The 475,512-nt window shown below is 38.3% G+C and overlaps 8 protein-coding genes and 1 long non-coding RNA gene across 11 annotated transcripts; 5 read left to right on the top strand and 4 right to left on the bottom strand.

The window, feature by feature from the left end:
* Positions 1-40,641: 40,641 nt before the first annotated feature.
* Positions 40,642-43,004, bottom strand: LOC306898537 (zona pellucida sperm-binding protein 4-like). The gene is made up of 8 exons (XM_079464083.1): positions 42,541-43,004; positions 42,280-42,467; positions 42,112-42,209; positions 41,888-42,045; positions 41,621-41,813; positions 41,405-41,549; positions 41,257-41,332; positions 40,642-41,180 (listed from the first exon to the last, which is right to left on the bottom strand). Exons 1-8 carry the CDS (start codon positions 42,836-42,838, stop codon positions 41,101-41,103), a joined length of 1,236 nt encoding a protein of 411 aa, XP_079320209.1. The 5' UTR covers positions 42,839-43,004; the 3' UTR covers positions 40,642-41,100.
* Positions 43,005-48,862: 5,858 nt separating this feature from the next.
* Positions 48,863-51,282, bottom strand: LOC306898957 (zona pellucida sperm-binding protein 4-like). Its single transcript, XM_079464877.1, has 8 exons — positions 50,929-51,282; positions 50,668-50,855; positions 50,500-50,597; positions 50,276-50,433; positions 50,009-50,201; positions 49,790-49,934; positions 49,641-49,719; positions 48,863-49,567 (listed from the first exon to the last, which is right to left on the bottom strand). The coding sequence occupies exons 1-8, from the start codon at positions 51,212-51,214 to the stop codon at positions 49,485-49,487; spliced, it is 1,230 nt and encodes a 409-aa protein (XP_079321003.1). The 5' UTR covers positions 51,215-51,282; the 3' UTR covers positions 48,863-49,484.
* Positions 51,283-106,004: 54,722 nt separating this feature from the next.
* Positions 106,005-107,274, bottom strand: LOC306898453. Its single transcript, XR_013787119.1, has 3 exons — positions 107,196-107,274; positions 106,711-106,796; positions 106,005-106,125 (listed from the first exon to the last, which is right to left on the bottom strand). It is a non-coding gene; the product is annotated as an uncharacterized lncRNA (long non-coding RNA).
* A 14,172-nt stretch (positions 107,275-121,446) lies between these two features.
* sona (SON DNA and RNA binding protein a) lies at positions 121,447-130,400 on the top strand. The gene is made up of 8 exons (XM_079464033.1): positions 121,447-121,598; positions 124,493-124,624; positions 125,174-125,366; positions 125,466-125,530; positions 125,704-128,115; positions 128,224-128,660; positions 128,761-128,847; positions 128,952-130,400. Exons 2-8 carry the CDS (start codon positions 124,597-124,599, stop codon positions 128,952-128,954), a joined length of 3,225 nt encoding a protein of 1,074 aa, XP_079320159.1. The 5' UTR covers positions 121,447-121,598; positions 124,493-124,596; the 3' UTR covers positions 128,955-130,400.
* Positions 130,401-130,662: 262 nt separating this feature from the next.
* Positions 130,663-142,455, top strand: rcan1a (regulator of calcineurin 1a). Of its 3 annotated transcripts, XM_079464929.1 has the most exons (5): positions 130,724-130,905; positions 131,014-131,127; positions 140,145-140,318; positions 141,015-141,174; positions 141,288-142,454. In XM_079464929.1, exons 2-5 carry the CDS (start codon positions 131,101-131,103, stop codon positions 141,461-141,463), a joined length of 537 nt encoding a protein of 178 aa, XP_079321055.1. In that variant the 5' UTR covers positions 130,724-130,905; positions 131,014-131,100; the 3' UTR covers positions 141,464-142,454. The 3 variants fall into 3 exon arrangements, with proteins under 3 accessions (XP_079321053.1, XP_079321055.1, XP_079321054.1); XM_079464927.1 differs by having other exon boundaries at positions 130,663-131,127; positions 141,288-142,455; XM_079464928.1 differs by lacking the exons at positions 130,724-130,905; positions 131,014-131,127 and adding an exon at positions 138,596-139,103.
* A 2,584-nt stretch (positions 142,456-145,039) lies between these two features.
* On the bottom strand, positions 145,040-147,078 carry dnajc28 (DnaJ (Hsp40) homolog, subfamily C, member 28). Its single transcript, XM_079464111.1, has 2 exons — positions 146,972-147,078; positions 145,040-146,587 (listed from the first exon to the last, which is right to left on the bottom strand). Exon 2 carries the CDS (start codon positions 146,578-146,580, stop codon positions 145,426-145,428), a length of 1,155 nt encoding a protein of 384 aa, XP_079320237.1. The 5' UTR covers positions 146,581-146,587; positions 146,972-147,078; the 3' UTR covers positions 145,040-145,425.
* mab21l3 (mab-21-like 3) lies at positions 146,704-151,536 on the top strand. The gene is made up of 7 exons (XM_079464112.1): positions 146,704-148,072; positions 148,280-148,420; positions 148,522-148,593; positions 148,907-149,198; positions 149,410-149,591; positions 149,794-149,988; positions 150,093-151,536. Exons 1-7 carry the CDS (start codon positions 148,025-148,027, stop codon positions 150,324-150,326), a joined length of 1,164 nt encoding a protein of 387 aa, XP_079320238.1. The 5' UTR covers positions 146,704-148,024; the 3' UTR covers positions 150,327-151,536.
* A 4,558-nt stretch (positions 151,537-156,094) lies between these two features.
* atp1a1b (ATPase Na+/K+ transporting subunit alpha 1b) lies at positions 156,095-166,175 on the top strand. The gene is made up of 22 exons (XM_079464497.1): positions 156,095-156,278; positions 158,502-158,609; positions 158,795-158,854; positions 158,967-159,170; positions 159,256-159,369; positions 159,459-159,593; positions 159,742-159,859; positions 160,123-160,391; positions 160,466-160,774; positions 160,865-160,999; positions 161,102-161,297; positions 161,921-162,096; positions 162,188-162,324; positions 162,395-162,545; positions 163,539-163,707; positions 163,788-163,942; positions 164,054-164,177; positions 164,312-164,457; positions 164,537-164,667; positions 164,772-164,873; positions 164,970-165,061; positions 165,357-166,175. The coding sequence occupies exons 1-22, from the start codon at positions 156,267-156,269 to the stop codon at positions 165,383-165,385; spliced, it is 3,072 nt and encodes a 1,023-aa protein (XP_079320623.1). The 5' UTR covers positions 156,095-156,266; the 3' UTR covers positions 165,386-166,175.
* A 58,102-nt stretch (positions 166,176-224,277) lies between these two features.
* Positions 224,278-451,274, top strand: lrp1bb (low density lipoprotein receptor-related protein 1Bb; the record flags this gene model as incomplete). The annotated part of the gene is made up of 91 exons (XM_079463519.1): positions 224,278-224,371; positions 307,169-307,306; positions 320,529-320,648; positions 321,506-321,634; positions 325,007-325,264; positions 327,818-327,980; positions 333,084-333,306; positions 335,725-335,911; positions 336,252-336,395; positions 338,520-338,756; positions 338,918-339,098; positions 343,937-344,156; positions 344,423-344,612; positions 346,250-346,372; positions 346,520-346,660; positions 348,604-348,729; positions 349,418-349,534; positions 354,102-354,182; positions 354,617-354,787; positions 356,701-356,880; positions 357,823-358,023; positions 360,330-360,575; positions 362,073-362,270; positions 363,779-363,983; positions 365,284-365,448; positions 366,233-366,477; positions 369,858-369,989; positions 371,769-371,996; positions 372,612-372,786; positions 372,990-373,084; positions 374,160-374,309; positions 379,574-379,714; positions 380,682-380,807; positions 380,967-381,098; positions 383,527-383,661; positions 384,065-384,194; positions 386,061-386,187; positions 386,409-386,560; positions 386,857-386,981; positions 387,543-387,914; positions 392,545-392,734; positions 393,721-393,925; positions 396,561-396,753; positions 398,357-398,482; positions 399,715-399,843; positions 400,114-400,233; positions 400,540-400,653; positions 400,893-401,042; positions 401,615-401,737; positions 403,420-403,539; positions 404,645-404,773; positions 405,070-405,192; positions 406,392-406,532; positions 406,922-407,109; positions 409,296-409,479; positions 410,057-410,142; positions 412,491-412,613; positions 415,308-415,489; positions 415,702-415,901; positions 416,074-416,262; positions 416,344-416,492; positions 416,599-416,692; positions 417,783-417,899; positions 418,426-418,545; positions 419,486-419,605; positions 423,225-423,341; positions 424,046-424,152; positions 427,870-428,002; positions 428,765-428,871; positions 430,115-430,247; positions 431,272-431,394; positions 431,586-431,708; positions 431,985-432,125; positions 433,150-433,284; positions 433,512-433,631; positions 434,086-434,327; positions 434,757-434,980; positions 435,770-435,876; positions 436,946-437,062; positions 437,334-437,507; positions 438,456-438,581; positions 439,098-439,262; positions 442,073-442,234; positions 442,924-443,098; positions 443,489-443,593; positions 446,398-446,511; positions 447,882-447,958; positions 448,244-448,334; positions 448,783-448,933; positions 449,432-449,506; positions 450,018-451,274. 91 exons carry the CDS (start codon positions 224,278-224,280, stop codon positions 450,156-450,158), a joined length of 13,803 nt encoding a protein of 4,600 aa, XP_079319645.1. The 3' UTR covers positions 450,159-451,274.
* Positions 451,275-475,512: the final 24,238 nt, after the last annotated feature.

Here is a 475,512-nt window from a genome sequence, read left to right as displayed (position 1 = left end):
AAGATGATGACAGAACATTTATAAATATTTAATTAAAGCTAATTAAAAAATTTGCTTGCTGGAACCTTATGGGATCGTGGTGGGATAACTGGGATCATCAGGTTTTACTGAAACTTGGATTCTGTCAAGAGGAAAGGGATGCATAATTTTGAATTCCAATTATTTACTTAAATGGTTTCCTGATGATGGTATAATAAGAGAAAACTTTGACTGAATTGTTCTTATAATGCATGTCCGCGACCAACTGTTTAAGCACCTTCATTTTGGAGAGTACGGTCCCATTTCAGCAATAACAGACAGAGATCAATGAAATCAAATAACAGCAACATTGGTGTTATGCCTACTTGATTTGCAAGTATTACAGGCCATAGGCATCGGTTAATGATATTGTGTGACAAACACGTGACAAGAATATATACAGTTGGCCCAGAAACCTAAATCTAACAATTACAATTTTCTACCATGCGGTATACGCTTTCACAGGGCTGGAGTGATCCTTGCCACCATTTGCATACTGTTTTGGCCTGTTTGCCTGGCCAGGGGGGCTGCTTTAGATTTAGAATTTTAAAGTTTTACTTTATAGGAATTTATAGTCTGTTTAATATTTCACCTGTGTTTCTCTCTCCTTTATCTTAAATGTGTGCCTCTCAGTGATGCACTGTGCGTGTCTGTGTGCGCATTTGTGTGTCTATGTGTGTTTGAATCGATCTGTGTGTCTGTCTTCTGTGTTTTCACCATGTATAACTTTATATGTTTTGCTTATAGTCAATATGTTTCATGTACAGCTGCTTTGAAACATTGAAAATTGTAAAAAGCGCTATATAAATAAAGATGACTTGACTTGATTGTAAAACTCATTTATTACTTTCTCTTCCTCTCATGGTGTTTTGGTCAATTTCCCATGCCCTTTGGGTTGTTTATTTTCAATTCATTGTAGCAGAGGCTCTGATACCAGACTGGAATGTAAGGTAACTTAAAACCCTCCAAAGACTTCCATCCAGTTGGGTCATTACTTTAACCCACATTCATAAATCTGATCCCTTGAGGTCCACTTTGTGTGAGGGGAAAATATATATTTTTTCTTTTATGAGAAATTAGGGTAGAAAAAATACAAACACATTAGTTTCATTCTTTAACACAAAATCAACTGCTGAAGGGGGATGATGATTTATACCGCCAAGCTTCAAGATTGATAAAGCGCCATAAAAATACTGTATCATAAAAGAGTAGCCTATACAATATTATATGCCCTACGAAAATGTTACAATTAACTCAGACTGAAGTGGCAGACCCAGTCAAATGTGTCATAGCAGGATGGCATCAGGCAATGTTGTGTACAGAGCACTGCAAACAGATTACTTTTATTTTAATAATAAAAAATTATGAAAATATAACCCTATAGACCACTGATATTTAAAATCATACATTGACAAACTACTGGTGCACTAATAATTTATCTCACATGACAGTAAGAACCAATTAGATATATCTCATAAATGTACACAAAAAAACAGGTATCAAGAAAATTGGGTTTGACCTTATTTTTATTTCACTTGCATAGTCTGCAGAGAAAATAAAATTCTGGAACAGAAGCGTATGCTTAGGTAAAGCATGGCTATGGCTCTGTTTACCAGGAGCTTAGTGCTGTTTGTTTACCTAAGGAGATGTTGCAGGCACTGACATGGAAAGAGGCTGTTGTATTAGCATTGTGGAGAACAGAGCCATGGCATTACATACAAAATAGATAGAGTGAGCAGCACCAATCTGAGGGTATACATTTGGTCAAATGTCAATTTCGTCACCAGTGAATAAAAATGTATTTTTAAACTAATCTAAAGCATAATGTACTAAAAGGGACGACCTACAAAATTGCTAAGATGTCAACCCAAGCTCTCATGTGTAACAAGTCTCAATAAGTAGAACACACAAGTATTTTTGTTCATTTATGCAAGAAATACAGATTTGTATTCAATACAGATTTTAAAAGGCTGGAGAGTCCATTTACACTGTAATTTAATAAGTTCATTCTTATTGACCGGTGTTATTTTTTTGGTAGCATTTCACAATAAGGATCAACAAAGTATAAATTAACAATTTTTACAGCATCAAGAATAAAAGAAAGTTATGATAAATGCAAATAACAAAATACTTTTTCTTATTCCCATGATGTAAGTTTAACATCTGAGTCTGAACTGAGAAGACTTTGTCTGTATAAGAATGTTTAAAGTGTCCTCAAGGCTGCTGACGTCCCACTCCAGTCAGCTGAATACCCACAGACTCTTTAGAACTAAATCCTAAAGAACTTAAAGTTGAATGCATCTGAAACCAATCTGTGTCCGACTTATTGTCATTTTTTTTCATAGACATTCTCTGATCTACATTATTTTCCGGTAAGTCTTTGGGATTTTCCAATGGCATGACTTTTTTTTTAAAACATGCCATTGACTTCTCACTGTATTTGTTGATGATATGTTTCTTAGGACATATGCAATTTGATATTTCATCTTTAATCATTATACTCTCGAATAACAAAATACAAAACAATGAACACTATTAACTTTTAAACATATTTGGCAATACTAGTAATATAATTACATTTATTTGAAATGGACTGAGACAACCTCAGGTTAGGACGTAATAAATTTAACAGTTGTTGTCTCAATAAGGTTATTATGCTTACAAAGCTCTGTGATGAACAGCAAAGCCTCTCAATTTCAAGCTGTTCTGCCCCTGACAGACAAAACACTTTGTAACTCTCTAGATAACAACATTAATGATTATAAGTGAAATGAATACTTTGTCACAGTCAAATGCTCTGCATACAAGTCACATAAAAACAGGACGCTGAGGCTCACAGACAGGGTAGAAATTTCGGACTCTCTCTCTCCCCCCCTCTCTCTCTCTCTCTCTCGGATGATTAAGGCAACCTACGTATCACAGTCTACCTAAGAACTTCTCTACCTGTGCATGCCTGGAGCACAAAACCATGAAACAGAATACAAGCTAGAGCACTTCCTACAAGCTGGGCCCAATAGGGCCCAAAACTCAAAAGAACAAAGTCAAAATTATTGATTTAGATGGAAATTCCTTAAAATATCAAGATGGTGTGGTGTGTTTTTACCTTTAATACTTAAGAACATTAAAAATCTACTATGAATTTTTGAATAAAAGTAAGAAAATACTATGACTTTTTTTATATAAAAACTGACATGTGTAGTATTTTTCATGTCTAGTTGATATAGGCTATATAAAATAGTATCGATATTCTCCGCCAACGATTCGATGTTTGCCGATACCTCTGAAATATTTGCGATTCTATTAATCGAATCGATATTTTATAGAACAGTGGGGCTGGAAGGCATCATAGCCAATTTACATATTCATGATGTCATCGCGTAGTTTTGTGTGTTGCAACTTCAGACCGTTTCTAAACATATTTGGACAATAAAACCTTGCTCGTCTGATTCATATGTATATATCAAACATGCTTCTCCAGAGATACACTTGTTAAAGAGTGATGGAAAACTATATCTTGACCCCTTTCCGGGGTTCCGTTGAAGCCAGGGACATTATGCTTCTCGTAGGCTTAACATCTAGTAGCACTTACTTCTCCCTTCGCGGAGTAGTAAGTTAGATGCTGAGAGGTGATCCCGATATTTTACGTGTGACATCGATGCATCGTATTATTAGAAAATAAATAGAATCATCGATCCATATCAATGTATTGTTACACCCCTACATTTGAGTTGTTTTTACAACCACCAATATTCAAAATGTTTTAAATGTGACTGAAGTTTTCAAGTAGCCTACACATTTGGAACTTTATAGCAACAGTGACTTCAAAGAACTGCCTTCAGAAGCACTTCTGCTTTTGTCTATTTCAAAGTGATAACAATATCCTTTCATGATATTTCCGTCCCCCAATACGATACTTGCGCCTTGACAAGTCTGACCGCTTTGTGACTTCTGCAGTACTCTTGCCTACTATTAATGTGTTGCATAATTTCACACCGCATTGCTTCTGTAAGATGTTGAACTCATTCTCGGCACGTCAGACGTCAACGGCCGCAGCTCAGACGCACAGCCAGAGAGCTGAGCCTGAAAAGGAGACACATTCATCAATAAGCCATTAGCAAGCCTGCACAGAGCATCTGCAGCCCAAAGCACCGTCTTATAGCCTCATTCACTGTCTATCCATTGATCCTAGCACGTGTTCAGAACAGAAACGTACTCGTAACAACAGTGACAGCTGGTGAGTGGCCAAAAGAATGAACTCATGTTCGAAAGATATGTGTGAGAACATTATATATTTGGATTAATATTATTGAAAAAAACACTCAATTTGTAGTGACCTATTCTGTGACATGAAACTCAAATGGGTGCTTTTAAGACAGTATTTTCCATGACCAAGGACCACTTTGTGCAAGTGAAGATGAGTATAGACATATGCATCTCACAAGTGTTCACGCACCACACCCAGCTTGAATGCATATAATCCTTTTAAGAATTCCCTTTGACACTTGTGATGTTTTATTCTGTGCAGAGCTGACGTTTCAGTCTTAAAAGTATAATTTGAAAGTTACATTTTACCACATATAATTAGACCTAATTAACTATGAAGGGGAATGAAAAAGATGTTGGCAGTGCAACACACCAATTATGGTGACATTTCTCCCTCACAAAGATTGCTTTTAATTATCATGCTCTTCTCTGTACCTTTCATAAATGGAACCAATGCTGCATGAGGTCATTTTTATCAGCCACATTTTTAACATTTTCTATTGAATGTTTCTGAAATCTCTTATCATTCTTGTCACTCACTACTTCTTCCCTCATAGAACGCTTGGGAGTCTCTGCAGCCACAAGATCTGTCCACCTCTGTGGCGCAATAATTTTCACACCTCGGTACAGTTTACAATATCAGATGAACTAATTAACATCCCTAAAATACTAATAAATCTGTCTATTAATTGGTCTACAAAGGTTGTTTTCTACACACAGTCAGACATTATAGGCTTTGTAGACTGTAGTGTTGTTTTTTGGAGATGCTGTTCTTAAAGTGCCATACTGAAACAAAATGAAATGGCATACTTTAGGGCTGTGCAATTAATCGAAAATGAATCATAATCGTCAATTTTGGCCTTCATCAATTACAAAACTAAAATAATCTAGGCAAGTGATTATTGTGCTGCATTCCATTTGGCAAAGATCCTCTCTTTTCTTGTAGTATAAATCAACAGCGAACGTTTTCCTTTACAGTGGTTCAGCAGTGCTATTTCTTTATATTTATTTTTTAGTTTAAATTCAGAGTTTAAAAGCCAAGTTTTTTATTTTCTATGTGGTTTTAAAGGTTAATGAGTAATCGTGTTAAATAATCAGGATCTCAAAATTGGGCAAAATAATCGCGTCATAATCGAACAGCCCTTGCACACTTGTAAAATTGAGCTGTATCTCAGAAACTTTTATATTCAAGATGTTATACTTTATATGGATATTTATTACTTTAATTGCAATTTGGATAGCACACATTATGAATGAGATTTGAACGCTGCACTGAAGGACATTTATTTAAAATGAATCTGTTCTTCACAAAGTCTTCACAGAACACTTCAATTATAGTTTGCAAACCTACTTTTCTGGTCAGTAATTTACTTGCATAAAACACCTGTATGAACAAAACATTTGAAACTTTCCTTGTCCGACTCTAGATCCACAAAAGCTACGGATAATAACTCGAATGTCAGAGTGACACATTTTCAAAGACCTTGTAGTTTATATTTTTGTTAACCTATAAAAGCACTAAATATAATTTGCAAACAGTCTTATACGTGTTTGTGGAAGGCAAATAAATTGGTTATTTCTAGACCGCGCTGCTCTGTATTTTATGCTAAACTCTAGAAAGACTTCTTCTCTTTGGCTTTATGACGGTTGGCACTAATATCTCTCTAGAAAGACAAGCGCACGCTTGCAATAAATGATGTAGGGCCCTATGATTTGCGCGTTGCGGTAAATCCCAAATGGAAGCCAGGCAGCAAACCAAAGTTAAATCTTGGAGAAGCCGTGGTTAGCACCGTGAGTAATAGTAGTTGTTTTAGCTAATAGAGCTAATAATGGCACATAAGAGGTGTGTTTTTGGAAGGGAGGGAAAAAGACTTGTTACAGAGGCTGTGCGTACTCGTCTTTAGCTCCGCCCATTGGAACTCCCCCGGGAGGTCGCTTTCTTCGGAAATAAACGTGCAGCTGTATCTGTCTTTTGTAAATGTGAGAAAACTAAACACTTTTCAGAGGTATGAAGAACGTAATACTACTCTATAGGTACTCAAGATTAACATAAAACTGGCAGAATCGGCTTATTTAACCCCTCCTTTAAAAATTGGCTTAAACACACCTCTTCAATCAACATCTGACCCATTAGTAAAATTTTCTACTTCTTTTCTACTTTGCTATCCCCCCCTCCCCCAGTCGCTTTTAATAAAAGTGTCTGCTAAATGACTAAATGTCCACGTAATCTTTAATGAATTGATCGAAATACAAACTAACGTCTTATTTTTGCACAAATATACAGATTGCGTCAAAGGTTGATTTTCGGATCCATGCGATGTCCAACTCTTTATTTGTTGTTATTTTTTAAGGCAGAGTTGCAAGGAATGATCTTTGTTTTTATGTTGAGCTGCAGAGTGACATTTATAAAAAGAAGTGATGAATGAGAAGAGATATATATAGGTGTTAGAGGATCTGATGCTGGTTGGTAAACACCAATAGCCTTTTTAGGCTTTGGTTAACAGACTTTGAGCAAAGTCAGCACGATGAGATATTATGTTCTCTCCGAGGCTTAGTAAAATGGATGAATGACCAGCCATTTTACGCTCACTGAATAAGACTTAAGATTCAGGCCCATCTTTTTCAATGAACCATTTATAATAGCGAAGGTATTGTCAGATCAAGTTAGATTTGCTGAGATAGTGTTTTCTTCCAGTGTACAAAGCACATCTTCACGTTTTTGCAGAAAGGTAATTCTGTAATGATCCAACATTTTCTTATACCCTAAAATGGAATATGGAATATGGAAAATAATAGTGATCTTAATTAGAGATTATACTCCTCTATTAAAAGGAAAAAAATTTGCAAAGTTCTTTAACATAATCTGAACGAAAAGGCTTTATTTTCTGCAGTGAAGTACAAAGCAGTGCTTGTCTCTGAAATGCCATGGAAATTACATGCATGTGTTCAAATGCCAGATGAATGCTGCATTGTATTTAAAATGATACAGAAATTCAATGTTCACCCAGACATACAACTGCATGAATGGTTTATCTCTCCTAAGGTCACATTTAAAACATGTACAACAAGAATAGTCCATTTTGTGGTCCTTTTCAGATGATAAAGGTACCTGTCGTTTTTTTAAGATGTGCTCGAAGTTGTATTTACATAATCTTTAAAAAAGCATATATTAACACACAGCAATGTAGTTTATTAAAAAAAGGAAGCTTTCCTGTAGTTTAATGGTAAGAGCATTGCGTTACCCACTAGGTTGTGGGTTCAATATCAGGGGATTACACATACCTACGTATATATAAATGTATAGGAGTAAAAGCGTTAGGTAAAAGCGTTTGCCAAATGCACAAATGTAATGTATGTGTAGTTCTAAGTACATTTGTCTAAATGCATGATTTGCAGTTTTACAGATATCTTATTCAGGTCTTCAGTTATTGAACGGGTTTATATAGAGAGAAGGAGAGCGGACGTCATAGACCTGTATAGTAAATTATATAAATCTCAATGATGGAAAACTTATACACAGCAGCAGGTTCATTGTAAAATAAAGCAGTATATGCTTCAAAATTCAAGCTGTACATCACACTGTAACAAAGAGACTCTTACAGGTGGAAATTTTCACAATTAGACAAAGCCAAAACCAGACAGAACTTTTTCTAATCTACAATAGCTTTTACTTAATATTGTCTAAATCCTGTGTTTTTTCATTTTTCCATAAAGTTTAAACCTTCAACATGTGCCGTGTTTAAGATAACACAAGAAGAACTATTAAAACAAGCATGTTAGCCATAATTCAGAAATGATTTTCTTCTTTTGTAATGTCTACATAATAGAGATTTTTCATAATAGGCCACACAAGTGGTTATGCAGTGCCGTACTTTCTAGCATTCCTGGTTAACCGGATCCAGCCCCGTTCAACCGGCACGGGCGTCAGCCGTTGCCTCATTTGATCCCTATGATTTGTAATTAACAGAGAACCAGATGTTGCCATCTTAAATGCGTGGCATTAATGTGCTTAAAATGGATTTAGTAAATTACGAGCGTCAGCAATTTCCAGAGACCCAGACTAATTTCTTTGCGTGGAGTGATGAAGCTAAAAATGTCTCCTTCTGTCCATCTGTTGTCGAGGGTCATGGCCCTGCGCTCTTTGCCATTGCTAATGCTCTTAATTTTCACCAAGTGATGCCTATAAACTGCATTCACAGAAAGTTTAAAGGGCCGGAGGTCCTACGAGCTCGCAGCAGGAGGCAAAGCCTGAAACCTCATCAATTAGAGATGCATCCAAATGGAAAACCAGCCGAGGGAGATGTACGGAGAGGGCAGGCAGCATCACTGTAATCTTTTCTTGCTAAGAATGTCAGTCATGTTGAAGGAAATTCAAACATTGTGCCAATGATATAACCTTTGGTCAAATGTGTTTTAGAGGATTTTGACAGCAGAAATACATCATCTTTTGCATACTATTTATGGATGAAAAACTTGCTGTCAAGAAACTTTATGCGAGATTAAAAAAATCTGCATGGGTGCAGAAATTTAAAGGAATAGTACACTCAAGAAGGAAAGTTTTGTTATGTTTTACTAACCTCAGGGTTGCAAAGTCTGTGGTTTTCTCAAATAATTTTTTTATTCCGGGAGTGGAAAGGTGAAAAGATTTTGTTCATTGTTAGCCATTTTCATAGCTGGGCTGTACAGTGATTTTTAAGAAGAAACTGTGCGTTCAGCATGAAAGGGACTGTAAAAATATGAATTTTTAGGTGAAGGAGAAGCATATTTTGAGGTTTGGTATTTGGTCTGTCTGTCGTTGGGCTAGATTTGGACTAGTTTTGATTGGACTGGTTTTGTCACGAAAACCTGGCAACCCTGACTCACCCTCATGCTGTTGCAAACCATTTTCTTCCTTGCATGCATGCAAGATGAGCCCTGAACAACCTCTGGACTAGTCCCTATATGATTTGTGCAGTAGAGCTGCTATAAGCAGAAAGTCATACAGGTATTGATGGTGAAATTACGAAAGATTTGACCGTGATGTTAGTCAACCACTTTCAGTACCACAGCACAAAACCGCATTATTTTATTTTAAGTACTTTTTGATTCAGTGACTTTGAAAGTTGTATAAAAGGAGCAGAGGGTGATCAGTTATAGAGGTCAGCCTGTCTGGTTTGTGGCCAGTTCGTAGTAAAGATTCCAGTAACATGCCAGGGGCAGCGCTGCAGGCCCGGCACCTTTTCTGTTTTCCTCTGAAGCCATGCTGACTTTAACCTTTCACAGGTCACTGACTGCTGCAGTTAATTGTTTATTATCCTTGATCTCGTGAAATACTAGAACAACACTGATTGATGGTTGTCTCCTCTTTTGTCTTATCTTAAAGAGACAGTTCACCCTAAAATGAAGATTCTGTCATCATTTATTCACACCTGTGTAATTTCAAACATTTATGACTTTCTTTACTCTACTACAAAATATTATTGGAAATTAAAATATCGTTTTATTTCCTAAATTCCACAATTACTTCACTATTCTCCCATTTTCTCGATCTTAAAGTGATCGTTTACCCCAAATTGAAAATTCTGTCATCATTTAATCACCCTCTTGTCATTTTAAACCTGTACGACTCTTTCTTCTGCAAAACACAAAAGAAGATATTTTGAAGGATGTTGGTAAACAGAAACTATTGGTCCCCATTGGTTTTGTGTCCATACAATAGAAGTGAATAGGCACCAATGGTTTTTGTTTACCAACATTTTTTTAAATATCTTCTTTTGTGTTTTGCAGAAGAATGAGTCGTACGGGTTTAAAATGACAAGAGGGTGAGTAAATGATGACAGAATTTTCAATTTGGGGTAAACGATCACTTTAAGATCGAGAAAATGGGAGAATAGTGAATTAATTGTGGAATTTAGGAAATAAAACAATATTTTAATTTCTTAACTGCATTAGAGTTAGAATTGTTCTTGATGTGCGTGTAGCTTTATTGGTTGTTCAAGAAACTAGCAATGTAACAATATTTGGGTTTGATGGACTGGGTTTGATGTAAAAGGTCTGTAAATGTCAGAATTTTAAAGCAAAGGCCAACTGGGACCAATTTTGAATGTTAAACTATTCTATAAACACAGCAGCACTGAAAGCCAAAAGAATATTTTTTAAATATTTAGTGCCAGTAGGAGTCCCCACTTAAAAGTCTTAAAGCGTTAAATACATTTATGTGTTTAATTCATTTCTGGGCCTTTTGAAAGGGATTCAACTCTTTGTTCTGCTTTGTTAATAAGCGGGCGCTGATTGAATACAGCAAATTAAAAGTTGAGATGTCACCCTCTGAAAGGAATCGCCGTTTTAATCTCGGTGACCTTCATTTCTGTTGCTTCTGTTCTTGTGCTGTGGCAAGGTTGACCTTTCATTCCCTTGCTGTATTCACACACGGTAGATATCTTATCTTCTGCATACAGACCAATAGTGTGGGACTCTACTAGCAACCTTAGTTAAGAATTTATGCATTTTTGCATATCTTGAAATGAAAAGCAAATAGAGATAGTAAATGTGGCAGAGAAATAATGGAAATACGTTGGCATGACTGTGCCACTTGTTGACATAAATATTTTTCTTTGACAGATTTGGAAAGGATGCATGTGTGGAGCAATTGTAATGAAAACTGACATGAAGCTGTCAATAGACTGCATGTTGAAACGGCTTTTAGAAGAATGTAAAGTCTGGGCTACAGGCTTCAGATTAAAGATTCTCAACATAGATTCAATACATCTTTAGATCGGTAATTCTTAAGGATGCAGTATAATGTGTGTGTGTGTGTGTGTGAGCATATGGTATTTATTACCCCTACAATTGTGCACGTACACTTCCAGACATTGATTTATGACACTCATCAATCTCCCCCCGACACACTTTCATGTTTTGACATGACAGAAATAAGGTGGTATTATTAATGCTATATGCTGGCTACAGAGGGCAAAACTGAGTTAGTGTGGAGAATCACGATTTCCCCATTGCCTCCCAGTCCTCTTGCCCAGGCACAGACACCATAGTTACCCCAGGGTAAGATACCAATCTTCCTCTTCCTGCACTCAGTAGTCCTAATTCAACCCAATAGAGGCCAACCTTAACTTTTTCTCAGTCCAACGGGAAATACCCTAGGCTGTGACAGCAGTCCCTGGTCTCAGCATGTTGGATAATATCTTTCCCAAGTATGGAATTGTTTTTATTCTTTCATTTGTATTTTAGCAGGACACAGTAGCGTGGTCTACCATACAGGGTTTAAGACTATCGTAGACTAAAATGAATGTTAGAGCTGTCTAAACTGAATTTGTAAAAGCTGCTTAAAGGGATATTTCACCCAAAAATGAAATTCTGTCATCATTTACTTACGTCTTGTCAATTCAAATCTGAATCACTTTCTTCCTTCAGCAGAACACAAAACAAGGTATGAAGGTTGAAGAAATTGTAGTTAACTGGCCCCCATTCACTTGCATTGGTTTTGTGCTACACAACAGAAGTGAATGGGGGCAAGTGCTGTTCGGTTAAATATTATTTCATGTTCTGTGGAAGAAAGTCATAAAGGTTTGAAATGAATGAGTATGAGTAAATGATGACAGTATTTTCACTTTTGAGGGAACTATCACTTATTTTTTCGGAAACCTTGCGACATTTGTCATTCTATTGTATTGTATTGTATTGTATTCTGTTCTGTTCTGTTCTGTTCTGTTCTGTTCTATTCTATTCTTTTTAATGTGACTCCCCATAGACCATCCAAAAACTATGCCATTTCATTCACTTCAATTATACAATAAGATTGTATTTATTTACAAGGCTGCATTACTTTCCTTGCTTGCCTCTCTTTGGGATATGTGCTTAGGTATAGTTCCTCTGATTGCTTTACAGCACCTTGTGAGATATATACTCATTAATGTCCCGGCTCTACTAAAAACAACAGTGTTCTTGTCAGAAGAGCTCATCCAAGCTAACAGAGCACAGCTCTCTGATTTATGCCAACCAGAAACACTCTTTATGCAAATGGACTATTGAGGAAGTGGTAAGACAGATCAATAAAACACTCCGCATGGTCATGGCTTAACAAAGTGCTGTTGCTTCTTGGCCACTTTCGAAAAGAGGATGATTTACTGTGGCTTAGGGTCAAACTTCATTTACTTTTCTGCAGAGTAAAATGTTAGGACCGTAAAATGGCTGAACCGCTCGTCATTTCACCACACTTTCATTTATTACAGTGCTCGCAAGGCAGTAATGCATTGAAATTCCAAAAACACTCGGTTTTAAGTAGTGCTTGCTAAAATGAGCTTCCCAGCTGTAATTTTGGCAACACTTACCAAAATTAAACTTTTTCACGAAGCCCAGCCAGCACCATTTGTGCCACAAACCTTAACCGATATCAAATTGTGTGACATTGGTTAAGGATGCTTGACAGGTGAGATATTGGTGGCAAAAAATCGGATAGACCTAGAATGAAAGAGAACCATATTAAGGAAAATAGTCTATACCAGAGATTTAGGGGTGGGTTTTACTTGCCTTTCATTGTTTTTAAGAAATTGAAAAGTTTAACACATTTACTGTAATGAAGTGACTTTAATATTGGATTTTTGCAATGCAGCTAACCAAAATAAAAATAAAATAAAAAATTATTGTAATTTTATAGGAAAGTGAAGCACAGAGAAGTGATGATGTACTAAAAATGTTCGAGGTTTTTTGACAAGCAGTGACTAACCAGGATGCGTTTTTCTCACACCCTTTTTTAAACTAGCAGATGTGCAGAGGGAAACATCACTCCTTCTCTTTCAATTAAGCGCAACATTTCGCAATTACAGCCCTTCATTGACTCCACGCAATTATGCCCTTGTCTGTGAATCCACCATCATGGTGATGGCTCTTCACGACATCTTACCTTCGCCTAATGACTACACACTTATCAGCGAGTGAAGTGCTTAAGTCGAGAAAAAGCAAATGTCTGTTCATGTTTCCCAAAAGTACCTCATAAAATTATATCTCTGAATAAGTGAAAAATATGATTTTCTAAGAACGGCTTGAAGAAACTGGCTGTAAGTAGGTTACTATTAGCAAAATGCAATATTATAAAAATTCATTCAAATCTATTTACAGTACTGGCAGTGGAAAAGACAGTGAAAATGAAGGAAATACCTCTTTAGTAGATGGTTGTGTCTGTAAGTTTAACCCAAACTATACCTGTAAACATTGCAATATGTTTTAAAGCCGATAGACATTACCCACTTATGTCACTGAAGAGTCTCATTATTTTTAAGCCATATACCATCAAGGGACCTGTAATGTATTCAATGATCTCTCTATCGATGGACAGGCCAGATGCATTGTGGGTGCTCTGTGTTTGTAGGCCACAGATGCTCAAAGAGATCGATCATCCCTTTCAGCAGCCGCCGCCACTATGCTGGCGTCGTTCTCTTAGCATGCAGCTCTCGCCACGTCTGAAACAATGCTAATGGCACTAACAGCACGCTTCCATTGTACCGCTCTGAATGCGGCGGACATTTTTTACTCTCTCTCCTCAGATCTGCGCTTCTGTCTAACTGTCACACGTCTAACTCATTAAGACGAGGGATTGGGGATTCGCAGAGAGGAAGCGGCAGGAGATGAGCGTCCAATTAATGGAAACAAATTGTGTTCTAAACAATGCTGCCTCTAGTCTTATTGTTTTCAAGGTCTCTGTTGAGCATTAGTGGAGATATTGTGAGCTTGCGTGGATCAGTGTCTAGTCTGAAGTGGCCGCTCACTCTTTAAACGGTGCAGCAAATTAAGAGCATGGATGAGGTTAAAATCCAAATTTTTATTTGAGCCTTTGGCCATATTTAATTGAGGGCACTAAATGATGGGGGGTAGGGTAATGTAATTCAGTAATGTATTCTTCGATTTGGGTATTTTTATAAAAGCGACATAAATATCTTAATTCAACTAAGGCATAGTCCTGGTTTAAGCTAAGCCGTGTCTGTGAAACCGGGCCTTTGTCTTTTTTAACTGTAAAAATATATATTCATATTTTATTAAAAAATTTATAGAAAAAACATCTGTCAGTTGTGTTAAATGTTAAATAAATTGTCTCCATTTGTTTCGATTTCATGAGAGAATACACACAGTACGGATGTATAAAACTAGAGCAGTTAAACACCCAAAGCCATTATCAGTCATACGATTTAACTTTCCTGTTCAGGCTGTTATACAATCACAAAAGCTTTTCAACTGCTAATGGACAGATCAACCTGATTTCAACCATATTACATGTAAGACTCATCTCACGACTATCTCTATTGCTCTTGGCACTGTGGTATTCTGTTTTTCACACACAATAAGAGACTGGTGACATCATACAGAATGGATTGCTTATGTCTGTGTGAAACAGCTCGGTGCAATAGCATTGTTGCATTGCCTTTTTATAATCCTTATTTCAGTCATCTCTTTCTGATGGATGACTACTGTATCGAGCGATAGAAAGATGGGCAGAAACAATGGGCTTCAGAGAGCTGGGAACTGGAATTGATCTCCCTTTGCTGGAAAAAATACGTAAACAAGGGGAAGAAAAGGAATGGTTGCAGTTATGACTGGGTTTTTGAAGCCCATTTCAGGATTAATATACCACATTCATGGCCACTGTACGACAAAAGAAAAGGATGTTATAGTCTACTGAACAGCCCAGGGTTGTTCAAAAATATCTCAAGCTGCCACCATTTTCACCCGATTACAATGAACATCATCTGTATTGACAACCAAAGTGAATTCTAAACTAAATCACTTGTAAACCAATCAACTTTATAGCATGATAAGTAGGAAGTGTGGAATTAGAAAAGGATACTTAAGAAAAGTTCCTACAGGTGTATTTTTGTTAAGCTGCAGTATACACTTTTGCAGCTTTGCTGTGCTGTGATTTACAGTTGTGGTGACACAACCCATGACTGCCCATCACATTCACAGAAGTGACTTAGAATTGGCTGGCTGACATTCAACTGGCTCCCTACGCATTAAAAATGTATGACATATCTCTTGCCTGAGAGACTAGCTGCTCAACTGTAATTTAGCTTAGGAGCATGAAACCTTGGCTTTCGTCCATTTCTGCTATTTTCACTTTTTAATAATATATAATAAACAATTAAAACATTCCAATGTTATCTTACTTAACCTTCCTGCATGTTTGCATACAAACAGAAGAGGCATGCAGAATTTCAAATCATCGACAGCTTAAAGGCCACGAAGATTTCTTTAATGACACTTTATAAGATTGGTGTTGTAGAACATATTTGGAAAAGGCAAAGGCATGTGATGATCTTGTCTGTACTGTATGTGTACACTAGACGTTCTTGTAATACAACGTGTTATCGTGATTTCTCACGTTGCACAGCTCTGAACCGAAAGCCCGCAGAGACTGAGATAACATTAGAAAGCAAGACAAAAAAAAGATAAAACAGACACTCTTTGTCAGGGTTTCATTTGGTGAGTTTTATTGTGTTTTTGTTGTTAGTTTTTAATATGATGTGCTGTGCAAGCTTTGGTGTGTTTACAGTATACTGTATGTTATTTGTGATAAGCAATATTTGCTTTCTTTGTGCATATCTTTTGTGTCCTCTCTCTACCTCTTAAGCAGGAACGGTGTAATGGCGGGGAAGGTCCGAACAAGTAAATGGGGAATCAGATTGATATCTAGCTTTTTTCCGGTGTTTTTAATGTAGCCGTACTGAAGTCTTTGCAACATTTTGTTACTGTGGTATAGACGGTTTCAATGAAACCAATTCATATAAATAGGTTAAAATATTACAATATTATTGTTAAATTATTAGCCCCTATCCAGACCGATCAACAAACACAGACTGGAAGTGAACTTCACGCCAGGCGTGTACGTCCGATGAAACCGTCTATAACTATTTTAGATAAACCAGTAGTTAAACAATGCACAAAAAAGCATCTTAGACTTAGTCATCTTAGTAAAGTGAAGTCAATAGTATGGCACTGCTAGACTTAACTACCCAAGAAGTAAGAAAAGTCATCTATACTCAGTGTTGTGATGCTTTCAGATACAATTTTGCCAGCACAGTGTGTATTGTCCTCCTAAAAAAAGTGTAGCCGCCTATTTTCCAGTGGGTGGTTACAGCAGTAAGATCAAAGCCCAGAGATTATTTAAGATTTGATCAAATTCAAATCTTTCTCTAAACATCACGGTTTTCTCTTACATGTGAAATTAATGTTTGTGTTTTCAGGCATTAGCTAGTCCGCTTTAGCTCAATGAAAGGAGACTGTTGTGATTTAAACCCACTTTTCCAGCTTGATAATCATGTGTTTTTGGTCTCTTGATTTCACTGTTGATTCCAGCCATTAGCTTTAAGCAGGCAGACACACAGCAGTGTGTGTCAATTGCTGTGCTAATCCAAACGGAAATAAGGCCTTGGCTAATTATGAAACAAGATGGAACACTCTTTTATTCGTATAAGCCCCCTTGAAAGATGCATCAGAACATCATTTTCCAAAGTGCCTGTTAACTTTTTAATTTCTCCCAGAGGGTAACCAATCTGCACAAACCTGGATAAATAATTAAAGACTGGCTGATAGGATTGTCAAGCTTGGTTTGCTTTATCGCTCCCCAGTTTGTTCTTGTCCACTGGATTATGGGGATTGCGCTATGGGGAGTATCTGTTAGAGGTAACAGTGGATGTAGATGAAATGTTAGTAATCTTTGACTTTTTCTCTCACTGTCATGATATTTAAGATTAGATTCAAGGAGAGCAAGACTAATTTTCACTTTTGCTTTATGCTTTATTCACAAACAGTAATCTTAAACCGTATACAGTGCCAGTATGTCATTATTTCAATGTAAAGCTTAATTATGTTGGATATATTTAGACATACTGTACACAAAGGCAGATATTTATAACCGTACTGTCAATAATTTGACTGTAATTGAAAAATAATTATGAATTTTGTGTACATGCTCTTTTAAGTGACAACACAGCACATTCTAGATCGCTCTGAATATTTGAAGGGGGATAAAGATATAATAGATATTAAAATTTCTGTTTTTAAAAATGTAAGGGATTTAAGAACTTAAATACAGCGTAGTAATATTGTACTGAAACTATTGTTTCGATTAAGTTTTAATTTATTGTAAATGAAATGGCCACACCATTGCCTTATTTGCAATGAATGCCAACACTGACAAATTTTATTATTTATATATTTAGAATGTTTGTAATCATACTGTCTTGTTCACACTGGGTCAAAAAATATACATACTGTGAGAGGTAATGAACACACGTCACATACCGTATATCATGTTGAACCCCTAAAGACTGAGTTCCTGCATCATTTTAATTTTACAATAATATCTTATTGTTAGTGTGTAAAGATGTTTTGCACAATACCTGTTCGTGTGCGTGCGTCTCACATGTACATGAACGCGCTCACACACACGTGAGTGTGTATGTGTGAACATAAGTAAGTGAGTGAATAAAAGCTGAGCATTGATTTAAACTCCAGCCATCTCCTGTGGGACATATCCAGACGAGAGGATAGAGTGACTCTTAATAATCTCTCCTGCTGTCTCGGTCTGCATTTTTCTCTCTCTCTTTCTCCCTTTCTCTCTCTCCATTTCACGAGTTACAAAATGATGTTCTGACAACTAAATAATGGCTGTTTGTTCTACTCGGCTTAATTATATGCATTTTAGAGAAGACCCCCTATCAAGAAGCAGAAAGGTAGCGATTTATCTCATCTCTAGGCGCTTCTTTCAATGCCTGTCAACACTGACCTGACTGTGATAGAAATATCGACTCCTATGAGCGTCACAAAGGCACATTTTCAGAAACACGTTAGATTTGTTTTCAATAATATAGCATCCATCAAATAGCAGTTTAAAATGAAAACAGTTACACATGTGGTTATTGTTTTTGGTTCTTAATGCATAGAGTTTATGTGAAAAACAAAAACTAATTCTTAAACTGCCCGTATTAAAAGCTTTGAAAATAAAATTGAGATAATTGTTTAACTTGTAGACAATTAAACAATGCCAGTCAAGAGGATCTTCCTAAAATACAATGAACAGAATATATACTGTATAACCAATAAAATAAATTTGAACCAATATCATTAAGATACAGTATGTAATATGTAACAATATCTGTTTTAAGAGATTTAAGAAAACTAATAACAAATAAATTAAAACTTCAACCGGAAGTGCTTCTGGATCATTTTTTAGATCTTGCAAAATAATCTATACAGTACATTAACAAATTGAAGTACATTTAAAGGGATAGTCTATCCGAAAAATGAAAATTCATCCTCATATCATTTTGACTTCCTTCTGCAAAAAGGAAAAATATATTTTGAAGAACATTGGACTCCATTGGCTTCCATTGTACAAAACCACCAAGACATTTCTTAAAAATGTGTTCCACAGGACACAACCACAAACGGCTCTCGTCCGCCTTCCTCACCACAGTACACTCACAGCCCCAATGTGAAAACTTGTTGAGATTTGCAAAACTCGTGGACAAAACTGAATTTGAAGTTGCAGAAAAATTGTCACAAATGTGTAAACTGGCATTTACAAAATACATTGGCAGATACAAATGCATTGCTGATATTTAGATGTTTTCCTAGATTCAGATTTGAATTGCAACCACAAATTGGCATCTACAACCTCTCAAATCTGTCACTGCTGTTTCAAATCTTCCCGCCTTGACTTTTGCTTCTACTTTCACGATAAACCTGTTGCAAAACTAACTTGTGCACTTGAAAGCTCAGAGGTGAGAGAAGGAGCGGCATTTGATGACGTCATGCAGCTGAGCCACACTGCCCCCTGAAGGCAGGCAAATCACAATCTTTGCTACTGATTTACCTTCGAGTGGATTTAAATAACATCACATTCTATTGCTTCTTGCGTGTCTGGTAATCATGTCTGATCTATATAAGTTGCATACAGTACGTTTTCAATATTCTCTTTTTGTGTTTTCACAGGCATAATAGCATATGCGATAGCTACAACATTGTGGTGAGTAAATAATGACAGACTTTTCATATTAAGGTGAACTGTTCTTTTAATGAATGACCTTCAACATTACTTTACCTCATAATTGTACTTTATAGCTCCACACTATTAGTTCATTACCCGTTTTTTTATATTTAACAAGAATATATCAACTTACCCTTTTCTTCTGTACTCTGATATGGCACTTATAGGAAATACCAAGAACTGGTACACAACAGTTACGGAAGAAAACTTGTGAGTGTTATTTGTGCTTGGAACTTCACCCACTTTTCTGCCTCTCAGAGTTTTCATAAAACCCAGCAGGCAGTGCTGTTATGGGCTGACCTTGCTGTAGTTCCAATGACCTGAGTATATTAGTTGAATAAATCACATTTTAATGTCCAGTCTTCTCCACTCCAGCAGAGGAGCCTGGTGTGGAGATAAGGACCTTCTCGGAAGTGAGTACAGATCTGCAGTGAGCTACAGGATGTGGGGGACTGAAGAAAGTATCTGATTTCTGACCTGCTCTTTCATTTGACAGCTTTTAATAAAGCCTAACTGATTCTGGTCTGTAAATACGTCCATGACATACTGCCTTTCAGAATAACGCTGTGGAGGAAAAACAATGGTTGAGTGCAAGTTATGATGACTGTAAATTTGCTTTGCGAGCGTGAGCACCTTCTTCTTTGAAAATGTTTCTTATTCACAAATGCGAATAAAATGTATTTTACTTCTTTCCTAGATTATTTAGGGTTGCTTGTTATAAAAGTTTGTTTACTATAGATCTTTTTAAAAATATATACTTTAAAATAATGATGAGTGTGCCTCGTTGGTATTTGATAGTAAGAAAACGTCTTGGTTACGGATGTAACCTCAGTTCCCTGATTGAGGGAACAAGACGTCAAACCGACAGGTGGTCTTTGATCTTGCTCCCGAGGGGAGCAAGAGCAACCTCTGTGATCTTGGTGAAGACACGGGGAGTGAGGGCCAGACCGAAGGGCAGGACTTTGCACTGACATGCTCGGGTCTCGAGTGTTGGAGGATCGAGACATGAAAGTACGTGTCCTCCAGGTCGATAGCCACGAACCAATCCTGATGTCAGACGGACCTCAGGACGCGCCTCTGTGTCAACATTCTGAACGGAAGCCTGAAGAGCTTAGTTCAGAGAGCGCAGACTCAAGATAGGCGCAGCCCCCACCTTTCTTGGGGACGATGAAGTAGGCTGTAGAACCCTGAGGACATCTCGGTCAGACTCCACCTCTTTCGCCAGAGATGTGGCACCTTGACCCGAAGCACGGGAGCATTCATACCTTGAACGAGGTATTGGAATGCGCCGAAACCTTGGTGGGTGTCTGTCGAACTGGATCGCATAGCCGAGATGGATCGTCCTCGCTAGCCCCAGGAACTGTGACAGAGGAGCCAGGGGAGTGATCTATAACATCGTCTCCATTGGGGGAGGTTGTGTGGCTGGCAGAATGTCTGCCTCGCAAGGGGTAATTGTCAGAAGCGACTGCCCGTCTACACTGTACATCGACATATCCCCAGCTGCCAATGTCAAGAAAAGTGCACTGCAAGCCGACGGTCGCGGCAGCCCAGGCAAGTATGACTGACACTTGCACATCAGACTCGTCCTGGGCTCGACCGGCCAAAGTCAGGAGCTCCAGGGAGTCTTCCACGTCTGATGCCAGGAAGTAACCATCCGATGCCGCAAGACTCCTAGTCGTCAGCCTCTTGTCCGCTATGGGTCGGTCAGTGCCGCCCTTCGGAAACGCGTATAGGGGTATGAAAGGTGCGGATTAATGTTCATAAAACCCCACATTACCACCGCTGCTGCAGACAGCTCGGATGCCGCCGCAGCAGACAGCCCGGGATCCATTGCTACAGATGGCTCAATAGCCGCCGCTGCAGACGGCATGGAAGCTGCTGCAGAGCGGGAACCAGGCAATGTTGTGGATCCAAAGCCGCAAAACCTCATATCCACGAACACTACTTCAACATGCTGGAACCCCAGACATGTGATGCAGAATTCATGCCCAACAGGCTCAAGGACGAGTCGATCACATCCAAGGTTATGGCGGCGAGACATGTCAGGGATAGCCCACGCTGTAGGAAATTTTCAGCTCTTTTAGAAAATTCGCTCTTTTTGACACCTATGTCGACCGAAAAGCACAAGGGGAGTAGTGTACAGGAGGCTATTCCCCTGATATGCGTTGTATGGTCCAGTAGGTAAGTAAATTGCTAAGCATAAAGATGATGCTTCGCAGGTTCTGAAGAACAAAAGATGAATGAATGGCCATCTTCCTTTTATATCCGTATGTACAGGGCAGAGACTGGCGTGTCGCGCCATTCGCCAATTTCATTGGCCTTTTAAAAAGTACAATCAGAGTTGATAGGTTCTCAAGATCAAACCCCATCTGTTGGTTTGACACAATGTCAAGAGACCGACAGAAAGGGAACAAAAATGAAAAAAGTCTTATATCAAAGAATATGAACATTATTTAAAAAAAAGCAAAATTTAGGGTACAATATTTTTCACAATACCATTTGAGTTCTTTTGTAGTTTTAAAGGAATAGTAGCTTCCAAATTTAAATTCTACCATCATTTACTCACCCTGTTGTCATTTTAAACCAGGGTGAATGGTGATAACCAAACATTGACTTTGACACACAAACCAATGAGGACCAACTGTTTTCTGTTACCAACATCAAAATATCTTTTTTTGTGTTCTGCAGAAGAAAGAAGTCATAAAAGTTTGAAATAACAAGTAACAAGTGAGGGCATGTAAATGATGACAGAATTCTAATTTTGAAGTTGAACTATTCCTTTAAAGCTTTTACTATAGTCATATATACAGTATATTATAAGGTCTTATATTTATTCACCACACTTCACAAGCCACCACTAGTGGCTTTCGGGTATAAAATAGAAAATCCAGTCCCTTACGGTTCAATGTATTTCTTATGTTGTCAATTGTAAATGAAATGTAAACGTTCATGGACAAGCTCTACTTACGTTCTGATGATGTGAAAGAGAAAAGCCAGTTTTTTTATGTTCTGGCTATTCTAAAATAGCCTTTCTCTATTGAACATGTACTGTAAAGTGAATTTTAATCGGGAGCATATGTCTATGTTTTGTAGTAATGAGATGAGCAGGGGGACAAGGTGAATTCTGGCGTTATTCTGACGCACTATAGTTTCCCATCATGAGATGTCAGACCTTTCAAGAATTGTCAGGCACCATTAAACTTCTCGGGGATATGACAGTTTAATCAAATCCCACACACAGATGGAGGGCAAAAATTAACTGCACCTCCTTAGGTCTTAGCATGTTAAAATGTATGTATTTCAAGTAAAACACAGAATGGGGTTTGAACCATTTGACTGTTTAAACTTTTCCATTTGTGATAGATTCAGATGTTGGCATGTTGATGTACAGTGCATGAATGCATAAAATCTAGAATATTGAAATATTTGGCTGGTCTAGAGGGGATTTCATACACAGTGGTGTAGTGGTGCCTGGAGAAGTATATATACTGTTAATTTAGGCCCAGCAAAGGATGAACCCAGTGTTATAATGTCACGTTTCCACCCTGGTTTTATGCTAAAAAAATCCTGGCCTACAGGCTGTATGAAGAGACAACCAGGGTAGTACGCAGGATTTTCATAAACCAATGTCCAAACATTTTTTTACTTCCTTGATCTATATATGTGCATTTTAAGACTTTTAGAGTGCAAATTACATAACTATAGGTGACGTACAACCATGTCTGTCTTTTCGTGATTATCAGCATCAGTAAAAATGTAAACTCATGGTCAATATTTTTATACAAATATTATACAATCTATGTTTCATGAAAGAGCATTTGGGTTTGAAATGAAAAATGACAAAATGCAGTTTTGAGTGAACTATCCCTTTAACTTTTTGAATAATAACATAGTTACAGGTACTTGTTTTTTATTTAAAACAGGTAACATTTAAATATTATAGAAACATAATTAAGAAATGGAATTAATTTTGAAGTTATGCATTTGAAATATTTGCAATCATTATAGCTGTTTTAACCACAACCTAAACACACCTTAGTAAGCCATGTGCTTAAGCATTAACTATTGAAGGTCTGGACATGTTTTTGGATTGTCACACTGACATTACCTGAAACTTGTAATTGATAAAACATTTAGCTACTTACAGTGCACTATTTCACAGTTAAACTGACCTTGAGCTGGGCTTCTGTCAGTTCTTTAATTTGATTGGACAGTAATGCTCGGCTTCCTACATTTTGTTGGCCATCTCAATGAGATTGATGAGCGCTTGTAGAACGCTGAGGTAGATCAGATCTGAGACTAGTCATTGGCATTTTCTACAATATTGGCAGCAGTTCTTTCAGTTTGTCCTGTTATTCACAGGTTTTATGACACACCATGGAAAAATTACAGAGGGTTTACACCGTATACCCGTGAATTCCCTGCAAAACACAAGTGGGTATACACAATGCCGACTGATAAAGAAGGGAATATACACTGTATAGTCTACCTGTATATACCCTCTACTACACCACTGTTCAAACATCTATAGGCCTCTTCAGATAAAGTACACAATGCTTGTTCAATGCGGAAGTGCTTCTGGACCAGTGTTTACATCTTTCAAAAATATTTCCTAGAATAGAATACCTTTTCGGACCCCTTTATGTGTCTGCAATTGAATTTGGTCCTCTATTTTATTCTTAATACATTTACATGTAATACATCACATCACAGTAGAAATATTTATTGGACTTATTCTCCTGGTAATGTTAAGCTGTTAAGCATCTTAAAAAATGAAGCCCACACAATATTTTAATGCCTGTTTTTATTCCTGCTTGAAGACTTCACAAGCAACAGTCTTGAATGCTAGATAAAGTTCATTATTGCATCATATAGAGCGAGCATAGAATACAGAGTGAAATGAGATGTTTTCGTTACTGCTACATTATGGAACCCCATAATAAAAGAAATGAAATATAGAGTCTAGGCTCCTCTTTGCTAATACATTATGTATGGTAATATTTCCCACAAGTACCGTGCTACATCTTTATTAATTACTCAATTACAGCCATACAAGTGAAGCAGAGGAAGGGAGAACGTGTCTAGTGTGATTATTGATTGCGTCCATAATGACTTGATTGATTCTATCAAACTTTGTAGATGATTGAAAACCAAGTCGAAATTCAGCAGAATGAATGAGCGTTCGTTTAAGACTGCTGTATGTAGAAATAAATTATGTTTGCGACTGAAAAAAAACTCAGGTGCATGTTAAATACAGGTCTATAATACCTAAAAAAAGCATTTGCGTGCATGGTGAAGCCCCCTGTCCCCTAAAATAATTTCACAAATTGAAATTTTAACGGGCCAACTGGGCAAAGTTAACCAGCCAAACCTGACCCTTTCATACATACTATTTCATTTTCTAACAATGTGACTGAAATAATGGGCCAGTTTTTCTCTCAGTATTAAAGGATAATTCAGGATTTGGGGATATTTTTCAGAGGTTGGTCAAAAATAACATCTCTAATTAACCTACATGCTGTAAATGACAGGAGTAGGAGGGAGAGTCGATTGAAGTTACTGCTTTGCTGTACCCACGCTTACACATACAGATGCATGCCCTCACAGTGAGCCCAAAAGCCTAATGAAAGTTTTTAGCACGTGTAACTCTCCTTTGCACTGCTGTCGAAAACGAAATAACTTCCAATTCCTGTGACTAAACATAGTTATGTATTTGTCAGAAGAAAAGCCCTTCTGATCAAAGTTCTCCCCTGAAGACAAACTAGAGGAACATGTGAAGTAATAAGGAGTTTATCGTGGCTGCTTTCTTGCTGTCGTGACTTCAAAGAGAGATGAATTCATCTGCCTTTAATTCCAACCTTCAGAACATTTTGATTTCTTCATATTCCAAAGAATAGGCGTAATGATTAAAACCGATTGCGAAGAATGTCACCATGACAACATCTGGGTGAAGCATAAACTGACAGTAGAAGGTCATAATATATTTATTTGAAGCCAGTGCAGTCATGCATTTTCCCAGGTCGGGTAATTCTGCTCTGTTTATTTGATATACATAAACATGAGATCATGCCTTAAATGGATGGAATAGTAATTTTCTTGTACACGGGCAATACAAGGACTGTAGACTTGTTCTGATGATGTAAACAACGCTGGATCAACAATTGTCCAGAAGAACTTCCTGTTTCAGTTACAAAAACGTTTGAACAAAATACATTAGAACACAGTGTACTGTATAACCGAATCAAAATGTCATGTATGTAAGATAAAAAAACATGTTGACATATTGCAAAGTGGTCTATATGTGGTGTTGAAATTAGAACAAGGTTAGACAACATATTTGATTTTCTGGAATCTATTTCCGGATGGTTTTAAAGACTCTGCACCTTGTTTGTATTTGGGTTTGAAGCTTTCGGTAGAAGCAAAGTAACAGTGAGGATTATTTTGGTTGGTCATGTGATCTCAACATGGTCTTTATCTCAACTGAGTGCACATAAAACATTTAAAAGTATTTTTATGCGTAAACCTTTATAAAAAACATTAAAAAATATACCCTATGGTCTGATAAACAGGTTGAACCCAAACTATGGCTTTTAAACTCTTTCCATTAATTTATGCAGATCAAAAGAATAATTTACTTCCTAAATACCATTCACTTCTGTTAACTACAGTGGAAAGATAATAAAGGAGCAGCTTTTAAATGCCAAATGAGAGTGTGGTTTTAATATTATATTCATTGCATGATGTCAGTGTGCTGTATAAAGTAAATCTCAAGAGACAAGAGCCGGGTAACATATAGTGCTCAACTTGATCCAGAGCTAAACTTAAGTGTAATAAGATGTGCAAAGCCCCAGGCAAAAGGGACAGATCCAGGCTTCCTGATATGCAGGATACCCAGAGTTCACCGGCAATAAACTGTGACATAGTTGTCAAGACTGGACAATGTGTGGACATTGTTAATTGTATGTTGTTTTTATAATCTGATAAGAGTTATAGTTTAGCAAATACAAGCTTTCAAACTATTAATTTCAGTGTTAATTGTTTCAGAAGCAATTCATTTTAAAACGTACAAATAAGATCATACACATGAATATGAATTAGCAAAATCGTAAAATACCTAAAGGTCCAGTGAATTAATTTATGCAGCATCTAGTGGTGAGGTTAGGAAATGCAACCAACGGCTCAGTCCACTCCTCACCACTCCCTTTCGAAGCACAACGGCGGCTGACACAGGACAAAGATGACACGTTTTTCTTCTTTGCTGAAGGAGATCACGTATTTATGAAACGCACTCTGTAGAGCAGTTTGTCTGTTTAGGGATACTCTAGAAAGAACGTGGCGAATTTCATGTATGGGGACCCACGGTGTATGTAGATAGAATTAGCTCATTCCAAAGTAATAAAATCATAACGCTTCTTTATGTTGGGTCTTTATACACCTCTGAAGACACAGTTATGTAAATTAAATTGCATTTCTGCCAATTCTCTAAAAGATTACACACAGCACCTTTAAAAATTCCTGTGAGATTGTGTTGGCAATTTCTAACAAACAGTTTTCCAGTAATGATGATGAGACATATTACTGTCCAGCAATTTTTAGTAAACCGAATGCGTGATTTGTTTATGCTCTTTTAACTCTTTATTTGAAACACCTTCTTGCCTGTAATGTGTGGGTTGCTGCCAGACCACAGGGAAGCAATTACAGTGAGGAGAAAGACTGATGGCAACATTTGTGAATGAATCAGTATATGTTCCTCTGTTGTGATTTTTAAGCAAGACAAGCCTTCAGTGTCCAAAAGAGTTGTCCGATTGTGTTTTTCATGCAATTTACAAATTTGTTTGATGACAATAAATAGATGAGCTCTGTGTGTACAGGGTTAAGGATTCAGAAGAGAAATGACAATGGTATTTATCTGCAGCTTGAGTAAATGCATGATTCGGTTTGAAATTTTCTGCTGAATAAAGAAATTGACTTTAACACACATTAATATGGAAGATGCAGGTTCATATTTGGTCTTAGGTTGTGTATTGATCCCATCCCTCTGCCTGGGGGGGGGATTTTTCACCTTTCTCTACACAAAACCAAGAGGGAAGATATACAAACTAATAGCTTCAATAGCTTCCTGATTACAATAATATAACGGTAGCACTCACACAAAATAACAGTAGAAACTATAGTTAAGCAAAGCATAGAATCTAAAATAACGACTAACAACTGCAATAAATCAACAACTGCAATAATACCAGGAATTCAATGTCTTGCAGTTTCTTTCATTATTCATTCTCCTGTGGAACGCGATCACAGAAGGGGATTTTGAATTCTAATCAATTATATTGATAATTGTATAGCACATTTCATAATTGATATTCTCCCAAAGTTGCTTTACAAATTTTTTAGATACCTCAAGCCACAGGTGCATCCTCACATTGAAAAACAGCTGCTTTATCTTTTATTCCTTTTTAAAGGGTTTGCTGATTTTGAACATGAAAATGCAGGACAACTTGAAGTTTTAAAATCACAGACCTCATGTACAGATGATCGTATTTTTCACAAACCATGTAAACAATCGCAGTTCGTGCTGATAAAAGCACATGACCATATGGATTTTTTGACAGTCTAACCATTCTGTGCTAGCACTTACCTTCACATTTCATGTAATTGCAGATCAGACCTAAAGAACATTCAAGACGATTTTGTCCCATTCCCTTTAAAGAACTCTCTTAGTTTAGTGATTTTCTTGTGATAGCTGGTGTGAATTGCTCAACTGAGGTCATGTGAAAGCATCTCAGTCAGGCTGAGGTCGAAACTCAGACTGTTCCACTCCAGTGTTTTCCGCTTTTCCTCCATTCTGTTATTGACTTTGTCCAGTGCCTTTGGTTGTTGCACTGTTGCATCACCCAATGTCCGTTGAGCTTCAGTATGTATTTTTCTCTTTTCTTTCTCTTTTCCGTTTTCTTTAAATAAACAACTGAACTTTTAAAGTGTAGTTTGGTAAATACTACTGTTTTGCTTCAACAAGATGTTAAAAAATGTCAAGGAGTAAGTCTACAGTACTTTTATAATTTACTCACCCTCGTGTCATTCCAATTTTCTATTATTTACTTTCTTCTGCAGAACAAGCTTTTTTGAAGAACGTTGGAAAACAAACAACATTGGACCCCATTGGACATAAAAAAATCTTTTGTGTTCCACAGAAGAAAGAGTCATATTTAGGCTGGGAACAACAAGAGGCTAAATGAAGGATGACATTCTATTTGTTACTTGGTCAAGTATCGCTTTAATCTGACATTACATCTGTTTTGTTTTTGACGTGTTTCGCATTAGACAATGCATCCTATAAATATCAAAAAAGTGTTTTAATGAATTTATCAAACAATTAGCTAAACAAGATTGACCTAATTCAACCTGATATTACAAATGGTTTAATTACCACTTTCTCTTAATAGGAGCTACACAAATAAGAGCTTGATAGTTTTTAAAAAGCCATTTTGAAAGCTATTTAAAGTGCTATCTTTTCCCCATGAGTGCTTTGCTACATCTGATATAATTATCAGCATTTTGTTTAAGACAAACAGCATCATGTCACTCATGCAACACAAACAGGTCAGGTTGTGACACATCTGCCTATGTGCTTTTTTTGTTGCTTTCGGAATAACAGAGACGCTGTTAGGGTCAACAGTCCAAAACAAATGGTTTTGCTTTTTTGGTGAGAAAGTACCTGCCGATGTGCTGGAGTGATGAGCAGGAGAAAAGCAGACTACAATGAATAATAAGGCATTTAATTTACAGAATTAGGAAGAAGACTGGGCATTTTCTTGGAAACTGATCTGACTATACATTTATATCTTGCACAACTACATAACTTATTTTAAGAGCCAGAGCTCAGATTAATTACTTCAGGGGGAATTTGTCATTTCAGTGGGGGCACACATTTGTCACTTTTACGCCATTAATTTGTGTGCATATGCATAACCCCTATAACGTACAAATATTTAACATAGATATTTCTCTCTCATTTGCTATAACATAAAATGTGTAATCGATGATTACCTAAAAATGAAATATCAAAGAGAGACATTCTTCAGATAACATTAAACTATAAGTAAAGAAAATTGACCTTTACTGTAACGTTGTTTTGTCTGACTAAGGTGTTTTAATGGTGAGACAGCATAGGCTCAGTGAAGCAGTGCTGCTCTGAGTAAGTTACCCGCTGGATCACAATTAATTTTCAATGAAGAGCCAAGCAGAATGAAAGGGGTGTAAGTGGGCGTAATTCCATTAAATTGGCCTGAATATGGAGCGTGGCTCTGAGAGCCGGGCCCGACCGTGCTTACTAAAAGCATTTAATACACTTCAGTCTGCTATTTTACTGTGGTTACCATGTATCATGCTGTACGGACACCAAAAAATGTTTACTAGAAGAGAATCCCAGCATGGATGTTGTGGTTTTCCACAAGACCCATCTTGGATTTTTCAGCAAAGATGAGATGTTTAAATCCCTGTATGTTAACTACAAATAGTAACAATGACAAGTGGCCATCATGGTCCACATTTCCTTTGTTACAAAGCTGCCGCGATGTCCCATGTACTTTGATGTGCTCCAAAGGTCTTTTGGGAGCGTGAACGTATCCTATCATGCCTTCAATGGGCTACCCAGCACTTGCGCAGATATGCTATTTGTTTAAAATGAGTTCTGTTTCTCTGTGAATTTCCATTTTCATGCCTGTGCTATAGCCTAGTCTTATAACTCAAAGTCTTTGATCTTGGGCTCCATTATACTTCATGCTTGATTTAGAAAAAAAACTCTCATCCAACCCAGAAACGTAGAGAAACTGTGCGTGAGAGAAAATTTCAGGAAAAAACAGATTGAAAGGCTTGTGATATTTTCCACCAATATTTACTTAAAATAATTTTCTGGATTGCTTTCAGTTAATTGCTAGTAATTTCCTCAGCGTACAATATTACACTGCCTGCGCACCAGAGAATTATTCGCAACACAATTAGCACTGGCAAGCGAGCTAATCATTTTTTATTGGTTCCAGTTTCAACGCCGCGTTATAACAGACGGGACTTGAACTGGCAGTCTCAGCTCCCCTGATGCTCTAAATGGCCTGTTTTTCTCTAATAACACGGTTAGGTGCGCCATTAAAAGTTTCTTATACCTGGCCTTTCTGAGCGAGGCGGTTATTGAATCACATTTACACTTTTGAGCAGATGTGTGATCCTAAATGACAGAGAACATTGTGAACTTTGATATATAAATCCAGCAAATGGCTCATAAAAATGCAAATGAACATTTGCAAACAAATAATGTGTAAATATTTTAACATTCTGTGACAGGATGTCTGAACGGAGCAGAGGCGATGATATTTGCTAGCTGTTGAATGGCTATTGAAACAAAGTTGGGAAAACAAATGTGTTTGCAAACAAACATGCTGTACATTGTCGTTTACAAGTGCACACAAAAAGTAGTTTTAAAAACGGTACACACAAGATGAACAGTCATATATATAATCCAGGGGCATTTCCTTCGATGAGGCAACGGAGGCAGTGCCTCCCCTCCCCCTCGAAAATAATCGAATGAGAATATTATTAACAGTTCAGAAATAGAATAGGACAGTGGATATATCGTATTTAGCTAAATATGAGATAAATCAGCGTGTACAACAGTGTGAAACAGCGACCCCGCTCGAAAGAATTCCAAAGGGAGGCAGCGTTTCTCTTGCCTCCTCTAAGCTCATTGACTTTAAATATACCCGCTAAAGCGTGCTGTGAGTTTGAGTGGGGGTAATTGAAAAAAATGGAGAAAAGTCACGTGAGAGGAGGCAATGCCTCCAACGGGCTATGATTGGATTAACTCATCAGCGAGATCCCGCCTTCCTGCTCGTCTTCGTCATACACTTTAAACTGGGGGCGCTAAATTAGATTGAACGTAAAAAAAAAATTTATTAGTTGTATTAATCGGAGTTTAGGATTCGTGTCGGAGATAGCGGAGGCAGAGGAGTTATCGATTGTTGACAGAATATTACGTGGTTCAGATTTGTTCAAAAACTTTTGCTTGTGATCAGGCTTGCTCAGGATAGCAGCAAGGCTAAAGGAGGTCACATCTATTTGATTTGATCTCTTAAATGCTTTGAGTATTTCTGGAACTGCTAATAATTAAATTGATGGTATTGGTAATGATGTTATTCTTATATAGGAAATCCCAAATGTTCCAGAAGAAGATGAAAGTGGTGTTGATGTACCTTTTCCCAAAGCAGGGAAAATAAAAAAATAAAAAAATCAGAAGTACATACTGTAATGAACTTTTAGTAATTAAAAGGAATATTTCACACAAACACTGAAATGACACTGGTTTTCTGACAAACGCACTAGAATAGTGCAGAGATGAACGTCTCGGGTTACTTGCTGTAACCCTGTTCCCTGAAAAAGCGGGAACGAGATGCTGCGTTTCAAACGCTATGGGAGAACGTCTTTGTTCGACCGGTTGTGAAGCACGTGTGTCAAACACGCCAAAAATTATTTTGGCTTTAAATAACCTCGGCAGGTAATTTGGTTAATTACACCAACACCTGCAGGTTATAAATACGCGTGGCGCGAACGCGTCTTCAGGTTCCAATTTTGTCTGAAAGGACGTCCGGCACGCCTACAGTGCGGCATTGAGGCGCAGCATCTCGTTCCCGCTTTTTCAGGGAACAGGGTTACAGCAAGTAACCCGAGACGTTCCCTATCAAAAGCTACACTTGATGCTGCGTTTCAAACGCTATGGGAACGAGAATACCAACGCCGCCGCACTGGAAGTGTCTGGACCCCCCAAGCTGTGGTATGTGTGCACAAGCCAAGAGAAGGCATCAGACGTGACTCTGGGATGTAGACTCCAGGACTTGTGAGCCTGGAGTAGCGTGGACATCCAGACTATAAAATCTGACAAATGTGTGCGGAGAGGACCAGCCCGCCGCATCACACACTTGCTGCAAGGGGACACCTCTTGCTAAGGCCATAGAAGATGAAACCCCCCTTGTTGAATGGGCTCTGATACCCAGAGGTGAAGTTTGGCCTCGCGCCTCATAGGCCAGAGCAATAGCATCCCTTACCCAATGTGACATTGTTTGCCTGGTGGCAGCCGCCCCTTTGTTGCGGCTCCCATAACATATGAAAAGCTGCTCCGATTTACGCCACTGGCTAGTGCGGTGGATATAATTCTGAAGAGCACGTACTGGACACAGTAAGTGTAATCGTTCCTGCTCCGACGTCGTGAACGGCGGAGGACAGAAGGCCTCAAGAACAACCGGATGCACGGTGGAGAACGGAACTTTAGGCAGATAACTCGGGTGAGGATGCAGAATAGCTTTGACCATCCCAGGGGCAAATATTAAGCAGGACGGTGAGGTCGAGAGCGCCTGCAAATCTCCAATTCTCTTAAGAGAGGTGATTGCCATTAGAAAAACCATCTTAAAGGTCAGAAGCCTAATAGGTGCTGACTCCATAGGTTCAAAAGGGGCGCTAACCAGACCCTCGAGCACTATTGCTAAGTCCCATGATGGAACAGTCCGTAAAGAAGGAGGCATTAGTCGCCTCGCTCCACGAATAAAGCGGGCGACTAAAGGGTGTTTTCCCACAGAAACCCCCTCAATCGGGGCATGGCAAGCCGAAATAGCGGCCACATAAACCCTGAGAGTACCGGGGCTTGTCCCTGAGGACAGTTTCTCTTGCAGAAACTCCAGCACTGAAACAATCTGGCAGTGAATTGGGTCTGTATGGTGTACCATGCACCATCTTTCAAAAACGCTCCATCTAAGGGCGTAGCTCCTTCTAGTGGAGGGAGCCCTAGCACTTAAAATAGTCTCTATTACATCAGGCGGAAGCCCTGAACCTCTCAGCTGGTGCCCTTCAGGGGCCAGACATGGAGGTTCCACAGCTCGGAATGGGGATGAAACACCGTCCCTTGTGCCTGAGACAAAAGATCTCTCCTGACTGGGATCGCCCATGGCGTGTCGTCGAGGAGGGATATTAGGTCCGAAAACCAAATTCTGGTTGGCCAACGGGGAGCTATCAATAAGAGGCGACACCCCTGTTGACGGACCTTCGCTAGGACTCCCGGGAGCAGAGCTATCGGAGGATATGCGTAAAGACGCAGTCTGGGCCACGTGTGGGCCATCGCGTCCAGACCCAGGGGAGCTGGATGACTCAGAGAGAAGAAGAGGGGACATTGTGCTGTCTCCTGTGTAGCAAAGAGGTCCACCTCTGCTTCGTAAAATCTTTCCCAGATTTGTCTCGGGGTGGAGTTTCCATTCCCCGTTCGTCACAGCTTGTCTGGACAGAAAGTCTGCTCCCACATTCATATGCCCCGGGATGTGAATCGCTCTGAGGGACAGGAATTTGCCCTCTGCCCAGGGCAGGATCTGCTGGGCCAATTTGTTCAGGTGGCGCGACCGCAGCCCACCCTGGTGATTTATGTACGAGACTACTGAAGTGTTGTCCACCCGCACTAGGACATGGTAGCCTCGTAACTGCCGGAGGAAGTATTTCAGGGCCAGAAATACCGCCATCATTTCTAGGCAATTTATGTGCCAATCGAGAAGATGACCTCTCCAGATCCCTTGGGCTGGGCGGCCATCTAAAACCGCACCCCAACCCGTGAGGGAAGCGTCTGTCGTTAACATCCTGCGACGACAACACGGACCGAGAGTGGGACCTAGAGTCAGAAACCGAGGTCTGAACCACATAGAAAGGGTGCGAAGCCCCTGGCGCGTCACCCTTATTTGCCTCTGGGGGTTGGCCCTTGGATGAAACCCCCTGGCTCTGAGCCACAACTGAAACGGTCTCATATGCAGGAGGCCCAGAGGTATTACTGTGGAAGCCGCCGCCATGAGACCTAGAACTCTTTGAAAGTGATTATTTGTCACTCTCTGGCCTAACCTGATGCTCCTCAGGGTGTTCTGAATGGATTCGACACGTGCAGGTGACAGTTGTGCCTGCATTGCAATCGAGTCCCATATAACCCCCAGATACGTTGTATTCTGTGTAGGGGAAAGAACGCTCTTCTTGACGTTGAGTCTTAACCCGAGAGTCTCGAGATGAACTAGGACGACATCCCGATGTCGAAGCGCTAGCTCCCGAGACTGAGCTAAAATCAGCCAGTCGTCTATGTAATTCAAAATGCGGATGCCCTGGAGTCGCAGAGGAGCCAGAGCTGCATCCATGCACTTTGTGTATGTGCGGGGTGACAAGGCTAGGCCGAATGGAAGAACCCGATACTGGTAAGCTTCGCCCCCGAAAGCGAACCTCAGGAATTTCCTGTGTTGTGGCAAGATCTCTATGTGAAAGTATGCGTCTTTGAGATCGATCGTCACAAACCAGTCGTGACACTGAATTTGAGACAAAATCATCTAGATTGTCAACATCTTGAACTTGTGTGTCTTTAGGTAGCGGTTCATTCCGCGAAGATCTAGAATTGGACGCAACCCCCCATCCTTCTTGGGAACTAGAAAATACCGGCTGTAATAGCCTGACATTCTGTCTGATAGGGGAACACGTTCTATGGCCCCTTTGTCCAGCAGAGCTTGTAACTCTTGTGTCAACAGATGTGCTCGCTCCGGTTGGACGGAAGTGGAGACCACTCCGTTGAAACGCGGAGGACGATATGCAAATTGAATTCTGTAGCCTTTGGCAATAGTTCTTTCCACCCATGGAGAGATACCTGGCAGTAGTTTCCACGCTGCCAGCTTCTCTGAAAGGGGTATAAGTGTTGACACTTCCTCTAATTGGGGGGATGCCAGACGCTCGGCGTCCTGAATCATGGCAGGAGACGACCGAACATCTAGCATTTTTGAGACCGCCAATCCCCGAAACGCCGGTGGCGGCGGAGATTGCACAGCGGCCCTGTGAGGGTGCCGAAGAGGAGCCTCTAATTTCTCTTGGAATTGTAAGCACCCCTCCCTGGGGGGGCACACCCCCACAGTCCCGAGCACACTCATCTCAGGGTCTCTTCTTCGAGGAGATGGACTGCCTCAAGTCCGGCCTCCCCGAGGTGGCCTGAGGGGCACGGTGGGCCGCTCCCCTGCCTCTTTGAGGGGGGGCGCGATTCGCCACACTCTGCCTGACGACCTCACGTCTCAGGTAGACCGGACCCACCCGAGACTGTGTGCCTGGCCGGGACTGGGGAACTGGTCCAGAGTGGGTGGCCGACACTCCAGACGCTTGAGCACGACGGGGGAGATACCTCACGAAAGCCTCCTCGTGTTTTCTCGCCTCCCTGAACCTGGTGACTACGGTATTAACCGCATCACCAAACAGTCCAGAAGGCGAGATCGGGGCATCAAGGAGGAACGCACGGTCCCGGTCCCTGATGCCCGTGAGGTTCAACCACAGGTGTCTCTCCGTGGTTACCAACGCAGCCATAGACCGGCCGATGGCACGGGCCGTCTGCTTGGTCGCACGGAGAGACAAATCTGTGGCCCGGCGTAGTTCTGAGAACGCCGTTTCATCGATCACCCCGTCCGTGCTCACGTCATGCAGCAGGTCAGCCTGATATGCCTGCAGAACCGCCATGGTGTGCAGGGCAGCACCAGCCTGACCGGCTGCCTGAAAAGCCTTCCCCACCAGCGCAGATGTAACCCTGCAAGGCTTGGTAGGGAGAGAAGGCTTTTTCAAGGATGATGATGTCCCAGGGGAGAGATAACTTGCCAGTGTCTCTTCCACACGGGGCACCATCGTGTACCCTCGTGGTCTCGCGCCGACAATAGTCGAATAAATCGACGTTGACGGCACGAAAACACGGGAGGAATGAGGTCTCTGCCATGACCGAGAAATCTCGGCGTGGAGATCCTCAAAAAATGGGAGAGCCCGACTTTTGGGCTCCTCCCCTTGGCCACCCGACAGATATCTGTCGTCTAATTTTGAGTGTCTGGGGATATCTTGTTCCTGCGGCCAGTCGAGCTTTAGACGGTCGACTGCATTTGTCACCGCCCCGAGCAGCTCATCTAACGCTTTTGCGTCACGAGAGGAGCGCCCCGAGGCGGCGCTCTCCAAGCCCGCAGAAACAAGAGATGCCTCGTCCTCAGCCCGATCCGAAGAAGTGCCGAGGCACGCTTCGGAAGCGGACGCGAGGACGTCGCGACTCGGCGAGTGCACGGGAGAAACGGCTTCCGTCTCCCGTGCCTCTGCTAGATTGAACCGCGAACCCCAGCTCGGGGGAGAGACGGCTCGATCGCTCTTAAAGAATGAGCGCCGAGCACGGAGAACCTTAATGTCGAACACATCACAGAGTTCGCACAGTCCCTCCAGTCCCATGGTGGCATGATCAACCCCCAAACACTCAAAACAGAATTCATGTCTATCCAGTTCGTCAAGCTGTCTCTGACACGGAGGCACACATCTCCGTTCTGGAGTAGACATGATTCTTTATTTTTATTCTTAACTTAAGAAAACTTTGCTTTCGCTTTGCTTTCACTTCAGTTTCTCTTAGCGTTAACTTTAGTTTCGCTTAGCATTCACTTAGTTTCGCTTTGCTTTCACACACACACATGCATACAATGCGGTCCTTGAAGACAAAAGAACCTGAAGACGCGTTCGCGCCACGCGTATTTATAACCTGCAGGTGTTGGTGTAATTAACCAAATTACCTGCTGAGGTTATTTAAAGCCAAAATAATTTTTGGCGTGTTTGACACACGTGCTTCACAACCGGTCGAACAAAGACGTTCTCCCATAGCGTTTGAAACGCAGCATCAAGTGTAGCTTTTGATAGGGAACAAAAATTACATGGGTAGAAATCGGCCTCATTTCTTAAGTCCACCGCACACCACTGATATATTCTAATAATAGCTTATTATTTTACATTTAGTAATTTAATGGGAGCTGACATTTTGAGATCACATTACCAGCTAAATTGCGTTATGTCAGTAATTCTACTGTTATTGGACACTGTCAGGAGAAATTATGGCTGCAAATATTACATGCAAATAGCTTCCTGCAGCTTTAACCTTCATCTATAACATACATGGTCTCTCTGGAGCCTGTTTATCAGGATTGCAGTAATCTGTGAAATCTTTTGATGGTTGTTTGAACTCCCAACTGGTTTATGTGATAAAGACAGGATCATTTTACTTTCTATACATGCAATTATATTTGATGAACAGTTGTCCTTCAATGATTACAGTGCACACAGTTCAAATCACTAATGCTCACCTACAGGACTATCACTGGATCTGCACCAGCACGCTTTCACAACCTGCTACACTCCTCCACACCATCAAGAAGCCTGCGTTCAGCAAATGACCTTGTATTGCCTTCTCATAAGGGCAGTGAATCTCACAACCGTCAAAAAGAAAAAACTTCAGTGACTACTTGAGACAAATAAGAACTTTCAAGAGGTACTGTCCTAGCTTTTATTGAAACTTTGTCTTCCCACCTATTGTATTATTGCTCCCTGAAGTTGCTTTGGATAAAAGCATCTGCTAAATGTATGAAGACAACTGCAATATAGCGTAGACTTAATGATCTGTATTTGACAGCGCTTGTTCAAAAGATTGTTTACATTATAAGTCAGTTATTTCCTGCACATAAACTATCAGCCCATCACTCTCACAAGCAGGAAAGACCAGGAATCTCTGGACACGAAAATGGCCCAAAAAGGAAAAACTGAAACTTAACACCAGATGCTGGAAATTTAAAAGGTAGTTAAATAGCCTTTAAGGGATCGTTCAAAAAAAATTATCATTAGTAATTTGCACAGATTCCTGGAGCACAAAGATATTTGGGAGACTGCGCATTACCTGAGAGTTTGTGGACTGCAATGATGAAAATAGAAGCAATTTACACGCAAACAGCATTTAGAGTCAACAACTTACCATGAGCATGTCACCTAGATTTCAGACGATACACAAGGTAAAGTTGAATGCATAAAAGAAAACCAAAAATCTGATATATTTGAAACAGCTTATTAGGGAAGCAACTAGGTAAATAAGCCTCTGAGAATTTATCCACTGGAGGCAATTGATCGAGCAGAATCCTTTTCCATCCCAGCAGCTCTCCCTGATGAAAGAAACAGAAATCATAATACAGCTCAGGTCTCATTTGAGGATCTACTGTAAAAGCGATGACTCCCTACTCTTCCGGTTGCAACTCTGAACACAGGAATCTGCTGCTGCTGGGGTGCAAACTGATGTACTGCAGTGAATGAAGATCTAGAAGCAGAACACAGGTTTCAGACCAGATACAAGCATAACACACAGACAGAGCAGAAAGAACTTCATTACCCTCTCCTTTAGTGGTGCCAGAGAAGGATCTTGACAATGAACCGTTTGTAATGGGTTGGAAACTGAAGCCCTGAAGACTCATACACATTAACCAAGTTGGTCAGGTAACGGTCATCCTGGTAAGGACAGCTGCACAAAGAAATACGTTCAAATACATTGTCTTTCACAATAACTGCTGGGTACAAAGGGAGTTTAGTCACCCATTCACAAGAAGATCCCACTGTGGCAGGCTCATAGGTTCAGAGCTAGAGGTTCCCCAGCAGCATCCCAGATTTAGGACAATGTAGGGGTCAGTCCTTTCCATAATGCAGACTTCAACATACACTGGTTCTCTCAGGACTTTAGTCACAGGGTATTCCTCCTCAATGTAGTATGAGGAATAAGCCTGATCCTCTGCAGAAGGTAAACTAGACATTCCTGTCCAGCCTAGTATAAAGATACTGGATTTTGAGATGTTGGAAGGCTTTACCTTCAACACATCCCTTAACAAAACATTGTCCATTAGCCAGTCTAAGCTCCACTCTCAGGGGACCAGGTGCAGCCACAGGAGGTGGAGGAACAGTGTTGACGTCAATAACCAATGCTTCAACACTGGTGCCAGAATAGCGACACTGGAAGAGAAGCCTAAGGGTTAGTACCAGGTTCACCACACTGCACCTTCTCGTACTCTTCCACTTCACACTTCCGAAAAAGCTCTGCCTGAGGTGCTGGCTGCTTCCCCTCAAAATTCATTTGAGATTGTTGCAGAGGCCATTGAAAAGCTTGTTGACTGTGCGCAAAAGAGTGCGCAAAAGAGTGCGCAAAAGAGTGCGCAAAAGAGTGCGCAGCGCAGCATCTAGCAGTTGTACAAAACACTACCAACCCCAAGAACCTCCTAAGTGCTGCCATGGTTCCAGAACTGAACACAACTACTGAAAAGCCTCAAGCTGCTATTTTTAAAGGCTGATAATTGGCCATCTTTGCAGCTTTTCTCCGCCTAGGTATTTGCCTCTAATTTGCACCCAACCCTGATCCATCAAGACTATGCAGCTGTTTAGCTGGTCTTATCAGACCTGACATCACGCACGTACTTTCACTTACCTTGAATGAAATAGGCTCTCAAATTGTGTGCTAGTTTAGTCATTTAGTGCATCTTGATGTGTTGGTTGAAAAGTGTGGTATGTTGATTAATAGTGTGTGACGAGATTAAACTCAACAATGGCATTAATGGGAAAGCATGAGAATGGGTTGTGTGATGAGTGCGTGGTGTTAGAAACCGTAGAGCATGTTTTTGTAAAGTGTAGTAAATATAAGCAACGTGATTTACTTAATAGCAGTATAAGGAGTGGGTCGGTAAACATTGTTGACATATTGGGAAAGGGTTTGAGGGAAAATCAGCAGTGAAGGGATGTGCTAACATTTGTAGAGACTACAGGGCTGCACCATAGGACTTAGCAAAAGGAGGATGAGCAGGATGCTTATGCCCAACTTGAAGAGAGAGGAGCTCAGTGCAAAAGTTGGAGGAGCTGAACACGCAGCGCCAGCTGAAACCTGGGCTCTGATCCTTTGAGGTGGGTGGGGCATTACACCAAATATTTTATTTCATTTATTGCAGATTAATCACCCATGTGGCTAAATATACAGTAGGTGGCAGTAACTTTGCATTAGCACCTATCGTACTATCGCTCTTTTATGACATCACTTGACATCTCGAAATTCACAAGTAGATGATATTGTGATCCTACAAGATGAGAATGCTCAAATAAATTGTAACTTGCCAGAGTAGTGGAAGTATACCCTAGACTGGATGGCTTTTGTGAGAAAGTTAAAGCTGCTGGTCAGTGTTAATAGACGGTCTTTAATGGAAAATAAGTTTTAGATAGTTACTACCTTCGATGCTAACGGAATCAAATTCAAGTCTCCACAAAAATGTATACTTTGTTCTGAATAAATTTGTAAGGGAAAAATCCCACATTCCAAGTGGAGTGATTTTGGTGGGAGTGTAAGTGCTGTTGTGTGCAAGTAATTGATTTCATTACAAGTATTTAAGATACAATGTTGATGTTTGCAAATCTCATGTATTGGTCTATTTAAATGTGTGATGCAACATGTCACATTCAGCAGAAATAATATTGAGTTGGCACAATGGACTTAAGCGGAAGAGATGCCTCGTGAGGCTCTGCTTATGTTAACATTAAGTTATTTTAAATGCGTAACAGACTAAAGAGCTTTCATAAAGCAGTCAACTAGAACCTGAGTGACTAACATTAATTTGTCTAAAAAAGTTAATTGAATTAAGGCTACCAAATCAATCCCAGGTTCCTTCAAATATTTAACACTTGCACTGTTTGATGGGCAAAGTTGAATACCTTTGAATGCAGTTAGATACATGACCAAACTCAAACACTTCAATAAATAGAAGCAATTTATGCTGTAACAGCATTTAGAGTCCCCAACTTACCATTTCATTTAGATTTCAGACGATACATATGGTAAAGTTGATTGCATAAAACCAAACAAATATATTTGCAACAGTTTATTAGGGAAACAACTACGCAAATAATCTGAGAAATATTTCTCCACTGGAGGCAATTGCACGGGCAGAAACCTTTTCCATCCCAGCATCTCTCCCTGATGAAAGAAACAGCGGTCAGAATACAGCTCAGGTCATATTTGAGGATCTACTGTAAAAGCGATGACTCCCTACTCTTTCTGTTGCAACTCTGAACACAGGAATCTGCTGCTGTTGGGGTGCAAACTGATGTACTGCAGTGAATGAAGATCTAGAATCAGAACACAGGTTTTAGACCAGATACAAGCGCAACAAACAGATAAAGCAGAAAGAACATCATTACCCTTTCCTTTAGTGGTGCCAGAGAAGGATCCACAAACGTGAACATCTTGACAATGAACCGTTTGTAATGGGTTGGAAACTGAAGCCCTGAAGACTCATATACATTCACAAAGTTGGTCAGGTAACGGTCATCCTGGTAAGGACAGCTGCACAAAGAAATACGTTCAAATACATTGTCTTTCACAATAACTGCTGGGTACAAAGGGAGTTTAGTCACCCATTCACAAGAAGATCCCACTGTGGCAGGCTCATAGGTTCAGGGCTAGAGGTTGCCCAGCAGCGTCCCAGATTAAGAACAAGGTTGGGGTCGGTCCTCTCCATAATGCGCACTTCAACATACACTGGTTCTCTCAGGACTTTAGTCACAGGGTATTCCTCCTCACTGTAGTATGAGGAATAAGCCTGATCCTCTGCAAAAGGTAAACTAGACATTCAGGTCCAGCCTAGTATAAAGATACTGGCTTGAGATGTTGGAATGCTTTACCTTCAACACATCCCTTAACAGAACATTGTCCGTTAGCCAGTCTAAGCTCCACTCTCAGGGGACCAGGTGCAGCCACAGGAGGTGGTGGAGGAACAGTGTTGACTTCAATAACTAATGCTTCAACACTGGTGCCAGAATAGCGACACTGGAAGAGAAGCCTAAGAGGATATACAAAGTTACAGCCTTGAACCAGAAGCTATATTGTCAGAAACCTGCATACTCACGCATAGCTGCTGTCTCGTGTGATAGAACCAAGTGGTCCAACACCAACTTCAAAGGAAGAACTCATCTTGTTTTCATAGACAAGATAGTCACCATCCATCTGTAGCAATGGATAGCGTTAGGGTGGAACAGAATAAAGAAAACTACTTAGAATATCATGTCAAACTAACCATCATTGTAGTGCCACAGGCAGTGACGGGAAACTGGTAAATGGCAAAAGAGACAGTAGTACCAACAGGCCCACAAGGTGGTTCACGTCCTCCCAAGAGACTGATGGAATCTATGCTCAGTCTTGGGAGAGTAGCATCTCTTGCTGCCACAATTACAAATTGCCCATCTCTTGTGCATTGAACGGTCACTAGCAAGTAAAACAAGAAACCATTAACCCTTTGCATACTTCTCAGGGGAAAATAAACTACAAAGACACTTACCCATCTTGCCATAGTAGCACTGTTGTCCATCAAAACAGCAGTTAATAGCCTCACAACTTGCAGAATTAATACCAGGCTCACCACACTGCACCTTCTCATACTCTTCTACTTCACACTTCTGAAAAGGCTCTGCCTGAGGTGCTGGCGGCTTCCCCTCAAAATTCATTTGAGATTGTTGATCAGTCCATTGATCAGGCCATTGAAAGCCTTGTTGACTTTGTGCCAATGAGTATGCAACACACACTCTAACAGTGACAGAAAGCACCAAAAACCCCCAAAAGCTCCTAAGTGCTGCCATTGTTCCAGCGCTGAACACAACTACAGATCAGCCTCAAGCTGCTATTTAAAAAGGCTGATAATTAGTCATCTTTGCAGTTTCTCTTCGCCTTCATAGTTGCCACTAATTTGAATCCAACCCTGATCCATCAAGACTACGAAGCTGTTCAGCTGGTCTTATCAGACCTGACATCACTCAGGAGCTTTCACTTACCTTTAATGAAACTCCTCCTCCTTGGTCTTCACACTCCATCCCAGTAGGTGGCGGATATGCAGCAAAAGCTGGTTTTCCAACCACCATTAAACAAAACAAAACAAACCTTGAATGAAATGCGCTCTCAAATAAAAGTGCTAGTTTAGTCATTTAGTTGATCTTGATGTGTAGTTAGGTATTTTGTATGTGTTGGTTGAAAAGTGTGGCATGTTGATAAATTGTGTGTGACGTGTAGTGTTTAATTTTCATTAGCTTTTAATATGCTATATATTGCCTACTTTTTTTAATAGTGTGTGTGGAGTCTGATACAATGTCTAATAGTAGCAAAAAAATGGGATGCTACTTTGCTGTGTGGTTTGATTTATGTGCTGTAGCGTTTTTAGCTAATAGTGTTTAACTTGGCTCAAAAACTATGATTCTGCTGTTATTTAAAACATATATTTTAGTCATGCAATCAGTTTAGCTCAAAGGAAAATACATATTATAATCGTCATTAAATATACACATTTTACAGTTTCTGAGTGATAACAATATCGACTTCGTCCAGCAAGTGCATCAATGATATTATACACTTAAACGATATCTCATGGCCATAAGTAATGCGACTTTACCAAACAGGATTTAGAGCATATGTAGCATAAAACGAGAAAACAATTTAAGGGACCGAGTATGTAAGCGTTGAGCACAGAAGACCCATCATAAGCGAATATATGGTTGTTTATTAAAACTACACTACCCGAGGGCTGTTTCATAAAAGTTGCTTAGAAAAGTGTGAATTAAGGAATTAAGGCTGAAATGGGTTTCATAAAGCTTAGCTTTAGTTCACGCGATTCTACTAATTCAAATGAGACTCAGTAAGTCAAGATAATAGAACATGTAAGCCCTACAAGTGAAGCCTTTATCAAATCGATCCGCTAAGAAAAAGAGAGCAGTGATTGGTGCTCTTCTTCTTATGTGTTTAACGGCGGTTGACATCCAGCGTATTGTTACATTCCATCTGCAAAACATGTGAACAATTTTAAAGTCAAAAGTACGAAATGATTAAAGGCTACACCGCTGCAAATAACCAGACCAGAGGGAAAGATTGGCAAGAAATTCCTAAATGACTGTGTTCAAATGTATCCATATAGCCTATTTTAATACAAAGAAATTAATACTAAATAATAATATTTGCTACAATTTATTCAAACAGTAAGTAAGGGTTATTTAAATATATTTTAAAATAAAAAGTTAACCCCACAATTTATTTTTTATAAGATATAAATGTCTTAAGGTTACCATTAGTGTATAAGATTTCAGCAATGGTATAATGTGCAATTATTCCTATATCTTAGACTCGAAAAACAAATGATAGTTTAAAGCACTGATTTACTGTCAATAAACAGAGTTTGAATTCAGAATAATGTCTCTGTCTATGCTCACACAGGTCTACGCTACAGTATGCACTGTTTGCACATTTAGACTTGTGTGGTGAGGTGCTCACATTGTGTATTTTGCAAATATTATTGTCAGCAAGACACTGACTAGCCCCTCTTAAAGGGGTGATTCACCGGAAAAAGAAAATTTTCTTTGTCTTTGGTGTGTTATAAGTTGCCCATGCGTGTATTAGTAAATTGCAAAAATGTAAGTGTCGGAACAAAATATATATTTTATCTAGAAGCAAATGCTCACCCAGACCTGCCTGAAACGTCTCGTGTAACCACACCCCGGTGAATCTATGTCAGTTCGTAATATGATTTTACCAAGACCGCCCAAATCTAAACGCAAATGTAAATCTCATTGTGCTGGCGCAGCTTTGTCACGGAGACGATGTGTGTTTCGTTGTGAAAATAAATCCTCATTGTTTGCCCTGCCAAAAGACGATACAACAAAAAATTAATGGTAACATTTTATTTTCAACACTGTCCAGAGAAGTAAGATCCAAATGTTCAGATTTGTGCAGAGCGTTTCACCAACGATTGCTTAATGAATCTGGGAGAGATCAAGACCGGCTATGCACGGAAGCATTTGTTAAAAAGTGGGGCAATTCCAATAGTTAAAACTCTTGACACGCGAGTTACACGCGCAACGTGGAAAAAAAGACAGCATAAGTCCTAATAATCAGTAATTATGTTCCAACTAGAGGCAACAAATGTGGTGTTTATAATGGGGTTTATTGTCTTTGTTGAGTCGCGACAAGACATGGCGTAACACTGGTTGATCAAGAAGGGCCGAAGCACTTGCGGTATTTATTATGTTACCATTCTCTGCTGTAATGTGAGCTTGTTGATATCTTGTATCGGCTTGATCTTCATTTAGTAAAATTAAAATGGATCAGATTCAGCTCGAATTGATAAGGAAGGATCGATGCCATTTTATCACCTGTCAGTAGTTTTGGAACCTGATGTTCCCAATATGGTAAGAGGCGTTACATTTCCATGCAGTATTCAACAAATCACTTCGCACTAGTGAACTGGCCAATCATAGCACACCTCGCTTTTCAGAGCGTTTTAAACCTTAAATCGTCTAGACACATTGTATTATACCCGTCCCTTGTCTACCTTGTATTTGTTGCAAATCAGTGATTAATATCCACTGCTCCGCAATCTCCCCAGTTTCCGGTTGTAGAAACTACGGCAACTCTGCGCGGGCTTCGAACCGACGTCGGTCCGGATGCGAGACGGGCATTCTAACGAGGAGGCTAAAGACCGCAGTCTCTAGCGTCTGTCACTAGAGCGTCTCTGTTGGTTGGGGAGTGAGGCTTACACACTGCACAGCTCTTCACTAGCTGGCCTCCATTACACATGCAAATGCAGAAGTGGTTCTTCAGCATCTGGGACGCAGCATCTGTTATTCTGTTGTAATGGATCAGGATTACTTTTGGTAGGTAAAGGAAACCCTAGGATGGTGAAAATGACATGTCCCATAATTCCCCTTGCCAACATAACGTAATTTAGCTTCGCCTTTTGTTGTTGTCTAGCAGTCCAAATTGACATATTGTGGCTTTAAGTTGTGAATCATCCCAATGTATGAATAAAACAAAGCCTAAATCAAAACTTGCATCATTATTGGTCACAGGTAACTAAAGATGGCAAGAATGCCAACACACAACAAGGATAATTATATATATTTATAGAAAACAACCGTTTAGTATAGTTTTGTCACAGATGTTCCTCTGGCTAGCATCACATGGGAGAAGAGGTGATATGGTCTTTTACCATGTACTGCTAACAAAAGGGCCTCTGGAACCCCTGGAGAGATGTTGGTCATAAAACTTTGGAGAAGCACTAGGTATCAGGATATTTGGAGCTGACTTCTCTGTGACCCCCAAGCGAGGTCTGCAAAAGGTCTGGTGAGGTGGACCTTTTATTGACATGACATGTTCCAACATTTGGCAATACCAGACTCTGCAGATTTTGTCACATCTGCTGCAAACGAGAGCTGTTCATGAGTCTCACATGGGTGCTGATCTGGCAAAGCTACTGTCTCATGTTGTGGTGGAATGGCATCTATCAAATGAACATGTAGTGCTTGTGACCGACAATGCATCGAATATGACAATTGCAGCTCAAGTCGGAAAATATACTTCGCCCATACGCCAAATCTCGAATGCCAGCGGGCGCTAAAAGGGTCCACACTCTCCGGGCTTCTGGGCAAGGTAAGACGAATATAATCATTCTTCTAATGTACCACTGTTTGTGACTAAACAATCATAAGCTTATTACTGATGTGGCAACAAGGTGGAACAGTGCATTTGACATGCTCGATAGATTCTTGGAACAACAACCAGCAATTTGAGCCATCTTGCTGTCTCCAGAATTCAGAAAAGGAGGGTCATATCTGTGCTCTCTGGCAGACAGAGATTTGACAAATGCAGAGGACGCTGTGAATGCATTAAAGCCAATGAAGGATGCAACCACGCAGTGATGTCAGAAGAGAGTATTCCGACAGTGTCTCTCATTGCTCCTCTAAATGCACAACTCCTCCAGAATATGTCAGACACCGTTGGAGACTCACCCATGAGCCGTGAGATCAAGAATGCAATCAAAGCAGATCTTCTGAAGAGGTAAAACTGCGAAGCAGCGAAGGTCCTTCATACAGGCTCTGCTCTGGATCCCCGGTTTAAGGGAATGCCTTTTCTCACAGAGTAGGAAAGACTGAATAGAGGCCGAGGAGTGATTGTGGAGGCTACATTTCTGGAGGAAATAAATTCCATCATGTTTCTTCATAAACAAATCTATATTATATCAGTAATTGCAATGAGAAAAAAATATTATAAATTAAGACTGAAAAGTGTTGCATTGACGGAGTACACTGTCTGCTAGTTTAATGCTATTTTTATTTTGTTCAAAAACAGAATGAGTGTACACCTAGGAGGACAAAAATGGGTGATGTGCCTGGGAGAACAGGAACCACGGAAGAAGAAAAACCCATATGGGGACAGCCCCTCTGCTCCCAAATGAAAGGCATCATTGCTGCTTGTGAGTTTGGACAGTTTTTCACTGACACTGAAGGTACAGTTGAACCCAAGGCCCCCTTTGCAAGGGCTGAGGAGGAAATGGAGACATACTGTAAAGCTCCATCTCTGTCTCTCACTGAGGATCCTTTGAACTGGTGTCATGTCCATCAGGTTATATTCCCCTCCCCTCTCAGCTGTCAAAGTGATGCTTGTGTATCCCAGGCACAAGCGTATCTGCAGAGCAAGTTCTCAACTGTAGAGAACTGGTCACTGCTAAAAGCACACTTAAACCAGAGCATGTGGATCAATAGTGTTCTTACAGAAAAACCTACAAATTCCTAAATGCTAATGTAGTTTATTTCGGAGAACTATGAATTTAACCCCAGTAATATATGTATAATTAACGGTGCTTAAACCATACCGATCTTTTACACTTTACCTGATGCAGCAGAATCAATAATAGCAATCACCTTCCTGGCCTTGGAAAACAATACTCTTACTGTAGTACAGTACCACCTCAGACTTCATAACGAAATCAAGAAGTTTAAGTTGACGTTAAAATGTGATCAATAAGCACAGAAACAATTCAAATACAAATGCGGGTTTATTGGCTACGTAGATGGAGGGGAAACAAATCAACATACTAACAAATAATCACGAAGCAGCACACATGAAACAAAGGCAGTAAAGAATGAAAGAAAGAGACAAATTAAATAATGGCAGTATTACATCAGCTATTCACATCTGCATAAACCATCAAGGACAATCTCCTTATTTAAAAGGGGCAAAGCTTAAACGCAGCTATTAAAAAATAGATCAGATACTTGTATTGGCTTTTTGGTGTGCTGAACAAGTTCTGGTGTGCAATGGTTTCCTGATGAGTTTACATGTAGTCATTTAGCAGACGCTTTTATCCAAAGCGACTTACAGATGAGGAAACATTGGAAGCAATTATAACAACATAGGCAACAAAATAGATAAGTGCATCAAAACTAGTCCATTAAAGCCTAGCACAGTATACAAAGCTAAGAATAGTGACGTTAGTAATTTTCTTTTTTAAAGCAAGTGGATGAGTCTGTTTCTACCGGAGAACTGGATTGGCTGACGAACTTATCCGAGGCAAACTGCTGGAAAAGGCTCTCTCCAGGGGAGAGAAAGGTCTCGAGAGATGAAGGAACAAAAACGAGCGACTTTCTTCCCGTGCCCAGATGTTTTAACCCTGAGGGTGTCACACCCCTCTAGGGTGGGCGATCCAATGTAGTGAGCTGCTTTTGGGTGCGAAACCATGTTTCTTTGTCTGACTCTTGCATTTATGGTCTTCTGGAAGTTTTGGTGCTGTATTAGTCTTCAACAAAGTACATCCGAGTATGGTATAAAACACCTGTCTGTGCTTTACACAATCATTTAAGGAAGGGACAAGCATTTAGATAGCAAACATGACAGGGTTATAAGTACAATGACCTGTAGTTTGTACAAAAACATGGTTATGACAAAACACATGCCTTTGAGGTTGAATAACAAGGGAACAAGCATACAATGTTGAGATACAGTTTCTTATATTTAGGACTTCTAAATGCTCCTGTTTGCTAACATGTATACTTAATTTGCCAAGGAAGTATACTTTCTAGTAGCAGAAAGTAAAGGGAGTTCATACACTGCATGACATCTTGGAGTCATTGATAAATGTAGCAAGGTGCAGTAATTTTAAAAACCAAGGAAGCAACACATTGTGATAGCAAAAATGTTATCAAATCGCAGAACCAGTGAGATTCTTTGAACAAAGTTAGTTTCTTCTTGGTAGACTGAAACATGACTTATTTTCTCAAAGTAAAGCACTTTAGAGCCACGTCAAGGTTGAACAAAGGGTTGGAAAAATGCAATTTATACTCTAACAGCATTTAGAGCATAGTTCCAATGAGCATTATAGTTAGATTTCAGACCATAAAAGATAAGGTAAAGTTGAATGCATGAAAGAACTACTGATCGGATATTTGCAACAGTTTATTAGGCATGTAACTAGTTAAATCGGCCACGGAGAATAATTTCGCCACTGGAGGCAATAGCACGAGCAGAATTCTTTTCCATCACAGCAGCTCTCCCTGATAAAAGAAACAGAAGTCAGAATACAGCTCAGGTCTCATTTGAGGATCTACTGTAAAAGTGATGACCCACTACTCTTTCTGTTGCAAATCTGAACACAGGAATCTGCTGCTGTTTGGGTGCAAACTGATGTACTGCAGTGAATGAAGATCTAGAAGCAGAACACAGGTTTTAGACCAGATACAAGCACAACACAAACAGAGCAGAAGGAACATCATTACCCTTTCCTTAAGTGGTGCCAGAGAAGGATCCACAAACGTGAACATCTTGACAATGAACCGTTTGTAATGGGTTGGAAACTGAAGCCCTGAAGACTCATACACATTCACAAAGTTGGTCAGGTAATGGTCATCCTGGTAAGGACAGCTGCACAAAGAAATACGTTCAAATACATTGTACCCAGCAGTTAGTGTGTGAAAAGACAAACTGAGTTTAGTTACCCATTCACAAGAAGATCCCACTGTGGCAGGCTCATAGGTTCAGGGCTAGAGGTTGCCCAGCAGCGTCCCAGATTAAGAACAAGGTTGGGGTCGGTCCTCTCCATAATGCGCACTTCAACATACACTGGCTCTCTCAGGACTTTAGTCACAGGGTATTCCTCCTCACTGTAGTATGAGGAATAAGCCTGATCCTCTGCAAAAGGTGAACGAGACATTCAGGTCCAGCCTAGTATAAAGATACTGGCTTGAGATGTTGGAATGCTTTACCTTCAACACATCCCTTAACAGAACATTGTCCATTAGCCAGTCTAAGCTCCACTCTCAGGGGACCAGGTGCAGCCACAGGAGGTGGTGGAGGAACAGTGTTGACTTCAATAACTAATGCTTCAACACTGGTGCCAGAATAGCGACACTGGAAGAGAAGCCTAAGAGGATATACAAAGTTACAGCCTTGAACCAGAAGCTATATTGTCAGAAACCTGCATACTCACGCATAGCTGCTGTCTCGTGTGATAGAACCAAGTGGTCCAACACCAACTTCAAAGGAAGAACTCATCTTGTTTTCATAGACAAGATAGTCACCATCCATCTGTAGCAATGGATAGCGTTAGGGTGGAACAGAATAAAGGAAGCTACTTAGAATAGCATGTCAAACTAACCATCATTGTAGTGCCACAGGCAGTGACGGGAAACTGGTAAATGGCAAAAGAGACCGTAGTACCAACAGGCCCACAAGGTGGTTCACGTCCTCCCAAGAGACTGATGGAATCTATGCTCAGTCTTGGGAGAGTAGCATCTCTTGCTGCCACAATTACAAATTGCCCATCTCTTGTGCACTGAACGGTCACTAGCAAGTAAAACAAGAAACCATTAACCCTTTCAATACTTCTCAGGGGAAAATAAACTACAAAGACACTTACCCATCTTGCCATAGTAGCACTGTTGTCCATCAAAACAGCAGTTAATAGCCTCACAATTTGCAGAATTAATACCAGGCTCACCACACTGCACCTTCTCATACTCTTCTACTTCACACTTCTGAAAAGGCTCTGCCTGAGGTGCTGGGGGCTTCCCCTCAAAATTCATTTGAGATTGATGCTCAGGCCATTGAAAGGCTTGTTGACTTTGTGCCAAAGAGTACGCAACACACACTCTACAAGTGACAGAAAACAGCAAAAATCCCAACAAGCTCCTAAGTGCTGCCATTGTTCCAGTGCTGAACACAACTACTGATCATGTCTCAAGCTGCTATTTTTAAAGGCTGATAATTAGTCATCTTTGCAGGTTCTCTCCGCCTCCATATTTACCACTAATTTGAATCCAACCCTGATCCATCAAGACTATGCAGCGTTCAGCTGCAGACCTGACATTACTTTCACTTAACTTTAATGAAATGCATTCTCAAACTGTTTGCTAATTGAGTCATTTAGTGGATCTTGATATGTAGCTAGCCTAGGAAATGCCATGGGGTAGTTTTTTGAACGTTGCTTACTACCTGTTGTGTACGATTATGCACTGTTTGGAAAGGTAGCATATTGATAGACGAACAACCAGCAACGCTGCTATTGGCTGGTTGTTAATTCAAAAAGACGTGGTAATGTTTTACCGCTGCCTGAAGATTATGGCAGATTTTAAAACCTTATTAAAATATCAGGAATACTTCAAATGATACACAGATGACTTTCAGATAATTTATTACATTAAAGCAGTTGTGAACAAGTTGTATATTTTGATAAATACCATTTTAGTTATTTTTTTAAAATGATATTTTTTAGTGGTTATTTGCAGTGAGATGCTTATCTTTCCCCACAAAACAAAAATTGTTTATATGTAGCTGTAAAAAAGTGGCGTGCCATGTGCGTGAGTCTTTTCTGCCTCAGGAAGAGTCACTGTACGTCCAGCGAGATGTGTGGATGTTCACGAGGTGCTATTGGTACTGATCGCATTGTGATCTGTTGGCATGTTATTTTTCGGGGTTCATGGGTTAATCTTTTTTTTTGTTAAAAGGGTGGATTGGGGAGTTTTGTGGGGTGCTGTCAGCAATTCGCACAGGCAATATTTTAACAGGCAATAGTTTCTGTGCCACGTGAGTCTCATTACAGGTATGTGTTTTGCTTTCAAGCTTAGAACCGTATGTTTGAATGATTGCCGGCGGTTTGGCTACTTAAATGTATGTTTTGTGTGTTGTATTTCACATTCAAGGTGGGCCAACATGCCAGCGATGCTGCAGTGGGCTTTGTGTACTCATTTTAACTTCTGTTGTGTTTTCTGTCTGTTTTGTGCAGAGCCCGTCTGGTCACCCGTCGGAGAAAAAGACAAGCAAATCCGTGGCCACAGATTTGTAATTCGTTCCCTCATGTTAAAAAAAACGTACTTGCAGATTTTAAAACTAGGTCCACAGTTTACAAAACCATGCTCTTGGATTAATAAACTGTACCCACAAATTTCCAATCCAAGCTCCTGCAGTTAGATTAACCAATATTGTGTACCGTTTTATTTTTGATTATATTATAAATGTCTTAATGAATTGACGTTACACGCACACGCACGGCGCATATAAAGTATGCGTTCATTGCTGCGTTTCACTGGCATAAAGTTGGTTTGACATTAAATGTGATAGTCATGAATTTAGGGACCGTCTCTAAAATTACGTACACTTATTTTAATCTCAATAGAATTTACAGGGAATTACTTGTAACCACAAGACTAATTGTACAGTGTTCATGTGTGTATGTCACCTATAATAAACACATTTTATTGATATGTATTAAAATAAACTGTCAAATTAAAATGTTTTTAACTACTGTATGGGCTCATACATAAATATACCATTATTTACATTTAGTCATTTAGCAGACGCTTTTATCCAAAACGACTTACAAAGATTTCGGGGAGCAAAAAGCGAAATGTCATAAAAGAGCAATAGTACAATAGGTGCTAATACAAAGTTACTAGTTTCAACAAAAGCTAGACCACTACCTGTTGAGAGAAGTGTAAAAAATAATTCTCATTTGTTTGTCAAGTATTCACTGAAGAGGTGGGTTTTAAGTAGTTTTTTGAGGTTGTGAGAGATGTGGTTGACCGGACCGCGTTAGGAAGAAAGTTCAACCAGGAGGGAGTTGTGAAGGAGAATGAGCGGGAAAGTGATTTAATGCCCTTGTGAGAAGGCTTTACAAGGCACCGCTCGTCTGCTGAACACAGGGTTCTTGCTGGGGTGTAGGAGGATGTGAAAGTATGCGGGTGCAGATCCAGTGATAGTCCTGTAGGCAAACATCAGTGACTTGAACCTGATCCAGGCTTCAACCGGTAGCCAGTGGAGAGAGATGAACAATCCAAGGATGAGCAACAAATCCAGGATGAGCGTCTAAGAACCGAAGAATCCCAGACCATGCGAAATAGTCATCAATCAAATCCAGCTAACTGAGTTATCGAGGTCCGAAGAACCACATATTTGCTAAAATGTGGCATGTTGATAAATAGTTTGTAACGTGTAGTGTGTAGCTAGCTTTTGTATGCTTTGTATAGGTAATATATTTCCTACTGTTTGTAATAGTGTGTATAGATTCTAATACAGCACAAACATTAGGACGCAGCATTGCTGGGTGCTTTTGTATATTGTGCAGGTGGCAAATATCATCATCAAGCATGTAAACATGTGACTAATGTGCACATTATTTATGCAGTATACAGCATGCACGTGACACTGTCTGTGAAAACGAAGTTTGATTTTAACCATTAATTTCAATCTTTTTTTACGACAGCCATACTCGTAAATATTAAATAAATAAATGTTATATTTACAGAATGTTCTTCACGTTTTGCATTGTGGTAAGAGTACAAAGATACTGGTTTGATGTAAAATGTACAAAGTAACACAATGTATAAGTAGCACAGTAGTATGTAGTTTTGTCGTTTTTTCTTTCAGAAGGTGATGCTTTGTTTTGATTTGTGTAAGTTTGAAAAGGTCTTGTTCACTTTAATATGTTCCTGGAGTTTTACAGAAACTGACACTTCGTTCATCATGAAATGTAGTGTGATCAAGCTTATTAATGGAAGACTGCACAACAGATGTGAAGATATGTGTGGTGCAGACATCCCAACCTGCAAAAAGTCATTTCAGGGAGGTATACCAATAAAAATGAGGACAAGGATATGACAATTCACCACAGAACAGCACTTTACTTGTGTACCGAAATACAGTTGAATATAACAACAATGAATGTATAAAATAACTATTTACACACACTGCACATGTAGTAGGCCTAGGCCTATTTCCTACATCATATGCCTTTTACTTTTCTTGCAAGCTTTCATTCTATATGTAGATTAATTTGACTATTTATATAAGCTTGTTATTCTGTTTATACTTTTATCCCAAGAGCCATCATAGAACTGAACAATCATACACCCCTACCACCCAGTCAGCACAGTTGCACTTTATAGATAGGGACTTTATGCAATGGGACTTCAGAGTAATGTTGGATGCCCTGTTATTGTTTTATATTTTTTATACTTATTTATTGTGTGAGTGTGTTTATGAAAGTGAATATTGTTTTAGAGGATGCACAAGCAAATTTCGTTGTATGGTACTACTGCACAATGACAGTCTCTGTCTCGCATGCGCATTCTTGACAGTGGCGGCTGGTGAAAAATATTCTCGGTGGGGCTGTGCCATACTTTTTTGTTTCCGTAACCATCGCAATAAAATTTAACACAAACTGCAGGACAGCAGTGCTCAGTGAAATAGTCAGTAATTATTTAATGCCAATATTAAAAAGTTGAGGCATTCGTACACAAAAACATAAACATCATGATGCACAAACACAAGCCTTTTATTTGCATTTAAACTGAACTTGTAAACAATTGACTATTTCTACATATAAGTAACATCTTTTGGAAAGGCTGTTGGTGCCATTGGTAGTAAATAGGCAACACAATATGCATGCTGTCAGAACAGAGTGGAAAGTGGACGATAACATTAAATTATTATAAAGTTTATAGGAATTCTTACACTGTATAAAGGATGTATAATATAGAAATGGATATCAAGTGGCTGAACTCAAACCTTTGACTGGAAGAATAGCATAAAGTATTTTATGATCAAACTAAATGTAACTAATTGTTAATGTGCTCCAGAACTGCAACAATTAATTGATACAAAACATATATACAGTAATATTAGCAAACACACTATTAACATTTTTTAGAGTACCATATATAACTGAATGATTTTTATGCTAAGGTCAACTATATACAAAGAAACGTGTGTGTGTGTGTGTGTGTGTGTGAAGCTACGGGAGAAGCCGCGCATATACTGCTTCCCTTTTTCGCTAGCCTGCTGTTTGATTGAGAGGTCAGGTTGATCTGGGCCCAGCTCTTTCACCCGAACTTTCTCCGACAAAGTTCTCCTCTCAAACGGATCTTGGAGGAGAGATTTCACCGAGTTAGGGTTGGGTCTTGGAGGAGTAACGTCCGCGCTCGCCATTGTCGTTTAGTAAAAATGGCGCCCCTAGAGCCCAGTCCTTATTTTATCAGGGCTTGGGGCGATAAAATGATCGCCCTTCTTGGATTCTATTTAAGAACGCTGATTGGCTAAATTTTATGTCATACATTCATATCTTAAATTAGCAATTGGCTTAACTGCTACATAGACCCGCCTCCTTGGGGCGCTTTCTCTATCGCCCCAGAGCTGATGAAGCGGTCAGACAGGCAGAGGAAAGGTTGCAAATATGATTTTGTATCATATTTTACATGTATTACTGGGTGCATTCCATATTTAAAACACACAAATATTGACATACTGATGTTTTTCTCATTATTATTACTATTTTTGTTTTAATTGTTTTAATTTTTTTTTTTTTGTGGCTTAAGGGGGGCGGCGCCCTAGCGCCCTCTATTGGCCGGCCGCCACTGGTTCTTGATCACTCGCTCTAGATTCCGGGATATTTTAACTCATTTGCGGGCATCAGGGAGCCACTATCAATATGCGGGAGACTCCCGGAACTTCCGGGAGACTTGGGATGTCTGGTGGTGTGAGTGTGAAAATTAAGAATCAAGACTTATGTGACCTAGAAGATTTTCAGGTTGCTGTTAATGCTACTGGATGTATTTAAAAGCCAACATGTTTTATAGTGCACAGGGCTATCAAAGAGACTGTGTAATTTCTCACAACACTTGTTTGTGATATCTGTAAAGCAGTCGGCATACAGGACACCCCCACACTCCCCTAAATCTGCCTGTTTAGAGAGATTTTACTCTTTACTTTACAAAATACAGTTACACTGACATTTTAGTGCAGGGCAGTGATGTTTTTACAAAAGGATGTGTGTGACATTACCAAAGGCACAATTGCCTTTAAAACTATACAAAATGACTAAATCAAGTTGCATTAAATAATTCTCACAGCGGCATTGATAGTCTTACTCATTGTTCGTTAAGATGTCAAAAAGTATTAGTTTAATACAGTTTAATACAGTATATAAGTTAAAACAGCTGGCAGTTGCTTCAATTGTTGTTACATTTATTCATTTAGCAGATACTTTTATCCAAAGCGACTTAAACCATTTAAAACATTTTGTCAGAGAGATAATTGTAGAAGACAAAGATGTAAAAATGTTGGATTAAAGCTGATGCAAGGGATAAATGAACAACATGAAAGAAACAAAGTTTTTTTTAAACGTTTTTTTAACAAAGTTTTTTTAACAAAGTTTTTTAATGCATATAGAACAAGGGCATGTTTTCAATTGTTTTTTAAGATTGTGATAGATTCTTCAGTTCGAGTTGAGGCTGGCAGCTCATTGCACCAGAAAAATAATAGGTAGGAGTGTTACCTTAACAAAGTATAATCTTCAAGAGTTGTTGGAACGTTTAGACTCATTCCTCAATTGTTAAATTATTACTTTTCTTCTTTTTGAAAAATTATTTGAAATGTCTTAATATTTCCAGAACAGAAGGTAAAGGGGTTGTGCAATTAAAATGCCATTCAGTTTTAGCTTCATTGCACAGCAGGTAGATGCAATTCATTAAAAAGCAATAATAGAACAAAAAAAGGTCTACGCTGAATGTACAGTCCCCTTCACTAATATTGGCACCCTTGGTAAATATGAGCAAAGAAGGCTGCTCTTTGTGATCTTTTATCTAAAAAAATTTTTTTTAGGTGAGGGAAATATAACATTCTGAAAATAATTATCTAATACACGTGGTCACAATTATTGGCACCCTTAGAAATTATGAGTAAAATATCTCCCAAGAATTTTCCCATTGATATTTAGATTTTCTTAGCCCACCAAAGTGACTAGAAACATGATGTTGTCCAGTCATGACTTCTTGTTGCACAGGAGAATAAATATTAGTAACACAAAGTCCAAACCCCCTTAATCATATTTCCGTTGAACTACACAAAATACAATATGGCTTTGAGGAAATAGCATAATTTCCTTGCTTTTATCAGAGATGTATCTAATTTTTCCAAAGCAACTTACATTGCATTATCCTATACACTTATACATAGGTATGCAATCCCTGGGATCGAACCCAAAACCTTGCATTATTAACGCAATGCTCTTAACTCTGAGCTCATGAGTTTTGTGTCCCACTTTCATCACATCCGTTAATCCTTGGTGAAGGATGCCTTTTGGTTAGGTGCTGCTCATAATACCCTTTGTATGGTTCCCAACGATGCAACGCATCGTCAGTTGTGCACCAACCTATTGGCTTATAGCCCCACTGGTGCCGTAAATGCATGCTCAGTTCCCCCTGGTCCGGTATTGCATAACATTACAACGCATTACCAAACTCAATGCATACCATACGCGGTAACCCGTTGGCTAAGGCTGTTATAGCCCCACTGGCACCATTAATGCATGCTCAGTGCCCCCAGTCCTGTATGGCATAACATTTCAACACACAACACCTTTTTATGTAGTGGTAATTTTTGCAGCCCATATTGTCCTGCTTCTCTCAGCAACAGAGGAAGATTATTTTCCGTTGGGCCTGTCCTTTTATCCCCACTTCCTTAAGCAGCCTTGTTGTGGAATTGGTATCAAAGCCCCTGCCAAGTTGGCATACCGGAGATTCTTTCTTTCAAATGCTTCATTAATGGCCTCTTACAAAGGTACAGTCAACTCAACTGTGAGGACTGTCCTACTGGAGCTCGACTACAGAACCATTTCCGTTGGTCGCTGCGATTTCCAAGGTGAAAGTCAGTCTGTGGTTCTGCACATTGTTGGCAGGCTGGATCCTGTCCATACCAAACATACAGATTTGTTGGTGAGGGCAACACATCATACTGTATGTAGCTCTTATGATAATGACTTAGCCTGTATGTTTCCATGCTCCACAGTTCACTCCAAGTGATTTAGCACTATTCAATGTCTTACCACCTCATCCAATGTCCTTGCTGGACTGGAGAGACTGCTCTGGCGCATCTACTTGCTTCATCTTGACGCCGAATCTCCTGCATTACCAGGTGAGTTTTTTTTTGGCAGCAATAACACAAGAAAAGTTAGTGAACACATGGATAAGAAATGGCCCATGTCCACAGTTAATACTCTATGTCGCCAGATCTTTATTGTTGTGAACCTACTTTCATTCTAGAGATCCTGGGACCCGTTTCAATAAGGAGGTTCAAGGAACACTGAGTTAAAATATGAACTCTGAGTTGATTTACTCAGATAATCGCTACTCTGAGTTTTCTGTTTCAGAACAGCAGGTTTCAATCAGTTCAATCAACTCTGAGTAAATTCTTCTGTAGGTTACGCGTGTTCACTATGGCTTTAAAAAGCCATCATCAATTGAGCGAAGAAAACACGATTCACCATGGCAACGCCACGTGACAAAAATCGCTAGGTTTATTTCTCGCCAGTCAAATTGGAGGCGCTATATATATACACATATATATATATATATACACATATATATATATATATATATATATATACATATACATATATATATATACATATACATATATATACATATATACATATATATATATACATATATATATATATATATATATATATATATATACATATATACCTACGATGTTTGTCATATAGGTGCAATCATTCTGCAATAAAAAGAACATGGCAGCAGCTGAAAATTAAATATGAAAACATCATTCAGTCCGGTGAGTTTAAATGCTTTTGCTAGTAGGATGCCTGACTGGGAAATGTTCGATATATTTAATAAACTGGCCTTGAAAGTTTTGAGGTTTATTTTGTGGTTTAGATTATATTAAACGGGGACACGGAATTGCTGGGTGGGAGCAGCAGGGAAGGCACTAGCCAGTATTCCTCTTCATTCACCCAGTCAGATATGGCAGAGTCCAGTAAGAGCTCACCCTCTGCAGCTGGATTGGGACAGGGCCTGCCTCAAGGCTCCACAGGACTCCCACAGCGATGCATGCTGTTGCCGGCTCATGCACCTGGTCAGATGTGACAAGGCTCAGAAAACAACGCTGCTTAATCCTTAAATAAGCCTTTATCGGTCCGGTTTTCTTTTACAGAATGTGCTATGTCCACAAGACGCACAACAATTTAGTACAATCCAAGGGTTTTTTAATAAATCCATAGGCACGGACCACAAACACACTTGACACAAGTTAAACTGGACAATGAACTAAGGGACAAACAGGCTTAAATAAACATGGAAACATAGTCAGGATAAACAGGATCAGGTGAGGGACTAATGAACTAACAAGGAAATCAGGCACAGAAGTCAAAAACAGAACAGAATATAACTGTGCCAGTACTAGCCAAAAAGGAGTAGGTGAACGTATACTATGTCCGAATAGTCAGTATTCATAAAAGATTAGACGAGAAATACCCGGGTGGTGGACTATTTCTTGCAAGATTTGGACGCGAGTATACTTATGTTGCTTCGGAATACACCTACTTACCTACGTCGTAGGATCACGTCAATATGGTGGACAATGGCCGATCGCATTCATACCACACCCATTCAGACACAACAGAACATACCAATTTAGCCCTCGTTAAGTATGTACTAACTGAAATTAAGTACCTAATCGTTGAGTATGTTATTTCGGATGCAGCCACAGATTACATTTTAGTGGAAAATCTTATTTGGTGTGCAAAGCTCATCATCATTTTAACAACAGTGAAATCACGACATATTTGGAACAACTGGGGGGGGGGTTAATGATGACAGAATTTTCCCTTTAACTGTAGTAAATTACTGAATTACATGATTACAAGTGAGTGTGTTTTAGGGTTTTTCTGACCATAAATCTACAAATCCAGTCCATTAGGGTGCTAAAGCAAAAATAATTTAACCGATGTGGCTCATCTGTGCTCTCTCCTTAGAGTCCGCGGTGCTTGTAAATATTTGATAACCTGCATGTGTACATGTAAACATGTCTTGTGTGCATCTCCTAGGGTGGTTTTAGTGATTGCATCTTCCTCAAATGTGTTTTGGAGGACAATTATGTTTGGTCTGTTCATTACCTGATAGCTACGAGTTCTGGAAAAATGAATAAACAGCCTCCTAGACTATCCAATAAATAGAGCAGGGAGTCCTTCAACACACTAGTATAATAAATAGAGATCAATGTGACATATTATGTGCATAGAATGATGAGTTGTAGATATAAGTTTGTGAAGGGCATTGTTTCCAGTCTCAAATAAGACAACCCCAGAACCGCTGTCTCTCCAACAGAAGCGATGTGTGCCTGATGAGCAAATGGCTGTGTGATGATTTACGTGTTTGGTAATGACATTATTGGGCCTCTACATAGCCCTGCTTCTCTCTGTGCTTGTGTGGTTTTGTAATTTCACAGAGGATGACTTTGAAAAACATACACAATATGTTAACCTAACTAAAATGTCATATTTCCTTAAAAGTGCTCACACAGCTTTTCATTTAAATGGAAATGGAGTGAACTTTGAATCGCACAACCTACGCGTTCTCTTCTAATTTGAAATGATGTCACCCTGACGTGAACTGATGAAGTTAGTAAAACGAAGCGCTTTAAATGGCATAAATAACAGGAATTTGACTGGGCACGGGGAACGCTAGTAAACAAAACAGTCAATTTCTGTAAGAGCTCCTGTGCATAGCCTCTAGCAGAATGATGTTTGTAATGCAGCGTTCCTGCACGCGCTGGTTATTAAGGGCAAGCTTGTACCTTAACGGCCCACTGGCCATACCAATTGTGGAGGAGGTCTTAAGCTCTGATGAAAATAAGGAATTAAACCATTGAAGGAATATGATGCATTTTAAAAGAATGGTTGACCCCAAAATTAAATTCTCTCATGAATTACCCTCAAGTTGTTCCAAATGTCAGAACCAAGAAATGTACACATATTTGGAACAACTTGTGGTTTACATTTACACATTTGGGAGACACTTTCATCCAAAGCAACCAACATTGCATTATCCTATACATTTTCTAAGTATGTGCAATCCAATGGGATCGAACCCACAACCTTGCCGTTGTTAGCACCATACTCTTACCACTGAGCTACAGGTAAGTAATTCATGAGCCAATTTAACATTTTGGGTGAACTATCCCTTTAATATTTTGTAGTTATTTTGGGCAAGTAATTGATTTATTTAGATGGACATGACACTTAATGACTTCAAGTTTTGTGAGTCTTAATTCAGTGAGAATGGGTTTTGGAATACTTAAAGGATTATTTCATCCAAAATGAGAGTTTGTTTTAACAATTTCCTCCCGCTCGTGTCATTTCATGATATTTTGAAGAATGTTGGTAACCACATTGGCCCTTATTGACATCCATTGTATGGACACAAAACCACTGAAACATTTCTCAAAATATCTTAATTTACACGTTAAGATTGACACTAGGGCAAATAAATGATAAAAGATTAGTATATCTTTAGGTGTGTTTTTAAATAATAGAAATGAACTCGCTCTTTCAGTACAGAGCAGGCTACACTTGCACTAGTTGTGGTATTTTCTTCTTAAAATAGTGTTTTAAATAGTATTTGCTCTATAAAAAACATTCTTGGTTCCCTTCCCTGTAAGTACAAACATGCCTAACCTCTTTCATGTCCCCCGAATGGTTTTCACACGATAGCTAAAAAATGTACAACATGTCCCTGTGCATTCGTTTGTGCTTAAAAGCAAAGCGTAAAACTACCCAGGGCTAATCTGCCTGAAGGGTTTGTTTAGATAGCATTGTAACGGCCATGTTTAAACATGAGTCTTGCCTCTCCTTACAAATGAGCCAGGAGTGAGACCCGGTATATATCCTAAAAAGTGAGAGAGCGATGGCTTCATATATCACCCATAGCTCTAGTAGGAATACTGTATATCACCACACTCAATTGCACAGTCATGCAGATTTTAAATTATTCAGAGACGGTGAGATATTTGCTTCCTTAAAATCCTTCTCTCAATGTTTGAGAAAGCTTGGCCGGGCTTTATAATTTTTCTTCAGCCTAAATGCCGATCTGGGAAACAGAGATGTCTGAAGTGTTTTTTTAGAATCATCAGTTATCTGTCTGCCACTATCAGTCACATCTCTTGGCTCTTTGCTCTGATCCATACGCACTCGCACCAGCAGACACAGTGGCTCGCTGATGCTGATGTCCCATTCCAAAAATGGGAGGCCAGCAGCATCTCCTGAATTTATCACACACACTTAGATGGGAATGGGACAGCTCATATATGCTATTTTACCATGATAGATGCTGGGTGGGAAAGGAGACCTCCCACTGCGTAACTAATAGCCCTATGGTTTGTGTGTTTGTGCCTCTGCAAACCTGTGTTTCATGAAAAGGTCCCTTGACTTGGCTAATGGTTTCACTTTCCAAACATGTTTGCCGACAACAGGAGCCGAGGATCTTAAAAGACCTGGTAGAACCTTGTTTAGCATCCACAGGTGAATGTTTGACTTTTTTGGCTCTTATCGATTGATGGTTTATCGTTGATAATTCTTGTAAGAATGGGAGTAGTTTTAACTTTGACATCTCTTAGATTATTATTATTTTAATATTCAATTACTATTCAATCATATTTTCTAATTTAATTAGCGCTGCTGTCCTTCTGAAACCTTGTACCTCCATATTTGGTGATTGTTTAGTTTTTTTTGTTGACAAACATAAATGCTGACTTATAAAAATGATTTATATCACTGGGTTTTGCAAATACCTGACCAAAAAAAGTATTAAAAAGTTCCTGTCAACTTTGACAACAGAGTAATCGTTTAAAAAGGTGTTTTTTCACACTTTCTGAAAAACATGAAATTTGGACATCGAAGGTTTCAGAAGAACAGCAATGTTGTGACAGTTTTCAAATATTTACTGGAAGAAAGACCTGAGAATGAATTTAATTCAATAAGTCTGTGTGGTTTCAATTGAAAAGGCATCAAAACATTAAACAGCAGAAGAAATAGTAGGCACATACCAAATACCAAATTAATTTATTTGAAATGTTCATGTGCTGAATAAATGCTATTTCTCCAACGTGTTGATTCGATTCTGTCTCAACTACCACTGCATTCTATCTGTTTGGTGAATGATCCAGCATGGGTCTTATTTGAAAAAGAAACACTTCACGGCTTACAGTTTATAAATTCATGCCCTTATGATTTTGTCTTTTCTGCTGCCACTCAGGATGCAGTGAATGTCTGTAATACAAAGGCGAACACCTCCCAGCTCCTCGGCTTTATGCGCTGCCTCCAGCACATCTAAATGTTTGCTCCATAATGGATTTGAAACACTCATTTAAAATGGTCTCTTTGATTTCCACCCACCCACTCAAAAGCAGCCGGTGGGAGTGGGAGGGGATGGGCCACTGTCTCCAGTCCACCTCTGCAAGACTTCTCATTCAGTCTATTAAACTGAGCTATTTGCTGTCTCCTGCCAGGGTAAGATATAACATATAAGGCAATAAGTACGTTTCTAAGATGTAATTTGGCACCAGGCAGAATGCTTTTTCGTCAACAGGTATGCAAATACATACTGTAAAGAAACTCAGTGAGGGGTTGAATGAATTAATTGAGCAGGCTATGTGTTTTTAGCAAACAAACCAATCTTTAAAAAAAACAATTAGGTTTGAGGAGAATGCTGAAGGCAAACTGTAACTTCTGAAAAGCTTTAAATAGAGAGCAGAAGAACATTGCAATGTTTGTTAATCTTAATAAGATGCCTAAAGTTATAATGTACCCGGCTTTGACTTTTCAAGATGTAGGGGATGATGAAAAAAAATAAATTAATTATTCTCTAGAGAAATGGACTTTGAAGTGTAAAAATCCTTAAATACTGAAAATGTCAAACAAATTAAAAGTAAACAATTTAGGGCTGCAACAACATATAATTGTTAATTATCGATAACGAAATAATTTGTCAATGTATTCCATCATCGATTAGTTGGTCTGTGACGTTACTTGCGAAGAAAAGCGTAGTTATAAATCCAAATTTCTGTTTTAGATGTGTCTCGCATGAGCTGCCCAGTTTTAAAGTCAGACGCGTCTATTTCTGAAGTATTCTTTTTTCTGGATACTTTTTTCTGCACTTCACGACATTTGAATGACAAAAATCTAATTTTTCATGGCACAAAAAAGGTGCCTACCGTTGCCTCGCTCCCACGTTTGGGAGAGACTATTGTTTGCTTCTAATATACCTGAATCAACTCACCAGGGCTGCGTTCAGCTCTGACAAAACGTTGCAAGAGTTGAACTATGGCAGCTGAGATGGCCATTCATTGTGTTCTTTTTTAAGAATTTTTAAGAGCCTGATGAAATCGTTCTAATTACTTGTTGAATACTGCAAAATACATCTCTTCTAATATCTTCAACTGTTGCATATACCGAGCTTTATGCAACACATTTGTAAACGACTTTACTTGGACCCATTGTGCGTTTTTTAATACCGCGTGGTTTATATACAGGTTGCTGATAATCGGGCTGACATTCTTAACACAAACCAAACAAGAAAAAATTGATCTGAAACCCTGTTGCACACCATTTCTAGCAAAACGTTGCGCACCGGTTTGAGCTTGATTGTGCCCCAGCTGTGTTTATTAGGAAGACATCCACAACATTTTGATAGAAGGAGTTCAGTTGTGTTTACTTTTCCCATATCTGATTTAGTTATTATAAGCAAAAGATCTAATTACATTATTTATCCGATTAATCGAAAAAAATCAACCAATTTATCGATCATCAAAATAATCGTTTATTTGCCGTCTACAAGTCTTACTAGGAATAGTTCACTCAAAAATAAAAATTCTGTTATTTACTCACCCTCTTGTCATTCTTTCTTCTGCTAAACACAGAAGAATATATTTTTAAGAAAGTTGGTAACTGAACAGCCACCGTACGCATTCACTTCTTTTGTATGGATGCAAACACAACGATGACAGACGAAAAGCAAAAAGAGGCAGTGAAATGACCAAATGAAAAAGACTATAAAAAACTGAGCGAAATTCAAGAAGCCAAGCAGGATTTGTATTATGACTAATGAGGACATGCAATAGCCTATACAGAAAAGACGTTAAAACAGCAGCACTCACTCAAATCTCTTTTTCTTTTAGACTTCTGATGAACTGTACTACTCAATGTCATAGACAATATGCAATGCTTCAAACAAAACAAACTCGGTGACTGTGTTTAACATTGTCGGCATAGAAATATATCTTGTTATCACGTGGGAATTCTGAGAACTATCATTACGCTCATGTTAATGAGAGTCTGTGTGGATTAGCTGGCAGTAATTACTTTACCCTCTGGTTATTTCTTGCCGAGAAATTCTGAATGACAAATCTGCGTTATAAAGTTCACTATAATTGTGTTTTTCCCCGACATGCTATTTTAAACAGATGCAGAGATGGCGCATTTGTTCAAATGAGGAAATCCAAATCAGTGTCTGAGTTATGACTGATCTGACTGCTCAAAAATATTTTTGCCCTATATAAATTTCAGACTTTAAATAATTCAATTCAGATCAGACAGTGACTGTCAGTCATGTTGCTCCATGACTCATAAACATAACAATGTCATATTTAAAGGCATATTTTCATTCATCTCACAATGAAGCTTAGACGGCGTGTATGGGGATTAAAACAAAAAAATGTGCCCATATCTCGCTTTACTGCCCAGACATTGCAGTCGATAAGAGCATAAATAAAGACACGGTCACACTGAAATTTTTATCAGTTGCAAGGTCGTGGGAAAGATTGAATGGAATGATATTCTGTGTGGAGTTATGTATGCTCAAACGCGATGATGCCTGCTATCTCATCACCCCACACAGGGAAAGCTTTCAGGGTATAACCAAACTGCTCCTTAGCACTATAAAGTAAGTGTATTGTGGATAAATTTAATGATTTTTCTGAATGCCAAGTGTCACCAAACAAAAGGTGAGAGGCTTGTTACAAACAGAACAGAATAAATCTTCATCGTGCTCTGTCGCTCATCTCCTTCCTGTTTCAGTAATCAGATTCTACCAAAGATTATAGAAATTAACAAGAAAATGCTGTTGTTATACTGTGAACAGTGTAAAGTGCAATGTTCTTGTAGGAAGTCCGTTAGGAAGAGCCGATCGGTACAGACTAATGATTCATATGGGAGGGGCTTTAGAGTGTTGTAAAGTACTGCTTGCCATCTTTTGCCAGTAATTTAAAATCACAAAACAAATATACAGTATGTAATATATGCAATTATGTTGTTTTATATTGATCTTAGCCTGCAACTTCCCTGTCCCAAGTAGGTTGGACTGGTCTCGTATGACTGAAATAGCTGCCTAAGGTTTAACGTTATGTAAATGGTTGTTTATGTTAACCAGAATAATTGTCTTACTGGTAAAGCATCCAGTGATGGTTGCTGGTCCACAGCATATGCCGGTGATCAGCCACACTAGTATCTTCGACAGGGCATGGCCTTTCGAAAGCAGGACATTATTATTTCAAGCCTTGTGATTTCCTGAAATCTCAGTATTTTTGCTCATATTGAACTTGTATGATTTATTTAACCGGCCGCTTGTCTTAAACTCTGCTCAAAGGGGGGGTTTGAAACTGACCCTCGGATAATGGAAATGTTTAATTTTCTGATCGTTCTCGCTGTGCTTTTCAGGTAGTGGCAGTAGACTTTGACAGAATCCTTAGGCCCTGCTGGTGGGAGTCTGGTCGGGAGCCCGTGGCATTGCTCCTGGCACAGTAGAAGGTGTAAGCGAGTGGGCGAAAGCTGATTCACAATTCTGTGTGTAGAATCACGAGTGTGTTTGGTGGATGCGAAGTCAGATCTCTCAGTGGAGTATGTTTCTCCTTCATGAAGTGTAGAATGAATACAGAATGGATGCAGAATATCGCTGAAGGCCGCTGACCTCACATGGACTTTGACATAGGATCTTAGGGATTCTTTACACTATCAGAACAGTATGCAATGTACAGTTGTGGTAAAAGTTAAATTACACCTAGCAGAATCTGGAAAATGTAAGAATAATAAGAGGAGTTTGGAAAATTACGGTTGAATTTTTATTGAATTCTGCTCTTAACAATTTAAAGTCGGGTGTGTGTAAATAGTGTCAATTATTACTGTTTTGTTTTTTGGGTAACATTTACAAAATCTACAAATTATTTTACTAAATAAAAAAATATTGACAAAATAAATGAACAAATTAACTAAATAATATCAATTTAAGCCTGAGTCACCCAGTCCAAATATACATACATCCAGACTTTTAAATGTACTGTGCAGTTTTCTTGAGCTTCGGGGAATGTTTGTATCTTTTGTAATAGTTGTACAGTATGTGACTATCCTAGTTGTCCTAGTGTGATGATGGATCTCAACATCATACTGTCACTGGTGAACAAGTGTCAAATATTTAGAAGATGCTGAAAAAGCATATGAATGATATGAAAGTTTAATGTCTCAGATCATTCATCATCAGAGCATGTGTTTTTTTACTAATTTAGTTATCATTCTGAGTTTAAAACATAATGTAAACTGTAAGGCAGAATAACTGAATAAATTAAAAAACAAATTAATAGGGTGCTGTCGTGAGGTGCTTGCCAGCCTGTGCGCAGGCGCAGTAGATGAGGCGACCTCGAAAAGTGTTTTTTACCCGCAATTTAAGCTCAACAAACCAAAATTATGATACAGTTAATGTCATGTTTAATTATAGGTCAGAAATATGCTTTTAATTTGATAGATATCTGCCTTCCGCTATTCAATTCGATGGACTTTGGACTTGATATGACGTAAATAGCTGCCCAGAGGCATTGCAAACATGGCCGCCAAGTGGCATGACTTCCATAAATGGACTTTGTCATCACTACCACTGCAACTCTGCTAAATTCAATTCAGTGAAATACTCCAGTTGAGGTAACAAACATCAGCAAAGTGTGCAGGGTCGTGTAAAGCAAAAACCCAGAAAAATTTGCATGATTCAGCTGCTATCCGTAATATAGTGAGTGTTAGGATATAACTCAAGGTTACTGTAGATCTGTTTAGTCTGAATGTTGCCGTATGCTGATGCTGAAGTACAAGCCATTTGTTTCATCAGTCTGTATTAATCAACATTATGTACACTGTCAAAATTAGCCTGCCCTTCTTGTGAATCACAGCCTTAGCCATTAAGTGATTGGATTCGCTTTGAGTTTGAACTCTGAACCCACTGGACACAAATAGGCTTTAAAGTCCTGCCAGGGAGGTGTAAAACTTCCACAGCGGCATATATTCTGCAACCGTATAGATTGAGACATTCTGAACCGAAACTGTGCATTTTTCTATCTTAATGAAACCTTAATGAAAGTTCCCCTGTCTAAAAGATGTATTTATTTACATAATCATTTTCATTTAACAAGGTTCAGGGGGAAAATCCATTAGACTGTTATTGCACCGCGAGAGATAAAGTTATTATTCAGGCTGAAGACTACCTGCTGTAATTATATCACCAGCGTTGTTGTGAATGTTTGCGAACAGATGTAAGACACGAATGCACTTATTTTCAGACATGGACCGATAAAATCAGCAATATAAAAATACATTTACATATAAATAATAACCGACCCAATTAAATGCGAGGTTGTTGTGTGTGCGTTGCATTCTAATTGATGGCAACCGGTAGATAATGACGTTGCAAAATTGGTCAGGAAAATCTGAATTGTGATCACAATTAATGAACCTATTGTTCATGATTTCATAATTTGGAGGATGAGAATCAAATGAAGGCTATTCAAATGAGTTAATAGAGCGGTGATCGATTGCGGTGCTAATCGACTCGGAGAAGCATTCGAGCACAGCAACTTTTTCATTTCTTTGGGGTTTACAACACTTTTTGTGTGCATCGGGTGACTGCATCTTATGATGAAGCATCATGTGGTCACATGTTATGAATTAAACAGCCATATGTCTGTTGGCCACTCTGTGTGTTTTTGTCTATAATAATAATGTAATGGCCTGTAAAATCTTCTGTATTATGATCCACTTAGTTAATTTTCAGCTGATGAAAGTTAAAATCGTAATAGAACAGAGTTGAATAAAGATAAAAGCTTAAGGTAACAAGAGACAGCATTTTTGTAATGTAGAAATTGTATCACTTATCACTATTGTTAAATCATTTACTCAAATCCTCTCTTAAAAAGCTACGTTTAAATTGTAGTTTAGATGCTCAAAGAACAGTAAACTATACAGTCAGAACCGAAAAATCAAGGTATTCTGCCATCAACCAAATATTTTGTATTAATGTGCATCTTTAATGTGTACTTTACCGTCTGTAAAGCAGTAATATTTGTAATACACATACACAAGCCAGTTAAGTCCTGAAATAAATTTGAAGCCGCTGGTGGAGCACAATAGTATCAGCTGACTAACATAATGAGCATGAGACATGACACAGTGTTAGTTATTGTCTGCTCTGCCTCCTCCACGAAGCAGTTAGGGAAATAGGTTTGCTTTATAAAAAGAAGTCCCTGGAGCGCTGCTTCTTCTCGGCTGTGTTGTTTTTGTCTATGTGACTGTGAAAGGTCAAGGGTGGGCTTTGAAATTCCCTGTACGGTCCCGCCTATTAAAATGAGACGAGCTGTCAAAGGAGTTTCTGCTACCACCCACTGAACAGCAGAAGAACTGCAGCGTCAGGACACGCTGATGCAGGCACTGTAGAAGCTGGGTCCCCATCACCCATCACACATACCATTGCAGGTTACTTAATATATTCTATAGTATAAGGCCAAAGCCATCCTGTGACTCGGTGGTTAGAGGATGGTGCTTGCAACACCAAGGTCATTGGTCTCAGGGGATTGCAAATAGTCAGCAACAACAACACATTTACAAGCCAAAAGTGATTTTTGGTGGACGTACAGTATATGTGTGTGTTAAAAGTGGCGAATGTAAATAGTGTGTCCCCAATTGGTCTGATTGGTGCAGCAAATCCACATTTGGCTGGGGAAACGTTAATACATAGTCGAACAGTGAGAGCTCACAGTACGAGAAGCCTCCATATCGTTTTGGCTATACTGACAGTGTAATGCAACTGAGGGTGTAATACACCTGCACGTGACGTCATAGTTTAAAGAAAGTCCCGTTTTGCAGTTTACATGGAAATAAAACGGTGCCTTTTTTAGTCCCCTAAAACAATGTTTCCCTGTAAACGGACAGCCAAAATGCATAATTGTTTTTGCGTTTAAATACACTTAAAATCTAGTAGTTTAGTGGTTAACAAATATTCCTCATTTTACTCTAAAGACAAAACTACAAAAGCCTTTAATGTAATTTTGCCTACATTTGACCTCTATTAGAATATATGTGATCCTTATCCTTTGATTTCTAATCCTTTCAGAAGTTAAATCAACAAACTTTGGGAAGGAATATTTTATCCTGCAGCACCACAACTTACCTGTTGTACTGTATTCAAATGGAATTTCAATGTCACCATGGTTCCTTTTCAACTTTTTAAGGGGTCTCGGTTACTTTTATGGTTATACCTAATAATTCTGTCACTATTTTCGCACTTTGTAATTGTAAACCAAATTAATTCTTAGAATACAAAAATGCCTTCTGAAGCTATACGATAGCTTTGTGTGTTGATGTATTCTCTTCCAACATAGTTTAAAGAGTCACAATCAAAAGTGGTCTATAATATGGTGATATGATATATTGTATTGTAAATATATTTACCATAATAAAAACGCATTGTAATATATATATATATATATATATAAATATATATACATCTTTGTACAAAGCTATTCAAAATTACTGTTGGCTTGTACAACACATTTGAGTAATTTTTGCTCTGATGTTTTAATGTCAAACTAGATTTTGGAGAGGATAACCTTTTCAAACATTTTACTGTGATTTACTGTCTTCTTTTCAGAAAGCAGTTCTGGTGTGACCATCCAACCTCTTTTAGAAATCCTTTAAAAATGCCTGTATTTTTTAGTTTGATCAGTTTGGTCTGTATTAAAGGTTTTCAGCAATACATTTCACTATCTATCATAAAACAAGCTTATTTCTAAAATGACACTGGGGCAGGCCGGCAGTAAAATGTAATTGCCTTTTTATGACACTTAGAATGTATAACAGAGATGAGGTTAAAGGTTAAGTCACATCAAGTGATTGTATCAAGTGAGAGATTTACATAAATTAGCATGATGATTACTGTTACCATCTGTATGCTAAATATAACAGTAGCATTCATGTACAATAGCTGCATTTATGGTTTTCTCAAGAGAAAAATACTCTACACTAAACTAAGACTTTTCCATTAAATTCTCCCAAAATCTGATTATCTGTGCTGTTCCCCCACTTTAATTTTAAAGCTCCATATTCTTACCGTATGTCAAAAATCATATCATTGTTACTTTTTTTATTTCTCCCAGGGAATTTTAAAGTAAAATGACACCTTATCTTTGAATTCAGTTAAAAATCAAAAGGTTCTTCACAGGGTTGCAATAGAAGAACCATTTTTGGCTCCACAAGAACCATTCAATCAAAGGTTCTTCAAAGAACCAGCTCTTTACATTTATACATTTTGCAGACGCTTTTATCCAAAGCTTTTTACATTGCATTGTATTATACACTTTGTTTCTGACTATGTGCAATCCCTTGGGATTGAACCCATGACCTTGGCATTGTTAGCACCTGTCACGGAACAGGTAGTGAAGAAGAACCCAAGCGCAGGCAGCAATACGGGGTAAAACAGGATTTAATAAATAAAAACCGCAAATTACAAATAATACACCCACAATGGGGGGAAGACTGAACTGAGGCACAATACAAAAACAGAACGTAAAGACTTCAAAAAAATACAAGGGAACACGAGCCAAGGTACAGGTAAGGAAACATGTACAGAGCGGGAAACATATACAACCAACGAGCAACAAGACAATAAACAAATGGGTATATATATAGGGAAACTAACAAAGGAGATAACGATGGGCAGGTATGGGTAATAAGACACAGGAGGAAAGCTATACTAGAAACGAGAGGGGCGGGGCCAAATGACGAGACAGGAGAGAACGCTTATTATGTTCTGATTGACAATAATATGTTTCTCTCCACATAAAACACGTGGGTCTGTCATGACTCTGCCCCTAGACCAGAAAATCAAGACAAGAGAAGGCAGAATCATGACAGCACCATGCCAAGCTTTAAGGAACCATTTCAACAAAAAGGTTCTTATATGGCATCATGAAGCACCTTTATTTTAGAGTGTGAGCTATGAGAGAACCGTTGCTAAAATAAAAGACTTCCCGGAGCAGTGTCTGGTAGGTATAGATCTGAAGCTCCCTAATATAACAACCTATAATTGTTTGGGTGCCACCATGTCACTTTATCTTCTAGGCCACCCTGTCAAATGTTAAATGTTTACACATTTTTGTTGGTTTATTATGGCATCATGCTCATTTTCTGGTTAAATCTGTACCTCTTTTCTCAAACAGATGTTCTAAATTCCCTGTAAATGCATTACAATAGAACAAAAACACTTCAAGTTCACCCAAAAATGAAAATTCAGCCATCATTCACCCTCTCATCATTTCAAACCTGTATGACTTTCTTTCTTCCGCAGAACACAAAAGAAGATATTTTGAAGAATGATGTTTCACTTACATTGGTTGTGTGTTCAAACAATAGAGATGAATGGGTGCCAGCACTGTTTAGTTACTAACTTTCTTTAAAATTCTGTCATAATTTACTCATCCCCTTTTAATTTCAAACCTTTATGACTTCTGTAGAACACAAAATGAGATATTTTGAAGAAAGTTAGTAACTGAACAGCGCTGGCACCCATTCATCTCTATTGTTTGAACACACAACCAATGCAAGTGAAACATCATTCTTCAAAATATTTTCTTTTGTGTTCTGCAGAAGAAAGAAAGTCATAAAGGTTTGAAATTAAAAGGGGATGAGTAAATTATGACAGAATTAAAATTTTCATCAAATTTGCACATAACAGGAGGGTTAATATCACATGCAATAAGCGGCTCTATATTCCTTATCATGTTTACTTCCATTGAATTAGCCATCCGGCTTTTAATCTAAGTTTTAATTAAGGTTCATGGCTCAAGGTCAGTCCTATGTTATTAAAAGTTTGAATCAGATTTTTTTTAGGTGAACTATGCCTTTAAAAAGAATAAATATCACATAAGAAAATATATCCTAATAAGAAATATTTCCCTTTCCTACTGTACAAAGCTTAACCATTTCTTCTACTTTAGGCACTGCTTTGTATCTAAAACGTTTGAGAGAAAATCTCTTTATCTAGGCATCTCTTTCCAGGTTAGGAGCCAGATCTTGACCCGTCTATGCACTTTGGCTCTTTTGGGTCCTCTTGGAGAGAAGAGATCTAGAGCCTTTGGAGTGCTGGGCAAACCCTCTGGGGGAAAGCAGTCCACACCGCAAAGCTTTCATCGGCACTTTGAAGTCAGGCCTTCTGGCCAAAACTTCAACCCTGCCTATTTTCTTACTGTTGCTCTGTCAGTATTCAAGCATAGCATCTTTCATTGGTCTCAGATAGAAATCAAGGAAATTCTCAGTGTCTGTCGGACAGGCTCTTTTATATGGCTTATGCAGCAGTGTTATCTCTCAACATCAAAGGTGTTTTCTGCATGTGTAGTAAAGCGATGTAGAGAACAGCAGTATCTGCAAAGCAAACAAAAGTTTTGGCCAGCTTTTTCAACCCAGGCCATAATCAAATTACTCCAAACCACAACTGAATAACATTGTAATAAAATTAATTACATCTAGGCCACCCCGTGCTTCCCCTTTTGCCCCCTGGTTATCCGATGTTCTCCATGAGCATCGCACCATGCTCAGGTCTGCTGAGAGAAAGTGCAGCAAATCTAAAGATCCTACTGACCTCTGTCTCTATCAGTCTCTCCTCTCTTCTTTCTTTGTTGATGTCTCTGCAGCGAAAACTGAGTACTACCAAGCTAAAATCAACAATCCGCCTGATTCTTGTACTCTCTTTTAAACCTTCTCTGCTCTTCTTTGCTACCTGCTCCCTCACCTCCATTGGACTTAACAGCTGATGAATTTGTGTCTTTCTTCGTAAAGAAAACGACCACCATCAGCAGTCAATTCTCTCTGCCGCCTTTTTTACACGCCCAAACCGCTGACACATGCTTGCTCCCCTCTTGTCGACCCTCAAGGCAATGGGTGTCTCTGGAAGGGTGCAACAATGGTTCAAGTCTTTATGTCTCATGTAGGTAATTTAGGGTATCCTGGAGAGGTGAGATCTCTGAGTCCTAACATTTAAATACAAGGGTGCCTCAGGGCTCAGTGCTTGGACCGTTGCTCTTTTACATATACATGACATCCCTAGGTTCTGTCATTCTGAAACATGGCATTTCCTATCACTGCTATGTGGACATAGCACATTTGTGGATCAGCAGATTCTGTAGCCATCTTAAAGAATCGGCTGAAATCACATTTCTGCTGTCAGCCCCTGACCGATTAGTTCTGACTTTTATCTCTTTTCTACTCTTTCTATCCAAAAAAACCTAGCTTTGTATACTGTGTAAGGCTATATGAGACCAGTTTTACTGCGCTTATGCTTTTTGTTGTCCTTCTGTTGTTCCAATTGCTTTCATTGTTAACCAAATTTTTAAGTTGCTTCAGATAAAATGTTATACACAATACAGTTAACTGAGGAATTTAAACAGCGGTCAATTTTTTGTTGCTTTGCAAATAACAAACACACATTCATTTACATACAGGGTCCATCTAATCTATTGAATATATATATATATATATATATGTATGCATTATTTATTTCATTTTCATACACCATAGTCATACACCATTAACACATGCTTTGATTTTGGTGAGCTGCATTAGATACCTACATTAAAATGCCATTAAGAACATGCCCAAACTCAAATGTACACACATGCATGCTTACTCTTTGCCGTACACACAAATACATACAACAATGCATTAAAAACCAACACAAACCGTAATGATTTCTAAATAATTTAAATGCAAAAACACACATACACTTAAATGGAAACAGCTGTTCCAACAGTGAGATTAAACTTGCTTTTTCATTTTATTCATAGATGTACTTTCAGTCACCTCTACTATACACACTTCAGTTCAAAGCATGACAAATTAAAAAAAGATGTGTGCTGTGAAAACAAGCTGAATGCACTCTCACCTTTGATATTCTACAATACTTTACACTCAGGCTGGGCCGTGTCCAGTTAAGTAGAACATTGGCACAGTATTTTACAGCCGCGAAAACATTTAGTAAAATTAACAGTTTTTTTCACTAAAAACTAGCAATATTTCTCCCATATTTCAGATATAAATATTGTTTCTATTTGCAGAAAATGAAAACTGGAAAAACGGGTCAAAATAATAGAAGGGATGCTCTGTATTTTTTCATACCTCAAACTCTGCAAAGAAAACAAGTTCATATTCACTTTTAAGCATTATAACAGTAATGTTTGTACATGTGTCGTGTCGTGCTGTCATTCTTTCGCGTTGCTGTCGGATGACTTTGTCACTCCTGTGGTTTGATTTTGTTGAAATTCTACAGACAATGGACTGCATGGCCAGAATACATCTACAAAAGCTGATTAAATAAACATTTTGAATGGTTTCTTAGTTTTTACCACAGCTGTACAGTATAGGACACAAAAACTGCCCTTATTCATATTTGAATTTGAACACTTGTAGGCCTAAATCACCTTTCTGCTAGATTATTTCAAATTAAATCAAAACATTGCTAAATGATTTCTGACGCCATTACACAGCAAGAAGTTAATCAGCATTTTAACTCCCCATAGATACCGGTGAGCCACCTTTGTGTTATCAATGAAAATAAGACGGATTTCTAATTGTTACATTCCTGTAAACAGCAAAATATCATCAGCTAGGCGTCAGTGAATCAACACTTTGTTTATTTAATCTTAGATGTTATATTGATGATGAAGAACAGATGGGATGGAGGAGAAATGATTAATGCTGGATGCGGCACGAAAAGTTCTTTATCTTGCAGATTGGTTGAGCCAGGAACAACCTGTTTGCGAAAATAAGTTGAATTTCAGTTGCTAAGGAATAACGGTCAGTTGCATGCAGAGTTATTCACACTGTTAAGTAATATCTCTGTATGTGCCTTTTGTGGTTTTTAAATGTGCGGTTCCTATAGAATAAAAAGCTAAAAGCTAATTGAATTATGGAGCATGTAAGACCCACCGCTGCATTCCAATAACTTTGGCTTCTATCAGAGAAAAAGCTGAGTATTTCTGTACTTCTGTACTGCACTACCACGGTTGTAAATGTAACAATGAAAAAATACAGTACTTAAGTATTTTTTAGAAGTATCTGTACTTTACTTAGGTCTTTACATTTCTGCAGACTTTTACTCTGATACATTTCCCCAAAGCATGTTCTTTAATACAAAATAAAAGCATAGACACAGAACTGAAATAGACAAGTCAGCAATCCAGTCACCATTACAATGCTAACCCAATCATTGGTTAAAGCTCAATGTGGAAGTGCAAAAAGGTGCTCTCTGTATTTTAAAGGTTTTAAGGTGCTACTTTTTTTAATGATAAAGAGCTGAATTTTCAATTTCAATGCATTTTCAAAGGACTGGGTTGTTACTGTAAGGGTAATGCAAGGAAAAAAGTAGGGGCCAGACAGATTTGTTCTGATTTTGTTCCAAGTTGTTCTCTTAGAGCAGGGCACACCGAGGGAAAATCAATGGCACGCCAAGCACATTTAGATAAATGATTTATTTAATGCAAAACTAGTGTTTGTGAAGTTAAGAAAAATATTACTACTAATAATAATAATTACTACTGGTCGTATTCGCATGACAAATTGCCTGTTGTTCTGTAATCGTACTCAACATCTTTTACATAAAGCTGTCTGCTTTAGATGTCACGTGTCATCGATTGCTTAGTTTGCGCTCACCGTGGTGCTGAATTTGAGACGATGTTAAAAAATGGCTACTACGCAAAAGAAGGCAAAAACTGATGTTTGGTTTTGTTTTTCAAAAAGATCGTGCCGTATGCACTTTATGTTTAGAAAATGTTGTGTGCCGTACATCCAGCGTTAAGCGCCATTTTGAAACAAAACACGAAAAATCCTTCAAAGATGAGGCTAATAAGGCAGAGTCCATCAGACGCGCTGTCTCCAGTTATGAGAAACAAACCGGCAGTCTTCGTGTTTTTACTAGTTTGAAAAATAATGCTTCTGAAGCAAGTTACCGACTTGCTCATTGCATTCTGTTTTGTGTTTTATAGCCATATAGTATAAGTATACAAATAGTGTCAATCTAAAAAATATATAATGTACAATTACATGTAATTCTAAACGTTGACGTTAAAATGGCACAGTGGTTGCCATGAAAAAAATAAATGGCACAGCACTTCAAAAAGGTTGCCGACCCCTGTCTTAGAGGATTCATATTGGGGGTGGTAGGGAACTATCCTTTTATAAAGTTATAAGTTGTAAAGTTAATAAGATGTGGTTGCTGAACTTGTATTTTCATAGTTTAGCAATTTGGCATGTTGTTCCAGATAAAACGACTGAGCTTAAGACAGAGCTTTTTCAAAGTTTAAAATTTCTTGTAAATGATGTTTAAATAACAAAGTTCGGGAGGAGCCGTAGCATATAATCAGCCGGCTGGTCCATAATCAGCAATCACCGCACATACACAATCAGCCATAGCGAGCTCACTCATAAATAGAGAAACCATCTTACCTGCTCGATCTCCTAAGATTAAGCATCCCTCCTCCACCCCGGCTCCTCTACCAAACTCATTTTCTTGCAAGAGCCCCGGGGGGGGGGGGTGCTCTGGGCTCAAACCGGTTCCGAGCTCGGCGCACTCACCCTGACCAAGGTGTAGTGTTTCGGGTTCGGATAGATCTGGCGAGCTCGGAGCCCGCTTCCCGGACAGCAAGCCAAATACGCATAACCTTCATAACCAAGCTCTAGCTTTATTATCCCTTTCAACATCACTGTTATCTGCGCAGGTGAACTCGTGAAATGGACAACGTTTGCTTCAACTTTACTTTAAATACTTAAATATTAAAAGTACTTTTTATATTAAATCTACTTAAGTACAAGACTTTTACTCAAGTCATATTCCAAAAGGTTACTTTTACTTCTACCAAAGTAATTTCCTGGCGAGATATTTGTACTTTTTATCAAGCATTGCTTTTAGGTACTTTATACATCACTGTGCAGATTAAAAATGAAGAACGAAGGAGAGATTTTTTTTGAATACTTGTTAACAAGCCTATTTTAAAATCTTAACAGATTTACTGGAATAAAAATACTTTTTGATGCTCTGAGTCTGTTGTTGTAAGAACATTTATGTAAATGTATATGTACGTGCTATGTGGCTGATGAAATGCACTTCGTGCCATGTAAAATGCTACATACATTTGGTTACCCAGTTATACACATAAATACATTTGAAAGCAAATGCAAAACTGTCCCTTTGTTATCTTACAAAGTCCTCATCTGAAATCTCTTATTCAGAAGTCAGGCTTATGTAGTTTGGTGGTTTTAGAAACCATGTCAGCTAGTCGAGCATGGAAACAACTAAACTTGCTGAAAATGTATCCAATATAGGAGATCTCGTTTCTGCTGCACTTTTCAGAAGGGTTCATATCCCAGGTGTAGGACAGAAAAAGTCAGTGCCCATGGCCACCTCCAGCCTCCATTCATGTGTGCCCTCTCATTAACACAGGTCAGATCTGATGTGTCTGTTTTGCTGGTCCTGTCTCGGCTGGTCCTCTTTAATCGCTCGTCTCCAGCTCCCAGTGCTCCGGATCCCCTGCCACTGACATTTGTGGTTTTCAAAGCATCTGTTGCTAATAACTGGGGTCGCACACCTCTCTGAGAAATCCCAGATCTTGACATTTCCTCCACTGAATGTAATATCCAATCATACTGTCTCCAATAACACGCAGGTCACCACCTACATTATTAAACAGGCCCTTAGCTTTGTTACAAGCTCTCTGCTCAGGGAAAAATGATTTGTTTGCTGGGAGAAGTGGCGGAGAAGGAAATGTGAGATATGAAACTGATGACTGAGATAGTAGAAGATGAGGGAAAGTTGAATGTTTTTTTTTGGCTATATATTGAAAGGGGAAATTTACTCTTGCCTGTGGCATCGCGGTTGTGTTCTTATAGAACTTTGTGAATTGAATTGACTGAAGTTTAGTTAAAGGTATGCGTGTGTCATTTTTGGTCGATCTGTGGACAGAAATGCAATATAATATACAGTAACTATTTCCTCAGAGGTGTGTAAAGACCTTGCATAAAGGAGGGTTATGTATTAATTTCCTTAGAATTAGCTATTCGCCATGTTGTTTCTACAGTAGCCCTAAACAGTCAAACTGCTCTACAGAACGTGTTTCATAAATACGATATCTCCTTTGGCAAAGAAGCAAAAACATGATGACATCTTAGTCCTGTGTCAGCCACCATATAGTGTTTTGAAAGGAAGGGGAGATAGGTATAATGAACTGTTTGTTGCAATTCACAACCTCACTAGATGCTGCCAAATGTCATACACTGGACCTTTAAAGGGATATTTCACCCCAAAATGAAGATTCTGTCATCATTTACTCACTTTCTAGTTGTCGTTTTTGGGTGAAGTCTGTATAATTGTTATATCTGTATTTCTTTTAAAGCTGTCATTGATCTTAATTATTGTGAAGATATATCTATTATATCAATAAAGAAAGCAAATTAAGAAGCAATCGCATGATGAAGTTGATAGTATTACTGTATTTATGATATAGGCTACTGTTTTGGGCTCCGGCATGCCCAAATACCGTTTGTCAGCAACAAAGAATCCAAAGCAATGGTTGAACTCATAATCTATAATCTCCAGTTTATATGTCAAACGATCATGCACACACAGAAGCAACAAAAATTATGTTGCTTTCAGAAAGGTTAACTAGTTATCTGCCCCCATCAATATTCAGAAGCTGGTCCGGCCCCTTAGATTAAACTCATCTTTCATTCGGTGACCTGAAAAGAACAAGCACGAATGCTGCTTAAGAATTTGTCGGTTTAAAGAAAATTATTCGTTTGTATGGCTCACAATTATTGCTGCTGTGATTATGAACCAATTTTCAATAAACATTCCTTTAAACAAACACAAATGTAACATTACAGTTTCATAGTTTTCTATGGCTAATAGTGGCAATTTAATTTGTAATTGTAATAAATCTGTTTTGTTTCTGTTATGACCCTTATTTATGTATTAAAGAGGCATGTTTGCACTAAAACAAATTACAACAATCTATGTAAGCACATTTAGTGGTAGACAAGTGATCTAAACGTATCTACAATGTGTTTTTACACAATGTTTCAAATTTCAAGAAATTTACGTTAAAATGGAGCTGGATGTTTTGTGATGACATTTGATGGCAATGCTCACTTAATTTCACATACATTGTGTGATTTAATTCACATAAACCACTTTAGGTAAAACCTAGCTATGCCAAACTTTATTTTTTCCCTTTAAATGGATACGCCACCCAAAAATTATGTCAATCATTTACTCACCTTCGAGTTGTTCCAAATCTGTATAAATTTCTTTGTTCTGATGAACAAAGAGAAATTTATTTGGAAGAACGCTTATAATCAGACAAATTGTGCCCCCCATTGACCACCATAGTAGGAAAAAAATTAAATGGTGCCCCAGAACAGTTTGCTGTCCTACATTCTTCAAAATGTATTATTTTCAAGAGAACAGACATTTTTATTTCAATTAATTTAACTTTTGGGTGAAGGGTCCCTTTAAAAGGAAAAAAATAAAACATATTCCAGAGCATGGCATAGCTTGGGTTTACATACAGTGGTTCATGTGAAATAAATCACACAATGTTTGTGAAATTAAGTGAGCATTGCCATCAAATATCACCACAAAACATCCATCTCCATTTTAATGTTTCGTATTCGACAAACTTTTCATAGACACTACAGATAAAAGTCCAAATGACCTTAAATGGCAATTGATATATTTAGAAGCAAAACAATTCTTTTTTTTCAGTAAGTGATGAAATCAGACTGGCATTGGCCTCATCTCTTTTGAAAGGTCTTAAACAACGGTATGACTGCCACTTTGGTGGTGGGAGCGTAACCATCCTGACCTTTCAATCTGTTACATTGACATGCCAACTGAAGCTGTCAGAATCTTTCGCACCCTCTCTGACACTAAACATAGTGATTTTCACACAGGGAAACAAATCAGTTTTCTTGGAAGAGAAGAGAAGTGATGGGTGGTGACATCTTTCCATGGCAGTCAGTATTCAAACTCTAAAGCTCCAAAATCATTTTATGGCCTCATAGATGTTCTCCGGATGCAAAGGCATGGTTATGCTGTCTTTTAAAACATACCCTGTTTCTAAGGCACAATAGAGTGTGTAATCCCATGATGCATTGCTGTGAATGAAAAAAGTTAAAAAGTTAAATAAATATTAATCATTGCTAAACTTAACTGTGTCTTTCTGAGCAGTCACATGGAGTAACTCCCTATTGAAAGTGATAGAATCAGTCACTTCCCTTAAGGATGTAGATGGTAAATGCCTATAGGTAATATATAGCAATGAGATTCATCTCTGCATATTAACCTGGGTTGACAACAGGGTTTTTTCCATCGTTATGTTCAATCACAGATGTTTCAAAAGAGAGTAGATCAAGGTGTAATGAAAAGGTTTAAAATGGTCCAAGAGGTTGGAGCCGATGGACTTGCGGTAACGTGCTCCGACATATAGCGCTGTTGCGCTCCGGGTGACCCGAGTTCGAGTCCCGTCTCGAGGTCCTTTCCTGATCCCACCCCCTCTCTCTCGCCCACCTTACTTCCTGTCCTCTCTACACAACAGCTGTCCAAATAAAGGCAAAAACGCCCCAAAAATACAATCTTTAAAATGGTCCAAGAGTCACAACGATTAAATGCAAACAAATCTAAAAAATTCAAAACAAAAGTACAGTACTTTTATTGTAAATGAACAGATTTAGGTTTTGATTTTGGTAGTGGAAAGCTGTCTAGATGTCTGATGATGTGTCTTTCTTCCTGGTTTGTTTCAAGAATATCTGTGTGTGTGTCAATAGGATCAAGCAACCTGTTTTTCCTAGTGACTTTCCTCCATATATACATGATCCATGTGATGGTTGCTCTATTAACTGAAAAAAGAAACAGAAGAATGAAAGTATATATTCTGTGTGTGTGTGTGCGTGTGTGTGTGTTCATTTAACTATCCATACACTTTAGGATGAGAAACAACATCTCAATGGATCCTTTCTACATCCAAGTTTTCACTTTGAATTGCCATTTGTTGTGTTTTGTTTCATATACCATCCTCAACACACTTCCGCTCAAGCATGCGATAGAAGCTAAATTGACCTTGATGATGCACTAGCATTGAACCTTGACGGATTAATGAATAGTGATGATTGCACCCATCAAACCTCTAGTTTCAAGTAGCATCCTGATCTATTTATGAGCAGGGTTTCTTTCTCTCCGCAACATCTTTCGCACCTTCATTTCTCACGCTTTCTGACCTGTGTGAGTCTTAAGTAACTCATTAGAACGTTAATTCTGGGCTCTCACTGTTCCTGTAATTGAGAACATTATTATTGATTCCTCTGTGGCGTCTGAATCTATTGCTGAAGGAAGAAGTCAAACCTTTCCGATGTACTTTGTTTCACATACTGTGTGAAGTGAGAATGAATCATGCTTGATCATTGCTGTTCTATCTTTGGTCTCAACCACATTTAAAAAGCATCTGTATGTCTTAACTGCTGGATATATGTTTGCATTGGTTGGTGAATTAATTAGGACATTTGAATTTTACATTAAACGATACAACTTTTTAAACCTTTTAAAACATGTTTTAATGTCTATGGCTCGAACAGCTTTAGATTTGGTCATTTGGGAGAGTGTTTACCAGTTTTGTATGCAAAATGCATCAAATGGCCAATAAATAGATGTGCCATCTGAGACTACACTAACTCTGACTGAATTGTGTTTTTGTATCATCGACGTGACTGATGTCGAGACGCCGGCTGACTCCGAGACAGCCCATTGGCTGCACTGTCCGGTTCCCATAAATCACACAGCCACACCAGAGGTGACGTCACGTTGTGCGTTTCAGGGTGACAGGAACTGATGAAAGTCACAATCTTCACTGACATGGCCAGATTTATAGGCTCAGAGTTTAAAGCTCCACTTTTGAGCGCAGGCGAATGCCATAACCTTCCCCTTATGGCACTGTTAAGGGCAGCTATAGCCCGTTTTGTCATTTTGTTTATGGGTCTAAACATTTCCTTAATGGTGCGCTTGGCAAATGTGAAGGCCATCAGTCTTCTCATAGCCGTCCTCATTTTGACAGAGTGCTTTTTGTAAGTGGAACAGCCTGCTTGAGTGTGTATTAACAGCATCACATGATATCACTTGTAAACAGCCAGGGGAAAGATGGGCATGTGTTTATTGAAACAATCAGACGTTGAGTCTCAATGACGTTGAAAGGCTTTTGTTTTGAAAGCGATCTTTATTGTTCAAGCAAGGCAATGCAAAGAAACTAAATGTAGAACAGCTTGACTTTGCTGTGAGGTGTGACTTGCCAACTATGCAGTGGTGCACTAAGCAATCATTTCATTTAGTTTATGTCTTAAGGAAAGACTAATTGCGTATGTGGGCTTGAAGAAGGATTGCTGTATTCATCGGTAAGTGGCTATAAATTGATGGTGAAGACCATTTCAATCCAACTACCTTAGCAGATCAGCGAAAAGAGCTCCTTTTATTCAAATATATTTCATGGTCTGTGGAATGAAGAAGCTTATTTGGTCCTCATTTGTAAAGGTATGATTACTGTAAAAGGGGTTTCAGAGTTACTGTGATGCCTAAGGACATGCATACACTGCCAGTCAAAAGTTTAGGGTTGTTTTGTTTTGTTTAGTGAATTCTTTTTTTCTAACCTGCTTTGAGTCAATGCAACAATGTAAAGAAGCTTTATATCGCTGCTGTCCTTCTGAAACCACATATCTCCATGTTTTGTGGATTACATTTTTTGTCATATTATTAGTCACCCTTTATGTTTCTCACTGGGTTTTGCAAATATCTAACCAACAAAAGGTATTCAAACATGCTTTTCAACATTGACAACACAGTATTTAATCATTTAAAAAGTTGTTTATTCCGTTCCCTGAGAAATGGAATAAACAACTTTTTGAAGCTCCATCAATCAAAGAACTGCATGACACAACTCTGTGGTCTTAACAAAGGTCTTCTGAAGCAAATCTATGAATCCATATTGACAGCTCAATTAACGTTAACGTCTAGCTTCTGTTATCCCTTGGCTGCGCGTGAACATGAGGCTTGTAGAAAGAAAGTCATACAGGTTTGAAATGACAAGAGGGCGAGTAAATGACAGAATTTAAATTTGGGTGAACTATCACTTTAAGAACTAAAAACAATTTTTTTGAATATATAGTATATATGAATATATGAAAATAGGGCACTTTAAGTACATTTAAGTGTATTATAGTGAACTTTCTTTCACATGGGCAGCCTGTTCCTAACTCATAATGCTTTTCAGAGTTTGTAAAAATAATTTCTTCTTTTAGTCTCTACAAATCATAAAAAAGATTTAACCTAAAAGGATTACAAATTACCACACTACACTGCCAGCTGCAAATCCCTGATTGTATGAGTGCTGTTGGAACCTGTTCTCAAAGATCATCCTTCCTAGTATAAAGCCCTGAACTCTGGTCACCCTTATAATGGTTTAACTTCCAACATTTGTCTTTCCCTAAATGATTTATATGTGTAGGTCATTTAAAACCGTACAGGTGCACACACATTCAAAGAAACTGAACAAGGGCTGCCGGGATATCTTTCTCATCACTGCAGAACAATAACAAGGGAATTCAATCAATGTTTGACCTTTGGGCATTTGATTCAAAGCATCATTAATTTATTCTTAAAAGAAGATTAAATTGTTTTCCTCCAAAGAGTTCTCGTTGTGATTGTCTATCAGGGTGCACACCTTAAGGGAGAAAAAGTAGGAACTATTTATTAGCTGGACCTAATCTGACCTCTTTGTTGGTAATTCCTTTTTCTCTCTGTCATGTTTGGTCCCTGCCCTTGCACTTTATTATGTTACATGACCAATTGGGATAGATTTTGGAGTAAAATCTTGTAGCATACTGTGTTTTGACCAGTAGGATACCTAGAATCAGCATCACCTGTAAAAAACATATGACTAATCACTCTGGATCTTCAGGACAACGCTTATTGAGTTAGTTTTATTATGTAGCGATTTTCCCTTTTGCCTATAAAAGGTCCAATGTGTAATTTTTGGAGGGCTAATTGACAGAAATAAAAAAATGTCTTCAGAGCTGTATAAGGACCTTGCATAAGGAAGTGTTATGTTTTTATTATATTTTAATTTGCTATCTCTATTTACATACGGTGCGGGTCCCCTTACAAGGAATTCGCCATACAGTTTATACAGTAGCCCTAAACAGACAAATTGCTCTACAGATGGAGTTTCATAAATACATTATGTTGTTTTGAAAAAAGCCAAAAATGTGATGAAATCTCAGTCCTCTGTCAGTCATACGATTTCGAAAGGGATGGGTGAGCAGTGGTGTGAAAAATTGTGTTCAGTAACTATTTTATATTTGTTTATATATTTAACAACAAAAACAGAAGCCAAAAGATGTAGCCTACTGTAAATAACACAAAACAACGCAATGGTGTCATGAATATGCTAGGTAGCGTATAAGCAACGTATTAAAAAGGTTTTAGATGTGATGTCAAGGGGACAGTAAAAAATTTCCATTTTATGCTTTTAGGAGCTTTACAAAAAAATAAATAATCAATAAGCCTCCAGATTATGAAATATTTAAAGTTTATGTGTGCTTCCCTTAGAATGTGTAGATGCTTTTATTCAGGTACATCATTAATAACAGGGGCGTCCAGCTGGACCAGCAAAAACCATTTTGAAAGAGTGCCCACATTGAAAAGACTCTGAGCGAAGCACACATTGCACTGAACCCCAAACCTCTTGGCTTTTTTTAATGTGCCTCGCCCCAATTTCCCTTTGTTCCGTTATAAAGTAAATCATTTGGAGAGAGATACTGCATTCGAAGCGAACCCTTTTCTCAAGCAGCTACGAAGCCGATATGAGAACACGGAATGTGTGGCTTTTGCTGTTGCAACCCCTGCAGTAACAGAGAGAGCTAAAAAGAGAGAAAGATGTAACGTCTTGAGCGGTGACTCGCTGACCCATCCCATCATGCACTTACACTAAGTCACTCTGTGCAGATTCCCCAGCCTCGCTCTGCCTCCCAGAGGGGCCTCTGCCCTTGAATATAAATTGATGACGGTTATATTTAAAGCGGTTATATTATTAACGCCTCACTTTTTGCACCCCTGTCTTTTTCTCACATCTTTGACTCGAGAAGGTAAAATGTGAGTTGCAGAAGTGAGACGTCCTCCGTGCCACTGCATTTCAAAGGCACCTTTTCTTACGAAACCAGCTGATCTGCCGCCAAAGCTCCTCACTTCAAAGGCACTGAGCGGTTCTGGCCCTCGGATTGGACTGAATCCTGTGCTCCTGTGCTGCAGTAAGAAGGCAGGAGCTCAAAGGTGAGATGCAGCAGGAAGGCTCCACAACAAGGGCTCTGCAGGACAATCGGATGAGGTGCCGAGAAACAAAGAATTCAGCACACGACTGATCCCCATGACAGAAGATGAAACATCTGTACATTAAACGATATGTTCCACTTTCACCTGGGTCCTGCTGACACTGGATAATCCTTGTGCAAACACATGGTGTATGTTGTCACACACGCAAACAGACACACTTTTGGAAAATCTGTTTAGTTCAGATAATGTATTTATTTTAAGGTCAATATTTTAAGGGTCATTTTTATAAAGCTACTTTTGTAAAGTCATATAAAAACACACAGTGTGCAAACATTTTTGTCAAACCTGCATTTAATATTTGCTATTTCAAAAACCAAACCAAATCAAATATCATAGCACACTATATAATAGAAAGGAATGGAATACATTTTTTTGCTGTGGAGAAAATAAATATCTGGGGCATCTCTTGTACGGTTTTGGTTACATTTTTACACTGTGTCCTCATTCATTTCTGCCCCATTTCTACATACACATACATACAGTACGTATGATACAAAATATAACACGAATATTCTATCCACTTATCCTCTTACACCAAAAAAAGTACCTTGAAGCGATACGATTTAATGCATGAAGTATCATTTGTTTGTTCTCCGACAAATAAGATGTAATCGATGTGGTGATTAAGATCTCATTTGGTGCAAGAATAACAGGTCGAGGCTGAGGAGAAGGATAGATTAGTCTAAATCTGTTTCATCAAAGTCTTTTCCTCCTCAGATCGTGTCTCATTCCTCAGTACGCTGTTTGATCAGTCTCGCGCGACACCTCTGCACTCCTCCGAGCAGAAAAAGAAAATGAATACAAATATACACCTTTTCTCATTTACGCTTTCAACATACACGGTGGAGAGCAGCTTAACCTGTATACTGTTTTTTATATACTGTCTTTTATACCTTTCCCTTGTAGTTACTTTCAAATACTTTATGCTCAGGAGACTTATCTTTTTTTGAGTTGTCTCAAAGACGTTAATTTAAGATATCATTAAATTTCTCTCTTTGGAGAGGTGAGCGTTGCTCTGTTCATGTCGCATTTAAGCGTGTTCGAAATGTTGCTTCTCTTATAGGGATATTTCGTTCAAAATGAAAATGATTTAAACATTTATTCACCCTCATGTCATCCCAAACCTGTATGAAGAATGTTGGTAGCCCAACAACATCGGGCCCCATTCACTTCCCATGTATGGACACAAAGACATTTCTCAAATATCTTCTTTTTTGTTCCACATAAGAAAGTGTCATATATAGATTTAGAATGAGAGTGAATAAATAACGACGGACTTGTCATTTTTGAGTGAACAATCTCATGGTCTTTGCTTTTAAGAAAGATCTGCTGTCTAATAGCATCTAAATACTCGTGGCGACACGTTCAGACATCATGCGGGAGTCACACACCATCATACTCTCACTTCCTATGATCTGTGAAAGGTTAATTGCCACTGTTAATTCCACCTAATGACTGTCTGAACGTGGTGAAGGTCACCAGACCCTGCGAGAAACATTTGGGCAGAGCTAGTGAAGGAAATTCCCATCTGTCAGCTAGCGATGCCACTGAAACGCTTAACTCAGCACTGCTAAGATGCAGAGAGGAGTATCATATCCAATATTGATATGGACATTTATTCAATATTAAAACATAAACCATAACCTGCGGGAACACAAGTCAGCTCTCCTGGTACAGAATGAGGCCATCAATATTTGATGATTGGCTTCTTCCTTTATTAATATGTTAGTGGATATGACTAAAATGAATGGCTCTTTTTACTCCACTTTTCCACTCTCCTATCTCTGAGGACAGAGTGTTTGTTATTGTGTGTCACTGGTCACAAAGCTACAGTCTTTACGCTTGTTTATTTGCATGCGATGTGCCGGCGGGACCTGAACATCTGATCCCTGGTTAGTAGATGGTGATCCTCCAGTGCTGACTCTTCATCCATGAATTATAGAGCATCTCGAGCAGAGCTAGACAGCAGAGATAAGCAGGCAGACACTTGCGAATCTCAGTTTGACATTAAGACAGGGAGATGCACAGCCGGAGCGAAACCTCTCTCGGCTAAAGGAAGCCAACAGAATATTTCCCACACGTGCATAAAATATTCATACTTCTTTGTCATCGCTATCTCTGAAGTTTGTGCATGCACACATATACCTGTATTTTCAAACGTGTTCCCGTATACTTGCTGTCTTCTCTTGAAATCTTAGAAAATGTCCATACAGGTCATTAGGATTAATAGATAAGTGCATATTCACAGACTTTTTTTATGTTTTAAGTTATTATAAATCCCGGAGTTTGCTTTTGAGTATGTTCAGATGCTGTTTTGCACTCATCTCAACGGCCAATCTTTTTTTTTTAATGCATACATGTACATTCATCCAGACAATCAATACATTTGAATATTTATTTCTACCTCCAGGAGGTTTCATTGGACGCATGCGCCTGGTTTGAAGTTAACTTCTGTTCTGTGTTTGTTGATTGGTCTGGCAGGGGCTAATGATATGATATTTATATTTGAATTGATTTATATTAATATTAATATTAATTCATATTATAATTTGATTGCAATTGCATTAAATAAACAGTTTGTTTACTCTTTTATATTAATTTTATAAAATAAGCAATTTGTTGAATGTAACTTTGTCAGGTAAGTTTAGCCAAGTAATGTTTCTTCTACTAGGAATCCAAAATAATACTGGCTAAATGTTTTTTCCTTGCTAACTAATTTAATTTACTTGTCATTTCTTTTGCTTGTTTTCAAAAATAATCTACAGGGACTCTGTTCTTTGCGGATGTGTACCGTAAGTTACGTTTGGGTTACACAAGCGTGCAAGCAACTTAGTTGCTTTGAAAGAAACTGTCTATGTATGGTAAATGCTGTTTTACACATATATTTACACGTGTACTTTTATGCACTTTTATGTATAGATTGTGAACGCTATTTTGCATTTGTATAGTTTTAGGCACATGTCTATAAATGGTGAATGCTGTTACCTACATGCATTTGTATTCAAATTCATATGGAAAGTCAATACTGAGGTCACAACTAAGCAAACATGACAGAGTATGTCATGTTGTCAGTAGGTCAAATATTTCACCATAATTACAAATGATGTGTTTGCAAAAGCGCTGCGTTATGACCTGGCGCCTTCGTGTTTACCGATCTATTCAAAGCAAACAGCTGCCTAACTGTCACTATTACACTTACCTTCAAAGGTCAAACCAATAGAGGCCAAAACGAAAGGTTAATTGTCCAGAACAATCGCTTTTATTTCTGAGCTTGTGAATGCAATCCGAGAAAGTGTCTCGTACGAGTCTCGTACTAAGGTTACAACCCATTTCAAATGTCTAAAATAGCTCAAGCTTTAGCATCCATAGGTAACAAAACACTTCTTTTTAGATGCATTAATGTCACTTGTTTTGGTTGCAGTTCATATTCTGTTTTAGGTGACATTTATGAATCTTTCATGGCTAAAGTATAAACCTCTCGATATGTCGTCTTCTCATACATCATTGATGTGATGCGCTAGGCCATGTGACAGATGCCATAGAGTATACAGGATGTGTTATTTCTTGTCTCTGAGGAAAAATCATTGTGGGCTATGGTTTGCCACAGAGGAAGTAGATGGATTCTGGCTCCTAGCCTGTGTGCATTGATTTCTGTTGCCAGACTGTGTTTTTGCTGTTTGTTCATATTTATTTACGTGTTGTTGACAATCCGTCCACAAGTACCCAGGAAAACCACACAAACCTTGGCTAAGTGATTGCTCCATAAAATATTCATATTCTTCCCTCTTAGAACCTCTAAAATAGTTAAAGACCGTCTGACGCTTTCCCTTTGCTTTGTTACCTGATGCCATTGAGATGTCTTGTATAAGTGAAACAATATCTCAATTGTGTTTTTTCTAAACAGTCGGTTCAGGGTCTGTCTGTGATGCTCAAATGGATCTTTGTTGGGTGGCCTGCTTAGATGCCTCTTACACATTACATCTGCTTTGTTTGTTTGTGTATTCACTAAGATAACAGAGCCATGAAAGAACCTTAGAAACGTGGCCGATTGTGCAGCATTGGCTTATTTTTGTGGTGCTATAAATCCCATTACATTGAGAGGATGTTAAGCATTTGGTAGTCAAGGACCTCCTCCATATAAATGGATTCAATGCTTCTCGAAAGAGAATGTGTTGAGATTCAGTGAAGCAGATGCTCAGATTCAACCCTGAGAGATGCTTATTTCATTATCCTCAATGCCGGCCATTACACCTCATGTGCCACTGACATTTGAAAAGGGCAAAAAAATGTGTCGCCTTTTTTGTTTGAGGTATAAGGAAATTATTTGACAAAGATAGAAATAACCATGAGAGTCACTAATGTGCTTCACCAAATAATTATCAGAAGTATTTGATTGAACATGTTCCAGGAAACACCCCAAAATATAAAAATTATGTCATTTACTCACCCTCTTGTCATTCAAACCAGATTTTTTTAATACTAACAATGACATCAGCCAGCACTTCCCCTTATTTTATATGAAAACCCTGTAATTGAGAGAAGAGCTGAGACCTGTTTGTCTCTGTAGCACTATAAAAAAGCAACTCAGCTACTGAGACACAATTGCTGGTGTCAGAAATCATGCAGTTTGGTGCCTTTTTTGTGTTTGTGGGATTATTGAGTGGAGAGTGTTTATTGTTAAATCAAATGTTTTAGGGAAAGATTACAAAAAATTGTAATTGCTCCTACAAACTAGCATTGGTCATTAGCATATGATGTACAGAACTTCTGCTGCTTCTGATTACTTCTTCAGACTCAAACCCTGGAATAAAGATGTTGTCAAGGCTACACATTTCACACCATTGTATTTAATAAAGCAAACATATTTTACATTCCTTTAAAAACGATAACCCAACAATGGGTTCATTTACAACTTAATAGTTGAGTTGGTCGTTTTTGACCCAACACTGGGTTGAAAATAACCCTGTATTTTCACTGCCTTATAATATTAAATATATAATATATATTAATATACTAAATGTGTATTTTGTATTAAATATATAAACAATATAATTTCGTTCTAGATTATGTTTAGCTGTACTTATACTAAATAAAAATTATAACATATAAGTTAAATAAACAAATAAAGCATCCTTATCATTAAATAGAAGATTTAATACAAGACAGAAATAGAACAAAAAATGTATAGTCAATTACATGTAAAGGAGTAATGAGCAATTGTGTAGGTAAATGGCATTCCACATGGATGATATAATGCTTTGCGTATTTCTATTGTATTAAGTCATGGGGTCTTTACAGGGTCACCAAAAGTTTCTTGTCCTCTACGTGAGCGTAAGAATCCAGGTCATCCATATTTAAATCTTTTCAGGTTAGTCATGAATGAAGGACTGGAGCATTCCAAAGGGATGAATTTTGACTTCATGACTGCAGGCAGGAGTCTTCTGAGGGAGACAGAGTCATTAGCTGGGGTGCTGATGGTAGGGATGATCCACTTAAGCTGTACCTCGGGTCATCTGGTTTTAATTGATGCTGAATAAAGCACACTGAACTAGCATTTTGTGTTGTAGATGCAGGTATCTTCATCAGACAGTTTTGAAATAACAAAATGTTCTTGTTCAACCAACTTCAAAATGTATCATAGAGCACCCTGATCCACATAACTTTTACAAAAACAAACGATTGAAATTGAAAATATTCATGTGTGTTTAAAAAAATCACCTTCAACCCTAAACACTTTAGTTTAAAAGCTACCTAAATTTTCAAGTAAAATCAATTTGGTTTTACAAATCATATCAATTTTATTAAACATACCTAAAATTCTAGTTGCATTTCGTATAACTTAAAAAAACTAGTTAAGCCAGTTTCAACTTTATTTTCTAGATCAGTTTAATATAATTAAAATACATATGATTTGTCAAACCAAATTGATTTATCTCGGAAATGTAGGTAGCTTCTACACTAAAGCTTGGGCACTTTTAATGATTATTCATAAAATAATAATTATTCATGTAATAATTATTATAATTGGTAATATTTTACTTGCAAAAATCATACTTTTAGCATTTTTTAACTAAAGGGTACATTTGAATTTTTAAAAAGTTGCTTTTATTCTTTTGTTAATGTAATGTTTTTATATTGTTTTTATAATGTTTAATATTTTCACAATTTGTCAATTATTTTGTTTTCCTGTTTCTTTTGTTTTAGATCAAAAATTACCCTTCTAAACTTGTTTCTCAGTTCACCCTGACATAATCTGTGTTTTTCAATGCTCAACCTTGACCTTTGGCCCTGATGAAAACCGCACTCCTCTGAGAAGTATCCGGATAATCCCCTTGCTTGTGTCAGGGCACTGGATCCTGTGTAAATAAGAAGCAAAGTCTACGAACCCACAAAGACGATTATAGACTTATGAACTCCAATTTTACCTCCATCCCTGACTCAGCCCCCCAAAAGAGTCGGATAGGCCTATGTTTTCATTGAGCCAGTGAGGCGGTGAATGTGATGGAGTTTTTAAGGCAAATTATCTCCTCATCTAGTTTGGCTGGACAATTTAGAGAAAATAAGACAAATACCATGAAGTCTAAAAAAACTCAGCAGGGATTTGTGGTCTTCTGAGAGACTGTTGCTAGATTTAGGTCAAGGTGACCCTGTGCTCTAGCTACACCACAAGTCTCCAAATCTCCCAGGGCTCCAAATGGTCTCAACATTGCGTTCAGACTGCAGATAAGAGGAACTGATTGTAATCTTATAACATGACCAATATTTTTTGTCTGACTTGCTTTCAAGTGCAGAATGTGGTTGTTTTCTTGGCGTCATACCTTTGATGATGTTAGCACATGCTAGCTGTAGGCTGTTGCATGGAAAGGACATTTCAAGAGTAAACAATCAACCGCATGAATGAAGCTGTGCATGGGCTGGATACTTGCACATATTCACCTAGCATGTGCAAGAATCCACCGATCAGGAAGATTTCATTCAATATCGTTCTTACAAATCTGATTCTATAGACCCCTTTATGGCTGATGTCACACTTACATCACAGCATTAGCTGGAGGCAAAACAAAGGGAAAACTGGAGGCGGCCAATACAAATCAGCACAGATTCGGCTAAATAAGGAATTAAAAATATCTTGTTGTGTTGTTTAGTGCCACAATCGACAGAATACAGTCTCCAACCACCTGTCGTGGATTATGATTTGGGTATGTGTCTAAACATATCTCATGTAGGCCAATGCCCAAATCAGAAATTGGGGAACAAGGTGATTTTTCATGTAGCGTTAAATTTTGAACGCATACGGTATGTTAGCTAACTTTGTTAGTTATACAACTAGCAGTTAACTATAAGCCAGAAACTAAACATAAAGGAAACTGTTTGTCATCTCTTCTTTAGTTGTCACAAGTGCATTAGTATAAAGGGATAGGAAACAGTGAGAATTCGAGGCTCATGTTATGTGTCAGGTTTGTGTTCAAGTAAATGCATTTGCTAACGGTTGCCACTGTTGATACACGCAGGCATCTCTAGATGTATAACCTATCAGTTTATCTTTACTATACATGTTCGGTTTCTCTGTCTGGTAGGTGTAGATGTAAGGCCACTTTACTGGGGGTAATCTAGTCAGTTCGTCCCTGGATCCATTGAGTGAAAACAATCGCCGTCCTAAAAAAATAATTCTAGACATTGTCAAAAAGCAAGCAGACAAAACGTGCTGGCAGGGGGTCTTTCTGCCTCCACCTAGCTCCGCCCAGAAAAAAATGCATCACAATGTTTACTAAAAGTAAAGGCGTCTATAGACCCAAAGAAGTAGATGCTTTAAATTATGCTTTTATATGGTACTTCAAATTGAATTAACTCCCCAAATGGATTTACAGCTTCCAGCATAATAAGGCTTAAAAGCAGACTCTCATGTACAGCAAAACACCTGATTTAATCTCTATCTCCTTTGTTTTCCTCCTCAGTGTTCATTCACTATTTCTTATTCTTTATACAACATCGTAACATGGTGACCTTTTGTGTGGTTTGCACTTTGACCAGATTTCACTGGCAGTCACCATTGTGGTTTTTTAATACACTTTTATAATTGATTTAAATGTGTTTTATTGAAAGTGCTCATGGAGCAGCGGTATGTTTGATGGGCCCTGTTCAGAATGAGAATGCTCAGCTTCTCTGTAGATAGGAATCTCAGTGGTTTAAACTAACCTCTACAGCCTATTGCTTTTGTAAGAAAACTCAATAAAGGATTCAGAATAATGATGTGGACTTATCAGTTGGTCGTCTCTTGGAAGGAGGCGATGTGAGGATGTCAATTTGCATGTTTTGTCCCTCCAGCAAAATATATGGGACATTCTGAAAGCACTTTGCATCCTTAGCATTTTTTTGTGTCATAATTTTTACACAAGATTTGTGCCATTAATATTTTTTTTAAGAATAAAAAAAAAATTTTAATGACTAATATTACACATTTTAGATTTAGCTTTGTCCCAGTTAGAAAGATTATTATAATAAGAGCCTATAAAATCTACAATATAATATAATATCTGCCTTGATTTAGATTTAGTTTAACAGTCATTTTCTGGAGGGTTAAGCATCTCTTTCACCATGTTGAACAAGACAAAGAAAATGTTTCAGACCCTATTTAGCAGTTAATGGAAAGGACCACCTACTGCAAAAAGGTTTCAGCAATTATATACAATCTTATATACAGTCATTCTAATTAACCTAGGATAAAATGCAAAAGCACAAAATCATAAACGACAACCTGTTTCATTGAATAGGAATAAGAGTGACACTCTCCTCCACCACTTTAGGGCATACCGAAGGTTTGACCATGGAGGTGATGTGACAACACTCTAATAATAAACTTAGAGTCAGTGCACTGCATATGGACCTCATCCTTGAGCTCATAATAGCATTCACTCATGACCATTTAGTACACACAGCAGCAAAGTGCTATTTGCCCATACTGTGAATAGCATGAGGCGACCATTTTCATTTAGTGTAAATCACATGATTTTGCAGAATACATTTAGCATAAATGGTTTCTGGCTGTTAGTTTGGATCTGAGGCTCCCCCTGAGTGAAATAAAGTTACATTAGGCCTCTGTGAGAAGCCATATAAATTCTAACAAAATATGCATCACTTTATTTAAAAGAAATTACAAACTTTTCAGAAGGAAATTATAGAATGGCAACATTCAATTTTGCATGTACGTGCAAGTGTTAAAGGAAATAGTTTGATGATAACAAGGAGCCGATGTTCTTACTTTAACCTTCACTGTAACCCAAAATAAAGAGATTTATGGTTGTCTCACAACTTTTATGTTCCTGTTAAAAGCAGACTCATCGCAAAGTGAATGGGCACAGAGAGTATTCCAATAAAAACTTGCGATCTTTAACCCCTCTGTAGCATTTCATGATAACTTTAGACTTCAAAACAGACCTTTTATCATTTAAGCCATATCATAGAACCTCCTGCCACACCTTTATTTCCAAGATATTAATTCCCAGAATGCAATGCTGCTTGTATAAAATAGTGTACTCTCAGCTGTTTTTTGTCAAAATGATTGTAATATTAAATTGTTGCGCTTATTTTAATAAGGTCACACTTTTTCAAATCATTGCACCAACTATTCGGAAAGAAGAACTGATTGTAATTTGGTGGCAGTTCAGCCATGGCATGTCTTGGGATTTGAACAGTGCTGATTTCCATCGACTCTCGTTCAGTCAGCATTTCTTCTCAGCTTTCTGTTCCATAGAGTGTCAGTTGCAGAGCATAAAACAAAAAGCCTGTATGTCATCAATTTTCTGCCTTCTCTCCTTAACGCCTCTTAACAGTTGGATGTTAGATGCGACATTTCTCAAAACGGTCAAATAAAGGTTACATCAAAGATGTGTTTGTTGTTTGCACGTGTAGCAAATGCAAAGTCCGATTTTGGTTTAAATTTTAGCGACTGTGAAATTGGACATCATTTTTGTATAAAGCAGAGCTTATATGTAGACATTTTAGTTTTAAAGACAAGCCTTTCCATGAAATCTCACTGAAATTGAAATACAGACTAATCACATGTTCACATATTTAATGTTAGCGCTAAATCTACTTAGTAAAATTGAAGACTGAGAGCGGTAGTCGGTTACAGTTGCAATATACAAATCTGTCACTTAAGGCCCCTACTGCAGTTCTCAGAAGATGATTTTTCTTAAAGACTGCAGGGGGAATTCACTCAAAATGAATTGGCTTCTGATGAGTTCCAATTCACTGTATTGTATATTTCTGAAGCATACTTGTGCACAGAAAGCCTTTAACTTGACTGATACCATAAGCCTATATGTTAAAATTTCTTAATGCCTTTTAATACAAAACTTTTCATATTTATACTTAGCTAGATACTTTTATCCAAAGCAGTTCATGATGCATTCAAGCTATACATTTTAAATGTGTACTTCTGTGGATTCAAACCTTTCTGTTGTTAGCAGAATAATTGTGAATAAGGATTTTGCATTATCTCACGCAAAAAAAACTGAAACCATTCCATATATTGAAGACTGACTGGATGAAATGCTGGCAGTACAAAAGAGTTATGAATGAAGCAGAAGACCACATATACAGGCAGTACTTTTCTCTCTCTCTTTCTCTCTCTCTCTCTCTCTCTCTCTTGCTCTGACGACCAGCCTATTTTTCCCTTGGATGGCAGCACGTAGAGAACACACTCTGAGCTCTGAGCAAAGTGAGACTGACAGCGGCTGGGCCCACCTTAAACACACTTTAATTGAATTACCATCCAAGCACAAAGCCACACACGATGGATGCACTTACTGAAAATGTGGGGGACGTTTTTTAATTTCATATTCCAAGCAGTGCAGAAAGGTTTGCCCGATGAATTTCATAAGCAGGAATCCTTTTCTATGAATACATTGCATACTCATATATATTAAAAACAAATACTGCATGCTGTTTGAAAATAGATCACTTTCCAGTGAATGAATGACTTTTGGTGTGCTGTGAGGGACTTTATTAAATAAAAAGTAGGCTGCAGTGGGGTTTAAGGTTCCGAGACATTATTTAAATATGGAAAAATATAACATATACATTGAGAAATAACAAGAAAATGCTATGTTTTATAACAAATTGCGGTTTTAATTCATGTGCTATTTCTAGATGGCTGATCAAACAAAAAATTTGGTAAATTTGCTTGTTTTAATCAATGGACACCAGATCATTTTCTTAACATTGTTAAATCATGATTGCATAAAATGGATCATGCAACAATTTGAAATATCACTTGACCAATACATAAAAAAAAAATCAGCTTCAGACCTTTAATATATTTACTATAGGTAAGGTCACCTGAACTATGATGTTGATCTGACCTTACTGTAAGTGACCTTTCCTCGGCTCTGAAAGGATGTTTGCATATTACAGAAGATTTGTATACGTATCTGTATTTGTTTTCCACACAAATGTTTCATCCATTACATTGATGAACGGGTGTACACTAATTAGATGTTGTGAAATGCTAATTCAAAATGATCTGAATTTGTGTTTATAGTTGTAGCCTGTCAGAAATAGACATGTTGTTGATTAACTAAAATTATTAGCATAATTGAACACTACCTAGCTTTGATAATTTTCTGTTGCAGACATCAAATTACTAAAAATGATGGTTTATAAAGCACTTAAAGGTTGGTTTACACTGCATTCATAATACCGTGAAAAAAGCAACATGTCAATATGTCTAAAACATGGTCTATAAGTGCTTGTGACATTTTCTCGTGACAGATTCTGAAGCACAAAGGCTCTTTCAAGTGATGGGTATGAGTAAAGGCATTTTTGAACCTCAAGGCACTTGATTCATCAGAATTGTAATGTAGCATACAAAACAGTCCCATAATACACTGTGACCAGCTCAATAAAAACAACAAATTGACAAAAAAATATATTCCATTCCTTAAATATGTGTTTTGCTGAACAATATCCATTAAAATAGTTCATCTGAAGCTGTGAAAGCTTTGCCTCTGTATCGTCAGCTCTATCGCAAGGCAAAACTGCAAGTTACTTGCATAACTTTCTCATGAAATTAGACAAACTCAAATGTGAAATAATTTTTTATAAGTTTTCTGTTGTGAATCTGTTAACACACAATCCCGCTAACAAAATTGCCTGAAAGAGACAGGGATGCGAGGCCCTGTTAAAGGTGCGATTTCTCCCTGCATTGAGTGGACACCTTTCTCACCTTTCAATGTGGCATCATCCATCTCCCAAATAACAGCAGACCATTTCTAAACCTGGCTAGAGAAGGTCCCATCAACAGCAATTCTGTCCTCCTCTGTCTATATGTGTATGAGTGTCAAACACAAGGCCAAATGACCACTTCAGCCATCTTTGACAAGCCATGCGTCATCTGAAAAGATTTCTGCCTTTAAGAAGACAGATCTTGAAAGAGACGCTGCCTGTCAACACGAGTTTATACTCTGCTGGGTCTAAAAATCTGAGCAAGATGGTTTTTTCATGCCGTCTCTTTTTGGAAGTGCATCAGGGCAATTTCTGAGACCCATAAGTCAGCCTCTGCCTGTAAACAGAGATTACAAATGCTTTTTGAAAGGGCTTCTTATACAGGCATCAAAGGAGTGACTGAAGACCAAACCAAATGCCAGAAAAATAAAAAAGTAAAACTCATTTACTAATGTTTGACAATGTATGATTACTTTCTCATTGAAATTATAGATTGTCACATACAGTACTTTGGAAAGAGGCTGCATCTTTTCCACGTTTTACTTTTATCATTAGTTCTAGCCAACTTTATTATTCACATTTTATGTGAATTTATTATTTTCTAAAACAACTAACAGTACATTCAGGAAATATATTTTATTAGTATGTGTTCTGTGTGCGTACCTCAACGTGACTAGGCAGAAGTGGAAGCTGAAAACCAAATCGATGTTGTTGTGGGTGTTCAGGTTTTGGATTCTCAATGAATTTTTTTGCAGCTTGGGGACGAAGCGTGCATGTTAAAGTATGTTAAAGTATGTTTGTATGGTAAATCTCAAAATATAAAGAAACATTTTATGACCCTCATGCAGAAAAATCCATTGTACTTTTCATGCATATCCGAATCTTTAAAAAATTATCATATGACTATAAATGCCATTAAAAGGATTGATGTGGACTTGCCCCAAACAAAAATATATTCAGTTCGGCATTTTATGTTCTTTATTTGCCCATTTCACATACAATGACTTTATTTCATTAAAAATACATTTTCATTTCATTAAATGTGCAGTGTTTGGCACAGGCTGTGTAAGATGAGCAAAATATTGTCCCCCCTCAGACACAAGGCTGAAGGATCACTCTTAAATTTGTCATTTTATCTGCAACATTTTGATTTCTGAGCCGGTCTGACGGTTTCTTTTGCGATTCTCTGAGCATCTGAAGCACCTCAAGAGTCTGCCAGCATAACTCAACAGAATTTGGAACTTTAAGATGCTATCTCTCTAGACGTTGCTGTAGGCTGCTTTTTTATAAAAATGTGATGATACCATCCTAACTTTGATATTCTGGCCTCTGATTCTCTGAATTTTATTTTACCTCCAAATGTTTTCTGACTAGTTTTGGACAAAAATTATGTACAATATTTCACTTTAAAGGTCCAGATTATGAAAGTTTGCAGCATCTAGAGATGAGGTTTCACATTGCGACCAACAGCTCACTCTAGCATTTTCGAAGCATTTCAAAACAGGCAAATATATTAAAGAAAATTGGTTTTATTTAAATGTACAAAAATTCAACGAAAACAAAAATGCTCAGAGGAGCATTTTTATTTTGACCATACAGTCATTATCTTGTTCACGTTCATTCTTACTCTGTAAGCTTAACACATTGCCCGTGTTATATTTTTCTGAACCGCTTTCAGAGGTTTTTGCATTCTTCTCAAATCTAATGTCCCATTCACACTCTAAGCACAACTACCCAACACAAACCCATCTTTAATAATATATTTGAATGAAAGTCAAAGATGTCAGTTGTCCAAACTGTAACATCACTTTTGGCAACTACTTTATTTTTATGAAGTCTTATCACAAAACCAAACACGGTGATTGGTCCACATTTTGTTTAAATTAAGGTGGGAAGAAAGCGCAGAAAATCGATGCTAGTTTCAAAGATGACCTTGCCATTAAAAAGACAAGAACCACTCAATAGTTACACTGGAAGGGTGACCTCCTACCTCAATCACCTGGGCCTATTCCCTTCAGGGAATGTGTCCTGTACATCTGAACGATTGAGGCATGCGCTCTCTAAAGGAACAAAATGACTTCAGCTGCTGAAATAACCTCCTGAAACAATCCGTCACAGCTGGAGTTGAGCACGCTTCAATCTACGTCTCAGTTTAAAGGTTTATCTCTGCTCCTGGCCATACTTCTCGCTGACTATATAACAGGCATTGAGCGTTCAACACACATATCAATCAAAAATGTGCATAGAGACCGATGTGTAAGCTAGATAAAGTAATATGCGAGTTTAAATAAGGTTTAGACGGTTACACAAACTATTAAATGGAAATTAAAAGTCACTATAGGTTACCACACTGGTTTACACTTTGCATTATTTTAGGATTTTCAAATTGTAATATTGAATGAAATGAAAGTGACCTATTTGTCAGATATGGTGACCCATACACGAAATGAGACCTCTGTATTGTACCCATCCAGAGAGTAGTGAACACACGCACAGAAAGTTGTGAACACACATACACCCAGAGCATTGGGCAGCTATCACTGCAGCCCCCGGGAGCAAGTAGGGGTAAGGTGCCTTGCTCAAGGGCACCTCAGTCATTACCTGCCGGCCCTGAGGATCGAACCGGCACGAGTCCGACTCTCTAACTATTATCCCACGACTGCACCAATTATTTAGTGAATTAAAGTTCATGTTTAAGTGAGTGCAAAGTTTAACAATTCATAATATGGATAACCTGGATGGGAGACCTCCTGGGATTACTAGGTTGCTGCTGGAAGAGGTGTTAGAGAGTCCAGCAGGGTGTGCACCGTCCTTCGGACTGGCATCCTGGCATCCTGGCCAAATTTGTCCATTTGTCTATATACACCGTGGCCTCCGATTCATCCCCATGTGTACCAATAAATGTAATTATTACTATTAGCCACTTTGGCCAAAAAAAATTACGCTGCTGTCCTTCTGAAACTTTATATCTACCTATTTCTTTTTTTTTTCTTTCCATGAATCACTTTTATTAGTCACGCATTGTTTTATCACTTAGTTTAGCAAATATCTATAGAAAGTATAAAAAAAATGACAGTCAACTTTGACAACACAGCATTTAATCATTCAAAAAGTACAGTGTTTTTACCATTTCCTGAAAAACAGCAAATTTGGACATACAAGGTTTCAGAAGTTCAGTAATGATTTATTGTTTCGAGTTACTAGCAGTACAGAATAGGACAGATTGTTGTCATGTACTTAATATATTGATTCATTCATTTATTAATCTTCCCACTCATTTATTGTTTCTTCTAAGATGCATTGGTCGATTGTGAAACATTTTGTGACACAGCGCTTTCTCTCAATTTCACCAGCAAATGTCTTAGCTCTGATTTGAACATAATAAAATCACATAATAAAAGTGCAGGGACAAGCAAACATGTTATACCAGCCAAGGTTTTGGAACCGTGTGATAATTTTTATGAAAGCTTGCTTTTTCCTTGCACTAGGCAAGGCAAGGCAAGGCAAGTTTATTTGTATAGCACATTTCATACACAATGGCAATTCAAAGTGCTTTACATAGAAGAAATTAAAAATATCCATTTGATAAAACAGTTAAGAAATAAGAAAAATAAAAGTAACCAGTTAAGAATAAAAAATAAACTAACATAGTTTAGAAGAAATAAGAAAAATTAAAATTAACCAGTTTAGAATAAAAATAAAATAAAATATAGTTTAGAATACATAATAAATAAAATAAAGTACAAACAGTCGGAGGCACAGTGGCACATTAATCAAATGCAAAGTTAAACAGATGTGTTTTGAGTCTGGATTTGAATGTGGCTACTGTGGGAGCACATCTGATCTCTTCTGGAAGCTGGTTCCAGCTGCGACTGGCATAATAGCTAAATGCAGACTCTCCTTGCTTGGATGGAACCCTTGGTATTTCTAGCTGATGTGATCCTAATGACCTGAGTGTTCTTTTGGGTCTGTATTCAATGAGCATATCTGCAATGTATTGAGGTCCTAGGCCATTGAACGATTTATATACCAGTAATTAAACTTTAAAATCTATCCTATATGTAACTACATAAAGTGGAAGTCTGCACAGAAAGCAGCACCAAAAGCACACAACATTGTTATAATGGGGAATACCGCAGAACATTTTGTGCCTCACGTTCAAATTCACACAATGAATTTAACATAACACTGATCATCCTGACACACAGGTAAACCTTGACTGCTGGTTCTTTGAGTTGATAAAGCTCATCTAGTGCTGGAATGCTTGCGATATACCAAACGTGAAGATCTATCACAGCACTTAAAGACACCACACACTTTCCCTGCTTGTCAACATATGCGTCTTCACACTCCAATAGCTTCTCTTATACCCTGTATTTTCTGGTTTGCAAGAGAGAGATTGAATTCCAGCCTGAGCCTTTTTTATGAGTTTGCGCACAAATAAGACGAAATTATACCCGCATAATTTTAGATTGCATTACAGCAAATGCATTGTGTGTTTCCCTCAAGGGGCTATTTCTCAGAATATGAATGGTCATGCAAGGGACAGTAGAAAAAAAATTTGGGAAGACACAATAAAATAATTTATAGATTTTCTGTGAAATTAAAGAAAAAGTATGCTATTTGCACGCAAATTGTGCTCAAATGGAAAAAAACGCCTGCCTCCTGCTTGAATTTCCATATCATAGGCTATATTGTTAACAGAAGTCGACCATTACGAGACTGTTTCATTTTGTCTGTTGCTGGGTAACACTTAGAAATCTGCATCTGTTATTTCTATTACCTGTGAATGAATGTGTTCAATTGGCTTGCTGGGTCCATTTACACTGCAGGGTTATATAGAGATGCTTTGAAGTGCTCCCAGAACGGCCATGAGAATGCTATCTGCTGGTGGATCACAGTGAACGTTCATTGATTGAACCCGTGATGCTTTGTTTTCTACTACGATATTGGTCAACATCACAACAGCAGCCCTAAAGCAATGAGTGGGCTCAGAATCCAGCGCTTTTGCTGTTAATCGTATAAACAATTCATTTCCCACCCACACTTTTCTCCTCGGTTTTGTGGGTTTCGATATTGCATCTGTTTGCATATGACAACTGCTTCTGTGAAGTTGAACATGCATAGTTTATATCTGCTTAGTACTTCTGTGCTTCTCTCTCTCTCTCTCTCTCTCTCTTTCTTTTGGATAAATAGAATCTGTTTTTTAAACTTACAGTGAATTTATAGAAGTTTATAATTCACTAACCACCTACAATCCGGCTAACCCAGCCTTATATGTATTTAAGCTGTATAAATATAAAATGAACTTCAATGTTTAAAGAATGCTCTCTATCTGAATTTGCAGACATCACTAGAAAGCATTTTGCAGTTTTAATGCTAAAGTAAGTCATAACCGGAATAAACAAATTCCTAAAATCTTCTTTTGTATTCTGAATAAGACGAAAAAGTTTACTTTGGGAGCCATGCAAGCTGAGAAATTAAAACAATTACATTTTTGGGATGAACTCTTTCTTTAATAATCCCCTTTGCAGTGCTATAAAAATGTGTTGTCCTCTGTAATCTTAGTACTGGAGGCATAATGATTTCAGGGTCACAGCACAGTGTTCCTGGACATCCGTTTTCTTTAGAACGGCTTGACCGCCGTGTTCAGATAGTCTTGATTTCTTGAACTGTACAGCAGGGAGTCCTCGCGGTTTATTCCTAAACCAGGCAGCCTAGAAGCTGAGATCCTTTTTCAGGAGCCCATGGGAGAAAAGAGATCAATAGAGGAAGACAGAAAGAATGAGAAAGAATAGCTCTGTGCTCAATATGAGGACTTAGACTGAGTAATCTAATGGATGCTCTTCGGCTATTTGAACACCGGATGAAAGACAGAACAGTTCGTTCTTCTCTGTCCGTCCTTCATGATCTGATGGATTTCATGCGAAAGGGAAACCGGTTCTTCTGTTTGTCCATGTAGGAGGAGCTGAAGTAATTTACACTGTTAAACTTTTCCCTGTAAATTTACAGTAAAATACTGGCAGCTGGGTTGCCAGCCACATTCTGTATTTTTACAGAACCACAACTGTAAAAAGTATTTACAGTGTTGTACTGTAGTTGCCAGATACAGTATCATGCTGTAATTGTATCTTTTTTACAGTGTGTGCTGTAAATATTTACACTTTTAATTTACATTCTTTCAGCTGGGTTGCCAGCAAATTACTGTATTTTTACAGAACTATGACTGTATAAAGTATTATACTGTTATGCCATTTAATTTGACATATTACAACGTGTTATATATTGCAATCAATTGTTTTCTACACAGAATATCTTTTTCCTTAAATCAAGAATTTACTTCCATATCAGTAGTCTCAAATGAAAATAGAAAACAATAGTCTTAGAATATAAAATGTTTATTTCTGATGCAAAGGCCAGAGAAATCCCATTTAAACACATTTTGGCTGAAATGTCAGCTGTACGAAATAAATTGACAGAACCGTTTACAATTAGCAGAACATTATCAATCAAGTGCATGCTACTATTTTTGTATTGCAATTAACAGTACATCATTAACAATGCCTTACTTCCTTTAAGTCCATTTACAGTGGATAGTGGAAGTGTCTAAACAAAGTTCCATTTAAAGTCTGTAAATTCTCAGAAGAGAGGAAACCTGTGGGTTCACAGTAGTGTCCTTTTTTTGCACAACTTGGCCAGTCTTCTTTTAAGTCACTTTCCCCTTTTTGGCTTTTGATCCACGCTCCGGGTTGATGTCAAGAAAGCGTCTACAAGACAGAACAGAAACAAATTATTATGATGATTATGCCTATTTCTAGATATCTCTGTCTCTCTCTTTCTCAATCAGATGTCTTTCAAGAAATTGTCTGGATAATGTTATCACACCAAAATTAACTAGCTGCATGTGGTGAATTCCTGACCTGCAGTGAGGCAACATGTTTCCAAGTGTCATGTAAACAGCAAGAATTATAGAATCGACATAACTGCCATCCCATACATCGCAGAGGACACCGTTTGCTTTAATTTCAGATCGTGAATTTTTATGTTGTTCTATAACTGATTTACAGAATAACAAAGCTTCTAAACTTTGCATAGTGGGAATGTACTTAGCAAAGCTTTCCTTGCCAGATAAATTTTTACCAAGGCAGATGGGGACAGGTTCAACATACTTGAAATTGGCTTTTAAGAAAGACTTTCTCCTCTTATCAGTGTGTAGTGCATGGGTATTACACATCTGAAAAAGATCATCAGTTTTAGAACAACATAAGAATTCTCGATGTTGTAGACATAATGTCTACATCATTCTTGATATCATTTTCAGAAATTCCAAGTGTAGTTAATTTTTCACTTACCCTAGCAAATGAGACTGGGTAATATAGATGTCCTGCAGCCCCTCAATTACCGACTGAATTACAGATGATGGGAGAATGTGCTATGCCTGCAATTTGAGATAAATATTCTATAAAAACAGCATTTCATTTGCATTATCTGGCAATAGTGCAATACGTAACTGATCTTCACCATCATCCCAATCAATAAACGAATCAGACATTGCATTTGAGTCTTCAGTCACATTGCATACTCACCATGTTGCCTCTGTACTGAAAAGTTTAAATGTAGTAAATTATAAAGAAGCCTATCTGCAGAGGAGTTGCAGTGATACCTGGATATATGTGAGGTCAGTGTTGACACAAAAGAATAGCTTTTATTACACTTAAATGGGCAAGACACTCTGGTGCCTTCTTTGATAGAGACCTCAGGTGTAAAATGAAGTTTTTCAAATCACTACATCTTTCCTGACAGACACCAATGTCACAGACTAAAGTTAAAGCATTACCTCTTTATTGCTCAGCAGATGTATCTGTGTCCCTCTTTTTGTGATCCCTGATCGAGCCTTAAAAGCAGCAAACTTTTTGAATCTGCTGGGGAAACCAGGAATACCACATTTATAATTAGCATTAGGAACATGACTATGTATATTCATGAGCTGGCAGTATGATAAGATCGATTCAAATGGACTATCACAGAACTGACACCACATCATTGTTGTGAACAAGTGAATTATAACTTTAAGGCTAAGAACTTACGTTAGCACTCAGTGGATCGTCATCAGATGACTCAGCCTGAAATTAAAAATGAATCGAAAATCAAACGCAGGTCGTGCGAATGGCATGATACATGTTTACCTTTCAAAATATATCACAAAGTTCATTGGTGAATAGATGAGAATAGACTGAACTATTCACTCGTGTTTTAACCTACGTGTAACGTTACACGGCTAAGCTAAGTTGAATCACATCGCGCCGAAAGACAGCAATTTATCTTTGGCATTATAATTTCGATATCTTATGTTCAATCGTCATAAACGACAGGATTAACACACCGATCCAAAATATTCTTGATTAACGTAACACTATTGTTCCCAAAATCAGTCCACTGGTGCTAACAGTTCAGAAATCAAATCGAATAAAACAACTGTGTCTTACCGTGTCAATGCTCAGTCAAAGAATCCATCTGCTACCAACTTCATTTCTCTTCGACACGGACAAAATGTATTTCCCCAATCTTCTTGCGGCATTATCATCTAATTTTCACAGGTAGTCTCTCAAAGTTGTAATGTCACAGGCAGCTGTAGATTAAAAGGCGAACTCGCTGCTCAAATAAAAAAAAAAGAATCACGACGAAACGACTAGCATGTGTTCATAAAGTAGCCTATGTAGCGTTAAGCTTATGTTGTTCATATGAATAACAAATTAAGTGCTTCAGCGGCAACAGATGTGTGCTCACATTTAAAAAAATTGAGCGCGAAGGAAATCAATCCCACAATGCAAAGCATTCACAGCCCGATACTGTATTACAAATTTTGCGTGCTGAAAACAGAATAATACTGTACATTTACAGCCATTCTGTTAAATATACAGTCTCAAACTGTTTTATATAAATACAGTACAATACTGTTAGAAATTGCCTGTAAATTTACAGAAAAGTTTTACAGTGTAGGGCTCGAACAAGACGAGATGGGATGTCAGGTCAGACCGCTGGTGTAGCGATGTCACAAGACTTGTCCTGCTGGGATCGCCTGTGATGGGGCCAGTGGACTGCACAAAAGCAAGAGACTGTCCTCAGACTCATCAAAAAGGTTTTCACACACACACAAAAATAAATATCCTCGTTTTGGTGAACATCAGCAATAGGTCTTTAATAAAAAAATCTTTAATAAGGAAACAGAAGTTAGCGCAGATGCGGGTGTACAAAAAACACATGACCTCAACCCGCCTGAAGCTACATTCGATGTGATGACTCATATTTTTAAAATAGCAGGGGCTGCAGAATCAATACTTACTTATTGGTAGTGTGGAATAAAATGAACAGAGAAAGGCCAGAGGGTACAGCTGTAATTTTAATAGAGAATTCAAGTTGGTAATCTGCGATGTGGGAGGACTATGGGAGATTAAATGCATATTGGAAAAACTGCATATGATTTTAAACATATCAGTTTAAGGCTGATATTAGGGGAGCCCACTTAAAGATTGCAAATGTACAGAAATACTGTATATCAAATAGAAAAACATGATGAAGTAAATTAAAAATTATCACTACATTTATGAACTACAGTATATCTCTAAATTTATATCTTTGCAGTTTATCCATATGTGCATTTAACTGAGATTTGAATTTATGACCTTAGCATTTGACTTTTTATTTCTTAAAATTGTTGTTATAACCGTTGTTAAGAAGAAACAGGTTTGTTTTTTATTTTCTCAATTGGCTCACCGCTGTAATGATGTTGTGGAGAGTAGATGAATCCGAAAGCAGAAATTCTTAGTTTAACAGATACCAAACTTGAGTGGGCAATTCCCAAAGTGCACCCACTCCCAAAAAAGATTTGATATATGTACTGTAGGAAATTTAGAAAATATCTTCATGGAACATGATCTTTACTTAATATCCTAATGATTTTTGGCATTAAAGAAAAATCTATAATTTTGACTCATACAACAATGTATTGTTGGCTATCGTTGTCTATGCTACCTATGACGATGTTTTGTGGTCCAGGATCACACAGTCCAGGGGTTCTCAAACTTTTCAGCCCGCGACCCTCAAATAACAGTGCCAGTGACTCGAGACCCCCACTGTACTCGGAGGCGTGCACTTACGGGAATGTTTAGCGTTGTGCTGTAAATTGACTAGCTGCACCTAACCTAATGCGGTAACTAAGGTTGTCAATGTGATATAATCACCTAGGGGTCACGATTGGGGGGGAGGAAATTCCAAAGGCAGATGTTTTTTTATTTTCATGGTTTTATTTGTAGCGTAACAAATATTTTGTAACACTTATGTGAATGAATAATTCTTATTTCCAATAATAAAATAAAGATTTCTGGAAATCATCTTGCGACCCCACGGCCTTGCGACTCCTCATGGGGAACCCCTGACATAGGCATCGCTCTTGGTCTTGGCAAATACAGTGACAGAGCACAGCCACTGGAGCTGACACATATAGAGAGACACAATCATTAGAAAACTTTAATCAATGTAGCAAAATAAATGAATCCTTTGAATTATTAGACTTGCCAGAATGCCAGACATTCATGCACACACAGGGCTGTATTTTATCATACTCTGCATTATTTTAATTAAAAACTAAAACAACGTTGAGCGATTAGCTTATTGTGCTTGGTATCTGTGGCATGCCAAATTCCAGCGTTATACAGTGAATTAGCTTAATTATTTATGATTACAGACTCACTTCGTCTCCGGCTGGTGTGTGCGTGTGCATGTGTGACCCTGCACATTTGTAACAGTCATTCAATCGTTATACAATTAGACCCTCATTAACTAATGATTCCCTGCACCAAATATGTCATTACCATTCACCTCATACTTCATGCGCAAGTTTTGTCAAAGCTTTCCATTTTCATTTGGCTTAACTTGTTGCCAAAGTGTCTGAAAAGTGCACTTCAGTCGCTCGATATTCAAAGTTCAGCTCACTTCAAAATAAAAGGCTTTCGGAGATTGAACGTGTGGTGGTTTGTTCTCATTTGTGGCCGGCTGTCAACAACTCCAACGAAAATGCCATAAACAGATTTATCTGTAATGGTTTGATTCAATTTTATTGTAGTTGAATATATCACGAGCTTTGAACGTTTTCATAACGAAAGACTAGTACACCTTAGAAAACTATATTTGTTTATTCTTCCTTGTATTGTTTAAAACCTGTATATGGCTGTGGAACACAAAACAATATATTTTGAGAAATGTCTCAATGGCGAAATGTCAAGGGGGATCAGTGTTGTTTGTTAACAACCGACCTTCGAAATATCTTCTTTTGTGTTCTGCAGTAGAATGTGATGACGTGAGGGTGAATAAATGATTAAAGAATTCATCAAGTCTACAAAAAATCTTGGTCAAGCCAATATATTCTATGTTTATGTATTCTATCTTTCTTTACCAATGAATGCTTTTTTTGGTATCGACCTTATGTCTCTGAATTAGATTTCTGAATGTACAAATTAGTAGGCTTTATATAGTTCAGCACTTTTTTGCGCTTTTTTGCGTCCTGTGGACTTCAAAAAGGATTAAGCTCTTATAACATTAGTTGATTCTGTTCTGATAGAATCAGAGGAAGGAGTTTAAAGTCTTTAAGTAAAAAGACAGAGAGCAAAATGAATAAAGTTGACATAAATAATGTTCTTTTATGTCCCAAACCCCAAGTTAAAATACTCTTTATTTATTGTTCCCTAACAGGGAAAGAGTTAAATTTAAATATAGTATAATATATATCTAGTTACACTAACAAGAAACTGTGCTGCAGTTCCAATCACAGTTTTGTCATGCAATTTGCATCCCGAAATGTGATGAAAATGATGTTTTTCGTTTTTCTTCTTGTATTTTCCACAGAAGAAAGCTAATCATATGTGTTTTGAATGACATGAGGGTACATAAATATGGTAGAAATAAATGTTCTTATAGGACGAATTTCATGAGATCACACACGGATTGGATGTTCATTGATATGATCTTCTTCATTTGTTTCCTCACTCACAGATCAATAAAGTGTGGATCACAGTCTGAGAGGGATGAATGCAGCTTTTCACGGGGGCTTGAGATTGACACAAGCTAAATTTGTCCTGTAGTTTAGTGCAGCATTAAGTCTGGGCATCAGAGAAAGCAGACAGCCCAGCAACTATGGGAATAATTTTATATTATTTTATTTTATATTATTTTATTTTATTGTGATTCTCTTATGAAGAGTATACAGTAGCTTCAAAAGTATAGCCGGATCTGTACACACACACACATACACACATACACATTAATAAATATACAGTACATACAGTACACCACAAAATGAAAGTAACATCAGATATAAGCCCACAGCAGTATTTTGCCGTCTCTGAGGATTTATGGTTGGCACTGATAAACAAAATGAACTGGCCTCCCTGTCACCGTGAGTTAATTGCCTCTGGGTTTCTGAAACTGGACCACAATGTTTATTCGTATTATGTATTCACGTAGTTAGATATCAGTGTTTATAATTCTCACTTTCCCAGCCCCGAAATGGATCTTAATGTTTCATAAACCCTCAAGGGTCAGGGGTGATATCTTTGCTATTTTCTTTCAGCATGAATAAATAATTGACCCATTTACACAACTTTTAGCTGCACCAGAAAAACATCACTTTTCAAATTATGCTAAAATAACGAAATGTTTGTGAGAGTAATATCCATTCTGGTTGGACTACATAAACCTAATTGAAGCTCCTTGAAGGCGAAGAAGAAAGCAGCTTAACAAAACTGACATGATTAAAAAAACAGGTACTGTACATACCACAAAAACGCTTTTATCGGCTCAGAATCTTTTCACTTTTATTACGTTTGTGACTTTATCTCAATTTCTATTTCTGCCTGAACGTCTGCAGTGCTATATGAGGAACATGAGAGCATGAGGCAGACACCTATGACAGCACCAGGAGAGACAGTCAGGCCCTGATTAAGAATTCAGAGGCCCCTGGGCACAAGTGTCTTAAGGACCCCCCATACACACGTGTGCACATTAAAGTTTTAGATTCACTTTTAGGGTACTACGTGTAGGAAACACCTCTATCTTACACATGATTACATTGGCAAGTTACAACCTGAATGACAATATCAACACCTGTACACATCCTCCATCATACAGGATCCACATGATTGCAAAAATGCTTTCCTGGACCGGCAGCCAGTAGCGGTTTTAGGCACGGGCCGTCACCCGGGGCGGCATTTTTTCATGTCACAATATGGGGCGGCACCGGCACGAGCAGAAAAAGAAAACTCTGGGCCGCCGCGAAGCGGTTTTATATTATCTATCATTCATTCATTGTATCGGCAAATTGGCGCCCCTGCATGCTGAGAAGGTGCCGTGTGTGTGAAGGGGAGGGGCGCGCAGGGGATATTTCACCTCTAGGTGTTCAAACCGAACGCGGATGAAGCGTTAGGCGCGAGTGATTTACATGTTAAGTCAATGCAAAGACGCGATGACCTACTTGCGGTGTGATTCGTGCGAGTTGAAAAATCTGAACTTTGGCGAAAATTTGCACTGCCCATCAGGAGCTTTCTCTAGTAGGGCCGTGATTATTTACATTTAGTCATTTAGCAGACGCGCTTTTATCCAAAGCGATTTACAAAGAGTTCGGGGAGCAATAAGCGATAGCCTATGTCATACAAAGAGCAATAGTACAATAGGTGCTTATACAAAGTTAGTTTCAACAAAAGCCAGACCAAAACCTGTTGAGAGAAGAGTGTTAGTGTATGTTTTTTTTTTTTTTGTCAGGTATTCGCCGAAGATGTGCGTTATTTGGAAGAAATTATTATGACTTAGCGAGCGGCAGAAGCCCCTCCCATGATGCAAATTCAATTAGTGGGCTAAAGTCAGTCACACACCAACTAGACTTTCTTCCATATAATGCACATTTTATCCATAATGCAATGAATACAGGCCTACAGTTCCTGCACATTTTAGTTTTTCTGAATTGTGTGAAATGGCTAATAAAAAATAAGTAATACAAAACGATTACGGCCGTGACTCGTTTCCTGAGTGACAGTGTTGGGGGTGGGTGGGAAATCTGTTGATTGTCGAGTGTCAAATAAACAGAGATGGACAGGAAAAGGTCAAAGCCATCAGGTGCACAAAAAAAACTGGTTTGTGCAATTTAGAAATATAATTTTCTCTTTCACTTATGTTGTTATAAAAAATATGACGGTTTGTCATCATTTTGTGTGTGTGTTTTATTTTTATTCATAAATTTTTCGGAGGGAGGGGCACTCATAGGTGGTCTCGCCCGGGGTGCAATTCAATGTAGAACCGCCACTGCCGGCAGCAATAATATTAAGATAATTCCCTGCATAATGTGACTCTCTGGCAAGTAGCACACACTACCACACCTCTACCCATTTAGTTCCATCAGATTCTTCCATAATTCACACACAAACATGCTGGGTTCACAAAATTTATAGAGAACTTAAGAGAAAATATAAGAACTTTCTTAAGATAAATTATAGAAAGTTCTTAAGAATATTATTTTCAATTTTTATTAGGAATTATAAGTATACTTCTTTAGCCTATATATTACGACAATACAATATTGGTGTGAATGTAAACATTTTGCAATGTATGTAAAAGCACTGTGGGTTATCTAATAATGAAGGCTGAATGGTGGTAAAGTAATGCGGTTACTGATCAACATTATATCAATCTAAAATTCACAATTGGCAAGGTAACACAACCAAATAAATGTTAAATAAAACCTTACCTTTTGAGATTTAACACAACCGTGAGTCTATTTCTACTCATTATATTTACAACATAAACCCATTCTCATTAACATATATTTTCAGTTTCTGTTGTCAGCTCATGACGCGTCATCATCTAAAAACTCACCAAAAAAAGCTGTGATTTCGGCTATATGTTCTTTCAAACAGCCTTACAGTAACCATGTGCATATTTCCCGACAAAAAGTATATCCAAGCAGTCGATAACAGTGACAGGTAGTTGGAAGCGCTGTTTTGTATTCATTTTGTACTCATGAGTCACCTGTGATACTGTGTTGCTTCTTCCTGCCGCTCACTGTATGAAGTGATGCAGAGAGAAGGGATCCCTGCGCCGGGAAAGAGAGACATCGCACTCGCGGGGCAGCACTGGCGACACACTGAATGAAAGCTAATGTTTATCCTAGAAGTCGCTAGATTTGTCTCTATGCACTTCTTCTGAACAAAAGCTGCTAGAGGGCTCCTAAAAGTAATTACATCAAAAGACAGACTTCCTAAGTTTGAAAACACTGTTTTGGGTGCGCACCTCCATGTGCGTGGGCCAGAGAAGCGCACGGCATAATGAATATAGCGGAAACGCTGTTATGTGACACTTTCTTCCCCTTCATTGCAAAAACAGAGTTGCTTGTAATCCCGGCCGACACAAAGATTCATCACAACTTCTCAATTCAACTGGGCTCATCAACCATCACATCTTCCAGAAAGTCTAGTAACCTGGGAATGGTGATCGATGATCAGAATAACTTCACAGATCATGTTGCCAGCACCACCCGGTCCTGTAGATTCAACCTCTACAATATTAGGAAAATTAGCCCTCTCCTATCCGAGCGTGCTACGCAAGTCCTAGTCCAGGCTCTTGTTCTGTCCAGACTAGACTACTGCAATGCGCTACTGGCTGGATTTCCAGCTTGCACCACCAAACCTATACAGATGATCAAGAACACAGCAGCAAGTGTGGTCTTCAATTAACTGGAGAGAGCACGAGTCACTCCTCTCTTCATTATGTTACATTGGCTCCCTATAGTGGCTCGCATCAAATTCAAGGCTCCGCTCTTGGCCTACACGACCACCACTGATTTGGCACCCTCTTATCTTCACTTGCTAATGCAGACTTATGTACCCGCCAGATCCGCACGTTCTGCAAACGAATGACGTCTAGGGGTACGATCCCAAAAAATGTAAAAAATCTCTCTCGCGTACCTTCTCGGGTTCGGTTCCACATTTGTGGAATGATCTGGCCGCTGCTTCAAGATCAGCAGATTCTGTAGCCATTTTTAAGAATAGACTGAAAAAACCTGTCAGTTCTGACTTGTATCTCTTTTCTACTCTTTAAAAAAAGTCTTAGCTCTGTATACTGTGTTAGGCTAAATGAGAGCAGTTTTTGAATGCACTTATGCTTACCCCATCTGTAAGTCGCTTTGGATAAAAGTGTCTGCTTAATGACTAAATGTTAATACACACCCTACCACACAGCATGTAAAAGTGTGAGAGAGGTGCAGCCTGCAGGTGGAGGGAGAAACTTGACGACTGGAGCTTGCCGTGTCCCCTTAGGGAAGCTGGTTAAACTTTCAGAGTTATAAAACATACAGATGAGATGTCTCGTTTGTTTTTTGCAAGAACAGCAGCAATCCATGCTCAATATGAATACCTGTAAATAGTATTGGGTTTCTGTTGTGAACATTGAATTCTTTATGACAAAAGATCATCTCTAGTACTTAAAATGGCAGTATTTAATATACTAAGGGTTCCTATTGTACCCTTTCAAGGCTTATTGTGCTTTCAATTTCAAATGACAGTGCATGTCAAAATGCTTTGTTATCACACTAAATGAAAATGGCAAACTTTGGTCTAATGTTATAGAGAAAAAGTGTGAGTAATGAAGAGACTATGACCGTGTAGAGCAACTCCTTCTGTTTCACAGGAAAAATAAATGTGCTCCCTCTAAAAAAAATTACTTATTAATAAGCTGTGAAATAAATTAAATATAGTGTTTAAATTGAGTAAATGTAAGTAAAAAAATAAAGTTCATTTGAATAACTCAAATATTTCTATTAGAAATCACCATAAATATTAAGTGTATATTAAACATATTATTAAATATGATTTTAATAAAGTTAAAATAATATATGTACATTTTAAAGAAATCTACTGTTGGATGGTTTTTTAATTGAGAAATTACTTAAATGGTTTTAAAATACTTTATTAAGTTTCTGTGATATTTTTTGTGATACACTAAATTATTGACTAAGCCATTTCATTATTTTTTAGTGTATTAAAAATAAACTTATAATCTAAAAATATATGATAAATATTGAACTTTAAACAAAAATTCCCCAGCTGGATTGATCGAAGGAAATGGAAAACCTGGAGTACAGTAGATCTGGAATAGCAAAATATGTCTGAAAAACCATGCTGTGTAAAGAACTGATTTTAAAAAGCAATATCACATGGGCAAATGTGCTCACAATATGAGACATTGAATGCAGTGAATGCACACATGTTAGTACCCAAAATGCTTTGCATCTAATACCGCACACCAACTGCTTTATATTAAAAAAGCAGGCTGTGGTAATGGCCGCTATTATGATATAATTGTTGATTTGTCAAATCTAATCGGAGCTGGGATCGCTTGAAATGGTGTCACTATTGCAGTGATTAGAAATGATACACCACTAACCCCATTGACCTTCCTCCTCAGACCACACATACTCTCTCTTTTTACATGGCTTAATTGCATTTTGCCCACTGAGGATGTGAGTAATTCAATATAACATCATGTTCTCACACTGGACTCATCTGGATTAAATGTCCATCAAACTGCCACAGTTCATCACAATTTATGTTTTGTGGCCACGGACTACTCTAGTGTTACAGATTTGTTCTATGTAAGTCATTTTTAGCCATACGTTTAGCGATGTAAAACATACAAATACTGTAGTGTCATAAAATACACACGAGTATATTAGTATACTAAGAAATTATACACGAACAGATATTACATTGTACAGGGTGAAGTTAAAATGAATTATTGCCATGTGTTAGTCAGCTCTCTGTATAACAGTCTAATAAAATAACAAATCGTACAGTTTTACAGAGAAAACAATGAATTGGGTGTCAAAATGATAAAAATATGGCCATCATTATTTGTCTCCATGTGTGGGTGGCGATGTCTCATAAAAGGTTACATAAACCGCTCTCAGAGATTTTACAGTCTGCTTTTAATGTCCATTGCAGAAGCAACTACAGTCAAACTGTCTTCATCTCGTTCTCATAAACTCTTACAGTTCTTGTCAAAAGTCGTGACACATGTGAGTGAAAATATTTCATTTACATAAAACATCTTAAACCTTAACATTTAATAACCCTTAAGCTATTCGCAAATATGAAATGTGTTCACGGACAAATGTTTGTGTTTTTGTTCTTGTTAGACCAAATAATAAAGGTAAAACAGTGGTCAACATACATGGCAACTTTGAAAACGGTTTAAAAACATCCCTCAGAGATAACTTGGAAAGTCAAAGTTTCTTTTGTTACGTCCAAAGCGCCAGCATTGTTAGAGCTGGGGCAGTCTTGATGCAGGAAGATGATGCAGGAATTGACCATCCCGTATCTTTTTTCTCAAAAACATTCAGCAAGTGTCAGCGAGATGACAGTGGTATTGAGAAAGAAGCCCTGGCCTTCTTATTTGCCATTCAAGATTTTGAAGTCTATCTGGGTGGAAGTGATACAACCCATTTTGGTGTATACAGATCACAATTCCCTGTTATTTTTAACTCGTATAATATTTAGTGGTGGGAGTGTTATATCCAAAGTCATAAGCTTTTGTTGTTGTGTTTTTTTCTATCTCTCTCTCCCCACAGATCAACCTGATCCCAATAATGAGTGTCCAGCTTTGATTGAATGATGGGAGGGGAGAGAAAGTTTTTAAACTGCAGCTATCTTCAGAGCAGTTGGTGGTGGTGGCGGCTTGATGGTGTGCGATAGCTGAGGTCTTATTGGCATGCCAAGGCATGTTGATGTGAAGACAGTTGTTTGGTGACTGGTTTTGTCCTTATTGTGTCCAGTTTTATGGTGGCGAGATGAAGCCTCTTGAAGCTTTTTAGGCAAGTGGTTGACAAAAGGTTTTATTTCTTGAGGCTTCATTTGCTCACAATATTACCTGGTTGCCAGAGGGTTTAAAACAAGCAGATACATACAGATACCTTGAAAATGCTAAAAAGAAAATATTCTTTTATTTGTTTAAAAATTTACATAATTTCTACACTTTCATTGTGTTATTTGATAGTTTTAGTCACTATTATAACAAAAGATACATGATAATGATTAAACAAAACAAAACCCATAACATTAATATAGATTCCCATGACAAATGAAAACTTGAAATTTTTTACAGTCCCGCTGTGCAGCCTCTGAAAATAGATGCAAGACGTTATCAGGCTGTGATGACTGATAATGAAAGTTAGGACGACTCTTTGAGCGCAGACCTCTGTGGTATGATGTGAGCGTGTCATTCATACTTTAATTGCCTACCCTGTGTACCTGTTCCCTCAGGCAACAAGGTGTACTGTCTTCAGAACAGGGCACCCAGAGCTATTATCTCGCCTCCCTGTTCAGAAGATGAGAGCGGGGTTCCGATGTGCATTATCAGTGTTGGCAGGTTAATGCGAGCTGGTTTAAAGCACCCCTTTAAAGTATTAATAAGTGGCGCTGCTACAGTAATATGTTTTTTTTGCAAATAAATAATGAAACTTTGTGTGTCAGGTATTTACTCAAGAGTCTAACTGACAAACTATATGCAAATAAAAAAAGCAGTGGCTAATCAAACAGAAAACCTGTCTCGAAATGCAAATGAAATTAAGTGGATGATTTTTTTATAGTTCTATAGGTTGCATTCAAATTTTTGACAGGTTATTCAAGAGGTTACAATGCAAGAATTGCCGTCGACATGGAAAGAGTGACAATCCCCTGCGGTGCATCTGGATTAAGCCCCTGTGTGGAGAATATATGATTCGGAGTACAAACAGTGTGTGTATTTTGTCTAAATGACTCCGTGTTGTGTCGAAGCCCCTTAAAGCAAGTCATTAATGTGTTATTTGAGCAGAAAACAACAGGAAAATTCTAAATGGAATCTGATTTAGCTCTTGGGGGCTTTTATAATGTGCATGCTGTAAAAGCAACTTAGTGGAAAAAAGATGTCCTCTCCTGAAATTACATCAGTTAATGTTTCCCGGAATTAGTCATTTGTTCAAAACTCTTTCACATGCCTATATAAGACTTTAAAGTAGATGGTTTGAGTAGACATAACAGTGTATTTCTTAGGTTTTCAAGGACATCTGATACAGATTTATGATGGTATGAATTTTGAAATCGCATAGTTGATGTAGTATAGACGCAAAGAATAAGATCTTGTTTGCCTAAGCTTTTAGATGCTGAGTGCGGCGGTTCATGGAGGCTGTGCTGCTTTTAGATCTCTGACAATTTATCACCAATGGTCTCTGCTGGTCACTTTTAATAACATCATGACATGGTGTGTCAATTTCAGTCAGATAACAGTTACGTATGAGACCAGATACATCATGCTGCTCTTACTGTATTGAAACTTGAATCAAGGTCAGATGCTCATGTTCATCTTTCCTCTTCTAAAACAAGGGTCTAACTGCTAAAAGCAAAAAGAACTGGTCTTACTTTTCTACAATTACGTTGGTTGTAATTATAGTGCGGAAATGAGTCAAGCTGAATGCACTGTCTATGCAGAAAATACAGGGCAGAGGAACAAAAAAGTGAAATGTGAAAGTGATGTCTGGCCAAGTATGGTGTTCCATACTTGGAATTTGTGCTCTGCATTTAACCATTTAATCCAAGTGCACACACACACACAGAAGTGAGTGACACACACTCCTTGAACAAACACAGAGCAGAGTCTGTGACACTAGATGTCTGCATGCGCTCTTCCAAGAAAATGGGCTCAAGAAAAGATTCTTCTGCAGTCCTGCTCTCTTTTGCTTTAGATATTTAGGCACCGCAACAGGTTTCAAAAGGACATCCCACTTTTTCACCTCTGAGACTTTTATAACATTTGCAGGTGCTTACCAGGGAAACACAATGGGTTACCAAGGCAACTGATGCCATATTAAGAGATAAGTTAACAACCTCATTCACCTTAACTAATTCAGGGAAAACTATTTCAACATCACAACACGTTACCATTTAAACAGCCCATTGCTTCTTTTTGCAGTCACACTCTCTAAAGTGAAATGTTTAATGTTAGTTTTAATTGTCACTGAGTTCATAAATTGTGATACAACCGCTCCCTAAATGCAACAACATGTCCTCACGTAAATAAAGTAGGCTGTGTTTTCTTACAACATTTTAAAGATTTTCAAGACATTATCTGTTCTTTTTAGTTAGATTATCAGTCAAGTTGTACAAATATAATTCACTTTCCATACCACTAACAGTAGAAAAATCTGATTCGCTTTAACCGTTCAGAAGGTCATTTCTGTTGTGTTGACTCAAGATACCCGCAACCGAATAAGTAGAGAATGGATGGACATGTGTTGTAACGATAAAGCAAAGCGTTGAACTATGCAAACGCAGACTCTGGTTTGTTTCATCATGACACAATTTTCATTTTGTACTCCCTGCTATGTCTTGCAATTTTACACTAAGTATTGTCCAAGCATTGTATTTGACTCACGGTCCTATACTGCCCTCTGCAGGAAACGCCTGTATTTACAACATCCACCATCCCTTGTGTGTTTACGTGAATGCATTTATTTGACAGACGCTTTCTCCAAAGCGACTGGCAGTGCATTCAGTCTATACATGTTACAAGTATGTGTGTTGCCTGGAATCAACCCTCCACCAAACTGCGAGCATGAGTACATTTTAAAGATATAAGTTCTCATCAATGAATGCAAATTCCCTTTTTAAAGTGCTAAGAAGTATTTGATGTGAACACTTCTGCTGCTGCTTTCCCTATTTATAAATGTACTCAAATGGACTCGAATGGAATTTACTTTATAACTTTTATATGTGTCTCTTGCTGTCTTCAATATCATTGTTTTGAATATTCTTAAAAAATATATGAAATTATGAAATAATTATTCTGTGGCAAAACAAAGTTTCAAATAAAGGAATGAATTATGCCAATAAAGCACATTTCTTATTAAATGATAACAGCACAGTGTCTGTAGCTTTGTAGCAACCGTGCCAGTCAAATCTGTTAAGAAAAACGAACGTGTTCTAATTAATATTAACACTAGATGCCGCTGTTGAGTCTTGTAGTTACTGTAAAAAAAAGCGAAGAAATCAAAGGGTCCCGTGTGTTGCTGGGATACTGGCGGACTGTGGTCGGAATGTCATGGCTAACAACAGCCATCAACTTTCCCGAGCTTTCATAACTGATAAAGATCAAGTAATAGGGGGCACAGGTGAGTTGGTGTCGATTAAATATATGTTCAGAATTGTTACGCATTTATACGTTTGTACGACAAAAACGACCGAGCTTAGCATGTTGAACCGTAGCAGACCCGCGGCTTGATTGCCGTAAAGCCTATCGCAAGTGCAATGCTAAGCTAACGTGAGCTAAGCATTCTTTGTCCGCGTGACTCGCGAAATAGTCGACCAGCCTTGATTTTTGATAGATTGCTATGTTGTTCTCCCACCTTCACTGTTTTTCAGGGACCTACAATAATACACTTGTTACAAATGGAGAAATAAGGGATTAGTTTCGGAGCACGCTTGTAGTTAGCCATTGTAGGATGCGCGTGTCTAAATGGTTAGCCGCGCACAAGGCGAGTCTGCGGTCCGAATGTAAGCGATACATCATAATTGCGTAAGATAACGGAACGTACTTGTGTTGGTTTGTCAATAAAACGTGCCAAAAACTGCGCGAACATTTTTAATCTTAATACGTCGTTTTTGTTACCACATCGGTCACGTGAGTATTGTCTCTCGCGCGCTATTTACAGATGCTAGTCGTTCTTGCTAAAACGGCTCACAATAGTACGATAATGAATGTGTGGGACTGATGCTTGTTCTGGATCTGCAGCATTTGTCATTGTAATTTAATCCGAAGACTTTTATAGGGATATCAATCATTAGGAAAATAGAACATATGTAACTTATTTCTAGTGTTTTGCGGTTTTGAAAAGAACATATTTGCTACAATACTAGAGAACATTGGCATTTGGAATGAAATGTGGTCAATATTGTAATTTTGTGTCGGTATTTGTCTGTCTGTTATTGTAGCCGGTTGGTTATTGTTTTGTTTGTATTGTTAATTTTGCTGTAATTTTTCTGTTACGTCACCGTTTTTGTGGACATGATGTAACCATCTTTGTCTTTTATTATTATTATTTTTATAAACATTTATATTGAAAATCGTACAAGTGATGCAATTCCATAGTTTGTTTAACAAAACACTTGTAAACATAATACACAGAAAGGTAAAAGTAAGATCATAATAAAAATTATAAAGAGTACTATAAGGGGGGTAGAAAGGAATCAATTAAAACATTATATTTCTGTTCACTGGTGATCCAACAATTACATCCAATATTTTGTTTTTTAACACTTTTTTTGTTTTTCTTCAATTTATAAGTTGCAATTTTAAAACGCAAAACGTTTTAAATATGAGCAAAAACAATAATATTAGGATTAGAACCTATAACTTTACATTTCTGGATATAACCTTTTCCAAGCAAGCACATGATTCTTCTGATAACATTGTCCAGTGTTGGAAAATAAACACAGGACAGTTTCTTCCTTAATATCAATAAAATTATTAAACGGATAAAACCTCAATAATGGAACCTGGCGCAGTCTTTAACTTCAACCTCCGCCTAAGGCAAATTTTAAAGTGAAAATAATGTTAATTTCGAAACGCACATGACTCGCCTGAAATGCGAGCGATCACAATAAAGCTGTTGCACGCGTCTAAAATCAGTAAAGCACTTGCTGTGTGCAGTGGAGCTCGTTCTTAACACAGTAACACATTCGACAAGTCAGACAAAGTACTGAAAGTGCAAAAACCTTATAGCATCTGTCAGTCTGAACACGCAGTCTGATTTTTAAATAATGCACATTTAATGTACATGGACTTAATCTGTTGATATAATCAACAGATTTTCTGCCCATATTTAATACAACTATGGTGAGCATGTAGTTGTAGCTGGAAGGTAAACCGTAAACACTATACTATATCTTTCAATGTTAGTGTCCATGCTCATTTCAGAACTTTAATTGTGAATTTGTTGTGCATTTTCTAGTATTTTTATAAATGTTTTTTAATTGAACATCTTGTTCTTTAATGTCATCCACCTGTGTTCTGTGGCTCTTTTTTAAAAGTGTTAATTCAGGCACGATTCAGGTATCGATTTGGCACGGGTATCGGAAACAAAAAAAAAAAGAGTCCGAACTCAAAAAATAGCCTTGGTACTGTACATCTAAAAAGCAAGTGAACCACTGATTCATCTTCATCACCACAAGAAGACAAATCTGGTTGAATAATTTACAGTGGTAAAAGTTATGGTGAATTTTTATGTGAATCTCTTTAGCTTTGTTTGTAATTACAAAATTATTATGAACAGCCCGTATGTTATAAGAAAGTATTGAAGGGTACATTTGTTTCCATAAAACGGTTGCTTTCTGGGCATTTGTACAAATTAATGTTTTTCTGATATGCATCTTTGTAGTGTTCTTCAGTCACAATGTTAAGTTTGCCGCTCTTCCTTTCATCATGTTTATACCGCACACGAAATGAGATGTTATGATGGCTCAATGTAATTTTTATTGTGCAAGTTTCAAATTTACAGTCATTTCTGAACTGTCATGGTTCCATGCGTGATACAGTTTAGTGGATTTTCCATCTTATAAATATAAATGATGTCAAAACTGGATCACTGTTTGCGTCCTGTGGGAATCAAAAGTGATTTAACAGGATTTTATTATACAACAGTTCTGCTGTTTGAGTGCCAGGAGGGTTTGTGTGTTCATCCAATTGGGTCAAAAATGATGTAACATGCTGGACAAACTCACATTTAAGCCTATAACTTTCAAATTGATTCCACTTTTTTTCTTGAATTAAGTACTATTTGTTTATAATATGTAACTTTGGAAGGTTTTAGTAGTATGTACACTTTACCGATCTCTCTTTTTCCTCAAAAGTAAAGTGATGGTTTATGACCGTGCTACAAGGAATCAGAAGAACTATTTTCATGGTTTTTGTTTATTTCATGTTTACTTTACTTTACATATTTGAAGTAATTTATTCATAGCTTAAAGTTGTATTGGTAAGCTAAAAAGGTTTTTTGTTTCTTTACAGAGTGAAAAACTAAAGGTTAAGTCATTTTTGTGTGTCTTAATTTGCTGAACAAGGACAACAATTATAATCGTATAAGATTGGGATTCATTACGTCAGGTTCTGAAATGGAGTGTGCCATAAACACCGGTCCTGGTAAGCTACTCTAATTTTTTTTCATCATATAGACATTTGTTTAGAAGTTCTGTGAAAACAATGCTGAAGATTTTTTTTTATTCCAGTATAAAATTGTTTCTCCCATATGCTATATATATTTAAGTTACTGTCATATTCTCATACACAGTTCTAATCCACTGTCACGGTTTGTTTTTATCATTGTCTAGTGTTAAATGTGTACTCCGTTATTTTTTCATCATTACAAGACATTTCTTCAATAATATATTTAATCCTTGAAAACATTTTATCTTCTTTGTAAACGTACAGTGTTGAGCTTGTTAAGCTCAAATAACCAGTCAACATTCAGTAACACGTTTATTGTCATACATGTTCATTCTGAGAATAAATCACTTATTTCTACAATGGCATTGGTAACTGAAACTGACTGTTGCATGGTGCTTTATCGACACCTCTAGATGTCAGTGAAAGTCTCAAGATCAAGAACATATTTCTTATGATATTAGTCCATGCTTTGTTTCACACCGGCAGTGTTCACTTCTACATGTGTATTTAAACTTTGTCCCACAGATGATGAACCATCTGATACTGCTGTTCCATATGAAGGCATTTCTGTTAAGGATGGAAGCGAGACACCAAAGAAGAAAAACAAGAAACATAAGAAACACAAAAGTAAAAAGAAACGTAAGAAGCGTAAGGAGGAAAAAGAGAGCAGCTCTGAATCTGGAGTAGAGTCAGAGGGAGATTCTCGTACAAGAACCAGGTAAGCGTCTGTCTGGTTTATTCACAATACTATGTAATAAAGTTGATTGTTTTACGTTTCCCTGATGCTGCATTGAGGTATTTCATGTTTTTCCTACAGCTTAAAGAAAGATGGCTCTTCTAACACTGATGATCATACAAATGCCACAAAAAACTGTACAGAAGGTATGCATGCATTTATTTATAACGCCAAAGCTTCTCAGACTTATACATTTGAAAGTTATTATTATACGTGCACTCAGGGTTTCAAAAGATGTGAATTGAATGCAGGTGTAACAACATGCATAATTAAATGACTGCATACACTTGACAACCACAATTTGATATTTTTCTGACAGACCACAGTGATGGGGAAGGTGATACAAAGGTTAAGAAACAGAAACATCGTTCAAGTAAGAAGAAGAAGAAGAAAAGACGGAAAGAGGAGGCGCAGCAAGAGAAAAAATCCTCATCTCGCTCAAGATCAGAGAGTACTTCAGCGTCAGGGTCAGAATCAGAACCTGAATCCAAACAATCACTTAAAGCTCAAGTGGACAGAAAATCACCCATCACTGCAGCTAAAGTTTTACAAGACAAATTGAAAGAAAGCCCATCTCGACTGGATGATATAAAGAGAGCCATCACGTCTGATGACGATGAAGTGGAAAGTCTGAAGCCAGAAAGGAGAAGAAGTGCGTCTCCTGAGGCTGCACAAATGCTAATTGCAGATAATGTGACACACAATGAGAGGGACAAAAAAGTGGAAGATCTTGACAAGCATGAAACCTTTAGTAAAGTCCAAGAACTTCCTGATATCATCCCCAAGCAAGATAATGTGGTCAAAGAGCAAGCTGAGCTGAAGGACATTGTAAAGGAAGAAAATGGCAATCTGAGAGAGAAAAAGAAACTGTCCATTTCCAGGTCAAGGTCTCGTTCACTTTCAGGCTCTAAAGGGACTAAAACCAAACATAGTCGCTCCAGAACTCCAAAGCAGTCCTCTGGTAAATCAGGATGTCATAAAGACAGGTCATCTTCTAGGGAGAGGTCTTTGTCTGCTTCTGGTTACAAGAATCGTCCAAAAAGAAGAGATTCAAGATCCCCCTCAGGAAGATCACCATCCAAAGTGACGAAAAAGCCTGGGCGCAGGTCAAGGTCTCTCTCCGGAAGAAAAGACCTGCACTCTAGCTCAAGATCTCACACAAGGGCTAAAAGATCTAGGACAAGGTCCCCACGACGTGGTCATCGTTCAAGGTCTAGGTCAGCTGGAAAAGCAAGACGATCACGCTCAAGATCTCGAAGGAAGAATCGTCATTCAAGATCACGATCCAGGTCCATACGGAGAGGAAGACATTCAAGGTCCCGTTCTCAAAAGAGGACACCTGTATCTCGGACAAGGCGGTCCAGGTCTAGATCTGTAAGAAGGCGGCGGACACGTTCAAGGTCCGTTGTGATATTTAGGCGCTCTCAATCTAGAAGGAAAAATAGATTGTCTAAAACTGTGCATAGAAGGAGATCAAATTCGAGAACGCCGAGTCGACGAAGCAAGTCTCGGTCACCTCAATGCTCCAGACGCTCACGGTCAAATTCGCCTGCAGTCCGTCAAAAGAGGTCAAAGTCTAGAAGCCCTCACAGCACAAAGTCTGAATCGGTATCACCAGAGTGCTGTAAAAAATCTAGGTCACGGTCATCTTCACACAATTCAAAGTCTGAATCCCCTAAGTCAAGAAAGACTCAAAAGAAAAAAGACATGCGGTCAAGATCTGTTTCACTGAGAGACACGTCAAGATCCAGATCCAAGTCCTCAGACAGAAGTCCCTCTCCTGCCAAGGAAGCACACTCTGAATCTCCCGCTAATGATGAAATGTCCTTAATGGATGATGGTTCTAAAGACACGTCAGACACAAAAATTGATACTGAGGAGGAAATCATACAAGTAAAACAGACAGCAGAGACGAGTGGTTGGATACCAGTGTCTACTGAATGTACCTCCATGCAAAAGACTCCAGATGAGGACTTACCATCATCAAAATGTGAAACACAAAGTAAAGAAATCAAGGTGGAGTCTGAGGATGTCTCTGAGATTGAACGGACACCAAATCGATCCAGATCCTCCTCACCGGAGTCTCTGCCTGCAGGGTCAGGACAAGATGATCGTTCAGGAAGTTCACGATCACCTTCTCCAAGTAAAGTTAAAAAAGAATCCAAGTCCTCCAACAAATTTCCAGTTCGGAGAAATCGATCCAGATCAGCTTCTTCTACTCAGAGGCGGAGATCCAAATCTGTGAGCAGAAAGAGGAGGTCAAGGTCTCCTGCGAGAAAACGCAAATCCAGGTCTCCCTCGCACAGTCGAAAGAGACAGACTAAATCCCGGTCGCCTGTTCGGAAAAGGAGGTCGCGATCTAGATCAGCTGGTCGGAGGGGAAAGTCAAGGTCTAAATCTCACACCAGGACCAAGCGCTCAAAATCAAAGTCCCCTAAGCGAAAACGGTCAAAGTCTAGATCGCCAGCACGGAAAAGGAGATCCAAATCGCGTTCCCCCGCTAGAAAAAGGAGATCTAGGTCACGTTCAAGACCTCGTCAGGCAAGGGCCAGAAGATCCCGCTCCGTGTCCCGTCGGAGGAGACCAGTGTTTCGAGGGAAGTCCTTTGATAGGAGAGACCGATGGAAACGGGAACCAAGTCACTCGCCGATTCTAATTCTCCGGAAAAGGAGGTCCAACTCGCGATCCAGACGAAGTACTAGCAAGACGCCACCACGCCTTACCGACTTGGGTAAATATGCCTGTTGTTCCCTCTCAAGGATACAATTTGTAGCATGAGGTAAATTGAATAATGCTCAAGTTCAAAATTAATTTTTCTTGAATTACTTTTCTCTCCCAGATAAAGATCAACTGCTAGAGATCGCAAAGGCGAATGCTGCTGCTATGTGTGCTAAAGCTGGAATGCCCATACCCGAAAGCCTCAAGCCAAAGGCAATCCTCCAGTTACCCTTACCAACCCCGTCTCCAACCCCCTTGTCATTGCCCCTGCCACTGCCCATGCCCAATTTACCCATGAATCTGAACATGGGTTTACCAGGCATGTCCGCAATGCCCAACATGACAATGAACGCTGCCGTTGCGAGCATGACTGCTGCAACCATGACAGCGGCTCTTTCTAACATGGGTGCTTTGGCATCTATGCCCCCGATGGCTCCCCTACCCACCATTACCAACAAACCCCCTCCAGCACCCACACCCAATCTGGCCAGTATTGAGGAGGTGAAGAGGAAGGTGGCTCAACAGGCTAACAGCATGAGCATCAAGGAGTTCACCGAGGTGAGATTGCATGTTTACAGTTTCTCAGTAAAGCAGATGTTAAAACAAAGAAACTTTTATATTATCAGGACTTACTTTTTGGTGTTCATGTCTGTTTTAGAAGTGTAAACAGATCGCAGAGAGTAAAGAGGAGATGAGTATTGCACGGCCACACGTTTCAGATGATGACGACGACGATGAGAAACGAGTAAGTGTCCTTAATTAAATTTTAAGTAGCGTATAGCTATTAACTATTTGGGCATACGTGTGTTGCTTGCTTTCAGTGACCTCTTATGTTTTTTACTGTTACAGTAACCGTCTGTCCTCCTGGATCTCATCTGCAGTCCTGACAATGGACCCCTGTGGCTTGAGACTTAAGGATGAACATCTCCAGAGGCATTTTATCATTATAAATGAAGTTTGATTTGCTCATAGGAGTCGGACGTTTAAGCATCTGGACATTTGAAGCCAAGTTGATTTAAGTGGTTTCTTTAAATTGTCCTGAAATAATATGATTTCAGGTTTTCACCTTCACTATAAATGGTGCCTCTTAATGCCATTAAGAAGGATTTATGGTGGATTTAACTCAGATTTATAAAAAACAGTTTTGGGGTGTATCACAACTTTGATCACAGGTCAGATCTGTTGGTCCAACAAATTTTCAGATCTTTGTTGCAGAGATGTGACCGTTTTAGTAGTATTTTTTCCCTCTGTCTTTTAAGAGTCATTAAATGTTAATCACATGTTTAAGTAAATTGATGGTAAATATAATTCGGTTATTTGTTCCTTAACACCTTTTGTGACATTTTTAAGTGATTAAATGTTCAGGTTCAGAATTGTGGCTGTTCTTGAGTGCTGTACTTAATGAATAATCTTTCCATTGATGTGCATTGAAAGGGTTTTGACCACAAATTTTCTTTTAAATACATTGAACTTTCCTTCGCTGCTTGCTGGTGATTGACGTTGTGGCCAGGCTTTATCTAAAAATCAAAGAAATTACATAATTTTTTGTCTGAGAAATCATAAATGCACCCTTTGACTCAACCAACTTTGATGGAATAAATTGCTGATTTATCTTTTAATATGTAATGACTGCGATATACTGTATTTACAGTAGCTAGAAATGTCATCATTCTAGCGAGAGGGGTGGTGTTAAATGCAGAACGTTTGCATTAAGGCTGTTGTTTAGGCACGTACTGTAAATTGCGCTGTATACTGTATAGGTTTTGCCAGTCCTTTTTTACCTCACCCTTCTTCAGTCTTTTCTGGTTTTGTGGATATCTTTTTTCCGATTCAAGATCATTTACATTTAGTCATTTCAGATAATGAAAGCGAAAACAGCTGCTATTCTTAGAAAAACTGCGGTTGACATGTACAGGTTGATTTGGCACTGTCAACAGGGATGCACATCTTGTTTCACTGCGTTGACAGAAGTTTTGTAAAATCCAGAGCTTAATTTCAGACAGATCATCTTATCGGTCAAGATAGACAGTTGAAGGTACTGGGAATGTGAAGCAGGTGTGTTTCTTTTTAACATTGTGAATTACGTCTCATTTTGCTGTTACTTGATTAAAACGAAACAAAAAAATTAAATAAGTACAGTATGGTGGCAATGTGTAAGGCTCTTTTGCATCTAAAATACAAACGCCACATTCCTAGAGTAACTTGTATTTTTTATCCTTTTCATTGCATTGAGAAACATGACACACACTGTGTACATAATGCAACATCAAATATTAAAGGAAACCATTTACATGACTGAAGTTGTTTTCGTTATTTCAAATCAGATGAGTTATTAAACGCATACAGTGAATGAATAAACGGGCAGTTTGGGAACATTTACTTATTTTGGTATGATGAGTGTAAACAGCTTGTGCACATTTACGTCTTCTCTTTGTATTATATATATATAAAATAGTTATTGGTTAGCAACATTTTGCCACCGTCTTCGCACGCCGTTCGCTACAGACACATACTGTTTGTGACATTATCATGATATGTCTTAGCGCCCCCTGCTGGAATCGCGCAAAACACCTCTAAAGGAAACGGGAAGTACTAAGCTATGGTGCAGCTGGTGTTGTTTTCCGCAAGGGCAGGGCTAAATCGAGCGTTTACAACAACCGGTCGAAAAACATACAAACAAGCAACTAGTTTGGCTCACATTTACCAACTATATAAATATGTTCCCAAAATGAGCGCGATTCGTTTAATGACGTTGCAATTCTCATACAGGATAGTTGACTCAGTTTATCATTCGTGATCTAACGTAAGAGATTATTTACAATTTCTTTCAATAGGAATTCACTTATCGCACGCCGCTTTTGCTAGGTTACTAGATCATCGTTTTCATATTTAACGTTACATCATGCAACAGTCAAAAAACGAGGACAGTGAGGCCACAGTGGATGTACACTTTACCGACCTGACTGATTCATTGCTGGCATGGAAAGTTCCTGTGGAAATGTTTGTTATTGACAGCCCTTCAAGAGTGAGTAACATTACATATAAGCACGATATGTTCTTCTGATTTAACATGCCAGATGCATTGGATGTGTATATAAACCCTATATGTAAATACACCAGCGTTTATAAACGATGCGTTCATTCATATTACTTTCGTTTGCTGTGCTCTTAAATAGTCTTAATTAATCTATTTAACTCATGAACATATCCAACATGTATTCATCTTTTCCCTTTTACTTCAGGCGTAAACACATTGAGATATTGTGCATTCATTTCCCTATAGGTCCTATAATGTTTGTGTGCGTTTAATCAAATATATGCTAATTCGAGAAACTCACTTTTTGCAAAAGGTCAGATTTGATGAAAAACTTAGCATCATTTATTCCCCCTTATGTGCTTCAAAACCTGACAAAATGACTTTAATCTGTGGAACACAAAAGAAGATATTTTGAGAAATGTCTTTGTGGTTTTTTGTCCATACAATGGATGTCATTGGGGCCGGTGTTATTTGGTTAAGGGTTAGTCCTAGAAGTTTTAAATTACATGAGGGTAAAATATGAGTTTTCTTTCTTTTTTTGTGTGCAAAAAGTATATTTGCGTGTCTGTATTTGTGTGCTTATAAGCTCCATCTTCATCTCAGCCCTATGGCTCTTAAGGTAACATCACATGTAATCTTCAGAGTAATCTTAAGTGAGCCATAAAATTGAGATCCAGATATATTCCGTTAATAATATGATGTAACCCGTTGTTTTGATGATTATGTTACAGGGCTCTAGACTAACTTTTTGCACTGGTTGCACTGGTGCGCCTAATTTTTTTTCTTCGGTGCACCAGCATAAAATTTGGATCCCATTTAGGAGATATTGACTTGTTAATGATTAACTAACAATCTGGTAAAAATGTAGTTTTTTACCAAAGAAAGGTAACTTACTGAAAAAGTATGATTCACTGAACTGAAATACATTTCAGTTGGTTTAGATACATTTACAACATCTGCGTCTCCGTCGATTAGGAATGCCATGTACCAGTACACGATCCGTTCTGAGCATGCGCGTAATTACGTATTAGAAAACGTCATTGTTTTCCTACACTATTGGTACCCTGACGCAGGCGATGAAACATTTGACGGCCAGATGGCACAACTGGCAGCATATTTTTTGTTTTGTAGGCTAACGTTACATAGTTTAACCGTTCACGGCGAGTCTGTTCTTATGTTTTTAAATGTTGCTTACGTTACCATTACGATGTGTTTATGTGGTTGCCAATCCAAAATAATACAGTTGTTACAAGAACATGGATGATTTTGGTTACATGTGGAATAAAGTGTTAAATCGACTGCAAATCGACCGTGTTTCGAACTGAGATCAGTAGTATTGTCAAAGACGGTTTGTGTCGTTTTTTAATTAAAATCTGATAATACTAGATAACTTTAAATGTAGTAATTTATTAGTATGGGACTATATAGGCTAATATATCTATCCATGATATCTAAATTAGTAAAATAATCCCTTCAATGGCGTTCACAGAAGCCAATAAGGAACATAACACGTATGTCTAACTAGACTATATTAATTTACACGAAGAAAGAACTACAAAGTCAGGGGAAACATTACAGTATTTCAAACTGACTTGACAGAACGCATAGTGAAATGATACGAGGTGGACAGCAGCGAAGTAAATTGAGTATTGTATTTAATTTAACAGTAAAAAAATATAAACAAAGTAAAACAAAGCTGCGCAAGCGTGGAACAGATCGTGCAGTGTCGTAAATCATCCCACAACAAAATCATCATTTGCGCATGAGCGGTTTCTACAACGTTGTGTGCGCATGCGCGAACGGATCGTGTACTGACATACGGACTGTTCGCAACATGCACAGACGTATTTTTTTTCAACGTATCTGCGATGACTCCTATAATTTGGGCGCACGACATCATTGTATTAGAACCCGTCACAAATGCACTTTTGCCGGCCATGGTCTTCCCACACTCTTTACAGTAAATGCAGTGCATTATTTCATCAGCTTTGTATCTTAGCCAGGGAGACTTGTCGAGTCACTCTCTTCGAAATCTATACACTTTCGCCCTTTTAATTTCAGTCGGCTCGGACTCGATCGTATCTGGCTCATTATCGAATGCCGTCTTCGGACCAATGCTTGACATAACCTGGGAGGTTGATGGCTCCGTGTCAGAGCATTGTTTAAGATTATTGCACGGATTCTTATCGAAAAAGTTTTCAATCGTTCTTTTCATCTTTTCTACTCTGTCTGATTGCACCACACGCGATTTCATATGTAAACGCACGTACAGGAATATCTGGACCACGGCCAATCAGAGGCCTATCTCTAATTGGTTTAGACCACGTAATGGGACTTATGTGTGACAGGGAGACTTGAGTCGCGGAGACTTTTTTTCTCCGTCGAACGGCTGGTCGCACCGGTGCGACCTCAGATTTTTTTAAGTCGCAACATTGAGAATTTAGGTTAGTCGAAATTAGTCGCACTCTTTGGTAATTCACTCCTGTGTTACCAAAATATGGTTGGTGGTAGGACACTGAAGTATCAGTGTGGCACAGAAATAATTCATGAACTTCATTCTGATTTGGGTAAGATGTTTAACTACTGGGGTTTTAGCTGCTTTTTTTGTTTTTGTGTGAATACTTTTGGACAAAGGAAGGAACTTATTTAGACATCAGTGAAATGACTTGACTTTTCCTGTCAACTTCTTTATTTATTGTGAAAAGAGGAACTCGGGGAAAGAACATCCTCATTGTAGAAGTGTTAGCTCAATCCTGGGCTTTTGGAATGTTTAAACCGTTTATCTCTAACATGCTTTCTGATCTGAAAGTGGAACGTTTCATCCTTAAATAGAGTAAATAGAGATTTATTGTATTTATCTGCTGCATCCTTTAAGATGGTTCTGGAAGTCTTCACAAGTTAAATGGCAAAGCAATATATAACCCAGCTTATTGGGCTCATTTGTTTACGATTTCCCTACCGGTTGATTATGACATTGCAGAATGGTGAATAGGTGTGTTTGTTGTGGCTGAGGAAACTTTCCACTTGACGTCACTTTTGTTGAGCTGTAACGCAAATCCCCTTCATCAGACAGGCTTAAGTCAGGTCGTAGACATTGTTATTACAGCATAGAGACATCTCCTGGTGTTTCTAAAGCTCTTTTCATATATTGAAACCTAGAAATTGGTATACCACAAAGACACACAATGCTGGTTTTTGTTGAAATGTCTGGATGCTAAAACTACTTTGATCTTTTGATAAATGAGCAATTGTTTATTATGTTATGGCATAATATACAGTAAAGGGTCCATTGACCAAAAGTCGCTCAAAGTCCAAGTCGTTTATAGTTGAGTTCAAACAGCATGTGTTCAATATTCCAAATAGGACCAGAACCTTGAGTTAAAATGGGACGAGAGTTCGGAAAATGGTCTGGTGTTGAGAATGGAGAAAATATAAGTATGTTCCATTATGTGGAAATGGAAAGCAATGACAAGGATGTATTAATTGTTAAATGTTCATTCTGATTTGAGGTATGAGACAAAAGCAGATTCTTACATTTTTCTGGAATATTTGTTCACATCGATGTGGAGAAACTGAAAACATAGTTTGCTCCATACTGATAGGTCAGCTGTCAATATTTGTTGGTTTTAATACCCATGTGATGTCTCTTTTAAAGTTTTGAAAGTTTGTATTTTTTATGATAGTTTTCCATAGTCCGGTAAGTGAATTGTCACATCCGTAGCAGTCCATATTCCTCTTAAATGGACAAATGAAATAAAATAACTATTTTATGAAGAGCCATTCCTTCTCCATTTGTTGGGTATTAATTGCTTCTGGTTTGTATGTTAAAACACAGAACAGATCTTACAATGAGTCCTTTTTCACACCCATAACGTATTAATTTTCCTCTTTTTTTTTAAATAGAAAACTCCTTGGACTGATATTTTTCTGATATCATCAGTGGTTTAGTCAAATATAAACGTACTCTGAGAATTTATTTTAGTTTTACCCATCAAGTTTTGACTGAAAATGTCACATCCCTAAACCATAATTCTGGAATTGCCCAAATGTTTTTAATTATGTCACGAACATGTTCACAGTTCTCATGCTGGAATTATGTCACTGTAAAGCGTTCTTTTGTGGCTCAGTGCTTTAATAAGTCGCGTGTTTGGGTATCTCCATGCCTCTAGAATACACATTTTCGGTTTTTATTTTCAGCGTTTTGTGCTTGAGCTCATTGGTTTGTTTACCTCCGTGATACCAAATTCATCACTTATCGTTGTAATGCCATCTTCCACCCTCACATCTGTGAACTGGATTATTTACAATGGCACATCTATAAAAAAACTAAGTGCAGTACTCGCAGAATTGTGATCTGCTTGTAGCGTGATGCTTTCCATGTGCCATGTGAAAATGAAGATTTCATATTGAGGGAGTGCTTAAAGTCTTAAAGAGATAGTTCACCTAAAAATGCAAATTCTGTGATCAGCGGAAATAACCTAAACAACTTGGGACAAAATGGACTTAATATTCATTTTACTTGTCGTTAATATCTAAATGGGTTATTCAGCATTATATATATAATTTTATATAAGTATTCCATTTCAGGAATTTGCTGTGTAATCCTAGAGTGTCCAGGTCAAATCTTTTTCCAAATGTGGGGCAGTAAATGTGTCAAGGTGCTTGGTTTTTTTTCCATAGTCAGCTGATTGTCTCATGATGAAAGCATCCACTTTGGTTACTGCATTCAGCGGAAAGTCCAAAATAACTTTTGACACTTGCACAGCCACTTAAGATGTCATAAATTGAATATCTAGTCTGTGGAAAATATAAGCTGTTATTTTGTGACTTAGATGAACTCACATTCCTTGTACAAACCGGTTTCTGACCTCATATAACCACAGGCAGGGCTTATAAACAAAACACTTAGACTCATGTCGAAACTTTCTTGGAAGCCCACTTCCTGCCTCGGTGCTTTAAAACATGATGATAGCCGTCCCATTTGCACTCACTGGTCAAGTGGGTGATGTGTCTAATTTCTTCTTAAAGTGGGTAAAGACCGGTACATTTTTGTCCTGCTCTTCACTTGTGTCACTGCAGATGCTGAATTTTGGCTGAAATTAGTAGTGAGTTGGTTGAAATTGTGTGAAACATTACATTGCAGGTAAATAATCGTCTTATTTTCCATTGCCCGTTAAGAGTTAATCATATATTTATGTGAGTCTTGGACTGTATTATTAACTTCATTTGCAATGACATTGACAGCCCACGATCTCATTTGTTGACTCCGACAACTATATTTGTCATTTCAGTGATGGTATGCAATCATATGTTGTTACTTTAACAGGCTTTGACAAAATCTCATCCCATTCAAAGCTGATCTTTGTACTATACCGTACTGAACCGAATGTTTATGTTGTACACATAATAAGACCCGTTAGACACTTTCCGCCCGTATAAAACTACAACACAACAATGCCCCGCTCGCTTTTTTCCACCCTGGATTCCATCTTGTTATTTTAAATTGGTTTCATGTTTCTTGCTTTTCCATTCCCTCATGACAGGAATGATTCCACTGGAACAATGTTCCTAGCTTTTGGACTCTGTACACATCTGCACACATGAATGACAGGTGCTTAAAGCTCGAGTACACATCTCTAGGCTTATCTCACTCATGAAAGCTTTTACCAGATAGAGAGGGGAACTTTGAGGGTGAGGTATGTGAGGAATAAGCTTGTATGTTCACCTCAAGGTTATATTTTTATGGGAAATATTATTTGGGAATGAATTGGTCTGTTGATAAAACCTCTTTGTTTATGTGCAGTCACTGGATAACACCAGTTAGTCAGATTTTTCAAGCTGTGGAAGTCGTGACCGACCGCTGACACATCAAACAGTGGTGCTCATGTAGGCTGTTGAAAATATTATTATTTTAAACATATTTATCTAAGAATCAAAACAAAGATTATATTATAAAATAAAAAAATCGATAATGACCAATCTCATTGGTTTTGTATATCACATGACTAAATATCATAGATCTGATATTTAGATAATCTAGCCGCAGACAGAAGATCATCCACATCCGTGATGGCAGAATTTTAATGTTTGCATGAGTTATATCTAGATATGGTGTAATATTTTACTTTGCCAGTGGAAACCGACACGAAATTGTTTATTGTACGAAGATAAAATCATTCGTTAAAATGAACAAATCACTTATCATATCATACAAATCATACATATGTACTTTATCAGAGTTCACCCAAAAGTGAATATTCTTTCATCGTTTACTCAGCTTCATGTCATTTCAGATTTATATGACTTTCTTTACTTTACAGAACACAAATAATGTTTTGAACAATGTTGGTCAATGGTCACCAAATAAAATTGGACCCGATTGACTTCCATTGTATGGACAAAAAAAACACTGAGACATTTCTCAAAATATCTTCTTTTGTGTTCCACAGAAGAAAGACTCATATACATGTTTTGAATGATGTGAGGGTGAATAAATGTTGACAAAATGTTTGCTCCGGGTCGCGGAGCTACTGCATTATAAGGCATATCATACGTTTTATCTACACCACATTTCCTAAATACTTTATCTACCTTAAATACGCAAGTAGATTAAAACTCGATTTTTAACCATTTTGTGTCAATTAAAAAAACGTAAAAGATAATTAATTCTGTCGTGAATTACTCACACTCACATTTCTTTTTTCAGTTGAACACAAAGAAAGATAATATTGTATAATATGACATATCGCTTATTGCTGCCCGAACTCTTTGTAAGTCGCTTTGGATAAAAGCGTCTGCTAAATAACTAAATGTAAATGTCAATGTAAAGAAATTATTTAGGAAACAATGTGGAGTAAAAAAGTATATAAGTAAATACATTTCAAGTAAAAACACAGATATTTATAAAGTACCGATATTTGAAAATGTACTTGACACCAGCATACCAATGCTAAAATGAACTGCATTATGAAAAAGTGTTAACATAACATAGGCTGAATAGGAAACAACAACAAAGACTACACACTCATATCCAGAAAAGCTGCTTTTTAATAACACAGGGACAAATCTACTGACCCTGGAGTCTGAAAAGAGAGAACTAGTGGAATAAACACCCATGGAAAGTATGCTGCAGGGTGCGCTTGATAACACAGCTGCCCTTCTGCCCGGCTCTGCTGATTTAGATTTTCCATCAAGATGGGAGGGGCACCATGTAAGAGACCTGAGATGAGTGATACAGATCATTGTTTTACCACATGTCCTGAAATGGTGTGTCAGAATAACACAAAGATTGGCCGAGCTCGATCCGGGCTCTATGGAAAGCAGTGGCACATATTTTCCTAGACTTGCACTCTCAGGGTGTGTGTGTATGTGTGTGTGTGACGTTTCAGTGCAGAATGGGAAAGCGGGGTGGAGTCTGTAGCAGAGCTCCCCCTCCCCTGGAGTGGGCGGAGCTTGGGGTTGTGCTGCTGAGAGAGGCTTTCATATAAAAAGGCATTGGATAAGCTGCAGTCTTACAAAGCTTTTTTACGGTGGGTCAAGGAACACGGTCACCTTCAGACGATTTAAATCGTGCAAAAGAGCATCACGTGGATCTTTATCAAGAGGGGTTACGTTTACACACCGTCGGGTTTGGCTTTGATCTATTTCCTGTCTGTGAACGCTCGAGGCTCTCTGCTGGATCTGTCCTGCTTCGACTGCAGTCTCAGACTGTCTGGAAAGCAAGAAAATCGGCTGTGAAGCAGCGTTTGTTTCCTGTAGCAGGGATCCTTCGCACTCTCACACTGGGGAAGGCAAAACGCACGCGTCTTAGCCCCTCCTGCCCTTTACATTCTCTGACCTCGCAAGTCCTCAGGAGGCTCCGTCAACGGGTGTCAGTCATGCATCTAAAAACAATGAAGTGCAACCCTTTCTGCCTTATCGCCTCCCTGGAGGATCCAGGTATTTTTAACAGACCCGAGGAGAGGGTAAGGCATTGACATTACTGGTTTACAGGATTCAGTTTTATGATTTAAGAAAATAAGATGAGATGTTGTAGAATGTGTGTGTCTAGAAAGGTCTCCGAATGATGATGAGCTGATGTGTGGCAAAGACATGTTTGTATGACCTGTGTGATTTGTGGCTGCATGACCTACTTGGATGTGCTCATCTAATAAACTAGTCGGTTGGTTGTGGTCGTAGACTGTGGAAACATTGAATATTCATTTAAAGGACAGAAAGGATTTTGTATTTTCAATAAATATCATGTTATTCCAAATCTTTATGATTGCAGAACGCAAAAGAAGACCATTTTAACAACATTGGTAACCAAACAACATTGGACCCCATTGACTTCCATTGTATGGACACAAAAGACATTTCTCAAAATATCTTCGTTTGTGTTCCACACATGAACGATACGAGGGTCAATAAATGATAACTGGGTTCACTATCCCTTTAGGGTGGACGAAATTTGTTATTTAGCTGAACAGTTATAGATTTCCAAATGTGATATAACCTCTTACGTTCATATACAACAGGAATAAGATTCATGATTCATACTCTACTAAACTAGCTTGATCCATCAAGACTCTCTTTGTCATGTCCGTCTGCGTGCTCACAGCATGCGGCAAGTCTCTGTTACCTTGGAAACCAATATCTTACAGAGCACCGACAGACGTGGTCATTTTTAGGATGTGTATTAGATTAGTACTTGTGCGTCAGCTCGGTTTATTATAGAAACGTTTACTGAATATCAATCTGCCAGTATTCCAGAAAACGAGCTGAATGAATTCAGCGCACTCACATTTTACGGCCACGATTTTAAAGCAGGTGCCAGTAGCCTGGCGGTTCAGGCTTAAGTGGTTAGAAAGGTTTCCAGTCTAAATAGGGCACCTTTCAACAGCATGCCATTTAGCAAGGCACCTAACCTCCATGGGGGATTGTTGGTGCACTTGAGTCACCTGCTAAATGTATCTTTCTTTCCATGAAGATGCCAGATGTACTCAATGATTTTATCTCGCTTGCAGGCCAGTTTCGAGGAGCTGTTTCGTGCCTTCGACAGAAACGTCACCTTCCAGTTCTTCAAGAGTTTCCGTCGGGTGAGGATTAACTTCAGCAATGCTCTGGCAGCCGCGGAGGCCAGAGCAAAACTCCACAAAAGTGACTTCAATGGGAGGGAGGTGCGGCTCTGTTTTGCCCAGGTATGTCATCTAATAGCAAACACTTATATGCAATATTAGTGAGTAACAGTGAGTAAATGAAGATGGAATTTAAACTTTTGAGTGAATTGTTCCTTTAAAGGTCTCGTGTGTATTTTTTGGTATGATCTATTGGTAGAAATGCAATATAATATACATTGCCATGTCTTCAGAGGTGTATAAAGAGCTTACAGAATGAACCGTTATGTTTTTTTTTACCATAGAATGTGCTATTTCTATCTACATACACCGCGGGTCCCCTTGCATGTTATTCGCTGGTTCTGTTTTCGAAAGGGAGTTGTGGAATGAGCGGTTGGTTGTAATTGGATTGCAAATTACTGACTGGACCTTTAACAAATAAATAAAATGAATCATTAATAATAATGACGGACAAATTATACATTGTCCTTTATAAAAATGTAATTTAATGGTCTAACCAGGCGTGACCAAGTATGACAGTACATGTTTAAAGCAAGAGTTTGAAACTTACATAATATGCATCTATGTGGACTATGGCACAGTTTGATTTCTCTGTAGCAGATGAAACAGAAAAATGAAGTTTACAGCAAACGAAACAGAACAAAGATATTTTTTATGTTAGGCAAAATAATCCTACTATTGTCAGATTTGTAATGCTCAAATTTTAATAACTAATTTTCTTTAATGTATCTTTCTTTTACCACCTTGTCATCATTCTAGTCTGTGCACATTGGCAGTCCGCGGTTAGAACCTCCCAAACCAGATAAGCAGTTTCTTCTTTCACCTCCTCCATCACCTCCTGTGGGTTGGGAGCAGGACAAGGACGCCACACCTGTCATTAACTATGACCTTCTGTGTGCCATCGCCAGACTTGGGCCAGGTACATCACACCTAACATGTCACACTTTAATTACCTGTTACTCAGTTGCTATCATCACAAAAGATCTGAGCCTTTTCACCATTCTAAAAATAATTCTTTCATGTTTACTGCAGGTGAAAAGTATGAACTCCAACCAGGAACCCCCACCACACCCAGTGTGGTCGTTCACGTTTGCGAGAGTGACCAGGACAGCACAGGAAACGATGAGGACATGGAGGGAGGCAGAAGCGCCCGGCCTAAAATCGTCCAGACCCGTCGTCCTGAATACACGTCCTCCGTCATGCAGTGAGCCTCGGGAACCTGTCATTGTGCCATAACTTTCACTTTACTATTACATTGCCCTCCGGGTGGGGGGGGGGGGTTGTGGCATGCGGTTGGACACCACTAGAGGACGCATTAAGACTCGATCTTGTGCAGAGGGACGTAATGTCCAGCATCTGACAGGAAAGAGGGGTCTATTGCATGCATTCATTGGTAGAAAGCAATAGAACATATGGGGGAATCTAAAGAGTGCTTTCATTGGTTACACTGGCCGAGGATAACACAAGTCTCCTAACAGGTTTTTTTTAATCTTGGGAAGCATGTTGTATCCTAGCAAGTGGGTGTGTTGTTTATATGATTCATTTGTATTGCCTTTAGTTTTGCTTGAAATTTCATGCTCTTATTGAAATAACCCTTTCAGATACTCGTGGGCACTGCACGATTACAGCTCAGTATTTGACTGAAATATTGGACCTTGGATCAGGCTTAATGCTGAGTGTAAAAGCTGAGTTTTATATTTTTTTTATTCATCTTTCATTGTAATTCTTGTTCCACCATGTGCCTCAACATTCTCCAAAATGACAGAATCATAACTAAATGCTGTAGTATGACAAAGTCATGTAATCAGCTTTATCTTTTATTTATGCCATTTTATGGCTTTTAACAAACCTGACTTTATTCTTGAAGACATTTTAACACACATATTCATTTAAATTAGGTTAGGACTTCATTTCATTGGGTCAAGTAGGTCACAATAACACTGTTATGAAGTTCCCGGTCTTAATGGAGGACTGTTACACAACCACGACGAGCACAATTTTTGACAAATTAGCTAAATATATTTCTGATGCCTTTAACTTGTTATGTTTGTATATATGGAATATACTCTTATTTGATTGTTTTTGTAACTTTGTTTTGAAACCGCTACCGATTTGGCGATAGCTTGGGTGTTTGTTCTGTCATAACAAAAATCCTAAAAAACAGCCATTACATGACATTAAAACTGAATTTTTCCGCACAAATTTGTGTCTAATGTCCTTTTTGTTGTTTTCTTTTTTTGCACCCCATCGAAACTTTTACAGTCTGTGATATTGTAATTGTTCTGCTTTTCAGCCCACATCCCTCTTGAGTTTTATGCATTTAGCTGTTTTCAGAGGTGAATCAGCATTCATCCAGTGTGCTGGTATTGCAATAATGACGCAAGTTGAGGACTTTCCAAGGTGATTTCAGTTTTTTCTCTTGAAATAGAATCCATGAGACTCAAATGTCTGCCTCAATGTACACCTTTGTTCTCTCTTGTGAAGTTATTCAAAGTCAAGGTCAAGCTCACATGCAATAACAATGTCTGCTGTCCTTTGGGTGATGCTAAATGACTCATGCCTATTATAAACATAATAATTTTTACTTGGTAAAGTAAAAAACTATTAAGTTGAAAACACCATTATGTCCGATATGATTTAATTAAAAGAGACCATTTATGACCAGCATAATGCAACTCGCGTCTTTTTAGCCAATGATTTTGTCAGGCACATTTTGAGGGAGAGTCAGTTTGACCAATCATATAACAGATAGGCCTTCTTCAGACATTTCACCATGAAATAACAGATGACCTTGACTAAATTCATTAAAGTTGTTGACATCTTGAATGGGTGGGATCCATGTAAGTCTGTCTCTATAGTCATTATGGGGTGGAACCATGATCTCAAAGACACTTCGGTCCTCCTCAGTGTGTTTTTTGGGTTATCTACAAGAGGAAAGCAGGGTCAAACCACAACAAATTTCTTGGCATCTTTTGCAATAACCCATAGTAAAGTACTGTACGCCTGGAAGGTACGTCTATTAAAATTATGTCATATTTCGTACCTCATTTGAACTGTTGTAAAAATATCAATTTGTATAACAGCTGAAATAAGCAACTACGTGAATGCAGAAATACTGGTCTTTGATTTTTATTTTCAGATAGTTTTTTCTTCTCAGACTTGTTGTAAAGCTCATTTTGTTTCTAATTCTGATTTAACATAAATAGAGAAGTGTGTTTAGACTTTTAACTGGTGGTGTATATTGGCATAAAGTAAGTATGCATTTGAAAGATCCCATATATCACTGCTGTCCTTCTGAAACCTTGTATCTCCATATTACGTGATTTTTGCTAAAAATCATTATTATTAGTCACCCTGTATGTTTGTCACTGGGTCTGGCAAAAAGCTGACCAGGAACAGGTATTAAAAAGTGCTTATTAACTTAAACAACACAGTATGCAATCATTGAAAACGTTTTTTCGATTTCATGAAAACCTGCGCATTTGGACAGACGAGGATTCAGAAGGACAGCAACGATATGTTTTTTTATATATAAATATCTTTCTCAACAGTGGGCAGAATGTTAGAACAGAACTACACGGATATACATGCTCTGCTGGTGTCCTGGCTGAATCAGTATCTTAACAGGACATTGACAGCAGGAGCGTATGTATCCCCACACCAGACACCAGTTCATGTGAGTGGGTCTCCAGTTCGAGATGAGGGTTATGGCATGATCTACATCTGTCTAATGGTGGGCCTGTTTAGTTTCTTCACCTTTGGAATCATGTTCAGCTACATTCGCTCGAAGAAGGTAGAGAACTCTCAGGATCCATATCATCAGTACATAGCTAAAGACTGGGCCAGTGTATTATCTCCTGTGGTCATCAGTAACCCATCTGTTCTTGGACACCTTCCAGGATACAGTGGAAGAGATCAAGAATGGGACTAAATTACTGTCTGTGACACCTGAATCACATAATAGTCTTTTTGAACTATGTTATTTTTGTGTGACCTGTTTGTTTAATGAAAGAATTAAATATATTTGAAATAAATTATAAACAATTCAATTTTACAGTATACATGTCAGTTTAACTAATAAGTTAGTTCACATTAATTTCATACCAACACTTAAGTTTGTTGGGCTTTGTTTGATCAATGTGTTGATCATTTTTTATTGTTTTTTACTGACTAATTATGGTTATTTGTGTGGCCATGGATTGTTGGCTATTAGCAGACTCTGAATAAAAGCTTATTTAAAATCTGCCTTGATCATGGACTGTTGCCATGACAACTAGCTTCCTGATTACTGGAACAAAAGTTAGAAGATGAAACTGCCTTTGTGGAGGATAGTATGATGTTACAAAATGTAAAGTAATGTCATTTATGCCCTAGAAACAGGTGATTCTTTTTATATTTCTTCATTTGAATTCAATTTCCTCTTTATTCACAGAGCTTTAAGGCACTTGAATTACACAGCCGAACCTATATATATACTATAGATACTATATTACAACAAACTATCACATTAAAGCTTAGTAGAGCATTTTTACAGTATATCCTGTGGGTAGTTGACATACAGTAAATGGCCTGTAAATGTGTCCTATGGTGTGGCTGCCAAATTTTTACAACAAACTGTTAATAATACAGTATATTATTTGATAATATTGAAATGTATATTTATAATACGAAATAGCATTTAATAGAACATTTTGAAAAAAACAATACAGATAACTCTCACTTATGTTGTAACACTATTTGTCAACTACCCATATCCAGGTCATGAAAATATATAACATATTATAATTAATAATATAATATTTAATCATATTTAAGTACATATAAAATAAAACTATTCATCCCATTTTTACCATTGCTGTTTCACGACAGCAGAGCACAACTCGCACATAAACAGACTTACAATTTTCAGCACTGTAGTTTGAAAAAATACATTTAAACTGTAATGCATTCATCTTTATCGTTGTACAGTTGTACTGACCTAAATGTATGCTTATTTTTATTTTTTTTTAAGAATTGTGTCATTCTGCATTACAGTAATAAGATTTATCGATGGGAATATTGTGAATTAAAACATCCAAAGTGAAACAATGGAACACATTTCAGTTTTGCGGCACATTAATATTTAAATGCTAAAAATAGGCCCTCCTGATGGTTTGAGGTGAAATATGACTCAAGTTTTTTGTTTTTCTCTTTTGAAAAGATTCTGGATCCATGTGATCAGTCCTTGTCTGGTGTGCTGAGACGTTCTCGCTGTCTTCATCTCTTCCTTTCGCCTTCTTTCTCTCTCTCTCTCGTTCTCCTGTCTGAGCATCTGATCTGTTTTCTGTATTTTCTCCACCTCTCTTTTCAGACTAAAATGCACCATCTGTCTGCTCATTAGAGGCACAATCAGGTTAAAATGATCAACTTTTTTGTTCAGTTTCACCAGCTCATCAGCAAACGCAGCGCAGTGCTCCTTCCACTGGAGGGCTTCTGAATGTCTCATGGATTCACCCAGCCTGGCCCTGACCTCCTGCAACCCCGTCCTCATTTTTTCGATGGTCTCCCTTATTTCCTTCTGTGCGACGATCCACTCGGGCTGGTAACCATTGTCAATGAGGATTCTGTTGAGGTTGTGCGTCATGGGATCCATGTAAGGGTTATAGTCAAACTTGTTGAGCGGTTTGCCGGTTCCGCCAAGGTTCTGAAAGTCTCCACGGGCCATTGACTCCAGGATGAGGTCCTCCACCAACCTCTCCACCGCCTGGGTGATTTTGATCTGCTTGCTTCGCAAACGTGCATCCCGGGTGATCATGGCACCCTCGTCCGCTGCCGCCTTCTCCATCTCCTTGCGTCGATATTCCAGGACCTGGTCGGTTGCACGGTCTACGCGAAACTGCGTGTACTGCCTTTCCCGTTGACTCGGGGTGCCTGAACCCACCCCTTCAAAGCTAAGGTAGTGTCTGTGCTGAGGAGCGTGACCTTTAACCTTATCTTCCTCCTCCTCCTCCTGCATGTGTTTAGTGTTCTGCGAGGCCGACTTCTGCCGAGCCAGGTGGGCTAGGACGGCCCTATACGCTTCCTCTATCCGTGAAAATAAAGCAGCATCTGCCGTGGGAGCCCCGGAATCTGGATGGAAGAGCTTGGCCATGTGCAGATACGCCTCCTTCACCTCCGCAGGGCCACTGGCTCCATCATCCGGCAGCTGCAGCAGTCGGTAGCTTTCTCTCAAACTGCGGCTGATGGATACAGAGCCGAGCGCTCGCCATGAGAGGAAACAGGACAGAGGAAAGAGAGCTTTGTGGGGTTCTACAATGTGTAACCGCAATAACACCAAGCAGCTCATTGTGCTTCTGTGCAAACGGGACATGAAAATAAATTAAGTATTTATTTGGAGATTAAAAGTATTTCTAAAGTATTTTTGTTTTGGAGGAGGAGTCTGATCCTGTCAATCATCAAGCAATCCCATAGACAGCGACAACCGCTCATTCTTAATAACTTGGTTGTATTCGTAATGAACAGAAAACCAATTCGTATATTTAATATTCGTGTTATTAGTCTATAGTCTATATATCGTAAGTGTACACTTCATGTTATGCAAAATTGACCGTTTCTTTTTATTAGATCCTTACGAAGCGTGTTAGCACGGGTGCTAATGCTCAGGACTACATAAACTAACTTTAAGGATCATTCGCCTAAATGCAATATATAACAATGACGTAGTTACAGTAACCTACCTTACTAATTTAGCTCAAATGTTTCCATTCCAGTGTGTTTTATTAACGACACGTTTAGCCCACTTCGGTTCGTAGTGGTATCGTACAGCATGCTGGTAAATGTAGTCAAGGGCAACGTGCATTTGTGTTTTCGTCCCGTAGATGTCACCAAAAATCTCAAAAGTCGATTTAGAAAGCTTTACGTTGCCCTTTTTCTTTTAGAATATCGTCGTTTATGTTTGTTATCACTTAGGCCTCAATGATATCAGATTTGGTTCATTTACAGCTAATTGCATGAATATGGGTTATTCATGCTGATGAATTGATGTGTCACTTCCTCAACAATAGGTCAGATCCAGATGATATTCACTTTCTCATCACCATTGACAGCAGAAGGTCAATTTGTGTTAATATGGAGTCTGCAGAAGCAATTGCATATTTTATTGAAGTTACTTGTTGGATAAATTAAAATAAATAGAGAAATAAACATGTTTTTCATAAGCTCCACCATTTTGCTTTGATGGCAGCAAGCAATTTGTGTGAACAATTATGATAAATTAATTTCTTTGAATTTATGTTGGCATTTATTTAGTCAATCCTTAAACATCTGTTTTTTTCAATTTAATTGTAAATACGGATTTCCATTATGTGAAAATGTTATATTACTTATACTAAATAATAAAAATGTACAAAGATTAGAAATATTTGCAATATATGTAAAGGATCATTGATCTAATGCTATTGCTTGTTTAGAAAACACTTGTATTATTTTAATGTAAGAAATATTTACATTCAAATAATTTATATGTGGGATCTCCCATGTGAGTAAGCAATTGGTCAACTTGACTGCCCTGAGGACATCGGGAGCTTTTTAACATCCCAGAAATCAATAATGTGAGATCAATGATTTTCTGTTGAAGTGCTTTTCTCCCAGCACTCTGTGTCACAAATACAAAAGGCCACAAAAGAATGACAAGAAGGATCCCACAGACCGTAACACATTAAGCTCTCTTGGTCAAAAGAAAACTCAAAATAGCATTTGAAGAGACACATATTCTTTAGAGGGACTGAAAAATGAGCAGCATTACTGATGAAGATCTGGACCACTATTTACAAAATCAGGTGACCTACTTCTGCTGTTGTGAATGCTAATACGTGCAAGCTGAGATATAAAACAAAGCATTACTTTTATGGATTCATGTTTTTGCTTGTTGTCACATTGGTTCTGTTCGGCTAGTTTAAATATGCTCTAAAATTTGTTATTTAGTTTAATGTCTGATGCAAATGTGTTTCCGCTGTTGCTGCGTTGGCTGGATGTGTCATTGTCAGGTGGATCTCAGGCATCGGCAAGTTGCAAAGTCGGTAGAAGATGTACAGAAAATATTAAAAGATCTCACAGCTGAGGTCAGCTCAAAGGATGCCCGTTTCCAGTCCATTGCAAACTCTGGTGTCCACAATACCAACCTTAAAGTAATAGTTCATACAGACTTATTGTCAATTAAACAAAGAATTTATGAACTATGAATGCTTTAGTAACGTGACGATTCCTGTGGTGCCACATTTGTGTTTAGGATCAGCCAGCTTTAGTGTCCAAATGGGCTACATTGCTTCGGGGAAGATGTGCATACAACCCTGCCCTCCAAGTAAGAAACGTGAATAAATAACAAAAACAAAAAAGTTGTTGTTTATATGTAACTTCTTTTAGTGCTGTAACATTGCCCCGATAAATATCTTTGGTGTTTGAGTTTTGTTAGATCACTTTAAATTACCTATAAAGTAGGCATACTCAGTGGTGACAGGCTGGCAAAATGTAAAATATGAAATTAGATAAATAGAATAAAGCACATTTTGTTAAATTTTACAATATTACCCAGCTTAGAAATAAGTAAGTAAAATGTGTATTAGCTAGGCATTGTATTGTGGATTAATTCACTTTAAAATCACTCATATCTCCAGGTGCTCACACCAACCCTGTACCTGATCTCAGTGCCTTTGCGGGGCTTGATGGGCTATAAGCAGAGGCGAACACGACAGTGGCGTTACTACACGTTGAGCGGGTCTCGTCTCCTCTCACCTGTCCGTGAACCAGAAAAGGTTTATCAGTGGTTGGAACTGGAGAGTTTTGTCAACCCTAGTCAGGAGTGGCATGACGCCCACATTACAATTGAAGGTGATATTGTGCCAGCCAAGGTGGTGAATGTCTTCAAAGAGCAACTAGAAACATCCATAAAGAATTGTGGACTAACAAGTGCGTAAAACTAATGTCATTTTAGATTTTTGTATAGCTAGTTATTTATTAGATATACCAATTAGTTTACCAATCACTGTTATATATTCAGTGATATATATATTTGCTGGCATCTCCTTTTTTATAAAGTGTATCATACAGTTAGGTTCAAAAGTCTAGATGTACAGCTGAATAGCTTCATTCTTGCTTTATGTTTATCCATCTGTGACAGATAAAGTGAGCATGCTGGAGTCAGTTGGGTCAGTGGTGCGTGTTGCCGTGGAAACATCAGAGGCACAAATTGAGGTGGAACTGGTTCCTACGGTGGAGCTAATGAACTACTGGCCAAAGAGGGCTCGATGGCCCCGCCTCTTTCGGAGATGGCCCTCTGCAGAACGTGCTCGCTGCATCAAGGTCAGTGGATGGAGGGAACTGGCTGGATCAGGTTATTATCAATCAGTCGTTTTAGCACCGAGAGCAGCAACAAACAATATGCTTCCTTATTTACAAATTTAGATTCTGCACTATTTTCACAAGTCACTAATCAAATTTGTGTGTGTGTGTGAAATAAAAACATGAAATAAAATTCTTCTTTATCTGAATAAATCCTCTACAGTCTTTTGGATTCAATCTAATGGCCACATCAAACTACCACTGGCTGCTGTCATTCTCTCGGGCAGAGCAGGTGCTGATGAGTAATATAGATGAGGACGGCGGCTGCCGCAGGAAATGCTATCGGGTGGTCAGACAGCTTAAGGAAGACGTCTGGTGTCCCGGAAGCAAACCTGTCATCACTGCCTACCATCTACAAGTACAAGACTCCTCATCTCATGCACACAAAAGCATTTGTCTTCAAATATTATACAATTATAAATGTAACTTAGATTATTTCCCTCCGTGTCAAATCATCTCTAGACACTGCTGTTCTGGACATGTGAGAAGTACCCCTGCACCAGGGACTGGAGGGATTTCAGGGGATGTGCATTGCGGCTGGTGCACAAGCTCTATAAATGTGTAAGCCAGCATTATCTCCGACATTACTTCGTGAGATCCCACAACCTTCTGAAATACAGCAACAGGAATGAGCTTGATGATGTGGCAAAGAAGATCAATAGTTTTCTGGACAACCCAGGCGCATACGTTCACTAGAAGCTTCCTCTGTGGGTTAAATGATATAGATCTGTGTTAGCCGTGCTCTGTTTTTGACTGCATCATATTGATGAGATGATCATAGGGTGTGGAAGACTAAAGTAATAGTGTTTACTCTATATACTTGACATGTTGATCACCAAAATGATGATGTCAGCTTTCTTTACATTAGCCATAACTCATGAATGACGAAAATTAAATATTGAACTTAATAAGAAAAAAGTCTCTCTGAAATGTCTCACTTCACACTTTAAAACTTTTTTTGATACAAATGTAACAATTTCCTTTTATCACACGACTCTCTGGAATACTTTTTTCTAATTGGTCAATTGCGGCGTTGTGAATAAAAATCATCTAGGAAATTTCTAACCTTTACCTCCTGAGCCTCATCACATGACGGTACTTTCGACACCTGACATCTCGAGCTGTTCATTTTGTTGTCAAGATGGACTTGTAGAACCTAGGCATTGACTTTAAAGCGAAAGATACATTTCTGATAGATAGTGCCCGTGCACAAAACAAGAAAACGTTTAAACCATCACTCGGAAGAGCATTTATTGCTATATGTTAATGCCTGCATACGTGCATAGTAAAAATTTTATTATTTTTGTTAGATTAAATTTCTCCATAAATAAATACAATCCCGCAAAATAATGGATTGTGAAGTTGTCAAGCTCACTGAATACATTCCTGGCTAAATAGTTGGTGGAAGGGATTCCTATCTGGTTATCTTTGTGGAGGAGGGGATCCCCTCTAAGCTAAACATTCTTTGTTTTTCAATGCTGTGCCTTATTGGTCATTCTGTGAATCCCTGGACATATATGAAACCTTCCAGATGTCTTTTTGGTACCATATATAAATACTTGTAGCTCCTAAAATACATGAGTTCAAACGCTGCCTCTCCGTGTCTTGTTTTTGTACTCCCAGATCTGCATAAGAATTCTCTTACAACATCCAACCTATTTATGATTTGATATTTTAATGGTGATCCAAAACACAGAAAGTGTTAATGAAATTTAGTGTTTCGAAAGGAACCTGAAATTTTACAATTTTCTTTATTTTGGGATACGTATTTACTTAAACGTACAGCCTGTTTTCCTCTTTTTGCTCTTTGCTAACAAGTTCAAACTTCATTTGTGAAAACGTAACAATGTATTACATTGCGCTGTAACTATTAATAAATCAAACCTTATTATAAAACGCTTACCACAAACAGCTGCATTGACCTTCTCCAATTTTTAATGGCTCGCCTTTAATACTGCACATATTCTAATGTTCCTGAATAATCATGGTCTTCTGTTTACTTTAATATACTAGATAAATATTCTCTCCCCTACAGTAGCAGACACCATAAAACATGCAATACACAATTATCTAATGTACGAGTAAAACGTCCGATAGTATTTGACATGTTTAAAATATTTTTGATAATGTCAGAAGCACTTGCGAGAACAGACAACAGAAGACATTAGTAATTTTCTGAAATAGAAAGGGCGAATCTTAATTTAACACCACAACACGCTGCATTCACTGTATTAGCGATAGTCTCCACCAGAGGGCGTTGTGATTACATTAACACGTGTAGAGGGAGTTGCAGTCGTCATTTGTTATCACAGCAAGATCATTAAAAAGGATAACAAACCAGTATTTAAATCTGACAACGAGGTGCATTTTGATCAAATATTGGAACATGCTAAGATGACTGTTTGATAACTGAAACAATGATGTACAGTAACAGGGTGTCAAAGTGAATCAGAGACAGGCAGGAAAGTTAAACTCGCCCTGCTGTAACCTCTGTGTTTTTTCTTCCACAGATATTAAATACAAGACAGAATGTATGTTGTGTTTTATGTGTACGTAATATAGTCTTTATTGTTGAAATGTTAACCTTGATTTTAGGCTTATAGCAAAAAAATTATTGATAACTTTACATTCTTTCAAATACATTTACATTTAGTCATTAAGCAGACGCTTTATCCAAAGCGATTTACAGATGAGGAAACATTGGAAGCAATTATAACAACATATAGGCAACAAAGTGCGTAAGTGCATCAAAACTAGTCCATTAAAGCCTAGCACAGTATAGATTAAAGCCTATTACAGTATACATTAAAGCCTAGCACAGTATACAAAGCTAAGAAGAGTGAGGTTAGTACAATTTTTTTTTAAGAAGACAGAATTAGAGGTAAAAATACTGAACTTCCTGTGTGTTCTCTTTCAGCTATGTTGGAAAGTTTTGCCCTCTGGGCCTCTTTTGTGCTTCTAGCCTAGTTGTGTTTTAATGTAGTCTTTCTCATTCTCATTCTCACTGCATTTCACCATACAAGTGGTTCTTTGTTTGGGGTGCTAGGCGTCAGCTCATGCATCGCTAAAATCCTGGAAGACCCTCCAACCCCCCATTTTCTTTTGTTTGCATGCTTTCTTTCACTCTGATTATGTGTTTAACATCCTGCTGGAACGGGGGCATAATAGTTTCAGTGTGGGACAGCTTTCCTTTGGCACTCTGTCAGCTGGAAGGTATGAGGCATTATATGAACCCTTGATAGAAATCCTCATTCACCCGTAAACCTGAATAAACCTTCCGCTCTTGCTGTTCAACAAGTTTTTCTTGAAACAACACAATTGAAACAAACAAACTAATAACTTTTAAGGCATTTTATAGACCTTTGTTACAGAGATAGGTTATATTGACCACAGGTTGTTACTTAAGGAGCTTGTCCCAAAAGAAGTGGGTCATGTCTGATATATTCCATGCTTTCTGAATTTGTGTGATTGATGTGTGAACAATGAAATTCAAGTTGTTACTCCCTGAATAACGTGTTATTCTCCGTTAAAGCATTTAGTTTTTTGAGAAAACATTATGTTGTGTCCATACAATGGAAGTCAATAGGGTCCAATGTTCTTTGGTGACCAACATGCTTCCAAAAGCTTTCCTGTGGCGCAGTGGTTAGATCATTGCAAAGCCAATGTCATGGGTTTGATCCAAGTGATCGCACATACAAGCAAATGTATAGTATAATGCAATGTAAGACACATTGGAAATAAGCTTCTGCCAAATGCATAAATATAAATGTATTTTTGTGTTCTGCAGAAGAAAGTTATAAATGTTTGATATGTTTGGAATGACACGAGTGATGATAAAATAATTTTCATTTTTGGGTGAACCATCACTTTTTAGGTTATTTATATCCTTTTGCTTGGGTTGAACATAGATGCTTTTCAAAAGAACCAAATTAGATTTTATAGGAGTTGAAGATAATGTACTTTTCTGCAATTGTTTTGCAGCTTCTCAGTATAATTGTTTGAGAGGGTGAACCATCACTTTTTAGGTTATTTAGATCCTTTTGCTTGGGTTGAACATAGATGCTTTTCAAAAGAACCAAATTAGATTTTATAGGAGTTGAAGATAATGTACTTTTCTGCAATTGTTTTGCAGCTTCTCAGTATAATTGTTTGAGAGGGTGAACCATCACTTTTTAGGTTATTTAGATCCTTTTGCTTGGGTTGAACATAGATGCTTTTCAAAAGAACCAAATTAGATTTTATAGGAGTTGAAGATAATGTACTTTTCTGCAATTGTTTTGCAGCTTCTCAGTATAATTGTTTGAGAGTGAATAAATAATGACGGAAATGTACGTTTTGCATGAATTATCATTTTAGTGTGACAAAAGTGTACCATCTGTTTAATGTTCAGTGCGGAGATACCTTCACATCCGTTGCATCTTAGCAGAGCTGTGTACAGAACTAACATCAGAGGGCTTTGGTTGAAAATCTTTAGCAATCTTCAGACAAGATTGAGTGGCACATTCTGAAAGAGAAAGACTGTGCTGACATTACTGATAGAGAGAAACATGAGCTCAGTTGTGGGCTGATAACCGATGAGAGGAGGGCTGATGTGACAACAGGAGTGACTTGAAGATGATTGTCAGATGTTGAGAGACTGATATGGACTAGTCACAAATATGCAAAGACAGACAGACAGGGTTATTAGAGAAAACATGATGTATAAAGTAAGCAAATGTAGGTAAGACTCCGTAAGAGAAATTGAATTGCGATGATGTTTCTGTTTGGGTTCATATGTTTGGACTCATATGCTTATACACACCACAACTTTACTTTTCATCAGTTTGGTGAGTCTTTGAAGCCTCAGAAATCAAGGAGGAGACAATTAATATCATCACATGAAACGTTAAAGCAGACTTTTAGACGAACAGGAAAGACTAGCGAAGGCTTTTTGTTTTTGCTCTTGTAAGAAGAAAAGAACAAATGGCTTGTCCACCAACAGACAGGACTGTTACAGTGGGCCTTTGTTTCTCAGTCTGGATATAAATGGCCTTATCTGAAGCTCTGTCTGCAGCATGCCAAGCTTCTGTTTGTTTACAACACTGGACCACAGTTTCCATGACCTGTTTCAAACGTGTCTGCAGCTTATATTTGGTGCTTCTGAAAGACATCTGAAATGGAGAGAGAGAGTGAGATCAAGAGAGAGGTGTAGTCAGTGAGCATAAAGGCCTTTTATACGTCCCAATGAGAGAAATGTCTTTAATGGTTTTGTGATCAGATCAAAGGAATTGGAAGGGGGGAGAATTATAAGGTAGCATCTGTGTGAAAACAGATAAAACAGAAAACAGAGACTTGAGAGATAACACATTTGTATTCACAGGCTATAACGCAAAAAACTGCAATGCTTTAAATAAAACGGGTAACACGGCCATGGTTCGAACTCTCCACGTCTCAGGCATGTAAGAATGTCGAGCATTTGAAAAACGGGGCATAGCAAAGAACACAGATTACCACTAAAGCTCTTGCATAATTGGCTTAAGACCTCATGTTAAGCATACAGATTTACAGAGCAAAGGCTTTAATATGCAATAATATTCAGACATAAGCTAACAATTTTGATGTTGCATAATGCCTAAAATATTATAATACGACCCCAAAATTTCACTTCACTCAATAGATCTCCTGGGTTGTATTATTTTCTAGTCACTTAAAAGTTACACGGCACTGATCTTAGTTTCTCTTAGTCATGGTTTGCCTCCCAAGATTTGTTCTGTATGAATATCTTTTGTTAATATAACTTTATCAAAATAATTAATTCAACAACTACATTGAAATGTACTTATGTATATATTGCTATAATATGTACTTACGGCACTTGATGGTGTCATGTGGCTACAATTAGACTTTATGAAATGACTTTATAAATATTATCCTACTCATGTAGTTGCATCATATGATTTTTGTTTTAATGCTATGTCGTATCCTACACATAATATAACGGCATTGTATTTTCTTATGTTTGCCTTAACAAACATTCAAGTGCAATATTTTTCATAGTAGCTTTTTTAAATTGACTCAACATTATTGAAAGGCATATAAATGATGACAAAAGTTTTTCATAGTATTTGCATATTATATTGTATTTTATATTGTAATTATATTATGTATGACTAATAGAATATGATATCATATATCAATAGGCTACTATATTGAAAAACTGTAGATGTTTCTATGTACAAGCCAACACCATGAAATATGTTTTGTTTGTCATCATTTTAATAGGGTGAATTCGGTTACACAGTCATCAAGTGATCCATGACACTATTCCAAAACAGATTGTTGTACTTTGTTACCCATTGAGTAATGTTGTAAATATGTATATGTAAAGAAAACAAGATGTACAGATTCAAGTCAAGATCTGCGTAGTTGCGCACGCACTACACAGCGTTTGATCTCCTCCTATTGGCTATTCTGCGTGAACCGGAGACTCCTCAAACTTGTGACCAACACTAGACGGAGGAAGGCTCTCGTTGTTGTGCAGGACCCTCTTAAACAAAGCAGCTGGACACGCAGGAGTGAGGAGCGCACATGGTTTAAAAGTTGCTGAAAAAGTCGGAATATTACAGAGACCCGTCGCTGTTTAGGATACGCGCGACAATGGGAGTCGGGGTAAGTCACGTAAACTTTGTTTGATTTCGGTGCGTCATATTTGCTGCTAAATGTAGAGATTCAGATATAGGCGACACATTTTTTCATTGTTTTATATTATAGCGGTCTGAATTAAAATAAAGTATCCTTACGTGTGGGCTGTGCTATATTCTGGTCATTAGATAAAAACACTTTAAGTCTGAATCTGTTTAACGGTTGTTTATTGCCGCATTTGTTTAATTATAAACAGTGTAGACAATAGGCCTATTATTAGAATATATTTCAGTTTGTTTAGACTGAGGGTTGTGAGTGTTGGTAGTATTATATTATATTATTGCTTTCACGTGTTTACTACTAAGTTTCTACTATGAGCAATTCAGAGTTTTCTGTTCATGGAGATGTACAGTCACAGTTTGTTGTAGTTTCATTCGTTTTTACTTGTGTAAGTGTCAAGGAATAAAAACAGGCAAAGGATAACCGCACAGAGACATAAACACCTTGGTTCACAAAAGTCAACCGGGTCTTTCTGTAGCTTTCTGGTAGAGCATTGGTGACCAGTAGGCTACAGTTTGATCACCGAGATACACATATGCTGCTTTTCTTAAATGCGCTGCAAGTCACTTCCGATAGAAGCATCTGGTAAATGCATTCATGGAAATGTGACCGACACCGTTTAGGCAGCAACATCTGTTGTGATGCTATGTTTCAATTTGTCCGGAAATCAAATCAGAAAGTGTTTTGAGAAACATTCTCTCATCCATTTTTAACACCCACGACAGTCACTTGTGTGTGTCAGTCACAATAGGTGGCACTGCATGTTTGCCTGAAGCAACAATTGCTGTGAACTCTGGTTGACTGGACGGATGACTAAAATATGAGCACATTGTGCCATTGTTTATCTGCAGAGTAACGCTCACAGATACTCTAAAATAAAGTCATGATGCTACAACTTTCGCCTTCTGGGCAATCTGAAAAGTAACTAATAAATGAAGAAGCTTATATTGCATTTAAAGGGACACTTCACTGCTCTTCTAATTTTGTTTTTCTTGGAGAGAGGCCAAGACACCGTGGTCGCTTCCCATGTCCCAGTTTATTTGGACGTGTGCCATAGGGCATTATTGGGCTTGTTTTTCCATGTAGTAGATCACATCAAAAGGAGAACGATCCCCGAGGATATGTAGTCTCCTGAGAACTTGTGTGGTTGCCAGTGATGTATGTCATTTGTATATATTATGGATAAATAAGTGGTTTGGCTTTGTGATTCTTGCGGAACATCTGCTCTTAAATGTCCTTAGTGCTGCTGACCATACTGTAAACATGGAAAAAACAAGCATTTGATGCTCCCCTTTTATTCTCACAAGCCCTTTTCACACAGAGATCCTGGAAAATACACGGAAAATGTGTCCAGGAGTTTGTCCCGGGATCGTTCGATTTTGTTCATTCACAAAAAACATAATCTGTGTGTGCGTTCACACACATCTGTGAATATATCTGCCTTCCTTTATTTAGTGCCAAATAGGCCTAAATAATCTCTCTTTTTTCGCTTATTATTCTGTAGCAAAGACGTCAATTTTAAAAGGCAGTTTTTTTGCAACATAGCCTAACTGCAATATAAAAGGGACGGTATAATAATTATCAGTAATATGATGTACAAAAATCTGAGTTCAAAAAGTTTAATTTTAATAATAAATCTTTTCAAAACAAAGTTTAAAAAAATGTTGCATTTAGATTTTGTAATCATTACAGAATGAGCTAAAGCAGATCGAATGAAAAACCCGTTAATAAAGCATATTGCACACAATGTTATAAAAACCATGTTTATATTGTTTACAATGTTTTTGTTGAGAAAAACAATCTCAAATCGAGCCGGTGTCTGCACAGAAACACGCAGGCTTCTCCGCAGCGCAGCACGAGCACAGCAGGTGCACACAGCTGTGTTTTTGAAGGTTGGGGGATATAGGCTGATATGGTAACTTAATATACCAGAGGCTGCTTTTATTTAACTTAAGAAACTTTTTGAGATTTCAGTTGTTTCATATGAGTGTGTATAAGTATACGGTAAATGATAAATATAGACAGCTCAAATTTATTTATATTGATATTTATTTCCTTTGGGGGGGATTTGATGACAAAATAAGATTTACAATGATTGTGATATTTGTTTAACTTTTGCCCCAAAATGAATGTTGCTCTATTGTCTGCATTTTTTTATTTCTCTCAAAATAATTTTAACATCTGTTTCAGGATGATCGAGACCAGTATGAGTTGGCGGCGACGTCAGAGGGTGGGAAGAAGGAGAAAAAAAGGAAGAAGGAGAAAGATATGGATGAGTTGAAGAAGGAAGTTAATTTGGTGAGACATGACTCCTGAATATATACTCCAGTTTGTTGGGTTGGCCATGGGTTTGATTCCCAGGGAATGCACTGATAATTTACCTTTGAATACACTGCAAGTTGGCAGACACTTTAATCCAAAGCAAATGCTTAAATATTCAAAACATTTAATTTAAGCAAATCTTTTATTTGTATTTTGTTTAGGATGATCATAAATTGACTTTGGAAGAGCTCCACCGTAAATATGGTACCGACTTGAGCAAGGTAAGTGTAGTTATTCCAGCCTGATCTCTAACTCGTATCGTGGTTTTGTAGATGCGATGAAATCGTTTTGGTTGTTCCTGGATTAATGTAAAATTCTCTGTGACTCCACCAGGGTCTCACAAATGCCCGTGCAGCAGAGATCCTCATCCGTGATGGACCAAACGCTCTCACACCACCTCCTACCACCCCAGAGTGGGTTAAGTTCTGTAAGCAGATGTTTGGAGGTTTCTCCATGCTGTTGTGGACAGGTGCTCTTCTGTGCTTTCTTGCTTATGGCATTCAGGCAGCAATGGAAGATGAGCCTGCCAATGACAACGTGGGTGGAGATTTGTGTTGAGAGATCGTTCTTTTTCACTCCTTAGACGTTTCCTCATGTGATCTTATTATTGTTTGTAATGCAGCTTTATTTGGGAGTTGTGCTCTCTGCTGTGGTCATCATCACAGGATGTTTCTCATACTATCAAGAGGCCAAGAGTTCTAAAATCATGGACTCCTTTAAGAATTTGGTTCCGCAGGTACGTCCTTACACCGGAGTTACTTGTGTTGTTTAGTTCAGATCATACTTGATAATTCGGACCTGACTATTCTATCGTTTCTTTTCTAGCAAGCGTTGGTTGTCCGTGACGGTGGGAAGAAGAACATTAACGCTGAAGAGGTGGTGGTCGGTGATCTGGTAGAAGTGAAAGGTGGTGACAGAATTCCTGCTGACATAAGAATCATAGCCTCACATGGCTGTAAGGTGATTATGTGCTTTCTTTGCCCCCGGGTTTCTTGCCTTGATTGATAAGTGTGGTGAGATATTCACACTGCATCTCTGATGTTATGTAAAAATAGCTTTTGAATTAGATGTGGAAGCTCAATTAAAGCGAAATATATATTTTTTTAAGGTGGACAACTCTTCTCTTACTGGAGAATCAGAGCCTCAGACACGTTCCCCGGATTTCTCAAATGATAACCCTCTGGAGACAAGGAATATTGCCTTCTTTTCTACAAACTGTGTAGAAGGTATTTTATCTTTTCATTTGTTGCCAAGTGCAGTAATATACAATAAAACATACAGTATTGTATTATTAAAAATGAATAAAATAAAATGTATAGTCATAATTTCAAAGGATTTCGAAGAGAGTATCAGCTAATATCAACAACAGATACAATTGTAGTAAAGGAATGTTTTACTATATATTTTATTTTTTATTCATTTTTTATTCAGCATTTTTTTAACGGTCTCTTAATTTTTTCTGCTACTGTATGTATTACTTTTGTTTTAGGGACTGCACGTGGCATTGTTATCAGCACTGGGGATCGTACTGTAATGGGCCGGATCGCCACCCTTGCGTCTGGTCTGGAGGTTGGCCGTACTCCCATCTCCATTGAGATTGAGCATTTCATCCACATCATCACCGGCGTGGCTGTCTTGCTGGGCGTCTCTTTCTTTGTTTTGTCTCTCGCTCTCGGGTATTCCTGGTTGGAGGCAGTTATCTTTCTTATTGGAATCATTGTTGCCAACGTACCTGAAGGTCTTCTTGCGACAGTCACGGTAAGTTTAATTTGACCTTGTTTGAAAGTTCCTTTAATTGGCTTCAGTATTGACACGAAACATCTCTCTTTCAGGTTTGTCTCACGCTTACAGCCAAACGTATGGCTAAGAAGAACTGTTTGGTTAAGAATCTAGAGGCCGTTGAAACTCTGGGCTCAACCTCAACCATCTGCTCTGATAAGACTGGCACCTTAACACAGAATCGTATGACCGTAGCTCACATGTGGTTTGATCATCAGATCCATGAAGCTGACACGACGGAAAACCAGAGCGGGACTTCATTTGACCGTAGCTCGCCCACCTGGAACTCTTTGGCACGCATTGCCGGGCTCTGCAACAGGGCGGTGTTCCTGGCGGAGCAAACTGATGTGCCAATTCTGAAGGTTTGTTTTTTTATGTGGAGCACATGCATCCAACTCATAGGTTATATGTGAATTGGTATCTTGTATCTCACTGTTGTATTTAACTATTAGAGAGATGTAGCTGGAGATGCATCTGAGTCGGCTCTGCTTAAATGCATCGAGCTTTGCTGTGGATCCGTGAAAGAAATGAGAGAAAAATACGTTAAAGTGGCAGAAATACCTTTCAACTCTACCAACAAATACCAGGTACTGGATTTAGACTCTTGCTTATACTTATGTAGTACTAAAAATGTTCATGTCTCACCGAGGGAAATCAATGCATTAATGATTTAATGCTTGCATTTCTAGCTGTCAGTGCACAAGTACCCCAACGGTGGCTCAGAGACGAAGCACATGCTGGTAATGAAAGGAGCTCCAGAGAGAATCCTGGACCGCTGTGCTACCATACTGATCCAGGGGAAGGAGCAACCATTGGATGATGAAATGAAAGAAGCCTTCCAGAATGCGTATCTGGAACTTGGAGGTCTTGGCGAAAGAGTGTTGGGTAAGAGAGAAAACAGGTCTCTCAAATCACAGTTCACCAGTGTTTAAGGAATCATTCACCTTCAAAATAAAAAATCTGTCATCATTAACTCACTCTGTTGTCATTTTAAACCAGTGTGATTTTCGATCTTCTGCAAAATAAAATAAAAAGATGTTTGGAAAATGTTGGAAACCAAAAACCGTTGGTCCAAAAAGTCCAAAAATATTATATGGACACAAAACCAATGCAAGTCAATGGAGACCAATGGTTTTTGGTTACCAACATTTAAAAAAATATATATTTTGTGTTCTGCAGAAGAGAGAATGACAAGAGGGCATGTGAATAATAACAGAATTTTCATTGTGAAGGTGAACTATCCCTTTAAGACTATTATCAAATGCTAAAACTAAGAAAATAATGGATTTATGGATTTTAAAAAATGAAACTAAATCGTTGGACCAAAATAAAACTAAACTACAAGTACCATGTCTAAAAAAAAACATCCTTCACCTTTTTAACCATTCATGAAGCGTAACCAAATCAAAACTAAAATGTAAATTTCAAAAAAAGGTATTAAAGTGAATGAGAAAATGCAAAACCTTTGCTGAGCACATCGAGGACTTATCATTTCTTTTCTCTTACAGGATTCTGTCAATACAACCTTCCCGATGATCAGTTTCCAGAAGGCTTTCAGTTTGATACGGAAAATGTGAATTTCTCCACCGAGAATCTGTGCTTTGTGGGTCTCATCTCAATGATTGATCCTCCCCGTGCTGCTGTACCTGACGCTGTAGGCAAATGTAGAAGTGCCGGAATCAAGGTAGAGCCTCTGCTTTTGGACGAAACCATTGACCCTTGCTGAAATCATTATTATAACATGTATATTAACCTTTATATTTCTAAACTATTAGGTTATCATGGTAACCGGTGACCATCCGATCACGGCCAAAGCTATAGCTAAGGGTGTCGGCATTATCTCAGAGGGTAATGAGACCGTGGAAGACATTGCTGCTCGCTTGAATATCCCTGTCAATGAGGTCAACCCCAGGTAGGCTCTACCTTAAATGTCACTGTTACTTGTTTTCAAAGTAAATAAGTCAACGACTTCTTCTTTTCAGAGATGCAAAAGCTTGCGTGGTTCACGGTGGAGACTTGAAGGATCTTGATTGTGAACAGCTAGATGATATTCTTAAACATCACACAGAGATTGTGTTTGCCAGAACCTCACCACAGCAGAAACTGATTATTGTTGAGGGCTGTCAGCGACAGGTAACATTTTAAAGGACTCCAGTTAAAGTTTACCTTCAAATTACATTTCTGTTATTATTTACTCACCCTCATATTGTTTCCTTTTATGCTTTTACTTTCTCCAATAACACAAAGTTAGTTTTTTTGGACACAATGCAAATTGGGCCGAGGCCGTGCGGGGCAGAGCCCCATCACATAGACTGACCATCTTGCTCTCCTCCCAGCATGTGTGCGGCTCAAAAATCATTCACTGTGTTCCATACTGAAGTGATCATCCCTATGCCCTACTCTCTTCGTAAAGCTCTCTTTATTTGGAGCGATGTTTTGCTTGATGTCCCCTTCCCAAAGGGCCCTTGGGAGAGGGATATATTCAATTTGCTACGCACCGCACAAGATAATGGGTCATCTCAATCATTATTAATGTTGCATGAAGTTTCGAGAGAAAAATACTGGAAATACAAAGGTCATACATACAATTCATACATGCGTTAATAAATGAAAATATTAGATATTAACACAAGGAAAGGGCACAGGCCTACAGAAAGATGTTATTCTTATCACGTGTAGCTTTGTAAACACAGCAAAGGGCAATTTATATTTTACAGTTTGTTCATTAATAGGATTATAAGGTCGTATACGTAACCCTCAAATCCCCACAGAGCCCCGGCACATAACAAATCCCAATTTACCCCTGACTATGAAAGAAGTCCATTGGACTATCACAAAACTGTTTGTAGTTCCTAAATCAAATATAGTGCCTATGGAAAATATTTTATTAAAATATGATAAATATAATAATGTATAATTTAAAAAGTATTATATTACTTGAAAAAAAAAAATATATATAGATATAAAATGTAATATGATTATTTAAATACATATAACATTTTTTTTTATATCAGTACACAGGTTTGGAACATCCTGAGGGTCAATCAATAATAATTTAATTAGTTTTTTATATACAAAGTTTGTTTTTTAATAACAATTTTGATCAAAATGATGTTTGTGCTCTAGGGCGCCATTGTTGCTGTAACAGGTGATGGCGTGAATGATTCTCCAGCACTAAAGAAGGCTGATATCGGTGTTGCCATGGGCATCGCTGGCTCCGATGTATCCAAACAAGCTGCAGACATGATCCTGCTAGACGACAACTTTGCATCAATCGTCACGGGTGTTGAGGAAGGTACAGCGGGTTGCTTTTTTGTATTTTCTGTGATTTCTCAGTGGGCTGCAAACAGTAGGTAATGTTTTTCTGCACTGTAGGTCGTCTGATCTTTGACAACTTGAAAAAGTCCATCGCCTACACTCTGACCAGTAACATCCCTGAGATCACACCCTTCCTGTTCTTCATTATCGCCAACATCCCCCTGCCGCTAGGAACCGTTACCATACTGTGTATTGACCTGGGAACAGACATGGTCCGTGCACACTTCATATTTCCTTTCACACTTCACTGATTCTTAATAAACGGACACAGAGCAAATTAAACATATAAAAGGTGGCATATATAATATTCTCTCATTTTTAAGGTACCTGCTATTTCTCTGGCATACGAGGCTGCTGAGAGTGATATTATGAAGAGGCAGCCCAGAAACCCTAAAACAGACAAACTGGTGAATGAAAGACTTATTAGCATTGCGTATGGACAAATAGGTATGTGTCAGTTTTGGTTTTGTGGCTATATATAATTTGGACTTTTCTACTTGAAAACCTAGTTGGAACACTTATCTGCTACTTGAATCAATATGTCGAAAAATAATTTGACATATTTTGCTTGTCATCGGCAGGTATGATTCAGGCTCTGGCTGGTTTTTTCACATATTTTGTCATCCTTGCCGAAAATGGATTTTTACCATCAAAACTACTAGGTATTCGTGTTTATTGGGATGACAAACATGTTAATGACCTAGAAGACAGCTATGGGCAGCAGTGGGTCAGTATTATTTCTACAATTTACTTTTGCAATTCCTGGGAGTAAAACTGCAGTTTTACCCATTTAATCTTTTTTCCAGACGTATGAACAAAGAAAGATTGTGGAGTTTACGTGCCACACCGCATTTTTCACCAGCATTGTAGTCGTGCAATGGGCCGATCTGATAATCTGCAAGACCCGACGAAATTCTGTCTTCCAGCAGGGAATGAGGTCAGTCTGGGGGAACAAATGAGCTCAGATCTTTCATGGCTTATTGTGTTCTTGCAGAGATTTCATTTCATTTATTTTTTATCTATTAATCTTTTGGCCCACAGGAACAAAATCCTGATATTTGGATTATTTGAAGAAACCGCTTTGGCAGCTTTCTTGTCTTACTGCCCTGGAATGGGTGTGGCTCTCAGAATGTACCCACTCAAGTAGGCTAAAATAATTAAATTGTTCAAAACATTTTGTGTTAAATATGCTGGAGATTTGAGATATTGTTGGGTTTACGCTTTGTGCTTTATCTACAGGCCGAATTGGTGGTTTTGTGCCTTCCCATACTCTCTTCTCATTTTCATTTATGATGAAATCAGAAAGCTCATCCTTAGACGGAACCCTGGAGGTATAAAAAAACAACATTCTTTTCATATACAATTGCGCTTTAGAAAGAATGAAATGAAATGATACAGCTTTCCTGTAGATCAGTGGTTATAGCATGGCACTAGCAATGCCAAGGTTGTGGGTTAGATCCCAGGGGATTGCACATACTTCGCAACTAATGTATAGTGGATAAAAGCGTCTGCCAAATGCATTAAAATGTAAATGTAGAAAATTATTATTGATTACCATATACATACAAGTCTATTAGTTCCTCTTTTTCAACGATAAAAACTATTTTTTGTATTCTGTATTCGCAGGTTGGATGGAGAGAGAGACATATTACTAGATCATCGTATCAACATGATGTTAATGTGCTGTCGTTGTGCAGTTATAGTTGTTTCGCTGTTTTAAATTTAACATCTGTACATTTAAAAAATGTTTTTATATAGAACAATTGTAGAACTGAGGTCCTGTTGGCACTACACACCACACTAAAGATAGACATCAAAACACACAGTTGTGAATTAACTAATATGAATAAAATGTGTTCAGTTCACAAAAGATATAGTCTCACTAAGTAAATGTACTTAACTTTTGAAATGCATGGAATACATCTGCCTACAGCAATATAAAGAGCAAAAAGCAGAACGAGCATTATTTTCCAGCATATAGCCGCAAGGTATTAAGGGTTCTCTGTTGTTTAAATCTATGTAGTGGTAGGAGATATTGCATGCTAGAAAGTTTCTGCATTATACTTGCAGTCTGAATAGTTCTTTTCGAGACTAACAGCCTAGAATCTGAAGAAAGAAATTATGTTGGCATGGAGACAAACCAGTAGCTCTAAAGTATTTCATTCAATCTGAGAAACAGAATGTGCCTGTGTTTCTTTTTCTATTCTTCAATTCATTTGAAGTCTTCTGGAATGTTAAGCCATCCATTGCCTTTCATTATCTTGCAAGTCACGAATCTGGCGTCTTTCAAGTTGACTTTCAGTTATATGGTTTTGTTTTTAATCCACCCTGGACCATTTATCATTTTTCATTTTTTGAAGTTCGATATAAAGAATTTCTTTGGAGTGTTTGAGGTGATGAAGTACATAAAGACTTAAAATAAAACATTCAAACAGCCAAACAGTGGCACTGGTGTTAGAGCTCATTATTCTTACACATGTTGAATTCACAGTTCAATTCAAAATCTGAATGACATACAATGGTTTTATTGGTATAGTTATACCAATACTGTGACTCATGACTATATTCCTTCACCCTAGTTGAAGATTTTGTCCAATGTAACAACCCCCAGATAATAGTCTTAGACTTCTATTTGAATAACAAATGTTTTTATTTATTTTTGCAACACAGCGGGGCAGCTGATCTGTCTTTCCTTGCTTTCATCACATTTCATTATTCAGCCACCTGGCCAATCTGGATGCATTTGTAGACTACAAACCTACTTTGATCCGTCTTTTGATCACATGCCATGCATTTATTTAGAGTCTTGAGTGTATTTTGAAATCCATTTGGAATTGAGTTCTGGATGTCTATCTTTTCGGTCTGGTAGTATTTTTCTATTTTTAAGTTTTATTAGGAATTATAAAAATGTATTTAAACTTAAATATTGAAAATTTAATTGTCAAAATATTTAACCAAATAGATAAACAGATTTACCCATTTGAGGATGTTTTACAATAAAGGAGGCTATTTAGTTTTGCAATTAATACAGTTTAGTTTTTGTTTAATAAATAATTTTTCAGCCATTTTCCTTTAGACAGTTTAAATACCACGATAAGTCAACGGACAAAAAATGATTTCTATATATTCATATAGAGAGACAGAGTGCAACGCATCATCTCAAAATCACCCCCCGCCCTCCAGTTAGCTATATTAGATAATATTATTGCATATAAAAATGAGATGTTGGATATTTGACTTACCAGTGACAGACTGTTTACTGCACACGTATTGTTAGGCCGCCATCTTGGGAAGATCATACTCCACAGCTATTATTGTTTTAATATGTAACGTTACTTATTTTGTTCGATATATGGAGAAATTGAAAGTGAACGAACCATGGGATTTTCCTGAACGACTATGGGAAATGCTTGAAGATTTTAACACCGCAAGACTGACCATAGTTATATTCCCTTAACAAACAAGAAAAACAAAACACTGCATTGAATGCACAAGCAGCGATCCTACCAAGATGGCGCAACATTCAAGACAGCATGACAAAGCTTCACATTTTCTATAGAAAATTAATGGAGATTTTTCAGATAGGTAAAGTGGAAGTAATCACGTGACAAAAACAAGCTTTGTTGTTGTGGAAACTTTCTAATTACAAATGTCCAAAAAAAATTCAAATCTTTTTTAATGGGAGCCAAACCAAAATCGCCTTAAGTATTTAATGCCAGGATGTTTCTGTAAGTAGTTTCTGTTATGACGAATGTTACCTAAAGTACGCCTTGGCAAAAGTTCTTGACTGCGTGAGGGTTCTTCTTCTTTGTGAGTAAATAATGACAGGATTTTAAAAAATAATTTCTATAATAGTGCAGTTGCTTGTTTTAGCTTCAAGGGCTGTTTCCTCCATTGTTTATGAACCAAAGCAGTGGGTCGTAGCCTATTTCACTTGGTGGGATCAGCTTCACTGGGCTTTTGTTGGGCTGAAAATGGGGCTTGATTCAGGGGCTCAGTCGCTTCGTGACGGGAATGAAACTGAGTTAAGAACAAAAGGCTCAAGGGTTAAAAAAAACATTAGTTTTCTTAGCTCTGAGACAACCACATAATCAATGGACAGCAAATCCCACAGATTACTCACGGAGCTGACGTATTCAACAGTTGGCATAATGGTTATCTTGTTAACTGGAAAATGAATTATATTCTGTGCGTTTAGCAGTTCAGTGTTGGCACTATGTTGTTGCATGGCTCTCTGGAATACTGATACTGATAAGTCATGGTGAGTGGTCAAATATTTTTGCATGATTATAATAACATAGCACACTGTGAGGCCATGGAAATAGAGCTTTAGTCATGAAGAACTTTGCCTGTTGATGTGTTTTGGGTGGTTAGCATAGTTTGAGCATATTGGTGGACACTGTAAAGCAGCAGAATATCTGGTAAAATACCTGGTTTAGATTGAAGTGTAGAGTAATAGTGATACAATATACTTTTTAAATTAATCGAATCATATGAGCCATGAAAACACAGAGTGAGCAATACAATTTTGAGTGTGTCCTGAAATGACAGAACATGTCTTTTGCTCCTTGTGATCATTTTATTTCTTGTTGAAAGCAGGTCAAACAGTACAGTTATAGCACTTCTTGTTCTGTCTTTTAAATATGAGTTGAAAGGGCGCATTAAGCTTTCACCGAGTTACATAAATGATGCGAACTGCATGGCTACACACCACATACTGTTACTTTCTTGTGGCCTGCTGCTTTCTGGACTAAGTCCTGCTGTTAACCTTGTCAGCTTGATTATATGTCATTCTTGTTTGTGGTGTGCTAGAAGCAAAACACTTTCTTTGATGTAGCACTAGCCTACATGTTAAAATATTTGATCCCTGAAATAACATTTACAGATTTGGCATTGAGAAATTCTTTGTGAGGGCAAAAAGGTGGCACTTGAAAAACTGAATAGGAAAAGTTGTCTGTTTTATATTATGTTTCTATATTACATTATTCACTTTCATATCTTGTAAACAGACCTAAAACTGCTTTTGAAAAAATATATATATTTATACTCCATCGCCCTCTGCTGGCAATGGTATGTAATTCTTGTTTTAAAACATGAGGGAGCCAGGAACCGAGGAACCAATTTTTATTTAGACCTAAGATTTTTTTTCTTTTGTTGATCACCCTTCAATTTAATGTTTGCTTGGTTTTTTTCGAGCTCTCAATTTTGAAATGCGGATCATAAACAGACCTCTCACAGTGTCTGTAAACGCAATCCATCTTTGCTACCCCCTTAAATAAACTCTCATGGACAGAAAAAGGTACGAGAATCATTCAGATTCTGAAGTCATTTGAATTTCACGCTCCTGTCTTAAGCTGAAGTGCCTGGCACATCTGCAATGCAGTTATCTTCTGAAATGATGCTGCTAGATGACTCATTTTCTATTTGTTAGAGAACAGAAGCTAAGAAATTGCTGGTGGATAACTGACAGTAAACAAACACTTATCACCTTAACACACAGTCATTAACCTGTCAGGCATTAGCATGAGCTTGTTAGCGGAGCGAGTTATCATGAATTTAGAGAACAGCTGAAACACTGAGATATGACATTATACATTACAGCTTAAAGACATTAATTAAATTGTGGCTCGTGATGAATACAACCAATACAGTTGAATCTAAATGCTTATTAAAAGCAAGACTTTTAAGTGCTACACAAACTTATTTTACTCTGTATTCTTCCTTCTCTATATTATTATTCTGTGTCTCTTTGTAACATTTGCAGTTTAGCATTTCTTTACAGACACTTTAAGGCTATGTCAATTCAGTATGAATTGATTTGAAGATCCATGCATTTTTATAGACCCCTTTGCATGTAAACACTGATCCAGAAGTACTTTCGGTTTCAGTTTGCATTTATATCATTTTTATCATCTTTACGAGCAAATGTTGTGTAGTGTTTAAAAACTGAAACAGGAAGTTCTTTTGGCGCAGGGTTGGACCCTTGTTTAAGTCTTCCGAAGTGGTCTATGATGAACAGAAAAAAAACATTCCTTTTACCTTGGACCAGTGATGAGTAAAGATGCAGAGAATGAAATATTACTATAGTTAAGGGTTGCACTCTACTTTTGAAAAGGTAGTACCGTAGTTAATGTAGCATATGTGCATTAATATTCATTTGAACACTTACATCTGCCTTTTTGCTGTGTGTATATCCTAAATGAATGTGTGTTTTGAATGACTTGGACGAGATAATGATTCAAATTAGCATTTTGAACGAGTTGGGTAAATGATTCACAAACTCAGTGGAAACGTTTACGACACCTGCTGACCGTCTTAGTTCTGCATTTACAGTAAGCCTAAAATTTCCCTTTTTAAAGACTGCTGTATCAATGAAATGTGTCCCACATTTGAATTAGTTCCCACGTGAAAAATTATCTAGTGTACTTTAGTATTTACTACAGTAAACTACTAAAAATCATATGCAGTAGTGTTTCAGAGTCTTACCATAGTAAATATTTAGTGCCCTCAGTGCCTTTCTCATAAGGGGACTAAATTCCATTCTCGCTCATTCTCCTTCACAACTCCTTCCTGGTGGAACTTTCTTCCTAATGCGGTCCGGTCAACCACATCTCTCACAACCTTCAAAAAACTTAAAACACACCTCTTCGGCGAATACTTGACAGACAAATGATGAAAAAAATAAAAATAAAATAAAACACACTAACCCTCTTCTCTCAACAGGTAGTGGTCTAGCTTTTGCTGAAACTAGTAACTTTGTATTAGCACCTATTGTACTATTGCTCTTTTATGACATATCACTTATTGCTCCCCGAACTCTTTGTAAGTCGCTTTGGATAAAAGCATCTGCTAAATGACTAAATGTAAATATTTAAGTATACTACAGTATTTGCTACAATTTATCCAATTATTACAGGTAATACAGCAACATATTCTCGTGCAAATTATAATACAGTTTACTATAGTAAATACAAAATGTTTAATCTAAATCTGTGTTTTTTTTGTATAGATTTGAATTATGAACTTGGCACAGCATCGTGATACTACTTGGTATCGAGATAATTCAGCTGGTATAGTATCGTAATACATGTTTATACAACCCTACTACAGTAAAATGTATGATTGCCTACCAAGAGCTTGATAAATGATCTGTAAGTCTCTTAATTCCTGTTATGTCCATTGTATATGAAAATCTAAGCTATAAAACCACCTGAGGGTAATAACCTTTTACACAGCTTTATTGTAAGTTACATTTGGCAATATTGTGTGAGGCAAGCAGGATGTGAATTCTATAAAATTGATACATTACAAAAATGTAGAAAAAAGCGGAAATCGGCTAAGTTATGGCACTCTCTGCTGGTCAAAGTTTGTGAGAGCGGTCACTATTTGATTGTTTTAGCAAAATTAGACATCACATCATACCATCTACTGTATTTTATATGGTCACAAACAGAATATACTGTCCGATTTGGTTCTCATCTACCCTGTAAAATACATAAAAAATGGAAATGCAAAGTGATATATGTACAGTATGTTGATATCTATAAACCATCCATACAATCCATATCAGTCGTTCATATAGTATGTGTGGCAAGATTATCCAAGACATATAATATAATACTAAGAGATTCGGTAGTAAAATGTAGAGGACACATTATGTGTGAATAGGATGCATTTGGGTGAGCAAAATGAGCCAAAGGTAGCACCTTCACAACAAGCTTTGATAGATCTCATCTGTGCTACCAGGAGACAGGGTGACTGATCCATGGATAATGCATGCCATAAAACATGGGTACCATGAAACCACCAATCTCTTCTATTTGGAGAGAAAACATTTCGAGACGAAAGCCAGCGTGCTGTTCTCCGTTTACTTTTCGTTAGCATTTAAGTCCTAAGCTCCTGTCAAGAAACCACAGGTCTATATTTGTAAAAATAGGATACAAAGAGAAATCTGGCAGCTGGACAAGGATTTTCACCTCTTTCTGAGGGCTTCAATAGGGCCACAGGTAAATTTCTTCAAACTTTGTTTCAAAAAGTGCTCAATGGAACCCTTCGGTTACACGGAGCCAGCTTTTAGAATGAAGTGTCATGAATCAGGCGTTCCTGTGAATCAGAGGTCTTTCACAGGTTGGCGTAATGCCTTTGATTATGTTGAAGTGGTGGAAAGGGAATAGGGCTCATTTGAAAAGCATTCGTATGGAATGTATGCGACTTAAAAGAAGTGAGCGGCACACGTCAGCGAAAAGAGCACATTAATGCCTCTCCGGATTTCAGTAATTGCTGTGAGAAAATGAGGAGGTCAGTTCTTTAGAAACCTGACTGATTTTTCAAAGCATGAAATCCATGAATTAATATGTGAATCGCATGACATGTATTGATAATGAGAACACAGGCCCACAATGGACTTTTTACATTTTGTAGTTAAAGCATCAGACATTGATCAGTTGTACAGAGGTCACAGAGCTCTAATGGCTGCACATTTCATGAAGAAATTTTAATGGATTTTAAAGTACTGCTTTATTAGTTTTGGTGCATGATCTGAATGTGTAAATACTTGTTTAGAAAACTCATATACAGGGTTAGGGTTAGTTTAAAGGAATTGTTCACTTTCAACATACATTTTCACGATAATTTACCGTTGTCATCCAAGATGTTTATGTTTTTTTTTCTGTAGTCGAAAACAAATTAAGGTCTTTGATGAAAACATTCCAGGATTATTCTCCATATAGTGGACTTCAATGGACTCCAAACGGTTGAAGGTCAAAATTACAGTTTCAGTGCAGCTTCAAAGGGCTTTAAACGATACCAGACGATGTATAAGGGTCTTATCTAGCGAAACGATCGGTCATTTAAAAAAAAATTATATGCTTCATAAACACAAATGCAAAGTTCTGCAAAGCGCGCTCACAACTTCACGTAATACGTAATTACGTTGAAAAGGTCACGCTTGACGTAGGGGGAAGTACAGAGTCAGTGTTTACAAGTTGAACGTGCAAATACTAAGTCATACGCCATTTTCTAAAAAAAGGGAGTTAAAAGGTAAAAAAACGATCTCGGACGATTTTGAACTTAGAGGAGAAGATGAGATGGATTTGTTCACACTGCCCTACTAACGTCAAGCGTGACCTTTTCCAAATAATTGTGGAAAATGTATGTCGGTTATGCAATGTGAGACTTTCTTATTGCTTAAAAGTAGTGGCTTTTGTGTATTTTATATTTGACACAACTAACAAATCAGCTAGTGGAAAATGAAGAATTATTTGTAATTTGTATGTATCTCCTTTTTAAAGCTGAATATAATTTATTCTTTTTACTCTTAAACAAGCAAACACTGCTGCATTATCAAAACATTTTTCATTGTTTTTGCATCCAGTCGAGCATTGCCTCAACCAACGGCGAGAGTAGAGGAACGTAGTAAACCATTGTTCACGCAATTCCAATGAATATCACTAGAGGAACAGAAATGACACACTTCGACTTTCAAACTTCTTTCATAAGTAGTGTTTGGTGTTTGTTTTCTTTGTCTTATGTGTTTCTGTTCTGACACATTGCAATCGTTCGTCAATGACTACAAACATTCATGTATCCGTGTCAAATGAAACTTCAGACATGAAGACACCAACTCATCATCAGCGGTCTCGCTTGGTCTACAAACTCAAATGGGTTAGACTTCTGAATGTTATTTTAACGTTGGACATGCTGACAGGTTAGCGGCCAATCAGTCAATTTAATAGTTACAACATTTAATTGGGCACAGTCTATTAATCCCCCAATATCCATAACTCTTCTGTTGTCTCATTCCATCCTGTTTGCACATCTTGGGTGCATGTAGGATGCCCTGATGGATGCTCACTTTATGTTATATGTTTGTATGGACGGTAGCACCGCTGACACAGTTATGATTATTAAGCCCGGCTAATGAATTGAAGATGACAGAGATACACTTCAAAGCAATGTCACTGGTTCTAATTGCTAGGTGATTTTAATTAAAGTACCGGCACTTTAAATGACTGATCAGACTGCTTTATAGGTCCGTTTTTACGGCGAAGAAGGCTTGTGTGTTTTGCTCATGCAAGCGTTTCTTTATGACAGGAACACTTAAATGGGCACAGCTTAATTAGAATGAGAGCAGTGGTGAGCAGGAGAGGAGCGTGTTGACATCTGCTCACGCTGGTGGACTGCTCGGTCAGCATTTCACCATCTCTCCGACCATCAAGGAAGTTAGATGCAAAAGAACTCTAATAGGGGAAAATAGATATTTTAACCTCCCAAAGATGTTTGAACACTCTTCAGTGAGGCATTTCTGCTTAATAGCCCTGAAGGTGTAAAAACATTGAGACGTATCTTGCGATAATAGTCAAATCTTCGGAAATACAGAATAAGTACATTATTGTGTAAAAAAATGTTTTTGATCCTGTAGGCCATATATGAAACAATGCAAAAACCAAGTCGTTTAGCTTGATATTCTACGTATATGCAGTGCAATGATGTCAACACAGACTGAGCAAATGTTCTTGATTTAAGAAAGTTTAGACTAACCATTTTGAATAGGTTATTATGGAAAAAGCCGCTGTTGCCCACAGTAATGCAGTTACAACATCTGCCAGTAGGGATGCATGCTAACCTGACCAACTTCTTCTAGTTTAGACAGAAAAAGCAAATGAAAAAATGAACAGAAAATGATGACTCTTGAAAACATTTTTGTACAGTGTTTGGTTTTAATGCGTCAAATCAGATTAAATCAATATACCAGTTATGGTCGATTTTTAAGTATGTTTACTTTATTCAACTTAAAAATATTAGTTAACTCAATTAATTTGATGCAAACTCGTTGTGTTGACACATAATGTTTAGTTGAATAAACTCAAAATGTTAAGTCAACCAGGTAACCTATTTTTTTAAGTTGAACCAAAAGTTTTTTTATAAAGCATTTATCCCACTTTTTACTCCACTACATTTCATAAATACATATTTTACATTATGTTTTCCATTTTTAGTAAAACATATTACAAATCTAGGATTTTCTTTCTAAGTAAAGTTTTAAGTAAATATAAGCCTTCTCAGTACACTGTATTAAAACATCTTAAAAAGTTAAACAGCTCCATTAAATAAGAATCAGAATCAGAAAGAGCTTTATTGCCAAGTATGCTTGCGCATACAAGGAATTTGTTTTTGTGACATTAGCTTCCAGTACACAGAGACAACAATACAAAGACAAAAAATAGGCAAATAAATAAGTGTATAAACAATTGTGCTAGAAATAATAATGGGATAGGATTGAGTAGATGCAGGGATGTACTAGGATGGAGAGGTAACAAATAAATATTGCACATTTTTATTACATAAGTGGAGAACATTTAACTGTTCATGAGGTAGATTGCCAGGGGAAGAAACTGTTCTTGTGCCTGACTGTCCTGGTATTTGCGGCTCTGAAGCACCGGCCAGATGGCAAAAGATTGGTTGTGCATGCTATTTCATGCATTCTGACTTCTTTACACTGTTAAAGATGCTGGCTTCTCATACTTAACATGGTCAACTTGTTTAAAAAAGAGTTGGACGTATGGTGTAGTATCTCCGTGCTTCACTCCCCCAAGTTAAAAAAAATCTGGATCCCTGTTTCGTAAAGAAATTGCCCGCCCACGTGCCAACCAACGAGCGATTTGAAGGCTGCACTGTGGGCCTTCTCACTATTGCGAGAGTGAGAGAAGTTGAGGTGTGTTTGTGTGCTCACTGCATGTCAATGATGGGTGTTATATAAATGGTGGATATATCGCTGGATTTGGAGATTGTTAGAAGCTGATAGATGGCGCGGTCCCAGTGCTAAAAAATGCCGGACATGAACTGCACGCGGTAAGTCAAACTAAGTCATATGTCTGTGTTTTGTTGACAATCAGCGTGTAGATGCATAATGCAAAAACACAAAGGGATTAATGCAATTGTGTAGTTCTGTCCCACTGCCTACCTCCAGCAGCTCGTCTTATTCCGGAAACAATCATACAGCTGTATCTCTCTTCTATAAATTTGATCTAAACACTCTTCGAATATACGACGTATGCAATACCACCTGTATTGGTACTCGAGAATAATATGAGATTGACAGAACTAAATTTCTTAAGTCAAATCAAAGTTATGTGCCAATAAACTTAAATTATTAAACTGACTGTTTAATGCACCTAAATATTAAAGAAAAAGTAAAAAATGTACACAAATACAGTATTTAGTTGAGCAAAATGTATGACAACAGTGAAGTAAAATGTTTCCGAAGTAAAAACACTCTTCAAATGCATTGAAAAATCTTTAAATAAAAGAAATCTTTAAAGAAAAGTTATAATAAATAAATCATACATCATATACAATTAATCACGCATTTATATTTTGTTGATCCTCTCGTTTTTTTATCTAAAAACCTGTTACCTTGGACCTTAATACCTTCTCAATAAACAAGTGATGTTTTTTAGTTTTTTTGCTGAGCCTACCCATAATTCTTCTCAAATTACTGCATGATATGCATGGAAAATAGCGTTAAATATATTTGAATAAATGCCAAAGTTGCCGACTTTTTAAAGTTGGACTTTGGACATCACTTTTGGCTGTTCACTGCATTTCAAGATACAAAGATATCCTTCCAAAAACATGTAAAATCTGTCAGTGTGTTAATATTCTGCAAAATTACATCCAATGAATACATCATTTCATCATAATTATCCAGCTTCCGCTTTAGCATCATATGGCACGAAGGGTCCTAGCAACAGTTCATTGTGCCTCTACTTTGAGACACGCGTTTGGTGCTCTGACTCCTTCCTTTGTTTTTGCCCTACATTGCTTGCGGCTGTGAGTTAATGGGAGAGCCGAGCTGCTTTCAGAGGCAGCTTGAATAGTAAATGACTTAAAAAGGTTTCATGTGCAGAGTTCTCACGGAGTGCAATCTGGCCACCCGGTGGCAGTCACAGCATACTAAAACGCATACTCATTACAGGTGGGTTTTTTTCAAGTGTCAGAAGCACTATCATCTTTATGTTAAACTGATGGTAAGTGAGAATATATATTTAGCTATTTTCATAAAGATTTTAGATTACATTATTGTGATAACGTCATATAGTCCACCATCTTTGGTGACCATTACAGTGGTAGAGCAAAACAAAATGAAATCTCAAGTAAATGTGTAAAAAAAAGTGTGCTTCACATAGATCAGTACACCGGCAACATGTCTGAGTTTTACATGTGTTTATATTTAGCCTGCTTGATTTGCTAAGAATTGCTGTTCTCGGGGACCCCAGGGGTCTCCTACTTTTGTAGAAAAAGTTTATGTCAGCACAGAAGTTGTACTGCTTTCATTTCCTTGTTCCTTTGAGCATACAACAGAGCCCTTTGATTTGAATGCCAGGTGTGTAACTCTCTAAGATTTTCCTTCACTTGCGTGTGGGATGCTGAGCAGGATGCTCTGGAGAATGAGGCACAACAGACACACGCATGTAGCACCTGTTTACTCTCTTCTCACATGTGAAAATATCTGAATGGTTTTGAATTATAGGTGTTTTTCTTCTCGCCATATCCAATTTTCACCGCCCACTGTGATGCATATTCTGGCAAGCTCTTTTTTCTTTTCGACCCTTACTTTAGAACTCAGCAGACAAGAAATAATTTACCTAGATTTCACTTTTTATGAGCTCTCCAAAATTGTTTGCTGGAAAAAATATTGAGTTTACAGTAAATTACATTTTGACATTTATATTACTTGCAAATGTTTCCTACATTTGAATGGATGTCTATAGTTAGTGATTCACAGTGGCTGGTACGTATTATTCAGATTGTCCTGTCCTGTAAAAAAGAATGGTTCTTTGGACAGAATAAGTAACGAAGTTTATGCAAAATATCGTCAAAGATCTGGCTGTGCCAAACAATTGGCAAGATCCCATCTATGCTGAGAGCAATGACACGATAAAAGACTGTAATCACCCAAAAATGAAAATTCTGTCATCATTTACTCCCCCTCAAGTTGTTCCAAATGAAGTTTCTATGTAAGTTTCTATATAAATTCTAAATAAGTTTCTTTGTTCTGCTGAACACAGAGAAAGATATTTGGAAGAATGTAGGAAACAGTTCTGGGGCACTTTTGCCTACCATTGTAATTTTTCCTTCTAATCAATGGAAGGCCAAGAGTTGTTCGGTTACAAGCATTCTTCTAAATATCTGTCTCTATGTTCATCAGAACTAAGAAATGTATACAGATTTTGAACAACTCGAGGAAAAGTAAATTATGACAGAAGTTTTATTTTTGGGTGAACTGTCCCTTTAAGAGTGCAAAATGCATGTAACGTGATGTTATGAGAGTTTAATTGAAGTTCTTTGATGTCAAAAACAACAACATTCCACAAAAGAAACGGAAATTCAGAAAAGTGTTGAAAAGATTTTAACCTTGAAAACAAAAATGCAGAAATGAATTTACTCCAGGCTTTCAATTTTCTCCTCACATTGTCACTCACCAGGTGCTGAGAATGCATGCATTATTCATGACTCTGCGGTATCCTTACACATGTTTTAGGGACAAATGTAGTGTTAAAAAATAGCCTTAAGCCCAGTAAGAGAGTTTCTGTGCTGGCGGAGAACAGCCACGTGTTCTGAACGGCTTTCCATCAAGCTTCTGACAGACAGCCTGAGTTATTGATTCTACAGGAAGTGCTCGACAGGGATTCTGGGACTGGCATGGAGAAGATCGAAAGAGGTCCTATGGCTCCACACCTACATGCAGCATCATGCTTCACTTTCCTGTCAGGTTGAGATATACTTGAGCGCGGTGGCGAATGCCAAAATGGAGCCAAAGGTTTTTCACATAATTTTAATGTGGTTCGTTTTTTCCTGTGTGTGAGCGTTTTGCAGCCAGCCAAATCTTGACTTGAAATTCAAGGACGCTGACCTGCCTACTGTCATTTGTCAGATGGACTTTAAAGAGTATAAATCATGCATTACCTTATCAACTGTATTATTGTCTTTACAATGCAAATATTGTTTGCCAAACATTTTAATGAATGAATGTGATAAATGAATGCGTGATTATTATATGTTACAAGTTGTGTCAAATTTGCCATGTGTACCATATATAATGTGTAAAGAGTTGAGTTACTAGAGGAGGAACCTTTCCTTTCTACTCACTACAGCTTATAGAATTCGTTTATTTTGCTACAATCGCCTTTTGGCTTATGTGCATTAATTAATGTTTGCTTAAAGCAGCTTTGTAACATTATGTATTAGGAAAAGCACTATACAGTAAAAAAAACCTGGACTTGATGGAATACGCGTGTTTCAATGGGCTCCATCAAATTACCTCATGATATCACTTGCATTGATATACTGCCTACTCTCCTTCTTCCTATTAGACACATTTTATGACTTAAACACACTCTGTATTCCCAGGGGGCTCATCCTCAAGATCCGCTCTTTAAAAACGAAGTGTTTAATCACTGTATTGTCCCGATTATGGCCTTAATGCAACCAATTGCACCCACTGAGAAGGGTAAAACCCCAGGAGAGCATAGCTGTAGTTTCAATTGTGTCTCAACCTGATTTATACCTAAAGCTTGATGAACTTTGTGTTAGTGCTTTTATGCTTTTAATTTATGTATTGGTCTAAAGAGAGGACTACATCCATTTATTTCATATTTTTAATTATGAAAAAATGTGGTCAGATTTTGAATACTGTACAAAGGATGAGGACCGCTAAACTATAACCTTTATCAATATTAAATATTAAACATTACATTTATTACTACTTCAATGCAGTTTTTAACCTTGCCCAATAAGCAGGGTAGTTCCAGCTTAGTCACTTGAGTACACTTCTGAAATTTTGAAAGCAATGATAGACTTTAGGAGACAGAACATTCCTGCAATATCACCCCATAAATGTTGATAGAATCAAATAGATTTTTTCTAGTGCTTCAGAGTTCATATGGATTTTTATTCCTTGCTTGGCCAAAACTGAGTGTTTTGCAGATACTTATATTTATTTATATTATTACTCAATAATTGTGCAGTTAACTTCTATGTAAAATCTTTAGCTTATTTGAATCTTAAGAGGAGTTAAAATTTAACCAAAAATATAAGAAGTATAAAAATATTTTTTTTATATTATATTTCATGACAGATTCTATTACAGTAACATGCAGTTCATTTTTATTTGTAGTTTGTGCAAAGAGGAAATTGTGTTATCATTTGCTTGTGCTCATGTATGACTAAGATAATTTAATAATCAGTTTAGATGAATCCATATCATTGCAGTACTATTATGATTATGCAATGTGTCCACGTCAGATGACAAGGGCAGTATCATTTTATTGCATATATATTTACTGTGTATGCATATTACATATTAAATGCATTAAACGTTGTATCATAATGTACTCCTATTATATTGAATCCACCCCATGGATAACTCATTTTTTGTTGCGCAGAAGGGTGTAAAGGAGGACCGAATTTCATTTTTAGGATTACCATTTTAAGCGTTCCTTCTCAACTTTAAAGTTTAGCTCTTGTACATTTGCTCTCCAACCTTCTGTAACTTACACTTCAGTTTCAGTCTCGGTTATTCAAAAGAAGTAGTCCGGCTACTGATAAGCACATCACTTAGATGCCCACACTCCACTTTTTTTACTCTTTATATTGGTGTTGTGTCTGAACTCATCAAAGTCAAGTGCAATATAGAAGTAAACCCCACTCTGGGGCATGAGACGAGAATGGAATTTCAACACTGTCTCTGTCATTAAAACCAAAAAGGAGGATTTTCTTCAACCCTAAACCTGTTTTAGTATGTGGGCAGAAATTTTAAACCGCCGTGCAGATAACAGGCTTCTTTACATGGCTTAGTAAAGGTGAAGATAGCAGAGGGATGATTAGGGGGCAAAAGGACACGGTTTGGACCACCTCCTGAAAGCCACACTAAGCCAGCTGAGGAGATTCCGCCGTTTTTATGTACACAAACACTGGTAGATAGGATTAAGATCGGTTTTAATGGAGACGGGCTACTTTAATACGAAGGTTAAATGAGAATCTGGCTTTACCCTGTAGTTTTCTACAGGCTGGAATAATGAAGGCCGCGAGGACGAGTAGCTCTTGAATGCTTTCACGGACTGTGTAGGTATTACAGGACAAATAGTTTTCTTTTTTACACTTGACCTGTTGGGTTCGTCGACATAGGGAAAATATATCAAAATGCATCTTTTTGCAAAGTAGAAAAAATGAAAATTTAGAATTTCTATGTTGTTGTGTGTTAGCGCATAGTCTTATCTCATACAACTTTGACATCATGCTTTCAAAACACTTACTCCCCTCAAGGTAAATATCTTTAATGCTACCAATTCCAACCCGTTTTATATACTGTAAGTGGTCTCACCAGCCTTAAAAATCGTATTGTTACACGATGTTTACTGCTCCGTATAAGAGCCAAGAAAGTAAAAAACTATCTCAAAAACATGCCACTTTAGAAAACGCCGGTGACATATAGACCTGCTGTTCGGGCTTTACAGCTCGCTGAAAGGTTTTTATCCCTCAAAGCAAAAGACCAAAACTTCAATACTGTGACATTTTAAACAGTGAATGCGATAGTGCTCTGAAGAAAGCCTTCCAAAACGGCCGAATCTTTGACATGGGCGGCTAATCCGAGAAAAGGACAGACACGCAGTGAAACGGGTCCATTTTATTCAGCTGTGATCACGAATGATGTGTGCTTGAGCCCTCTCTAGCTATGCATTAACCTGCTGCCCATGAATAACCAGTATTTGTTGGTGCACGCGAGTGAAGACGCATGAACCACATCATGTTTCTGAAATACGCCATAACCAAAGCCATCTAAATGGAAATAACTTTAAACACGGCATCTGAATGTGGTGAAATCATACAGTGCAACAGGCATTTTGTGGGGGTGCAGGGGCTGTCCCTTAAACTTTCTCCTCTGTGTTTTAGTTGACAAGCGGTGTCATTAATAATGGTTGGACATGTCTGAAAGCCGGTTTGGGCGACACAGGCGCTGTGGGATCTGCCAGGTTGGCGCTATTGGAGTGTGCTTGAATGTTTGATGGAGGAGACTGCAGGCTAAGACTCCATCACTGTCTGTGCACAGATGGTGGTGTGCCCTGTGATGGTAATTAAAGGTGGCTTTTCGTTCCCGCCTTATATTGAGAGGAAGAAGCAAGGTGAGGTGATGTATGGTGCAAGTAATATTATAGTAATTTACATTGCTATATTGCGTTGTTATATCATTATTTGGCAAACACCCCTTAAGATCAAATAGTCAAATAGATCAAATCGGTTTTTATAGGTGTTTATTTGTTTGTATCAATATGTTGTCGTTTATACTGTTATACACACCTTGTACACCTATACATTTTGTCATTTATAACAAAATTCTGTTATTAAAAACAGGAAATAAACCATAGGAACCAAGCTATATCTGAGATGATAGAGACTAAAGTTAAAAATTGCAGCTTTTAAGGTCCAGTGTATGAAATTTAGCGGCGTCTAGTGGTGAGGTTGCAAACTACAACCAATTGCTCACTCCACCCCTCCCTTTCGAAGCCCTATGGTGGCTGAAAAAACATAACACTTCATTATGTAAGGTCTTTATACACCTCAGAAGACATAGTTATGTTCATTATATTGCATTTCTGTCAATAGATCCTCCAAAAAATTACTAACAACACAAATCAGTTTTTAACGTATGTCTATATTGGTGTATGCTACACACGCCTCGCTATATTAGCAAAATATATCTAAAAGTGAGTCGTTCTGATAGCGGTAAAATATTTGACTTTATCCCTAAACTAAGGGACTCAAGAGTTAGTCCACATGGTGATTGAAGTAACTTTATTTTATTTTTTTCCGGGATGAGAATAGCCTTCAGATTGTTTCACAGGTTAGCCAGGTAGAGGAAAAAAATCATTTTTCACTGCTAACCGTCCCCTGACAGTAAATCCAAATTTACATGTTTAAAAATGTTAAATATGCAGGTGGTCGTTCCATTTTATATGCATATAGTGTTTTTTAAAGGATTGTAAAATAGAGACCCCACTGCAGAACATTCCAGCATCTTGATGTTGTAATCCATTTAAAAATGTCCATGATCCTGAGATACGTTTGATAGAAAATTGGACACACCATGTTCGGAATTCTGAGATGAAGTCCGGCATCTCTTCATAATGAGCGCAGCGAACATTTTCTGTAATTGGGAAGTTTCAATAAATATGAGGCTGTGGATGTTCTCTCCGGCCTGTGTATGACTTTTTGAATTTGATTTGATTTTTCTGGACAGTTTGGAAATTACAGTTGGTTTTCAATGCTGCATTTGATTAAGAACCGAGCCAATCACAGAAGCTCTGGCTGGTGTTGAGAGTCTCGGCGCTGAGGAGCTTGTGCGGCATGCAATTTGTCTGTTTCACATTTTCATAAATCCAGTCATTCTGCTGTTTACCAAGAAGTGTAAACAAATGTTGGCAGTAGCCACAGGTGTAATTAAAGGTGCAGTCTCTGGTGAGTCCTGCGGAGATGCCGTTTTATAGGGTTCAGTAAAGTTGGACTTAAATGGACAATTCACCCAAAAATACAAATTCTGTCCTCATTCACTCACCCTCGAGTTGTTTTAAATCTGTATAAACGTCTTTGTTCTGATGAACACAGAGAAAGATATTTAGAAGAAGGCTTCTAACCAAACAGACTGTAGGGCAAATGACAATGGTAGTCCAAAGCGCACCAGGGACCTCATTTACAAAGACTTGTAGATTTCTAAAACATTGCCCATACGGACAGAGCTGTAAATGTGTGCACGCACAAAAAAACTCACGGCAGACATGAAGCTGGCATGGAGGAACGCACATTCTCATGTTAATATCACTGTTAGTACATCCGACCGTGAGCGTGAAAAACGTTTATACCAAGGCCCCTGATCTGTTTGATTTCCTACGTTTTTCAAAATATCTTCTTTTGTGTTCAACAGAATAAAGGCATTTATACAAATTTAAAGCCACTTGAGGGCGAGTCAATTCTGAATTAAAATTTTTGGGTGAACTGTTCCTTCAAGCACGCAGATGGCCATGACAGGCAACATACACGCAAGCTCTCGGAGCGCTCAAAGCACCTTTTGTTGCATTGTGCTTGTAGATGGGAATACAGATGGCACTGTTAAAGTATGCAATTATTAAACAAAATAGATTTTTATTATAGATATAATATCAGACATTAAAAGAGATTGCTTCATAGATAAAATGATGTGTGTTCTCAGGCCAGGCCTCAATCCCATGTGAAATAAAACTTTTTCTAGGCCACTGACGTGCTATGAAGATGATGTTAAACAGTCTAGTCAAATAACACTGTAAATAAATATTTACCGCATTGTGTTCTTCAAAAAGTTTTGTATTTTTGCTGAATTAAGTCAATTTTAGTTCATGCGTGCGATTTATTTATTTTTATTTATGTGAATGAAATCACAATGTAGTTTTGCATTACCCTTTTGTGACCCTTAGAACTGAAAAGTGGTTTTTGCTGCACTGCCTTTAAAACTGCAGTCTTGCTCTACATCTTTATTTGTTATCTTATTAAATTTGCATGCTGATGCTATTTGTTGTTTAAACCTTCACCACATAGAACAGAACATGGAACTGAATTATTTTTAAATAATTGTTAAACTTTTAAAACTAAAAGTAATAATAATAAGAACAGTAATAATTTTATGCTCGTTGTTTTTGAATGTGACCCTGTATGTAGGAGCCCCCCCCCCCCCCCCCATGCGTGTATGAATAAATGAAACCTAACCAGTTTTGTGCTCATCATAACCACTGAGGATAGACCATATCCTGAAGGCACAGAGGGCAAGAAAACCAAGGCAGCAGTGACAGGAAGTGGAAAGGTTTCCCCCCCTGCAGACCACTCTCACCTACACCTCATCACAATCTTATAAGGTCTGACAGAGTCTGGGAGAGAATTTTTATTTTTAGTCCCCTGGCACTCATTTCTCCCCTCTCCACCGTTCCAATAATGTTGAGGGGAACTCGTGGACTATTATGACCTGTGTCTCTGCTAAGCTGGTGAGGAGGTGAGACATAGGTTGTTCTAAATAACCGTGGGTTGTATTTCGAAAAGAGCAGTTGACCTTGGTGTCACCTGGTGTCGTGTCACAATGTTCGTCGAAACACAGTCACACTCGAGTGCATGTTTTAAAATGGTTTTTACAAAGAAGACACACAGAAGTTATTTTACGGTTACGGTAGTTTTATGTTTTCAGTCAAATGCATGAGAACTTCTGAAGCACATGCTACCAACTGTAGGCAAAAGATTGAAGAGATTTTAGTTTTTCTACCCTCCGCAGAAAGTTAAGGGTACTTTATATAGAAAGCACGACTAGAACTCGGACGACTTCCATTTTCATCCACCCTGGAATGAAAATGAGGGATGTTAAAAATGTCATGAATATGTAAATATGTCCCTCTCCCACAGCTGGGAGGTTTCAAATGTTCTAGTTTTTACAGCTCAAGAGGATCCAAAAAATACAGGACATTTCATCCGTGTGCAAAAGAAAAGCCGATGTTAGCTTATTTGACATTTAAACAGTTTGCAAAAACAACTGTTTTGCCATTGTATACTTCAAAAAGAAACAGTTGCTAAAAGAGAAAACGTACAGCTACAAATGGCCTTTTAGCAATGATATCTCCACATTTCCAATGCTTTTTATTACCGCTGTTATGTCTTGTAAACCACACCTGTTCCTTCACTCGCTAAAATGCAATCTGCAATCAGAACTACATGGTTCACCTCAGGATATCACCTCTGCCAATCTCATTTATACGCTGGTTGATTGAAATGAATATTTAAGTGGCTGCATATAAATGAATGAAGCTTTAGCTCTCTCCACCGGAATGTGACCTCTTGAATGAGATGCTTCCTGAAACCTCTCAGACAGCCTATTAAATTTGGACGATAACCTTAATGTACGTCTTCGGTTACCAAATATTTGCTCAAACAAAGAATGGTCTGAAATAGGATACTGTAACAAAGGTAATGAATTTAAATTGTTGGAAGAAAAATATTGACTGACTTTCTACAAATCAACATCTTAGAAAATAGATCAGCAACCTAGTCTTATAAGGGAACATGCTGAAGATGTTATTTGGTAAATGTAACCAAGTATTGGAAACGTTTTATTAAACTGTATCACCAGGGGTAACAATATTACTGAAGCTCTCATCCGGAGAGAAGACACAAACCTATCACATGCTATTTCCGGCCATTATTGTTTTCAGGGATTTCTTGTTAAAGGGTTAGTTTCCCCTAAAAGTTAACTTTGTCATTATTTATTCACCCTCATGTATTTTAAGAACTGTATATATTATTCTTACATCTGTGGAACAAAAAATAAGATATTTTGAGAAATGGTCTGTGTACATAGAATGGAGTCCAGTGTTGTTTGGTTACTAACATTCTTTAAAATATCTTCTTTTGTGTTCTGCAGTTAAAAGAAAGTCATACAGGTTTGGAATGACACAAGGTTGAGTCAATGAAATCATTGTTTATTTTGGGGGATCTGTCCATTTTAATTCTTCAAGTGCTGAAGAACTGAAGCTATATCTGTAATATTTTGTATGATTTCACTTTTCCAAGAAAAAACATTATTCTTTACCACCTATCATGTTGACATCTTTTCAAGATTCCTGTAAACCAATACATATTTTTCAATGATGCAGTCGTCTAAAAATACCTACGTTGACAACCATTTTTTTACAGTTTGATTTTCAGAATTGTTTTATAATCCAAAAAAGCATTTTGAATGATGCAGTACAAGAATTAGCCATTCAATCTTGAAAACAAAACTGACTCATTACTTCACAAAATCTTACTAAATCTTCAGTCTCAGGGCGATAAGAATGCTAAGATATTCAGATGGCTTGGAGAGCTTCCATCAAAGCTGTTCAATAAAGCAAACTGTCCAATACATTTTCAAGCTAATTGTTTTTCCGTTCCAGTAAATGTTCCTTTCAGTGATGTTTGTGAGCTCAAATTTATCATGCTGTGAATGATGGGCTGCTGTTTGAGACAGGACTGATCTCGCTTTGATTTCTCCACTGGTGATTTGGGCAAAATTTATCAGCGCTAGCTCCATTCTTCAAGTTTATTACTCATTTAGGCTGAATGAAAGGAATGAGGAATTTGCTTGTGAGATGCTTAGTGCGCATTAAGAGATTAACAGAACAGAGGGGAGAATTTGTGAGGACGAGGTTGTTTGACCTGCTGTGCTTATACAGTGGAATTAAGTTGGATTTTAGGGCCAGATTTGCTTCCATATTCCTCACCATTTCAGGCGCTCGCACAGTCCTCATGGGATTTGATCTGGCATTTACATCTGGCAAGTGAACAAAAGCGTTTGTCTGTCTGAAGTGTAATGACTCTGGTTTAGCATATATTTTTTAATAGTGTATGGATGGTCTCTGTAGGAATTGCATAGGCATTGTGAAATCTGGATTGAAACTATGTTTACCTTTTACATAAAAATTCTGCTTTCTCTAATGCTTGACCTGAATCGAGAGACAGTCCTCTCTGTCATGGCTTAACCGTTCTGAGGGACCCAACTTTATAGCATTATGTTCACCAATTAATGGCACACAGACTGGAAGTCTCATCATTTGCAACCAACAGTTGGACAAGTGGACAAGAAATTGAGTATAAAAGCATTCTGAAAGCCATTTCCCACTACTCAGGCTTTAAAGGGAAATGAAATGTAATTCGGACCTTGATGACTTTCTTTCTTCTGCAGAGCACAAAAGAAGATTTTGAAGAATGGTGTAACCATACAACAGTGGACCCCATAACATGCATTGTATGGACACAAAACCATACATTTGGATTGACATGACTCTTAAACTAAAGAACCTCATTTTAATAAAAGGTATGTAATTTACATGCATAAAAGCCACACATGTATTACAAATGATAAATTCTTTAAATCTGTGATTAATATATATACAATATACTGTATATGATATGTGCACTCGTTGTTTCCTGGACAAAAATAAAGCACTGCTATTGGCTTGTGTGATTGCATAACTAAATAAACAAAGGCTCATTCAGTGTAGTTTTTGCAAAAATATATCTTTATTCTTTCTGATAGAATTCTGTATGTTATATCATGCAGTAAGTTGTTGCCAGCATCATATTTGTCACCAGTAAACTGTGTGAAATGTAAGATAACCTACTTACTGTATGTCTGGGGCGGGGCGTATACGTTGAAAATTGTAATCTGGTTAATGTTCCATAATGCGTTAATTATAAATCACAGCAATGATATATATAAATAATAAATATCTACAGGGATGGGCAGTATTTACGATACATGTATTTCAAATCCATATTTTAAATACAAAATAGTATTTTGTAATTTGATTGGGTTGATGAAAATGGCTTCATATTTTGTATCAAAAATACTGCAGTGTTTGTATTTTTGTAGTTTTAAAATACTGCAAAATACTTTGTATGAAGTCTATGTGATGACGTCATAAAAATGCGGTGCCTGCTTAGTTTGTTTTATTAAAAGTTGTTTTACGTTCGCCAGTTCCCGCCTCCTTCCTTCCTTTATTGAACTTTGCTACAGAGACAGTGTCATTTTAAATTAGGATACAATTTCAAGTCATTTACAAACTGTAAAACATTAAACTGTCTGAACTTTAAAACTAATCTGGAAGACCACAGCCAGGCATATGTGAATTTGATCTGTTAACTGGTTGAATATGTCCCTTTACATATTGCATGACATGGCCAGAGAAAAGCTGTCGCTACCAATCATTGTTAACTTAATCCATAGAATCAGTGTAATGGTGAAGTATCAAATGGACCAATTGATGGAGCGTTTATGAAGAAATTTCATCATAAAAGTTTTGTTTTAAAATACAAAAACAGTAGTTTATTTTGATCAAAGGTGTGGGTGCTGTATGAACTTAAAAAATTAAGGTATTTAATATTTTATTACAAAAACATTTTGATGTATTTTTGCCCAGCCCTATATATACTGTATATATATTACAAATATATAAATCTTTTTTTGCGTTTCTGGTATTTCTTCAGGTTGTTCTTCATCTCTAGAATAAGGGTCTTTAGCAGATGAATCATTACCATCAGGAAAAGATGAAACTACTCTTCCCTTTGATTGCTGCAGCATCTGTCAATTTAAGTGCAGAACAAACAAGTCGACAAATAAAACACATCTAAGTCCTTTTTTATTTGAAACGCTGTTTCTATTCAAAGCACACTGAAAACTCTTCATGACGGCGGATAAAATAGTTTACTACTTGTTGTATTCATGTCACGAAAGGGACATCACATGGAGAATACCCCATTTCTGCTCGGTTTTACTTTGAGGTAATATGCCTAAGGGTACTATTGTCTGCTAAAGTTGTGTGTTTGCAAAAAATCTACCAGGGCAAGACTTTCCATCTCAGAGATTTTAATACCACGGCATACCACTTCAATATTTCCTACTGAATTTTCATTGAGCTTTAAAAGAACACGTCTGAGAAGTAAAACATCGCTGGGTTTTATCACCATAAAAAACATCAGTCTGGGCTTTAAAAGCCTTTTAAGGCCAATAATAAAGTAATTCCAATAGTAATTGGAATTTGCCTCTTACAAATAAAATGGTTACGAATTAGAATAATTTAAACAAGTCTTCATGACAAACAGTACCGTGCAGTTCCTATTATGTTGTATAATTTTGCTTTAATTTTCATTTGATTTAAGTATAACATTTGTAGTGACCAAATAGCCCATATACTATATACTATGAACTCCAATCATCACCATCATCACCTTTATAAAAAACTACAGATATAAACTTTTTAATAAAGCTTTCAGGAATTGTATTTGCCCGGAGGGTGAATGAGTGATTTGTTTGTTTCTTCAGTCCTCTTCTATTTCTGTTTGTCAGATGTCCTTTACTCTCTGTGATTGGCCTCATGGAGCAGCGATTATGCCGAGTGATTTGTTTCCCCATCATTAGATGTGCTCTATGCTCTTTGAGCTCAAGGTCATCGATATTGAGGCAATCACGACACGTTGTGTTCATAGATGAATGAGTTCCCAATGAAGACCATAATGCGAATTTGGGACTTGTTAGCATTAGGGAAGCAGAACATTGGTGTCACACACTATAACAACAACATGGGTCACCAAACCAGGGCACTGCAAACCTTGTTGTAGCTTAATAATTGTCGCACATTCGTTTCCTAGGAAATCTGTGTACTGTGGAGTATGTCCAGTGCAATATTTGTTTAACTTTATATAGACTTTAGTTTTTTTCTTTTGAAAATACATCACAGAAGTACGTATGTGTCACAGCAAGAAACAGCGCTTATTTTCTAACTCCACTTCGCCAACCTATTAAATGTGCCTGGTTACCCAACGTGTCGTCTTAAAGGGACAGTTCCCGAAAGAATGACAATTCTGTAATCATTTACTCACCCTATTGTCATTTCAAACCTGTATCTATATTTTCCTGCAGAACCCAACGATATTTGGAGAATATTAGTTTGGGTGTCCAAACTGTCCCTTTAACAGGAATACAAAAACATCTAGTGCAACCTTTGAGAGTGTTAACAGGAGGTGAGTCTTTAGAGATCTCTCACTGTTATGTTGAAAATGACAAGATTCATTGTTCAAATTCATTTAGCCATTTTATCACTGAGATTAGATGACATTTTCACTTCGAATTTATCTTCACAGAAGATGTTTTAATGAGTATAAAGTTCAGCAGTCAACTCGCTGTTCATAAAATCTCTAAAAGCCACATTTAACTTTTTGAACTTCTTTAAACAGAAAACTTATGTTTTTTTACAAAAATCTAAATATAAAAAAATGTGATTATTTTTCAAAATGACAGTCTTGTTATCCTCCACAGTGTCATGCTTAAGACCGTCTTACCTGCATGGATTCCAATGTCACAGCTCTTGAGCAATTGTCATTGAATTTTTGACATTGTTTCTCAATTTATTTATTTAGTTTGAAACGTGTTTTCGACAGCTTCGATCCACAGAGATTTACTTACATTTTTTTTTTCGGCTCATTAGTGAACGTTCCAAATCATTCAAAGTATGTCTGAAATTTCTCCCTCACCAAATGTGTTTTTGCTAGATTGAGGCCATCTGCGGAAGTTTGCGAATTCTCAGCGCTTGCATCAGCTCTTTAGCTCTTTCCAGAGCAACAATGGTTAAGAATCCATTTGTGCTTAAATACTTTCTCTTTAGCATTTCACTTTGCTTTGAAAATGGCCTCTCAGCAACTTAATAGTCGTGTTGAAACAGACACCTTTAATAATAAGTTCCATTAGAGATGGTGTCTAAAGCAAATGTGTCTCTGTTTAGCGCATAAAATGTCCCCCTATAATTATGCTGGATGCCTAACATATCCCTCACACACGCACACGCATACGTATGCACGCACACACACAAACACACACACACACACACTGTGGACTAATTAGGAACTCTGAATAAAAATATATGACATTGCCTATATAACATGGTGTACCAAAAAGCTGAGTTATATTTGACTTCACCATTTTGTAGATAACAGCTTTGGTGTCAATGTCACCTCTACAGGTACGGAATCTTAAAAGTGTAAATCGAAAGAAATGCAGGACGACAAGCAGTGATGCAGTAAATCACATCTTGCATACATCAATTTGGAACGCAGGCATATGTGCTAATACACCAACATGAGCGTGATGTCTGCAGCATAAACACATCAACCTCCTAAGAGTATTTGAGGTAAGTCTTATAATTGGTGAAAAATGAGGTGTTATTGGAGGCACGTGGGACCATTGTCACATTGGATTTGTTTTTGCAGAGATGATAATGGCCTTGCCCGATCCAATTAATGTGCAGAGACCATTTTAATATGTCAAAATACACATGCTCCCTTGTATTTTTTCTGCATGACTCACTTTCCTTCTCCGGACTGAAATGTCTCAAATGTCACTTTGAATTATCACAGGAAAGCTTTGAAAATTTCATGTTATTTATGCAAGTAGGGTCTTGCCTGCCCCAATCAGCCCAGCTGTTGGAATTCAGTATTCATTTGACAGGTGTACCAGTGGCTGACTTCATAGGGCCTTGTTTTACCTCTCAGATTTGCCTTCATTGACGTGATTCATTTTCTGCCTCGGTGCTGACACAGACTCTGACAAATGAGGCCATAGGGATGAGTTACTGCCCAGCCACTGTAGTGTCATGAAAAGCCTGTGCTCTGCAGGATGTCCGGCTCAATTTCAACCGCTCCCCGTAATCCCATTACCTCACAGACCAGTGCAGTGATGCTGGTGCATAGATTGCAAATTGACCAACTGACATCATTCACAGAAGTTCAAGGTTAGACTGTGATGCTGATTTGGTGATTCAAAGCAGTACACAACATTTGAGAACAGCACTGAGGAAAGAAAAATCTAAAATATATATCTCTTAATGCATCCTTCTACAGTCAGCAATAGTCAGGAATGTAGTAGACCATTCACAACCCCCTCATTATCATAATCATTTCATATGAATAAATAACTATATGTACACTCACATAAAGGATTATTAGGAACACCTGTTCAATTTCTCATTAATGCAATTATCTAATCAACCAATCACATGGCAGTTGCTTCAATGCATTTAGGGGTGTGGTCCTGGTCAAGACAATCTCCTGAACTCCAAACTGAATGTCAGAATGGGAAAGAAAGGTGATTTAAGCAATTTTGAGCGTGGCATGGTTGTTGGTGACAGACGGGCCGGTCTGAGTATTTCACAATCTGCTCAGTTACTGGGATTTTCACACACAACCATTTCTAGGGTTTACAAAGAATGGTGTGAAAAGGGAAAAACATCCAAATGCCTTGTTGATGCTAGAGGTCAGAGGAGAATAGGCCGACTGATTCAAGCTGATAGAAGAGCAACTTTGACTGAAATATCCACTAGTTACAACCAAGGTATGCAGCAAAGCATTTGTGAAGCCACAACACGCACAACCTTGAGGCGGATGGGCTACAACAGCAGAAGACCCCACCAGGTACCACTCATCTCCACTACAAATAGGAAAAAGAGGCTACAATTTGCACGAGCTCACCAAAATTGGACAGTTGAAGACTGGAAAAATGTTGCCTGGTCTGATGAGTCTCGATTTCTGTTGAGACATTCAGATGGTAGAGTCAGAATTTGCCGTAAACAGAATGAGAACATGGATCCATCATGCCTTGTTACCACTGTGCAGGCTGGTGGTGGTGGTGTAATGGTGTGGGGGATGTTTTCTTGGCACACTTTAGGCCCCTTAGTGCCAATTGGGCACTGTTTAAATGCCACGGCCAACCTGAGCATTGTTTCTGACCATGTCCATCCCTTTATGACCACCATGTACCCATCCTCTGATGGCTACTTCCAGCAGGATAATGCATCATGTCACAAAGCTCAAATAATTTCAAATTGGTTTCTTGAGCATGACAACGAGTTGACTGTACTAAAATGGCCCCCACAGTCACCAGATCTCAACCCAATAGAGCATCTTTGGGATGTGGTGGAACGGGAGCTTCGTGCCCTGGATGTGCATCCCACAAATCTCCATCAACTGCAAGATGCTATCCTATCAATATGGGCCAACATTTCTAAAGAATGCTTTCAGCACCTTGTTGAATCAATGCCACGTAGAATTAAGGCAGTTCTGAAGGCGAAAGGGGGTCAAACACAGTATTAGTATGGTGTTCCTAATAATCCTTTAGGTAAGTGTACATATACAGTATACTGTATATTTTAAATTATTAATTTGATCAATTATTACAGTTATTTATACATGTTTAAAACCAAACAAATCACATTAACGTCACGTAATGCACCCAGGCCCAGTTCCACGGGGTGCAAGAGGCTAATGCGAAGTTAAAGCACCCTCAGACAATATCAGATAAATTATTAATAGCTTACATGTAAATAAGACAAAATCTCTGCTGACACACAGAAAGAGACACTTATGATTTCTTCAACATCCATATCACAGTATTTGGTTTATTTTGTCTTACCTTAGTTGTGTGATGCGCGTTTCTCAATACATTTCTCATAAAAGGATTGCAAACTGAACAACACTGGATGCTGCCCTAAACCCTACAGAAAACTGTGTTTATGTTTCAAATGCATTAGTAGACATTAATGTAGTTATGTAATGTAGTTAATGTAGTAGTTTGCCAGTTACCGCAAGCTTTAATGCCGGCCAATGGACTATAGATATTTAGATGTCTCCTCCTTCAAAGTTTCGTTTAAAAGGCAAACAATTGCTTCTGACTTTTAAAACGTAGTAGGCTATTTTACTACTACTGTTAATTTTCAGTTTTCATTTTAAAAACGTTTTTGCATATTTTTTCAAATCATTATTGAGCCATTGTTTATACATTTAAATACATATTTTTAGCACCCTTACTAATTTCAGATGCACCTTCAGTGATTTGGTTTTGGAACCGGGCCTGAATGCACCACAAACTAACATGAATAATTGTACTGACATTAACTAAAATTAACAAAGACTATTGATATTAACATGCTGAAAACAATATTGTTCCTTGTTAGTTCATATTAGCTAATGCATTTACTAATATTACCAAATACACTATTGTAAAAAGTTTGCTGCTTTTTAAGCATACAATGATTATTTAACTGTGCTGTAATACAGTTCGACTGTAAATGATGTTAATAGCAATATAATAACATAATAGTTTGCAATTCATAACTGTGCTGTTTTCATGTACAGTTTGTAATTAACGGAAAATTCTGCATTTTCTTGGCGTCTGACTGCAACTGTAAAAGTACAAAACAAACCAACAAAAAATACTTTAAGATCTAATTTGCTATTTCCCGACAAAAAGAAAAGCTAAGATAGCTTTGTTTCCACACATCATATTTTTGATTTATGAATATGCAAATCAGATTTAAATACCATCTTGCCCGTGTCAGTCTTACAGTGAATAATGGCTATGCAAGTGTGACATTCATAAACAAAAGACTTCAACATTGTGAATGAACAAAACTAGCTTCGAACAAAGAGGTGTATGAAGAAAACTCTTCAAGACCGGTGATCGGTATTGCAAATAGAAATAAACAATGTCTCTTTGATTTCAGGCATATTTTACACTTAATTTGGGGAAGGATTCTCCTTAGAAAACTATTTAGTGAAATACATTTGTTTTCTTGATTTTAATCCATTGCTTTAAATTGTCTGCAAGTTGTAACCAAATAAACTTTTTACTCCTTTTTTTCTCTTTTTGTATGAAGGGTTTCTGCATCTAATTTAGGTAATTTGTTTTTGTATGCTGATTTAGTTAAGGTGTGGAGATGCTACACCTGCAGGGGGTGGCAGATATTGATTCAAGCTCACTTTAGGATAAATCATCAAATTCTCCATTAGACATTATAGTGGCTGCTTAAGAAATTGTTTGCTCTGGTTATAAAATGCAGGGAAAACGAGGAAAAATACCTTATCATTTGCCTCTTGTTTTATATCTGATCTATTAAATTAGAAAAAACTTATAAGAGATAAATTCCATGATATGAATTTGCACTGCATCTAAATCTTTGTTGTGGACACAAGTTTTATTTTCAAGCTTTAGTTATAGTTTGCAAGTTTAACCGTGGACAAGAACATTGAATGAATCAACCGTGCTGGTGTTGTCAAACCTTTTTGTGATACATTCCCAACAACAGAAATACAAAAATATGCTTTTGTGAGATTAAACCAACACTGTAGGCAAACTTCTCTTCAGACATTGAGTCTTTTCCAGTCTCTCGTGTTTCTACATTGCACTGAGCTCTTCTCCTCGTGGGCTCCTTCTGAATGCATGTGTTGTGTTTGTTGGGATGAGGAATGCATCTCGGGGAGCCTGGGTCAGCAATCGATTTCTCAACTTGCTTGGTGGATGCACTAATCAGACTCACTGGAGTTCACTTGAGCCGTGGAGCTCTGCGTTTCTCCTCTGAGCTCAGAGTTTAGCTGCATGAAAGACTTCATAGAAAAAGGAAAACATATCAATAAAGCTTTGTTTAATATTGTCGTGAAACTGAGTAATTAAAAAAAGTTTGGTACAAAAATAAATGGCGGTTTTGGGGAGATTGTTAAAATGATGTGCACTACATAAAATAAATGTATCAATCAAATCTTTAAAAAGCTAGATTATACTGGTTGTTTTGTTGCTGAAGCCATAGTGGCTACATTTAAATTACATAAAATAACACATGGAAATGTATTGGATTGAAAGCAATGTCAGTTTTGAGGTGTACAGTATTGCATGACATTTTACAGAAATTCAGGAAAAAATTTTAATGCAGGAATGTATTTTCTCAATTTCAAATGTTTGTGAGTATCAGTTATATTGTTGCAAACATTTATTTAATTTATGTATAAAAAAACAGACCAATTCACAAGATATACACACTGGTCAAGAGGCACTTCCGGTTTCATTTTTAATATTATTTTTAATCTCACATAGATGATTAAATCTTAAATATTGTTGCTGTCCTTCTGAATCCTTTATATGTTCAAAAAAATATGTTTTTCAGGATATGGAAAAAACACTGTACGTTCTAAATAATTTCAAACTATGTTGTCATAGTAGACAAAGACTTTTTAATAGTTTTTTTTGGTTAGATATTTGCTAAACCCAGTGATAAACATTAAGGGTGACTAATAATAATAATTTATAGCTACAATATAAAGCTACAAGGTTTGAGAAGGACAGCAGCGATGTATTCATTTTTGGTTATAAATGTTCTGCTGGTTGTATTTAGTTCAAACGTTTGAGTGGGGTTAAAAAAATGAAAGAGGAAGTTCTTCTGGAACATCATTTTAAAAGCTCAACCGAAATTTAGACTTCGCTTATGTAAGCTTCAGCGCAAGTTCTGCCGGGAAGATTCAATCTTACATCACTTACTACGTATAGACCTAACCAATCATCATCTAACACTCGGAGTATATAAGATCGCCACTTACTCTTTGTTTGCGTTCGCAGATGAAACAGCCGATATTCACCCCTATCCTCCCCACCACCTCCACCACCAGGATGGCCCATGTCCATTAACCCCAGGGGGGTTGGCTGCGTCCCGCCTTAATCTTCAGGCAGGAAGTGCAGGAATTCTTGACCCTCTGGATGCAAGCTATGGACAGGGCCTACTCCAAATAACTATTTGTTTTACCTTATTGGCACCTTGTTGCTGATCAGTTGTCTGATAAATGTTCATTGTCAAGTATTCTTGCCTCCCGAGTCTTTCTGGTAAAAATGTTACGATGTGTATCGTAGAGAGATGGCGATATTTTACGATATGATGTTATTTTAATTCTACTCGTAGTGACCTGGTTTAATTTAATTCTAAAGTAAAGTAAATTATATAAAAACTGTTAAATCTTTGTATGGAACATTTAATTACATCAATAAATCAGGCCAACTAATATGGCAAACCTGGAGTACAGATGTTCAGTTAAGCCTTAAAAAGTTGAAATCCTTTATGAAGTTGTATTTGTTACAAAAAAAGTTACTGAAGTTGTTAAGTTTATTTAAATTAATGTTATTTGAATTTCAGTTTCATACTTTTTTTGTTTAAAATATCGTGATGTGTATCGTATCGTGAGCCCAGCATCGAGATTTATACAGAATCGTAAGCGGAGTGTTTTGTTACACCCCTGCCTTTACAGTTCTATTGTTCAAGATTTCACAGTGACATGATCTGGCACATGCTTGATTCTATAAACTGTCAGCCTCCAAAGGGATCATGGTAGTCATCAGACTTGCAGCTGAATTCATTGGAGATGTGAGCAGGGCAAAATAGTCTTTCAGTGGCTATTGTTGGGGTGATCAAAATGAATGTGAATATCTGAATGACTGCCTTGCAATAATTCTGAAAGCCATTGTTGCTGTTCTTCCGAGCTGTCAGGGTGGAATTGATGGTGTGCACTGCGGTCTAGAAATGGAAGTGCTATAGATAAAGGAATAATGCCATGCCACTGAAGTGAGGAGGATTCAATCTCCAGGGAACCGGTCTCAACAGATTCAGGCACACGGGAGAAATACATTTGTGGACTTCACCCACAGTATTCAAGATCCTCTAGGACATCAGTTGATGGGCGCTAGAAATCTTTTATTTTCTGCTTTTTGGTCACGTGCCAGCATCTTTAATTATTTAAAAAATAAAAAATAAATCCAGCAGAATTGCCCTCTTCAAAGTTATTCCATCTCAAAATGCATTGCACCAGTGAGAACGTGACGTTATCGTATAAAGTTCATTTACTGTTTACTTTATTTTTCCCGTCTCTGAAATGCTAATGAATTTTCCTCCTGATTGTTTTCAATACCTGATGTTTTTCAACTCTGCGGGATGCGATGAATTCAGGTATTATGCCGGTGCTAATTAGCATGGCCTAATTTATACTGATGTGGAAAGTGAACTCTGCTTCTATTTTAAAGTCTCGTGCGGGTAAAAGATCATCATCATGACTGCATCCTGCATTTCTTTAATTCCTTCCTAATTGAATGTGGATGAGAAGAGCACGACTGCCAATGCAAGTATGTTGAATTTTGTTTTGACTGTTTTTTAAATATTGGTTCAGAATGCATAATAGGTTGTGCAACGTGCGTTGAGTTTCCTCAGGTGTCCCTTACAGGTGGGACAGTGAAACAGAAATAAAACTTTTTTGTTTTGAGAAACAAATTATGGGGAGGCATGCAGAGGCAGGTCGTGCCAACGAAACACCATGCTTGTCTCATTAGGCCTCCTCAGTTCCTCATTAGAAATGACCGGTTTCCCGGTACGGGGGAAACGGAGACCGAATGCATCCCGGCATTCTTTCATTACCCGCCTGGGCCGTCAAGACCATATAAACACTGAAGGCTCATAATGAGGTAGTGATGGAGAGAGAGCTGACCAAACAACGGAGTGATTGCCGTGACAGGCAGACTAATACAGAGGATGAGACCCGCAGATGACAGCCGCTGCTCTGACAAACACGCAGTAGAATTCTGATTGAAGGCAAGCGGTTGGAATTCTTTCTCTCCGGCCTTGTCTGTCTCTACACGGCTGTCATCCATCTCCATCCAGCTCCTGTCCTGGTTGACTGCTGCTTACGCCTCCCTCGCAGCTAATGCTTGAATCTGGTTTATTGGTAAAGGTTTGAAAACGCTTTTGTAATCTCATTCAGTATTTATGTGAACAAAAACGGGATGGATTGCAGGACCTTTAATTCGACAACCGTCTAGACGCCTCTGGCAATGCAAGGCTGTCAGATGGAAACCTAATATAAATGGTCAGAAAGTTTTAAGTGTGGGCAAAAACAGACATTTTGGTTGTTGTGTTCTACTCTGTGAATTGCTTCGAGTGATGATGGAGCAATTGTTATTTCTGGCTATAGAGAAAAGGTCCCGTCAAATTCTGTGCGGGGCTGTAAGACCACTGTACTAGACAGACAGTTCTTATTGCCTCTTTTATAAAGAACTCAAATTTAATTTAAGGCCTTACCTATGAAGGAATCATCAAGGTAACACAGACGATTTGCAGAGGGCTGTCCCTGAAATCTTAACAGGCGACTGACGCTGGCGGCTGATGATTGAATCTCTGTCCGTGGTGCTGAAGATTCGTGTGCAGTCCTCCAGATTGATTCTGCAGTGCTCCACAGGTGCAGAACCAGAGCCTGAGCCTCATTAACTGATAGCGACTGATATGGAAATATCAGCAGGGAGAAAGTGAATCAGAAAGAGAGCTTATACGGCGACTGTCACACCGGGGCTGGCAGGGTGTTGACAGGATCTCAACAGTCCACCGTTTGTCGTGAGACTACATCACGGAAACTTTCTTAAGGACTTTTTCCACAGAAACTAAATGCGTTCTAAAATGCAAGTACATTACCAGGTATGGTGTAAGTGATGTGTTCAATAACAATTAGTTTTTGTTGTTTTTTAATGAAATAAATAGTTTTTAAACTTAAATTGAGGCTGTCAGTCACTAACATTCTGTTTAACATATTATTTCACCTTGAAAGAGAAAGAAACAAAGACTAACGACTTACGACTTACGTAAACGTAAAAAGATTTGTAAACAAGCTGTTTGAGGTACAAATCAGATAAAGAGGAAGCAATTGGCACAACATAGAGATTAAAAAAGCATAAGTGCAGTAAAAGAATTGCCTCACACAGTATACAATCCCAAGATTTATATTTAATTCTTATTTTTTAAGGATAGAAAGAGAATAAAAGAGATAGAAGTCAGAACTAATCGGTCAAGTGCTGATGTGAGAGATGTGTTTTCAGCCAATTCTTAAAAATGGCTGCAGAATCTGCTGATCTTGTAGCAGCGGGCAGATCATTCCACAAATGTGGAACAGATCCAGATAAGGTGCTTGAGAATGATTTCCTCCTTTTTTGGGATGGCACTACAATATGTCATTCGTTTGCAGAGCGTATGGATCTGGCAGGTACATAAGTCTATACTGTAGTAGCGAGTGAAGATATGGGGGTGCCGAACCAGTGGTGGTCTTGTAGGCCAAGAGCAGAGCTTTGAATTTGATGCGAGTGACTATAGGGAGCCAATGCAACTTAATCAAGAGAGGAGAGCTGTCCCCAAACAGAGATTTGCGCACTGGGTGGTGGACGCCATCACTTTTCTCCCGTGCCTCCTCATGGACACTGGATCCTCGTGCCTCTCTGGCAGACATCCTTAGAAGCCAAGGAGGACCAAACCGTTCCGTGCACCCCTGCACCATTCTCCCATGAGTTCTTCCCATTTGGCGAGACCGTGTGTAATTTCCACATATCACCTCCCTGTCGGTAGGATGTAGCCTCCGTAGCACAGGCTCCTCCCTCGAGGTTCCTGCGGTCCCCAGTGTCCCTCACGGTGCCAGGCGGCCATCTCGTATCTAGAGCAGGAAGGCCCTGCCTGTGTTGGCCGTTGGTAAGAGCCCTCGCCCTTATGCAAGTGCTGTCTTTCTTTTTTCACTGGGAGAACATGATTCGCGGCAGTGTTCACCCGTGACACGCCTAGGCCGATCAGGGTCGCGCTGCTGGAGGTCGTGATATGGCGAAGCTCAGTGGTGTTTCGTATAGAAACCCAATCTGTCGGATCGACACAATGTCGAGACCGACAGAAAGGGAATGTCTTGGTTACGGATGATACCTCAGTTCCCTGATGGAGGTTCTTTATGCCACAACGCTTCAGCCCGCTGCAGCGAACCGGTTATCCTTCCCAGGTTCCTCAGTCCAAAAGGTAAATGAATGGGTGCCGCTGTAAAAAGTACAATCAGAGTTGATAGGTTTTCAAGATCAAACCCCATCTGTCGGTTCGACACAACGTCTCGTTCCCTCCTTCAGGGAACTGAGATTACATCCGTAACCAAGACGTTAATGGCTTGACTTTAATTGAAAGAAATATAACAGCCCTCGTGTGATGATCAATTACACTGAGGAAGTTAAAATTCATTTTTATACATTAAAACACTCGAGAATGAGCATTGAGGAAACAGGAAAAAACAGACACTGAGATCCACAAGTATTTTCCGATTCAATAGCGTGATTATAGAATATTATACAATTTATTTTCAGCATATCAAGTTTTTCACAGTGAAGGATCACTCAAGTATTCTGTTGACAGAGAATTTTGACACTGTTGTTGGACTTTTTTGAACCATGGGTTCAGTGTAGCAACCATGTTTTTGGCCGATTGATTACCATTTATATTACCAGAATTTTACTTTGTGGTTACTATGGTTTGACTTTATTGTCTTTTGTAAGGTTAATTCTTACATATTTTGTTAGTTGCATGTGCCTTTTTATTCTGTCTTCTATTCAGTATTGGAGTGTTAAATTAAAAATTTGATGCTTCCACTTTATTAAGTCTGCAGTGCTTGAAAGTCAACTGTTTCTTAATTTTAATCTGTGCTTTATGAAAAGGGAGAAAAGTGGAAATCAATAGTTGGTTGAATCTATTTTGTCATGATTGCCTGCCAAAACCATTTTTATTGTAAAATATTCATAATTTGATGGCATTACAGTTATTGGATTATAACAGCATCGCACACTTAGACTGTATACTGTAAAATATTCCCTTTAACTTTGGTTCATGTTGTTTGTCCAGAGAATGTGAAGCTTTCTAACCTCTGGTAGATAGTGTTTATGTCAACATCTTTATGATTAATCAGAACCGGTTGTTGTTCTACGTTAACGGTATGTAAAGCACTGCATTTGCCTCTGGAGACAAACAGTCTTTATTTCCTGACAGTAGGTGTCTGCTCCAGATCATTGTTTAATCATAGCATGCTAGGATCTGTGTTTCCCGAGGCCATCTTTTAGATAAACTTGGGCTGAGTACGCATGATTCATTGTTTAATAAATTAAATTATCGTGCACGATTCTCCCAAACCTAGAATATACATGAACTGCTTTTAGTTATGGACTCACACAGCGTCAAAGACAATTCCACTTTATGAATTGCACTTGGTGTTGGTAAGCTGTTGTGGTTCGAGATGAGCCCACTGGCGAAAAACTAAATTGCTTCCTCTTTTATTATAAATAACTGAAAAGGAAAAAAACATAGTGCCTGCTGTTATCACACCTCTTCTCCATTACATATTTATGATGATGATGGCACATGGCAGACCTTCAGCATATAACCACCAGACTGTAGTTCTGGTCTTGACAGCAGTTAAAGGGAATTATAAACAGTAGAGGCGTGTGAATCTCACAACAGAGTTTTAACTAGATTAACTTGGAACGCTCCTTGAGTTAACATGCCTACTAAGTGGACTCGACAGAGAACATTAACAGTAAGATTAGAAGTTTTGTTTCAATCAAGAAAATGTCAAGAGGCAGAATACATGAAAATAGTGAGCAGAATCGCAGATACGGTTTATCATGAATTTAAAGGTCCATGTATTAAATTTTGGGGCATCTAGTGGTGAGATTACAAATTGCAACCAAAACTTCACTCCACTCCTCCCCCTGCTTTTCGAAGTACTACGGTGGCTGACACAGAACTAATATGTTGTCAAGCTTTTGCTTCTTTGCCAAAGGAGATAACATATTTATGAAATGTGTCTGAAGAACAATTTGTCCGTTTAGGGCTACCATAAAAATAATATGGCGAATTCCATGTAACGGTGTGGAAATAGCTCATTCTAAGGTAACAAAAATAAAGCGCTTCATAATGTAAGGTCATAAACACTTCTGAAGACATAGTTATGTATATTATATTACATCTCTGTCAATAGGTCCTCGAAAAAATTACACACTGGACCTTAAAAGTTTACAATGAAAACACTGACATTTGTTGTAACGTTTTTCAGAGCAAGAACATGATTGTGACCTCATTAAACTTTTAAAGAGCTTAGTTTCCAATATCAGCTGTTACATTTCCCAAATGCTTTGTTGAATTGTTGGGGTGGAAAAGTATGAAATTCCAATTATAGAGTCGTATTGCGTTCGATAGTTCGAGAGATTTTTAACAAGAGATGATTTTAAATGACCTGACCTCAACCCACTCATTTCAGGCCACGTCTTCAAACTGTCTGTCCTCTAATTCTAGCTTCCTTTTTTACCACCGTGCAAGAAAAATGTATTTAGTCTGTGATCTACCAATTTTTCATTTCCCCTTTCTTAAATATAATTATTATTAATAATAACCAGAAAATGATTACGTGTATCCGTGTTTGAAAAGGTAATTTCGCCAGTGTCCTCTTTAATTTCTTACAAAAATTAAGATGTAATCTCGGGCACGAAAAACTGACAGTGTAGTCGAATGTCACCTGGCTATAATTACGTTATCAAAACCAGATGATTGTATTAGCATAATTGAAAATATACCAAACGGCGTAGACGTCAGCGGGGGGATGCGGATAGTTGACATGTGGACATGATTGTATTAGATTCCAATGACTTTGTTAGATTTGTTTTTAATCAAGGAAGAAGTGGCCGGAGATCAGCAAGAGGACCCTGGATTTCACCAGGACTGACAGTAATGACTCAATGTGAGCTTGAATTAATGATCAGGTATGTGCTTGCAGGGCACAGTGAATCACGGTGAGTTTTATAAAAGCGCCTCATTCATTTCTGACCTTTGAAAGCTTAAGCCCAACCTCACATTTGCATTTTAAGCAAGCTCTCAGATCATTATAAGTTGCTCCAGGATAAAAAGTCAATTTGGCCTGAGTTGAGAATTGGAAAAAATCTGTCAGGCCTGAGGCAAAACACAAAGTTGAATACAGTGAAACCACTAAGAATCCTGCTTGCTACATTTTGTCTTGCACACCATTGCTGTTTTTAGAAAGCCTTTGCTTTATGTTCCAGCCCCGTCAGAAACAGCAGTGATGTCAGAGATTGTCATCCATTTTGAAGAAGGCTCTAATGGAACAAGATTGCACATAATGATCTCTCTTCATCTGAATCCTCGGCCTGATGCGGCGGAATGGCTGGGTTTTACACGCTGTAGACAGCACTCTGTGAGAGTCGAGGGTTTGCACTGTTACATCACATGCCAGCAGATAGATATTATGGACAGATTCTCAAATCCCTCTGGAGGTCATTATGCCGGTGTTCGGTACAACCTTTAGAAGAACGTCCGCTGAGGAATGGACACAACAGTGACAAAGTGGCAGAGATAGACTAAGTAAATCAGCCCAAATCCTTTAAAAAAATCTAGTTCTGTCAGCAAGTCAGCAGGCCCTCGGTGTCAAAATCTGCAATATCACAGTTGGTGTAACTATCACCCCTGCAGTTGCGTATTAAGAAACGTTTTCCGTGACAGCAACGTGTGCGAGTTGCTTCGGATCCTGGCATTGTTTATCAGTGTTTTGTGGAAAGACAGGTGAAACTTTGTAAGTCCAAATGTCTCCCTTTGCACTCTTTGAAAAATGACTGCAGGCAAGAGACACGGTATTCAGCGCTTCTCAGTCTGAATATTTATCCTTTAAGCCCATGACTTCAGCGCAGTCTCACACATAACAATGCCTCAAAGCTTGTCTTGCCAAAAGGTACAGCATAAACAATGCCAAAGAGTTTTTACAACTTATTTCTGTTTCTCACTATTTTGGATTTCCTCAAATGACAATATACAGCCGTGGAAAAACTAGTTACTATTTCAAAATTATTTTTTGTTTTTCTGAATTAACTATTTATAAGAATGCGTATAGACAAAATGATCATTTTTTGTATGATTCTGTGAACTTTCTTGCAACATTTCTCCAAATAAAAAAAAATTGTGTCTATTTGCATTTGTTTGCAGAAAATGAAAGCTGGAGAAACAAGTCAAAAATAACAGAATATTTTTTCAGACCTCAAATACAAAGAAAAGTTCATATTCATTTTTAGCAATATAACAGTTGTATTTGTACATGTACGAAAATGTAAACAAATAATTGTGTGACAACCATTCATTGCTGTTGAGGACTTTGTCACTCCTGAGGTTTGATTTAGTTTAAATTCAACAGAAAAAATGGCCACAATACGTCTAGAAAGACTGATGGTATAAACCGGTTTAGTGAATGTGTGTTCGGTAAAGGCTGAATAACGTTTCGGAAGGTGATATTTGAGGTATCACTGAGCTATGAAGAATGCTTCAGTTCTGCAGTTCTCAGCATGCTGTCCCCACCTCAGAGAGAGATTTCCTCTGATATATGAAAGCTTTTCCTGGTCCTCATATCTCATATCCAGTGCCATGCAAAGGTCTAGTGTGAGAGTAATGATGTGATGTTGTACAGTATTGTTAGACTATAGTGTGGTTTATGCTGAGCAAACATTTACTGTAGATTATTATTGTACACTACAGCATGTTTAGCTTTTTATGGATTCAAAACTATTGTAAAATGGATTATTTCTTTCTTTCCTGTAGTGCCTCATTTTCCTGGGGTAGTGATTATGTCTATGTATATAAACAGGATTTCCAATTCATTAATTTCCATCCGTCCGTCTCTATCTATCTATCGAAGAACCCAAGCGCAGGCAGCAATACGGGGTAACAGACTTTAATAATAAATAACAAAACAAATACTTCCCACATGGGGTGGGGGGGGCAAAAATAACCAAACACAAAACACTGGGTAATTCTAACAAATACATACAGCGGACCGGAACAAGAACAAGGCACTCTACATACAGGGTATGAAACATGTACAACGAACGAGCACAAGACAATAGACAAGAGGGTATTATATAGGGAGACTAACAAAGGAGATAACGATGGGCAGGTGTGGGTAATGAGACACAGGAGGAAAGCTGTACTAGAAACGAGATGTGCGGGGCCAAATGACGAGACAGGAGAGAACGCATATTATGTCCTGATTGACAATAATATGTTTCTCTCCACATAAAACACGTGGGTCTGTCATGATTCTGCCCCTAGACCAGAAAATCAAGACAACAGAAGGCAGAATCATGACGTCTGTCTGTCTGTCTGTCTGTCTGTCTGTCTGTCTGTCTGTCTGTCTGTCTGTCTGTCTGTCTGTCTGTCTGTCTGTCTGTCTGTCTGTCTGTCTGTCTGTCTGTCTGTCTGTCTGTCTGTCTGTCTGTCTGTCTGTCTGTCTGTCTGTCTGTCTGTCTGTCTGTCTGTCTGTCTGTCTGTCTGTCTGTCTGTCTGTCTGTCTGTCTGTCTGTCTGTCTGTCTGTCTGTCTGTCTGTCTGTCTGTCTATATACCTATCTACCTACCTGTCTGTCTGTCTGTCTGTCTGTCTGTCTAGTCTGTCTGGTGGACAATGCCCATGTCATCAAATGCATCATCCATGGCCTGAAGGAGGGTGGCACGCTCAAGGGGTTGGCGATCATAGACCTTCCACCTCCATGCTGAAAAATATTCCTCAAGAGGGTTGAGGAAAGGAGAGTATGGAGGCAGGTAGAGAGTCATGAATCGAGGATGGGCCTGAAACCATGCTTGAACTACCTCTGCGTGCTGAAAGCTGACATTGTCCCACACAATTACATAGGTGACCCCTTCACCTTGACAGGCCGGCTGAATTTCATTGAGAAACTCAATAAGATGTGCAGCATTATCGGAGCCTAAGTCCTACGACACCATCTTCAGAGATAGCTGCGCACATGGAGATGTTTCCTCCACGTTGTCCAGGCACTTGGACAGTGGCCCGTTGGCCGATGATGTTCCGTCCACGGCGACTAGTTTTGGCAAGGTTAAAGCCCGCTTCATCAACAAAAATGTACTTGTGATGGTTCACATCAGCGTCAAGCACCATAACCCTCTAAAAAATATATTTTGGTTAGTTATTTTTACAGTGTTGTTCCAATATACATATGAAGTAAGTGATGCATCAAATAGTAACAGTAATACAATATATAGTGCTGTACCTAAAGATACTCAGCCCTTAGTTGTTTCACCTGGTCGTTGTTTCTCTCAAAAGGCACCAGGTAAATGTGTTTCATTGATACCTGGTGCCTCTTTAAAAGGTGGGCTACTGTTGGTAGGCTGATGGATGCCACATTGGCAAAGGTGTCATTGTTCTCCTCAATTGCCTGCTTTATTTCTGACAGCCTTATATCATTCCTGGCCCTCACCATTTCCACCACTGCCAACTCTTGCTGGTCGGTCAGCACACGGCCACGGCCACCACTATGGGGTTTTCTGTCAATTCTAAGCATAGAACAGAGCATACTGTCAATAGATCATACTGTATAAATACTGTAACATGTCTGATGAATTTACATGCATTACAATTTACTGTGAATGTAATAGTATACATTCTCCACACTTACCGGTTTTCTTGGCGAAAGGTTCGGATGATATAATTGACAGTTGATCTTTTTAGATTTGGATCAACTAATCTGGCAGCTTCTGCCATAGTAAGGCCTCGGTTCACCACATGATCAACGATGATGGCCCGGACTTCAATAGAGACAACAGTTCTGCCTCCCCCTCTCTCATGACAAACCCTTTGATGGGCCCCATGCCCACCTCTCTGACCTCGCTGTTGATTCATGTGATTACAAGTTTGAAAAAACGGACTTTTTGATGATCTGCTTTGAGTTTTGTACTAACAGTTGTGAGATTTTACCACATACTTGCGAAAATAGTACCAAAGCGAATTAAAAAAACTGTAAGGCTTGAATACACAGTTGTCAAATACGTCTAAGCACTATAATTAAAAGAAAATTATGTGAAAAGATCTGCCCATAGTTTGTGAATCATTAGTCATCATGTTTGCGTGACGCATAAGTAATTTACTAAACTGCCAAGCAATGTCGAATGTCACAGAATAGCCTTGACTTGAAATGAATAATTGTCAAAGACTTGATGAGGGATCAATGTGTGCTGTCCGTGATTTCTATCGCACTGATTCAATCTGGGGAGATATACAGTAGATGTGCTCTCTGAGCTCTGCATATATTTAGGGCATGCTGGGAATGACTGTCCGTCTGTTTATTGGAACGATAATGTCACGCTGGGACCTCAATTACATTGCACAGATTTCAACTCATTTTTTAGTTTTAGTCATCTTAGATGAACAGAATGACTCACTTTTCTTCCTTTTTATGTGTTAGATTAGAGTTGCCTCACTGAACTGGATGTTGAAAGATAATTTTGTGTTTATGATCCACAGAATTACCATATTGCGACAAATATAAAAAACTGATACTTGGGTTAAATGAGTTCTAAAGACGTAGACATGGGAATATGGTGAATGATTAAATCACTAAATGCAGTCATTGTCTTTATATCTTTAGTGTATAATGTACATAAAACACTTGGAAAAGCTAATGCAAATGTATGAAAGATGCAAGAAAGTGTGCAAGTATAAATCATTCAGGTTACTTTTTATACACCGTGCTAATCAATGGCATTTGCAATTTCCTATCTTAAGTATTATGTTAGACAGAAATAGACATGAGCATTATAAAAAGTGTGTAAAAATATTTTTACATCGTTGATTCTATACGGTATCTTCATGGTTTTATAGAAATATTTTATTGAAATTTTAAACAGATATGGTAGTTAAAATATTATGTTTGCCAAATGTGCATACCTCAGTTAAACTTCTAGAGGGCTAAATACATCTGACCATCATTTTGATGAAACCCATAGAATTGAATAGCGGTAAAAAAGTTCTTAATAAAAAAGTTTTAGAACACCATAATATAGAGACTGACATATTCCTCTGGTATTTGGACAAGCTCATGAGGAGAGGATTAAATGATCTCGGACACATTTTGATAACCTGTCAGCCAGCCCATGGCGCTTTGGAGAAAGTGTCAGCTTTAAAAAGCTTTGGGCACGTCTGCTGTCTGAATTCAGCCATGATTTTAGAAAAAAGCCCTATTGAGCAATGTCATGTTAGTGTCGAGAAAGGTTGATACTTATGTAAGGTCACTTTCCAAAACCCAGATGAAGGATGAACGAGCGCACGCGAAGAAATTGGCATGTTCATCTGCTGTCCGGGGAGATCTGAGCTTCTTATGAGTCAAAAAATGCTGCTGGAACGTAATCAATAAAGACTAATAATAGCTAAATGAATTATGCAGTAAGTCCCTCAATGCGAAAGTAAATAGTTTAGCGTTCGGAATGTGGAGTGGGAAGAGATTTCATATGACCGACAGGAATGCATGAGAAAGACTTAAAATGGATCAGTGGCTTTTATGTGTCCTAAATAGATATTCTTACTTTAGCTTTTCAAAGGCAATCCTCCTGAGTTGCAGGACTTAACAAGTCAGGCCTCACCGATAGATCGGCAAGTGTTAGCCTTTCAGACGCTCCTTCAAAATCTCTCAAGTATGTGATGGAACTAATCTACTCCTCTCTGTGGGGTTCTAATAGTAAACACCAATGGCCTGACATGAATAATAAACTGGTTGTCAATCATTTTTTGACTCCATTTCGGTTTAGATGACGTGTCTGGCAAATGAACATTGGTTACAGTAAGTGAATTTAAACCTGTTAACCTGACAAGAGCAGTCTTGCATGTGTCCGAAGGTGCATCTGTTGATATCCTAAAAAACGTTCACTGAATGAAAATATCGATTTGGGTTTAATTTAGTCTCAAATTGAATCTAAACAGAAAACCCAAGGTAAGGTGTGATAAACAATGAACACAATCTGTGCACAATTTTTTAGCAGTATAGTGTTTATTCACTCTTTCCCATGTTAGTCAAAGGGTTCTGAGAAATTGTTTATGGCCTTGCTGTTGTGAAGGGAATAATTGTACGTGTAACTCTCAAAGCTACAGCATAAAATCATGATAAATGCATCGATTCAACATCATTGTAGCAACTTGGGAAGCAAAAATTACCCCCTTTACATGCATGTGAAGTTGATGCATGTAAGGTGTTGAGAAGGCAAGACTTGATTAAATCTTGGGGGACTAAACAGGCACATTTGTGCATGATTAACATCAAAGCTCTTGCTTTCCCCTGTTCCATAGCCAACATTTCCTAGAGTTACTAATAGAGACGCTAAAGGAGCATATAGAATCATTGGATGTCAAAGACAAATTATCACTTAAATGGGGTATAAATGGGGTTTTAACCTAACCGGTTGTCCCTTTTGGAACCAACTTTTTGTAGAGTGCAGTATTCTTAAGAGATCTTTTCTTGATGGGAATATAAGGACTTTCCACTAATATTTTACATACATTTATGATCTAGTCAAATAGGTGAGTTAATATCGATTATTATTTACACTCTAAAAAGTCTACATGTGATTTACTTAATTTTCTTAATAATTTACACTCATAAAAATTTAGCAAATTTTAAAGCTGTGAAATCTACTGTAAATCTACTGTTTAAATTGAGTAAGTGTAAGTAAAAATAAAGTAAATCTGAGTTACTTGAGTTATTTGTATTAGAATTCACCAAAAATATCAAGTACAAATTAAAAGTATAATTTCTTAATTAAATACTAATATTACTTAAATGTATATGATGAAAAAATTATACTTTGTTATACTAACTGTTGGAATTAATATTTTATATTAATAATTTACTATAAATATTTTAATATTTAACATAATATTTAATATTTAAAAACAAAAAAATTAAGCGTTGTCACAGTTATAAAAATATAATAATGCAAACATATTTATTTGTTTCATTACAAATCTAAAATGTAATTTTAATTTAAAAAAATGAAATGCAAGTACTAAATAAATAAAAGCACCAACTAAGACTATCTTAGAGCATCTCAAGAACTTGACACTCCAAGAAGGCTGATAAATTGCCAAAAGAACAATTTTACAAATTCCAGGCAAAGGGTGACTACTTTGAAGTGGTTGAAATATAAAATGTAGATTTTGCATTATTTGTTTAGTCACAGCAATAACTGTACTTTAGATTTAAAATGTGGGAAAATTAAAAAGAAATAAGTGGCCCTAAACTTTTGAATGGTAGTGTACATATTAAAAAAGAAATGATTAAAAAGCATCTGCAAAAGATGTAGGCTACCTGCTTAACTTGAAGGCCACCAAAAAGGTTTTGTTTTCATGGAACAGCTATGTGTTTTAATAAACAGCAAGGAGCCACACACACCTCTGCACGATCAATGAAACGTCTCTACAGGTTTTTGATTTCATCGTGCATATTGAATATCCAGAATTACATGGGTTGGAGACCAGATTAGTGTCACTGTAGTATGATCCTGTGGTAGACATAAATTTCTACCACGCAGATACAGAATCCGAGAGTCTCAAATGACCTGACTCTGACTTGACTGTAATTTCAATGCATGATAAATGAGGTAGAGCTTTAAGTATCTTTCTTCCTTTTATTCCCGCTATAGAGAAAAAACTGGGCCGATGCTTTCTCAAAGTGTGTTCTCTAGCATTGTGCAAGTCAGGTTTAGGGCCAGTGTCTCGAGTGACCAAATGTTGATCTACTGGAATGGACGACACACACAAACAAACAAACAAAGTTCTGCTGCAAACTACGTCCACTGGTTAGTCAGTTAGAAGTCACCTCTGTTAGTAAGTCAAAGCTTGTTAAAAAATGCAAAATATGTGCTGTGTTTGAACACAAAGGTCTGTTTTTAAAGCGTTGGTTGGATGGAAACTGAATTCGGAAAGCAAACTATTGCAAGCTTCTTGGGCTTCAATTACTTAAATCAATATTTCATTTGTCCATGTGAAATTGCCTTTGGATCTCCAGGCACACTTATTTTAGAATATGAATAGTTTCCCACACTTCTGTGGGTCTCTCGCCACTGTGTATGTACAGATTGTGGCACAACAAGATAACTTCAGCTCCCTCGATCTTGTCTTGGCTTGTTGGTGTTCTGCAGCCCTTATTGGTATAATAACCTCCCTCTACTTTAAACAAACCACAGTGGACAGATGTTGTTTACAATAAGGCATTTCAGTTGAAGAAACCACCGATATGCCAGCAAAATAAAGCTTTCATGAGCAGTCAAATAACCCATATAATAGCTATTTAAAACAAAATTGTTATAGAAAAATGTATAACTTTTTCTTTAAATAGGATTCTTTTATATATGGCAGAATAATTTACTTTTTTGTCATTGAAAGGTCACATAACAATCTGTACTCTAGCCTCCAACAACTTAACAAGATGACAAGGCACACCTGGGGAAGACTTAGTAACACCAAAAACTACAATGGACTACAAAACACATGATATAGACAGGAAGTAACAGAAAAGTTCACAAACACAGGGGAAACACGGGCTGGGATCGTGACAACACAATTATCCTGTGATGAAAAGAAATTCACTGCTGGACATTTTAAGTAGATTTTTTTACTTTACGTTGTGTGCAAAACATTTTGACTTTTTTGAAGAAAATGTAATTTTGTGTTTCATTCCTTAGTCTGTAAAAGTAAAATAAATTGTATTTCGTGATTCTTTCTTCATTCTTGATTATCTCTTCAGCCATCATGCATTTCGCATGGCCAATGTGTAAAAAACAAGCGATGATTCACCACTTTAGGATGTAGAGGTCTAAACCATGTTTCATTTCAGGATTCACTGAAAGTCAAACAACAGAGGAAAAATTCCACTTCTTTCATACCTCTGTTTTGCCACGCAGAAATCCTTTGGGTGGGAGAAACAATTATTCAGGAGAATTCTGTGAAGTTGCACGAGTACAGAGGTGCTAATTACCTCTGAGAGTTCAGCACACGCTTTAGGATTTCTCCTGTGTTTTTGTAAACTTTTAATTATGAAACGATGCATAGGTTGTTTATCTGAAAACTAAAAATGTCTGGTTTAAAATCCACAGTTCCTACAATCCTACAGAGAACAATTAGGTTTTGAGAATGGATGGATGGATAAGCCACAGTAAGACCCCCTGGATTGGATGAGAGATCATCCAACAGTGCAGACACAGGACAAGAACTGCATTTGGATTCTTAACTGTTTTGTATCATTCCACCACAGTAACAGTTGAAACGCTACAATGTCTTTATTTTTTATTAACCTATAATCATCTCTTTCTTTCTCACGTGTCGTATTCTCAAAAACTCGAGAATCCTCACTGCCAGTTCTGATTTGATGTGTTGGATTTAGGCCTAGATCACACGTAGTACACAGGTATTATTTTCTTCTTCGCTTCTCCACGGAAACGCAAAAACACGCTATAATGCTGGCCAATCAGAAGACTGGAATCTGACGTCAAATAACGGAGATAGCGGCATGCCTTCCAATATCTCCGGTTTCACCGGCTACACGACCAAACTGGAACCGGAGTTTCTAAATAATCTTCACCCAGACAGGAGCTTTCAAAAACGTTGGGTTTTAGTGACCGAGTACTGTGTTTGAGTGTGGACGAATGGCCAAACCGCATAGAAAAATGTGATTTTAAAAATACCCGTGTTCGTGTGGACAGGACTTAGTAATGGTGGCCTGGAAGCATCTTTTGTCACATCAAAGACATTCCTTGTTTTTTCTTTATTCACACATTTTCATTCATAGTGCAATATGTCCGTAATGTACATCAGCACTGCAATAAAATCGCTTGTAGTTTTTATATCACACAGAGCCACTTCAGGAGGCTTTTTTGTCATTGGTAATGTCTCTGGAGACTAAGTCACCTGGGAAAGGATACAGATCTTAATCATGTGGGACCCAGTTCTCTGGCATCTCTCTTAGACACTCCAGCATTTCTCAGAATGCTTTTGCATTAAAAATTGCATTGCTCCTCAGCAATGGGTGCAAAGCTATTCTCTCTGAAATCTATTAAACTTGAAACCAGTTATATTCTTCTGTACTTCCATTTTTAAATTAAATCAAATTTCCACCCTTTTCATATGCTGTCAGTAATTTCAATAGTGTTTCCATCTGCACGGTTGATTTGAATCTTTTGTCATTGGGAGGTATGGATGACTCACTTTCTGGACTGATCAGCATGACCGCTTCCTTAAATAGTTATGTGCATATTATGTTGACTGCATAGGCATACTGTAGATATCATTGCAAGCGTAAAGAGCCTTTGAGCCATTAAACCCATTGCAATGTTTCATCGTGTAAACAGATGAGTAGGGAAACTTATTCTCACATTTTAATAACCTAACTGTTGGTTCGGTTCCTTTTTTACCCATGGGTCGAATAATAGCATTTTCTTTTATTTCTATTCAGCGTATACAGTATACTAATTTCCTGTTCCAAAATAAGACACTACACTTCTGTGGAACACAAAAAGATAGTTTGAAGAACTTTGATAACAAAGCAGGACTGGCCTCCTTTGACTTCCATTGTATGGACACTAAATCACAGAGAATTTTCTCTAAATATCTTCTTTTGTGTTCCATAAAAAGGGCCATGTACCGGTTTTGAATGACATGATGGTGAATACACGTTGACAGATTTTTTATTATTAGTTAATCTCTTTAAATCAAGGCTGTCAATAAAGCTGTTTTATATTCCCATGTGCAGTGAACAATTTTTTTAGGTAGGTCTTTTGAGAAGCATCACCATTGTCAGTCTGAATTGTAATTTCTGCACTCTGGTATTTCCAGTTCTCAGCTGAGCAGTTTGGGAGAAACTCATTTGTAATATGTCAGTCAGTGGGAAAAGAAAATCCAAGACAATAGAGAATGTGTAAAAAGCAAAGCACGGCTCCCGCAAATGGGTGTGAGTAAACCACGCCTGAGTGGCGAAATCTACTAATGCTCTTTTTCCTTTCGGCTTGACTGTAAATCTTACAGTACAGCGAGATAATGGACTTATGTGTGAGTTTAGAGGAAGAACAATTGCAGTCAACGCTTATGCCCACTGGCGTGAGAATTCACAAATAGAAACATTCATTATTTAGCATCGTGTGGCACCCGAGACTAGCTCTTCATTCTGCGCTTTGAGCTACAGTAACTAAAGGATGAATTCCAGCTGACACACGTCACTCGATCAATCATACAGGGAGATGCAAGAGGTGCCACTCTTTGACCACGAAGTGTCAAGCTTGATAAATCTTAGCCCTCTCATTTATGAACTGTAAACAGTGACTTCCTGTTGACAGCGCTGTTTAGGCACAGCCCGCTGAGGTCTAATGAAAAAGGCTGATTTGACACGCGGGTGGAAAGCGACGGCTTGAAGACCATCAAAAAATATCGACCCACCTTTCACTGACAGCCAGAGTTGTCATAGATGCACAAAAATTTGAAGCCATTCGCCTTCGCATTGATTCACATTGTTGATTCGGTGAGAAGTCTGTGATGTTTATTTGAGTTTTGACACCTGATGAATCTTCGTTTGCTCTGTTTTTCTTTTCTGCTAATAATGTGCTGAGCTTCTGACCAGATCTGATCACAACTGAGATTGCCGGTAAAAATAAGATGGCATTTTAAATTCATGAAAATATGCAGTGACAAGTTTCAACAGACATTGAAGCACAAGTGATGATCTGAAATACTGGTATTGAGTGTGGGCAGGGTAGAGAAATTCATGTTACAATGATTTAATTTAATGCTTTATTTGCTTCACACTTGCGGGTATATCATTACAAATTGATGTTGAATGTGAGTTTGATACATGCAATGATAATCTTGCAATTCACATTCATATATTAAGAGCCTGCAGATGAAATGACAATAATGCCTCAATTTCTTCAAATGGTTTAAATTTGATGTAATTGATGTCATTTCAATCATTTATCTAGAAACAGATTGCAATTATTATTTTTAACAATTGGAATTGCTAATTATACATCTCATGGAGAAATTATCCACATACTTGCTTGTAGGCGCTACGAATATATTATCCCATTTACAAACCATACTGACAGTTAGCATCTTTGTCTCGTAAATATTTGCAATAATACCATGTACTCTTTATATTTCATAATTTGCCCTTTTGTATTATATATTTTTACTATGTATTATTATTTCTATACTTATTTTAATCTAAAATGTATTTACTGTAAAGCTGATTTGGAATACTACAAATAATTGTGAAAACACTATAAGAATAAATTTGAACTGCACTGAACATATACAAATGAGGCTCCCTCTGAAAATGTAAAAAGCATTATTCCAAATTAGAATCTTATGTTAGAATATCATACGTCCCATTTGGGAATATTTTCAATAGCTGTGGCCAATTGTGTACCCTGCCGATAACCGGCATAAAACAGTTCACTATGATGATCAATACAGCCATTTCCCAAACTGTACTGTATGTGAACACCCCAATACAACGTTCAATTTGCTGTTAGTGAAAGAAAACAGTCACAAATCCTCTCTAGGGAAAACTGTAACTTCTGTTTGTTAGTACATAAAATTCAGGTGAAAAGGTATGGTTGTATTGATTTGTTTTGCTCACACTAACTATACTCTGAGGTATAACATTTCTCACCTGAGAGTTTCTGAAAAACAACATTAAAGGTATTTGAAAGTGTTCTGAGCTTTTATGATACCATTTACTTCACCCTCCTCTTTTGTTCACCCTCATTTCTTTCTTTGTCAGATTTTTTTCCACTGTGTTTTTTTTCTTTCACAGAGACTCTTGCTGGCTCTCAAAAGAAATGGGATGTCATTCAAATTACAACATTGATTCCAGCCTGGCAACAGAGCTATTATACAATTAATACCCAAGTTGCATATTAATAAAGCAGCCATCAAATCAATACACACCGAGACAAATTCATATTCTCACCCTTGGAAACAAATAGGCAAGTCTGGGAGAATTTAGTAACTTTAGTTCAAAATGTGTTTCTACATTGGACTAATTCCAATAGTTTTTTACATTCATGCATTTGGCAGATGCATTTATTCAAAACAATGCATTCAATCTATGCATTTATCAGCATGTGCTCTGACCTTTTGTGTAGCTTTAAACAAAGAATTCTCTGAAGAATAATTAAGAAATACCTTTGGAATAGGGTCCTCTGTCCTTTCCCACTTTTTCTCCAGCCGTGGTCGCTCATACTACATGCCACAATGCCGAGCTGAGGTGAAGGGAGTATTTAGCGAAGGCAAACATAATAATTCTAGCCCTGCAAATGGAATGGAATGAATTTCCCTCCCTGTCAGGCAGTATTGACAAAGCCAGCAGTAAAAGAGCCTTGAATAAAATGAGTTTCTAATCCTGACTGCTGGAACCTTTGAAATGACAGAATAGGTAGAAAAGAATGCAGAGGCTGGACAAATGTCAAGTTTCTGAAATGGCCATTGACTTAAATTGGCCATTTATATTCTTGTGCGGAGGCAAAGGTCAAGATCAAGGTATCACACGTGACTACTCAATGCTGTTGTCGATTCACATTGGCAGGGGCTGTAATAGTTTAAAACAAACATTTTGGTGCATTTCTGTTTTTCAGATTTGATCTTTGCTGCCAATGCAACTCAAACGACTTACTTTTGTAAGTTGAAAAGTTGCTGGACTAAAAATGCAATGAGTAACCAATGAACAGTTAGAGCTTATCATAACAATGTGGACTTCCACAGCTCTTTCAAACACAGATTGCTGTTTATTTCATTTTAATAATTTGTATATAATAATATGTTTCGGGGTACATTTAAAATAAATAAAATGTCAACAATGAAGGGGTTATCAGTGTTAATTATTTTGGACTACTGTATCTGCTATTTGCACATATTGTTTCATAAAAAATATTTTTAAATATATAAAATGTCATAAATATAATAAATATGTAGGCCCACAGTAGGCCTATTTACATAATAGTAATTAAGGATAGTATCCATATAATAAATATATATCTCCAATATGCGTAATATGTTGCGCAGACCGATCGGCTTGTGACACCGAGTACCGCGAGAGGGATTGAAGAGGACAGCATTTGAATAGCTCTTGCGATACCACGATCAGTCTGCTCAGCACCGACCGAAGAAAGTGAGGCAACACACTTTCCGTTTGTCATGACGCTGCCTGATGCAGATTCACTGTGGATTAACTTTTCTGGGTGAACTTACTTCACAGCCTACTAGTGCCAAATAAGCACCGGAAGTAGGCTATATATGTCATCATTAAACCCAACATCTACCCCAATACATAGAATCCCTTTAATGTGTTTATACATTTAGGAACTTTTGGCGTTTTCCCCCCAGAGTCTTTAAGCGGTGTTACTGTAAGTGATTCAATGAAAGAGAAAACAGATACTGGAAGAGAATGTAGCCTGATGAGATGAATGGATGGAAATTGGCGGTAAAGAGGTTAGATCGTTGAAAGCAAAGGGTCCTAACTCATTGCTGACCCCTGCAGACTTGGTGTCCGGTGCCTCTTAATCTCAATCAGCGCAGAACCAGAGCTCATTAGTCATTAGTGAGGTATCTAACAGTGCCTTTGTCCCCTGGCCTCTCCACACTCATCTTCTCCTTCTTGTCTCCCAGGCTTTCTCCCTCAATTGCACTTTTATCCCACTTTCTCTCTCTGTACCCGTCTGTAGTTCTTCTTGCTCACCAGGATGACCAACCGCGATTGTGCTTTGGAACCTGTCTAAGCCTCCAGCTAAACTGCTCATCCATGACCAATCGATGGAGGGGCACGGAGGAAAATTCAGAGCATGTCCGTTTGTGCACGCGCCTGGTCACCCGTGAGCGCATAAGTACAGATCAGAGAAAATACCTTTAGGTTAAATTTCTATTCCACTGAGCATCATCTGTCCATCTACTCAGCGTCCACAGGCCCCCTCGGTCGCCTCTGGAGCTCAGCCAGCCTTTATTACTGAGCAGTGAAGAAGTGTAACAGGCCTTTCAACGGGCAAAGTGATAAAGCCTCATTACCACACTGCAGAGAAGAGTGAGGGCAGTCTGCTCTGACACGACACCTTTCATAAAGAGCTTGGCCATGTAGCATATTGGAGAGCCAGTCAAAGAGATCCAGCACAGAACAAAATGACTAGCCCTGCCAAAACCTACATTGTGGTGAAATTGACATCCTCTTATTCATTACACCGTACTGTGTGCTATACAACACCACAGCCTTGCACTCTCTTGTGCTTTTTTTTACAGACACTGCCATTGGATATCTTGCAGAGTGAGTAAGCGTGCGAGAGAGAGAGAAATTATTACTAGTATTACACAAAGCAAGTGCTGCCTGTAATGTAGTAAATCTGAAAGAAGTCCTTAGTGACCTTGGGCACAGGTGTGATGATAATCCGATATTTTATGGGCACATGTAACTGTGTTATATGTATAAACAACAAGAATGTTTCATTTATGTATCAACGTTTTGTGAGATGTTTCTCCAAAGATATTTGTGAATAAAGAGGCTTACAGTATGTACGGTAAGATTTTTGAGCTGTATAACTTATGTGGATAGCATTGGTGAGACATCATGGTCTTGGATTTCAATGTTTGTGTTCAAACTTTGGTATTTTTTTATTATAAAATGTGCGTTATTGTTGACATTTCTTCTGAATCTACACACACGGTAGATTGTTGCAGGCATTTTTACAGAGGAAATAAATGGAATTGTTTTCTGTTTAATCTCATTGAAGTCAAGGATAAGAAATTGAGATCTCACAGGAGATATTTTTCTTTCCTATGGGCAAACAACTGCCAAAAGATATTAACTAGAATGCAATGCGGCATTGATATCTCGTATAGAAATATGGGTGCTTGAGTCTCATAGTGTAACCGTGGTGTGCGGATGAAATATTGTCATTTTTTCTTCGTCCATATTTGTCTTCTCATCTTTCAACGCCATGAAGTAATGCACATTACTTTCTTCATTCAGTTCCAAAGTCATAAACTTGAGGAATTGTGGGCAGATTTTATGACTAAGATCCACGGCTTTCTGTAGATGGCAGTATTAAGTCAGGCATTTTTTAGTGCATGGCTGCATACTGTGTCTGTCTGGGCAGAAAAAGAGAGAGAGAAACCTTACATAAAAATTCATGCATGAGTGTTTGTGTGGAATCCTAATTATCAAAATATGTTGCATGCAAGCAAACAGACTACCATGTCTTGCTAAACCTTTGATATGCAGGTTATTTACAACATCTATATTAATCCATGCATTTTACTGTTGATTTAGTGGCTTGAGTTTGTTTGTTATACATTTAAACCCTTAAAGAGATAATCACAAGTGACAGGATGACAAGGTAGTTCTCTAACTGTGCTTATTGCATTACACCTTTTCTACCTCATGTCTGAGAAGCCAATTTACTACAGTTTGTAATGTCTAACAGAGCCCTTCTCTGCAAAGAGATACCATTTTTATATTTTATGCTCACATATCATTTTAACATTTTAGTGTGTACACAGAAAGCATCGATGTGAGCTGCTTGTTGCTTTGCCACGCACGCTGACAACCCAAGTTGCAGTCACAGAGCATACAGGTTAAAACTATTGTTTATTACGTTTCAATCTGAAGCAATTCATTTAACAAACAGCTGTCATCTCCTCCCATGATTAACCATCCCTACAAGACCTCGGTAGGCATCATTCGAGTCATTCCGCCTAAGCGAGACTGTTCCACCGCAGTGCAATGCTTCTGAAATCCCACGAAAGCTTCACACTCGTTTTTTAATTCAACTCGCCAGCCTTGCTCCACTTTATTATACCACAAAACGGCTCTGTCTGTTAGTGTAACTTCACAGTTCAAACAAGCAAACAACTTGAACTTGTTGTGCATCCACGGAAACATCAACACATGCATTGCAGCAGTAACCAGATATACTTTTCTTAACCCTCCGGCTGTATTTTCTGTTAGAGACACAGCAATGTTATTAAGCAGTGAATTTATCATGCGTCTTGGTGTCCATTAACTTGGAAGACACTTTCTAATTACATTTCGGAAACCTATAGATCTTCTGCGGTGGTGGTTGCAGTGGGGTCTTTAAAATGTACAGCAAATGTAGTTTGAATGTTGTCTTTAATATGGTCTATGATAGCTTTAATACATGCTAAATGATTACACTATATACGTAAAGTGCACTGTGTGAATTTAATAGACTTAATCTAGCCACATGCACAATGAAAGCACACAAACTGCATTTGAAATCTTAATTCAGTAGAAATGGGATTATGAAATGACAAACATCACAATCTTGGCTTGTATTTAGCTTAACGCAACTGTATGTTTTCACTTCCCTTTTAGAAAAAATGTAAAGCCACTCTGATTTTAAAATCATACTTCGGAAGTTGTTACAACGCTGGTCCGGGGAATATCAATTAACTGCTAATTGTCAGTCATCTGTGATTTCCATATCAAAATGAAATGCCTAATTTTCAATCAATCTGCAGTTAAAAACACAACTCACATCGTCTTAAACAAGACACGTCTGTGCTTGTGGGTTTTTTTATTACACACGTTTGTGTATTTGCATGTGTACACCAAAATTCACTGAGGGTTTTGATTAAACATGGATGTGATGTCAGTAGGGCACCAAGGTGTCATGTTCACACATGTGCCAGTGGGCCTGTGGAGCTCGAGCAGGTAGGATACTTACTCTGAGCATCACAGCTATTGACAGGGGCAAAGCCCTCCACGATATCACTAGAATAATTATTAGTATAAGGGCTTTGTGTTTTTGCATTTTTGCGTTTGTCATTCTCTGTGTGTTCCTGGTTTGCTAATTAAGGCTAACGGTGAGATAGACTGAGGTAGAGCCGGAATGGTGATGCAAATCCCAACCTGACAAAATATTTATACATGCCAAGCAGTGGCGTCAAAGCAGTAGTTGGTTATAGCCATACTACATTTGAAGAGCAGCTCAGTTGGATTGATAAAGTTAAGCCACATCACATCAAGCTTGCTTCAAACCCGCATTACAAGTTCTCTGTTGTGAATGCAGCTTTGCTTATGGATATGCAGCAATATTTCACATTTGGAAAATTCTCTATTCATAGATGTTAACCTCTGAGCAGTTGCACAGCTTTAAAAACATACAAAATAAAATAATTACTCCAATGAAATTTTCAGGGGTTCTGTGACTTTAATAGATGCGTTGCGAAATAAATAAATGCGAATATCAATTTGCAAGAAATGCTATTCCAATTATTGCTTCTTAGGATTTATGTGTCAAAGTCACGGCAACCTTCATAATGAAGCCAAAGCAACTTTTCTAATGAGTTTTGCATCATTGACATGCAATTACTTATTACTGATTGCAAATTTTTGATACATTCTCCCACTGGAGAGGAAGCTGCTTGACACTGGGCCTTGTTATAGCTTACCCGCAACCTTTTAATTGCTGACCTTTAAGAAAGGGGCATTCATTTTAAAAAGAAGCTCAATTACTCCATGTCAGACCTCAGCACTTTCACAAAACAAAAGCAACACAGATCTAGCGGTTCAGCAGACATCTAGCTTTAAACTTTGAGAAGGTACAAGTAGATCACAGTGAATATGCCTTGTGGTTTCCTAATACTTGCTGTAGAGATGTTTCTGTTTTTTATCTTCACGTGGTAGAGAACGCAGGTACAGAGGTTAGCAGAGAAATCGCTGTAAGTGCATTTGAAAGGGTTTTGCCAAACAGCTGTGACTATGCTAAGGGGAAATGAGTGTTGCACATGAAAGATAGGTGGTTGTTTCATCCTGATAGCCCTCTGAACTGCTTGTTTGGAGGTGTCATTGCTGCCCAGGCGCAAGTGCTTTCCCCGGAGCAAGCCATGGGCCTTGACCATTGGTGCACACAAACAGAGTACGACATTGAACACTGATATATCATTCATGAAGCTTATTTGGTTTCGTTCTACAGTTGAGTTGGAGAATTCATATCACTGCAACTTATACCTGTATTACAAATTGCGAACATTCTCATGCTCTATTTTCCGCTATCACATACCATTAATATCTGACATTGAGCGTTAGTTATGTGCATTTTGTTAGAAGTGTTACAAAGACAGAGCTACTATATCCTTCTCCTAAAGGTACTGAAGTTTGAGTTTGTAGTTCAGTACTGTAGATATGAAAGGTTGTTCTAAATATATACAGTACATATTTTACATTAATAGTTATCAAAAGGAGAGTGGAAGGTCTGACAAGATTGTTGGCAGCAGGGAATTTATTATTTGCTGAATGCAGATAATAGAAAAAACTAACCGTATCATCAAGCATTTTTAATTAAACAGGCTTATCAACTTTTAAAAGACAGGAAAAAAAGTGATATTTTTTTGCTATTGTCCAGTCAAACCAGTGTTTGTGAATTGAATGTAGTATGACTTTGTAGTATGGATGATGCTATTTATATTACAATATTAGTTTTGGTCTAAATTGTTTGATTTGTTTTGTCCGGTAAACAATTAAGCTATTGTTTTGTGTCCTCGTTTAATGTCTATTGTTAATCGTGTTCTGCACGGTCATCGTGTGCCTGTATATAGTTCAGAAATGCAACGTTAAAGTAGCTTAAGATGTTATTGCTTGGTATGGAATGGTTGTTTAGTGTAATATATCAGTGGTGTTAAAGGCATTTGAAAAACACAGTTCGAGTGACCTAATGCATGGGTAAAATTGATCTGTAATTGTTTATCGCTTTTCCAGTCAATAGTTTGCCGTCTTGCGAAAGGAATAGAAATTCAGTTTATCGACAATTCTCAACACCAGTTGGCTGAGCTAGTCTTCCAAATTGCTCCAATCTAAATGAGATGTTTGATACCATAAAGAACATTTATGCTGAGCATTATTTTTTTCTAAAGAAAGTCAGAAGTAATACAACACAACTTACATTACCACATTAAACAATTTACTCCACAATAAAACAACAACACTGACACACTATGCATACATAAACAATGACGCATGCAAATGGAATATAATAACCATTTAAACATAAAGCACTTTTCCCTTATAAATATTAACCATGGTTGGTTTTCGTAAGGTTAACGCTAGACGTCAGGTGGCTGGATCAAATTCAAGAGAAGCACACACTGCGTTTTTGTCCCATCTCTCTCTCTCTCTCTCTCTCTCTCTCTCTCTCTCTCTCTCTCCCCCCGTCCCATCATTCTCTCTGTTTCTCCGCGCTCACACTGTCGCCTGTGAGCTCATGTGCGCGCGCTCTTAGAAGCCCATCTGAATGCGCGGAGTGAAGAAGGCTCGGTCCGCTCTGCAGACAAATTTCTCTTGTCATTTCTAAAAAAACGGCGCTCTACCGGAGGGCTGGGATCGGACTTCAGCCCGAGAAGTGCGGTGGCCTTCGCCCTCACCCAGCAACGATGTCCGAATATATCCTCACTTTACTGGTCATACTGGGATTCGGGGATATATTGGCAAGCGCGCAGACGTTGCGAGACGCTGATTCAGAGCGAGGTAAGACGCAGCGATCTCAATGAAACTTACAACGCATGCAGTTGCATTTCTCTCGCTGCGATTGGGAAATGCAAACCGAAATTTGACATTATATTTAATTAGATGGGTTTAACTAGGGATTTCACTCAATGGTGACTTACAGGCAATTGTGTAAATCAAATCCTTTTGAGGAAGCCTATTAGTGTCATAGTGATGTGCATAGATGTTCGACCAAAGGCGTCTAAATAAGAAACACTACGGGTCCTGGATTTGTGGTATGTTGTGGATTGAAGACAAACTTGGATATACGTTGTAGGCTGAGTCTAGAAATATTTTATCATCGGACGTCAATGAATGTTATGTTACGTATGACAGTTTGGGAAGTTTATCCCATTATACAAAGTTTTCTAATTAAATGGCTTTTAGTTTTTGGCTGAAGAGTAACAATTGTGAGGGACACTGTCTGTCAGCATTGTCTGAATCAATACATCACAGCTGTTCATTTAAGGGCAGATAGATGTAATGAATCTTGATGTGGTTATCAATAGGTCTTAAGGAGTTGGGTGGGTTTTATGCACTTGCAGCAAACAATGCAAATGTCGGATGGGGATAAACGAACTTGTAGCACAGACACATCCTTGAGGATTGTTTTCCATCTGTGATCTGAATTGTGCACAGGCAGATCTTGAGTTGAAACCAGTAGATTCATTTCAAGTATCTCATGCACGTTCAATATATTGTAGTTATGACGGTTTATATTTTGTACCGACAGCAGAATATCCTTGTTGTTGCTCTGTTACCTTTTTGACATTTAAAAAACAGATGTTGCAAGCCAAAAGTTAATTTGACTTGAATATTTGATTTGTCAAAAGCAAATATGCATAAATACGTTTGGAATATAAACATTAATCCTATGGTGCATGATGTCCACTTTGCATGAAGTCAACTTTTTAAGGTGTAGTAGACTGAAGTCTTTCTCTGTTGTTCTGCGTTTTTATTATTGATATCATTATCATTTAACATGGCTGATGAAAGTGCTGATGCACCAAGTACTTCTGGATTATGTACTACTCTTTTGTGTTGCAGTGCACAGATGTTTCTCTTAAAGGACATTATAAAACAACACGTTAAGATTTTGTTTCTATTGCGATTTCATTTTCATGCATCAGAGAGTTAACTCAAAGATGGTTTCCAGCACACACACGCTGGATATCCATCCAGGTGCATCCAGAAAAAGCCATTTTCAAAAGCTGCATATTCATCATATCAGATGAATGTAAATGTCACGGTGCCCTGCGCAGAGATTATCTGAGCAGTGCTCCTCTAAAGCATCTGTTTCCTGCTAAATACTGCATTCATTTGTGTTGTGGTGCGGCTGCTATGTCCTAATTCTCCAAATGCCGCCCATTCACTTATCACCATGCATAACAGTCACGACAAAGTTATTGTGTGGTTGTGACTTCAGGTCTTTTAGATGTTTGATAAAACGGCTCGCTCCACTTTCTGTTTAGTAGATCTTTGTGCATCCTTGTTTGCCATCTAATCTAGGCAAGAGTTAACAGCACGGGTGCGGGCAGATGGAAAGACATCATTGGGGCCGGGTTTGCCCAAACCACACTTCATTATATCATCCCCTGTTTTATCTCACCATTGACACTAAAGATATGTATCAGTTATTACAAACAGTTCAAGGTTGCTGGAAATGTTTTTCCCTTTAGGAGAGCATGGCGTACCCTAAAAAGCAGGTTAAGCACTATCCTTTCGTAATGAAATCGGAAGGATGCCCCAAGAGCCTAATTAACTGAGATTATATCTAGGAAAGCTGCACTGGTTTATTGTCCAACTGCGATTTCTTTACCTGGTATTGGAGGAAAGTCAATAAAGGCATAAACCTTGATTGTTTAAATGACCTCAGTCATGCAAAGGAAATGCTGATCTTCCACAAAGTAAATATATGGAAAGTGCTTATATGAAATGCCAGGGCAGATACGATGTGTGCGGCTGCGGGGCGTTTGATCTCGTCCTCACCAAAAATATAAAAGCTTACCTGCTCAGGTGGGTCTGCGGTTGTTTTTATAGCTGGTTCGCATCAGCGCCTGGAAAGTCTTATTTCAAAAAACGCTTGCTTTTTATTTCCGCCATATGGATCTTGTTCAAAGGCTGATTCTGGTTAGTCATGAAAATGCATGCTTTAACTTCAGGTGATTCTACCCTGCCAACCAGGTAATTGGTCCAATAAACTCAGTCTCCCAAGGTAATTAGAACTGCCACAGCTTGGTGGATAACCTGACAAAACTTATCCCTCTGACAAGCCATAAAAAGCAAGCAATAAGGCATTCTAATGCAAAGCCAATGCTAAAAAGGTAGAAGGATGAGAGAGATGACAGAGCAAAGCGTTCGGGTTCTGCTAAGAGAAGCAACATTTTCTTTGGAGGTGATTCATCGAACACCTGTGTGATGGCAGTCTTCCTCGCTTTCGTTGGCGTTCCATTGCATGCCCCATTTGGTCCTATTAAAGTTTAGCTGATGTTGGCCACAGGTTCAGCGGAGTCATTAAGGGTCCTGACCTTTGACGGATTGAGTGGTTATGTCTGAGTTTATTGCAGTTGCTGCTAATCCTGCAATGCACAGGTAGTCTGCCCGGGTGTGACTTTTTGTGCATCTGTATTCTTTGTTGACGTGTTGTGTTGACAGGTCTGTGTGACCTAATGGAGAATGTTTATAGGTTTTATTGTGCCATAGGGTTTTCCATCAAGTCTTAGTAATCAGGAACGGTTGAAGAAATCAATGGCCACGTCTGAAACATAAGGCAGCTGCCTCGCTACCCAGTGAGTCAATTACTAAACAAGCAAGGTTCTTTGTAGGAATGTACCTTTTGTAGCACAATGTCATGATGTAGCAACATTTTATGTAATGAATACTAAGAAATAAGAAGCAAATGTATCATGTAATGTCTATATATTATTAAGTAGAAATCAGATAAGGGGATCGTATTCTTAAATGGTCAATTGTCAAACAAAAATGATTGACTGTTTTTAATAGTCAGCAGAGTGCATATGTTGTCATAGTTTATAGGTTCATGCACCCTTTTTCATTGGATTTGGACAACTTTGGCATTTTCAGAAAACCTTTTTGTCCGTCAGCTGTTCGATCTGGCACAAGACTTGGTGTTGTAATCATAGTGTTTGGTGAATTACTTTTGGGCTGGTGGAGGAGACCCATGTTTGTACTTTCTCTCTACTGGATGAATTATTCAGAGGTTTAAGATTAAGCCTTTTCGGAAATTTGCAGCACGTAATGTGATTAATGAATCGGTGGATCTTCTCATTCTATCTCTTTCTCTCCGTTTCCATTCTTTGTCCTCAGCAGAGCAGCACTTTTCGTTGTAATGCGTTTTCAGAACACATACTAGAATTTCTATTCGAAAACGAAGAGTAAGACTCAATGAATTATGAAATGGTTGATCAGTGTTTTATAATGTTTTACGCTGAAGATGAAGCAAGTTTGATAACGATTGGCAAACGTTGTTAATGAGCAAAACAGCAAGCTTTCTGGAAGGCAGATGAAATGAAGAATATATCTTTGTTAAAACGGCTATTACATAGACCAGTGCCTTTAAATAGAAACAGTTTTTAAAACCAGATGTGTGTTATTGGCGATGTGAGAAAAGCATTCAGCACAGTATTTATGCTAAAATAAACGAGGAAGTGACAGATGTGGGTACTTTTTTCATTATTGCTTGAAATTATAAATGATTTATGTGATATTCAAATGTATCATATGACTAAGTCAATGAAATATCACCGTCGATGTCGGGGAAACCCAATATCTTTCTTTACATGTTTGTCCAAGTTCTCTTTTTCAATTATTGGTTAAATATTTCCAAAACCCAGACAAATATGAACTGTGATCAAAAGTAATGATTTATTGTCAAAAAGGAGATAGAAGGTTTTAAAAGGACAGCAGTTATATACAAGATTCTTTTATGTTGATTATGTTCTTAAAGCACACATGAACAATTGAAGTTTGTCATTATGTACTGTACATTAACACGAGGGCTAAAAACACAACTCAAAGCAGTAATAGCTTCCAAACAATTAACAATGTTAAGTCTGCTTCGATTAGACAATATGTTCCCTTATACCACCCAGCACTATAGTGACAGATACTCTAAGGCAAAGATGAACAAGAAAATAATATCATTATAGATTTTTCTGATAATCTAATGTTCTTGGCAGCAGGGTGTGAAATCGTATACTTCTTCTAGGACATTGAACAGAGCAGATACATCTGCATAATACCCTTGTGGATTTAGAAGTGCCATACGGGTTTAGTAAGGTGAAATCTAATGCTACATTCAGAGTGATATATGCAGACACTAGACCCGAGCTGCACCGACTCCACCGTCTGTGAAACAGTTTTATCCTGGGGCAAAAGTATGCCTATCAGTCTGACAGCTTGAACCCTGAACAAGTAGCCGGGCCCCCCTCAGGTGGCATTTCATAGCCTTATAGTTAGCTTGTAATGTTGGTACAGTTTTGAATCTTTAAACGGCCTCGCCATAATGATCACGTGACTGGAGTGTGAAGGTGCAACCAAAAGACTTTTATCTCGCTCGCTCTTTTATTACGCCTATGAAGTTGGCTGGGGTTTTTCAATGTCATTTGGCGAACATAAAGAAGGTCCTGTCGGCTCCTGTAGGTGCCCTGTGGATATTAGTGGTTCACTCATTTGACGTGTGGCAAACCTGGACAGAGAAAGTCAAGCCCATGGCTATGAGTGCCCTTTGAGAGAGTGTATCTTCCAAACACCCCTACATCATGCCGGCTGTTGTGGCAATGATCTGAGAACACCAAACCAGATTAAAGGGAAACTGTCCCAGCTGTCACCTGGCATGCAGATAGGGTTGAGGGACGGATGCTGGAATGTACTAAAAGCCAATACAGGAGCCTAATTCATCTTCCAATCCTCCATAGATGAGGGCCCTGGAAAGGATTGATAGAAATTCATAGTTTATTTTATCCCGGGAAACTCTGAATTATTTGATTCAGTTAATTGCCACCAACTTTGGTTTGTAACCTTGTTAGTTTGGACTTGGATCATTTATGAGTGTGGCTCCCTGCGCCACAGACAGTTTTATGCAGCCTGAGTTTTCTATTAATAGATAAAATCATGAGAATTTTGAGTTGCGCACTGATGTGTACTTGCAACTAACCTTCTGAAGATTTTTATAAAGTGTCTAACTATTAATCTTAATAATTTTGAGTAATGTCTTTTGCTAATAATTGAGTTATTATGGCATTACTAGAGAACATTTCCATCTCTATTTATTTATTTTGCAGGCGCTTTTATCCAAAGTTCAGGGAGCAATAAAGCGATATGTCATACAGGAGATAATACAATAGGTGCTAATACCAAGTTACTAGTTTCAACAAAAACTAAAACCATACCTGTTGAGAGAAAGAGAAAGGGTTAGTGTTTTTTTCTTTCATTTAATTTGTTCACCATTTAACTGTGCATCACCCACAGAATATCTTTTGTTGCACAGCAACATTCTGTTATATTGGGAATCCTTAAATAGAAGAAGGGCACTTTATGAATGGCTGTTGATGTGAATTTGAAATGTTGTAATTTAAATTGCCTAGATATTGTTTATCGAGACAAAATAAATACCAACAAGAGGATCCTTTGTATTTTGTAACCAGCTGCATGGATGTAAATTTCAAAGTCCCTTTAGGGATTTATTTTGCACTCAGTGGCCATGTTTGCACCGCGTCCGGCAGCTATTTCAGTGTCCTATCTACTTGAAAGGAAAAACTGACACCTCTTAAAGGGATAGTTCATCCAATAAATGACAATTCTGTCATCATTTCCTCACCTTCATGTCATAAAAACATGTACTGCATGACTTTATTCCAATATCACAAACTATATGATAACCAAACAACGCTGGCGCTCATTGACTTCCAAAGTATTGACACAAAACCACATTTCACTAAATATCTTATTTTGTGTTCCACAGAAGAAAGAGTCATACAGGTTTTGACATGAGGGTAAATAAATGACATTTTTTTATTAACTATCCCTTAAATCACTAGGTAAGGTATCAATAAAACACTATATTCCACGCCAACAATTAAACCTGACATCCACTGTAACATACATTTGTGGCTACTGACCACATATGTAAGCAAACGATTAGTAACAAAAAAAAATATTTCAAATGAGAAAAGAGAAAGTCAAGATGACTCGCTGTATGCAGATTTGTGCGTGTTATCAGTTTTAGCAGTTGCCATCAGGGTTCAAGCTTCAATGTTGGTATTCACCAGTTGGAAAAAAATATTTCAGAGAGCTGTCTGATAAACTTTTAAAGAAGTCATGTCGCTATGTACACTGTAAAAATAGTCATTGCTTAAGGGGTTGCAATGTGCTTTAAGCTGTGACTATACACAACATTAGCCCTATACGTCAATGTAATCTCTTAAATATTAAAGGGTTTACGTCTCAGGCACTGGAAAGAATAACAAATCCTAGTGTAGAGGCTACTGTTGATGTCACAGCTGCCCAATGCATCTTGTGGAAGTATTTACTACAGGAACTCCATGGTCAGTTTGTCTTTGGCAGCAAAAACAAGCATCCTGTCATTACACATATTCAATTAACTGTCATTACACATATACAAGTACAGTGTAACGAAATGTAGTTTAGGTCTAACCAGAAGTGCAATTAGCAAGTGCATGATATACAGTTAGAATAAATACAGAATACAATATTGATTAAATATTATACAGTTATGAAAATATTTTACAGTAGGTATGTTCTATAAAAATATATCAGTAGGTATGTACTATGAACAATATATACAGATGATTATATACTATGAACATTAACACTATGAACATTAATGTACAGGTGGATATGAGCAGATAATAATTTAGACTAAACAATAGTGCTAGTGATTTAAGTGTGTATAGATTATTGACATTAGCTGTTAAAGTTGCAATGCAATACGTGAGTTAATGCAATTGTTGAAGTAACAGTGCAGTGGATGAGTTAATGCGGTTATTAAAGTTACGGTGCAGTATAAGAGTTAATAATAGGTTGCAGTTCAGAAGATGAGTTAATGCAGTTAATTAGGTTACAGTGCAGTAGATTAGTTAATGCAGTTATTGAGGTTACAGTGCAATAGATGAGTAGATGCAGTTTATAGAGTTACCGTGAATTACTGGTGTGTACAGTTCAGTCATGCATGCAGCACTGTAGTGCAGTGTAAACAATGTTATAGCAGCTTGGAGTTCAAGGTAAGAGAGGAAGTGGAATTAGTGGGGGGCAGAGTTCAATAATGAAACAGCTCTGGGAAAAAAGCTGTTTCTTAGTCTGCTGGTTCTTGTCCGGAGGCACCGGAAGCGCCTACCGGAAGGCAGGAGAGTCAACAGTCTATGAGCGGGGTTAGAGGAGTCTTTGAGAATGCTGCAAGCTCGACGCAGACAGCGTTTCTACTGGATGTCCTCAATGGGAGAAAGTGTAGTCCCTGTGATGCGCTGGGCTGTTTCACATGTGTATTCACATGTGTGATGGTTTTATTGCATTTCTCTAAAATCATACTTGCTAGGATTTGAAATGCATCATATGTTGAATGCTTTGTAATGCATCATATGTCGAATGCTTTGTAATGCATCATATGTTGAATGCTTTGTAATGCGTATGACTGTAACTTTATCACATTGGTTTGTTTTGAAGCCCTGTCAACAGCTTTATAATTTACTATGTGTCTTCCGTGATTGTTTTGGTTCAGCACCTGCTCCGGTCTGTCACAGCTGACTTCCTTTTCTTTCACTCTTTTTTTTGTTCTAATTAGAAACACGTTTGCTTGTTTTAGTTTCTTTTCTTTGCTCGCTGGAGAAGTGCATTCACCCTCTCCACATCTCCGATGCGCCTCAGCGCTCAGTGAAAGCACTGGAGATAAGCTCTCATGCTCCAAACACTGACTGTCTTACTTTCAGTGCCCACCGCTGGAGAAATTACAGTCATCCTGAATTTGTTTATGAACTCAAGACCTTCAAAGCAGAATGGAAGTAAAACATAAGAAAAACAAAGCGTCAGTGCTTATACTGACTGGTGGTAACTGTTTGTGTTTTTTGGCATACATGTTGTACTGTAGGATTTTTGCTGTTGTGAGACCAGTTGGGTTCAGAGTAATTTCCCCCCACACACATGAAAGGTCCTGTAAGACCTTGATACAATTCAGTTGATATCATTTATATAGCGCTTTTCACAATGTTTCATTGTTTACAGGAAGAAAGACAAAAGTTAGTATTAGTATTAAAATAACAGGGTTCCATATTTGCTCTTGATTGTTGACGGAGATTGCCTGGGCTGGAGCTGGGACGATCACAGTAGTTCACAGTATCTCGCAGGAGGATGGCAAACATCAAGACCACAGGTTCTCACATGAGGATGGCACGTGACGATCAGCTGGTTCTTGTGTAATGTGTAGTTTCTTCTGGATGGGTATCCCGATGGTCAGCCAGTCCAGAGCAGGCTCTCACAGGAAGATGATACCAGGTGGTACTACTTGAGCCGGCATAATCTGTGGTCTCCTTGGGATGGGGCTGAAAAGATGTGATTTTAATCTGGATTTAAATGGGGAGAGTGTGTCTGACCCTGGAATAGCGTCAGGAAGGTTATTTCAGAGTTTAGGTGCTACATATCAGAAAGTTCTACCCCCTTGGTGGATTTCGTTATTCTAGGTACTAGGGGTGACCTGGAAAAGTCGATGATTCGATGCTTCGATAGGAGTAGCCTGAATCGACTACCAATCTCACAGTCGAATCTTCGCAGAGGTGTTATGCAGTGGCGATCATGCCATTTTGGCTTTCTTGTAGCTCAGTGGTTAGAGCGTGGCACTAGCAATTGTTGTGGGTTCGATCCCAGGCGAGATCTGGACTAGTATTGTATGGCGTAACAATTGTTACGTGATGTTTAAGGAAAATAATCCATTAATTTTACTATTGTGGCTTGTGTTCTAAAATATATGTTACCCTGCATTTCATATTACCTAAACACATTTATTTTGCACAATGCAATTTGAATCTGGCTTATTCAGTTTTTTTTAATAACAAAGGTATATTCTGTTCTAAACAAATTCTGGAAACTAGTCAAATTTTCTAGACCTCGAAAGAACTCTAGCAACTGTAATATGTTTAATGATGATGCAGGACAACCCCAAAGTAGTTCATTGTAATAATGAAGTTTTGAAGTCATAAATGCATGACAGGTCACATGATACCTTGATTTTGATCTGATAGAGAAGGAAGGATGTGGCCAATGCGTAAGGTGGTACAGTGTAATTGTGTAAGATTTAGACCACGAGGGCTTGTATGAGATTTCTTTTTACTTTTCTTTTATTTCATTTCTGAAGAGATAAGATCAGTTTTGGAATCGTACCGAAGCTTAAAGCAAATCTTTTCTGTAAAGAAAGCCCTAACAAAATTGGAAAGAAAAGGTATTTGATAGACAGTGCTGTATGATATTAAAAAAAGATAAATAGATTATTATTTTAGATTGCATTCTGCTGTCTGTCATATTATGGGTAACTACTCCGAACTAGTTACCCCTCCCAGTTCACGCATAACAATGTACAACAGTAAAAAACGATTTAATAACTAATATTATTATTATCATATCATAACTTTATTAATAATTTTGGGGACAATACAAATATTGTCAGCTATATAATGTAATATGTTACTATATAATGTAATTTATATTATAATATATAATAATCGTATATGCTATTGCTATATAATTTACAGTATCTATTATAATATATCTATATATCTTATCACATATCATATCACTGATTTACGTCGAATTTAGACTTGCATACTTATACATTTGTGTAATTCAGTATTGACACATTTTCAGAGTAACACTAGCCAACTGGACCCTATTTCCTTTGTGTTCATAATGTTGTTTGTTGGCTAAGCTATAACCGTTCCACTGATCTGTTTGTGTAAAACCAATAAAAATATCTGGATGGATAAGATTGCGGCATTTCACCCCGTTTCATTTGCATGGGCTGGCAATTCTGGCAATGAGCTGTCTGTCTGTCTGTCTGTCTGTCCATGCATCATAAGTCAGCTGTTTAAAAAACAGTTTTGTTTCGCCCTATAATTAGGGGCTGGAGAGACCCGAGCCAAAGACGGGTTAATACAACCGACATGTTGTTTCACACTGAGCCTGTGTGGCTATACCACTATGTGATAATGCCTTTTCTTTATGTAGCCTTTTCTTTCCACCAGGATCCCTGCTTTTGGCATCCACGCTTGTCACTTGCTATTTAACTCCCTTAAAGGCAATTAATGTCTTTGAAACAAAGCAACCGTGGCCCCATAGCATAACAAGCAACACAGGTGATGGAAACCAGCTAGGCAAACATGCTCCAACAGAACACAGAGACTGCTAAGTGCACTTGTTTGTGTTTTTGGTGTTTCTAAGGAAACTGAAAACTCGTCACCAGGGGATTAATTATTATCAAGTAGCCCTTAAAATCAATTCCAGTGCCTGAATATAATTTTGAGGTTGATCAGCGCATGCAGTTCATTGTTGGAAGCAACAGATTTCTTTCTAAAATAATGTCGGGGGGGTGTTCGTTGACATCCCGTGGCTTTGAAAAACCACTTTGTAGTGCAAGTCTTTCAAAACGGACTGTTTTGGATTCAGCATACAGCATTTTAGCGTTTGATCATGCAAAGTGTCGTTTTTAGAGGTTAGCAATTTATTAATACAAGCGTTTGATGAAACACTTAAATATGTTATGATTGTGACCACAAAAAACGTTGTTGTCTGCACGCCTTGCAGGAATGGAAAAATCACAAGTGTTAAGCGTGATGCGCATGTTAATGTGGCAGTTTCGGGAGTCAACGGCCATGGATGGAAGATGGTGGATAATGCTGTCATGCTCCCCGCTGATTGACAGGACAGGAGGGACCTGAACCTCATCAAATGAAGTTTGCCGCAGTGACTGGAGTCTGTGCGCAGGGATCGGAGGTGTTGAAGTCACGGGCCGACCACTGTTTTTGATTGCTCAGCTGTCATTCTGACTTGTCTGACACAGAGGAGAGAGGTCACGCTTTGACTTTTCCTCACTACGTGATCTGGATCCAAGAGTTGAGGGCCTTCTTTTATACGGTAGAGGGAATACTTTACCCCTTGAAAAAAGCAGCTTCGCTCATTATTTACACATTCATGTTTTCTTCCATACAACTTCATCTCCATACAATGAATTTGGATGGGGTCACTCGTCACTGTCAAGCTTTCAAAAGGACAAAAAGCACCAATAAAACATCAAAATGCTGTAAATTCTAAATGTACAGTATAGTTCATCCAAAAATATGTCTTTGTTTCCTCGCCCTACAACTGTTCGACTTTATTCTGCACAAAAGAAGATATTTTGAAAAACCCCCATTGACTTCCATTGTGTGGACACAAAGCCACTGAGACATTTCTCAAAATATCCTCTTTTGTGTTCCACAGTCGAAAAAGTGTCATTTTATTAAATAACATTATGAGGAATAAATGTTGGCCGAATTTTTCTCTCCAGTCATTCAGAAAAAACAATCAATCAAATTATTTAAGTTGTGTATTTAGGTTGAGATGTTTCAAACAGTAATATTGAGCTTTAGCTATTTCGATTTTGAGCTTTATAGTCTTTATACAGTATGAACTGGATGGATTATAAAACTTCTATGCAAATAACGGCAAACAACGTAATTCAGATGAAAAATACTTCAAGCTGTATCAAAGGGTTTTGCATTGATGTTTTCTATCCTGTGTATATTTTAAACACAGAAATGTTGCATAGGCTATTTTGATTTCTTGTAATTGAATTCAGCATTTAGTGTCCATCGTCTTTCTGAAGGTCTTCTTGTTTTTGTCTCCGTCTCATGCGCCTAATGCAGGTTGCATAGATGTTTTTCCTGCGTAGAAAGAACCGTGAAGTGCAGGGGAAAAACATTTTTAACGGTGAATATATGTTGTCTGTGGTAAGTGTCTGTGTCTCAGAGAAGTGTACTGAAGTGGATAATTTGCAGTAACTGTCGAAGCGCGGCCTCGTGGATTGCCTAAAACATTCCAAGCCAAGGGGCATAATACAAACCGCTCCTTTTTAAGCTACACTGTAAAAGTTAACTTTCCGAAGACGAAAACTTCTTTCCCAACCTTCGCAATCGTTCAAATGGCTCATGTGACATTCAAAGTCACTCTCTCATCTTTCCCACAGGATTGTCCTAAACAGGTCTTGTCACAATGGCTTGTCACTAGGTGCCAAAATCTGACTGACTGATTTAGCACTTTGTGTCTGTCAGGACCATTACACCTAATGGAGGCGCTGATGCTGAGATTCTGACTGACAGTGTGGCTGTAATCAAAATGCCTTTGTACGATTTGGGTACCTCTTCGCTCGTAGATACGGCAACCAGCGGGTGCCCCCCTTGGGGACCCTCTGCAGAAACATTAATTTTCAGATCTGTCGAGCACGAGCGGCGGCCCACTGCATTGTTTCCCTCTAGAGCTCAGGCGCTTCATTATAAAAAAGGTCCTCTCTCACCATCCTCCGCACCGTTTTGACCTAATGACTTTTCCGAAGATTCAGTGTGGGATTAAAGCTCATCCTCATTTCATTCCTTTTCAGTAGACTTTCACAGCCCACGACTATCGCATTTATTTTGGCTGGCGAGCAGCATCGTGCTGCCATTTGCAATGGTGCTCATTGATCAGACCTCTACACCGGCAGCCACAGGCGCTTAAGAAAATGAAAAGAACGAGTCATCCAGTTTGAGAGTGGTTTGAGAGTCTTATCCACAGTAGAATAGAAATAGATGTTAAAATTGGCTAATAAACATCAGGCTACCAAAATGATGTCGAACACGAAAGCGCATTAATATGTATTAGGTATCCTCGCAGTGAAATATTTTCTAATAAGCAAAACACTTGATAGAATGTCACGGTATCATTAGTATTATTTGAATCATTTATCAAAGTGAATAACATATCGAGGCTGCTATTTGTTCGATGCTTGTTGAGTGTGAATGCCAGAATGGAGGCCATTAATAAAAGCCTGTCATATAGTTGTTAGAAATGATTTGCAATAGCGTAAAAAAGAACAGAAAAAGGAAACGGGGGAGGGGGGACTTTTTGAGACATTTTAGAAAGGAACGAATCATTTAAATCTGGAATACGATATGAACAAGTTACCGTCACTTTATAGAACCATTACAGATGGTTCAGTGAATGTATTCACAACTGTAATACCCTGGCTAAGCCATGCATGCTAACCTGCTGACAAGCCCAAAAAAATTCGACCTCGTAGCCGTGATGGAGACGGTCTGAATTGAGATGTCTCAGCCGCTCATTAAGAACATAATGAAATCTGAGAGATTCACACTAACCGACTGGTAAAACAACAGCGTGTTGTGGATTTTGTTGCGGTGTCCACAGTCATTGATTGGCTGATGTCAATTAGATCTCTGGCATTGTGGGGTGTGAAATTACCAAGAAGGAATTCAATAGAACACTTTAGATTTTTTAATGCATGTTTTATATACTTGTTTGTTTTAAAGCTTAGTTGGTAGATGAGTGCATTAGGATGTGTTCACCAATATATATTTAAGTGTCTCCCCGATGTCATTATAAACCTGTTTAAGTTTCTTTCTTCTGCAGAACACAAAAGAAGATATTCTTAATGTTGGAAAATAAAACAACATTGTCTGCAACTTGCAATATAGGGCGTGACATCAGCTTCACATTCTCTTAACAGGTTTTGAATTATATGAGAGTGAAAAATGACAGAATTTTTGGGTGAAGTGTCCCTTTAACTAGGTAAAGACACCACTGATGAACATCCAGTGGTGAGTAAATACGTTTTTTGACTAGTTAATGGGATAGTCATCAGTTACTCACCCGCTTGTCATTTCGAACCTACGGAAGCCGTGAAGTGCCAAACAAAACAACAAATCGCAAAACGCAACACCAAATCTGAAAACACATTAACAAACCATAAAGCACAACAACAAATCCGGAAACAAAATAACAAATCAGAAAACACAACGACAAGTCAGAAAACACAACGACAAATCCGGAAACAAAATAACAAATCAGAAAACACAACAACAAGTCAGAAAATACAACGACAAATCCGGAAACAATCAGCAGTAACTACCCCGGTCACACAAAAGACCTACCTTTTCCGGTTTGACCGAATTGTCGTTGTGTTTTCTGACTTGTCGTTGTGTTTTCTGATTTGTTATTTTGTTTCCGGATTTGTTGTTGTGCTTTATGGTTTGTTAATGTGTTTTCAGATTTGGTGTTGCGTTTTGCGATTTGTTGTTTTGTTTGGCACTTTACGGCTTCCGTACGAACCAGTATGAATTTCTTCTGCAGAACACAAAAGCAGATATTTTGAAGAATGTTGGTAAGCAAACAACGGTGGTTCCCATTGTATGGACACAAAAACAATGCAAGTCAATGTGTACTGCCGATTTTCCAAATTTTCAAACATGTTTGGGTAAACTATCCCTTAAAATTTTGGCAAAAAATTACTTTTGCGCTTCAACTAGTGCGCTTTAATCAGTGCTTTAACATAACAACAGTACAAAAGGAGCGTTAATGGAATAGTTCACCTGAAAATTTGCCCCATGGACTTTCCATAGTACAAATAGAATAAAATGACTGTGTGAATGGGAGGAAAATTGTAAAGTGAACTACTCCTTTAATATTAAATAGTCACATTCTATTACTTTTTCTTTCAAGAAAATGCGAAACGCGGTTATTATCATTACAACGCTGTTTCGAATATAAGCTTATGTGTAACGTTATCGGATTCACCTGATGTCATTGGTGGGCTGGAACATGGCCAATTTAAACTGAATATAAAATGTGTTTTTTATTATGCATGGACTGTACAGTACTTAAGTAAGTGTGCTTAAGAAGAACACTGGCTGTTAAAGTCTTGGAGAGGAGTCTCTGACCACTGTCATTTCTGTTCATGATGAGAAAATCTGTAATACGAGTAATCCACGTCTGACCATCAAGACGCAGAGGAAAGCAATTTAGAAATGCATAGGTGACATTAAAATAGCCTGCCAATCACAGCACTAAAGTACATTTAATTAAAAGAGGAATGGGAGTTATAATAAGGCAGTGCCCTTCGAGAAATGCAGCGACTCGCATTTCATCTCGGAGATCATTTTATTTGCCGTTGAACCTTCAGCTACCCTCTCTTCTGCTACCTGATCACAGGCACCGATCATTACCTCGGTGAGAAAATTAAATTTTCACCTTTTTACTATTAGACCAGCCTTATCTAGGATGATTACAAAAAAGATGCTTCCTTTATACCCCAGTCCGGATTAATTTGATTTGCCGGCATTCTGTAACACGTAACTGTCGAGATCCTCCGCGGTCGACCCCTAATTGAAATTTCGCCCTGGCTCTGATCTACCGATTTATTCCATTTGCATCAAATTCGGCAATAGTCTTTTGAGCAGAGAGGCATGAACTGAAGTGCACTTTATACGACTTTAAATCAAGGGTTTTATTTCTGTGTTTGCCATTCTTGTAGTTTATACCCCACAAAGGCTATCAATAGGAATATTATGAGGTTCTTTTACGCGCTTTTCTTTCGCGGTGCATTGATTTCATAGTTTTGCGACCGTGCTATGACAGGATTAAAAGCATAATAAAACAACGCAATTCTGAACTTTATGAATGTTTCCGCCCAGCTAATGATTTAAAACCTTAATACTCTTAATAGCCACTTAAAGACGTAAGTAACATCAGCAGTGTGTACAGTTCAGTGTTATCTCGTAATATTTCAGAGTCAGGTTCTCTGTTTAGAAAGCACTGACATAATGATTTTGTTTACTTCAAAGCGGCAATTAGTCCGTACTGGAATCTGTAATTGTTTTTGAGGCCGTTCATCCATCTTCATTCACTCAGGAAAAGAACAAGATGTGATTTCACGAAAAGCACAGGGTTCGAGACAGAAGTCAAATCATGCATTAGCATGCTCCAACACAGCGAGCGAGATAATGCATAATATATGTGTACCGTGTGTTAATGTGATTTTGCGAGGCAGAGCGCATTGTGCTAAACACGTCTGTCGTAGGGGTGTGCAGAACTGCGTATTTTCTAAATTGTCTAGTCAGTGGGTTGCCTAAACAAGCCAAAATGTTCTTAAGAAATCCCTGTGTAAATAAGTTAGTTTGTTGTTGACCTGACCCCAATTAGATATGTGTTTCTTAGGAGGTCTTTATATACTGTTAGACGTGTTCTTGCATTCAAAAATATATTTTTTTCAAAACAAGTATTTGTCTTTTACTCCAGTCTGACTTCTTCTCAGAACAATCTTTGATCACTAACTAGAGTTCCCTTGAAAGAGGATCTAGACTGCTGGTTTCACTGGTTTGCGCTTTGGGAACTATTGCAGAGTAAGAGGAAAAAAGTTAATTCCCAGAAGACCAAGCTTTCTGGAGCTTAGTGGCATATTTCAATCAGAAGAAAACAGCAGGGGACGTGTCTTCCACTAGTGAAATCTTTAGTTCTGCTCAATATGGCTAAAAGCGATAGAAGAGAGCAAGACAGAAGACAACAACAACATTTGCATTCGGACTATTTTTGCGCCCGGGCGCCGGTTTAGTCATTCTATGTAACTGATGTCATTTGTATGCTGCCTGGGTTTCAGCACAACACAAATGGAAATGATGAGTCTATGATCTTTTTATGCCCGATCTGTCCTTGTTTTTAGCTCATTCAACACTGGCGCTTTTTATAGCCCATTCATACCTGTCCGACACATGTTCGTCTTTCTTTGGTTCTTTTTTACAGCACCAAGAGAAATGAAATTACACACAGGGCTTTGACTTTAAAGACTTCTTGACAAGCTCCAGACCAGAGCAGTCATTGCCTGGAGGCAGCCCTTGAATCAGACCTCTAAAACCCTGGTATAAATGTTTCCAGGGTGGGGCTTTGTACCTCTGAGAACATTTTGCCTATGCATTTAAGAGAGCCACTGGGCAACCTTTAACCTGGTATGAGGACATCACGCTGATATTTGATTTACAATTTTTTCTTTGTTTGAGCGGCTCTCTGGTTTCACTTATGGTGGCATTGACGAAATGAAACAATTTAAACCTTTTAATGCAGTTCGTCTGAACATTCAAGAATTAACAATTCCCTGTAATTGTTTATATTTTTAATAGGACCTTCATATACTGTATCTCATATAGATTTGCTTATATTTTTGTAACTCTTGTATTATAGAAACCATTATATTCATAAAAAATACTGCTAAAACCAATAAACAATTAAAATAAACAATTTAAATGACTTCATATATTGCTATTATTTTAATGAATTTGACAAAATAAAAAAAGATGTTCTTCCAAAACTAAATGTTGTTTTTTCACTAAACACAGAAAGGAGGAACTTTATACATGGTTTCATCGGACGTACACGCCAAGGGTCCAAAGTTCGCTTCTGGTCTGTGTTTGTTGATCGGTCTGGTTAGTGGCTAATAATATAACATTTACTGTATATTTAATTTAATTAACATTAATATTATATTCGCTTAGTAGGACTAGGTGTTATAATCCCACTATTACAGCACAGTTGAATTGCCCAATGGGACATTTCTCATAGAGCAAGCAGTCAAGACTATGAACAAAAAGGAGAGGAGGTCTGAGGTTTAACTGAGTTCGTCGGGTAGGCATCCTCTCTGTTATTCATATTTTAATGTATAAATATTGTATTAAATCAATTGTTTATATTGTATATTAATTTAATGAAATGAACATTTTGCTTGAAAGGGCCATATTTGACACATTTAAATTTAGCCAAGTAACGGTTCTTCTAATAACCCAAAATAATACTTCCTAGATGTACTTTTAACTTGGTAGCTAATGTGATTTGCCTGTTTCAGAAAAAATCAGCAGAGACTCTTTCTTTGCGAATGTGTACTGGAAGTCACTAAAGCGCACATGCTGCTCTGAATCCGTGAATAAAGCTGTTTACTAAATGCATGGGAAATGTGAATCGGGCTTAAGTGTTTTTGGTCAATCTTATAAGAGTGACCAAAAAACACTGGAGCCGATTCACATTTTGCGTTTTTTCCCCCCGCATGCATATTCGTTATTTCAAATGTAGATCTGTTGCAGGCACGTGCAAATAGGGGGCGGCGCGGTCGCGACTAGCATTAGGTGCTTCGGCGCCGCATTGAGATGAAAATAGTTCAACTTTTAAGAATGCCACACGCACCACATGAGAAAGCAGCGCGGCACGCGTTTTCCGGACATTTTTTAGATGCGAAATCACCATAAAAATACAGTCTTCAGTCATTATGATTCATGCTCATGACCCAAATTTCAGTCTGTTCCTCACCGAGCCATCATGTAGCTTTAGCAGACTTGGAATATAGCACACTAGTCATGGAACTACTTTCATGGTTATTTCTGTTTGGTCCTTTTTGAAGCTTGACAGCTGCTGTGTGCTGTACTGTATGTGAAGATTCATTGTGTGTGTGTTTGTGTGTATTCCACTGACAAACTGAAGTAGTGTTGGAACGACATGGAAAAGAGTAAATAATGGCAAAAATTTCAATTTGGGATGATCTATTTCTTTAATATTGTTATCGTTCCTCCGTCACTGACTGCAAAATAACATATTGCCTGCCTTTCTGTTCCTTCTTATTAATTCAATCACATCGTATTTTGGCAGCGGGGATGTGTTTTTCAGGATGCCGGCCACAGTGGCAGGCAGGTTTGGCTGCGAATATTCCTCTGTGATCAGATTTCCAGATACTTGGGTAATGTAGTCCAAACTCCCCTAATGAAAGTGAAGCTCTGGGCCCAACAGTACATGCCAGCACACTGAGCCAATTCACTGGGTGTGAAACAGGATGTTTGCAATTGTACAATGCCAGTTTACTGCTTTCGTGTGGCAGTCATCAACGGTGCTTTTTCAAGACATGAAATCATCATGGGATTGTTTGGTTGCTTTAAAGGTATGATGCTGTGCTATGATGGGTTCTGGATTATTTGCATTTAAAATATGTTTCCCCCCTACAGTATGTCTTTGCATCATTGATTCCAGCCAATGATGTAAGAGCTTTTGTAATGAATTGGTACAGTCCAAACTGAGAAGTGTTTGAGAAGTATTATTATTTAATGTTTAAACCGGTTTAACTAGAGAATACTTTACTTCAGAGAATATATTACGGTGTATATAGCAGTTTGTGATGTTTGGCCATTTTATTTAGCGCTCAGTGTCGTATTTAATATCTGAAAACATTAGGCTTGTCTTTGTATCGGATAAATCACAGGTGTTTTTTCACTCTTTATTTATTTTTGTGGGCAGTGTTGAAGCATAAGCAGTGCTCATCTCTGGGCTCATCCATCAGCCGGGTCTGGTGTCTGAGAATCGGCAGACTGCTCTAGCCCAGATGTGTAACTCCGTTTTCTCTGCCACTCAATCCTAACATAACATAACAAGCCTAACAAGCTCTCATCAATCATCCTCGGTCTACGTGTAAACAGATGCAGCAACCTTCCATTTAAGTGACTTATCTTTAGTCGCCTACAGGTACATGGGCTTTTAACATTTAATATAATAATGTATTTTTATCATATTTAATGTATTAAATACGACATATATTACATGTACATATAACGTTAAATATATTTTGTAAAAATTTTGTTTACATATAAAGTTAAAAACCTGAGGGCATTTATTGATTGTCTATGATTATTTTAATTAGTTAATTTCAGTAGATATTTAATCTAAGTCGAAGTAAATCATTGAACTGTAGTGTAAAGAAAAAAAAAGTGTTATTTCACCAAATGGATAATTATCAATAAAGGTCTTGGCATTGTACAAACACAATCCCGCCCACTAATTAAAAGGGGTCATATGACACGGCTAAAACGAATATTATCATTTGCTTTAGATGTAATGCAATGTGACACGATTTAAGGTTGAAAAACGTTGTATTTTTTCACATTCCGCTCGTGACGGAAATGTAACGCCTCTTACCATATTTGGAACATCAGGTTCCAAAGCAGTTGTACTGACATGTACGCCCACTTTACGTGCATATACATTTTGGTGGTCTAAAGGTGTGTTCACATAGAGCGCGAATGAGGCGTCAAGCGCGAGTGATTTACATGTTAAGTCAATGCAAAGACGCGATAGACGCGCTTGCACCGCGAATGACGTGAATTGCGCGAATGAGGCGGCGCGAAAGGCGCAAATTGAGTGTTCGCCGCGTGATTTGATAAATCTGAACTTTGGCGAAAATTCGCGCCACGTTAACCAATCAGGAGCCATTTCGCAATAAACGGGAGCCGCTTGCCAGAAAGCCCATCCCATGACGCGAATTTGACGCGCGAATGAAGCGAACTTCACGCGCGAATGAAGCGAATTTTCTCACGATTACTCATTAACCTTTAAAACAACATCAATTTTTTTTTAAACGTAGCTTTTAAACTCTGAATCTTGCTGCCGACTCGATATAATGTGTTTTGGGCTGAGATAATGCATTCCATAATTTTTCTCGTAATTGCTTTAGTCTTTTTACTGCTTATGAAAGAAGGAGAGGCTGCTGACGTGTGGTTGGACTAGAGCTAGCATTAGCGTTAGCCGCTTTCCCTTCTTCAAACGGGGCACATTCAGCTGTGTGATCTTATTGATGTCTTAGTACAGGTTTGTTGTGCCGAAAGTGTTTGTGCTGGTTCCACCACAGGGTTTTTTGTACTTACAGATATTACAATTTGCAAGCTTTGTGTTGTCTACACTCACAGCTGGGACGTTATTGTCGTCGTTGCCAGCAAAAAAAGTATCAGCTCAGATTTGGAAAGATGCAAGACTGACCGGCTGGTCACTGGTCAGACCAATCATGCAAAAAAAACATTCTCTAATAATGTTGTTTATTATAAGCTTTCACGCAGCAGTTTCATCCTTTGAATTCAAGTGGATTTTTTTAAACGTAATAGTTATCGCTCTTACGGGCCTTCCCTTTTGTGACCCAGAGAAGGGCACAGAATGACAGCTGTGATGTACATGCCTAAAAGATTTACATAATCATGGCCGACTTTTCTTGGCCGCCTACTCCCTAAACACACCCCTGCACACGCTTTCACACGATTATGTTAAAAGAAAATCTGTTCCTGCACTTTTGAAAGACAAATTCATTATGTGGAACAGACAAATAATTGAGGGCGGCTGTAATGAGCATGTATGAGTTTATTGTTGTAGATATTCACAGCATCCACAAATGGAAGCCAGTGTAGTGAGTCTAATAGCATATTGCTTTTTGATGGGACCACTAAGCCTGTTAATGAGGTTCAGATGCCACGCTCTACATGCAGCGTACGGTTCTGCTCAAGGTAGCATATTGTCCCCCCTCTTGTGACAAAACTCTTCATTTTGAGATTTGAACAATATCTAAACACAAGGGCTGTTTAAAATGTGTTTAATGCCATGCTTTTGTGTACACGGTGTGGGGTTGACAGCTCGTTGGTAAATGATGGCTCATTATATTTCAATAAAGAACTGTTTCCTATTTGAAGCACACAGTGAGTGGGCTGTGGTTGGGGGCCATTCGTGAAATTTTGTCCCATGTTTTCCATATGGCGCTGTTGGAGCCAGGATGTGCCGAAACAAGACTGCAGACTTTGCGGTGCCCCCCCCCCCCAAAACCAGGTCTCTCAGTGCATGACCTTATTCTCTGTGACATTTTCCACCATTAATCTTTTGACATGGATTGATGGAGTACCCTTCCAAGTTACCATGTAGCCGTGTCACGCTGTTTCATGTGCTGCTGATGGGTCACAGGACCTAGTTGTGAGTCACTTTGCTAAGCCGCGAGGTGGCTGTAATTTAATCAGCTCTACCTGAAAGATCACTGCCTCGAGAGTTGTTTTTGGTTGAATGCCGTTCGTGTTGGACATGTGACATTGTTTTTTTTTATCATATCAAGCCAAGAGTCAATTTGCATGCAAATTGCCTTTAGCTGAGTGTGGCTCATTGACGTTTCCTTTTCATTGCGGAACACCTTGATCTGTTTTACAATTTGTGCCTCTTTTCAGATATTGTAATTCAATTGTACTTTCTTACTCTTGTATCTACACTTATCTCCATCTTTCCCATTTGCTTGGAGTAGCTTGGAATTAGTACGATAAGCGAGGAACGAAACACTTCATGCTGTTAGCTGATCTACTTTACGCTTGTCTGTCTGCCATTTGGCATGGAGTTTGCTCCACGGTAAAACCCTAAAGCAGAGCCGACCGATATTACGACAGTGACCCGGGCCTTTTATCTCCCTTGCTGTACCGCAGCCTTTAAAAAGACTTTATAGAGCTTGTGATGGGCAGGTGTGTTGATTGAGTTTATGGATCCGTTGATGAACAATATCGCCCGACTCTCATCCTCTTATCACTGCAGGGCGATACCAAATTAATGCCTCTGCTCTGTTCGCTCTGCATTATAGCCTGAGGCAACAGATAGACACTGCTGTGATTCTAGCCGATACGTTTTTATGATGAATTGTGGAGCTAATGCAGGAGAACGCTGTTTGTTGCAATGTCAAAGATGTGCCTTAGCTTGGGACATTTATTTTTGGGGGACAGCTGTTGAAGCGGTCCCCCACAGCACGCCATGGTGCCAGCCACCTTGGCATCCCTTAAAAAATGATGTAGATAAAAGGGCTGAATATGAGGCCATGTTTCAAAGCACATAACATATTGTCAGCCCCGAATAAACAAAACAGGCTCAAACCAGGACACAACAAGCGAACGATTTTACTGTTGACAGTCTGTTGTAATTTAAAGTGGCGGGCTGTGGTTTGATGAAATCTACAGAAGGAATTCTTCTTTATATTTTAAATTTGATATTATATAGAGCTGGGTATCGATTCGGATGATTCGATTCCGATTCACAAACGCTCGATTCGATTCCGATTCAAAAGCCCTTGATTAGATTTGAGTCAATGATCATAGATTTAATACAAATCAAAATAAAAAAAATTAAGGAAATGAATAGCCACAAACCTGTATATTAAACTTCAAACACACTTGGGTATATTGAAACAGAACAGGTTATTTTACATTTAAAATAAAGTATAACAAACCACAATTCACAAAATTAGCTGTAAAGAGGGACTGCTATTATATTAAATACTGTCTTTTATGCAAAGGTGATGTTAAAATCGACGACACACCCACATCCGCCATGTTAATTAAGCAATGAATGTACCATATGCACCCTTTTGTAGCATTTTGTAGCGATTGCGGAAATATGAAAGAAAAAAAATAGATTCACAGCTTTTGAGAATCGATATTTAATCGACGGCATTTAAAAAAACGCTTCGCTGTAACATCAGTAAAGTGCCTTGTATTCTAAGTGTCTTTCAGCAGTGTGGTCAAATTTATTTTTACACAACACTGCTATAGCCTTGAACCAATTCTGGAAAAAAACTTAAGCCAGAAGTCTATAAATTCTTGTTTTAAGTGTTTTTTCAACTTTTTTAATAAGCCATTGGTTATTTTAATTTCCTCCATTTCCTCCATATTCTAGGATTTCAAATAGTGTCTTAATACATTTTTTTTATACATTTTTCAAGCCTCAAACGCTTGTTCTTTGAAATGAGAACAATTAGATGTGTTAGCTAAACTATTAGTTAACATTAAATTAACATTGCATGAAAAGTAGATTTACTCTGTGAATTAAGTAGGCTTTAAAGGGAACCTCCGCCCAAAAATGAAACTTCTACAATAAATGCATCACGAATGCAAGTAGTTAAACAGTTTTTCACAGAACGTGAACTTTCTGACTCCTCCATGGATGGCAACAAACCCAAATTTGAGTTTTTTGTTTCTTCACACTTGTTTGTTGTTTTGATTTTAAGTTTATCTAAAACCTTTTGAAAATGTTCAATTTAAAACTTGAACATTAAAGGTGGGGTGGGTGATTTGGTAAGGTGCTAACTTTAGCCTGCTAGCACTGGAAATATAATCCCACCCTCTATGCGATTTGCTGTCCAAAGCCAAGCATCCTCCAAACACATGCATATTTCGTAAATCCACGTAACAAATTACAAACTAAATTCAGTAAATTCTTCTCGAAGCATGTACATACCTGTCCAAAAGAAAGAGAGCAACCATGGTATCGCCTTTCAGACCCTCCGGCAGGGAGCTGACTCCATCATGTAAAAGCTGAACAGATGTTTATTTGGGTTTTTCCTCTTTCATGATCCAGACGTTTTTTTCATCACTGCTTTTTCAAAAACTGAATTTCGTTTTGTAGATTTACTTGTTTTTGGTTCTGCAGGAAAGTTTCATTAAGCTATAATATATTATTTGTAAAGAAATTTCCAACCAACATGACAAAACATTTTTCTGGACAGGATCACCCACCCTGCCTTTAACATTGTTTTTTGCATTGATATTAAAGTGACAGTTCATCCAAAATTGAAACTTCTGCCATCCTCACCCCCTTGAAAACCTGTATGACTTTCTTTCTTCTGCAGTACACAAAATAATATAATTTGAAGAATGTTGCTAACCAAACATGACTGACACCCATTCACTTCTATTGTACTGACACAAACCTAATGCAAGTGAATGGGTGTCATTTAACAACATTCTTCAAAATATCTTATTCTGTGTTCTGCAGAAGAAAGAAAGTCATATATATTTGAAATTACAAGAGCACTCTTAGAAATAGAGGTGATTGAAAGGTTCTTCGCATGTTAAAGGTTCTATATGGAACCATTGTAGACCAGGAGTCCCCAGGTTCTGTCCTGGAGGGCCGGTGTACTGCAGAGTTTAGTTCCAACCCTAATTGAACACACCAGGAATACCAACAGGTCCGAATATGAGCAATGTTACAGTATATGCCTGATGAAGGTCATGAGACCAAAAACGTTGTAATACCCATTCAATTTACTGCAAGCACTGATAGTGTGCAGGAGTTGAAGAGGTCTACAATTCTAAAATGAAAATCTATTACACAAAATTAAACCGTGCAAATGATATTTAGCTTGTCTTCATACGGTACTAATGCTGGGGCCACAACAAAATATTTTTTTAAAGCTTATGAGAGTTTTTAAACTGTGAGAGACCACAAACATGAGGAGATTTTATCATTTTGCTCCTATAATGTGTGGTGCGCCGTGACGGAGAGAGCACACCACACACCATTCAGAGTCCCGACTGTGAACACATCTCGCAAATTCTCTCGAGACTTCAGAATGTGTTATTTATTATTGCACTGTAATCTTTTGTTTATTATATATGTGTTCAATATAAACAAATGTGTACATATAACCTTTTATGTCATTTTAAAAATATGATTCATCGTTGAGAAATTGCTCAAGCAGCGTCCTCTAAAGCATTTAAGGTGGCACAGCACTAGATATAATTTCATTGCTACTCAAATATTGTGGTATTTATGTCTTCACAGTCATTAAAAAATAATATTAATACAGTTTTGTAAAGAAATATCTGCTGACATTATTATCCAAAAGAGACTACTGGCTCCGCTAGCTTCACTGGACCTATTTTTTCTGTTCCACCTTAAAGCATCCGCACACTCGGACTCCAAGCACTACCATCACTTGCACATAGCCCGGTTTTATGAAAAGAAATTGTAATTGCAATGCTTTTGATCAGCTTGCTTTCTGATTGGGTATTGCTTTCCACGTGACAATCTATCAGTTCTTGTGCGTTTGTCCTCAGGGTTTCCCCCACACATCAGGATTTCTGATCGTAAATATTCAATTCCGATAAGGTTCATTCACTCTTAACATCAAACCACAGGGAAATCTGATAATGTTATCTTTAGAGCCGTTTAAGATCATCGGGACTTTATCAAGGGGAGGAATCGGCCCGATTATCTTTTGGTGTGGCCGCAGCATTAGCTAAAAAAAGAAATGAGTTACAAAAGTATTAACTATTTCTAGAAATGTCTGGACCTTGCTGTTAGCAAATGAACCGTTGCTACTAAGCTTATTTTTCTCTGTCTGAGCTCTCAAGATTTTTGTAGGCAAAAGGCATTAGCTGTCAGTGCCCAGGAGGAGTTTGCCAGTGACCCTCATCATTTGAGCGGCTATATTGACGGGCAGGAGGCAGGTTAGAAAGCAAAGCTGCAGTATTACTCCCCTTGCTCCTCGATTTCTCATCTCGGCCTTTGAAATGATATTGTGGCACCCATGAGCCAGAGACTGAATTAATAATGAACAGCCAAGAGACACCCAACGTCCAATTCAGACAGACATCACCTTGGAGTGACTTTGCTCAGGTATTAAATCCCAATGGGGAAAAGATATTTGCAATAGGGTTACCTCCTTTAACCCTGTGAAGAGATGAATATGCTTTTCTCACCGCTGTTGGCCTTGGCAATCAGCTCCCCCGTCCGTGTCACAGGACATAAGCTTCAGTACAGGAAGTGCTCTGTGATTTTCAGGGTAATTAAACTCGTGTCCACCTGCAGCATGTTGTATAAAGGAACGTGCCGGCTGTGCCCCGCTGTGCAGTGTTTGCTTTACTCCGTAATCTCCACCGAGAGCCGCTGCAATTTTACTGGGCCGGCATCAAGAAATGAGATTGTTCTGCATTTCCTTTTTGTGCAAACTGATAAATTATGCATCACTCAAATAGCATTTAGAGCCGTTGATCAATACACGCCATTGTTTTTAGACAACGAACCCCGGGAGCGACGCCTGGTCAGTCTGTCAAACATTTTTAGCCTGACTGGCAAACAGATGGATTTTGACCCTTTGACAAACATGAATGAAAGTAGAGGTGAATAGACCTGCATCCCATTACAGTTTTCAATTGCTTTGCTCACAGGACCCTCAGATCTTAGAAGCCATTTTCATTTGCGGTCTCATTTTTTATGCATGGAATAAAGAGTATTTATATAGTATAAGTGAGGAGACTTTGTGCCGTGCTTCTGGTGATCATTATGCTTTGTAAAATACAGGAAGGAAACTTGAATTTCAAACACATATCAATATTTCTGTATCACAGCCAACCCAGTTCGAAATGCCTATTCAACTATCATTTATCCCCTATTTTTAGCAGTAATACTCTTTGAAGGTCTAGTCTAGTGAATGTGGAACTAAATACCACAGAAAAAGTCCCAAGTTGCTCGCTGGCAAAGTACCGAGGTGGTGCTAGCAACTTTTTCTTATGTTCATTAATAACGTCTCTAACAGTTCTGACTCAATAACATAGACTTTCTTACTGATGTGACCTTTTCCTACTGGAACTACAAATTGAACATGGTGCTTACAAAGTGTAAAGACACGGTGGGGAATTCGCTTAGAATGAATTGTGCTAGCTGATAGCACTGTTTTTCTAGTTCGCACTGTCTACTTTGCTTTAGCATCCAATTACTAAGTAAATTATGCGAACTGGGTAAAACTGCAACCACACCTACAACGTTAGTGCTGAATATAGTTCACAAGTCAGAATTCCCCATTTTACAGGGCGGTTTTAAACGGTAGGTTGTGGAAGAACGTAGCAGGCTATAGAGATGTAGTATACTTTACTGAGAATACTTAAACTTGACACATAAATATAGTTTAGAAACGTGAAAGTGTTTATGTTGAATAAGGGCTGTCGGGCGATTAAAAGGCGATTAATGGATAAACGATAAAAAACTTTTGTTTATATAATGTCTTTGTGGCATGTATATTTATATCTATATATACTGTACATGCACAAACAAACATGTGTGAATTTAAGAAACATGTGTTATACATATAATTAATAATATATATTCTGGAATCGATTAACTGCGATTAATCAATTTACCAAATATTCTGATTCGGTAATAAATGATATAGTTTTTTGCAGTGTTAAAAAACTAAACGAGTTTTTCTGGACCAGTTTTGTTTACTTTTTCGAAAGTGGTCTATATTTTCGAATCTATTATCTGCAATTAATAGACCAAGTCGCATGATATAAACACTGGTCCTGCAGCACATCTGGTATTATCTTTGATTCCATGTTTTCAAATGTCCAAGTTTTTACGTCTTCCAAAGTGGTCTATAGTGCTGTGATATTCATGTGCATTCAATGCTTGGTTAACCTGGATTGTGCTTTATTTGTGAGCACGAAGCACGCAAAAATGACGCAACTCTTTAGTGAACTCGCCTCACAACATGATTTGTCGCAGCATTTTTCTAGCATTCCAGTCACATAGTGTCTCCATGGTGTAATAGTCGCTCATTCCCCCACAAACATAAAACCTCTATAATGCATGAATTCTCAGAGCTGTGCTCATCAAAAATTGCTTCCCCTGAACACAGAGACTATAAGAGGTGCCACTCCAGGCTGATGGATGTTCGCGTGGCCGCTTCACGTGGCTATTCTACCTCCGCACTTCAAATACTCACAGTAAAAACGATATCTGCAACGTACAATAGCCATTTTTCGCCCCCTGTCACGAAATGGCAATCGGCTTGTGCGTGGGGGTCAAAGATAGCAAATGGTCAAAGGGTCAGTTCAATTACACAGTGGGTGATTGTCTTCTCGCTCTTGGTGAGAAGTCTTCATGGCTACTCCCACATTATTCGATTGCCCTCCATTATCTCGCTACATAAACTTCAACACACAAGGAGTCGGTCTCTGGAAACAAAAAGAATCGGCGAGCTATATAAGAATCTTTACTAGAGCAAAGAGCACAGCACTTTGGCATCACACGACACTCTCAATACTCTGCGCTAATTAGCTTGTTAAACAAATGATAGAATGTCTTCACTAAAAGCGAGCCAGGGAAGGATGTAGAGACGGATGGAGCTCTGTGGTTCTGCTTGGCTTTAAATGTATTCCCTTTTCTTTTGAACCGTGTGGGCGGTGCTGTCCCACACTGAATATCATTTGGCATGGTGCCTTGTATAAGGAAAATGGTTGAAAAAGAGCAGAAGGTTGATCATTAAAGCCTGAAGTTGTCTTTTGTGAGGATTATTTAGCCTAGAAATGGGTACTCATAATGCGGACTAAATATAGTAACAATTTAGAGTGGTTCGTGAATGTGAGTCACAGAAAGCATTAACATACAGACATACAAAGACATAGTTACATTTGAGATTCCCTTTTTACATCTGAAGAATTGCACGAATTTATCATTTCATATGCATATAGAAGATCTTGCTAAATGTGTGTTGCGTGAACAAGCAGTTAAAGAGATAGTTCACCCCAAAACTTCAATTTGCTGTTTATTTGCTCACCCCCAGGCCATCCGAGATGTAGGGGACATTTTGTCTTGAGTACAACCATAAAGATTGTTTGGTTAATCCGCAGCCGTCTTTGCCTCATATAATGGGAGTCTATGGGGTCCACCTGTCTAAGAGTTCCTAAAGCACATAAATACGCAGTAGTTTTAAAAGCGGGCTGAGTTGTCAGCAGAAAGTATAATACACCGGCCAACAGAGTATGCGATTACAACCACGACAATATCGACTCCTGGCGACATGTTGATGTCTTGAGAAGTGAATTGTTAATCGTTTTCATAAAACTGAACGTCATTTTAAATAATAGTAGCCATACTTTTCAGCCTTTTATCTTCTTGAAGTATTTGGTGGTGGATGGCATACCAGCGTCTGGTGCAGAAAGGGTGTGTTAAGCCTAATTTATGTGACAGTGGCTCAACATTCCCCTGCAGGTGGCGCTAAACGCACCAGACGCTGGTATGCTGTCACCTACATCTTCGGATGGCCCGAGGGTGAGTAAATAAACCGCAAAGTTTAGTTTTTGGGTGAAACCCTCTGAGGTTTTTGGGTTCCTCGCCACCGTTTGCATACTGTTTTGCACTGTTTGCCTGGCCAGGGGTGGCTGCTAGAATTTTATAGTTTTATTTTATTAACATTGCATATAGTGATTTATAGTCTGTCTGATATTTGACCTGTGTTCTGACTTGCATAACCTTATATGTTTTGACATATAATGAAAATTGTCAAAAGCGCTATATAATAAAGCTGACTTGACTTGACTTGACTTGAACTATCCCTTTAACTAATCAGTCTTAAGGAAGCGTCTGTCAGGGGTGTGGTGGGGAATAACCCAAGTGCAGGCAGCGTTTAACACTTTATTTTTTTTATAAATGCACAAAACAAAGACCCACTATGGTGATTATAATGATAAACACGAAGAGACACTAAACAAAACGAGACTCCAAAACACTTCCCACGAGGGGGCAAAAAAAGATTAAGACTAAATGAAAGCACGACACCACGTCAAATAAACACAGATAGGGTAGGCACTGACTTTTTAGAACATTGGTTCAACCTTAAGATATGAAACAAAAGGAGATTATGAAAGGCAAGCATTTATACTACACTATTTCAGTGTTTTCATAAGCCTGCCGCTTCCGGTGACACTGCAGCTGGTGTTACAGAAAACGAACCCAATGACGCTCTTGCTATGCTGAACCGTGGTTGCAATGTATTATACTTTCTGCTGAAAACACACCCCCGCTTTTAAAACCACTGCATATTCTTTCATAAAAACCGCATATTTGTTGGATCAATAAATGAGGGAAAAAAACGTATACTACAATGTTCATAAACGTTTAGATGATAAGAGATGAGAACTCCTGGACAGCCTTGTGAAACACTGCCAGCAATCTTGTGCAACGGGTGCTTGATGTTTAGTGCAAATGTTCACTATTAACTATAATATAGTTAACTATCAATGTCAATAAGAGGGCAACTTGCACTCATACGTGACCCAGTATGTGAAAACTATTATTTTAGTGTGAAAAAAGTAAGGAGCATCAGATTTTGATCTTACCATTTATTTCAATATGAAGTCTATGACATGAATTTATGTAATACTATTGTTTAGAGCTCCCAGCCGAGAGAGAGAGAAGACAATAGGCTACTGATGTTGACATATTGACAAGCCACAATGCTTCTGGGAGAATGTCCTTTGGACAGATGAGTCAAACTGGAGCTTTTTGGCTAGTCACATCAGTTCTATGTTCACAGATGAAAAAATCAAGCTTTCAAAGAAGTGAAAACCATACCTACAGTGGAACATGGAGGATGCTCGGTTATGATTTAGGGCTGCTTTGCTGCAACCGGCACAGGCTGCCTTGAATCTGTGCAGGGCACAATAAAATCTCAAGACTATCAAGACATTCTGGAGCAAATAATACTGCCCAGTGTCAGAAAGCTCTGTCGTAGTTTATGGGTCCTCCAACAGGATAATGACCCAAAACACACATCTAATATCACCCAAGAATGGATAAGAACAAAACAAAACCTTGGACTATTCTGCAGTGGCCTTCTATGAGTCCTGATCTGAATCCAGTCGAACATCTATGGAAAGAGCTGAAACTTGTAGGTCTGGAGAAGGCACCCATCAAACCCGAGACAGATGGAGCAGTTTGCTCAGGAAGAGTTGGTCAAACTTATACTCACTCCAAAAAACAAGACTACACCACTGTGCATGATATATACTGTACAAATTTTCGCATATCGCGATGTGTAGATCACAATTGTGTGCAATTATTGGTACTGTTATTATTGGATTTTTTTTATATTTAATTAGTTATTCCAATTAATTTGACAAACTTAAGCATTATCGTATCGCATATATCACATTTATAACATTTTCAGTCTTTTAATAAAGTTGTTCAAATTACGTTACAAACTTTAGCACTATTGTTTCGCATTGAGATTATTTCAGTTTCTTAAATATATATATTTTAGATTCAAATTAATTTGACAAAAAAGTTATTTTCTCAACATTTCATTATATATTTTTTTTAAATAGTTGTTCAAATTAACTTTATAAAAGTTAAAACCTTACTGATAAACTTGTAGGTTGTTGGATGACTTGTCAACAACCATGACTCATCCTTAGTGAAAAGGCTTTTTGTTGCCTCTGTAGTATTGAGACCTCTTTCCCCTGTGTGGCAGTACATGTGTATCGGAGGAGGAGACAGGGGTTGTTGGTTATCAGCTATAGGTGGAATGAGGCATACAGCAGCCAGGCAGAGGGGCGGACAGGCAGACCTTTCTGATGGAGAACCCTGCCGGTTAATGATGACTTCTGAAATCGCGAGACTGCGGCTGAGTGACCGCCCAATACAACCAGCTTTGTCCCTAGAGATCCGATCCCGAGGACAAATTCCAGGCACTTAATTCAGAATTCATCTTGCTAATCGCGGTCGAAGAAAAAGAGAAAGGGGCTGTCTGGAGTCAATGAGAGTGATGGAGATGAATCAGTATCTAGCTGGACTACTAATGCCAGTCTTGTGGTCACATGATTGGGAATGGGTACCTCCGTCGATTTTCAGAGCTAAGTTAATATGACAAGCATTTAAATGAGAACAGTGTAGGTATCGACGGACGGATGTTCCATTTATGTTTCCCATGTTACAAAGAGCTTAGTTCTTAGATCATAATGAAGCAGACTGTCAGGATAGGTTAGGAAACTGCAGCGCTTGATCTTGTTTAGATGTCTTCAGAGGGTTTTCTGGAAAGGTGTAGCTGTGATGTCAGGTACACACAATATGAATTAATAGAGTTAGTACATTGTGAAATTGGAGGAAAGGTTTGGCTGAAAATTCCTGGCAATTGTTCAATCGTTAATCAGTTCTGTTTTATTCAACCATGATTTTTTGTCATTTGTCTTTATCATTCGCTTTGACCCAAAGCATTTAGACACTCCAGATGCACTTACAGGGTTTAAAATGCATATACATAAATATGCTGATCATAAAGAATAATTAAGACAAACAAAATGAAAATTTTATTGACACATTAGTCCATAGTTGCGATGAATTGCCCCTGTGGTTTCTTCATACACAAAATGTGCCTTGTTGCTAATTCCAAAAAGCGGGCTAAGATGACCAAATAATATTTAATTACAGTTAAGCATTTGGCACATGCTTTATTCAGGGTGACTTGGAGCAAAGTGCTTTCACTGTTGTGCCACGCAGTTTCTTGAGAATAGAGAACATGAATTGGGCATTGCTAGCGTCCACTAGCGGCTAAGCATAAAGGGAACTTGAACTTCTTTCAGAAGCCACGACATCTCTTGCAGAATCAAGGCGTCATATCTTTCATTAATCTTGGCACTATTAATGGGCACTCAATTAAAGGAATGAATGAATGATTGGCATTGAATGAATGTATACGCAGAACAGAAATGCAGTTTTTTGTGCAGTCTGTTCTAAATCTTGTGCCGGTATGTCACGATCACAAGCATTGCTTTGTGGTCGCTGTACGTTCAGCCGTGTCTTTTAATTCAAGGAACAGTGAAGCATTTCATAAGACATGAGGAGAATAGATGTTTCACCTGCCTGTAGCAGGCCGAGAATAGAAAGCGAATGAAAGAGAATCTCTTGGTGCTTTATAATGTAATATTACCCCCAGCCACATATTTTAATAGTCAGGGGCTGGCTTTCCTAGTGAGGTTGCATTCATTTGCAAAACCATGTTATGTCTTTGTGCCGCTCCACCGCTGGGATGTAAGGATTTGCAATATTCTGCTATTAATTGCTGGATTTTTAATTGGCTTCCTCCCCAGATAAATGTCAAGTTTTAAATTGAACTTTTTTAAGAGCAATATCATCCCAGTTGACCTTACTGTGAGATGGATCTACTCTTATATTATGTCCAATAAGAAATGAAACAGAGAAATGATGTATGAACAGGAAATGGAAGAATCTGAAGAGAACGAGAGTGCCTACACCTGAACACAGATCACACCTTGCTTGATTCTACTGCTAAATTACCTTCTAAATTATGCATTACTTTTTAATTTGCAGAGCTTGCAGTGGACATAGACTTGCAAGGCATATGTTATATTGAAGGTAAAATAAAAGATTAGCATATTCATAGAGTCACATAGATAGGTTATATCCCACCAGGATGGTGCACCACTCAAGCTTAGCCATTCGTGGGCAACCTTAACCATGCGCTTTTCAAGATATGGTTATGTACAGAATAAAATAGACTTTTGTAATTATGAACTACTGGAGCGTATACACTGTATACGGCGACACGGTGTCAGCTCATGTATTTTTAATTCAGCATCGATTTACAGTATTAAAACTTGTACATTTTAGGATTTGCATTCAAGAAAGATATGTCTAGTTTGTAAAACTGAAAAAAGAAGGTCAAGCCGAGTGCAAACGGTAAACCTTCTTGTTTCCTGCATTGGAGCAAATATGCAAGTCAAGTTTATGTTTTTTAGTATGATGTCATGACAAATATCATTTCTTTACGTAAAATAGATTTTTAATTTGATCGCATTGTGTTTTCTTGCATTACCAGACTATCATTAGATCGTGGTTTGGAATGTGTGTAAATATGTCTAAACAGGGTTATTTAAGTATTATACCTGAGGCCCACCGTTCATCATTCATCATGTAAGAAATTCAAAGATCTGCCGTGTCCTCACACTCTGTTCCGAGGGTAAACGTTTTTCATAGGTTGTATCACGTTCCCTGAACTGTACTGCACACTACATCCTTAGTCTCCATTAACCTAGTGGTGACGGAAGGGATTTGGTCCTCCTGCTTGACCCACAGGATTAAAACCAGCGGTCTGGCGGTGGAGATATTTTCACCCAGGGTCTATAAAGCTCTCCATGTTCTGCTGGTGACAAAGAGCACCTTGCCAATGCCAGCCGTGTCAGACAGCACTTACCATACATATGAAAAGTGACAGTCTCTTACTAATGGGTCTTTAACATTCTTGGAGACATAAACTTGTGAAGTGAGAAAGAATTGTTGATGTTGTTTTTATAGTAATTGCATCAGGATGACAAAGAGAATGATTATTCCTCAAAATATGTCTTTAATGTTTTTTTATATTTCCTTATTTATTATTTAATGTATATTATGGATTGCGTAAATAATTTATTTTAAATGTAAATGCTTCTTTTCAAATTAGACAATATTGTATGACATATTTTAGTTGTGACCAAATAATAGATTTGTCTTGTAATATTTATGCTTTAGGCACACACCGAACGCATATTTTCCTAAAAATTGGCTTCTGACCAACAATTGAAACGTCTGTATCAATTATTAACAAGTTGAATAAATTTGCATTTGCCGACACAGCCGGCCCTTGTGATTTACAACCAGATAGTCTTCCTTATCATTTCCCTTTGAATTGACATTGTCCATGAATAATTACTGAAAACAATAAAATATGCCAATGAACGTTGTGAAAGAACACCAGAAATGCCCTCAGATATCTGTACAGTCAACGCAGACCTCCTTTACTTCTCATTGAATCAACAGTCTTCCAGGAATGTGTCCAGGTGACTCTTCGAAGCCTCTTTGACCTTTGGTTCTCCCGACTCTTCTTGTCACGCTCCTCCTCGCTAGACCAGAGCCTCAGTGTGGGTGCCAGCAAGCTTGTGTGGTAGCCGACCTACCTGTTACCATTGCCAGCCCGTCGTTGTCACCCTGGCGAGGCGCAATGAGCCACCATCTGACAGGCCTGGCACTGCCCCTTAAGCCTGGTTAAAGCCTCTAGTGTGTGGTATCAAAACACTGTCCTCATAGTGAACAACATTCTGAGCTTTTACAGCGGACTCATGGGAGAAACATCAAACTGCTGTTTGCATCTGAACCTGAATGTGTTTCTGACAGAATTCACCTGCGTTGGAAAAATCTCAATTGTTATTTTACTTAAAGGTCCAATGTGTAGTTTGGAGGATCTATTGACAGAAATGCAACATAATATATACATAACTTTGTCTTCAGAGGTGTATAAAGACCTTAAATAATGAAGTGTTATGTTTTTATTACCTTACAATGAGCTATTTCTATCAACATACACCACGGGTCCCCTTGTGTGGAATTCACCATGTTGTTTCTACAGTAGCGGACAAACAGCTTCACAGAGTGAGATTAATAAACGGGTTATCTCCTTCTGCAAAATAAAATTGAAAACGTGACAAAACATCATAGTTCTGTGTCAGCCACCGTAGTGCTTCGAAAGGGAGGGTTGCAATTCACAACCCCACCACTAGATGCCGCCAAATTCCATACACTCGACCTTTAAGCGTTTTTTTTTGGAGCACAAATGGTTACATTTAATTTTTAAGAATATCCTTTTCACTCTTTTCTAAATATTGAAAGTGAGTATGCTGAGCTCTAAAAGAGCAGAAAGCCCCAAAGAAGACTTTTTGAAGTCACATGATATTCCTTTCATCTTAAAAATGCCAAACCAAAGCAGGCCACTGGCTGTGCCACTCAGCATGAAATTGACCACATTTACTTCCCTAATATACATTTTTGAGGTTCATTTTTTACAAGGTGGACGTAATTGTATATTGGCAAAATTATTACTTGCTCCCCTTTTTTTTCCTGATATCCAATCAAATCCAGTTGGATAAAACCCAAGTCCCGACCTACAGTTTTTCTCATTAAGAATCCTGTTACATATCCTATTTCCATCAATACAACAGCGGTAAAATGGGTTGCAAACAGTGACCGTAAGCAGTACCAAGCCAGTATTCACCGAAAAATATTTTTTCTTTCAGCTGGCAAGAAATGACAGTTAATGACATCATTAAAGTTAATAGAGGAAAGTATAAATGATTGGTAAACACATTTCTGCCATGCTTTGTGTACTATAATTGAAAAGATATGGAATCATCCAGAACAACTATGATTCAGTTCTTTGCCTCTGTAAACTGATAAGATCAGTGAAACGGGGCAGATCCGTGCCGCAATCTTTTTTGCTTCTAGACATCAGTTATATGAAAAATGAAAGACAGAAATTGAGGCAACTAATGAGTTTAAATGAATGTGTTGATGCCTTTGATACAAATGTTGAGCTTCATACGGATATCATGTCTTTGTCTGATTTAATATTTATGATGAATGAAGAGTCAGTGGTGGATATTTAAAAGCTACTACTGGCATTGATCTTAGGATAAAAACCCTATCACCGGCCGGTTTAAGATCTTTAAATACATCAAAAATAATGTTTGATATAATTGCAAGTCAAAATATCCAAAATATCATTGTTGGTCATGAAACCTTTGATGGGGTAGTATAAAAAGGTAGATACTGATCAGAAGCAAAAGGCCTGGTTCAGAGGAATTATTGTTCTATCTGACATTCAGAAAAAGGTTCATAAGACCTTTTCTAATTGCTTGCTTGGGATCAAAATATGTTCACAATGATCATCTGACTCTTTTCAAATGATTTTTAAATCATAAAAGTTTTCAAAAAAGTTCATCCCAAAATCTAACTTATTTGATTTTTTACTCGCACATGAAGCATTCTCGTCGCTTACATACACATGAGTGGACAGGCCAATTTAACAATGTCTTTTGTACTTTTCTGGACACACAACCATTATGTCTATGAGGATACCTTGAAATCTCTCGGATGTCACCTAAATATCTTTATTTGTGCTTTAAGACATGTTAAACGTCATCTGGGCGAGTAAAAAAACACACAAAATGTATTTTTGGATGACCTTACCCTTTAATTGAGATGTTGAGAATGTTGAGGTTGATTCTGTATGAAATGCATTTCCAGAACAGTATTTGGTTACTGACAAAAGCAATGTCACCCATTAGCTTTTTCCCACTCAGCGGAGACATTTGTTCCCAGTAGAAAGTCACGCAAGCCGATCTAAAAATCCTTGTGTTTTATGATTACCCTGCCACTGATAGCTCATATCAGATGAAGCGTAGGTGTCTGCATCTTACTCTGATGGCGCCAAAGAAGACTCGTATCGAGAGACTCGCATCAGAGGTCTATTAAGAGTGTCAGGAAGCTTTGAATATATGCGGATGATTGTTACATGAAATTTTATACGGCCATTAGGACTCTTGTAAATGCATTAGTGCTCCACCATGGGTTCTAAGATTTGTCAAATGATAAAAAGCTATTCAGTATGCCAGCGAGATACTTGTTTTGCATGTATTGACTCTTTGGTCCGCAGTGGATTTTTTTTCATCTTTTTGTGTCTTTGCACATCCGTGCACACATTTTATTATTTACTTCACTTTGTAGAAGCGAGTGGGGAAACATGTGGGAATCATGATATTTTTGTCACATTATAATGGGCTTGTTCATTAGTAGATTGGTAAATGAGGCCTTACGTGTTGTGTTCCCCAAATCCAATGACATGACACCTTTTGATAAGTTATATTTATATGGTCCTACAGTATACAAACAGTAAAGCTTTCCTCAGTGGTTAGAGCATGGCGCTAGCCATGCCAAGGTCATTGGTTCGATCCCAGGGGATTGCAAATACTCAGATACAATGTATAGTATAATGCAATGTAAGTGGCTTTGGATAAAAGTGTCTGCCAAATGCATAAATGTAAATGTAAACTTTCTGCTATCAGTTGAAATTAAAACATCCTGCATACATTAGATTTTTTTCATAGCTTACCCCCACACTCCCTCATTCACTCTGTCATGATTCCACCATCATGTCATGTTTATTCTTGTTCTTGCAGTGGAGTCATGGCATAGCCTAGGGTTTTGTGTGAGAAGGTGAGCTGTCATGCGCTTTCTCGTGTCTCGTCTATGGCCCTGCCCTTTCGTTCCTTGTTAGCTTCCCTTCAGTGTTTTATTACCCACACCTGCCTATTGTTAATTATCCTTTGTTCGTCTCCCTATTTAATGCCCTTGTATTCTCTGTCCTGTGCTTGTTTGTTCTCGTAGGGTTTTTGTTTTCTGGTTTACTTTATTAAAATCTGTTACCCCGTATTGCTGCCTGCGCTTGGGTTCTTCTCTCACTATACGTTTCGTGACACACTCAACTATAGATTTTTTTCAGCCATGTCTCTTGAAATCCCAATTATGCTGTCATCTTGTCACCTTTTCAGATCCACGTTTTCTTTTCCTCCCCCTGCATCTCACTTTCACCATTTTTTCCATCAGTTTTATCATGGTAGCCTTTTAGACGAAGGTCTATTGGTGGACGTTGCACATGTGAAGTAACACATGGCTTGTGCTCCCGGTCGGGAGGGCTGAGAATGTGTCGAGGAGATAAGGGAAACATAAAGGAATCCCACTGTTCGCGTGTCCCGTAGCTCTACATGGAACTACTGTATCATCGGCCTCCAGCTCGGCATTGGCATTTCTTTATTGGCTTGTGACGGATTTGGTAGGGAGGTTGGGAATAGGCCTGGCAGACCCCAGTAAACACGTTGGGGTCAGATGCATGATTTAACAATGATAAGAGCATTGGGAAAGCTGAGGATTAGCGTATGAGGACGCCAATGAGACCGTGAGCGGATGTCTGTTGAGATCTCAGCTTCAACTTCACATGTATAAATCTCTAGGCTGCATTGATATATTGCCTGCAGGCCTACATTGTTTACAACATGCTGGCTGTCCAAATGAGTTGTTTATGCCAAAGAAAGGAGGCAACAGCCATAAATCTGATACGCAAGATGGGATGTTTGGGTTGGGCGGCGCAAGGTTGCAACATGGTGCGCACCTGTTCTGTTTCACAGCGTTGATAGCCCGAGGTTGAAAAACTGTGGCGTGGTCTACACGCTCTATCATTTGCAGATGCTAGCGGAGGAAATTAGCCGTTATACATCACTAAGATAACTTGAGCGCAAACGGGACACATTAGCGGGTTGTTTTCATTATCATTAGCAGGTGCTACTTTCGCACAAGCCGAGACGTTTTGCGTTGTTTGTTCTCTGTAAAGTTACCCTCAGTAGCGTTTGTCACTTCGCTACAAACCGAGACGGTTTAATTATGCCGGTGTCTCCTCCTGCGCAAATACAGTCTGAAGCGTCAAACTACAGGCGCTAACGATTGCTCACGGGTAGATAATTTCAGCTCGACAACTCATAAGAAACAAAGCCTGGCATATTTATTTACAATAGAGATGCGCAGTCTGTGGCGCCCATTAGCAATGTAAATATTTTCTGAGGACGTATTTAAATCAAATGTTCTTTCCTCAAGGAAATCGTAGCAGCGTGTTCTAATTGGTTTGACTTTGAATGAGACAAACTGTTAAAGTTCGGGAGCACGCATCCGAGTGTGCGTGCGCATTTGAAATGACATGCAAATTCGACATCACAGTAGTCGTGTGATCTCTTCGGCTTTAACGTCTCAAAAGTTCAGAACTCCTTTTGCAGTCCCCTTTAATCGGCAGTGGCTTGTTGAACTATACAATAATGTCCTCTTTCAAAGACTTTCTCTGACTTTTTTTTGGAACATCTGTAATAACATAATAGCTTCTTGAGTATCTGACAAACATCAGTGAGTTGGATTTAAGCAGAACTAACATGAAGAACAGTCAGACCATTATCTTGACTCTGCTGCCGTGCTCACTAGGGGAATCACGAAATGAGTTTCTGTAAAGCGGCTTTGAAACGCGTTTTACAGAAAAGAATTAACTCACCCGTGTGGCGTGATAGAATGTATCCTTTTCAAGAAATTGTTGGAAAGTGATTCATTTTATGAAAGAGTTAAACAAAACAATTGACTGATTCATTGAAATGTCGTTTCAGTTGTTTATTAAACAGCATCTCATTGTATTTTACATTTATGCTTTTGACAGATGCTTTGTGTAAAGCGACTTAATTTATTCAAAGATATTGACAGTTTGTAACAGTATGTGTGTTCCCGGGGCATCAAACCTGTGACCTTTGTGTTTCTAATGCAATGATTTACCAATTGAGCTGAACATGTTTAGTTAAATGCTGCTGTTATGGAAAAATACATGTTTTTTTTCATTCTATTACATTAACGGTTAGTTTTATTGGTTTACTATTTAGTCTAAATGTAAAGTATGTGAAACAATATGCTTAATATAAATAATTTTGATGCTATCATGCTGATGCATCATCTGATTATTATATAATTTGAAAGAAATTGCCTTCCCGAGTGTTATACTGCCTCTTTGTATATTAAGCATATATTTTCTTATTAGCTTATATGGTCAGGCTGACTTTTTTCCAAAATGTAGTTTGACTGTAGTTTAACTGTTTTGAATTATGGGCAGCTTGGCAAGCCACAGTTTTAAAGGGATAGTTCAACCAAAAATAAAAATTATTATGACATGACATAAACCTTAAGCTTGATTCAATGTCTATAGTGGTGTTTTTCTGTGCACGTTGTTGTTTTCCAGCTGAATATCCCCTCAGGGATCAATAAAGTATTTGTGTCTGTCTATCCAAGTCCGGCAGATGACGGTTTCATTCATCCAGATGGAGAAAGTGATGGTGGGCCCAGCGGATGGGTTAACTTAAGTTGTGGGCAACAAATAGTTCAATGTTAATAAAAGTGTGGGTGATGGAACGAGAATACCAAGAACTTGGATTTTAAAAAGTAAATTGTATAATTATATATTATGTAAGTTATACATATGCATTTGACTGTATTGCTTTGCAATGAGGTTAGCAAGACAAGGTGAAAGTAGTTTATTTTTAAGTTTTGTAAAGAGAACATTCCATCCCAATCTTAATTTCTAAAGCGTTTTTCAAATGTGTAGTGATGTCCTGCTAACCAGAATAGTAAATGTTGTACAATGGGCATTAAATCAGTTGCGATTCACCGAGCTTTCATTTGGGCCCTTGCAATTAAGAGTCGTAATTGCTAAATTAACATGTATTATTAATATTTCAGCTTAAGTTTGATGAATGGACTGCAGTTTAAAAATGTGCCCTTCCATCACTGAACTCCATAATTAGTATGAGGAGCGATGTGCAGTTTAAAGCGTATGACTGAACATCCGAAGGAGAGAAGAGTGACCGTCCAATTGCATCACGGGCAGAGATAAATTTGCACTGCAGGTTTTGGAAATTGATTAATCTGGTCTTTATCTTCAGACGCAGAATATAGTATGAGAGCCAGAGACGCGTTAAAGAAGCGTCGTGCACTGAAAAATGTCCTTATGAGATGAGATCGATAATTTGAGATACCAAAAGGTCAATATTTCCTCAAGTCAGTATCGGCAGGTCTGCCTGGTAAATGACTCTAATTTGACACAACATTTATTTCCATTGTGGCCCATCTAGATCTAATTCCCCCCGAGATAAAGATTGTTTATGTATTTATTTGCATTATTTGTTGTTTGTTCTTACCAGATCTGAGGTTTTGATGGGATGATAATGAGGGTGATTGTTTTCACGTCCGTTGAATGACTGTACGATAAAAGATTTGTCGGCTATTGATTGTGTAACTATGGTAGAACATAGACAAAATGAAGAATTCAAGTACATGTGCTTTCTCCAATGTAGCATTGATTCAAAGCCTTATGTCAGAATTTGTAGAGGCTTTCGTTGAAATATTACAGTACAGTAAAAAATAAAGACAGCTTAAACTTCATCCTTGTATTTGTTGGAAAAGGAATTTATTTATAGATCACAGGTTTTTTTGCTCCTGCCACAGTAACACATGTAATACAGATTTACAACATTTTTGATTTAAAGCTGCAGTCCATATCTTCTAGGTTTAAAAAAACAAAGTAAATCAATAGTCATTAAGCAAGTACAGTAAAGAAACTGCCATGTTAAGCTTGGATTTATGATTTATAACTTCATCTTTATGTCAGTTTGATGTCAGATATGCACTTGCAGTTTTGTAACAAACGTTTTCAAACAGAGACATAGTGGCAAAATTCTTAAATCAAATCTGTTATTCTGTGTTGACCTTTTGGCATTACAATACAAAAGTCTACAACGCTTTTAATAAACATCACATACACATATTTGCTACGGTTTCCTTATTTTTCCTAATCGGTTAAATTATGTGTATATTAAACTCATGTGTAGTACAGCAGCTACGTCTCCATATGTTGCGAGAATTCAGGTGTAAGGTCTCTTCAGCCTGACATACGCTCGGCACACAGCGGAGCTCATGAAAGAATGGCCTGACTTCATAAAGCGTCTGTTGTGATTTGGGCTTGTTTGTTGTGTGCAGTGTAATTAGCCGGGGCCATGAAGGGCACAGGCAGACTGAGGGACATCACTTGATTACATCCATTAATCATGTCAAAGCGAGACCACCAAAGGAGGATTTGGGAGCCGAAATGGACTGTGTCATTTTCTTAATGCCCCATTTCAGCCTCAATCTTCATCTTCAAACCTCCCTTTCACCCAAAAACTCCCTGCTTATGCGCCACAGAACCGTCATATCTATCACAAAGAGTGCCTCTTTACCCAATACTTGTCAAATAAATTTGCAGTGGATTCTTCCAGCTCCCAACATCCTGAAAGCTTATGCCCGTAATTTGGTGTATAATTTGGAGTTGATGGGCTATTTTTGCACGGCAAAATAATGCCCCGCTTCTATTGTGAGAAAAGGGCAGAGACCCACATTCTTCAAACCCGGCCTGAAAAAATGCCGAAAGCCATTTGGCGCTGTGAGGCGTGTTTCTTTTGTAAGTAGTTCATTTCTTTTCTCGCTCCTTCCATTAGACGGCATTCAGAAGTACTGTGAAAAGCAATACCTGACCTGCATAATAGAGCTAATGACACGTGGGCAAAAGTTTTACCAGAACGTAGACAACAAAAAATCATTTCTTGCCGCAGTCATGAGTTTAACTATTCATTTTACCTCGTATTGCCCTTCTCCGTTATTAAATATTGTTTGTAAATAATCGAGCAATACATCGACATGAATATAACTATGAACAATACTTACTTTCTATCAGTATGCACTTTGTAATCTGGACTGAGAAATGCAAGTTTATTCGTCACAAACGTCTATTGAATCACACAACATACGTCATATCAAGTCCAGCGGATGACATTTTGCAGATAAATACATTAGCATTTCTCGGTCCAGATAACATAAAGAGAATGTAAACACTGTTTATTTACGTACACTACCAATACTACCAAAAATCGGAAAAGTTACATTTGAAGTCCTTTTGTTTTTGAGTTTGTTCAGCATGGTGCGAGCAATGCCAAGGTCACGGGCTTGATTCCCAAGAAATACACAAACTAATAAGATGAATACATTCTAAACCCAACGTCAATTGCTTTGGATCTGCCAAATGTGTGAAAAGCTATAGCTGCTGTACATGTGGACACCTAGAATGAAGGCTGACGCCTTCGCTTTTTTATTTCTCGGAGGTCTTTTGAAATATAGGAGAGAGACTCAATGACTCAACGTGACCGTGAGCCTCACTAGTAAATGACTCTTTGCACATTAATCAGTAATAGGCAAATGCCTCATTTTATAGGAGCGACGAGTCCACTGTAGCGGACCTCACAACAGTTCACAGACGATATTTCGACAGCATGTCAGAAAATCTGTCCAGTTTCGGTTTAATGAGACCTTTTAATTGTCCAATGTGTCTTATCTGTATAGTCCACACTATATCATAGAGCAGGTGGGATAGGGGTCGTGCTGGACATTTCATGCATGAATCCGGCAGCAGGTCTGAGATTATTAATTGAGGGCATCAATAACGCGAGCTTTGTACTTCTTTGCCCTGAAACGCACATTCATCATATGAGGTCACTGCAGTCAGGTCTGGGAAAATGGGACAGTTTTGGCCACTAGGAGCTCAGATTCAGTCCACAGTAAATCTCGACGGCCTCACGGAACTGACAAAGTGCCATAGCAGCCAGACGCTTGGTGTGAGATTACTAAAGCATGTTCTTTCTGCCTGTGGTGGTGTCCCGAGATGATAAATCCAGCCTGGTATTTGGCTCGCTTGACTGAAGAACTGATTCAAGATAAATAGAATCACCTTTGACACAGTGACATAAAAACCAAAGGACATTCAATACTCGATATTAAAGCTCGGACGTGTCTGAATAAGTTAAAACAAAGGTTGTAGCTTCTATGGTTTATATGCAGTTGATGCGTTGAGGTTACATCATATGAATTTGATGTAGTATGTTGTTCAATTATGGTTTGTGGTCTGATGACAGGTCTATGCAGGGACACCGTGTTTGATGTTGGTTGTTTTGTCAACTGCAACATACCCATCTTGAGTACAGAAATGAGTTCTGGTAAACCATCCAAATTTGTTGCATTTGCATTCATCTACCATGCATGTGTGTGGTAACTTGAAACTGAACTGAAATTAGGTTGTGCCAAAATGTGTTTTTTAAAATGGGGTTTTGTTTATTTTCGTAATGGAAGAGTTTGTTTTAGATGCTGTATGATTTCACGTGCCATCTACTTTTAATCAACTTTTTGCCGTTATTAATTTCAGTGGTCCTGCAGTGCAGTAATTTAAATTTCTGACGTACACAACTCCATGTAGTCACTCAATTTAAATGAAGCACAATAATTATGACATATATATTTCATTAATAAAAAACATACTGTTAAAGTATACTGAATCGCCTTGGAACGCGCAGCATTATTTGATGTGTTGACGTAAATGCAGAGAACGCAAGACATATCGAGTGGCCCCTCCCCCTTTTAAAATAACCCATAGCGTTTTGTTTACAGCACAGTCAGCCTCAGCCTGGCTAAAGGAGCATGGATGGTCCTTCCGCGCACATCCTGTATGATGTCAATTTCGTCATCAGGAGGGTCCGCGGTTGTCCGCACATCCCGTCCATTTTTTGAGACCGTACGGACGTGTGAAGCGTACAACAGGGGATGCACGAGAAAAGTGCACTAGTCCACAAGGTGTCATTACAACGAGCACATAACACATCATTGCATTATCCCTGCATACCTGTGGATTCACTACAATTTCATATTGTTTACATTATGCACGTACGCGCCGATTGCCAACAAAACACAGACATCAGATTCACTTACCGCGTGGCCGTGCTTTTCTGAGAGAATTACCCATAAGGGACTAAGAAAAGTTGTTACTTGACGCAATCTCGTCATCCATTTATGGTCTTATGTCAGGGATATGTGACCGTGCAAAACTATCTGGAGTCTGGACGGGGTGTATATTTTGAAATGTACATGTATTTTTATTTATTTTGTATATGCTGTACAGCATCCGTCAAAAATAGACTAGGCACCTATCTTTAGCAAAGCGACAGGGCGCTTTTGAAACGTGCCGTGGTGCGCCTGGTGTAAAGACAAGAGTTGACTAGAATGACTGCGATCAGTTCCGGTAGCCACATCGGAGCCGTAACGTGCCGCACACGTGTGCAGTGTATATGAGGGGTTATTTGTGAAAGAACATCCAGCAAGTGCCGCTTTCGTACCGCATATGTACTGCAATATACGCACTACAAACGGAGTATGTGTGAAACAGGCATTAGGGTTATGTAACTAGACAAGAAGCTTACTATTGTCTAGGCGAGTTGGCGTCATATCTAGATGGAAACAGTTAAACTTTTTAGGCTGGTTGTTTTCCACACGGTTTTAGACACAAAATGTCAATCCTTTTTCTACCGAAATGACTCTATGTGATTATTTTGGTTGTGGTTGTCTTGACTGTGTATTGTCATCTAAGTGATAGCGCATGAGCACTGATACTTGGTACGATCGATACAAAATACTTTTTCATTGATGTATTGCTTAAATTTCCATGCAATTATGTATACCAGCGAAAAGAAGATGAAAAAAGGGGACGCTAACCCAGCTGGGCGTATTTTTATGTGCTAAGGCCTATTCACATTAAATCTGAATTTATAGCTTGTTTTTAAGTGTGTTTTAAACAATTAATTCCTTGAAATGTTTCATGTAGTCTGAATTATTGAGGCTTTCACTAGGCTTTCACTGTTTTATTGTGACGCTTTGTAATTAAAGCGTTCTTAATGAAAATGCTAATTGATGTGAGGAAATTAAAAGCTATCCATGTTCATCCTGACTTTAAACGTTATGTCAAATTACAGCTTTATTTCTTAGGTGTAAAAAGGATATGAAATGTTATGTCTATAGTGCCTGCAGATGTTCTGCCGTATCCAGTTATTCTAGTTGTAGATATGCAGGAAGTCATGAGCTAATTGAATAAACTCATTAGGAATCATAGCTAAAGTAAACCCTTCTTTTAATTATGAACGTATTGAGTGAGTGAGACGTCTAATTTTGTTCACTGTCTTAAAACACATTCAATCCCAGAGCGTTTTATAGCTCAGGGGTGGAGAAAAGTGGAAGTGAAAAATTCAAACAAAAAATGCTAAACCTGACAAATGTCCTTGCACATCTATGGGCCTAAGGTGTCAACATGGAGCAAACTCCACCGGGAGCAGGGTTCAGTGTGAAGTCTAATGTGATTTTGAATGACTAAAAAGGATTATGAACACCATTACGTCATCCAGATTTGAGAAGGGGCTGATTTATGATGCTGTACATCTGGTCCCTTATTCTTTACTTATATTTTGGATCTGGCTGTACCTTGTGCTTAATCCTTTTGAGCAGCGATTCACAAGAAGAAATAAATGTGCCGCCAGGGTATCCAAGCACTTCAGAGAGTGCTTAAAAAAGATTTTTCAGTAAATAAAACTAATCAAAATATTGGAATGATATTGTAATAATTCCAATGTTTCAGAATATACAGCATGTTCCACTGTATTGATTCTTTTATTCATAACTGACTTCAAAAAATAAAGATACTGCAAAATGATACCAATTAATAAAGGTTTTCAACAGATACTTTGAGCATTATATAAATGGCTGTATACAAAACAAAAAGCAGTAGAGAGACGGAATCGAGTAGTTTTCATCGAGAACTCAGTTACCAAGCCAACGATGTCTGTGGCTGTACACTGTATTTTATAACATGGTGTCAGTGTACACTGTCTGCCTTGAAGTGAACTTAAAAAGAAGCAACCTTGTTGCTGTGTCAGGTATAGAGACATTCTGCCAGACATTTCATTGCAAGCACAAGTAAAATGAAAATCTCAGCTCATCAGTTTTATGCTGTTCAGGTGGATATTGCGGTGTGGGATATAAAAAGACACAACAAAAGCACATTGTCCGACCACGACAAATGTCTTTAAAGGTTTGCTCACTTTGGATGTTTGGATGTTATTATGATCTTTTTAGGGGCTGGGCGTGTTGTCGCTTTTTCGAGCAAGATTGAATCTTCTCTTATAAAAATAACCATGGTTTGACTGTATAGAAGAAACCATATTTTTCTTTCCAGTAAATTAACCCCAAATGTACCATGGTTTCATTACGGTAACCATAGTTTAACCATTATAATTCTAGTTAAACTGTGGTAATACAAACACTCAATCCTTAAACATGGTTACTTCACTTTTACTATAATAAAACCATGATTCATTTTACGTAAGGACTGTGTTGCTTGCTTTTGTATATTTTAGAATTTCTTTCTTTTTAACTTAACATAGAATTGATCAAATGTGACAAAAAAGGATAGATCTACACAACATTATTAGTTCTAGCACATCTCTCCTGACAAGCAAACACCATTCTTCTTTCAAACACTTTCTTTAGGCATTTATTGTAGTTTATGACATTTGTTTCACTCTGGTACGAGTGGGCATTATTGAGCTTGCCCTCAACCCAAACCCAGACCCTTATATCACAGAACCTTTGAATGTCTGTTTCTGCTGTTCACACAGGAGGGCATTTAATTCCAGTTTTACCTGTCAGGGAGAAAAAAATGAAAGCTCTCTGAGCCTTTTAGGGTGGCAAAGTGAACAACATTATTTTTGCCTGGGATAGCTAAAGTGACAAGACATGTTTAAGGTGACATGTTTGGTCACGGATACCATCAAGAAATCCTCTCGGCCACTATGTGAGAAGCACTTTAGATGCTCTAATGTGTTTTATTGCATCTTTTTATTTGGCTTACAGTTGAATCCAACCATTTTGCCCAAAAGAACCAGCCAAACAGGCTGAGATTACCTAAAAGTCAGAGTAAAGTCACATTAAAATATGTGTTCTGAGTTTGTCACACAACAGAAAAGTGTGTTATTAATCCACAGCCAATTTGAATGGGGAAAATCATCCAAGTAAATAAATTAAGTTTTTTTCTCTGCTCTCAAACACTGGGGGCGTGTCGACTGTCGTCACCAAACCACGCCCACTCGCGGGAAATCGATCGTGACGTCGTTTCTCAACTGTCAAGTACTGCTATGGGTGACGCCATGCATGCTCGGATGCCCGTTTCGTCATCGAGTAACCGGTTTAGGTTCAGAATTGGTGAAAATCGGTTTTACTCCACAATTCAGGACTATATACTTCTATAGTCTTTCTATTGTTTTTTGACAATATATTTCTAGCATTTACGGGTTGTTTAGAAAGAATTCTCTGATTTCTCTTTACCCGTTCTTTAAAAATGATTTCAAACACCTGATGTAGTTAGTTAGCCAGCATCTCTGAGGGGATCTACTCAAAATAGTTTGTAGAAATGTACTAACCTTTCAAATTAACCCAAAAACAATTACTAGGAGATGCTGTGCCAAATGTATGTTGTGTGTGTGGAGAGCTAGACATTTAATGAAGAGCGTTGGGGGTTAGGGGTCTTATTTGCAAACTCTAATTAGCATATATATGTTAGTAAGGATCAGCAGTTTAAGTTTCTTTAAAATGCTCATGGGGGTTTGGGTCTATAAAGTGTCTGCTTTAGATAATAAGGCTATGATAAGGTGTCAAGACAACTGTCTTTTAATGATGTTCCCATGGCAACCGTACAGTATCATCCCGTTTCCGTTGTCAGAGATGCAAGATATTGTTCTAATATATTGTTAATACAACATTAGAAATTGACTTTTTTGTCAGTAAAAAATCTATTCAGTATTATAAATGAAAGTTAATGAGCGATCCCAGATGTCACATTTGTAAATAATATGTATGAACTTCGAAAGACAATTCTCAGACAAAATGAGCTTTAAAGAGCGGAGAGGGTAGAAATGGAGCAAAACTGGGACGATGGGAACAAAACGAAAAACATCGGCGAAGCATATGTAAGCTGAATGAAAGACAAGTCAGTTACTAACACTAGTTGAGAAGGACATATTTCTTGTTCAGAGTGTAGCTTTATCCACACGTCTAAGGGTTTCCCAGGAGATTTTCAAACCTTTTGCTTGGCCCTTAATGAGTACACCATCACTGCACTGCCCGGGCTGTCACCACCACGCACAGCTTGAATACTGATGTATTTAAAGACACAAGACGTATCATAGAAACAGAATGATGTAAATTTCAACACCTGTTGCACACTGATTTGCACAATGATGTACAGTCAACAACTGACACTAAAATACAAACAATTGTTGTCTTCTTCACTCTGCTATATTTTCTATTCCTTGAAAAATAGGATCGTCTTTATGTACGTGTGCGTAGCTCTGCTGCCCTTTTGTTGCACGGATTGCTTCCATTATTATGCCTCATTTGTTAGTTGCTTTGGATAAAAGCGTCTGCTAAATATAAATAACATACTTTTATAATATGCTTTATTAGCAACCTGTCTAGACATATTAGGATTGTAGACATACATTAGAAAGATATTATATTTGCATTTTTTATAAACCAAATCTAACATTTTAGTATTCGGGTGGATATGAATATATAAATTGTGTGTATGAGACCCATTCAAAATTATTGTCACTTTTTCTGAATTGACTATTTATAGGTATGTGTTTAGGTAAAGCGAACATTTTTATTTCAATCTGTGAACTAACAACAATATTTCTCCCAAATTTCATATAAGCATATTGATTCTATTTGCATTTATTATGAAAACTAGAGAAAGGATGATGTGTATTTTTTTAGTTTTTCATGTTAAGCAATACAAGAGTAATATTTGTATGTATTTAGAAAAACAATAGTTTTAAACCTCGGTTCCCATGTCTTTCACGTTGATTTGAACGTGACTTTGTTCAAAATTCAACATAAACTGGACTGGAATGACCACTATACTTATCTTGAAATGCTGTCGGAATGAAGATTCGTGATGGTCTTTTATTTTTTTCTATGGCTGTATGTGGATATTATTACTTTTCAGTTTAATACTGTAAAAAAGTAAAAACAAATCATGAAAAACAGTAATGAGCATGCTTTGATGTGACATAATTCATTTAAAATTCATAAAGCGCAGAGCTTTGTTTTGGACTGTGTTGTATCGTGCATGTGTTGTTAAAATCCCTTCGGTGTTATTGTATTAACAATTAAAAGAATTATTGGCCATGCTAAGACCATGAACTCATATTTCAAAGCCCTTTATTTCCCTCTTTATCTTTTAACAAAGCTCTGAGTCCCTGTTTCTTATCCTATCATTTAGTTGTACGTGTCTGTGTAGGATTTTATGTTGTACCCTTACATGCTCTACTGTGATTATGATGTCATAATACTATCCATTACTACGATGAACAGTCCTGCTAACAAGCCTGTTAACTGGCTGCATGTTTAAGGTCACATGTCAAGTAATGAGGCTGGCCTCTGAAATGCACCGCAATTAGGTATCATTACTGGTTATTGCAAATAACCATTTTCCAATTCATAAAAAATTATGTCTTTTTATTTTGCTTTATTATTTTTCTAAGGTGACTGACGGAGTGTTTCCACAGCCTCATTATTTGCTTGCCTCGGGTTTGTGGATGCATTCAAATCTTTTGAAATCTTGAGAAAGAGCTGTCCTGAGATATTTGGACTCAAGTTAGTTTTGTCATGCCTCGGGCTGTTGAAGATAATTTGAAATTGGCTGTTGTGCGAGTGTTCATGGTGTGTGAAAATCAAAAGCTAGCAGGATCAATACCGGGCCCCGAGGTTCAAGATTGTGTGAAATCAATTCAGCCAATTGCCATTCAGCATGACGGAGGCTTTATGACCCTTAACCCCTGCCTGCTTTTTGCATGCACCGGTTTGATATGTAATGCTTGTGCATATGACCCCCTCATCCTAATGGAGACTTTCATATGGCTTTATGTAGTTGATGCGGTCAAACTTTACTGCTCTCCAGAGGTCTGCCACTGAAGATGCTTTGACACGCACTCCTGCTGTAGTATATAGCTTTAATTGATTGGATCATTTGCTGGATCGGATGTGCTATATACTTCCTTTGTTCCCACAATTTTATGGCTTTTAAAATGTGGTGATCGACTCGCATGATAGATTTAAATGGAGCGTGCAGGCCCCATTTCCACATATCCTGCTTTTCCAGCTGTTTATTAGCGTCTAAGTGGACCCTCGTAACAGTAGTAAATATTGATTTTGGTCAGAAACGTTCATTGTCTCATTGTCAATATTAATATTGTGTGTTTATGTTTCTGTGTTGGACCAATGTATAATTCAAATCTGATACTAGGCCTTAAAAAACATTCATATATTTTTGTTGAAAAGGTTTTAACCTGTTATCAATAGTTTTAAATAATATTATATATATATATATATATATATAATATTATTTATCCTGGTGGCTATCCTGGTGAACTTCTATCGCTGCGCAATAGAGAGCATCCTGACAAACTGTGTCACAGTATGGTATGGGAGCTGCTCTGTTGCAGAGCGCAAGGCACTGCATCGGGTGGTGAAAACCGCCCAGCGCATCACAGGGATTCAACTTCCAGCCATTGAGGACATCCAGAGGAACGCTGTCTGCGATGAGCTTGCAGCATTCTTAAGGACTCCTCTCATCCCGCCCAAAGACTGTTTTCTCTCCTGCTCTCCGGCAGGCGTTCAGGTGCCTCCGGACCAGGACCAGCAGACTGAAGAAGCTTTTTTCCCAGAGCTGTCTTGTTATTTGCACTACTGGACTGTTCAGCGCTCTACTGGACTGTCTACACATAACATATATGTTCATTTGCACTACCGGACTGTTCATTTGCACTACCAGTTGTAACACTCCCGTCCGTTTCCCTGCCTGTTTTTCCCCATGGACTCATTTGCTATCCCGCACCTGTCTGTCATTTGTATCACGCCGTTTCCCGCACCTGCCAGCGATCATTGTCATCATTTAAGACTATTTATACCCTGTGTTTCCTTTGTTTCCCGGTCGGTTATTGATTGTCGTGAATGTCTCCATGTACGTGTACCAGTCTGTGTTTAATTTATTAAAAGTTACCCGTTTTCGCATACCTGGATTCTCGTCTGTCTCTCTCCGGCACGACACCGTGACAGAATAACCGACCCCCCAATGGATCACATCTACATCTCTCCAGTGGACGAGCTGGTGGGTCTTCGGCAAGAAGGACGGCCACTGGAGAGGTACGTGGAGGAGTTTTTTGAGGTGTGTTACCGGGTGGGTTGGGACGATCCCACACTTAACCGTGTGTTTTTGACCGGTCTGGACGACGACATGCTCGCCGCCGTTCTGCTCTCGTACGCGGACGACCTTCCCCTGGAGGAGATGATCAGTCAGGTTCTCCCGGGGGAGGAATCCGTGAACCGCGTTGGGGAGCTGGACGGTGGCTTGAGCGGTTCGCGTCCGGTACCGGTCATCCGCGCGGGGGTCGTTCTGACTCACTCCGGAAGCGCGCTCCACTCCTCCACGAAGTCCCGTCGGCGCCATCCACGTCGGCGGGCACTACAGCGCAAGCAGCGCGAGTGCGCTCCTGAGATTCCGCAGCAGCGGAATATGGAAGGCCGTGAGGGTCAAAATCCCCGGCCTTCCCAGGCACAGCTACCGGTCCTGATCGCACCAGAGGCACTCCGGGAGTTGGATTCCCTCTGGTGTTCCGAGCCAGCGCCCCGATGCACCCCCGTGCCAGCGCCCCGATGCACCCCCGTGCCAGCGCCCCGAAGCACTCCCGTGCCAGCGCCCCGAAGCACTCCCGTGCCAGCGCCCCGAAGCACTCCCGTGCCAGCGCCCCGAAGCACTCCCGTGCCAGCGCCCCGATGCACACCCGTGCCAGCGCCCCGATGCACACCCGTGCCAGCGCCCCGATGCACACCCGTGCCAGCGCCCCGATGCACACCCGTGCCCGAGCCTCACCAGGCCTCCGTACCCGTGCCCGAGCCTCACCAGGCCTCCGTACCCGTGCCCGAGCCTCACCAGGCCTCCGTACCCGTGCCCGAGCCTCACCAGGCCTCCGTACCCGTGCCCGAGCCTCAACAGGCCTCCGTACCCCTGCCCGAGCCTCAACAGGCCTCCGTACCCCTGCCCGAGCCTCACCAGGCCTCCGAACCCGTGCCCGAGCCTCAACAGGCCTCCGAACCCGTGCCCGAGCCTCAACAGGCCTCCGAACCCGTGCCCGAGCCTCAACAGGCCTCCGAACCCGTGCCCGAGCCTCACCAGGCCTCCGTACCCGTGCCCGAGCCTCACCAGGCCTCCGTACCCGTGCCCGAGCCTCACCAGGCCTCCGAACCCGTGCCCGAGCCCTCTCCAGAGCCCAAGGAACCCCAGGGGCCAACCCAAATGTTTTTTGGGGGGGTGCACATTGCCTATCCGGGGAGCCCGGCACCCACCAGTCGTTCCATGGCCCCGGATAGCCCCGAGTCCAAGCCGCCGGACCCTCAGCCCGAGTCCAAGCCGCCGGACCCTCAGCCCGAGCCTCCGGACCCTCAGCCCGAACCCAAGCCTCCGGACCCTCAGCCCGAACCCAAGCCTCCGGACCCTCAGCCCGAACCCAAGCCTCCGGACCCTCAGCCCGAGCCCAAGCCTCCGGACCCTCAGCCCGAGCCCAAGCCTCCGGACCCTCAGCCCGAACCCAAGCCTCCGGACCCTCAGCCCGAACCCAAGCCTCCGGACCCTCAGCCCGAGCCCAAGCCTCCGGACCCTCAGCCCGAGCCCAAACCTCCGGACCCTCAGCCCGAACCCAAGCCTCCGGACCCTCAGCCCGAGCCCAAGCCTCCGGACCCTCAGCCCGAGCCCAAGCCTCCGGACCCACAGCCCGAGCCCAAGCCTCCTGACCCCAAGCCAGGGGGAAGCCAGCTGAGTGACTCCCTGTCCCGTCCTAGTCTGTATGTCCCGCACGAGTCTCTCAGCTGCCCACCCCCCCTCCCTGGTGTTTCGTTGGCGCGAGGACGCGCCTTTGGGGAGGGGGGTGTACTGTAACACTCCCGTCCGTTTCCCTGCCTGTTTTTCCCCATGGACTCATTTGCTATCCCGCACCTGTCTGTCATTTGTATCACGCCGTTTCCCGCACCTGCCAGCGATCATTGTCATCATTTAAGACTATTTATACCCTGTGTTTCCTTTGTTTCCCGGTCGGTTATTGATTGTCGTGAATGTCTCCATGTACGTGTACCAGTCTGTGTTTAATTTATTAAAAGTTACCCGTTTTCGCATACCTGGATTCTCGTCTGTCTCTCTCCGGCACGACACCGTGACACCAGTATGCTCATTTGCATGGCTGACTGTTCATTGCAGTACCTACTGTTTACACATGCATCTTTGCACTCTGGTACGTCAACTAAATATGCAATAACTTCTGCACTGTAGCTGTTTCTTGCTTTTGTCCATGATTTATTTGCAGTACTCTTTATCCATCGCACTACTTTTATAAATGCTAAACCCTGTCATTGTATATACCCATCTATAAAATACTTCCATTATACTGTTTTTTCCTGCAATTATGCAACCGCTGTATATGCTGTTATTGAACTTCTGGTTAGATAAAACTACAATTCGTTGCCCTGTATTTCTACATGTGTAATGACAATAAAGTCAAATCTAATCTTATATTATATCTAATGGTAACATTAGTAAATGCATAAGCTGACATGAATCTACATTAAACAATACTTCTACATGAATCTTATTCATTTCAGCATTCAGCATAAAATCAAACATTGGAACTCTTAACATTCATTTTAATGCACCTTAAACTAATATGGATAATTGTATTGATTTTAACTAACATTAACAAAGCTATACTGGTAGATCGTGCTAGTTAATGCGTTTACTAATGTTAAAAACCTTATTGTCTGTTTTGTCTGTTTTAAGATAACACAGCCTAGATATTGACTTGTATTCTCATTTGTCTGCAGACGATTGTTTTCTTTAGCTCAAAGCATTTCCGTGAAACCCTTAAAAAGCTTTTTCAGTTTCTTACAAATACAACCCAAGCTGTATTGCTTTGGGCTCAAGAGGGAGAAAACTTCTCCCATTCAGCCTTGTTTAATGATTCTTTAGTTCATTCATCATTTCCTTATCTTATTGAGCTTCCAGACCCACGGCGATGATTGTTCCAGCCCTTGCTTGGGAATCAAGGGCTTTCATAATTCACAAGCGATGTGCTTTTTGTAGTTTGTAGTATGGAATTAATAGTGACTGAGTTCTATCTAGTTTTTATATTGTGTGTTATAAAAGGTGGGGAAAGTCTTAGTTTGAATACATGCCAATAGATAAAGTGGTTCTGTTAATTGTCACCACGGTTAAAGCAGACAGCTTTAAACACTCTGGAGAACGGCAGGGTCTGTTGGTAATTGAGGTACCCTGGGCTTATGCAAATCCGGTGAGCGACTTTTTCTCCATTAGGAGTGTGAATCCGAATAATGACATAAATATGTAAAGATGCAAATCGATGCCAATGGAATTGAACGGGAAGTTTTAACCTTCTGCATCGGCCCAGGGGATATATGCTACACCTGAGAGAAAGAGAGCACAAACAGCAGTTTAATGCTTTAATTCGTGACCACCAACATTTTACGGCATTGTAAAGCTGAAGCGTTTCAAATGATCTCAGAGTGACACTTTATGAGATTAGCCCATTCAGCCGTACTAACATCCCACATATGTACATTACGTACACGTTATCTTTACCGAAATATCATGTTTTTGCCACAGCTTCAGAACTGTTAGCAGCGTTTCAGTGACGGATATACTTTAAAGCTGTTAAATCAAAAGAGTTTGGGCATCTTAATCACAGTTCCCTATCCTTATTTCCACACAGCGGGAAACTCCTACTGGTAATAACGCTTGAGAGTTATTCAGTGAATTAAAAGGGTTTTTAAAGCAAGTGTTGCACTTATGTCTCTAGCAAAAAATATGATAGTTACTTTACACAAGTGTTTCTTTAATTGAAGCTGTTTTGAAAGATTCCTGTATTTCATTTACTAGCTACATTTGTCTTAAAAGTATGTGCAGTAAAACATACTTTTCAAAAAATGAAATAAAGGGATATTTCGCCCACGAATGGAAATAGTTTCATTACAAACCTGTATGACTTTCTTTTTTTGGATCAATGGAAGTCAGTGGGCGACAAGGTGGTTTGGTTAACAACATTCTTCGAAGTATCGCTGCTGTCCTACTGAAACCTGATACCTCCAAATTTTGTGATTTTTATTTCTTTATAATTTTTTTTAAATTGTATTTTACCCTTTTTGTTTGTCACTGGGTTATGCAAAAATCTAACTAATAAATATAAATAAAAAGTGCTTCTCAACTTTGACTACACAGTATGCAATCATTGAAAAAGTACAGTGTTTTTTAACAATTTCCTGAAAAACAGCAAATTTGGACGTCAGAAGGGCAGCGACAGTGATCCTTTAGTTTCTGCAAAACAACATTGAAACCCATTGACTTCCATTGTATGGACACAAAATCACATTTCGTTGAATATCTTCTTTTATGTTCCTCGGAAACAAAAAAGTTATACAGGATTTGAGCGACATGAATAAATGACAGAATTTTTTTTCCGGTGAACAATCACTTTAAATTACTTTACTGAGTAGAATGTTTGTAATCACTTCTTCCATCTTCCAGCAATAGTGAAACTGAGAAAGCAGAATTATTCATGTTAGGAAGATATGTGGTTTGGGAAGCCTTGACTGGTGGTTCACCTCAAGGAGCGGCTGAGATCCTGTCTGCTTCATTGCCCATTATCGTCTCTGATTGATAATCATGACATGGGGAAACATATAAAAGCCTAAATCATTCTCTGCATTCAACTTCCGCTATTGAATTGACCTTGAGTGAAGGCTGAAGATTATACATATTTGTTTTGTTTCATATATATTTTATTGCTGTGATTTCAGATGCATTTGAATTTATACTAACTCTATTGACATCATCCCTGCAGCATTGTGAGTATGTACAGAAAATCAGATTGTGCCTTTATCTCGCATCAAGCAACACCACGTAAGGAAAAGCATCTTTCGAGAACAGTACGTTTAAAATCATGGCCATGAATAATTCATTGTTTACAAGGTAGATTATACAGAATTGGCGGCGACTCGAGCAATGGGTGTTAAAAACCTGACTGTGTTCCCTTTTTGATAATTTGTTGACATGCTCCCGCTGTTGTTTGGAAAATAAAAATGACCCCAATGGAAAGTGAAGGTCAGGCACGGCTTAATGAAGGCCCTGTTGTCCTTCCTCATTGATTTCTTTGCTAGCTTTGCTACGCGCAGTCCGGCTCGGAGTTGCCATGGTAAAGGTCTTTTGGCAGGGGGATGTGTTTCCTGGATGGAGTGCTTGTGGAATTTGTAAATGTGTGGCACCTTCAAACATCATTATCCACCCCATCCCCCAAACTCAGCGGGCTCTCCTCACGCCAGCAGTACCGTCGTCTCTGCGTGTCCCGGTTTATGTGCATTTTGGTGGCTAGGCAGATCAATATGGTTGAAAATTGAAGGAGAACAAACAGTTCTAGCACTGACATTCACAGGCGTTTTATGGGTGAATCCTGGTGCCAAATGACATTCCGAAGACATTTTTATATTTGGTGTCAGGTGATATTAATGTTAATCACGGTTTTCTGATCAAAACTGAGGCAGCTGACATTTAGATCAAAATACCATGTTGTATATGTCAAGGTGAGAATTAAACAGTTCACTGGCCATCTTGGATTTTTTTGCTCGAAAACAGGATCACATAATGCTTGCGTGTGTGTTAGAAGCAGGGTTTAGCATTCTGTCCTTCCGAAACCTCATAGTTCCATGTTTAGTGATTTCATTTTTAGCCATAAATCCTTATTATAAGTGACCCTTTATGTTTGTCACTGGGTTTTGCAAATATCACATTATTAAAAAGTATTAAAAGGTGCCTGTCAACTTTGACAACACGGGATGTAATCATTAAAAAAGGTTTGTGTTTTTTTCCCATTTCCTGAAAACAGTGAATTTGTAGAACCGAGGTTTCGAAAGAACAACGACAAAATAATCATGTTCAGATCTTTGATGCTAACAATAAACATCGCCTTTACAGTAATACTGTATCTACAGCTAGAACTAAAATTAGATATGTCACAACAACATTTCCTTTGAAAGTCACGTTCAGCAGAATGATTTGATATGTTACTATGTTCATTGACTTAACTTTGATTCATTTTGGCTATGTTTTGACACAGAATAGATTTATGATTTCATGTTGTTTGCATGATCCTTCACCCAATCAACTTGGTTTTAATTGACAGTGATTCCCAGATTCTTGAGTTGCACATTGTTGGAAGTGAAGATCAGAAAGCATGTCTACTGGATGACGTCAAGGTTGGGTAACATTATTGCAAAATGGTGAACAGTTGGAAAGAAAATGAGCCTCGGGACTGAAATGGCTTTTACAGCTGTATAAGATCGAGTTTAGGTTTCAAATTGGATGAGAGACTGCTTAGCGATTCCTTTTCAAGAGCTACATTGGAGCATCATCAATAAAGGCTCATTAATAAGACTCTCAATAGCTGATGAGCCAATGCAAATGCTTTCTTTGCTCCTCAACCATCATTTTGGCTTCTAAAGGATGGATTTTTTTTGCATCAAAAAACACCATGAAGCAGTCAAAGATTAACCGTGCTTCCTCTGTTGTGTATGAGCCCACCGTAAGGCGACTGTTTTCCCCGAAAGATTCATCTGGCAAGATTGGCACAGTCTGAAGACTTCTGAAGGCCACCTCTATTGTTCGCCGGCTCCCTGTCACAGTTTTGCGCAACGAGAGCTGGCCGAATTACAAAGGCTGTGGAGCTTTAATGAGCCAAAGTTCTGTGCTCGTCGAGGTGGCGGCGTGTGTCAGAAATGATACTCATAATAGCGCAGCGGTCCAGGCTCCACTGAACATTTCCTACTGTTATGCTAATGGGCTACCGCTACCTGACCAAAGAGTTGGTGCCATTTTCCAGCGACGCTATTTTTATCAACCTTCCTCATGTCGCTTTGAAATTATCTCAGAACGGCTGAAACATTTAGCGGTTCATTGTAGCGTCTCCGTCTTTCATATGTAAATTCTGTTTTGCTTCAAAAACAAATGATGCAAGATTTCATTCCTTGACAGGCTTGTGCAGTTTTTCCTCTTTTGGGGGATTTAAAAAAACGCTGTGCCTGTATCTATTGAAACCGTGAGCCGTGGAAACATCAAACACTCAAGGCCTCTTGAGGTAAGAAGGAAGGTAAAGTGGCATCAGTGGTCAGTCCCATGATTCAAATTGGACTGTGTTCTAAAGGGCACCTCAACATGAAAGCAGGTACACATCAGTGGACAGAGGCAGCTTCTGGATTCTGAAGTTGTCTTTTATGGTTGAGAAATTGTCCCGAGGTAAGAGGAGCGTGCTTTAAATGGTAACCAATTCAGTTTCAGACTGGACTTTGGAGAGCTTCTTTCTGAGAGAAATGGATGTCTGGCTCAAAACCTTCTCTCAGTTGATTCATGTATTTTTTTAGACTGTCAATCAACATTCTGCTAAATATGAAGCAGTTGTAGACTAGGACTAAAGTTTGCCTGGAAATCCATTTCAATAACCACTCATCAGAAAATATAGACATGTCTTTTAGAGCTACCACAACAATCAAATTGCTGTCACTATTCATCGAGGGCAGCAGGATTGCTGTTGTTTTTTGCTAGTAAGAATGGAGGACAGAGGGCGGCCATCATCATATTCTCTGTAATTGCTTTTTGAATGATGTGCAGCTGCCATTGAATTGAATCAAGCCAGATTACCAGCAGAGCTTCAGAGCCGCCGTGTCTCTAAAGAAAGTGTATCAATTGAAGGAGAACCCGGCCCTCGAACAATTTGCCAGATCTATTCTTTCCCATGCAAGTAATCTCAAGTCATGCTGGAGAGGAATGTAGCGCCCCGTCTTATTGTAAAATGTGCACATACATTTTTGGGGTTTTAAAAATGATCTGGGAATAAAAAACTTTTGTGTCACTGCATTTCATCAGAAAATGATAGCGTGTATAAAGCCATATCTGACCTCACACAAATTAATTTCTCAGTTCGAAAACACACACTGTATGGAACCTTTTAAATGTGATTATTTATTAGTGTTACGATAATATTACATTATGTGTAAGATATTGTCCGCTATATGAATTTAATGTAACTTTTTGGCAAATGTATTCATAATAAAGTAGTATAATAATAAAGTAGTACAGTTTTTGAAAATGGATATACTGTATTGTGATGTCTTCGCATTTGTTAAAGGGATAGTTGTCATTTCAAACCCGTATGACACTCTTTCCTTTTGAAGAATGTTTTTATAACCGAACAACTTCAGTTCTAATGTTTGGACACAAAAACCAATGCAAGTCAATGGGCCCTTGATGTTAAGTTACCAACATTCCTCAAAATAGCTTTTTTGTGTTATGCAGAAGAAAGTCAAACAGCTTTGAAATGACGAAAGGGTGACTAAATGATGACAGGCTGATGGGCTGATTTTTCATTTTTGGGGAACTATTCATTTAATATAGGGCTTTTTGACAGTACTAGATTTTTAAACATTGCATCAGGTCTGTTAAACACTCCTAAAAGCGTAATGTACCTGTACCAATCCGACATTTTGGAAAAAAGACACAACCCACTATGTTTACATCATCAAGACAGGGATTTTGATGGAGAAGTATAGAGCTGTCAGTAGACAGCACTCTTGTAAAATGATTCAGTAGATACATTTTTCCACAGTATTGGTAGTACCATTATATTTTATTTATTTATTTTTTGTATCGATGTTGTGCCAAAGTGCCGTTCTTTTGACATCCCTGCTATCAAACCACAAAATGATAGATTGTCCATGCAAGTGGAGGCCTAATTTTGAGCTTTCTGGCTTGAAAGAGATCCAGTAGAAAGGTTGCTAAAGAAGGAAAAAGAGAGACAGGGAACTGTAAGAATTTGTCTGACATTTATAAATCTGTCCCTTGGTGGTGCATTTGCTCAGTGAGGGCAGTACAGTTTGTACAGTACGTGAGCTTTGTGGCACGGCGACGGCAAAGCAAGTGGTGCGGAGAATTATCACCTGCGTTTCATCTTCTGCCTGGACTACTGTGGAAGCTGTAATTGGAATGGAATTGTGGAACGGTTAACATCTTTGTGTGTGTGCTTGTGTATTTTGTGTGTGTGCTTGTGTATTTTGTGTAGCCGCTAGTTTGAGGTTTTGAGAATTCTACCACAGTTTTGAATGATACATGAATGGTTTTGGCAGCTGGCTGATGGCTGATACACACTTCTTGTAAATATCGTTTGACATTTTTACAAGGCCTCTGTACTTAGAAATAGGACAAAACTAATTTCAAGTACCATTCCGACGATGGACGGATTTTTCATGCCTAGCTGATCATTAAATCTAATAGTCCTTACTTTCATATCATAATAATCATTGCACTGACATGCATTTCATGTATTTTCTAACCAATCATTCCGTTTATTTAACCAAGCAATCATGTAGTTTGGATATTAAATGATGTTGCACATCATTCATTTCATGGTCCATCTCTGTACCCCCTTCCCTTTCTCATCAGAATCCATTTTGTGTGATGTTGGAGAGTTTCTGTGTGGTGACCAGTTGACCTGTTTGTCCGAGAGCTGGCTTTGTGATGGGGAACCAGACTGTCCAGATGGTTCCGACGAAGCGCTGGACAAATGTAAGTATCCCATTCACTTAAACACCCAACCACATAACCACTAAAAACATCATTACGTCTCTCTATTTCTCTCCACGCATCAGTCTTCTGAAACATTTGCATCACCATGCGCTTGATCGATGAATGATTGCATTCAGCGCCTTTTTTAATTCTACGTTCCACTTCATATGCAAAATGAGAGGAATGATAGCTAGGCGTTTTAGGGAAATGAGAGTCCTCCCATTTTACCACGTTATTGTATTCATAAGAAGACGGATCAGTTCATGCTAAAACTGTGTGTCCAATTGCTGTGTGTTGATGCAGGATTTTTCTAGAAGAGCACAATTTATTACGCAGGGGGTCAACTATTCTCGCAAGCGATGTTCTATTATCATTTAGATTAATCATATTCACTCCGTTTTATTTAAAATGCCTCAGAATGGACTTGGTGGATATTTATCATGGGAATTTGGAGAAGCTCATTTCCGTGGATTACGTATCGATAGGAAATGCATTTCAATCAGTTTTACACAACAAAATGTGCAGCGGAATGTAATTTGTTTGCAACACAGCGCTGACTTTAATCGTATGAGTGTGCTAACAACACTCCACTGTCATGAGTAATATTAATCATGGAGTTTGGCATACAGTGCTCCCTAAGGTGGCCGTGTTTACAGTATTGGATCACGTATAAGCGCCTGCTCGGATATTTATCATCACTTTTTTTTAAGCCGTGGCATGTAATTTCCGAGGCATGGTGTCAACAATTGGAATGTCAATTTCGATCAGGCCCCTCTATTCTGGTGTTGCTTGAGCTGGGTGGTTGGTGACTATATAGTGAAATCGTTCATTGGCTTACGCGTATTAACCTGGGGTACAACAAAGCACCCTCAAAGCTCAAATAAATGTGACCCAGTCTGTGAAACACAGCTAAAGTAATTTTTTGTGATTAACAGTTTTCTGCGTAAAATCATGTAAAGATAATAAAAAGAACATTCTGTGAAAATATAACCTTTGTATCTTTAATGATTGACTGAGTTAAGCCACATTAAACAATGACATCATAGTAAATATGCTTGAAATGAAACTGATGCTTCTTATCTCAGAATTACATTTTAAACTTTAGTATGGTTTTCACAGACTGGGTCACATATGTTTGAATGAGGCTTTCACGGCATCATGTTTTCTTACTACACGGCTATCATGGACATAATAATAATAATTTACAATTTTATTGCAAGGCTTATATTTTACTTTTCTCTTGTGTTTTGCTTTTTGGCTAAAATGTTTGGTGTTGGAAGGCAGAGAGAGAGAGTTTGTAACCATGGTGGCTTAAAAGGTATAACTTCAACCGGTACAAAACTATACACGATATTTGATTGTATATTCATATGTATAACACAGTTATTTTTCTATATCCCGTTTATTGACACCCCTACTTAAGATGCACCTTAAAGGGATATTTCACCCCAAATAAAAAATTCTGTCACAATTTGCTCACCCTCTTGTCATTTTAAACCTGCAGAACATATAAAATTGATATTTTAAAGAAAGTTGGTAACCGAACAGCCCCAGCATCCATCCACATCTGTTGTATGGACACAAAACCAATTCAAGTTCATGGGTGCCAGTTAACAACATTTAATCTTTTGTGTCTGGAGAAGACATTAGAATGACAAGAGGCTGAGTAAATGATGAAAAAAAAATCTTATTTGGTTGAACTATCACTGGTAAACAAGAGTCATTGGTTGATACTCAGAACCATTTTATTTTTAAATGAATCATAATCGTGAAACATCTTATTACTTAAAAATTGATAAACAATTGAATTGGTCGTACATCTCTAACCAATGTATCGCTCACGATGGGACTGTTTATATTATAACATGTCACTTCTAATATTTCTCCAATTAGGTTTAGTGCTACCAGTGCTTTAGTACCAAGTTGATGAAATATGCATATTTCTGGTGTTGGTTTTGCCACCACAGAGAAATGTAATCACCACATTCACAGGGCCTCCAGGGAAGGGCAGCTGCACGGTTTCGGTGCCACACGGCCAGCGGGAACCTGGATAAGCTGCCCGTCCAGCTTCCCTCTGGGACCAGCCTGTGACACTTTGGGTTATCAGGGGAGCTGGGAGACAGCCCACTTCCCTGTAATGAAGAGAAACGTGTTGCGATAGCAGTCTCGGAACTCTCCAAGCAGATACAGGTAGTGCTATTGTGGGCTTTGATAAGGAAAAAAAGGTTCATACTAGTGTTGTTGGAGAGTGTATTGTTTAACCGGTTATATGGAAGTGAATATTTTTTGTTTTACAGAATAAAAAAGGTTGTGTTCAAGGTTTTTCAAAAAGCTTCTTATGCTCTTTGTTACACATTTAACCCTAATGTACCCCTTTTTGGTTATTTTAAAGGTCCAGTGTGTGATTTGACAGAAATGCCATCTGAATTGAAATGTCTTCAGAGGTGTATAAAGACCTTAAATAATGAAGCTTTATGTTTTTAATTACCTTAGAATGAGCTATTTCTACATACACCGAGGGTCCCCATGCATGGAATTCGCAATGGTGTTTATACAGCCCTAAACGGACAAACATACACTACAGACCTCGTTTCGTAAATATGTTATCTTCTTCAGCAAAGAAACAAAACGTGAAATCATGTTTTCTTGGTTGAGTGGCCGTATAGTGCTTCGAAAGGGACGGGTGGAGTGAGCCGTTGGTTGCAATTTGCAACCTCACCACTAGATAGCGCTAAAATCTCTACATTACTCCTTTGATTATTAAAGGGATAGTTCACCCAAAAATTTTAATTATTTTATCATTTATTCATTCCAAACCTGTATGACTTTCATTCTTCTGCATAGATCTTCAAGATATTTTGTCGCTTGCTTGTAACCAAACAACATTGGGCCCCATTGACTTCCATTGTATACACACATAACCACAAGACAAGAGATATGAACAACATGAGGGTGAACAAATAATGCCAATTTTTTTGGGGTGGTGAACTTTTAAACTATGGTCATTTGGATTAAACAATTTGGAGGAATTACCTACAAAAAATGTGAAGTTACAGTAGGTAAGTAGCTTGCATCCTTGATATTCTGTTATATTGCTTGACAGAAGCCTCGTGCTTATGAATAAGGATCCAGAATCCAGAATCTTCCTCTTCACTGAAGAGAATTCACTTGGCTCATTTCGTTACAGATTTTTAATAAACGATATGGCTCGTTTCAGCACTCCTCATTCAGTTTCATACATTCCCTGCTTTTGTCTTCGGAGCACTGTGTTCTTTATCGGGAAACACAAAGACATGCTTCAGTGACAAATTGCTCTAGTCTTTTTTTTTCTCCTTGAAGTTTGAATTGGATAGAGAGTATGAGAGAGATTGATTTTTGTTTTGTTCTCATTTTTGTGCTGGGCAGAACTCACAACCTCAATAAGAAGATGCAGGCAGTGAGGCACAAGGCGAGTTCATGATGTTCTTGTTTTGGAAGATGAGATGACTGTTTTCTATAGACAGTTCGTCGCCTTGGAGTTATAAGGTTCTATCTGCGGTCTGAGTAGTTTTGAGATATTAAAGTTTTCGCATTTGACATAGCAAAAATGATATATAGAACAAATCTCTTTTATACATGAAAAAGACAGAGACCCTAAATCTACAATATCAAATTTTTCTGCAATTTGTAATTTGAGTTTTTTGGAACAGGTCAAACGCAGAATAAGAACCTTCTGATTCTCAAAAATAACTTTCGGTTTAGAATTATAAAGCTCTATCTAATAAACATCCATTGAAGCAATACATTTTAAAGCAACACCAACAATTTACTTATAACTTTTGTTAAAAAATGAAATTATTGTATAATAATGTGTATAAAAGGTACATTTACATGGATTTTATTTCATATTTTAGGATGTTTCAATTTAAGCATAAAAGGCCGTGCTGATTGTTGTATCTATGTTTTATCCACAGAAGGTGGGACGGATCAAATTACTTTTCAGCGATGAGTATGGCTGAAAAAACATAATAATGTTTATTGTTGTAATCAAGACTCCTGACGTTGTTGACTATTTGGCATTAACTGCATTATGAGAGTCTATGTACACACAGGTATTACGAAGCGGGCGCTGCTGGCAAGTGTTGTGTCTATAAATGTAAAAAAAGAATCTCCTCGACAAAACCTAAAACAAAACAAAGAATACTGTCGTTTGAGCTGCCGCAGATCCTCAGATATTCCCGTCGCTGAGGGGTCCGGTCACATGACGAAGAAAGCTGTTTGCATTCAAAGTGCTGATAGACTCTTGCAGACAGAACCTTATAGTACCAAATTATACTTTGATTTTGTAGAAGGAACCTTTCTGTTTTCATAATAAAATGTAAAAAATGCACACCTTTATAAGAAAAAAACATGGCATAAGGTAAATAAGTTGACATTTTGACCAAAATGTCAGACAGAACCGTATAATTCTAAGGCGTTTGAGTTAATAGTACGGTAGTGGCTTTGAGTTACATTTAATTAAACTTTTGTTAAAATGTTACTTTAGGAGTAATAAGCATTGAAATGAGTCAGAAATCGTACTATCCTGTGCTATTTTGTTATACAGAACCTGACTTACCCGTGTGTTGCATCTTTGTCTGTGTAGACATGGTAATTATTTTATGTTTATGTTGTGGAATATAGGATTCGATTTTAGTAATCTAATGAACCTGTTTACAACGTGATTCAGTTTCTGTCAGTACTTTTGTTGATGTGATTAACTCATTGAAGCAAAGTAATTCGATTAAATTCTTTCCAAGTCTTTATAAACCACAATAGAATTTTATGGGACTTTCTGTTGTCTTAAATGAAGTAAAGGGTTCATCCAAATATGAAAATTGTGTCGTCTCAAACCTTTGTGACTGTGAAAAAGCACAAGAGAAGATATATTTTGAAGAATGTTGGTAACCGAACAGCACTGGCCCCCATTCACTTCTATTATATGGACACAAAACCAATGCAAGTGAATGAGGGCAAGTTAACAACATTCTTCAAAACATATTAGTTTGTTTTCTGCAGAAGAAAGTAAGTCAGACAAGAGGGAAAGGAAAAATGTCCGAATCTTTATTTATACTATCATTTAAAATGCTCCTGCTGTGTGAATGTGGCTTCAGATATGGAGTGGAGTAGCCTGTTGTTAAAATTGTTGTAACTACAATATAAAGTAATAATGGAGAAAGTATTTACGGGCTAAATAGCATGTAACACAAATGTGTACTAGGGTTTTTTACTATTAGGAGGCAGCCTGATAAAAATAGCTTGTTGTTGCTTTTCATCTGGGATTCATGGAAATGCTTATGGATTTTATAAACCCTCGGCTCAGGGCAGTTTCCTCTGGCCCTTCTCATGCTAAAATAAATGGAGAGTAAATGTGTATATTCCCTAGGAGATCGGGTACCTGCAGGATGGAGGTTTGAGAGGTAATGTTGCATAGCTTCTTGTTATTGAGCTGAGGGACAGGCATTTTGCATTATGCAATTTTTACCTCAATGTTGGGCTTCAAGCACAGGGTGAAATGTTAGAAAAGAGCTGCGTTGGGCAACATTTTTGAGTCCATCAGGTGACATTTTATAATTTTATGGTCCCTCGTATATGTTTTGAGGAGGCAAGTGTGGGTTCAAACATGAGATAACACCTTTCCCATTCCACATGTTTTGGGTCATGTTCCCTTTGAGCTGTTTGTGGTGACTTCTGTTCTAGGGCTGGGTTGTTTATATGTGTGAGAGTGTGTATTCAAGCATATATATGTTAGTCATAACTTCAGACATCCAGAGGGGTTTGGCATGTGAGCAGGGAGCTTTGGAGATGATCCTTTTAATTTGGTGGGATCCTCTGAGCTGTGAGAGCCAAGCTGATTCACTTCCTGTGGATGATGCCATCTGTTTGAGGGCAGCCAAAAAAAAGTCTAAACAAAGGCAAAGCTTTTTCACCGTCTGCCTGGAGAATTGAAGAATTGAAGTGCAGCTTGGATAAGCTTGAGTATGGAGTAGTAGTCACCTTAATGTCATAGACACCTTGATTTGACCGAGTGTATGTCTGTATATTAGCAAAGAAAATAGATATTAATTGGGAACTGATATTTTTATTAATGCGAGGAAATCAACACTCCTTATGGCCGCTCTAACAAAGGAAGACCCACCCGACAGTCAAAAGAACTAATCATCATTTGATGAAGTTGCTTCTGAAGCTTAATGAAGTTATGGTACAGTTGGTGTCAGGTTTAATTGTTGGTTGAAAATATAGTATTAAATTGTGAGTTTAGCCAATCATTTTAAAGAAATCTTTGTCGGCTATGTACAGTAAGGAGACAGGACTTTAGTCTTGGATCACAGAAATAGCTGCCTGGAGGCGTTTCAAGCATGGCCGCCAAGTGCGCCAACTTCCCTTAAGGGACTTCGGTAATAGCTCTTATTACACGGCTGGTTGTATTGCTTGATTCTTATTGGCCAATCGCAACATTTACCGCTTCGTTTATTCCCAGAAAACAACGCGCAAAACTTATAACAAACGGTAACCCAGATTCAGCAAAAAAATAAATAAAATTAAATATAGATATGTCTTTTAACATTTAGTCATTTAGCAGACGCTTTTATCCAAAGCGACTTACAAAGAGTTCGGGGAGCAATAAGCAGTATGTCATAAAAGAGCAATAGAACGATAGCTGCTTATACAAAGTTACTAGTTTCAGCAAAAGCTAAACCACTACCTGTTGAGAGAAGAGGGTTAGTGTGTTTTATTTTTTATTTTTTTTCATCATTTGTCGGTCAAGTATTTGCCGAAGAGGTCTGTGTTTTAAGTAGTTTTCTGAAGGTTGTGAGAGATGTGGTTGACCGGACAACATAAGGAAGAAAGTTCCACCAGGAAGGAGTTGTGAAGGAGAATGAGCGAGAAAGGGATTTAATGCCCTTATGAGAAGGTATTACAAGGTGCCGCGCGTTTGCTGAATAACATATGTGAAATTATGTTTAAAAATGATAAAACCAAATTGCCTGTTCGTGACATTTGAATGTCGTTTCTTACCTTAAAACTGAAATAAAACGTCTTTTCCTAGCCGCAAAAAGTGTGCATTCGATAAAAATAAGCTAATTAAATATTTCAAATTCACATTTCATGTCCATTTGTTCTCATGTGGAAAGAAGCCGTGTAAAAAGCGGGATAATGTACAAGCAGCCGGCTGTTATGGCGAAATAACTTATTCACTTACCAGTCCCAGTTACCTCCCAGTCTTTTAATGAGGAATGGGTAACTTTAGCTCTGTTATTTTCATGAGGTTACAAGTGAGTTGCTTTGTTTTTTGTAAATCATATTCATTTCATTTATCAAATTATTAAAGTTCTTCATTTTATTAATACATTTATCTGATTATTTTGTTTATTTACTCACATCTACAATAACTGTTATGCATCGTTTATAAAAAAAGCTTAGCCTCCATAGTATGTATTTTTAGACGCCTCTTTTGGCAGATATTGTGCTGCCGTTATCCAGCTCCTGTAGTTTAAGATTCCAGTTTTCTTGACATATCTTTCAGTTTTCAGTCTTCTGCCAGTTCCTCAGTCTTTCACTCCTCTTCTCTTTTGTTTGGGACAGAATCACTAGCTTGTCACCAGAAGGCCTCTGAAAAGAGCATATTTCAACACCTTGACAGCCTTGCTGTCGTGATACCTCTGGAGGACATCAAACTTCTAAAGCCTACATTAGCCCCCCGCTGTTGTCGGAGAGAGCTCTGTTGGTATACGCTAAGCTTAGAGGAGGGAAGGCGTTTTTTATTTAGTGGAGAACATGTGTGTAATAGAATAATAGAATAAAAACCTTCACATTCGTAACACTGATGAAGCTCCAGCTATTTTGAAAAGAATAATCTGAGTCTGTGTATTACATTTTGACAGTTTAAAACACTTTCAAAGGGATGTCCTCACTTGAACAAACAAGATTATGTAGGAAATAGGTCTAGACGAATGAGATGTTGCAATCAATCGTCTTTTGTAATGTCTTGTTCATACCTTACACAATATTGTGTTCCTACATATATTGTATGTGCAGTTTATATTGTTTTCCAGCTATTGGAAAAGAATTAAGAGACGATTTCAATTTTTCATTTAATCAGTATTTCTAGTTGTATTGTGGTCATTTCAGTCCAGTGTTTGTTGAATTTGGAACCTTGGGAGTGGCATGATGTCTTTCAACAGCAATGTGAAAGACTGACATCATGACAAGACACATGGAAACTTTTCCTAAACACATGCCTGTTGTATCGCTTAAAAGTGAATATGAACTTGTTTTCTTTGCAGTATTTGAGGTCTGAAAAATACAGAGCATCTTTTCTGTTATATGTTTCTCCAGTTTTCGTTTTCTGCTAATAAATGCAAATAGAAACGATATTTTTATTTGAAATTTGGAGAGATATTGTTACCGGTCATTTTAGATCAACCCTTCCTATAAATAGAAAATATATAATGCATATTTACAGAAAACACGTTTTCCCAACATTCCCCAGTCGCTATTGGTCGGATGATTCTCCTTTAAACTCATGTTATTGGTTGAGCCAGTGTTGCTTTGCCAGGTGATTGGTATTGTAAATAAAGTAGAGTTGTTTTTTGAAAGTTCCACCGTGTGCTCACTTTTCAAAAGATCAACCCTCCAAAGGCTTGCTTAAAGTTCCTCAGCATATTACACAGGGAGAGGAGGACATTTTTTAACACTGAAAAAGCGACACCACCTTTACGATGGTAGAAAATGAAAGACAAGACATTTTGTATTCAGCGAATGTCACCATAAAAGTTATAATTTAGCATTCCGGTAGGGTGTCCACGATCCCTTGAAAGCTAGTGGGCAAAACAGTTAGCTGAAAAGATTCAAAGAAAAAAATATTTTATTTGGAGGGGAAAATTATTAAATTCACATCTAAACGTAATAGCTCTATGTGGATCTCTCGACCACAGTGTTTCTTAACCTGTGTTTCTTTTAAACATCTTTTGTGTTCACAATTTTGACTGCAGTCATACAAAGTAGCTATAATGTAGCTATGTACATAGTATAAACATTTTAAAACATGCAATACGTTTACTTTTATTCCTTTTATCAAACAAATGATTAAAAAGTACATTAAAAAAGGATTGTTAGTTAAAAGAGTGTGCGTGCAGAGTCTTAAGTTGATTTCTAAACAACACTATGTTTGTATTTATTGTTATGCTAGTAGAATATCTCTCCTGAAATTGAATATGTGGTCTTGCAGAGAAATGTTAATGTGATTCGAATATGCAGCTAAAGATATATTGTCAAATTAGTTTGGACCGTTTGGATTATTTTTTGTTTGCGAAAAATGCATTAAAGTGATAGTTCCCCACAAAATTCTGTCATCATTAAACCTGTATGACTTTTTTCTTCTGCAGAACGCAAAAGAAGATATATTGAAGAATGTTGATATCTGAACAACGGCGGTACTCATTCAATTCTATTGTATGGACACAAAACCAAGTCAATTGGTACCGCCATTGTTGAGTCAGCAACATTCTTCAGCATATTTTCTTTTGTGTCCTGCAAATAAAAGAAAGTCAAGAGTGAAATGACAAGAGTGTGAGTACATTTTGGTTGTGTTAAACATGATTTAAATGTTGTTTTAAACATTTATCAAATAAAACTCTTAGCCAATAAAACAACGCGTACCACGGTAAGAAAACTACTATCGTAGCAGTCCATCTCTTTACTGTGTGCGCAGCTCAGTACTGCGTCCTGCAATTTTATTGAGTTGAAACCGAGCCAGGGGTTATGCTTTGCTCAAGAGTACAGTACATTTATTCTCATAGTAATGGGCTGGCAGACTTGAAAACAATGCAGTAAAATATGTCCTCCGCAAATAATTGTTTGCAAAGAAGTTGTATTTTGGCTGTGGTTCTCCAAAGAAGCTATGCATTATTTATATGAATGACATTAATACTGAGGTGCTTCTATCTGGAAAGGAGCCCATACAGATGATCTACATAACAACAGACATCAAAAGATCAGCGTATATAAATTCAGTCTGCTTCGCCGTGGAGCCAAACACAAAGCCTTCTGAATGCATCGGCACTTTCCGAGCGACAAAATAGCTGTGTTTAAAAATGCATGGCAGTGCGAATGTGCCGATTCTCCTGCAGGGGCCGGGGTGTGATGTATGGACACTTTATTGAACAGTGAGTGGTTTTGAATGTGATGTATTAACAGGGGGCGCTTTGGAAGGCATAGCCCGATGGTGGAAGTGATGGCTCCATTTCATAGTTGTTTATTACATTGCTCTGTTATGATGAATTAGTTTAATTAAATCCGGCCAATGATTTACTGGGGATACATGCCAATACAAGCTAAGAAACAATGGGCTCGGTGTATGTTACTGCCTTGTGGACCTTTTTCATTGAAGTTTTTCTACGTAAAGGAATGAGTGGTATGTGTGATGTAATGGTTGAAGGTCCAGTGTAAAATATGAAGCGGCATCTAATGGCTCACTCCACCCCTCTTGAAGCACTACGGTGGCTGACACAGGACTAAAATGTCACGTTTTTCGCTTCTTTGCTGAAATGTGCATTTAGAAAGTAAGTGTGATCAGTTTTGATTGAATGTTAACTGCATGAAGCAAAAATTGGGCATATAAACTTAACAATGACGTATTGTTTAGTCCGCCCACCAATTTGGCATATGCATAAATAGAAAATCACACTTAAACAAATATCTTTACTGTGAGCTTATAATTGACCAAAGACAGAAAATCATCATCATTCAAACGACTTAATAAGACCATCAACTGTGCCATTAAAATCATCTGCATCCATCTAAAATTCCTGCTTTGTGTTTAAAATCCAATAAAGAGAAGTATTTTTATTAGCGATTCGCACAGCAATAAGAGCATAGGAGGGACTTAGCTAGACATTACAGATCCAGACATTGTGACCTGAAGCTAATCTTTGTGACATTTGAAGATAAACCCAGGCGGACGTCAGAATGAATGCCAGTACTTTTCAGAACCAACTCGCTGCCATTAAAAAACACGCAGACTGGCGACCCTCTACTCCTTGTAAATGGCAAATATGTTTTTTGAGAGTTAAGGAAGAAACACGGTTAGAGGGAAAATACAAGGGTTCTCTCTTAGGTTAGTGAAAACACTCAATGCCGGGACACCTACGGCACCTTGACAGATTGTTGTACTCTCGCCAAGAGCATAAACAAGAGGCCAAGAGCTAAAACAGCTAATAAAGAATGAAAAACAAGGATTTCGAGTGACATGTTTGCACATAACCACAAGGGTCAGGGCCGCTCTGCCAATAGTGTGAAAGTTTCAGAGTACTTCAATGCTTGTTTGTATGTGTGCATTTCAATTAGATTTATGAATCTAAAGAAAATTATTAATAATAATAATAGTTTTATAGTTGTAGTTTTCAAGTTTTGGTTCTGCGTAAATGAATCTCTGCATCCAAGCCACTTCGGCATTGTCGTTGTGATAAAAAGTATTAGATTTTTATTAAGTCAATTGTGATGATTGATATTGCAATACATTTTTATAAAAAAATTGACCTTTGTCAAATTACAATATTTCATGTTTATTTTTAAGTTTAAAGTTTATTAAAATTTTTGCTGAATTTTGTTGTGCGTTCATTTTATTAAATATATAGTTTGTTGATATAGTTAGGTCCTACAGTTTTAAACAATCCGTGAATGGGAAGGACTTCTGGACAAGCGTTGGACAAGCTCTGTTTACGTTTTCAGATGCAATCTATACTTGTATGTTTACTTTACGTGAACCATACTTAGTTTTTCATTTATATTATTTTGTATCAAGGGCCGGGAATCCATGTGCAGGAAGTGACTTGACCACAGAACTGCTGTTCAGAAACTGCTGCCATTGTGCGGCTTATTCTAATGGATACTGTTGCTGTGTTTGGACATAAGGGGATTAAGCACTCAGAATTAGAGTGACAACCATATTGTGTATACAGTGTAAAAGTGGCTTTATATGGTTAAATATATGTGTAAGATATACTCCAGTGACAGCTGAGATTTCCTGCTGGGTAAGCAAATGATGTTATTGTCATGTTGTGTTCCTCTTCCCAACCACAGAGAAGGTGACCTGCGAGCTTGTTTTGATTTCCTCGTTTTCTTCTAAGCTTTTATGAGATGTTCCTACTCTGGAGCATCAAATCACTTTCAAGCGTTCAGAACAAAACATTCAGCCCAATTTGCATACATATGAACATTACATCTAGAAGCTTGTGTTCCTGTGCTGCCCGATAAACTATACAACCATATCAAGGACTCAAATTCTGTGCAACCCCTTTAGAGGACCATTCGCTTTTCATTTAAATAAAAGATAGGTCGGAGCCATAGGGTTCGAGGACTAACTGCTGTAAAGGAGTCTGTTGGCTTGGGTTCTCTTTGGACCCGAGGCTTTTCTTTGGTTGTTATTGATGTTGGTGAAAGGGGAAGCATAAAGACATGGTCTGGGACCTCATGTACTCGGAATAGTTTGCTTTTCCTTCCAAGGTCAGTTTAAAACTGCCTTTGCTTTCTCGAATGCCACAGCGCTGAACATTTGAAATGTCAGTGACCTAAAGCAAAGGAGGGAAAATAAATACTGTGTCTGAGTGAGTGCTTGCAGAAGACAGGGAGAGAGGCCAAAAAAAGAGGATAGAGAGGAAAATGAAAAGCTACAGTACAGACAGTGACATTTTATCAATAAACAAAACATGAGCGTTCATTGTGGACGGTCTGTTATCAATTTTGTGCTATTATATATTAATATGGGCATACGTATTAGAAGAATTTTAGAAGAATGTAGAAAAGCAAACAGTTCTGGGGCACTTTTAACTAACATTACCATATTAAGAAAAATTACAGTCAATGGTGGCCAAGAACTGTTTGGTTACAAGCATTCTTCCAAATATCTATCGCTGTGTTCATCAGAGCAAAGAAATGAATAGAGATTTTGAACGACTCAAGGGTGAGTAAATGATGACAGTTACTGAGACCTCGAGAAATGCATCTTAGCAACAAAATCATCCTCCGGGACTTCAGTAAACTGGGTACGAGTAAATACAAAGTGCAAAACAATTCACTGGCAGAAAGCTGGTTTCTGATTGGCTAGAAATGTTTTTGTTTATTGTTTTTTGCCGTTTACAGAGCCTGGGGCTGTCACAGACAGAGGTGTGATTTCAGGACACTCATTTCAGTCATGTGCGTCAACACTGAAATGAGAGACATTTAACATATCAAGTTTCAAAAGACTCTAAGAGCGTCTTTAAATGTAGTTCATTGAGCCTGCCATGACCAATTTAAAAAAAGCATTTCCCATCAAAAATTTATCATTTTAGATTTCTTGATTAAAGATACAGAATGTAAGATTGGAGTTGAAAGGATTTCGTTACACATTACTTCGACGGATTATCTATTCCCATCTGATCTCTCCTCTATCATGTTGAGAAAAGTGGGTAAATATCACCATGGTTTCTTAATTAAAAGCAATATGCGGGAGACAGGAAAGGGACCGCAGGAAGGGTTTGTTTTGGCAGCCGACTATCTTTAAATCGGCATCACAACCATTCCAGGTTTCAAGTTAATGAAAAGGCCAAAAACGCTCTTCATTTGTTGAAGGCCTGCTTTGTATGGAGCAGTCGTACAGAGTCCATCTGTATGCTTATTGTTCTCCACAAATCATTTGATGTCCTGAGACTCTTAGTTTCTTAAGGCAACTAATTGAGGTTTGTATTTACATTTCATGCTGAAGGCCTTTTAACACAAGGGCCGGACAGCTGGCAGGCCAGAAGACATTGAGCTGTAATGAATTCGAGTGAGGTAATGTGTGCATTTGTAGGAGAACTTCAATGTCTCTGGTATGTTTGCTGTTACGTGACCTTATGTCTTTGCTTTCAAAGGATGAACAACAATTTAGCTCTTGAGAATTGCTAAGGCTTTATAATATTTTTAGTTACCACATTCCAGGGTGGACTTGCCATGTTTTATTATAAGCTACTGATTTATTTTGTTAAGATTTATAAAATTACATTACTGAACCTGTGCATGAAGTATTGCACTACTTTAAGCCTACAATATTTAAGCCTACAATATTATATTTATATTTTAACATTTTAACACTACAATTTAGAGGTCGGTTTATGCAGTGTCTAAAAAATATTTAAAATGAATTATAACTAGTTAATTATAACTAGCGATTACATGACGGCAAAATGTTGCGAAGAATCAAGTGCGTTCATGGACGTGACAAGACATCCATTCTAAGAGAATAATGGCCATTTTCTATGCGAGAAAAAAAAAACGAGTCTGGTGGCGCGTGGGCTTGGTCACGTGACTTGCGGGGCGCAGTGTGGAGACTCGAGAAATGGATGCAGAACAGACCGACACTGAACTAGTGCCCAGAAAAAATGCTTCCTCTGTTATTTGGCGATATTTTTGTTTCAGGATATCAGACACTGAGCAGAGAGAGGTACTGTGCAGAATTTGCTAAACTAAAGTTGTAAATAAAGTACTAAATAGATGTTTTAGAAAGAGGATTCAACCAGTTGATTGAGTAACAACCATTTAAAGTAACAACAAATATTACAGAGGTTTAAGTTTTACAGAGTGAACCACACATTTATATCCAGTTTCTTTTTCAAAAGAGTTCATACAAGTATATGTTACAATCTGCTTAAATGTTTGTTGGGATTATTTTCCAAAAAATGTGTACATCCGTATTTACGTTCTATTTGTTTAATTTACCTGTACTGTTGAGAATATATATATATATATATATATATATATTTAATTTAATTCAGTAATGCAAAGATGTTTCCAGTGTTTTAGAAATGATTGTGTTTATTTGTTGTATACAAAATAATTTCTAACATGTAAGCAAGCAGCACAGCTTCAGCTTAAAATATTGTTGGGAACCTCTTTTGAAACTTTTGGAAATGTAGTTATGTATTTGCAAACTTTCCCTTGTTTTGTGTCATTTAACATTTAGTCATTTAGCATTTAGTGTCTCTGTTTTCTTCTATTGTGGTGAATTATCTGATGTAGAAAACGTTTGTGTATATTGTCATTGTTTATAATATAATTGTTTTGTATATATTTATTGACTCAGGCAGTCCAGTTTTTTCGTGTCTCTTGTTGCTTATTTTTGTATTTGTTTTTGTCCATAAAACTTTAAAACTCCAAATAAAACATGTTCATGATATGTTTATTTGAAACATTTCAATCAAGAAACCCTATACTTTTGACCCATAGTGTATTTTGTGCTGTCAGGTCAGATTTGCCGCAATGTTTCAGGTTTATGTAATTTATCTATTTGTGTATACAGTACACCATCTGTATGAAAAGAAAGGTCTGGGTGCTACCCGGGAAAAAGCGATAGTTTGTTCAAGTGACATTGTGTCTGTATGCATAGTATATATTTGCTGTAATGTGTGTGTTGGTGGGTTTTTGCATTTCAAATAGCCTGCACTGTAAAAAAACTTTGACAGAATTTTTACAGAAATGAACTGTTATTTTACAGATGATTTCTCGTATACCGTAAAAAAATGTAATTTTACCAAATTTAAATTTTTTACAGGTTTTCCAAATGTTTGAAATATGGTACAAAAACAGCTGAAAGTTAATATAGTTTTTACTGGCGCCCCGGAACTAAAGCACTTTGTGGTGAGGAAGGCGGGACGAGAGCCGTGACGCGGGGCCGGTGGCGTGAGTGATCATTGCAAGCAGCTGTGCGCACACCGGTCCCGCATCTTATCACGGAGGAGATTGGGAGCTTAAAAGGATGTTCGGCAGGACTGTTGACGAGAGAGGACCGGGCCCGAAACTATGTTTAGTGTGTGTATGTTTTATGGCCGGCAGTCTACCGTGAGGTGGCTGTCGGTCAGTTACGTTATTGTTTATTTAATTAAAGTTTTATTGTTGAATGTTCGCCGGTTCCCGCCTCCTTCCTTCCCTTCTTACGAACTTTATTACACTGGTGCCGAAACCCGGGAGGAAGGAGGGACATGCTGTCAGAGAGCCCTCGCTGCCGAGGGTGATCGCGGTGCTGAGGAGTTCGGGCAGCGCGGACGGGGGAAGTCCGCGAGTGGCTGCCCGAGGCGGTGGTGCTGGATCAAGAAGTCGGATGGGACGAGGACCTCGCTGCCGTGCTCCTGGGTCGAGGTGGGGTGGCTGCCGTCCAGGAGGGAGCCAAGGCCCGTTCGCCGTGGGCCGAGCCTGCTGCCAGCCGCCATGATGGGGAGGAGCAGGGAACGGAGGACCAGCTGCCCTCAGCTGGAGGGCCATCGCCGGCCGCCAGGGGGCGGAGGAGGATCGAGCCGTCCACCGAGCGTCCAGTACCATCGCATGGCACCGCGAGGAAGAGTTTCTCGGCTGGCTGAGGACCGAGCGACAGCTTGTCAGGGAACCGGACAATTTTTTTTTCTTTTCCTCTCTCCCCTCTCTCGTCCCTGTCGCTCCGGGGGCTCCCGTCTCCGTTCTTTCGTCTCGCCGGTGCATACCCCCAGGCGCCGCGGACTCCGAGACTGGCTCCCCGGGGGGGAGTAGGTACAGTCTCGGTGGTGCCCCCCGGCCTGTAAGGGGTGATGGGGGTATGTGGTGAGGAAGGCGGGACGAGAGCCGTGACGCGGGGCCGGTGGCGTGAGTGATCATTGCAAGCAGCTGTGCGCACACCGGTCCCGCATCTTATCACGGAGGAGATTGGGAGCTTAAAAGGATGTTCGGCAGGACTGTTGACGAGAGAGGACCGGGCCCGAAACTATGTTTAGTGTGTGTATGTTTTATGGCCGGCAGTCTACCGTGAGGTGGCTGTCGGTCAGTTACGTTATTGTTTATTTAATTAAAGTTTTATTGTTGAATGTTCGCCGGTTCCCGCCTCCTTCCTTCCCTTCTTACGAACTTTATTACACACTTATACACCCATTGCCGACAAAACACAGACATATGACTCCGCGTGTGGTTCATGTCCGCCATCTATCAGTTTCATTCGATCTCAAAATCCAGCGTTATATCCACCGTTTATTTAACATCCATCACTGAAATGCCGTAAACAAACAAACACACCTCAACATCTCTCACTATCACAAAAGTAATGAGCTGCAGCTGCAAGCCCACTGCGCAGCCAATCTTGATGGTAACGGGTCTTCCTATCGCTCGTCGAATCGACGCGCGGGCAGGCAATTTATTTCGTCTTGCCGTAGGCGTGCTTTTCCGGGAGAATTGCCCTATAAGGGACTGAGAAAAGTTGTTACGAAACTGATTTTCGTATTAGAAAAAAAACTTTACGAAACCTATACGAACCTTGGGGAAGTGTATCAGGCACAGAAATACTACGTTATACGTCCAACGCATTTTTGACAAGTTGACCATTTCAAGAATGAGAAGACAGCACGTTTAACATTTTAAAGAAGTCAGAATGCATGAAACACAGTTGCACATCTCCTTTAAGGAAACAAAGTAATGATAAACCAGTATTAAGACTGCATTGGCATAAGTTGTTTTGTTTGTTTGTTTGTTTAAAAAATACTGTATTTCATATTTCATATGGTATGTTACTCATTTCCGGATTACTGGGTGTCAAAAGTTCTCCAGTGTGGAAGTGTCATTAGCATGTGTTTCCCGCCCCCACTTTCATGCATTTTCCATGATGGAGGATGTTTCAGCATGGCTGTTATCTGGCGTCTAATTCGGCTCTGGGTGAAGAGAAATAATTTCCTCTCATCCCTCAACTGCACAGACGCCATCTGGGTTATCCGGCATGGTGCGTCTCTTACTCCTGAATATTCATCTCTCCTCCTAATCTGATTAGATTAGTCCCCAATCAGTTTGTGAGTGGAGTGATTCTGTATTTGACAATGCAGTTTTATTAGGATAATCACAGTTTGACAGAACCCCTCTCTCTGTCGTGTTAACAGAGTAACGCGCGTGACATGTTTTGGTGCTGTTTTTACTTATGAATAATGGAGAAGCGCCTCGTGAATGCACAATTAGAGAGATGTTTGCCAGTATATATATATAAGATTTGAACTGAAAATTAGCATGGTTATTAATCAACATACTTGGGCCTAGAAATCCCTCAGATGCCATTAAATGCGCAGAGTGCTCATCTGTCGTGTATGGAGGCGGCTGTAGATTGAAACAAATGAGGTTTTAATTGAACAGCCTGTCTTGTATCTTCTCCTCCAGCTCTCTCAAGGAAAGCCGCGAGGTTGATTAGCTTGCCTTTGTGTTCGCGTTTGAAATATGAGCGTGCAAAGTTGAGGTCACTTACATTTGACTTTGCTTCATTTAGAATCTCCTAGAGGCCCGAAGGAAAGGTGGTCTAGAAAAATACGGTTCGAGATTCTTCAGAGCCGTGAAAAGTGAAAATGGAATGCTTTTGTAAGGAGAATTATTGTTATTATCGGGAAGCGTGCGTCGGCTGATAAATCACGTTAACGGAGGACGATCCCCCATTAAACGACCACCTTAATTGCCACATCATTTTACTCTATGAAGTCTATAATGAAAGACGCTGAATAACCCTTCTCCTCCTAAGGATGTTTTTCGGCGGTGCAGGATCAGAGCTTGACGGAAACTGGGACTCCGGAGATTTGTAAGAGGTCCTGTCACAAGAGTTATAAATCTCACGCTAAGTGGCTGTGTTGCAGTTATGGTAATTGATACCAATGTAGTTAAGGTGCAATGTGACATATTCACAGTGTGCGAGATGGAAGTCGATGTTTCACTTAGACGTGTTTTATGTGTTCATGTGGCTGCTCAAGCAGATGAGGGTCACCTATGTGCCTCATGAATCTTTAAACAGCTGCTTGGTGCAGCCGTGTCAATAGATATCTCTTGAGGCTTTGGCTCTCTCTCTCTCTCTCTCTCTCTCTCTCTCTTTCTCACACACACACACACACACACACACACACATAGTGATTGAGAATAGCTTACTGGCGTAGTAGTGAGCATCTGTTAAATGTAAAAAATACTGCCTTCAAGTCAACCCATTTGCATGTGGCTTCATTTAGAGATTGCTGATGCAATGGTTATCAGAGAAAAAGGACTATACCATTTACTGTCTAATAATATTGGTCGCTAGATATTTTCTTACTGATTATAATTCAACAACAATAAATGCCATTTTAGGGCATTCAAGGTCACTTTTATGAGTATGTGTGTTGAACTGATGACTTCCACACTCTTTTTCCCAAATGTACTTTTACAGTACAAAATGTATTGTCTTTATTCCTCTAATCAAATGAAGACTCATTAGGATCATAGAATGAGAACCCTGTACCCATTCTATTAGCCCCTCCCTACGAAACAACAGGAAGCAAATGGTGCTGAAGGAACATTTTTTACTACAAAATAAAGGCTGGCAGAGCATTTTAAGCCAAATTCAATCAACTGAATTGTTTCCCGTTTTCATTTGCATACCTCAAAGCTTGGCAAATTATTACAAGTGAACAACCGTATGAATGTTCATAAAGGATTTTGCTAGATGTTAATTAGGTAATGTAAGTGATTGACAATGTTATTTTTAATATTTGTCTGGTCTAATGGTATCGACACAGAGGAAAATTGTATTGCTCGGATGTTCTTCCTTTATTGCTCAGAAGACTTCCCAGAGTTCATCTAAATGTGATACTGACTGTGAAAACCCAGCTTAAAAAGGTTTTGTGTGATTTTCCATTTTCTACATAAAATCATTCTAGATAATGGAAAGTACATTCTGGATATCTTTAATATTGACTAAGTAAGATTGAAATCATAGTGAAATGATTGAAATCTAACTTCGATGCTTGTGTTCAAATTGGGATCTTTTTCTAAGACTTTAGAAGAGTCATTTGAGTTTTTTAGGTCAGGATAAACCTATTTACATGTACATTTAGTACATTAAGCAGACGCCTTTAACAAAAACCCACTTACAAATGAGGTAAACAATGGATACAATTGGTGTTTTAATGCTGTTTAAAAAAAACAAGAAATCTTATGTGCGATTTTTCTATTCTCTGGACCCTTTGCAGAGCGAAAACAACATTGATCCAGAAGCACTTACTGTTTACACAAAATGTTATAGACCAAAATTCAACCAACACAATGTTTACGGACCTTATTGTAAATGTGAAAAGAAGTAAACAAACAGGTAGTGCTTGTGGGCAAGTGTTGTTTACAAACAATTACTGAAATGTTAATCTAAATCATCTTTCTCTTCTTATCTTTAGGTGAGGTGGAGGTAATAGTCAGATGTCCACTCAATCACATACAGTGTATCGGGACGAGAAAGTGCATTCACTTCAACAAACTCTGTAATGGGGCGAAAGACTGTGAAGATGGCTTTGATGAAGGAGTCCACTGCAGAGGTGAGTTCATACTGGCCCGGCATGTATATTGACTGCTTAATGCCACATATCTTCACATAAATTGCGCCAGTATAAAGAGAGAACAGGTGAATAACACAACAGGGGTGATGTTGGACACAACCGACTTCTGTTTACAATCATCCAAGCCATAATAAAGCGCAGGTGGAGCCACCTGGATTCTGTGATTTGACAATATAGACTCAGCAGTTGGTGTTGGGTGGATGCCCGTTAGCGCCTCAGACCCGCCAAGAGCGTGACCTTTGGTGAACTGGAAGAGTGTGACACCCACCTGGACGGTGCCAAATACAGCTGATCCCACCTTTTGATCCAATGCCTGCCTGAAAACAGGCCAATGACCCACATGAGCCACTGCGGATTATTATGTCAGGTGGATCGCAGGTTTTTCCTGCAGGGTTAGAGGCGTAGAGTGTTTTTCTTTCCAGATTGGGTATGTCAGACTCCAGACAGATGGTGGAATAAATAAAAAATTGTATTATTGTGGCTGAGAAGTATAACTTATGTATATGCTTTGGAATGTAAATTTAAAACACTCCGAGCTAGATTTTCTTTCATAATACTGTTGTTGTGCTAAACACTTATGGTATTCTTGATGACATGACCTGCATCTTGAAATTCAGTTGCTTTAAAATCAGTTTCTTGGAGTCTGGTGCTTGTATTATTTATAGTCGTATATATAAAATAGTGATGTTTTTCTTCTGGGCTTGTAAGTGAATGTGGTATATCTTTCACTACCAATAGGAGTAGATTTAGGATTTAATTTATTGCTCTATTACGCTATATTTTATCCACGTCGGAAAACATTGCTAATGATTTGCTTGAAAATGATGACTTGTCCTCTATAGGGTTTTTAAAAAGGGTTATGCAAGTGATATATTGTGTTATATATATTTTTTGTACGCCACTGTCACCACATTAGCACATTCCCTGTCTCTTTGCCAAACTTAACTTTTCAAGTTTATCTACCCTGAAGGAACGTACAACCTCAAACACCTTTCACCAGCTGAAGTAGCAATCACCTTCCAGCACACAGAATGAGATTGGTCTAGTTCAGTGGGCAGAAAGATTAAGGTTTTAGCAAGACAGGATTGGAGATAAAGAGGGAGCCGCTTGGAGCCCGAAGTGATGTATCACAGCAAAGTTTTCCTTGGGTGTTGGGAAACATTAGGAGACATTAGGTTCATTGTTCTCCTCCTTCATTTGTTTGTTTTTAGATACAGCTAATTAAGCAATGAGTGCCTCGGGCGATAAATCCTCACCGCGTCATTTACACCGCTACAGTCATACTGTACATTTTTCTGCTTTCAAACCTTGATTCGTTTTCTGAGAACGCAATATTGTGTAAAATAGGTCTTTAAAGGTGAAGTGTGAAAATTCTATCTCAAGTGTGGTGAAGTGTGGGTGAAGTGTGGGAATTCAAATCTTTTTGTTTAAGATATTTTATGGGGCACGACATTAGCTTTGTTTCCATCCATCTGTTTTAAAACTAAGATGGAAACACATTTACAGAATAAATTCCTCCACATCAAAATAAAGAAATAAACAGCATAACTGGACTAACTAGCGGTCCAACCTCATTGCACAGTATCTGGAATGTTGTTCTCAAATGCTTTTGCCAAAGTATGCAGTGAGAGTGGTTTGGTATTACATCCCATAATTGTCTTACACAATTGCGTTCCTAAGAGCAGGCATAGCCTCCGAAAGCTCCGTTTATTGTGTTTTGTCTGTGCACTTTTAGGCTCTGAAGTAATTTGTTATATTTGTTATTAATGAAAAAGGCAACCTACAGTAACAAAAACTTTAATTTCCAGTTTATCATGAAGTCACAACTTAGTTCTCTTTGACTCCGATGGAAACAGTGCTTTTACTGCTTTATGTGTAAATGTTTTATGCAGTTTCACAAATAAGATAACTCTCTAACTTTGTATGGAAACTAGGGCTGACAAACGATTTTTTGCAACTAATCATATGTAATCATATGTTTACATACTTTTCTGTACAGACACTATAATTTTAAGAAAAATATATATTTATATATCAACTTTTATTTATATAGTACTTTTAACAACTTTCATTGTTACAAAGCAGCTGTATAAAAGTATTTAAAAGTTGAGAAACACAGGTAGTATATTATGCAGACTATCAATTCCTATATGCGGTAATAATAATTCACCTCAAAATGTTACATTTAAAAATAATATTAACAAGTAAAAAATTCTAAAGCTGAAGTCAGCAGCCAGACGGTGAGCAAAACAAGTGCAGCCAGTGTGCAAACAGTGCAGAGGAACCCGAAATAAAACCTTGAGAGAAACCAGGCCCAGCCAGGAGAACCAGTTTTCCTCTGGCCCTATTGCTGCATCTCTACAAGCACGACGGTGTTTGCATAACTAGGCTAAATAAAAAAAGAAGCAGGTTTTGGCACCATCATTTTCAATAACATTTTAGATAACTAATAAAATGCCCAGATTCCAAGCTAATGGTGAGGTTTTTATTGAGCATCTGTCAATAGTTAAGCAGTATTCTTGGTGGTTACGTATGGCTCAACAATAAAAAGTTGCTACTCATCCAGTTTTTTATATCAACTATCTATTCCGTTATTCTGGTGAACTGCTGTGTTTCGTGAGGCATTATGAAATGTAGTGTTGAGTATCATCAGCATTGCAGTGAAAACTTACTCTTGAGTGTCTTAATCATTCCTTCTAGAGGTAACGTGCACAGCGCAAAGAGCAGAGGCCCTAATACTGAGCCCTGGACTAATGATTTGTGTGACACCTCATTGTTTATTGCTACAAATATAATACATAATAAAATGTATATACACTAAAGGAAACATATCTATTACCTCGAGCATTGTCGTAGGCCTGGGGAGGAGCTAACTGTTATCAAGCCAACGACAAGTGAACAGAGTGTTTCAAAGTTGTTTAAATAGTTTTATGCATTTCTGCTGCTAGTTTAGAGTCACGGAAGAGTAAAGCGCCAAATTTCCAATATTAAAGAACATAGTTAATTCGGTGCGTGTACCAAAAGGAGAAATCCGCACACGGTTATATGCAGCAGGGCTTACACCTCCTCAAAAAATATTTATTTAATGCTTCATCAGAGGCCATGGAAACCAGTGAAAAGTGCAAAATGTTTTCGAGACATGTTTTCAACCTTTTTTGGCCTGCTGCTAGTTAAGAAAATATTAGAAAAAATAACACCTCACTTTTCAATGTTTTTGCAGCTTGTGTGCTAGGAAAATGACAGTACATTAGCTATATCAAAACAAACAAAATTATTTGCAAGACAGAGATTTACAGGCTGACTGAATTAGAAAGTCTAGACAGGTGGTTTCAAAGGGCTGGTGTGTTTTTGTTAGTGATTTAACCGCGTGCTGAAGTAAGCAACAGACTATACTTCATCAGAGAGGCTAATTGAATGAGTAAGTGTTGGCCACTGAGGAGTTCGAGGCAGGACATTCGGCATGTGTTTCCACTCATACACCTGCAGACGGGAGGAAATGAGGTCACCATAGAGAAGTTGGAGCGTAGCAGCTGGGTCTCGGCTGAAACTTTCCCTCCGCCCCTCATAATGAATAAACATAATGAATCCCAAGAGAGCCTTACGGAAAACTGTGCCCATATGGAAGACTGAGATGGCTTTCTATTTCACCTTCATAGACTTCAGCAAAGCTTTATTTTAACGATTGTCCTTCAGCGGAAAGGAGATTTTCAGAGATGGCATGAAAAAAAAACATTTTTTCCCTTTTCAACCACCTGGCTGCCTTTCTTTCATTGTGCAAAATCTCGCTTTGCTCAGCCAGCGCTGAGTCCTGACAGGTGGAAAAGAAAAGAGGCCACATTTGAATTAGGGACTGTAGAAAGACTCGTTGATGGAATTGTCTGAGGTTCTTCACGAGCTGTTAGAGACCGTGCACAAAGGGCTTGGTCAAAGTTTCGTGAATGGTCATGTGCATTAAGGTTTAATTATAAGCATTAAAACATTATTGTCTGTTTACAAAACGGCCCAATACATTAAAGTCTGCATGTCGTTTAACATTAAATCATAGTTATTGTTAATTTTATTAGCTGTAATATTCATAGTTGCCACCAAATTATAGACATAGAGAGTCATTTATAGCGGCCGTGGAAGTAATATACTTAATATATTTTATTCATTATACCTATTATACGACGTATTTTATTTTAATTGGTCAATCATGACCACACATTTTTTTATTTAATGACTGCTATGACCATTCTTGCAACCTGCAATCTGTTTGTTTCTTGCCTTTTAACTTGGTGGTCTCAAATCAATATTTCATGTCCATTTATTGATTTATATTTTAAGTAGCTGGTGTATTAAGTCAGTCTGCTGGTCGTAATTGGACAAATAAACACCTTCGGGAAAACATTAGACCCCTTGACCTGGCATCAGGGTCTTGATCACCCTGTCAGGAATTATTTTCTGATCATGACCAACTGGCAGTACAAGATCTCTTCAGTATATTAGCTGTTTTATATTTTATTGTTGTTTTGTGTAAACAGCAGGCTTGCTACTGAAGATGGATTATTAAAACTATGTCTATGGTGTTATTTTCGTTATGTTATGGCTTGTGAATGACCTAATGTAAGGTTTGAAATAACTATAATATTGGAACATCAAAATATAGTTTCATTGCTCAAATTCAATAAGAATTATTAGCACTTTGTGATTCAAAAGTAATTCCCATTACATGCAGTTACATACAAACCTGTATATCGTCGTTGCCCTTTTGAAACCTTGTATGTCCAAGTTCGCGAATAAAAGCACTTTAGCCTACTTTCTAAATGATTAAATACTGTGTTTTCAAAGTTGGAAAAAACTTTTTCATACTTTTTATTGGTTGCAAACCCCAACATAAAGGTTGACTAATAATAACGATGTGTGGCAAAAATAAAATCACTAAATACGGAGATACAAGGTTTCAGAAGGACAGCAGCGATACGACTCTTCTGTGGAACACAAAAGAAGATATTGTTAGAAATGTCACTGTTTTGTGTCCATACAGTGAATGCCAATTGGGTCCATTGTTGTTTTGTTACCAATGTTCTTCAAAATATCTTATTTTGTGTTCTGCAGCGGAAAGTCATACAGTTTTGAGTAACTTTTAAGGTAAACCACCCCTTTAAAGGTTTTGTAGACTTTCAAGCAAAGCTTTATTAACTACTAAAGGCTGGCATGTCTAGTTTATTTGCTATTATTTAGAAACATGTTCTGTGTTTATTCCGCTTATAGTCATATTTGTTGATATATGGCCTCAAAGACAACTTTACATCTGTTAATTCTGTTACCAGACCAGACCTGTTTGAAAGTGAATGAATAAATGTACGCATCTACGGCCATTAATTGCTTATAAGTGGAACAGGAATTCAAATAGATATTTGGAGAAGATGACATTGTTAATAGATAATGTTGCTTTTGCAAAGTAATGAAAACCTGTGTCGCAGATGTACCTTCCCTCCCTCGCTTTGCCTCTCAACAGCATTCAATTATTTCACTTGATTAACTTTTAATTTCCAACATGCAAACAAACAAACAAACAATATCCTGGAGGGCCAGGGCAGCAACGTTAACCATAGAACAAATATGAATCTCCGCAAATACAGTGCAAGCCATTTCCAGTGATCTCTTCTGTTTGAAGCAAAGTGGAGTTGCATTTACCTACACACGAGCTATTAGCATATTTATTGAATGTACTGTGTGTAGTCATATGCAGTACTCACTAGCTGTTGGTCATTTTCTTAAGCAAATGATTATGTTCAATGATGCCGCATCTGGCTGCTGCAACTGTTACTTGAAGATGGTTCACACAGTTAAGTCTCAGCGGGTTGGACACCTCCGGTTAGCAGAAATGTGTGAGTCAAGCAGCTCATTTAAATAGGGTAATGAAGGGGTAGGGCTCAATGTTCTTCGCTGTGCTTGCCTTTGGAAAAAGCTTCCCAGGTTGTCAAGCAGGGTCAAAGTCAAGCACTCGAGGTTTAGTTTTTGACTCATTTGAGCGCATATAGAGACACAGGATTACCACTGAATGCCTTCCTAAAGCAATTCAAAGCCTTTTAATCCAGGTTGCTTTGGTCAGTGTGTCTTTTCCTAAAGTATGATTATTTTTACTAATAGGATTAACTGGAGGAGTAGAAGTTGGCCGTTGATGGTCGTTGAATTTGCTGGCTTGCGTTGCAGTTGGTAAAGGGTGGTAAAGAGAAGCCCTTTAGAGTTTTATGTGCGCTTGCACATAATATCCCATAATGTTTTATTTATAATGCATTGTACTGTAGTTATTGTTAGTTTGTCTTTTTTCAATGGTTCCCAGCCTTTTTTCCTGAACCCCACCCTCCCACAAACATTTTGTTTTCCCCCGTGTAAATATATACATTTCAAATACAAAGTGATAGTTCAGCCAAAAATTCAAATACTCATATGGTGGTTCTTGTCAATTAAATCCTGTGTGATATTTTCTGCAGAACACAAAAGAAGATATGGTCCTCTCTCGCCCTTCCTTTTTGCCGCTCCTCTCTTATGCTTCTGGAGCTTCTTCGTGAGAGGCTCGCCTCACCGGCCTCGCGCCGTTCCCTCATGGCTCTCGTCCCGCCCCCCTCTCCACAATATTATTAGTGGAACACATTTTTTCATCTGTTTTTGACCTCAAAACGTTCCTAATTTTGTAATCATTGGCAACCACTGATCTAGAAGATCAATTTTGTGATGAATGAAGTTCATTATTTTTGAATATTGATGTTTGCAGAGTTTAACTGAAAAGCAATACAGTGTCTTCATACAAAGCAGGTAACAACCAGTTAGAAAGCAGATAGAGGACTCCGTATAATTGACATGTAAAGTGACTTTTTCTATAGCGGTCAGGCATTCTGATCTCCCCTAAAGCATTTCTGTTTTGTGCTTTAGACAGTCAATAAATGTACTGTGTGTTGTCCATGGCCTTCTGATACTGAGATTATAATCTCAGTGAGGTTTTCGCAATCTTTTGTAATTATAAGTAGCTAGTATGCATTTCATTTCACTGTTAGACCAACATTGGTATATGTTAGATGCCATGAAATATTTGGTATCCAATGTTTCTTGAACAGATGCACACAGGCTTGTTCAAATGCTCACACTGTTGAATTCACTAGCTAATGAGTTAAAATGGAGTTTGACTGGTTTATAGTTTGGTTTCCTCTAGCACTTTCCACTGACCTTTGTAAGTTTCAAAAGTGAATTTCTCATTATCAATATTTAATGTTCTTCTCTGTTTATACCATTTTGCCTGAATCTTCTGTCAAATTATTACCTATTGTAATTTATATTTATAATGGCATATTTAAATTTGGTTATATTAAATGTAACTGCAGGGTTCTTTTTCTGTGCAGGAGATATTTCAAAATGTTATAAGACTTAAATTATGTACAGTGATGCTCTATAATACTTCCTGCACTTTGGCTTGTCATTGCTCAAGTTATTGTTCACCCCCAAAAATAAATTCTCACCTCATCCAAACTTGTTTTACTATGCTCTGGTTGCCATCTGCTTTTGTTGCATAAAATATTAAGAGTTTATACCAAAGGATTTATTTTAAAGGGGACCGTTGCTTACGTTTTTGACTTGCCTTCTGGAATGATTTGCGTTTGTAAACCAAACCACACATTTCAAATGTCTCTGTGTGCCTATACTACAACATTTCCAGTATCGTAATTATAAAAATGATATGTGCACTTCTCATAAAATGATTTTGATATACGTGCCATTTACTTCAGCAACAAAAGTGCACGAACTTTGATATATATGAACTTTAATTTGTAACAATGCTCACAAATTAAATCGGCTCCTTCGAGGGGACGCAGACCTCGACTACAGTATGGCATGCTTATTAAACACGACTCGGATGACCATGGCTTGTGCTAAGATCAGCATCTTAATTCAGTCCCACATTAATTAGGGGCTCTGGAAGCAGGCGGGTGATTGGATTAAGTCAGGCCTTGGAGAAACAAGGGCCATGAAGGTCTCTAGAGCTGGCCTGTAATTAGTCCATATGGGAAAGTGAAATACAAACTTCGGCTGGTTTATCTGTTCTCATGTTTGTGTGGGTGTATATTCAGTTAAAGTGTCCAGACTCTAGACCATCTGTGTATCATCCGACTTCACTCAAACAGTATGAAGAACCATCTATCAAAGTATTAATACAATATCAACTTTTGAGCTACCATATAGAGAGACTATATTTACTGGCAGCGTTTAAATTTGCGGACTGCAGCATTGCCACAGCGGTGCTTTACATCAGCTGAGCTGCTCCATGAAATGTTTGTCTTCAAAAGATGCCACAGTATAGTCTTCAACAGGAAGGGTCCAGTGAGGAAACTGATCTGGCGGAGCAGAGCCGTTGAATCAACCATAGTGTACCTCGCCTCAAGGACACTTTGTGATGCACAGGAGGAGACGTGAAGCTGGATTTATGACAGGATACAATGAGCATCAAGTGAGCTGCGTCACGCTCTGCCTGCAGCGGTCCGTTATCAGACTCATGTGGCGTGTTTGATGTGGGCTGAGGTGACTGTGATGGGAGGAGAGGCAGACCCCATGATGCTTTGTCATCAGTGTTTAGACCTTTTAATAAAATGCCTTGGTATAATAAAATACACTCCACATTTTGAGAACCTTTTAGTTGATGCTAACTTGAAAATGACAACATTTGTCAAACCGTAATGTATAAACATTTATTCATTGAAGCACATTAAAAAATATATATTTTTGTTTTACAATATCCTTCCCAGAAGAATCGTTACTAAATTTACAGGTGATGATGAAAGATTTGACATTTGTATATCGAGGAGTCTGCCAATTGTAATTGTCAATTACAGTGGGAGTAAAATGTGATTTTGTGATCTGATTGGTTGGTTTTAATCACATGGTCAGGTATATAGAGTCTTCAGAGATGTATAAAGACCTTACATAATGAAGCGTTATGTTTTTATTACCTTAGAATGATCTATTTCTATCTACATACGCCGCGGGTTGCGTAGTTTCGACAGTTGCCACTGCTCTAAGGAGCATTTCGTAAATACGTTATCTCCTTAGGCAAGAAACAAAAGCTTGAAGACATCTTAGTCCTGTGCCAGCCACTGTAGTGCTTCGAAAAGAAGGGGAGAGTGGTGGAGTGAGCCGTTGGTTGCAGTTCACTACCTCACCACTAGATGCTGCTAAATTCCATGCACTGGACTTTTAACATGTCTGAGAAAGTAAAGTAACCTGTTACAAAGCAGTTCAGGTTAGTGTTCACCTATGTTTTTGTCTTTTCTACACATGTGACAACTCCTCCTAGCAACCCATAACATTTTCCACATTACCAGCAGACAGATTGTTGAGATTGTATTTCTCTGTCTGGCTCTGTGTCAGGTCATGAGTGAGCGCTGGTGTCTGAAAGCAGACATAAGGATTAGTCCTGTCGTCCTGCCTTCTCATTTCTTTGTTTTGGCTTGTTGTCTTCACAAAGCAGCATGCATCCAATCAAAAGGTAAAGAACGTATAGACACTCAGGTGTGAATGTATATATTTTTAGGATTAAAATAGGGTTAGGGGTAGTTTTATGGCTAATACTCTCTTCCCAAAAGATCTCCTCCAAAGACACATCGCCAACGTGTTGTAAGAACTGATTGCAAAATAGATATTGACATAAATAATCTTTTATCTCCTCTTTGTGTTTAGATCATTTGTTGTATGCTTTTCTTTTTTAAGGGAAAGTGTCAATATAAATTTTGAACATCTTTTAGAATACAACCGCGCGTTGGAGCAGTGTGACATTTATTGTAGTAAAGTGACAAATGTGTGCCCCCTATGAAGTCTCAAATGCCCCCTCAAGTATTTAATCCTGCCACATATATTGAGGATGTTGGGAAGTCAGGTGTTATTTGTCAGGACAACTGTTTCTGTGATGGCTGTCTGGTGTAATGACATTTTATGAAAATACTGTTGTTTGTTATTCAAGCATTCCAGCTTTGGCTCATAATAGAGCGGCAGTGATGACGTATTTTTGTATGTCAACACAGAAGGTAGCATCGTACAGGCTCGCCGGCTAAAAGCAAATAAGATTTGTTTCCATAGGCTTTTGGATTATGAATGCAGCCTAAATTAAAACCTTACAGGTTCGATATGAAAATATAAACTAGAACACAGTCAGTCAACATCAACAAGCTTCCCACTTTTTTAAACTTTATTTAAAACATGTTCCCAATTTTTGGGGAATGTGTCTATTTTGAATTATTTGTTGATATTTGTTGATATTGTGTGATGATGCTCATTGTCTCGGTAGTGCCATGCAACATCCCTTTTCAATACACGGAAACACTTTAAAAAGCGTTGACCTTATATTATTACTGGTGTGTTTTTTGTAGAAATGTCTTGAGCATGTGACCTCATTTAGGGCGTTAAAAAAAACTTTTGACTTTGACGAGGGAATCTGAAGTGCTAAAATGCTAATTTCCGGGATTTGACCTACAAAGCTACGCCATGGCTGCAGGTTCTAAAGCATGTGCAGTTGCGTTTGGCTTTACTTGGTAGTATTGGTAAAATGACTAGTTAGTTCTGTTCACCATTTCTTTACGGGAATTATTTTTAACCTTAAGATACGCCCTAAGCATTATCCATTGATGCTTTTCAGCCGACACAGCTGTTTTGCATTTGCAATGACAAAAGCAGGTTCATCTAACTGTGTCACTTGCATTGCAGCCAAGACAAAGAAAAATGAACTTCAGTTGATTCCCACAAATCCCTCATACCTGCTTGAGCGTGGCAACAATCACCTTTCAAAACAATAAAACATCTGTCTTTAAACTACGTTTGTATTGCAACACATGTATCTCAGTTAGGTCTGTCAATTTTAACATGTTTATATAATTAGCGTAAATAATAACAATTGTCATCTGAATAGTATTACAAAAATAACATTACATGCACAGTACATTCCTGTAACAGATTGTCTTACCATTGGTACACACAGTTAAAATAAATTGAAAGCATTGATTTATTTAAGATTTTTCAAATTGTTATTGAGTTTTTTTTTCCATAACATTATACATGCAAAGTATTTACATTTACATTTAGTCATTTAGCAGACGCTTTTATCCAAAGCGACTTACACATGAGGAAACATTGGAAGCAATATATTATAACAACATAGTATATAACAACATTAACATGAAGTATACGTCTTGATTTGTTGAATTAGTCATCAGTTAATCATTGTAATCCGACACAATATGTTACGAATCAAGCAACAGATTTGCATACATTCACTCGACTATAATTAATGTTTAGTAACTGCATGTCTTATAAATAGTTGAAGGAAAACTCTTCATCTTGAGAGCTCATCATTTCAGATTCGCATAGTGTCTTACAGAGTTTTGAAGCTGGAAATTGGCAGTCTTTGTACTAATTGTAATTGCACAGTCAAACACGCCCACAAACGTCAGAAAATAGCAGTGAACAATAGCTGGTCGTGTCTCATGCTTTTCTCAGGAACTGCCACATGATTTAATATGTGACAGGCAGACAGGGCCCTTCAGAGACGTGCTGATTCGGCCTTTGTTGTCTGTACTGCATGAAAATAATTTCAGGTTGTTGCAATAGTATTCCACTGAGACTTTACGGAGAGAATGACAGGCAGTGCGGTGAGGAAGAGAGACAAAAAAGAACTCAAAAGTGAATTTAAGGGTTGACTTAGTAGAAAATTGTCACGTTATGTTCATTTTGTCAGATATTGCACACACGAAATGCGTGTTTATGCGGTTTACATGGCAGTGTGCATTGTATCTAATATCAGAATCAATTTGATACTGATATTATAAAGCATTAAATTATGTTTTTTGAATAGTTTAAAAAGCTTTTGTGCTTGAGTAGTTTCCTGTTTTATAAAGAACAGTTTTTTTACTGTAGAGTTTGGGCTTTTTGTCTTCTCTTTTGTGATGCTTGATCCACAGAACACTGTTATAAAGACGCTGGGCTTTATTCAACTGAATCCATTATGTTTAAAGATTTTCAGTAAATAAATAGATTATTTTCGATAAGACAGTAAAAGTGCATTGACCATGCAAGTTTTTTTAAAGTTGTTTAATGCACGCAGCTTTTTTTTTAAGTTTTCTACATGATTTAGTAGTGCATACGGCTTGAAGAGAATGGCACCAGCAATGGCAAGGATGTGAGTGACACACTTCATACCAACCTTGAATGCAATGTAAATGACTTGGGATACTCTTTGGATCAAAAGCATCTGCCAGCTGCATGAATGCACAAACACAAGATGAATTCTTGCAATTAAAAATAAAACAGCCAGACGGAGTGCAAAGAAACGGAACAGAGCACAGGAGTCTCGAGATATGTTTTTAAAAGTTGTGTGGTTATGTGCTTAATGTGCTTTCGTAGCTTACGGCCCAAGATGCATTACAATTTTATTTTATTTGAAGGTAGCACACAAGTAGATTGTGACACGGATTGCAGCTCGATTGCAAAGTGTACTGCTGTGGACTAGTTACAGCCTTAATGAGAAAATTGACTCTTTGTAATGCCTAGTCAATGCTTTACACGCCTTTATCGAATTCTTTGAACATTCCTATATACAGCTGTGGAAAAAATAAGAGAACATTCCAAATTTTCATTGAATCAGCTATTTTATTGTGGCCATTCCAGTCCTGAATCTGTTGAATCTGTTGAACACCCCAAATCTGCTTCTCTCGATCATCAGGGATGCCTGACCAACAAATAATCTCGCTGACATGTATGAATATGAACAATTTGATATTCAAAGAAAGTCCACCATGAGATTCATTAATCAAAAACCTAAAAGCTACTTGCGCACAACTCTTTTGTGGCAGGTCGATTGAATTTCGAGCACAGAAGATAAGAGTTACTAAAAGCTTTCACCGGTCACTGCCCCAAACCTTTTTTCTTTTCTGGCAGAGTTTCCAACAAAATTGTTAGGTATTTCTTCTCATTTCATCGCTTTTTCCCTGCGTGGAGCACCTCTCTGATTCCACCCGCACGGAGTGCTATTGATCCCCGCCTCTGGCTCGCAGCTGTCAGCGCGCACCGGCACACCCTCGTACTGATGGCAAGGAAGAGCTTTTAGAGGGGTGAAATCAAAAAGCAATTTACATGTTTTTCCTCTACTTCTCCAACTCTTTCTGTCTCTCTCCTCCCACAGAGCTCCTGTCAGCCTGTCACGAGCTGCACTGCCGCTACGGGTGCATCATGACCAGAAACGGCACCTTCTGCTTTTGTGCAGATGGATTCGAGGTGGGGGAGGACGGCCGGAGCTGCAGAGGTAGGCGCCACAGGGTTGCACCAGTCACCAAAAGCTCAGATGAATGATTGAGTTCAGATAGTCAGGTCTTTCTAGTGCTTTATTTTAGACCGGGTATCTTATGTAACAGTTTTTCAGTGAAAAAGTTTTGATTTGCATTTGTAAGTAGATAAATCACTTTTCCGTAAGATGCTCATCAGTACTTTGAGCCATTAAGAGCATCTGTGCAAGTGCCCTACTTGAATCTTAAAGACGGTAGCTGTCAACAATGTGCCCTGTCATTTTAGCTGGGCCGATTGAAAATTTTAGATCTAGCAAGTCAATGGAAAGTTGAAGAGGACTAAAACTTTTTTTAGACTATTTATATGTTTCAGCAGCAACAGCATACACAACCGTTATGCGGCCAAACTTAGCTTCCAGTAAACCTCCGCAAAGAACATACATATTTGACTTAGTTTGACTTACAGCATGCAGTTCATGTCCAGCATCTTCTAGCGCCAAATCTCCAAATGGGATCTCCAAATCCAGGATTACAAAATTGTCTTATAGGCATAATAGCATAATATAATTTTTAAGAACGGTTGGTTTCCAATGTGGAGTATATCTCCCTTTTTACATTGAAGAGCAGTGAAGAGCCATTTCCGCAGAATTGACTTCAGACTTCTTGTAAGTCAAGCAGGACTAATCAGCAAATCACCACTGGAACATTACACCGAGCTGCGGTCTAAACAGGCAAAGCTCTGGATACTGCTCCAGGACAAGGCCAGCCTAGAGATACAAGGTGGCACGGGGAGAGACCACATTAAACGGATTTTATGTATTTAGGTCACGTTTGAGCACACCTAATTTGTCATAAAGGACTCTTCCTCTGTGTACAGATCATGATGAATGCGCCATGTACGGGACGTGCAGCCAGACCTGCATGAACACCTATGGGTCATATCGGTGCAGTTGTACAGATGGGTACAGCCTGCAGCCGAACAGACGCTCCTGCATAGCCAAACACGGTAAGAGCATGATAAATTAATGACCGGAGATCTGCATAAGCCGCCTGAAATGGAGTCACGTCTTGATATTGTTCTTTCACAGAATGCCCTGGGTTGAGACAAGGAGGATTTTATTAGTCAGTGTGATGTGAATGAAATGAACTTGCAGCTTTGCTGTAAGCAGCCTGTGGAGATGTTAATTTTCTGACCTTGGAATAAATTGCCTGTTGTAATGTATGGTCGAGAATTATGAAATGCTACTTAGCTGTAAGTTTGATGAATGAACCGGTTGTGTGTTTGATGTGAAATGAACGTACGGCACACGTGTTACATGCTATGCTAGGTTACGGCTTATGAGAATTCAGAACATATGACTGAACTCTCATTTTATGGTGTAGGCCATTTTATAAAAATATAAATCACAATGAAAAAATATTTTTTATTAAATGTGGCCATGCTTATTTTGGAAGACTCAGGTGTATTAAATGCTTTGCAATTGAAGGTAACAGCTTTTTTTATTTGGAACCTGAGGATGTAAACTTTTACCACAGGAAATTCCAGCGTGATCTCATGGTAATTCATTGCTATTTTTACGAGATTGCTATGAAACCTCATCGTCATTGGCACAAAACCACGACAGCACACATATGTCTGCATCTACATCTGCAAGACATTTTCTTTTAATGTTTCCTCATCTGGAAAACGTCTGTGAGACGTCGGCTCTCAGATGTCAGATGCTCTTTCAAAGATGTTTATCAGATGTTTTTACACAGCAGGTGTTATCCAGATCTACAGATCTTAAGCAGACATCTTCCAGATGTACATGTGTTATTTGGGAAAGGAAATGGTATTAACATGATCAATTGAGATCGAACAAATTCATCACGAATTAGCCACCTCGTGAAACACTTACAAATTCCCATGAGATTGTGTTGGAAGTTCAGAAGAGGTCATTTATTTCTGGGAAGGTCACAGATAAGTTTGTCTCACCAAACAAGATGTTTGTTTAGAAAAACAAATGATTAAATTGAGACTAAGCCCTCCATTCTCAAGAGGACCTCAAGATTGAGACGGTCAGGGTTTGCATTGGAGATTTCTCCAAAGTCCTGATATCAGCGTTGCTGTGCCATGGGACAGAAATAATGGAGCTATTGGTGGAAGATAAACCAGACATTGAGGATTAAGTAGAGGCTGAATTTTATGAAGTGCATGACCTGAAGGACAGCTATTCTCTGTCTTTATCAGACTCTGTCAATGATTGCTTGCCTAATGGCAACTGCGTCTTCCCCCCAGCCAGAAATCCAATCAAGTTTATCATTGAATCTGCAGCTTTGTAATAAGTAATAATTTGTAATAATTTTGTAGGGAAAACATTCTCTTCTATTCTAAACGGATTCTAATCCCTTTTAAAGATTAGAAGGTTTTGAATCAGGTAATTGTAGTCGGTTTAATAAAACGCTGGATTTGGTTCCAAACTGTGCAATAAGTAGTTTTTCTATGACCGTGAGTATTGTTCGAATATTACGGGGAATTAAACAGACTCTTAATAACAATATTAGTCGTGCATTTATGCATACAATGAAGCGACAAACACATATTCTTGAAAGATATCTCTGAAATCGGTGTCGTGATAAATCAAATATAATGCATTTCTCTGTGGCAGTCATTTTGCATGCTGGCTTGCAGGAAGTCTTCAGGGAGCAGAGCTTGAAAGACAGGGTGACTGAAGATAGCAAAATGAGTTAGCTGACATCACTTACAGCATCTTCAAGTGTCATGTTTGTGTATAAATATCTGATTAACATCTTCAATTCTGAGAAAGAAGCCAAATGCATCAGAGAGGGAAGATTGGGCAACATGAGCAGCAACAGATGAAAAAATGCGGTTTAAATAACATATTTTACATAAAAATGCAAATGTAAAATACACTTCCGTTTGCAGGTATGTGTGAAATTGTTGTCATGGCTACCCTTTACATCATTTTGAAGCTATTTCCCCCATCAGTAAGTTTCACTGCTTACAGGGGCCGTAATTTCATTTGTAGGCGCATTTTGCTGTTGTAACCACATTCCCGCAAGAATGAGCAATGTTAAGCGCAAATCTCATATGTAAAGTGTGTCTCTGTATAAATATGAATGCCCTCAAGGGTAACCTTGTGCAAAGCAGTTTGCGACCTAATAATATCACACGTCCTGGTAAATATATGGGTGCGTTGCACTGGAACCAGTTTGCAGGTTTTAGATTGAACGAGGATTACGCCACTACTGTACGGTGGGAAATAGCTCGCAGGCAGCTGCACTCCTTGCTGCTGGATGCTGAATCCGTCCTGCTTTTAATCAATGTGACTGCTTTCCTATGAGGAATAAACTGAATATCATTACCCATAAACTTAACTGAACTCAGTGCTCACCCACATTAATATTAATTTAGCAGAAAGAGGTTGTTGCACAAGGGTAGCTATGAGGTTTCCATTAGATGTAAAAGCTCATGCATATAAATTTAAGAGGATCGACGCTACCCAGCCATCTGATGGGGGAGTATAACATAGCCATTTGATCGTTGAATTCAACTCTTAAAATGAACTTCATGAGAATAAAAAGGAAGATGTTTTTTTGATGGCATACGTTGATCACATGCCTGGTATGTATTCATTTAATATTGCTATTATTTAATATATTGGACAAATATATTACAAATCTTTAATGTAGGTATTATTTTAAATGGAAGTTTAAGCTACTTAGATTTACCGTCATTAAGGCATCACTTATTATTCAGAATATCTGTCAAATGAGTATTTGCGATAAATCGCATCTGGAATAAAAGTTTACATAATGTTTGTCTGTGTACTGTACATATTATTTTGAATTATTTAGGAAATATCTACATGTGTTTGTGTATTCATATTAACCATTTTTAATAATTAATTCTTAAGTAAAGTATATGCATGTATGTTTTTATAAATACATAATAAATATGCGTAGAACACAGACATGTATTATGTAAACACAAACTTTTTTTACGGATGCGATTAATCGTTTGACAGCCCGACAATTTTTATGAGACACTATGTAGACGAACTGTTATATATCATTCCCTTGCTATATCGGACATAACGGTAAGTGATGGATGCTCCTTATCATCTTGATAACTTTCCAAACTTGGATATAATATCTACTATCACTTTGAAAATACAATGAAAACTGAATAAGAACAGAAATATGTAGCTGACTCCTGCTTTTTGAAAATGGGTTTCTTTCCTATGAGACATGTTTCTCAATTACCCATGCCCTCTGCGCAAGCCTATATTATCCTGTTCTAGTGAGAGCATGGAATGACCGGGAAATTTTTGGCCTCAAGCTGTCTTGTCACCATTTTCATGTCCTTCTATTCCAGAGCCCGGTGAAAACCCTGCAGGTTTACTGATCGGAGGCCCGGATAGTATTGTAATCACAGCCCTGAATGGATCCCGCTTGCAAACCCTCAAACAACTGGACTTAAATGGGACTCATGGCTTGGATTTCAACCATAAGGAGGAATCAGTGTGCTGGGTCACATCTTCAGGGTCAACAGGACAACTCCGGTGCGCCAGGATGAGGAAAACGAGTGGTTTCACTAAGGAACAGGAAGTAAAGACGGTGCAGAATCTCCACGGTATGATTTCTGCTACCCGTTTAAAAGAGGTTGTTGAGAAAAAACAATCTCTTTTATTCTGAAAGATGATTAGAAACAAAGAAAAAATGTATAAATAGAGGAATTACTCAATCTCTGAATTTAAACTGCATTTAAATTACATTTATATTTAAAATAATAGTTCACATTTAAAATGAAAATCATGTGGTTATTTATCACTCCTGTCATTTCAAACCTTTATGACTATCTCTCTTCTGCAGAATACAAAAGAAGATATTCTAAAAAATGTTTGTAACAGAAAACTTTTGGTCCCCATTGACTTGGATTTTGTCCATACAATAGAAGTGAATGTGGACCAACAGTGTTAGGGTACCAGCATTCTTCAAAATATCTTATTTTGTGTTTTGTAGAAGAATATCAAACTGGTTTAAAATGACAATATGTTGAGTGAATAATGACAGAATTTTGAAGATGAACTATTCCTTTAAGGACAAAGAATTAAACTGAAATTTATTTTTAATTTTATTATGTAACTGCTGAAGGGGATACCTATGACATACTGTATTACCTTTTTATATAATAATATAATTAGGTGTAGAAATACTGTATGTCTCTAAAACGTAATTGGCAACGTTAATATTAGAGGTATTAGCGTCTTGTTATTAGTTACTTTGAAAACAAAACCCGGAAGCGAGTTAGCATTTAAGGACTTCCGGTTCCATTGCCCAAAAGAGTATGGGTTTTTTGAATGGGTTTTTGGTTAATTGACCGAAATAAGGTCGTCAGTAAACAAAACCTCTAAATATTTTCACGCTTTATTCTATGACATAAAACACACCAAGTATGCAACATGGGCACAAATCTCTTTATAGCGTAGATTCATTCGAGGAGTAAGTACTTAGCAGGTAACACATTTTTAATAAAGTTTGAAAGAGTTGTCGGAGGCTTGGTGGTGGTGACGTTAATATCGAGCGACCTTAAGTGTTGTCTGTTTTATAGCATTGTGTTAGCTTTTTGCTTGTGCCGATTGTATTTCGGCTTCAAAAGTAACAAAATGTGGGATACATTTGTAAAGATTATTTTAATAGACAAAACGTGTAAAAATCATAAACCTTTGTTAATCACAGAGCTTAATTTTTGCGATCTTCCAAAAGTCTATGGGAAAAACGCATAGGCTTTTGGTCGAGGGAACCGGCTTGGCGCTTTTTTCGTAATCTCTGAGGTACTGGATTCAACATCCTGTGGGGCGTGGCTAATTCATTTCAAATGTGAAGTCATGGTACAGAAGCCCTTGGGCACCTTTCACACAGGCAATTTTGTGCACCGGGGTTTGTTTAATGTTAGAATCATTCTAAATCACGAAAGTGAACCTCTATTAATAATGTATAGTGTGTGTGGACACTTACCTTGCCAACAAACGCTCGAATGTCTGGAGATAAACGCATGCTTGCCTCATTGCATCCATTAAAGGAGATTCACAGCAGACAGACCCAGGTGCTGTATTATACTTTTTCATATGTAATTTAAAACAGTGATGCTAACAATGATGTTGCCCATTTTTACTATGAAAGGTCTGTACTTTGTGTAATAGGAATTTACTGTACATTGCTCCTTGCGTTTCAGCTTTTCTTAATTTATTATTATTTTACAATACCATTTGCGTTTTTAAGGATGCTCATTTATGTGAAACTTTATACTGTAGATGCTAACAAAGTTCACCATTGATGTACTTATACCGTCCATGAATAAGGTTTATACATTGCAAAATCTAAAGATCATGTTGGTGAAGTTTAACCACACGGTTGATGAGTCTCATAGTGCAGATGATTTATTTGCTATTTAGTTGTAGACTTGAATCAGTGAAGAAGTGCATGTTCTCATTTTGATATATCGATTCAAATAATGGCCTCTAAAACTGTTTTCTTTATGACTTTGGAATAAAGCAAAGCAAAGCATTTCAGTTATAACATATTTCAAACCTAGTGCTGTGCATTAAGAGCCTCTAATGGACCCGGTCTTTATTATCTACCAGTTCTTGTAAAAACTGATATATTTGCTAACATCACTTACTTTAGGAGGCACTTTTCCATCTTTTATTTATTTATAAGTTTCCACCATGTTGCACAATTACTTTTACTTTTCTGTTTCGTTCTGTACACTAAATGTGTTAAGTTCTTGAATCAGGTGTCTCCATTTTGTATTTTTTCAAAAATGATGTAGCTCCAGAATATGTTTTCACGTTCCCACCTGTTAAGTCTGTCTGACACTTGTGGATTGTTCACCGATCTGTTGAAGCCTTTGTGAAAATTAGCTCTTGTACTTGAGAATCTGATTTTCATAGACAATGTTTTTTTATCATGAATATGACTAATTAGCACCTCATTGCAAGAGCTCACAATGGCTAGTAATGAACATATGCTTGATAACTGCTTCATTTGTTACGTGATACACTGTAAATATGTCTGACATAATGATGTCTGATACTTTAAAATACACATATAAAACTGATATATTTGACCTACAGTATATGTAAAATGAGCTTGTTTTATGTAATCATGTTTGTATCTTCTCTAGATGTCGACCGGTTAGCATTTGACTGGCTCACGGGAAGCTTTTACTTCGTGGATCGAGCGAACGACAGGATATTTGTGTGCAACCAATATAGAGACACCTGTGTCACAGTGATAGACCTGGACCTGGTGAACCCTACAGCAATCGCTTTGGATCCTCTGATGGGGTGAGATTAAAATTCTGGAAATATCATAGGAAGATCTCATCTTTGACCTTTTATAATCAGATTTCCAATCTCTCTATAAAATGTTTTATTATGAATGTGTGTTAGAAATTGGCAAAGGGTTCACATAACCATCACAACTCGAACACCCTTAAAGGGACAGTTCACCAAAAAACGAAAATAATGTATTATTTACTCTCAAGGTGTTCCAAATCTGTATAAATGTATTTGTTCTGATAAGCACAGAGAAAGATATTTGGAAGAATTCTTGTAACCAAACAGTTCTTGGCCACCATGAGAATATGAATTGTTATTTTTGAGTGAACTGTCCTTTTAACCCTTAAACTTTATATCTTCTTTATATCTTTTATATCTTCTTTTCTCATATTTCCAGCATTTCCCATGATTATTTTACAACAACCGGTCTGGGTTGTCATTAGTATTCCATGATTTATCCATCAGCCAATGATCCACAACACCCTTGCAGACAGGGTTTTTCTTTGACAACACAAAGCCGCTGTTAAAACAAGGTGGCCATGGAGCCCACACGTTAATGTGGGTACTGTTGAAATGTTTTGGGAGAAACAAGTAACAGACATCTTGAAAAGAGAAGGGCAAAATGATTGTTCTAGTTATTAGCTGCTATAAAGGAGCTCAGTGCTAATATTCCCAGCGAGCTCAGAATAGGAATTCAGTGGAGGTTCAGTCCCATTTATTCATGAGCTTGCAAGGACAGGCAGAGCAAACTGTTCCAGGATTTTTAATGAGACGCCTTGTGCCCAGTGAAGCTAAATTGTAACACCAATGTTCAGTATGTCTAAAGACTGCAGGGACAACCCAGGCCATCACATTTTCCGGCTCGGGTGTCATCCTTTTGTTTGCGTGTTGTTTTTTTGGCATAAGTAGAATCATGAATTACGCAGTTTAAAAAAATTTAATACAACAGTTTTGTAGCAATGTTTTTTACGTTGAAATAATGCATTTTAGAGTGGCACAACAGTTTATTTTATTTGTGCTTAAAGATGTTTGCAGCATGTTTTACATGTGCATTATTATTATATGGCTTCAGAGACACAGTGTCGTCTTATTCACTTTACACTGCAGACCTTAAAGGGATAGTTCACCCGAAAATGATATGAATGTTCTATTTAGCCCGTGACTGACTAATCATATGCTAACGCTATCCTCCTATATATACGGTACATTTACGTCAATTCAGACTGTTGATAAATATTACTTACATCGGCAGCTTTGTCTCGTTCAGTTGGTCTCGATTAGAACAACTTTGAAGCTAATCCTACTTTGACTGTCCCAGGTTGATAAAGCACTCCGGCTTGAAGTGATTCGCGCAAACAAGCAGGTTTTTACTTATGGTGTCCACTAAAAATAATATCAATCCACTCCTGTCTCTTCCGAGGTCGGGACTCTGTGCAGCGACTAGGTTGAATTTTGTCCACGAACTTAAGCCATGGCGTCACCAAAACAACAATGGGGAATTGTTTAGATTAAGGGGCGGTAACATTATAATAAGATCCGGTTGTTCCGTCACAACCGGAGCGAAATCTAAACGGCTCGATTTCTCACATGCTTGCAGGGAAAGGCACACCAAAACAAACTTACTGGGTTCTTATTTTTCACGTTTTCTAGGTTGATAGATGCACCGGAAACCCGATTATAGAACTTAAACACAGAAATATTTGGGTTTTTATCCGACGAGATCTTTAAGCTAAAAATCCTAGTTTCTACCCTTATAAAACAAGCTTGATGCTGTTCCCTCTTTGCCATGATTTGACTTTCTGTGCCCTTTCATGAATAATTATTAGTGTGTAATTTTACCATCTCAAATTGGTTTGTTTACATGAGCATTACCCACAGGGATGCCTTTCTAACGTTTGTTGTTGGCCTTCAGTACCACTGGCCAGTTTTCCTCCAGCTGAGGGCTGGGCATGTGGGAGTGAAGTAAACTGGTCAAACCTCCAGGCCCTATACACTAAACGTTCAGTTTACTACCTTACTTATCGTTCTGCTTTCTCTTCTCCTTCTTCTGTAATTGGCCAGATGAGGTCGGACCTGCATGCGTGCTGGAGGCTGAGAGAGCAGGAGGCCTATCCATCCGCAGCAATGGACTGAAAACAAAAGAAATCGTGGCTGTTTGCGATAGTGGCTCAGCATGAGGCGCGGTAGTTATGGAAGGAGTTCAGGAAACACTCGCTGTTTCATTTCGCGGTTTTGATAGATTTTCCCTGCCACTCTTTGTGTATATTTTCTTTCTTGCTTTCGTAAAGACGCTCGGCCCTCTGCTTATGTAAAATGTAGCCTTCTAATTTAAAACAAAACCCCCGGCAGAAAATGTGACTGAACTTGCTTTAACCTCACTTTTCAAAGTGTAACTTCAATTCCCCAAATCAATTCGGGGAAAGAAAAAGGCAGGGTGAGAGATGTGCTACTATAGTCAGTGGAGGGTGGGAAACTTGGATTTGATTTAGAGCGAAATGAAAACGGAGCTGTGTGCTAATCTTTATACGTCTGCTATTTTTCCTCTCTTGTTTGGTAATCTGTCTTGGTGAAAGAAGGGGAGGCATTTTCTGCTGGGTTATTCTCCACAGTAATGAAACTCTCCAGTGGTCTGGGCTCGGGTTCGACCATTGTGTCACCTCTGCTGTGATTACTTAAAGCCCGGGTCTAAAGGTCTGAGGAAGCTGATGAGATGTATGACCGATTCAGATTCGTCTCCATTGTGTTTTGTGTTTTGGTTTGTGAATATCTTGGTGAATGGGCTTATTGAGTTTGTTATCGAACCACCAAACAAATAAAGTATTGTTGATTTATCATTCTGCCGCTGTGATGAATTATTAGATTCAGATCCCCAAAATAAATAAAGTATATTGAACAGTGATGGAGAAAAATAAATGTTTGATTAGCTCAGCCACACAGTATACAACATAGGCCTATAATAATTATGGATTTATTCAAGTTTATGAATTTAATTGATTTTGCTTATTATATTATAGCGCTTCAGTGATTTTCTCATCAACACATTATCACGGGTGTTTTTGGACTTGCCAAAAATACCAAAACACAGTACAATTACGATGAACAAGCTAAATTATTTGCATTGAGAATGATTTATTCTGAATTTATTCTATACTGTATATGAAACATTGGCTTTTGATTCTGTTGCTGTTGTAAGACGAAGAAGACAATTCCAGATAAAGAGCTTTTCTCTGTATTTACGGACACATGCTGCAACAGTTCTGACTCTTGGAAAAGAAGATAGAACAGAATTAAATGTGACAATGGACCACAAAACCAGTCATAACTGTCAATTTATTAAGACATCATCTGAAAGCTGCATAAATAAGATTTTTATTGATGTATAGTGTAGTGAGGTAGGCTGGACGAGAGCCGGGATACAGTAGGAAATGTACAAACTTTCTTCCATGGAACATGATCTTTACCAACTGACTTTTGGCATAAAAGAAAAATCTATAATTTTGCCCCATACAAAGTGTTGTTTGCTATTGCTACAGATATTTGTGTTTGTATTTTAAACAAAGACACGCTGTTAATGGGAGGCTAAACTCTGTGCTTCAACATTAGATCATTTTACATCACCAAGATATTCACAATTTTGCTGAAAGACCCAACCAACCTAGAGATTAAATATGGATGCGTGGATAATTTAGTGGATTTTTTTTTACTCAACAGCCGAAAAAAGACACCGAACTTCCAGAGACCTTTTCAGCTTTTATCCTCCTGTATGTCATTACATTTTGGCCTTTATATTTGACATCCGTATTCTGCTTCAGCAGCACCTAAATCTGATATGTGGCAGTATGATAACTAAAAGTGTCCACTCTCAGTAAGAGAGAGACGGATGCTGACCGTCATGATTTTTTAGGTTTGCCTTAGCAGAAGTAAAAAGAACACAAAATATAAATTTAAGTTTTATGTTGACCAAGTTGGGCAATGTCTGGGCTAGTAGGCAAAGTAAAGGAAAAATTCTTAAATTTGGGAAGACAAGACACGTGTCATAAACATTATTCTTTTGCTTTGTGTGCAGCACACAGAAGAAGCCGTCTTCCAGCTGTCTTTCATGCTATGTTTTCATGTTGAATCACTTTCTTTGTTGCAGTGTTTCTAAACTGATCCAAATCTAACAACAAATCTAGCTAAGGACCAGAGAAAGAAGTTTGTAGAATACGCAGCACTGTAGTGAAACTTTCTACATCCTACAAAAGCCCATTAGTTCGATTTTTTGGCAGGCCGGGACGCATCACTAAAACAATGTTCAATTATTTGTACCCTTACAAAAAATCTAAAGATTGCCCAAATGGAAGAAGTTTGGGAAGCGGAAAGAGATTTGTTTTTTTATTTTCATCTTTTATTAATATTCCAATAATCTAACATTTAATGAGTTCCACAACTTTAACACCGAAGGGAGAAATAAAATATCTTCCGAGGATAGGCTGATATTGTGCTGTAAGGAATTTAGAATAAGAGTAGAATACAAGATTGTTCTTCTGTGATTTAAAATAGCTCTTTACGGTACAGTTTTTAATTTCTCTTGTTTTATGTTTGGTACTCTAGACTAATGTAGCGCTTTGGGGATGCTGATATTACTCTTTGCTTGTTTGTTTCCTTATTCAATTAAATGTTTCCAGGATCAAACACTCTTAAGCATCCCTCTGTCATCTACAGAAAAATGAAGAATCTTTAATGATTTTTATCTCTTCCATAGACCACAGAGTGAGATGTCAGTCAGGACATGTCGCTTATTTATTTACAACATTAATGAATTGTGGCTAAAGGCACAAGCATCAAACTAGCTAAATGAAACGCAAAAATTGTGTTTTGTCAACAGCCTGGTCACCATTCACTTTCATTGTATGAAACGGAGTTAGGCACGCTTTAAATGAAATACTGTACTGGACAACAAAGTGCATACATACATGTTACAAAATAATGTACCGGAATGCATAAAAACCTTTCAGTATTAGACCAAATATGACTCCAACGATGATGAAAAACTTGGAAATTCTATGTTAAAGTGATGTTTTTTTGAAAGCATCATTGGGTTCACTCTTTGTTCTTCATCTCCTGCAGCATGCTTTTCTTCACGGACTATGGAAATGTTGCCAAACTGGAACGCTGCAACATGGATGGCACCAACAGAACTCGCCTTGTGGATTATAAGGTTGAGCGGCCGACTGCAGTAACACTGGATCTGGTGAAGAAGTTAGTGTACTGGGCAGACGCTTATCTGGATTACATAGAGATGGTGGATTACAATGGCAAAAACAGACATACTATCCTTCAGGGGTATCAAGTAAGTTCTTGCATGTATGTACTTGATATAATATGTTTGGCTTTTTGATGGTAATGAATATTTTGCTGTAGCCTTAGATGGCCACAGTCTACCCACGGTCCATTCAGTGATCCATACTGCGTGCAAAAATGGAAAGCTGGCTGAAATTGCTTTTATTGACTGCCTACATTGCATTTGAGCTAAATATGTTAAATAATCAGCACTTATGACATTCAGACGCCACTATCTCAGATGACCCTGCCCTTAAATGGAACACAGTGTTTGGTTGCTCCAGACTTTAACTAAGTGCATAAATTAACTGCAATAAGAACCAGGTTTTTACAAAACCACTATATGTAGGTGGATTAAAAGATGAGTTTACATATCCTCCTTGCTATAAGAACAACCAGAAACGTACACAGTTGTACACAGATTGATTTCAGGTATTAATTGGTTATGGCATTTATGTCCACCAGCTATCTGTGCGGCTTCAGCTGTGTTTTGATTTCTCGGGCTCTTCATTAGACTAAATTAAAACACAGGTTAGAGATGAGGTTCTGTGAAACAGATTTACCATTGGAATATTTTACCCAAAGTGCACTTATGAGAACAGCAATTAAGGATCATTATTATTCCGAAGTACACCTCAGCTAAGCTGCCCAAAGACTGTCTCCTTACAGAAAAGGGTAGAAGGCCACGTACAAAGAGGAATACATCATTCTATGTGTGTGTGTGTGTGTGTGTGTGCAGGTGCTCCATTTAATAGTGTTCATAAATGCAAGCCACGGCTATTGTTGAGAGGTGCTAACACATTTAATTTCCGTGGAAAATGAACGCGAGGTTCTGCTGTGAATGAAGACTACCCTTTTCTCTGGACTTCATTATTTTGCTAACTCGTTCCTTATTGTAGGATGATACCTTACTGTTTATGCACCCATCCAGAAAGCCTTATTTGTATTCAAAGCATGTATCCTTCATGGCTTACACACCACACTAGCCCTCTGCACAACTATATTTGATGATACGGTGTGCTGTCAACTGTAAACCATCATATTTGATGGACAGTGCACCTAAAGAGTATTTTAACACAATTCAATGTAAATTCATTTCTGAAAGTGCTTTTGTACAATTTTGCATTGTTTTAAAGTAGCATTGGTAAAAATCTATTTTAGCAGCGATGCAAGAGTCATGCAAAAACAAGTCAAATAAATAGAAAATAGAAAAGTATAAAATGCATGCTATTAAAGGAGAAGATTACTTCCATAGTCATTTTTATTCCCACTATGAGAAGTCAACAGGGGCGAATTTTCAAGTGAACCACTCCTTTAAAATACACAAGGGAAACTAAGTAGCATGGACAGAAAGCATTGAAAAGAAACGTTTAAAACATTATAGACGGTTTCATTGGGCGTATGCGACTGGGCCTAAGTTAACCCCGGTCTGTTTTTGGTTATAATAATTAAATTAATTTTTTATTTATAATAATATTATATTAGTTGTAATATATTACATTATAACTACTCAACTGTATTTCTTTGCGGTGGTCTACCGGAAGTAAGGTTTGGGCCATATCACATTTTTTGATGCAGAAACTGTCTATAAATAAATATAAGTAGTTCAAAGCAATAGAGTTAAATGTTCCAAATTAAGTATTTGAAGACATTATAATATAATAACATTATCATTTCTACGTGTGCACTGTTTATGTTAATGTTCAGGTAAAGTTTATCACATAAAATATACACGTTTACAACTTGTAAATAGGAAACTTACTTAATACATTAATAAATTGAATAAAAAGCAGAATACAATTCATATTATGTTATCTAATGCAATAATGTTTAAAACGGGGCTTTAAAAATGGGACCAAGTTTCTTTCAGACTGGGAATGTTGAGCACTGGACTATACATTTCAATGGGGATGGCATTCTGAACCACATTATTATGGCTTTTCTTTATAGTGAAAAAATGATTTTCTTTTGTGGGTTTAGATGAAATGTGGTGCATTCTAGTGTGCATGCATTTATGGATAGGGTTCAGCAGTCATGGTTTGCACCTGTCACATGGGCATCACTAGCAGACTTATAGCACGTATGCTACAGTAACAGCACAGAATCAAGGTGTCCCCCGGGGACCCTGCACTCTGGCTGACCCTGCCTGAACTCCTGAATGCATACCAACAGAAAGCAGTTGAAAGAAAGAAGCTACTCATTACCGGTTTAATGTGTGTGAATAAAAGGCAAAGCAAATGTGATGTAAGACACAACATTGTGCGGATCGTGCCAGGTTCAATTGGGTCTAATGACAGCTTGAAAACACACAGGGTGATGCCAGTGAGCGTATCAGTTTCGTTCTGCTTTTCTTGCGAGGGGATTTTTCCCTGGCTAAATTCATTCCAGCCTTCTAATCAACCTAAAATAGCCAATGCTTGTTTTTTAGGTGGCCCACCTGCATGGATTAGCTGTCTTTGAGGACCACTTGTACGCAATTCGCTCTGAACCCTCCAGTGGAGCAGTGGCGGACGTCTTACGGATAAATCGCTTTAATGTCACAGACCCGGAGACTCTAACCAGCGTAGGAAATGCAAAAACTATACGGGTTTACCACAAGCTCAGTCAGCCAAAAGGTAAAGTGTTTGTTAGGCTGATCTGAAGTGCTTGTTTGTACCTAACAACACATCAAGATCATTCTACTGTTTATGTATCGCTGTCTGTAAATATTTTAGGAAGCTTCTTAAGTTGTTAAGAATACAGATCAGCTTTTTTTCTATTTACATTCTATCATTTCTATGACAATGTTAAATCATACAAAATGTTATATATTTGTATTTATTTATACTATACTCAACCTAATCTGACGAAATATTGTTGAAATATATATTCAAACCAACAGCGATGTTGATTCAGGAACATGTCCTGTGTACAGTCATGTAAATCTTGTATGCTAAGCTAGTTTCTTCACCTCAGTCAAAGGCCACGCATGTGAGGTTGACCCCTACGGTAAGCCGGGAGGATGCTCACACATCTGCCTCCTCAGCGGGAGCTACAAATCCCGAAGCTGCCGCTGTCGAACCGGATTCATCCTTGGAAGCGACGGGCAGTCCTGCAAGAGTCAGTAAACTTTCTGTTTCTTTTTCCGCTGTGCATTGCAGTCGGGGTGACGGATGTCATACATTCTAATGTGTTGTTCACAAAGAGTCGGTTGTTTAAAATATTCATCAAAACATGTTTGTTCTCTGCCGCCGAAGTGAAATAAAAAATGCAGACAACGATATTATGACAGTTAAGGTCACGGCATCCCTACGGAAATGATGATGGAATATGTGTTTGGTTTATTCGGTTCTCGTCAGCTATCTGGAGCTGGAAATTGAAATGTATGTGTTGTTACGCTATTACGGTAAGATTGAGCGGTTTTGCATTTGCGGCGGTCTTGGCATTGATTCAGATGGACAGAGATGGAGATCAACTCTTAAAGAGATTGGCTCACGTGGTTTGCGATGTTATTTTATTGACTGCCTATGGAATGATTTATTACTGCCATTACTGCCATTTCCCTATACGTGGAGTCTCCTGATCAATAGACATTTTACTTAGTTGACAATGAAAGCCGTGGGTCAATTAATGACAGTCCTGAGTTAAGCATTAAGTGATGGCAGTAATGAACATCCTCAGGTACTTCTGATTTATACGTTTGACCAGATATTTGCTCCCTGCCCTCCTCTGGTCAGTGCATGAGGAGAAAGAGCTAAACGCTAGTAAACTGAATCACTTTACTAGTCAGTTTATTAGCTAGCCAGACCGATCAACAATCCGGCCCATGTACTGTATATACTGTATAGAGGGAGTTGCTGTTTTGAGTTTGTGTGCATCTTTCAGGTTCTGCTTAATGTTAATAAATGGAAATTATTGGAAATTTTGTTGGATAAAACAAAATTAGGATCCAGTTAACCTTGCACACAACACTATTAGGAATCAAGCTGTGTGAAATAACTACATTTAATTATGATGATTAGTATTGTTATTAGTGCGGTTATGCGGAATATTAGGCACTGTAAATGGTATATTAATACTTTACGAAACTCATTTATGTTAGAATAAAAAAATGTATCATCCCCCAAATGGGGGGAAATACCTTCATGTCATTCAAAATATGACTCTTTCTTCTGTTCAACACAAAATAAGTTATTTTCAGAAATGTCATGGTGGTTTTGTGTCTGGAAGTCAATGGGGTCCAATGTTGAACATTCTTCAAAATACCCTATTTTGTGTTCTGCATGTCATAAAGGTTTGAAGAAACATTAGGTGAATAAAAGAAATAAAATAAAAAAAATGAATAACTTAATTTTTTATAAACTATATACATAAAAATTTAATTCCTGATAAAGGACTTTTATGTGAAAAGGAAAAAAAATACCTAACTTTGACTGCTTTAAATGGCTCCATCGAGCTTTTTACCCATTATGCTCCACTTTCCATTTGATCGAAGCAATGCTAAACAACTCTGTCTGGCTTTACTCAACAGTCCCTGTGTTGTTTGATATGTAGCTCTCAAAGCTCTTAATTTTCTTCAAGCTAATGGCACTCTCCCACTCCGGATGATAAATGAAAGTGAAGCTCATGTGGCTGAGCCGAAGTCCCTTTCTTTAACCAGAATTTTTAACAGACAAACCGGGCCATCCTCTGTGTTATTCCCAATGTGACCAGAAGCGAATTTGAATGAGCAAACCCACGGATAAACTCGGCTACTGTTGTGCTTCTTTGTTAATCTCACAACTGGAGATTTATTGTTTAAACAAAGTCCCAATGAGCAAAAATATAATTGCTGGAGCTTGACAAATGAATCCTCTCAATCAAGATAATTTTAGCCCGGGGATGCTAAGTGGGATTGATTGCTTCATGCATTTCTGTAAATTAGTGAGCATGTCTGTGCCAATGTTTGGCTTTGTACATCATTACAAATAGTATTAAGGGTCAAACTTTACACAAATAAGACCAACAAGGGAGTTAAAGGGGCTAACCTGTGCCACTGTTTGCTTAAGTTTTCTTTTAGACGGCGAGAAGTAGAAGTTACAAGTCTGTTATCAACTAAAATTGCTGGAGGAAAACTGAATAAAAAGAAATACGGGAATGATTTAAAGCAAATACAAATGTCAATATAACTTAATGAAGACATTAAATTACATAAAATGGCTTATGAAACATTAACATGAACACTTTCTATCCGTACTTTTGCAGAACCCAAGAAAGATCTTTTCCTCTTCTATGGAAAAGGGCGACCTGGCATAATCCGTGGCCTGGATATGAATGTGAAGTCTACCAATGAGCACATGGTTCCGATTGAGGACCTGGTGAACCCGAGAGCCCTCGACTATCACGCTGTAACCGGAAACATATACTTCGCCGACACTACAAGCTTTCTGATTGGCCGGCAGAAAGTTGATGGAAGCAGCCGGGAAACTATTCTCAAAGATGGTGATTATTGTTTGTTATCGTTTTTTCACTGTTGTTGATATATAAAGTAAACCAGTTGCCGAAGTGAGATAAAATCCCAAATCAACTGCACGTGTCTATGAATTAGACATGATTGTAAATATGAAAATTGGTAGAATGGCATGCTTGATGTGCCGTTACAGATCTCGACAATGTGGAGGGAATATCTGTGGACTGGATTGGGAATAATCTGTACTGGACCAATGATGGCTACAGGAAAACCATCAGCGTGGCCAGGCTGGAGAGGTCATCTGAAACCAGGAAAACTCTTTTGGAAGGAGACATGTCTCACCCTAGAGCCATAGTGGTCGATCCAATGAACAGGTAAAGTAGAGAGCCCTTAAATAGTGTGGAATCAAAGAGACATACAAACTTGCTCCGCTTATGCACACTTTTACATGATATACACTATCTAGTGTGGGTATGGCTGTACTCAGTGCTCACACAACCTGAAGGAACAACCCTTAATACATTTTATTTACTAAAATTAGTTTACATAGCCCCAGACACAATTTTGGGGATTGCAATCGTACATACAAAGTTGCGTAGCGTGCAAGCGTCCGTTCAAGCACGTCTCCGTCTTTGTGTGTAGCTGTAAGCTGACATGGCAGAGGCAGTTAAAAGGTGAGTTTGATGGCCTGGAGCCAATCTCATTATCACCCTCAGTGGATGTGAGAGTAACTCATGAATCCTGAGGAGGCGCAGCCAGCCTGGGAACTGAAGGACTGGAGATACTGCAATAAGGAAGCAACCTCTCACTGCCTCTCAGATCCAATCACAGCATCCGCTCGATCTCAGCGCCCGCACTTTTTAATCAGTGGAACAGAAATGGTGATTGGTTAATAATCTTTTATGCCACAACCCGTGTGTAACGGGTGCTTTGAGTGCTTTTCGCTTTTTCTTTAAAAATCTTTGTAAATAAACGTCTTGTTTGAAAGTGCGCACTTATCATTAACTAATTAATACAAGTCGGAATAGATTTTACCGTCTTTAGGGAACCGAAGAAGTGTTGATTACTGAATCATTTGAAGAGAGGAAAGTGCAGAACGGTTTCATTATTTCCAGATACAATGGGTTCATTTGCTCAGAGCCATAATTATATTCATTGCTCAGACCTCACGCTTGTACAATTTATGCAACTTTCTCTTGCATTTAATGAAGCTAATGTATCTTAAACGGCAGCCGTAGCAATAACACATGCAAGGGACAATGACAAGAAGCTAGAAATTGTCCTTTTGTGAGTTCATCGACAGCCAATCCCAAATGGTGTATGTTTGTGAGAGTAACACGCGAAAGCGCCAACTCATCTTTCATTCGCAAACGCCTCATATTCCCGATGGGGTAGCTTCAGTGGTGTGGAAAAGATTAAAATCTGCATTAAAAACACCCTCCTCTCAACTGCAGGCTCTGAAGGCGTCACACGGGCTGCTTGACACTATATTTTTTTAATGTTGAAAGCTAAAGCTTTTTGCATCAAGCACTCTGACAGGGAATGAAAGGCTATTTACATGTCCTCTTTTGACAGCCAGTCGAAAAAGTGAACAAGACTTTAAAGAGAAATGTAAGGTGAATTGAAGAAATTTGGGAAAGATGTGAATTTTTGACCTGTTTGAGGATCGACTTTGACCAGTATATAGTCACTTTACTTTTGCACAACATACTTCAGTTTTGTCCAATATAGAGTGACTTCACTTTTACCCAATATAGAGTGACTTCACTTTTACCCAATATAGAGTGACTTCACTTTTGTCCAATATAGAGTGACTTCACTTTTACCCAATATAGAGTGACTTCACTTTTGTCCAATATAGAGTGACTTCACTTTTACCCAATATAGAGTGACTTCACTTTTACCCAATATAGAGTGACTTCACTTTTACCCAATATAGAGTGACTTCACTTTTACCCAATATAGAGTGACTTCACTTTTACCCAATATAGAGTGACTTCACTTTTGTCCAATATAGAGTGACTTCACTTTTACCCAATATAGAGTGACTTCAGTTTTGTCCAATATAGAGTGACTTCACTTTTACCCGATATAGAGTGACTTCACTTTTACCCGATATAGAGTGACTTCACTTTTGTCCAATATAGAGTGACTTAACTCTTACCCAATATAGAGTGACTTCACTTTTACCCAATATAGAGTGACTTCACTTTTACCCAATATAGAGTGACTTCACTTTTGTCCAATAAAGAGGGACTTCAGTTTTACCCAATATAGAGTGACTTCACTTTTGTCCAATATAGAGTGACTTCACTTTTACCCAATATAGAGTGACTTCACTTTTACCCAATATAGAGTGACTTCACTTTTACCCAATATAGGGTGACTTCACTTTTACCCAATATAGAGTGACTTCACTGTTACCCAATATAGAGTGACTTCACTTTTACCCAATATAGAGTGACTTCACTTTTGTCCAATAAAGAGGGAATTCACTTTTTTCTAACATACATTGACATTTCCCCCAATACACATTTCCCAATATATATTTTTCCCAATATACAGTGACTTTTTTTTGTCCATCATAGAGTAACTTCACTTTTACCCAATATAAAGCCACTTCATTTTTGCCCAACATAGAGCAAGTTTACTTTTTATTTGCATGTAAAGGTTGTACTGTTTAAATGTGACTTACATTTGCAGTTTAAATATCAGCTACTATATTAGGTTCTAAATTATAAATATCAGCTAGCTATGATTGGCGTGCAGAGTCAAAGTTATCATTGTAACCTTTATGTCGTGTTCCTGTTAGAGAACACAACCAAGTCATCTGAGTTAAGAAGTTGGGAAACTCAGCATGACACCCCGTGAGTAATTTCCATGTTTGCCTTTCTGACTAATCTAAAAATGAACGAAGAAAGTGCTTCTTTCCTCCCGTTGTTTACTTTAACAAGCAAGGCGGGATGTATAAGCAGTGTCTCCAATCTCTGTTATGTGTAAACATTAACTAGATTTCAGGAGCATAGGAAAGTTTTTTCCTTTAAATCTTTGTAAAATGTTGTCTCAACTTTATATTACCAACAAGCTATATGTCAGATTATTACATTTATTGAAGATAAATGTTGTGTAAATATTTTTAATAAGAATAAAAAACTAGTCCTCTCCTATAGCTTAATTACTGAACGTCAAGTGCTGTGTTTGGGCCAAATTATATCAAACTTCTATGAAACATTATTTTTATAATTCACTAGATCTAAAAACACGTGGATAGCCTTTATATATCTATATCTATATATATAGATATATATATCTTTACAGTTCTTCCCTAAAACAAATTTGTGTTTAGAGATGTTATTATATTGTGACCCGCCTAGATGGTCTTATTTATAGAAATGGGGTTAGTGCCTATCATTAAGGGGTTGGTTGTCTATCAGGGAAGCAGGTGGCATGTTGATCTTTATCTTGTCCTTTGGATGGGATTCCCTGCTGAAATAACTCCCTCCTGTCCGGATTTCTTTATCTTCCTTCCCCATATACAGTACATCTCCGTGTTCATGCCACATACAGTCTGTGCTAGCATGATAAGATTGAACTTGCCCCAATAACTCTTTTCTCTCATTCTGTATCTCGTGTTCTGTCATTTGAACTTTCACAATCTTTGTCTGTGTCTATTCATTTGCTTCATGTTCTTTATCTCCACTTATTTCTTCTTTGCGTTGCTGTACATCCCTACCCAGGAGCAGATGTCTAACTGTGCACACAGTGGCATTTTCAGTGGGTTTAAACCGATTTTGTGAACTCCTCCTGATACATAGTCCGTAAACTCCATAGTGTAATAAACTCCTTATTGTTCTTACTTAGGTGCTCCAGTTTAAGGAATTAATGAAGCCTTCAATCGCCTCTCTCTCTCTCTCTCTCTCGTTCAGATTTTCTTTACCAAAATCTTGCAGAGGTTTCATTTTAAAGGCATAGTTCACCCACAAACAATAATTCTATCACTTATTCACCCTTATGTTCTAACATGTGTATGACTCTTTGTTCTGTGGAACTCAAAATAAGATGTTTTTTAAAATGTCTTTTGTGTCCACACAATGGATGGGGTCCGGTGTTCTTTGGCTACCAACATTCTTCAAAATATCTTATCTTGTGTTCTGCAAACACATCGTACAGGTTTGGAATGACACGAGGGTGAGTAAATGTTGAAAGATTTTTTCATTTTTGGGTGAGCTGTCCCTTTAAGGCATCACCGGTGCCATCCTAACCTCAGTTTAATTATTATGCCTTTCAAATCATAATAATGTATTATCCAACATTTGTGTCTGCTATATATATTTTTATGCTTTCAGATGCTGCTTTAAAAGGCACCGGCCTATATACTGTACATAATGGCCAGCCAGGCAACTGACTATGTTTTGCAAGAGTACTTGTGTAATCCTCGCTCGTTTTCATTAGATCGGGAAGTGTTGTTACGTTTCGAACAGTGCAGGTTGAGACTCACTGTTGTTCAGGAGCATGCTGTTTGCCTTTTGAATAATTCATAGGGTCACGCAGCTAACACATTGGGACAGGGAGCGCTTAAAATCGCCCTCTAACCCATTCTGTTTTATGTTGTGCACATAAAGCAAAGGCTTCTATCATTAATGAGACAGAAAAGCCTGCATTCGACGCTGAGTCTTACTCGCAACAAATCCCTTAAGCGCACTTACAATAGAGCGGATCATGTCAGAATGTTGACCCAATCACTTTTCAAATATCACTAACCCATAGAGAGTTACAGTTCATGTTGACGCGCACATTTACTTCTGTGGATCCTCAACGCTGACGAGAAAATGTTTAGAAAAGTTTTCAAAAGTTTCCATCCTAGCCTTCATTTACCCAATGGGATTTCACTATAAGTGTTGTTGTGTCTGCTGACGGTGTTGTTCATTCGCATATACAGTCCGTGATGTTTTAGCACAGAAATGATTTAGCAAAAATTGTTTGCACATTACATGTGTAGTTTGTAAATATGGCCCTAGAAACAATTCCCTACATGTTTCCTCACATATTCAATGTATTTGCTTTATTTATTCTTTTTTCACAAACATTTCTGTTATAATTTTCTAAATATACACTGACTTTTCCACCCACATAGATATTAATGCCGGCTTCATATAAAAACACAAGCACCTGATTCACGCTTTAGACTGACTGTGTTCTGGTTTTGTTGCAGCTGGATGTACTGGACCGATTGGGAAGAAGATGAAGTAAACGACAGCATCGGGAGGATAGAGAAAGCGTGGATGGATGGCTCTAACCGGAAAATATTTGTCACGTCTAACATGCTCTGGCCCAATGGACTCACTCTGGATCACGGGACCAGTACCATGTACTGGTGCGATGCTTATTATGATCACATAGAGAGAATCTACCTCAATGGCACTGGCAGAATGGTACGTTTATTGTGATGACTTCGTATCTCATCCAACATGTGCGACAATTCTTTTATTCGATCAATGGCAGATGAGGTGTGTGCAGGACACCTTTGATCGTTCATTCACTCTAGGCAATTCATCCCAATGCTATCTACTGTATGAGATCTCCTTTGCGCTTTTTTTCTCCTATAGAAAGAACAAGACAGGAAAAAGCAGTGGAAATTGTTTATTTTCTTCCACAATTGTCACTACAGTGAATGGTAATTTTTTTTCATGCAATCTAGGTTGTGTACAGTGGCAGAGAACTTAATCACCCTTTTGGGATCGCTCAGTACCAGAATTCCATCTTCTGGACGGAGTATATGAACGCCTCCATCTTCCAGCTGGATCTGGTCTCTGGTGAAGTCTCTCTGCTCAGGAGTGAGCGGCCGCCTCTTTTTGGGCTCCGCGTATATGATGCACAAAGCCAGCTGGGTAAGATTGCGGAATGACACATTAGTCATATATTTATTTGATAATCACATTTGCCTTAATTCTGTTAAACAGAGCGTAATGCGTTTGGGGCGAAATTCAAGATTTCAAGAATTGGCTCACTTTTAATTCATACATTGTGTTTACAATCGACATTCAACATTGAACGCAGTGGGGGAGAGCAGATAACTTATGCCAGCTTCATTTTGTATATCCGTCAATTCTACATTCTTAAAGGGGCAGTTCACCCAAAGAGTAAATGATGACTTAATCATATTTTCGAATGAACTGTTTCTTTCATCCCCAAATGAACATTCGGTTATAATTCACTCACCCTCTTTTGTCATTTAAAACCTGTATGACTTTCTTTTGCAGAAAACAAAATACATATATTGAAAATTGTTGGTAACAGCAAACCGTTGAACCCCATGGACATTTGTGTCCATACAATAAAGTCAATGGGGACCAACCTTATTTGGTTATCAACATTCTTAAAACAATGTCTTCAAGAGATTTTCGGGTGTTCTTTCCCTTTAACGGAAATTTTACACGACCCTGCCGCAAGTGCATCCTCTCGGAAGATGATAAATTATATTTGTTACACAACAAAGCAATTAAACATTTTGATGGTTTTAACTTGCATTAAATTCCCGACTATAGAGCTGAAGCCGTGCTTTTGAGTGGGTGGGTTTAATCAGGTGAAGTCAAGGCTGACGCTCTGTTTACAATGTTTAACTCTGTATGGATGTCTGAGGCAACCGGATGATTACTGTCATTCCCGCTCATAAGTGCCAGTCACAACACGACAGAGGGAGGGACGCTGCCCAGCGGGGCTCTCGCGCAGGCAGACGAGCAGTCCTGTGCGCAGCTCCCGCGTGTTTCATCTCGTACTCACCTGAGGGAAAAGAGCTCTACTTGTCAGAGAAGACTCGTACTTTTTCTGAATTGATGATGCTGGCAAAATCATATTCTATTTTAAATGCTTTCGTCAAGCATTTCAACATCAAGATACGCTAAATTCACCACAGGGGGAGAACTCCAGTTATGTCACGCAGGGTTCCTTCAGGATGTCCCCGTCCTCAAAATATGGCCTGTATTTGACAATCTTCATTCTCAACAGACCAGAAATTTCTCCTCGGCGCTTGTCGTGAAAAAGATTAATTGTGTCTCGTCTCTTTCCGAGCACCTCGGATTGGCCATTACAAAACAGTTTTTATCTCATTGGTTCAGGCAATGCCTTTCAACCTTCCTCTAAATGAAACCTTATTATTGTCCCCATGCTTCAACTTAATAAGTGACAGTTTCCTCACAAAACTGTGTTTTTCTCCTTTCCTGCCCCGTCGTCGGTGTCATTGCACACACAATGAATTATGTCAGCGAAAGGAAAAGAGTGTCAAATGGCTCTCCACTCCAATGTTTGCCGTAATTTACTTGACGTGTGATTAAAAATAATGCCCCCGTGTAGCGGCGACATCCCCCAAGAGCAGGAAATTGGTTCTGAGTGGGCAGTGGAGAAGAACTTTATGTTCTTCGCTTCAAGGAGAGACATTGCTAAAAGCCATAAAGGGATGAACACATAAACGGCAGTGCGAGGGAAGATTTGTAGATATCTGTTGTTTAGTTCTATGTTTGTTTTTTAGGTGACAATGCCTGTCGGGTGAATTATGGTGGTTGCGGTACCCTCTGTTTGGCCGTCCCGGGAGGCCGAGTGTGCGCGTGTGCCGACAACCAGCACCTGGACAAAAATAATGTCACATGCTCTGGTAGGCCCTTTCAAACCCATTCATTTCATTTATAAAATAAGTCAATAAAAACAAAAATTGAAACAAATGTTTGTCTCTGTACGATTGGGGAATATTATCTTTATAAGTACTGGGTAAAATTGTTGAATTATATTTTTTTTACTGTAGACTCTGCGGGCCAGGAGGAGCCAAAGCGATGCGGAAACGAGGAGTTTCAATGCAAGAGCTGGCGCTGCATACAAGCCAGTTGGATTTGCGATGGAGATGATGACTGTTTAGACGGCAGTGATGAGGAGCCGCACATATGCTGTAAGTTCTCTGACACCAGCTGCATCGTTGTATACCGTGTCATTGATTTCTGTGATGTATCACTCAATATAGTCTTGTTTGTTTATATTTTATTAAGAAAGCATTATGTACGGTACAATATTTGTTACATTCAGTTTTGGAATCAATACATCTAAAGAATATTATCATGGCCAAGGACTTTGATGTGTTCCTGCTTATCACATGGCTTGTTTCCAAAACAACAAAGATGTGGACATGTAATATTGATTGAAGTTTATCATCTTTCTTCGATAACCTTCTAGATTCTGCCAAGAAAAATAGTCAGCCCAATATAACAAGTGATAGATTTTTAAATGTATTAAAGTAAAATCAATTACTCATCCTCAAGTTGTTCCAAATCTGTATAAATGTATAAAAAGGTGAAAACTAAGTTTAAAATGACTATAAATTCCAATACATATTTTTACAGTTAGTTTGTGGCGTTATATATTTTGTTACCACTGAGCTTTTGTTACCACTGAGCTTTCCTGTAGCTCAGTGTGGTGTTAACAACGCCACTGTCATGGGTTTGATCCCATACTTAGAAACAAATGTTCACTTTGGATAAAAGCGTCTGCCAAATGCAAAATGTAATATGAGACGCATGAGTATTGAACTGAGATGTTGTTTTTACCCACAGTCCAAAATACTTTTTAGCAGTCCAAAGTATTTGACTCCTCAATGTCAAAATCGACCAATCAAAAATCGAGTTTACCCATGAGCCTTGCAATAAGTACTTATCAGATGCTTTGCTTGGATAATGCATCTGCCAAGCGCATTCAGATTGCATATAATATGTTGATCATTAACAAGTTGCTAATAGATATCTGTGGGAAATACAGAGCAGGGTAACACATGGAATAAAAGATGGCATCAGTATATTATCCCACACACCACTGCACAGTCTGCTCATGATCTAATCGATAAGATAAGCACCATGTTAAACCGTCTGAGGCTTGAGTCATTTTTCACAACAAGAAATACTTTAATGTTATGTTCTGCCAGAATTATCAGAATTGCAAAATCAATTTTCAACTACTGTTTGTTGGGATGTCCTGTAGTTTAACACGCCTGAAACTTTACTGCTCGATCCCACTTGAATACGCTTTTCCATTTCATCTGTTAGTCGTTGTCTGTTGGGGATGCGCAGAGTATTCCGGCCTATGAGTAATGGCAGGTTCTATTATTAAATAGAGCAAATAGTAGAGAAAAGCACAGGCACTACTTTAAATAAACTCGAAAGCCTGAGGGCAAACACGTATTTTGAGATAAATGTGAAGCCAACTCGGGAGAATAGATGAATAGTACGCTGAAAAGTGCTGTGTCAAAACAAACGCAGGGTATTATGCATATAAACTCACTTATACTATATGTATGGCGGGCTGTCGGCAATATAACAAAACATGCACAAAAAATGCAGTTATGTATGGCAAGCTCACGAATGCTTTGTTTGATTCCTAGATACAACGTGTAGGGTATACTGGGGTCGGTTGTAACTGTGGTACAGTGCTTGCGATTGTGTCTTCTTTAAAGGGAAAGTCCACCCCATAAAAAATACCGTGATCATTTATTTATCCTCATGTCATTTAAAACCTCTATATGACTCTATAAAAAACAAAAGAAGATATTTTGATTAATTTCTCTGTTGGTTTGTGTATACATACAGTACATAGGAAATGGTGTTCTGTCGGTCACCAACATTCTTGCGTTGAATAAATTATGATATAATTTTCATTTTTGGCTAAACTATCCCTTTAAGAAAATGATTTCAGACAATTATAGTGTATGTGCATGTTCATTTATTTTCAGTTAAAAGAAATTGTAACGTGTAAAGGTGAACACTTTGTTAAAAGTTATCCTGTTTCAAGCTAAATGTTCCCTCTTTTACATGCACTGAATAGTTTTGCTTTCATCATTTCTTTCAGCTAACCACACTTGCCCGGTTGATCAGTTCAAGTGCCCTAGTAACCGTTGCATACCCAAGAGGTGGCTGTGTGATGGATCCAATGACTGTGGAGATAATGAGGACGAGTCTAATAAAACATGCTCAGGTAGAGCTTTATCCCCTCATACATATTTAACAGATTTTCTCGCTAATACATGCACCTACCATTTGCGAAAGTTCACATCCCATTGAAGTGTTTTTAATTTTGTGATATACAGAGTCTGATATGAATTCAATTTCTCTTTGATATTGCATAAAGAAACCGTGTGCGCTTTCTTTAAAGCGTATATAATGCATGTTTTCACCTTGTACTATAACCACTGTGCCCTGAACTGTATTTTCTCACTATAGAATGCAAATGGGAGTCACGTTTTCCTTTCTTACATACCAGAGTAACACCTGGCCTGTTTCCAGGAGTAACACTCTACAGCTGGTTAAAGTGCTGTTAGATCAATGGAGAGGAAGAGCAGATGTGATAAATGCAGTCAGTGGTCCGACATGTCTCTGATAAAGCTGACCCTCCAGCCGGAGAAAGCTCAAGCCTTTGTTGGCTTTGCAAAAGCTGTTAAGGCAAAGTGGAGCACAAGCCATTGTGCTGAATCTTAAAGGCGCTATAACTGACAGCACATGTTCGCGTGATTCATATATGATGTTTCTAATGAAGCAGTTGAACTGGCTATGAGTTATCCCTGGTCTATCAATAAAAGGGTGGAGCGAGCCCCAAGATGCTGAAGTTGTATATACTGGACCTTTAAAGATTGCACATTTTCTTTGCTTTATCATTTTGTTTGCAGCTCAGCCGTGCCGGGCCGGTCAGTTCACTTGTGGTAACGGTCGCTGTGTACCTGAGGCTTGGCGCTGTGATCAGGATGATGATTGTGGAGACATGTCGGATGAGTCCACTTCCTGTGGTGAGTCACCGTGGGTGTTTTGAGGTGAAGTTTACTGTGGTGTTACCAGTAAATGCATCAGTGATGGCAACATAAGCCCAGCTCTGTTTTGGCATCCTCTTCTTAAATATAAAGGGGTTCTGGATAAGAACCCGGTGGTCTGAAACAAGGGTCTAATGTTTTACCTATATAAATCTTTTAAGAATGATTGTTTTGTGAATGTTAACTTTACCCCACAATAACCAACAACAAAAGCATGCAGCCTTGTTCTGGGCACAAAAACAGATATTGCAATACGGTTCTCGATGGAGTTTCAGCACAAAAGCTCTCAAAGGATCAAAGTGTATAAATAGCAAGCAAGATAAAATGGCTGGTGCCAGATTTGCTTGTATGATGAAACATATTGTAAACAAAACTAGTAATAAAACTTAATGTGCCATGTTTGTTGTGGGCAGGTATCATAAAAACACAGTCAGTTCAGGTGCTGTTTGGCTTATAAATCAATGTAAATGCAGTCTGTTTTCAAAAAACACGTCTGTCCGAGTACTGGCTCTAAGCAGTGGAATCATTATAGTTGGAATGTCTTCGCAACTCGCTCATTTTATATTTTTCTGTCACGGACAGCTGCGATGCAATGTTCGGAACATCTTAACCGAGCACACATCTCCAGCTGCCGGGTGCGCTACTGTGCTTGTAGATGCAGAAAGTAAATGGGAATTAAACTTGGATGCGGGAGCTTTTAGGAGTGCAACCGTAATACAAATCAGAGATTCTCTGATGTTTAAAGCTCTCCATAACCACATCCCAGACTCTGAAAGCAGACTAAAGGTAATGACACAGGGCGTTGAGAGGAAATGACTCTGAAAAGTTACCACTGTGAACTCCCACAGTGAATTGACTATTCAAAACAGAATGTAAAAGGAGAGATTGAATTGTAAGGCAGTTATTCCTCTGAAGGGCCTCTCCATGCACAAGCAATTTTAGTCGAAAGCTAGCTGTTTCTCATTTTTATTCATGAAGGAACACAATGAAACAGTCAACTTTATTTGTTTGAGCATATCGACCAGCCTAATATAGTAACTAATACTGGCTTAACCAGTGCTGTGCGTTTGGGGCAGGATCATTGGTTAAAGGAATAGTCCATTTTAAAATTCTAATTATGGCCCTGTCTATTCACCCTCATGTTGTTTAAAACCTGTTAATGTTTATTTTTGTCTGTGGATCACAGAAGAAGATTTGAGGAACGTCTCTGTGGTTTTGGGTCCATCAATGGGGTCCAATGTTGTTTGGAAACCAACGATTTTTTTAAGTATTTCTTTCTGTGTTCTGCATAATAAATAAAGCTATACAGGTTGGAAATGACATGAGAGTGAGCAAATGATGAAATAACTTTCATATTTGCATGAAAAATTACTTAAGTTGAACATAGTTTGCTTTAAAGTAGCCCTTTATGCTGTATAGCATTTAGAGTGAAAAAATGTGCTGGGTTTTCTTGTTTTTTGTCGTCTCCCCTTTAAAGGAACAGTTCACCCAAAAATGAAAATTCTATCTTCATTTACTCGCCCTCAAGTTTTTCCAAACTTGTTTACATTTCTTTGTTCTGTTGAACACAAAGGGAGATCTTTGGAAGAATGTCAGTAAACAGATCTCATCTTATAATTGGGAAAAAATACTATTGGAGTCAATAGGGGATGAGATCTATTTGGTTGCTGTCATTCTTCCACTCTTGCTCAAATATCTATATATAATGTACCAACAGTCATCGTTTGAGTGCATGAAATATGGCTTCTTACCGTTCTGATTGGCTTCTATTATGTACAGTACACATTTTACCTGTGTGCATTAACAGTCAAATGCACTCCTACTGTACGTTACTGTCAAACTGCATATGGTGGCATTTCTGTATCGTGCTATGTGGTAACAAGGCTCCTCTCCGGGTGCCATTGTCTCTGTTACCTCCGCTGCGTCTCACACTGCTTCAGTACTGCACCAACACTCTACTAATAGTGTAAGCAGCAATGCACGCTTGACTACATTTAATCATAATTAGACCTGAAGCTCCTTCCACCCTTAACTGCAGTGCACATGAGACACCTGAACAAACATAAACTCATCCTCCAGTTTTTACATAGCTGTGTACATTTCTTTGTTCTGATGAACACGGATGAATATATTTGGAAGAATGCTTGTATCCACCATTGGCCACCATTGACTACCACTGTAGGAAAAATTGCTTGATAAATGTCTTTGTTCTGTTGAACACAAAAGAAGATATTTTGAAGAATGTAGGAAGGGAAACAGATCCGATTATCATTGTCATTTTTCCTACTATCGTAGTCGATGTTGGCCAAGAACTGTTCGGTATCCTCCCAAATATCTTTCTCTGTGTTTATCAGAACAAAGAACTGTATACAGATATGGAACAACTCAAGGACGAGTAAACGATGAAATAAAATGATGAAATAAAAACATTTTTATTTTGGGGTGAACTGTCTCTTTAAATTGTTTGTTTTCACCTTAAGAAAAAAATCATGAGTTTAGAGCAACGTGAGGATTACAATGTAAATGCATTACATAATTTTCAGTTGAATGCCATTTTTGTAAATTTTATATGAAGTTCACTTAAAGAATCGTAGAGGGCACTTGAAATGGGCATGACTCTTCTGGCTGTAGTAGTCTATTACCATGCTAAATTTCTCTAAGAGACAGAGTACTGCAATTATCATGCTCAATTTCTCTAAGGGTCTAAAGGAATTGAATCACATAGCGTCGTCTTCTCTAATAATACAGATTATACGTTAGAATATTAGGTAATTTAATTTGGCCACGCAAAATTGGAATATCATAAACAAATATGAAATTGTATTAGTACTACAGTAAAAAGCACTATAGGATTTTTTTTTCTTAATGACATTTTCAATAACATTAGCAGTCGGCTGTGTATTAATCTAGGATATATTAACTTGAACCGCCACTGTCTAGTGCACACACAGAATCTTTCCGATTTTTTTTACCATCAGTACGGATTTCCTAGGCCAGAGTTATTACTCCTGCATTCTTTCTGTTCATAGTTGAACCTGATCTGTTGTGAAACCTGGATCTCTGAAAGGAATAATTGCCAAAGTCAAGCCACCGAAACGCTCTGTTGCGAAAGCATGAAGTGGGATTTACTGCTGTCAACAAAAACAGCTACACCTACTGGGAATAAATGTTCACTTTTTCTTTTTGATTTGTTGACTCAACTGTAATCTTGACTTGTAACAGTTTTAGATTAGCAGCACTTCATGACGTGCGTTGCTTTAACGGTTCTTTCTCCAGGATCTCATTCGTGCCGGCAGAGGTTTATTTCTTAAATCTCATTTTCTCAGGGAAGCCTCTGGGATTTGTTATTTTAAAAATCTTACCTTCTCAGTTTATAGCTGTGTGTGTTTTGGAGATGTCACCCAGCGGAGCAGAATAATATAATATAATATCGAAACACAGTAAATAAGGCTTAGTCATTTACTTTACAGTTGTTGCCTAATTTTATACTCACTTGTAGCCATATTGCTCTTTTATGGTCATCGTAACAATATAATCTCATCCGTTAAAACAGTTAAGCAGCATTACATATATTTTTTGTGTGTAATATGCCTCTTGTAAGATCCACTATCACCTAGTGGACTTCTTTGTCCTGAAGCATTTTGCAAGAACATATCGAGGCAAATTGATGAGATATTTTTATGTCCTGAGAGCCGCACATACAGTAGATCCATTATGACGTGTGAGTGTTGCTATAGAAACACATCATTTCTGAGTATGAGGATATGAGCACACTTGACTAAAATCTCGGCTGTACATTAATCCGTAATGTAAATTCAGTATTCGCTTTTCTAACCGTAACATATAAAAAATATTTTTGTTTATTGAGTGTGATCTTGAGTCTTTGAATTAAAAAACTATTTAACTATTTCCCACGTTCCATGATGCATGATGGTCCCCACGTAGCCAAACCTGTGGCAAATCACAATCTTCAGACAATAACCTCTATCTTTAAATCAACACTCTCTAGAACTTATAAACAGTGATATCTCATCATTGTTTAGTTATTGTTTTCTGGAAAAGCTCTTATCGCCTCTGACTGTTTTTTACAACGCGCCTGTGCGGTCTAGTTTTCTCTTTGGTCACGTTTTTATTAACTTCAGCTAGAAAATAGCCATAATTCACTGTGACATTTGCATGACCTTCGGGCCATTTTGTTCTTCACAATACTAGCAATAATGCCCTACGGCACGGCTGTGCCTTTTTGCCCTACCTGTACACAACTGCAAATCAGTGCAAGAGAATGTTTACCAGTTAGGTTTTTCCTCCGAACGCTCAAACTACTAAATTTTCTGAGGACCAAAGAGCCTCCAAATTGAATCTATTAGCATGACAGAGCAATCTGTGCCAGGACAAACTTCTTTTGCAATATTTCAAAGCTAAAAGCTAAATGAAAAATGGGTTTTCTCCTCCAGTATATCAAAGAGACAGTGATGTATTGGACGGGGTTCAAGCATCAGGGTTTTTCGCAGCGAAGGTTTCTCACTATCTTTCTTTCTGCTCACAGCGTTCCCTACCTGTGAAGTTCTTCGACAGTTCAGCTGTGCTAATGGGAGATGCATTAGCATGAAGTGGCATTGTGACTCAGGTGAGTGTATTCTGAGGTAAAAAAGAGACTTTACCATTTGCTTTAACTTGCTCTTTCATTAAACGTGATGATATATTAGGCTATTTTCTCTACAGCTGATAAAATAGAGCCCGGCTCTTTAATTCAATTAAGTCCATTGATCTGCTGTCCAATCTTTTTGTCGCACGAGCTATTCATCACTTTAACAACCATTAAATATTCACAGATTATTTTATCTGAAATATCTCCATTTCAGATCAAGGATGGTGTAATGTACCCACCTCTGTAATTTATTACCAGTAATTTGTTACGAGACCTCGGTGTCTAAAAAAGTTGTTATCCCAGCATGCAACACTGCCTAAACAACAAGAAACTGCTTTTTTATTATCTTACATATACTTACATAAACTTACTATACCCGGCACTAAACTGTTTGCTTACATTTGTGATTATAGATGATGACTGTGGAGACAACAGTGATGAGATTGGATGTGTCCACTCTTGTGGTAATGGTCAGTATCATTGCACCAGCGGCAGGTGTATTCCAGACCACTGGGCTTGTGATGGCGATAATGACTGCGGGGACTATAGTGATGAAAATGTCACCTGTTCTGGCATTGCCCCCGGTAAGACATCACCTTTCTTCTCTGCCCTTCTTATGGGGCTCTTGTGTTAGTGGTTTACTGTATTTTGATCATTTTGACTGCGACAACCTAACCAGACGTGTCCCAGCCCTTCACAATGGCGACATGCGGCGCCATTTTAGGAACATTTCTGTGCTATTAGTCCTTACAGCTCCGCCCACTCAGAGATCTCATTTGATGGAAGTTCAGCCCCTCATGTATATTATACATCAACCAATTTACCTCAGATCTTGAAACTATAATGCGTAGAAAATGACAAATCTTAGTTCTGTGTTAGCCTCCGTAGTGCTTTGAAAGGGAGGGGTGGAGAAAGCCATTGGAAGCAATGCATGACCTTACCGTTAGATGCCCAGAAAAATTCAATACACTGGACTTTTTAAAAAGAACAGAAAAAATGAATAATGGTAAAATGTTTCATTTATTATTGGGTATAACACGCCCATTTTCTATATGAGAATGCATGCAGAGAAAGCTCCGCCTACACCACCTTCTGATTGGTTGTGATTTTTCAAATGCTTTTTTTGTGTTATAAATAAACTAAAGCATTTTCAGTAATAGGAGATATCAAAATATGAAGAAACATAAAATTTCCGTCATATTAATTAAAGCCATGTTTATTTAAACAACCTATAAATTGAATTCGAGACCATCTGCTTAACATGACTAATTATCAGCCGAACAAAGAAGCGAACGATAGCGATCGAGTTAGACTCGCTTCTAATTGCATTTGCGAAATCTCCCTAATTTGGGGAATACAAGTTAAAAACTTTCTCTCTCCTTCCACCCTCGGCGGGTGTAATCTTATCTGAGCCCACTAGGGAACCACCTTACAGATCTGAATCTTTTAATCTGCTGTAATTACTTCTGAAAGCTCAGGCCAACGTCTACAATCCTTTCAGCTCACCAGCTTGTCATAGAAATGAAGGAGCCATTCATCAAACCCGCTCTTGATGGAGGTTCTCAGCCCGCGTCTGTCTCTGAGGGGTTGTCTGCCTCTTGTTGCCCCAGCGCGGGTCTCAGCTCACTGTGTAACACACTTTGAGTGTGTGTAAAGTGAAAGAGACACAGCCTTAGCCTTAAGCAAAGCGGGGGGGCTATGTACGTCTTTAAGGGTTCATAGTGCTAGCAGCTGTCTCTTTCTGAAGGCCATTGCATTTTCTTTCTTACGACAAGCTGGCAGCTGTGTCAGATTTGGTGTGTAAACATGTTTCGAAGTGATTGTGTACATCCTTTTCAATGTCTGGGAATTCGGACCTGAAGCTGAAATTGAAGTAGGCTTCGGTAAAAAAAAGACATCTTTATTATGCTTGTACCTCGCTGACCCTGTTCTTTGTGCTGAACGCACACAGTGCTTTGAGGTTTTCGCAGTGTCCATGAGAATATTTGAATGAAATAAAATGTGACACGAACATCTTGAAGTACACTTGATAAAACTGAGCCTGTTTAAAGTGGACATGAGAGGGTCAGTTATTTGAAAGTGTTTGAAATCATTGTTTTATGTTTCTATTTGTAATGTAATGAGCAAGTAACAACGATGAATAACATCTTTTAAAATCTAGAATGTCTTGAATTGTTTATTTGCAAGCTCCATCTGTGTTGTTGTAATACCTGATTCATGGAAGGAATTATGCAAATCAGGAAACACAAAGCAATTTCTATGCCACATCTGAGTTTGTGGATTTGGATACAACAGGTTTTTGTGATCTGTTATACATCATAATGTGTGCATTTGGTCAGTATAATGTATACTGCTATAGCTATAAATGAAAAAAATACACAAATGACGGTAATACTATGCGGTGTATATTCACACAAAAGAAAATAAGATGCAAAAAAACCATTAAGAATAGGTATGTTTGTACAAAATATGACAGTCTTTTTTTGGTAATTTCCAGCATTGCCTCCTGTGGAGTGCAGCGGTGATGAGTTTCACTGCCGTGCGGATGGGACATGCATCCCTGAGCGCTGGCGCTGCGATGGAGACAAAGACTGCGAAGACGGTAGTGACGAAATCAACTGCAAGGGGCTTAAGAGAATGTGCGATCCTCTGGCCAAGTTTACCTGCAAAAGTTCAGGTACCTACCACGTGTGCCTCTAAAGCAGGTCCGTACTGACCTCGCACATTTTGGCACGCTGCTATATTTGGCTCTCTGTGTTACACACGGCTGCTTAATTCTGCCATCCTTTGAGTTTGAGTTATCGTTGCCGCTTGCAAATTGAATCAGATGATAAATCCAGGCCTTTTTTACATGGTGCAATCATTTGCAATAAGGGTTTATGTTTATAGAGCACTGTTGAGATGGAGGTATCATTTTTGGTCTTGGATAATATTCTGCTTCACAGTGATCTGTTTTTGGTTGCATTTCTTTGAAAATGTAACACTAGACATGCACACGTCAACGTTGGGTATAACAATGTGAGTGTAATTTCAGCATAAACAGCATAACAAAAGTAGGAAAGAAACATTCCCAAACCCCTGCCATTGGACTGCCAAACAAATAGTCCCGTCCCATACACACACGACTGGTTTAGACAATGATGATAAGGCACGTTGGGAGGATGAAACTAACAGCTATATTTATTTATTATTATTAAAAGTGTTCCTATTAAAAACACAAAAGTGAAAACAGCAGACAGCAACTTTTCTTTTTCAATATATTTTGCTGTAATTTGTATCAATCTAGATTCATGCTCTTTGAGCACAGTAAAATCAATCAGCATGGGACTTTTTGATGTAACAATCGCCCTAATTGTAAATTATTGCCTTGCAAAAAACACAGTAATAGCCAAACCATAAATGAGCTCAACAATTATTCATTCTTTGATGTCAAAACTGTCCTAAAAAAGTAATGTACTGCTACTAGACCACTGTAATGCAGAATGCTAAATCTGATGCTCAGATAATTTTGAACACAGAAAAATCTGAACGTCATCTCTGCTTGATGTTACCTGCAAACAGCAAATTTGGTCTGACAGCTTGATTTATTTCAAGATCTAACTGAGTGTTGTGTCCCAAGGGAAGTGCATCAGCAAGAGCTGGGTGTGTGATGGAGACAACGACTGTGAGGACCGCTCGGATGAGGAATCCTGCGAGACCTCCGTCTGTAAGCCTCCGACTCAGCCCTGCGGTAATGACTCCAGCACCTGCCTGCCTCCCCACAGAATCTGTGATGGGAGATATGACTGCGCTGACCAATCAGATGAGGGACCTTTCTGTGGTGAGAACATGCACAGCTTGATACTGAAATTAATAAGAGCAGTGTCTACAGGACGGCTGCAGGAATGATAAGATATTAAAGGCTGCATGAGATGAATATTAATAAAACGAATGAATAAAGACATTTTGAGAAATGTCTTGGTGGTTTTGTGTCCATACAGTGGAAGTCAATGGGGGGCAGGACTGTTTGGATATCAACATTCTTTAAAATATCTTCTTTTGTGTTCTGCAGAAGAAACTTATTCTTGGAATGACATGAGGATGAGTAACTGATGACAGAATTGTCCATTTTGGGCGAAGCATCCCTTTACATGTTGAATTCTATTGAACGACAATTTGAGTTTAGTGAGATTTGAGTTTTTTAATTCTGATTCTGATTTTGTGAATGAGCCACAACTGAAGCCATTGTTGAAGGGATAGTTCACCAAAAAATTAAATGTAGTCATCATTTATTCACCCTCATGAATTCTGTGAAACACAAATGAAGATATTTTGAGAAATGTCTCAGTGGTTTTGTGTCCATACAATGAAAGTCAAAGGGGGCCAAAGCTGCTTGTTTACCAGAATTCTTGAAAATATATATGTTTGTGTCCTGCAGAGGAAAGAAAGCCATACGAGTTTGGAATGACACGAGGTTGTGTAAATGATGACAGAATTGTTATACCCCAGTTGAATTTATTGAACTACAATTGGTGTACACCCATGATCAGTCTTTTCTGTTTCTGGTCCTTTAGAAGCAAAAACCTGTTCATTTGAAATGAGTAAATCCAATAAAAGTTTATTTGGCTTTACAGCTAACAGACATGGTCTAAAAGCCACAAAACTTCGATTTTGAGTTCATGTGGTTTTCAATCAATACAAGTGTTGGCAGTGATATTTAACACTGTGATGCTTTCATTCACAGCCTCACTGTGGTACTTATTGTATATATTTGCGTTGTGACCAGCACACATTAAAACCACTATTGTATTATGTGCGATCTACTGCACTCTGTAAAGAACGTTTCTTGGGTAAGTCATGCGGATACAGCCGAACCATAAAAACAGCAATTAATGAAAAAGGTAAAATACTCATTCAGAACAATATTAAATTGCATTCGTACACTTGAGCGATCAATATGTATTATGTTTACTTCTCTTTTGGTGAACAGACCGGGATGATACTTTGTTTGTGTCCGAAGTCCGTGTCCCTCAGGGCTACTTGATTCTCTTTGCGTTGCGTCCTTGAGCGGATGTAATGGAAAACCAACACATGCTCTGTATGCTATCGGTAACACAGCTTGAATCGGAGCTAAACAGGAGGATCTGTTTGCTTGTGAAGTCCTCACCGGGGAAAGAGTCTCCAGAGTGTCAGCGATATATAATTCTCTCAGAATGCAACTAGACAAACATTTCAGTGATTTTTGTTGCCTGCAGATGCCCATGGGATACCACAGTTTCGCGTTTTAAAGACAAGGTGCATTATCTGTCTGACTGGACCTGGACCTTTCATTGCCAATTAGATCATGCCAATAGACCTTGAGGGGCTGGCTGGTTCGAGTCAGTGCACCGAGCCTCAATGCCATTTGTAACCACTGGGATGCAGCTATTCTCCAGTTCCATATAGACTTTAGGGCCCCCTGTGAGGAAAATTCAATTCTCTCTTCCAGGCGCAGAGGGGATCATCTTAATCACCGAAGGCAAAGAGACCTTGGAAAGTGTCATTTTATCAAGACTTTGTTTCCCTCCCTTTTGTCTTTCTGCCGAAGATGTGCCATCTTCTAAAAAAGGACCAGGTGCCTCAGTGAAAGAAAAAAAACGTATCCATTAGAGATGAGAGACTAAGAGAAACTTGAGTTTGTCCGATTCGTTCAGAAAAGAAAATGATGTATCCGAGACCCAGTTTTCATTTATTTTAAGCTAAAGAAAAAGCCATTTTCCACATTGAGTGACTTTGTTTGGCCTGCGCAGTGGCTGGACTCGTTCTCCATAATTCAGTTCTGTGGTTTTCATGGAGCCTGTCTAAAGCATAATATAATTCTTTGCATAACTGCTTTTTTATCATACTTGGCCGCTCATGTTGATTAGGTCAGCATAATCGTATAGTCAACAAAGAAACGACAACATTTTTGGGATGAGGGATGAGAAGTTTGCTTGAAATTTCCCTCTCGAATTTTCAGTCCAAACCGTAGGTCGACTGGTCTTCGCTCATGTGTGGCTTTTCTGTTTCAATTCACGCTTTGAATCTCATATGCCGGCAAACATGACTTCCCATCACCTGCTTTTTTTATGTAATCCTTTTTTCTCTCTCTGTACTTCTCTTTTCCAGAGAAATGTTTGCAGGGGAACGGAGGTTGCAGTCACCAGTGTGCAGTGATCCCCAGCAAAGGGGTGGTGTGTTCCTGTCCCGATGGACTCCATCTGGGCTCTGACAACCGCACGTGCGAGACGGTGGACTACTGCACAAAGCACCTGAAGTGTAGTCAGATGTGCGAGCAACATAAAACCGTTGTCAAGTGTTCCTGTTATCCCGGCTGGACACTTGATCCAGATGGAGAGAGCTGCAGTAGCATCGGTACTTCAATACCACAAGCTTGACACTGTCGATATGTGATATTTAAAAGAACATTTCCCCGAAAACTCTGACTTTAATTCCATGGATAAACAAGTATTGCTGGATTTTCGTAACCATATACCGTCAAGCTACAAAAAGAGAAACTTGTGCCGTCAAATCGATTAATCACGAATCCAAAAGATATGTATATGTGTATATAAAAGCACACACACGTGAGAAAGTCATACAGGTTTATAATGACACGAGTGTGAGTAAACGATTCATGCATTTTTGCATGAACTGTTCCTGTAAGTCACACATTTATTTAATATTCATATGGACTAGTTCTGTAATCTGTCCACTGTGCACAGCAATAAGAGCAACAGTAATACAATGACAGCAGGATACACAGGCTGGAGCTTCCCATTGAGAAGCTAATGCCTTACAGCAGCAAGCCTGCCAAATACTTTTAAATTGTCTCAGGGTATCTGAATTTGGGCCATTAGTCAGAATATGACAGTGAGCATCTGTCTGGTATTTTATAGATTTAGCTTAAGTGACATATATAGCTCCAGAGAGTAAGCCCTTGTTTTAGTAGATTGCCACATTTATAGCTCTCAGCAGGTCATCTACATGATATGAGAAAATAATTTCTCTAGCGGATAAATAGCTGGTCTGGAAAGGGAAGACGTTCTATCAAAAATGTATTTGTGTTTAATGATTATCATAAGAAAATACTACAACATGTATTATAGTTAAAGGCATAGTTCACCCAGAAAAGAAAATTCTGCCATATTTCTTTACCGTCTTGTCATTTTAAACCTGTATCAGCATTGAAAAAAGCAAGGGCTGAAATGTCTGCTCTCAATCAGATTTAATATTTTAATATTTAATATTTTTTTGTTCCACGCAACTGTATGGTATCTTCATTTTGAGTGCAGACTACATTTTTCGATTGCAGAACACAAAAGAAAATATTTTAAAGAATGTTGGTAACCGAACAACGGCACCACCCATTCACTTTTGTTCTACAGACACAAAATCAATGGATGCCGCCATTATTCTTTTACACACCTTCTTAAAAATATCTTTTGTGTTCTGCAGAAGAAAGTCATGCAGGGTCGAAATGAGTAAATGATGACGGAATTTTTATTTTTGATTTAACTATTCCTTTAATATCACCAAGTAAACTAAAACGGAATAAAATATGATCGGAGTCTAGTTTTTATATTTAGTTTCTTTTTTGTTGTTGTTCTCTTTTTGGTCTATTTAAAGAGATCTTAGTCTTTTAAAGAGTCCTCGAGTGTGAAAGCGCCTTTAATCTCAGATTGCTCCAGGTGGATTGTCCTTATAATGAGTGTACTGTAAGTCGTTGCGGATAAAAGCATCAGCTAAAAGCCTCATTAGCATTTGCACGCAAAATATTGTGCACGGTTGATGACTGCGCACAAAGCACTACTCTCCTGAATCTTCTAATGCACAGGTGTGGAGTGTTAATGACCAGTTTGTTTCTTCCAGATCCCTTTGAGGCCTTCGTTATCTTTTCTATTCGGCATGAGATCAGACGAATCGACCTTCATAAACGTGACTACAGCCTGCTCGTGCCCGGCCTTCGCAACACCATTGCTCTCGACTTCCACTTCAACCGCAGTCTGCTCTATTGGACCGACGTGGTGGAGGATAAGATCTACCGGGGAAAGCTCTCAGACACCGGAGGTAATAAACCCACAATGTTTACGTCCCACTCTGTCTTTATTTAACGGGAGCTTTAGTTTGAGTGGAAATTTTATTTTCTTTATACACAAGCCACATCCCCTGAAGAGCAATGCATGGCGGTATGCATTGTGCATGAGCTGGCCCTCTGAATGATGGGTAAAGCCTCGGTATAGGAGCTGATGAATACCATTAAATTGTTTTGAAGACTTTTTTGAAGCTGCATTAAGAACACTCCCCAGTTTTTCTCTCTGAGGACCAGGCTCCCATTGCAGCTATTGCTTTCCTTTTGTTAGCATTTCAAAAAGCCCTGCATTGCCGTGGATAATTGGCAACAGCTGGATTATAGACAGCGGATAAATCTTTAATGTGTTGTGAAACACTGAAGGGAAAACTTCTTAAGTGTCAGCATGTTCCTTGAGTCCTGCCGAATAGACCAGCATTGTTGGTCATGAATGTATTTTGTGTTTTGGATGCCCGGGTTATGTGCGTCAGCTGTGCATGAGGTACTTGTGGCGATAATTTTCAGTTGCAGTTTGGGCTCGGCTGAATACTCAAATCATGCAATATTAAACATGTAACCCCACATGAAAACGAAATCATTTCGTAGGCCTACAATCAGAAGTGAAGGTAGAAGTACATACAGTAAATTGGCAGACCTACTTGTTGTAAGCATCTCTCCTGCTTGAAACCCAGCTAAATGATGCCAATTTTGTGACCACCTGTCCAATTTATTCATTTGACTCCACGTGTACAATACATTTGATCATTCTTATATTAGTATTCATGTATTACCTCTTTTTAATGTAAAATACCACTTATGAATATTCATAATTTTTTTGCAGTCTTTTGCCAGGAAGCATAAAGGTTGCAGGTTACTTACTATTCTATACGGTAGTCGATAGCTTTTGTAACACAGTTCAATAAAAGGAAGGAAGGAGGCAGGAACCGGCAAACGTAAAACAGACTTTTAATATAACAAATAAACAACAATACGAAAGTAAAATGCCCACAGCTCCCTCACCGGCCACACAAAACATAATAAAACATAACATAACGTCCAGGCCAGTAAATGTTTTTTGTTTATGTTTAACTAAAAAAAGTTGCAGACTGCAGTTTTGAATAAACTGTACTTTTTTCTAAACTTTATGACCACTTTTTATGGTAAAATTGAATACAACATAATAAAGTAAAGCATCCTTTGTAACAAAATTGAACTGAAGTGTCCAGTTTATGAATGTATGTTGTTTTCATATTCTGGTTCCTAGCTTGGGATGCTGACATACCTCCCTCTCATCTAGCTTAACCAGCATCCCTCACTTGACCAATTTATTTGAAAAATGCTTGTTGTTTGCATAAAAAATTCATGGCGGTCTTACCTAGTCTTTTAAGCAGGATGTGGCTTTTTGGAAAGCTTGAATCCAAAGGAAGCTCAAACCAGAATACCTCGGACTGCTGAATTGGATATCCTGTGCGCCCTATGAAATAGCCTGAGCGCTTTGTTTTTGTAGGTGTAACCGGGGTGGAAGTTGTGATTCAGCATGGCCTGGCCACCCCAGAGGGACTCGCAGTGGATTGGATTGCAGGAAACCTGTACTGGATTGACAGCAACTTGGATCAGATCGAGGTGGCCAAGCTGAATGGCCAAATGCGAACCACTTTGATCGCCGGTGGTATGGAGCATCCGCGAGCGCTGGCCGTTGACCCAGGCCTGGGGTGTGTATACATCTTGTATAACATATAGAACACTATCATTCCTTTGTCTTATTTTCTACTTTTTCTTAAAATGCATCGGAAAGGGAAGGTTCATCTAATTGTCCTCGTAGAAAGACTATTTTGGGTACATACCAGAGCAATTATATTTCAGGGGAATTGTTTGTCATCTATTACTAATGATAGTTCCAGGATAACACACAGCTTTCTTTGCGTTCAGTTTCTTTGTTTTTTTGTCTCGGCTCCACATTTCTTACGGTGACATGCTTGGAGGAAAAAGTCTCATATATGACACAAGCTTACAACAGTCTTGAGATCCCAGCAGTATTTCAGGCCCGAAAATAATGTTAAAAAGGGCCAAAAAAATCCTGTTGCGGTTTATGTTAACCTGCTTTATAAAGCAGCGATGATTACAGCCAAACTCTGCGAGCAACCCATGCGGTCGTCTTTGCAGTCTGAGTAGAGCTCATGTTGGCGCTCGGCTGGATGGCGTGCTGAAAGCTATTTCTCTCAAACCTGAAAAGAACAATTAGCAAAAACATTCAAAGTCTAATTTCACACTCCAGCAGTGTGGCGCATATAAAAAAACACAGAAAATGCCCCACGCAACTGTCATGGAGCGGTGCGTGTTGAAAATAAAGGGGATTAGTTGTCTGTAATTAGCCAGTCTTTTATTCATTGAAAGCTTGAATTAATGAATGTAGACCACAGACCAACGATTTGGCCCGCTTTAAGGAAGAAAGCTACATCCTTGTAGCAATATATTTGTATTTTGTATGTTTACCTTCTGTCCTCTGCAAACATTTGGCTGGCAGTTTAATTATTAGAGTTGATGTCTGATGCAAGAACACTATCACGCATTTAATTACCGCATGAGCTTGATGCAAGTATTTAGCATTTTATAATCCCTGTAATACACCTATTAGAATGTGCCCTTTGTTTTCATACCACCCCAGAGAACTACAGCATCGTTATAAACACCCCTCATATTATATTGAGCTTGATTTAACATCCTGCTTGTTTATGGTACCCGAGAACCTTATAGTAATTATACAATTCATTTATTTGTCTGCATTTAAGACGTCTGACCAAGCAAACCCACGTAGATCGTTTTTTTAATATGCATATGTAATTGAGTACTTTTTTGTTGTGTTTGAATAACGTATTTATGAAATTGAAAACATATTTTTAAGTCACAAACAGAAAATGATGACTACAATAAATGAGAACATCACATCAAAATAATTGATGATGTTCATGAGATGTTTTATTAGGAAGTATCGATTTATATTTTTGTTTGTAGCATTCTGTTCTGGACCGACTGGGATGCTACTTTTCCTCGGATTGAAGCAACATCAATGAGCGGAAGTGGAAGGCATGTTGTGTTTAAAGACATGGAGATCGGAGCCTGGCCTAATGGTCTTACTCTGGACCATCAAGAGAGGAGAATAGTGTGGACAGATGCTCGGTAAGGCCATCTACAACGTCTACATGCTTTCTAAAAATGCATCACATGCAAGTGAATGCCTTTAAAGGTCCAGTGTATGAAATTTAGACACATCTAGCGGTGAGGTTGCGAATTGCAACCAATGGCTCACTCAACCACCCCCCCTCCATTTCGAGGAACTACGGTGGCTGACACAGAACTAAGATGTCGAAACGTTTTCGCTTCTTTGCTGAAGGAGATCAATTATTTACGTAACTCGTTCTGTATAGTAGTTTGTCCGTAGAGGGCACCCACAGTGTATGTAGATATAAATAGCTCATTCTAAGATAATAAAACATAACGCTTCATTATGTAAGGCCTTTATACATCGCTGAAGACAGTTATGTTTTGCATTTCTGTCAATAGATCTTCCAAAAATGACACACTGACTACCATGCTCGGTGATGCAAATTTAGCCCTGGATTGACGATTTGTTTGTATATTCAAATATTTAGTCTTATTCCACGTTTAATTGTAGTGGTGTAGAATTTACATTCTTCACCTTCACTACTTTAGAAAATGTCAACGTATTGTAGTTAAAATTTGTCAACATACTGTAATTGATAACTTAATGGTGAACCTTTATTTCATGTTGAAATGATGAACACAATTTGCCATTTACTGAAATAAGCGGAGCATCTTAAGTCCTGTATTGTTAAAACAGATGGATTTTTTGTAACTCTCTCAGGAAGCTGTCATCTTTATAACACCTTGTTGATATAGACGCAGAGTGCCACTCTCACCTCATATTTCAATCTCTCCTCAGCTCAGATGCAATATACTCAGCTCTGTACGACGGCTCCGGGGTCATAGAGATCCTCAGGGGCCACGAGTACCTGTCGCACCCTTTCGCCGTCTCTCTCTTTGGAGGAAATGTTTACTGGACGGACTGGAGGACTAACACTTTAGCCAGAGCAAATAAGTGGACAGGTCGCAATGTAACAGTGATCCAAAAGACGAGTGCCCAGCCGTTTGATTTGGAGATCTACCATCCTAGCCGACAACCTCAAGGTAGTTCCACATGCACAAGCTCATTTTATTACGTTTGTACATATATTTACTGCTTAATCAAATAATATCCATAAAATAATTACAAAAAGAAATGGGTTAAGGTAAATAAAATGAATTGAATTCTCTTTTTTTAATATTTTTAAGCACACTACATCAAAAAAAATAAAGTGAATTGAAGGTACGTTTGTGTTCATTTCTGTGAGTCCAAATGATGGCGAACTAAAAGAAAAATTACAGACTTTTTCTTTGAGACCAGTAAAATGACATGTACTTAAATGTCCTGGCGGACAGCTGGATCACAAATGTTCAAAAACATGCAGAATAATAAGAAAATCACTATACCGCTGGATGCTCAACTATCATGCTGAGTGTTGTACTTGAACCAAAGACAAGCGCAACCGTGTTTCCATAGTAATAACTTCTGTTTATTAAGCAAATTGCAGGCACCTCAGCTCTCATAAACGTAATGTCTGAATGTGTCTAGGAATGAAATCCAAAGAGAACATCCTTACGAGACAATTTGGCAGATTTTAACGTTTGCTGTGTTAACCACTTTTTTGGGTGCATCACCTTCCTATTTCTCATTTTACAGTGTGAGCTCATTCTACAAGCAAACCACAGCATAGGATGTGTTCAAATTTTCATGATGTCCGCTAACATGCTGAAGTGCATGTTACTGCAAAAATAATATGTTTGGCAAATACAGAGAAACATTTCCCTGCGTATGCCCATTGTGGATTTATTTAGGTCGAATCCCGCTGATCACTCATTTCTCCTGCCAATCTGGAAGGCCAAACAAGAGCAGATGAATAATTGAAAAGGGGTCATGCAGAGAATAAGCAGGTCTGACGTGGGCTTGAGATGCGTTTTCCTCAACCCAAATTAATTCGTATCGTTGCACAGTACAGTGAGACAGGTTTTTCTCTTTTCTGTTAGCATGGGCAGGTTTGTGTTTCATTGGACGCACTGTTTTTTTTTTTCTTTAAAGGGGAAAAATAAAAAATTGAAAACGTGCAAAGATTACGAAGAGATACATAGACACAATTTATGATTCATTTTTAGTTTAATTTAATTACTTACTTTACTCATTTAAACAGAAGGCGCATCAAATTCACCATTTGGACCAGAAGACACCATATTGGCTCTACAAATACAAAAATATTATGTCATTATGATGCAACATTTATGTAACCCAGTTTCCTTTCCCTCTACTCAACACTCATTACACAAATTAGATTTTGTGATTTGTCGGACTACATTTTAACTGAAGTTTTTGTCATGTTAAAGTGTGCCATACGTCCAGATGTCCAAAAAATGCCTTCTGTGAATGTTCATCAGCCGAGCTAATCTCATTTGCATCATTTCAACCAGCCCGAATCTGCAGGGAGAACCGCCAAAACAACTCATGTCACCCTGCCACAGCACCCCAAGCCGAATAGCTGTTTTATACCGATAAGTGTCAACAAATTGTGCTGCATTGCCAAGGAAGCCAATAAGTACAGCTAATCCAATTTAAGAGAGCCCATGGGAATGTCTGGCTATTAAGGGTGTCCAAAATTTCGACTTTGGACCCTGACAGTGCATAGTGATTGTGTTTATGTTTGGCACCTGCGGTTCTGGCATGAGAGGTAAGGACCTCAAAGGGTCTGTATGGAGATGAAGGGGCTACGCTAACTAGCCTAATGGGCTGAGACCGCAGGCGTCAATAGGCATGCGGTTGTTAACGCGTTATGTGTGGTTAAAGGGCTGAGGGTTGAGTTTCAGGAGATCGACACCGGTTTCAAGGCTTCCCATTTTAGTGCCTGTGTGGCACAGTGTTGTAAGCACTTTTCCAGCGCTGTGCTGACAAGCAAACAACTTCAAATTACTATTGGTGAGTAGGGTGTATCTTGCCATATTCAGACAAGGCTGAAAACAACAGCGAAAATTCTAATTATACTCCACGGCCACTTTACATATATTGTAGCACTGTTATTCACAAAGGGAACCCAGATTGATGGGGTGTTTTATGAAATCTGTAGCTGATTTATGAGTACAAACGAGTGAGTACATCCAAATCACGCGTTTCCATCAGGAGTCGAGTACGCCATCCCTGTTTATACGCCATTTATTCAAACCAAAGCCGCTTTTTCCTCGCAGACATGCTGAATGTATAATTAATTCTATGCGATTCTAGACTATAATTTAGTCATTTATTTGTATCTTTGCAATTGGTTGAAAATATATGCTGACTGCATAATGAATAGTGTTCAAATATTGTGCCTTATTTAAGAGTCCCATTGGATCAATTACAGTATATACAAGATGCAGCTACTTTTGGATATAATTGCATCTTGTTGCACCGTGAATGGGTGAATGGGTTAAAACTTCTCAGCAACAGGCGGTTGTCCTGCGTATGAATGTTTAGATTTGTAATGCAGCGTGCAAAGGGTAAGTTTCCTGCAAAATGCCCACTGCAGGACAGATCCAGAGAAATAGCAGCCAAGACTTTCGGTCACAGTTATGGAATAAGAAGCTTTTGGGAAGGCAAACACACATGAAATATGTTGGAGCCGCCACCAAGCGGTTTGAAATATGCTTCAGAAACGTATTTTTTTTGCATATTTTACTTACGTGTATATCAATTCTCCCTGTTTTTGTATACCATGTGTAATATAAATAAACTTGTCTTGACAAGCTACACTACCTTAATAAATAAACAACCATACATCGTACCGTACTGTGCCAACATGTCAACATAACAAAGCTGACTGTTGGGTGTAGAATGTTGGGAAACGGCTGATAGTGTCTCAACATCAACAAGGTAAACAAACTGATCAAACTGAACTGCACAACTGAATATGTGTGTTGTTGCTTTTTGTTGATCTAGAGTGAACCAGCTTTCAGAGGTGATAGAAATCAGATTGAGTTTGTTTTTTAGAAAGACATCCTGAGAAACCTGAGAAACGTCTTATAGCCAATTGACCTTCAATGTGTTTTCTCAAGATCTGTTCATTCATTACATTTAATTGTATTATAGTACAATTCAACCAAAGCTCTTTTACAAACTGCCATGCACAAGTAAGTGTCTCGTGTTATCAAGAGAAGTACTGTGGTGAAGGACATCCACATTGTCAGCTTTGTTTGTTCGATAGCCTCTTCTTCTGACTTATCCTGGAATTGAGACAAATGGCAATATTGCTGTCTTTACTTATATTTTTGCGTTACTGTCTGTTAATGCAATAGTAAAAACTGTCTGTAAATTGATGTCAGAAACGGTTCTTGTTGTCTTATTTTAAGACTGTTGCTCTCCTTAAACAATTCAAAGGATGCCATATTGATTTTTTCCTTGGTGTGTTTTCTCACCCTGGTTTGTATGTGTGTCGTCCTGTGTTTTTCAGCTTCAAACCCATGCGAGGAAAACGATGGAAGAGGTCTTTGCTCTCACCTCTGTCTGATTGATTACAACCGCACAGCTTCTTGTTCCTGCCCTCACCTCATGAAGCTCTCTCCCAACAACCGCTCGTGTGTTGGTGAGTCTGCCGCTCCATAGAATCCCACTTTACAAAGAGAGCAAATGGGAAACTTAGGGAGTGTTATTTTAGCATCTGGAAATCAGTATTTCAATATGTGTCTCAAACTTTGATATTTTATATTTGTCAAACATTTTTTGAAAGTCAATTTGATCTAACTCCATTCCACCCCCATCCTGCTCTCATTTCTTCAAAAAAGTCAATGTTAAACCTTAACGGCGAGGGCTTAATTTAAATTGGCAAATGAAATCGGAAACCATTTTAAACTAAAAACATTAAACAGCGGGCAGACCTGTCGTCTTTTTGTGTGATCTGTGGGTCTCCTCAGCCTGTGGCCTTCTGCCTATGGTTGAATCACAGTTACGCTGATGTAGAGTCACATCACAATGTTGCCGGTGTGATTTTGCTTTATTAAACCAAAGCTCATGCTGATTCAAATGATACCAGTTCTGTCATTTAGCATTCATTTACTTTGCAAATCAACTTTTTAATCAGACGTGAAGTTTAAGGGGGAAGGTGATACTGTAAGTTACGATAGTTGCATTGCTGTGGCTAATTTATGATTGGTTAAATTTAGAAATGGCCAGTAATTTTTCACACTACCAGCTGTTAAAAACAACCAATGACCAGGGGCCATACGTCATGTCAATCAAAAGCAGTGAATCTGTGCTCTGTAAGAAACATTGGCAGTTTTATGTTCAATATTAATAGTAATTCTATGAATTAATTACATTCAGAAAGTTAAGAAATATGAATTCCGGTGGAGAAATTTTGTATCTGTTGTAGATAAATGGGTGGTGAGACACTTAAAGGAACAATACGGGGTTTCCAACAGGATCTATTGACAGAAAGGCAATATAATATACAAAACTACTTCTTCAGAGGTTTATAAAGACCGTACGTATAGAACCGTTATGTTTGTAATACCTTAGAATAAGCTATTTATATCTACATACAGAGCGGGCCAACATACATTGAATTCACCGCCATGTTTTGTACAGCAGCCATAAACGGACAAACAGCTCTACAGCGCGTGTTTTCTCTCCCTCTCCCCTTTAAAACGCACTCTTGCTCTCTCTCTCTCTCTCTCTCTCTCTCTCTCCAGTTTTAGCGCAATTATGCTAATAACTGCTCCGTCACACAGCTAATATTACAACAACAACATCATATCTTGGTTCTGACAAACAGAAAAACAATGTTACTCACATACTGATCCGAATCAAAGCAACCTCCTCAGGGATGATCTTTAGACGATCTTTCTCTCCAACGTCTCTCTGCTACAAAGAATCTCCATAGATATCTATGAGTATCTCCGCTAAAAGCCTTAGTACCGCAGGTCCTAATGCGTGTCTGCTGGAAACTCTTTAAAATATTAACGCAGGTCCAAGCTCCGCCTGACTTTTATCTTTCTTTTTATCTTTAAAATCCACAGACCTTTTATTATATGTAATAAATAAGACATTGCTCTTTCTACAGTCTTTCTAATGTGATATCTTCCCTGTTTAACATGAGATGACGCGCTGTCGCAGCCGACGACACCGTCGTGTTTGGGCAGAGATATTCATTGCAAATCTACAATACAACGTTAGTGGCCACTGTAAATCAAAAACTGCGCCTTTAACACTAGCCCGTTAAAAATCCTGGTCATGTGATTGTACTATTTGCTTTCATACTGTATATCAATCTGTAAATATTTTTCATCGTGGATCGATTTTAGATGTAGTAAGGAAGTATTAAGTTCTGTGTTGTAAATAAGTTTTGTTTTGGCTCATGTTTCAGCACTGAAAAGGTTCTTATTGTATGTGAGGCGGTCGGAGATCCGTGGAGTGGACATTGATAATCCATACATGAACGTTATGACTGCCTTGACCGTCCCTGACATTGATGATGTCACTGTGGTGGACTATGATGCTCTTGAGGAAAGATTATACTGGGCGGATGTTAAGACCCAAACAATAAGACGGGCTTTTATCAACGGCACTGGTCTTCAAACGGTCATAACTGGAGGTGAACCAACATTCTTTACAGGAACTCAAACATGTTTAATCAAATAGAAGTAGACTTTGTTTGCTTTGTTTTTCTTGTTTATTTTTTTGAGACATTATTTAAGTTACTAAGTTTTGTGTTATTTTTCTTTCTGTTTGAGTTCTGTCTGATGCTGTGCATTTGGGCTGACGTATCATCTTAGTTTTTTCCCTTCTGTTGACACTCAGTCTTAAATTGTGTTTTTTTGTTTTTCAATAACAAGAAGATTATGTTCACAGGAGGCCCGCGAGAAAAAAAAATGACGCTTCAAGAAGCGTGCAGAAGAACATAAATAATATCTTGTGTGATAGGAGAGCTTGTTTGTGAAGGTTTCTCTGGGGATTGCGGCTCCAAACCGCATTAAAAAAAGAAGCGCGAGATTGCCGTACATCTCCCGAACACTGTTATCAAGCGTAATGCCTCTTTTAAACCTTCTCAAACGTTCAAAATGCAAATCATGTGCCATTTCAAGTTATTTGCGCATTGTTAAAAAGTATTCGCTATAAGAAAAGTCATTTTAATTGGGTATGCGCAGAAGTCCTGTAGGTTTGTCGTGATGGGTACTTCTATGATAATGGCCATCTCTGCTATGTGCAGATATTCAAAACTGCCGTGGGCTGGCGGTAGATTGGCTCTCGAGGAACATGTACTGGCTGAGCTCTGAGAATGAGGAGACACAGATTAATGTTGCCCGACTAGACGGATCTCTAAAGACCTCGGTGATCCATGGGATTGACAAACCGAAATGTCTGGCTGTTCACCCAGCCAAAGGGTAAGCAGTCTATATGAACACTGTGTTGCTTGTGTGAGAGAAAAGTATTGCTTGTTTTTATTGTGTTGATTTTTTTATGGATTTTAAGGGATAGTTCGCCCAAAAAAGAAAATTTGTCATCATTTACTCCACATGCAGTTAAACATAGAATCTATGTGAAAAATGTTTTCACAATAAATGTACTTTGTGTTTCATTTGTCTAGAAAAATCTACTGGACTGATGGTAATACAATAAATGTAGCCAATATGGATGGAAGTAACAGGAAGGTTCTTCATCAGAACCAGAGAGAACCAGTCGGTATGTTATGATCTTTATTCTCTCTCTTCCTCTTGTCCAACATTTACATTTATGCATTTGGCAGACCAAGGCAATTTACATTGCATAATACTATACATCGGACCTATGACCTTCCCGTTGCTGACGCTATACTCTATCCACTGAGCTACAGGAAAGCTACCTGTTCTTCAGTATTATTTGTACTATTAGTACGATTTTAGTATTATTTTATATATTTTTATTATATATATATATATATATATATATATATATAACACAGCAATCAAAGCTGACTACAAAATTGCATTCAGCACATCTAGCACAAATTGCATTAAGCACAAACTTCGCTTTTCACCTCGCTTTTTCTGCTTTACATAATTATTTTAGTATATCTCATCCCCTAACACTGCAGACAGAGCATGGGAATACATGCCACTATTATCCAAACAGTTCATTCTTAGTAAAATTTGACGTACAATCGAGAACAATTTGAAAACACTACCCATACCCTCAGATTCAGTGTCATTGTATTTTTCAACATCCCAGCACGTACATTGATAAACGAAGCATGTAGGCTTCCACCTTTTGTTTTAACGGCTGTCTTGAAGATGATGTGTGTGAGTTAAAAATCTTGTCGGTTGCTGTTGGGAGTATATCATGCACTAGCCTCTCTCTGTCGGAGCTGTCCTGGGGCTCAATTGAAATATCCTTCACTTGTCACAATCAATTTTCCCGCTCTGTCAAACTCTCACTATGTCCACTTTTGAAACGGGCTCAGGACAGAGATGCCTTTTAGTACACGATTCGGAATGTCACAAAGGGGTCGCAGGCGGGACGCGAAAACACAGGTGCACATGCGTTCATATGCATGTGTTGTTAAAACAAAATGAATATGAATGAGATCTCGTGAACACCTGGATTGCTTATCACACAGCCAGGAGATTCACTATATACAGTAACTGAGATCTCTAGGAAGTCTCATGAACTATGATATACAGTAGCAACATCTGAGCAACAAGGGCTTCCTCTGCAAATTCTCATACTAGCACTGCACAAAACATCTAATTACGGGCTAATGTGCCTTTTGTTCCCTCAGGGCTCTCGATTGACTTTCCAGCAGGCAAGATATATTGGATCAGTTCTGCCAATGGCACTATCAACAGGTGTAATCTGGACGGTAGTGGCTTCGAGGTCATCGAGAGCATGAAGAGGGACTTAACTAAAGCCACAGCTCTAGCAGTCATGGGTAAGTGACTAACTCTGTCTAATGGCCTCCTCGTAAGTGAGGCTTGAGTCAACAAAGTCTACAAAGATGGGTCACTATAGGTCTCTTGCAACGCATTTTATTGGACAGCATATGGCTTATATATGGTCTGCATGAATACAATTTGTGTATTTATTTAAACACCTGTTGGTGTCTTTGTCAAAGTATGGTTTATTTATTTAAAGGCGTTTTCAAAGCAACAATATAAACAAACGTTACTAGGGATGAAAGCCGCAAAAAAAGAGCCTGTAGAATATTTCTGAAAACATGCAAAAGACATAACCAGTAAATGACATTAGCTACCCAGTTAAAGTATGTCTAGCTAGTATTAGTAGAACTGCGACAAAGTTACACGACCCATTCAGCAAATCGTTTATTTTATCAAATTAATATACAATACATTTCAATCAATTATTTATTTTATGCAATGATTATGCAAATAAAATAGTAAGAGAAATTCATCTCAATTTAAATAATAATAAATAAAGTTATATAATTAGCCACTAGCCAGATCGATCAACCAACACAGACGGAAGTTGCCTTCTGGTCAGGCGCATGCGCCGGATGAAATGAGAAATATGTCCTACTGCTATATCTCTTCCTCATATTTGACCTACCACAGTATAAGTGGTATTCCAAAATCACTTTTTGAACGATATATACCATCATGCCACACGAATCCAGACTTTGTGCCAGCATTCTTTTCTGGCGCTGTGAGATTACCGTGCAGTGCTTCAGCAGTTCGAAACAAAGGCAAACTCAATCCATTATGTCACAATGGATTTAACCATTCCCATTTATCCCCAGGAAACAGCTTTTTCCCATCATGCAATAAGAACAGGACCAAATTTAGGTGCCCCCGAGGTGCGTAAACATACATCTCGGTGGTAAAAAGCGGAAAAGTTGGCATGATTGATTTAGCAAGATAAAGAAGACTCTGTGGGAAGACATTCATTTGATACAACACATTTTTTTAATCACCCTCTTTAAATTGTTCTTAGGACTGAAATTAAACTCTAACTATTGCCCAAAAGCTGTAATTCTAGGGATTTAAAAGGATGTTTTTGCAGAGAAACACAGGCGTGTTTGGCAGCTTCAGGAATTGCGTAACCTTTCTTTCACCCTACAGCAAATAAAAGCAGCAAGGTCTGTCACTGCGTGTCTTGACTTTTTGTATCAGTCGATTTCTCTGCGCGCGCCTCAGGTTTTGCCTAAAAATATGACTTTCTCTCGTTTTCAATTGTGTCTGACATGTTGTCTCGCACAAAATCTGTTGGATGAAATTACTCCTGCCTGTCTGGAAACACAAGCCCGTAAATCATTCATTAGCAAGTATTTATTTCCCTAAACCCTAGTTTTTAACAGATTGCACCGTATACGTGCTACAAAGGTATTAATCTTCCGAAAGCCTCTCTAGTCACGTTCTATTTAGAGCGGCCATGATGAGCCCAAAAACAAATGCAATTTGTACAAAGTGGTGACACGCTCTTTTAATTAAACAAAGTTTGTGTCATTATTAAATTGGGAGCAGAATGTGGTGTGCCACAAAGACTAATAGCTTACTTTCAAAGAAGGAGCATGGTACAGCAAAACAGCAGAATGATGCATTTGGTAGGAGCTATCTATCACAATTAATAAGCTTTTGTTGCACGAGGAGAATGCTTTCCATCACTGCTGCGAGAACATCCGAGTCTGTTCGGTGGATGGTTATGTTTCTCATTTATAGCATGACAAACGGGAAGAGATCAAATTAAGATATGTTTTCAGAACGAATGTGCTTACTGTGTCTTTTACTTGGAGACGTGTAATAGGATATGACTCCAATACCTCCAAGTACAACAAATCAATACAGAAATGCAGCAGTTGGTTGGTTGTTTATTACAGTCGAAGAAGGAAATGAACTTTTTTATCAATTTTGGCTGTTTTATGTGTTGTACCGAGAAACATCCCCCCGGAGCTGAATAACAAAAACGTGATTAGATAAGCATGTAGGTGGGCGAACGGTCCTGTAGACCTTTGAACTGGTGTGTTGTCGGTGGCAGTCTGAATTTGTTGCCTCTTTGAATGTGAACCATCTAACAACACAAAGAGATCTTTTTTGCTTTTTTGTTCTGGAAATGCATAGTGGATTTACTTTAGGCCTGATAACACAATTCAATTTATTATCATCTATAAGGGCAGATTGATCTTCTGTATTCAGTGTATATAGTGATAGACAACAAGGCAAAAGATGAAAGTCTTGCTGTAATTGATGTTATCTCTGTGAAAAGGAAGTCAACCTCGCTTCTGCGTCCGTACTCTTTATGATAAGACTATCTTCCCTTCCAAGTACACAAAACAGCACGGTTCTTTCAAATATAGGGAGTCTGTTATCATCGTGCATACGGTTCATTGTCATGCAGGTTGCCCACCGAGATCTGAAGCAGCGGTATTTATTAATATGCAGAATATCAGGGATCAAAGAGTTCGATTCAGCATAGAAACTGAAAAAATCTATATATACTATTCTGTCAGTTTTTTAAGGGAAACCACGATTTTAACAAATCAAATATTGTAGTTTGGTAACGCAATCTGGTCATTCTGTCAGGGTTTTTTATATATTGGAGAAGTTACTATCCGTGCTGGGCTCCTGTTGACTCCCTGCATATCTTATACACAAAAAATATAATAATACATGGATGCAATTATAAAAATTGGTCATTTCATTCATTTGAGCATAAAACTTCATATAAAAAGGTTTTAAGATATTGATTTAAACAGTAAAGTGTGTCTCAACTGTTTTTTATAATGATTAGTATTGTATTAGATTATGTATACTATAACTGTATAAAAATTATTAAACAGAGTCTTGAACCCAAAATGGAAAATTTCTAAACTTCCCATTTCAAACCATGGCTTTCTTTCTTCTGCAGATCAAATAGGAAGATATTTTTAAAAAAATTTGTAACCAATTGCGGTACCCATTCACTTCTATTGTATGGACACAAAACCAACGCAAGTCAATGGGTACCTACATAATTTCTTCATATACCAACTTTCTTAAAATATCTTATTTTGTGTTCTGCGGTAAGAAAGTCATACTGGTTTGTAATAACATGAGGGGGAGTAAATAGATAGTTTGGGTGAACTATCCCTTTAAGTGGAATCTTGCCACCTTTTGATATACATCTTCTTCTGTTTGTATCTCTGCTATTCTCCCCTCGGCACAACCAGCATACATGAGGGGATTGACAGAGGTTAACCCTGTTGGTGTCCCCATAAATTTGCTTTGGTTTCTGTAGCTTTACGGTTTCAGCCACCTGGCACTGAAAAATCAACCACCCGGCGTGCAGTGTGCATCCACAAAGCAATGTGGTGGTGGACAACCGATATCACTATTGATATGTAGGGCAAATGTACTCGGCAGAAACAGATGATCAGGCGGTCGAAAGTGATACTGAATGTTGGATAAATGCAGCCTCTTTATTGAAGAAATCAAATGGCTGCCTCGCATCAAAGTCACATTACTTATTAGACCGTGAAATTGTAATTGAAAAACATGATGACTGAAATGAAAGCAATTTTACTGACAGGAAGTCTCATGCTCGTGGAACAACCTGTAATGGGATGTGACCACCCAGGGAACTGCAAGATGTTGTTTAGCAGGCTTTGGCACCCCAAGACCCGTGCTTGGCTGTGATCAAACAGTTTAGGGGGACATTACACCTAGAGGCAATCACTGATGTGTCTCACAGTGGATGAGGAAAGATTAATATTGACAGAAGTGATGACCTAAGCAAGCAATCTCAAATGCCAAATACTCTTTTGGCGGCTCTGTAGGGTGTTATTTCTGCACAGCTGGCCTGAACACGAGGCTTTTAAGTAGCACTAGCATTTGTCTCTGCTTTATAAATGAAAATTACATTTACATTTAGTCATTTAGCAGACGCTTTTATCCAAAGCGACTTACAAATGAGGTAACAATGGAAGCATTTAAAAGGGATAGTTCATCCAAATATGATTTTGTTTTCATTTTCTCACAATCGTGTTACGCACCTGTATAACTTTCTTTCTTCTGCAGAAATTAAAAGATATTTAAAAGAAGTTTGGTAACCAAACAATGTTGGCTCCTTATTCATTTCTATTGTTCAGACACAAAACCATTGAGACATTTCTCAATATAACTTTTCGTCACACAGGTTTATGGACGAAAACATTTGGTTGAACTATCCCTTGAATGCATTGTAAACTATGTGTGCTTGCATTGAAATAACATACAATGTAATAATATACAGATGAATGTATTAATAAATATTAATAAATTTACAAATAATAATAATACATACAAATAAAAACAAATACATAGATATATAATAATAATAATGTATTTGTTTATTTATTTTTGCAACTACTTATAAGAGGTATTAGTCAGTATCATTATCAAGGCACCCTGGACATTGGGAAAGAGAACGTCAGCAAGGGTTAAACGATATTCAAGAACCCAAACCATGCAAGTGAAAAGAAAAAGTAGCCAAGAAAAAAATGCCTGAAAGTGATCCCAACTGAATCATTATTGTTTCATTACTCTTTGAATTTACAACCAATTATATTCTTATATAATGTGTGAACAGCCTTTTATTGTAAGTATTCCTGCTACTGTATGATTTAATAGTACACATTTGTTGATCATTTTCTTCCATTCTACCATTGAATTAATTCCAGGCATTTTTGCTTTTAACCAATATAAATGTGTGTTTCATTTATGGTTGTCACAGCTACCACTGTTTCCAACCATCCTGTAGTTCTGCAGTGCACAGATATAGTGTAGGCAACAATCTCTAAGGCCTTTTGTGTCACGCTCGGTCTTACGGAGTGAAAAAAACACAAGAGGGTTTGCTAGCTGCAGCATCTCTGTGGGAGTAGATGCACTCTGATGGCTTTCTGAATGAAGAGCCCTTGTCTTCGGCCAGGGCACGTAGCCAGGTTGCCCAAAGCTCTGCCTCATTGACTCACACTGGGAAGAGAACATGCATAATGCTCATGTCCTATCTCTTTACTTTTCTCACTCTCTCCCTCCTTCCCTCCCTCGCCCACCCGCGCGTTGTAGCACAGCGCGGTTTTGGCAGCAAATAAGAGCACAGCACCACCGGATTATGTACATGTGGTACAAAAAGGACAAACAAATGATAATGACATGTGCCTCCATTGGCAGTCAGGCCTGCTGTTTGTGTAACTTTGGGAAATAAATAATTCATCTGTTTTTCCAGGTGGCAAACTGTGGTGGGCAGATGAGGATCTGGCTCAGCTGGGGACCGTTGCCAAACGGGATGGCCGCAACCCAGCAGTGCTGCGCAATAAGACGAGTGGAGTGGTGCATATGAAGGTGTACGACAGAGACGGGCAGAAAGGTACGATCCAAGTTAAAGCCCTAAAAGACTGACCAATGGAGGTTGTTGAAGAAGATGAAAGTCACACGCAGACATAAAAAAAACGTATACCGTGAATGTGTCACTTTGAATATCATTGTCTGCCAAATGCATGAATGTAGTTAATTTTACTCTGTACATTGTTTTTGATCTCTAACTTTATTTAACATAATATCCCGAGCATATTCATAGAGATTCAGATAATGTGATTTTAGTTTCGTGAGTTTTGTCGAATAATTCACACTAATGGCAGACCCATTAATGATATACAGTAGCTTGAATAAGGAATGACCATTAAACCACTTCAAATGTAAATCTATCCAGACTCTGAATTTCTCTAGCGGCAATTAGCATCTCTATTCATAATGCAGACCTGTCTTATTACTGTCATTGATGGGTAAGCTGGACTTCCCCTAGAGCTTGTGCTAATACACAGTCGTGCAGTTTCACTGCACTTACATTTATACAATTAAGATGAGAGGAAGTCTTTAGTTACATGAAGAATATGAAGTCGTTAAGACTTAACAGGAAAGCTTTTTTGGTATAAGCGATTTGGCATAAGCGTACAAGGCCGAACATGTCAATGTATTGCTTTTCTTTGTAAAACATAAAGGAACCCCAAAATTTCACCCCACATACATATAATAATAAAATAAATAAATAACCATGTCATCATTTATTCATTCTTATGTGGTTCAATACCTATAATATCATACCTTCAATATGTGGAACACAAAAGAAGATATTTTGAAAAATGTCTGTGGTGTTGTGTCCATACAATGGAAGTCAATGGTGTCCAGTGTTATGTGGTCACCAGCGTTGTCCAAAATATTGTCTTTTGTGTTCTGCAGAAGAAAGTTAGTCATACAGGTTTGGAATGACATAAAGCGGAGTAAATGATGAAAGGATTTTTTGGATTTCTTTAACATGTCTCTTCATCGTCTCTCAGGTAGGAACGCCTGTCAGTTAAACAATGGCGGATGTTCGCAGCTCTGTCTGCCCACATCTGAAAACACTCGCACATGTGCCTGCACCATTGGCTACAATCTGCGTAGTGACCGTCTTTCTTGTGAAGGTAGGTTGCTGCCCCCAACCAGTTGTCATGATTCATTTTTCTCCACTGCAACAGTTCACTTCCCTTTTTGTTTAGCTGCTTGTTTTGTGAAATGTGCCCAAAGAAAACAGCTTGACTTTTCCCTTTTTATCACCTCTTGCTTTTTGTTGTGTGTCACAGGTCTGAGTTCCTTTCTGATGTACTCTTTTCATGAGGGGATACGAGGGATCTCACTGGATCCCGGTGACCATGCCGAGACCCTGATGCCCATCAGCGGCGCCTTGTTTGCTGTTGGCGTAGACTTTCATGCAGGTACAAACACTGCAGTTCTTTGCTATCTTCCCCTCTGTTCTCCAGCGTGTAGAAGCTCTCTCTGAATTTGCTGTGTTTAAAAGAAAGATAAGACATGTAACACATGTTTCCACTGCAGTTTTTAAATGTTGTTTCCTGTCGGATCAATGGTTCCACGGTTTCAAACCTGACTAGACTGACAGATCTTGTACAGAACAGATAAGCAACTTATACTATAACTTAAACATATCTTGTGAGTCTGAGCTACTTAAAGCTTGAGAGACCTGAACCAGTATAGTACTTTAGATATTCACCAGTCGTTTGGTGTTCAAGGGGATTTCTTGCACCATGCATTATTCATTCTGCAGAAGAGGTTGATTTGACAGCAGTTTGATGCAGATTATCCAGCCTGTTTGGAGGGGAGCGTTTCATAGTGACAGGTGGCATAAATAAAGAGTGTCAAGATGGGCCAGTTCACATGTGATGGCACCAAATTATCATTCAACAGTCAGTGATTTGAGACAATTCCATAAACATGTTCACATGCAAACACATAAGCATGTCCGCCTACTATAGTCATTTAAATGTGGCCGGTCAGACCTGACCTTTCCTTCAGTATGCAGTCCATTTAAGCCATTCTACTAAACTATTCAATTCCGGGTAAAGTGACATTAACATATGTGTTCTGAGTTCATCACACAACAGAAAAGTGTGTTATTAACCACCCAGCCAAATGTGAACGGAGAAAAAAACATTCACGTAAATAAAATAAGTTCTCAAAATCTTGGTGGTATGCCAACGCTCCGCTGTTGGTGCTGAAGCCACGACCACTCAAATTGCTCAACCTGTGTCCCCAGTAGGTTTATGTGAAGATTTTTATGTGAGGATTTCTATTCCAACACGCAAGAGTCTATGCGCGCAATATTCATCAATAGATTATCACTGAAGCACGTCGCAATCACGCACAGTGATCTTCCTTCCGTTTCGCCGTTATTCCCCTCCGTCCATTCGCGTCTGCCTTACCGTTTGCTTGTAATTTGGCGTGAGATTTGTTTAGTTGGGCGAGTGAGAGCGTGAGAGAGCATGAAAGCATGCGCGTGAGAGTTTGCAACCATGAGCTTGTGATTGAGCAGACGCCTAGTGCTAGGCGATCTAGTGAAAAGGGAAGGCCATGCCTACTCGGACGCTTCGTTGCGTCATCGATCCCCCTTTTTAGCCCCGCCCAAAGAAATCCTGAACAGAAAATGGTTAATATAATAGCAATAATAATAATTATTATTGTTATTATTATTAGTTATGTTATTACTACTAAAATATAATCACATTCATGTTTTCAGCACATGCTTATCACTCTAAAAACATTCAAATGCCTATTCAAAAGATGCAATAATCATTGAAATAAATGTTAAAATCAGTCAAATTCATCTTTAATTTAATTTGTGTTTTTTCTTTTTGTGGCAAAAAAATCTCAACTAAAGTATGAGTTTAGGAAGGAAAAGTGGTTCATAAGGCAACTGTTGCAAAACATATTATTGTCAATACTGGTATATTGTGTCACCCCTAACTATAGTACACCATACTACTACTTGCAATATACTAATAATATTATATACATTAGCAATACTACTATTAAATATGAATAATACTATACTTATTCTACTACAATGAAAAATAATCATTACTATAGTAATTATAAATATATATATATATATATTATTGTTAAAACTGTTAGCATCATCTTATGTATAATTAGTTATGTTGTTAAAAATAAATAAAAGTACTACAACTAAAATTCATTAGTCGGACAGTTCATTTTTTTACACAGTGTGTGGCTAGGGAAAAAAGGCAGAATTGCTGAGCTAAGCAAGAGAGGCATAGAGGCAGATGGTCAGAGAGTTCTGTTCGAACATTCAGCATCCCCTCATCTCAGGTAAAGAAAACCCCAGCCCTCCTCAGCCTATGACAGCTGATTACACATGCATACCATTTGCATGTTATTAAGAGGCAGCTTGTTGAAGCATAAAACAGATGAGAGACTTCCAGCTGGCTGCTGTCACATGTAAGATCCGTTAGCTGAGTGTGAATTCAGTGTTAACAGATAAACACAATAAACACTACTACTCTTGCCACATTCAGGCGTAGGGAAGAATATATGAGCTTTATTTAGAACCTGCGTCTGTCAAAATAATCTTTCAGCCAGTGACAATATTAATCACAATGGATTTGTTTCCTACAAAGTGTTTGTTGTTTTTGAGGATGAGTTTAGTTTCTATCATAATCATAAGGTTACTATTATATTAGTGATTGTTGTTAACATAAAATAAGGTAAATTAACATACGATCAAAGTCCTTTTATTTTATTTTATTTAAAAGATATGATATGGTCATGATACATTGACACAAATCGGTTTATAAATTTTGCTTTTCATAAAATTCTAACTTTATACAGGCAATGACACAGTTTACTGGACAGACATGGGCTTAAACCGTATCTCCAGAGCCAAGAGAGATCAGACATGGAGAGAGGATGTCATCACCACCGGAATCAACAGAGTAGAGGGCATTGCAGTTGACTGGATCGCTGGTTAGACACAAACATTATTTACATTGCATTACATGGACAATACAAGACGAAACGTCTAGGCAATGGTAAACTCTTGTGAGTTGAGGATGTTTTAAAGACTGCTTTGAATATACTGTATGAACATATTAAATATATAAAATAAATCTTTCAATATTTGTCTATTCAAAATACTGTAGATCTCTATATTATCCATGTATCCCCATTCAACTTGATGTAGAGATCAAACCATCTGCTGCCGATCTCCTTATTTTTATAATTCTGAAATGTAGAAGCACTAAACACTTAGATTTTGTAACAGTTTGCACATTACTGATACTGCCTCAATAAATGACATGGCTCACATCACATCTTTAAAGCTTTACATTATGCGATTACCATTACAAAATGATGCCTATTTCGCCAGGTAACCTTTACTGGACAGATCACGGTCTGAACCTCATTGAAATCGCTCGTCTGAACGGTCTCTATCGGTCTGTGGTGATATCAGAGGGTTTGGATCAGCCAAGAGCCATTGCAGTGCATCCACAGAGAGGGTACGTGACTCCTTTGAGACCTCAGAGGCAACAGATCAATTTCAGCTTCGTCTGCTATTCTGTACTCAATATAGATGCTTGGAAATATCCGAAATTTGGCAAATTACTGAGTAAATTTTAGGGAACTACACACATGCATTAGAGCAGATAATACGATGAGCTCCAGGGAGAGATACCAGAATGCCACTTCAACCCTTGAAGGTCAAATACATTTCGTGATCTGACTGTTGCTGTTTCGCCAGCATAATTGCCTTTTAAAACGTCTTCGCCTCTGCGAATGAGCCAAATTAAGAATTTAAGGCCAGCAGATATGCGTCTCCATTAAACCAGAGACCCATTTTGTAGTTCTTGTGCCCCATTATGGGATTGTTTCTGTAAATGGGGTCAGGATAAAGTGTTTCAGTTCTTGACAGATTTGTCTGCATTTGCCTTCAATTTGATGTTTACACCCTGGAATTAGAATTATGCCGCTAGTAGACACGTGTCAGGCATACGAGATGTTTTATTTCGTCCAACATTATCAGATCGCAGCAGACAGAATCAGGAGTGTGTAGCCTCTAAATCCCAGGCATCCAGAAAAACAGCTTTCCATTCAAGCTTGAGGCTATAAAAGCTGTCTCTTCCTCATAGGGGTTATCAAACTTTGGATGACATTTTCTTGGTGGTGGGACAAAAGTTAGGGGTGATTCTTCAGTTAGGGGCACTTCGGACTGCTTGATATTTTGATTAATGAACTTTGTCAAACTTTTTTTGTCTAAACATTTTATTTGCATAGGGCTTTTTAAAGTAAAAGCGTAAAAGCAGCTTAACAAATGCTTTAAGCCACAAGTGAGGTACTAAACAATGCCATAAGAACCTTAAACATCAACACTGCTTTACACAGGTTATCTTTGGTGAAAAAAGGTTATTTAGACTCTATTAAGGTAAGATTAAAATGGATCCTTTAATACCCTTTGATTAAATGGTTCTTTGGTGAAACAAACAGAAAAAGGCATTGTGGTGAAGAACCTTTTGTGGCACCTTTATAATTTGGCATCAAAAAGATATTGGCCTCAATCGACCCTTAAAGTGAATTTTGGTGTGATATTATAAAGGATAGTGTTTATTACGGTTGCTGTGAATTTCTTGGTAAAAAAGTTAAATAAGTTAAGTAAAACAACATAACAGTCTGGTAAAAAGGTTAAATAAGTTAAGTTAAACAGTCAGTTAAAGGTCCAGTGTATGATATTTAGCGGCATCTATCAGTGAGGTCGTGCATTGCAACCAACGGCTCACTCCACTCCACCCCTCCCTCCTCCCTTTCGAAGCACGCTTTTGGCTAACACGGAACAAAGATGTTTTTTAACGTATTTACGTAATGTGTTCTGTGGAGTAGTTTGTCCGTTTAGGGCTACTGTAGAAACAACATAACAAACTCCATGCAAGGGGTGTATGTAGATAGAAATAGCTCTTCCGAGGTAATCAAAAATATAAAAAAGTATATTATATTGCAGTTCTGTCAATAGATCAGTCAAAAGATTCTACACTATACGTTTAAGTTTGGTTGATGAATTTTACAATTACAGCTGCTCCGAGATCATGATATAAAACTTAAGTTTGATTCAACTTTAATTGTCTTTTAACCGCACTTTGCAAAGTTAAGTGCAAACTATATGTTTTATGATTTTAAGCGGAGTGAAATTCAATATCAGATTGAGCTTTTCAACTCAAGCAATTATAGATATACAATGCAAAAAAAGTATAATGTATCTTAAAATGTAGAACCATCCTTTAAAAGAATCCCAAATTAAAGAAACACCCTTATAACCAATATTTTTAAAACATGTTTATTTGTTGGTAATCTGAATCTGGTATTTCTATATACAGTTACTTATTCTGGACCGAGTGGGGGAAAAATCCTTGCATAGGTCGTGCACGACTGGACGGTTCAGATCAGGTGACGCTGGTCAGTTCTGGTATCGCCTGGCCAAATGGAATCACCATCGACTATGAGGTAAGGCAGCGGCTCTGGAGGGCCACTGTCCTGCTGTGTTTGACTACTGATGGAGCTAAACCCTGCCGGACAGTCGCCCTCCAACACCCGAGTCGTCTAACTGCTAAGGTGTTGTGATTCCACTTGCTCGCTCGACTTGCCATCTCTCTTCCTCTGATGCTGATAAAATGGAGCCGCTCAAAGGAAGAGCCGCTGATGTGCATTTTCAAATTGGTTTCTAGGAAAATAGATTATACTGGTGCGACGCCAGGACCGACAAGATCGAGAGAATCAACCTTGAAACCGGGGAGGGCCGAGAGATTGTACTGTCAGCCGCCAATGTGGACCTGTTCTCGGTGGCCGTGTTCGGGGCTTACATTTACTGGTCTGACAGGTAATTTATTATTTTACTAAGTGCTACGCTCTCCAAAGTGGCCCGCGGAGCCAGCTGCTACGGTCTCAAAGGATTAACCCCGTGCGAGCAAGGTTATTATGAGACCTGCCGTACCGTTATGTCGTTCGCGGGCCTTATGTAAATAGGGTGTGAGCCACTGGCAAGGTGACGTTTCTCCAACTTGGCTGCTAAAGCAGCTTTCTTGTGTATTCCGATGAGCCCTGCTGGTTTTAATTAGATAACTGCCACGATTATGCTGATGATGTCAGAGTTTCTCACTGTGCTGTCTGTGGCAGAGCTCACGCCAACGGTTCCATCCGACGCGGATTCAAGAACGATGCCAGCGACGCCGTCACAATGAGAAGTGGTCTGGGCGTCAACCTGAAGGATGTGAAAGTGTTTAACAGAGGCCGGGAGAAAGGTTGAGGTTTCAACTTTCTTTCTTTAATGCCACATATGGTTTCTAAGTTCATTCAAGATTATTGGTTGTCATTTACTAATCATAAAACACACAATAAAATCCTTTATATAGACGGTCTCAAAGCGATTACTGCACATTTGTGGTCCAAACTTAACTTCCGATACACATCCGCATTTCTGATAACAAGCAAGAGAAAAAACAAGTAGATTACATTAGCTGGCAAGTTAAAGCATAAAGGTTTGTCTAAATTGCATATTTAATACAATTATTATACAATAAAAGATTATTATAAATTAATATTAATAGAAATTAATCGTAACTCTCAGATAAGATGTACTGTAGTGTCACTTAGTTATTAAAAATTTTTTTTATATACAAGAAAAACATATTGATAAATGACAATTTGAAAATATTCAGGCTTTCATATACAGTATACACACATTAGACACACTGATGTTTTTATCTATTTACCAAAACCATTGACTTTAAGTTACAAGTTGCACAACACTATCGCCAATAGCAGCTCATCCAGCGACGTTTTTGTGTGATTGTCATATGCAGGAACTAACCCTTGCGCAAGAAGTAACGGAGGCTGTCAGCAGCTCTGTTTTCACCTTGGAAGCGGTAGAAGGACGTGTTCCTGCGCTCATGGCTACTTGGCCGAAGACGGCTTCGCCTGCCAGAGATACGAGGGCTATCTTCTCTACTCCGAAAGAACCATCTTGAAAAGCATCCACCTGTCAGACGAGAGCGATCTCAACTCCCCCCTTCAGCCGTTCGAGAACCCGGACTACTTCAAGAACGTCATCGCCCTGGCCTTCGACTACCGTCAGGAGAACTCGAATCGCAACCGCATCTTCTTCAGCGACATCCACTTCGGGAACATTCAGATGATCAACGATGATTGGTCGGGAAGACAAGTCGTAGTTGATGGTAAGTCTAGCTCATCTTTGATTTAGGGTGTTCATACGTCGCTGTTTCCATAGTAAAAACTTCTTGACAATCGTTCTCTGCCATGAAAGATGTGCAGCAAAGCTTTGTTTCTACAGATCCGGCTGTTTGTTTGTTTTAAGCCTGTCGACGTCCTGATGCAGACTCATCGTGGTCGCCCGCGTGTTGTTAAATGTTCTGCCGCCAGAACCATTCCAGTCTCTTAGCAGCTATTTGTAAAAGGCCATTTGTTGGAAACCTTAAGTGGCGATGCTTTTGATGTACAGGGTTCGATGCATCCAACATCTTGTAAAAGTGTTATAATCGCTACCTCCATTTTTCCTCCACTAAATGGGACCAATTTAACTGTCAAAAAAGATGTCTCAAACACTGAATCTTTCTCCGTGTCCCCACCTTTGATGGATTAAAATCGCTCGTCTCATTTCCGCCGTCCGCAAACTGTAACAGAAATATGAATGGAAAGGGGGTGAAATTTGTCAAGATCCTGCCTGTCACTGTTGTTGGAAAGTTCAGAATATGATTATTGATTTCTCCGTGTACGCTGCATACGGCAGGCACTTCTGCCGCGGTCGATAGAAGTGTCTGGTGGTGGTCCACAATGAAAACCAAATATGACTTACGACTGTGCATTATCCAGTTACGATGTAATGAGCCAAATGTGCCTGTGTTTGTTCTTTTCATTGTAGCCACGCATAGAAAACAGACGCATGCATATTTTCAGGTGTTTGTGAAGTTCGCATTGTTATTTCAAATTCAAAATCCATAACGTCATTATTCGGGTTCAAATGGTACGTTTTTTTATAATTGATATCGATTATTTCAGTGAGACAAGGGCTCTACATTTCTGCCTAGTCAGTGCAGTGTTCTTGCATGAAAGTAGTTTCTTAAGGAAAAGTTTCAGACAGGCTTCTGAGGCACCAGAACATCACGTCTGGTAATCTAGAATTAATTAAAGGGAGCTTTAGAGATAACCAAGCAAATATTTAATAACGTCAGAACTTATTTCTCAGAAGAAACGGATGAAATCAATCATCAGTAAAAAAAATGCATATACAAAATTAATTTCTACCTCCAGATACTGCTTGATAAGATATTGAAGCTCCAAACACAGTCATGGATAATAGCCGAAGTTAACTATATACAGTTTTATATGTGCTGCCTTAGAATGCTACAATGATTACACATAATGATTATAAATGATTGATTGAAATAAATGGTTATAAATGATACTAAAATTATTTTTCATGATATATGAACATTTTATTTACGAAATATGCATTTTGATATGAAAGCATTATCCAGTATGCATAACGTGCATATTAATTTAGAAAATAAATTAAATGTACTGGATGATTAGTCGATAATTAAGCAACAGTTTATTATTTTTGACACATTTGGGCAATTCCAGCGTTAAAAATGTTACATTTTCAGTCTAATTTTTTCAAATGAATTTATGTAATTATTACCAATATTTGGATTTTCTTTACATAGAGTTTTATATATATAAGCATGCATGTTTTCTGTTTTGAGAAGACTATTTGTCTGTTATGCATGTGACAAATAAGGACTCATGTTTTTTAGGCACATACTTTGTAGAATTTCTGTGAATTAAAATATACAAACCTGAAGCAATAATAGAAATGGCTCTTCATAGATGACAAAATAATCAATTTATGAATAATATGTACCGTTATGGATACTTGACTGTGGCAAGCTATATGCTCCAGTGTATGAAATAGCGGCATCTAACAGTGAGGTTGCGAATTGCAACCATTTGCGTACTACACCCTTCCCTTTCGAAGCACTACGGTGGCTGACACCGGACAAAGGTGTGGTCACGTTTTTGCTTCTTTGCTGAAGGAGATAACGTATTTATGAAATGAGATCTGTAGAGCAGTTTGTCCATTCAGTGTAACTGTAGAAACAACATGGTGAGTTCCTAGCACTGCAGTGAATGTAGAGAGAAATAGCTCAAGCTTTAAGGTAAAAAAGACGCTTCATTATGTAAGTTCTTTATGCACCTTTGAAGACATAGTTATATGTATTATATTGCATTTCAGTCAATAGATCCTCTCAGAAAATTACACATTGGACCTTTAAAAACTTTATATAACTGTAGGTACAGTATTTTAACCACCGAATATTGACATCTGACCTATCAATGGTGAAAACCTTTAATAAAATTCTTCTTAAAGGGATACTTCACCCAAAAAGTGGTAGACACCTGTCCCGACATCTCGTGTGACGCATGTAACCGCATATCTCTTTTACAGTCTTTGATATTGTTTGTCATCACAAAAGTTTATTTGTGTTTTAAAACGCCTGCCCATTTAAACTTTCTATCGATTCCTCACTCGAAGTTTACACACAGACGTCAGTTCTTATACAGCGCAAAGCTACAAGCAAGGTTTCTATTGTGACTTTTTGCGCATCTTATATACTGTGAAATACAAGGTTATGTCAAAAACACACGAAAGCAGTCCATTGGGTCTTAAATGAAATTATACAGTCGGATCTATATCACTGTATCTATGCTTTGCGTCGTGTTGTGATCACACTGTCTCATTTCAGATAATGTATTCCATTATTCCTTATGTATAGACTAAAAACCTACTGCTGTTTTTGTCGTCAATGATAATGAAACAACAAAATACAAAATCATGAACTGCTCTTGACTAAAGAAGTTTTCTATCTGTTAAAGCATTGTTTTTATTTTATTTATACAGTGAAGCAGTGTTTCATTTCTACATTATTCAGTTTCTTTTTAAAATGCTACCGGACTGTTAAACAGACCCACTGTACCTGATAGTAAAATCAAATGGTGAAATAAGATAAGTCTGTCATCCTTTCTTTCTTTCTTTATTTCTTTCTTTCTTTCTTTCTTTCTTTCTTTCTTTCTTTCTTTCTTTCTTTCTTTCTTTCTTTTGAAGCACACCTACAGTATCCCTGTACACTTGTCCACCAGCCCAGCAAAAAAGTCCATTGGTCCAGTCTCTGAATGTATTAAGAGAATAAACACTTTTCTACAGCTAACTGATTTTAAGTCATCAAAATCCCATTTTAAATATATACAGTAGACTAAACTCTTCCAAAAAAGTGGAAACGTAATGGCTGTTATTATAAATTATTGCAAAAAAATCTAATAAAAATTTAATCCGGACTGCCCTTAATTTTAGTTTAGAGCAATTTCAAATTGAAACAGATTTTATGATAATATCATTAACTTGTTAAAATTGTTACATTTTTTACAATGTAATAAAATACTTTATTTATTCTAGAAGGTTGAGGGGCCTCCAAAATAAATCTTGCCTAGGGCCTCCAGATGTTTAGAGCCGGCCCTGCCTTGGAGGTTGGAATTTTCAACCTTTTTGTTCAGCCTACACTTCCCTGACACTCAACCGACTGTCACGACACGTCTGCCGCACTGTAACATTCACACAGTTTTCCTCCACCTCTATTCGTTTGAACATGAGATCCTCATTCCGAGTGAAGCAGAGATGTTTCAGCTAGAGGTTTTAATGGCGTCTCCACACTTGAGCTGCACTTTCTCTTCTAGAGATGAAAGCCAATCTCAGACACCTTAACCGCACACTTAGACGCGTATGCTAACACACACACATGCTTCACATCCTGTCAGTGGGATCGGGTAAGGATGTTAATAATCCATATTTCCCTAATGAAGTCATACATCCCCTGTTAATTACTCTCTGGCCTCTCCAACAACTTTCTGCAGCGCAATCTGTCAGCCACTTTCTATTGTGAATGATTTATTAGTGATGGACTACCATAGTCTTCTCTCAATTGTTTCACAGAGAATCATCTTTTAGCCTCAATAGTTCACTCAAAAATTGTAATTCTGTCATTATTTACTCAACTCTTTTCATACCAGATACGACTTTCTTGTTTAGAAGAAAGTCGAAACGACTCCGGGGGGTTGATCAATTTCTTTGTGAAACAACAAATTTGTGAGAAAAGGCGTGTTGAACATAGTTGTCATTTTACATTTTGTCTTAAGACATAAAAGAAAACCAAACAAAAGAATTTCATGACCATTTTATTTGGAAATAAAATGGTTATTTATAATGTTTTCATTATTACATAATGTGTATGCGATATGGGACAGGGATATAAAAATCATTGAGTAATGGGTTACATAGACCATTTAACAGAACGAAAACCATGGTCTAGAAGCACTTTCTGTTTCAGTTTTCTCACACACGGATGTTAGAACAAAATCAACCAACATTGATACTGATGTCAAATATGTGAAAATATATATGAAATTTTAAATAATAAACTGAAACAGGAAGTTCTAGACCAATGATTTCAAATGGGTCTATATATAAAAAAGGTACTATCATGATAAATCATAACTGCTGTAAGTTAAATCTGTTGACGTTTTTGCATTGTCTGGGCATATTTAAGGAGAGATTTTTCTTAATGGATTTGAATATGTTTTAAGAGTAATATTCTGTTGATCAATTGCTGAAACTAATAGCTTTCAAACAGAAAAACATTTAATGTTATAGCATAAATTATGTTGGAACGCTCTTTGGTAAGGCTATTTTTCTTCTGTACAGATTGACATTGCAGTGTGTTTTGTTTTTTCTAGGTGTGGGTTCAGTTGAGGGTTTGGCTTACCATCGTTCCTGGGATACAATCTACTGGACAAGCACCACCACCTCAAGCATCAGCAGACACACAGTAGACCAGAGCCGACATGGAGCCTTCACCAGGCAGACCGTTGTCACTATGTCTGAGGATGACCACCCCCACGTTTTGGCCTTAGATGAATGTCAAAAGTGAGTGAATGTAATTGGTCAGTTGGGTATATAAAGCTGTTGCTACTTCCTTTCTCTCTGAAGAGGAATTTGATGCAATACTGACCACTTACATAGAGTGCTTTTAAAAAGTGTATCCAGAACTAAAATTCAGTCGCATGCAATTCATTTATTTTATCTTTGTTTTTATATTCATGTATTTTGATGGATGCTCTTAATCAAGGTACATATTTTTACCGTCACTTGTGTTCCCTAGTAACTATGGAAAGCTAATTTTTTTGTCCTTAAACCGTGCCTCCAGTGTATAGCGCTTTTGCGGACGTTATCTTTAGAAAAATCATTTCGTTGACGTGAAATGTAAAACCACATTGATTTTTATGTCTGGAGGAAATGTATTGACTTTTAAAATCGAGAGCAATTGATTTGTCACGCGCTAAAAATCTTAAAGCATATGCCGATGTCAATCAAAAAAGGAAGGAAAACATTTTAATTAGTCTGACCTCTTCAGATGCGCGGGGCACCGAGCGAAATTGGTTGCGGAGAGAATATTTTTATTCTTGGTCTAGCGATTCTCCAGACAGAGCATATTCACCTACGTATATATCCCTGTGTGAGATATTGATATTCAGAAATATGTGCCAACCTTGAGTTCACCGACTACATTAAACTCTCAACCTTGGAGGGGATATGCTTACTTGGTTATCTGGCACTTTTTCAAATGGACTTAAGCTGTTAATTACAATCTAACCTGAAATGATTCATCGACACAGAATGTCAGCATGTATCACTAATTTTCAATTAGCCCGTGGACGTGGACTGTGAAAGGAATTTTTTTAAAGGAAACGTCAAAGAGGTCCTAAGGGCCTCTCCTTCTACTATTATTTATGAAATCGATGAAAATCCCCCATGCCATACAGCAGGTGTATTAAAACAGGTGGCGGTATTGAATTCTCAATATTGTCGTCTGTAAAATCCATTTAATTCTCTCGCCTTAATGTATTTTGAAGCCTCGTGTTCTGGACCAATTGGAACGAGCAGCGGGCCAGTATCGTGCGCTCCACTCTTGCGGGGAACAATATGAAAGTCATCATTAGCACGGATGTATTCACTCCTAACGGTCTCACCATTGACCATAAAGCAGAGAAGTTGTATTTTTCTGATGGCACCCTGGGCAAGATTGAACGATGTGAATATGACGGCTCCCAGAGACATGTGAGTAGGAGGCTTTTTGTTCAATTCAAAGATGTTTTGAGGGATTCTAAGAAATAAAAATTTGCCTGACCACATTCAACCTCATGGGTATGTTTGCTGAAATACTTTTTTTTCTTCTTTTCTGGTAAACATATCAACAGTACACATCCTTCAAAATATTTATTTATTTCTCAAAACAAAATATTTATGACTTAAATAAAACAGTCAAATGGCCAAAAATCTACAAATGAGTGCACCAAAATAATGATTATTAAGACACAGGGGCGCAAAGTGATAAATACTTTTTTTAAATGAAGCTCTGAAATAATTTAACACACTAACAAAAGATGAATTTATTTGAACAGCAGAATTGCACATGAAAAAACTGTTTTCACAAAATGTACAGTAGCTTACGCCATCTTGTTTTATGTTTTAAGTTTAAAACAAGTTTTTGCCTCAAGTTAATCTCAAATATAAATAAATTATAATAAACACTGTAATATTCCATAACAAATTGTTATTTAGATTTCATGTTGACTTCAACAAATATTTTTACTGGAAAACAAGACAAATATACTTTACGTCTTGAAACGTTTTGCTTTTGTTATCGTTTTGATCTTGTTTTCCTTACTTCTTTGCTTGTTTGTTTATCACAATTCGTATGATGTAATTTTAGGATGATGTTCAATCAAATACTTTTAATCGTCGTGGCATTCTACCGAGCGCTTCCTACACTATGTCTGAAACGTAAACCTCAATTGGCCGTTTCACCGGGTCACATCATCTTGATGATAATGACTTGATGACCACCCAAAGGACGGACCACCCTTTGGAGTTATTAGCTCCCGCTCGTGCCAAATCTGTTGACCCTTCTCAAGATCAATTTAATTGAAAAGAATTATCCACTTTGAAGCGTCACACCAAAGAGTTTACGAGAGTTCTTCAACCCCCCAATTAAGAGCACTAGTGGTAATGAAAGCTTATTTTGAGGCTCCTACTGGGCTGCTTATCAACTAGCCAATTAAACTGTGAAGAATTAAGCAAAACTAAATCAACATGACTGTTGGCAAATTGCCTTGCTGTTTGAGTCTCCCAACTGGTGTTATTGAAGGGGATTGTGTGGTGATGCTGAATCCAAGCTCAACCGTACGCATGGTTAGGCTGTTTCGCGCAGTTACATAACTGAATGGGAGCCAATCTGTTGCGCTGTCGGCGCCATCGTTTACATTAAACTATCTGAGCAAAAAGGATTGTTACTCCTTCAGGGTTTCATAATAGCTCATCACAACTGTGGACAAACACATGTACCGTAGCTACTGTATAGTTGTCCGCCCAAAACTCTATTCAACATCTTTTTGATTAGATAAATAGAGATAATTAGTATTGGAGCAGAACGCTTGCACCCCTAAATTTAATTCAGAATCAATATGCTCCGTCAAAAACCATCTGGCGCGCTCCCCACTCTGAGATCTCCAGTTGTTGTTTGCTCAAGCTGGGCTCTCTCAATCAACACCTGTCCTATTTTTCCCACCGTGGTGGCAGGGCTAATGCGATCATGGATACATGCGTACCTGTTAATGGTTGGGTCTCCTGAGCCGTGGGACATCCCCCCGCCCCACAGCCCGGTAACTCCCTGAAGGAGTCGCTTGATGTATATCTATGTCCGTCACCGTGACACGTACATTAACACTCGCAGGATCTGGGCTAAACTGGTTGCTGGGGGATTCTTTGGAGCGGGTGTCCTATGCCAACACATTAGTTTTAAGCCCCTCACGGAGACTTTCCAGTGGTCTTCGGAGTGTGTTTTTAGACCTTGTTTATTAATTGTAAGTCATTGGTTTGCTCCTGCGTTAGATATTCATGTGCGTTGAGCAGGTGGCTTTAAACATAGTACGTGTATACTGGAGGGAGGAGATGGGTCACTTTTCGAAAGATTAATGGGAGGAATCACAGTGGAGTTAAAGTCCCGGTGAACAGGAAGTTGCGATCGTTTTTACTTCGGTATTGTGACGCATTTCCGAGTGAAAGGGATTTTTGAAAAGGCAACATAGTGGCCGTGGCTTTCCTTTTTCTCTGCATTTTCCATGCTTCGCAGATGGATAGTCATTACAGGACGGAAGTGCATTTTCAGATTTTCACTGAGGTTTATGAGGGCACACTATTTGTAAAAAGAGAATGACCCACATTGAAACACTATTTACAAAAAACGCTGCAATATTTCATTTTATCTGCGGATTGATGACATGTTTGTAAAACATTTTTTGATGTTATGTTTTTCTCATTTATGCAGATAGCAAGTGCTTGGATGACTTTTGCTGATATAGAAAACAGCTGCCTAGAGGCTATAGGGCCACTTAGTGACCTGACTTACCTCAAAGGGACAGTTTACCCAAAAATTAAAAGTATTTATGTCAGTGCAAATCTCTGGAAATATTCTGCAGAGCACCAAAAATATTAGAAGAATGTTGGTAACTGAACAACTTTGGACCCCATTGACTTCCATTGTATGGACATAAAACCACATGTCTCAAAATATCTCTCGTATTCCACAGAAGAAAAAAAGTCATACTTCCCCTTAAAGGGGAATATTGGCTGATATTGTTTTTCTGCCTTCTATGTTTACTTCATAAACTGATACCTGTTTGTTTGGTCGTAGGTTATTGTAAGATCAGGACCTGGCACTTATTTTGGACTTGCTATCCATGGAAACTACATTTTTTGGTCTGACTGGACCCGACGGGCTGTGCTACGTACCAACAAGTTCACCGGAGGAGATACTAAAGTTCTCCGAGCTGATATTCCTCACCAGCCAATGGGAATTATTGCAGTTGCCAAAGACACCAATAACTGTAAGTATTTTGGACTCCAAAACTTTCTGTATCTGTTTATCATACGTTCATTTCACAGCCGAGCTTTTACTGGCAGGGCTGCTTTTAGTTTTCTAAGGAATAGTAGGAAAGATTGCTTATAGTGATCTTATTTAGCAACCAACCAAACAAATCCAGAGAAATAATTTATTTAAAAAACATACAGGAGACGCAGGGGAGCTATGAACTGTCGCGAATATGAAAAGTGGGACGTTGGGAAATTGGTTTAAGAGGCTCCTGACTGTTTCTTCCACCCGCTGCGAGGGATTCTTGCCTTACATTTGTTTGATCATGCTGTATGAGTGCCGCAGACTGCCCTTAACAATTTTTACCAAAAGAACTTTATCAGTCTGCAACGCGAGATACGTTTCTTTCAAACACAGATTTGCAGTCGACTGCTGTTGTGTTCAACAAAGTGTGAACTTCTTAAGAACAACTGCACTTTTACCTTACCCTGTGCCAAGTTAACATACAACCTTTTCTTTTGTGGTTCATTACCATACGGTACGTCTGTTGAGTCATAACACTGTGAATTAGAGATGCTGAAGACTGTGTGTAGGTGTGGAGGATTTTTAGAACCCTGGAGGTACGAATGTCTGAATTCATACAATTTACAGACAGTCTGATTTGTTTTATATGTAAGGAAGCACCCACTTACTTTGTCTACAGTTCGTTTAACATTTGATTGGTTTTCCTCTTTAATGCACATATGTATAGTGGCAATGGTCAGGGCCCAAAAACGAATTGCCCATTGCACATGGAGTCCGAAATGTGCGTAAAAAATTTCCACACATTAAAAAGTAAATTCTACCTCACGTTGCGTCAAACACATTTACACACTGCCTCTGATAAGTTTGTCCATCATAAAGCAATTCAGACTGGGTTCGATTTGCGTTTTTTGCATCTGTAGCAAGCATTTTGAGAGGCGTTTCGACAATTCATAGACAACACACAAACAAGCGCCAAATACGAAAAACGCATACGAACATTTCGACTGTGTGTGTGGAAAGACCTTTACTCTCCCTCTTATCATTTCAAATCTGTATGACAACGGCAGTACTCTTTGACTTCTTCTGTACGGACACAAAAGCCGTTGTTTGGTTACCAACATTCTTTAAAATATCTTTTTTTGTGTTCTGCATAAGAAAGAAAGTCATACAGGTTTAAAGTAAATTATGAATAAATTATAAATAATTTTCATTTTGGGGTGAACTATCACTTTTTAAGTTGTCGTTGCTGTGACTTTCACAGCTCAACACAGGGAAGAAATAGTGCAGTTTTTACATTTTGAACAACTTTTTTGCTTAGGAATTGCACTTTGTAGGAGCTCCAGGAAATTCAATGAATAAGCTCCTAATGAGCCCACTGCAATGTCAGTATATTTCCGTGCATTTTATTAGTCAGCTCTTTTTAAGAAACCAATTCAGGCTTTGTTCCTAAGTTTATAAGAAAGCACACTTCAAAGACTTCGGTGTGACTCTTCCCTGAGTTCTTGTTGGCTTATTGTTTAACATAATGTTTTTAGCTTGTTTTTTATCTTAAACACGGCGTGTACCTGGTGTCCCCGTGTCCCTCTGTTTCACAGGTGAGCTATCTCCATGCAGGAATCTGAATGGTGGATGTGGTGACCTGTGTCTCCTTACTCCAGATGGCACAGTCAATTGCAGCTGCCGAGGAGAGCGGATACTGCTCGATGACAACAGATGTGTGTGTAAGTAGGGCTGTGCTTCCTCAGGCTGTCAGGATCTCTCTCTATCCCAGAATGCACTTGAAAGTCATGAAATTATGAGAGGTTTACTTCAGTTTGTCCAGCATTTAGTTTACATGTTTAATGAGGTATTCCTGTATTTCAACTGGTAGAGCATTACGCTAGCAGCACAAAGGCTATGGGTTAGATCCCAGGATACGCACGGCACTCATACAGATATTTACAGATAAATATCATTGGAGGATGAATCAAGCAAATAAATATGTATAAACTTGCATTAAAAAGAGAAGCAGAGAGATATCTAGAATATCTTAGACTTGGACCGTTAAACAACTACCTTGTAACCACCCAGAACACCCTAGCAACAGTACTTGACAAAATGAAACAAAATGTTTACCTAAACATATATTAATAGTAAGTCTCTTTTTTCTGCGGCTGTATAACATATACGTAATTAAACATATATTTTTATATATTTATACACAGTAAATGGATCTCCTGAATCATATCTGCAGACACACTCTAAAACCATTCATTGTCTTCCTGAGGCACCTCAGGTTCCTGATCTTGCAGATCAGCATCTCCCATGCTGTCTTGTGCAGATTTTGGAAATTGAAAGGAGTTTTTTCATCCCATGACATAACAACTAAACAACTACCTTGTAACCACCCAGAACACCCTAGCAACACTCATGGAAACCACTCACAACTCCCTAGCATAGTACTGTTGCCGTAATTCCTTTGCCATGTAAAAAAATGATGTAAATGTATTATTGAATTGTTCAGCTCTTATGCTCACATACATTGGAGTAAATTGATAAAAAAGAAAAAGAACAGAAACCCGTCTAAATGTATCAATTGCGTTAGATCTGTGAAATACACAGTTAAATTCTTGAGAGTGTGAGCTTTCATTTAATATATACTTTAGTTTGTGTGATGTGACATTGAATATTTTTCAAACCATTTTCAAATGGGTTTTGAGAAGACAAATTAAGACCTTGTTATGTTTTTTCATGTAACAAATGAAAATTTGATGTAATTATTAAGAAAGTTTTGAGTTTATAAGCATTCAAAAACACCACATATAGTTTTGTGCTCCACGACAAATAAATTTGACTGTGCAATATTGGATCCGGAGTTTCAAATGTTCTTTAAATGATCTGTTGCAGACGAAAAAAACATAATTTGATCAGGTAAATTGTAGATGAACAACATTTCTTTTGTTCGCTTTGTCAGCCAAAACGTCCTCCTGCAACATCTACACCGAGTTCGAGTGTGGAAATGGGGAATGTATAGACTACCAGCTAACCTGTGATGGAATCGCCCACTGCAAAGACAAGTCAGATGAGAAAATGCAATATTGTGGTAAGTGGGCGATCACAAGCCTTTTCTGTGTGTACTCTCCTCACCCACTGTGAAAGCAGTAAGCACACCGAATTGGTTTAAGTTGGCAGTTCCATTCCCATGAGCCTCAGACTAATAAAAATGAGCCAGTTCTCCTCACTGCTTTCAAATGGAAGCGCAAATGGGAATAAGCCCAGAGCAACAGCAAGAGTAAATAAGAGAGAAGATATGAAGCTCTTTCCTCACCCCGATGTGAAAGATTTGCTTTGTTTTTGCTTTCCGTATCGCTAGACAACAGGAGCTGCAGAAAGGGTCATCGTCCCTGCTACAACCGCCGCTGTGTGGCTAACAGTCGCTTTTGTGACGGAATGGATGATTGTGGCGACAACTCGGACGAGGCCTTTTGTAACAGTGGGTGTTCAACATTTGATGCTACTATCATTGCATGTACTTTTCACTTATTTATTTGTTGCTGTCTGAAAAAGAAAATAGACAGCAAAGGTTAGCTTCGGACCATGTTAGACCATCTCTAAATGACACTCATTTTTCAAACCGTGAAAGCATTTCGCAAGTCATTTTCCTTGGAGCAATTTGGAAGAACCTGTTGTCGGCAGTGAATTGCAGTGCATATCAAACAAATATCAGCACACAGTATTTCATTCGTTTAAATTGATCTCTAGGTGTTTTAGTCTCCCAAATGAAGTGTCTCTGTTCCAGATGTCACGTGCGCTGCGTCTGAGTCATCCTGTCAAGATGGAACATGCATACCAATGTCCTCCTGGTGCAACCAGGTCATCGACTGCGCCGATGCCTCTGATGAGAAGAACTGCAGTAAGACAGTGTTGTCTGTGTTTTAAAGCAGCACACACTCTCTTTCTCCCATCATTACTAGTATACATTTTCAAAACTAATTCAAATCAATGGGTTCCACCGTTGTTCGGATCCACATTTTTGGGTAAACTAACACTAAAACATGAGCTTGCCAAACAAGCTAGTTAAAGTAGTTTTCCCAACACTGCTGTTGCATCATCTCATGGCACCTCATGAAAGAATTCTGCCTCTTTTCCCAGATCACACGGATTGCGCACACTTTTACCGAATGGGCGTAGCAGAAAAGGCCTTCATCAGCTGTAACACGACTTCTCTCTGCGTTCACCCGTCTTGGCTCTGCGACGGTGCCAATGACTGCGGAGATTACGCCGACGAGACGAACTGCCAGGGTAACGCTCATTGTGACTCTCAGCTTGTGTTAGCCTTGCAGCTCGAGGAAGCCAGCTTCCATTAAAATCGAATTAATTTTGTCGAAACACTATTTATAAAGTGTGTAATGAAGCGGAGTCAAGCCCCTGTCTATATTTCTCCGTGCCTGAAGAGTCTCTAAAGACACAGAAGGCGGATGAATAATTATTTGTGATTGTCAGACTTGTGAAGGGCAGACACTGAAATGCTCGTAGACCGCAGCCTTTCAAAACCCTTGATGAAAAGGTGGCTTGAAAATGAGCTTTGGTAGGTTCTGCCTAATTATTAATTACCGTGTCAGTTGTTTCAAACAAAAATAATATGTGGAATTGATCCGAGTAGACTTGTTTGAATGGAGATGTACTTTTAATGAAGCTAAAGCACGTTTACGCTCTTATAGCTCCATAGAGCATTGCATGACGTAAAGATTTCATCTGCCTGGGAGTGCGTTATTAGGGAGGGAATAATGAATCTGAATTCTCACAACGCTAAGCAAATCTTAGACTTATTTATGCTCTCCATAATCAAACGCGTTTGTTCCCCACTGTCGCAGTCTCCCACAGGCAGAAATGTGCAGAAGGCCACTTCGCTTGCCCCAGCGGGAACTGCATCTCCAGTGTGTGGCTGTGTGACGGGCAGAAGGATTGTGAAGACGGTGCAGATGAGTTCCAGTGCGGTAAGCATGGATGGTATTAGCCTCCCATTGCTTTTACTCCGCTTGATTTCTCATGCGGAGCGAGAGATTACAGCCAGCCTCTTGAGACGGGCGTCGAATGCAGAAACCAATTCGGCCGCTAATACAGAGGTCAAGAGGAGCATTTTCAGGTGATACAAAAACGATATTGACTCGCAAGTGTGCCCTTGGAGGCGTATGCATATGTAAATAATTGGATTCTTGAAATCATATAAGGCTCACAAAAAGGCTGTATAGAATTTTCGGGTTGGATAGACCAATGGGTGGACAGACAGAAGGATAGACTGATTCAGACCACATTATGGTCTTTTTATCTTCACCTATGGGTGAACATACATATACAGTTGCGGGAAAAATTAAAGAGACCAATAAAAGGCTGCTTCATTTAAGCAGCGGTTGTATTTTGGCCATTCCAGGCCAGCGTCTGTTGAATTTCAACAAAATGAAACCTCAGGAGTGACAAAGTCATCCAACAGCAATGTGAAACACTGACAACATGACAAGACACATAAAAATTGAAATTTTTACTTATACAAATATTACTAATGTATTGCTTTAAAGAGAGTATAAACGTTTTTCTTTGCAGTATTTGAGGTCTGAAAAGATAAAGATAATATTTTCTGTTATTTCGACCTGTTTCTCCATGTTTCATTAATGCAAATAGAAAAACATTTATTGGAAATTTGGGAGAAATATAATGAGTAGTTGACAGAATGAAACAAAATGTTTACCTAAACACATATTAATAGTAAGTCTCTTTTTTCTGCGGCTGTATAACATATATGTAATAAACACAATTTATTTTTTTATATATTTATACACAGTTGATCTCCTGAATCATATCTGCAGACACAATCTAAAACCAGTCATTGTCTTCCTGAGGCACCTCAGGTTCCTGATCTTGCACATCATCATCTCCGCTGCTGTCTTGTGCAGATTTTGGAAATTGAAAGGAGTTTTTTCATCCCATGACATAACAAGTTTGCTCGCCATCAGCACTTTGAAGGAAGATAGGGTGTCTGAAGATACAGTGAGAGAGCATCAGGCATTCAATGAGAATCGTGGGAATTTGAGACCAATCTGTCCTGCTGTGACCCTTAATTTCGTTCTCCATGGTCTAACCCCAGGAGTGGACCGCTCTGACTCTCTTGGCAGACGTGGTCTGTCTAGAATAGAATTGAGAGGGAAAAAACACAGCTTCGATGTACACCATGTGTCATCTCTCTTTTCATCTTCTTTCTCATATGACATTTGCACATGCAAAGGCATAATATAGTATAGAATAACATTTACATATTGAGATATAACTGAGATATGCACATGCATGAAAAATGAAAAGGTACATGTGGAAATGTACTATACCAGCATCATTAAAGACTCTTTGAAGTGGCTTGACCTTGGCGGTTTTCTTTCCTATTGACTTTTTTTATGTTTTAACAGGTAGTAAGCTAATAATCTTTAGTTTAGCATGTTTTTTTTTTAGTTTGTCAGTTTTGTCAATGCTAATTGTGTGTTTTGCGAGCAAGAGAAACACTAGTGATGTAAGTGTAATTTAGAAAGAAAGCAACAATCTCTAAAAGCATTCGGCTTTAGATGAGCTGTAAATGGTGCTTGCCCTTTACTAAGGGCTGTTATTTATGGCTCTCAATTTGCTTTGTTGATAGACTCCTCCTGTCTTTGGAACCAGTTTGCTTGTTCAAAGAACAAGTGCATTGCAAAACAGTGGCTCTGTGATGGTGAAGATGACTGTGGAGATGGTGTGGATGAAAGCCTGGATCTCTGTGGTATGTATATCAACACCGTTTCCATTTCACAAAACTGGGGGCGTAGAGTGTGGGGGGGGACATTATCAACTTGGCTCATGAATATTAATTTGGTGGGGTGATGTTCGACCTGTATGTTGGTAAGTGCGTTCTAGCATAAATGACTTACAGCAGAGCTCATGTTTTAATAGTCTGTTAAGCAATACTTGTTTTTACAATAAGTTACTCTAAAGTGATTGAGACAGTACTTTTTAAAAAGGCTGGGAATTAATAAAAATGCATTCTGTCGTAAAGTGTTTTAAGTTTAAAGGTCCAGTGTATAATTTATTCTGAGGATCTATTGACAAAAATATTATATAATATACATTAGAGGCCTTACATAATGAAGCGTTATGTTTTTATTACCTTAGAATGAGCCATTTCTATCTACATACACCGCGGGTCGCCTTGGGTGGAATTCACCACGTTGTTTCTACGGTAGCCCTTAACGGACAAACTGCGTTTTCTCCTTCGGCAAAGAAGTATAAGAATAACGACATCTAAGTCTTGTGTCAGCCACCGTAGTGCCTCGCGAGGGGGAGTGGAGGGAGCCATTGGTTGTAATTCGCAACCTCACATCTAGATGCCGCAAAAATTCGTACACCGGACCAATATTTCTTTGCACCATGTCCAAATCTCACAAACTCGATGTTATAGGAACCCTCTACATTTTCATGGTTGTTATACCTTTAAAAAATTTTGTCATGTCACAATGGCAGCATTTTTAAAGATTTGAGTTTACAGACTAAATTAGATATAAGTATTATAAACGAACCAGTTATAATAGTGCAATTATGTTGTGATATATTAGTTAAGGTTTGTGGTAAATATTTGTTTAATTGGATTGTAATGAAACGTCGGCGTGATATTAATGATATTGCCCTGTGCATAATAACAGCAAATGCAATTAAATAAAAAATATTTCCAGAAGTTGATCCAAGCAACAGCGGAATGCTCTGCTGTATGCATTTCTGCTTTACTGTGTACTCTCTTCACGTCCAACTAAGCAATGAGTTAGTGTCTATCATTTATAATTACTAGTCCTGAGGAACAATTAATGGTGCATTACTAACATCATTTTGTCCAGGCTCGGTGACCTGCGCTCCAGGGCTATTCAGTTGTCCAGGGTCGTACGCCTGTGTTCCCAAACGCTGGTTATGTGACGGGGAAAGAGACTGCCCTGATGGCAGCGATGAGCTCGCGGCGGCCGGCTGTGGTAAATATTCCCATTGATCTGTTTAAAATGTCTTCTGCATGTCAATGTGCTATCGATGAACGTTCTCTTCAAGTGTTGCTCTAGGAGACTTTTTGGGCATTCATTATAATGGGCTATTTGATACGTGCTTAGGCCAGGATTTACGAGAAAGAATGAGAGAGCCCCTTCGTTTGTAATGTTTTTTTGATGTGTTTGTAACCACAGAGATGGGTTCGACTGATATGTGTGCTTCCCCAAGGTAAATAGATTCTTACGAGTAATAAATTAAGCTCAAGGTCTTTATGTTTACCCCCCAGCTCCAAATAATACCTGCGACGAGAATTCATTCAGGTGTCTAAACAAAGGCTGCATTCCTAAGCGCTTCGTCTGTGACCATGACAACGACTGTGGAGATGGTTCAGATGAATCGGTCGAATGTGGTAAGCATCTTTGTTTTAGATATTTTATGAATTCCCAAACAGTGAAATACTGTATAGTTTGTTGTATATGTGTATATATTGTTTTCAAAGACCAAACTGTCGCACAACAACTAAGTCGTCACACAAAGTCACATTTTTATTTGTTACTTTAATTACTCGATTTTCCTATAAATCTCATGTCATTTTCATAAGTTAAAATGTTGATTTCAGTTTGAGAACCCAGCCCAGGATGAAACTGCAACATTGGCTTTTAGGTCCGTTTTGAAACGATTGCAAATAGCTAAAATTCTCATCAAACCGGTTTGAAAAACGAAACTTGCTGTTCTTTTTGGCGACACTAGTAACTTATACCGTGTCTGCACCGGACACGGCACCAGGATGTGACGCGACAAAAGACAATAGAACGCATTATAATTTTACATTTTGTCCACACTGGATACGGGGTTGTTGCCTCTGTGTTATATTATTGATATATGAAAACGTACTATATGGCACCAAAATTCAACAGCGAAATAGTAAAAATGTGATGTTTTTATTGGAAATATTGAAAGATTTCTCCGTCAATTAAAATTCCTGTCAGCCTTAGGCTTTATTGAGCTCTTTAGTTATTGGTAAGAAAAGAAATTCACCAGGAAATCTAGTGATTATATTGATGAATGTGTATGTTATGTAAATGCACAGCAATACTGCATATATTTGTGGTATTCGTATTTGTTTCTAGCTTTTTCCCCTTGCAAAGAACCAATACAAATTTGACATTTAATGTAAACACAAGTATAAAAACTAATTTTTGCAAAATCCTTTGCAGGCCGCTCTTGTCCATGCAATGAAAATGGATGATATTTTGATAATACTTTGAGTGCAGAACAAAACCTATATACTGAAAAATCCCATTTGCCCTGCCTCTCTAACGCCTCTTATGCTTCAGTACCTTTCATCTTGCGGTACCTTTTTAGCACTTTTTGACCTTTTTGGAGCTTAACAGGCTAAATTGTCATTTTTTGATACTATAATATAACATACAGAATGACTAGCCTGAACAGTTCAGCTAAGTCTATGGAGGAAACAGAAATCCTGCAGGTAAGTACTAAGCGATAATGTCTTGACTTATTTATGGCTGAACTAACCCCTTCAGGGTCTCAGTGGATGTCGGGCAGGATAGTCTGCTGTTATGCTTACATTGCCCCCTTTTCATGCAGTGTACCGCTCGTGTGGGCCGGATGAGTTCCGCTGCGCTGATGGCCGATGCCTGCTCAGCGCCCAGTGGGAGTGCGACGGTTACCCAGACTGCCCTGACCGCTCGGATGAGCTGCCTCTCAACCTCAAATGCCTCGCTGCCGGTAATGACCCTGTAAAGCTCTACCTGAAATATGTTTGACTTTATGGATGTGGGCCTTTACTGAACATCTGAGAATACAAGTGGCCAAGGAACATCACGGATAAAAGCAGTGGGCTGAAGTGGATAACTTTGACCTGCGGGGTTTTTTTTTTTTAACCTGAGCGCACCGAGAATTTATGAAAAAGCTTTGCACTTACCGCCGGTGACAGAAAGCTTGAAATAACACTTGGCTTGAATTCTGCTTTTATGCCTTTTAGCTTTGAGGAGTCCAATCAAATTCATGTTTTTCCAAAAGCATTTTTACATTTTCAATTTGAGGAAAAGTCTTTGTTGTTTTTCTTTGCATTTCATCTTTAATTTGTTTTGTTCTTCTCTTCGTTTTTCTTCTAGAGAGCTTATGCAACAGTTCATTTTTCATGTGCTCAAATGGCCGCTGTATATCAGAGAAGGCTTTATGTGACCTGAAAGATGATTGTGGAGATCGCTCGGATGAGAAAAACTGTAACGTCAATGAATGTCTGAACCGCCGTGTCAGTGGCTGTACACAGGACTGTCAAGATTTACCGGTGGGATACAAGGTTAGTCAACAAAATGCTTAATGTAATGTTTCAACATGATGTCGGAAATATACAGCGGGGCTTTTAAATCTCTAGATCTCAAATCTGGGCTTCCAAATTCAATTTAAAACTGGTAACGTTTATTCAAAGAAACTCATAAAGTGAATAAGAATGAAAAATTATGCAGGTCACGAATAATAGGAGCAAATCTGTAACGTTGTGAAAAGTATAGGTCAGATTCTCTAACACACACAATTTTAGCTTTTATGTCATGCTGAGCGTATATATTCATAGACCTGTGAAGAAAATAAATTGTACATTTCTATCAGAGATATGCCAAAGTTTGGGAGTTGTTTGAATGTTTCTCATAAATCTGCCCTTCGTGATGTCCTTTCGTTATTTATCATGCTTTGTTTACAGACAAATGCAAAATCAATTCAGTAGCTGTGATTCGCTTCAATTCAAATGTGTGCTTCTTGTGTCTCTCAAGACCAAAATCTGCATCAGAAGTGACTTTCCAATAAATTGCCATGAGAAGCAAGCTGTTTACATTATATGATCGAAAAACATTCACAGGATTATATGTCTTCCATATAACATTTGTTTTTATATGAAAATTACGTATTTTACACTGCTAATCTCGCAGTGGCCAGGTGTTAAGGCTTGTTTATTTCCTTATCTGAAATTCCAGATGTGGAAACTTTTTACATCTGTGTCGCTTCTTTCATGTGACTCCAGCTTTTAACTTGAATGTAACTGTGATGAATTGATTTGCAGTGTTTATTTCACCGACAGTCAGAACCAAAGAACAAAGTGAAAAGTTAGGGGAACAATTTGTCCCAGTTATGTTTCATTGGTGCTCAATTGGTAAGCTTGTGCCTCCGAGAGGTGTCTAGAGGCAATGCCTGATGGGGAAAATCATTTAAAATTCCTGCTTGTAAAAGACGTTTCTGCCTTTCTGGTGTTATGTCCACGTGACCTGCGATGATCAGAGATGTTTGGATGCAGAGGGTTGCAGATTTTTAACCAGTATCTCCCCCTCAAAATCAATGAAAATGCCACTCGAGGTCATCTAGCAAGCATCACATGTACGTGGAAGGCAGGAGGCAGATACTGCAGGTTATGATTATTTGACCTTGTTTACCGTGGTATTAAAGAAGGGATCATCGGGAGGTCTTTAAGGTTACAGACGGGGCAAAGTGCAGGACCGATTCTGGATGTAATACAAATACAAGTTAGCAAGTGAGAACCTCAATGCAAAAGTTAGGTATAAGTTTTTGGGTCCATTAGAACTTTAAACAGAAAATGTTGTTCTAAACCATCTCCATCGTGTTTATATGATGAAATCGAAAGACAGCAGATGCTGTTAACCACTTAAAAGTGACAAATTAATGAAAAAGTGTTTTTTTGTGTGTACAATTATTTTCTTATTGTAAGTCATTATGTTTGCTTAATGAAAATTCTGTCATCATTTGCTCAACCTCTTGTCATTTCAAACCTGTATGACTGTCTTTCTTCTGCATAACACAACAAGTTGTTTTGAAAAAACGTCGGTAACCGAACAGCAGCAGCACCCATCCACTTCTATTGTATGGACACAAAACCAATGCAAGTGAATGGGTGCTGGTTAACAACATTCTACTAAATATCTTCTAGAAAGTCATACAGGTTTGAAATGACATGAGGGTGAGTAAATGATTAAACAATTTTCTTTTTGGATGAACTGTAATTTCAACAGCTTCCAAATGGGACGATGATTCTTTAATACTTTTTGGTAACACTAAGGTGCAATTTGTTAACAAATAGTTAATGAATTAGCTAAAATGATCGATTCTTCCACAGCATTTTTTAATAGTAATTCATGTTAATTTCAGCATTTAATAAAACATTTTTTCAACCAAACGTTGAGTCTGTTAACATTAGTTAATGCACCATGAACTAACATGAATATTTGTTTCGACATTAACAAAGATTATTAAATGCTGAAAATGTTCATTGTTAGCTAATATTAGCTAATGCATTTACTACCGTCAAAAATTAGCACCTTATTGTAAAGTGTCACCGACTTTAATATCACAAATAATGACACAAAAAATTCCACTAAGAGAATTTCGCAATGTGGTCTGAGCGGAAAGGTTTCTGTTCATTCATAGCAATATATCTTTTTTTAATGAAAAAAACCTCTCATTTCTCACCTATGTGTCTAGTGTAAGTGCTGGCCAGGATTTCACCTGAAGAATGATGGCAAAACGTGTGTCGACATTGATGAATGCTCCACCACTTTACCCTGCAGTCAAAACTGCATCAACACTTATGGTTCATATAAATGTCTGTGTGTGGACAGCTATGAAGCGCCCAGAAAAGACCCCAACAGCTGCAAGTCTCTTTCAGGTAATGCTTCAGAGCAACAGCCTACTATTTACCCCAGGCAGAGGACACCTTAGGCCATACTGGATAGTATAGAGTACGTTACATTGTAAAGCTTTTTTAGATGTTGACTTCTAAAAGGATCACAGTCGTGTCGACACCTCTGTGATTTGCCACGGGATGGCTTCCTCCCACCATGGGTGTTACAGCTTGACTAGCTTTTTCATTGTTAGCGTTGTTAACTTGTCGAGTGGCAAACTCAAAATGACATCACATGTCAACTTTATGTTTTTGTTGATGTATAGATGGTTTCAGCAGAAACAAGTGTAATATACAATAAATGTATATTAAAACCAAACACAGACACAGAAGTTATCTTTGGATGAAGCATGTGCGTCTGATGAGTTTTTTGTAAATGAAATCTACACATGCATATTTCTGTCCAATAAAATGCTTTTCGAAATATTATTAAATAGTATAAATGTACATTTTAATGATTTAGCAGACGCTTTTATCCAAAGCTGAAAATTACAGCTGACGGAAAAACGAGAAAAGGGACTCATCAAAGCAAAAGTCATAACCAATTTTATTTGTCCTTCAGCTGAAGAGCCATTTCTAATACTAGCTGATCTTCACGAAATCAGAAAATTAAGTATCGATGGATCTAACTACACACTTCTGAAACAGGTAAATCTCTTTCTGCTGGTTTTCTAATAACAATGTCTCATTTGTTTTTATTATCATATCACATTTTATTGAAATGTTGTACATGCAGTGTGTCTAGCTGGCCAAGATTGCTGAACTTCCACATAAAATTGTTACTAGACTTCAGAGACCAGATCATTAGATCGAGTGCAAGCAAGCTGCTAAATTTGTAAAAACCTAATAGAGGACCAATTAAGAGCTGTGGTGACATTGCTGTGATAACACCCCTGTCTGTTGACTCCAAAGCCCTTAAAACGAATTGAAGTCATTAGGTATCTCTCGGCCTGGTGGATTCTTTCACATGAAAACGCAAGGTCTTTTTATTGCAATTCATTGTCCTTATTTGACATGTGTTTTTTCCAAATATTTTATTTATAATATTATTATATTTCAGATAGTATATTATCATATATTTATAAATATTGTATTTGTAATAAATACTGCAATTTTTATTTTTAATAATTGTTTGCTTAAGCGGTGTGTATTTTAGCTCTCATAGCTCCCTCATGCAGTACATTATAAGTTCCAATATACATATTTGTTAATTTTTATCAAACTTTTTGTTAAAATTTGATCAAACTTTTTGTTAAAATTTGATCAAACATTTTGTTAAAATTTGATCAAATATTCTGTCAAATAAGTGCACAAAACTGTGTCTTAAGTTACTGTTACCCAGTATTATTTTTACATTCTATCATTATATTTTTACAGCATACTTGAACTGGCCGTTAACAATCCCATATTTGTCAACAAAATCTACCAAACAATTTAATAAACATTCACATAATTTGCTATATTTTGCTTTCAGATGTGAAGACAGTTTTCTCCTTTGCCTATACTTTAATCTTATGTTCCGCAGCAAGAGCCACACCTATGACGCTACGGTGTGAATAGCTCTATGAGATCTTTTTTTTTACTTCTTATTAGTCTGCAGTGGCATGTTGAGTTTCCCTGTGCTGTTATCCACAGCTGGTGTCATTAGAGGCCTAGTCATTACCATCTAAATGATGATTCTTAGCGAAATGTGTGTTTCCTCAATTCTGCGCTCGTTACATTATTCATGGCTATTGAAACTGTCATCCAGGGAAACGTGTATAGGGCCCTTGGAAAACTCCCTTAGAAAGTGAAGGAAGGAAAGCTTTTGCACTTAAATATGAGTGGACCCTACGGCCCCTTCCTGATGCCCACAGGTCTTTGTTGACCTCGGCGTAGTGCAAAGCTATAATCTTGTGTACTGTGCGTAATGCTGGCTAGCTGTTTTTGAATCCACGTGAAGTACCCATAATTTAAGCATTGCGAGTACTTTCAGTCAGAAGCAGAGATTATGGGCTAATGTACAGTAAGATGGTCATTATCGTGCTTTATTTTGCCCGTCTGACCCTGCAGGGGTTTGCTTTGAGATAATGACAGGCCGTCTGTACATTATCCCAAGTATATTAGTATACTGTATATTATTGCTAGACCAATTGTTTATGTTGTAATGAACATTTTTGTTTGTTTTACAATTGTATACTGCACTACTATTGTATACCACATGTTAAACATTTTACAAAAATACTGGCCGATCAGATCGCAGCATTCTAAAGTCTTGCAATGCGACCAGTATAAATCTACCTTCTGTTTTCTCCTCTGTCAAAAAAAACCCCTGTTAACTTGTCTTGGTCTTGGCCCTAAGATAAGGTTGGAGATTTTGGCTTCAAAACAAGGCTAAAGGTCTTTAAGTGTCTTGCTGAAGGCAAGTCCTCAAGAGCGCTGATGATCTGATGGGGGCATCAGGATTGTTTTCATCCATCATTGTGCTTGTCGCTGCATCTCAGCGCCTGTATTAAAGTGGGCAAGAGTGGGTTTTGGGTGAAGGGGGGGTAGCGCGTGGTAGGTTGATTGACAGTCGGCTGACGTGAACATGACAGTAACGAATGTAGTCTCAGAATTCGCTCTGAAGGCTGTTTGAACTCCTTCCCTGGATTCTGAAGCCAACCACGGGCATCCACCCGCACATTCCATCTCGTTCCAAAATCAATACGGTTAAAAGACATCAAAGGAAATGGATTCTCTGTACGTTTCATATCTGAAGTTCATCTGTGCCAGATGCTGTCAGGAGATAAGCGTATGTAAAGTGGGTAATTAAGCCCTCCAGCTAATTGAATAGACCAACAAGACGTAACATCTCATTCTTTTTTGTTCCTGCGTAGTTTATCTTTGATCACTGTCTTCTTTCTTTACACAACTTATACATCACCATGATTGCTCTGAAAGACACTTGCGCGTCCATATCGCATTGAGAAGTCTGCGACTTTATTTGCTTCTGTGTTGTTTCCTTTCTCCTCCAGGGTCTCAACAACATCATCAGTTTAGATTTCGACTACAAGAAGGAGTTTATCTACTGGATTGACTCCAGCAGACCCAGCGGCCGGAGGATAAACAGAATTCGCCTGAACGGAAGTGACCTTAAGGTGCGGCAAGTTTCTCATTTGTTACAATCAATCAAGCTATTGACACAAATAACAGCGGTAAAGTGGCCGTAACTCAGACAGTTTCTCCATATCTCATGTTAATCTTGAGTATTTGCATACAATTATTGTACCCTTCGAATATCCTTAGTGTCTTTTGTTTGGTCACATTTATAAAAGACAGATACATATGTACGATTATTTCCGAAAACATGACGTGTGCGGTGGGGAGGGCGGAACTAAAGCATGTGCGCACCCATTGACAACAGAACACAAACCTATGACTCGGTTTCACTTATCGCGTGCGGTTAATGTCTGGCATATTTAAGCGCTGGGACTGCTCTATCTATGAGTTTTAAAGGATCTCCAAATCCAGTTGGTCTATATAACATCCATATGTCAAGTTCACTGAAATGCCATGAACAAACAATCACACCTCAACCTTTCTCACTATTGCAAGAGTAATGAGCTGCAGCTGCAGGCCGACAGCGCAGCCAATCTTTATGGTAAGCGGGTCTTCCTATTGCTTGTCGGTTGACACGTGGGCAGGCTATTTCTTTCGCCTTTCCGTGGGGGTGTAGAATTGCCCAATAAGGGAATAAGAAAAGTTATGTAAAGTTTTTTCATTTTCAAAAAACCCTTTCCGTAACTTATCTAAACCTTGGGGGAGTGTATCGTGCACAGAAATACTGCGAAATACGTCCAACTCGTTTATTCACAAGTTGACCATGTCAAGCATGAGAAGACAGCAATTTAAACATTGTAAAGAAGTCAGAATGCATGAAACACTGTTGCACATCCCCTTTAATATCTGCGAGGTGTGATATGTGAATGTTAGACGACTGTTATATCTATACAGCCATAGATTTAAATACTCATTTTAGCATCGTTTGAGGGATTCATTAAGGTCACATGGTTAAGGCTCAGACACACATCTCTGCGGTGTACCTGCTGAGCAACACTTTTCCCCATCTCATTAGCTTCATTGCAGGGGCCAAGAGCATCATTTGGCTTCATTACACAGTGTTGCCCCCTCCTGATTTATCACCCCTGTTCAGCACTAGCTAAAGCCATTTGAAATTCATTAGCATTTTTGGATGTAATCTTTAGAACATTGGAAATAGAGACAATGCCGACTGGTGCAATATGTTTAGTTTGGGTACGAGACCTTTACCCATCATTAGCCGGAGATGTAATGATACTATCACCGTGTTGCACAGAACAACAGCTTAATTGATTGGTTGATGTGGTGATTTTATTAATAAATGACTTAATGTGATGACACAGCAGTGTTTTTTCTGTTAACGTGCTAGAAAGAAATACAAACTTGTATCCATTCTGATCCATTCTGATCTAACCAACAAATCTTTTGTTCGTTGGTTAAAATTTAATTTACAATTATTGCTGTATGTTGACGGTCCAGTAGCTTGCATACAGAATTGTATCATTGTAGATTGTACGAACTCTTGGTTTGATCATTTTGGATTGGGTAAAAAGTTATCTAACTACGCACGTCTTTGCACACTGAAGGTAAAGCCTTTAAATTAATTTACATAATCCATTTTTACCGATTTCAAATGCATTATTTTACCTAGATCATAAACACCCAGTAAGTTACAAGACACCAGCAGCTATTCTCCATGGTTGGAAGTGGTGAACAATGCACCATCGGTAATATTGTAATTTAACGATTCATTTTCAACTTTCAGACTTACTGTATGCTAGAGCAGGTCACTGTGCCTTAGGCAATGCCTTTGGTTTGGTTAAATGAGGGACGTTTGTCTAAAAATAGATAATAAACCAAAAGTATATTTTTCGTAAAGTTGGTATGCTGAACCTGTCAATTCCTGAGGAACTGTTTGGGGAAGCGTACACTATGTGAATACCAACATTCAAGTCAGCAGCAATCATTTCAAACTCATGACATACACAAGTCCTTGAATAATGTTGAAATATTTTAGCAACCATTCGCATGTAAAATGCGACTCCACTCAGAGGATCTGATATGATTTTAATGCCTCACATGCGTTTAATGGTGCTATATTCAAATGTTGACATTTTAAATGAGTTGGCCATTTCCACACAAGGCAATCCTTCAAATCAGTGCCAGAGGACATCACTGGAAAACCAGAAGCTCGTTCTTTCCCACTCGGAATATTAATGCTTCCTCTCATCTGGATTCACTGTTTTGATTGGGAAAATGTTCCCCAATCATTGACATTTCAGAGGATATTTCGAGCTCAGCTCAGCTGAAATTACTGCTGAAGGGACGATCTTGTCAACTGCCACGGCTACACATCCCCTGTCAGATGATGATAGAGAAGATCTCAAAGCGTATCATGTCTTGTAAAGACAGCTTGTAAAAGTCTTTTGCTGCTAATTTGGTTTTCTTTAAGTTTGCTACAGTATGCATTCTGCAAAGTTTGCATCAGGCAGAACAGAGACAGAATTACTTATTTAAAACAGTTTTCTGCAGAAATCTTTGCTTTGGCATTCCTACTAAAAACAAAAACTTAAAGGGATCATCAAATGAATTTTTTGTCAGCTATAGACCATCTTCAACCAACTAAATACATTTTTCGGGTGTTCCTGTTCATGTCACATAGTGATTTTCTATACACCAGCTCTCTCATAATCCTGCTCATTGTAATGCCATTGTGATTGACAGATATCACTAACTCTCGTTTCTTTTAACAGGTTGTTCACCGAACAGCTGTACCCAGTGTGCTGGCTGTGGACTGGATTGGGAAGAACTTGTACTGGTGCGATGTGGAAAAAAAGACTCTGGAGGTGTCAAAATCCAACGGTTTATACCCCACCGTTTTAGTGAGCTCTGGTCTGAAGAACCCTACAGATCTGGCACTGGATGCTCAAACCGGGTACGTTTCCACCAGATGCTTTCTTTCACATTTGCTCAATATCCTTTGTACTCTCAACCCTCGGTCCAGGGAGACTTGACTTTGTCAAGTAAAAGAATGAATAGATTCACCAGATCAATGGGAATGTCTAGTTTCCACTTAAAACATATGTGACAAGGACATCTCGTGTTATGTGAAGTTCCTAAATTAGGTTTTTATTCTCTTTCTCCCAGGTATGTGTTCTGGATCGACTGCTGTGAAAATCCTCACATTGGACGAGTTGGCATGGATGGTCAAGGCCACACTGTTATTGTGAACAAGGAGATCTACAGCCCCTCGGCTTTAACTATTGACTACACAAACAAGAGAATCTACTGGGCAGATGAAAATCACATCTTTTTTGCCAACATGGACGGGTCACAGAGGCGTCGGGGTATGACATGAGACGTACTTTTATTCCTTTCGTCTTTTAAAGTGTGAACAGAAATAAACATAAAGGATCTTCAAAGTTCTTTTTAAAACCTGAAGGCTTCAGAATAACGACTTTGATTTGTGTAGAAAGCACAACTTTAATGATATTGCTGCTATGATGCTCTCTACCTCAGTTCCTCATGATCACATCCAGGGCGTGATGGGGCTCACGCTGTTTGAGGACTTCATTTACTGGACTGACGGAAAGTCCAAATCTCTCCGCCGGGCTCATAAGACCACAGGTGCTAATGCGTTCGAGCTGCTAAATTCATGGCAGGCCATCAAGTCCATCATAGTGTACCACCCTCTGCGCCAGCCTGAAGGTACAAACTCTTTTGACTAAATAATGTATTCGTTTTATATGCACCCAACATGAACAATTCATTTCAACCCCCTTTTCACAGTCCCCAAGCATCAGTGTCAGGTGGCCAATGGCGGCTGTAGCCATTTGTGCTTACTGTCTCCTGGCGGAGGTCATAAATGTGCCTGCCCAACAAACTTTTACCTGGCGTCAGATAACAAGACCTGCCTGTCCAACTGCACAGCAAGCCAGGTCTGTTAACCCAAATGATGATTGCATGCTTTTAGTAGAAACAGAAAGGTAGTTTGTGTTGCACACAATTGATTGACCTTTGTCGACATGGTGAACGGTTGTGCAGTTCCGCTGCGGAACAGATGAGTGCATCCCATTCTGGTGGAAATGCGATACGGTGGACGACTGCGGCGATGGGTCCGATGAGCCTGCAGACTGTCGTAAGTGCTTTGGTTTTAATGGTGCCCAATGAGCCTGCAGTTTCATATTAAGTTTATCGTCATGTTAAGTTTTTGCGGGGAAATATTGCAAAATTATGATCTTTGTATTTTACATCCTTTTGATGAGGTATAACATTTTTCTCTATTTGTGTGTTTTATTTAGAATGTAATACAAATCTATTTTATTTTGTCTAATCTTTGTTTAATCTCTGACATAAATTTACAACTTACTTTTACGTACATGTTTCTTGTGAAATCCTGTGATTTCGTTTGATTTAAATTTCATTTTTTGTTTACCATAAAAAGTTACAAAGTGCAGCTATAAAAGACAAGCCTGATTTACTTTATTTTTTAAAATAAGACTGTCTGTAACTATTGATACACTTTTAATAATTAACAGAAAGAAGAACAATATTTCTTCAAACGTAAATAGACGAATATAAAAGTGTATAATAATGAAAGGTATTATTTACTTTTAAATACTTTACACAATACTTTAATACTAACATTTTGCATGCATGTACTCCTGTGAGCGCAAAAAGATCACAAAACAATTTTAAAGACAGAAGCCTTTAGGAAACAAAATTACTTGTTTAAAAAGCACATTCAATTTGTATATTTTTCAAATCGTTACTTTACAACGGCAGTTAAATCATTGCAGATGTGTCTTTAATATTCTCCATATCAGCCCGGCAACGGTGTCATACAGTATATGAAAATAAACAAGTTTACAGCCAAAGACTAGACTGACCTGTGAGTTATAAAGAACTAACCTTTGTTCTCTTATTTTTATTTCCCACCGTGCTTGTTTTTACATCTCTTTGTGGCTTGGTGATTCACACGAGCGGCTCGCCCGGAACAAACCGAAAATGACAGGCTGCCGATAGCTGTTGTTAATAGGTGGAACCTCTGTTGTTTAATAAAGGGCAGGGGGCATTAAATATCGCACAAGTGCTTTTAGAGAAATAATGGAACGTGGGTTGACTCGCCCATTTCGGGAGACCTCACGCAACTCTTGTTTAAAAACGCACACCTATGCACAAATTGCTTTGAATCCTCAGGAGTTCACTGTTAATCATTGTTTTTGCAGCGGAATTCAAATGCCAGCCTGGGCGTTTTCAGTGCGGCACTGGCCTCTGCGCTTTGCCTCCCTTCATTTGTGACGGGGAAAATGACTGCGGGGACAACTCAGACGAAGCCAACTGCGGTGAGGGGAATAATACATAAGAGAGCTGATCTTAAATGCCATGTTCTTATCGACAGATCCGCTGCTTTATTTTCTCTGTGTGAGGCTGCGTGAGGCCTTGTAGATTTCGGCTCCTGTGAAGTATGCGGCATGCAGTCAAAACATTTTCATCGGCCGCAAATCTTTTTTAGCACAGCTGTCTCAGAATGTTCAATTATACGGACTCTTGCAGCTATCAAGCGATCGATATCCACTTTTAGAAAAGAGTACAGGGTGTTTTGTCATTTAACGATTGTAACGGGATGTTTTGGACCAACACAGATTTAAGATTCTAGATGTTTAGCACTTTTAATGTAAATAATATAGCTTCTGCGATCATCTTACCGATCTTTCCTTTTATGGGCTACATTACGACTGGGTCCTGGGAACGCGCATATTGATAAAATGCATAACTTGAATGCACTTTGAATAAACTCGTTGATTTTCTCTCACGAAAGATACAAACTGACTCATCGCTCTCCTTACAATCTTTTCCCGTCATTTGCAGATACATACATCTGTCTTTCGGGCCAATTCAAGTGCACCAGAAAGCAGAAGTGTATACCGTTGAATCTCCGCTGCAATGGGCAGGACGACTGCGGGGACGGTGAAGATGAGACGGACTGCCGTAAGAAACTCCTTGACACTTTCTGCGGCCTCCATTAAACACTGATAATGATAGATATTCATTTACATTACATTTACAGTAAGTACAACATAAAGCATAAGTGCAATAGATCTGATCTCATATAGCCCAGCATGGTATACACAGGATATTCTTTTAAACTAAAGGTTGATGTGACAGAACTGGCCAGATTTGGTGTTTCCCCTGTGAATTTGATGATCCAGACTGACAGATCTCAGTTGTGGCTTTTATCACAACATGGTAGATGGTTTGGGAGCTAAAAGATGGCCAGGTGCCTGTTAGGGGAAAGAGACCCTTGCCTAGGAAAGGTAGTAATACTTCAGTCAGCAAGAAATAAAGTCAGATGGTCTGGAAAGGAATGTGTTTTTTAAACTTACGGCATTGTGTATAAAATAACTCTATAAACATAAACTCCAGAGACATAAAAGTTGTTGGTGCGTAGTTGGAGAAACGTACACTTTTGCAAAATAGCTGCTATAAAAGTTTCTTCACAGCAATGCCACAGAAGAACCATTGTTGGTTCCTCAAATAGCCATTTACTCTGAGGTGCTTACAAGTTCCACATGTTTCTTTGTAAAGCAACGTTTCCCCCCAAAAGAACCTTTTGTTCAACAGAAAGGTTCTTAAGATTTTTCTTTATTTAACCCTTCGGTCAAAAATGTTTATTTTAGGGCATTGTGAAGCACATTTTTATAAGAAGGGCACGTTGCAAACAATTGAAAATTCTTCTTGACCCCGTACGACCTGTCATCATTTCACAGATAGTAATTGCAGAAGACTTGTATCAGGAAGTGATGCTACACGGTACATGTTATGCTTCTTGGTACATGTGCGTGACCTTCACGAACGCAAGGAATCTTGTGAAATCACTTTTGATGGCTTTGTAAATATCCTGCTATTTTCTCTAATCTGTATGTTCCAGCTGAAAGCACATGTTCTCCAGACCAGTTCCAGTGCAAGACCACCATGCATTGCATCTCCAAGCTCTGGGTATGCGATGAGGACCCTGACTGTGCTGACGGCTCCGACGAGGCCGATTGCGGTGAGCCGCAGTTATTTTTCACAAATCAGAGCTTCCATCAGCGACACGTACGGGCCCATCTGAAAGTCTTATTGGGGCTAATGTCAATTCTGTATGCTAGTAGAGTCTTCTCTCTCTCTCTCTCTCTTTCTGATGGAGTGCGGCCAACTTTAATCATGAACCACTCGGCTTTTATTAGCTGTGGCTTGTAACAATTCCCCTGGGCCTGTTTTGTTGCCTTGAATGCCTGATTTAGTTTGACAGTGGCACATCAGCGACGGCCTCACATATTGCGTTCTTCCCCGTGTATGTGTTTTCCAGACATTTAGAATGCTGATGGACCAACAAAACCATTTCTGAAGCTGTCCTGGACAGATTTCGCTACCAATAATTTTATACAGAGACTTTATATTGGACCAGTGAGCTTGTGCACCTGGTTTCATTAAAAGAAACGTTCAGTGGTTTTATTTGATGTTTAGTGAAGTTGCCTTCTAACTGTGCATTCACACCGCCAGCAACACCCAGCGACAGCGAGGCGATGTCATTCATTTCAATGGAGAGCCGGCGACACTAGCGACAGTGACCTTTGGTGACAGAGACGTGGGCGTGTCTAGCGACGCAACAAAGCTGAGATTTGCTCAACTTTAGGCAAATGATGAGCGACTCTCGGGAGCAACAACCAATATTAGTAAAGCAGCAGAGCTTACATCATCCGTCTCTCGTCAGTTTAGTTATAGCAGAGTTTGTATATAAATGTTACTAGAAAGCAACCAAAGCTAAGAACGCCTTCTAATGACTTGAAAGCAAGAGACTAGCGTCACCTAGCGAAGAGTTGCTGGCGGTGTGAACGCACATTAAGGCGTATGTCATACAAATACAGTCGCTATTCAGAGTTGAGTTTGGATTTCCTGGCTTTCCTATGCCTCAGTGGTTAGAGCATGGCCAAGGTCATGGGTTCGATCCCAGGAGATTGCATATAGTCTCAAACATATGTATAGTACAATGGAATGTAAGTCGCTTTGGATAAAAGCGTCTGCCAAATACGTAAATGTAAATGGATTTAAAAAGAATAATGTAATGGCTAATGAGCATAAAATACTGTTAGTTTTTTATTTAGATTAAAATTATTGCTCATATGCCTATGATGCCTTAAGGCGGCCATAACTCAAACAGTTTCTGTATATCTCATGTTAATCTTGAGTACTTACAGAATAGTATCGCACCCTCCAAATATCCGCAGAGTCTTAAGCTTGATCACATTTATAAAAGACAGATACAGCTGTGCGATTATTTCCGTAAACATTCAACGTGTGTGGGAGGGAGGAGGAAGCGGAACTAAAGCACGTGCGCACACATTGCCAAGAAAACACAGACATCAGTTTCCCTTACTGCATGCTGTTCATGTCCAGAATCTTTCAGCGCTGGGACTGCCACTCATCTATCAGTTTCTAACGATCTCCAAATCCAGCGTTATATCCACCGTTTATGTAACATTCATCACCCAAATGCAGCGAACAAACAACAAAGCTGAACTTCGCAAACATAGTGCTGTCTCTCTCCTGCACACAAGTGAAAGTGACTTGTGCGCATGCTCCTTCTCCCCCTCTCCATGGTGGATGCGTGGGCGTCATGCTTTTCTGGGAGAATTGTCCAATAAGGGACTAAGAAAAGTTGTTACGTAAGTTGACCATGTTAAGCATGAGAAGAGAGCACGTTTAACATTGTAAAGAAGTCAGAATGCATGATGCACCGATGCACCACACCTTTAAGGCAAAAGGCCCTCATGATGTCATTTTCGTCCTCAGGAGGGTCCGCGTCGTCTGCACACCACGTCTGCGTGCAGCCCATTTTTTGAGACCGTGCGCATTTAGATATACTGGCTCTCTAGGCAGCATAACATATTTTGGAAGAGCCATCTTTATGACATTAATAATAATGAATAAGAATTTATTAATAACAACAACAAAAATAATAATAAGAAATTAATAATAATAGCAATATGATGATGATGATGATGATAATAATAGTTTTATTATTAATTATATCAGTATTATTGTATGTAATTATGTAGGCCTACATAATATTAATAATAGTTATATTTGAATTTGCCATGTAAATACTTTATAAACTCTCAGTGGTGTATTTTATATAAAACACGTTCAGGCAAGGATGATGAGCCTGTCGTTTCCATATCAATTGACGTAAGAAATGAAATCAATACCTTGTCAAATTACGTTCTGTCCGAAATTGATTGGGAAATTGGTTTAATTGCCTTGGCTGAACATATCTGATGTGTTTCATGGATCGTCTATAACCTGAGGATTAGCTAAAAGAAAAAAAACACATTTAAATGAGTGACACATCAGTCTAGTATTGAGTGTCAGTCTGTAATTGAGGTGTCTCCATTGATTTTTTTCCCACATGTGACACACTTTATCAGCATCGCCCTGCAGGTAATTGTAGATCTTTATCTTGGCATTTGATGTGAAACAGTGCTATTATTATAAAGTAAAAGACTAAATGTATTGATATCATAAAACATAGGTGGTACATACTTAATATGATTGGATAACTTAAGCAGTTGAATCCATTCATAAAGTTATTATATAATTATATCATTTTCAATTACTAGTTCATAGTTAGTATGTTCATATTCATAGTCTCATCTATTGAGTTGTTTTATGTACTGGATTCGATGTTGTGACGTACGTTATCTTTTATTAGACTTTTATATTAAAAAGTCCTATACCTATTAGATATCACAACACGAGCCATACTTGTGTTGTCGCTCATTGAGTCTTAACTAAAGTTATTCTTTTGATGTAAAAACAGACTTGTTGGAGACAAGCTTCATTTATTAACATATTTTAACACAGATTTAGGCTTAGGGCAAGGATTTGGGTTAACATATATTTAACTGTGATCGTTGCTTACAGGCGTACACTAAATTAAGAATCTATCTCGACTACATTATTATTCAAATGTGGATGTGTAGAGCAAATGTTAGCGACCACAGGTTGCAAGTTATTCTCCAAATTGCGGCTTACTATATAAAGTGGGAGGAGTTGGATCTGGATCCAACCTGGCCCCCTGGATCTCGTGTTCTGCATTGAGGACCATCTCAAACTTTTGAGATGCACTTATTTATTTTAAATTTTATTTCTTTTAAATGACCCCTTACAATAAAACATAATTTTTCGATATATAGTAGTAAAATGGGTTGGCGATACCCGAGCTGATCGAATCTGATCTTTCCATCTGTTCATACGGAATTTAGCTTGGCTCTAACACTTCATAAAGTTCTTATATAGTGCAGTCACTACAACGACTCCAAAAAAGGTAAAACAAATAAAAAAATGTTCATTGCAGGCGATTGTGCCCAGGTGACAAACTGTTTCATGTTAAGTGTCAAGTGTTTGGGTTATTGAGGAGGGAAGTTATCGGCAGCACAGTCATGTATCTCATCTTATGGTGCGTTAGCCTCCAGAGTACTGGCGTGTTTTGAACTTAGTGTCAGATCCGTGCCCGGGAACCCTGAGGAAACGATGATTACGTGTCGAAACGCACTAGCACTGCATTAATATTCATGCCCTTACGAAGCCATTTTCATCTGTTTGTTTGTTTGTATCTGATGGAAAAGATGAAAAGACCTGTGGACCTCATGAATTTCGGTGCGAGAATAACAACTGCATCCCGGACCACTGGAGATGTGACAGCCAGAATGACTGTGGAGACAACTCGGATGAGGAGCAATGTAGTGAGTTTCTCTCATCTCTCTCAGTACAATAAAGCTTTTTTCCCGACTTGCGTTTGTACTAAATTGTTTTAACTGTCAAGACACGTCGTGTGGGATCGTCGGAGGCCACTTTCCTAGACTGCTTGATGTTTTCTTGCTATCTGTTTGTTTACCATTTATCTGTTAATTCCTGATCTTTCCACAAAGAAACACCAACCATTTAAGTGGGTTTTATGTTGTTTTTATTGCTTGCCGTGTCCGGTTGGAGCCTTAAAGTCAAGAGTGTGGCATTTGGTTATGAATTTAAACCCGTTTACACGTGCTGTTTTGCCAATTGCATGACCGTTGTTGTCCACATTTTCCTCCATTATGTTGTTAAATCGTTGTTGAAACTAGAATTTTCAAACACTCGACTTGTTTTTCAAACACCCAGCATGCTTTTCAAGCCATTACAGGCAGTGCTGTCTTTCATAAAAGCCCTTTAAGACATTTTGGTGGCTGATTAGTTTGCAAAGAGCCACTCTTAAGTTCTTGGCATACTCGCAAGAACCCCTGAAACAGATGGTCCAGTGCCAGATCATGCCCAACTGCGGGACCTTTTTTATCTTTCTCTATATCTTCTGCCACTGTTTACTTCAGCGGTTTTGTCGCGAACAGCTTCTCAGGACACAGCCAGGATAGTAGAGAGGTTTAAGCTATCTTATCATTCTCTCTCCTCTTTGCAGAGCCGGTGACCTGTAATCACAAGGATTTCGCCTGCGCCAATGGGGAATGTATTTCAGCACGCTTCCGTTGTGATGGCGACTATGACTGCGTTGATAATTCAGATGAGGTAAGCACATACAGGATGTCATTTTAAAGCTCCGATTGACAGAAATGCAATATAATATACATAACTATGTATTTAAAGATGTATAAAGACCTTACATAATGAAGTGTTATGTTTTTATTACCTAAGAATGAGCTATTTCTATCTGCACTTACACCGCGGGTCCCCTTACACGGACGTCGCCATGTTGTTTCCTAAACGGACAAACTGCTTTTTAGAGTGCGTTTCGGAAATACGTTATCTCCTTCGGGAAAGAAGCGAAAGAACGTGATGACATCTTAGCCCTGCCATAGTGCTTCGAATGGGATGGGTGGAGTGAGCCTTTAGTCAAAATTTGCAACCTAAACCGCTAGATGCTGCTAAATTTCATACACCGGACCTTTAAGAGAAGAGTCTTATCTGGTCATTTATTTCAAAGATGTATAATCTATATCCTTCAACAGCATTTGTCTGTTACGTTTTTATGGATTTTTTAGCAAGTGATGAAGATCAAGTTCATTGCTTTTTCAATTTTGTTAACAAAGTCAGAAAACAAGCTTAAAGTTTGTTTACACTGAATGCTTTCTTTATTGACACAGATCAAGTCGACGCCACAGTTATTAACAATACAATGGGAAAAGTTATTGGTATAAAAATGATAAGAATGAGTATGTTCCCAAAAATGCTTTATGCATGCTAAGTGTTAGGACTCTGTCCTTCCTGTCTCGAGCTTTCTAGCTCCCTGGGCAGAGTCATGACATTGCCACGTCTTTCGTGTTTCTGTTGTGTTATGTGTGGAGACATGTGGCTTTATGTTGTTACTTAATGCCACGTGTCTTCCTGTTATGTCTCTCAGCCCCACCCTCCTATCTCCTGTTAGGGTTTCATTCCCATCGTCTGTTTTGTAATTCACCTCGTTAGGGTTTCATTCCCATCAGCTGTCACCACTCTCCCCATGTAATCACTCCTCGTTAGTGTCTCCCTTTATATGGTCTCAGTTTCTCTCTGTTCAGTGTTGGTGCATTGTCTTTGTCTTATATTGATTGTCTAATGTGGATGTCTATGTTGAGCTGTGACTGGGGATTACACGACTCCAGGCAAATAGTTTGTGGACTTATTATTTTATTATTAAGGACTTTGTTTCCTTTTGTCCCCCTCGTTGGAGGTGTTTGTTTTTTCTAGTGTTTTTGTTCATGTTTACCCCCTTGCGGGTGTTTTATTTAATAAAAATTTTTTGTTATACCTTCGTCTGCCTGCATCTGGGTTCTGTCCAAAACCATTTCGTGACAGAATGCACCAACCCATAAGAACCCAGCAGGCGGCGATTTTCCCTGCAAGGCCTCGCCAGCCTGGTCCCCTCTCCAGCATTCGCCAGGGGAACTTGGACCGGGACGAGTACCTGGACAGGTTCCTGGAAGCCGCAGTGGAGGAGCTCTTCGGGGAGGAAGAGGTGACGGCGGCGTTCAACAGCGGACTGAGGGTCCCCCTATCGCCTGCGGAGATGAGGAGGCTGAGACCGCTTGGCTTCGAGGGTGTTCTCCAGTTCGCCATGAGCCGACCGGAGCCCAGTGTCTCCGTCTGTCCGAGGTTGTCTTCTCCGTTGGGTCCCATCCCCGAGGATCACACCCTGGAGCTTGGGGTGGTGACCACCACCGCACCATCAGCCTCGGACCCTGCCACCTCTTCACCACCTACCAGTCTTCAGGGCAAGCGTGGAAGGAGAGAGTCCTGGGGGTCCTCTTCGGAGGCCTCCAACGCGGAGCCAGCCCCGTCCTTCACCTCCTTCCTACAGCCGACTACCAGGAGATTGGCTCGGCAGAAGAGGAAGAGGCAACGGAGGGGGGCACGTAACCCAGCCCAGCCGGCGCTCCTGCCGGTTCTCCAGCTGGGTTCACAGCCAGCGACTCAGCAGGCGTCAGGACCTGCCTCTCAGCAGGCGTCAGGACCTGCCTCTCCGCAGGCGTCAGGACCTGCCTCTCCGCAGGCGTCAGGACCTGCCTCTCCGCAGGCGTCAGGACCTGCCTCTCCGCAGACGTCAGGACCTGCCTCTCCGCAGGCGTCAGGACCTGCCTTTCCGCAGGCGTCAGGACCTGCCCTTCCGCAGGCTTCAGGACCTGCCTTTCCGCAGGCTTCAGGACCTGCCTTTCCGCAGGCTTCAGGACCTGCCTTTCCGCAGGCTTCAGGACCTGCCTTTCCGCAGGCTTCAGGACCTGCCTTTCCGCAGGCTTCAGGACCTGCCTCTCCGCAGGCGTCAGGACCTGCCTCTCCGCAGGCGTCAGGACCTGCCTCTCCGCAGGCGTCAGGACCTGCCTCTCCGCAGGCGTCAGGACCTGCCTCTCCGCAGGCGTCAGGACCTGCCCCTCCGCAGGCGGCCGGACCTGCCCCTCCGCAGGCGGCCGGACCTGCCCCTCCGCAGGCGGCCGGACCTGCCCTTCCGCAGGCGGCCGGACCTGCCCTTCCGCAGGCGGCCGGACCTGCCCTTCCGCAGGTGGCCTTCCAGCCGGTGCCTCAGCCAGTTCTCCGGCCGGCATCACCTCAAGCTTTTTTCCCCCTTGGACACACACCTCTCCCTAGCCCCTTCAAGTCCCCGCCGGTCTCGTCCGGTTGCTTCAAGTCCCCGCCGGTCTCGTCCGGTTGCTTCAAGTCCCCGCCGGTCTCGTCCGGTTGCTTCAAGTCCCCGCCGGTCTCGTCCGGTTGCTTCAAGTCCCCGCCGGTCTCGTCCGGTTGTTTCAAGTCTCCTCAACCTGTCCCACCCTTTTCTGGTGTCCCCAAGGTTTGGCCTCCCATTCCCCCACCCCCCCTCCCATGTTTGTTGTTTTTGTTGACCCACCCGAACCCCTTCATAGCCTCCCTTATGTTCCCTTTAGTTTGTTCTGTGTTGTGCTTGTGGTGTTTGTCTTTGTGCTTTTGTGTTTTGGCCCGCTGAAGTTTCTCCCTTGAGACGCCATGGGGCGTTTCTGGGGGCGGGGGTAATGTTAGGACTCTGTCCTTCCTGTCTCGAGCTTTCTAGCTCCCTGGGCAGAGTCATGACATTGCCACGTCTTTCGTGTTTCTGTTGTGTTATGTGTGGAGACATGTGGCTTTATGTTGTTACTTAATGCCACGTGTCTTCCTGTTATGTCTCTCAGCCCCACCCTCCTATCTCCTGTTAGGGTTTCATTCCCATCGTCTGTTTTGTAATTCACCTCGTTAGGGTTTCATTCCCATCAGCTGTCACCACTCTCCCCATGTAATCACTCCTCATTAGTGTCTCCCTTTATATGGTCTCAGTTTCTCTCTGTTCAGTGTTGGTGCATTGTCTTTGTCTTATATTGATTGTCTAATGTGGATGTCTATGTTGAGCTGTGACTGGGGATTACACGACTCCAGGCAAATAGTTTGTGGACTTATTATTTTATTATTAAGGACTTTGTTTCCTTTTGTCCCCCTCGTTGGAGGTGTTTGTTTTTTCTAGTGTTTTTGTTCATGTTTACCCCCTTGCGGGTGTTTTATTTAATAAAATTTTTTTGTTATACCTTCGTCTGCCTGCATCTGGGTTCTGTCCAAAACCATTTCGTGACACTAAGCTGTGGTACTCGTGCAAGAGACAAAAGTTTCATTAATAACATACCATCTGGTTTGTCATATAACGACCCAATTATTTTGTATTCTTTCTCTGCGGTCTGTCAATAACAAAATGGCAAAAAAAGATTTTTCTAAAATGGGACGACACTGAACTGTACCTGATGTGTGATTTTTCAGAAGGACTGCGAGACTCACTGTGCAGACGATCAGTTTCAGTGTCACAACAGTCTCTGCATCTCTCGGAAGTGGCTATGTGACGGGCAGGAAGACTGTAAAACAGGAGAAGATGAAAGAAATTGCCTGGGAACAGGTGCATCTTGAACACGACCCGGGGTCAAAACATGTTTTATGGATATTTTGATCAGATTGTTTTCAGTGTGTACATAATGAACACAACTTACTCGGCACTCTGGTGATTTTATCCTTCGGTTACATTTTTATTCAAGCTAAGAATTTATTTAAAAACCTTAATATTTTATCAAGGATTGCATTTCGCTTTTAAAGCAAGATGGAGGTTTTTACACTGGCCAGTGTAGCCAAAGTTATGTTATGTTCTAATAAATGCTGGAGGTATTTTTTAAAGGTCGAATAGAGGTAATAATGCAAACAGTGAACAGAATCATTTTGGGGTGAACTATCCCTTAAAACACTGTCATAATTAACTCTCTCTCTCATCACTTCAGAACACAAAAATAAGATATTTTGAAGAATGTTGTTAACCAAACAGTGCCGCACCCATTCACTTGCGTTGGTTTTGTGTCCATACAATAGAAGTCAATGGGGTGCCAGTGCTGTTCGGTTACCAACCTTCTTCAAAATATCTACATTTGTCTTGTCAAAGTCATACAGATTTGAAATGAAAAGAGAGCAAATGACGACTGAACGGGATTTAAAGGCTTAAATCATAGAGGCTATTAAAACACTTTTACACCGACAAGTTACAAGACAGTGAACGATTGTTACCAATTACAAACTTTATTTGACCAGATATACAGAAAGATTTGTCTGAAAGAGCTTTCACGTGTTTGCTTTATCTCTTGTATTTATGTGTTTTATCCTGGTCTGTTTTTAGTTCTTCCCTCCTGCTCTCTGAATGAATATGTGTGTGCCAGTGGAGGTTGTGTGTCGGCCGCTCTCAGGTGTGATGGACATGACAACTGTCTGGACAGCTCTGATGAGGTTAGTTCTCCAGCAGGACCCTCTCACCTAACATCAACCAATTCACTCTCACAAATGTGCATTAGAGGGAGATTTAGATATATTGGTTACAGATTTAAGGGTGACGTGTCACAGCTATTATAGCTTGTTGGAAAAGAACAGATTGCAGTTGGTAATATGTGTTTCTGAGTAAAACGGGGTCTTTAATGCTGAGCAGGACTTGATCTTATACTGTTAGGAACGTTTTATATTATTGTAGTGAAAGTGGTATTACATATAATAACAGAGAATGCTTAAAGAGAAGCTGGTTTCAACTCTATGAGAATGATTTAAAGGGATACTTCACCCAAAAATAAAATGTCGTCATCATTTACTCACCTTCATGTTGTTCCAAATCTGCATAAATGTCTTTGCTCTGATGAACACAGAGAAAGATATTTGGAAGATTACGTATTACGTGAAGTCGTGATCGTGCTTCGCAGAACAGCATTTTTGTTTATAAAGCATATACATTTTAATTTTTGTTTTGAAAATTACTGATCGTTTCGCTAGATAAAACCTATATTCGTCGTCTGGTATCGTTTAAAGCCCTTTGAAGCTGCACTGAAACTATAATTTTGACCTTCAACCGTTTGGAGTCCATTGAAGTCCACTATATGGAGAAAAAAACTTTCTGTCCAACTCGTTCTTTGACAAGTTTTCAGTGTCAAGCATGAGAAGACAGAATGTTTAACAGTGTAAAGAAGTCAGAATGCATGACACACCATTGCAGGGCCACTTTAAAATATATTATTTTGTGTTCTGTAAAGAAGCATCAGTCACACAAGTTTGAAATAGTACACAAGGTGAATAAATTATTAAATAACTTCCGTTTTGGGAGGAACTATCCCTTTAATTATCAAAGTTTTGCAAATGAAATGATACCCTTGCTATGTTGCTCCCGAATTATTCATTACTTAAATCTGATAGTTCTGTTTCATCAGAGGTGAGGTGACTTGTTAAAACACTTTTGTAGTACTAGATATGATGTGTGGGTGTCTTTAGAAGTCTACGATTTGATTATTTTTGCATCACATGTGCCACGAATAACAATGACTGTACAATATATTACATCAGTGGAACGCCGCATCGAAAACATTAACTTTGCAAAAGGAGTCTTGTGTATCAGACTTGTGTTGGAATCCATGGGAACACAGATGTGTATCGCATTTCTCTTTCTCTTCGGAGTGGGTATATGAGACTTTTCTTGTTGTTCTTACACCAGATGGACTGTGTCAAGGAGTGCACAGAAGATGAGTTTCTGTGCAAAAACCACGCCCACTGCATCCCTAAACGCTGGCGCTGCGATGATGTCTTTGACTGTGTGGACCACAGCGATGAGGAGAACTGTGGTCATGGTATGACGACACTTTCTAACTCTGAGGTTCTCAACAGGGGTGCCGTGGCCTACAAGGGGGCCCCATCTGACCTCTAAGGGTGCCTTGAGATGACTATAATTAGACAAAATACATGCAAAAAATGCAAAAACCAATATATTTCTTAGTATTTTTATAATGAATAGTCATTTTTTCCAGTTAATCACAAGCTCTAAAATATATTATTGGGTTAAAATTGTGAGTGGCAGGGAGACCTTTGAAAATTTTTCAATAAAATGGTAGATCTTGGAGTCAAAAATGTTGAGAACCCTTGTTTTAACTCATTCCTTTGCCAGTGATGTTCAGGCATTACATCATGTTATTGATCTAGAACATATTCAAGTGAGCTTTAGAGAACTGAAAATCTTTTATTTTATGCTAAATATTACATGTTCATTAATAAATAAAATATTTTGATCTATAACTTATTTCCTAGTGGTAATAAAATCATGAGTTGAAAAAAGTTATTACATGTATAAATGAACTAACTTATACAGACCACATTTCGATTTGTTATCGTTTCTGAATCACAGTGCCATTACCAAACGATTTTTAATGCATTTTTTTAACGTGCTGCAAAGTAGTAGTTCATTTGTAAATTGCATTTAAGGATTCCACATTACACATCGTCAATCAACAGAATTATTAATAGTTCATTTAAAATTCCAATTATGAGTTTTTGTGGATCACTGCATTGTTTAGTGACTTGCGATAAGTTGAGTGAATCGATTCTTTCCACACCACCAGCTGAGGGAAACAGCACGATGCTCGCTTCAAAATCATCCATATTCAGGATGTTACACAAAATCCGATTTAGACTTACTTTGGTGCCTTATCTTTTTTCTATTAGTACTGTTTACATTTTTAACTTGAACACGCTCAGTGTTTACCCATGATGCTTGTTCAGGTTGTCATACGTTTCCTGTGCATGCTTCTGTTTACTTTGCACCTTAATTACAAACGATTCACCTATCACAGCTTGACATCAAATCATTTGTTTTTACAGAAGCTTTCTTCTGTCGTCCTGATGAGTTCATCTGTAACAACACCCTCTGTAAGCTTCACATGTGGGTGTGTGACGGAGAAGATGACTGCGGAGATAACTCGGATGAAGACCCGGAGATGTGCGGTAATCCATCCCTCTCTCTCTGTGGAATGACAGGACCTCTCTGCTTAACTTTGAACTTTCCTATGTAATACGTGGTCTCTGTTTGGGTTACTGCATTGTAAATTTAAAAGCTTCCATTATACGTCCAAAAGATCGTGGATGCCCAAATGCAGTACAAAACATATTGTAACATTGTGTTCTCACTTCTTTAGCCAAACTGCCTTGTCCTCCAACAAGGCCGTACCGCTGCAGAAATGACAGAGTGTGTCTACGGCTCGATCAAATCTGTAACAACGTGGATAACTGTGGGGACAACTCAGATGAAGATGAATGCGGTAGGATCATTCGCGAGCCTCCGATGATGCCTTTATCCTCACCAGCACAATGAGAAATCCATCATCCCTGCTGCGCCTTTTAAATTTGCCATAAAGAATTCTGCGTAGAATTTAGTGATATTGCTTTTTCTTGTAATTCATCAGGTATTTCGGATATATGGCGTTCATTAATCACCCACATTCGCACAATCGCCGTCGTTTTGATCGAAGACTCTTTAAGTTGTGCTTCTGCTTATGCCGAATAGATGTTTTGTTTCGTGCTTGTGCCCAAAACAGAGGCTGTATCAACCAGGCCCAAGCCCTGCGGGAAGACCGAGTTTACCTGTAGCAATCACAGATGTATACCAGCACAGCTGCAGTGTGACCTGTTTGATGATTGTAGAGATGGAGGCTCAGATGAACAGGACTGCAAGGCTTGTATGTTTGTAGATCTTTCAGATGCTTTTGGAAAACAAACAGTAGACTAGGAAATACAAGGTAGTACTGAAGGAAATACAGAGAGGTTTTTCTGTATAAAGTGTTACGGTTTTCTGTGTCTTCTAAGCCGTTGTCATGGCAATCAGCCATATCATGAATTTCTAAAGTCAAGATATATGCTGCCTCCCAGTTCGCCTACTTATACTGTGCCCTAAAAATGTGTACTGTTTTTGTTATTGAAAAGTATGTAGATTTCCATGCACACACTGGGACATACTATGTACTACATACTACACACTACATACTTATTTATTTTGGAGCGTCTCTAAACTCCGCCCTCTCACGAAGAGTTGTGGGTAATATAAGCCGTAGTGTGTTCACGAATGTACACTTTGCATTTTTTTCGAACTTCTGGGTACTTTGGGAATACTCATTTCTGAGTACATATTTGGGACATACTCATTTTATTTTTAAATACTATTTAAGGACGCGAAGTATACGAATTGGGACATTCACAACTATGCAAATAGTTGTAAGAAAAAAGACAATTTCAAGGCTGTATGCAAATCTTAGGATGACATCATCGCTATTGGTTTTGACAAGAAAAAGATAGAGGATGATTTTTGAACATTTATCTCAAATTTCCTAAAAGTATTGTGTTTTCACAGCGCAGAAAGAAAACCAAATAAGGTCTTATTCGCATTTAGTCTCTACATTAAACAACCTGAATCAATAGCAGACGTTACATTTTAGGGTTAAGAGTTTTAAAACCCTTAAAAAAGTGTTTGATGAATATCAAGTGTCAAGTGGGTTATGTAGGAAAATGCAACACTGTGTGTCTTTTTGTGGGTGTGTGCACGCATGGCTGGAATTAAAGTCATAGTGTGAAAATAGCTTTAAAAACATTCGGGATGAGAATGTTGAAGTTTTGACGAAAGATTCAAACAAACAAACCGAAGAATTATGCAGAGGTACAGCGGGGTGCATTTACAGTATGTTACTTTAAAGCTCTCTCTTTTTCCAGCTTCAAATGGAGACATATGTGGAAAGAGGCTGAATCCATGTGGAGAGGATGCAGTGTGCAATCAGACAAACACAAATGCAATCTGCCACTGCAAACCTGGATTTCAGAGGAATCTCAGAAGCAGAAAGTGCGAAGGTACCATGCGACCGTTTTTCACAGCTTTTTCTGGAAGGGGGGTATTTAAGGTGATGTATGTCATCTCTGCACCACTGGTGAAACCAAACTGGTATTGTCACACTCGACGGCATGGTTATAGGGTGGGATTATACATTTATTTAGTCATTCAGAATGTAGTAATATATGTATATGTAATATATCAGGATGTAAATGATTCTTGTTGTAACCGTGCTTTTCCTTTTCAGAGATGAATGAGTGTCTTCAGTTTGGCACATGTTCTCACTATTGTACAAATACAAAAGGATCATACAAATGTACATGTGACAAAAATTATAAGGATGTGAATGGTAGCTGCATAGCAAAAGGTAAGGATTTATATTTTTTATTGATTTGGCCTTTGGCACCACTGGCTCAATGCTAGTGACGATATTTTATGTTAGTCTTTGAATCGTTCTGTAGCTCACCTTTACGTGTATTAGATCAGCTTGCACGACCTAGTTTAAACCATTGATGTATGTTCTTATTTACAGTATATTTCACTTTGTATCACTATGTTAGTAATGCCTATGTTATATGCATTTGTTATGTGAAAACATGTTAGTAAAGTGTTAAAAAATGATATATCCTCAATTTATAGTGTCTGTGTGTTTGTGTGTATAAACAGGATGTATAGTCTAGGATCAATTGTTTCTGTAAGATTAAAATGCATATCGTTGTGTTGATTTATCTGCATATGTAATTGTCAAACTGTTGTCTTAAAACCCAAATGGAATTTAGCCACTTTTCATTTTTTTTGCATATTAATAACTCAACGGGCAGGACCAGAAGATCGAGTGCTCTACATAGCTAATGACACTGAAATCCGAAGTTTTGTGTATCCATTTAACCAGAGTCATGGACACAAAGTACATGCTCGCATTGAGGAAAATGCCCGCATCATTGGGATGGATGCTCTGTATCAACAACAAAAGTTTATCTGGGCTACTCAGTTTAATCCCGGTGGACTTTTTTACAAAGAAATCCTAAACAGGAGTCAAACTAAAACTAATGTTGGCATCATAGTAAGTATCGCGAGTCTGTGTGAAGCATGTCGACAAATGTTTTCAGGAATGTTCTGGATTTTGGATGACCTTATTGGTATTTGGTATTGGAAATTTTCAATATGCATGTAGGAAATTGAATAATCATATACTGCTGTTTTTCCAGATATATAAAATCATATATATATCACTGCACTTTTTACAGAATAAAAAATATTACAATGTTAGAAATTGCATCATTAAAGTTGAATTAGCTATTGAATAAAGATTGACTGTATTTTTATTTTGGGGTCTAGTTTTAATTTGACATAATTATAACCAAATCTAATACAGATTGCAATAATGCAATTTCTAATATTTTGACAACATTTATTTATCTGCTCAAACCTATGATTCTGTGTTGCCTTGATCCACACGGGAATCACCTTGTTATCTGGGTGACTTTTGCAGTGCCCAGATTTCCGCAGGCCCAGAGATGTATCAGCCGACTGGGTAACTGGAAACATCTACTGGACAGACCACTCTAGGATGCACTGGTTCAGTTATTACACAGCTCACTGGACCAAGCTTAGATACTCTATTAATGTGGGCCAACTCAAGGGACCCAACTGCACTCGCTTGATAACGGACATTGCAGGGGAACCTTACGCCATTACTGTCAATCCAGTCAAAGGGTAAGAACATGTTTAACCCTATTTTCTGTAATTATGTGCATTCTATACAATGGTGTTTCTCAATATCGAATATTACGAAATAAAACAATAAATTGCAAAAACATTTTGGATTCTCCACTACTACAAATAAGCAAATTTATGACATGGCTACTTCAAATAAGCAACTTTGTGTATTAAAGGTGAAATTTATTTTTCTTTAAAAAAAGCACACAGGATGCTTTTTCAGAAGTAATCCTTGACTTTTAAATACCTTGTACTGTATACCCCGGGATGCACACAGTAACTTACGTGATCACCTTGTAGCAGATCTATACATGTGGAGCTGGGGAAGGAGGAGGGTTTCTGAAACACACTGCACTTCTGCAACTATCAATAGCCAAGATATAAACGTTAAGCAGCAAGCTCATTGGCTGTTGATACGGAAGGAACCATTCAGCTGCGCCGTTTAGTAAAGTTATTATGTCAGATTGGTTTAGACTTTCAGAACTGTCTCTGTCATAAACAACATGGCGAATTCCATGCAACAGGACCCGCGGTGTATGTAGATAGAAATAGCTCATGCTAAGGCGATAAAAGCTACATTATTCCTCTGAATACATAGTTATGTATATTATATTGCATTTCTGTCAATAGATCCTCCAAAGTTAATATTTGACCTTTTAAATATAAAAATGAAGTGAAACTACATTTGTACAGTGTACAGTAATCTATGCAATGTAGTTTGTATATTTAAGCATATGTACGGCAATATTGTTTGATATTAATAAAATAACATTGGGCCTATTCCAGGATGATGTATTGGTCTGTAATAGGCGATCACTCACACATAGAAGAGAGTGCAATGGACGGTTCCATGCGTAGAGTGCTTTTGGACAAGAACCTTAGAAGACCCACAGGTATGTTTTCATACTTTCAATGTAGCGTCAAATACTGCATTTCAACGGTATATCTTTCAATATATCTTTTTGACTTGTAAAGAAGCCAGGTCAAGGTCTGAATAGGTCTGCATAGAAGCACATGGTTCTTGTATTCTTAAAACTGTTAAATCACAGCACTTTTCATGTTGTGTAGTTGTAGAAAAAGTCTGAAAGGAAATAAAAAAGGACTGTTTTTGATGCAGTGCCTTTAGGTAAACCTGTAGGCATGTTCCTCTGGGAAACACTAAGTATCTCTACATTTAACTGCGGCCTCCTTTATAGGGGCCAATATTACGCCTCCAGTGCAGCTTTAGGAATCCATCATCTAGATAAGGAACAAAAAAGCAACATCCGAGTCTTTAATCAAAAGAGGAAATATAATGAGTCGAGTAACGCAAACTCTGAAATGTGGGACAAACTTTTGCTGAGGTTATTTCAGGAGGAGAAGGACACGGATATGACTCTTTTGTGCTGAATATGTCCACACTGCGGCAAGGGTTTTGTAAAGGTTATTTAATGATATAAATAATTCAATTTGGAGCCATATTTTCCCCAACACTGTTCACAGAACCTAAAAGCAGTGTTCTATTAATCACCAATGAGATTTCAATACTCCCAACCATTTTTCTTAAAAGGACAGTTCACCAAAAAACAAAATTGCTAGTATGTATTGTTCTTTGTATTGCCAAACCTAAATGATTTTCTTCCCTACCTTTTTTGTTCCATTCTTAAGCAGAATGTTACTGACTGAATGTGACTGACAGCTTCAGTCCCCATCCACTTTCTTTTTATGAGAAAAGATACAATAAAAGTGCATGGTGACTGCAGTCCATAGCATTCTTCCTAACAATGTTCTAAATTGTTATTTATTGGTAAACAACTCTTTAAAAATGTTGTACTTTAATTAAACCTTGTTTTCTGTATTCTTTTATTGTGAGCTATTGCTTTATGTCATTTTTTGAATATGTTAAAAAGCAGTTTTGTAACATTCTGTTCAAGGACTCATTATCATTGGGGAAATAAATCTCCTCCTGTGGTTTATCTGTAGGGTTGGCGATTGATTACATCAGCCAGCGTGTGTATTGGGCGGACGCCGAGCTCTCTGTCATTGGCAGCGTCAGATTCGATGGATCAGACCCATTGGTGGTAATCGATGGCAGGCAAGGTGAGAAGTGCAGTCGAAAGTGAAACTGATGATATATTGGTTCTTGTGGTTTAGATGCCTGAAAGTGTTTTTTCTTCATTGTGTATGTAAGGTCTGTCGGTCATTTAAATGTTTCATTTCATGTTTTATTTGACAGCTGTATTATGTACAGTACATAATATATATAATTAAAGTCTTGTTTTGTTCAATTGAATTGCATTAATCATTAAAGTGAATTTTTTTTTAAGTTTCAGTTTTTCTGATGTATTTCCCTCACTTTACCTGTGCACAGGAATTTCACAACCATACAGAATAGATATTTTTGAGGATTATATTTACGGAACAGGACTGAAAAATGACATTTTCAGAATACACAAATATGGCAAAAGAACGCTTGAGCCTCTTGATCTGGGTATCGAAAAAACTACAAATGTTCTGATCTCCCATCGGTTCAAACAACAGGACGGTAAGAGAGATTTTCACTTTGTAGAGTTGGCTTAAAATATTCGGTTAAGGGTCGTGTCCTAAAATATGTACAATTAAGATCAGAGCTCTGTTATCAATTTTTTCAATTTCAAGGTACTTTATTGACATGATTGCGTGTTCTTACAATATTGCCAAAGCATTGAACATATAACAAAAGACATACAATAAGTACAAAAGCATCATGTTGAAAGTAAAAGCAATGTTCAATTGACTGTGTTGTGAATTGCCAGTGTTGTATTTACAGCTACATATTCCTGGAACATTGAAACTATTTTCACATAGTGAACATTGATTTCCCTTACTTTCACAGCATCTCATGCAGAAATAAATAACACTCTTCAAAACCTTTTACAGTTCAATAGTAACCTAACAGCAATTTACTTTGCTTCCCATATAAGATCTTCACATGCTTTAGATCACACATATACTGTTTTCTCATAAACTGTGGATCTTGGATTATTATCATGTGTGTTAACGGCCTCACCACCTCAAACAGATCTTTCTGTTCTGGTGGGTTTGTAGTGAAGGGCAGCTGAACCAGTCCCCACTGACCCATTAAAGTCTGAGATCGAGAGAGACTTGAGCACTGCCAGCAAAAGGCAAAAGTTTGATGTCCTAAGCAAAACACTGAAGACTGATAAAGATGTACTCCCTTAAACTCCCGGCGTCCTTGAAACTGCACCTTTTGAGCCTGAGGTTCGATTGGCTGCTTTCAGAGAAAATAAATAAATACATTGAAAATGTTTCAGCTGTCAAATCACTGTGGCGTGTTTTCATACCGCGTGTTGGTAGGGGGGAGAAGAGACCAACACAACTGCGAACAATCGCCTCAGTGAATTCAATTTAAGAAGTTCCTATTTTTATCCCAGTATTAGGATGAACTTGATATATTTTAACCCTGATTGTACCGATTATGTTTTACTTTCAGTGGCCAATGCTTGCCTAAGGATGATCTGCGATTTTATGTGCTTGCTGAACCCAACCGGGGCCAGCTGTATCTGTCCTGAGGGAAAGACCTTGGTCAATGGCTCCTGTGTAGACCCCAGTGTTTCAGGTTTGAATCCTTTCTTGTGCTCTATACTTTGCTTTTTATTGTGCTTGCTGCATTTTTTCTTGACAGGTTACAGAATCTCATCATTTTGAAGGACCATGTGAATTGCAGGGCATTAAACACAGAAAACAAAATACTAGAGCTGTCAGTTTGACATATTTATTTATTGGGAATAATTACAAAAACAAGAACGCAATTCAGTCAAAGCGAATTGGTGTGCAATCGGGCGTACGTTTTATCAGTATGCTTGTTTTCTGGGAGTCGACTTAAATCCCATGACCTTGGTCTTGCTAACATCATTCTCTATCAGCTGGATGGCGAGAAAGATTTATGTTCAATGATATAAAATAATACAGAAAGGATTTACTCTGAAATCAGTGCTTTCGACTGGCACAGTAATAGACATATTCGAATGATCCTCAATTCATTTCGATTAACTGACATGGTCATCAATTGAAAGCCATACAGAATACAAAACATACATCTCTCAATACATTTATTTATTTCAAAATGGTAAAGGTGAGATGTGCAGACCGGCCTGTGAGAACGGAGGACGCTGCATGGCCAATGAGAAAGGAGACTGGCGCTGTTACTGTTGGCCCAATTTCTCCGGGGAACGCTGTGAAGTGAACCATTGTGCGGATTACTGCTTAAACGGAGGGACGTGCACGGGCTCACCTCTTGGTAAGAGACTCTCTCTTCAAAAGTATTGGTACGCCCTCTTGTAATGAACAGGTTTGTCTACTGGAGTCATTCCCGTGAGCAGAAATCTTAATGCTACAGCAAATAATGATATTCTAGAGCAGGGGCTTTCAAATTTTATGATGCTAAGGACCCCCAAAATAAGATGATCCTATTGTGAGGGACCCCCCTTTCTAAAATGCACATCATTCTATAACTTGAATGTATAAAGAAATAATTTAACTTTGTTAGATAAATTGTAGATGTGATGTGATAAAGACAACATTGTTTTTAAACTAAAATAATTGGCTACATTTGTTGGATGTATATAACTTTAAAGAGACATCAAAACTTGTTGGGCGGTAGCTGGTTGTGGAGGTTTGAGCACCTACCGGCAGAAACAGATATCGGCGCCTTTGCATGAAACAATAATAATGTTCAGTAGACTTTTACAATTTTTGCCTTATCTTTTTTCCCCGGACCCCAATTGTGTGCTTCTAATTTTATAGCAACAGTTTGTTCGGGACTCATTTCTATTCCAACATAACAGTGGTTCTGTGCACAAAGCAAGGTTCAGAAAGAAATGATTGATTCAGTCTAGTGTGGAAGAACTTGACTGGTCTGCATAAAGCCCAGAACTGAACCCACCTGAATACCTTTGAGTCAAGCATTCATTACCCAAACCCACCAATGACTTGAACACAGGGGAACAGTTTTATTTGGAACAGAAAGAGGCCATTTCCAAAAAAAAGATGGAAAAATATTAAAAAATTGTTTTAATTGGAATTACTGGAATATAAAAACATGTTAAATGGGCGTCCCAATCCTTTTGCCCTTTTTGTCATTTTTCTCGGTCTATACAGTATGAATAAGTAAAAAAACGATTCATATTTTATGTCATGATCTGCTGTTTTAGCATTATTAAATGTTGCATTGCATCAGAGTTAAGTTAAGTAGCACCTTTGTATTTTTTAGTGCTGCCCACCGGCTTCTAAATGCTTCACGCAACCGCTGTGAAATCATATCAGCTTCCATTACGTGTACTCTAAATGTAATCTTCTGCAGGAAGAAGACATCTGTTACCAAAAATGAGAGATGTGTCTGTGTTCATTATAATGGTTATAATTTATAATTGTTCGGGGCTTCATGTGTGCTCTGGTGTGCTTGATAAGGTACCACTGATCTGTTTTAATAAGGAATTCATTTATAGCCGAGCTCTTTTGTCCCAAATGAAGAGACAAGATTGCTGATGACGAAATCTGTGGAGTGTTTGTATCTGCACCTCAATTTAATTTAGTCAAGAGTGTCATATTATGGCTTTATTTATCCTTATCCATCAAATGACTGATGGGGCATACCAGAAAGCAATTATCCCCAATATCTTATACCCACCAAAGTTTTAGACATTTTCTAAGTTTTCCCTGTGGGTGCCATGTCCCATATTAGACCAGACGTACAACAGTAGACCTATTAACTGACAGAACGATTGCTTTGCTCATTATTTGCTCATTTAACTGCATGTTTTGTTTGCCTGAAGGGGTCACATCATGAGAAAACCAATTGTCCATTGTCATCTCATTGTGCTATAAAGAGACTTTGTAACCTTTAGTGCTTGAAACTTCAGCTCCGAAAAGACCAACTAAGCTACAAAATGGGCTCATTTGGCAAACTGCTTACATCAAAAAGATAAATACCAGAATCTTAAGACACACCATCCATATTTGTGTAGCACATGCCTGTATGTGTACTGTATGCTTTTTGAAGGACACACGTAGGTGGCTGAAGATGGTAGGTGTTTTTTAACAAGGTCATCAGTATGATCTCTGCAGTCTTAGAGGCACATTTCAGCACAGATTGTTTTGTGAACCTGGCACAGACGTTGAAAAGAGGCTGTTATTGATGGATGAGGAGTAACAATCTATGCTGAACCTGACAGCAAACACCATCTCATATTGCATGTTTCACTCTGTGGAAGTCTTAAGGGCACCGCACCAAAAAAAATATTTTGAAGAGCCAGAAAAAGGGTAATGTAAACTACACTACACCCAGTATTGGGTCAAAATTGGTTTATAAGTTAACCTACTGTATGCTGGGTTGTTCTAACACAGTGTTGGGTGAAATATTAACATTACTATTATTCGCTTATATAATTACCAAATGTAGACCTTACTTTCGTTTTTAGGGCAAGAAACGACGTTCAAATGTCACGAACAGGCAATTTGGTTTAATCATTTGTAAATATAATGTCATAAATGTCATTAAAATACATATTTATATTTAAATTGTCAAAGAACTGTCAAAATGATTTGCCGCATCCAGGTTACCGTGTGTTATTAGTTTTGAGAGGTTGTTATCTGTGAATAACGGACCTGTAAATGTCGCGACTGGCCAATCAGAATCAAGCGTTCCATGGAGCCGTGTAATAATAAAAGATACGTGTACAAATATGACTGCTGTAGTGCTTTAAAAGGGAAAACAAACTTGTTTTCTTTGCTGGTCTGAAAAAATAAAGAGCATCTTTTCTGTTATTTTGACCTGTTTCTCCAGTTTTCGTTTTCTGCAAATACATGCAAATAGAAACAATATTTTTATTTGAAACTTGGGAGAAATATCATTAGTAGTTCACAGTATGAAACAAAACTGGTCGTGTTACCTAAACACATTCCTGTAAATAGTATATTCAGAAGGAGTCTCCTCGTTTTCCTCACATAGGCCACTCCATATTCAACCCATTCAAATTAGGAAACCTCATTGATGACAATATATGTTGATCTCACGGTTCTTTCTTCTCAATGTCAAACATATCTCTATAGGAAAACCCACCTGCCGCTGTGCGACCGGTTTCAGCGGTGCTAACTGTGAGAGGCGGGTGTGTGATAATTACTGTCTAAATGGAGGCACGTGTGAAGTCAGCAATGGAAACCAGCCAGTGTGTCGCTGTTTAGCAGAGTACACGGGTGACCGCTGCCTCTATCGTAAGTACTGCAGAGGTTGGATTTCTTTTACTGCTTGAGTCTCATGGCAACAAATTGCAGATGAATGAATTTCCCTGCTATTTAGTGTAAATATGATTATAATCCATGTAAATAATTATAATCCAAGTTACAATTTTTTATTTATTTTCTTTTCCTTTCTGTCCTGCCCTGTCTTTCTTATCCATATGAAATCTTTTGAATAAATATACCTTTGAATTAGCTTTTTTAACGTATACGACCAATCGTTTATGGTTAACGGAACAATTCCTGTGATATTCTCCACAACTGGCATCAACAAAACTCTCAATTCAAGTAAAAAAATGTTTGAGCAGAAAGGGCATCTCCCCGTAGCAATCTGCGCCAAAAGGGGCATCTGAATTCCGCCGTGACACCCTTGAGGTGCTTCTGCACTTCGCCGATAAAATATTTCCTCTGTTATAACGTCTTTGTTATTATAATTTGTTGCACAACAATTTAATCTCAGCCCCAGTAATGCATTTTCACTGTTGTGCACCCAAGGGGTGACGCATTTCATCTTGGTACCAGTAGATATTTGATGTGGATAATTAAGTCTCATTAAAGCTTTGTCAAATTCTAATTAAACTTGCACATATTATAGGGGAAATGCGCCCCCGTGTCCTAATTAGGGGCATCTCTTGTGTTTATTTGCTTTTCTTTGTCCATGACAGACATCTGTCATCACTACTGCGTCCATTCCAAAGCGTGCACGCTCTCCAGCTCAGGACATGTTGAATGCGTGTGCCCGGCACGCTATGAAGGAATCAAGTGTGACGTCGACAAGTGCCTGCGTTGCCACGGAGCTCCGTGTATCATTAATGGAGAGACGGGAGACGTATCTTGCAAGTAAGTCAAACGTTTTAGTAGGCATACATTATTAATGTGTTTTGGAAATAGTTGAAACCGTCATTATTTTGATGATGTTTGGGGCTAGTGATGATGAAACAACTGACTTTCACAGTAGCTGTCCTATCTTGCTTCCATATTTTCTTCCTCTGACGCAAATGATGTGCCTCAGCTAAACAGAATGGATATCATTTTGTTATTTCTGCACATTCAGCGAACTGTAATTTCATCCCAAAAAATGCTACGCAATGACATGTAGCTCATTATGATACAAAGCCTAATGTATGTAGCATCTAAATGGGTTAGCCTATAAAGTTCAAAGCACACTGAATCTCAATTAATGTAACAATCCCATTTTTTGACTCATCCAATTTGTTCTCTTTCTGCCAGCTGTACCAGCGGTCGGATCGCCTCCAGTTGCCAGTTGTGTGATGGCTACTGCTATAATGGAGGCACCTGTCATCTGGACCCTGACACCAGCCTGCCCTTCTGCCAGTAAGTAATGACTAAGTGCCCCTTGCTTTTGTCCAAATTCTCAGCTATTAAACTCAAATGGCGCACAACCGTGGAAGCCTTTCCATTCATTTTTTAAAAGTTGCACAGATGTCTGAGGTTTCCATCAATGGGGTCCCAGATTACCTCAGTGGGGGGTCTACACTGGCTTTAGGCTTACAAGTTCCTAAAAAGTGTATATTTGACAGAGATTTCAAAAAAGCATCTGCTATTTCACTTTTGTAATAAGGATTTCTTACTGCGCATATGTGTAACTTTTGGATTGAACCGTCACATTCTAACATCTAAAAAAGCTGAAACTATTTAATATATAACATCAATTCCACATGATTCGTGTTAAAGCTGCAATCAACCTCTCAACGCCTCGTGTCGCTTTGATCTCCACATGCAAAGCGTGGCTCCAAAATGAATTTCTGCCTAGCAGTGTTGCGTTGTACGACTTGATGTACTGTATCTACATTCGCACACTATCATTCTCACTGCTACCTAGTTTTGTTCTCAAGTTTGCACCACCCACAAAATTATACATTATGCAAATCGTCCGTTGATCATTAGTCGCTCTTCATTGCTGCAAAGTCAAACAAGTTTAAAATAGCAAATCCCAGCAAACACAAGTGTTGCTTTACTTGTTTCGGATGAACGAAGAGAAAGATATTTCTAAGAATGCTTGTAACCAAATAGTTCTTAGCCGCCATTGACTACCATAGTAGGACAAATATCTTTGTTCTGTTGAACACAAAAGAAGATATTTTTAAGAATGTAGGAAAGCAAATAGTTCTGGGGCCCTTTTGTCATTTTTCCTACTATGGTAGTCAATGGTGGCCAAGAACTGTTTGGTTACAAGCATTCTTCCAAATATATTTTCTGGTGTTTAGCCAAACAATGAAATTTATACAGATTTGGAACAGCTCGAGGGTGAGTAAATGATGACGCTTTACAGTACTTAATGTTCAAACAATTAACAAAATCATGTGACCAATATGATTTGAGCTGCAGGTGTTATAAATCGTACAGTAAAGTAATTATTAGTTTTAATACAGGCATATTGAGGTTGAAGCAGGACCTTCCAAAAGAATAATCTGTGGCTTTCTATGTCGCATTGATAAAGATGTGCAGCACGGTGGAGATGATCCTGACAGTATTTGTGTATATTGGAACGGCATCCGAGGACAGCTGGAGTCCTGATCTGTTTAGCTCGGCAAAAAGGATTTGAAACGTTTAGAAAGGCCCACAATTTGTTTTGTCAAAAATAAATCTGCTTTCCTATTGCAAGATCAGGAACTGATGAAGGCAGGCGCAGCTCCCAGGGCACTGTGTGTTTATGATGTGAGAAACAGAGGTTCTGAGGCCACAGAGCTGTCAGCTGTGATCTGCGGAAATATATTGGTTCATCCGTCCTTCATATATGTCTGAGGCATTTCTGTCTGTGTGCTAGAAACTGTCATAAAGTGATAAAGCGTTTCAAGAACATGTGTTTATACTTGGCTTTGCAAAGCTGTGTGCTTGACTTTTTTGCTAACATTTTGTTAAAGTCCCAGTGAAATAGAAAATGACAATGCCTGTTTTTTTTGTGAAATATGGCAGCGTTTATTGTAAATAGTTAATCATTGTGGGTCCTTCTCTTTATAAAAACCACATGCCCTCATAAACGTCAAATCTGAAAATGCACTTCCGTGCTGTAATGACTATCCATCTTAAATGATGTACGTTAGATGGCTTGGGCTTAGCATGCGCTAACTTCTTCCCTTCAATTGTCAGGCTGCTGCCAGTTCCATTTCAGAATACAACAGCTCTGTTTTACTCGGAAATGCTTCAAAACACAGAAATAAAAACGATCGCAACTTCTAGTTCATGGGGACTTTAAACTAAAAGTTGAATTGTTTAAATACTGTATGTTTAAAATGAAGTTATGCATTAGGTATCTCGAACTAACAATGTTAATTTTATTATTATTTAAATATGATTTATTCAGAAAGAATCCATTAGCAAAAATACATTGTGTCCTAAAAAATACATCTTTCATGCTGCCTGAGGTCTTTGTGTCCTTTCTGTCCATTCAGATCTTATTGCCTGCGATCATAAATAGCGACAGAAGCCTTGTACTGTAGTTTGGTCTGCGAGCATTAAACTATGACCAGTCTACAAACCTAAACAGGTTGTAAATGGTCATTTCGAAAAGTAATTTTTCTGGCCAAATTCTCGATGTAGTTTCAATGGCATAATCGAGTGGATGGAATCGATTCCTATGCAAATGATCTCATCTGGATTTTCACTCGCAAGCTGTGAGTCACATACAATATATAGAGTGATGAATGTGCCTTTTCCAAGAAGTCATGGTGTTTAACCTGAAATGAACCAATGTAAATCACTTATTAAAGCTATAAGTCATTTTTCTTGGAGCGGCTTCAGCAGTAAAAAGCTGTTCATACAGAAGTTACATTTACAGGAAAGTTATTTAGCTCAGCATGTCTGCTGCTTGTTGATATTCATGCAGAGCCGACAGAAAACAAGACCAGTTTGTTTTGACGCAGAATTTCATTTACACAATTACAAAACAGTTGCTCAAATATATTTTACCATACAAAAATGTATAATTTCTCATAAATTCATTGTGTAAGTTACTATTGTTTTGTTTTTTCAGAGACTTTGGAACTGTAATTGAATACGTCTGCTCTTAAATATGATATGATCTATAAGCGTGACACACACAGCAGAAAATATTTGCTTTTGTTCGGATAATGCACATCTACTTTTTCACTTATTGTCCTCACTGAAATGTCTTGCAGCTGCACGTCTGGGTTCAAGAACCAGCGTTGCGATGAGCTGGCCAATCCCTGTGACTACTACTGTCAGAATGAAGGGATATGCGCAATAACTGCCCTTAACAAACCTCGATGCAAGTAGGTCCCTCTGCCAGCTTCTTCATCGCCTGACGTCTCATCTTCATCAGCATTCCACCATTGTGTCACTAGTGGCCTAGTATCTCGCTCATTCCTTCCTCCTCTCTACCATCTGATTCCCAAAGTAAAAGTTATCGATCCTTGCTTACGATTTTTTTAACAAAAAAATTCTGATTTCTTTGGTCCGTTTCATACAATATCTGCCTTGGGAAGAATCACATTATTGTGCTACCAAACTGAAATATATGACTGTGTTCAGTCTTTAATACAGTCGGTTCTCTGTGTGTGATAAAATACGGCAGCAATATTTGGAGACTACAGATCATCCTCCCCATCATATCATCCACTGAAAAACAAACTTCAAGCATCTGTTTAATCGTGCACATTACCCCCCATTGGATCTCCATTTATAGTACAAATAAGATGATTCATGGTTCTTTTCCACTGTATCGCTCACCATCTAATGAGTGTTTTCAGCTTGTTTTTTACCGCCCGCTAGCCTACTCTGTCTGAAATGTTTTATTTTAAAACACTTTTCCAACGATGAGTAGGCAATTTATATGTTTAAATACCTGATCTGTAGTGCTATAAATCCACTGTTTGTTAGTTTTTTGGATCAATCCAGCAAAGCCTAAGTGGCTCTACCAATGGCGTGAGTTCACTTCGTTGGACTCTGTTTGGCAGTCAGTTTTGCAACTACATTTAGTGAATCAGAAATTTCACTTTCTTAAAATTGACTCATGTTATTCTGAAACTGTATCATTTTGCTGCTTCCATTTTGCACAAACCAAGATATTTAGCAGAATATATAGAGTGCTTATACTGGTAATTGGAACGTCAAGCTTTAAAAAATTTAAATTAAATGTAACATAGGAGTCTGTGTACTGTATTCTAATTCTTCATATAGATTGTATGAATGAAATTGATCTTTTTAGCCGGATATATTTTTCTTAGATATGCACCGATATATCTGCCGATAGTTTAAATACAGCCCATGATCAGGGTCTATATAGCCTGTCAGTCAAAAGAAATCTGAATAATCTGCTATCAGGGGAGAAATGTATTAATGGTGCATCTTTAATTATTTTCCATCTCGGCACTAAAATCTACAACATTTTTGGAACTGGCCTCCCTAATATGTCATTATTTTAGTGTACTATTGAGCAGTGTACTCTCGACACTCTGCAGAAACCTTCTCAAAAATGACACATGGGTTTGGAACGACATGAGGCCGAGTAAATTATGGCACTCTTTGGTCCATCTTGCTACATCTTACATCTGGCTATGACCTGTGTTTAATTCCGAGACCATCAGCAATTACTTTCCATTTCTGTCATTTTGTCTCATTATCTTCTGTTCTTTTAAATCAGATGCTCGGCTAATTGGTCGGGGACCCAGTGTGAGAGGCCGGCCCCCAAGAGCAGCCGTTCAGATAACACAGCTGGAGGTGAGGTTTATAAAGAGCCTTCCTCTGCTAATTCAATAAGGAATCACTGCTTGAATTATTCAAATGAAAAGAAACATTATTTCATCAGTCAAACGACACGTCTGAATATACATCTGGGCTTCGTGTTAAATATTAGTTCAATATCTGTGCAGCTGCGGTAGTGTTTATTTCATTTTGCCGTGATGGAGTATCTAATAATTTCTTGTTCCACCTGCATAGACACCTGGGGAAATAGACTTAATAGTGGCTTCTGCTTCTGGCTTTTTCTCGTCTTGTGTGTAACAGGAAGTATCGCCATCATTGTGCCGCTGGTTCTGCTGGTGATTCTCATTATGACAGTGGTCGCTGGGGTTTTCATCTGCAGAAGGCGCCAAAGGTACTGACTAATGGTTTTATACAGTATGTAATAAGTAGGGCTGTCAATTAAATGTGTTTGGTGCAATATATTCTTTTGAAAACATGAAAAATGTCTGCATTTAATGCTACCTGACTCTATTTGACAGCAAAAATGACTTGCTGTGGACTGCAGGCTGGTGATAAACTTACTGTTTGTATTCATTATATAGCAAGTGATATATTGACTTCTAAAGCCATATATTTTCAGTGCAACAAAAATGTCTCCATTATGTGAATTTGGTGGCAGTTCTTTGCAAATATTGATAAATGCTGTTTGTTTCATTCATTTAAAAACGTATAATAATCAATTCCGTTTTTATCGATTATGTTAATCGATTAACCTCATGTTCCAAAATGCACCAAACATTAATGTCTCCAAACCACTTTGCACGTCTCCAAACAGTTTTTATTGCATCATCTTGTTGCAGAGGTAAACATGTACAACGGCAGCCCATAACCAATGGAGGCATCAATGTAGAGATAGGCAATCCATCTTACAACATGTATGAGGTGGACCATGACAACCACGCCGATGCCGGCAGCCTCCTCAAACCAAATTTCACACTCGATCCCCATAAGGTTTGTGTCGCATAAACACCTCTTACAGCAGAATCATGAAGTCTCAAAGGTCAACGATCTAAATCCATAACTAACAATGTGATTCAAAAAAGTGTTTTTGAAAAAATGTAATGGAGCTTTATCACTTCCACTCTGGATGACGGTTGCCTTCATCATACCAGTGAAAAACATTAGCCGATCCTGTGATTTCTTTATAGAATTTCCTCATTAAAGCTACATACAAAATTTGTATCCGTTACAAAAGAAAACCGCCTGACATGTCTTAGAAAAAAATGACGCTTTTTAAGAGCAATGCTATTATGGCGACGACAGGATACGCTCTGTTTTAATGCTTTGTACTGATCTTTTTCTTCCAAAGATAACATCTCACATTCTAAACTTATGTTTGCTCTGATACCCTGTCTATATCTGTCTGTATCCAACTATAAACGTGTCGTCCTGTAGTGACAATGAAGTTCCTAATGTCTTCCGCATGCTGGGAAAATGTGTGTCTTCCAGGGCTGGTGTGTTAAATCCAGTGAACCTTGCACGCTGAATATTCATTCTATCCCTAAGGAAGTTATACCTGGACAGGTGAACGTCTTGGGATTCTTTGTCCCAATTATTAAACCCGATATTCCCTGAGTGACAGTAGCAAGTCACAGTCATCCCAGATGATATTTTTGCATGCATTTAGTGTGGTGGTCCTGCATGGCTGTCCCCGTGAAATGTTTCCATGAAAGTGCATGGATTCATGGTTAAAGTTGTTGGTATTTGGGTTTTCCTTGTTCCTTTTTGATTTGTTGTTTATGCAGGAAGTTGAGATTACCATTATGTCATTAGCATGATAAAACAGAGTATCCACGTGACATAATGCAACCAAACCTATGTTTATCTTCCGCTACAGTGGGAAAACACGTTTCCAAAAGTTGCATAATTTGTTTTCAATTCATTTTAATGGTTATGAATTGTGAATTCCACGTGAATCTTTTTATTTTTAATTACTGTATATCTGTTTTCTTTTAATTAAACATGTTGTCTTTAATGAACATATTAATTTAATGTGCAGTTTTTCATATTTATCTCTCATTATTTCTCCACACAGCCAATGAACTACTCCAATCCGATGTACGCAAAGATGTACCTCGATGGCCAAAACTGTCGCAAACCAGTCATCAACATTGACGAGAGGAGAGAGCTACTCCCAAAGAAACTAGAGGGGACTATTCGAGAAACCGCCGCATAGCCTGACTACACTTTCTACTCTTTTTATACTTCAATGTACAAAATGTATAAAACACAAGGAAAAAACATTTCTATTTCCTATCAGGTTCAGAAAACTTGTTTACTTTTGGTTTCCCGCCACCATCAGCATTATGCCTTTATGTCTGTGATAATGTTGGGAACGTTCCATGATTTTTGTTGTTACTGTCTTTTCAGTAAACATGAATTGTGCTACGAATGATACAAAACTGCTACTTGTGGACCGTGATCAATACATGCATAACATTTCTGTTCATACGTTGCTTTGTATCATTTTTTTTCCGACTCTTTACATCGTAGTACACTGTGACGATTTCTTCATTTTAATATTAACCTCATTTATCATATTTAATTATTACAAATGTCATGTTTGTATCATTTAAAAGGTTATGTTTATTTTTAAAAAACCTTATTCCCCAACATAGGGCTACAATGTCGACCACATGACTTCGGTCTGATCTTTATAAGAAAGTTAGTTTATATCCAATTTTTTTGGTTTGCTTCATTAAGTGATTAGTTTTATTTCCACCCACCAGGAAAATGCTGCAAGGATAAACTTTAAATGTTTATTAAGCCCAACCGTGTGGCGTGCTAGGATAGCTCAGCGCTAAATGAAAGTGCAATCTGATATTTCGCTGGACAAATGCATATTCATTCAGCCGATATAAGTTTAATTCACATTAACTACAAACTAGTAGTATGAAAGATGGAAGTAATCAAACGTTACGTATAAGACACGCTACTTTTCTGGTACTTTGTCTGCTTAAAGCTACCAACGGGCTTAGTAATACAGCTGCAGTGCACCATACATCAAGCAAATGAAAATGATGGACTCCATCACTGCTAGACAACAAACACAAGACACGACGTCTAGGGTCACGGATAACAACGAGAATATTCACTGTTACATTGGAATTTTAGAGTACTCTGAATTAAATCATGTTACCTGTTAATTTCAAGGGACGCTACTAAGATACAACAGATTTTATAATTTTGTATTTGATTTATATGTTGTTTGGCTGCTTGTATTTTGGAAAAAATGTATTAAATGTAAGTACTTTTTATATAAAATCAATATAAAATAAAGACATTTTATTTCCATTTCAGAACTGTTTTCCTGTTGCGTTCCTGTAGCTCAATTGGTAGAGTGATGTGTTAGCAGAGCAAAGATTTTATTCCTAATATAAATGTGAGCATCAAGTGTTCAGTTCGGGTAACATTTCTCTTTTGTGCTTGTTCATGAATTTTGGGAGCTAAAGAATCTGACATTTGATCGAAAACAGGCTCTCTCCATATTTGATTGGTTTCCATGTTTATGAATATTGGTTATATTATGTTTGTAGTATCTGGACAGTGTCAAGGAAAAAATGACTAGTAATTGTAAATCCGGTCACAATTTTAGTTAATGCAGTTGGTCGGCAACAACTATACCCTCAATTCCCAAATTTATTCTGACAGACATGACCCAATGATGCTGTATATAATCCCAAATCTTTATGTATAGGATTGTGTTTAAGACAATAAGTCTTAAACCAGGGTGACATTATCAGGGTAAAATCCTTTAAATCCTTTTAATGAAGTAACAAAGCCCTTTCAAAAGAAAGGCACGATTCCATACCGAGAACAAAGATCCCTTATTTCCCCATGGGTGCTGTACTGGAATTACGAGTGATCGCTCTCAATAACGTTCAAGGCTTTAATGTATTTCCCCTTAAATACTTACCACACCACAGTTGTCACATCGCCAGTTTCGTTCTTTAGTGGTTAGTTTATGTAAATTACAGAGATATTCATGAAACCCGCACAACGTGATTTCGTGTAAATCATAAATTCATTTGTAGGTAAATTGGCCCATTGAATTGAAAGCTGCAGTTTCCGTAAGAATGGTTTTGCGCTTTATACAGAAGTTCACTCTGTTTATTCATGCATGCATGTTTCATGAGTAAATACCATTGAATATGTTTTTGAAAGAGGTTTTAAAAGACCCCTTCCATCTGTAAACAATTCTGCGGCGTTGATTATGTGTAGCATATTGAAAACGAAATGTTATGCCTATAACTGTTGAAAATGATTTTGCTAGTGCTGAAAAACAAAATACACTGTATGGGCAAGAGTGTTATGACACCGATGTGCCTGCTGAACATTTCATGCCACAACCACTGGAGGTTGGTGGTGTCTTTTGTGAGATTTTCTATAAATGATTGTGGCCTGGTGGTTAGAGCGTTGGACTTGTGATCAAAAGGTTGCCGGTTCTAATCTCAGTGCCTGCAGGTCATGACCGAAGTGCCCTTGAGCAAGGCACCTTACCCCTGATTCTCTGCAGTAATGTGCCACTGTAAAAAACTACTTGTAAGTTGCTTTGGATAAAAGCGTCTAATAAATGTAAATGTAATTCTTATATGTTTGGGTCTGGATACATTTCACGATGGCTGCTAAAGGATCAACATAAAGGGAATAAAGATGCCTAGTCAACCCATCAATTACTTAAAACTTTTGGTAATTTGGTGTACATAAACCAGATAAAATCTTTATTACAACTTTTCTTTTTAGAAGATCTATTTTACCTAATGGTTAGACTTTATGATAAAAGAACAAAACACTTTGATTCTTGAGAAATGTCTCCCCTGGTATTGAATTTGATGAAAGAGAAATATAGCGTCATACGTTTTGCTGTTGTGATAAAAGCTCACTAATGAGGATATCAAGTGTGGCCTATCATCGATTGCTCAATGGAGTTGGCTGGTTGTATTCATAGCACAAAATCTGGTTCTGGTGCATTAAAAGCAAGGCGGTATTTTTGGTATTCATTATAACAATCAATATTGGAAGAAGGGACGTGGTAACAATGAACAGCATTCGGCTCACTGCCACAAGGATTTATGATTCTCATTTAACAGCTCCACTATATTCAGGTAGAGCCATCAATTGCTTATCTGGAGTAACCGAGACACTATTCGTCCGAACAGAAGTGGAAATAGATATTTCCTTTCTCATTGTTCTAGAGAATGAAACAGGTAAATCAAATGACAAATTCATGCTTTGTTATCCTCGAGTTTATACGCAAGCCATTTATACTGACTTGCAGCGCATGTGTGACGTGTGATGAAAATGTCATTGTGCGGCTGATTCTCTTTACAGACCGAAATGAAATGAATTGAAGCGCAAATGTTAGAATGTGAGTTTCTGTTCGTGATATCTGCTGAAATGTATTTTTTAGTGGCACAGGTTAATAATATCTTTGTGACATTCATGATTCTGCTTGCATTATTTAGTTGCAGATGAAAGACATCTCTGGAAATGAAGAGGAGGATCCTGAACGTTCGTAACAAGAGTATCTGTGTGTGATATTTCTCGGTTTGATATACAGATCTGAATGACTGACGCAGGAGCTTCTTTATTATAAAGAAGCAAAGATTTGAGTTTCACTTAGAATAAATACATGTCTGAAATCCCCATAGCACAAAACAATGCAGCAGAAACATATATTTATTGTTGTAAAATAAAGAGGTATTTGGGTACATTGTGAAACATGTTCATAAAGAAGTTGATGTGGATTACTGGCCAAAGAACTGACCTGTGGGATTATGTTGTCAGTAGAAAAGTTGGAAATGATTAAAAGTTTGAATGTGCTCGAAATGTTGTGGAAAGGATACATGAAGTCTATTTTAATAACTGCAATAACCTCATATGACTTAAGAGTTTGCCATTCTACCTAAATGAGTGAACACAACTGAAATTGTGTGAGGAGAATCAAAAGGTGATAACCTAGGACAGCACAATATCTAAGTCGCACTTTTGCTTAAAAATGGAAGAAAGCGTACAAACAATAACAACAACATCTCTGAAAAGAGCTGAAAGGTGCAGTTTGCTGTAAAGTAAATCCGAGCGCCAACCTTAGAAGAATTGGTGTTTGTTTCAGTGTAGGGGTTTGTCTTTCCCTCTTCCGCCTCTGTGGCGTTTCAGATAAGTTAGGCTTTAAAATCTGATAACATTTATTTGGATATGCAAATGATTCTTTTCAAAACAATGTAGAGAAAAGGCACATAGTATGTTACATGGACAGAGAGGACATGACATGTGACGCATTTGTTTTGGCTGCTTTTCAGTGTTAGTTTGTGCATGATTGCATTTTACATTTTACACTCGCTTTTGCATTTTTATACTCTTATAGTCTTTAGTTACCGGCAGAAATATCCCTAAATCATTGTCCGTCCATTTAATAGACTCTGTGCCTTTTCTCTACATTGTCGCGACATGAGTAAGTCAGAATGTAATAAATGGCTTACAGAAATGACACAAGTTGTGCTACTCCTGCATGGTGCATGGTGCATGGATGCATGCGTTTTCAGGATGTTTTGACGGATGGACAGCCCTTGGAAAACGCAAAGAGTGTTTTTAAAACGAAAACTCTGTCTGGTAGCAGGGGGAAGTGAAGTCAAAGGTGCAGAGCATGATAATTCTGTACCACATAGGGAGCAAGTGTGTGAGGGACTGCCTGTGAGGAGTTATGTCATCTCCTTCACCCCAGGCGGTAAGATAAAACAGCAGGGGCGATGATAGGCACGACACATTCAAACTTCTCTTTTTTCTGATCATCAGCACTTCAAACGCTGATGTGACTTGAATTTCAGGACCACTTTTCTATAGCTCAAACATCAATGCCATTTGCAGGTAATTATTGGCTTCTTAAACCTTTTTTTATCATGACATGTCTTTCAGGTTTTATCACAAAACTGTGACCGACAGAGTACGTAGGCCTAGGCCTCTGCATTGATGTTTTCTTGTTTATGTGCTGACATATTATGCAGTTCATCAGCTCACCTGTCCCTCACTACTCTCAGTGCATGATGGGAAAATATTAATTTGTCATAACATGTACATTTTGAAATGTATTATAGTCCACATTTTGCCTGTGGATCAAGTGGAATATCATAACTATTATTCCACTTGTATGCTTGTCGTTATGATCATGGGGGCAACAATAAAACATAAATGTGTTTCTCTGTTATTTTTTCACTACTAATGTACAAGCAGTTTGATGTTCCTATAACCTTTAGAAGGTTAATTTTAAGTTTTTTTAAATGATCACTGACGCTTATTTGGTCTCAAATGATGACCAAATAGAATAAAACACATTATCTGGGTTATCAATAAATATATGTTGTTACCTTTTCTAATTGGAGGAGAGATTTAACCTAATTCCAAAATATATAATCTTTCAACCATAAGCACAAAGATTTTAGTCTGCAAGATTGAATTTCAGTTGTTTTGTCTGGCCATGTCCTCTAATAGTGTATCTGTTTCCGAGTACTTGTATTTAAGCTTAAATACATTTCAGGTATGCATGACATATTGCAGTGTCAGGCCGATCCGAAGTCTTAAACACATGTGTTCATGTATTTCTATATTTTTGTTAGATATATATAATCTGTATATCTTTCCTGTAAGTGTCTACATAGCAAGCTGGGATAATGGAATATATTTAATTTCAGGACACAAATTCAAAGACATTTTTAGGTTTTATGGCTGTTTCTTGTACAGTTGGACATCAGTGACTTTAAAGAGGGAACCGTCATTAATCTTATAGAATACTGGACACTATATGTGCCCGTGTCACTGATTAGCAAACTCATCTGTCTTTTGCCTGTCTGTGGCTTCACTTCCCACTGATTTTGATGGATCTTCCTCTTCCTCAGCAGTCCGGCGGAGCAGAATAGTCAGCGTGAAGCCGCTGTGTGAGGCCCAGATGGGAGAGGTGGATGAAGCCACTTCAGATACAACTGTTGTCTTCTAAAGGTTTGCCAAAAGCAGAGCTGAATGCTCATTTTGAACACATTTGGATGAAATTATATACTAATGTGTGAGTGCTTTAAGAAAAAAAGGATTTATTTTAAGCAATCATTTAAGCCATTTTCATTCCATTTATCACACAAAATCCACTAAAATGATTTTATTATTTGTTGCAGAGTTGAAGCTTAGTAGGCTGTAATGTTAGTTATTATATTACACAAAGGTATCATATATTTTCATGCGATGATTGGCAAATATCATTCACTTAAAATCTAATTTGCATCTGAAATTTCAAAACGGTTTCCGAGAACATGCTCAAAGGACAGACCTGAAAATGAATGATATCCAGGAAAACCAAGCAGACATTTTGTTCAATTATCAATGAGATTCGACAATGAACCAAGACGTTACGTTAAACATTTTAGTGCGATTTACAAATCAAAAATGCTTTCACTATTGACAAAATTGCAGATGCTCACCACTGTCTCCAAACATCAAAGACCGTCACAACCCAGGTCTGTTTGACAACGGACAGAAAAGGAGGGGGAGCTTGAGATGAAAGGCAGTTAGACTCAAAGGAGCCCCGCTGTTCTCCAAGTTCAAGCTGAGGATGAGTGATTTGAGCTCCCATCAGCAAAGAGGGAAAATGCTCACCGTGTAGAACAGAAGCTTTCTCTGCTCATCTGACTCTACTCTTCCATGTCAAGGTGAAATGGTCTGTGTTTGCAGGTGAAAAAATATAAACGGAACAGCAAGATCCTGGAGGTGGTTCAGACTGCCATTCGTCTGACAATGAGGGAACACGTTCCGTCAAACTAATGGGAAAGCAACATGGGTTGAGAAGGGAGCAATTAGTCCCTGTTAGAATGATCAAACACTGGAGAAATAGTGTGGAGTCGACCGTATGAAAAACAATGACACATTTTCAGTTTACTGGTGTCAGAGTGTGCAGGAGCAATTATAAAATCTAGAGAAAATTGTCATGGTTTAACCGCAGTAAATATTTTATTTTGTTGCAGCAAACTTGGTTGAATGAATGCGTTTGAGTGGAAGTAAAAAATAAGTAGGACCTTTCAAAGCAATATGTGGACCAATCTGAGAAAACACATGTTTCCCACATCATTTTTTTTATATAGCCTTGAATTCTTGAATATTGACTGATTGTCAAACATTAAAATCATTGTAAAGTTAATTGAAATCAAACTTGGATGGTAGATTTTGAGACTTGGTCTGGTCTTTTAACCAGCGAGGTCACACATATCCCCTGTACTTACAAAATTGTACTATTTAAAGGTCCAGTGTGTCATTTTTTGGAAGATCAATTGACAGATCTACGTCACTATATTTTCAGAGGTGTAAAAAGACCTTACATAATGAAGCGTTATGTTTTTACCTTAGAATTGGCTATTTCTATCTACATACACCGCAGGTCCCTTTGCATGGAATTTCAATTTGCCATGTTGTTTCAACTGAACGGATCTACTGCCATACAGAGCTTGTTTCGTAAATACATTATCTCCTTCGGCAAATATGCGAAAATGTGATGACATCTCAGTCTTGTGTCAGCCACCGTAGTTCTTCTGAGGGGAGGGGTGGGCAGTGGAGTGAGCCGTCGGTTGCATTTCACGACCTCACCGCTAGATGCCCCCAAATTAATACTGGATCTTGAAGAATTTCTTTTTTTAAATCCTGTCATGTGAATATTTTTATTTAAGGTGTTTTCTTGTACATGGAGAAACTGCCTGATGGAGGCGGATATGTTGAAATAACCAGTAGAATAATCGTATACAGTCTCTGATAAATGTTTCGTACCTCAGATTAAACTAGAAACCGAGAAAAAATATAAAGCATGACAACAAAGTTTACACTTAAAACAGTGTCTCGGAAAAGAATGAGAAACGGTGCATGGTGAATTGGGCGATACATGTTTATTCACCAGCAGCTAGTGTGGGATTCACAGCAGTTAATAGATTGTTTTCGGCTGACAAACTGCAGCTGTAGGGGGGCATCATCCCTTTCACACTCCAGTGACCAGACTCACAGCAACATGCAAATGATATGCTTGTGTAATGAGCGCTTCGTGTCATTCGTCTCTTCACCTGTTACAAATAATGCCGAACTGTGAGTTCTGGGCTATAAGCCGGGAGATGCTATAGACTTGGACCATTTGTCAGCGATCACAACACTTCTGACACGATTTTCTTCACAGGTTCATGAAACAGCCACACATATTTTGACTGGTGGTGATGGCTTTGTGTAAACATGCATATTTCATTTAATGCCTGAAATTGAGTGTGCTATCCTTCATCATCCCTCGACATCACACCCTCTTCATCACAAACCGAGTGTGGAATAATCGTTTTCATGCTGTAAACATATTTAAACCCAACAGGGACGAATGGAAGTTGTTCATTTTTCATAGTTGTGGGTTTGTCAGGCATGGGGGATTTTTATTTGTTATGAAGACACACAAAGAGAGACAAAGGTTTATTTTATCTTTGTCATACCATATCCACTTGCTCACATTTATACACAAATCATCCATAATGTAAGAAACTTATTGGTGATTTCTATTTAACAAATGTTTGGGTATCTTCAACATTGATTCAACATTAAAGGGATACTTCGCCCAAAAATGAATATTCTGTTATTTACTCAAATCTGTATACATTTCTTTGTTCTGATGAACACAGAGAAAGATGTTTGGAAGAAAGCTTATATCCAGACAGATTTACTATGTTAGGAAAAAATACAATGGTGAACTGTCTGCTGTCCTACCTTCTTCAAAATATCTTCTTTAGTGTTCTACAGAACAAAAGAAACTATAAAGTACATTTTCCTGCTATGGGAGTCGATGGGGGGCAAGATCTGTTTGGTTATAAGCATTCTTCCAAATATCTTTTTTCTATGTTCATCAGAACAAAGATATTTATACAGATTTGCATCAACTCGAAGGTGAATAAATGATGAGAGACTTTTTGGGTGAAGTATCCCTTTAGATCAATTACTGTATCTTGGCAATCTGGGCAGGGACTCATTTGGTCAGCTCATTAGGACTGTAGGGTAGCAACTGCACAAATCCAGTTTTAACAATTAAGGTATGACAAACAATTTCCAAGTTCCAAGAAACAGCAACAGAGATCTTAACAAGGCCCGACTTACTTTCTTCGTTGTTCTAGCACAATTCAATATCACTGCCTCATGTAAGGAATGATGTCGATTAACATTTAGTCATCTAGCAGACGCTTTTATCCAAAATTAATTGGCTAAACTTTCCGTCAGTCATGTTGGCGTTTCCTGATTGGTTATTTGTGGATTCTATCCGTCACGTTTACCGCAGTTGAAACCTGTCTGCATTAAGACGCTGCTATAACGGCTGATAAGTGCCGCGCTAAAAGAACACTAAAAACTGAGAGACAAGAACGCAAAACACCATTTAGTGAAATTGCAATAATGAATCTTTACGCCTATGCCACCACACCTTGAATCCATGGAGGACAACCACCTACTAGAGGAAACCGCTGCTGTGTGAGACATTAAGTATTGACAATACATATGAACCAGTTGTTTTTTTTATAGTTTTACATGTTTATTATGTGAGTTAAACTTTAACTGTAGCGTTTATATTATCTTATGTTCCACAATGTTTATTGTACATCGTCACAAACGTGTACTGAAGTGCAAAATTCCATCTTCTTGATAGTCATTAATGACAATATCTATCCATCAATTAATATAATGTTGTAGTTATCTTTAAACATTCTTTCTAAAAAATATGTAAATTAACAAATCTATATACAATTCTATGTTTATAAAAAAAAATTTAATGAATCTTATTCCAAAATATATTATGTTTTCCGTCATCTTCTAAGCAGTCTTTTATTTTTTATTCTGTTAACAAGAACCATCTCATTATTATGAAACTCTTTAAGCCATAATAAGATGTTTGATCTCATTATGAATACAATTTTCAAGTGTATTTCAAACTTACGATGAAGATCTGCCATATGCTTTACTGATGGAATTGCAATAGAATATTACTATATTTGTAACAATTTACAACGTTGTATTTGTTAACATTAGTTAAGCATTAGATTACATGTCTGCATTTGTTGAACTTCATTTTCATTTCTTAATCTTTATATTTACTTTCAATATTTATTTTTAAATGCATTGAAAATGCACCACGAACTAACCTGAACTATTGTATTTAGCATTAACTAACAATTAACAGGATAAATAAATGCTGACTCTATTGCTCATTGTTGGCTTCATGTTAATATTTACATTTAGTCATTTAGCAGACGCTTCTATCCAAAGAGTTCGGGGAGCAATAAGCGATATGTCATAAAAGAGCAATAAATGCGGGGCTAATGCGGGGCTTCCCAAATTTTTGATCTGAGACATATAATCTCTAAAAATCCTCCAGAAATACGGGAAAACACACACATTTGTTCCTTTTTAGTCGTTTTCTAACTATGAATGAATAAGTTTAATTAAAATTTTAAAATACATTATGGTAGTGCTGTATGCTTATGTAAAAAAACTATGTAAGTCCACTTGATATTTGTTGTCGATTAATAATATTGATTGGATTTTACGTTTAAGTATGTTTGAAACTTCCTACATGCTATAACCACACCACTTCTGGATCCCACTATAAACGTGTAAACCGATGAACAAGTGTCATTGTTAGTCATTGGAGAAAAAGTGTTTGCTAATGCTAACAAACACATGATTTTAAATAGTACGGGGGCCCGAAAACAACTCAGAACCAGGGGCCCCCGTCCTCCTAAGTCTGGCACTGGATCTTAAGGCTACCAATCATTATTGTACAAGAATATAAGATTATTGTGTATTTTGTTTATTTTGTGGCATAAAACTACACTGTAAAAAAATCTGTAGAAGTTACAGTATTACTGGCAGCTATTAGCAAGAATTGCCCCCTATACTGAAGTGTGACCGAAGGTTTATGTGGATTTCTGGTTCCCGAATGTTTTGCATCATGCTGTTATTTTTCTGTAAAGATAAAGACTTGTTAATGTTTAATATTCATCTATATTTGAACAAACTGCATCCAATAAATTAGATAAATATGAATCTACAGTAAGTTACTGGCAACTAGCTGCATAACTACAGCGTATAATGTTTACAGTGTACTGTAGCAAAAACTGATTTAGTGTGATCTTATCATGACAAGATATCACATTACGTAGATAACATTGGCATTTAATATTAAAGCATGTTAGGCCCCCTTATCCTTGTGTATTTACGTTTGGCTCAGAGACAGCGATGTGATTAGATACCTAAAATACACAAAGTATTTTAATAACCGCTGCTGATCTCCAAGGTTGCTTCAGCACACAGTTCGTCATAAATGTTACACATGCAGCGAGATCCCATGTTCCCAGCACATCTACAAATTATCTGTGTCACAATCAGGCCTGGTACTCTGGGAGAAACACTTATGTGAAGAGCCCAGGCAAGAAAATCAGCTAACATCCATAATAACCTCGCCCATTTGCCAGTTGACAATTGAACTTCTTTAATCAAAACACAGCAGGTTCAGAGTCTGCTCATCAGCAATAACAAGCCGGCTGAATACTGAGCTTTCCCAGCAGACTCACTGGTGTAAGTGCGTTCTGTTCAGCAATGAAGTGATACAGGCTTTGATTTACTGTCACTGCCAAAGGTGTTGCTTGTAAGTGATAGAAAGATTGCGCAGATGGATTAATAGCCAGTGTTTGCTTTCTTCTACCACCAGCACTTTAGTTGTTACACAATATGTTCCCACAAGGAAAAAAATGGGAACAAACTCAATATTGCTTTGGAAGTAATGTTTAGAGGAGATCAGGGAAAGCTATCACAATGGCTGTAGCCTAACTGTTGAGTAAACAAGTGAACACAATAAAAGCACATCAGGATTGGGTAAATTGTAACCAAAGGTTTTTTTTGCAGTACTCGTGAAAGACTTACAGCATGACAAGACAAATGAAAACTGCGATACATCGAATCGAGGTTATCGCATTAAAAAATGATTCTTTAACTTTTCCTAAATGTACACTGTAAAAAAACCTATCTGTAATTTAACGGTAAATTCCTGGCAGCACAGACACCAGTAATCAACTGTTATTCTAAGGTATGAATACTGTCGAGCTGCTTTACAGCTTTTTACTGTAAATATGAAAAACAGTATTTTTTATTTTACAGTAAAATACTGGGCCACCTTATGTTATTATACTGTATGTATACTATGAGACTGATTTACAGCTTATTACTGTAAAAATGACAAACAGTATTTTTTCAGATGCCAGCAAATTCTGTTAATACTAATTTATGTATAGCTATATTCTGTTATATGAAGTTTTTCTGTAATTATTTCCATTAACAATAAACTAAAATATGGAGAGGTAAAATCAATACAATTTGATACATTTTGGCAACACTCTTATTAAAAAGGGAAACCCAAAATAGGTTCGAAAATAAAATCTCACAATTACTGCAGTAAAAACACCAGCATTTCGCAACCAAAATTGGCAAATAATGCAAACAATTATTTACATGCAAGATCATCCAAAAAAAGAGTATAAGCAATGTAAACATTTGTATGTGAGTAAAAAAAGTGCAGAAAATAATACAAAGTCGAACTCGGTTACATGTGGTTAAATGAAATTACGTTGTAAAAGTTAAATTAACAGTAATGTATAAAAACTAATTCAAGACTAAAATCAGCCTTAATAAACGCAGAATTCTTAGAATAAAATCTGAATTACAATGAATCAGCAGGATTTTGTGTTTAATGTTTTCATAATCACTAACTTATAAATACTCTCAAATGCTATTTCGGCGTTCATTTCCAGCTCCAGCTCATCCGTCACCATGATCACAAGTCACGACTAATTTGGATGTGAGAAAACAATCCGACCAAAAAGTCCAGTTTTAACAGGTTAAAAGAACCACTCTTTGAAATTTCTTGTGTTTGCAAGTTTTTGTCAAGTGCTGCTCACCACAGTCACCGGTCCAGTTTGAAAACAACACGCTCCTCGCTGCATGCAGTCAGTTTCAAATACCTCTCTTCTCCTCTTAAAATACTTTTTTCTGTTTTCCACATTCCAGTCATTACAATTTTCCACAGATATTCCAATCATGTAAGCCACGAACACCAATCGTACTCCAGTTTTAAAACAGCACGCTCCTCACTGGAGCCAGATTCAAATAGCTCTCTTCTCATAAATTCCTGTTTTTCTATTTTCCACATATATTCCAGTCAAGATAACCATAAACACGGACAGGCCAACTCGTACTCAAACTCAAGTGAAACATCAGCGCCACTTATAGTGTGCACATATTACTGTTTAATTGCTTAAAAGTGAATATGAAAATTTTTCTTTGCAGTATTTGAGGTCTTAAAAAATACAGAGCGTATTCATTTTCTGCAAATAATAGGAAGAATATATTTTTTTATTTGGCAGAAATATTGTTATTATTTCACAGAATGAAACAAAAATGACAATTTCACCTAAACACATACCTAAAAACAGTGAAAATAATTTGAAAACGGTATTTAAAATTTTCAGCGGCTTTCATTGTGATTTTTTAAATGCATTATTTACAACCAAGGTTTGGTATTTTGTGTTTCATGTTTACTTTTTCATGACTTTATTTTAGAGACTCTTAAGGACTTTCTGTGAAAGATACCTCATATGGTCAAACTATGTTATAGCAAAAACAACAGTGAAGATGTTTTTTTTTTGTCGATTTCACTGGACTTCATTTGTCTAAGCACAAACTGAACCACAAAACTAAACATTCAGCAAAGCGTGATAACTGGGCTAAAATGTGACAAGGTAGAAGACATTTGATATGTTGAAATTGTTATAATATTAACAGACTTCTTAATAAAATATGAATGAATATGCAAACTACTACCTACCAAATGACACTCTCAGACTTTTCCAAATGCTGAAAATGTTTTTCCCCACTGATTAAGTTTCAATGTCAATATATTACTCATGCGTTATCCTTCTCTTTTTATTACGCACAGATCGTCTACACATCTAAAGTAAGTTGTATGTACTTTTGATCCTTCACTGCTTTGCTATTGTGGCAATGTTTCACATTCTCTTATGTTCACTTCCATCAAGGAGCCGATATGTATGCAGAGCTGAGAGCAGAACTTGAAATGCAGGCTGAAAGCACAGTAATTATCTTTCAGGCCAATCAAACACTGTTATCTCCTACAATATGTGGGCTGTTATCTCCTGCTTTGTTATCTAAAGGCATCGCTCTGAGGACATTTTAGTGGTCTTTAGTGTATATTTCCAGACAAAATCAACATACCCTACCGGACAGAATGACCTACAATCAGAGCGTGTGTCCTTGAAACATTTTGTTTGTTCCGTTTGTGTCAACAATTTTGCAATTATATGGAGTTTACTAAATAGCCTGCCATAAATGTAAATATGTTGTTCTATGAAAAACATTATAGCTGTCAACAAAGTTTATATATAAGCTATATAGTAGCTAGAGGATCTCTAATGAACTTCCATGGACAAAAAAATGATAAATGCACATGGCTATAGTCATACTCATAATTAATCCATGTAGAAAACACACATTTTCCTGTTCCTTTGTGTAATTTGAAAGGACACTGTCAGTATCGACTGTTGTTGTCATGGAAACCAATGTTATAAATAAATGCATGTTTAAATACAAACCACAAATGTTATTTTAACCCGTGATGCGGAAACACTGCATTAATCAAACTACGTAAAGATTAGAATGTTTACTGACCGGTCGTCACATTGACGTAAAGTTTAAGAAGATTGCATTACTTTCTAATGTTTACATTACATTTATATACAAATCTAATATTGCGACAGAGGACACTAAACGTAGCCCATATACATTTGTCTTCCTCTAGAAATGAAGCTCACTCATCCAAAGTTGAAATTGAACAAGCTCTAAAACTGCAGCAAAACAGTGTTACACATATTGAGCCAAAACCTACAATCAATGGCAGTGTCTTTTGAGTGAATTAAAGTAATTAGATTGTGGAATTAGTGTATCAGCACAAAGCTCTGCTTGTCTCCAGCACATTAAGGGCCGGACCCACTTTTTCATGTCTGATGCTCATTAGATTAGAACAAAAAAAGGACAACACTAGCATAGAAATACTTTGTTTCTACATTGCTTTCCCAGCTGGATTGGTTGTGTATGTTTTATGAGTGAGCTACAGGAAACAATTTGTGTGAAGATGGATTATTTTCAGAAAGTTGCTGCACCATCAGAGCAAAGCCCCTAACATCAGAGAACAACTTTATATCGACAATTTTAGCTCTTTGTTCCCTTAAAAGGAATGATTACTCATTTCTGGGAAAACAAATGCACGCTACACAAAATATATATATTTTGAAAAACACGAAAGCATGAATTCCTGATCCTTAATTTTTACATTCCGTATCCCATGCAGGATTTGAATTATTCATGTCAGTCCACATCGCCTTCCTTTCACGCACAGATAAAATACACGTAATTAAAATAACAAAGTTTATATTAAATATGCAGTTAACCACAGCCTATACACAGTGAGTGCTGCATAGCACAAACTTACTTAGACAATGCTTAGTTACGATTCATTCTTTCGTGGGGAAATATACGTATGCAATGAAATGCATCTTTTTTTGCACAAATGTCAGACACATTGTAAATGCTGGCACCCCTCAGGGACGCTGCCTCAGCCTGGGGCTTTTTCCTCTTTTTTACCTCTAATAGACCTGAAACACTCAGTAGTGGCACATCATTACACTTGTTCCCACAGAGTATGTGTTAGATGCATTCAGAAAAGTCGTCCTTAAGTACAAGTGGAAGCGATTGTCATACTGCAGACTTTATGAGTTCTTCCCAATCTGTTTACATTTCTTTGTTCTGATGAACACAGAGAAATATATTTGGAAGAATGCTCATAACCAGACGGAACTTGTCCTACTACTTCTATAGTAGAATAATTTACTTTATATATTTTTTTGTTTGACATTTTGAAGAATGTAGTACAGCAAACAGTTCTAGGGCACTTTTGACTATACCATTGTATTTTTTCCTACAGAGTTGAACTCGAAGGTGAGTAAATGATGACAGATTTTTCATATTTGGGGAAGTATCCCTTAAATCTTTGACCTCATCTTGCTCACGGATAAACATAAAGAACTAATGCAAAAAAGTCTTCAAGAAATCATATAACAACACGATAAAATGAGGAAATGATACAAATGACTTGAAATCTAAATGTTATTGCCACAGTATATCGCTTCCTTTTGTGAATGACTAATCCCTTTCAAAAACACTGCTGGCAGTCTCTAACCTTCATTACATGAATGGAAACAGACATTGAGTTACTGCATTTATTTAATGGCAACATTTGAAAAGACTGCATTAACAACAACAGTAGGCTTAGGACTTGTGGTTAATATGATTTTCCCTCACGGGGTGTCTGTTAGCTCAAAACACACTGCACAAATACCCATGAGAAGCTTCCAGGTAGTTTTGTTTATTTTAATTGATGTAGTTTTCTTGTGCTGTGCAACGGAGCACTCGCATCACATGAAGACATGATGTCAAGAAGTGATGTCAACACAAAAGTTGGTTTAAAGATTTATTTTGTGGAAATGTAAGCTTGGTAGCCTTTTTTAGGGTTGTCAGTATCAAAAGTTCTAAACCTTTTTGGTGTAAACAGTAAACTGTTTTCTCAAGTATTAGTGTGATATGGTTGTCCGTGAATATACCTCTTCTCTATCTAAATTTGTTGTTTTCCAATTTTTGTTTACAGTGTGTTGAGTTGAAATTAATATTGAAATGAAGTATTTAAAAAAGAATACTTGTTTAAAGTCAGTAAAAGACAAGGAGTTGTCTAATTCACACACAGATATTTGCAGCTATATTAGTGTGGATTTTCATGAATGTAAGGGTTTTCATAATAATGATGTTTACAGTGCCCTACTCTTAAAGCTTACCCCTGCTGAACACAATTGACATTTTTCAATTTAAAGCTGAATATCGTCAGGTCTCTTAAAATGCCATCACAAGTTATTTCATTATTGCTTTCAAATAATGTGGCCCTCATAATTACAGCCGAACCTTAACACAAACACACACACACCGCCAGAAGGGTAAAAACACAGATGGCAGTGCTCTCCCCTGAATGTGACAAAGTTTGGCAAATAAACGCCTCTCCAGGGCATTTTCACTCCAAAGAAATTTGTCTTCATTCTCGCAACAAAGGAAAGGTCAACTAATGAGTAGAAAGACCTCTGCAGAAAATAAATCACAGGTATTTCAGCTCACCCTCCATGTTCACAGACGGAAACTGATCATTTAAAACGTACAGAAATAAAAGCACTGTGTGTATTTTAATGTAGATATTTGGACTCATCTTTGCTAAACGATAATGATTGGGAAAGTAACAGAAATGTTTATCCAGGCGTGATCGATTGCATAAAAAAATCTATAAAGAGGCATTGAAGTGCATGTTGCCCAGCTTGACACTAAGGTGACTTCCACTTCAAAAGAGCCACTGCACAATAAAGCACTTGATTTATTGCTCATAGATTACAATGACATCACAGTCGTAGTTTTCTGTCAGCATTACAAGAGCCCTCAATCTACAGTCATTTTTTAACGTAACAGTTTTTAACGTCATACTGGAGTTTAATCTGGGGTGTAGACTGATGACTTCACCTCATACACTGCTGCCTATTAATTCTTTCAATTTTTAATTTATCTTTATTTTACTTTATAGTAAGCACTGCGTTCCCCAGGGAACATAGAGTACAGTAAATACGGATAAAGTGAACGTTGAATGGATTGCAAGGCACTTCCAGCGTAGACCAGTTCCGCAAGATCCCTTTTCCTGCCGAGTTTAGCACCAACTCTTATAACACACATATGAAAAAGCTACACAGAGAAAACAGAGACAGATATTTGGAAGACCGCTTCTAACCAAACAGTTATCGGCCAAATGGTTGACAAAAGTGCCCCGGAACTGTTTGCTTACCTACATTCTTTTGTGTTTATATGAAACGTATAAAGCAATTTTTCCTATTATGGTAGGCTACTGATCCTTCCTTAAACGCTGCATGTGTACCCTGACATCACCGCATTTCACCATGTCTCTAAAATCTGTTTATGCAAAACACTTTTTCTTTTAGAAAAGCTAAACATTCTGTTTATGCCTCTTGAGGATAATCAGCTTCGAGGTAGATGTGTTACCTTATGCTTTCATTGGCATGAGATGCAATAATTGGGACACACACCTCTCATGAAATCTAGCTATTCGTTAGTCCCAAGGACTATTTGTTCGGATATGGAATTTCAGTAAAATATACCAGAAAGAAATAACTTACTGAGGATTTACACAAAGCATTTCCACTTACCCTAAGAGATCATCAAGTACTGTCACAATAAACTCAAATAATTTCGGCTCGTCCTTGCTGCGACTTTACATTTAAAGAGTCCCTCAGCTGGACAAATAATTAAAACACTCTTAAATGGATACACACTTACTGACTACAATTCCAAGTTGCCAAAGAATAATTCACCCCGTAACCTGCTGTACTTCACCAAGCGATTTAATCAAGCTTTAGTTGAGCAATCAATACAGAACTGTCTTTCACACAACAGAAGCTAAATTCCAGAATGTACGGCTCTCCATAGCAGCTTAAAAAAAACATTTATTCGCTATTAGCCATGAGGGGAAAACAAATCTACTGGAGCCGAATACTGGCAAGGAGGATTATGGGAATATGTTTACCATTAATGGGTTCACTTGGTTGCAGTGTTTGTAAACTGCGCTGTTTGATGTTGTGCGGTATTCTCTATCAAAACAATTAAAACAAAGCATGTTACTTTCATGACAAGTAAGCACCAAATGCATGGCAATTCATATTATAATAATACAATACTTTTTATTTAAAATAAAATGCATTAATTTGGCAGTACATATTTCTCGAGAGAAGCCATAGATTGCATGCAGGAACAATATAAGAAAAGTAAAGAGATAGAAATGTGAAGGTTCTGTTGAGAGACTCAAATATAATATGTCAGATTTAAGATTATAAAACGGTCAGTTCTGGTGCTTGATTCTGATTGGCTGAGCCCAGTTCTAAGCCTTTATAAAATACTCCGATTTATAACGGCTGACCGCATAACATAGCCTAAATATAATTGTATTTACTTTATTTAATAAAACCTTGCTACTCAAATGGAATATCCATTTTATAAAAGCTAAAACTGTAGGGTTTCAGTCTTTGAGGCGTGTGGAACGCTGGCTGAGCCACTGTAATAAAACCTGAGTTTTCAGAAAACCAATCACTAATACTTGCAAGAGCGGCGATTCAATTAATCTTCAGTGTCATGGTGTTTAGAGGGAAGGCTCTTCAAAGTTCTTGTGACATCTTGAGCACTTGGATCGAATTTTTGCATCTTCGTCTCTGACTGCTTGCATGTCAGCTTTTCGTGTAACTGACTGTCTCTGAATTACAACTCACATTTATGCTAGCAACACTAATGCAGCAAATGAGAAATCTAAAAAACTTTTGAAGAATTTAGGCAAATAAACAGTTCTGGGTCACCTTTGACAAAAATTTTAATGGAAGTCAGTGATGCCCCAGAAATCTCAGTTGCTAACCTTCTTCCAAATATCTACAACGATTTCAATGTGTACATTTTTGTTTATATTAAATATACGTCTGGATAGGATTTTCTGCTCGCATTCGGCAGATGCTTTCAATCAAAGCAACTTATACTTTATATAACCCATCGTATGTACTGTGCATCATCCCATGTCTTCATGCAGAGTCAAGCAGGTTCCATAAATCAGATAATTGTATGTTGGAAGAGCATGTATGCTTTTTTATAGTTTTTTACCTCATGCATATATATTTATTTTTAACATATTCCTACCTCTATAAGTTCGAATAAAATTCCCTAATGTTACATTAATGCACTTGACACCTTTAATCTTAACGGTTATGTATATGAATTGAATAATGATTATATGACATTTAGAAAACAAAATGGTGTCACTATCACCTTTAAAAAAAATGTGTGAATGGGTTCTGAATGTTTTAGAACAATGTTTGCAAATATATGATGTGAGTGTGTTGCCAGATTTGAATATTTATTATGCATAAAGTGATTTAAGTTCTGAAAAAACGTATCGTATAACTCTAATAAAACTTGAGAAATATCAAAATATATTATACAATTTGTAAAACAATTCAGAGCAGCAAAACAACACCAAATGTGTGCAGCTGCAAGGTTCTGACTGCAAGCAAATATAAAAAAATACAATCTTACGGTGAACCCCATGAGCAGTAAACAGAAGAAAAGAAATCGCTGCATGGATGTTGTTTGTATTAATAGAAAAGTCGAAATGGACCTTGAATGGAAATTTTCTCCAGTGCAAACACAGCCTCCCACGTACGTGGATGATCTATCACTTGAAACCAAGCACATATGAATTAATATGCAGCCCCATTGCTGGAACCAGGGGTCCATTTCCTGCAGAGCTTCAGTGGCGGGCATTAATTCTCCCCGTGAAGCCTAGCCTCGCCCTCCTCGTTCCCGCGGGAGCACGGAAGGATTGGAGGGGTGACATATCAGCTCTCCACCACCCCACCACTTTGGAGATTCGGTAGCTGTGGGTGCAACCACAGCTGCCGCGCTTCAATTTATCATCCTCAAAGGGGAGGCCTTGAGCTTCTAAATAATCCTGATAAAACTGCTCATTTTGGCACTCAATGTGACATTACCAGGGATCAGGGAAAGTTGAGTTGTGAGGAATCACCATATTGGTTCTTGTTAAGGATTCTGTATAAGAAAACAATTAGAAGGAACTAAGCACCTGACCTAGAAGCTGCTGGAATCATTTTCAGATATCATTATCCCTTTCCTCATGAGAACATCTGCATCATCTCATGAATCACATGCAAATGCAACAGAGGAAAATTTCCAGACAGCTAAAAACCTGGGTTTCTAGTTAACAAGTGAAAGCACAAATAATGAGGGAAATTAAAATGATATCACAGAAAGGTAGTGCTTATTTTAGTTTTACTTCATTGGTGCGAGCTGACAGACCTCCTTGCTCTCTCCGGCACACATGCAGCTCCGATCTCATCTCACCAATTAGAGAAGGAGGATAGAGATTATTATCCTTGTCTAATAACTCACTAACAGGCTTTATGTTGAATATTGCAACTTGTTAGACCTAATCTGAAGCCTTGGAAAAATACTGGCAAAGTCTTAAACAGAAAACTTTTTAAGTCTGACGTCACGCACGACTGCTTCCAGCTTCAAATACTTTGTCAGATGCCACAAGCAAACAGCGAACAATACACTCACAGTATGCTGTAAAGCTATACTGAAATATCACAATCCTAACCTTTATCTACCTTACACAATCCCAGATGGCCAGACAGTAGTTCTTTTTCATGAATCTTTAAAATATTGGTGTCAGGATGCAGTGAGCGTGGAGGTGGTGGAGTTTAGAAAATTTTTGTTATAATGTGTGATGAATAAATATGTTCGGTTCACTACTATATAGTCAATGGTGGCCAAGAAGCGTTTGGTTTCAAGCATTTTTCCAAATATTGTTCATCGGAAACAACACATTTTTATACAGATTTGGAACAACTTGAGGGTGAGTAAGTGATGATAGAACATTTCCGGGTCAGCATAAAAGATCTACTGGGTTGAACAATGCATGTATTAATAATTCATGGCGAAATGCAGTCCTCAAATACAAAGTGGCCAGACAGTTCTCAAAAATACCAAATCATGTTTATAGCCGTAATTTAGACGGACGTATCATAACCATTATTTAAATGACCTACATTTATATTTCACGTTCACGAAGTAAATGATCTTCTCTTTATAAGTAGTTCACCTTCAAAATGAAAATTCTGTCATCATTTACATGCCACCTTGTCATTTCAAACCTGTATGACTTTCTTTCTTCTGCAGAACACATAAGAAGATATTTTGAAAAATGTTGGTGACAGAACAACAACACTTCTATTGTAACCAACTTCTATTGTTAACAACAGCCCCCCATGTTGACAAGATGGCGTGTAAATGATGACAGAATTTTCATTCAAGGCGAACTACTCCTTTAAGTGAAGGTCAAGCTTATGTTGTTATAATCAGGAAGGGGCTAAAAACTTTTAGTTTGATGCCATGAGTAGAAAGTCAGATTAAAGTGTGATGAGAAAACCCCTAGATGTTGTGCGGTGATGAGATAAACAGCTGCTGCCCTGAAGTCTAAATGTCTCCTGTCAAATAAGGTGAGTATTTCATTTTCCTCAATTCTATCTCCATTTGACTTCAAAAGAAAAAGCCAATTAGAAATAAAACTTCAAAGCCACGCCAACATCTCCATTAATATGAGCCAGTTTAGAGTGCAAGTTTATTTTTCCTGTGCTGTAGCAGTTTGTTATTCATAAAGTGATACAGACTAATACAAGCTGAATTATACTCCTAATGTTCCACATTGCATGATGTTTAAGGAAACAGAATAAGAATGCACACATAAATTGATGGATTGCATCAAACTACAGTCGATCTCAACAGAGCGCAAAGCTCATTTGACCAACGCACCAACAAACCCTCGGCCAGCTGAGTACCACTGTGATTTAGTACAGTGTGAGGACCAAGGCTTGCACGTATGACTTCTGAGGGCAAATGGACTGTTATATTTCAGGTGTGTGGTGATTTATATTCCCCTCTGCTACAGTTTAACTCAAGGGGCTACATTTTAAAGCAACAATAAATCACCATGTCTCTTTAGAAAAACCTTTTGTTTCTTACTAGTCACCCTCTCACCTTCAATTTATTGTGGATGTTAGTTTATTCCATATGGTGTTTATGGTCTTTCCTGGGGAAATATCCTTAAGTAGGTATGATTTAAGACATTATTTTGTAGAAGTACCTACTGTTACGAAATGCAAGAAAATCAGTCAAATCTCTTACGTTTAATTAACAACAAAAGCAAAGTTCCCCATGCCAGATATAACCATTGGCATAAACTGGCATTTGCACAATAATTGTTTTTGAGAATGTCCTCATCAAAGCTCTTGGAAACCCCAAAGGACCAACATAACAAGTCTTTTCTCTTTCGATCGAAAACACAAAATAGCACTTACTGCATGTATCCAGTCTATTGCAAAGCATGTTGGGTATTTTAATATTTAATAAACAAATTAAATATTAAATTATTAGTAGTATTAGTAATAATAATAATACATTATTGTTGTTATTATTATTATTTGTAGTAGTAGTATATAACTGTAACTATCAATTACTATTATTATTATTATTATTGTTGTTGTTGCTATTGTTACAATTCTTATTTTTATTTCACATTATTTCACGACGGAACACAAATTGGAAATTGGGAACTTTAAAGAAAAATATTTTGTCTGTGTATGTGTGTTTGTGAAAGATCTTGTTTGTCTATCTTTGTGGGAAACGAATGTCCCACATAGTAAATGTGACATCCTACATTATAGCGGTCCCCACAAAGGAAAATGTTTTTTAAACATATATGACCCGTATTTGATAATAAAAAAAGTGTTTCGTGAGGTTTAGGTTAGGGGATTGTAAATACTATAAGGTCGGTATAAAAACAATAGAAGTCTATTACCACTCCCCATGATAAAACAAATGTGTTTGTCTGTACAAAAATAGATATTACAGTTGTTTATTCATGATTGATTTACTCAAGAATGTGATTTGCAGATTTGTGACAATAGCACACATGTATTTCGCATATGGAGATGATTAGTTCTTCATTCACTGCTGAGAAACATCAGCCCAATGCTTTATTCTTCATAGTAAACATGTTTAGTCAATCATTTATCACAGCGTAACAATATTAAAGCGATATCATTTCAGGAAACTAATAACACATCGGGGTCCTGATCCCCCTGTCAGGGCTTATTTATATACCATAACAACTGGATCACTGTTTTATCCCTCACTTTAATTCTCCATGGAAACGCTGGCAGAGTGTAAAGATGAGGCACACCTGAAGTTAATGGTGTCTTGTCATCACTGCAATAAGGCAACATGTTTCCTATAGGAGACCAGCTTCTCCCATGTGCATGCACAAGGTCACTTCCAGGTCCAGGGGGGCATGACATATACACGCTGCCCCATAAAGTGTGTCTCCAGACCAACAAGACAAAAAATCACAACAAGAACAACACAATATGTTTCATCATCCACGTGCGGTAAAATCATGCCAGAATTATTCAGTGTTTAGATAAATTACCATTTTGAAGACGGTTAAAAAGTTTATGGCCTTGTTATAACTCATTATTGCACGAAAGCTCCAACTTGACTTTTGACAAGATATAAACAGAAAAGAGCATCTGCCTCAACAGTTAAGCTATACATATATTTTTAGTCATGCCATTTTAACTAATATGCTTTTTTATAATCTGTTTACAAGAATGAATGAATTGTTTCTTATCCAATGTTTTTGCCGTCGACAACCACCACACATGGATACATTTTGGCGCAATGACTGTTGCCATAGAAACATAAGTAGAATCTCAGAGTTGTCATCTCATAATTATAGTAATTCTGAAATGATGTAAATGCTGCGTTATCTAAATATAAATATTATTCTAAGGTACCTATATTATTTGTTTTTGTAAGAAATAACCATGTGTTAGGTATATATCTGAATTTGATTGGATTTAATAGATCTGGATTATTATGATGGCTATTTAGCTCATTATTAAGCAGAAAATGACATGCAGTTATATGGCTCAATAGAGCTGAATTCTACCATCTTTTTTGAATAATTATCAATTGGAGGGAATAAAGAGTCTCCTTTGTTAGTAAAGGAAATAAAGTAAATGCAACATCAAGGTTGTTATTGAATGTGGAATGATCATTTCATTAGGGACACAAATTAGTTTCCATTAAGGGTGCAGGCCATTGTGGTTACCATAGTGCCCCATATATTTTAACACTAGTCCTGATGGTATTTCTCAGTCTACATGGACTGCTTTTTTCAGGCAGTGCCATTAGGCACACAATCATTTTCGATCTGTTTTTGAAGGACATGCATTTGATGGTCAGTTCCTGAACATCCACCCTAGAGTAATGATGGTAAATGCCTGTCTGATTTTTGAAAGGACCACAATAAAACATCACGGTTTTGCTCACGATCAAATGATTGAACTTGATCACTTATGTTTAGTTTTTCATTTCTCATTTAGCATACACCTTGGATAACATCTATTCAAAATGAAATCATTGTTTTTAAATCATATGATGCTTTCCTTCTTAAAACACCAAAGATGAATTTATCAATAAAGCATTGTTAGATTGGTCAAAAGAGCCATGCGATAATATCAGATCCCTTTAATAAAGATTTTGTAGCATTTAATTAAAGTTTTATGATACATTTTGTTATTTGGGGAATTAATGGCATCAGTCCCCATCATTATACTGAACGTAATGGCTAGCAAGTCAAGTATCCA

Source organism: Barbatula barbatula (genome assembly GCF_947034865.1).
Source record: "Barbatula barbatula genome assembly, chromosome: 9".
Lineage (NCBI taxonomy): Eukaryota > Metazoa > Chordata > Actinopteri > Cypriniformes > Nemacheilidae > Barbatula > Barbatula barbatula.
The sequence above is the reverse complement of the archived record's forward strand: the minus strand, read 5'-3'. Positions and strand labels throughout refer to the sequence as shown.

Excerpts from the sequence above, each read along its gene's own strand:
- atp1a1b (XM_079464497.1), top strand. Across the intron at positions 159,594-159,741 it reads TAGCCTCACATGGCTGTAAG|GTGGACAACTCTTCTCTTAC; the intron begins GTGATTATGTGC and ends TATTTTTTTAAG. Across the intron at positions 164,668-164,771 it reads GTCTTCCAGCAGGGAATGAG|GAACAAAATCCTGATATTTG; the intron begins GTCAGTCTGGGG and ends TTTGGCCCACAG.
- LOC306898537 (XM_079464083.1), bottom strand. The coding sequence starts at position 42,838 with ATGGCAGCACTTAGGAGCTTTTGGGGGTTTTTGGTGCTTTCTGTCACT. Across the intron at positions 42,210-42,279 it reads CCTGTGGCACTACAATGATG|ATGGATGGTGACTATCTTGT; the intron begins GTTAGTTTGACA and ends CCATTGCTACAG. Across the intron at positions 41,181-41,256 it reads TCAGAGTTGCAACAGAAAGA|GGAGAGATGCTGGGATGGAA; the intron begins GTAGGGAGTCAT and ends TTCTTTCATCAG.
- LOC306898957 (XM_079464877.1), bottom strand. The coding sequence starts at position 51,214 with ATGGCAGCACTTAGGAGCTTGTTGGGATTTTTGCTGTTTTCTGTCACT. Across the intron at positions 50,856-50,928 it reads GTGCTACTATGGCAAGATGG|TGACCGTTCAGTGCACAAGA; the intron begins GTAAGTGTCTTT and ends TTTACTTGCTAG. Across the intron at positions 50,434-50,499 it reads ACACGAGACAGCAGCTATGC|GCTTCTCTTCCAGTGTCGCT; the intron begins GTGAGTATGCAG and ends ATATCCTCTTAG.
- rcan1a (XM_079464927.1), top strand. The coding sequence starts at position 131,005 with ATGCAACAGTCAAAAAACGAGGACAGTGAGGCCACAGTGGATGTACAC. Across the intron at positions 140,319-141,014 it reads TGCGGCTCTGTTTTGCCCAG|TCTGTGCACATTGGCAGTCC; the intron begins GTATGTCATCTA and ends TCATCATTCTAG. Across the intron at positions 141,175-141,287 it reads CATCGCCAGACTTGGGCCAG|GTGAAAAGTATGAACTCCAA; the intron begins GTACATCACACC and ends TGTTTACTGCAG.
- mab21l3 (XM_079464112.1), top strand. The coding sequence starts at position 148,025 with ATGAGCAGCATTACTGATGAAGATCTGGACCACTATTTACAAAATCAG. Across the intron at positions 148,594-148,906 it reads CATACAACCCTGCCCTCCAA|GTGCTCACACCAACCCTGTA; the intron begins GTAAGAAACGTG and ends TCATATCTCCAG. Across the intron at positions 149,592-149,793 it reads AACGTGCTCGCTGCATCAAG|TCTTTTGGATTCAATCTAAT; the intron begins GTCAGTGGATGG and ends AATCCTCTACAG.
- sona (XM_079464033.1), top strand. The coding sequence starts at position 124,597 with ATGGAGTGTGCCATAAACACCGGTCCTG. Across the intron at positions 124,625-125,173 it reads TGCCATAAACACCGGTCCTG|ATGATGAACCATCTGATACT; the intron begins GTAAGCTACTCT and ends TTTGTCCCACAG. Across the intron at positions 125,367-125,465 it reads GATTCTCGTACAAGAACCAG|CTTAAAGAAAGATGGCTCTT; the intron begins GTAAGCGTCTGT and ends TTTTTCCTACAG.
- dnajc28 (XM_079464111.1), bottom strand. The coding sequence starts at position 146,580 with ATGAGCTGCTTGGTGTTATTGCGGTTACACATTGTAGAACCCCACAAA.